At 40.2% G+C, this 516142-nt stretch overlaps 2 protein-coding genes and 1 pseudogene across 2 annotated transcripts; all 3 read right to left on the bottom strand.

The window, feature by feature from the left end:
* Window positions 1-21623: 21623 nt before the first annotated feature.
* On the bottom strand, window positions 21624-21742 carry LOC118614582 (annotated as a pseudogene).
* A 56773-nt stretch (window positions 21743-78515) lies between these two features.
* On the bottom strand, window positions 78516-487559 carry GRIN2B (glutamate ionotropic receptor NMDA type subunit 2B). The gene is made up of 15 exons (XM_036237023.1): window positions 487473-487559; window positions 486904-487136; window positions 485483-485915; window positions 372130-372558; window positions 269377-269975; window positions 200128-200242; window positions 147108-147310; window positions 146157-146328; window positions 145781-145934; window positions 141608-141733; window positions 138677-138906; window positions 107693-107853; window positions 105699-105886; window positions 102986-103224; window positions 78516-100630 (listed from the first exon to the last, which is right to left on the bottom strand). The coding sequence occupies exons 4-15, from the start codon at window positions 372538-372540 to the stop codon at window positions 98774-98776; spliced, it is 4455 nt and encodes a 1484-aa protein (XP_036092916.1). The 5' UTR covers window positions 372541-372558; window positions 485483-485915; window positions 486904-487136; window positions 487473-487559; the 3' UTR covers window positions 78516-98773.
* On the bottom strand, window positions 352718-372123 carry LOC107508598 (40S ribosomal protein S27-like). The gene has a single exon (XM_036237024.1). It carries the CDS (start codon window positions 358180-358182, stop codon window positions 357970-357972), a length of 213 nt encoding a protein of 70 aa, XP_036092917.1. The 5' UTR covers window positions 358183-372123; the 3' UTR covers window positions 352718-357969.
* Window positions 487560-516142: the final 28583 nt, after the last annotated feature.

The following is a 516142-nucleotide window of genomic DNA, read 5'->3' as shown; positions in this document are numbered from 1 at the left end:
ACTTTCTGATTTCAAAAAGTGATTACTAGAGCTCCAGGACTAAGACCACAAAATCCTCTCAGGTTTGTGTTCAGGAATGACCATGTCATGTCATAGTACATGGAATAAAATGAACATGTGAGTTGGGGCTTCTCTCTTCTTCCCACCTTCGAGAGTTAGTGAGTGGCATAGGATTGCTCCCCAGAGAAGCCCCACACCAGCCCAGCCATCTGCATAGATCAACCCAGATGTACCACTAGTAATCAAACTCGATACTTCCCCAAATGATCTCATTATCTCACTTTCTGGACCCTCCCGATCTTCCATGATGGACTCTCTTTCATTTATAACTTAACCATTCATCTTGTTTCTTCATTAGAAACCCAAGAGTAATGCAATCATTTCAATTATTTTCCATAATCTATTCCATCCTCCCATTATATTTCTCTAGAATTTGTCATCTCCATTTTCTTCCCAGTCTTTATTTAGATTTTATTTATATATGATTTCAAACTTTACAGAAAAGTTGTAATAATTATATAATTCCCATATGCCCTGTATTCAAACTGTTCACATTTTGCTTCTCTTTCTCCCTCTTCTCCTCCCTCCTTCTCTCTTCTGTCCCTCATTCCTTGTGTGTGTGTTGTTTCTGCCTTTGGGCTATTAGAAAGCTGAGGCATCATGTTCCTTTACAACTAAATATTTCATTGTGTATTTCCTCAGAACAAGAACATTCTCTTATATAACCACAGTACAATAATCAAAATTGGGAAACTTAACATTGATGAAGTTGTATTTACTCCACACTCCATAGCTCCAAAAATATAAGATTTTTTTCTTTCCCGGACCAAGGTTTGACCCAGAATTACACATTGCATTTAGTTGTCATGCCTCCTTAGTTTCTTTTAATCTGAAATAGCTCCTCTGCTTTTTATTGGGGGGGGGGGTCTTTATTGATTTTGACATTTTTTCAGAGTACTGATTTGTAGAATGTCACAAAATTTGGGTTTGTCTGCTGTTTTCTCATGAGTAAATTTGTGCTTTGCGGGATCACTATGGCAGGCCCGTGATGTCAGTTTCTTCCAATACTGGTGATGTTAACTTTGATTGCAAGAGAGTAGGGTGGTTGTGCTCCCTGTGGTCATCTTAGGGATCCTAGTTCCTTTCATCTTGCTGCTTTTCCATCCACTAGGATGGTGTTTCCATTTGCACAGTTGAAGCTGCGCACAGTCTAGTCTGAGTACCAGTTCACAAGAAGAAAAACTTTGGGTCTTTGAACCTGAAGATGACCGAGAAGAGTCACACATAACTTCTGTTCACATCCACCCCATTAGCCTAACTAAGCCACAAAGCCACACCTCTCCAAAAGGGAGGCAGGAAATATACTCTCTAGTTAGATCATCATGTGCCAAAAAGAGAATAATTAAGGTTGGTAGCTAATTAACAGTCTTTGCCACGTCATCCATTCCTTCAGAAAGATCATTCTGAAATATTTAATGATTATGTAACTCATATGCCTAAAACCCTTCAGCGATTCCCTATTTCAAAAGCTTTAGCTTGGCACATAAGTCCCAACACGATCTGGACAAAATTCACCTTTTCTCCCTCAAGCTCCAAACTTCACACTTCACGACTTTATATCTCCTCTGAGTTTATGCTTTTTCCACCTCTGTATTCACATAAGCTGTTCCCTCCAGTTATGAATTCGTCCCTTCTTTCTTGTTCATATAAATCCTGTCCATTTATTAAGACCTTTCTTAATATTCTGCCTTTTTATACACTTTAACTATACCCAATAGTTTGCTGGTAAATGTTTAACAACCACCTCTCTGGGAGGAAAAAATGCAATGGTTGGACTACTTCCTCCATGGCTTAGAGTTATTTGTTTATACTTCTTTCTCCTTCACTAGACTTCAGTTTTCTCAAGGATAAAGCCTATATCTTATTTGTTATATTTTCCCCAACATCTAGAACCTTAGCACATTATAAGATACATAGTAGGAATTAAAGAATAAATGCGTATGTGTTTTAGGAGAAGTTGCTACAGGGCGGAAGGAACTAAGAAAGAAAGAATATATATTGCCTTAGTGAATGTTAATGGACTTTGCAGGGTTGAGAGAACAGTGGCCACTGTGTAGTTAGGCTAGTGAATGAAGCATCCTACCCTTCTTCCTGCATCTTTCTTTCCTTTCTCACCCTAACTTTTAGATAATTTAGTCTGGACTCAGTTTATTTATTTTTCGTAATGCTCTTTCCTCACCCAGGTGCCATTCGGCCTCTTCCTGCTCACAACACACGATAACAGTCCTGTTACTGTGCTTCTCTGTACAGTTTGGACCTGCCCACCATCCACCATGCTCTTCTAATTGCTACTCTTTCCTCTTTGATTCATTCCTGGACTCAAAGTCTCTTGGTTCTCCACCTAACTTACTACCCATTCTTTCTCAGTCTTTTCCTCTGTATCTATGACTTCTTTCCATCTTTTTAGGTTGGGTATTCCCAGGTTATATCCTTGAGCCTCTTCCCTTATCACTCTTAATGTTTTTTTTTTTTTTTTTCCCTGAATGATCTTATGAATTCCTTGGTTTTAATACCATGTTTAATGTTCAGTTCTAAAGTTTCACTTATGGGATATCTATAGCTACATACCTATATCTATATTTCTATCTGTATCTGTATCTGTATCTAATCTATATCTATACACACAGTTACTACTGGACAACTACACCCAAATGGCTCCAAAGATATTTAATTCAATATATCAAATCTGAACTAAAAATCTCTTATACCTATAAAATTCCTGCTACCATATTTTTTTTCTATAAGTAGGATCATTATCCAGGAATTTGAGATTTAGCCTAGACTGCTCTCTTTCCTTAATTAACAAGTCCAATTGATTTCATTTCCTAAAACTACCTTCTATGTTTTGTTCTTGTCTATCACCTTTGACCTTTACCATCTGTCACCTGGACTGTGACAATACATCCCTCAAAGACATTCTCCACAACGCTGCCACAGTGACCCATCTAGAATGTAAATCTAATAATACTTCATTAAAATAAGCTCTGTCTCTCAGCATTTGACATACACAATGGTCCTTCCTTCGTGATCTGGCCCCTAATTCTCTTTCTGGTCTCTGTTCCCCCTTCTGCTCAAACTCTACAAACAATCATTTTCATTTTCTTTATCTTTGATTTTTACATAGACCGACTTCCCATCATTGTTCCACAAGTCCTCCAAATCTATCGTCAAGTGTCACCTCCTCTATGAAGTCTTCCCTAATTTTGTCTTGAAGATCGAATAAATAACTCCTAAATTTGTTGCCTGCTTACGTTTCTATTATGGCACATATTATACTATATGTGTTCATCATTTTATTTGTTTACCCCTTTCCATTTAGATTATGACCTCCTAATTCCCGCTAAATTGTGGGAATTTTTTCTTTTTCTCTTTTTATCACTAGTTTTATAGTGCCTGGTATAGTACAGTCCATAGAGAGTGCTTTTGTTGTTGCTGAAATATACTATTAAAGCTACAGTCAAATACTGCTTTTATACAATATTTAAAAAACTGGAAATTCTAGCTTTATAAAATGAAAGTGACTGGTGAAGATCTGAAGGCTGCTTAAGATCCTTTTATGTGCTTTCTTTTTTTATTAGGTCTGAGTATCTCCTAATTCATTAATAATGAGGAAAAGGAAGAACACTGGCAGGTTTTTATCTCAAAACATTATTATAACAGGATATTTTTTTTTCCTAAAAATATTCTCTATGTAAAGCACAAGTAGAGTTTGTCTGTAAAATCAGCATTCAGGAAATGACTTGGGTCTTGACCTAGTCCGTAAGAATGAGGCAATGCCGGCTCCCGGCCTGGAAGCCCATTCACCCTTCTCATGTAGTTTCCTGATAAAAAGTTGACTGATGTTACAGGTAGGGAAAAAAAATGCACCTCCACATTTCAGCGTGTGCAAAACAGAACTCAACATCTTTCTCTCAACACCACCTCCTGTGTAGCCTATTTTTGTTAATAGCTTCACCGCCCTCCCTGCCACCCAGGCTCAAAATCTCCCTGTTGTCTTGGCCTCTCTCTCTCTTCCTCCTCGGCTCCCCAACAACCTGTTTGTTGTCAGTTCTGCCTTCCTATTACCTCTCACATCTGTCCCCTCTTCTGTTCCCATTGCTGCTGCCCTAATTCAGGTGCTTATTTCCTCTTGCTGGGACTGCAGCAATAACCTCCCAAATGGTCTCTCTGCCTCACTCAAGTCAGTCTCACATATCAGGTTAATCTGCCTGAAGCACAGCTTCGTCATGCCCTAACCTTGCTGAAAATCTTTCAATGGTTCCTCTATTCCCTGCAGGATAAAATCCACACTCATTCAAGGTGTGGCCTTTGCAACATGATTTCTCATTACTCATTTCATGCACCCGATGCTTCAAATAAATCAAACCATTTTTTCTTTATTCACTCACTCACTCATTTATTCAATAGCTATTTATATTTATTGAACCAGTAGGCAAAGCACTGAGGACAAAGAAACGAAAGGTGACATTTCTGACTTCAAGCAGCTTATAGGTCTGCCCCTTTCCCACCTCTGGGCTGTTGACCTTTCTGGAATCACTTGGAATGCTCTTTTCCTTCACCTCTATCTACACCCGCCTGAATTCCTCCCAGACTTCAATGTTTCCTTTCCCCAGATTCAAGTATCGCCTTCTCTTTAAAGCCTCCTTTTGCCCACCTTTCTCCATTCTGGAGGGAAGCAATTCCTCCTCCCAGAAGTTATAGCACATGACCTTCATTCTCTGAAGGCTACGTCTCATTTTCTGCTGAAAATTATATGTTTTTGAGAGAAGGAGCTGTGTCAGTTTTACCTCTGCTTCGGAAGGAACATTCGAAACAATGCTGTACAAATATTAATTACCCAATTAAATTTAGTCGAGTGAACCAATCTCTCAGAGATGAACCATGTAAATGTGTCCTCCCTGAGTCTTAGATTTTAGAACTGGGAAATAATCCTTTTCTGTTCTTTGCTCCTAATTGTGAAAAAGACTCTGGCCTTTTCACTACTGGCATTTTTGTTGTTGTTGTTGTTTCGTCTTTTTTTTTTTTTTGTCCTGGGCATAATGCCCAATGCTACATGGATGGGAGAAAATGCAGAGGGCCAGCTGGGTTCCTTAAGAAGCCTCCTGACTTTGCTTTCCTGGGCTGTGCTGTCTCAGAACCATGTGGTGGCTTGGTTCTCTCTGCCCTTTCCTCAAGACATGGTGGGCTCAGTCATCTGGGGGTCTTTGTACTAGTACTGGTGACAAAGGCGATACTGACTTGGAACCAGGAGATGGGTGCACAGAGGAGTTGGGGAAGATGCTCCAGCCTTGTGTGCAGGTCAAAGGGTTTCTGGGTGGGTGGCCAAAGACAGAGGCTGCTGCTGCTCCAGGACATTCCAGAGCCTAGTGAGAATCATAGCCTAGGGGAGAATTTGTGAGAATAGCACGTTAGAAGTGAGCCCAAGCTAAGTCCAGGGTTTCTGAGGCATGAGCAACTTGACTGGCTCTATCAGTAGCCCTTCGTGGGTGGAAAACTCAGTTCACAGCCCTTGGCATTGATGGAACCTCTCAGACATGGTCCCACCTACTTTTTTTTTTTCTTATCTTAGCATTCACCAGTGACATGGTACATTCCCTAGGTCTGAGACCCAGATCTGTGAGTTGTTTCTCTCACCTGACTCCCTCATCTCATTCCTCCCTCTGACAGTTTGGGGCTCACCTGTTCCCTGTCACTACTTTCTGTAGACTTGGTAATCAGCCAGCATATAAGTGAGCGCAGCCTAGCTCAGACAGAAAGGGAGGGCAGGCACTCAGGCCTCGGGGAGGCAAGGCCACTGAGAAAGCAGACACCACACTTTACCCTCTACCTTTCAACCATCTCCTTTGACTCACACATTTTTTCAAAGCTCACAGTGTCTCTACAGTACAAGGCTACCATACCATACCTTCTTACACAGCTTCCACGTCCTCATGCACATTTATCTCCCTCCCAGAAAAACCATAAATTTCTTGAAGGAGAGAATGGTGTCTTACAATACTGTCATATCCATAACACAGTATTAATTATAGAGAGACTATACAGTGAAGACTGTTAAATTTTACAAATCAAGCATTCATGAGTCATAGGCATCAAAGTGAAACGCTATGGTCTGTAATAAAAATATAATCGCTACGATGTTATCTATAATAACAAGTAAGCGGAAATAACTTAGTGTCCAACAATGAGGTGCAAGATTCAGTAAACGGGTGAATCACTGTGAAGGGATATTATACAGTTATTAAAATGGTAATTATAACGCCTATGGAGCAATATGGAAAATCTGATAGACCGGTAGCTGATTAAAAAATAACCTAAACCACAATGGCAAAAAAGAAAAGACTTGATGATGTAATATACCATGGAAAAATTGAAAAAAAAAATAGCCTAAACCATAATTGTAACTGTCACTATGTGTTACAACAAACCCGAGAGATATGTAAAAATGAACCTGATATTAATTTGAGTGATTTAAAAAAAAAGTCTTTAAGGTGATGGCTATATCATCTTTTGAATACAAATTTAGGGATAAATATAATAAATATAAAAATATATAAATTATTTTGCTTGAAGTTTAGGGCCGTTCGTGGTGAGAAGTCCAGCTGGCAAGAGAACGGAAGTTCAAAAGGGTGACTTTAATCGATGCCAATATTCAATACATCCGATACTCCTGCCAGATGAATTTTGATAAGGATGACAATGACTCTGATAATCAAAAGAAAACATTTCTTTGTTCTCTTGAAATCTTCAAATGAAGACTGAGAATAATCATGGGGCCCTGTGAAAAATATGCCAACTTCAGTAAACTCGGGAATTTCAGGGAATAGTGCTAATCCGACCTTGAGAATAACCGGTCCCTGACCATGTGGTACATGACGATAGAGTCCGAGGAACAGTGGACAGACACATTGAAAGGCTGGATTCTAGTTCCAGTTCAGGTATTAAAGACCCACCACATTTTGGGAAAGCCATTTAACCCAAACAGGTAATTTCCTTCATGCAGCTGGCCTCCCGACCTCTTTCAACAGAAACACAGTGAGTTCCTACTGGGTAGTAGAATTGAGCTCAGCACTGGGCGGTCCCTGATTTCTGCCAGAGTTAGTTCACAGGGATAGAGGGAGGATAAAATGGAATAATGTATGTAGAGGCAGTGTGCAAAAGCTGCACTAAATAAATGTGAGCTATTATTAAGAAACATAGACCCATAGCTGGTCTGGTTAGTCTCACAATGCTAACAGCTGAGTCAGATCTAACCAAAATTGAAACAATCAGCTACTAACAAAGCTGGGAAAAACAAAGCCCTGATTGAAATGGGTTGCAGCTGACTTTTGCAAGCCTCCCAGCTGGACTCATTCCTGTTCTCAGAGCAAAATGTTACACCTCCATCAGAACACTGATCACCCTGCCTGGGGCACAGTTCTATCCTGTGCACCTGTCTCCTCTCCTACACTGTCACCTCGTCCTCAAGAGCTGCTTAATAAAGCTTTGTTAAATCTGAAAGCCTTATATGTCTGTGTATATGTGTCTGGGTCTGTCTGTCTCTGTCTCTGTCTCTCTCTGTGTCTGTCTTGCTCACTCGCTTTGTGTGTGTGTGTGTGTGTGTGTGTGTGTGTATGTGTGTGTCTGTGTGTGTGTGTGTCTGTGTGACTGAATTTTCAATCTTGATGAATAATTTCTGACCTAACACCAAGGATGGAAGCAATTCCCCTCTGAGTTAGCTACTTAACACTCTCTTCAAAGATACCATTGTAAGAACTTTTAAATGGACATTGGCCTTTTCCTGAATAGGGTCCCCTTCTCATTTGGGCAGAAATGAGATGAGTTAGTTTAATATCTCACTGAAGGAATCAGGAGAAGATGGAAAGGAGCAGACAATCAGCAGAAAAGATAAAGGAATTGTCAAGAAACCATCAGAAAGGTAATCGCATCCGAGCCACTAGAGAATCTCTCTCTGGAGATGAGGCACTGACCCTTCTCTGCACCTTCTCATTCTCCCTCTCTGAGAAGGATAGGGAGGTGAAGGTAGTGTCTGAGGTTATATCCTTAATCCCTCCTTCCCTAAGACAAAGGGTTTAAGAATATTAGTCACAGCTGATGAGGTTTGATTTATGAAATGAATAACAACAATTTCAGTTCTTTCTTGACTGCTGAGTCATTGATTGGCATGTTGGTCATTTTTAAACTTGTCATCCTCATTGCAGTCCCACAGTTAGCCTTGTGTAGGGGCAGAAACAGATGGGTATCAATTGCAGAGATTTGTGAGCGCCTCCTCAGTTCACCCACTGCTATGTTGGTGTGTTTCAAGTGGGCAAGGAGCTTCACAGACTCTATGATGAGCCTGCAGAAACTTTAGTTTTTAAAAAAATAAATTCCAAATTAGGATAACAATACTACAAATAGAGCTCGTTAATTGATGGCTTATTATATTCAGATAGAGAGTGTCCAGATTTTCTTCTGTAGATTCTGTAGGATCATAAAGTTCATAAGTTGCAGAGTAAGGATATAATTCCTAATCATGGAACTATGAATTTGATAGGACATGGTTATATCGAGTATTTATTGATCCAGTTGCCCGATATTGTAGGAAATGTCCTGGACTAGGCATTAGGAGGGATATAAAGAATCCTACAGCCTGGTTCCACTTCTCACCAAGCTTCAGGTTCATGTGACACTCAACTGAAGTTATGGATTGAAACACTATGGTTCGCACCATCACAGTTACCAACACTATGACCATCACCACTAGAGCACTGCCAGTGTCACTGGCCTTTTCCCTAGCACCCTGGACATTATCACCATCATCACTGAGGCCGCAAATCATTTGTGAAGTGTCTGTTGTTGGCACGTGGCCATGCAACATTTCTCAAAAGCTGGGTCGTGGCTGGGGCATGCTGAAGGATTAGGTGGTGCCTGAGTAAAGGTGACATGTGACAGACTCTACTCTTAGCTTTGAGCGGACTACGGATGCCAGTCTCTGGGAGCTGTCAATCCAGGACAGAATTCTGTGCTTGCAGAATGGTAAATGAGCATGGTTTACATAATGTTTTAGGTGGAGTTGTGGCCGATGCTTCAATCTCCCTTTTTGAGAGCCCATCTGTGCTGACTCCTCTCTTCCTGATCAAAGGTCTCACCAGCCTGTCACAAAGGGTGCCCTAACACATCAGGCAGTGTCGCATCTCTGCAGAACCAAAGGAGATGCTGAATACACTCAGACAGCATTGTCATGCCAACTGTAACCTCTTGAAACGCAAAAAAGAAAGGCAAATGCAGAACCAGAGAGATAAAGTGAGTCAGCGTCTATGCTGGGAATTTATATATAAACGAATTTCATGTACATGGGCACATTATTCAGATGCATTTATAGTCATTATATTACTTTAATCACAGAGCCAAATGAAACCAATCATTCTTTCAAGCATGCCAAAATCACTTCCCTTCCCATCTCCATGCTTTAGCTCATTTTTTATCTATAGCCTAGAACATCCTTCTTCTGAAGCTGCAAATGTTCAAATACTAACTGTTATGTGCTGAATTGTGTCCCCTGAAAGATACTGAAGTCCTAAAGCCCAGTACCTATGACTGTGACCTTATTTGGAAATCATGTCTTCGCAGATGATGATGATGATGGGGCTATTAGGGTGGATCCTAATACATTGTGACTGCTGTCCTGATAAAAATGGGAAATTTGGGCTCAGATATCTTCTACAGAGGGAATGCACTGTGAAGACACAGGGAGAATGCTGTCTATAAACCAAAGAACTCCTGAGATCACCAGAAGCTTGGAGACAGGCCTGGAACGGGTTCTGCCTCACAGGCCTCAGAAGCCAGCAACACTGACAACACCTTGATTTGGATTTTCAGCCTCCAGAAGTCTGGGACAATCCACCTCTGTTTTTAAAGCCACCTTGTTATGGTGCTTTGTTAACAGCAGCCCTAGGAAACTAGTACATGAATCGAACCTCAGGATTAAGTTTATTCCCATAGAGCATCTTCTCTGCGTGTAGCACAGTCCTGGCATTTAATACTCAGTCGTGACTATTTGTTGGCTGACATACTATTTGACTTCTACTTGCTGAAAAGCATTATACTAGATCCTGTGGCCAATACAAATGTGACATGATTTTACCCTTGAGATTCTTCTAGTCTTTGTACATGGCTACACATAAACTATATATGTAACTGTAAGGCAGGATGATTAGGCGTGAAACAGAGATTCAAAAAAAGTGAGAAGACAGGAGTTATCACAGGAGAGGTCTTGTGGGGGAGGTGGCAGATTGTGAAGTGGCTCTGGTAAAGGTTATCTCCTCCTCGACAGTACAGGGGACCTCACTAATAACCTTACAGCCCCTGCCTGTGGTGCCATGTTTAAGTGGCCTCGGAGGTCAGAGCAGGTGCTTACTCAGGCCCTGGGGCGCTATTGTCAGGCAGGAAGATATAGATGAGAAAATCCTAGGCAGCCTCTATGTGTTGCTTCCCCTTCTGGAGATTTCTTTGGTGCTAATGTGGGATTATGAGAAAGGCAAGCACCAGAATAGGCCTGAAGGATTCTTGCATAGAGTGTGGAAGATACAGAGTATGCCCGTCACTCGCTTTCTTTACTGCAATGAAAACTCCACCATCAGAGTCTGGACTTGAAGTAGAAAGAGGTGTATGCCATGGCTGGCCCTCCAGTTCATACTGAATCCCAGTGATGTTTGCCATCAAGGGATGTGGTTATCCTCAAAAAATCTGCCTTGGCCCATTTCCTGATCTCAGAAACTTAGAAGGCCCCAGGACTTGCCCATCTATAATATAAAGCGGACTGTGACAAGCATCACGAGGTGGGAAGAAAAGCTCATAAGAAGCAGAGACAACAGTGCTCTCAGTTGGCTGGTGAGGGGAGTGGGGGAAAGCTGAAGGAGGAACCTGGTGACTCTGTCAATCACAGAGCAAGTCCTTGCGCTGACCTCCAGTGTTAATAACTTTGGAAGCATAGGTTCTGAATATTAGTGATGTCTCCTGTGATTGTCATCATCATGAAGATGCCCCCTAGTTGACACTAAACAAACTTGCCACCTCCCCCATGGAACTATCTTTGATGATTTCAGGCAGAGCTAATGGCTCTACCTTGTCATTTTAACTTCTGTCACCTTGCCTTATATTTTAGCTAAATATTGATCTCAGCCCCTAAATATAAGTTCCTTGAGGTTAAGAAACATGCCCAATTCATGTTTTTATCATTAAAAGGCTGGCGTGGTCCCATTTATTCAATAAGTCAGTAAAAAGATCGGCAGATATCTATTTATTGAGTGCCTATTAAGTGCTGGGTATTGCACTATGCTCTAGAAATCAATACTTTTTGAACATAAAAGTGTCAACAGATGCAGTAATATCTGCTCTTATTCCTGACCCCTATTTCTCTTCAGCCTCCAGTTCCCTAACATGACTTAATGACCATATCTGTGGGCTTGTGCCCCACTCAGCGAAATATACCTAAGATACTCCCTGACTGTGCTGGGAGTTGCCTTAATTTATGGGTCTCCTGGCTGTGATGCCTTCCTTATATCTGTGGTCAGTACAACTTGATGAATCTGTCTCTTGCTTGTCCAGATATCTGATTCCCAACTGCTCACCTAAGATTTGGTTCTTCACATGGGCTGAACTTCCATTTTCTCACCTAACTCTGACCTGAGCTCTGCTTTGACCATCAGCTCTCGGATGTGCCCTTGAGTCTTGCTCACTATATAATAAGCCCTCTCTCACCATCTGCCCTGGATTTCCAGTTCTTATAACACACATCTGCCCTCAGACAGGTGTTCTTGCAAGAAGAAAGAAAGGACAAAATTATAAATTTGTATTCTAATATAAGTATACTTGATTGTTGAAACAATACTAATGTCTCATCAAATTTAAAAAAAAAAGAGAAAAAGAATGAAAATATCCAGAAAGAATAACATACAAGTTGGTGAGGGGAGTTAGAGTTAAGCGTTCTAAGGTCTTTATAGTATCTGCAATAAACATCGGGGTATTGATTAATTTAAAATTTTAGAAAATAGGTACAAATATTGCATTTTGGGGGTAAATATTAAAATAATAGAAATAAAATATATAATTCCCTAATAGAAAAAATATTAATAGTAAGGGCAAATCCAAATAAGGCAATAAAGAAAAAGAAATATGAGAAGTAGGGCAAATATAAACACAAACTAAGGTGGTAGATTTTTAACCCCTCATACCTTAGAACTTACAAAAATTTAAATGGATTAAAGTCTCCAGTAAAAACAACAATGACAACAAGAACAACGACAAAAAACTGAAAAGATTTTCTGGCTATATATGATATATATTCCTATATATACTATTTTAAAAAGATATCTAAAGCAACAGAGTACAAAAAAGTGAAAGATAAAAAAAATGGAAAAAATATAGCAGGCTATATTAATCAACAGATATCTTAGAAGGATTCATTCACATTAAACAAAATAGAATAAAATTATCAGATATAAAGAGTATAATTCCACAACGACATATGTTTTAATTAACAAAAATATTTTAAAATTTATTTTTAATTCTTTAATGTCACTACATATTTGACTCTTTTTCCCCATCTACCTCCCTCTAACAAAAATATTACAATTTGAATATGTAAAAAGCCTAAAAAAATAAGGTTCCCAAGTATATAAAGTAAAAATTGATGTAAATATGGGAAGGAAAATAATAACAGAGTGAGAGCCTTTAATATACCTTTTTCAATCATACATCTTCAGAAAAAAATTATGACAGATTTAAACCAGATAAAAAATTTGACCTAAAGGATGGATATAAAACATTGCAGGAAACATATTCTCTTCAGGCACACATAATATTTATAAGAATCAATTATTTCTGGGCCTTAAGTCAATTTCAATAAATTTTACTGAACTGAAATCATATCAAGCATGACCTCCAATAAAAATGCAATTAAGCTAGAAATAAAAAACAAAAATTAACTGGAATATTCCCATGTGATTGGGAATTTAGACACACACTTCTAAATAATCAAAGAAGTGTGACCAAAAAAAGAAAGTATGGTGTTAATCAGAACATATTTTGAACTAAACGATTGTGAAAATACTATTTAAAATTTGAGATGTATAGTCAGTGATGTGCTAGAGTTGCCTTGCATCTACTTACAAGAGATGATTGTTAAATATTCAGGAAAAATTTCAGCTGATGGTTAACTTGTTAGTAGCTTGAAATCGGTCATAGTGAAGTACAGCACAGATACATGGAATTGGCAGACTACAAATGAAGACCTTTTTCTTTTTCTTTAGCTTTTTCCTTTCTTTTCTATCTTTCTTCTTCTTATCTTTTTTTTGTAAGTTAGTTACCAGAAAACCAAGAGATGCAGTTAAAACATTATAAAGAAAAAAATTTATAGCCTCAAATGGATGAATTAGAAAAAAAGAAAGGCTTAAAATTCTAACTTCAAAAACTAGGAAAAACAAAGAACACAATTAAGATAAAAGATAAATTAATGGAATAGAAAAATATTATACAAAATAGAAATATAATAAAGAGAACAGACAAAACTAAAAGTTGGTTCTTTGAAAATATGAATAAAATTGACAGACCTTTGATAAGATTGGTTAAGAAAATGAAGAAGAAATGCATAAACAATCGACATGAGGAATAAAAAGTGGACATTACTATGATATAGCACACATTGAAAAGATAATAATAGGATATATGAAAACCTTAACGCCAATACATTTGAAAATAAATAAGAAATGTATATATTCCTGGAAAAATATACAAATTCCTTCTCATGAAGAAATAAGAATTGTGAATTTTACTTTAACTAGCAAAACAACAACAATAAAAAACCTTTTTATCCAGAACTCTCTAGGCTCAGATGATTTTACCAGTAAGTTCTATAAATGTTCAAGGGAGAAATATTTCTAATTTATATTCATTCCTTCAGACAATAGAATAAAAGGGCAAATCTTCCATTATGCTTTATGATACTACCCATAATCTTGATTCTAACACTCAACAAAGGCAAAATGAGAAAGGAAAATTAGAGCCCAATCTCACTCATGAATGTAAATGCCAAACATAAACTACAATTAGTAAACTGAATCCAGCAATATACATAAAAAAAGTACATCATGACTAATTTAAGTTTATCTTAGGAATGCAAGATTAACGTAACTTGGGAAAAGCAATTCATGTAATTCACTATATTAACCGAAAAAAGGGAGAAAAAAAATTGTGTGATTATCACAGAGATGCAAGGAAGGTATTTGGTAAAAGACAACATTCATTCATGATAAAACTCTTATCAAAATAGGAATAGAAATAAAATTCCCTTAATTTTACAAAGAGTATCTATGACAGTCTTACTGTAAACATCAAACTAAATGTTGAAACTTTGAATGAGAGTTCTCATTTGGAAATTTGGAAGAAGAATTCTCACTATTGCTACTACCATTCAACCTTGTCCTGGAGTTCTTTGCCAGCTCAATAAAACAGTAAAAAGAACTAAAAGATATAAGAATTGAAAAGTGAGGGGAAATAACAGATGATATAATTACATGTAGAAAATTCAAAGGAATCCATAGAGAAATTATTACAATAATTACAAGGGTTTGACATGGTTGTAGTATTCACATTCAATACTTAAACAATAAATTTAATTCATATAATCAAGTAACAATTCAAAAATGAAATAAAAGAGCTACCATTTACAACAGCATAAAACAAGATAATATCCTAGGGAATAAAGCTAAAAAAATATTTTTGTCCAAGACATCTACAGAGAAAATTATAAAGTGTTATTGAGAGACATTAAAAAAGAAAACTAAGTAAGTGGAGAGATACACCAAGTTTATGAATTAGAATAGTCAATTTTTGGAAATACATCACTTGTCCTTGAGTTGTTACAAATTTAATGCAAACCCAAGAAAATGTTCATGAATTTGTTTGTTTGTTGTTGTTGTTGTTCTTCTTCTTTCTTTCCTTCTCCTCCTCCTCCTCCTCCTCCTCCTCCTCCTCCTCCTCCTCCTCCTCCTCCTCTTCTTCTTCTTCTTCTTCTTCTTCTTCTTCTTCTTCTTCTAACTTGGCAGGCTGGTTTAAAAATTTATGTGGATATACAAAAGGTTGATAAGAATATCCAAGACACTCTTGAAGAAGTGGAACTCCCTGGCTCTACCAGATATTAAAATCAGTGGGGAAATAATAAGATATCCACATAGAAAAAATGAGGTTGGGTCATTTCCTCATGCCATAGTAAAAGAGTTGATTTCGGTGGATTAAAAGACTAGAAGTGGAAGGCAAATTAATAAGGAAAGATATTGTCATGATCTTGGGGTAAGAATTTCCTAAACGAGATGGGGAAAAAAACCCCACTAACTATCAAGAAAAAACTTATAAATTTGTAATTTGTTCTACACCAAAATGAAGGCATTCTCTTTATCAAATGGCAACATGAAAATGGTAAAGTATAAACCACAGGGCGGGAGAAAACATTTGCAACATACATAACAAACAACAGACTAGTATTCTAAATAGTTAAAGAATTCTTCCAGGTCACTAAGAAAAAGGCATAGAAACCCAATAACAAAAATGGGTAAAAGGCTTAAACAGACATTTCACAAAAAGGAACTATGACTGCCACTAAATGTAAGATTAATAATCAGTGAAAACAAACACAATCATGATGGGATTCCTTTCATACCCGCTTGATGGGCAAACCTCAGAAAGTCTGACAATGAAGAAACGATGAACATTGGGACCTCTTCCTGACTGCTGCGAATGTAAGGTGGTGCAACCACTTGGAAGTCTCTGTGGCACGATATATTGTCCAGAAATATAAATATCTGCAAATACAACCCTGAGGTGTATAACCTAGCAAATTTTGTTCATATGTGCACCAAGAAACATAAGAATGTTGATAGCAGCACTGTTTGCCATGACTACAACTTTGATACAACCCAAATGCCATCGACAATAGAATAGCTGATTTACTTTGCAGTTTATTCACACCATGGAATACCATGCTCTAACACATGCAGGTACATAGATGAATCCCCACAAATGCAATGCTGAATGAAAGTATACAGACAGAATGGTCCGTCCCATTTATATAAATGTCAAAAATGGGAAGCAAAACTTTATTGTTTAGAGTTGCGTACATGACTGGTAAAACCATAAAGAAAAAGCAAAAGAATTATGTTCGTAAAAGTCAGCACGGATTTAACTCCAAGAAGAAAGGGCAGAGTTGTCACCAGGAAGGGCCCATGGGATCTTCTCTAACGCTGGCAGTCTTCTTTTTCTTGTCCTGGCTGGTGGATATGTATGCGGGTGTTCTTTTTATTGTATTCATTTATTTGCTAAACTGACTGTATGTGGTTTATGTACTTTTCTGTATGTATACCCACACATCACAACTTTTTTAAAATGAGGAAGGAAACATTAAATTATCATCACCGCATGGCAGTTTCCACTTGCCGATAGCCTTGAAAGATACTTGACCCACAGAAGTTGCTGAATGGCCTGGCTAAACTTCCTGGTATGGCATACATGGGAAGTACTCCAGGACTAGCCACTTGAGAGCCAAGGACACCCCGAGTCTAAGACTTTCGAAGAGAACGACTTGAATAAGCTTTTCCATTCATCCTTCCAGCTTCTCTTGCAATAGCTCTTGGCCCCGGTCATTTAGCAAACATGGACTGAGCACCACTGACATGCCAGGCACCATGCTAGGTGGGAAGACACAGAACCCAATAAGATGTGGGTTTCAAAAAATTACAATCCAACAAGGAGATAAAAAAAGACATCAATGATCACAGTAAGGGGAAGGCTAGTCTTAGGGTGGGGATGGAGCTAGGCAGGTCTTCGGTAAGGACATCTTCCCAGATGACTCCTGAGCTCTGTTGGACAGGACAACCAGGTGCGTGTGGAGTAGTGAAGGGTAGTTGAGGAGAAGGGAAGAGCACGGAGATCAGTGAGAAACAGCAACCGCATTCTGAAACCACGACGGGCTCTGAACGTCTGGCGTGCTCTTGAGCGTGTATGTAGGGTCGATCTGATAACAAGGGTTGCTGGAGGATCCCCAAGCATTTGTGGCATGCTGCAGTTAGGGGTTAATTAAATAAAATCTTTTGAGCTTTAAAAGTCCCCGAAAGTATTCCTAGACAGGATACCTGTAAGGTGTGAAAAATCAACAGTAATATCAGCACGTTTTTACTAAGAGCCTACTATATGCAAAACAGGTGCTGAACTGGCAAATAGAGAAAGCAGAAGGCAGGGAAGTAAGATAAAAAGTATTTCTGTTGGAGCACACAAAATATGAAAGTGACGATAATGCTTTACATTTTGCCATTTTAAAACTTTTTTTTTTTTTTTTTTTAACAAATACGTCTTTTGGTTTGAAGAGAAGAGGAGCCCTGATAAGGGGTTTTGTCTGATGATCCTGTTGTGACCAGCACCACGTCCTACACAGCATTAGCAGGGCATCACTATCGTGGGCTGCTGACCCCTGCTCTGGGATGTGTTAGAGGACGGAGGGAGATGAGACACTTTGCTCTTCCTGTAGCATTACCATGGGGACTGAAATAAAGCCCCTCAGGGCCTGGATTTTCTGGTGGGTGAAATTGCTTTGAAATTCTTCACTGCAAGTTTTTTATAAGGCCCTGCTCAGTAGAGCTGTCACCAACAGAACACAGGTAACAATAATAGCCCTCTAAGTTTAATCCAGGCTGAGTGAGCCAGACAAAAGGGTCACACAAGATAGTCCCTAGGTTTATCTAGAAACAAAAGATGACTGGAAATATGCAGTACCTTCTACTTGTACCAGGGTATCCTGAAAATAGCACTGAGTTTGGAGTAAAAAGATGTGGTTTTAGCATTGGCTCAATCCTTTCTCAGCGGTGTGGCTTCATGCAAGTTATTGAACCTCTCTGAGACCCAATTTTCTAACCTGTAAGGTGGCGATAACCTCTGCCCATCTCGATGATTACAGCATGAAATGAGATTAATGTCTGTGAAAGGTTATAGACTGAAAACCAACTTGTCTCAAACAAGGAAACTATTCTTGTTTACTGTTGTTACTTAGCCCGTTTGTAGGATCTACTTGATAGGTCTAGTGTCAGGCAGAGTTTATTTGGTATTTTGTATTTTTTTGTTTGTTTGTTTTCTGCAAGGTAGTTCCATATTCTGTCTACCAAATGGCAAATGGGTACATTGTTTCTGTTGTTTGACACTTAGGTTCTCAATTTACTAGTCTGTTTATTAAATATTTTAGAGTCTTTTAGCATTTCAAAAGAGTATTTTTAAACAATATCTATAAAAAAAAACAGGAGAGGAGATAGAGGCACAATTGCTTATTTTTCAAGGCTCAACAGTTGTCTGTTGAATTATATACATGTACAAGCAGAGAGGAAAAAAAAAACAAAAAAATTTAAGACATTCACTTGAAATGGAAATAGGAATTATCTATAAATTTGCTAATCCCTGCAGGCCTTGACAGTTAATTTAACATAATTTCACCAACATGAAAGCCAGATATGAAAACGACAGTTCCCAAGGAAAGCTTTTGTTAGACTTCCGAAGAAGTCTCTGCTTCAATCTAATAGTCTTGTTACAAGACACATAGTGACAGGAAGACCCTATAGCTTTGAAAACTGGAAACCAGGAGGTTCGAACTGACTTCAAATTCTAGATCTCGACATCCCTTTCTTTTCTTTTGTAATGTTACAGCCCCACTGTGGTCTGGTTCTAGAGGACAATTGATTAAAATGTTATTTTTAACAAATATATAATTTCTGCCATTAAAATTCAAATGCCCAAGAGGGCAGCTTAGGCTTGTAGCTGTGATGCTGTTAGCCACTACTATCTAACACTGGTATCCTGAGCAAGGACAGAAGAGCCCACACACGCAATGTGCCTCGGCCTTGAGAAAATGACGTCAGAGCAACAACTCCTTCACCAAATATGGCACCTTCCCTGGTGCTCACCAGAGTGTATAACCTGGCTGTGGAACCCACTATCTAAGTGATATTTCCTTTTCCAGGATGGGCCCCAGCCCTGGAGAGGGGCTATGGCCCAGATGTAAGACATCAGGCAGGTTGTAGGGAGAGAGGAGGTGGTGAGTTCTTGCTTTGTTCAGCACAGGCCTAAATTCGCTGTGATATGATTCAGACAGTGTGCTGCCCAGGACACTGAACACAGTTGCAGTTCTGAGTCAGCCTCAGGCCCCACTCCCCCAGGGCTTTAGAAACTGTGTGAGGCTGCATGGCAGACATGGACACAAGTATCTCACCGGGGATCATGCCTCCTGATGTCAGATCAAAGTCCTCATTAGGCAGGACCTCTTGTCACAAATGCATGCTTTCAAAGAAACTCTGGCCCAGTTGGCAGGAAACCAAAAGTCCTGGGTGTCTGTTAAGTTTGAATAATGGAGAGTTCTTTCTGGTTAATTTAGATTAATAGGGGCTTAGATTAAGCTATTAATAGCAGTCTATCATTTATAGCATTAGTATGTTTCCAGTTTTCAAACGATAAAATTTATTTATTCTTCACTTACTATGTTTCTAGCGTTTTGGTTCTTACCTTAAAGATGCTAGAAACCTAGTTGGTAAACAATCTAAAAGACATGAAACAATGACAAAGGCTTGACCACAAGGGAAACTATGATTCAGAGAAAACAGCAACGAAGGAGGGAGTTGTGGTTGGAGATAATTTTCTGGAGGAGGTGAGGTATCCTGGGCTTTGAAGGACCAACAGGATTTACCTGGGTGTGAGGGAGAACAAACAGGAAGAGCGGGGGAGTGAGAATGAGAGCATAGTTAATAGCAAAAAGAGAGAAAATAATTTAATTTTTGTTTGCCTGCTCAGAAGGCTCATTAGGACCTTACAGAACTCCAGGATCCTTTCAGATCACGATGGGTGATGTACAGAAGCATTGTCTAATAGAATGTGCCAGCTGCTAGCCGAGAGTGTTAACAGCCTTCATTTAAGTTCCCAGGTCTCCTTTTGGAGACATGAAAACTAATGCATTTTAAAAATCAAATAAAAGAAACTTTATTTGTTGGACTAGTGAAAGGACCAGGGTACATGCATCTGGTTGGGGAACCAGCCTCTTATCTCCAGAGCCATCCTCACTCACTTGGTAACCATGGGTCACACAGGAAATCACTTTATGCCTTAGCCTGAAAAATGAAACGAATAACAGGTCCCCTTGTGCAAAAATAAAACCACATCAGGGATAAACACTATGCATATTATTCCTTATACTCTCTGAAAGATTAAAATAGTTTCAAAGATTTATTATTATGATTACATATGCCTGGAGACTGGGGTAGATTTTTCAATTCATTGATTTCATAAGTTGTTCATGTTATCTTAGATTTGGAAGAGAAATTCCATTGGAATTAGAATTGGAAGAGGATAATCTAGTGACGAAATCTTGAGCTTTGAGATCAGGAAGAGTTGGTCTTGAATCCAAGATCAATCACTACCTGTACCATCTTTCCTTCCTTCATTAAAGAAATACGTATTAACCTTTTATTTATGCTCTGATAAATTATCTGAGTTCTCAGAGCCTCAGTCTCCTCATCAATAAATTAAAGGTGAAAGTATAAATCTCTTAAGGTTATGATAATATCTGGCATACAGCAGACCTTTAATTCATATTAATACTCCTCCTTTAATTAATGAATGAAGGAATTTCTTATTAATTTAATAAGACATGGCTCCTTAAGATGGTTAAAGTATGTGGTAGGAGGAAGAACATGGCAGTGCCTGAAAATAACACAAGGCAGAATGTAGCTTGTGTTAGAAATGCGATATAAATGAGCTAAGATTGTCCGGATGGACAGGCGAGGGTTTGTGAGACTGGGGCCATGGTAGCTGAATGGAGAATGTGGATCCCAATCTGCTGCTTTAGTGGGTGGCCCATAAGCAAACAGGATGGAGTGAAGTGGTGTAACAAGGTGTTCCAAGTCAAACATCGTCTTGTTTACCACTTAGTTTAACACTGGCTTTTGGGGGAAGATGGATACATGTATACATCCATCCTTTCCTTTGTTCGCCCATTGAAGAAATGTTTATTAATTACTCTCCTTCCCCGTGTCAGGCATTTTTCTAACACTGGGAATACAACCAAGGAACTCGACAGAAGGATGGAGAAAAAAGACAAGTAAACAGACACTCACAAATCATTGTGATGAATAGTAAGATGGTGATAAGACATATGCCCAAATACTTTCTGAGGGTCACAGAAAACGGTATTGGCCCTGGATTTGCCATGACTGACTATAGTATTTTAGGGAAGAAGACAAACTCTCTGTCCCTCTAGTTTATTGGTCTGAGGTTCATTTGAAATCATGTACTCAAAAGCGCCTTGAAATTTGTTTATGCCAATAAATGTACATTTTAATATACTAATCATCAATGAATCCATCATCTTATCCCAACAGACCTGTCTTTTAATTTTTTTTTGTAATAAATAGTAGCTGACATGCAGATTTTATTGTTGATTCCATCTTTTCTGTTTCTTGATACAACTTATTTATTTATTTATTTATTTATTTTTATCTTTTTAACACCTACGGCACCTGGTCTCCCTAGCTGGTCACTCATCCAAGTACTAACCAGGCCCGACCCTGCTTAGCTTCTGAGATCAGAGGGAATCGGGCGTGTTCAGGGTGGCATGGCCGTAGCTGATACTTCTTTTTTGATGTGAACCTCTGCAACCCTTATCTTCTCATACCTTCTACCAATGTGGTTGTATTCAGACCTATGTGTCTGTATCAGACGGAAAACTAATACGTTTTTTAAACTGCCTTTGGAAAGGGGTAAGGGGACTGATTATTAATAAGGAAAAGATTAAGGCATAATGGTTAGAAGAGACAGTCAAGTGTTACAGAAAGATCACAGTAAGAGCACGGAGGGTGGGGTTTAGCAGCGTACAAAGAATGGAGATGGAAATAAGACCTAAATGAATAGAATGAGTCGAGAGCAAAAGGCAGAGGAAGAAACAGATGCAGCCATCCAGCTGGTGGAGGAGAGAAAAAGGTGCCTCCCATTTTAAACAGCTTATCTCCTCTATCTGCAATATTTCTGCTGATGTCTGAATAGAAGGAAAAATGTATGTGTGTGTGAGTGTGTGTGTTTGTTAATAACAGTCATCTATTTATAGGCCTTAAATTATACACCATGAAAGCCTCTCTGAGACAAGATGTGTTATTTGGCTGCCAGAAGAAAAAGTTAAAGAAAAAAAATCCCACCAAAAAAGGGGGGAGGGACTTTGAGATATCTTTCTTTTCCTCATTTTCTCTGTCCATCTTCTTATGATTAATGACAACGATCAACTTTGTGTTTTGGAGTCAAATGCCAAAGAGGTGAAGAGAAGATTGTTGAAGATCTTTCTCCAGGAAGAAGGGCTTCCATGATTTCCTGAGAATGAACCAGCCCTCAAATGGCATCATTTTCCAGCTGAATTGGATAGGAGGTTGGACAGCATCATTTCCAGTTTTCATATTTCAGAGGATGAGACTGAAGCCCAGGGGGTTGTCCTGCCCAAGGCTACCCAGCGAGCTGGTGACAGAAGTGTCACTAGTGCATTCTAACACTCTTTTTACCAAAGTGCCCACCAAGCCATCACTCCTATTTTCAACTCCAGTTCGATGTACTCATATATGAAATAAGAAAGTTTAGTTTATTTTTTCTTCTGACCTCATCTTCCTAGAGACCTGTCTCAACCCCCTAATGACCTCAAGATGCCCTTCAGGTAAAGGGATTTCCATACTTGGTTCTAACTTCCTAGTCCGAAGAGAGTGGTTAAGATCATGGGTGTCAGACCTTGGTCTTCCAGTTACTGTGTGCCTTCAAGTAAGTTACTCAATCTTAATACCTCAGTTTACTCATCAGTAACATGAGGATAATAACAGAACTCTCACAGGACTGTTGGTGAGGCTGAGTGAGGTAATAGATTTAGTAAAGGAGTAGATTCTCATTTTTTAAATTATTATTGTCATATCCTAATTGGTTAGAAAAGCCAGGACTCCAAGGTTAAGAGCTTTGAATGTGAACCTCAAAGGCAGCAATCACTCCCTCTTAGAGGACATACATGTGCAGAATAATGATGATGGAGATGATGACCTGCCAGTAGCCTGCCAAGTCCATCTGCAGACAGTCTTATTGAAGGCGTGAGTGTCAAGGAAGAAAGACCATGGTGAGTGGCCTTGGGGAAGTCCAGTGGCAGTCAGTGCATATGTGAAGAGAGGCTGGGCCTTCTCATTTGACAGAAAAGAACCCATGCCTTCTCTCTTCCTGTCTTCACAGGCCATGCAGAGCTCCCACTAAATGCCGGGAGGGACCCCCTGCCAAGTTCTGTAGCCTAAAATAGGTTCCCCACCTTACATACCAGTTTTCCTACCCTCATCCATACAAAGTTTGACTTATGTTTAACTTCTCAATCATCTTTTGCTAGAGATTTAACATTTTCTTTTATGAAATATTTATGACCATTATTTTATTGGATTCAATTACTCTTCCATGATTTGAGAGCAGATTATGATTGCCATTGCAGAGAAGTCAAACATCTTGCTCAAAATCTTGTATTTAGTAATTTACCTCCTAAATCCTAAGGAGGGGGACATTCTCCTTATTATGTCCCCAGACTTGTTCTTTACAATCATTTTAACTTTTCATTTACTCTCAAACGTACATTCAGATACACATGCACATCACAAAGCATTATACATTAAGAATTTCTGGCTCGGGGTTGAGCCGAACAATAAGTCTCATCTTTCCTTTCCCCTTAGAGGACCACAGGCCCTAAACACCAAGTCTGAGAAACTCTATTAAGGGAGGTATAAACGAAGCTAAATATTAAAATCTAGCTTTTAAGCAGAACATTCCATTCTGACATCCTTTGTAAACAATCCAAGAATAGAGTTATTATGTTATATATTTTATTTCCTATAATATTATGACAGTACTCTGACTTTAGCAGGATTTCATCATGGGAAATAAACTGATTAAAAACATCTTATGATGGAAGGTGAGGTAGGCGGTCCTCTTGGGAGGTTTCGCATGCTGTTATGGGCAGGAATGTTAATAACAATGCTACGTACTGATTGTACAACTCTGTGTAAAGCACATTATAAACACTATCTTTAATTTTCAAAACAACCCTTGAGAGGTAGTTATTGTTCCTATTTTATAGTTGGGGAAACTGAGGCTCAAACAGGTTAAATATCTGTCCAATTTACTAAGTAGCTATAACAGAGTAGGAATCTAGGATTTCCTAGTTTTGTGTGGTTTTGTGCAGCTCCAACACACCAACAGGCCATGGCCTTTCGTCACATGGGTTCCAGTGCTTTCCCCTGGCCTCTCAAAGTACTGTTTTCTCCGTTGGCAAAGTCGAGGTCATTCTTCGTGTGTGTGTGTGTGTGTGTGTGTGTGTGTGTGTGTGTGTGCAGGATGTACTTAAAAGGCAGCTGAGAGTCCTTTCCGCAGCCTCGGTAGGGGGTGCTATTGGCAGGCTGAGAGTTGGTGGGGCCTGCGTGGGAGCTACCGTTGGGAGAACTTGAAAAGTGGGAGGGGGGAATCTTCCGTTACTAAGCAGGGATCTAAGTGCCGTTGTCAAGGAAGAATCCCAGGCCTTCCATAAAAGGAAGGACTCTTTTTCTGCTGGCAGCAAGTTCTGCCTTGAGCAGTGAGTCTGACAATTTCCCTAGCCCACCTGTATTTGGGCAGCTTTGGAAAGAAGGACCCAGTGGGTGGGGGCAGGTGGACGTGACCTGGAAGTTAGGAGGTGGAACTTTTGCTTGAAGAAATCTGGCAGACAACACCACGGGAGGCAGCACTCAGCAAAGCACTAGAGTTGAGCCCATCAGCAGAGCCATGTGATAGGTCTGCCCTCCAATCTCATCCTTTCTTATCCGTCCTCCAAGATCTGCCTGAGAGACTTTCTCAATTTGCCACAGTTCTGTGTAAATATCCTTCAGTGATTCCCCATCATAAAACCCAGCTTATTTTCTCTGCCAAGAGCTGGCTTTTTCCCAGCCTGACCTTTGTCTGCATCATCAGCCCTTCATACCAGTACCTTTTGGGTGACTCCAAGGTGCTTGTCTAACTCAAAGCAGAGCGGTATTTCTTGTGCACACGCTATTTCCTGTCTGGTCTGCTAACCTCCGCATACATGCCAAAAACCCTTATTTGGCTGGAAGTCAACTCAGAGTTTTAGCCCAAGCATTTCAGATAGAGACCAGGGACAGCTCACCCACAAGCTTGTCAGTTATGACACCATCCTTGGCACTATTTCCTCCCTTCTGTGTCCCCAGCCCAGCGAGCTCTGGGGGAGCTAGACTTGGAAGAGAGATGAAAAGGGCACATTCCCAGTTTAGACTAAGCCACTCTCCACTCCACACTGCTGATAGTAAGTGCAAAGTACCATAGTAGAATCTCTCAACCACTCTCTCTTTGCCCATTTGGACTGATAAAACAAAAGTACCATAGATCGGGTGGCTTACAAACAGCAGAAATTCTTTCCTCATAGTTCTGGGGGCTTGAAGTTCAAGATCAAGGTGCTGGCTGATTCAGTGTCTAGTGAAGACCCACTTCATGGTTCATATTCCGCCATCTTGTCACTGCACCCCCATATTATTCAAGGGGATGAGCGAGCTCTGTGGGGTCTCTTTTATTAGGGTCCTAATCCCATTCATGAGGGCTCTGCCCTCATGACCTAATCATCCCAAAAGTCCCCACCTCCAAATGTTAGGATTTAACATAAGAATTTTGGGGGCATAAAAACATTCAGTCTATAATACTCTTACCTCGCCTCTCCTTGAACCTCCTGGGTAGAGTGGAGGATATGAGATTTAAATCAACTTTGAGATCTAAGTTTTAAGCTCAAGTGACTTTTTTAAACCTAAGAATGATAAAACCTAACTCAAGATATTATTGAAGAAAGAGAAAAGGAGTTTGGAAGGCAGTATGTATCTGGCAGGGTTGAGACTTCCTCCAGACTAGCTAAATCTGATTCTCACTTTTGATTTTGACTGGCGGTCAGTTCCTCTTGCCCTTCCATCACCTCCTGCAGCATGTGTGGGGAGATATTCTTTGTGGGTGTGTTTAAACACCTGCGTGTCCAACACACGTACATGTAGGCTGATGGTTCATCATGAGCTTTCACCATAGGTTCCCCTTGGGTATTACAAACAACTAGAGAACACCTGTGCTGGCTGAAGTGTCTTCATGATCTCACGAAATCCTCTCCACCACCTGAGGTTTGTTTTATTACGTCCATTTTTACTGATGAGGCGGAGTTATACTCTTTGCCCATGGTCACAAAGCTGGCAAACTCGGAGGATGTCAGTTAAAGGCACTTCTAATTCCCTCGTCAATGCTCTTTCTACTGCACCACTGCTAAATTCAGGACAAAAGAAGTGTTTATTAAGTGCCCATTGTCTATAGGCACTGTGCTTGGACATGTAGATAAAGAATGCTCACTTCTTTCCTTAGTGCAGGTCACATTATACTGGAGGAGACAAGCAACAGAGACTATGTTCAATGGGATGTGGTGAAGGCGGTGGTAATAGGATGTATTAGGAGCAGAGGGAGCACAGAAGAGGGACATTTAAACCTGCCTTAAGGTGTGATGCCTGAATAAAGAGCCGAGTTTTAAGTATAAGTTGACCCAGGCGAAGGGCTTGGGGGAAGGAGAGGCTCTGCAGTGGGAGATGACCAAGGACCAGGCCCCGACTCTCCGCAGCGCAGACCAGGCAGCCGGGTTGCCCGTTCACCTTCCCCCTCCCGATCTGAGGACACTCTCCTGCGTTTGCTCTTTAGTCTCAATCTGTGCCTGTGCCTGGTGTTTTTTATATTTGAAGTTCTATCTCCAAGTAAGGAACAGCACACATTTTCCAAAAGAAGTTTTAAGTACTCTAAGGGCAAAAGGCCCATTTCCTGGGTCCTAGAAATTGTACCACAGAATGCCTATTGAACCTGCCCTAAGGCTGGTCCTGCAAGGGGCAGAGGAAGAAAGGCAGCGGATCAAGGTGATGAGAATGCGCCCGCAGCCTATGCTGAGGATAATGTGGCTGATGGGAGGAAAAGGCTGGGCGTGTTTCTTTAGCAAAAACTCTATGTAATCAGAGGCTGGATTTGTTCAGTGATGTTTGGATTTTTAGCTATCTACTTATAGCTATAAAAAGACTTTACTTTTTTAAATTCCTGCAGGAAAAATAACTTTTTTTTTAATCAAAGGCTGAATTTCTCTAGTCCTCAAACTGTTTTTCCCATTGAAACAATTGTTCTTGTGACACACCTTTTGAATTCAAGGTTTCTTAGCCATGTGAATAAAATATCATAACTGAAGAGACTTTACAGAATAAAGTCCAATCCTGGAATAGCTTTCAAACTCATTGAGAAGACAAAATATACACAAAATCATTAAAACTGCCTAATATTATTCAATAAGTGCTACAGCATGAAACCACTTTTTCTCTAATCACCTAAGATCTATTGGTGCATATATGCGATTATGGTATTTTCCACAAGTGGGGCACAGGTATAACTTCAGTCTGTCCCCATTGCCGTTACCCAGGATGCTATCCTGGCACAGCTTGCTCAGGACCCTTCCTCTAACGTCATGGCCAGCTCTGAGGCGCTCCCTTGTCTGGGTGGGAACATGCTGCTCTATAGGCCATCGGCACCACAAGAGCCCATCAAAGGAGCCGTTAAATAAAGGAAAACGGGTGGGATGGAGGCAGAACCGCCAGGGAGCACGACTCCAGGGGCGCCATTCACACAGAATGCAATAGAGCACGTGGTGACTGAAGCCTCCTGGGGTAGCTAACACGGCAGCAATTTGTGGGGATGAGACAGGAGGAGGAAGAGGACGAGCGAGGAGAGGACACAAACAAATGTTTTGTGGGGAGACATTGTCATCTATTGCTCTCTCTTTTTTCTGTCTCTGCCTCTCTTGGAACCTCGGCAACTGTCGCCACTTCGGTTTCTCCATTTACGTCACTCTTTCCTGACTTTGTTCGTCTTAGGGTCTGCCCTCACCCCAGTTCCTCAGCAATCGTCAATTTCTTTCCTCTTTTAACTAGTGCATTTCCCCTTCTGCTTCCATCGCTTTAGCTTTTCTTCTTTTCCTCCCCTCCCCTTCAAATATCGGCTGATGATGTTAGGCTTTATTGCAAAAAAGGACATAAACTGTGAAATTTTGTGCAAAGTGTACAGTTAACCTAGTTAAGATTACCCACAAAGAACTAATCCTTCTAGCTGAGAGAATTTCTCTTGGACACCTCCAACTCTGACCCACATCACCTCTTTAAACCCCTTTACTGGCCAGGGAAACATTCGGATGGTCAGGGAAACATTCAAATGTCTGGCCCCTAACTGTGTGTCTTACCTCCTGTGTCACTCTGAGTACTGCTGATTTTTTATACCAACCCAAGCTCTCTGTGATGGACAAAATGTCCTCTCCTTTCTGGTCCCCTCTTCCCTGACTCTTTCCATCACTGTCTTTTCTCTCTGTATCCATGAGATATCATGCTCCTGGACCAGCTGCCCAAAGCTGATCCCACAATCCAATCTCCTCCTTGCAAAGTCTCACATCTCCTGGTGACTCTGACATCAGACCCACACTCAGAAGTAAAGCCCCTTTGCCACAAGATGGGTTTTCAAACAGCCTAATCATAAGAATCAGGGACTGCCTGAAGCCCGGATTCCAGGGCACTGACCTGGTCTAAGGAATCAAAGTAAAATGTCACAGTGAAAAATCCTAGCCTAGCTTAAGGTCACCAGGACACTGGGGGGCAGCAGGGGATTGGGGATAAAGTTAGGAGCTAGTCTGCAGCACACTTCGAAGTCACATCCTCCTATCTCTATCCTTCCGGCATCAGGTTAAATTTGATTCTGGAGCTGGGGTAGGGGGAGGTCTGAACCCAACCAAAGCCCAGCTGAATGGTTCGTGGGATCTGAATCAGCCGGAAGCAACTGCTCTGGTCCCCAGAACCCATGTCTCAATCCCACCTGGCATCACCAATTATCTGTGCCTCTGACATAGGGTGTTTTTTTATTCCCTCGAAATAGGGCTATAATTAAATCCAAAATTGTACTGGAGACTTTATAGTCATGGCAAAAGCAGAACACAGTGTCTGCAGACAAAAAATCTCTTTCAATAAAGATTAATTATTTGCAGCTCGTGTCCCAGTCCTGGTGGTGATGTGAGGAATGCACATGAAGGCAAAGGGACAACTTGGCTCCGAGGAACTCAGGGTGGGGTGGGGGCTCATTCCCCTCCCCCGCTGTGCAGCTTCCACACCTTCATTCATGCAAAACCCCCACCGGGCCTTCCTCCTTCCTCCCAAGTACCTGTTTGTTCTCTGCAGGCCTGTGGGTTGCTGCTCCCTCCTCCGCCCTGCCCCTACTCCCCCTTCAGGGTCTGAGAAATTGAAATCGGCCATAGAATGGGCAGGGAGAAGTGAGAGAGAGGAGACAAGACACAAAAGGAGAGAGTGAACCTGTGATCTGTCATTTCAATTCCGTCTCTTTTAAGGGGAAAAATTCTGACTGATAGGGAATACAAGAATTTGCTGGCAGCGTGTGCCTTATGCTTTCCAGCCCGGGGGTGAGGGTGGGGGGACTACATGCTGGAGGCTTCTGTACTCCAGCTCCCACAATTGGGGGGTGGGGGAGGATGGAGTCTGTGCCACATAAGACCTATGTGGCAGAACCTGCTACAGACAGGGTCCTGGAATTTGGCCTTTCTTCCTGTCCAGAGCGTGAGGCCAAATGTGCAATAGGATCAGAACAGGGTTCCAATGTGGATAAGCCTTCTGGGGAATAAGAAGAGTGAAAAACCCGAGAGAGGAGGATGAGAAGGGCAGGGTGGGAGGTCTCACCCGTAAACTCATCACCAGATTTGACCAGGAAAAAGGAAAAAGACTTGTGAAAACCAAAGTGGGTATAGAACAGGGTTGGAAGCTTCCGCTGTATCTAAGGAAGCCGTGACAGAGTAGTAGGAACCCAGAGAAAGTTGCTCCGTCGGTATCTACTGCTGTTTCTTCCTGTAATAGATTAGGTCTTCACCATCCACTCTGCCTGGAGGATAGTCGCACCAGGCCTCACTGAAAACTGGGATGTGGGTGCCCTGGGCTGCGTATCCTCTAAACATGCTCAGTGGCACAGAGGGCAAGGGCCTGCCTCACCTAGGCACAGCAGTGGGAGACCGCCCAGGGGTCCAGGCTCAGCCCCTAACACACCGCTGTGCTCAGGAGTGGCTGCTCACTTGGCGCATGCTCGCCCAGTCTCCGTAAGTGGTAGGTCTAAGTTTAACTCACAGAAGCGGCAAAGATACAATGTGAGAACAAGCTCTGGCTGGGTAAACGGGTAGAAGTGGTTAGGTAACTAACTCTGCAGTCATAAACTGTAGGAAGGATCAGGCAGGGCCATGGAAGGGCTTGTGGGATGTTCCTGGAGATGCCCTTGGATATGGGGGTGACCACAGTGGTTCTCCAACCCCAAGTTCTTCAAGATGTTCTCAGGGCCCCTGGCCTTGGGTAGAAGGTTGAATGAGATACACTCTATGTCTAAGACTTGGTGCTTCTGTTCAGTTGGCCAGATTCTCTCATGTTGGGGGATTATAGGATCTTCTGCGAACTGGCACGTCCTTATTTCCTGCTAAGGGAACTCCACCTCCTCTCCCAATACCTCAGGCCTCAGCGCATAGATATGCAAATAGTATTAGCCTCCCCTATAGGTGGGCAAAACACAGGCAGATAGGTCTGCCACTTATTCCACTGTTTTTTTTTTCTCCATTTCTTTTGATATGAACTCTCCCTTTTGTACCACCTGACCCACCCTTACCCCACCACCACCTTGTACAATTTTCGAGCTTATCTAAAGCCAGATTTCTTCATCTGAGAAGAGGGAAGGCCTTATTTTAATTTAGGTGGATAAAAACCCTGTCAAGTCTCCCTGATCCTGGGAGTTAAATAATGACTGCCCCTCTCCCAATGTATAGTCTCAGCCAAGGCAATAAGACAAGAAAAGAAAGTACAAGATTGAAAATGAAGAAATAAAACCATCATTATTTGAAAATGGCATAACAATTTATGGAGGAAAAAAACTCTACAGATAAACTATTTGAATTAATAAGTAAAACTAGCAACAATGCTGACCTCATGATCAATATAAAATTATCAATATTTTAGAATAGGCAACAATTTTTAACTGAAATCTTTCTTTAACAGTTACAATTTTAAAAATATCAAAAACATAAAATACCTATGAATAAATCTTACAAAATTGTGCAATTCTACTATATTATAGGCTAGAAAACATTGTCAAGACAAATTAAGAAACCTAAGGGAATATATACTATGTTAATATATTGAAATACTGTAAAAATGTAAGTTCTCCCTAAATTGATCAGTAGATTCAACATAATCATAATCAAAATTTTGGCAGAGGGGTGTGTGTGTGTGTGTGTGTGTGTATGTGTGTGTCCATGTGTGTGTAAACTGTAAAATTGATTTTAAAATTTATAGGGCTGTGCACAGGATGAGGCAAGACATTTTTGAAGAAGTACAAAGCTGGAGCCCTTATGTTACTGTATACTGAGGCGCATTATACAGTAATATAATTAAGACCCTGTGGTATTGACACAAGAAATAAACAAATAGAACAGAATAGACTTTAGGAATAAATCGTACATGCGAGGTCACTTTATTTATTACAAAAATGACAACGCAGTACAATGGGGAGAAAATAATTCTTTCAGTAAATAAATAGTGCTGGTTTAAGTGGGTATCTAAACGGGAAAAATTAATTTTACTGCATCTTACATCACACACAAAAATCAATTCTAGATGGACTATAGGTCTAAATATGAAAGGTAAAACTTCAAAGCATATAGAAGAAAACATAGAAAAATACCTGCAGAAGCTTGGCATAGGGAACAATTTATTAGGTGGAAAATGAAGAATGTAGACAATAAAGGAGAAAAAGGATTGATTGAAGTTCATAAAAATTTAGGACTTGTATTCATCAGAAATACGATTAAGAGAAATAAAACACGAACCTGAGTGGGAGAACATATTTACAATATATTTTTATATATTTTCTATTCTAAGCTATAGAAAAGACTCCTACAAAATGATCAGGAAAGAAATACAACTACATACCCAGAAAAATGGGTAAAAGACTTGACTAGTATTTCACAAGGATACCTAAGTGGCCCATAACAATTTGAAAAGGAGCACAACCCCAGAAGTTATGAGGGAAATGCAACTGAAAACCACAAAGAGATTCCGCTGTGCACCACCAGAATGGCTAAAATTAAAAGTCTTGCAGTATTAAGTATGACTATGTGGAGCCACTGGGCTCTCAAACACTGCAGGTGGGAGTCCCTATTTATACACTACTTGTAAAATTGTTCGCTGATATCTACTAAAGCTAAACATGGTATCCTTCATGATCCAGCAATTCACTTCTAAAAATACATCTGAAAAAGTACAAGCTAATGGAGGACACTAGGTGACATATGTATGAATATTAGTAGCATCACTATTCTCAAGCTAGAAATAACCCAAATAGCCATCAACAGTAGAATGGATAAATATTGTTATGGAATATTATATACTTTTGCTGTGCACAACAAATGGCTGAATCTCGAAGTTAGTTTTGAGCAAAAGAACCAGGCGTAAGAGTATATAGCTATGTATACAGTTCCATTTCTATGAAGTAGAAAATAGGTAAATGTAACCTATGCTTTAGATGACGTCGGAATTGTGGCTACTCCTGGAGAGGTGGTAAACAGGAGGGGTTACGACGGGACATCTGCAGTGCTGCTCATGTTCTATTTATTGATCTAGGTATTGATTGTTTGGGTGGGGCCTCTTGTGAAAATTAGTTGAGCTCAACTCGTATGATTTGTATACTTTCCTGTAAGTATGTTATACTTCGATAAAAATCAAGAAACTGAAGCTCAGGGAGGTTAGGTAACAGGTTTAGGCTAGCCTTAGAAGAAGGCAGAACAGTGACCACGCACACGGTCTGATTCAATGATTGTTCTCAAAGTGTGATCATGATGCCAGAAGTCTCACAGTGTGATCATGATGCTGGAAGGCTTATACTTTATGACCTATTATCAGCTAACAAGTTAAGGAGATTTATTGACTGTCAGCTGAGAGATGGCCCAGGCTGGAATAAACCTTGAGAGTTCTAGAGCCAAAACAGGACACCGTATGTGAGAATGAGAGGCAGACATGTCCAGAGTCAGGCTCTGTCATCTACTCAGGGCAGCCCCTTTCTATAGCTTTTCAGATTAGTCATTTTTTTTTCATTTATTTGCATTTAATAAATATTTATAGAAAGCTACTATGTGTCAGCATTGTAGCAAATTACAGATATGAACAAAATAGGTGTTGCCCTTGACCTCTTGAGGTGTACAGTCTGGTAGAGTTTTAGTGGGTAGATTATCCTCAGCAGGGCAAGAGCCAAGCTGGGCTTCGGTTCTCAGTCTTTTGAGCCTTCACGTAACAAGGTGTTCTGCACTGGACTGGTTGGAATCCCTCCCCTATCATATTGTTCAAAGGAAACAGCCTCAATCGTTTTAGGGTGCAACTCAGACCATGAAAGGTTACTTTGAAATGGCTGGGACAGGGGTACATCAGGATCTGCAAATGGATTCTAGCCAGTCTTATGAAATTTCCATAATCTCATTTTATGTCATAATTATAGTGTGCTTGCTCTTTATTGTCATTAGCCCAAAGAGGTTCTTATCAGCATATTTGTTATTATAAATGTTATGTATATAATCATGGAAATTTGTCAATGAAGCAACAGAAGAAAGAGCAATCATATTCAGGAGAGACATATTACCTACTATGAAACACAAGACTAATTATAGGGAGAACATACCGCAAACTCAGGGCTTCAGAGTGCCTTCCCTCATCGAGGCTTTCACAACCACACTGGAGCCTGCTGCCAACGCTGCAGTCTAATTTGTCTTAGTCTCGGCAATTGAAGAGAGACCAATTATCAGAGAAAGATTTCGTCAAAAGAACTAGAATATACTGTGCATATGTAGGATTCACATTTAACCACTATACTGTGCATATGTACGATTCACACATATGCGATTCACATTCAACATATGCATGCTGGTTCCATTTTATTTCTATATTAGGCTCTTGTGTTCGAATTAATAAGGTTTAATCATCCTTTCATGAAAAAAAACAATTCTGTGGTCTTTTTTCCATAAGACAAGTATGAATTTTTTTGCCTCAACAAATTGCACATCCCAGGCCCCCCTTCAGGTGGTGGAGATGCCGAGAGGGAAGGCGTGTGCGAAGCGACTTTGGTAAAGCACTGACGAGTCTCCAGCAACCACCTCTCCCCCTAGATGGACTCCACAGAACCACCGGGCAAAGCCGATCACTCATTAGGCCCCGGCGCCTGCTTTTCTCTTAGTGTAAAGGAATTCATTCTTTTAAAAAAACGTTTAATGAGTCCTTTCCCTGTGTCAGGCATCATGCCCATCACCACCCCACCAGGGCCCAAACTCCTGTGCCACCCGCCCTTGACCACCATCTACGAATGACCCTAACCTGGGTCTCTCCTTCCGGACTTGTTCTCCTCTCTCTGATGCTCGTCCTGAATTGTGTGTGAACAGAAGTCTAGAAGTGGGATCCCTTCATTTACCTACTTTGCTCTTTCTTATGCATCACACTGATTCTCACTGGCATGTTGCTCTGCCAATAGCCCCTCAATACATGCTTGCCAGTGTGTTCTTTGCAGTAGCCAGATCCAGACACAGTTTGTTGTTGTTGTTGTTGTGTTTTTGCTGTGTTAATATTGTATGTTCAAGCCTTTCTTGGCAGTGTGGGCAGACTGTCCTCAGTGAAACTGCCTTGTAATTCATGCCAAATCTAAATGAGACCCTGCTTTGGGCCAGTCATATTTATGCCATGGGACCTGCATATTGTTAAATTAGAACCTTGCCTGGGCACACTATGTCCTTGACAATACATCCTGATTCACAGGGAAAGAGTTCACAGCCTGTAAATTCAAGGATCGCAATAATATCATTTCTATTAATACCACTTGAGAAGTTTAATTGTCAAGCCTCAGGAGGCAGCTGGGCCAGGTGAGGTGCTTGGGGGTTTCCTAAAGCAGGGGTTCCCAACCTCTGTGTGTGGACCTGTACCAGTCCGTGGCCTGTGAGGAACTAAGCCACACAGCAGGAGGTGAATAGCAAGCAGGCCAGTGAGCTAGTGAAGTTTCATCTATATTTGCAGCCGCTCCCCAGCACTAGCATCACCGCCTCAGCTCCACCTCAGATCATCAGGCATTAGATTCTCATAGGAGCACTGGTCCCTGGTGCCAAAAAGGTTGGGGACCACTGTCCTAAAGCATCCTTTTAATATTTTTCTGAGACCATGAATCCCAAGCTGACTCAATGATCAGTACAATGAGGAACGTGAAAAGAACTAGGGCTCTGTGTCTACTGACAGATGATGGCAGAAAAAAACTCATGGGGGCAGAAGAGCTCTTCTCCAGATTTTTGAGAAGAGGCCTCATACATGGCACACCTGGCAGCCTTAAATCTTATGACAGACTCCCAAGTGCTAAGTGGGACTACTAGGGTCTGGGCTAGTAGCTATTCCGAGTTTCTATAAAGTCATCTGGCAAAATTCCAAAGGGAAACAAGAATTGGGTTATATGTGGATGAGACTGGAAAACAATTTAAAATGTAACCTAATCTATTATCATTATAAACAAAAAGCCACACAAGTTCTAAGACTGCATGAAAGAAACAGCAGGTATAGTTTTTGGAAGTGACTGAGGTCATTCAGGATGCTGGAATCCAATGTTGCATTATAAATTTTATAGTCAGCTTTAAGACATACTATAGATACAAGAGATAATCATTTAAATCTGGACTTACTGAATCACTTTAACCAAATAACCTCGAGATAAAAAATTTCAGTTATACATGAAGAGGAAAATGTTAGCTGAGAATAATATTGACAAATAGTGACGAGGGTCCTACGAGAGAAGTGAAACAGAGGAGATGTGCTGCTGGCCTCCAGGAGAGGAGAGAAAAAAAGCTTCATTACTGGACCAAGTAGGAGAACATTTACCCCCAACTGTCCTCTAAGATTAAGCGTGGGCTGGATGCCAATTGCCTACTGCAGAGAAATCAAGTGAGCATTAAGAACCCAAAAGAAGATGCCCAAAGCAAATATCTGGGAGGTGACTGAAGAAAAGACATTTAGCTGAGCTGGCAACATAGAGAGTATGAATATACTTCAACTCTGAAAGTAGCTCTCAGCTAAAACCCCAGATGGATTGCCAGGGCAAAAAGATCCCTGAGCTCTGCTGCTGCTTCTCTTGGTCCAAAGACTTGAACATTGATTGAAATTTTAAAAACTGAGAGTAGCTGGAAGGATTCTCAGTTTCCATATTCAATGATATACATATTTTAGAATGTATATATATGTACATATATATGTCTGCATATAATACAGACACACACATATAGCATATGTATAGCTATGATGGCTTTGATTGGCATTAAGGCAAAATCCACCAGGTGGTGGATCAGATTATAGTACCTGAGCAGGCAACAAGAACCTGCCCTAGGCCATATTCTCTCAGATATGTTCTACTAAGCAAAAACATGCCACCCCAGCAAACTCCAGAAGGCTCCCCAGTATGAAGTCTAACTCCCCAAAATGTGATGGCCTCAAAAATACCTTTTTAAAATTAATAATGGCATTAAATTAGTGGCGCATATTTTTATCCATTAGCCTTGAGTACATGTAACACTAAACATTTGCCACTGAAAGGAATCAGGGCACCATGGAATAATGGTTGGTGGATTCCTGTTCTGGAGCATAGAACGTTCAAGTTCTAGAATATCTTACACCAGAAAGCAAGGAACTGCTAAAAAACTGATAAGGATGTGTTAAAAGTACAGAGGCTACCACTTGAAGAAGGTCATAATGGCTAAAAATTTGTAAAATTCCAAGTTGGTAAAAATCAAAAAGAATAAAATTAGGAATGGATGACAATAATTTACTTAATAAAACAAAGAATCCCTGAGTCTAGACTATTACTACAAAAAAAGAGGGGTAGACTCTACTAACGCCAGCTAATAGATATAGAATAGTAGAATTATAATGTAACCACTTTAATCACCAAGTAAGTTAGGCAAATATCATCAATGGATGATAAAACCACTGGGGTGAATATTGGGACAAGATATTCACACAGTCTCAAAGTATCACCCCACAGGTTATGTATTAATTACAAATGAAAACATGTGATACTTTGTAGTGGAGAAATTGAGAAGGCGCCTCCTCAACCAACTGAACATATTCAGCATCAACAATAATGGGACAAAATGACATTGTATGTCTCCTGATTTGATGTACTAAGGGTTCACAACATTACCTATGTAGTGTTCTTGGCAAAAATGTTTAATCTAATTACAAGAAAGCAATTATATAAATCTAATTTATGAAACGATCTGCAAAATAACTGACCTGAACTCTTTAAAATGCCAATGTTATGAAAGATTTTTTTTTTTAAAAAAAAAGAGAGGGAATGGTTATAAAATATATCAACTAAATACAACGTATTATCTTTCATTGGATGCTAGGAAGGAAAAGAGTTGTGTAAGAGAAGAGAGAATGAGAGAATTGAAAAATTGGATATGAGCTACAGATTAGAAAATATTCTCGTATCGGTGTTAACTTTCCTGGGAATTATCATGGTGCTCTTAGGAGACACTTGTTAAAGTACTTGGGGGTACTTTTAATCATGATATCTGCAATTCACTTTCGAATGGTTTGGTGAGGGACAGAGCAGGGAAACGGAGACATGGAAAAAGCAAGCACACGTGGCAAAATATCAACAATTGGTAAATCTGAGTGAAATATAAATTAACTGTCATTATAACATCCTTTCGATTTTTTCGTATGTTAAATAAAAAGTGGAAATTTGCTTTAGAGGCTACAAAGAGAATATTTCAATATCATTTATGTTTGCAGGTATACTGAAAGCGATATGCTAGCAAAGGGTTCAAATGTGAGTGGCCAAAAGGAGAATAGTGCTTAATATTTCTAAAACGAGAATATCTCACACTTAGATATTTACACATGCACCTCATGCCATGCCTCAAGTGCTTTAGTCTCATTGAATTCTCACAAAAACTTTATGAGGTAGGCACTATATTGCAGACGAGGAAACTGGGGCTCGAAGAGGTTAAGTAACATGCCAAGGTTAAACAGTAAATAGATAAGCCAGAACAAAACCATCTCCCTGACTCCAAACTTGGCTTTCAACCTCTCCTTCACGCCAACTCTGGACATCCTGACTCTGTGTGGAAAATAAAGTGACATGAGTCTCATATGTATATTTGTATGTGTATATTCCTAGAACTAAACATGAATTTGTTAGAGATTGGGGATAAAGTACATAATTTTATGAAGTTGTACTCTGAATACTGTTAATCTACTAGTCACCAATTACGAAAGAAATCTTCAAGTGTTTCAAACTCTGTTACTTAGGATTACCACATGAATTTATTATGTTAGTTTAATATTCTGGTCAACAGAATTACCATGTATACCATGGGGTGCCAGTTTTCAAACCAAAAAAGATTATTTTTAAATCACTTATATAAAACTCTACCAAGCACAATAAGCCCTTTACAATAGCAGCAATATAAATAACAAAACCATCATTTACTGGATTGTCCCTTTTAGCTTTTCAAAATGTGTTCTCAGTTATTACCCAATTTTTCATCGGCTAAGAATATCATTATTAACACGCAAGGAGACAGGTGTCAGTGCTGTAGGGCTGGAGCTCTATCTAAACTGATTTTATGATAAATCAGTTTAGAAAATCTTTCAAGATTTTCTTTAAAAAATTCATTGCTTGACTTGTGTCTCATTTGCATAAATGAGGAGGAGAGAGTAAGCAGAGAATTTAGTTTTTAGAAAACAAGATAAAATAATCTTGATCAGGAATCTGTGGTAAATGAAGGTATTATGGCCCATGGCTGAGAAAAAAAAAAAAAACAAATAGAAAGTAATTCCAACAAAGTTTTCAAAGGGCGCGGTGTAGATATTTCAGACCTTTGGGTTACCTAGAGCAATGGGCTTCGACACACAAGGTCAAACCTGGCCCTGCAGGAGGCAAGGCTGCCTAGTAAAGAATACTAGTTCAGGAGTAAGTCTGCCCGAGTTCAAATTCTGGCTTGGCAATCTTCTAGCGGTATGACCTTATGCATATTATTTGACCTCCTTGCCTCTCTATTTCCTCATCTGAAAAGTAGAAAAAACAGAAGCACCCACCTCAGTGCCACCTAAGCTAATACTTTGGTAATAGAGCCCATTATTGGGCTAAAGGAAGTCCACACCAAGAAACAAGAACCTCAGGCATATTTTCTTCTCCCTGAGGTTATGAGACACCCTGAGTCCCAACAGTGTAGTGCATATGGCTTAGTATATTTGAAATTTCATAAAACCAACATTTGGAAAATCTTTTGATGGTCATTTGATGGCAACAGATAAACACTCTAGAAGAAGACTTGGAATATTCTGAGAGACTTCAGCCATATTTTCAGTCCTTTAGTCATAGTTATTTGCAAAGTTATGATTCTTTGTTGAGATATACAGTAGCCTCCAGTGCACGGATATTTCATACCACGAAGTGCTCTATATGAAGCTTGCGGGGAAAATTTCTGTAATGTGAAGCCTCTGTCAGCACTTTCTGGGGGTAACAGTCACTTTTTGGTAGAACAAAAAATACCTGTATGGGCTATAAAACAAATAAACAAAACAAAGGGCTTACAATGCAATATAAACATCAGAATTTAAATTAGATGAAATTGAAAAGTAGGCAAAGTCTATCTTTGGTAATTCCCTTTCTTCTCTCTCCAACTCAATAGCACTACCCAGTGCTTTCTTGCTGCTCTCTGAGTATCAAAAATCTCCAGATAGAGCAATCCCCCTAGGCCTGCCCTGTGAGGGAAACCCTGCCAACTCTAATAAAAAGTATCACCCTTTTAACTAGTAGGAAAGGAATAGGATTAATGTTATCCATAATGTTTCAGGTGTCTGATAGGCGTGAATTCAGTAATTTTCTATTAAAAAAAAAAGTTTTCCTAATGGGGTTAAGACTTGAAGGGGATCTTTTAAGAAAGAGACCTCTGGGCACTGCTGTAAACATCTACAGCTCATATACACATAACCTCAATCAAGGAGACTCGGTTTAACTGATTTCTCAAATTTGCCAACACCACATTGGTTCATGGAATACCGAACCAAGGCCCAGATGTCGAACTGAAGTCGCAACGGGGCCGCAATAATTTTACAGAGATTTATTAGCAACGAAGAGTGACTGTACTTATAGGCAAATGTTGTCACAAAGAGGTGAAATAACTTGGAACTGGTGAGTTGGGTGGTGTATGTCTTCATTCATTTCCTCCATGACACCAACTGGGAGGCCAGTAGATCTGCGCCAAAACTCTTCCTAGAGTGGTGCAGGACCCTGACACATCATTCTGAATGCTCATCCTGAGTCCCCAATATTCCCATGCCGATAACAGTAAGGTGTGAATGAACACTAGGAACAGGCTGGAAGAGAGCTCCGAAGTTACAAAATGGTGGATGGGGCAGGAAGTGGTCACGAGCGGAGACAGATCTACTTGCTTTGCCTTGGTGATTTCAGGTGCATTTATAAACTAATAACATGTATATGAGCCTTTCTCTTCTTAAAAGTGTCATTGTCCGTTACACACTGCTTCCTTGAGTCCCTGCCTACCTTACGGCCTGCGCTGAAGAATCTCTGTGCTGGAGGCAGCCCTGATGATGAAGGCGGAGGGCGCTGTGACAGTACTTCTAGCTCTGTTGGTGGTCTAGAAAACTAGCCATGGATTCCGACTAACTTGGCATTTCCTCAGCTGTGGCACGACACACTTGGACCTCATTTGTGATAGGCCCCTCATTGAGCATGAAAGCTGGTTCCCTTTTTCCTGCTAAAAAATCTGGCTCTCTCATTTGCCATATTTTCTGGGTCTGCTGGAATCAGCTCAAAAACGCCTTAGCAGAGTCTGTCTCTAGGGAAAAAGCAGCCCCCGAGAAAAGACAATTAAAGTCAGTGTTTGTCTCTGATTCCTACTGCGAGCTGTGTGCAGGTGAAGACACAGAAAAGGCCAAGCCCATGGCCCCCACGCAACCCGATCATGCAACTAAGCATCATTCCACAAGCGCTTCCATTTGGAATAGGGGCACTTGAAGGGGACTCCCTTGCGGCAGCACCTGGGGGAGGGAAATATAGGCCATTTACAGACACAATGAGGCAAATGTTCTACTTGCTAAGTCTGGGAAGGTGGGTGGCAAAAGTGGTGGCACCCATTTTTCTGAGAACACAGTTGGCAGTTTGGGCTCCATTTCCTCCCTAGCATCACCCCTAGACAGGGCCACCCTGGAATTAAAAGTCATAACTGAAGCATATGAGTCAAAGGGTGTTCTACAGAAGGGAACCAGTAACTTATTCAGAGAAGTTTTCTCTGAATCAAACATCATCATTGACTTCATCTACTTTCGTGTAGCCTGGAAATTGAAATTTACTTCAGAAATTCAGGGAAACAGAAGGAAAAGGAATCAATCTCATAGTGTCGTTTACTCTAAACTGTTCACTAGAAATTAGAAAGGGGAAATACTGCCTATGTGGCTTATTAACAGAACAGGTTTTGACCTCTTCTCGTTGTTTTTCACCAGACTCTAAGTAAGAGAGATTTGAACATCACTTAAATTTCACATTTAATTTAGAGAAGGTATTAAAAAAAAAAAAACACATCAAAACATATGAGTCATTTATCCTGGGCTGATACTAAGCATTAGTTGTAGGAGTAACATAATCTCCGGCATAAAAATGTAAAACCAAAATAAAGATATCAATAAACTTTTCTGCACTTCTTGAGTTGGCCCCTCACAATTACTTTTATTATGGGTAGGAAGTACAGTTATCCAGTCCCTAAAATATCAGATACATTTTATTAATTCAAATATGAGTTCAAGAATATCAAATTCATGTAGCAACTATCACATTCCTTCATGTAAAATAAACAGGAGCTGAAAGCATGTGATTATTTCTGGGAAGAGTATTCTTTTTCTCTTCGTAAATCTATTTTTGATTACAGCCTTCAGCACCCCCAAATTATTTTGTTCAGCCCCCAAGTGAAATCATTGAAAGATCCATTGGCTTTTGGTAAATACATAAAATAAGCACTGTTCCAATAGAGAGGGTGGTTTTGAGAAATACAGGGGATCCTAGGACACTTTTTCACATATTCCTGTTCTTAGCCTAGAATTTGCAACTGACCCACTCAAACACTTATCACCAGCTTCTGTTCTCCTGAGCTTTGCATATCCAAATCCTGTTGCCTCTATTGTTTCACAAATTCTCTCCTTCCTTTTCCTGTTCTCTGCCACCATTCTAGTCCAGATCCTCATCACTTCTATCCTGGACAGTGGTGTCAGTCTCCTGACTTATGTCCCCTCTCCAAGGATGGTGGACATTAGTACTGTTCACCAGTGCTGTGCTCCGCTGCACTCAAGTCTCCTTGAAGTAAGGTGTGGACACACCTCCCCCTGGCCAGCGAAATCTGAGCAGAGATATGAGCAGAAGTGAACAAGTGTCTCCTGCTCTCTCTCTCCTATAATAGAGGGTTACCTCAGTCCAGAGAGTGAAGCCCGTGCCACTGGGGCCCCTGATAAGAATGTGGTGATGCAGAGTCCCTGGCAATGTGAAGTGGACATGTGTAGGGATGAGGAAAACCTGTGTGTGTTTGAGCGACTGATTTTTGAATTTTGTTTTGTTATTCAGCTTAATCTAGTACATCCAGTCTCTTTCTCCTCTAGGTCTCTTTGTACATGCTTGCCAGGGTAACCTGAAGTCACAGACCAGATTACTGCCTAATCAGAAGCCGTCAATACTTCATTATTCACAAACATAAAATTTAAATTTCTGGCTTTCAAGAAACCACAAGCTTTGTCCTCGATCTCTTTTCTAACTTTCTCCCATATCCATGATCTAGCTCTGTAAGAAGATTTACTGTTACCTTTGAACATTCATGTCTTGACTTGGGATATTACCTTTGTCTGGGGTGCCTTTGTCCCAACCACATCATGTTGAAATCCTATCATCTTTTAAGCACAAGTTCAAATTGCAAGACTTTCCTATCCCATATTCTCTCTCTAAAAACTCAGGATTGGTGTGTAATCCCCTGTAGCCTGAGCAGGAGTGATTTTTTTCTTTTTCTTTTCTTTTTCCTTTTTATTATGGTGACATTGGTTAACAAAATCCAGTAAGTTGCTGGCATACAATTCAACAGTAAAGCATATATATACATTACCTTGTGTAGGAGTGATTTTTATTTACTTATTCAAAAATATTTATTGAGTGCCAGGCACTGTGCCAGGTACAGTACATGGTGAGGAATCAAAGAGTACTCAGCTGGCACCAAGCTTTCCTTCCAGTTATAAAATGCTGATTTTCTGAGAAAGAAATTTGATAGGTTCTGCTAAGTAGCTCAGAATTTTGTGCTTACGTGCTGTAGACAATATTTATACTGGAGGCCATCCCTTTGATGTTTGGAATATGTGGTAACACTCTCTCATGGCCAGGAATTTTTTTTTTGCCATTACAATATTATGTTTCATCACTCAAGTTAAACTCCCAGTATTTCATCACAAACTCCATGTATAAACCAATTTCACAAGTCACCATAAAAATTCCCCAAATTAGTACTGAAGCATTTGACCACAGCTCTATGGCAATTTTACCAGGCTACTAGTTGTATCTGTAAAATTTAAATATGTGAACAAAATGACTGTGGATATTGTTTAAGAATCTAAAATTTTGATTAAATAAGTCAGACAAAATAAGAGTGATAAGAGTATAAAATATGATATGCTATATCACCTCAAATCTAGCATATCATAAATTTTAAGAACACTATGATTTTATGTTCCAGAAAATACTGCCAATTAAATGACACAATGCATTATTACATTAACTTTTATTTAATACATTTTAAAAGAGCTCCTTTAGCTTATTTAAACATTAGAATTTTTATATGTTAGTGATGTGCATGTATACATCAAAAAGAAAATGTAAGCCACGTTAAGGACTTCTTAAACCTGCTATACATTGAGAATTTTACTTTTGATATTGTTTTCATGAGTTATCAGCATCTGTGTTTTTGCACATAATGTTAGCTTCTGAACCATCAGGATCATTGGAATGCAGAATTTCTTTAAAGATTTTCTTCTGGGCTGCTGAAACCCTTCCGCAAATTTTGAAAATGGTGTTTTCCTGCTTGGTATGTGTCAATTTTTGTGCTCACATCAAGGAACCGACGTAACAGAGGTCCTTCTACTGTTAGGCATCTTCCTTCCTATGTCTTGAAAAGCGCTTAGTGTTGCTTTGTAAAAAAGAATTGTGGTCATTCTAATATCAAACATTTGTTTCAATATTATCACATGTGTACCCCACTGCTCTATTTCTATACCTTTCTGTGTATACACAATAACTGTCATTTCAAAGCCAAACCAGTGTGGTGCTCTGTGCACAGAGTAACCAGTAACCTACCTGTTAAAGTAGCAGCAATACCCACAGCTAAGAAGGACTCTGCACATGCACAGAGAATGGCAGTGATGCCACAGGTGCTGCCAGCTCCCCGGCCCCCTGAGTCTGTGAGACACCATGTTTGAAGATGCCACCTGGTTTCAAATGTCATAAAGTGTGGGGGTGGGATGTGTCTTAGAACCAATAACTATGGATCTTTGGATTCCAGGGACCCTGACAGTCAAGTATATCTATCTTGTTTAACACAGACACTTCCACACTGTCAAGCCTTGGAAGCAAAGATGGTGATGTTCTTCACGTTCCTAGAAGTAGTGCTTCATGAAGCAAAAGGACTCTTCAAGTCTCAGGGTACAAGCTGAATTTAGTTACTTACTTTGCACACTGGGAAATGATGTTACAGTCTGGATTTCTGGCTCTTTTCTGGTTTTTTTTTTTTTTTTTTTTTTTTGATAGCTCTCCCTTCTCACCAGATTCTAGAGTTTGTAAAGCAATAGAGGGTATGCAATACTCACTATGCTTTGCTAGTGTCTTAACTACTATAGGCATCTTGTAAACATTTATTTAATCATTCATTCTAAACATATTTATTGAGTATTCACTACGTGCCAGGTGTTAGCACAAAAGGAACCAAAAAGCCCACCTTATGGAGTTTCCACTGCAGTGGAGGAAGGCAGATGACAAACGAACAAGTAAAATCTATGCTATGCCATGTAGTCCATGGGAAGGACCATGAAGAAAGCAAAGCTGAGAGGGATATGTAACATCTAAATCCCTTTAAGCCTGTCACACTGGAAGGCGAGTTCAGCCTGGTTTGTCCCTAGCAGTAGTCTGACCTGTCGGCTACTCCCAGACAGGCTCCTAGTCCAGACAGGCGGTCATTGAGTCTTCTCCATGAGCCCTGATCCCTCGAGGGCAGGTTTGGGCTCTGCTCCCACTTCCTATTCCTATACTCTTGTAGAGGTTTTGAGTCTCTGGTCAGCCACACAGCAACTGCTTAAGTCTTTGTTTGTCTCCCCCTCAGAATCCACCTCTCCCTGCCCTTCACAGCTGTGATGAGCCTCAGTGTCTTCCCTGGCTGCCCCACCATCACTTCCAAGCATTTCCAGGGCCTACTGATGAGACCTGCAGCTCTTGCAGTTGGTGACTTAGTCCACCACAGCACTGAAGACGAATTTTTACATTTTGGTTGCCTCCTGCTGAGCTCTGCTTCTTCCTCAGCCAAACAACTCAATCTTCACACAATCATTCCCTTTTTCCTCTCACATGTTTTCTTTTTTCACAGAATTCGAATAAAAACCTCTTCTAGTATTGCTACAGAAAAGACTGACATTTTCAGAAGGCTGTGAGGTTGAGCGCTAAGGAAGCTGATGAAGGCACAGCTCTCACCACCTTGCCCTGTGCCTCCTGCGACCTGGCCTCAGCCCTTAGGGCTGTGCTGGGTGGAGAAGCTACTTCCACGTGGACCGTGTGCAGTGAGGCATGCCAGCTTCCCAGGCCCTCCTCCACTGGACTCAGAACAGGCATTGTCCCTGGTCCTCTGAGAAGATACGAGTTCTTTAGGTGGAATTACAGGACCACACTAAACTTGGGTCTCAAAGTATTTTTTAAGCACTTTGGAAAAAAATATAGAAGGAGCTTAGAGTTTAATCTCTCCCTTTCTTGAAACTCCGTTTCATCAAAGTAAAGATGGACTTCTCCCTGCAGGCCATAGATGATGGCCCTAGGGTTTCAGAAGCATGAGAAGGGAGGAGGGGGAGAACTCAAACCGTTAGCTTGCATGCTGTCATCCCTTCCCATTTTTACCTTGAACTACCAGAGACCAAAAAATAAAAGTCGAAATCCAGTGGCGCACAGCTTCCCAAGGGAGCAGGCAGCGCTGTTTCCCTGAGGCTTCCAGGCTGGAATTCAGTGCTCTGATAGCAGCCCACTGTCAGCTGCCTCTTGTGGAGAGAAGCACGCTGAGACAAGGCCGAAGGCAAAGGAATTCTCAGCAGTGCAGCCATGGGCAGCCAGCATAACCTGGGCTGGGCCAGCAGCTCCCCCACCAATTCCCCATTCAGTGGCTGGGCTGTAATGAGCTTTCTTCAAGCCCACACAGCTTCAGCAGTGCTCTGCTTAGATACAGAACACCTTGTGGGGAAGGTGGCAGTGGGGTGTCGAATAGGACAGGGAATGCTAAAAGGGCCAGAGGGGGCCAATAGCTCAGTGCCTTTCAGAAAGGAAAGAAGCTAATAAGGCAAGATTTAGAAGAATGGGGAGACGGTTCTTGATTGCATGTTACTTCAACATGGAGAGCATGGCCTTTCTGTGTGAAGTGAGGCATGCTGGGACCAGAGGCTTTAGTGTTCCCAGACGGGAGGTTGTGGTGATGATGGCTTGTGTGTGCTTACCAGGACCTGGCCAAATAAGAGGAGACGCTGGAAGGTCTAAGATAGAGGCACATGGATGGTTGAGCTATAAATATTAATCTGTTGAAGGGAAAGAAACAGCAAAAACTAAAGAATTACATTGTCAGCTTCTTTAAGAATACCTGTGGCATTAGAGCTCAAGGGACTGTGAGTACCCAATATGTCACTTGCTCATAACAGATGGAGATACCCCATACCTGGCCGTTGTATAGATGGGAAAAAGATAACCCAGGAAGTTAAAATCATACCATAGAAATGGAGCCATTGCAAAGTAAGACCCTTAATTTCCTCAATTCCAGACCAGAGCTATGTCACCTTGCCGCTTTGTGCCTCTGGCTGGGCAGAAGAGATGGGGCAGAGAGAGTCTGGAAGAGTAGGTAAGCAGAGGTCAAAGAAATAGTAGCTGAGTCTATGGAAGGGGGTAGGACAGGGCTACCGTACTTGAGGACCGGAGTTGCCCAGAATAGATGGCAAGGAGGGAGCTAGTTGAGATCTGCATAACGCCTGGTGTATTAGGTTGAATAATGTTCCCCCAAATTCACATCCACATATAACCTGTGAATGTGACCTGATTTGGCAAAAGGGTCTTTGCAGGTGTAATTAAGTTAAGATAGGGTAAGTCCTTATAAGAACAGGGATGCTTGGACACAGCGACACACAAGGAGAACGCTATGTGACAACAGCAGCAGAGATTGAAAAGATGCCTCTACCAGGCAAGGAATGCCACAGGTTGCCAGCAGAAGTTAGAGAAGGCAAGCGAGGCTCTTCCCCTCAAGCCGTCGGAGGGAGCAGGGCACTGCCGACACCTTGATTTTGGACATATGATCTCCAGAACTGAGAGAGAACACATTTCTGTTCTGTTAAGCTACCTCATTTGTGGTGTTTTGTGACGGCAGCTCTAGAAAGTTATTATATCTGGAATCAGGGCTACATTTTGACCCAGGGCAGACTCTCTGAGAGGTGGCATGGGTGCTAGTTCTTATTAAACTCTTCCTCTGGGGTAGACTGAGCTCTGGGTGATCTTGATGGGAGATTGATTTCTCTGGTTATGGCCCCCAAATCCTTCAGCAGCTCCCTCAAGTTCTGGTGCTTTGGGTCTAATGGTGAGGCTGTGGAAGGCTGGCAAGTCAGTGGTGCTGTCTCCAGATATCACACAGGGGCCCTTGACTCAAAGCGTGGCTTGCTCCTGTGGCCCGCAGAGCGTAATGCCTCAATCCCGAGGGAAAACTGGAAAACACCTGCAAAACTCACCATGTTCTCTACCTGGTTCCTTGTAGAGATCTGCATCTCATTCCCACATAGCACATTTTATCTCAATACTGATTTGGAGGAAACATACCAGCCCACCTCCATTCTTGATTGCAAACTCACACAAATAAAATTAAACAATGAAGGTGCACTTCTGCAATCAAATGCTTCTTTCCTCATTCAGGTCTTAGAGAGTCTCTTTTTTTCCCCTAGGGTCCACCCACTCCTGCCTACTAGCCTCTGGTGCATACGTGCTAATGAAGTCTGCTCCTTTACATCCTCTATATTAGTTATCTACTGCTGCATAACAACAAATTATCCCAGAATTTAGCAGCTTAAAATAATAAACATTTATTATCTCACACAGTTTCTAAGGGTCAGGAATCCAGGAATGGCCTAGTTGGGTGGTGCTGGCTAATCAAGTTGTCAGCCAGTCTGTAATCCTTGACCACAGCTAGAGATTTCACTTCCGAGTTCACTCTTGAGATTGGTAGATCTCAGTCCCATGCTAGCTTTTGGCTTAAAATCTCAGTTCCTCACCACTTTAGCAGTTCCATAGTTTTCTGAATGTCCTCATGACATGGCAGCTGGCTCACCCTAGAGCCCATGGTCTGACAGAGTGCATTAGAGAGAGACACCAAGACAGAAGCCACATTCCTTTGTTACCTATCTTGGAAATGACATGCCATGACTCCTGCCATTTACTATTGGCCACACAGACCAACCCTGGTACAAGATGGGAGAGACTATACCAAGAAATGAATGCCAGGAGGTGGGGATCTTTGGAGGCCATCTTGAAGGCTGGCTACCACACCTATATACAAATATTTCCTATGTTTCCTGAGCATGGGGTGGCAGACAGATTTATTTATGGCCTCCAGAGACCGGGAACATGACCAACTCCACCATTTAGTCTCATCTGGAAGATCCAAATTTCTCCATTTTCCCATTAGCCTGAGATAACTGCAATAAGACTGGGAACCTGTGGCATTTTGTTTGTTTTTCCTTGGTCAGACCACCTGGATTCAAGTCTAACCTTTTTCACTTGCTAGTGTGTGATTTGGGAAAATTATTCAACTTCTCTATGTCTCACTTTTCTTACATGTAAAACAACTAAAACAGTACATACTCCATAGGATTATTGTATGGCTTTAATGACAATACATATAAAATGAATAGCACAATCCTAAATTCTTCTTAAATTGTAGTTAATATGATCATTGTTGAAATATATCCTGTTTTAGGAATCAGAAAGGAAGGAAATTATGGGGAGTAATAGTAAAACTCAAGGATTCTTCCTGGAATATTCTATTGTGCTCCACGTAGCCTTGGACTTTTTGAGGTCACTTTACTCCAAGCAAGGATTCTATTCTCTTCTGCTCCTTCCTCTCATGAACACGATCACATTGATTTACGTGCACTGTACAGGCCAAGCGAGAAGGCCTGCCCCATGGCTGCCTGACTGTGTGTCTGTGACCTGCTGAGGGTGATCTGTCCCAATACACAAAAAAACCTTAATTCAGGTCTTTTGATTCAGTGAAATTAATTTTTAAAGGAAACAAATTAAAAACCAATAAAGTTAATAAAAATTTTTGAATTAAAGTAAAATTAATTTATTAAATTTATTTTTTAATAGCCCTTTGCTGAGTTTGGAGTTACATCTGCCAAATTTCAAGTAGGTCAGCCCAAATGTTTTTATTTGTAACAGGTTCATTAGTAAAACTTTCCATACCCCATTGTTTAGAAATTCTTGCCAAGTGGATTAGATGCTACTGTTTTAAGCTCCTTGTCATTCACATCCGAGGAGACCCTAGTTATTTGCATCAATGGTTCATAAACCAGTCAGTATTAAATATTCGGTTGGACATTTCTTCATTTATAATTGCAAATATAGAATTAGAAAGTGAGGCTATAACAAACAAAAAGAGTAAAAGGACTCCAGGCTTTGGCATTAGAAAACAAAATCAAGGTCAATTCTAAAGGGACCAATGGTCAAGAACCGGTCATCTATTTTTCCTCCTGTTGGTTAAGTATGTTCACCAGGATCTAATTAATTGTTCTCTTGAGAGTGCTTGAGAAAGGCTTTGCTTGACTGCTAAAGTGGGTCACCATGTCACACCTTGAGCTGAGTTTCCATCAACATTTTAAGGCCAGCAACCACAACTATACCTCGGTAAGTCATTAGAACAAAGAAGCCAGAACTTCCCTTACATCTGGGGCTTATAGATTGTGGCAGTTCCTCCTGGTAAGAATCCTTGAGTATCTTCACTTGCTAGTCTGCCAGCATCTGATAACCTAGTACAGAAAACAGTGACTATTTCTTGGAAATGAAAGGAGTGGGACAGGTGGCTCAGACAATTAATGACCAGAAGATTCAGCAGTCAGGGCAGAGAAGCTCTGATAAACAGAATTCTCTTCCAACCACTTATCTTCTCCAGAGGCCTTGTTGCCCGACATAGAGAAACTCATAAAGATAGTGGAAAATTGCCAAACTCAGCAAATTTCTCCAAGCAAATAATGATTCCAATAAAGTGTTCAAGTTGGTAATAAAAATAATAATGAAAATTATAATATTTTATATACCTAAAGCGCCTCTCATCCCCTAGTCTGCTATTTAGTATGCGAGGTTCATACATTTGCATACGTCTATAGGAGAATATGCAGTGTATATTGAGTACATAAAATGATTCAATGAAACACTGTCAGTTGCTTAATTAATTTCCAAAATTTATTCATCTTGCCTATTTAAAAAATTCAGTCTCGGATATTACATTAGCCTCCATCCAATCCCATCAATTTTGCCCATTTACATTTTTAGCATCGAAATTATTATCTATTAAAACCATATAGATAGTTAGAAAGTTATAGGCATATTTCTTTTAGCAAGTAATTTTCTACCCAGAAAGCAAAAAGAAGAAGAATCTGGGGGCAGGAGCAAAGAAAACATTTTGTCATTAAGGATTGATCGTACCTGACTTCTATCATCTCTACCCAGTTTCTCTGAGGTCAGAGGCTCATAAACTGGCACATACTAGCCTGGCTTTATCCAAGTTTAGAAATAAAACACTAGAAACACTGAATTCTACAGAGCTGAAGATTCCTGCAGCCATAGTGACTCATGAACACAGCAAATGAAATGTATTTGATTTGGGTTTTGGCCTTCACATGGACCACATTAATCTCTTTTTGGCCTCTCCTCACCTCCTAGGGTTCTACTTTGGATATCACAGCCAGAGCGGTAAAGCTCTCTGAGCACTTTGAGACGAAAAGCTGATTTTGTGAAGAGCAGATCTGTTGTTTCATTAAACATACATGAGAAAATCTAACTAGGCTCTACAGAGTGACTGAGAAAGGCAACCAATAAATTGCAGCACAGCAATTACTGGCCCTTCTAAGACCCTTTGATCTTTCTGTGAAGGTCAAGGGGAAGAGGGCATAGGGGAGGAGCAGGATAAGGCCCATTAGAAAGAAAAGAGAAAAAAAATAGGGGGAAGAAATTTAGTTCAGCAGTATTCACTAAGCTTGGTGCTGGTGAGAAAACTCTGTTTCCTGCTATAGGAGGACATGAAAACAGAACATTTCAATGTAATATGCTAAGAAATGGTGTAGAGGTGCTGCGGAGCCCTGGGAGAACAGCAGAGGGTCACTGAGGTCACCGTGGGGGTTTTAAAGAAAGCTTCCTGAACAACTGAAGCTTGAGCTGAGAGCCAAGATGTACAGATAGAAAGATAGTTCTAGAAAGAGTGATGGCATCCAAGAGAACAGGAAACTGTGGAGTATGTGCTAGAGATTTCTGGCATTTCATTACTACAAGAAGTGTTGGAAAATGAGAATTGATAGGTATACAGGCCCAAGTCACAAGGAGCATTGCATGCCATGCTAAGAATGCTGAGAGTCCTTCTGTTGGTAGTGTGGGAACCATTGGAGGCATTGATCAGGGGACAAATGGTGCCTGATCAGTGTTTTAGAACAATCAGTAGATTTTGAAGGGGTAAAATTGGAAGTTGAGGGGCCAGCTTGCATGTAATTATAATAATTCAAGAAAGAATGGCAAAAGCCTGAACTTGGGCAGTGGAGAAGGTAGACTAATTTGAAGACAAAAATCCATGGAACCTGATCAGTTATTTTTTGGATAATAGGAAAGGGTAAAAAGAGAAAGAGGTTTCTAGCATAGTGGTTCTCAAAGTGTGATCGCTGGACCAGCAGCATCAGTGTCACCTAGGAACTTGCTAAAAATGCAAATTTGAGGGCCCACCCCAGACCTTATGAATCAGTTACTGCATCAGAACCTCTGAGGCTGGAACCCTGCAATCTGCGAGCTAACATGCCCTGCAGGAAATTCTGATACACGATCAAGTCTGTGACCCACCCGCCCAGAATGACCTCCAGAGTTTCGTCTTGAATTCCTGGGTAAATAAAGTTGATGAAGTTGCCATATGTAGATGTACGAAATAGTCTAAAGGGGGCAGAGTGTTTTGTTTTGTGTGGGGGTGAAGAGAAGTCAGAGAGTTGGACGAAGAACAAGAAGTGGGGTGATACTCAGCAAGGAAAAACAGAAGACTTAGAAAGACAGGAAGAGAGGGAAGGGAGGAGGTGACTTTGTGACCCTGCTTTAAGTTAGCAGCTGGCAGAGGGAAGATTTTGAAAGCTGATTTGCTGCTCCTGAGGTAGTAGTGGAAAGGAAAACACAGCCCGAATGGTGAGCTAGTACTTTTGTTCTGAATCATTAAAATCTTTAAAATCTGAGTTTCCCAAACTCTTGGTTGTAACATATCCTGCTTTCTATACCAATGCTTTTTGTAGCCATAATTTGGCAGGATTTTAGTGAGGTCTTTCTAGTCTGACTGAGGAGATGGAAAGAAAATATGGAAATGCGGGACTCAGATTTGCAAGTACCTGGGCCTGAGGCTCCCTTGTTCCCCGAGCATAATTAACACCATGTTCAGACAGCAGAGAGGGTGGAACTTGTACATCATGGGATGACTTGGCCAAGGAGTCGGAACAACCCCTGAAGTTGTCTGTCATTGTGCTGGATTGGAGCTCAAAGGGCAGCCTGATGTGACTCTAGTGAATGCTTAAGTTGACCTGGGGAAGATAGCAGACATCATGGAGGATGATGGGCAGAAAGAGGAAGGGTGGTTCTCCTGCTCCATGGAGAGGGGTCAGGGATAGGTAGGTGACTAAGGACAGAAAAGAGCTGATGCCTGGGGGAGGTGGTAAAAGAAGAAAGTTCTGCCTGGATTCAACCCTGTATAACATAGGAGACAAAAGAGCATCCTCATGCCTTTGAAATGAAATTACTTGCCCAGGACATTCAAGCCTGAAAATAGAAGCTTTAATGCACCAAGGACACCATTAACTCAGTAATGACAAATATACGGAAGCTTTTTCTTAATATGGTATCTGAAGGTAAAAGCAGCTCAGGGTAGACACATATTTTAAGTGATGTTCTCCTAATACAAATCCGTCATTAGTTAGCTGTGCTCTCTGACCGGCTTTTTAGCAGCAAGAATGGTTTGTGCTGATGAATCCACATGTTCTGTGCCAACATTCCAAGCCCTTGGCTTCGCAACACCATGTTCCAACCAAATGTTCCTTTCCCCGCTCCAATTTATTCTACGTATCACTGCCAGACTGATTTTCGAAAGTGGATTCCATGTCATTCTACTCAAAAACCTGCAAGGTCTCCCCCTTGTCTATATAATTGAATACAAACTTTTCACCAGGCCAAGTTACCTGAAATTCCCATCGAGAATGTTTTTCTTAGATGCTCAAGGTCACACTGATCATCAGAGAAATGCAAATTAAAACCACAATGAGATATTCAAATTAAAACCATGCCTGTCAGAATGGCTGTCATCAATAAATCAAAGCACAAGTGTTGGTGAGGATGTGGATGAAAGGGAACCCTCATATACTGTTGGTGAGATTGCCAATTGGTACAGCCACTATGGAAAACCGTCTGGAGGTTCCTCAAAAAATGAAAAAGGAATCTACCTTTGGACCCAGCAACTCAAAGGAAACCAAAACACGTATTTGTAAAGGTCTACGTATCCTTATGTTCATGGCAGCACTATTCACAATAGCCAAGATATAGAAGTAACCTAAATGCCCATCAACAGACGGTTGGATAAAGAAGTTATTGTTCATATATACAATGGAATATTACTCAGCCCTAAAAAATTAAATCCTATCATTTGCAACAACATGGATGGACCTAGAGGTTATTATGCTGAGTGAATAAGTCCAATAGAGAAAGATAAACACCATCTAATTTCACTTATATGCAGAATCTAAGGAACAAAAAGAATAAACTAATTGAAAACAGACTCACAAATATAGAGGACAATCAGGTGTTGGCCAGAGTGGAGGGGACTGGGGGGCTGGAAGAAGAGGTGAAGAGTTAAAGAAGTACTAACTGGTAGTTGATAGATGGTCACAGGGTTGGGGAGCACGGCATGGAGAATGCGGTCAGTAGTAATGCAATGTCTATGTGTAGAGCCAGAGGGAAGATAGAGTAATTGGGGAGATCATTTCATAAACTATATAAATATCTAACTGATGAACTATATATTTGAAACTAATTATAAAATAAAATGCTAAAAAAAGGAATGTCTTTCTTCTAAAAGTCATAGTTATAATGGAACTATTATTATGCCTGAAAAAAATAGAATTTTCACTCATTAGCACCAGTTGCAAATTCAGCAGTGGGTGCATTTAACAGAGCCTTTTTGGCACCAGGGACCAGTGCTCCTATGAGAATCTAATGCCTGGTGAGCTGATGAGGTGGACCTGAAGTGGTAATGCTTGCGCTGGCGAGCGGCTGCAAATACAGATGGAGCTTAGCTTTCCAGCCCGCCGCTCACCTCCTGCTGTGTGGCCTGGTTCCTAACAGGGCACAGACCCATACCAGTCCACAGCCCGGGGATAGAGACCCCCGATTTAACAGATGGATGGAAAACAGGCTCCTGGTGGACACAGGATGAGCATTTTTAGGTTAAGCTTTCTTCATACATGTATGATAGAAGTCTCAGATGCTATGTATTCATGGAGAGGAGGAAAGAAGGAAGGTCTAGATGGAGCATGGTGTGCTGTTTAGGGTTGAAGAGCTCTGACGGGCATATGAACAGCCTGTTCTAAAGGGAGACGTGGACTCTACATCTACAATGAGGATCACAGCAGGTGGGCCGGCCTCACAAGGCCTGAAATCCTTTGCAGTAAAGTGTGTGCGGCCCAGCTCTTTGCAGAGAGATCAAGTTTAGAATTTCCTATTGCAGAAATGCCTCTGTGAGGGCATGTGGGAACTTTGCCACTCTCAACTTCACCATACAATAGTCCCCCCTTACCCACAGTTACCCATGGTCAGCCACTGTCTGAAAATATGAAATGGAAAATTCCAGAAATAAACAATCTCAAAGATATTTTGAGAGAGACTATATTCACACAATTTTTATTAATATATATTCTATTTTATTAGTTATTGTTACTCTCTTACTATGCTTATTTATAAATTTTATCATAGATATATATGTATAGAAAAAAACATAGCATATGTAGGGGTCAGTATTATCCAGTTTTAGGTATCCATTGGGGGTCTTGGAACATATCCTGCACAGATAAGGGGGCCCCACTGTGCCGCTAGACAGATATCTGCAGTAGGCTTTGATTTCATAAACTGGCTTCCAGGCTTATTTTTAAATAGTAAGTGTGGTAGTGCTAAAAAGTCATCAAGATTTTCTTGGGAATAGGCAAACTATGAGTGCCCATGCCTTATCTCTAAGAGAATAACAGAAACACGGTACCCTAACAAGGCAGCACAGAATATTCTAATTTCCCATTCCTGGTAGAGTGCACGGTGATCTTGGTAGAGTCACTTAGCCAGCTTGTACTTCATTCTCCTCATATATAAACTGGAGATGATGTCATAACAGTGCTCACTGCTTGATTGTTATTAAGATAAAATGAGATATATGTCAAATGCTTAGAACAGTGCCTGGTACCCAATAAGGCCTATGTACATACTTGTTGTTGCTACCGCTATCTGTGGTAGATAAGACTGGATTCTGAAGTCAGATTTTTCTGGGTTCAGACCCAAGATTCACCTTCTGGCTTTGAGCAATTGCTTAATCTTCTATGTCTCTATTCTTCATCTGTAAAAGGAGGATAACAATAATACCTTTCTCATAGGACTAAAGTAAAAGTAAGTAAGTTAGTGTATTTGGAGCAGAGCTACATTGCATATGTTAACTCTCAAATATTAGTTATTATTCTAATTATCTTAGTCTTTCTTCTGGCCTCACAACCTCTCTGCCAACCCTGCCCCACACTAATGTAGTTTTTAAACTTTGGTATTTGATGTTCAGAAAGGGTCAAGATTCCCTGACGTCTTCTTTTCTGCAAGCACATTCTGGTTTATTTCTTGCTCAGTGGGTAACAGACTTATGGTGGTTGTATAACCTCGATGCTTGGGTCCTGCCCCAGAGACTCAGCAGGGCTTGGGCACTGGTATTTTTTTTTTAAGTTCCCCATCTTATTCTAATGTTCAGTTAGGATTGAGACTCAGTGGTCCAGATTGATTTGAATCAAAAGAATGGAAGGAGGAGAGGTGACATAATAGACCACTCATCAAATCCACCAAAGCCTTTTCCAAAAGAAATGATCATGGAACCTTGGTAAACACTCTGCATTGATTTTGGAAGAAAATTGTGGAACTCTTAAATCATCTCAAAGTACTCTTGGCTTAAGTGCAGGTGCCTGTGGTAATACTGTGGAGCTTTGCTCAGGGGCTCTGGCATAGTGGGCAGCAGCAGATAGTACTCTGGGGACACTTGGTATTGAATTTTCAGCTACGCTTTTTCAGAAATCACTCAAACTACAAGGAAAGGGGGAATAACTCACCTCAGAGTGTTCCAGCTGCTGGATAAGAGACACTTAGTATTTCTTCCTGTATCAAGAGGCAGCTTTCACAGTCAGTGTAAAAGAGTCTTTGGCTCAGGCTAAGGATTTTGAACTTTATTCTGTAAACTGTGGACAAGCTAGGAGTATTTGGGGCAAGAAAGCAATATGGCAACAGCAGAAATTTAAGAGGATGGATGGTGGTGCATAGAATGAATTGGATATGGGAAAGAAGGAGCGCATGGACTGTCATTAGAAAGCAATCAAAATTGTCTAGGTAGGATGTGTTAGGAGAAAAGATGATGTAATAGGATGAAAGGGCTGAAGCTCTGTGGGTCTGGTCTGTCAGAGATGAGGCTTGGGTTTGAAAGGCGTGAGAGAATGATGCTCCTTTCAACACACCACTGGCCCCTCGTAGCCTAAATTATAAAGCTCAAAAGCCATTTGCTCATCTCTCATGAAGCAAGAAATTTACCTAATCTCGAGAATGTGCTAGTTGGAGGCACTGGTATGGTGAGCAGTGGACAGAAGAGCTCGCACACAGCTAGCTCTCTAGTAGGTGGGGGAGGGTAGACATTAAAAGATAAATATGTTAAAGTGCCATGCAGAGGATTAAAATGATATATGACTAATGCCTATTTTAGAAGGTTGTCGTTGATGGCCTCACTGAGGACGTGGCATTTAAGCTAAGATCTGAAGGGTGAGAAGGAGCCAGCCCTTTGATAATTGCTGGAAAAAGATTCCAGGCAGAGAAAACAGCAAGTATTTTTGATATAGGCATTGGGGTTGGGAAAATGTTACAGACAGCAATACAGTTTAAGATAAAATGGACATGTGATATAGGTAATGCCACAGGACTGGGTGAAGTTACCTGGGAAGAGTATGTAGGTAGAACAGAGATGAGGGCCTGGGACCAAGCATTTTGGCATGTCGATATTTTAGATTGAACACAATAGGAGGAGTTGCTGTGGTTGTCTCTGAAGGAATGACCAGTGAAGGAGGAAGAAATACCAGCAGAGGGAGGATAAGGAAAAGAAAATGTGTTCAAATGGAGAAACTGATGAACTGCGTGGAATGCTAAGGAGAGTAAGAGTAAAACAGAAACAACATGAAGTCATCGGCAAGTTAGTCAAATGCAGTCTCACTGTAGAATTAGAAGCCCAACAAGGACAGGAAATGGAGAAAGTGACCTTAGAAACTCTCTTAAGAAGTCTTGCTATAGAGTTGAGAAGAGAAATAGGAGAGCAGCTGAGAAGGTTGTGGTGCTCAAGAGGAAGTTTGCTTCATTTCAAAGTTAAGCGACACTAGAGCATGTGTGTATACTGAATGATTCAGTGAGAGGAAAGAATAGTTAATGCAGAAGAGAGGGCAACGAGTTGCAGGACTGAAGTCCTTGAAGGTGAGAGCAGGTGGGTCCAGAGCACAAGAGAGGGATGGCTCTGGGTAAGAGCAGGCAGAGAGGGTGAAGGGCACAGGTATTGATGCCAGAAGGATTGTAGGCTTAGTGAAGGGAGACAGAGTTGCTGTCCAATTGTTTTATGTCCAAATAAAGTGTGAGGTAAGGTCATTATTAAGAGCGAGTAGGGGAAGGGAAAAGGGAAAAGCATCTTTAAGAAGAGAGAACTATAATCATAACAAATATTTCTATTGAACTTACCATGTGTCAGGCAGTCCACAAATGCTTTTCATATTCTAAATTATTTAATCCTCATTGAAATCCCATATGGTGGTTCCATTGTTAATTCCATTTTACGGATAAGGATAATAAGGCGTATTGAGATTAAATTCATAAAACTAGTGACAAAACAATTGTTTGAACTGACTCTATGGACAAAGTGTGAAATAGTAATTTTGGGGATTGTGAGAATAAAGATACAATGGAAATGATGTAGGATTACCTGTCATCAATGTCGAGTGTCATTTGAAATTTGTGCTCATGAATTTAAGGTGAAACAGCACAGTATTTTTTTTTTTTCAGAGTTCACTAGTTAGGGAGCAGGCACAGAGCAGGCAAACAACTTGGCTTAACCAGGCTCAGGGTTTGCCTGGCAAATTTTCCGGAGAGAGAAGAGGGCGAAGGAGTTGGTGATGTTTGCGAGGGAATGACTATGACGATGATATTCAGGCATAGGTAGGATGGAGAAGACATGGGAATAATGGAGAGTGGGAGAAATGGAAGATTCCATGGATTGGAAGACTACTCTAAGTTAAAGTCTTGCCTCAGTGACAGTAGAAGAGAAGTTGAGCTGGGAGGATGGGAGGAGGTGCTCAGATGCTGGGAAATGAAATTCTGGAGAAGATGCAATTATCAGTGACCACGAAGTCAAAGCAACAAATCCAGTTCTCTCTTCATTTCCATTCTCACCTCTTACAGTCCTCGGGGTCACTTCATGCTCTTTCTTTAAATCTCCCATCTCCATACCTTGGACTGTGTCCTCTCCTGGTGAGGAATATTTTCGTGCTGTTTTTTTGTCATTTAAATAGTACTCATTCTTCAAGTCCTTTCTCAAATGGCACCCATCTTGTTACCTTCTTCTTCCTACACCCTGATGTCTTTAGCCAGAAGTTATTTTCTTTTGTCTCTCATGGCAATATTTATATCATTAATATAGTGTTCATCATACAAAAGGCTGTAGCCTGTTAGTAAGACATTTGTTCTGGCGTGTTATCTGCTCCATTAGGTTTTAAGCACTCAAAGGCAAGGACCATAACTACACACCTTGGTATTCCAATCCGGGCTTGGCTTAGTGTCTTCTTGCCCAGAGGAGCAGTACAAATATTAAAATCTAATTTTTAAAGTTCAGGGACTATGTAGTAGTTGCTCAATAAATAGCTGTTCGATTGAATTAATGACTCAATATATTGGGAACATGATTTTATATTTCTCATATATATATCTATGAGCCAGCATTTCTGCAAATCTATTCTCTTCTTATAAGTTTAATAGTTCAAGTCAAGTCTAATTCTTCATTATAGATAATAATATTAAAACCCATACAGTTCTTACTCCGTGAAAACCACTGTTCCAAGTATTTGTTTACATGTCTTTAGCACATTTAATTCTCATAACACTAAAAAAATGAGAGTTATTATTATTCTCATTTAATACAAGAGAAAACCAAGATTTAGAGAGGTTAAACGATTGTACAAAGTCAACCAGGGAGTGGACAGCAGAGCCAATTATCAGTAAAACTCAATAAAGTTCCTGCTGTTGATAGTTGGTCACGGGAATGGGGAACACAGCAGAGTGAACGCAGTTAGCATTAATATAATGGCTAGGCGGCGGGCCAGGGGAGGGAGGGAGCAACTGGGGGGATTGTTTTATGAACTATATAGATGTCTAACCAAGGTTTGTATACTTGAAACTAATTTAAATAAATTTTTAGAAAAGTTCCTGCTGTTATTCAGTGTTTTTTAACGTTTTGACAGTGACCTGTTGTGAGAAATATACACCATGACCTGTGACAAATACAGGCACACACGTCTGAAAGTCGCACGAACTAATACTTATTTTTGTTATGTGCAATGTTCTTTGGCATTTCCTGTTTATATTTTATTTCATTAAAATGTTAGAGGAACCTCTGCAAACTGATTTCACAACTTACTCATGGATTGAGACTCACAGGCAGAAATCACTACTCTAACCAATGTATTTACCGCCTCTCTTTGCTGGAATTGATGAATAACTCAGCCCCTCCTTAGTTCTCCCAAGCCACTGATCCAAGTTTCATTTCTTTCTTCTTTTTTTTTTTTTTTATAAAAAGAAGAATCCTAACTTGAGAAATAACGTGCATGGAAGCTGTTTAATTATACAGTGTTGAGCATAAATTAAATGACATATTCCCTTGTGAGTTATAAGTAACCCAGCTATGAAACTGCTGGAGGGTTGGTTGAGACAATTCTAATTGAAAGAGAAATATAATTAAGTTCAGAGAAGTCAACTGTCTCTGAGCCAAATCACTCTCCTATCCAAGGGTCTTTTCTCATTTATATCACACCAACGAAACAGCTTTTCAGTAGGTAGAACCGTGAATTCAGTTTTTCTCATTCATTCCTTTACTTAGTTACTAACTTAACAACTCATTTATTTGGAAGAGAGTCATTAAAAGTGAAAAAGCTAAGCACTGTGTTTAGTTTTCATGGTAGGTTTGGATAGTACAAAGATGTCTGGTCCCTGACTTTAGTTAAGTCAGTGTCATAGCGCCAGAAAGGAAAAATGTCCTAGCCACTGTGCGAGGACAAAGGGAGGTGGCTGGTACTCGTGCCTGAAGTGAAAGGGGTCAGGGAGATCTCACAGAGGGGATAATGCTGGGACCCAGCGGTCTTGCGGAGGGAAAAGGATATTATATGGAGAGGGGAGCTAGAGAAGATGGAGGTGGGGTGGGAAGAAAGGGGACAGGAGGTGGGAAAGTCGATAGGGCTTCGTCATGACTTTGCGATACACAAGGAGTTTGAACTTCATTCCACAGGTGACGTGGAGCTTTTAGGGAACATTTGGCAGTTGAATGACAGTCAGTGTAGTTTTCCAAAAGACAGCAGGGATGGTATTCTGGCGTGATGGGGAAACGGGGAAAGCAACACCAGAGTGGGCGAAGATGAGGGGCAGGTTTGAGAACCATTTGCCCACCAGAATGGACAGGACTGAGTGACTCTTCGGTGTGGGCAGTGGCACCCAGATTCTACTTTGGGGGTCCTGGCAGATTAGATACTGCCATTGGCCAAGATAGGGGCCGCAGGAGAAGGACAAATAAATAAGTTCTATTTTAGAGAGGCTGCATTTGAGGTTACCAAGAGACCTTCAGGTGTAGCATGCTGTTGACAGGCAAGAAAACATATTATTTTGGAGCTTGGACATAGGTCTCCTGACAGGAACGGATTTGAAAATTATAGGTATCGGTTGGTAGTTGAAGCATTAGGTATAAATGAGTACGTGTGTGCACATATGTGTAGTAAAAATAAAAAGGCTAAAGGCAGAGTCTCCCAATATTTAAGGGGGGGACTAGTGAGAAGAAAGATATATTTTTAAAAGTTTCTGAAAGTATTGTCTGGTGAGGGGTTGCCATTAAAGACACTACAAAGGAAAGAGACTTTCAACAAGGAATTTTCAACAAATAACATAGAGAAAGCCTAGAAAGCGTTCACTGGCTTACGCAGAGCAAGTTCAGTGGCGAGGCCAAGGGTAAGGAAGTGGGAGGAAGTCGGGTTGCGAGAATGGGCAGCCCAGCATTGCAGCAACTGGGGAACACGTAGCACTGTGATTAAAGAAGTGATTCCAGTGACAGTTTCATTTTCTTCGACTAATACCGATTGAACATTCACTCTATTTGGGACATTTATCTATGTCCTAGGAACGTGTCAGTGAACAACAATAAAGGATGAAAATCCCTTCTCTTAACAAAACTTACATTCTCAAATGACCTGAGTTTGAATTCTGACTCTCATACTTCTTCCTTGTGTGGCCTTGATGAGTTATTTAACCCAAGTCAGTCCTTTACCAGTCCACGAAATGGGTATGATAATAGTACCTATCTCATTGAGTAGTTGTGAGAAACTGGGAAAAATAATGTAAGCCACTTGGCTGGTGAATGGCACCTAATCATCTCACCGTAAATGCTAGCTATGGTTAGTAGAGTATTGGCCACTTTTACCAGAGACTTGTCTATGATGGGAATTAGAAGGGATCTGATTATAGCTAAAAGTGGACCCAGGATTGGCGGAGGGTATTACTCAGTACAGGAGAACTCTGGCTTGTTTATATACATGGGAAAAGAGTGAGCCAAGTGGTGGAGAAACATAATTTGCAGCATGAGAACCTGAAGGAGAACAGAGGGGCCGTGCGTTGCAGTTGGCCGAGCAGCCGCAAGCCAGTTCTGTTGGTGCACGACCTGGGGGGGGGGGGGCTCAGGTGAAATCGAACGACTTTCATCTTTGAGTGAATGGCTTTGCTCATGAACTCCCATGCTGCTTTGCTTTTCACTACCTTCTTATCATCTGTTTCTGGATCCAGATTTGGGTTGCTGCACACCCTACCCCCTTTCCACCCCCCTTCCAGGAATAAGTACCTCACTGTGCTGTTGGCACGCTCCCTAGGAAGCAGCTGTTACTAGGGTGACCATTCACCCAAAAGTTCCAACATGCTGTTTTTCACATCGACTTGGAGTTTCAGTGCTTCCTATGTTGCGCGGTCTCTTCCTTCTCCAGATTCCGGAGAAGTGGGTGTTGCAGGAGCACATGAGCTGTGGAGTCAGGCAGATCTGAATCCCAGTTTTGTCATTAACCAGCTGTGTAGCCATGGAAAAGTTCCTTAATCTCTCTGGGCTTCTGTTTCCTCCATGGTGAACAGGAAATTAATAATACCTGCCTCATAGTGTTACTGAGTGATTAAAACTAAAAATGCAAAGCCCCTAACCCACTTCCTGGCACTCAGTAACGGCTCAATAAATATTTTCTTTTTTCATCTCAGTTAGCCCTGAAGGATATAAGCATTTCATAATAGGAAATTATGAGCTGCAGAATATTACACAGTCCTTTATAAAACAGGAATGACAGTAGCTACTCTCTGCTATTGGTGAGGATTACATGACACAAGTGTGTGGTGCCATATCTTTGTGGTTAATTTGACTATTGCAGTTATGAAGCCAAATGTGAAAATGCCCAAGATCACTTTCTATCAGGTGAGAAATCTTGGTACTAGTTGCAGTAATGGGTAGAAAATTGAGGTGTGGTTCTCTGTTGAAGTCCAGATAGAAGCCCTTAAAACTAAGGGACAGTGTGAATCTTAAACTTCCTGCAGGGCTGTTTGCACACCAGCCAGCATTTCCACGAGTGCCGACTTAGAGGCCCGACACAGCCCAACCCAGTAACACAGCGCTCTGAACACTGTCCTCACAATCTTCTGTGTACCTGGATTTCCTAGGCAAGGGACATATGGTTTTGCACCAAAACCACTGGTGAGAAAGAGGTTGGAAATAAAGATACATTCATACAAGTCAAAGGTCAGGAGAAACCTGGGCAGAGCAGGCCACCAGTGAGACCTTCCCTTGTCATATAAAGAGGAAACCCAAAATGTAACCCCTGGCACAGGTCACAATAAGACTCCAACAGCAGCGTGTGTCCAAACGGCCCAGTGTTGCTGGGTGGTAGACCCTCCTCTGTCAGACAAAGCCACTCCCTGCCCTTCCCTGGGCTGCAGGGGCTTCTGTTGCTCCCTTTGGTTTCTCTGTTCCTGTCTGATTTCTGTTCCTATCCAGATACTCTGCACCTGAGAAATCCATCACAGGGTTGGGATGCTGAAAGGCCATAGCAAAAGAAAGCTAGGCAGCCAACCAAATGCTAAGTGAGCAATCCAATTCACTGGCAAATGAGGACGTTTCAAAGAAAATAGGCCCTTTATTATGTCACTTAGCTAGGGGCAGTGTGCCTTCCACTGACTGGGACACAGAGAAAGGGACCCAGGGTTTGACCACTCTGAGTCATTCGAACTGATACAATTGCTTCTGGCTGCCATAATGGCGAGCCTCTCTTAGGAGACAGTGAAGATGGAAGGGAGAGAGGGAGAATATTCACGTACTGTTCCTCTTCATGCCTCTCACTCCGCTGCTTCCCCAGCGCACCACACAGGTCTTTTCACTATCCCTTCCTTCTGCTTAGAACGTTCTTCCCTCAGATGCTTCAAGGCGGGGCTCGCTCTCTCTCTGCACTCCCTGGAACCTCCTCAGGGAGGCTGCCCTGGTCACGCCCTGGACTCCCTCCTTCTTTTCCTGTTTTACTTTTTGGCACAGCAGTAATTACTGCTCAAATCTCTTACGTGTTCAAACGTTTGCCTCCCCACCAAGTCTTAAGCTCCACTCAGGAAGGGCTTTGCGTCAGGTCTGCTCACTGCTGTGTCCTTAATAACAAGCACTACCTGGCATATAGTAGATGCTCAAATGTTTGTTGGAGGGAAGTAAAAGAGGAGATAAAGAGAAAATAAAGATAGAAAGGCAAAGTTGTTGCTTTTTTCTTCTTCTTTTGCCCTCAAACTTTCCATTTAACAAGCATTATTTCAGCATAAACTCTATGTGGAGCCCTGTCACACCGTCTAGTACAGGGCCACATGGGTGGTGGTCTCCCCCATTCGGAACCTGCCAATCAGAAAACAAGTGGCGTGAGAGAGATGTGGGCATCACGGAAAGGCCATTTTTTTGGGGGTGACTGGAAAAGGCTTCAAGGAGGCGATAACATGTGAGATGGCATTTTATGGTGCAGGAAGTAGAATGTTGTGACTTATATTAAGAAAAATATATTTGGTCTTCATCCCTAACCCTGTATAGTTTCTAAAACCTTGGGCTTTCCTAAGTGATGAGAGAAAGGTGCCTTGTTCTTCATAACAAGCCCCTATCACGTGGAGAGTTCAGGTTAATGAAGCGAGTTTTGGAATGCCCCTAGATTACCACGGGATGAGACCCGGTTACAGGGACACCAACCAGGTGACTAGAGGAGTGGAATTTTTAGGCCCACCCCATCCCTGCCTCCATCTCTGAGAAGAAGAGAGGAGTTGAAGACTTAATGGGCAATGGCCAGAGATTTAACCAGCCACGCCTGGTAATGAAGCCTCCATAAAAAATCCCACACAATGGTGTTTGGAAAGTGCCTGGGTTGGTGAATATGTGGGGTGCTAGGAGGGTCCCGTGCTGAGGGGACATGGAAGCTCCAGGCCCCTTCCCCATAGCTTGCCCTATGCACCTCTTCCATCTGGCTGTTTCTGAGTTATATTCTTTTATAATAAACTGGTAATATAGTAAGTAAACTGTTTTTCTGACTTCTGTGAGCCTCTCTAGCAAATTAATCAAACTTGGGGAGAAGGGTCATGAGAACCTCAGATTTATAGCCAGAATTAAGTATGACAGCCTGAACTTGTGACTGGTGACTGAAGTTAGGGAGGAGGTGTCAGGCTTGTGAGATTGAGCCCTTAATCTGTGGGCTCTGTCACTATATATCCAGGTATACATCCTGTGGTCTCAAAACTGCATTGTAGAGTGGCTAGCTGGTGTTGGAGAATTGTTTGATAAGTGCAAAACCCACACACCTTGTCATAGAAGTGTTCAGTGTTGTAGCAGAGGAGAAATATGGGAGTGTTGTTTCCCTAAATGGGGTATAAATGGGAATATCTGCATGAAAGAGGAAAATATGGAGTGTGACTGAAGAATAGTAAATAAACCAAGTGGGCTTCAGCTCAGACTGTGCAAGGGAACAGTAGATAAGGAGGCAAAGGTCGAAGCTAGACCATCAGGTTAGGGGAGGGGTTCATACTTCATTCACAGGCAGTAAACATTCACATGGATGGCTGAGGGTGAGAAATGGCCAGAGTCGTGATGTGTTGCAAAGTCAGCTTTGCAGGTTTGAAGAAAGGATTGGCATGAGGATCTTTGAGGGGAGAGGGTCCCTTAGGGCACAACTGCCATTGTCCTGGAGAGATCCAGAGGGCCTGACCCATACTGAGGGAGAGCAGGGGAGGCATTCAGACCTGTTTCATTTGCAGAGGTGACAGGACCTGGCAAATGATTCATGTTGGGGTGGAGAGAGTCAAAGATGACCCAGACTTTGAGCCTGAGTGCACGGAATGGAAATGGGGTATTTGCAGGGAGAACTCATGAAGGCAAAGGGGGATATGGTTTTGTCAGAGGGCCTGTTTGTAAAGCTTCAGTCAGTTTACTCTCATTTAGAGTAGACAAGCCTTAGGACTAAGACACTGAAGTAGGCACCTGTTCCCACTCAGCTCATCTCCTCTGAGATCCCGCAGAAACACCTGAGACGTGCAGCTAGCCAAAACGGGTGGCTCAGCAACGTGCTGGGCCATGGAACATCCATTCCAAAGTCAAAGGACCTTAGCACTGCTCCTGACCTCCGAGTCACCTCAGGCAAGCCCCCATTTCTCCTTTCTCTTGCAACTGGGGAATGCTGATTTTCATCAACCCACTCTGCAGCATGCACACGCGTGCGTAAAGACAAAGTTTGTTATGTGCATTAAACCTTGGCCTGTAGGGGAAACACAGTTGGTCCGTCCACACAAAGAGCTCATTATGTTAGAAGGGTTGTTAAAAACCCCACTGTGCTTTTCATAAGGTGAGGCGAGGTGGGGCGGGGCTGGGGTAACTGGGGAGCGGGCCAGGTTCCAGCTAATGGAATTAGGCTCTGCGGATGCGGCCTCTGCCGCCCTCCTGCTTCCTTTGTACTTGGCTCCCCTTCTTGCTGTTGGCCCTCAGCGGCTCTGTTCCTGTGCAGGTGGTTCACCTCCCACCGAGCTCCACCGGGGAAAGGGTTGCATTTGTGAGGACAGAAAGGGCACTAAATGGGTCTGAGAGACACAGGCTGTGAAGCTCTGGGATACCGGGACACTGCAGGGCCCTGAGCAAGGCAAGGTTATTATTTTTCCTTTCTCAACCATCCAAACATGAAGCTACCTGTGGCATCTAAATTGCAAAGGCTAAGCTTGGGGTCTGCGTTGGACCTATTGGCCCTGGGTAATTGGGAAAAGAAAAGGGAGTTATTATGGGTTGAAGGCTGCCTGCTGGGTCCCAGGCCCCATGTGAATGCAGTGGCTGCTGTGAAATGGAGGCTCATGGTACAGGGCCTATTACTTGCCCACAGGATGCAAGGAAGTAAAGCCTTTTCCCCTCTGCTATGGAGATGGCAAAAGACTGGAAACATTTTATGAACTGTAGCTTGAAAACCAGGACTCTAATCTGACTGGTGGAGTGGCTAGAGAAAAAACACAGATCGAAGGGAGCATGGGTCCAGGCTGCACAGGGAGAAGCTAGCGTGGAAGGTCTTCTCCGACGCATCAACAAGGTTGATGCTCCTCCAGGCCAATGAAATGACTCTGTTTTTTGTTTTGTTTGTTTGTTTATTTGAGCCAACAGTGCAAGGGCAAGCAGTGGGAAGAGAGAGCCGGCTTGGCCTCCTCGGAGTCAGGCAGCAGTGACAGCCTGTGCTCACATGGAAAGCATTGCCTTGAGGTCATGGGTCTGTCCAATTCTGCCACTTTGGAGAAAGCCTGTCATCTTTCCTCCCAGGGCTTCTCATGCCAGAGAGATAAAGTTAAGCCTGCAGCATGTTAAAGAAGAAAACTGAGAATGAAGAGAAAGGTTTAAATTAAAAATAGAAACCTGACCCATGTCTGACATTCACCTTCATGCGGAAAAGGAGAGGAAGATTTGGCTTTCTATGTTTCTGTTTTGTTTTGTTTTGCTACTGAGAAGGGTGACTTAATGATAGGGAAGGGTGTATGTCTGTGTCTATATTTGGTTTCAGTCTACCCTCCTTTCTGCCAATCCTCACAAATTCGTGTAGTGAAGCATTCAATCCTTTTTCCAAACTCCTGAGGTCTCTCTCCCTAAGTGAGTCGTTGTTGCCTTTGTGTTTCCCTCCCTGCAATTATTTTTGCAATCCTTCCTTTGAATCTTGCCTCTCTGTTTACCTAGGAAGATCAAGGCCACCATGGCTCAGAGCCCACAGAAGGACCAGCAGGACACAGGAGCAATGGCACTGGGGGAAAACATTGAGATCATCTTATAATTAGGGCCCGCCTGCTTGGCACTCTTGGTCAAGGTGATGTGAGAGCATCGCAGTGGCCAAGGCTGGGTTTGGGAAGGGTGATATGAATTCCTCCAGTGGCTGTGTGGCAACCTAAAGGCTCCCTCATTCATTCTTCTTTCTCACTTAAATAAGAACAGCCACAAGTTGTGGAATGATGTGGGAGAGAGAAAATCACCACCCTTCAGACCCTACAGGATGGGGCAGAGAAAGTTTAGAGCCTGAAATACCAGGAGGTTATGGCAAGTCAGTACCTCGGCAAGAATCTGGTACATTTTCCTGCCCCTAGGAAAACATCTTTACTTGTTGACTTAGCAAGATAGTGGGGGAGCGACACTATGCAATCAGGGGTCTAGTTCAGGTTCAGCTCTGTGGGAAATCGGATTGGAGACTAGCAGAAATGTGGCTAAAATGCAGCCTTCGCTTTGGTCCTTCCTCAGGTACCTCTGTGCAGTTAGATATTAGCATCATTACACAGTGGAAGTAAGACAAAGAGCCGAAGCAAGTTTTATGGATTCATGCTGTTCAATTCTTGCTGGTAAGTGTTTAGAAAGGATCTGCTAAGTTGTTTTCTTCATGTGAAGGTTTTGTAACTGTGACTAAATCAAAGTCACAAGGAAAGGTGTGTATCCGTCTCCATATGTTGCATTTTACCTTGATTTCTGCCACATCATCCTTATCACCTTATGTTAGATTTTTCTTTTCATAAGTTCCTGCAATTACCCATGTCAGTCCGTATGAAAGCAGCATGGTGCACTGGAGAGAACACCAGGCTTGGAAAACCTGGGATCCACTTTTTACTCACTGCATGACCTTGGAAACGTCACTTTGCCCCCAGTTTTCTCACCTGCAACATGATATGATCTGCCTTCTTAGTCAGGGATGTGATGAGACTCAAAAGACTGCAACGGAATGCAATGGCGCGTCTCTTCCCAAGTCACTTACCTCTTTCTACCTGTCCTCTCCCTCCACCCCCCACTCCAGACTCCCAGGAATTACAGAGTTCTTCTACTCTTATAGATGAGTGTCTGTTTCTCACTTCAATTCTGGTATGGTTTTCCTAATGTGCTCTGGAGGCATTCCTCAGGAGTCTGTTTGAAAGAGAATCCTTTCTCTCAAGAGAAATTCACGCATCCATTTCAAATTCAAAGGCTCATTAGAGCTGGCATCCCATACACATGTACCATTTCCTAGGACAAGTGACTGGATCTACATCCTTAAGAATGTATGTCCCACCTAAAAATTCACTGGGGCTGTGTACGACTTTCTAAGACTGCCCAATTAAGTACTAGCGTCGAGTTCCTTGAGGATAGTACTATTTTGCTGTTTTGCAAGTTGCTGTATTTTTTTTTAACTCCCAGAACAATGTCTGCCACATAGTAGACAATAAATATTTGAACGAATAAATGAAAAATAAGTAAAAGCAGTGGGAGTCCTGCTCTTCCCCTAGAATTTTCACGTCGGCCTTGCCTGGGAATTGTCACAGCCCCTACCCAACTTTTGTGATGATTGTTAACTTAGAGCTGATCAGCTTTATCAAAAATTTCCAATAAGTTTACCCTAATTAAAAGAGACATAGATAAAATAATTAAGACTTCCTCATCTCTCCCCCACTGCTGCCACAATCACTGGAATAAATATAAGACATAAAAACATATACGCATCTATGTATATAAATTATATTAAATATTACATAGAAAATTCATTATAAATTGTATATTATGTAACTAATCTTATGTAAATAGAATCGTCTCTATAAAGTTGTCAGGAAATAATGGCTCCTAATTATATGCAGCTTGCAAATTAATTAACTTGAATTCTCTTACCAATATGACAGAGCAATGGAATCAAAGCAAAAGTCTATTGTTAACTGTTGTAGAAAGAATAAATCTGTAGCTCATGGAGGCTTTTCTTAACCAAAATCATCAATGGAGATGAATCCCTATATTCCTATCACATCCATGAGATCCGTTTTCAGAAACATAACATCTGTTATTTGTATAAAAAAGACATGCTTAACGGGGCTTCGAAGTGGTTAGCCTGTGCAAGGCTTTTCTTCCAGCTCCACTTTGCGATCTGGTGGGAAGGTTATAAAGAGCTCAATGCTGAAAACAAGTTTTTCAGGTAACCCAATGTAGCTGTCAGGGTTCAGTGAAGAAATGGAAACCACAGATTATTAAGCAATTATCTTAACAAGGAATGTTTTACTTAGAGAACTGTTTACTGCACAATTGTTTACCCGAAGGGTGAAATTGAACTCTGCAGAGAAGGGCTTCCATCTCTGGGACTGAGGGAAGAGTAAGCATGGCAGGAACGTAGATGCTGCAGGAGAACACCCTGGCTGCACAGCGAAGAAACTGGCTGGAGGCTATTCTGGAGCCCTGAGAATCGCTCACCAGTGTGCAGCAGCCTCGGGCCAGGCTTACAAGGAGGCAGGCTGGCTGACTCAACAAAATCCTTCCTGCCCCTGCCTCCCAGCATCCCTCCAGCGCCCCCTTTTGTCAGAGCCAAACGTAGAGTGACTGGCAAAAGAGAAATGAAGCTTGCAGAGACCTGCTCTGGCATCAAAAAGCAGGGCGAAGAAGGGTGAGTGTGGAACTTGGAGGCCAAACTTAATAACTGACACATCCCCAAAGGACATATGTGGTAAAAATATTTCTGGGGTTTACGGATTCTGGCCATGAACCCTCTTTACAGTAATTAGGTTGTAGAAATTTATTCTAGCCTCTCTACCATCTCATGGCCTTGATTTTATTTTCTGGAATCAAACGACGCCACTGTTCCCACCTCTGGCTCCTCACTGGCATTATCCAGTGGGCTTTTACAAAATACTGAGTATTTAGCATCTATATTTTCAAAATTTCCTCAGGTAGCTCTATTATGCAGCTAGAGTGGAAAACTTCTGGACTACAAAAAGTATGGCCACCATAAAACATATGTTTTAGGGGTACTGCAGGCCTTCAAAGTCTCTGTAATGGAAAGGTTCTGGGGTGAGGCAGGTCTGTTCCACTGTGCTACTCCAGGCATGTTAAGTAACCTCACTAAAGCTAATTTCCTTCTTTGTAAAATGAGAGATGGGGAGGGAAATATGATTTGTCCCAGCATTGTTATGAAGAGCAAATGAGATAATATATGTAAAATATTTAGCACAGTGCTGGTAATTATTAAGTATTCAATAGATGATAATTTATAGTAACAGAAGTGGTGGCTATTTTCACTTGCAGAGATCATATCTGCGTGACTTTCTCAGAATAGCTACCGAATGTGACGCTTCGGACAAAGCAGATTGTTACAGGGTCCAAGGGGACAAGATTTCCAAGATTTCCAAGATTGGTGACTAATTGCTGAATATCAGAAACGGACAAGTGAATACCAAGTCATTACTAAACATAATAATATGACGTTGCATTTATCCCGGGTACTTGACAGGTTCTAGGACAGTTTTATATTTATTGTTTATTCCTTTCAATGATCTGTAAGGCTCTTTGACTTAATGATGAGAGCAGGTTGCGTGGGATCAGCTTTGCTAGTTTTGACCTGCTGGTCTTTCATTTAATAGTTATAAATTTCTAGGCCCAAGATGTAGCTGCTCCTTCCTGGGGTGCCATGTCGGCAAACCAAAACTTAAATAATTTTCGTGTCCCTGAAAATACTCTGTTTGACCAGAAATGTCAACCTCCAAATGCCAAACCAACTCTGGGTTCCATGCTTATTTCCTTGATCTTTATTCTTTATTCTGTAAAACCCTCCTACTCCATTTTTGCAGTTCTCCAAATAGAGACTGTTTACTTCATGAAATGTGAAATGAAGTTTGTTTGTATCACTAAATTGTCTCCTTTAATCATTTTTAACAATAGCTGTCTCGCTTCGGGCAAGTTGATCAATCTCTCCAAACCTTAGTAACAGCATTTGTGAAATGGAGTTATTAAGAAGATTACATGAGATAATGAGCCTGGAAAAAAAATTAAATGATAGTTTCTTTTAGGTGTAACTGTAAGGAAAAAATATCCTCTCTGATGTCTGGGAGGTTCTTGGATTGGATAAAAATTATACTTCTATGTGTCCTGAGATTGAGGAAGGATGCACCAAAATATTAAACATAATCTTTAAAAAAAAGGCAAAAGAGGGGAAAAACTCAATATTTAATGCATTTCTGGGTGTGTGTATTAAATGGTGTAGACTGTCAGGTAGTGGCCCATTTTATTAGTCATTGGTGTGAGCTCAGCACAAAGACTGAGAGGGAAACAAAACATTGTCACTACTTTGCTCTGAACCAGAAATATTATTTCAGGCTGGAAATGCAACTTTGTTGAGAATGCTGCAGCAGTTAGGACTTGAGTGTGTGCGTGTGCATGTGTGTATGTGTGTGTATATGTGTGTGCGTGTGTGTGTGCGCGCGCACATGTTAAGGGCAGGTGGTGAAGAAGGAAAAGAGTATTACTGACCTAACTCCCTCCTAAGATGAGATAGGTAATGAAAAATGATAGACTGTGCTAAACTCAGGAGCAGATACTATTTGGAGGCATTCAAATTTCAATATTCAAAAAAAGTGTACCAGTCAAAAAAAAAATCCAGTTTTCTCCTGGAATTGGTTTGCTGGGCACCAGATTTTGACCTTTGGTTTAGATTCCATTACCTGCGGGATGATATCGGGGATGTCTACTGGTCAACCAGAAAAAACCTTCCACTCTACTCTAATGAGAGAACGTTAAAGATGGGATGTGGAGGACTGGAGCCCACCTTTGGTTGTCCTGAGGAAGCCCCCAGTGGTGTCAGACTGGTTTGAATTATTCAGATTATGGGGCATGTACTCGGAGGCTAACAGCATCCCGAAGTGAGTGTTGGTCTAGCAGCAGTCCTCAACCTTTTGGGCACCAGGAACTGGTGCTTCTGTGAGAATCTAATGTCTGATGATCTGATGTGGAGCTGAGGTGGTGAGGCTAACACTGCGGAATGGGGTGGCAAATGCAGATGAAGCTCCGCTAGCTAGCCTGCTGTGCGGCCCAGTTCCTAACAGACTGTGGCCCGGGGGTTGCTGACCCTGGTCTACAGTGGGGCTGAGAACACAAGAGACAACAGCTGCAGCTTAGAGTTGAATTAGAAATAAGTACGAAACCTCCTTTTCCCCAAATACACTGACGTATATAGTGGTAGTGGTCTTTACTATGGCTGCATATTAAAAATCACCTGGGAAGGTTTTAAAATGCCCGATGCCCAAACCACATCCCTGAACAACTGAAATTGAACCTTTGGGGGACGAGACACAGGCATCATTATTTTAAGAGCACCCCAGATGGTTATTCTTCAAGGAGTTATTTCCTGAATAATTTATATTTTTGAAAAGATTATTTTGGGGATTGGAAAAGAATAGGGGAGTAGCAATATTCACACCAAATGATCAGGGTAGGTGTTTGAGTGGCAAATGCAGAGAAAGGAAGTCAATCCTGGACAGTTAGCTTATGGGGACATGACCGCATGTCCCCGCTGCTATCGTTAGACTGCTTTCACTGACAGTCCCTTACACTGGAACTCGGGGTGGCACAGACACAGGGAGAGCACAGGTGCTCTGAGCTAATTACTTTAAGAGGCCCCAGGAGGTGGGCAGGGTACGCAATAGAAAGAACTCACAGCTGTCACAGCTCAAAAATTCCTATGGGGTGGCCTGGAAGGTTGAGTTTTGTTTTTATTTTTGTTTTTTTGAGAAGTTCTGGTTGTGATCAAAGCTTTAACTAAGTCCTTACTGGGGTTTCCCACCAGAATTCAGATATGTGTTCTTAGGCTTCCCCTTTTTAAAACTAGAGGCAAGATTTGAGCAGAAGTCTTGTCTCCCCCAACTGTTTTTTTTTTTAATAAGTCTGATTTTAAAATCAAACCTACTATGTAACTTTCAGAGTCTTGTTAAAGCTATTCTATGGCCCCCAAACACTTTGGGCTTTAAAATAATACCCCCAAAGGTGAAGAGAATTATTATAACCAGAAAGAACTGGGGCTTTATGTTAGGCCTTGTCTACTTTCAGGAATGTTCGGGGAGAAAGGAGACTTCTTTGTTTTAATACAGAGAAAAATACAGGAGGAACCCCCTAAAGAGACAATACCTCAGCCTGAAAGATGCCCTGAACCAGGGAGCAGAAGTGCTGGATTTTAGCCAGGATTTTGTCACCCAATAGCACCCTGAAGCTCCTTAGCCGTAAATTGGGGTTCTACTAATTGTTCTCTACATGAGTCCTTTGCAGTACAGTAAGTGCTCATTTAACCTCGTCAAAAGGTTCTTGGAAACTTTGACTTTAAGCAAAACGACACGTAATAAAACCATTTTCACCACAGGCTAATTGATATAAACAAGAGTCAAGTTCCCAAAGCATTACTTCTGGTCACAAAAACATCACCAAACTTATAAATAAAGATCCAAAACACTTCGAATATTAAACACTGAAATAAATGTGACCTCTACACACATTCGAGAAAGATTACTAAAAACAAGTAAGAGAATGAATCTCCAACCTGCTTATTCCAGTTCGGGGTTACGGGTGTTCGGAGCCTTGTCCTGGCAGCACAGGGCACAAGGCAGGGACCCACTGTGGACAGGACGCCCCTCCATCACAGAGCACACTCAGACACACCCACACTCACCCAGATGGGAACAATTTAGACCCACCAATTCACTTCACCTGCATATCTTTGGGATGTCGGAGGAAACCAGAGTCCTCAGAGAAAACCCACACAGACCTGGGGAGAACATGCAAACTCCACACAGACAGTGGCCCCACTGGGAATCGATTGTTTTTTTCTATCAACATTAAAATGAATCCTGCTGTACTAGGATTAAAGGAGGAGCACGTGGCTCCTACTAAAGTGATGTTGGAGACTGCTTTATGATTGCTATTTGAAAGCAAAGTATTACTACTTTTATTATCATAAATATCATTTAACTTGAGTAATTTAGAAATCACAGTAAGAGAAAACCTCCAGGATCCATATATACGGTCAGTGATAAACTTGGGACTAGAGAAGAAAAAAAGATCACTCAGGTAAACGCAATAGCTCAAAGGACAGGTTGAAGAGCCAGATCAAGTCTTTGTTTCTTGTCCTGGCTATTAGGGGAGCGTAGTGATCTCGTCACTAGAGCCTATTACTGTTGTTCACCTGGAAGATTTATGTGCTTAGCTAATTCTTTAAAATTCACTGCACGCTGGTTAAAATGAGGGCCAGTTTGCTTCCCTGATACCTCTAAGCAATGAAAAAAGAATGCATTAAAGAGTAAGACAATTACAAACTTAAAGGGAATGCAGAGGACAGAGAAACATGTTAATGATTACCATGGGGATGCCACCAGCAAAGCCCATCCGTGGGAACCTTTACAGAATAAAGGACTCCGTTTCCTTAACAAATATAGTTCAAGAGAAAAAAAAAAAAGTTGAGGGGTGAACCTATAGATTTAAAGGAAGTTTAAGAAATAGCAACCAATTTTGTGGACTTTTTTAGGCTTATGATGACAAGAACAAAAACTGTAAAAAGTATTATATTTGAGATAATTAGAAATTTGAAAAGTAACCAGATATTTGCAATCAAGAAATTATTGCTAAATTTTGATGTCACAATAATATTGTGGTTACTCCGAAATACAGTCCTTAATTTTTAGAGATACAGAGTAAAATTAACTGATTATACAGTGATGGAATTTGCTTCAAAATAATATAGAAAGGGTAAATGACTAGAGGTAAGGTTGAAACAAGACTGGCAAGAGTTGATACTTGTTGAAGCTGTGTTATGAATACACGAAGGTTCATTACATCATTCTGTCTACTTTTGAATATGTTTAAATTTTTCCATGCTGAAAAAAAGTAGATGACAGTTATTATGTAATAAAGAATCTTATGAAAACTAAAAAATTGCTTTAAGATCAGAATCATTTAATCTCCCTGAACGTCTCACCAAGAGACTACAGTACTAGCTAATAGAAACAGATTTCCTAATTCGTTTGGATTCGTCAGTCCAGACGACCAAAGAAACTGACTGAGGAAAGGGTTTTTCCTAAACAGCATCTTGTCATAATAAGTGTTTCCAAGCCACAGTAAAGAACAAAGAACCGCCCCCACCCTAAAAAAAAAAAAAAACTCTGATACCAGATTTTTTTTACCCTGATAATTTGTGGTAGGTTTCTTTATTTTTTTTTTGAATATAAAGTGACAGAAATAATTTGCCATTAGAAAAGAGAAAGAATCTGACTATTTACAGCTTTTATACATCACAAAGTTTTTCTTGTTTTTATGTTGTGTCTTTTTTTAAATTCATTTTAATTTTTGTTCCTGCATCATTTGAACAAGTCCAAACTGGAAATCTATACAGCTCACAAAAAAGCCCTCCACCCAAAAGACCCCCCACCCCCACCCAACCCCAATGAGAAACAAGATAAATCAAAAGAATAAAATCAACTTATTTTTTTAAGGTAAGTCATTTGCTTATATATATACTTGTAATTATTTGTTTTCCAAGTTCAAACACCAAAATCCAAGAGAGAAAGGAAAAAATAAAAAGACCCAGTCATCCGCCCCCTCCCCCCACTCCAGAATCTCAATTGATCCCTGCACGTCCAAAGTAAGAAATATATATTTACAGAAAACAAAAACAAACAAAAAAAAGAACCTGGAGGTGGATGGGCTGGGGATCTGAGAGTAAATAGGAAGGACAGCCGGCCCCAGGGAGAGGGTGGGATCTGGGCCTCACAGAGTCAAGGCAAGCCTGAGTCATCTGTGTTTTCCCTGGGGAGGATACCACTCTGGGAAAGCTCTGAACATGTCCCCTCTGCCTTGTTACCTTGGTGGGGTGTGGCTCTGAGTTTGCAACCCAACCCCATGATGGATTCGTATTTTGTGGTTTCCATCATCATCATCCCCTTACACTTACACACATGTGTGTGTGCACACACTCACAGGCACACATATATGCACCAGTCATTGTGGCTAAGTGTAATTATGACACTGCTGGAGCATTGTCCCCGGTCAAGTGAAGGAAGAAAGATTTGCCCTTGGAGCCAAGAGCTCATTGCCCTATCCTGTTCCTTCTCTGATCTCACTGCAACATGCTGTCTAGCTCCCTGAAATGTTTCCACACGCATCTAATGCTGGGATAGCCATGGGGTAACAAAGCTCCTATGACGATTTGCCCCCAACTTGCCGCAAATTCCCTTGACAAACAGGTGTACTCAATTAATCAGGGTGGGAGGCAACCTGGACCAGGGGAAGTCTGAGGCAGAGGCAATGGAAGCCACATTGTGTTCTGCTCACCTGTGAAAGGTTGCATTCCCAGAGGTGAGAAGGCAAACAGGGCATAACAACACCATTCCTGGTTATTTTCCCTTGCTTCCTTTTCCTTTCTAAATGGGGTTCATTAATCTTCAGTGCATAAAGCACAGTATGACCCCTTGAATTGGTTGCAATATCCTTTCAATACAAGAACTAAAGACGAGGCATGATCAAGCCAGGATGAACACAGCTTAATCTTTAGGAGAAAATGCCAACCAGGACGTGACTAAGCCAAGGGGTTCCTTTACTGGTAGACAGAGAAACTGAACCAGCAGCAGCAGCAGTGGCTTTGATCCAATTCATGCCCTGTTCAAGACTTGGAGAACCAGCACACTAGAAATGGTTGAAAAGCTTCTGTCTTTTTTCGAAATTTGAGTTTTTTTTTTTTTTTTTTTAATGGCAGGAAATAAACTAGAATCAGCACGCCAGCTGTGTCAGGAGTGTATAGAATGTTCCTGGGAGCAGACTCTAGGCTGCTCTTGCTAAATCTCCAAATGTCAACACAGTGGATTTTTCCCCTCTGCCTCCTTTGGTCAAATTTCTGATTTTTTTCAGGCCTTCCCGAAAAGCCTTCAACTTGTCCCCTTTTCATGAAGCCCCACTCAAAGTCCTTTCCCTTGCCCTGTTTCCTGATCTTCCAAACCTCTCACCCAAGGCTTTTAAAGACTTTTAATCATTTCCTTATGCTACTATTCCACTGTTCCTCTCTGTCCCCAAAAAAATACTACATAGAAATGATCAGAGAAAACTTTCATTTAGCAGAATTGGGCAGAAGCAAGGCTGCTTTCCAATCCTTTTACTTTGATTTTTAAAAAAGATAAGCGAGGAGAAAGGTGAACAAAGAATTATGATTTCCCCAAGGAAACTAACTTAGTGGGGAGCCTCGAAAATAGAAAGAACAAGATTTACTGTGCAAATGTGTTCTTTCCAGGGCAAATAGTCAAAACACAGCCTCAATCCGCGATCAGATTTGCTGACATCTATGCAGTGACCTACCACCAATGACAACAGAGTTATTAGTGGAAGTTAAAAAAACAAACATCAGGATTGAAGAAGAGGCACCAGAGTTCCATGTGCTGCTGGTAAGACCCTACCACCAGTACCAGCTGCCTCAGTACCTCAATCTGACAAAGAGACCATCTGAATCAATGCAAAATGCCTGCAAGTATTGCTTAGGACAGTCACCAGGAGAAGCCAAGACTCCCAGAATCTATCTCATCATTCAGACTTTCATCCCAAGATGAGCAGGTACATCTTCCATTTGTGCTCATTTCCCATCTTTTATGAACTCCCGAAATCCTTCCATGAAACTGGGGTTCATCATCAGCCACAGCCCTGATGATTACTTTCACCTCCTTGCTCTCACTGAAACTTGGCTGTCCTTGGGCACTGCAGCCCACTCAAGGGCTGGGCACTTCTCTCCCACATTCCCTGTGCCACTGGACCTGGAGCTGGAGAAGGCACCTTCCTTGCTTCTCATCGCCACTTTCGAACTATCTTTCCTCTCTCTTTCTTAAAAACCAAAACAACAAACCAGCTTTGAAGCGCATCAGACAATACTAGCAGCTTCCCTTACTTGAAGCAGTAATTTAAATATCCTTGAACCACTGTCCTTCCTGTCACTGTCTTCAATACTCCTCTCATCATAAATTTTGTTGACTTCTATAGCCACATAAGCCATTGTTCCCACATCCTGGCCTCTCAGTTACTTGGCCTCTACTCCTTCAGTAACATTTTCTTCCACCTATCCTCAGCCCACCACCCCACAATGACCCCAGATCACATGACTAGCAATAACTTCAACCTCTTTATCATAGAAGCCTCCAGCATCCCACTCTGACTCAACTCCTATTTTCCAGATCACTTCTCCTAGAGCCCGATTCAACAATTTGGTGACTTCAGCCTTCATCTCAATCCTCTCTCTCTCTACACACCTCATCGTTCCCAATTCCCTAAAAATCTTACTTGTCTTCTCACCCAGCTTAGATTCTATGACCAATCAAAATCACTACTTTGCAGTTGGCCTTAACTGTCTCTTGCTGCCTTCATTGCATTCACCTGGTGAAACCCCAAACCTGCTTAGATCCAACTCTCCACTTTAAGCCACTGGATGTAGCTGCAGAAAATTTCTTAAATTTCTTTCAAACTCACGACCATAAGAACCTCAGAAAAGTCCTTTGTGCCACTTAGCATGTCTCCTACGTTTTCTTTGTCTCTTCACTCTTCTGCTGGGTGGCTACATGAGAAATTCATGCCTTCATCTTTTCCCAAACCTCCAATACCCATTCTCCAATACTCACTCTTAGCTGATGAACTAAAAAATGATCAATTAGAAGAGACGTACTCCCACCATCACATTTACCAAACCACTTGCATCCGTGCCCCAATACACTATGCTTCCTATTACTGCAACAACTTGGTTAGGCTCCTAAAGCCAATGTCGCCACTTGTGCCCTTAATCCCACCCCCTCATACTTCCTCAAAGGTTCCACTCCAGTGATCATCCCCTCCCCTTAAGTGTCATCAAATTTCTCTCTCTACCAGATCATTCCATAAAACAGGCTATTTCTCCCATCTTAAAAAAAAAAAAAATCCCTCCTTGGACCTCATATCCTTTACCATCTACTGCTATGTCTATGTTCCAGTTAGCGCAAAACTCAAAGAGTTGCTGTTCAGATTGCCTTACTTCCTCCCCTCCTATTCTTCCTTGAACCCACCCCTATCATGCTTTTGGCCCCACCGGGCCATTGAAACAGCTCTTTTCCAGGTCATCAGTGGAATGACCTCCATATTTGCAGATAATCTTATTTTACTCAGTGGTAGAGCCTGATTTATCCCTGGCCAATCTTCTCTTTGCTGATTCCTCCTCATCTTCTGGGGCTCTGAACTTATGTGTCCCCCACCCCCTGGCCTCCAGCTCAGTCCTGGAAGCTCTGACCTATTTGAACTCACTCCCTAGATCCAGTCTCATGGCTTCAAATACCATCCTAATGTCTACGAATTCCAAATTTCTATCTTCAGGCTCCACCTCTTCCCTGAACTCCAGGTTCATATAGCCAATCAGCATTTCCACTTGGATGTCTAATGAACATCTTACACTTAACATAAAGCTTTCTTCCTCAGTCAACTTCACTTGTAGTCTTTCTGCCTTGTTAATGGTGACTCTAAACTTCCAGTAGCTGAGGCCAAAAATTCTAGGGTTATTCTTGATTCTTTTCTTTTATATGATATCTAATTCATCAGCAAACTCTAAGTACTTCTCACCACCTCCCACGACACCATGGCCCAAGCCATAATCATTTACCTGGATTATTGCAATAGTCTCATAACTGGTCTAGCTGCTTCTTCTTTTGCCCACCCTCTTATGGTATATTCTCAGCACGGCAGTTACAATGCTTCTTTTTGAATGGAAGTCAGGTTACATAACTACTCAGAACCTTCTAGTGTTCTCATCTTGCTCTTAGTAAAAATCCCAAGTCTTTACAATGGCTTGTGGATCAATACCACCTCTCTGACCTCACCTCTCCCACACTCCTCAATATTAGCCTCCTGGCTCCTCCTCAGATACACTGGGGTTTGACCTCATGGCCTTTGTGATTGTTTTCTTTTCGACTAAAAAACCTTTCACATAGAAAGCTTCAAGGCTCACTCCTTCATTTCCTTTAAGCCTTTGTTCAAATGTCACCTTTTCATAAAAGCTTTTCCTGTCCAGCTTATAAAAAGTAGCAATCCCACACCCATGCTATCATCCCCTGTCCCCAATAATCTACCTCATCTTCCCATGACACTTTGTAGTATCTGACATGAAATATATTTATTTGCTTCTTGTCTTTTTTTCTTAGTATATAACCTTTGTGATGGTCTGGACTTAGTGTTGTTCACTTTTGTATCCCTAGCATGGGGTTCCCACTCAATAAATATCAACGCATACATAAATCATCTCTCCAAAACATGCTCCTGTACTACAGAACAAATCTCTCCAAAAGAAGAGTTTCAGTAAAAAAAAAAAATTCTGGACATTTATTCTAACTTTAACCAAATTTATAAATGATAAGAACATAGCTTTCTATACTCCCTTCTGATTTGAATATAGTTCTTGGCTTCATTATTGTCTTTAATAATTAAGAAATGACCTCAAGTCTCAGCCAATGGCTCTCTGTCTTTTTCCTTTTGTTGCCTAACTCCCACATCCTTTGTGGCTACAGTAGAATTTATAGAGATTCTGAATATTTTCGAGGATTACTTAACATTTTAGTCTTTCTGGTTTGCTCAGAACATTGGCTCTATTGCCCTTCAATGATATTTTGTATCTTAAAGATCATGTCTGAGTCAGTAAATCCCATGTTAATATATGTAAGACTCAGGATTAAACCAATCTGTAAATGCCTACTTGTAATCTAATCTACCAATTTCCTTCCTGAAGTAAATAGAAATCAGATTCGAATCCTGGTGTTTTCACTGGAGATGGGAAGACAGAATTTTGTTTAAAAGGTATTCTCTCTCAGAGGTGACCTAACTTTGTGATCCAAAATTATTCCAAAACTGAGCAAAAGTTTCTGCTAATTCTATTCTCTATATGTATTTTGTTCCCCACCATGCCCTTGGCTTTCCAATTTAAGCAAATGTAATCATAATGGGTCTAAGGCTCTTCTACTCAGAATATTCTTGACTAGGGAATGGAAATAATTGAGAGGAGCTGTCCTAAAGGTTTGTACACACGGTTTTGAAGAGTTAAGGTGCAGCGCTCATCCCTGCCTTCCCGGAAGGAGCCTGTGCTTTTCTCTGAAGTCAGTCTGTCACCATTTTCTGAACTATCAGCAGCAGCGCAGCCTTTCCTTCTGCTGGAGCTCATTGGGAATGGCAACGAAACCTCTTATGGAATAAACCAGAGAATGTGGATGTCAGCCTCATTGCCTCTTCACCCCCAAACCATGCTATCCTGACTTTTCCCTTCCTTGCTTCTAGATTTTCAGCTCTGTGAAGAGCATTTTTTAGAACAAAGCTTTTTCTCTGTTTATCACCGAATCTGTTTCCTATTCCACCTTATTTTTTTTTTTTTTCATTCCAATAGAGACACAGTATTAATGGTTAAAAATTGGGTGAAATATTTAGAAACACTGTGGTCTTCCGGTTGTTGTTATATCACCAGCATGTTCAAACTGAAACCCAAGCATCCTCCATCATGCAGGGCCTGTGCTTTGAAACAGTGAAAAAGAGAGATGATAACAACCACCAAAAGCCTCCATGCACATGACAGGCACCTCAATCAAAGCCCCGGTGCACACTCTCACAGAAGTTACTTAATATTCCAAAGCACACCCCTCTCCACTAGTAAAACCACAGGCTATCACTGGAGGGCATGCACTTCCCCAGCACTTGACCTTGAATTGAAGCATCTGGTAATAAAACTTTTCTTGTTTGCTTATCATTCTCCTTTTTACCTTCTCCGTCTTCCAAGTTAAAAGATAGTGAGAAAACCATGAGAAGTTGCTACCGAGGTTTTTCTTTTAACAATCTAACAGTATAGATGCTAATGCAGCTTAAGGAATACATCTCACTTTCATAGGAAAGAAGGTGAAGAGGGGAACCAAGATCATGAAAGGGAATTGGAGAGCTGCTGAGAAGGTGAAGTGAGGGAAGCTTCTATGTAAGAAAACTGGAGGGCTATTCTCAACGAAAAAACCCACTTTGCAACAGCTAAAAACGGGTATTTGGTCTATTTATTATTATGACTGTCATTTATTTTGTCCAGCACCAACTACTGAAATTTGTTTTGGAATCATGATTGCCCGGGGAGGAAAGGGAGGAACAAGAACCTCAAAGAAGAAAGAGAGGGCTTTGGGGGAGAGAATAAGAACCCAAAAGACTTTCGAGGTTAATGTAATATGCTGATTCTATTCTTCACGAATTCCCATTGCCACACTTTACCAGTAAGACATTTGATTGGTGATGACCAGGTAGATTTCCCCACCATGCGACAAAGAAAATGAAGAAGAAACAAAGGAAATCAGAGCACAATCGGAACTGCCCCCAAAAGATCATTGCTTTGTTCTTAGTCTCATTTATCTTCCTGTCCATCAGGCCTTACCCCAAAAGAGTTATGCAGATTATTCCTTCATGTAAGCTACAGAAAGCAAGAGGCCAAGGAGAGATATGAGCTGCCCAGGTTCCAATGACCGAATGGATAAGGCTTGGGAAGAAATCAAAGCCACAGAATCAGAGGAATGATATTCTGCCCCCAAGTTCAGTGATAAAAAGTTTGAGCTCACCAGGAGACTGTTGCTCAGCAGAGTCTTGGGCTCTGAAACTTACTTTATCCTATTCTGACTTTCTATAGGACACCTAGTGCCCAGCACTAAAATCTACTGCAAATAGGAAGGTGCCCTGATTTTACATATACTCTTGGCTTAGCGGCTTTAGTCTTGTGCAAATAGGGATCTTCTTTGTAAAACTACTCCTCCATAATGCTTCTCTAAACTGTCCTGTTGGCAGCTATGCTGGAGGGTTGCCTTTTTTCATTTCTACTATAATCTTAAACACTAAGCACAAGAGCTCTGTCATTTTGATTAAATAATTCTCTGTTATTTCATGCCCTTAAGGTTCCCATGAATCTTATTTGCTCCTCCAATGAATACAGCTGCAGCATAACAGGGAATGGTCATCTCAGAGCACTAAGATGCTCCAAATGCTCTCAGCCATTGCCCCTCTTTTTATTTTTTTTTTTGTCATTAAGGAGCGTCATGATCCAGGTATTTGTAATGACACACATGGGGTCAAGATAGAATAGTCTGCCCCTTTCTCTTAGCTTACTATGATATCATCATGATTTCATGTGGCCTATTGGGAGGCAAAAAGGAAACAAAGGACATTTTTATTGGCCTGATCCTAAACTTCGAGCTTAAGGAGAATTCTAGTACCCTCCTGAAAACAATCCACACACATGAAAATAAAACTTACCTCTTCTCTCTGTTAATATCCTCTCCTGAAGCCCAGCTCCTGAACCAAGCTCTGGGAATGACTATACTGTGCAGCCCATTCACCCACTCAAGGACTCTTCCATCTTCCTACTTCCTCTATTTTTTCTCTAGGGACTGGATGGACTGACGAAATGGGGGAAAAAATTCTGTATTAAGTTAGGACAGAACTCTTTCACTGCTCTTAGTATAAGCAGATGATCTGTAAATACAATGTTCTGAGACAGAAACTAAAGACACTATCCTCTTTGGAAAGACTAATAATTACTTCCTGAGGTTGATATCATTTATCAGTAAACAGGTAGATTGCAAGAAAAGATGGCTGCAGGATTCCCTGGCCCTTAGGTGCTTAAAAAATTCATCATTGCAATCTTGGGGCAAAATTAAGTTTTCATAAGAATTCTCAGGAGACCTTTATTATACCACCCACATCTTTACAACACCCATGCCTCTCTTCCTTCAGGTTTTAGGCAAACAACAATTATTCATTGTGGGTCTGGGGGATACAAATCCTTCCTTCTGGAATTCATTGTGTATGTGACTGCCTTATACTTGTACTTCCCCTTCCAGAATTAACTCAGCTTGCTGTGTTTGAACCTGACTAAATTACAGAGGTCTCTAGAAGAATCTTGGGGATCCTCTCTAGAGGTGGCCCTTATCACTGCAGACTGACCAGAACTGCTGACACTCTCAGAGTATCAAGACTTTCTTGCACACATTCCTGAAGGCTCCCTTCCCCCATGTAACACTCTGGAAGAAATCCTTAGTTTTTCTAGAGCTTTTATTTGTGTGGGTTACATGCTACATAAAAATTTTTTTAATCATAAAAAATTATTCACAATGTCTTACCCCACAAAATTCAAAAACATTTTTGATACTCAGCCTTCAACTTTTCTTTATTACATAAACTTTTCTTTCCTTCTGTTTTTCAAAGCTCTTCCTTTGTTCTTACCCCTTTTGACGTTTCTGTAGACTCATGTGAAGTGTATGTATGTGTGTGTGTGTGTTTTCTGGGTCTGTGAAGAAGACAAATTTCCATGGGAAAGATCTGGATAAATCAGCCTTGTTTTTATGATTTTTCTCCACCATTAGGTGAGGCAGACAATTCAGGCACCATTACTCAGTGAGTGAGGCTGAGTTGGAAAATCAGGCAAGTTTTGGTTCTGCCAAGAATTTCCTATATAACCTGCCAAGAATAACCTATGTAATTATCAAATTTCGCTACACTTTGACTTTTTCATCTGTAAAATTAAAAGATGATCACATTTCCCTGCCAAAGGAGGCCATTTTGAGAAATAGTTATAATAAATTATCTCACATCCACATACCAGTGACTCTAATTTACCCTAAAGGTACCACAGGCTAAACATGGTAGAGGCCTAAGCAGGCTGCTGGTGATCCTAGAAACACCATCTTTCTCCCAGGAGGGGTAGCAGAGTTAGGCTAGAAACAACCATAGCTCAGGGCCATTTAAATTTCTATGAGCTCAATTTCTTGTGCCTGCTACTAAGAAATAACCAAGGTAACTGTCCTAATCATTCAAAATGCCCATAGGTCTCAGGAGCAGTCTAATTGTTCTTGTTCTTGGGATCTGAAGTACTTAGTTACATACAACAGGCTCCATATTCAGTCATTTAAATATAGGGGGGCAGATCGTACCACACTTGTTGGGCTCTGGTCTGGAAACATTAAATTCCATGTGCGTGTTGAGGCTCTGTGCTCTTCCAGCTTCTCATCCTAACAGTGAGTGTATAGGTGTGTGTGTGTGTGTGTGTGTATTTTGAGGGTGAGTTGCTCAAAGTTGACTCAGGACACAGAATATCTCAAAATCCCTAACCTGAGAAACAGCAATAAGAAAAGGCAAGATGTGACAAGTGAATGAGGAAAACACCTGTAAGTGCCCTGGTTGACTTTCAATTGCATCCTCATCCAAGAAAGGATATTTTTACTACTTTATGTTTTTCTCAATAAGAATTCTAGCTGGATGCTTCTCTAGCCTCCTTGCTTCCTGTTGGTGTGAAGTCTTGATATCTTCCCTGCTTCTGACCCTGGGGGAGAAAACAACTACTGAATCACCCGAAGCACGTATTGCCATTCCCATCCCCACTGAGGATGGCTTACTCCTTCCTCGCGCATGGTGTTGTCAAGAAGAGATGTGGGCACATCTGAATATGAATGTATCTAAGCAACGGGACTGTCTGTTCCCAGGAAGACTGGCTTCTGCTTTGCCATCCTCTTAGTACTGATTCATTAACAGGACATCAGAAGTCCACACATATTCCATAGTGTAAAACAGGGACAGTTGGCAGGACAACTAGGTTGTTCCATCACAATCAAAGGAATGCTTCCTTCGCACGAAAGCTGGATTGTTCTGTAAACCCAGGAGATGTCAGTGATTCACAGGCAAGGTAGAACAAAAGAGAAAACATTGGCTCAATAAACTATAATAGGTCTGCCCAGTTCTAAACAAACACTTTTATCTACCAAGAATGTGTCTCTGTGCCTCCATAAAGTGATTGAAATTGGCAATTTGGGACATATTTGCTAGGAGTGTGTATATGTTGTGTGTGTGTATGTGTGTGTTGGGAAGATGCACAAGCATGATGGATTGGAGGTCATGGCAGAGATCAAATTAGGTGCAGTTGTGTTGTTTGGATGAATTTGTGGAGGCAATTTATAAGTAACTGAGAGCACAGCTCAGGCAAGGGCAGCATTATGGCCTAGTCTCTGCTTTGCAGATAGTTCTTATGTCACAGCCAAAAGGAACATGAAAAAAAGCCCTTGATTGCCAAAGAAAATGGTCAATTACAATTAAAAGGTGACAATGATACTGGGAATTAACTACACACTTTTCTGAATGTGACTGTGGTTTCAGGTAGGCATTTTTTTTTTTTAAAAGTACCCTATGGAAACAGGTAACATCCTTATCTGAGAAAAGCAGGCAGCCCAGCATGTTCCCATTCCCATGGCCACAGCCCCTCAGGCTGCACTCCTGTCAGACCTTAGAGATTGTGAGTCTGGTGTGGTGGCTTAGATCCTGCAGGTAGAGGTGGTGGAATGAGTCACTCCCTCTCTGCCCAGGGTGATGGTCAGGGCCTCTCTGGATGCTACCGTCCGAAGGGCACAGGCTGAGCACTGGCTCGGGGCTGACATGTGTCCTAGCTCCCTGTGGACAGTCAGGACCTCACAGATGCGGTTGGATGCAGGTTCCTCACTCATCCCAGGGTGGGTAGTTATAGCTGAAGGCAGTTGCGATGTGGTTCTCATGTCTTGGTACCGTCCTAGACAGCTGTCATCGTCCCTAGTATTTTGGGCATTGGTCAAACAACCTCCAGTTGACACTTGGACACGAAAGTGACCCTCAGAAAGTGCCTTTTCATTTAAAAAAACTTCTTATTTTCCCTCCTGCTGCATCTCAGTTTATAAGGACATCCATGAAAATGGAGAACAATAAATGTAATTCTATCCTCAGTCCAATTACACACAGGAAACAAGCTCCAAGTTTGAGTGAGCCATTGCTCCCTGGGAGTGACTAAAGTAGCAGGCATCTGGGAGGTCATTAGCTTTTGGATCTTGCTTTCTGAAGCTATCCTTAAAACCAGCAACCAAGGGGAAACCAAGAGACTCAGGTATAGACTCCTGGCTTTACTTGTGACACAATGGGAAGCTCCATTGTAGACTTCTTGTCCTTTTCCTTTTCCTTCCTCCTGTCCTCCCTCAACATCTACTGGCAGAAAGTTCACATGCACACCTCATGGGTAAAACTGCCTTTGGACCATATTCTGGATTTCCTGGAATTTTTCTCTTTCTATTGGTCCAACAGATTCATGGATGTCTCCATCTTCCTGAGGACAGCTGCCTTCCTACCCTTCGATCACCTGTTATCAGACTATTTCATTGGTTTATATACATAAATATCTTATTACGCAACGAGCTGGACTTTGCTCCAAAATGTTAACTCTCCCCATTTTCAGGAGCAGAACACTCTAGACCCAATAGAACTTTCGAGAAGAAAAATTCTCCCTCTAGACTTACATTTTAATATTTTAATATTTGGATGTCTCAAAGTAGTCACATTTTGCCCCATCTTGCCAATAATAATTCCTCTGTTCCCCTCCTGTCTCAATGATCAATGGATTTTGTTAACTTTTCTGAAGAAGAGACTTGTCACTGCATTTACTTATTTATTTGTGCTCAGTTCCCTGTAGTATGCTTTGAATTAGCACACAGTTGCAGAAGATCCCTCGTGAAGGAGAATAATCGATGGTCAATGACTTAATGAGATTTATAGAGAAGGAGCAGGGAACATTATTAGGAGAAGGGAACATTATCAGTTACCAACAGCAGTGAGGGGATAGTATCAGCTCCAAGTTTTTGTTTGTTTGTTTGTTTTTTAGGGGAACGGACTGACGCTGACTAGAAGGAATAAGACAGATTGCTATGTGGAATACCAAGGGGTGGGGGAAGGGCGAATAGGGCTCAGAGAATAAAAGGACAGTAGAGCCATAAGGTCAGCAGCGATGTTATCTCCCCCAATGTAATGAATCTGTTCATATTTAGAGAGCAATGAGTACTTTAGAGACAGAATTCTGAGCCAGCTGATTCAAATCCTAGCACAAATATACAGATCTGAAATATACAGATCTGAAATACAACACTCGATTACTTCAATTCTTATCTTCTCTTTGGAAAGTCACCCTATAGACAAAGCCTCAGAAAGAGTTAGAATCCATAGAGCCCAGGTTGTGAGCAGCACCAAGAGACCCCCCTGTCCAGCTTAGCATGAGTGTAGATGTGGGAAGTGCCAAGTGTGCAGCATCATACATCGCTTCTATTTGCCCACCATGTGGGGTCCATATGGCATGTGATTAGTGAGCCTGAATTACAGCAAGTTCCTTCTGGTACTGTAAGTGCTAATAAAAAGAAAGAAGGCTACCAATTGGGCCAAAGAGATTTAGATCTCAGGATAGGTCAGGTTGTTAGATTCAGTTCAGTGAAGTATCTGGAGACATGCTCTTCTCAAAGCTTCTGAAAAGCTCCTGATACCTATATCAGGATCAATATCCTCCATGGTCTCTTGCTCTGACTTACTATGTGTACATGTATTCCAAATACACTCTACTAACTGTATCTAACTCTACTCTCTACTCATACAATCACAAAATGACTTCCAAGGACAGAGCAAAACACAGAACAATCCAAATTCGCATTCGAAATAAGAACATGGAAATGTACGCATAGAGGGTATTTGTAATTGAGGGTAGGTGCAGAAATACAGATGTAAATGTGTATGGACCCACCTTCATATTTTACTGTACATCCGGTATCCTGTGGGTGAAATAAGGTAACTCCTTTTCAATTATAATTTATAATAAGATAAAGCATTCACTAATGCCTTCCACATATAAGATGCACTGATAGATGTGGCAGGAGATAAAACGATGAATACCTGGGCCCTGATCATAAGGCATTTATAATCTAGCAGGGGAGATGAGAAGTATAACCAAATAAATGTAAAATAAAATGGTCTGCGATAGTTGCCATTAGAGAGATACAATTAAAGTATATAGGCATTCAAAATGCCTAAATATTTCTTTTTTTGGATGAGAGATGAAGGAAGGTGAACATGGTAGTCCATTTGTTCTGGTCTTTGAAGATCTGCATAGAGGGAGATGGATGTTATGTAAAGAGGGAGTGAGATGGGAGATAAAAAGGAGAAAATTTGGAGCAAAGGGAGTAATTTAAGGAAAGACACAAGTTGGAAAACAAATCAGTATAGGAAAATTGAGAGTTAAATGTTTCATTCCTTAAACGAGAATGAATTGCAAACCTTCACTCCTAGACCCTACTTCTGACTTTAGTTTAATGCACATTTTTCCAACCATCTTCTGGATAACAAACTTCATATTGAGCCAATTTCTAAGACCATCCTGAAAACCAATATAAGGTGGCTGAAGATTTGGAATTCATGCCCATTCAGAGAATTGCTGAAGCTGTGGAAGAAAGAAATATTGCTACAGGTGCATGGAGATAAGGAAGAGAAGAAGGTCAAGTCCACAACTCCATGACAAGTCAATGCTAAGGGGACAGGAGGAAGAGCAGGAACCAGTGGGGGACACAAAGGGAGGACAGGAGGGCTAGAATGAAAATTAGAATGAGCCACTTCCTGATGGTAAGTTTTGGTTGATGTCCATGAGGCTAAAAAGCAAGAAAAGAATAAGAGTTGGGATTTTGTAACAAGAAGTTCATCAGAATGCTGCCATGGAGTACTTTCAGTAGAACAGTAGGACATAGCCAAATTTTAAGTCAGGTCAGGAGCATCAGATGAAGTAAAAAAGAAAGACTACCCTTTTGAGAAGTTTGGAAGTAAAAAATAAATGGAGATAGGACATGAATTCAAGAATTTAATTGGATCGAGAGAAGATTTGTTTTTAAAGACTGCTGTAGAATTTGTTTTTAGAAACGCTGGTAGGCAGATGGGAAGAAGAGATTAAAGATGCAACGGAGAGGAGTATTATTGACTGGAGTGGACCTTTGAAGGGGTAAGAAAGTGGGCACCAGAACAGGGAGGGAGGATGGAAAGACAAATGAGGACAGGAGATTTTTTAAGTAGAGAGGAGAGGTCACAAGAAAATTCAAAAATCGGATATCTTTTCTTAATAGCATGGTAGGAAAGACTGCCTGTGGAAGAGGAGTAGATAAAAATAAAATAAAAAATAAACTCAACAAACACTTGGAGATGTGACATGGAATCAGCGTTAGAGAAATAGAAAGATGTCCAAGGTGGGTAGGGTTCAGGTAGATTAAATGGGTCGAATTTGTGCTCTGTGGGATTGGTGTATGATCTTTTGCTATTGAAGAGGAAAAAGAGATTGCTGGTGAGGGCACTGCTGATGTGGGTGAACAAGGGTTTAGACCAAAGAGAGAAGTACATGAACTCAGAGGGATTTATGGACCAGAACAAAAGAGGGAGCCTGAAGGAAGGTATATAAGATGTAGAAAATGCGAGATTGTGGTCAGAGAGGGAATTTCAGAGTTCTATCTTTGGGATGTAGAATAATTCACAAAGGAAGAGGTCCAGGCCTGGCCATGATGGGAAGAGCTGAATTCTTGCAGCATTTTTGAAAATAATATGATGGATAATATCTTTGACCCACACCCTGAAACCAGAAAAAAATAAGCCTGCATGTATAAATATATTAACTTATACAGACCTATTTATACATACATAATATATACATTTAAGTACTTTATACTTTAGCATTCATATAATATACAGGAGTATAATGTACGCTATTTTTAAAGTCTTTTTTATTCTTTACAGCACCAGCCCAGGAACATAGTATGTGCTCAATAGAATTGGTTTAATTGAACTAACACATTTAATTACATTAAAGAGCTTTTATTTTTTTTCTCCTGCATAGTACTCCACCCCCTAAATCACAATGCTAGAATAATTACAAATAAAGAGAGTTCATTTTTAAGGTATGGAGACCAAATCTTTAAAATAAAAGGTTTATAGTGGGCTTAGTGCTGTGCTTTTAAATTCTCAAAAGATGATTCTACATACCGGAGTCCCAAGGCTATGGGAAATTCTACTCATCCACTCTGCTTTCCACCTTCAGTTCCCATCGGGAGTCCTCGCCCTCATACCCACACCAGCAATTATGTTTTAAAGCACAGAACAGCACCAGAAACTCACTGTGATCAGCTCTGAGATGGATGCAAATAGTCACGCTGGTAGAGGAATGTGGATGATTTCTAACTTTTCCCATTTATTCCCAGCACTGCTATCCTAACCCATCGCTCTTTGGGCAAAATTCTTTTTCCTTGCTTCATTATTGTGCATTAGAAGTCCCAAACTTCACTAAACTCTCTAAGGCATGGAAATAGCACTGACTTTCATTTAAGGATTTTTGCCAGGGCAGGGCGGGCAGGGGGTCTTGAGGACAGGTCTATTTACGTTAAGTTCTAGAACCCATAGGGCCCCCGCATGACTGTCAGTGTGGCTGGAATGAGATGGAGGTGGGATGTATTCAGATAGCCTGTGATTTTATATAATACTGGAACCCCCAAAGTAGGATGGAATACTCAGTCTAGATCAGTATTAAAAGTTCTCAGACTGACAAATCTACACTTTAGTGATGTCCCAAATATCTGGCACATCTAAAAAAGAATTGCCTACTGGTTAAGTAACACCTGGTAGTCCAGTAGCTCCTTAACAGTTAAGTGTGTGTCAGGATCACCGCACGCCCCCTATGGAGGTGGGGAAGTATAACATATAGTACAATTCAGCTAAATTGGAAGAGTAATTGAATTGGAAGATTAATTGAGCAGAGAACAGATAATTAAGGTAACTTTTTATTATAACATTAATTTAACTTGATCATTCTAGCTGCCCACTGTAAGGAATGGAGGATAAGCATCAATCTTTCATTTTCTATAGAAAAAGTCAATCTTTAACCTGCCTTACAAAGTATTGAATTTAGAAATTCATAAACTATGCATTCATGTGACTGCTTATGGAAAATAATTCCTAGCTAGGAGTCTCATTCCTGTGTCACATGAGCCTTAAATAAAAGCAAGTGGAGGATGAGGCGGTTTAAATGTATTTATCCCCTAGAACCTGTGTCTTTACTCACTATGCTGGTACTCTTAGTGTTCTTTGCTTTTTCTGCCTTCTCCTGTATCATTACTCTATTCCCAGGAAAAGAAATGAGAATCTTAATGTACACTAGGTGTTTAAGTGTATAAATCCCTAATATGGCTTAATATGTCACCCTTCCTGGTTTCATTTAAATGAGAGATGAGCAGCTCGGTGTTAAATCTATGGGAAGCTAGTAGTAGGAGTGAGCTGAGCAATGAAAAGGGTAGGTCTTCTCAGGACCTCTGAAATCACACTATGGACCACATATCATTTGTAAAGCCAGACCCATTCCAGTGTAACTGCCCCCTTTTAGCTGCTTCTCATTCATAAAGAGTTTCTTAGACAGGAAGAAGAGCCTCTGGCACTCAAGTGAAGAAAGCAGGTGCTCTACCAAAGTATTTGGCAGTCTACTGAGCACACATTTCTTATATGGCTTTGGGCTCAGAGAGCTCATAAGTTATGGCCATAATACCTGGAAACACTGAATGCATTCATCAATAGCACTGCAGTTGTATTATTTCTGCACACATTTGAATCATTCCTAACATACCAAGCAGATACACACGGGGTGTCAAGCAATGGCAGGGCTCTTTTAGAGAGATGGGGATTAAAAGAATAAGGTAAGTTCTGGAATAGCTTTTTTTCCCCAAAGGCTATTAATGCCCCAACTATCTGGTTATTCTGTCCCGAAATCTTGAACCAACTAAATCAACCATCCAAACAAAAAAAAATCCCAGAGAAACCCTAGTTTTTAAATGAGATGTGCAGGTGACCAGCACACTGCAGTTTTGGTAACACAGTCTCTTCACCTCCCATGCAGAGAATTCCCCCTTGGGCAACTCCTGATGGCCACGGAAGACTGGGCAGGTGATAGTCATTTAATTATATAGATGACTCCTATGTTATCACATTACACATGCGTTTTGGCACTACTGACACCACCAACATTTAATGGAATCATTTGGGATCCCCCCCTCCCCCAATCACAGCACAGGTGGCCAGTACAGGGAAGGATGTTTCCTACATTCTGTATGAGAATACACAGTGACATACTTTGAAATTACAAGATCCACTGTACATGCATCACTCTGAACAGTGTGCACATTCTTGACGCAGGCAAATTCAAGGATCAGATTAGCTGAGGTGGGTGGAAATGCTGAGATACAGGACTGCACCCACCAACCCTCTTCCGCATTGAAAGGAAATAATAGTGGACACAAAAAGATAGAAAGCATGGATTCTAAAGAAAATTGGAATAATTGGTGTTCTTGAGGTGTCTGTGGAATCTCACAGTTTTGCAGATTACGTCTTTGTCCAGACCCGTTGCGGAATAGATGGGGCTTATTGATGAATTCTTCCTCATGCATTTTACTAGTTTGTTATTTTGGAATAAAGTAACACCTAGAACTCGATGATGCTCAGCCTTCCTTTCTTTACGTTTTCTTGAGCGGGCCAGGAATATCTGATTTGGTCGCAATTCAACCATCCAGTTGATAAAAAGGGACCAAATGAGGCCAAAAAAAAAGGGGGTTTAGAAAAATGAAATTATCCAACTGACAGCTTTTGATAATGGGAACATAGGAAAAAATGTAATGTAGTATATTGGGTAAATGGATTTGGAAATTTCAGCCTGTGGTAAAGAGAGAGAGGCTGCTACCCTTCACAAAGCCAAAAGTCCAGTGAAAGAAATTCTATTTGTCTGGCTAACTCAAGGTCAGGTTATGAATACCTGGCTTGAGGCAAACAGCACCTTCCTGATGGCAGAAATGAGGACAGGCAAATATAAAGTCACTAAGGGCACCATCACTCATAGACCCACCCTTCTGCCTCTAAAACCAACACCTGTAACCTTTCTCAGGGAATCATCTGGTCACTGGGTTTTGAGAAGATCTGGTAATCTTTTCAGAAAGCGCATGAATTTGTAAGACAAATATCCAGTACTACCTCCTTGTAACCAGAGATCACACATTTCCAAAGCTAGACCTAGTGGGAATTTTCTAGGTGTGCTTGCTGTGCTGATTTCCAAGGAGCGAGGGTGGGGACAGGGAGAGGGGCAGTGCCCAGGTGCCAGGAAGAAGAGTGACTTAGGACTGAGCTTTCTGAAACCTCTCAGCCACATCAAGGATAAGAGGTTAATTTGACCTCAATTCTGGTTTAAGCCCTGGGAATCTTTCCAACCCTAGATACGGACAGGGAAAATATGGTGCAACCAGCTTGACTTTGCCTGAAATGCAGGTAATCTACATTTTACCTAGAAGGTAGGAGCTGGACCCCGGGCTTGTTTAGAGCCAAACTGGACCCTGTGCTAATCCCAGGCCGAGGGGCATGAACACTTCTCACAGACCAGTAAGGTGACTGGCGAGGTGGGGAGGCATGACATAAATTACTTTTCCCTGGTCTTCACCACAGTGGCCTCCATTAGCATTCACTTTTTTCCAGACACCCTAAAGCAAAAGCCATAGGAAACAATTCCCCCAATGGAAAACAAAAACCCATAACAAAACACTTTTCTCCCTTCATTCCCGTCCCCACCCCACTCCCTCCAGCCCAACACCCTGGATACTCACAAGAGAACACTTTATCTATACAAAATTAATTAGAAAACAAAATATTTACATATGAAATAAACACCATCTTGATTTCTGTCACCAGTGGAGACTGACAGAGCCCCCTTTGTTCTAGATTGCTGTTCGCTAGGTTAGTTGGTTTGGTTTTTTTTTTTTTATTTGAAAGGGGTGAGGTAAGAGGAAGAGTGAGGGGAGGAGCCCCTGACTGTGGACAGAGTCAGGGTGAAGCAATGTTTATATGGCCCTTCTCCTTCTTCCTCTTGGAGGTGCCTCACGCCCTCTGTCCTCTCTCTCAAAGTCTTTCCTTGAAACTAAAGTAAAGCACTCCGTGCTCCTCTCTCCAAATTTGTGAGAGGTTCAGCCCCTTGCCCCCAGGTTCGTTTTAGAAAGAAAACAAAGCTTTACAAGGCCTTCAGTTGGCTTTAAAATGAAAGATACTGAGGTAAAAATCAAGGAGGAGGGCGGGGACAGCAGTCAAGGGCAGGGAATGAGGAAGGGTAGTGAGTCAGGGCAAACAGAAGGCAAAGAGCAGCCCTGGAGGGTGTGACTTGAAGAGACATGGCAGCTTCCTTCCAGAGGAGGATGAGCACCTTTCTGGTTTATGTGTCCTGTGTACAACATGGAGATCCCGCCGTCAGGCTTCCGAACAAACAGCTCTGGCTGCCACCCTGTGTGAAAGGAGGATGGCAGGGCAGTGGAACTGACCCACAGAACACCCCTACCCCAAGTTTCGGAAACGGCAGTGCCAAATATTCATTTCCTTTCTCAAGTTTCCATCTTTTAGTGAAAGGGGCATCACATCTGCCAGTATCTTCATCCCTGGAGTTTTACATATATATATATATATTCTTGAATAGTACAATCTGGGAGGGGAGGAGGTGTTGCAGAAAGGCGGAAGGGCTTCTACCTAGAGTGTTCACACTGGGCTCAATGTCACTTCTCAGGGAGCCGGACCCGACAGGGCAGCAGGAAAGTCCCACCCCTCCCGCCCTCCCCAGTTCCACATCTCTTCCCTTCTCTCCATGCGTCCTGAGCTGTACTCACAAGCAAGCTCATTCCTCATAACTGTCTGTTCCCTATCATTTGTGATCAATTCTGGGGGGGAGGGGGGAAGCTTGCTCTCCTAGCTCCAGGTTAAGTAAGAAGGGATCAAAGCATTGAAAACATCCCCCTCTCTCACTTAGCCTGTCACAAATGACTCCTCTATTCTTCAAAGCCTTACTTAGCTCCTCCCGAAACCATGACCAACTGGGGGTCTAAAAAGCTCGAAGAGCTTTAAAATTGTTTTTGCTCCCAAGTGTGGGCAAAAGAATCATGGCTACTTCTATTTCCCTTTAGCCTTCCTGGTAAGTCCTTGTCCAAAACTGGTTTTCAGTATTGGCAACTGGAGGAATTACTTTTGTACCTTGCTCTTATAAGACTGTTCGCCACTTTTTGGTTCAAGCCACAGAATCTTCTCTTTCAAGAACTTCCATTCTCCTCATTCAGGAAGGGTGAAGGGGAGAGTCAGCCAAAATTCAGGAAACATATGACCATCTCTGTTTGTACATAAGCCAAAACAAGCATGTTGCTTAGGGGTATTGAAAGAAACAACAGTCAAGGTTGCCTTCTCTACATCTATAGGCCCCTGACTACATGAATGTATAGACTACACGCATGTATAGACTACACGTGTGTAAGTGTACACAGATGTACATGCACACGCAGTCCAGCCTCTCCTCTAATGCACCCATGAAAGACTGCTATGACGTAATTCCCGTCGTCCACCAATGAATGACCTTTTGTTTCAGTTCACCAGTCATGAGTCTCATGGAATTGAAGTAAACATTTTTTTTTTTTTTTTTTTGGCTTATATACCAACACACATGGCCTCCCACCCTCTGCTTGGCACACGATCCCTCGACAGATGCCGTCTAAGCAAAAAGAATTTAGCAAAAGCCGCTCTTCATTCACAGGGAAGTATGATAAATGGTCTTATTTGAATTTTTGCTTCCTCATCTAAACATAAAGATCAGTTCGGGAAGAGCTATCCTGTGCTCACATGGCCTCCTTTTGCTTCTCCTTGCTTCACTCGAAGTGGGTGACAGAGCTCTGAAGCCTCACATGCTAGGAGGAAGCTCACAGGCAGCTTCCCTTCTCCACCTCGGCCTCTCCTGCTGAGTGAGCCCACTGCATCCTCTAATGGAACCGGGAATGACTGACAGATGGAGGAAGGAGGAGTGAAATGGAAAGGGAGGCGAGACCCTGCTGGTCGCCAGGATTGCCCTCAGAAGGAATCAGAACTCCAGGACCCCAGAAGGAATCAGAACTCCAGGACCCCATAAATAAACTAAAACAAGAAAGGAGCAAATGGGAACCAAGTTCCCCCCTGTCACCCTCCGTGACATGCGCACCACACGCCCACAGCCCTGCCCTCCCATACCCACCTTAACCTCTCTTTCCTCACTCAGACATCAGACTCAATACTAGAAAGTTTCTCATAAACATGACCATTGCTGGAGCCATTGAAAGCCCTGGGGTTTTTGTTGTTAGGCACACAGGGGTTGGACTGGTTCCCTATACAGATGTCTTTCTGGAAACGGCCTGGCACAGCCCCATGGAGGGCCGAGACCACCGGCTTGTTGGTGACAAGGGCGCGGAAGTCCGGCCTGGCTTTCGGCGCCCCCGCCACCGTGGGCTGCCTGAAGAAGTAGGATTTGCTGCCATGGAGCAAGCACTGGTCGTCCCCAAAAGTGGGGATGAAAGGGTTTTGCGTGACCCGGTCAGGGTAGAGCGACTTGCTGAGCATGTAGCCGCTGCCGGGGTTGTTGTGGTGGTGGTGTCCGGCAGTGGGCACTGAGGACTTGTTGTTGGCAAAGGTGCTCTCACCAGCTGGCATCTCAAACATGTGGGCGTAGGGACTCCCATCCACGAAACGGCCCTTGTCTTTCAGGCTCACGCTGCGCGGGGCCAAGGCGGCTTCTTCCTTCTGCAGGTCCACGAAGGTGTCGTAGGAATGCTGCCGGCGCAGTTTGTTCCGGTTCTTCTTCTGGGCCTTGGAGTTGGTCGGGCTCTGCGGGTACTTGGTGGTGGAGGCGTTGGACGTCACCGCCACCGGGGCAGCCGGCTGGTCCAGCTCCTGCAGGGAGTTGTCCTCGCTGATGTCATACAGGTTCCCCGCTTTCTTGCACGCCTCGCAGCGGATGCACGCCTGCCGCCCCGAGTTCTGCCCTGCCACCGCCGCGGAGTAGTTGTGCAGCTTCGAGGGGCAGCTGCGGCAGAAGTTGCCCCCGGAGCGGTCCTCCCACTCCACGTTGGTCAGGTTCTTCTCCCAGGGCGCCGGGACCCCGCCGACCACGCCGTGTTTGTCGCCCGCCCCGTGTTTGAGGTGAGACCTGTTGGTACAGGGCCCTCCCCCGCTGACCGAGTCGCGCTTGAAGTCGTCGCTCCGCTCCTTGTAGATGTCGGTCAGGTCCACGTGCTCCCAGTGCGGCGAGTTCTCCTTGGGGCGGAACTGGTCCAGGTAGAAGTCCCGCAGCCCTTCCTTGTCCCTGAAGTAGCGCTTGTGGTCAGGGGAGCGCGGCGGCCGGCGGCGGTAGGCCAGCTCGATCTCGTCGAACTCGCGCCGGGACTTGGCCGAGGCCGGCCGCTTCTTCAGGCTGTCCTTGTATTGCTGCTTACGCCTCTTGGCGGCGTTGCCCTCGATGTTTCCGTAGGTGACCGTGTGGGTGGAGATGTCGGACACGTCCGAGCGGATCAAGTCATCGTGGCCACTGTAGCGGTCACTCTTGAAGGAGAACTTGCCGTACAGGTCGCTCAGCTGGCTGTGTTTGGAGGAGGGGAGGCCAATGTCCAAGGGCTTCTTGCTGATGGACCTCGGCTGGGTGGTGAAGGGCGGGTTGTCACAGTCGTAGAGCCCGTCGATGGAGCTGGCGCTGCCGATGCTGTGGGGCCGGTGGTGGTGGTGATAGTGATCTTGGTACACGTTGCTGTCCTTCAGCTGCAGGTTCCCAAAAGTTCTCTCCACCTCGCTGATGTAGTCGCTGAAGAGGTTCTCCTCGCAGGGAGGGTTGTTGTAGGATTTGCAGTCGGAGTGCGTGAAGCTGCGGCGGTGCTCAGAGATGTCGTAGACGGATGACTCGCGACGAATGAAGTCCAGGGCGCTCTGCGGGGAGCCGTTCACACCGGACAGGTTAGCCATGTTCTTGGCCGTGCGGAGCAGGCGCAGGATGTTGGAGTGCGTGTTGTTCATGGTCGCGGTGGGGGAGTTCATCACAGATTGGCGCTCCTCGATAGCCACTCCATGGATGCAGCTGTAGATACCCTGAGGAAGAGGATGGCTGGGTTAGGTCTCCAGTGAGGCTAAAAGTGACTATGAAGAACGCTTTTTCTCTCCCCCATTAGTAATTGCCTGACTGGCTAAGAAAAGCCAGGGAAAACAGAGGGTCTTACATACTCATGGAAAGACATGGCTAGAAGCTTACCTGATTTATCCCCCTGCATTTAGCAGGTCTCCTATCATGAGTTAAGGTCATGGCCTGGCTCTCTGAGAGGGGGCATGGCTACACCCAGAGACTTGAGCAAACAGGATGAAATCGCAAGGCATGACATTCTTGCCTTGCCTTCCGTTACTGACCTGCACTGACTTTCTTTTCTATGCCCAGGTTTTCACATCTTAATGATGATGCCCTGGTATCAACCAATAGCAAAAAATATTGTCGGGTTCCCAGAGGTCATCAGCAATGCTCTGCAGATGTTGAGACTGTTCTACTCTGGCTGGTCACCCTTGGCTGGCAGTAAAGCACAGGGGAGCTCAGTGGCTCACAATTGTCACTCTTTTCTAGCTCTGACAAATTTTGAGCAGCTTTTAGAATTTTGATCACCAAATAACAGCCGAGCAGTTCTCTTCTTGAGCCAAGCGTGAACCAAATTCACAGAGAGAATTAGGAAGCCCTGGGGTCAGAAAAGGATTTTTGTCCTGCTGGGCCCTGCACTGTGGGATGGAAGAGCTGGGGCAGATATCAAATACTAAAGAGGAATACATAATTCCCTTGTTGAATTCTCTCACTTATTCTCTTTAGCTCCTGGTTTCCTTCTTGTACCGTCTGTACCGTCTCACTCACTTAATTTTATCATAAACAATTAACATCTTAACACATTAGTATTGATTGAGAACTCCCTGTGAATAGGGGCTTAAAGAACAGCAGCAGTCCAGGAGTGGGAATGGGTTGGGTTCAAATCTAAGGTCAAGCCAGCCTCCTGCTAATATCTTGCTCCCTGCCTTGAAAGGTGGACAAATATAGAACTTTCTCCCTGACAAGGGAAGGTATTTGAAGAGGAGGCTCTTTGAATTGTGTTTTTAAAACAAAGGGGATTAATTTGGAAAGGGAAGTTGTCCCAGTGGATGGAGATGAGAGGAGAGAAGGTTAGGAAGGAGAATGGCAGCTAAATAGCAAACAAGAAGGTTTAGATGAGGTAAGCCTCACTGTCCCAGAAGACAGCAACGAGATAGAAGATCTTCAGGTAAGATTACTCTACTCTCTTTCCCAGGCCCCCTTTCTAAATCTTCTGGATTAGTGCCGGGAGAAAATGCCAAACATTTTGCTTCTGTAGGCACTGATTATGTCTAAGGGCTATGATTTCTACTATAGGTCCCCGGCTCCCGCTGTTTCTGCCATCACCCTATGTGGGACCTTAGAGAAGGGTCACCCAAGGAAAAAATATGACTCAGGGGCTATGCTTCTATGTTACTCAACACCCTGAATCAACTAATAGCCAGAGAGGAAATTATTCTCTATCACTAAAATACTACATAAAAATGATCAAAAGGTAGACGATTTAATGAGAAATTCATTTTCTTACATAACTCCATTTGAGCCAAAGTAGTTCATATCTGAAATCCAGAATTCCATTCTAAAAGGACATTTGAGTTCACTTCTCATGAATGAGTCCCATAACTTAATTAACAAAATCAAAAGACTCCTCCCTCCTTTTTTCACTCTTCCTTATAACCTTCTGTTCATATTCAAAACTGTTCTGAATCCTTACTTTGGGCCAGAAATGTAGAAGAAACCTAAATAAAGAACAACTTTAGAGTTATACTTTCTTCCAATTAAGGAAGTTTCTAGAATGTAAATTTCTTATGGGTCAGGACTTTTTTCTGAAGGTTCTGTTAAGTTCTTTAACTCCCTATAATTCACACATGGTTAAAACACAGAGTGGAATAATGAAACAATAGTATAACTCTGTATGTTAGAACAAGAGAGAGATATTACATTTCACTATTTAAATAAAAATGTGAATTTTAGAAAGGTGATGTGATTTAGAAATGTTATTTTTAAAAAAGGATTCAATAATTAATATAGCCTATATAGAATTAATTAATGGTGATGAAAAGCATTTGCTAAAAGGTCAGATTTTTTATTTTGATAGTTCTTATTGAGAACCAAATGCTCCCAACCCCACACAGAAAGCTGTTTCTTGAAGGAAAAATACCATTGCCTATGTTTTGAGCCACTTGAAATTATATCACCCTACCCTTGGGGAAATATATATGATGTGGCTTCTTGCTTTAGCAGCATAAGGCTGGAGCGAGTGCCCTGCTGGGTCTCTCTGCTTTGCACAGTGCTGGACGAAGCCGTCCTTCATAGGCCCCAGGCACCCGCATCAAAGCACTTACTCTGCTGATGGAGAAGACCATGCCAGGCTTGCCAGAACAGACACCCATAAAGCAATGCCGGAACTGCCAGTAGAAAAGGTGCTCGCAAATGAAGGTGATGAGGCTGAGAGCCATGGCTGCACCCAACATGTAGAAGACGCCCGCCATGTTGTCAATGTCCAGCTGGCTGCTCATGACCTCATTCTTCTCATTGTGGCAAATGCCAGTGAGCCAGAGGGCTTCCAGCTCTTCCATCTCCCCTGGAGACGGGGCAGAAAGGAGAATAGGTAAAGAAAGAAGAGAGGAGAGGAGAAGAGGAAAGGAGACATAATGGGTATTAGGAAGAGAGAGAAAAACATAAGAAAGAGACAGAGACATAAAGAAAGAAAATTAATAAAGTTAACAGTAATTTTATTAACAACAATAAAAAGTAATTCATCAATGTATTCTACAGGTGTTCAATGAGAACTTAATGTGGGTACTGCAGATAATACAAAGATATGAGACATTACATCTCTGCCTTCCATTATCTATCCAGTGTAAACTACTATATAAATAATTGATATGATAAGCTATATGCAGGTAACAAGAGTTGAAATTAGAGTAATTTTGTGTGTGTGTGTGGAGGGGGGGGGGTGGCCGGGGATTTTCATGTGGGAGCCAGGACTTAGAGGTGGACATGGTAAATGGGTGAATTTTAATTTATACTGTATGAAAAGGCACTCCAGGGAGCAGAAATAGCATAATCGATGGGAGGAAGGTGAGAAATCACAAGGCTTGTTTAGGGAAAAGCATGCAGAACAGTTCAAACAGAATTATAGTAGGCAAAGGAAGATGAATAAAAAAGGTTGAGGCAAAATCACTAAGGGCTTGAGCACCAGACTAAGCACTTAGCACTTCACTTTGTAGAAAGTGAGGAATAACGTCATCAAACAAGTGATTCAGAAAATTGCTCTTAAAAAGATGAACAAAGCAGACTGGGTTGGGGGAAGAGAGACAGAGATCAACGGAGAGATGATTGACTGATTCCATAGGAGCCCTCAGACTTACTGGTCTCTTATGTAGAGGAAAATATAAAGGGGAGTAAATATGAATAAAAGAAGACCACTAAATTCAGATGTGCTTCCTTTTAATACTGCTTAAGGGACCTTTGATAATCTCAATTCATGTCAGGTTTTAATAATCTTGATTCATGTCACTAGTTACTAGGATTTAGAAATCTTAGACAAAAGGAAAACAAACAAACAAACAAACCACGTGCCCTCGAATGCATCCAATTCTAGACGAGTAAAATTCTGAAAATCTCTAGTTCTAGCAGTCCTAGTTTGGTTTCAAATTTGAACTTTGCATAGTCTGACTAGAGCTTTGGCCACCTTTATAAATCATCTCTACTTCTGCTCTTCCTCAGAGACAGAGCTCTGTTATTGTCTTTAAGTGACAGCTACTTAAAAATCACAGAAGCTCTTATACCAAAATGTCTGGTTAACACTCCAGCCACAATGACCTCCTCTTTCCAATGTTAATCATTTCACTTTTTACTCACTTCTTTGATCAAACTGTGATTTTCCTAACTAGTGAAGCAACTGACTCCACCTGGAGTCTGAAATTCCAGCTGTACTCTTCTGACTCTTATCCCTAGGAGGACAGATTCTGCAGAGGTAATTTAGAGAACTGCTTAGCTGATGGCCTGTGGGGCCAAGTAGAGTCAAGTTGCTCATCCCTAACTGGATTAGCTTCTGCGAGGCTAACAGGAAAAGGAGGTACATTGAAAAACAAAATGAAAAGAGAAGCAGGAGATATGCTATAATGAAATAGGAGATGAGATTTTCTGAAGGCAGGTTGGCTGAGTGTCACTGGGGAATATTTTATGATGTCAGCCTCTGAGGACCTGAGCCTTGCCTCCTACTTCTTCCAGCTGAAAGAGCAAGATGGAAGAGAAAGAGGGAAGAATGAGTAGATGGCCACAAATTGATTATTTTTCTGCCCTTTCTCTGGGCACATAAAAAGCAGGGACCTTTCCAAAGTTCCATCTACTTTGGCCACATGTAAGATGTCTGTTCAGAACATCTAATACCAACCTCTCTTTATTCCTGAAGGTTTGATGATGGCCTGCAATCCTGAAACACACCTCCTTCACCAACTACTTTAATCCTCTGTCTCATCTTTCGCCCTATCATGTGTTGAATTGAGACCTTCCTTAAATTCATATGTTGAAGTCCTAACCCCCAGTTCCTTGGGGGTGACTGTATTTGGAAATAGGGTCACTGCAGATATAATTAGTTAAGATGAAGCCATTCTGGAATAGAGTGGGGCCCTAATCCAATGTAACTGGTGTCGTTAAAAAAGGGGAAAATTGGACACATACAAAGGGGAAACATGCACACGGGGAGAGGCCACCTGGACATGGAAGTAGAGATGGGGTAAGGCATCTAGCAGTTCTAGTTTGGTCGAGGAACGCTCAAGGTCGCCAGCAAACCACCATGCGCTAGGGAAGAGGAATTGAACAGATTCTCCCTTGCAGCCCTCAGGAGAAACCAATGAACATTTCGATCTTGAATTTCTGGACTCCATAACTATAGGACAATATATTTCCATTATTTAAGCCGCTTCATTTGTGGTACTTTGTTATGGCTGGAAATGCAGGGGTTAGAGGAATGGAAAGGGAGGAGGTGCCGATGTTTTGGACTGGCTAGCAGAAGAGGCCAAGTAGGCACTTTCCCTTTCTTTAACTTACCATCTCCGAAGAGCTGCAGGATAGCGAGGTCCACCTGGCGCTTCCACCCAGAATCTTTTTGGATGGCAATGCCGTAACCAGTGGAAGCAAAGACCTTTCCACTGCCAATGGTCACCAGCTTGCAGCCTTCATCTCTGCCTGCCATGTAGTTCAGCACTGCCGCATCATAGATGAAAGCATCCAGTTTCCTGTGCGAGAAAGAAGCAAACAAACCAAATCCAGTGGAAGAATTTTAGTACCAAACTACCTATGGGGCCATTAATATGAAGCAGTAAGGTTCCAGCAAACTATGGGAGAACTGGGTCAAAGGAAGGCTCAAGTTGGAACTCAGCCAGAATCTAAAACCTAAATCCCAGGCTGTTCTTTATGTGATTTCAAGTCGAAGGAGTTCTTTCCCTCCCACTGGGAATGATGAGAATGTAAGTTGGGCCTGAAGCCATCTCATAAGCTGTGTCTGAAAAGGAGAGGAAGTAAAAAGGAATCAATAAAAATAATAACAGAAATAATGAAAAGTAACCATCACAATGATAACAACAAATAGCATGGGTTAGATTTATATAACATTTTTCATTTCTCAGTTCATTACAGTCCGGAGTGGGGATAAGTGTAGGTGTATGTGCTTCAATAGACATGCAATGCTATTTTAGTGGTCAGAAAGGTTTCAATATTCTGCTTTTCAGCACAAGGAAAAATGAGTAGTTGAGGCGGCGGCAGCACAGGCTTGTGTTAAGACCAAATGGGTGAGACTACAAGAGTATGTAACATAGAACTTGGATCTCTTAAACCCCTAAACATATATAAGAACCTGATTTTATATATTGTGCTTTACAAGAAGAGAATATGTAGGGAAGTGAGTAAGACTAGGGGTAAGGGCGGGAAGGCATAAATCGATATTTAAAACCAACTTTCAAGCACATCAGAGGTAGTGGAAGGAATTCAGACATAACCATATGGGTAACAGAGATGTCTGCAAAACGGAAAGGAATGCATCATCCCCTTCATTTGTATCAGTCAAGTTAGCTTTATCCCTCCTCAAGAAAAAATAAGCCCTTTCTGGTATAAAAAAAAAGAATATATTTCAAAAGGTCCATGAGTACCCTATAGAACCAAAAACCAAAGCTCTAATATGACTGATAAATGAGAAGTACTAAAGGCCAGACTACCCAATGTAGTTGTACCCTCAAGCTCAAATTCCATCTTCTAAAAACTGCAGTGGCTTCATGGTGATAACACAGAGTCTTATTATAACACACCTAAATACTTAAATAACAGTATTTTAGGTAACCATGCTCTTCTAGAACGGAAGCCACTAGGAGGTCCAAGTGCTGCTCCTTATACAACACAGGAAATCAGCTACAAGACCCCTGTACCCCCAAATCCAAACAGCTATCATGCTCAACTGTCTGTCTTATTTGTCAGCTGTGGCTTCTGGAGGCCAAATGAATAAAGAGATCAATGTGCCTGGGATTACGCAAGCAATATATTCGCAGTTCACAAGCTCCTTTTAATAAACAAATTCTTTCTAGAGTAAGAGCTGAATCAAAGAATGCCAATAAAAGCTGGAATGGAAGACCAGTAAACATATTTTTATTGTTTGTTGTCTAAAAAATTTTACCCTTTTCTTCTTTTATTTCTCCCTTGTCCATAAAATACCAGTATTATCATTTTCACCTTAGTCAACAGGTCTTTATTTCATGCATAACACATGAACCTTACCGTTGACTCATCCTTTCTGCTTTTACATCTATTTAATTCCTATTTCATAGTTACATTAATGTAAGCAGAATATAATTTGTAAAAAAAAAAAAAGTACATTGAAGTAAATAACAGCATAGGGATCTTTGTGCATTGGCCTGAATTATAGTGTCAAATTTAACTTGGAAATTTTTTGCTGTAACTCTGTATGGCACTCAAGCACAGTACATCTGATTCAATGTATGCGTAATAAATATGACAAACATATCGAAGACTCTGAGCTTGGAAGCAGTTCTTACCCTGTTTTCAGAGACAGCAATGCATCATCTACACCCCTCTGGTTGAACTTTCCCATGTAGGAATGCATTTCTGCGTAGTTATTGCGAATATTCCTCTCTGTGCTGCCATTGGGCACAGTCCCAAAGCGAAAAGGGGGTGAGAAGTCATTAGGTCTCTGGAACTGGAGAGATAGTAGGAGAGCGAAAGAAAGAGAGAGAAGAGAGAAAGAAAATGCTTCAGAAAATGTGAAGAGATATTAAGTTAGCATTAGTGGATTTATAATGGAACAAACCCAACTGTAGTTCACCAAATACATTAGCCCTCTCTGAGGAGCAGCAATTGCTGTCAGAAAGTGGACTTCGGTTCAACTCAATTTAATACATATTGTTGAGAGTATTCTATTTGCCTAACCCTGACTTTAATCTATAAACCTTGTGTGTTCCATTTATATACACTGCACAATACCAGTGATGACGGAAACATGCTGTTAGCTTAACTGCGGTGGGCTAGTCACCTTTATTTCTGAAAATTGTGTACAATCTGCTTCTAAGCCTCTTAATTTAGGGGCCTAAATACATTGTCATTGCACTATTAAGGCTACAAGGCCTTAGCGAGGTGAGCTATATCTTACTCCTGAAAATAATTTACTGGGTATCAAATATGTTTTGTAAAGAAATTTTCTCTTGACCTTCCCTGATGCATGTTAAAGTTATTTATTTATCCTACATGAGTTGTGGGATAAATTTTAAAATCAAATACAGTTTTAATTATGTTCCTTCCCTTGCTTAAGAACCGAGAGTTGCTCTCTAGTGCCTATCATAATAAAGTGAAATCTCTTGGATTTTCACCCCTATGACATCAGCTTTATTTCTGGCTGTTGCTCTGCAATGACTAAGTCTGTGCGTTTGCTCCCTGAGCACACAATTTTTTCATTTGTACCTTCATAGTCTCATATAGTCTGTCCCCTCAGCACGAACTCACCTTTATCTCTAGGCTAATACATGTCTTTCATTTCAAAATGTAACTCAAAGCAATTTCTCAGGAAACCTTCCATGAGTTCCTCCTTCCATTAAGTTTATTCAAAAGTGACCCATCAGTACTCAGTTGTTTTTGGATCACTGTAATTCATACTAAAAATTCAATAACTCTCTAAATGAGCTGGCTAAGTTATGAGAGCTAGTTTCTGACATAGTCACTAAGAATTTAAACCCCAGGTTGAAACAGATGTAGATTGATGACCTTCTCTGCCACTTACTACTGTGTGACCTTAGGCAAGTAACATGAACTCTCTGTGCATCATTTCCTCATTTGTAAGACAGACAATGAAGTCTAGTTTTCAAGATTGTTGAGGATTAAACCATATAATAGATAAGATGTTCTTCACACAGCACTTTGCACACAGTAAGTTCCCAATAAATGGGCTCAGTAAATGTTTATTTTATAATTTTTAATTCATTTCTATATTCTATGTTCCCTAGTACACTTCATGCTCTTTAAGCTTCTCACTCTAATAGTATAGAAATAAACAGACAGAATACGACCTGAGTATCTCTGCTATGCCTTGGCATATTAAAGACGACATAGATATTTAAAAGCCTTCTTGGTTTTAAAACTATACCATTTACTTTGGAGATGCATTTGAAAATCTTACCTGCCAAGACAGGAGTGCTCTAAACCTTTGGAGTAGTTTAGGCTTTGAGCCATTCTCCTTTCTCCTTCTTTGGACTCAAGAAGCTAACTCAAGAGCTTCTCAGAATAGGGGGGGGGAGGTTCATGGACCACAAAATGTCACAGTACCAGGAAACATAAGTGTGATCTTAATTGCTCAGAGTTGGCCATGGTTAAAAGCAGAGTTACGCAGTGGTATTAGGCAATCTGAACTGCATCGAAGACCACTACTTTCTAACTTAAAAAGATCCCAGTTTAATTTACTACAGTGGTTTTTGGCATTAAGAGTTTTCGTGTAATTATTTTTCAAAGAGTTGTGATTTTTAAGTGAATGAATACACTATAAAAAGAATCAAAGAATTTTTGAAGTTGGATGGAAATGAAGAAACTAAGACCAAAAGAGGAAAAATAGTTTGCTCAATGTCACACAGTGGCAGTGATGGCTAACATTATCAGGGATCAGTTGGCTTAATTAATAGTACTCCTCGCTGTCTCCAGCAGATAGCAAGTTTAAAGAGACCAGGGATATGCTTTATTGGGAGGGACAGATACCAGAACGCTATGTCTATCACTGTCAATTATAACACTTCACGTGTTTGAAAAAGGTATCCTCCAAGTCGAAAGTAGAGTAGATACTGTGGCAGGCAGCAGCGATATAACCAAATAATTGTTCTTTAATCAGCAATTCCCTTTTTCCCAGGACAATGACAGCCAATGCTCACAACTAAAATACTCTAGGGCCCAAAGTAGTCTCTGAAACATCAGCAAAATTTGAAATCATTTCTAAAACAATTCTGGTCTAATTTATTCTATTCTATTTTTTTTTTTTTTTTGAAAATTTGGAATCCGTGTAAGGTACATAGAATAATTTTTGATAATCCAAATGGAATCTGATCCCCAGAGTGCCTCATTTCCTGATGAAGCTAGATTATGGAAAGTTTCTATACTACTCTTTAGTAATTCTGAATTTGAAGTTATGTTTAGATTTCTAGATGTTATTTTACAACAATATCCCCGAATAAATAAAAACTAGAGAAATGATATAGGACCTCGAATAGACAAGAAAACTTTAAAAAGGAAGGACTTATACTGCCTGACTTCAAGTCTTATTATAGTACATAACAGTGTGGTATTTGCATATAAATAGTAGAGATCATCATAAGAGAATAAAGTGCCCCCGAACAGACCAACACATGTATGTTGCAAAGGAATTCAGTGGAGATAGGATGGTCAACGATTAGATATATCCATATGCAAAAAGAGAACTTCATTCTATACTTCGAAAGATATAGAAATTAACTCAAAGTGGATTGTATACCTAAATATAAATCCTAAAATTATAACATCTCTAGGAGAAAAATCTTTGTAACCTTGAGTTAGGCAAAGATTTCTTGGATACAACAACAAAAGCATGATCCATAGGGGAAAAAAAGATAAACTGGACTTCATCAAATTAAGAACTTCTCTGTGAAAGATAGGACCATGAAAAGACAAGCCACAGACTAGAAGAAAATATTTTAAAATAAATTAAAGCTATTTAAAAACTAAAGGAATTAAATAAGAAAATAGCAAGACTCCGACAGATAAAGCACCTTCCATAAGAAAACAATCGGAGAAACCAGTCAGCACTGGAAGAATGAGAAGACACGGTCCTGTGGAAAGCACTGGTCTTGGAGGTAGACAATTGGGGTTTGAATCCCAGCTCTGTCTCAAACCAGCTGTGCAAACACACGCAAGTTATTTAATCTATGGAGCCCCATTTTCATGGAAGTATTTTTAATGATTAATAAGATAATACATAGGAAAACACTTAACACAATATGTGGTACATGGTGGATTTGGAAAATTATTAACTGCTTTTATAAGGATGAAGTTCTAATATCTAAAATTCTCCTATGTTAGGCAATGTTCCCTAAGATTGAAAACTTGTGTCCTCTTAATTTGTTCCTTAAACTGGGCTGGTCTGGGTGCCAAGAGTCAGCCAAAGCAGAGGCAGAAGTAGAAGTGAGCTCGCCTTTTCTTTTGAAAATTCTTGTCTTGGCTCGGTGCGGTTTACATAAAATACAGATTTTAAAAAATAATATTCCAAATACCTAGATGCTTCCAATAGATGCCCTGTAATAAAACTCCCCCCCAAATCGTGGGTCATTATATACAGCACTTCTTTAACCTGAGAGGCAATCAATGCTCTCTGGGGTTTTGGGAAGCAGTAAAATTTAGTACTGTCAAGAAACAGAATTTCTAAAATCTACTTAACAAGGAGGACCCCAAGAAAAATTTTCTTAAAAAAATTAAATATCCAATACACAAAGGAGACCAGCATTGGATTAAAAGCTCAGTCTGATTTTAAAGTAGGGAATTTTATACAGTACTTCTTATTAGTCACCTTTGGTCGTCATAGGGCTTTCTTAAATTTGGAATCTTTTTCCAGGGTTACTTAGATTAGGATTACAAAAACATAGATTTTGATAGGGACATAACAACGCAAAAAGGAAAGAAACTTAGTGACCAGTCCCATTTTACAAAGGAGGAAACTGAAGCCCTAAAGAGGCCAAGTAAGTTGTTCAAGGCCACGTTGTGCAGTAGGACTTGACCCCAAAGAACTGAGCCATTCTAGCAAGCTCGAATGCTAGCAGACCAGTCCTATTCCTATTTACTGGTGAGGGAAGCCACACACCATAAGTGGGTTTACCTGGTGAGGGTATCCTTCCTTTTTTAGCATTATCTAAGGCCGACTCCCCCACCCCCTCTGGATTCAACATGTGGCTTTCGGCAATTACTGTAAGCACACCTTTGTGCAAGGGACGAAACAATGCCAGAATGTTTAGAGAAATGTAATCTCACTCGATCCTTCTGGAGAGCGGCAGGGAATCAGAATTCAGCCCTCTGAGCTGTTCAGAGCATCATCTCAGCCCCCACCTTAATGACCTCAAAGTGAATTAGTCTTAGCAGTCATATAAGGAACAAAGTGACAGAAGGCCGGGAGTAAAGGCTCCTGCCCTCACCCAAAGATGATCAGACTGGAGGGCTCTGGACTGCTATGGCTGCCACCTTCCCAACAGAGAGCCTCTATACAGCCTGTTGCAGAGAGAAAGGGAAGAAGTCAGGGAAGTGGGGATCTGGTCCATTTCATTTAATTTAATAAATAAATATGCAAACTAATTTTCCTATATATAAGACATTGTTAATTCGACACCTATGTATGTGCTGGGAATAACTCATATTATCTCCTTTAACTATAATAATTAAAATGCATTAATTCACTTGGCAAATATTTACCAAGCATCTATTAGTATAGAGGGCTGTATTAGGAACTGAGGATACAAAGATGAAAAAAAAAAAAATCGGAATCTGTTTTCAAGAAGTTTCCATACCAGAGAGTCAGAGATATAAGTATTCATTCAATTTTTCATTCACTTATTTTTTCATTCATTCATTAGCCCATTCATTTATTCCTTCATTTGTGCAGAAATCCAGCAAGTATCCATTGGCATCTAGCATGTGTAGATACTCTCCTGGCTGCTGGGGATGCAGCATTATAGAATAATAAGATCTTGCCTTCAAAGTGTTTACATTGTAAAGAAGGGAGCAGATAATAAGAGGTTTTTTTTTGTTTTTTTTTTAATTTAATGTAGTGGACTAAAGTCAGCCACATATTCTTTGCTACTCCTTGCATCAAAAGTTGAAGTCCGTGTCCCCTCGCCTTGATTCTGACCTGGCCTTGGTGCCTTGTTTGACCAATAGAATGTATAGAAGTAACACTCTGGGACGTCTAAGGCTCAGTCATAGGAGGCTTTACAGTTTCTACCTGGGTCCCTTGGAACTTCACTCCAAGGGTAGCAGTCTATACTCTAACAAGTCCAACAACCCCAAGGCCACCATGCTGGAACTGCTACATGGAGCTGATTCTGTCTATAGTCCCAGCGGAGCTCTGCCTTCCAGCTATTCCAGCTGGGGCACTAGGTATTAGAGTAAAGAAAGCCATCTTGGACCCTTCAGCCCAGCCCAGCCACCAGATGAATACTGACTGACTTCAGCTGATGCCATGTGAAGCAGAAGAATGATCCCACCCAGTTTTGCCCAAATATCTGACCCACAAAATTGTGAAATACAATGAAATGGTTGTTTTAAGCCACTAAGTGTTGCGGTAGTTTGTAGTGCAGCAATAGATAACTGGAACACAGATGATTTCAAATAGTGAAAATGAAGTGCTATGAAGAAATGGAAACAGCTGTTACATAGGATAGAGAGTGATAGGTAGGAAGACAAGTTTAGACTCGCTGTCCTGAAAAGGACTTTCTGGGAAGGCGGCATTTGTACAGAAACCTAAATAACGAGAAGGAACTGGGCATGTGTATCAGGCCCGAGGAACAGCAAACACAAAGGCCTGGTAAAGGGGAAGGTTGGTGTGGCTGGGGTGCAATGAACCATGGGATGGGAACTATGGAGCAATGTGCCCAGTTGGCAGTGTGCGCACGGAGCAGAGGGAGCTGTCCTGAACAGCGTCGCAGAGGCTGTGGCACCGAGGCTAAGATGTGGAAGAAGAGTTTTCCAATTAGACAAGAGGCGCAAAGGGGCGTCTAGATGCAGACAAGGGCCTGTGCAAAGATGGGACAGTGAGAGGGCCTGGGCATGATCAGAGATGAGAGCTGATGACTGCAAGAGCCTAACAGATAAGGCTGTTGAAGAGGGAGGCAGAGCCTGGATCACAAAGGGAGTTGGTTTCTGTGCAGAGGAGTTTAGTCTTCATGCTAGAAAGGATGAGAAACAGCAGGGCCTCTGGAGCCAAACTTCCTGAGAACAAATCCCAGCTTTGCAGCTTGGTAGCAACTCACTTAACTTCTCTGTGCTCCAGTTTCCCCATTTATACAACAGGGCTAATAATAGTGCCTACCTAATAAAGTTCATAGTATTCAACCAGTTAACCTGGGCAAAGTGATAGCACAGTACCTGACGCATGACAAATATACTCTGTATTAGTTATTCTTGCTATCATTATTATTACTGTCGTCATCATCATTATCAGAAGCAACTGAAGAATTCCGGCAGAGTGTCAAGACTGGGTTTTTGTGTTAGAAAGAGCCTGGAGGTGTCAGAATGACGACCAGGTTAGAAGGAGTAAGGTAGAGAGAAAGGAGCTGAGGAGCTGATGATGGTTTAGGCACTGGAATTGGGTGGAGGGGATAAGGAGGAACAGAATCATCATCAGATACTGTCCCTACCTCTCAAGAATATGAAAGATGGTATGTGCACAATTAGGTAAAATACAAGGCTACAGAGGTGTGTACCAGTGCCACCGAAATCCCAAAGGTTAAGGCTGCAACCAGCCTGGTTTCTTGGAAGGCTTCCTGAAGGAGGCTGGATTTAAGCTGGCAGGGAGGAGGGGCTGAATTTGGAAGGGTAGAGATGAGGAGTGAACATCAGTTCACATTAGAAGAACCCCTCTGCTTTAAGACTCCTCCTCCAACACTGCGTAGTTTCCATGGTGAGTGAGGAAACATATTCGCAGAGAAGTCTTTGAGGCCATGATACCAGAAGAAACTGCAGTTTCTGAAAACAAAAGAAAAACTCTCCTAAATGTTAATGGCACCCAGACTTTTGTGCTGACCACCAGACAAAGCCATCTCCTGCTCAGCTGTCACCAGGTCCTAATGAGGTTAACTAGAGTTAGATCTTGTGAATGATACCACACAAATGAAAGCAGCTCTACTAAAATGCAGAGGAAGGTGAGGAAATGCCTTCTTGAGTAGTTGGCTGCTCTGAGAAACAGCTCTCCTCATTCAGCAAAAGTCTGATCGGCACATGCAGATTAGGACAAACAGCACTGTGACCTTGCAGAGACAGATATTGTATATCCTTTTTGCAGGGTCCATCCTCATGAGACAAGGAATCTGGGGGCTTTTGTCTTTAAAGCTTGACAATGTAACACATAAATATTCATTCCATTACTCCTGCTTTTACATTTGAATCACAAAAAGAATCAATGCCCAAATGCCATGAGCTCTCCAAGGCTCCCGAGAGAAAAGGTGGGAATGTTTAGGATGCAAAAGTGGCTTCCAGCCTGTGCTACAGATTATGAGGGGGTGGCAGAACCTCAGAATTCTGAAGCGACCACTATTTTTTTACCCACCCAACACCCTTACCACCAGGACTCTCTGTTTTCATAGTACTTTTTTTTTTTTTTTTTTACTGACTTAATTGTTTTTATGTACATTTCTATGAAGTTGTTATTTTATTCATTCATTTAAATTGTGGTAAAATATACATAAAATTTATCATTTTAAATATTTTTAAGTGTACAGTTTGGTAGCATTAAGTACATTCACATTGCTGTGCAACTATTATCACTATTCATCTCCAGTATTTTTGTCTTTCCCAACTGAAACTATGTGTCTATTAAATACTAAATCTCCATCAGTTCTATGAATTGTAAGCATGTATAGAATCTTGTAACCACCACCACAATCAGGATATAGAACAATTCCATCATCCCCAAAACTTTCTTGTGCTACTCCTTCGTAGCCACCCTTCCCTCATCTTGAACCTCTGGCAACCATCGATCAGTTCTTTATCCCTACAGTTTGCATTTTCCAGAATGTCATATAAATGGAATTATACAGTATGTGACCTTTTGAGATGGGCTTTTTCATTTATAATGCCTTTGAGATGCATCCATGCTCTGCATGTAACTGTAGCCTTTCAAAAAAATTATTATTGCTGAGTAGAATTCCATTGTATGGATGCATCAGTTGTTTATTTGCCCGTGGAAGGACATCTGGGTTACTTTCAGTTTGGAATAATTATGAATAGAGCAGCTATAACATTCATGTACCTGTTTCTGTGTGAACATAAATTTTCATTTCTTTAAGGTGAAATGTCCAGGAGTGGTAGTGCTCTGTCATATGTCCCCCACCATCTCCCCAAAGTGCATCACATTTTGCGCTTCTTTCTTTCTAGATCTTGCCAATTTCCCCATGAACAATAAAGTAAGTACAGCCACTATTATTATCTTATTATTCTGTCTGCCACTCAGTCCCCATATTAATATCCTACAGCCTAACTAGGATGAAATAGGTATGTCTGTGTGACTTCAGGCTCTGAGTAATATCTGGAGGAGGTGGCCAGAGAAAGTAGTCTCCGTCCTCTCCCACCATGATCCCTTCCTTGTTTGCCCAAAGGGGGAAAAAGGTCAGGTGAGGACACACAAAAAAAACAGACTTTCTGAAGGCAGGATCTTCTTTACCGTCCCATGGCCGTAAATGCTCAGGACAGATAGCTGAAAGGAGTTAGTCTGTGCTTAGTAGCAAGGGTAATTTAATGATAGAACAGCAAGTAAACACACAAGTTATGGGCTCAAAAATTCTAAGTTCAAATCTGAGCTTCATTTATGAACTGAGTGACTTAAGAAACTTTAAAACCGAATTTCAACAATGTTCCAAGAGGGGAAATAAGGTATAGCATTCATTACAAACCCTCCATTTTAAAATCTGGGGCCCAGGGTAGGCACCCAGAACCCTACACGTGGGACAACTTGGCTGTGGACTGAGATAGATTAGAAAGTCAGACTCTTCACTTTCATGAAAGCTATAATTGGGGATGGAGGTGAGAGAAAAAATAATTATTTTTACATTTCATTATACATTATTAATTGGAAAGAATATTGTTCAAATTCATTCAGAGTAGGTGGCTAAATTGTGATAACAATAACAATACAGAATGTAATCAGAAGATATAGGTATAAAATAAAATTGCCGAAATGAACTCAGTTCCCTTCCTGGACCCCTGCAGAACCTGATGCTATTTTGCTAGTGCCAGAAAGTGAGTTAGCATACAGCAAGCACTCAACACCTTATTTGTTTCTGCTCTATTTGGTCTTATTATTAATACTAGTGCTATGACTGCCCACAGTGGCAAAGACATCTAAGTTTCCACTTGATTGTAAGAAGCCTGGTAAGTATGTCTTTATGACTTTGGATGCTGTGCTGCTGGGGTAGGAGCCCCTTGCCTCTCTGAGCTCAGTGTGGAGCTGGGGTTCCTGTGCCAGGCTCTGGAGGGGAGGAGGTGATGGAGGGAATGGAATTCCTTCTACTCCTGTCACTACCCCTCCTGTTGTGGCTAAAACAAGAGGTTGTAGAAAACAAAACACCAGTTCTTTAGATTCCTGAATTTTAGTTAATTATCAGTTCTATTCCTAATAAAGCAATTGTTTCTTTTGTATTTTACAAAATTCAGATATGTAGGCCTTAATAAATATTTCCTAAAATCAGATAGTGGTATTACCATTCATGCTACCTAGCTGAGGTTTGGTCCCTGAGCTAGAGAACAGAGCAAACGGGTTTATTTCTGTATTAACTTTATTATGGCATAACCTGTACCCTGAGGTCTTAGGTGTTCAGGAAAGTCCTGTTTTTGGCCATAACATAGCATCATCAAATACACATTTACTGGCCATAATCCATGCATAAGTCAATGAGCTCTGAAATAATTATCTAAAATGAAATGAGACAACAGACCCAATTCCTATGGACAGTTCAGTTGGAAATAATGATAATATAATGACAATAGCAGCTAACATTTCTATATTAATGTACCACACAATTTACATATAGTAAAGCATTAATCTTCCCATCAATCCTATACAAAGTAGGTATTATGATCCCCATTTAACAGAGAAGGAAACTGATGCATAGAGAGGTTAAGTAATTTGAACAAGGCCATAGAGCTAGAAATTAACAGAACAAGGATTCAAATGCAGGGTCCTTACACTTTACTGTAAAATACACCACAGAGTTCTATACACATAGAACAGATAGATGCTCAGCAAACATATGTAGAATAGAAAAATCCTATGGCTAAATAAGTATGCCAAGTTCCAAATGGGATGTGAGGCAAGTAAAGGCAATAGAAGCCTATAGGGAATGGGCATCATCACGAGAGGACTGTGATGGAGATGCCACGGAGAGGAAGCTGAAGCAGGGCTGCCTCCTTCAGACTGCGGAGGATTGATTATACAGGCAGAAGTGTGGGCGGGGCACTGGGGCAAGAGGCGTGGCATGAACAAAGACGCAGAGGGACCCGAGCCCTGTGTCTTAACCGGAAGTTGAAAAGAATGTTCGTACATGTGAATACGGAACACGGCTGGTGCATAGAGAGAAACCAGACCATAGAGCACACCGAATGGTCAGGCTGGCGAAAGACGCAATGTGCAGGCCCAACACTCAGGTGTCGTTATCCGGCTCAGGCGTAAGGCTTGAAAAGAGGGAGCAGGGACATTCACTGGAGAAATGACTAAGGCTCTGGCCTATGTTCAGGGAAATATACTGGGAGGAATATATGAAAAAGACATCGAAATGGAAGCCTTTGCAAAATCCAGTTCAGAAGAAGGGAGGGGAGGAAGTGGTAGAGTCGAGCTCATCCCCACCACCTCGTCTTCTGCCACCGTCCCTCTCCCGCCCCTCAGCAGCCACAGTGGCCTCCTCGCAGCTCCTAGGAGACCCCAGGCAAACTCCTACCCTAGCCTGAGCTTCTCTCTGCTTGGAAAGCCCCAGCTAAGCATCGCTCCCTCACTAGCTTCAGGTCAGACTTGATGGTCTTCTCACCGAGGCCGTCCCTGACTACCCCAATTCAAACTGCAACTCCTGCCAACACTCATTATCTCCCTTCTCTGCTTTATTTTTCTCTGCAGCAGTTAACACCTTCTAATATTACATATAATTGCCTTTTCAATTTAATTTCTGCCCCCCACCTCCTTTAGAATGCAAGTGATAAGAAGGATTTTGTCTGTTTTGATCACTGCTGTCTCTCTAGCATCTAGAACAGTACCTGGCAGTTAGAGGCTCTTATTATGAATGAATGAATGAATGAATGAATGAATGAATGAATTGAATAGCATAAATATGGATACATTTATTATACTAAAAATAATTCAAAGTACCCTCCTTACTGGTTAATGCATTATCACACAACACACAGTTGAGCATGAATATTTTTCATATCTAGTGCTATTCTGGCACCCCTGGTGACTAAGGAGTTAATATATCCTCATGCCAGCTGAGGACATCTTTCCTGGCACATTCTCCATTTTCCTTTTGAAAAATATATCAGATTTGAGATCCCACAAGAGCTTGTCAAATTTAGGACTTGACAAAGCATATGAATATTTCTTTGGCACCAAAAATATGACAGAGTTGGAGATAATTATAATAACATGGAGATGGAGCGAAACAGAGGCATAAGGACTAAGGCATTTGCGTTTTATCCTTAAGTCATCCTGTGCGTTATAGGTGGCCTTGGTTGTGCTCCCTCAACCTACTCTTAGCTGAGGCTGTTACAAAGATGTGTGACCACCATTCACTCCACTCCACCTCACAGGCCAACCTGTGAGAATGTAGCGATGGTTGCAGATATTTTATAAAAGCCATGGGTGCTAAGCAAGGAGAACTGGCCCTGAAAGATTTTAAGTAAGGGGTAAAACTGGATTCACCATGGAAACCGGGATTCCAGAGCTTCACTAGAAGCCCCAGCAGCTCATATATAGTTTTGGGGAGAATAATGAAGGTTCCCACCAGGGTTTCCATATGCAAGGTGCCCCAGTGAATCAAGGGGGTGCTCTAGTTGTTAGCATAATAACCTGCGGTTCCTACAACAGAAGCAGTATCTTCAGAGTCATGAAGCCAAAGTCGACTAGTTGACAAAGGTCTGCACCCGGCAGGGCCGAGGGCAAGTGAGGATCTGGAGCTGGGGGGCGAGGGGGGGGGAGCATGTCAGGGCGACAGGCACACCTCTGCTTTCCTGGCAATCGATCACATCAGTCAATTCCATACTGAGAAATGGAAATGCCAGCATGCGCGTACATGGTCACATTGCGACCCATTTACAGCACAGCAGAACAACTTGCTTTGGTCAATAAAGTCAGCCCTATGCGGGGGCACTCCAGTTTACAGAATGTCAGCACAGGAGGGAGCCTTAGGGACCCTACCGAGCATACTGAAGCCCTTTCTGGGGTTCACAATGGACCCTCACAGGAGAGGGCTCTGACAAGTCCTTTGAGAAAGAAACTTACCTTGACACAGTGTTTTCCTGAACAAATTTTGCCATGGAATTTTTTTTTAAAGATTATCCATTATGTCTCCCAGAACACTTGTAGACTGTGAAACAGAGGTTGAGAAAAGCTGATCGAATGAATTCCTCACTGTACAGAGCAGGAAGCAGAGGCTTGGGCGGTTCATTAGGCATCTAAGACCAAACAGCCATTCCCTATTCCTGCCCCATCCATCCCCTCCTTTGACTGGTCACCACACACATACTGAGTATCCACTTGGCACCGAGCACTGTACCAGAGTCAACAGCATGAGAAGGCAGATGTTTCCACGCCCCAGTCCTTTAGGGACTGTGAAAGTCCAGTGCGCCTAAGTTATCCTTAATGAGACTCCAGTTAACAATGCTAACACAATTATTACAAGATAACTGTTACAAAAGTAGAAGATCAATAACCACATCAGTAGAGGAATGGCATTAAATTTTTCTATCGGACTGAGGGTTAAGTCTCTTTTACTTTCACCCTTTCTGTTGCAAATCGTTCTCAACTACATTAATTCACATTCGTCTTTAGGGTTACCCTTCATGCAGACATATTCAATGAGCACCTGCTATGCATCATGATACTGGGATGTGGACACTACACCAGAATTTAAATACAAAAGATCACAGATGGTTTAAGAGATTGTGCTTGTTTTGTCATCATTTATATCTGAAAGTGGAAAGTGGCACTGTGATAGTTATTTCAGGGTTGGCTACCTCTTGTTAGATGAGTGATCGGGAAGTAGAAAGTACTCAGTGAACAACTGGCTGGCAGAGAAGCTGAGACCTCGCATTCAGAGGGCAGGGCAGGCTTAGAGCACAGACACACAGAGGGGCCTACTGTAGTCTTCTCATACATGAGGTGAGGAGCAATCAAGGGTTTCAAAGAAATCAAGTATCTTGCCAAAGAAGTCCTGAAATTACTTTATAATTTAAGATCTGATAAGCCATAACAGTAGTACAGTTGGAGACTCCACTTATTCAGTATTCTTTTTAAATATCCGCTCTAAGATTTAGATGATTTCAGATGAGCAAATTTTATCTGAGACTATAAGTGTCAAATATTTCTTATCTATATTGCCTTCTCTCCCCCCTGACTCTCAACTACTAGTTATGAAACTATCTCCCACTGTTTCTCGAATTCAAATGGCTAATGAAGTATTGGCTTATACTACGAACACTATGATACAACTGTCTTCTCATCCATTCATTTATTCATTCAGGATTCATTAATTCATTCTTTAACAAATATTTGAGCACCTACCTATGTTTGCTAAACTCTGTTATAGTTACTGTGGATGCATCAGTAAACAAGGACAAAAATTCTTGCCCTCATAGAGGATAGTCTTGTAGGAAAGCCAAATAAACATTGTAAATATGTTAAATATTAGTATGTCACACCATATAACATGATTCCCATTAATGCAAAAAAAGAGAAAGACAGGGAGGGATAAAGCAATTTTAGAGCCTCTTCCAGATTTGAGACAGGATGCTTATCTGGTGGCCCGCCCTACAGATGTCTTGAGCTTAGACTGTCTTTCAGGGACACAATGACCCTGTTCCCTGAAAACTCTTATCTCTAACAACATACCACCTGTAAGTGCCTCCCCCTTTGCAACTAGGCCCACTAGCTTGGTCTGATGTGAATTTTCAGAGGAATAACTTCAAGTGTGCGTCAGATAAACATATTAAAATTTATTTTGCCACTTAAATCTCAAAGTATGTTACATCTCAGGCTTGGAAAAGAAACCTATTCTAGAATAAGCTAATGGGTTGCAGGGATAAAATTACTGGCAGGAGAGCTTGCCTATAAATTGCAACATATATTTGGGTAAATAATCCAGATGAATCCATGTCACACTTTTATTTTTAAAATCCTTGTCTGGGTGGACGTAATTAGAGGGAAATATGCACACTGATGGGGATAGTTTCTCAGCGACCTAGCAGGAAGTTATTCAAAGGTTTCCTTAGTGAGCTCTATGATGATTCTTTTCAGATGGCAGGCCACTGGGTCCTTTGAATGGTTCCAAGTGTGTATGTCATGTTCCCTTTATAAAATTCTTTTATAAAGTCCAAAGGAGTAGTCAATTAACAGAAAGAGGAAAAGTCTCTATCCAATGCCAAAGTAAGATGGAAAGAAAGAAGTTTCTCTTTATCAAATACGAGGCCTCTGTGACCAGGCAGGTGGAAGGGTAGACATGATCAGCTTGAGTTGGGAGTGTGGGTTAACTTACAAAATATACAGGGAAAGGTCTCATTTTCTTTAATAACTTAGATGACAGGATAGAAAACTTGCTCTTGAAATTGCTTATGACACTAAGTTGGATTGGATGGCCGGCCATCTGGGAAACAAAATTAAACATCAAAACAAAAAGTCTAGCATGATGAAAGAGGATATTAAAAGGATGAAGTTCAATTAGGAAGCATACAAAGTAACTCTCACAGGATGTAAACCACGGTGCCTCAGAGTAAGAAGGGACAGGAACTGACTTTTGTCAAAGGCACGGTCAAAAAGATGGTGGAGCCCTATGGACCATAAGCTGTATGAGTTGACAACGATGGGAAGGGAAGAGCGATGTGGCAGGTTTCGAGAAGGACGTGGTCAGGCTCTTGGATGTGCCAGTGGGAGGGCTTTGTGTTCACTGTGTTCTCTCTTCCGTAACTTACGAAACTCACTACTAAAATTTGAGAAGGTTCAGAAAATGATTAAAGGAGAGGGAACAAGTCTTATGGAAAAAGTTTAAAAGACAGGGTTTATTTAACTCTGAAAAAAGCACCCAAGAAAATTCCTCAGTCACTGTACTTGCCGTTTTATGTTTAAAGAACCATTTAACTGCCTGTCTCCCTCACTGGACCAGGAGACGAGACTTTTTCAGCACATCTCCAACACCACCCAGGGACGGCTTCCATGAGTTTCAGGACATATCTGTACTGAAACCATATTAATGGTTTATTAGAAATTCAAATTTAAGCGGGTGCTGAATCTGGCAACCCTACTCACAGGGTAACTAGTCACCATCCAATAAATAGTTGAATTAGTTGCTATTATGTACTAGGTATTATGCTAAGTGCAGAGAATACCAAATTTTAAATGAAAAGTTAGGCAGATGATACAAAGAACAGTGGAGAGGGGCAGGACTCTGCCAGGAGACAGAATCCAGGTTGAACAAGGGGCTTACAAAGTGTAGGAGGCGGTACTGGGGAGACCCTTGGAGATAAAGAAGCAGAAATGGATCTTTCTAATTCCAGGGCCTCTAGGCCTTAGCTATGAATAGTGTGGCCTTAGCTATGAATAGTGTGGCAGCCTCTAGGTTTCCTGAGATAAACTATGTGGTTGGACTCTGAGCTCAGGGCTGACAAAAAGGTTAGTTATCATGTGCTTGCACAGAGCTGTTCTGATCTTCCTATCCCCTGTCCCAATAAATGGTTTATGGTGGCTATTTGGGGTCTATCTGCTGAATGAATAAATGAAGAGAGTAGGTAGTGAGCCTGGAAACCAGTGAAACTACTTATTAAGATAACACCGTTACATTATATTTGTGTCATACAGATACATAGGTAAGGTGCATTAATATAGAACGCATTAAGTAGGAATTGACCAGTAGAGACCCTAAATGAAATGGAGGGGGAGGAGAGAGTTCCCTGAGCTGGGAACTGAGAGAAGGGGGGCTTCCAGGGCTGAATGCAGTAGGTCTCAGGTTCTCCTAAGCTCACATCTAACTTGACATTCTGAGAATTTCAAGGTCATTGGGGAGCCTCGATATTTCCTTCATTAATGAACAAGTTATGATGGAGTAGCAACTATTTATGATAATTAGAACATATTTTCTACTGCTAAATAAACTAGTCAACATGGGTATTAATGATAAATTTAGGAATGTTATAAATTCTCTAGTTTTGTCAATAATTTGCAGCAAAGCTAAAGCTCTTTTCTAAGTCTCCAAGAGAGCTTCAGGTAGGAGCAGTTAGGTTTATTTATTTTTTTTTTTTCTAAAAGGACAGGTAATTCTTTGGCAATACAGACCATACAAGCAGGGAAGACCTAATTTTGTAATCTGCCCTCCATGAAAGAAACTTAGGGAGAGGCAGGAGTCAAATGCAAATATATTTGAAGTAACTTTTCTATCAGAGTGATGAGTGACAGATACAGATTTAGGAATGTTCAGACTCTTAGCCTGCACCTAGGAGAATGCTAAGTGCTTTCTGTCAAAAGGATACGGATGGTTGCAAAGAGGTACCAGATACTTGTTGCTCATAGCAGATAACCTTCTTCCAGCATCCTTGAATTCAGAGCTATTTTCTGGGAGTCTCAGCACTGCAGAGAGACTTCTCCATTTTCCCTTGCACACCTTTCCAGCCCTGACATATTTATATTACTTGTCCTCCACTCCCAACCCCTTTACCTAGAATCTCATTGAAATAGGGAAGTGCACAGAGCAGAGAGGGTTGCGGGAGGACTGTATGTGGGCTCTAGAGTGAATTAGTAGCAGTAGTTTTTCTATGGCTTTCAAAGTACATGCTAATAATCACAAGCTGGAAACAGCATGGACTTTGTGAGATGGACTTAGGTGCAAACCCTGGGTCTGTAGAAAGATCTGAGCCTTAACATTTAATGAAGGATTAGTATGCGTGGGGCACTGTTCTAAGCACTTTATAGGCATTATAAGTCTTTAATCAGCACAACAGCTATAATGTAAGAAACACTTTTATCTCCGTTTTAGTTTTATAACTAGAAAACTGAGGCACCAGAGGGGTTTAGGAACTCAGCCACAGCACATACTTGAAAAGGGTTGAGTCTTAAGTTTTCGCTTCTGTAAAACAGAAGTAGCATTTGCCTAAAATGTTTGGAAGGAGAAGTAAATGAGACAAAGAATGTAAATCATCTAGCTCAGGGAATGCCACTCGTGATCACTGATGACTGGTCCACTCTCTGAGAGCGTAACCATTGATGTGGTTTTGTATAGTGATTACCATGGATGATGGCCATGGCTCTTAACACTGCAAAAGAACACAGCATACAAAGGCTAATTTATTTTTAGCTTTGGAAATGCAGTTTTTAATAGGCAGCCTCCAACCTATGAACGTGTTGTCCTCAAGTTCATTTATAAATCAGCTGTTCAGAAAAAGAAATACATTCCCCCCGAGAAACAATTCTGTAAACGGTTAGCTCATTAAAGGCAATTTAATCCAGGCAGAACTTTCATGTTAATATTATTAGTTTATGTTCTGGAAATATTCATTCACATAACATGCTTCTATTATGTAGCAGGCACTGTCCCAGGAGCTGAATAGACAGTTATTGAAGCCAGGTCTGTTGTCTCAAGGAGCTTACAGTGCAGTGAAGGAAATGGGCTTTGATCAGTGACTCTAGTGGAGGGTGAAAAAGGTGGGTTCTGGCTGTCGTAGGCATGCAGAGGTGGGGTATCAGGGGATTGGAGAAGGGCAGGAGGTGGGTGATGAAGTCCTGCAGGAAAGCAGAAGAATTTCCTAGCTTGTGGTCAGGGCTAGGGGACCTCGCACTTCACTTTCGATGTTCATACCTCGCTTCCTGGGCCCTGCTGTTTTCCTAAGCTCCTCTCCAGGGCACCCAAGCCTGACAGTCCCTATTTTTCTACATGATCCATGCCCACAAAATCAAAGCCCTGTTTTTTTTCAGTCCAAAGGGTACATATATCTAGGCGTTAAGAGCGAGACAACCTTAAGAAAAGTCACACCAATTGGCGATTAAACCATCACTCAACGTCCCCAAGATACAAACATTCTAAGAAGCCGATAGTTTAAATTTTTTTGGTTCTTTTTATATGAATGTTTAAACTAGAAGTATAAGCACATGAAAGCATTCCAAAAAAACTAGTGGTCACGCAGACTGATCGGCGCAGCTTGTGGAATGCCTTGGGAGACATTTTCTTGCAGCGTGGTTCCTTCTTCTTCACCGAACCACATATCCTTCAGATGCTGCAAGGATGTCGCGTTGTCCCTTTCATGTGTACACAGTAGCCCACGTGGAGTGCTGGTACCACAAAGGGCGGGGGTGGTGGTGGAGCAGCCACAGGTACGGGTCACCTGTATCCTAAAGGGACCCATCATGGAGCATGGGTGTGTTAGATGACAAGTGATTTCATGATACTTCGAACTGAAAACTGAAGTCACAGTACGTAGACTGCTCAGGATGGCTGGGAGACTGCCCAGCTTCACAATGCCAAACTCCTAGCCCTACTCCACCTACTCACCGAGACCACGGCTGCCGAGCAGCAATGCCCACACTGCTGTGTGCTCTGTCTGCCTCGTACCATCCCCAGCAGAGAGGGTGACGGTAAGAGTTACGTAATTTTGCTAAGAGCCTCTTTTCGATGACTTGGGATTGAGAGGCGAGATTGTAATTCCAATTGAAGAGGAGATTCTGAAGCGCTGGGACCAGGTAACGAGGTGAGGCAGGTAAGAGAACGAATAAGTCCTCACAACTGATTACTGGGGAGCACAATAACGTGTTCTCTGCATATAGTAGTTCCTGAATGAACAAATGGCTGAATGGCACAGGCCTTTTCCAAATAAAATAATCTCATGGCGTGAGTGAGATCTTACTTAGTGTTCGTTGATTTCTGCCTGTATGTGTGCATGTGTGTGTTGATTATTTTTGTGCACTTTGCATGGTGGATCATGCTTGTCCTTGACTGCAGGTATTCTGAGTATTGGAACATTTTGGTCACATCTGACCCCATGCTGATGGGTGCTTGACCATAGTTTGCAAAATATTATTTATGGTTGTCAGACCACAGCGGTATTTAAAGAATCAAGCTATTCTGTCTAAACTATTTGGACTCCAGATCGTTCCAAATATTGTCAGGCCTTGTGGTGACCTTCCACGTCAGGGCCTGACTCATAACAGGGTAACAGGTACTCTGAGAGCCGGCAATGACTTTGACTGCCTCCATCTCCACTTGAGTCCTTTTCAGCCCTCTGTCATCATCATCAGAGGTTGAAGCAACTCCTCTGGCAGCAGCCTCATATTAGCAGCCTGGAATCACTGCTGTACGGAAAGCTGCATTGTTCTTCAGCCTTTGAATATCAATTTGCATAATGAAGTAGGTGAGCGTGCCTCTTGCCCGGTCAGACAGCCCTGATTGGCAGACAGAAAGGGATTTGTACGTAATTGGCCGCAATTAATTTGATGCAGTTTTATAAGGAGAAAAGGAAAAAGGAGAAAATTGCTCCGTGCTCCGAGAGACGCATCTGAACCCTCTGTGGTGTGTGTGTGTGTTTGCAGTGATAGGTGTGTATGTCATGTAAAGGCATGTGAATGGATAGCCTTGTGTGTTCAAGTGCATTTTTTTTTTTCTAGGAGCAATGAAAGGTTCACTTCCCAAAGGTTCTTTTACCCAGGAGGTCTGTGGCTACAGTGTCCTTTAGAACATAATGCTGTGAGCCATCTTGTTCAATTTGTATTTGAGGCCACTAGAAGACATCATTGGACACCACAGCATTCTTTCTTCAGTGCCAGGATGACACCCAGTTCAACAGCTCTTTTGAACTCAGTTCAAAAAAGGCTGAGTCTCAGCCATCTCAGGGTTTGCTGGCAATCAGTTCTTGCAAGAAACGGAACTGGCTTACACTTAACTCAGAACATACTATGGAGCTAGTGATAAGCTGAGAGATGTGTGAGGAAGTTTTAAGGAATTAAGCTTTTAGCAAATTTAATATCAAGGTAGTTTATAGACTTAAGCTACTCATGAGCTCCTTACAAGAAGTACTTGAGAAACAGTCAATACTGTTCTCACTTTATTTTCCTTCTAAGATGAAGATAGAGAGATGGAGTAGGGTACGACTCCCTCCTCCCTGATGTTTTCTTCTGTCTTCCTTTCTTTTCTCCTAAAGGGAAGGTTCCTGAGACTGGGATCTTATCCTTTCTAGCTGGATTAAGTAAGTTTAGTGGTTACATCCTAGAAGAGAGAAAACGTGGCACATAACAATGTTCCTTGTCTCTTGGATCCATCCAATCGGTCAACGCTCATTGAATAAGTGGCTCTTAAATGTGCAAGATGCTGTGAGTATAGAGATGATGATAATAGAACCATCGTTGGAGATTCTCCTAGGTCCCAGTGAACAAAAGTCTCCTCTAGGTTCCTGTGCACTCACAGCTGGGTAGCGAGTGGCCTGTGGGTCTATGTGGGTCCATAATCACCCCCTTGCGAATCCAAGAAGCTGGGCCAGAGAGGGTCCCCATGACAGGGGGCTTGCCTGGATTCTGCTGCACCAGGCCAGTGCCTCTAGAAGCATGCCCCTGCTTCACATGTCCACACAAAGAAGACACAGCGCCATAGCAGTGCAGGACAGCAGGACAGCTGTGGGCTGTGGAGTCAGCTCTCCCTGGATCAAATCCTGATGCTCTCACTTCCTAGCTATATGACTTCAGTGAATTTGCTTAACCGTCACATGTCTCTCCTTCTCTGTGAAAGGACGTTAATAATCTCTATCTCAATAGGTGGGTGTGAGGATTAAAAGTAGCGACAGATGTGGAGAGTCTAATAATAGGCCTGGCACATAGTATATATGTCCATTAAATAGTTCAATAAATGTTCAATAATAAGGGAAGAGAAAACCAGACAGATCTGGCACCAGGAACCCCAGTGGCGATCTGCTAGACAAGAAATAAAAACCAAGTGAAGTCAGCTCTTACAGGTCCTGTATCTAGTTGCTCTCTGTCTCTCCTTGGGGTGGGCTGAAAGGCAGCAGGGGCTGGAGAAGGAGGAGCTTTGAGAGGCAAGAAAGCACGCATTTGGATGGTGCTGCAGTGATCCTGCACTGATGCTCTCTAGGCTGGGGTTCAAAGCTGACTCCTTTCCTCGTCAGGCAAGTTCACGGGTTCCCCAGAGAGTCTCTCAGGGAGAACTTTGGTCTGTAGCTCCCTCAGTGTCGCTCGTCACTGACACCATTGGGCGACACCCCTCCAGCAAATTTCTGATTTGGTTGCCTCATCAGGAACCTTTTGGGCAGGGTACCTTGAAAAACACCTACCTCCACACCGGGCCCAGACCGACTCTTTCATTTCCATATGGTCTAATCTGGTTTTAAGAAATGCAGACCTGCCCCACCTCTGGTCAGAGCCTGACGCACCTACCAGGGACCTGCTCTAGCCAACACCTGTCAGCCTTGGTCCTCCCAGGTATGGGTCAAATGCCAGCCCCTTCTCCATTCTAACCACGGAAGGTGAACACCAAGCTATCCAAATGGTCCCCCCAAAGCCGCTACGGTAAGTTTTAGGGGAGTGGGAATAAGGGGGCGATGCCACATCCCTCTAATAACTTCTCCCCAAAGTACCAGAGGGGGTCTCACAAGTTTTTAAAAGACTTTCAGTTTTCTGACTGCCTCCTCACAAGCCCTGCTCAGGTGGGAGCTTTTACCCTCTGCCTTTTTATTTATAGATGTATGGACAGAGGCCTATTTAGTTCAGAAGGGTTCCCCCAAGTGACTTTGATATCAACACTCCACTCTACTCCACCCTTTCCCAAGCAGTCACTGCATTCTGTGCCCCCACGAGAGAAAGAACGACTCATTCAGACTAACTACATAATTTTTAAACTGAGACCCGAGACCCTGATATTCCTCCTGAAAGTTCCAGCCGCCTGCACAGTGAGGGAGATTGCTTGCCCGCTTATTTTGTTCTCTCCACTTGGACAGCTCTCAGGATCATGCTGGCCTGGAGCTAATGCCCTTGACACTCTGAATTAAAGTCCCTCCATTCCCCCCAAAAGAACTATATCAAAATACCAGAAGAAATGTCTGCGATGACAGCATTTACAGACCATGAGTGGTCTTTCAATAGCTCTGGGTGACCCATGCTAGAAAGGGAAACTTGACATTCAACTGCATAAACTAAAGGGTTGGGCTTCCCAAGCCTTAGGCAATCTCAGGCCCCCACTGGCCGTAGCATGTGCCCAGCTATGCAGAAAACTTCCAAAAATACAACAGGCTGCACGCAGTCCACTGAGGCCCTTGTCCACTCGTGTCATCATTATAACAAGGAGCAGCATTGAAAGGGCTAAAAGGCGGAAACAACCACAACAGCCCAGAGCCAGCCCAGGCCTTAATTTTCACTGTGAATATAATTCGAACATCTCCAAAATCTGATTCACTTCAGGCCTGATGCCTTCGGCCACATATAAATTTTCACGGCTGCATTAATTTGTCTCAAAGGACTTGAACTTCATTGTCCAGAAGTGAAACACTAATTCTTAATTGATCCTCAACCCACACGCCAAGATTTAGTGAGCAGGAAACATATTAGGCCCCTTAGACTAAACCACTTATTTCTAAATTTTGTTTTTAACGAGAGGAAAGGATGCTGAAGAACTCTCTTTTGTTATGTAGACAAACTTCGGAGTGAAGAAAGTGCCTTCAACAGTCAGCTAAATGGAACACCTCTCTTCTTTTAGATCCAGAGACTTCACTATAAGTAGATTTGAACTTCTGTGGGTGTCCCCAGAGCCACCTGCTGTTCCCAACCCGGTAGAGATGGCCTGATGGGGAGGGGCCCCATGTGGAAGTCGCACGGACATTCAATGATCCGATGAATTCAAACAAGTGCTCACTAACTTCTCCCACAACGAGAGCACCCGAAGCCCACGTGCAGCATGCTGTGCTGTATGCTTTGATTTTTTATTAACTAAAACTATTTGTTGCTTATTGCTGGCTTTCATTTGGGGCCCATCTCAATTAAATCCAGGTGGGGAAATTATGAATTCATACTCATTATATAGCTGCATTTTAAAATATTTTATGGCTCCAGGAAGGCTTCTATCCCTTTAATAATATCTGGTATAGGAACATCTTTTTAAGAAGAGTTATACAGAGCAGATCTATCCTAAAGATTAGGTTCTGATGTTTATTTTTTTCTCTTTCCCTTCTTTCTTTCCTTTCTTTTCATTTTGTTTCATTTCACAAAAAGCTGGTTCCACTAATATTAGCAGAACGAGACAAAATTTTCTTCTTTTTCCAGGTAAGAAAGTCAACTTTCCCGAAATCCACTTTGTAAGCACTCTGTAAAGCTTATGTTCTATGCACATGAGAAACTTGTGTTCCTTACATAGCTTTGCAAGTACCAAGTTCTTACTACCCAGTTATCTTGTTATCTTTATGTAGTTTTGGAGGATGGAGATGCACAGACATTTACACACACATATGCTGAGTGTGTATTCCTGTGTTACATGTTCATCTACATTGAGAAGACACCTGTTTTGTCTTTGAAAAGTGTCACCTATGCCTGATAATCAAAGTCCCTTCAGTTCTGTGATTTGAACAAAACAGCACAATCAAGAATGTAAGAGGGGTGCATTAATACCATTTCCCCCAGAAAAGATTCGTGGAAACAATACATCTTGCAAAAACATGTCCTCGATCGTCTTTGACAGTGACATTAATACTAAGAGGTCTAGAAGGTTGTGTGGGAAGTGCGCACAAAAATAACACACTATATACTATGAGAAACTATCATTAATCAGGCTCAAGGACAGAGCGAAAGGGAGCACACAATGGCACTTAGATTTTTATTGTCTCCCTAAAATTAACCAGTGTGGAGAAGACTCTCTCTGCGTGTAAAACACGTCTCTGCAAATCTTCAGTGTGACGCAGACCAGTTATTCCAAGCAAAGGAGATTAGTGAGACTCAGGACTGGATGGAATCCTGCTACAAGAAATGCCCATGTTGGAAGGACAGGGCTGGCTGGCTGATGGAGGAGACCGAGATAAGCAGGACGAACACCAAGTCTAGACGCACTGAGCTCAGAGTGCAGGTTATAAAAGGCGTTAGTATTAGTTAGTGTGGCTAGTTTCCTGTGGCTGCTATGACAAACCACTACAGACTGGGTGGCTTAAGACAATATAAATTTATCCTCACATAGTTCTGCTGAAGGCCAGAAGTCCAAAATTAAGGTGTCAGCAGGGCTGTGCCCCCTCCAGAGGCTCTAGGGGAGAATCCATTCCTTGTTTCTCCCTGTTTCCCATGGCTCCAGGAATTCCTTATAGCTACGACACTCTAATCTTTGCTTCTTCTGCCTTCTGGTGGCCTTCCCCTCTTCTGTGTCAAATCTCTCTCTGCCCTTCTAAGGATACTTGTCATTGGTGTCAGCATCAACCTGGATAATCCAGGATGATCTTACCTGGAGATCCTTAACTTAGTTACATCTGTAAAGATCTCCTTTCCAAAGAAGGTCTACATTCACAGGTTCTAGGGGTTAGGATATAGGTGCATCATCTTTTGAGTGCCACCATTCAATCCACTACAAGCCCCAACAGTATAGCAGAGCTGGGAAGCAAGGAATCCTGCTTGGGAAGTCATGGAATGCCAGGAAGCAAGGACAGGACAAAGTAAACTCCAACGCTGTAAAGATACACACACACACACACACACACACACACACACACGAAAGGAGAAAAAGAAGACTCTGGGCTCGCTTGGGAGCACAGCAATCAACACTGGAGCATCTGCATCCTGAGATGGGGAGAGGGACCACTGCTGAGCCCTCTGGATGCTGAGCTGAGGGTATGGATTTTCTGCCAGTCAAGATGCACTTAGGAATTAGAGTTCAGGAGGGCCTGTCGAAGAGACATAAGTAGTCCTATTGTCAAATAAAACCAGAGAAGTAGTGATAGCTGACCCTGACCAACAGAAATGTGACTGGCCAAGCCCCAGAGCCTTGTTCGATGGAGGCCACAGTGGCAGAAATGAAGGAACCTCAGTACTTGGGGCAGTGGTCCACACACACCATCAGATTGGCTCTGCTAATTAAGAAACAAAGGGGAAGGTGTCCCTTCCCCTATCCATGCATGTCCTGGACCCTATATTCTCCCAGGGTTTGGGGAGTTTTCTTCTTTTGTCACTTCCTCCAGACCTGCTCTTGGCCGGCTGTTATAAGACGACCAAATTGCCTCACATCTCCAGAGGACTCACACATGATAAGTCACACCTTTACTTTTTGCTCAGTTACCTGGGGGTCCTGCTCAGACCCTCGTTTCTAGCTCCCCAGCTAGTCAGGCCTGCTGCTTTCCCTAGTAAGCTATTTTTAGCCTAATGTTCCATGGTCTGACTGAGACAGTCTGGGCCAGCACCAGGTTGTGACAGATCAGGCTTGAGGTCAGCTGTCTCCCACTGGCTTTCAGCCTAAAGTTAATAGGGCAAGGAAAACACATTTGTGCAGTGAAAAGCATGGCCCATTTCTTCACACATACTCAAATACCATCCAAACACTTCAGTGTAGTTGTGGTGTAAAATTGCTTATCATCAGGCTGGTTTTCTTCCAAAATGTGTTATTGAGTTAATCGTTTGCATGTTGATTTCAAAGTTATTCCCTACCTATATCCCAAAAGGTGACTTTTGGACACAATAGAGCTCAGAAACTCAGAATAATCATTACCTAGAAAAACCACGGGGTCCTCATTTAGTTGTGAGTAGGTTGTGCTAATTGTATCTCCAATGATGTAGGCAAAGATGGCTGCCCACATTAAGTTGATAAGTACCCTTATGACATTTTGAAGTTAATAAAGTTCCCCTAGTTCCTTCAAGAAAAGTACTGCAAAATATGATGCGGCTGTGTGTCACATTGGTGGTGGGATAGTGTGAGGCGGTACACGGCCAGAACTGATGGCCAGATGGCAGCCTCCAGTCACCTTTGTAACCTTTGCCTCCGCGCAGGCTTTCTTCACCCTCCGACTCCATAACTGCCCCCTCTCTCTCCTGCTGCCACCCCTCTCCTACCCTCCAACAGTGGCTTACAGTGCAGGGTCACCACAGGCTCTGGCTAAAATCAATTTGAGGGCCATTAGTCTGCCCAATCGCTGGAAGTCATCATTATTCTTTGTTTAAAGTAATATCTCTGAAAGACTTATTAAATAAAGTGCAAATGTCACAATACTACCTAAATATTATAGACCTGTTAATCAGATAGCTACCTGTTATAGTGGAAAAGGATCTAACTTGTTAAACTTTGACGAGATAGATGGCAAGGTGAAAAGAAAAGGGGATTAACTGGAAAACCGGGGTGGCACATTGTGTGTTCCTGTCGGCAGCCGGGAACACCAGAAAGGTAAACAATTTAACCTCTCCAAGCTTTAGTTTTTTTCATCTACAAATAAAGGTATTAATAGCACCATTACATAAGGTAATCTATGTAATGTATTTGGCGTTATTCCTGGCTCGTGAGAGCTGAAAACATGTTAAAAGATATTACTGTTAAAGTTATGTTAACAGTGATAATAACTGTTGTTATTATTATCAATAGTAGTATCAGAAGTAGGAATAGCAGTCTCAGCAGTGGCAGTGTACTGTGCTCTGAGAAGGGTTGGGTTAAGTGGAACCGATACGGAAAGTCATTAAATGAGAGGGTAGGGAATTAAATGAGAAAGTGGGGGGAGGGGTATCAATACCAATCCTTAGCTATGTCATAGCTTTGTCTGGAATTAGCTACACGGGAGCCAACCTGGCAAAATGAGTTTTGAGCCAAACATACATAGACTCAAACCTTGGCTCTGTCACTTAATGATGTGTGACTTTAGGGAAGTCATTAACCTTCCCAGAGTCTTAGTGTCCTTATCTGTAAAATGAGAATAATCATACCTATATGAAGATTATACATATAACATATATGTAACATACTTAATGTACCCAGTGCCCAGCATTAATGTCCCATCACCTGGCCAATCTCTTTCCCCTCCATACTGTGTCTGGCAGACCACGAAATAAGAAATTCATCTGGATAGGTGAGAAATATGAGAATTAGCATTGTGGGCCCCTTGTTAAGAGAAGAAAGATGTCACCAGATTCCTTACATTCGCCTTCCACTGGAGGAACTGATGGAATGTACAGTAGGGTGGCTAAAGGTTAGAACTTGCACCCATATTTATTTATAGCAAGTAGTGGAAAAATTCTGAATTCACTGATGTAACATGCTACTGAAAAGCAGAAGTCACCCAGTAAAAAGGAGCCCCCAAATAGTTTTTCATGGAAATTTAACTGTGAACATTCTGATTTTGTACTTTAACATAAATGAGACACGAGGACATTTCTCTGCCATAAAATTGAAGATAATGTCTTAAAAATATATAAATATAATGAGTACGAATATCTTCCCATTTTAACTTGCAGATATTTATCATTTGATCTGAGTTACAGATATACCATCCAAGATAATCAAAAGTTTAGGAAACTCTCTATTTCAAATGTTACTTTCCTTGAAGAAAATTTAATTACATTGAAAAAAGAATCTTCAAAAATCACCTCATTTCTCTTCAGGATATTATTGTTTTGATGACTTTATTCTTTTCTTTTTTTCTAAATTCACAGAATGCACTTCCTCTCATGCAAAGTCAGTCCCGAGACTTTGTTTTCTTTAGGTGTTGTGAAGTAAAAAATGAATAAGAATTTTGACATTTTAAGTGTACTTCCATAGAATTCTCTTTCCGATTTATATTACTGTTCCTGACACTGATATGTAGTTATATGTCATTAGTTACTAAAATGTTTTCTGTAATTATGTAAATTATGTTGACACTTTCTAGTAGGATGCTTACACTTTACTATTTTATCATTTGAAAAGTTCTGAAATGTATCAGAGATAACCATTTTGAAGCATTTTCAAATTAAACAGCTGCTAAAGAATTCTGGCTCCCTTGTTGCTTTCTTTGCCTATAATGCTTAGTCTACTGCTCTGTGCGAGAGGCTCTTAAGTAAATATAGCCTCCCTCCCTCTCTTCCCACAGGCACTTTTAATGATAACCAAGTTATTATGACCACTGACCTTTTGGAGCTTATGGACAGACAGATGGAGATACGGTCAGTTACAGATCTACAGATTACTACAGGATAATGTGCAAGACAAGTGGTACCATAAAGGTGTGAATGACTGCCATGGTGGAGGAGAGAATGGTTGACTGCCCAGATGAGCCAAGAAAAGCTCCACAAAGAAAGTGATCTCCAATCTGGGCCTTGAAGTTTCAGTAGGAGTTCGGTGAGGGAGGAAGCGAGGAGAAGGACATCCGAGGCAGATGCATGGATAGAGGTGTGGCTGGGGAGGATAAGGAGTCGAGGATGCCTAGAACACGGAATGCAAGAACACGCGCACTGGCTGATGAGACTGGACAGCTGGAGCGCACCGGGAAGCACTCGTAAAAGCTCCGAAAGCCACATATGAGAAAGATAATCTTGTTTCCTCAAAGCAATAAAGACATCGAAGTACTTTAAGCAAAGAACTGATGGGATCCAACTTTTCAGATCATAACCAACATGGCGCAGAGGACGAACAGGTGCGCAGCCGTTGTTGTTTAAGCAGCCTAGAACGATATGTGTTTTTAAAACCACGGAAGGGAAAATAATTTCCCTCCATCTCAATTATGCTTAGTCAAAACAGATGATCATTCAGTTGCTGCTGGGTGGCTCATGAGGGTCTGAGAAAGATAAACACAGTGTCCTAAGCTATTCTCAAGGACATATGAAGAAAACAACACGATAAATGTGATGGATCCTCTGCTTTACAGCCCAGAGCCCCAAGAAGGGCTGTGGCCTGCCACACCTCTGCCATGTTATTTATCGCATGGCAATATGGTCCAGCCATAGTCTAAGATGGGACATGATCCTATGCCATATACTGATGTGAGGACATGGTCTGGCTCACCTCTGGCAAACCCACATGTGGGAACACGATCTATCCTGTTTCTGCCACATTCGTGTTTTAAGATGGGTGTGGTTCACCTCGGCGATGCCACATTCAAGTACAGAGGCCCAAGGAAGTAGTTCACAGCCTCGCTGCTAAGGTTACGGAAATGGGCACAAAAGGCTGTGGTTATAATGAGGGTGAAGGGAGATATTCAACTCAAATTTTCTAAGAGGATCATAATGATGAAGAAAGGACGTGGACAAAGGCACAATGACAGAAAGGTTTAAAAATGAATTAAGAAATGAATGAATATATGAATAAATACATAATAAATCATGAGTTAGAAGAGAGAAGTAAAGAAAAATCTTAAAACAGAAAGAAATACAAGAGAGAGAATATTTTTAAAATAAGGAAGAAAACTAAAGTGAAAAGCAAGATAAATCAGAGAAAGAGATAACGTGACGAGGTGAACATAGTGAATTTCATATATATATATATTTTTCATTCCCTTGAGAACTTTATCTTCCTCACATGCTTTTAATTGTTTGGGGTGAGTAGCGATGAGTAGATGGAGAAATCAGAGCCACCAAAGAGAATATCTCCTCCTTTTCAAATCTTCTCGAACCATTTACTGAGTGTTTAAAGTTTTATCTTGAGAAAACCTAACCCGTGTGCTGTATCATTTGCTACTGGCCATTCTGGTCTAAACACACAGCCGTCTATATTTCATAGCATCATCATTGGGGAAGGGGTGGGAAATCACACTTTCTAGATCTTAAGGGAATAGAAGAGGAAACTTGTTGTGAGTTTCCAGAATTATTCTGGGGGTAGCCATGAGCTTTACTGGAGGCTCCATGAAGGTAGCTCCTATCACTAGTCTTGGACCATCTGGTTGTCAGGGTCTGAGGAGACAGATCTCCATGGAAACTGTGATGTTTCCAGCAGACCCAGAGAGACAGATGCACTTAGCACCCATTTGCACATCCTCACTTGGAAAAGATGGAAACCAGCAGACACTTCCCTTCTTCCCTTAACTGCACAGGCCAGTGGGGAGGCCTGCAATTGGTACGGGGCCAGCCCGTTCATCAGCACCACACAGGACAATCACCCAGTTAAATAGCAGTCACTTCTCTCAGGACACAAGGGGAATAACCCTTTGCTCAGCCCTGGGAACACACGAGTGTGCATAAGTACAATGGGAGAGCCCTCAGCCAAACATCACTGGGAGGAAAATGAAGGCCATAACAGGCCAGTCCCTTCGCGTGGGTGCATGGGGCAGCCCACTAATAACACGCCGAACCGCAGCCCTGTGTGGACAGGCCGCCCAAGCGTATCCGACAAGAGGCACCACGTATTCAGAAAGCCGCTAACATACCAAGCCCTTTATTAGCAGCCCAGGGTGTGCTTGTGACAACCTTTCACAAATCAGGAGGCGAATGTGAGGTAATATTATTTCAGTAGGGAAACTGATTACTGCTCCCATGTCCCAATTTAAGGAAACATAAGAAAGAACAGTGGATTCTAAAGATTTAGAAAATTAACAGGTACGTGAGAACTTTGAATACAGTTCAGAATGGGACTGAGGGAAAGATCAAAGGTTTCAAACGGTTCTCTTACCTTTTTGTCACTCAGGCCGGAAACCTGGTCCACATATTCCTCTTGGATCATGAAGGCAGCTAAGTTGGCAGTGTAGCTGGCCAGAAAGATGACAGCAAAGAAGGCCCACACCGACACCATGATCTTGGAGGTGGTCCCCTTTGGGTTCTGCACGGGTACGGAGTTGTTAAACACCAGACCCCAGAGCAACCAAATAGCTTTGCCGATGGTGAAGGATGGGCCGCCTGGCTCTGGCATAATGAAAAGACGAGGGCAGACAGTTCAGACAGAGTCACTGGTTCTCTTTAAACTGACAAGTACACAGAGCTGGTAATTCCTGCTCAGAGCAGGAAACCCTCCAACTAAGGCCCGGCCCTTTTACAGATAGCTTTTTAAGTTGAGTTAATATCTCTCTTCTCCTGGGACCCCCAGGAAGACATGAGAGCATTTACTTAGGAGAAAAACCAGAAGCCTGAGGTGTGTGTGGGATCTTGCTCCAACTATGGTCATGACTCGGCCAAGGCACTGGGGAGAGGGAGAGCTTTCTGCCACTATGTGTACAAAAGCCTCAAGATCACATCGAATCTGAATAGCAAAGATGGCCATCCCATTATTGTCACACATGTGTCCTTATTCTTGTTGTTCCTAACATTTATATTTGTATCTACCAAGAAAGCATTTCATCTTCAAAAAAGGTCAACAAGAATTGTGTGAGGTTGTTTTCTACCATCATCACAGACCTCCTCCAATTTTATTCACACTGATGCCGGATGGCTTTCGATGCACTTTATCCCAATTTCTCTATAGTTTCTAACACTTAACACTAAATGTTTCCAAGACAACTCTGACCCCACTCCAAGGCCAGCTCTTCCCAGCTCCTACGGCAGCAGCTTCTGCGTAAAGGAACAACAGGAAGCCCAGAGAGGAAGTCATAGATCCCTGGCTTTGCCACGCGTATCTGTGTGCAGTGAGGCAGGCCGCCTTTGACCCTCCTCCTCCCAACCTTCACACAGATAGTGTCGAGACTTCTGCCAATAAACTTCTCATGACCTTACTGCTTTCTCCGCTTAGCGACGGTGAAATCTTGCCTGACGTCTGGGTCTGCGTGTGGCCCCTCCACTGAAGGAATGAACATCTGCCCGCACAGTTTTACAACACATTAGCACAGGTCTTATGATACTATCTGTGATCCTGATAGCATCTGCTCAGCCAACGAACTCATCGGTGACTACACATGTTGAGCCTAAATATCTAACTGTGCACACACATCTGTGCATGCGGACCTTATTTCATGGAACAGATGTGTAACTAAAAAGATGTTTATAAATCAAAGTTTTATACATTATAAAGTGCCTCAAGGAGATTTGATATTCAAAGTGGTCCCATGTTGAATTCCTTTGTGAATACAAGCATCATTTGGTAAGTGAATAATTATAAGTCCTTGCTTTGAATTTTGAGCCTGAATTTTTACAACCTTGATTTCCTTCAAGTGTAGGGAAGAGTGCACGCTAACTTTAGCTCTTGACATGGTCAACACAGGTATGTACTCTTGTGCTTCTCAGATATTTCACTTGTTATGAATGCCCATCCAGATGGGGGGTAGGTCGTGGCTCTTGGATGACCCTTTGGCACAGGCAGAAAGCCCCTGACTACAGCATACTCTGGAGACACCCAAACGTCCACCCATCAGGTGCACACCAAATAAGAAGGTAGGTCTGCACCTGGAGATACTTCAGTGCAGTGGTGCTTCACAGCCTGGACTGTGAGATCAGCAGCTGTATGAGGGGAGCATTTACAAAATGCTGCTGCCTGGCACCCCGGAGAGTCTTAGTGACTTGGTGCGGGTGGAGTGGGTATTCTAATACACATCCAAGGTGGAAGACCACTAGTCTGAAACATGCGATGGTCTAAGCCCCATTCTGGACCTGTTCGAAAATGAGGTCCATGCACCTTTATGTTTTAAATGCTCCAAAGATAATTCTTACGTGTAGCTGGGGTTAAGAATCTTTCCTCTTGGAGGCATAATTCCAGGATAAAGCTCACATTCTAGATGGGAGAAGATTCAGAAAAGGTGTAATATTTGCTAATCCTGGGGTTCTTAGGAAGTTTTAAAAGAGCTCTGTATAAGGATCCCATAGCCCCCTTCAGAAATCTAGAAACTTTTTGTGAAGTCTCATAAGTGCCTCTCTCTCCTCTCCTCTCCTCTTCCCCCACCCTCAATCTCAATCTCTCTATCTCAATCTCTCTCTCTCTCTCTCTCTCTCTCTCTCTCTCTCTCTCTCTCTCTCTCTCACACACACACACACACACACACACACACACACACACACACACATGCACACACATCTCTGGATCTACCTAGTCAGGAAAATGGATGCCCCAGTAGCAGCTGTGGGTGAAAATTGTTACCTCCTGGCTATTGTATTTCAAATACCTAACTCCTATACTCCCTGGCTGAAGGATTGGAGCAGGACCCGTGTTTTGGAGATCTTGTACCTCAGTGGTGACCCTTTGGCTGTAGAGAATTCTTTCAACCACAACCACCCTGCTATACCCTAGGGCAGCCTATTTTTCCTTATTATTAACATATGGGCATTGTCTGCCTTGTTAGCCCATCTGACCAGATGGACGGCTCATAGCCTAAGGTTATCAAAATAGTTTCCTGTGACATGATTATCCTACATGTATCTACTGCCAGCTTTTGTCTCATTTTCCTAGGGGTAGAACTGGGTTTGAGGTCAGGCTTGAGCCAGGGAGGGGACATATAGATTCAAACTAACATCTTAAATGGGATATTTCCAACAAGTCACCAAATTTGTGACATAGAAAGCTGAGGGTTCATTTGCAAAAATGGATAAACTAATGAAGAGGCAGACAGCAAATGAGAAGTACAGAGATGCGAAACTGACAATTAGAAAAATGCAGAAATGCAACGAGTGCGGCTGGCTTTACCTCTGCCATCGGCGAGGCACCTGTTGTAACCCACAGGGCTGAAGTACTCAAAGACAAAGACGGCCACGGCTGAGACGATGAGCAGCATCACAAACATCATAACCCAGACGTCAGCACTGAAGGGCTCTGGGGAAGGAAGAAAAAAAAAATCAATGCCCAGGGTTAAAACAGAGAACAAACAGATTCTGATTAATTCACATATTCATTCATGCAACTTGTACTTTTTTGGAAACAAACTCTAAGTGCATACGTCCCTTTAGCCAGCCAGGGCTGGGTAGGGGAGGAGTGAGAGGCTGTGCCTGAGCATCTTCATTCCCCTGATGGACATGTCAAGGTATATTTTCTTTCAAACACATGAGAAGAACAGCCTCTTCTCTGTGAACTTTTGAGATTGTAGATAGTTTCTGCCATTGGACCAGTATCTGGGTCTTTTGGTAAATGGTGTAACTGAAAGAAGTACTAGCGATGGAGTAAATGAATCATATTGGGCTGGCTCTTGGTTTACGTTCTCATTTGTATGGCCACACCACACTGTGGAGACCTGGAAAAGCTTTCACCAATGGTTCTGAGCCTTGTAACCAAATTCATTCTCAACAGATTTAGTAACTATTTCATGCCTGAATTAATTCAGTAATGATTACGTACAATGAATATCTCCTTTGCTTCTCCCTCTCACTTCTCTTAAACTTTTCAGCCTCAACTTACTTTTTTGACCCATTTTGATGTATATATATATATATATATATATATTAGACATCATTAGGGGATGAGAATATAAGTCAATGTTAAAAAAAAAATCCATCCATGTTGAATATCAATATCTGCAACAGCGGAATTTAGCAAAGGATAAGGGAACATGTTTCAGCTGTAGTTAACCAAAAAATTATAAGCTAGTCCCTATCACTAGGTGGCACGGTTGATGGGACAAGACCAGGCAGGAGAGTGAGAATGTTCTACACAGGCTTTCTTTAGTTTATTTAATCATTTTTGCTGAGTTCCTTCCAGCTTATCTAAATCTCTCCGGCTTAGATACGTCCAGAAATTGAACACTGTATCCCAGAAGCCATCTCTCTGAAGGTCTATAAAAAGGGACAATAGCTACTCTGTCCCATGATACAATGCTCCCTCAATTGGACCTCAAAATAGTTCTGGCCTTTTTAGCTGTCACGTCACACTGTAAACTCATAACTAAATGAATTAATATGCTGATTTCTCCACTGTCCAAATCATTAATAGAGATGAAGTTGAAAAAGGGGGAAAATGGTTGGAAATTAGAAAATATATTCCTACTTGAAACCCACTTACTCTTGAACTTCTAAGGGAATTATAAAAGCCTGGTCACTTTATCAATTTCAAAAGGTCTTTGACAAGGCACATACCAACTCTGAGAGGCAAAACCTTTCAACGGTAGCCAGAGAACTTAGAGTAGAAGATACAACTCAAAGCCTCTATACAGTGGAGGAGAAAACACCTCTCTCATTGGCTCTAACTGATTGCAATCACTTTTGTTTAAGAGTAGGGAATAACTGAGTAAAAGTATTTTCTCTATGCTTTCTCCCCACCCCCCTTCATTAAGTTCAGGGAAACTTCCTATATACAAAATATAAAAAAACATTTGTATTAGTCTTTATAATTTAGAAAGTACTTTCCCCACATATTTTATATAATCTTTGTAATAGCTTTTCTATGATGGGCTTGCCATAGCTATTTTATAGAGCAGTAAACTAAGGCTCAGCACTTGACCTTAGTACCGGAGGTCAAGGTCCTTTCTAAGTTCATACTTTCTAAGAAAGTGTCAAGGCCTGGTTATGAACTGAGGTCCACTGAGGGAAAAAATCTGTGCCTTCCCATTGTACCATATCACGTCTTAGTCTCTGACCATCATGATGGTTCTGATTTGGGAGCTGGGTTCTTTTTTTTATTAAGTTTATTGGGGTAACATTGGTTAATACAATTATATAATTTGATATCTATATATTCTATTGTGTGATTACCACCCAAAGTCCACTTTCATTCAGCTACCACATATTTGATCCCCTTTGCCCACTTCACCCTCCCCCTACTCCCCTAGTTTGACTCTCTTTTCCCCGTCTACCTCTCTCTCCCTCCCTTACCTCCTACCCTCTGGTAACCACTAGTCCATTGTCCATGTCCCTGAGTCTCTGTTTGTCCTGTTCATTTGTTGCTTTTAGGTTTATATCCTATATGTAAGTGATATCATGTGATTTTATACTTTTTCAGTCTGGCTTATTTTGCTTAGCATGATTATCTTAAGATCCATCCCTATTATTACAAATGGCAGTATTTTATCTCTTCTTATGGCTGAGTAATATTCCATTATATATACGTGCCACAGTTTCTTTAGCCACTTATCTATTGTAGGACACTTCAGTTGCTTCCATGTCCTGGCCAGTGTGAATAATGCTGCTATGAACATCGAAGTGCAAATATCTTTTTGGATATGGGTTTTCAAGTCTTTGGGGTAAATACTCAGTAGTGGGATTGCTGGATCATATAGTAGATCAATTCTTAGTTTTTTGAGGAACCTCCATACTGTTTTCCATAGTGGCTATACCAATTTGCAGTCCTACTAGCAGTGCGTGAAGGTTCCTTTTTGGGAACTGGATTCTGAAATGCCCCAAGTATACTAGAACATAGACTCTGCAGGCAGCCCCATCCGGGCTGTAATCCTGGATCTGCCCATTACTAGCCGAGAGACTTTTGGAAAATTGCTTAACCTAAGATTGAGTTCCCATGCCATAAAATGGGTATAATAACAGCATCATGAGATAATATAATCAAAATTTGTACAATAATGCCTGGCACATCATATAGCAGGTGTTCAACAAATGTTGGCTTCTTTACCTCTGTAATGAACTAATCGCTCCTCCTCCAAACACACACACACACCTCTGTCTGGCATTTCTATGTCATTTAGGGCTATACCAATATATCATTAGCTCTTTCAGTTCAGAAATTAAGGTTAGTGCAATGCTAACAGGGTTAGGATTAGAATGCAATTATATCTTAATGTTCCAATTATCCTTATAAACGAAAAAGCACATACAGTACATAAAGCTGCTTTCAGGATTAATGCATATCCTGTGCACTATCTAATAACATTTAATATACAATTGGCAGGGCCAGAATTTGCTTCACTGTGAGTCATAAAGTTGGCTGAGAAACTTGAGTAATTTATAAAAATGTTCTATGAAACCAATAACACCATTTTGTAGTATGTCAATTAAATAATGCCTCCCCCCACCCCCGCCAACTGATAGAGCTTAACGAAATGTTAGTCACTGTCTATTCCAATATCTTCATGAAAAAAAAAAGTAGATGTCCTTTAGGGAGACTGTGACTCGTCCAAGGGCTTATAGCTTGTTATGTCCAAAGCAGATTTCCTGTCTCCTAGCTCGGTGTTCTATTTTCAGGGTGACGTTTTATTTTCTAACTCCTTGCTCTCACAGCCCCGGCAAAAAATATGGGGTATGAGCTCACAAAAGACCTCATCTAATTGAAATCTTGGCCTTATCTCACCCAGTCTTAGATCATATCTAAGGTTTTTGACATTTTGACACATAAGTGATACTGGAGAGTGGGGAAGTACTGTAATGGTTTGGGGAAGGATGGAGATGGGTGGGAGAAAGAATCACATTGGCTTTATGGGGCAAAGCCTCTGAAAATTCATGTGAAAGCAGAAAAATTTTTTTGGTAGTACTAAGCTCAATTCTTGAAGAAGTTTAAAATAATAGGTTTCTCAATGATATCCACAAATATAAATTATTGAGCAGGAAGCAGCTTCAAAGAGCAGCTAGTCAAAATGCCTTCTTCTATAGATGAGAAAACTGAGTCCCAAGATAAAGCAGATTTGCTCAAGTCTAATGATGAGTAAGTGGTAAGGATAGGACTAAAGTAGGACTTCCGATTACCAGTCCAGCACTGTTTTCTTATTAGGTATCATGCCTTCCTATTTTGGGGGGATGTTCTTCTATTTTCATGTTGGACAATAATCAATTGTGAGGTCCCCCAAATGAAATCCCTGGCTGAGCTAAGCTCCTAGCAAACTGCCTCCTGGCTGAAAGGGCCTGGCCATGTGCTCCTTCACTGCGCCTCATTTTATCTACCTGTCCTTACGTCCATTTCCTTCACACCTGCAAGCACATCGTTTACCTAAGAAGGCAGAAGGTGAGACGGTCCCATTGCTGCGTGACACCATGACACTGATGCCAGTCTCTATGAAGGGCACAGAGAAGTCGACCACCTCAGATCGCTCTTCGTTGATGGTGAGTGACCCCACCGCCATGTAGGCCCTCTTCATGACCACCTGGGCAGAAAGAAGCAAGGCTGCAATTGGAACATTCAGGAAGGTGAGGGGCCTCCACAAGGAAAATACTCACAGCCCTGCAATGGTTTTCTTTGTATAGTGGGGACAGTACATTCTATCTATTACTTTATATTTTCTAAAGTTTATAAAATGAGTGTGTTTTATACCAAATGAAACAAAATAAATGAAAAGTGGAAACGGTCCTTGATTCCTGACACTCACCTCTCCAATCATACCATTCCAGGTTCCATTGATTTTCTTTCCATGTTTGCCATTGGTAACCAGGTAAAGATCATAGGTGAACTTCACAGACTTAGAAATTTTCTTAAGGATGTCAATACAGAACCCCTTGCAGCATTTTTTGATATAACCTGGCTCCTCGTCTGTTTTATTCCTAACCAGTTAAAGAAACAAAAAACAAAAGCAAGGCTTTATATAAGAAGCAAAACGTTACCCTTTGCTTTTAAAACTCTAACTGCATTCACGGGTCAGCACAACTTATATCAGACCTAAGTGAAGGAATAAATCAGACCACAGAACTGCAATTCTCTCATTAGCTCATCACAGTAGACCAGGTTTTCTCATAATTTTTAATGCTCCTTTGAAGTCTAATATACATCAGAAAAGCGCACACATACCCTAAGGGTTCAGTTGGGTGAATTTTCATATACTGAAATCACCCATTTAACCAGCACCTACATTCAGATACAGAAAAGCTACCAGCACCTTAGAGCCCTTTTGTTCTCCCTTTTGGGCACTTCTTGCACTCATCAAACAGAACCATTATTCTGACTTCTAACAGCACAGATTAATTTTATCTATTTCTAAAATGTTTCCAAATCTCAAAATTTCAGAACATGCTAGCCCCAGAAAAATATATTTCAACACCAGCGTGAACTTAAATCTCCATAAGCATGAGACCCTGGTCATTGAGATCAGGCAAGACCAAAGAAACGTTGGTATAACTAAAAATTCTCCCAGATCATGATGTGAACAGAACCAAATGACAGTTCACACGGCTGGCTGCCAGTAGTTCTATTGCTCAATAGTAACGGAAAATGACATGGTGCCCATTTTGTCCTATGCTCCAGGTCCCAGGCCAGCCAGGTGCTCAGAGCTGGGTCAAATCTGACCATTCCATGCCACCCAAAGCCACTGGGAAAGGTGTCATACTCGGTGACTATGCGTTTTTGACAGGGGACTGTATTCCTCATGCAGGTTCCACTCAGAGGGTCCACACTTTCCACAATGACAAACGGGGCCTCTTCCAGAGTCACGATGCTCAGATGGTCATCCTCTTGTTCTTCCGTCTCAGGACACATTCGGGGCCACACGTAGTACTTCATCTGCAGGGACTTGTCTTTCCACTTCCCAACCTGCACAGGGATAAACAAAATACTCAGAAACCACTTTTGGAGACAAAGCAGCCTTTCCTAGCATCACCGAGGAAGCTGTTAACCAAAGGCCAACAGACGCAGGCGCATACTAGAGAGAAGAATCCTTTTTAAACCATATGCTCCAAATGAGACTACTGTGTCCAAATCTAAGAAAGGTAATCCATTTACTCACCCACTTACAAAACATTAAAAGAGGACCTACTATGTGCTGAGCACCCTGCTAAGCCCTGTGGCTCAAAGAAGCATCATTCTGCCTTTCATCGAGCTCACACTGAGTGAAGGAGGCAGAAAGGTAAACAAATGTTTACAGTGCTGTGTGGTAAGTGCTAAAACTGAAGCCTGTACCAAGTGCTGGGAGGATGCCAGTTTCCTGCTTTGTGTGGCTGTTGGTTTTTTCTACTTAACTGTAACAAGGAGCATGATAGTGAGAGCAGCAAATAGCTTTGGAAAGGTCAACAGAATGACTGAAGCAAATGAGCCAGAAGGATGTGTTTTAGCTTGTAACAGAGGTCCAGTGGGAAGCCATGTGGAGAACTGGGTAGATCTGAATTGGAATAAAATTACAAGTCAGGATTAAAAAATATTGGACACAGCTTGGCTGGGGGAGGGAGTGTGCTTGGGCTGGTGATGAACGCCACAAGTCAATGCAGATATGCACCTGCTGAGCTGGGTGGCAGCCCCAGGATGAATCGTATAGGTCTCTCTGTGAGTTGCCAAGTATGGCTACACAGGCTGTGTGCCCCAAAGTTACACATCCTGCAACACGAAAGGCAGGCGCCCGCTGGAATCATGCATGCAGCAGTCCCGCTGCCAATCATTAGGAGAAATGTGTGGGCTCCATTTCCTTTTAGAAGAGCCATTCGTTCCTGTTTTTATCATAGAATCTGCATGACCTTGTTGGTGGGTTCTTGTTCTCATCCTGTCATTGAGTTTATTGAAGAGGAAAAACCTTTTGATTTTCTATAACCGAACATCTTCCATTATCACAAGGAATTATGGATCGCAAGCTCTTAAATTTTTCTAGTCTATAATTTCCTCCATGCAGCAATGCAAATTAGGTGCACAGGTAAGGCACTGGGACTGCAAAACTACTTAATGTATTACCTACACAAATCAATAAGAAGCAAAAAAGGGGCGGTACTTAATATATTTTCAAGCAGGCTCAGATTAATAGGCTTAGAGTTCCATATTCACACAAAAATCAAAACTCCCTCCTTCTTTGTTTCTGCTTTTGTCTACACTTGGCTTCTACCTAGTGCCTCCCTGGGTATGGTTTGTATGTCCTTCCAACCTGGCTAGTATGTGCTGCCTACTTCTATGTCCCATTAGGCCTGCACAGCCACCGCCCTGGTTTCCTTGTGCCACTATAACCTAGGCAGTGTGGCTTCGTGTCCTGGGCTATCTTGCTTGGAATTGACTCTGATGCTAGCTAGTCTTCTTGCAGCTGTGTAAATCATATTTCACATCTGTGTTCAGAATTACACACTGACCCAAACATTTGCTTTCCTTTTCATGTATAGTCTCCTCTGGACTGTTGGTCCTCATTTTGGACCAAGTCTGTTTATCTTCATATTGCTAAGACAACTTATTTCTAACGCAGAAATGTTCAAATATCTTCCTAGCCACGTGGAAATATTAATGTGGGGCTTGGAGAAGAGGGAGACTCTGCCCTGAGGGTACACGATATGGGGTCACCTTCATCTCCAAGCAGTCTTATCAGTGGCCAGACTGATAGTATTTTCTGTGTGTTCAATAATGTGAAAAGGGTTGGAAGTCTTAAAGTACCTATTTTTCCCCCCCATTACTATTATTTCCTCCCAATGGTCCCTTTGGATATTTTCCTTTTAAATCCAAATGTATTCTCTTTCATCATTGTTGCTAGTAGCCTAGCCCTGGTAGTCCAGTAGCCCATTCTGAGATTACTGCAGGCAACTTTGAACCTCACTTAAGGTTCCTCCTATGGTTTATTGTGGACACTGCTGCCAGGTGGCTCTTCCTGCTGCCAGGTGGCTCCTCCTAAAACATCACTTCATCGTATGATACCTATTCAAAAATTCCAACAACCTCCCACCACCCTCAGGATTGTGTCCAAACTTCTCACCTAGATGCTCGAGGTCTGTGCATTGAGCCTAATCTACCTTGATACAGTTAAGTTCACTATTTTGAAACATGAATCTTTCGTTCAAGTCAGAAAAGGAAGTTGTTGGTATTGGGAGCTAACACAGGTTAATCAGTAACAGGTTTCAACAAGTTAGCTGCATTTTCTTTTCTGTTAGACTTGCGAAACAAAAAATGTTGCCGGCATAGCATTTTGGCAAAGTTTTTCATGACACCCTGTGGACGAAATGGAATATAATATAGATTATTGTCTACTTTGATAGATTTGAAAGGAGTTTAAGATCTGTATCCAAAATAAAAAAGAAAAAACAAGATTTAAAAAAAATGAATCTACGCCAACATTGAAAGAGGCCTCTAGTGACATGTCAGGGAACTCCGTGTAGTGTTTCAGAAAACAAAACAGAAGTCGTGCTTACAAAACTGCAGGTACAGGGCTAGACAGGATAGAAGATACACTGTACTGCAGAATCAAGGTTGCGAGCAATACGAATTAATCGGCATGAGAGACAGAACCAAATGGAATGAAATTTAACAGTATTTATAATTAAATACTAGCATGTATATGTTCGAAAAGCGACTGTACAGTATTGAAGCTACTTAAATTAATAGCAGACTACACAAGCTATTGCAATAGCAAATGGTATATTTATAGACTTATAGTGTCAACCACAGAAGGGGCGAGGGGAGGACATGGATGACCTCACCTTGCTCTGTGTTCATCATACCACAGCTGGGAAACTATGTTCTGATCCTCTAATTCTATGACCAACTGATTTTTATTTGCTATATCATTTTCATTTCCCCAACGATAATCTGTTCACGCAGTCCCCTCGAGCTTGCTGTTTCCCAACTTCCTGTCAAGCTAGCTGGATCATATCCTTGCTTCACTTGAATGCAATTCAACCACCAACAACTGCACACCAATCTTGTGCCAGGCACTGGGCTATGTGCTAGAGATAATGATACTGGGTAACATTTATTGAGGGCTTAATGTGTGCTAGACACTGAACACATCTAGTCACCTCAATCATCGCAGCAAACTTGCAAGATGGAGATGATTGTTTAATATCTCATTTTACAGATGAGAACAGAGGGGTTTGATGACTTGCTCATGGTCTTGTTAAGTGAGTAAAGTGCCAAGATTTGAAGCTGCACAGTCTGGCTCCAAGCCTGGGTCCCTACTCACCACAGGATATTGTTTCTCTGACAAGGAAGAAGTAAGACATGGTCCCTGTCCTCCAAGGACAGCCTCGTGGGGAAAGATACTCTCTATTGACAATACTATGAAGTTAGGCTTTGGTAATTACCTTAATTAAAGGTATATATGAAGTACTCCAGGATTCAAAATAGAAGTGATCATTTTATGAAGGGTCAGGAAAAAACCTGACAGAAACCCTTACCTTTGAACTGGGCCTTGTAACGTAAGTGACAGCTCATCAGGTGAAGAGTACCTTATCCATAGAGGCAATAGTGATAGCAAAGTTGCAGAATCTTCCAGCTGCTCAATGGAAAGTCCAAGGATAGTCCTTCACAGCCGAAAGGTACGACAATTGAAGAGAGAACGTCTAGCTTGGTTCTCCTCTTCCTTAAAGGTCTGATCAGTCTAGCCAACCTCTGTTACTCTAAAGAGCCAACTGGATTGTACTCATCTCTTCCCAATTCATTGGTGTCAGATTGGCAGCTTGAAATTGGCCACGGGCACTGTGAAATTGGCCAACGCTACAAATCCTCTGTTCACCTCTGCCTCTGGTTGTTAAACATTCACTAGCTCGCCACTACTACAATAACCAAATCATTATTCCATGCTGTTTACTACTTCATTTAGTGACTTTTTAACTTTTAGGTGTCTTATCTCCTAAATTCTAAACAAGCCCCTAAGAGTTTCTGTGATCTTAGACAAATTTCTAATACCCTCTGAGTCTCAGTTTCCATACCCATAAATAAAGGAGTGATTTCTAAAGGGTCCTCCACATAATCTTGTGATCCTAGGATCTATTTAGGTCAGAGTTTATACTGCATTCCATCTGATTACAGCCCAGTATAAAGATGTTCTTCATGGTTAATTCCTAAAGGGCAGGAAATATCTGATTTCTTAACACAAAAGACTAGCTTGTCATAAGGTCATGATTCTTTTTCATCAATTCTTCAAGGATTACGGCAGTGTGAAAGAAAGTTAACAAATTCCTTGAGGACTAAAAGGAGAAACAGAATCGAAAAAAAAAAAATCTGCTACGAATGTGAGATTCACAATGCCAATGCACAGTGACAAAGTTAAAGAGAACATGTTTTGTGACCTCAAATTAGTTACCGCGACTTCTTGATAGGGCAAGACAGTTAGAAATAACTGATCAACTAAAATCGAGTAAAATAGGAACTATTTATGTAGAAAAATAAGATATGTTTAAAGGCATTCTTCTTTTAAGGGGGAGAAAGTATAATAAAAACATTATAAATGGGAAAAGTTTTAAGAGTGATGAAGAATAGAAAATAGAGAAGGAGACACCTGAGACACTAAAAGGAACTATCTTGAATGTTTTTCTAGGGCTTCTGAACTAGTATTGAGCATATAATGTTGGAAATGCAGAGAGTAGTAGGAAATGAAGTTAACGGGAGCTCTTTCAGAGAAAATCCAATGAAAAAACTGAATGAAGAATTTATAGTCATGATTAAAATATGATCAGAAAAAAGAAAAAACTGTAAGAAATAATGAAGAAAATGCCTTTAAAGTGCTCTGAATTCCTTAGAGATGCACACTAAACAAACATCATTACCACGGGCACATTTAACAACAACATCTGTCTATAAAAAATGCAGTTCTCCGCCATACGAACATTTAAAGAGATCTCTTGAGGACTGAAATCATCTTTCTCAAGAGAGAAAAAAAAATCTCTGATTAGTTTTCTCAGAAAAACACAGAGTCATTTTAGGGTTTCTGGTTTGGTTCTCTCAGTACAAGCCGAACACCTGTTCAGCCGGGAATTTCTCCTCAGAAGGAAGTCAATCTCACAGACCCACAACTTATTATTCCATAAGCTTCCCCTTATGAAAGTTCTAGAGAATCAATCTGTGGTGATTTGAGACTTCAAAATCTTCCTTCTGCTAACAGATTTCCTTCATTATTAGCAGCGAAACTGGCACCAATTAGCACTTCGAAAAGGCTGCCCATAAGGAAAGACCACAGGGAGTGTTCCTTCTGAAAATCCTCGAGTTTGTCCCTTCTGTGAGTGTCTCGTCATGGAGAAGGGAGAGGGGACCTGCGTGGCATGGCTGCTGTCAATGCTGCTGCAGTCCTTGCACAGATAGCAAAGGACATCGGTCTTCCCGAGCTGCCTCTCTCATCTGCACAGAGAGTAATTTTTTAAGATCCTGGAACAAAAGCACTCATTAGAGCCTCTTTAGGCGTCAAAGGTTATTTTTTCAAAATTCAAAGCGTTTTTGTTTCTTGCTTGAGATGACATCTGGGTCTAACGTTAAACTCTTGCTGCTTATATTAAGACTTTATCTGACTTTTAAAATGCAGAGTTTAAAACTACATGTAATTTCCCTGGGCAAACTGAAGGGACACGCAGAGTCTCTACAAGGCAGCTCGAATCTGCATCTCATCCTGCCGCAAAGAGGTGTCACGTCAGGCGGCTGACCCTGCCTGGCTGTGCATTGGTGCTGCCCGTGGGGCGACCAGAGACTCCTAACAGAGCAGAAATCTGAGGACTGAAGGGCACCCCCTTTTGTTTCTTCCCCCAATCTACATAACTTAGCTCTCAGGATTTTTAAAAGTTGAGTGTGAGATTGTACTCATTTTTGCTCAACCCTTATTTTTCCGTATCCATACACCCTGCCCCATCCCTTTGTACAAGTGAACATTCTGGTGTATAGCCATCCATTCTCTACATTCATACAAAATACATGTGCACACAGATGAAGGGGATATGCGTAAATATGTACGTATGCGTAAGTTTTTCCAAAATTGGATCATAATATATCCACATCTTTGCGACTTGCTTTTCCCACTTAATTATACGTACATCTTCGAATTCAACAGATGGCAGATTTAACTCCTTTTAATAGTTGCATAGTAGTCCATAATAATTAACGTGCCTCCATTTATTTAGTCATATCCCTATTCATAAAGAATTAGGACAGTGCTCCCAAAACTTAACCAAAATACATAATACATATCTTGGTATTTCCAAAGCGTCGATTCCCAGTAATAAAAAAGCAGAATAGAAAGATATTTATGTTTGTAAATGTTCTTGATGTTGCCAGAATACTTTACCAAAGGTTTACAGCAATTGAAATCCCTACCAGTGAAGCATGAGGGGGCTCCTTGCTCATGTTCTTACCGGCAGTAGACTTTTATCACTATTAAATGTTTGCCAATCTGAGGAATAAAAAATGGTATCAAATGGCTCTCATTTTCATCTCCTTGACCCGCAGTGAGCTAGAGCACCTTTGCACATCTGTCGGCCATTTAGACTTCCTTTTTTACCCTCTAGTCACATCCCTCACCCATTTGCCACCAGAGTTGTTTGTCTTCCTTCCTTATCTATGGGCAGGGACCTCCTGGTGTAGCATGATAGTAACACTTTATCTGTCAGACCTGATGGAAACATTGTTCTCACTCTGAAATTTGCCTTCGGACTATTTTTGGTATTTTTTTTATGCACAAAAAAAACCACTTTTTTCTTTCTTTTGAAGTAGAGTATGTCTTTTTACATAGAATGTTTCATTTCCTACTTAAAAAATAAATCTACCTCACTCTCAAGGTGTTCTTCTATGTTCTTACTTTTGCAGGGAGTCGTTCCTACACTGTACGTGACAGACATGCAGCTTTGCTTTCTGTGTCGTACAGTCTCCCCTCCGTCAGCCTCTTCCATGTTTCTCAAATGCTCTGCATCCTTCTCGGCCCTTCTCAGGCCTCTATCCTTCCACGATTCTGTCCCTGGTCACTGAGAAAGATCTCTTTTGATCTTCTGCACTACTTTTGTGGGTCAACTGCTCCCTTTGGCCATCATACTAAGATGTTACAGTTTGATATACAAATCCAGTCTCTGGATATCTTTAAGCACTCAAGGGCAGTGACTACATTATTTTACCTCTTTTTGTTCCTTATACTGGCTGGAACAAATGTGTTCTCAGTAATTATTGACTGATGTCACTGGAGGGGAAAATACATCAATACCCTCCACATAGCCTCCACTACATATCACTCGAGTGTTCTTTCAAGAAAAGGCCACCGGACGTAAAGGCTGCCCCACATACCGCCTCTCGTCGTTCTGTCTCTTCAGCCATCCGGATGATATAGTGGCCCTGGATGGACTCAGTTCCATGTGGACTGCTGTAAGTATAATGGCGCAATCTGCTGCACTGAATATATAACGAGGCCACTGGCCCAGCTTGATGCTCCTTCTCCTAATCATTTGCATACTCAGTGACGTTTGAAAAATGGGTTGAAAATAATTTCCATATTTAAATTTGATCCATGACTGCCTTGGCCTATCACTGCTTCGGCACTTAATAAGCTGGAGACTGGTGGCTCTGGGCACATACACCCAAGGGAAGCCCATCCAGCTGTTTTCGCCTGATACCTGTGTGACTCTCTCAGTGACACTGAGACATTGGCTGTCGTCTCAGGCCTCGGCTTCTATCCGTGGCTGACCCCTGCCTCTCCGAGAGAGCCTGGGGCTCCCTAGGGGCTGTGCATATCCCACTGCCTCTTCGGCCGCCGCCCTCTGAGTGATCCCTGTTCTCCGCTTGCTTCTCCCTATACATCTGCTCTGCAGAGCGGAGTGAGGGGAGAGGGGCGAGCTGCAGTAGGGTCTGGTGCTGGGAATGGAAGTTGCTGATTCCCTCGGCACCAGAAAACAGTTATGGTCACTTCAAATAACACCACAAACAGAGGTGCAATGATATTAGAGTAAATCGTAGCTATTATGGGCCAGGCCCTGGGCCAGGCACGTGACTTAGAATCATGGTATTTCATTGCCACTAACTTCCAAATAGGTAGATATTGTTATGCCTACAATACAGATAAAAAACAAAAACAAAAACAAAAAAACTGAGGCTCATTGAGGAACCAGAATTTTATCCCTGATACGTTGCCAGGAGACTATTTCCGACCTCTTTATTCCTTACCTTACTGTGACCTGAAAGACGAGAGTCTGTTTCAGCCCTGTGGCCTCCCACCCTCAATTCAGCCTCCCAAGAAGCTGCGATCGATGACTGTGTCCAAAGGCTTCACGGCCAGTGGCATCGAAGTCCATGTGGGAGCCAGACAGACAAGATGGTGGCAGGTGGCAGCGGGAGGCGGGGTGCTGACAAGCTGAGTGACCTTTGGCGAGTTCTTTCCTCTCTCTGTGACTGGCACACGTCGGTTTCATGCCAAGTATGTGCTATGTGCTATTTTCCTCCTTCTCCCCCTCCTGTTTATTACTATTACTCCTGCTATTGAAAACATTAGTGCCATTGCTATGCGCCTAACTTCCTCCCAGAAACAGTTTTTGCTTGAAAGTGGCAACAGGGAAATACTGAACAAACTCCAACACCTCACACTTTTAACTCAATTGGTTTCAGGCAAACTCCATGTGATTCTTTCAGTTTGGGGTGATATTTTCATTAAGGTACAAACAAAAACAGAAATCACAAGAATAAAAATGCTATGACCCTTCTAGATTAACAAAGGGCCCTGAACCCAGAGTCCCATTGAGCCAGGTGCTCTGTCTCCATAAACCTCTCCCTGGGGGCAGGATGGATGTTTTAGAAAGGGCGGCAAATCTTGCAGGACACGGCATTTCATAAATAGTTTGCTAAACAGGCTCAGAAAGGCTGAAAGAGTCAACTCGTTTTCCTGAAGTATCTGATGCTTTCCACAAGGGTTCAAAACCTTTCAAGTCCATATCCCTATCCTTGGACACCAATCCTCTGAGTCCCATCGTAGGACCTAGAGGAGCTCAAGTACTGAGAGTCTACTTTCAAGTACTGAATTCTACTTTCTTTTCTTATCTACGTTTTTCCAAAAAAAATAGCCCTCCTGTTGAACACCAAAACTGAGTCCTGAACCACCCTCTGGGACATGTGGGACCCAGGCAGAGACGTCTTAAATTTAAATAGCACCAAAGCTAGTCCCACTTCCTCTGAATCAACTTCCTCCTATATCATAGGGCCATAGACGTGTGTGCAGCATGCCCAAGGCTTCGGCTTGCTCCAGAACACAGTTGGGACTGATTGACAGATGTGGGTGGGCACAAGGGATGCTGCGATCACCTGCTTTTGGAATCTGGGCCACAGGCTTTGGTCACTGACACTGCTTATCATCAGGTTATCATCTCACTGTTCATTATCCTCAAACGACAAGTTGTCAGGGTAGAGCAAAAGTGCATAATGTCTGACCATTCTGATTGTGACTTCCTGGGTTTGAGAGCTGGCTTGGCAAGGTCTTCACTAGTATTTATGTATATACATACAAATGTGTACATGCATGCGTGTATGTACATATGTATGTGTGTATGTATGTATTCATTCATTCATTCCACTACTTTATTCTAATTTTTCATATTAGTTAAGTGTATATACTTTAAAGTCAGAAAGTCCTAATTTGAGTTCTGGCTTTGTGTGTCTCTAGACAAGTTACTTATCGTTTTAAATTTTGTATTATGGATGCATGCCTGCTGTTTTGTCTGCCAAACAACCATCCTCTGGCTGACCCCTCTAACTTACCCCCCGCCCCTCTTTTCTTAGCTCAGTCTCCCCTTCTTTTGTGAGCTGCTCTGTCCTCACCTCCAACGACACAAAGTTGTCATGTTACCACACCCCGCAGTCCATCTTTTGATCCAGCTATAGCTGGTGGTTGAGGGGTGGGGCCCCTGATGGGTTGCATCAGGTCCCTGGAACTTTTGGCCTTGGGAACCAAAATGAATGCTAAGTCAGTCTCATTCCAGTAACATAAGCTATAATATATAAAATTCAGGGGCTACAGGCAGCCGTGTTTTGTATCCTGTGGAGAAAACTGGTCAATGGAGAGAGAGAAGAATGAAGCCAGTGGCCAGAAAGAATTATATACAAGTGACAGTGAGCAAGGTAAATGAGAGCATCAAATTCTGGCTCATACCTATTCTAGAGGCTCAGCCGCATTCCTGCTCTGCACTCCAGTGAGACAATGCAATATCCTGATAATAAACTTGCCTTTTGCTTAAGCTAATTCAAGTTGGATGTCTATTCTTTATAATCAAAGCAGTCCTAATAACATACTTTTTATCTCATTTATAAATGACATTAGATATAACTATCTTCATAGGGTTTTGGTGAAAATTCAATGAAATAATACACATAAAGTGCTTTGTGACATGCCTGGAACATGGTGGGCACTGAGTGAATGGTAGTGTTTACAGTGGTGGTGGTATTTATCATCAGCTTTCTGTGAACACACCAGGAGCCAAGAGGTAGTTTGGGTCACCAGTGATTGGCAGTTTCCACAGATATTCCTAAAGAAGTACCTCTCCTCATAGGGCCAAGGGAAGGAGATGCAGGAGACCTCTGTTCAAGCTCTCAAAGTCTTGAGTTTAGGTGGGGCTGGCCAGCTAGAGTTCCTGTTGTCCAGTCTGACAGTGAGTGTTGCTGCATCCCACGCCCAGCTCCCAGGCCTTGTGGGGTTACTTGGACAGCCATAGTGTCTACAGTTGCTGCCGATCTCACTCAGTAGGTCATCTGGCATCTCTTGGCAGGTGGCCCACATGCCAAACCCTACTGCCAGGTACAGTCATTTCCATGTCTTCCGTCTCCCTTTCTACTCCCATGCACCCCTTTGCAAATCCTTCCCCAGGATTAAGAACTTATAACCAGAAGGCTCCTATAGTACCCCTAAGTAGGAGTTCCCCAGGGCAAGCAAGTGGTATAGGCAGGATGTGAACTTAGGCAGTCTGACACCAGAGCCTTTGCTTTTTAACACTCCTCTTACTGCCTCAAATATTAGATAAGACACATAAGAACAGTATTAGGCTGTAGTAATAATGCTAAATAAATGATCCAGAATAGCTCCCCTGTCTTGTTCTCCTTAGGTAGCCCCTTGGGCCTGCCATAGCACCTGAGGTCCTAGGGGTTCAGACAGCAGAAAGATGAAAGGCATTCAGTAATGCATTGCCCCCATCTAGAAGGCACCAAGTTATCATGGAAGATCCCTGGGAGCCAGAGATAATCACATCGTTCTTCAAACAATCCCTAACGGACTGATCCCAGCTCACTGGGCCCTTCGCCTCTTGATGAGTCTCATCACATCATGATTCTCCTCCAAATTATTACATATCTTTATTTAAGGAAAAGGTTGTTTGAAAATTTATAGGAACCTATCTATAAATCTTAGACGCACTAAGCTAGCATGTCTCTCAAGTACATCTCAGGACTCTAAGAAAAGTTATGCCAATTGTTGCACATTCGGTAAACCAACCAAACAAGCAAGATCAGGTTCTCATGAAAATTTTTAGGAGGAACTAAAAATGGTCAGGGCTGGAGTAAGACATCATCAGGTAAGACTGTGGAGAGCTGTTTTTAGCAGTGAGGGGTGCTCCTGCCCAAGGACCAAAAAGAAAGTAATGGGAGCCATTCTGGGAAAGGAACATTTTGCATAAGTATAATGAAAGTGTTTTCCAGACCATAAATCAGAATGTAAACTCTGATGATTATGAATGTGTTTTCAGGGACAACAAAACAGCATAGCTAAGAATGTGGTCATCCAGGAAATCCAAAGCATAAGGCTGTGAATGTATAAAAAGAAACAAGGCATAAACATTGAAAAGACACAAAAATTGCTGAGGCGACAAAAGAGCACAAAGAGAAGAGGTCAAAGTCATTGAAGACATGCCATAATTTTAAAAGACTAGACCACAAAGGGGAAAAAAAAAGCATAAAAGATGTGATGTGCGTTTAAGAAGGTACCTCCTAGAATTCAGAGAACAGTCTCCTCACGCCTCACTAAGACTATGAAACAAAGGACTAAATCTCTAATGACACTCATTCTAAGATTGTCTGGGATCTACTACCTCTCCTTAGCTAGAAAAGATCAATTTTGTGGACAAGCTTACCTGTTAAGTATGTAAAAAATAGTTTTTCTGGAATATTCTGGACTATGCTATCTCAAACTAAGATATCCAAAGTCATTCCTTTTCTTACTGAAATGCCTTCCCCTAGCTTTGGAAGGTAGAAATTACAGGAAAGGATCTCAATGGCTTCTATTCTCAGATAGTCTATCTCTGGCCTGGATTTCTAGGTTACTACTAACTGGTTTCCTCACCTCCGGTTCATCCTCCTCTTGGCCCCAAGACTGATATCTTAAAATACAGATCTGACCCTATCCATCCACTTCTCAAAGCCCATCAGTGAGTGCCTCCTTAGAGAATAGTACCTAACCTCCTGGAAGAGTATATATTTGTCACACTTTCCCTTTATCTTTTTCCTTCTCTCTTCTCCTTCTCTCTCTCTCTCTCTCTCTCCCTCTCCCCTAGCTTTCCTGCTTTCTTTTTGTCTTACCTTTTTAGGATTCTAGCCTTTAACTGTTAATAACATTATACTGTTTCTTTCCTGAATGCCTTTAGTCCTGCTGAAATTCCCTCATTTAAACCCCTGCTCTTCTGGATGGCATCCCCTCAACCTTTAAGATCCAACTCATGTAGAATCTTTACCAAGAAGTCTTCCCTTACCACACTCTTAGACTGGGTTAAGGTGTTAGGTATCCTTCTTTCGTACCCTTCAAATACCTTGTACACATCTCAATCACAAAACTTGCCACAGTATACTATATTTAATTGCTTATGCGTCTGGTGTCCTCCAAGAGACCATGAGTTCCTCAATGGCCAGGACTGATTATTATTTTTATATTTTGTATCCTCAGTGATCAGCATAGGAAATAGTATTACAGTGGACACTAATAATACTAGCAAATATCTACTGAGCATTTACTATGTGTCTGTTAAAGACCATGCTAAGCGATACATATGTATTATTAAATTTAATTCTCAGATTAGTCTTAGGAGGTAGATATTATTTTTATACTCACTTACAGTAGGTTATTATATTAGTGGTACCTAATCAATCATATATCCCAATATCCATGCTCTTCTGTAGTCCGCTCTTCTCACTGACTCTGGATTTGCACTTGTGACTTGCTCTGATCAATAGGATAGCAAAAAATGTGACACATGTAGAGATAGTGCAACGAGCCTTGCTTTCTTGTAATGTTAAAAACTCTGGAAAAATTTGGGCCAGCTTCCTTAAGGATGAGCAAACATGCACAATGAGGCCCAGCTGATACCAGTACCAACAGCTAGATACCTGACTGACGTCATTTTGGGTTACCAACCCTCAGCTGAGCTACCAGATGACTGCAGCAGATGAGTGACCCCATGTGAGACCAACCCAAGAACCACTCAACTTACCCCAACTCAGACTGCTGCCCCAAACAATGATGAGTAACAGTATGATAGTGGTTTCAAGCCTCTAAGTTTTGGGGTGGTTGTTACACAGCAGAGGTTAACTAAAATATATCCACCTTGGGAAAAGGCTACACATATTGGGCCAAACCAAGGAAGAAAATAAGAAGCAAGAAGAAAGACAAACAGAGATAGAATTAAGAGACAAAATAGCACAGAGTTCTTTAGAGCTCTTTAATATAAATAAGTACAGTGCTGACGTAAGTCCTACTTAATTGTAGTACTGTTGAAATAGTGCTAAACATAGAATGGGAAGTTCCGGATTTCAGGCCCAGCCCTACCACTAACAAGCCCTGTGAATGAGACAAATCACCTACCTCTTGGAATCTGAGTTTCTTCATCAACAAAGTGGGGAGATATGTATACATATTTTACTTCTGCTAGTCTCTCAGGGCTGGTAGGAGAATCAAATACACATCAAACTGTCTAACTGTAAGTATTAATGTTACTGATGTTAGTTAATAGCTTTGGGTCACAACAATTTCTAACAATTTACCCATGAACCAACAAAAGATGTTGGGACAGTGAGGGAGGATGCCATAGAATGGGAAATTCATAAGTGAAACCGTCAGCATGTCTCCACATATCAAAAAATGTTTCTCTAATAAGTACTTCGACCTTTAGCATCAGTGGTATCTTATAATTTTCTTTGATAAAGTGCTCTTGAGATATCTTGTGTAACTTTTTTTTTTCAGTGTTTATAATCTATTTTCACATTGTCCACTAAAGATCAGGGGAATACCTGGTCTCAAAACAAGAGCACTAAGCCAGAAGTGTAAAGACTAGGTTGGGCTCTGCCTCTAATCAGCCACGAGGCCATGTCCCTTAACCTCGACGAGCCTGATTCTCTATCTGTAAATTATAGGGGTATCAATATTTACCAAAACTCTGCATAGGGGTTCATGAGTGATAAATGTGATAATGTATGTGGAAATGTTTTGAAATTGGCTCATTCCCACACAAAGGCAGGGTGGTTTGAGTGCTCCCATTCAGAAAAAAATACCCAGTGTTTAGAGGTATTTATACTGATGACATGCCAGACACTGGGCTAAGTGGTAAATTTTGCAAGGGAAAAATGGAGAAACTGACATTTTGAGATGTGAAGTAATTTGACTATGGTCACAAAATTAATAAATTGCTAAATGAGATTCAAATCCTTATCTGCCTCCCTCCAAAGCCCGGGCTTCTTGTACAGCGCTGGGCAGCCTCCAAATGGAACCTTCTCAGTCTATAAGAGAGCAACATTATTGGCCAGGTAGTTTATCATTAAATGGGGTCACCAGCTTGTGGCTGAAGAAACAGATGATGAAAAAAGTGCTGGGGAAGAAAAAGTCTGTTTACAAACACAGCTTAATTAATTAGTCAACTCAGATGAGACCGAAGAGGCGGGTTTCCAGATGCCTGATATAGAGTATTAATTAGCAGAGAGGCACTGGTCCCCGGCCTGGGGTTCCTGTCCAGACATATGGTAGAATAAAATACCAAAGTGCTTTGGTGCTCCTCACTTTAACTAAATTGCCCCTCAACTTAACTGAAACCATGAGATTGAAAATAAATAAATAAATAAAACCCTTATCGGGAACGACAACCCAACTGAAAGGCTCCACCAACTAAAGCTTCAAGTGCAGCTCAGGAAAGAAGGTAAAGAAGTTTCCAGTGGATCTAGTTCAAGTTACAAAGAGTCAGGATAAAATCTAAGTGAAATCAGGTTACAGCCTTTTAACTACTCACATAGAAATTCCAAATATGTACCTCCTAAGGTAAGTACAATAGCAAAACTAAAGCAAAACTCGAATTCCTACCAAGCAAAGCCACCACCCTCTCTTCACACCTTGTCTTCACAGTTGCAATGCAAGTGTTTGGGGAAGCCAAAGCATCCACGCCACTGCCTCAGTCCTCTAGTTCAGTTTGCTTTTTTAAAGGATAAAGGATTATTCAGGAAAGAGAGAAGGCTTTTCACCTGAGTTAGTTGTTATAAATATAAAGTATATGTAAAATCTGTAGGCATCGCAACAAAACGGGGTTGGGCCAGCCTAAGAGAACAAATAACTTGGAGCCAGTATTAAATGGATTGTATACTGTTTGCACTCCTGTGTGGCTTCGTGAATCAAAGTCACTTTCCAGGAACAAGTACTTTCTCTGCTTCCACAGTTAACATTTTCTAGAGGTTCTAAAAACACTCCTGATTTGTTGTTTGTTTTTATCAGTGAATTTCCATGTATTCTGCAGTTGTTCGGGACTTGTCCTCTGCCTAATTAAGCAGAGGAAGTTGATGAGGTATAAAGTGACTTTGTGCCACACAGTAAATAAAATACAATATGCATAGGAAGAAGTGAGGGGTCAGGACAAAGAATCAAGTGACACGAGGGTTGGGGGCAGCAGACACAGTGCGGTTCCACAGAAGGCGGGGCCGTAAATGTACTCTCAGCTGTGGCAGTGATCTAGAGAGCATCAGTGGTTTTTCAACAGGCTCTATGTTGGAATTACCTGTAAACCTATTAAAATTCTGACTCCTAGGCCCTGTTATAGTGGAATCTCAAGTAGAATGTGGTCTAAACAGAATTATTTAAAGTCTCCCCAGGTGATTCAATGGACTGAGGTACCATCCACCTATGGCAACCTCTTCATTTTACTAATAGGAAAATGGGGAAACAAATTTTGGAAAAAAGAGACTGTGGGTCAGTGGTGTCAGGGGACATTTCACTGAGTTGCCCTGAGCAAGTCCACTCTTCCTTCGCAGCTTCAATCTGGCTTTATGGGAAAGGGAGATCTCACGGCTGGGGATCCTTCGCCTTGTCGGGCTGTCACCCTGCATGTTTGTAGATTCCTTCATTAATGTGGAGTAAGGCCGAGGGGTTTAGACCAGTGGTTCTCACAGTGTGGTCCTCAGACCAGCAGCATCGGTACCACTCAGGAAACTGTTAGAAATGCAAATTCTCAGGCTTCACTCCAGATCTAGTGAATCGGCAGCTGTGGGGGTAGAACCCAGAAATCTGGGTTTTAACAAGCTTGGTATATGCTGAAATTGAGAAGCACTGGTTTAGACCATTATTTTTCAACAGTGGGTCTTTAGAGGCAGGGCACAGAGAAGGGAGGTCATGATAGGAGAAGGTTCATGAGGACCCTGGCCCCTGCAATGGAGGATGAAGGCTGCCAGGGTTTTCTTTGGAATCTTCAAGGACCACAGGGTAAAACCTGTCTACACTGAGAATTTTAATATTTACCACGCATCACCTGCCTGACCTACAGCCAGTTGGTAGAAATAAAATGCCTTTTATTCCCTTAAAGAGATCTGATGCCAAACTGATAAATTCCTGCTTTGAAAAAGTTCTAATTTTTTTTTTCCCTAACGAAGGGGGTTTATTCAGTACCCTATTTGGTCTTAACTTAAATATTCTTATCATCAACTCTTGATTATGTCTCATAATAGATAATAAGAAAGATGCATATAATAGTGAAAAGATAATCAACATTTTGTTTGCTTGCAAAATGTATTCACAACTCATACCCAATCAGTGACACAAGCACCCACCCCCAAATCCACCCCCACCTGTTTCTCATTCTCCCTTGGCTCAGGGCCTTTCTCAGCGCCTACCACACAGCTGTTGACAAGAGGAATGTGCCGAAATGATGGAAGAACGGGTCACAGCAGATAATCCATTTATGGATAACAAAAAATGTATGTCACACTTTGCTGACCATGTCGGCTGCTATACACACATAAGAGATTCTTCATATCCAAGATGGATTTCAAAGTAAAATGAAAAACCCATATGATTTGGCCATGTTCCCAACTCACCCTAGATAAAAGGTAGAAATAAATTATCTGACCAATAACTAGCTGCTTATCCTATGTCCTGTCCCAGGCTCTGTGTGAGGCCTGCAGGGTCCAGAAAGCACTGACACAGATTCTGTTTTCAAGGTGCTTATAATCAAATGGAGAAAAAAATATATACATATTGAAAAACAATGTATAACATCTGGTGTATTAACTATGGTAGACTATGGCAGACTACCTGCTATAACAGTCTGTAAAATGTATTATAATTCCAACACAATAAACTTTTATTTCTAGTTCATGTAACTATACTGAGGTTGGCAGGGCAGCCTCCACCATGCAATTATTTGGGGACCGAGGCCAATGGAGAATCTGCTCTCTTCAACATGAGGCTTTTGAGGTTCCAGTGTCTCCATTCCAGCTAGCCAGAGACAAAGGAGCGTAGTTGAGCTTGTGTGGGAGAATTTTACGGGCCAGACCTGGAAGCAATACTCATCGCTTCTGTTCACATTGCATTGGCCAGGTGTCAGGCACGTGGCCATGCCTAATTGTAAGAGGACCTGGGAAACAGAGTCCAGCGGTGTACCCAGGAAGAAGAGCAAATGCATTTTGGTAAATAGCCACAGTCTCTGCCATCCATACTAGGCATGGTTGGGAAGGGTATGTGAAGCTCAGGGGCAAGTTTGTAATAGTTTTCTTTATATATATTTGTCTTGTTTCATTGTTTCCCATTATCATGTATGACTTCTGTAATTTCTGAAGATTTGATTATCTGTACTCATATACTCCTTGATTGTTCCAGTATGGTCTACTCCAGACTGAGTGTTATTGGAGAGGTTATAGACAAATTCAGCGAGAGGGAAAAAAACCTTCAAATCATGCTACTTTGACCTCTTTCTGTCCCTCCTTTTAGCCAATAACTCACTGCTTAATGCATGGAAACCACCGTGACGTTGGCCCTTATCAGGAAGTAGTAGATTTCATTCTGCTGCCTGGACCAAAGGAGGGTCTAGTAAGGCAGGTCGTCAGCTGTTTTATTCAGCATAAATATTAGTTTTAGGATCTGACAGGATTTTAATACTAAAAGGAGGTTTAAAAGAATTGTAGAATGTAGAGGAATATGGGGGGGTGGACCTCTTCACACTGAGAAGAGCAGGATGGTGAAACAAAATCAGGAATACACAAGTGGGATTGGAAATGGAGAGCAGGCCATCTGCATTATTTCCTGTTTTCTAAAAGAAGGAAGATCAGCAGACCCTCTTTAAGAGCTCCTTACGGGTGAAGAATAGATACCTATCTCATTTCTCCCCTGCGTTACCCTTGCCAGCACTTCCCCAGCCATTTTATTAGTTCAGGGTACCAGGAGGAGCAGACGAAGATGGAAAAGCAGCACACATCTGGACTTACAAACCCCCTGCTGCTTTTCTGCAAAGATAATGTTCTAATTGGAATCAACAGACACTCGCTGTCTGTTGGAAACAGCAGATGTAAATAGTAATCAAAAGGCTGAGTGTGAGCACAGAAGGATTAGCAAGCATGTGACCCTGGGATCCATAACTTGGTGCCTGAATCTAGCCATTTGCTTGCTTTAAGCAAGACATTCAGCTTCATTTAGGCAGTTAGCAGCAGTAAGAAAATGAGTATGTATTTGAGTTCCTGCACATAATGCTGGAAAAGGTATTTTATACCTCTAGCATTTTATGGTGGAGGCATAAGCTCAGGAAGAACTTTCATGTACTGATACATGTAATTAGAATGCAAGTTTTGTTCTTCACTCATATAATAATGAATGTATTATTATACATTTATCAGGAGACAGGTGCTGAAGATAGAGGTGAACGATTCAGTCCCTGCCCTCCAGAAATTTACATTCTAGCGAGGGGAAAAAGCAATAAGCAATAAGCAGTGTGTGTGTGTGTGTGTGTGTGTGTGTGTGTGTGTGTGTGTGTGTGTGTAATCAGCTAGAGAGAGCTGTTATTAAGAAAATTAACCATGAGGAAAAGGACAGTGTGTGATGGGATTTAGACTGGGTGGTCAGAGAAGTCCTCTCTACGGAGGTGGCATTTGGGCAGAGACTTGGATGAAGAGAGAGTAATATCTGAAGAAGGAGAATTTCAGGCAGACGAGTCTGCAAAGGCAAAGATCTTGCAATGGGACCTCCTTCAGAGTATATAAGGAACAGCAAGTCAGCCAGTGTGTCTGGAGCTGGGAATCCGAGGGGAGAGTGGCAGGATATGATTCTGGAGAGGGAGAGAGGATACACACCATTCAGTAAGGCTCTGGATCATTTCTGTTTGCTGGAAAGCCATCGAAAGGTTTTGAGCAAACAGCTGACATGAACTGTTATATTTTGAAAGTACCGCTTTGGCTGCTACATGGAGAACTGACTATGAGAAGTGAGAGTAGATGCAGAACGTGAGTGAGGAGATGGTAGTGACTTTGTCCATGGTGGTGGCAATAAAGAGTATTTCAGAACGTGTTTGGAAAGTAGAGAAGACAGGAATTGCTGATGAATTTGACACTGAATGGAGAGAAAGAGAGGAATCAAAGATGACTCTGAGGTTTTGAGCCCGAGTAACTGGGTGAATGCTAGTGCCATCTACTGAGACCCTGTACAGAGCAGTGACGAGACTGTGGTCATTGTGGACAAGGATTCAGGTGGCCTGAGACTGATCTGCTACCTATGAGCCCTGTGACCTCAGGCAATTTCTCTCTGTACCTCAGTCTCACCCTATGTGAAATGGAGATATTAATATTACTTATCTCACTAAGTTGTTATCAAGATGAAATAGGTTAATACCTGGAACACACTTAGAACAGGGTGTGGAATATAGGAAGCACTCAACAAATATTGGCTAAAATAAGGAACATGGAGGGTGGGAAGCAGACTTGCAGAGAAAAAACCGAGAGCTTGATCTGAAACAGGGTCAGTCTGAATCACCTACCAGACACATCCTACAGAAATGCCAATAAGCAGAATAGACATGAGTCAAAATTCAGGTGAGAGTTTCAGACTGCAGATAAAAACTAGGGAGATATCTGCTCATAGAACGTTTTGCAAGCCAAAGGATTGAACAGTGTAATCTTACCCTTGTCAAGCAAATACATACAATGGGCAAAAAATTAAAATGTTTTCAAAGCAACAAGAAAAGGTAGGGGGGCGGAATAAGGTACAAGAAGAGGAGCTAACTTAGACTCAGAGATAGGGAAGGCTTCCTTGAGTGGCTGTATTTAATCATAACACCCATATTGAGCAGGTTAAAACACATAAGTATTCAAAAGTATAACGGGAAGATTAACAGTCTACTGTATATACTTCCTTAAGAAAATCATCAACTGGTCTTCTTAAATGAGATGTTCTCTCTTCAGCAAAGTTTGGTATCTACCAGTGAAAGGAAATATTAGAATTTCCATACATTTTGCATTTGCAGAAAGAAATAGTTCATGGCTTAGTCAGCATTTTCTCAAAATGCTAACAGTTATCACAACACAGGACCTTACCTAAGCTAACAAATCATTTTCCTTCACAACCTAAGTGTAAATAGGACCCCGATGAAGAGATTTACTAGTTTTCTTCTTTGTTCAGAACATAGAAGCTGTATACATTAAGATGCCTATTCGTCTAGTCCACCAAATATTTTGACATTCTTTTCCCGTTACCTTCTAATTTGTGTACCAAATAAGTAAAGTCTATGCTACATCAGTAAATTGTTTCACTAACTCACACAGAGTTTGGTTAAGAGTCTAGGCCAATGTGGTGTCACTGACCTGTAAATAAGTACAAAGGTCTGACTGGCAAAGGGGATTTAAAAGACACAGATTAGATTTCTCACTGAAGTGGAAAAGAAGGTTTCTGCTTTTCAGAAAGACCTGTCATCTTTCCACTGTCCCAGATGGTGAATATTATGCACTCTTTGACCTGAGCCAAAGAAAATATGAGAGAAAACAAAGAGACAAACAAGATCCACTCAAAGAAATGGAGCAAAAGCCCATCTTCAATGGCTTTAAGTATACAACATCCAATTTCCCAGACAAGGACTCTTCCCCTGACTCTGTTTTCTATACTACAGTTTACAAACTAGTCCAAGGTATCCCACAATATCTGAGCATGACAATAACAGACTTAAAGGACTTTGAATTTCTCTTTGCCAGGAGTAAATCATGGCTAAGATATGTTCAAATGCATGCATAAATGCATTCTGAATGATGTAGAAGAACACGTACACATAGGCAGAAAGAGGTTACCGGCAGAGGCAATCACTAGACACCAACCATTGATCACAGAAAGTACCATCTGGGGAAAAGCCATGCCTTCTGAAGAGAGTCAGAATTGCGGTTTGTAGTTTTCAATTTGGTCCTTGGCCAAAAGCACAAGAAAGGGTCTTTTTAATTTGAAAGTTAAACACATCTCCAGAGTCTAGCAGTCCATCTCTGTTTATGCAAGGGCACTTAAAATAGTCTGTCTTAATAAGGCAACAATCAGAGCACAGATGTCAGTCAGCCTTTAACACTGAAGAACCCCTTGGCAAATGAGGGTGGAGGGAGCTTCTAGCAAGTCATATCACTCAGAGAACTGTGTACTTCTGGTGACCGTAGTTTGACAAGCCCTATGTTACCCCCATCTATGAAATGGAATGGGTCCGAATTTTCTACATGTAGGACATTACTCCTCTTCTTACCACTATTACCCATCTCTTGGCTCCCATACTATGATGGCCCATGCCCATGGTGAAGATGAGGGCTTCTCTTCACCTCGTGGTACCCATGGGAAGGAACAAGGAAATGAAATATAACATTTATGAAATACCTCCCATCTCCCCATCCCTGAGGAAAGTCTGCATATCCTGTGAGATGAGTTATATTTTCTCCATTTTACTGAAGAGGGAACTGATGTTCAGGCAAGTTGAATAACTTGCCCATGGTCATTAAGCCAATAAGTTGCAGTGTCAAGATTCAAACCCAGTTGTCTCTGCAAAGCCATATGCTTTCCCGGGAAGACAGTCTCGTTCCGATCATACCTATCCTACTAAAGGCCGCAGGAAAACTTCAGGAAAGATGCTTCTTGATTCATACGCTGTGGCAACCAGTCAGCGGCAGACCCTAGTGGCAGATAATCCCTTGGACAGATCAAAATAAATTAATTAATTAAAAGATTCTGCAGTGGTAGACTCGGTAAGAACTGTCAGTGTTCAGCATCGAGAAGGTCTGCTCTAATACCAGATAAATCTTGCGGTTTTCAGCAGTCTCAGTGTTAATAGGTTTTTCAAACATGAAGAACATTAATAGGTCACTTCTCAATGTTCGATCTCCCATTTCCTTTAAAGTTCCCACATGTGCTCCATTTACTGCCCTTTTAATCATTTTCTTGCTTTCCAATAGACACTCGACAGGTTCTCTTTAACTTCTGTGAATTCTGCAATTCTCTAGGAGAACCGGCACTCTAGGAAGATGGGAAAAGTACAGTATGTCTTAGAAGAAAGGCGTCTTGATCAACGCCCCGAACATCCTTGTCAGAAGCATACCGTGTCCCCTGCTGGGGTTTCACTCTTCCTTTTCTCCATTTCATTGTGGCCGTTTATTTCCTCTGTACCTTACCTATTGCTCCCTGTCACTGTTCCTTCTTTTCTTTCATTTTATCTTTCTTCTACTCATTTTCTCTTTTCATTTTTCTCTCTCACTTTCACTTCTTACATTTCCCTAGTTATTTTCTTTACATTCTCTACCTTTTATTCTTCACCTTCTCTTCCTCCTTTGTATTTTCAGAGGCAAATTAATTGAGCCGAAGTCACGCGGACCTGGTTCAAATGCTAGTTCTCCACTTAGTGTACCCTTAGACGAGTAACTGTCCTGCCCTTTCCCTCAGTCTTCCTATCCATAAAATGTAGATATCAACTGATTCGTGTCTAGGTCTGACTATTAAATGAGTTAACCTGTGTATATTTAGTTCAGGACCTTGTATGGAATTAAGACATCAAAAACAAAATCATAGGTAAAACCCCTACGTCTATCCTGTCTCTTGTCCTGCTATTGTTAATGTCACCTTCTTTCACACATTAATCCTGCCTTCGCTCTGTTACTCCCCATAGCTGCTGTCTCTGGTCTTGGCTTGGCATCCAGCTCATGCCCCCTCATTATGTTATGGTTTCTCTTTGGCTGAATTGTCTTCATGGTCTACGCTACCCTATTCTGAGTCCATCTTTATGTGGAAATAATCAGACATTACAGAAGTTTGCATGTAGACAAAATTTTCAAGCATCTCAGTGACAATGCTGATTTCAAAGAACAGTAATAACAACAATAATAAATACTTCGGAGCCATTCTGAACTATCTATCAAGGATGAGGAGCTTAGGGCCAAGAAATGGCCACATTGCCCTATACCTCCAAGAACCAAATGTGGACTGAGAAGGAGCCTACCTAGTAGGTAAGGACCCTACCTGTTACCTACCAAGACAGACAGAAGATAATGAAGCTTGTTTTAATTGAAAGTTTTTAAAATTTGTGAGCAGTATTAACCACTAGCTCTTATACCAGATTACTTTTTGGTGGATATAATTCTATTGTAAGGAGAATGATTTAGGAGGTAAACCTTCCACAAAAACTTCGGAATCATAGTTCTCCTTTCCATAAAATGTAGGACCCCAAATATATACGTTGACTTGTATTGTTGCTAATGGTGTCCTCTGCTGTGTGATTGCCTCGTGTTTACTTTGAAGTCTACTGTAACCCACATGTCTTTTTGCTGTTCTTAGCCTAAACTGCCATTTCCATGTCTCAGACTTTTCTTGTCTTTATTTTCTCCAAGTTCTCGACTTCCTTTTGCCCTTGTCTTTACTGAACTTCATCCTGTTAGTTTCTGATTACTCGTCCAATTTGTTGAGGTCATTTCCAATTCTAATTGCATCCCCCAAGGCTTTAGCCTCCACTTTAAATTCAGTCTCGCCTATGAACTTAATGAGTGTGCTGTTGCAGCATCCTAGTCACCGATGACAATCTTAACTAGAAGTAGATCCAAGGCTGAGCACTGTGTTTACCTGTCAAAAGAAATGTTTATACAGGTGTAAGAAAGTTTAGTTTAGAAAATACAAGCCTCTCTCTTCAGAAATTGGGATCATTCAGGTAGAATTCATGACATTTTTGGCAATTCGAGGTTGTAGTTCCAAACAAATTAAATTAAATAACCAAAGTCAGTGCTCAAAATGTAGCATTCTCCTTTAAAAAGGGATTCACTATTTTGAATATAAAAGTCAGTACCTACATTCACCTTTCTTCCCTGGGGATCATCACTCATATGCACACTCTGCCCCACTAACGGGGTGCTGGGTGGGGAGGGCAAGGCCTTGCCTTTTAGTTCCATTTCTGCTTTTCAGCGTATGACCTTGGGTGAGTCACCTAATCTCTGTTAGCTGAGATCTTATCCTCGTCAGTAAATGAGGGGCTCCAGTCACATGACCACAGATGTGCCTCCGAGATCTGAGAGGCTGTGATTCTCTCTTGATTAAGAACCTAATTATTCTCAGTGGCAGATTACTACGTGCATTCTTTGATTACAAGCTTCCCCCATGAAACTTATGTATATTATAACTTTGAACACATTTAAGAAGGATTAGACTAGCTCTGCTCATTGTCTAGACTTTATTTGCCAAAAATGCATGTTTATTTGCTTTTGTATTCCTTCTCCATGCATTCTCACACTTGAATGTTAGCTATGTGTGAGCTGCTCTTTGTATGCCATTTCCTTGTGATATCCCTAACAGCTAATATTCTATTTCAGAATTTTCAATTGAAAAATGAGGAAACTGAGGCTCGCAGTGGTTTAGTAACTGCCCAGAATCAGAGCTTGCTTGTGGGAGAGTTAGGGCTTGAACTTGGGTTTCTGGGCACAGAGTTCTAAGCTCTTTCCATATGGCATATTCCTCCGACCACGTAACTTATTGTTCAAACTCAGTATAGTACATGCTATAAAAGAAAATACTATCAATTATATCAATGATCAGCTAAAATGCTTTACCACACAATGGGAGGCCATCTCTTTTTTCAATAATGAATGACCTTCAACTCATCCCCTGAAGACAAAAGTAATTCTAAATTTTCTTACACTGGGGATATGTAAATACTTTTCTTTAAAGAAGCATATAAAAGCAATTTTCAAAAGACATTTAGCTCTAAGTCTGGAAAACGATCATAGTTTTTTCAAAGTAATATTCCTGGTACTAATTTCTCCACAGAAATAAACAATTTCTTCCTCCTCTTCTTGTTCCCCCTGCTCCTCCTCCTTCTTCTTTTTTTGCCCAAGCCTTAATTTTTCATTTTCTTTCCCACTTGATACTGGATTAGGCCTCCAAGTAGGAGGAATGATGTCAACAGGCCCATTCCCTGGCCTTCCTCAATATTTCTACCCTCCCATTCATTAATTTCTCTGATTCACTTGAATTTTCCTGCAAGGCAAGTTCTGCACAATAAATGTTTAAACAGCAGGAAAAAAAGGGGGAGACTCTGAAGACCTAGTTGCAGCATTTGGGGAAGAGTAAAAAGAAAGACATCCATTTGAAATAAATGATTAGAAGAAACTCAAAAGCATCATTTCACCTCAGAAATTTGTTTAACAAATTAAAATACTGAAAGCTCCTTTCCCCTTTTCAACACCTCAGACTGTGTTCATTAATAAACAAAGGAGTCGTCTGCCATAGCTGCTACACGGAACAAAAAGCGAGAACCTGACAGAGCAGCAAATCATAGGAGGTTAATGATCAGAAGTTATTTTCCCTGAGATTATATATATATATATATATAAAAGGATCCAAAGAGATCTATGTGATGTTTCTAATGACATGCTTATGAACAGAACCATCTCCCCTCTCCTTGCTGAGTTCTTCCTTTATTACCCATTTTCCCTCCTCCAACTGCATCCATTGTCTTTGCTTTTTCTTTAACGTTCTCAGAACACCTGCCTCAGTGTGTTTTCCAGACAGGAAGAAAGGAACTGACGTTCTTTTCATATGTTTTACCTAGATTATCTCATGGAACCCTCCCTGTGACTGAATGTGGTAGATATTATTAAGGTGGAGTGCCCTATGGTGACCCCCACTGAGTAATCTCCTCCCTGGTGACTTGATTCTAACCAACAGAATATGGCAAAGATGATAGTATGCCACTTCCTTGATTAGGTTATGTTAATGGCAAAGCTGATTGTCAATGCTGTGATTATATTATGTTATATAAAATTTCTTCTTAAGGGACTGGAAAGAGAGATTCTCCTACTGGCCTTGAAGAAGCAAACAGCCATGTTGTCAACTGCATATGGCAAGGGCCACAAGGCTGGGAGCTCAGTGTGGCCTTTAAAATCTGAGAGTCGCCTCTAATCCTCAGAAAGAGCTTCAAGTGGCCACAAGCAAGTGAATTCTTTCAACAAAGCAGAATAAGCTTGGGAGCAGTCTTCCTCACCCACGCCTCCGGATAAGTACACATCATAGCCAGCTCTTTGACTGCAGCCTTGCAAGACCATGAGTAGAAGACCCAACTAAAGACATGCCTGAACTCCTGACCCCCAGGAGCCGTGCGATAATAAGTATGCACTGTTAAAGCCAGCAGGTCTGTGGGAATTTGTTACACAGTAATAGAAAAATAATGAAATTATTATTTCTATTTCATAGAGGAGGAAAGTAAGCTTTGGAGTACTTTAGTGTGTGAGCTTTCGAAGACTTAAGTGACTTTGTTCAAGATTCCATAACCAGTAAGCAACAGAATCTATGTTTAAACTTAGATCTCTTTAAAGCTCAAAGATCAAATGCTCTCCAATATACCTTGTTGCTTTTCCAAACTTCCTTCTCATTAACTGGCCTTACTGATGAGATATTACCATCTATGAGTTTTAATATGACTTCTTGCAGCTAGGAGCCTATAATGTATATGGAATTGAAGTTAAAAATTAAAGAACTAAAGTAGTTTGTTCCTAACCCCATTCCCTCGCACCCTGTCCATCGCACTGAGCAATGCTGACCACCTTTTACCCCTGAAAGAGAGGAGAGGAGACCACAGGTTCTGAGTAGAATGGAAGGGGCTGCCTGACTAGCATTAGAGAGAGGTTCTCATCCACTCAAAAGGGGAACTAAATGGACGTCCTCCATAAAGGAACTGTACCGCCTAGGAAAAGATTTCGAGGATATAATAAGAAGCCTCCCACTAGGAATACCCAGAGGCAGAAGCCTGGAACTGATGAATAAGGTTCCATACTTTGGGTTAATGCTGGACCAAGAATCAATCCTGCAGCTTCGCTTCAATACATTCGGTTTGGGTTGGATGAAAGAATGCTGGCAGCAGGCTGACTTTGAGTTTGACAAGTCAAGGAGCATTGCTTCAGATATCTTAGGGCTGTTTGTCTGATGTGGATTATAAAGACTGAAATTTCATTGGTTAGGCTTGGCTAAGCCTGTCTGCCGTTGGGCAGGGTTGGACTGTATTTTACATGCGCCTCAGTTAAATTGCTGGAACAGTAATAAACTAGGTGTATCAAAATTCTGACATGCCAAATTACATGGGAGCATATAGGAAGTAGTATAAACCATAGCTCTATCGAGTCCATCATAATGCTCAATTTCTAAAGCACAGCTTCAGAAAGAGCTCAATGATCAGTTGAAAACCTATTCCATGCCAGGCCCAGGGCCGCATGCTATGAGGAAAATGAGTAAGTGAGACATAGGTCTCAGCCTCCCAGAATCTATAATCCAGTAAGACAGAGAAGCATGTACCTCAACAACTAAACAACTTTCTGGACATTTGGAATTTGCCATCTTTGGAGCAGGCAACAGTAAAGGGCACAGCCAGCTCCCAGCTTTAATGAAGTCAATTAGGTGATACTAAGTAACTCAGAAGACCAGGTGGAAGGTGTGAAAGGCTTAAGAGAAAGACTGTCATCTGCCATAACAATTCCTAGAATTTCAATTCCCCTCCCACTGCCATGAAGAAAACAGCATCTCCTTTGATGAAAGACCTTACTGCAGTTACCCGCTGATTACAGGCAGGGTCCAGGTGAAAAGGGTATGAGATCAGTGAACATTTCCCAACTTTAGCATCTTCACCTTCCTAGTAAAAGGCACATATAGACAGACAGTGGAATGAGGACTTTAGAATTCAGATAATAAATCCTGCCCTGGAGGATCTTGTGATCTAGTTAGGAAAAACTAAATTATGTGTTAAATTAAATACCCAACAGGCACAGGAGATGTAGAAGCCTTATTGTTGCATCTTCTTGAGAGTCCAGTGTCTCCTTTAACTTATCAGCATATTGGTTTCAACATTTATACCTTGTGCAGTTGACATCACAAGGGAGGGAAGGAATGGGGAGATGGATTAAGAGGAAGTAACCTGGGAAGAATAACACAATAGACAAAAATACTAGCTTTAACTAAACGTTGGTTTGAATCTGGGCTCTGCCACAGATTTAATTGTGTGATCTTGGGCAAGTTGCCTACTACCTCTGTGTTCAGTTTTCTCTTTGGAAGAGCTATTACTGACCTTGCCAGAGGGTTGTTAAGAACAAGCAAGATATATGCTTTGTATATCCATATATATGCTTTGCAGATAGTGAATATACAAAGGTTATTTTTTAAATTAAATTTATTGGAGTGACACTGCTTAATAAAATTATATAGGTTTCAACTGTATAATTTAATAATACCGTATGTCTATATTGCATTGTGTGTTCACCACCCAAAATCAAATCTCCTACCCTCACCATGTATTTGACCTCCTTTGCCCACCCTTGTCTACTTCCACTCCTCCTTTCCCTCCGGTAATCATGTTGTCTGTGTCTATGAGTTTTTGCTTGTCTTGTTTGTTCATTTGTTGCTTTCAGTTTTATATCCCACATAAGAGTGAAATCATATATAATGGAATACTGCTCGGCCATAAGAAAAGATGAAATACTGCTCTTTGTGGCAATATGAAAAGATCTTGAGAAATCATGCTAAGCGAAATTGGTCAGACAGAAAAAGTCGAAGTTATTTTTTGAAGGAATGAAGGTAGGAAGGCAGGCAGAAGAGATAAAATAGAAGGAGGATCACTGGCTCTTCCTCAACTCTCTCATTTTCCTAGATTATTTTAAGGTTTTCCTCAGAAACCACTCTGATTTATCTACCTTCTTCTTTCTCCATAAAGGCTCTTTTATTAATAAGACACTAACTGATGCTGAGGACTGATTGCTCATGGTTCTTAGGAGCAGTTCCATAGGATTATAGGTGCTTAGTGGGAAAATAAATAAATAAATAAAAACAAAAACAAAAACAAACAAACAAAAACACCCCAAAACATAGTAAAATGTGTTTAGAGAAATGATATAGAAAAATTAAACTATTCTCTTTATTACAAGAAGTTTTGACTATATTTTTCTAATGTTCATTTTAACTCATCCAGATAATGATACACTACATAGCATCTCCCAAGTTAACTTGACAGGGACCAGTTTTTCATAGCGGATCATGTGAGGCTAGCATTCCATGGCATACCGACATGAAGAACATTGATTTATATCAAGATGGCATGGGCACCAAAATGTCTCTTTGGGGAGAAAAGTCCCCAGAAGAGGCTTCTGGGAAAATGATCTGGAAGAAGAGCCCTATGTTCACCATTCACTAAGCTGTACTAATCATTAAAACCTCTTGTCCTCTTTTATTTTTTTTTTCAATTTGTAAAATAAGTGATTGAAGATCCATATTCTAAGTACCCTTCTAGCTCTAACAGTTTAACAGTTCCATGTGGACCTGAACTACATGATGCAGGATTCAAAAACTGTACACATTACTGTGTTTTTCCTTAGATAACAGTAATTCACTTCAAGGAAGACTTCATGATGTTCAGTGAGCATCCATCACAAACTGTGCTCTGTAATAGGCACTCCACATTCTTCAGGTTCTTTCAATTGATCGTTAATGCAAAGACTCGCCTTATGAACAAAATAGAAATGGAAAGAAAACACTTTGGCCTGTCAGTCAAGATCTCCAGAGTCTAGCCATTTTATATTCGTCTCCCAATAATTCTATGCCAACTTTGGGTACTCACTCCTTTCACTCTTCCTGTTAAAGCTCTCCTCCTGTTCAGTTATTCTACTTGTCTTCTCGTTATGCCCCATCCTTATGCTTTCCTCCTTCTTTCACAGCATTATCCTGCCTGCAATCCTCTTCCCCTTCCTTTGTCAACATAAATTCCATTCTTCCTTCAGGACACCAGTCAGATCACAAGAGATCTTCCCTGACCCCATAGGAGGGGCCCTTTCTCTCTCATTTAAAATTCAACAGATCCTACTGTGTGCACTTTCACTAGGATGACTGAAAATTCCCTTTACATGAATGTTAACTTACCTTTCCAGTGAAATCTTAAGGGCTAGAGATTTAGCTCTACCAGCTACCCCTTTATTTCTCTAGAGTTCTGAATAAGGAAGTGTATTTCATAATCATCAATTGGCAAATGGGGAAATAACACCACTGCATTTAGTTCGTTAACTCCCAATCTACCCCTTCAGCTCCTTAGGTATATCTCAGTCTCCTTTTCAAGTTGGCCTACTTAGGCTACTTATCTAAAATTTTAAAACCCTCCTTGTAATATTTCATCCTTCCTTGCTTTTTTTTATCTCTTTAACATTTATCTCTATCTAACATACCACATAATTTACTTAGTTCCAATGTTTTCTGTTCCCAGCTAGAATGGATACTCCAAAAGAGCAGTTATTTTTTTCTTTTTTTGTCTGTTACTAAATCTTAGTGCTAGCATACTAAATAAGGGCCTGCCTGATGCATAGTACATGCACAATAAATATTTTTTTGAATAAATAAATTAAGGCAGAGAATGTCATTTAACCTAAAGGACTTAATATGGCCTCTTACTCTCTGCTCTTTTATACCCCAAATCTTTCCACTAAAGATGCGGTCTTTCCACTAAGTGGGAGGAAAGTCCAGTTTGAAGCATATCCACCAGCACCAGAGGGAAGAGAATGTGAGAGACAACAAAAACATACTATTTGTCTGAAGAGTCTAGACCTAAGCTGGCCTAGACTTCCTAACCCAAGGTAGAGACAGTACCCCATGCCAGGATGGCATGTGGTAGAAAAGAGAAAAGATGGCAAGACCTGATTTCCTTATACAAGAAGAAAGGGCAATGTGGACCGAGAAATGAGCAAAAGGAACCACAGAGTACTTAGGCAGAAGCACTGGTCTTTGACTGTGACTCTCCTCCATTAAAAAGGGGCATATGATCAATAAAATTAGTCATCAACCATGTGTGGACAGATGGACCTTCAACGTATGTCCCCAAACTGAATGGGGAGAGAAACCTAGGAAGAAGTTTAATTTCTTTTGAGGAAGAGACAGAAATAAGAGGAAAAGAGGAAGAAAGATAGCAGGGACTACAAGAAATGGCAATATTAGTTTTGTGTTCTTCAGAAAGCCAAGCATATAATACCAGTTCAATGAATTTGGCTGATCGGCTGACTAAAGTTGATTTTATAGGCATTTGTAGAAATTGTGGGACTAAAATAGAGGCCGGCATGAGATCCATCTGTTTCTGGGCTTCAGGATCTACTGATGATTTTTCTGTTAGCCTAATACTGCCCCCCTAAGCTCCTTAACATAAATTCTCCATACCCCTCTCCTAACCATGATAAAACTGTTCTACATCAGAAGTTGTTTTGGATTTCCAGTAGACAGAAATTAGTCTGCTGCCCCATGCAAAATCTTCATGAGGTTCAGACTCACATTGCTCTGTGACTTGACATTTGTGTGATCCTGAACAAGGTATTTAAGATCTGTAGATCTCCATTGTCTCATCTAAAAAATGGGAATGATATTTCCCCAGTAGGAAGTTGTGCAGATTAAATGAGATACTTTAGGATTTCATTTATTCATTGATTTAATATTTATTCAGCCTTTACCATGTTCTGGGCTGCATTATGTACTAAGGATATAGAGATTTAAGACTCACTTCCTGTTCTTCAGGAACTTAGAGTTAGGAAAAAAGAGACATGTAAAAACAATCAAGTATAATACAGTGTGATAGCCTATGGATGAAGCTATGTGTCACTTGGTTTAGGAACATACATACTCAGTTTCTAGTCTACCCTACAGGAAGGTTGGGAAGGAGGCAACATCAGAATTGAGTCTTGAGGTGTCATTGAAAGGAGCCAAGTAGCAAAAGTCTGAGGTGGAAAGAGGAAAAGTTGATCCTTCTAGATAAAGGGAAAAGTATATGTAAGTGCAGGTAGGTGAGAGTATGGTAGCTTCAGAGAACCATAATCAGTTTCTCATGGATAGAACTTCAGGTTTAAGTTGAGGAATGATAAAAATGAGATTGAAGAGGTAGGTATGAATCTAGAGGCAGAAAATGAAAATTAAAGCTTCTTGGCAAGGCTTTTGAGTTTTTATCTTGATGTCACCGGAGAACTATTACAGAGTTTCAGTCAGGGAACTGACATGAATAATTTTATGCTTTGGAAGGATCCCTCTGATACTGTGTGAAGGATAGATTAGACTAGGGCTAGATCAGAGACAGGGAAAGGAGGCAAGTGAAGTAATTCACACAATAAATGACTAAGGCAATAAGAGGAAATAAAGAGAAACAGGGAGATATAACAGACAGATAGATGAGAAAGAGGAATCACCTAGAATGATAACCAGGTTTCTACCTTGGATGATTGTGCAGATGGTGGTGTCAAGGTTGATTCAAGAAGAGAAGCACACTGGAAAAAGAAAGGGAAGATGCGGAACTTACTTTTGAGTTTGGTGAACTTGGGGTCTCTATGGGGAATAAAAGTAAGGTTTTAAGAAGGTGGTTGAATAAATAAGTCTAGGGCTCAGGAGAAAAATCTAGGTATGTAGGTTTGAAAATCATTACTTTAAGGCACGGGTTGTCCATAAAGTCTATGTAGATCGGTCTGTGAGAAGATAAGAAGATCAAGAATTGAACCCTGGGGTACACCAGTAAATAAAAGTAGGCTGGGTGAGAGTAAGAATGAAAGGTAAGCCAACAAAGGAAGGAGAAACAAACAAAACAGAGAGGAAGTTGCAAGAAGAAAAGAAGGGTCACCAGTGTCAACTACCAAAGAGAGGTCAGAAAGATAATAAGTCAATTTACTGGATCGAGAGCTAGGACATCACGGTGACATTAGGAAGGGCAGTTATAATGGAAGCACATCGTACAGTGTCAACTCAATAGACAACTTCCATCCTGCTCATCAAGTATATACAGCAGGAACTCAAGTAACATTGTGACTTTATTTTAGCCATTTGAAATTAGTCTCCTGAAGTTTTTTAATCTAAATTTTAAATTTAAAAAAATTTTATATTGTAGCAAGAATATTTAATATGAGATCAAGCCTTTTAATCAGTTTTTAAGTGCATAACACAGTATTGTTGACTCTAGGTACAATATTGTACAACAGATCTCTAGAGTTTATTCATCTCACATAATAGAAACTTTATGCCCATTGCTTAGCAACTCCTCACCTCTCATTACTCCCTAGCCTCTAAGCACCATTCTACTCATTGAGTCTATGAATTTGACTATTTTAGATGTCTCATATAAGTGGAGTCATGCAATGTTTGTCTTTCTGTGGCTGACTTATTTCACTTAGCATGTGTCCCCCAGGACCATCTATATTGTTGAATACTGCAGAATTTCCTTCTTTTTTAAGGTTGAATAATAATCCATTGTTTCAAATAAGTATTTCTCCATCCACTTACAGTAGGAGTAGTTAAGTTGTGCCTCCAAACATTAATTGGTTACATTAATTGTTCATCTCTCCCCTTTTCTGCAGTTTAGTCCTATGGTTACATCACACTAGAGTTTCTATTTGTTGAGCCAGACACAGAGCTAAGTATCTGATTTTGTCAAATTGCACAACTCTCTTACCTCCTTCTTCGGAAAGCACAAAGGCTGTATTTGTGTTTCCAGTACCTCCCCTCTGTGACCCAAAAGCAGGGGAATGCTGCATCAGACATGGGGCTGCAGAACAGCGTCCCATTCTGGAAGGGCTCAGTGGGCATCTTCAGACAAAAGGCATGATAAGAAAGGGAGATGGTTATTTCTGGAATTACCATGATAAGAGAGGTAATGAGAAGTTCACTGCAGGGCTAGATAAGAAAGAACAAGTTGGTGGCAAGGAAAAGAAAAGCTTCCTTGGTTTCTTTGCAAAGAAGCTATAGGAAAATATTTGAAAATGTGTGAATGTTGAGAAGTCAGAAACTAAAGAATGAAAGGCCTTGGCTATGGTTAATCAGTCCCATGTGCTTGTTTGTGTATGAAAGACCAAAGATTCCTGATATAAAGCACATCTTTTAAGAAATCTGTTGCTGATGCTTTCTATCTGATGGTCTCTACTTAAATTTCCTGATAATAGCCTTGCAGAATAATGCCAATGCGAGGACGTACAGGGTGTTCTTAGCATTGGCTCTGCCAAACTGCCTGCTGCCAATGAGTCAACTGGTTCTGTTTCTGACAGTTTATTTTCGTTTTTTGCCAAGTTCCTGTATACAACAAGTGCTGACTCTGTTCTCTTTTGTAGCTGAAACTGCTAAAAGCTCTGGAGTCTAGTTCTAGCCATCCTGCTGCTATATGTTGCACTTCTGGTCTGGTCTTGTCCAGATAAATAAAGGTCCAGGCATCTCTGTCCGCCTGTTACAATGGCAATTACAGTGAATGAAGTAAAGCTAGATTTACCTCCAGTTCTGCAAAGCTAGGTGGAGGCTTAAGAAGAGCTCTCAGTTTGAGGATGACATTTTGCAACAAATTTTGGCTATTTCCCTGAAGGTCTATAAATTAGAGAAACAGAGGCTCCCAGCTGTCAAAAAGAGGGTAGGAACAACAACAACAAAATATTTTCATGGAAGAAATGGTATTAAAAATGTCAGGCTTCCACAGCTTTCCTCCCTGAGTAAAAGAAATAAATTAGTAATTACCTAAGTCAGACCAGTTGTTTCACTTGTTTAATTGAACTATACTTTTGAGAAATCCAAAGAGGCTAGAAGTTCATGGGGTGCTAGTTGCATATCATTTTAAAGGAATCGCCATTCAAACAAGAAAAATCACCAGGTACAAGATATCCAAGGTATTCAAAAGCTACATAATACTCTTATCTCTGTCTATGTACCACCAAATCTGCAGGCCAAATGCTATGTCTTTGCTCAAGCTTGTTCTCCTAACCTGCCTTGGCCCAGAATAGAACCACAAATCCCGAGCAGCGATGACTACACTCAGTGTCTGAGGCTAAAACAGAAACGCAGGACACATTTGGCGAACACTGAGCAGGAGGCTTGAATTTTATAACAGCAAGAATGGATGGTGAAGGGAGGCAGGCATCAGGACACCCAGGAGCGAGTGTGCATGAATCTACACCAAACCCTGGACAGATCTTTTCCTAAGCTACATTTAATGGCATGCGGTGGTCAATACAATCTCTGGAGTTGACGGCATGGCTTCTCCACCTCCTAGGCTACATGTCCTTCAGAAAGCCACTAAACCTCTCTGGTTCTCATAATTTTTTTTTTTTTGGTTTGTCTTTTCATCTTATATATCGACACCATAGAGATCTTATGAAGAGTTAATAATAAGTAATCTGCTTAGAATATTACCTGATCTATAAATGCCAACATATTATAGAGGCTTTAGCTATTAATAACACTTTATTATCTGCCAGCCAGGGTGCCTATCGCCTTAGAGAATCTTCTATAAAAGAAGTATTGGCACAAACTCGAGTTTTGACTCCTTGAATCTTCCAATGTCTTTCCTTTCATTTCCCCTGGTTTCTGCCCTGGGTGCAGTCTATATTGTTCCTCACTCCTTTTGAGAAATGTTCCCCCTTTTTCAGCTTCCCTTGGAGTATCTTCCCTTTTCCTCATTTCTCTCTTGCTTTCCCCACTTATCTGTCGATTTTCCCTCGTCCTCCTTTTCTGGAGAACAGAGTCCAGCATGTTGTAGGCCCTAATTAAGAATTTGTTGAACAAATGGTGAACCGGAGCACAAATGTACAATTTAGTCCCAGAATACGATGATGACTTCAAAATATGAAAAGAAAAAAAAGCCCTGCAAATCATTTCTAATTTTTTTTGGGGGGGAAGGGGGAAGGATCACAGAAAAAGAGATAAGTGGTCACTTGCAAAAGCAATATCCAGAAACACACAATTAAAATAAATAAATAAATAAATAAGAAATTGCTTCACAGTGTGGTAGGGAATTTGGTGGTCTGTGTTTGTGCAACTGTGACACACTGCCTGACTCCAATCACCAACATCTCTTTCATGGAGACACAAACGGTCCAATTGCATAAGGCAAAGAGAATCAAAAGTTTTTTTCCCTGATGGCTCAGGAGCAAGGTTCCAAGGCTGCTCTAGGTTGTTATTACATCAAATTACTGAAAAGGCAAGAGAAGCAGGACAGTGGACTAGTTCAACCTCCTTTCCCAGACCCCTTCCTGGAAGGTAGCCATAAACAAAGCCCATGGAGCCAAATGACTGAGCTACCCCATCTAGGAAATAAAGTTCTCAAAATAAGCAATTCTTATAACTAATTAATGAATAAATAGTTGCCACTAAAAAATATGCTACGGTCAGAACACTGTGGAAAATCCAAACGTGTACTTGAAACCACAGGTTGTCTGAACTAAAAGGGACTTTAGAGACTTAATGTTAACCCTCTGGTTTTATTGATATGGAAACTGAAGCTCAGGGATATTAAGTGACTTGCCCCATGTCACCCCATACATTGATGGCAGAGCCAAGACTTGATGGACCAAGGGAAATGGACTGGCCTAGTTCTCAGATACTGGGACCAAACTGAGTATAGAATCCTGCTTGAGCCTGCAACAGTGAGGAGAGCCGGAGCAGAAAATGGAAGCAGGGAAGGGCACTGGGAACTTCCATGCCAGTAGACTGATTACAAAGAGTCAGCGCGAGTTGAGTCCAGGATTGTAAAAGCAACCCGAAGAAGAAATGGAGCAACAAGACCCACTAGGCAAACCGTTTGCTGTCCTGGAGTGAATGGTTATTAAATGGTAATCCTGGGGAATTGGGGATATTCTAGGAATTGTCTCTAAAGGGCCAAAGAGCTTTTTCATGTTCCAAAAACTGCTTGAGCTCGCCTTCATGAAGAAGGGCCCAGGTGCTCATCCATTATTGAGCACATTTAAAAAGGTATTTAGGAAAGAGCACCAAGAGACAGATTTGCAACTGCCGCGTCACTCCCAGGAGAGCTGCGCTTGCTCAGAAAAGGAGCACAGTTCATGTTCAGCGAGATGGGAAGAGGCAGCACAGGCAGGTGCCCTGGCGCTCTCTGAAACACCTATTGGCGTTCGTTCTGCTGTCCAGCAGTTGACTGGGAAGTGAATGATACGGAGGGCAAATGCCAACAATGACAGACCTCCTCACTGTCAACGCACTCAGACCAGTGAACCACGGCCAAGATTTTGCACCCTGTGTTTGGTGGGTATATAGGGAGGAGTTTTATAACATATACACATATATACACAGTTTCTATATAAAGGAATAATACGTTGCACTAAAAAATTGTGATATATAGATAACAGATAAGTGGATAAATATTCAACGATATATTTTATATCAGATTTATTTTTTATATTTTGGTGATATGCACTTATGATATACACACATGATATGTTGTTAAAGGAAAATGCAGATTATAAAACAAGATGTATGATACCATCTTGATTTTATAAAATAGGATTTTATATTTATAAGACATATTTATAATAGATAAGAACAAAGAGGAAAAAAGAATGGAATAATAGGGGCCAAAATGTAAACAGAAATTATTTTTGGGTGGTAGAACTCAAAGTGAATTTTATCTTCTACCTTAGGCTATTTTCTATTTTATTAATTTTTCCTTAATGAACATTTGCTATACTCTTGGAATCAGACATAAATAACAAATATTACTGCATAAAAGAGAGGTGTATCACTCAAGACGAATGGGATTCCTCCTGTTCTGAAAAAGAACTAAGCACTAAGAAGCCCTGCAGTATGTGTTTGTTGAATTGAACTGAAGCTGCTTGATAAAAGATATAATAATTCTAGACATAGAAAACAAAAGCAATGTCATCTGCTGGTGGACTCTGAAATTCTGCCTTTGTGTGGGAAGGAGACATGCCAATGGGGATCAGAGAAGAAAGGTTTTTATCTGAGCACTGCAGAGTAGAAGAAAATGCTATACACTCATAGTGGTTCTCTGGATATGGGAAGTTTCATTCTGAGATCAAGTACTTCCAACTTCTGGAGTGGGGTAAGGTACGGGGGTCGGGGTGGATCTAAAATACCATGTCTTCAGGATAGAAAGAGACCAAGCACTCTCCTTACATCCTTAGTTAGCACTTGCACAAAAATAAAGGTACATGTGCCATTACTATCATTAATTCCCCTTCCCTTCTATCCCAAATGCTTGGAATCTCACCTGAGTGTAGCTCCTCTCCTGCCTGGACAACATCAACCTTCTCTCTTTTTGACTCTACTTTTTCCCTTTCTTTCTCTCTGCTCTAGTTTAATCAGATTAGCACGACTGAGATAATCTTGTTCTCTCTCTCCTGTCACTCTCTCTTTAATTGCTATCAGCTATGAATTTTCTGTTCTTAAAATGTGACATTTGCCTTGCCTTCAGTTCTAATTTCAGTCTTTCCTATTCCACGGTTCTTTCCTTTCATTTGCCCACCACCTTTCCTTCATTTTCTGGTTTCCTGGCTGAGCTTTATCTCTACTGAAGCCTTCCTTTCGTTGCCAGGTAAATGCCCTTGAATCACTCGAATTCCCCTGGAAGCTCACGCCTTCCAGGATATTCCTCCACTAAAGAATAATTTGTTACTTTGCCAAGAAAAAAAATAAATTCACACTCTCTGTATGCCTAAGACCTTTCAAGGCATTAAAAGTTTGTATTTCTACATTTCATTGTCTGACAAATAGAAAGCCTTTTGACAGGGAGTGTCTTTTGCCTTCTACAATTCTAAGGTGATTTGGGGATCCAGTATAATATAGATTGCCTTGTGTACTAATGCATTGAAAGCACTCAGAATTCTCCACTGTCCCCTACATGCTCCAAGGTGAACTGCAGTGAGCAATCAAAAGGCTGTGTCTGCTCCACAAATACCCAATTCTCTATACCTGAAGGTACCCATTTCTAGGGTATACGTTTTAAACTTTAAGCAGAGACTGACTCTTTCTGAACTCATCCTCATTCTGGGAGCTGCAAATTCCAATGTCTGTAGGAACCAGGTAGATAGATCGTTAATAAAGAGACTGGAACCCGGGGGGGCTGTGTCCAACTGGAGCATGTAGTCCATCCACAGGAGGCTGCAGAGTGGGCCCAGTGTAGTTGCCTCACTCCTGATTTTTAGGAAATCCAGAAATGTGGAGTTCTAATGGAATCTCTAAATTTTTAAGTGCTAAAAACCAACTTAATCCTAAATATATCTCTCTTAGGCCACACAGAACATGTCTCTGATCCAAAAGCAGTCTGTGGACTGCTAGTTGATAACCTTTTCTGAACATCCTCAAAAGGTCCTCATGTAGTATCACGTCTTGACTATAGGTCAGATGAAGACAATGGATGAAGTGAAATGATTGCCATAATAACTGCAAGAGAATGTCGTGCTTACTTAAAACAGCAGTTTAGGGCAGATAACTTACTAAATGCAGTTCTCGTCAAACAATGAACGTGAATGATTTTTGATTATTTGAAAAAATTTAACAAATATTGGAATATTTATAGCCTGATGTGTCAAATTATGAAATTCATATTCCATTCTCTAAAACCAAGGAGAAGTGAAAATAAATGGAGCATCAAATATACCTACATTTCTTCTGTGGCTCAGAAGTGAGTCTGTAGTCTCTATGTGAAGTTTTTATAGAGAAAAAGTATCTATATAAAGTTTAAGCAGAGGATCTATGGGCATAATTTGAAAAGTTTTCACTGTAGATAAGTTGACAGTTAAATTTCTAACAGTAGCCATTGGATACACTCCTTAGACATTTAACTGACAACTTATTTAAAATAATAAAGCCATTTCCAGAAGCGTTTGCGGGGGCTGGCATCCCGTGGTTGAGAGCCACTGTCCCTTATCTTACCACCCTGCTAGTATTTGGTATCATCTGAAATGATCATATTTATTGACTTGTTCATGTGTTTGTTGTCTGACCCTCCTTAACAAGATGTAAACTCCATGAAGGCAGAGTATTTGTTGGTCTTATTCAATACTGCATGAATAAACCCAGACAGCCTAATATCCTTGAGTTTCTATAGCAGTTGCCAAAGACCACAAGTAATTTGGAATCTCCTGGAATAAGTGGTACAGGCCCTAACTCTTTCTTGCTGAGCTTCTGGCTCTGTCCTCCACTTTATGGAGGGATACAGATTCAGCTTTGTTTTAAAGTTAATGGCTATAATATAAGATGAGAACAAAGAACAATGACAGGGAGGCAGTTTTAAATATCCATTAAACAGATACTTCTCCTTGTGAAAAGGAAATGTCTGTGATAAACAACCCTGTGTTTTATAGGTTAAAACTGATTCCCTAGAGCTTCTGGGGTGAAACCTGAGAATTTGGTTGCAAGTAAATTTCCGGATGATGCTGATGCTCTTGGTCTGGGAAACACACTCTGAGAACCATTGATGCAAACTGTAAAACAGTATTCAGGTGTCAGTTGTTACTGTCATTCACTCTCCATTTTACCATCATCCTCTTTATATTCAACCCTGAACATGACATGTCTTTTGACATAAACCACTTTGCTTTGTGGAAAGAATTCCTTTAGTGGTTGTGGGCCAATCTACCCTCTGTACAATAAGGAAGCCATAAAGGGGAGATTGGCGGTTCTTTACTTTCAACCACAAAGTGGTGGTTCATTACAATGAAACAAAACCCAAGGAGATCGAATGGCATAAGGACACATTATAAACTGTCGTTATTGCTTAACGTGTGTCTGGTTGTTATTTAATGGTTACCGAGAACCCACAATGTACTAAATCTAAGCTGAGGGGGGTTTTAATTCCCCGATTTCTGGATGATGGGCTCAAACAGAGTGCTGTGCTGTGTCATAGACTTTGCCCTTATTTTCTTATTATAAGACTTAATTTTTTAAAATCCCTATGCACAAAGTTGTTTAAGAATAAAGGAAGAGAGCTTGCTCACTGCTAATTGATCACCAAGCATGTCAAGAATTCTATTTGCTGTTTCCTATCTCCTTCCTTTTAGTAACTGAGGCCAAAATCTAACATTGTTCTTCACCACCACCACCACCCATGGTTATTTTTCTCCACTTTCTTATTTCTAGAATACAATTTCAATTGTATTATTGGTTTAAAACATGTTCCAGTAAACTAACTGAACATTCGCATAGCACTTGCTACATGCTGATGTTGTACTAAGAGCTTTGCATAAATTAAAACTTATATGGTCCTTCTAGCAACAGTTTGCAGTAGGTACTATTATTCTTCCTATTTTATAAGAGAGGAAATTGAGGCACAGAAAGGCAGAACAACATCTATTTATGCTTCCTCAGATAAAGCCCTGTGTTAAACAGAGGTAAGATATGAAGCCTCTTGGCTTTTAAACTATGCCTCAAAGAACAAGTTCAACAATCCAAAGTTACCGGGAAAGCATAAGCCAAGGCATGTAGGCATAAAAGCACAAGACGAGTTAGAGAAGGGTTAGTTGAAATTCCACTGGCATGGAGGCTAAATGCAGAGATAAAGGGGGAGGAAGATGGAACGGCGGGTCAGCCTTGAAAGCTGTGATTCCAGGGCCAGGGTCAGGAGAACACTGTGCCTTGTGGAAGCAGTTCTCCAATTTCACGCATTCAAGTACCACTGTAACACATCTGTGTGACACCTACGCTGTTTTTAACTTAATATATGAAATAACCTTCCGTTTAAAAATATCTTTATTTAAAAATTTCATATCATTACTTTAGATGACAAAAAATAAATAGGTGGTTATTTAAATAAAAAGTATTCATCCCTCTTAAATCAACACAGGTTCAACAGTGAACCCCACAATCATACTTCCCCAAGAACACTGAAATGACAATGATGAATCAACAGAAGATCAGTTTTCTTATTTGCTGAGGTTTGCTTCTATTTTCACATATATATTTATCTTAATAAACCCTCATCTAGTTTTATAAGAGATCCCAAAACTCCTCTCTCTCAGCTAAATTCATAAAATATTTGGTTGATTGTGTTTCATGAAAAACAAAGTTAAAATTTAATGTCCCTCTCCCACTAAGATTTCAGGACTATTTTGTAGGTCAGCTATCTTAAAGTCCCGCTGGTGTTTCCACATGTCTCTGCACCACCAGCAGACGTCTGATCGATGGGGTTGTGTGGCCGCAGTGCCACCACCATGGCGGCTGCGTTTTAGAAGAGCCTTTAAACGGCAGAAGATAACTCTTTCCTAGAAAATCCCCTCTATAAAATTAGGACCTTGACAGCTGTTTCTGTAGGTAGCTATGGCCTTTTTTATTGAAAGAAAGGTATTCTGTTCTCACAGTGTGAGGAGAAAGGTTCTTGTTCTGAACCGAAAAGAGAGGGGGTGTGTGTGTGTGTGTGTGTGTGTGTGTGTGTGTGTGTGTGTGTGTGTAATAATAATGAGAAGCCATAGGGATACAGGGATGCAGAAAAGCTTTTTTGTTGTGCTTATCTTTCTTGCCTCTCTCCCTCCTTCCCTTCCTCCTTTCCTTTTTCATTTTTGTTTATCTCAGGAAAATCGAACTAGCCAGTCTGCGCTAACTACTCCCCTTTCTCCATGCAGTACCATTTCTTATGACTTAGTCTAAAAACTTGTAAGTATTAGGGCCCATACGTTTCCCTGGTGTGGTCTGTCCTCTGGTCTACCAAATTATTCCCACTAATGTTGCTGCGCTTTGGCCCTGTTAGTCTCTTTGTACTCTCCAATATGTGTTAAGGCACAAAGCATCCTGGACCTACATGGAGCTAGCTGTAAATGACTACACCCAGTTCTGCCACTCCTTAGCCGTGTGACTTTCAGTAAGTCGTGGGACCTCTCTAAGCCTCAGTTTACTTTTCTGTACAAGTATTTCCCAGAATTCTAATAGGAATCAAAGTGAGATCATATATGCTAAAGTTATCCATAAATTGAATTGTTAATCAGGTGTTACATAAATGTTAGATGCGCCAGTGCCCAAATCTTCCTAAAATCTCTTAATCCCAGGCTAGACTGTTCTAGAATTTGTACATCCTTCCCAGCGCTCCTATCAGGAAAACAGATTTTCTCTTTTCACTAGTCTATAAAGAGAATGCTGAGGTGGCTTAAATATCTACCAGAAATTTTACATGAGAAGTAGATTTCTGTTCCTTTGCCAACAAGCTCCTTTCCCTATGGGATGAAGGAAGAAAAAAATGATACATATTATTACAGAGATAGCCAAAGATGACGCTCTTACAAGATACGCTACAGCAAACCCCTGAAGAGGAAAAAAACGAAAGGCTGTCTAGAGGAGTCTGGTGTCCCCAGGGAATGCTGTGCGCCTGGGGAGCGGAGCAGTGAAGAATGGTCTTCTGCCCCCTAGAGGTCTGTCTCGCTCCCTGACCACTGCCTCCCACATGTGTCCTTCTCTCCTTTATGTGCCTCCCCAGGACCACACTTTCCCTCTCACCATTCCCCTAGCACAGCCTTGCTTTAAGTTTAAAACCTTCAGAACCTTTAGCTGACAGAGCTTAGACCTGAAATGCCTATAGAACCAAGAGTGGCGCACCTTTAAGGGCAGCAGAGAATACGCGGATCACACAAGGTGAGAGCAAAATTATGAATACGATGAATTCTAGTAGAGAAAACAATAAAATCACTCCAAAGAATCGGAGTTCTATGGCTATTGTAGGAGGTTTGTATTCATGTTTTCTTATTAATAGCTTTAATTCTTAAAGACGGTTTATTTCCTTAATTGGCCAACACTCCTTTTCAAATCTTTGTACTGCAGGTTGAGTAGCAGAGTTAACATGCCCAGGTCAAGGCCTCTCTTCCTGTGTACACAAATTGCTTTTACCCTGAACCCGTCTAGCTCTCATAAATAGGTATTATGGAGAAAGAGACTGTGTGTGGACTAGTACAAATCCATCATCACTATAGGAAAAACTCACAGCAGAAGATCTGGTGCTAGGTCTATACAGGCTCAATTGTATGTGAAGGATATACAGATCTTATAGCTTTAATGTAAAACTTTAGACCTCAGATAAAGTCAATATCTATTAATATATGCAAAATGTAGCTTGTTTAGTGGGAAACTCATAAAGGTATGAAAAGAGTAGTACCTTGCCACAAAGACTCCCCATCGCCCTGTCAGTCTTGAGGCACCTCAGACTCTGGGTATGTGAATTAGCCAGGTGCTGTCCTCATCAGCAAAAGAAGGGGCTTGCTTTCCCTTCTTCCTGGGTTATTTGTGGCCAAGAGTATAGAAATAGCACTAGAAAAGATGTCACACCAAGTGTGAGCCAAACTAGTTCCCTGGGAACGTGGACCTGAATTTTACCAGCCTCAAACTCTCATGAAAATGGTCCTGGTATGAAGAAAACTGCAGAGAGACACAGAAAGCATGGCCAGCCCCATTCTCTGCATGATGTAACTACCAAAGGTAAAAATTATTGTTATCAGCAAAGTCAGAGGACAGCACACTCCATCAGAAGATCAAAAAGAGAATATCAGACCAGGAATCACAAAAGAGCCTTCCACACAAACCACATGTGTGCTCACTAGCTGCCAGTGAATTAATATAACCCAAGCAATTCTCAAATTAAGGGCTGTCATTTTTAATATTTAGGGACATTAGATAACAAAAAATGTGGCCAAGCCATGTTACCTCGAAAAGCAGTCTTACAGCATCAAAGTTGGACTATCAAAACCTCATGTGAAATTATTTTCACATGAGAACCAGAGTCTCTAGTTAACATACATATAAATGTCTAATCATGAGGGGTCAGTTTAAAGAAGCATGATGTATCCTTGAATGGACTATTAGGCAGGCATTAAGTTTCATGCTTTTGGATAGTATTAATAAAAATTGGAAAATGTCTACAATGTCACAGTAAGAAAAAAAAAGTAGATTGCAAACTGCTCATATATTATGTTCCCAATTCTATTGTATCACATTGTATTATGTTATAACATATACACATAAATACAACATGCACAGAAAAAAAATAAGCATCGGTAAGAAACAGAATAAATATAAATGCTAATTCTCTGTAGAAGTGTATACAGGTAAATTCTATTTTATCTCTCATAATGTCTTTAATAAGCTTCAACTATCTTTATAAGAAGAAAATCACAAATGCTGTTTTAACCTGTATGTAAAGACAAGAGGCTTCTAACCTATTTCTTTCAATACCACTACTGGAATAACATTGTAACCTAGGAATTAGAAAGATAGCTCAGAGGACTCAGGAGCCAACCACAGAAAATTTTCATGAAATAAAAATCTCAATAAAATTAAACAAGATAAATGAAAGCCATTTCATGGCTTTGGGGACACTTTTCCTCTTTACTGTGTTTCCTTAAGCCAAGGTTAAGTCAGCTTCTGTCTCTGAGTTCAATTCTGCTTTTTCTCCCCATCATTGGCAAGAGTAAAGCCAATCAAAATTAACTTCTTGCTTTATCCTTTTCATTCAGTGGCTGATGACAAGCACATAAAGACAACCAGCCTTTCTGAAATGACATTTCTTAAGTCTATTCCCCCAATACATCTTGCTCTTCTCTACAAATTATTTTACAAATATATAGGAGGGTAGCAGCTTCACTTTGTGGATTTGGGGGTGAAGGGCACACTTCCTACTCCCAGAGGTTGGCGCCCAGTGGTCTCTTTCTGGAACCTCAGAAACAGGGGTAGGCAAAGAGGGTAGGCCATAGCTCTTGGAGCTCAGGGAACAAGAAGGAAGAAACACTGGATGTGAGAGTCTATGATAACCACAGCTCAAAAAACAGCCAGAAACATGCAACCCAGTGGCCCTGTCTGCAAGCCATTGCCATAAACAAAACATATCTTAGCAGAGTCTTCACTAACCATGCAACATGAAAGATCCCCCAATTATTATTCCATGACATATAATACAACTTAGGTTATAGAAAAGTGTCACAATAAGCACCTTTTTCCTTGCAATGTACTTCTGCCCATCCCGTACACTAGGAAAACTACAATACTGATCTGGTGAGGACAATGCTTGGTTCATGGTAGGTGCTCAATAATTGTGTGGGGGAAAGCAGGGAAGGGAAAAGAGTGGAAGGAAAGGAGGAAGAGGAGGAAGAAAGGAAAACTATCTCAATGTCACGTAGCTCACGCAGTGTTATTTGGGTAGGGTTGTATATTACAGAGCGACATGAAGACAAAGTCGATTTTTAGGACTTCCAAAGTCAACCTCTGGTGTTGTTAACAGCTCTGGTCCTCAACACTTCTCTCTCTATTAAGAAATTCTCCCTATAGCTAATATAAATCCTCTCTGCTTGATCTTAAGCCCACTTACTCTAGCTCGATCTCAGAGGAGAAAGTGAACAGCTGATCTCAACACTTGGAATGATAATTCTTCATGCATTTAAAGAGAGTAAGTCATCACCTCATTGCCTTTTCTTCTTCTCCTTAATGACCCCAATTCCCATGGCCTTTCTCCATGGATCCTGTTTTCTAATCCCTTAATCCAATGATGCATATTAGTAATCGGTTCGAAGTCAGCAAAAATAGCGTGTTGTCAAATGGCGGCGTCAGGGGATCCAGAACCAGCCCCCCTGACATGAGGTGCTGCTGTATATCCTGCTTAGATGCACTGTGTGGAGCCAGGAGAGGGTGCAGGTATTCTCTGGCCTCTCCTCTGAGGCTGGCAGGTGGAACACGCTTTGTACAGGTGAGTTTGGGCCACTGCCAAATATTTACTGGCATATTTAGTAATGTCTCACAATGAGCTGGGCAAAGATATATAGTATAAACCAAACAGATGTCGTTCCTGTATTCATGAGAAGTCTGTCAGTTGAGCGAGTGTGCATGTGTGAGCACGTGTGTGTGTGTGTGTGTGTGTGTGTGTGTGAATGGAGAAGCTATTTTATTTTCTCAGCCAACAGCTTTCAAGTAGATTATGCCATAGCAGTCATCAACCTGTATTGTATAATCACCAAATCAATCATTCTGGAACACGATCATTCTAGTCTTGAAGTGCTAGTATCACAGAGCATTCACACCTGGAGTTAGTGCTGTCTCCTGGATACCGCGAGCCTAAAATTATACTGGAGTTTGAGGAGCGCAAAGAATGACCTAAACAAAATGAGAATGTTTTAATCTACATAAGGAAGGACATCTTCTGGTAGGTGGAGACAGGGAAGAGAGAGTGGGCTTATAAAATACACCTCTCCCCTCTTTGAGGAAAAGACAAGCAGAACTGCAAACCCTACACATCCTTCTGTAATTCTGACCCAGACAGTCCCTTTAAGGCCTGCTTACATCTTACAGCCCGCAAATGCGCCGTCATCATTTCCTGAAGTCACTGCTCAGAACATACACCCAACTGCATTTCGTTTTTATTATCCCCATTTTAGGAACGATTAAATAGGAGCAGAGAGCAGTAGCAATGAGGCAAATCACGAGAGGTTCTGATAAAGACAGAAGTCTGAATACTCGTTGGAACTGCTTCTCTATGCCAGACTATTTTTAATGCAAGTTTATGCAGCTGTCCCCTGCTTACAAAAGAACCCACTCTGCACACAATTATTTTTCACCATTCCCTACCCTTTCCAACTCACTATGCTATGCCTGTATGCATGTGTATGTGTGTGTGCACTTGTGTGTATTTCTTTTTAAATATTCTTCTCTACATTACCACATACCAGACAGATGTACCTGAATTTCTGTGAATATAATTCTGATCCAGAGATCTCTCTGCTACTCTTCTGTCTGCATCTTTACAGAAGATCCCATTAAAGGTTCACAAAAGAAAGTTTTACTTGTTTCAAAAAAAGAAGGTTGAGTAAATATATAAAATTTATGTATGCTTGGACTAGTTCCAAAGAAAACACATAAAACACTGAGGATAATAATTGCTCTGGGGAGGGGCCAGGAGAAACCAAGAATCATAGATGAGAAGAGAACATTCTTTTTACCATCTGACTTTCTTTTTTTGGTACCATTTTGACTTTTTATCAGGAACAAATATTACCTTAAAACACTACACAAGGAGGGTAAGGACTACTAATTGACATTTGCTGAATACTGGCTATGTTTCAATTGCAATTAACTAGTGCTTTACTATGAACTCTCCTTTAATCTTTGCCACAGCCTTATATAAGACCCTATTTTACAAAATGGAAGCAGGCTGAGGTACTATCAGTCAATCGGTTTACGTGGCTGATAGACAGCAACATGGGGAACTGAACTCAGCGTTTTCTCATTTCCAGAACCAGGCTCAGGCCCACAGACTATGCTACTTTGACTTTAGGTCTTTTGAAAGGAACCACATTTATAAGACAGTAGCTTTGAGACTACTTTTTAAAAACCTGAAGGAATACTGTGAAATCCCATCATAAGGCTCACATCAACAACTTAATGAGTCTTCCTGGACCTTCTTGTTGAAACTGTTTAGGCATGCCTCCCCTGGAAATTGAGCCCCACTGAAGACTGCCCCCGAGACCTTTGCTGGCACTCACAGCACTCACCCCAAAGTGAGAAATGTACCTGCCCTCACATACCCTTCAGCAAACCACTCTGTCTACACTGGAGATTTTTCAGAGAAATGAAATGGCTAGTCAGTATTCTAACTCTCCTAAGCATACAGATTCTTCATTTATTTGACAATTATCTTTTGAGTGTTCACTTTTCTTAAGTGTAAGGAGTATAGTGGTGAACAAGGTCCTTGCTCCCATGAAGCATCCGTCCTGGTGTGAAGAGACACGCGATAAACAAACCAGCAGGCAAATAAGTGAAACATCGGATGGTAAGTATAGTGAAAAAAATTAAATTAAACTGTTGTGACAGAGTGACTGGGTGGCTACTTTAGCTCGGGTCATCAGGGAAGGCCTTCTGAGATGCTATTTATGTAAATGACAAGAATGACAAATACGCCCAGGAAGCTAATATCCTCAAAAATAAACTCCAGTTTCTTTCGTGTGCTCAAGCTCTCACTCAATTTTCATTCCAAGCTCCTCTTTATTTACGATATGAGGTTGTAATCCCAGAAGTTAGAGGTGGAAGGGACCCTAGAACTCTTCTTAACCTCGTGCCATGATTTTAGACATGAGGAAAGAAAGATCTAGTAAAGTGAAAAGAGCAGGTCACACAGCTGCTTAGGGGCGTGACTAAGAAGCTAAGAGTCTAGTCTCTTAGCCCATGTTTCTTCCACAAATCCAGATTCCTTCCCTGCTCATCTCTCCAGTGTCCATCTCCTCACAGTGGAATCGTCACCCTGGTGCCTGCCCCTCTGGAGGCCACAGACACTAAATCTCCCCCGGACCACAGAGGACCTCTAGAGAGATGATAGGAATCCTGAAAATGCACAAAGGCCCTGGAGTGGGGGGCAGAATAACAGCAGAAGAAAAGGTACTACTTTCCACAGTGAAATTTCTGTACATCTCAGACAGGCCCTGGAGCCATGCCTGTCCCCTGACATTCTCCCCTGCCCACAAGTGAGTCTTGACAAGGACTTCCAAATATGTGAACTCAGTGAATACTAAAGATCTTTCTTCAGCAGTGTTCCCTGATTTAACCAAGTCGACATAAAAACATTCTATTCCATGATTCCAACCCCTCCCCAAATGCTTTACAGAAAGATTAACCACAGAATTTTTTTTTTAAATAGCAAGTTCTCTTAGTACATTTAAAGTCTGATGTATGAAAACTCAACCTACATAAAGATTTTATCTCTTCAACCCCCACCTACCAAAAAAAAAAAAAAATAGCTACTGTATCAAGGGCAATAGCATAAACTAGGATTCTTAATGATACATTTTGGACTCTTGCATTATGTAATGGTTCTCATTCATTCGACACATATTTATTGAACTGCTCTATGCAACACACTCTTCCAGGTTGCTGTGAGGACACAGTGATAAAAGGCACAGCCTCTGCCCTCCAGTAGCTTGCATACACACAGCTCTAACACAGGCAGACGTAATGAGTGCCATGACAGAGGTAAGGGCAAAAGCTATAGGGCACAAGAGAGTGAGAGGTTACATCTCAGTCAAAGATCAGGGAGGGAGACAGCGACATTTTAATTGGGTTTCAAAAGATGGTTATGATTTGTATAATTGTACAAATAATCCCAGGAAAATCAAACATCATGACATGCTGTATGGGGATCAACATGTACAGGGGCACTCTCAGGATGGAGAGGAGTTTAATGTAGCTTGCTGGTGAGATGGAAAACTACAAGGAAGAGAAGACAGGGCTTGGAAGGTAGACCAGAGCCTTGGGTGCACGAATAGATTAATTCATAAACCCAACTCATAAACCACAGAAGCTTTGAGCAGGTTTTGGGCATGTCCAAGACTGATCTGAATGGACAAAGGTGGGCAGGCATCAAGGACAGGGAGGCATATCACATTGATCCTGGATCATATAAAAAGTAAGGAATAAATTCAAGAGCTAGAGTAAAGGTAGAATTGATAAGGAGGGAAGGGATCGCAATTCCAGGGAGGAGAGTCTAGTTTGGGAAAGGAGCGGGCACCTGAGGCCTCAGAAATTCAGCCTAAGGAAAAGAAGTCAGCACAAGTGACAGTATGTGGTATCTCTTTAAGAAAGGATGGTTTGAGATGCCCCATACTTGAGACAGTAATCATGAGTCTGCTGCACAAAAGCTACCCCAGCTGGACATCCTCTGATCCCAGCGTAAAGTCTCAGTTATTAATAACTCCTCTTCTGGAGATATACAGAAGTGCTTGTTATACATGAGGGTCCCAGTGCACTTCTTAAATTATTTTGTCTCTACAGCAGCAGCGAAATACATCTTGATTGGGAAGAAGAGCAGGAGCCCAGGGAACAACCATTTCTGAACAAATGATAACTCAGTGGAGGGAGGGCAACTTTAATCAAGAATACCAGGCATAATATAAGCCTTACAGCTGTGCTCTGTTATGAGGGAAAACATGAGAGACTAAAATCTTTCAATCTGAAGAACAAGGTCCTAGGTTCCACTACCTGAGCCACACACACCCTGTTTCTCAGGTGAGCAGCCATATAATTACCTGTCCAGGGCTTTCCATGACAAGACTGTGAATTTCAAGTTTATTTCTGGGCAGCTTTTCTTGGCTACTTTCTCTAGAAATATATAGTGTGGTTTCCAGAGCCAGGCTGACATCTCGTAGGTTATTTTCAGCCAATTTGTCCACGGAGTTCGTAGAAATTTCCTTAAATCAGTGTTTTCCAACGGGTTCCACGGAATATTAAATTCATGATCAAAGAGTCGAGTTATGATAAAATAATTTTGGGAAATGACAAATTAAAATGAAAGATGTTTCTTTGCTGTAAGACACCTCCAACTTTCCAAATACTGCTGCATCCTGAGAATCTCTCAGAATGAGAAACAGTAGGTATCATCTCCCAAGCTTATTTATCTGCATGGACATTTTTCAGCAAAGCATCTCAGAGGACAAGTGCCCTGCAGAACATACCCTGAGAAATACCAGTGATGATATTATTCTCAGGAACATTTTGTATTTAACTAGGAATTGGGAATAATAATAAAAGCTAATACCAATTGAGTGCTTACTATGTGTCAGGTGCCTCTGTAAGTCCTTTACATATACTAATATATTTCATCTTCATAATAACCCTATGATATTGATAGTATTATTATTATTCCCATTTCACAGATGAGGAAGTGGAGGCACAAGTAGTTAAGGGATCTGTCCAAGGCCCTAAACTGACAAGTCAATGAGCAGAGGAGCTGGGAATTAAACCTCGGTGGTCGGCCACCTACAGAAATTAGTTTCTAATAGCAGAAGTTCAGACCCTGTGATGAACTGGCAGTAAGAGAGGTCCTGAGAAGCGCCATGCGTAGCAAGCCCCTAATCACAGCAAAACCATACCTGCCTGCTCGTTAATTAGCTTCCCCAGTATACTGTGTAGGAAACAACTTCAAAATTGTACCACTGATTCAGTTTTGTCACCAAACTGCGTTATATCGTACATGCATATTGTTCCATTAAAACAAAGTCGTGATTATTCAGCACCATAACCAATAAAAATAGCACTACATAAAGAAAATATGTGCTTGATGAAACAACATAGCTAGAAAATGAAGATACAAGTTTCAGAAATGGCTTCTCCTGTGTTCTCAAAGTATCGATCTCTTGCTCCTCTGCTCAGAGACCAAAACCAAAGGATTGTTTTCATTTAATGTGTTGCAAACTTTCATATCCCTACCCCACTAGTTTGCCCGAGAATTGCCAAAGACATGTCCTACCCTCTCCCACTTCCTCTCCTTGTTCAGAAGGATTATCACCAGCTTCGGGTGCATCTGGTAGCCATCTTCGCTGAAGGACAGATTTCTCCCCTCAAAAGTGACATTGATCAAATACCTGTAAAGATAAAATTAAAGGAAGGTTAAAAGTATGAAGAAGGTATGCCAAGAATGAGATAGCTTGGAAGACGGAAAGGTGGATGGAGATAGACAGGTAGATAGAGATACAAATACCACATGAAACTTGGTAGCTCTTGACCTCCCATTTAATTATTCAATAGAGTCACCAAGTTTCCATATGATAGGAATAATATGAAAAATAATATAAATTTAAAATAAAGGCACTAAATTTGAATTTAACCTATAGCTATAACTTCGAACAAATTACTTAGACTTTTGAACATCACCACGGTTTTCCATATCTACAAAAAAATGGGGTAATAAAGGAACCTACTTCATTAGGCTTGTAAGACTTAAATGAGGTAACTTGCCATGGGGTCTGGTGCATAGTAAACCTTTATTAAGTGTTAACAATTAGTATTCAAAAAAAAAAAAGGTGGATTAAAGGGTGGAGATGGTAGAGACAAAAAAAAAAAAAGTGGGAGTGCAGCAAGACAACTTTCTGCTGAGAAAGGTGGCATGCTGGAGCTCAGGTCCTGCCTCCCAGAGATATGCACGTGCTTTTGAACTCTTGAGGTCCCGCCCAGCCCATGGTTCTAAGAGCTGTGAGATGAGTGCAGCACTCACAGATCTGGTTCCACAACTGCATCTGGGAACCGGCGCTATCGCACTATGTAGGGTGAACAGAAAATAACTGGCACAGAGGGGAAAGGAAGAAGAGGCCTTTCTTTCGCAGGGAGCTCTAGCTACAGGCACATACAATTGCAGAAACTCTGGAAATTACTAGAGTCAGACTGATGAAATTGTCTTCCTCCCCAACACCTGGACCCCCTACCTCACCTCATTCCCCTGCTGGCTGCTTTGATCTGCTGAAGAGTTCCCTCGTTGGGAATTCCCACAGGTGTGCCCATTACAATCGCATTAGCGCAACTGTGTTAACGATAATTTATGTCCCTTTACCATGATGGCCCAAGGAATCAATAATGATTAGCTCTGTGTCCACGTGATGTGCTACTCTGGAGCCTTCGGCCTGATGCTGCTGCAAGATGTGTCTCTGCTGGGAAGCAAAATGGGTATGTTGTCATTGCCGTGAGGGTTCTAAAGGGTGTCAGAGATGTGACCAGCAATGATTTCCTAGTACTACATTGAAGGGGAGAAGAAAGCATCAGGAGGCAGATCAATGGTTCCTCTTTCAAGTCATCTCATTCAGACTCTTCTTTGATTCTTCCAGGTAACATTTGATTCTTCCAGTTAAGCAAAGAGGTTGCTAGGATGCACATCCTTTAGGCAATGATAAAGGTGACTAGGCATCATGAGCCAAACTCTCACAGACCACTTCTCACTTCTAGAGCTGCCTGGGGTTTTTAAGCCTGTCATCCTCTGGTCTCCTGTAGCTTCACCATTGCAATCAAGAGCCCTGGAATCTCAGACTTGAAAGAAACTTTCACACTCAACTAGCTTACCACTTCTTGCAGTTGATGCTTCCCTTCTACAGCATCATAAAATTGGCTCTCTCAGCTCTTCTTGAATACTCCCGCTTATGGGGGAGCTTATTACTCCACCCTCCACCCTCTACCCTCCACGTAGCCATTTCCCTGCTGCCCTGCACGCCCCTTGATCTTGGTCTCCTCCTAATGTAGTATATAATCTTGGCCTAATCCTCCTTTCACATGAGAGTTCTTCAACTATTTGAAGATATTTATCATGTATCCCATATATAAAATCAATTTTAATCTTTGAAGAAATCTTAAGCTCATTTAGTTGTACAATTTTAACTTGATAGATAAGGAAACTGAAGCACAGAGAGGGCGAATTATTTGCTCAATGTTCCACAGCTAATTGGGAGTAGAAATAACATTTTAAGCCACAGCCTCAGTCCCATGTCCTATTTATCATGCCATCCTTATTCTCATGCCACATCAGGTTTCATAACTGGCGTTCCTTCATGTAGTTACCATATGTTATGGCTTCAAGCTCCCTCCTCTTATTCCCTTGGCTGCTCTCTCTGAACATTTTCAGCTGGTAAAAGTGTAGTGTCCCTAATTCAACCCAATGCTCCACACAGCATCTTCTCCATTCCCTGCACTGCTCCTCGTCTCTCAGCTTAGTGATGCTTGCTGAAGCCCATGACTAGTTAGAAGATAACAATAATAGTCACTTCTCCTATGGTTTACAACAACTGTAACACTCCAGCCAAAGCCCTACATAAATCATTTCAGGGAATATAATTACAACAAGAGTATAAAACAAAATGTTTTAGACAAATAACTAGAATTTAAGTACTCAACATAATTAACTTGGAAAATATGTTTTTACTACAACAATACTGCATTGCTTAGAATAATTTCTAGAAGTCCTTAGAGAAAGTTTATGAGATGCAAAAAATTTAGTCTCATCTCTTGTTTAGAAGCAAGAAAGAAAGGTGGGGGAGAGGGAAAAGGAGGAAAAGGAGGAAAGGAGGGAGGGGAAAGAGAGAGAAGGGATGACGGGAGGGAGAGAGAGAAGGAAAGAGGCAAGGAAGGAAGGAGAGAGGTAAATAAATTACCTGGCTGAAGTACCCTCCTTTTAACTAGACATGGCTTGGACCAATCTTGACTTTCTCTAAAACACCATAAAGAATATTCAAAAGAAAGTGTCCATTTCAGAATGCAATTATAAAAAAGAAGTTCAAAAAATAATTTAAGTAGTAAGCAGCATGAATGAAATGAGTACATAGCATTGTGAGACGACAGCATCGAAGGGGACAGCATTGAATTCGGTGTTTAAGTTGAGACCACGTGACTACACGGGTAATGCAATTGCTCTGTAGTCAAATTTTTAGTTATTTCTGCTCCAGGTTCTTTTGATTTTCCTTACAAATTTTTCTCTTTCCAGGATGTTCATCTCTTCTAGCTCTACAGGTTCATTTAATTTTACCTAGATTCTTCTCACATATTTTATACTTATCGAAACTATTAATACAATTTTATGACAATATACAAAATATTCTTCTCCAAAGTATCCTTTAATCCTTTCTATCCTTTAGCACTATTTAGATTAATTATTCACAATGTGTTTTTCTGAGTAATTCCCTCTAACGTGCCAACATTTAGCTATTAGTGAGGAGCTTACAAATATACACCCACTTTGAGCAACGATGCCCTTTGAATAGCAGAACAAGCCATCTAGTCATTGGTAATGAAAAGTGTGAAAAAATAATCGAGAGTGCAGTCACTCCTAGACATTTGACCTTGAACCTCAATCTCAGTTTTTTCTCTTTAAAATGGCAACACCATTTTATGATGACCATTCATGATGACATGAAATAGCGAATTTTAAAAACCATATAAAATACAACATAAAGTTATACAATCAAAACATTCAGAAAAATAACACATTAGCATGATTTGAGTACTTGGCTCATTTGGAGCCTCAGTGAGTAAAAGTGTGATGATTATGTTTAATGAGACCCAAATTATCGATGGAACACAATGGAGATTGAATTCCATATGTGGGGGATAAACTAAGTCAAGTGGTGATATTAATCAATTTAACTTTTTATAAGACATTAAATAATCTGACTACCTTTGGATCTGGCTGCACTTTGTCAATTTTGAATATTAATTAAAACCTCAAAGCTTCCATGTATAAATCCTTGGTAAAAGATTTAACTATAAAATTAAGAGATGTCACAGCTATTTTGTTTTTCTTTAAACATATTATCCTCAATTATGCAATCAGAAAACCTAGCTTCAAATGACAGCCAAATTCACAAGCTCTGCCCGTAAGACTCTAATGCCCTGGAAGCCCCACCAAGGTCTGGTATATAAAAAATATTGCTTGATTTGTCTCTGGGATGTAGTTTGACCCATAAGAAACCTGGTAGCCTGTCTCATAAAGTTCTAATATTACACAAATCTCAGATTCCTGGGACTAGACAAAAACTTAGAAACTATCCATTGAGAATTTTCATTTTAGAAAGTAGTAAACAGGTCCCAAGATGCTACCTGACTTTCCAAGGTGACCTGCCTTGTCAGGAATGTTAAGTCTTCTGATTTTCGGTTCAGCGTTCTTTGGGCTACAGCACTAAGTGAAGTGAAATCAGTTTTACAGAGCCCCAGGTGTGCATTTTAGCATTCTCATGTCACATGTCATGCCCTGATCTATGCAGATCCCTAATACAGACTGCATAAAATAAAATCCATCTCATTTCATGCTTGGCTCCCGCTTGTTGAGAAAGAACCTCAGAACGCTGATGGGCTCAGAGCCAACACATTTGCTCTATATGGCCAAAGTCATACTCCGGTGGGTTTAATGGGGTCAGGCTGTGGTAAAAAGCCCTTGTGCCTCTTTGACTTTGACCATGACACTCAGAGCTCATCCACTGCACCGTGCTGATACTTAAGGCAGTGATTTAGCAGAATGCCCTGTGTGGGAGGCATCCCAAAGAGCTCTGCCAGAATTTTCCCAGCAAACCAAAGGCCCTGGCCCCACAATACCCATTTTATCCTTCATATTTTTATAAGGCACTGGATTTTTAAAAAATATGGTTAATGTGGTAACAAGAGAAATATGTCACTTATTTCATACAATCCTTTTATTTCCAGGTGAAGCAGATGAGATTCAAAAGAGTTTTGTGGCTTTACCAAGATCAGACGGCACAGCTGGAAACAGGATCCAGGTGTCCTCACCACCGCCAGCCCTGCCCCCATCCAGCACTCTGTCCACTCACCGCCATGCCTCAAAAGTGGTGGAATTTTCAGAGCTCTAAGTTTCCATTCTTTCCAATTATTGGGAACAAAGTAATAATAATAATAATAATAATGATAATGATAATAATAATAATAATAAAAAAACACAGTTCCAGGAAGGAGACTGGAATTCTTGACCGCTTGTTTATAATTTTCTAGCGCTGAAAATCTCTAATTCTGTTACTGCACCTTTGGACTGTCACTTGCCTTTTAAAGCCTTCAGCTCCCTCATCTATAAAATACAATCTCACTTGCCTGATGAGGGAAGTGCAGAGGTGCTCCGTTGAGATACTCGCTATCTCTACATTTCACCTGATTAATACTGTGACCATTACATTATTAAACTCTATCACCTGAATGGAAAACCCACAAGAGATTCAAAAAGATTTTCTCTGGTCTCCTTTCAGAAATTACTATTTTGTATACATGTTTCCTCTTAAGAGAGCAGAAACAATTTCCTACAGGATTAGAAACAGAAGACTAAAACATTTAAAAACTCCCTAATTAGAGGCCCGTATTGGGGAAAAGAAGTAAATATATTTAAAAATTAGATGTTCAACATTCTGGTTTGGTCAACTAAATAGACATTTCTAACTTTTCCCCGACTTAGAAATTCATAATTATTAAAATGACTCCAAGATGACCAATCCAGTGTAATGTGGTCAATGTGGCAGGCCACAGCCAGGGAATACTTCTCCTCTGGATTTACCAGTGAATCCTTCTGGGATCAAACCTAGAAGAAATATGTCATTAGTAAGATATCCTACACCTAAATGACTGACATAGGCAATTCCCCAAAATGCTGGGGCTACGAAGAAAATAAGGAGAAACAGAAAAAAAAAAAAAGTTAATCGAAGAGCGAAGGAATGCAGTATGTACTGTACACACACACTCACACACTCCATCATCATTATCATCATCATCATCATCATCATCATCACCAGCATCATCATTGCCACCACCACAACCATCACCACCAGAAGCAGCGGAAGTTAGTGTGGTATGGTATTTAAAAATAAGGATGCTGCAGTCAGACCACCACTGTTCAAATCCCAGATCCACCAGTTCCTAAGTTATGCGATGATGTTTTCAAGGCACATGAATTATTTTATTCTTGCCAACAATAGTTTTCTTTTTAAGGAAAAAGGATTTGAAGAAGTTTTAAAGGTTTACTTTGACATATAATGTCATATAAAAATATTAAATCACGCTGTTGAAGAAAATAATTCAAAATACTAGTTTTCTAGGCTGTCAAATGCAGTCTTTTTCTCTTATTTTTGCAAAATAATACCTAGTAGAGAACCTCAGGAAAAACTAATTTAAAGAGCAGATTATAGTATTAATTTGTAATTACTGGAGGCAAGTTAAAAATAGTTTGTCTTCCAGTAGATTAAAATTGTTCTCTGAAATCATATTTATACCAATAATTTATTTTGGTATAAAAAATTCTTCACAAACTATAAAAGGTTCAAGTTTGAGCTAGTCCTTACTTTTGTTATTTAAATTATAAATCCATATTAAATTAATGAGATATTAAAGTATCTTGAAGACTGACTGATATAAATTATTTAATATATTTCCTGTCTCCTGCTGGTGGTGAGGATTGTGTGTTGGCCTCTCGGCAGTCTGGGCTTAACCACATTCATTTGAGGGCTCTGTGATGGCCTAATATTTACCCAACTGCACCCTTTCACCGAATGGGGTCAATATGGTAGGCCATCGCCAGAGAATAATTCTCCCCTGGGTTTGCCATTGGGTTTATCTGAGATCAAACCCATAAGTTGGCTCTCATTAGTAAGATATACTACACTCAAATGAATAAAAAGGCCTAGACAATGCCTCAAAATGCTTAGTGGCGAGAAGCGAGTAGAAAGAAAATAAAAGGGAGACATAGAATAAGTTAGGCAAAGAGGAAAGGGATGTAGTATGTATTAGACACACACATACACCTGACAATAAGCAGGGTAGTGTGGTGAGTACAAGCCAGGGCTCTGCATTCAGATGACCTCTACTCAAATTCTTGATTCACCAATTCTGAAGTTATGTTATCTTACAAGTTATTTAACTTTGCTTTGCCTTAGTTTCTTCTCCATAAAAAAAAAAAAATGTGAATAATCATAGTACCTATGTCATAGGATTGTTGTGAGAACTAGATGTTTCTATATATATAAAGGATTAGGGCTGCATTATATATAGGGCTGCACCTATATATAATGAGCCTTATGGTTTAGCTCCTGTTATTGTTGTTGTTGTTGTTGTTGTTGTTATGATTACCTTTTCTTATACTGCCTGAATATCAGATCGTGTTATTGTTTGCAGGGACTTTTGGATCACAGTCTACTTTTTCACATTTAGAGCTGAACAAACTGAGGCCTGGGGAAATTCTCCCAACTCTTTAGCACATTAAATTTGGAGTCCAGGTCTCTCAGTTCCTGAATCTCTGCTTCTCCAGAATGCAGTAGTCCCTCATTATCCATGGTTTTGCTTTCTGCAGTTTGTTACCTGTGGTCAAGCATAGTCTAAAACATTAAATAGAAAATTCCAGAAATAAACCATCCATAGCTTTTTAATTGAGTGTGCTTCTGAGTAATATGAAGAAACTCACATTGTCCTGTTCCATCCTGCCCAGAATGTGCTCCATCCCTTTGTCCAGGGTGTCCGCCCTGTCCACGCTCCCTGCACGGTAGTCACTGAGTACCCCCCTCAGATCCATTGTCAACGTATCATGAGGCTTGTGTTCAAGTACCTTAATTCTACTTAATAATGGCCCCAAAGCCATTCACATAACTTTTATTATAGTATATTGTTATAATTGTTCTATTTTATTATTAATTATTATTGTTAATCTCTTACTTTGCTTAATTTATAAATTAAACTTTCTCATAGGTATATATGCATAGAAAAAACCAGTATATATGAGTATATACAGGGTTCAGTTCTATCGACGGTTTCAGGCAAACACTAGGGGTCTTAGAACATATTCCCAGTGGATAAGGGGGACTACTAAACTACCAGTTCAGCACATGTCTGCTCAGTGCCACAAAACTCCAAACTATTAAGGCTGGGGAAAATTTGTTTTTTTCTACCATGAGTAGTGACCACTGTAAGATATTTTGCAGTGAGGAATCACTCAGTCGTACTACTTCAATATAAAATTCGATTCCTAAGAAAGGTGAAAGATGAGCTCATCGCCCTATCGTTTTAATCTAGAATAAATCACTCCTCAAAATGGCCCCCACATGACCTCCCAGAATCCTACATTAAACACCATGTAATTCTCTTTAAAATTCCTTTGGAGGGGGTACACTCATCGTGCGTGTTCCTTAGGGAGCTAGCGAAGCTGATTTTTGATGCCAATTAATCAAGGGTGCTGAACACCAAAGCTGTGTTCTCATTTACGGAATGATGCACAGAACTCAGTAATGAAAAAGAAATCCTCCTGGTCCTCATGTCCACGACCCTTAGTCACCTCTGCTGTGGGTGAGACCTGCTAAGGCATTAAGGGAAACTCCCCAGGGGGAAGGAACCCAGCAACTCATCTGGATAATGTTTTGCCACTGGCTTTTTTTTCCTTTTAAGTTCACATTTCCGGGCTATACATAAGTTAAAATCACTCTCTTTTTAAAAAAGCACTGGATAAAATTCCTTTTCTCTCCATAGATTAGGTGCTCGATATGCTTCAATATATAGCCCAGTGTAGGTTCTCTGAACTCAGAAGTGAGACCTTCCCAGAGAAAATGCCATCATAGCTCAAAGGGTAGCTGATCACTGAGTACACTGATATTTCTTTTTCATGCCTACTAATGATTTTAAGGTGAAGACTTGCCTTTCTGACATTCATTTTAGCTCACAAACTGGCAATGCTACTCAGGAGCTTGGACAAAACCAGCCAATCAATGACTGGTAAAGATTTCTCTAGGATGTGCAACTTTGACCAGAAGCCTTTCCCTCATGTGAACTTTTAGACTTATGAAAAGAAACCCTGGGCATACATACCCAAGAAATCCTTGGTCTAGACTCCAAAGTGACCTGGGTATGATATCAAGAGAAAAGAATAAGACTTTTCTTTCTGACCTTCTCCAGTTTCCTTAATTTGTTCTTCTCTATAGTGGAGCCTCTCTCTACTCTCCCTTACAGGCGATCAATAAAATCCACACACTGGCAATACCTCCATACCCACAGCTCCTACCCACTCTGTAGCTACTGTTGGCTTTATTTCACAGCTCTCTCCAACAGCTCTACTGCAGGGTAGCAAAAGAGGTGAACAAATAAATTGCCTTACTTACATGGGCTGGGACTGGAGGTTATGAAGAATTATCATCCATGGAAAAAGGGAGTTATAATTTAGTCTTTCAGCATTGGTTGGTTGAGATTTTCAAGTGGGGATTTCTAGAAGCAATTATATTGAATATATAAGGGGAAGAGGGTCAAATGAGGAAGGCTATTCCATAGACAGGGGATGGTTTCCAAAAGACAGAAAACTCAAGATGCCTGGGGGAAGATTATGTCCCTCCAGGGGATGGGCACCCCATAATTACATCATGCTACAGATGTGAGGCAGAAAGAGTAGTGGAGGCTGTTGACTCATTCAAGAATACATTTCTGTCTTCAGAAAATGCAGTCATGAACAACACCTGCCACAAAGATAAAGCCTTTTTCACATAGAAAATAAAATGATTTTTTGAGTCTGGCATTAAGGGAAAGATCTGCAGAACAAAACACAGATGCTTTCCATATGCAAAGTGCAATATAATAAGGGAGTAGAGAAAGTCAACTGTCAGAAAAGTTAGTTAGCAACAAGGCATTTGTTAATGGGGCTCCTTCAGCACCGTCTGGAGAATAGCTTTCTGTGGCTACAGTTCAGTGAGAAGACCCATCCCTAAAAGTATGGTTGGGTTTGAAGGAAACGTGTACTAGCCAGTAGTGAAAGGGATATCATAGACCTGAAAACAGTGAGATGAAATGCACATCTAATTAAGGAGTATACACCAAGATGGAAACTATAAACTACAATGCAAACGTGCTAGTCAGACACCCATCCAGTATTTCTAGAGTTTTTGTCCAAGTGTTGCTCTAAATCAAGAACATTATGGCACTGTTTGTAGAACAGGTTAGAACAGAGTGGTCAGAGGAAGAGCAAACATGTTCGTTTATTTAATTAATTTTAGTCAGTTACTTAAAGACATCCATTGGTCTTTTCCAGTATTCTAAAATGGCTTGACCCTTGAGTCAGATTTTAAAGTAAGGTGAGAGCAAGGGTGTTTTAAACAAAACACATTTCCTTCTTTCTTCGTACTTAAGAGGACAGCACTATGAACCCCAACTGCATCTTCACAGGGAAGCTGAAAGAAACATGTAATCATCTCTCCCTGCTGTACTGTGTGGGGGCTAGAACTCTGCTGTTCCTTCTTTGTCAGGGAATCCTAGCTCTTTCTCTCCCTCTGTAGGTTGATGTTTCCATGGAAACATGCTCTTTAATGCTTCTGAAATTACTGTGCATTCATACCATTAACTCTTTGCTGACCAGAGCAGGTCACAAAGAGATTTACTTGCCAACCTTTGACAAGTAAATTCCATGTTCTACCTCTTTTTACTGCAAACTTTTTCTAAAAAGTAATTTTGACACCTGATGCCACTATTTCCTCATCAGAGCTCATTCCTTTTTGCCTCTATCATTTGACCAAGACTGTTCTTACAAGGTCATCAGGAATCAAGGCAAGGTCAACAAAAATAAAATCAATAGCCTTGTTTCATTATCATTCTCCATTATACAGCTTCTAACAGCTGACACTCCCAAGTTTTCAGCAACTTCCCTTTCCCTTGTATATTTATTGTTTAAAGTAGGATACTTTATTGGTTTTCCTTACTTCTTAAGGCAGTTCTCTCTCTTTTTCTGTCAATTTTCACTTGATACTCCCAATTTCAAAGTCACTCCAAAACTCAGTTTTTCACCCTGCTCTCTCCCTCTAAAACTCACTCACAGCCATAGCATCAAACAATCACCTCTACACCAAAGCCTCTGAAATCTCCCAACCTTCAGTTTGATATTTCGAAATTAGATCGTACTACCTGAATGTTCTGATATCAGGTCAAACTTGACATGGCTAACACCAAGCCAGGTTCCTCTGTCTTTTGGCAATGAGATCACCACTCTTAGAACTTTAAAATTCTAGCACAGCTTTGACTTATCCCTCTCAGTTATAATTTCATCTTTATAACATGAATGAAGAGGAGAATAAGCTGGCTGCTCTAATGAACTCCACTCTCAGAATCAGTCAAATCAGTTGAAATGTCAGCTGTAGTTTAGCATTATATACAAAATAAGCTGACTAAAATTTTTTCCCCTTTTCAGATTTTTGTCTCCCTGAGGTAAATGAATCTCATGGCTTTCTAGCCTGTAAGTGAAGTTGCATAGAAGTCATATTTCTGTTCTGGGTCACTCAAAAAACAAAAATAAAAACAAAAAACAAAAAAACAAAAAACAAACCACTTCTAACAATGCTACCATTTACTGAACACATGCCAAGCTCTGTTCTAGATGTTTTGCATTATTTGCATTGTTTGATGCTGAGTGATTCTAAAAGCCATGTTCCTTCTACTGCCTTACACTAAGAATACAGTTGTCAAGAGAAGCAGAGAGAAAAGAGAGAAAAGAAGTCCCAAACTTTTAACATGGTAGAACTAAAATCTCAACCCAGATTTGAATGGCTACAAAGGCTGGGCTCTTAATCATTACTTATACCACCAACCAGCAGTCTATCATTTACTTTTAGTTAGTTATTCCTCGTGCCAGTGTCATAAGGGAGGTGTACGGGGAAGAGGGAAAAACACACAGGCTCTCTACATCCTTAAGGAAGACTGGAGGCACACTGGTGGTCAGGAAATACATTCATAGGATGACAAGAGAACTTTGGTCTCTGTGGGCTTTGATTTATCATATTTTACAAGCACTAACTCAAAAAGTGAAGAAGTACAATTACTTTGCCTTAAAAGAAAACAGGAGACAAACCAGAAAGCAGTGAGACTTATAGAGGAATTAATTCTCAGATCACGCTCTGGAAGGAAGTCAGTTATACAAGTCTAGGACTATATTCTCGTTGTTCTTGTTAGAGGCAGAAAGCAGGAGATAGAATATTTATTTGGCTCAGTTAAGATTGGAAAAAAAGTTTATCCTGGTTTGACACAGAATATCCAAGCTCTCTTTGGACTTAAAATACAGCATTAAAGTATTTATAATCGATTCTCAATTATCCTCCATATCCATACTTACGATCTGGACAATCAAATACATAGATTATTCTTGGTTCTTATCCTGCTGATCTCTTCACAGATTTATACTGTAGAACACTCCTTTGCTATAGAAATGCTTTCATTCTAGGTCCCATCGTGCTACACTATCTTGGTTCTTCTCCTTCATCTGATTTACCTTCTTCTTTACTTTCTTTGCTGGATGCTTTTATTTACTTTTTCCTTTATTTGATTTTTTAAGGAAATTCAGTACAGGGTCCCTGTTCATTTCAGCCATTTTCAGGGCACCAACACTTTCTCTAAGTGTGTTAGTTCCGATTCTAAGCCCGCAGTCCTGGACCTCTTGCTTATCCCCCATTTCCATCCTGTGCTGGCCATTTCTACTTACATTTCCCTCTGTTATAAACTCTTAGTGCTGGAAACAGGTTCGCATTATCTTTCTCCTCAAAATAGATGACTTTCTAATCCCCTCTATCATTGAGCTAATATTTACTAAGCACTTGGAGTGGTGCCTGGCACACAGTGGGCACTCGGTAAATATTAACTAGCCTTATTCCTTTGATCTCGAAATCTCTCAGGTGTCTCCCTTAGTCTCTCATGACTAACCGGTCCCATAAAACATTCCTGTTTCTAAAGATAATTCTTGTATTCATTTCTTCCTTTCCGCAATTTTCACCCTAGACCAAGCCTTTATTCCTTCATACTCAGACACCTGCTACAGTCCTCTCCTGGGCCATCTGCCTTATATCAACAGCCCTCCACCTTCCAAATACCACTTGTACTTAATCTGTCTATAAGACTTCTCAGTACCACGTAACTATTGCTCAAAATCCTCCAAGAGTAAAAATCTGCCCTCAGTCAAGACCTTCTACATCCTGCCCCCATTTCTGTTTGGCATTCTCTAGTCCTCTGTATGAACCCTTGCTGAAGACAAGTGGCTTCTTCACTGTCCCCTGAACATCACTTGCACTTTCCTGCTTCTCGTCCATTTTCTCTCAGTTGAGTATAATACAAACCTTGCTCATGCTACGGACTCAAATCAAATATTAGCCTTTCTTTATACTTCAATGACCATTCAAGGCCCCTCCTTCCTCTTCTTTCCTCCTGTTCTTTCTAACCTAGAGTCTGCATTTCAGCATTTCATTTATTGTTAAACTGCTTTTTTGTTCCTTTTTGTTACTTAGCTTATGTGTCTGTATCTTGTCTTCCATTCTAGACAATACACTGTTAGAAGGTAAGAATCAAATCTTGTCCTTCTATTATCCTTTGCGGAATGCAAATTAATGCCTGGCTTGCAGTAAGTAGTCAATAAATACTGATTTCTTTTGAATTTCCAGAAGACTAGTCTTGAAAGACTCTCCTTTGCTTTCTCACCTCCCTCCCCACAGCCACCCCTTTAATGTCATATATACAACACGTTCTCCCTCTCTCTCCTCTCAGTCTCTGACACACATACACACGTACATTATATATTGATACCAACATTGAATATTAGTTCCCTGTGGAAGAAAATGACTCCTCTAATAACTGATTTTAAAAAATAACTTTTAAAGAATATATACCTACGATTTTTCTCGTTTCTAAAAAGTATGCAACAAAAAATTGGACTGACTTCATTATTACACTAGCCCTTTTAAAGTTACTCCCCTTTGAATTTCTTCCCATTATATTGTTCGTAAAAACATGTCTGTCTGTGAGAATCATGTAACTTACTCAAATCCCATTTCATGTGAAAGACAAAGATATAAAACTTCTTGATATTGGGGATACTGACAATGATTTTTTTTTTTTTTTAGTTTGAACAATAAACACATTGGAGAAAATTCTAAACTATATGTAAAAAAATATTATTTGGATGTTCTTTACCAATGTAAATTTACTTTGTTAGTTTAAGAACAGAGAAAAATAGAACTCGTTTTGCTTATAACATTGAAATCAGCGAGACAAGGCCTTGCTCATTTATTTGTTTTCCAGTATCTTTCAATTTTTGAGAAAAATTAAAATATACTCAGTGGGGGAGGAAGATAACTTTTTCTCAATGTTCACACGGTTAGAAACACACCAAATCCCTCCATCACTCCTTCCTCATCCCATACTGGTCCCCAATGCCCCCACCCCCACGACAGCAAGAGCAGAAGAGAAAGTAAGGGTGAATATTCAGGTATTCGTACTAAGATTTTGCCTACATATGGCCCAATTCTTGATAACCCAGGATTTCAATATCTGCAGAGGTGCCTATGAATCAGTGCAGATAATGCATAAAGTGAATATTTAATGGATGGGAAATTAAGAGTTGAGGACAGTTCACACTTTCTCCTCTGTAGAGAACACCAGGACCAGAAGAAACAGTCCAGATGGAAATCTGAAACATATCATTAAGAAATTTCTCCAAACTTCAGCAAAGGTTTAATCCTTGTGAAAGTACGGAGAAGTTAATTTGATTAACATGTGCTCGAACTCCCTCAAATTCTTGAGCATCTTAGCATAACTTAGAGGAATTTAGCATTTGAGTCAATTTCCTTCTCTCTCTTCTAGTTAGTACCAGGTTGTTTTTATTATATGAAGTTAAAACACATTCAATATGAATAAGAGAAAAGTAGCAAAATAGCATGAAGAAATGCAATATCCGATGTCTGTTTATAAAGAAGGGTGTATAGGAGATGGAGAATGTGAGGGAGCAAGCACAGACTGGAGAGACATGAGGAGATGGAGAGAAGATGAAACAGCATTCAGCATGCTGGATAACATTTCCATGGCAACCACAGTACACGCACAGAGAACTGCCAAAATAAGTCAAGATCCAGGATCCAAGTAAGTAGGTGTTGGTAGAAAGAGGAGATGAGAACTCGGCAATGGACAAAAACCTCCCAGAGGAGATGAGTTATCTTTGGGAGTTTAACTCTTCTTCCCATTTCATTTTCTAACCATACTTAAAGCTCCAGTTTAAGGGGGAATGCAACTGAAGTGTGCCTATTGCCAAACCCGAATTTCATCCAGGTATGTCTGGGGATGATAGGAATAAGGCTAAAGAGCCCGCATTAAAGCCGAAAGAGAAAAATCCTGAAGGAGGTAAATACTTTCCCTGAAGTCAGTAGCTTGACTTCTCAATCTTTTCCAGGAATTTGCACAGAAAAAAATAGATTTGTTTCCATTTTTCAGATAGCTTAAGGAGGGGGAAATAATAATAACGGAAAATTGTTAGGTGTGTAAAGATAGATACAAAGTTTCTACATTAGTGGTCTAGCTGCCCACCCATTGGGGAAATCTATCCCTGTAACATGGGACAAACCTGTTCATAGATATAGTCAACATGTCTCTGCAGAACTTAGATGCTTGGAAGGATATTCCTGAGACATTTAAAGTTACACAGCAAATAATGTACCATCCTTCTTTTGTAACTTTAGGGGGTCAATAATCATCAAGACCACCAGGATTTTTGTACCTTCACATAGCACCCACAGAAAGCTCCATGAAATGCTACACGGGCTTCCCTACAAGTTCACACCCAGAAGCCGAGCTGGGTCTCGGACACTCACCTGCAGAGACTGTTAAAATATGAATCGCTGGTCCACACCCCGGAGACAGGAATTCAATATGTCTGGGATCCAGCCTGAGAATATGCATTTTAAAGCTCTCTGGTGGTTCTGTTGTGTAGACAGATATGGAAACTATCAGTGAAGCACATTCCCATCTTTCTACTCTCTGGTGAGTCTCTTACTCTCTGTTTCGTCAAAGAGGGGGCAGGTAATGAGCCCTCCTCACCCTCAGGAGTGGCAGAACCATCAAGCCTGGCAGAGAGGCGCCCCTTGCACATCACCATCCCAGAAAAGTGTCATTCTGCAGTGAAAAATGAGTCTGAGACCAGTACGGGTGACCAACTACTCCTACATAGGAAAGTTTGCTCTTGGAAACACTCTCCTATAGCTGCTGCAGGGGAAGGGAAAGGAATGAACTAGGGAGAAAGAGAGCATCATTTATACCAGTGGATATAAGATAGTAGTGAGAAAAGCTAGGTCTTACAGTAAAATAAATAGCAAAATTTTGAATGAAAGCACCTTTTATTGTCCTATTGATGTACAGAGGTACTTTGCTGAATCATAACCTTGCCACAAAAATCACAGAAGATTCGAAAGAACACTTGATATCACTTATCTCAAAACTCAGTTCTCTTACATTTCAATAACATCATATTTCTTCTGATTCAGATTTATAGAACTAATAGTTGAAGAATCTCTTCTCGAACTAACTAAATAATGTCTATTAAAAAAGTTAAATTTACTAGGTGAGGCATCCGACAAGAGCATTGTCAAATTTATGAAACATATAATTATTAAGCCTTATTATGTTAGGCACTATAGTCCGTGTTTAAATTTGAAGTCTGTCATATTTCCAAATTATGCTTTTTTAACTTACCACACTAACTCTTTCCCATAGTCTGGATTTCATAAAGAATTGTATATTAAAAATTAATATTGCTGACCGCATATCCACTCTCTCCCTCCATTTAAATCTCTAAACAAGCACCAAGGACATGGAATTATTATGAAAAAAAAAATATCCTCTTCTAAGAAGAGATGAGAAACATCTCCGTTCCTTTGTCGAGAGGTGGGGAAGTGGAGAAAGTGAAGAAAGCTTGTCCATGAGTGGAATTAAGAATTACTATAAATAAATGTATATATGTATACACACACACACACACACACACATATGTATATCTTTGCCTTTCGTTTCATTCTTCTCCTTTCATGAGACTTGAGGGCATGCATGCCTTCTCGTAGAGAGGTGAATGACTTTATAGAATGAAGGTTTAAAATGATGTCAAAGGCAAGAAACTAGGAGCTTGGTGGTGTTTTACGGAAAGCTGCAAAGGGATCCATAAGGTTTCCACATTGTCCCATTCAACTCAGCAAAGAGAGACAACAGACATGAAGGGAGCATTAATCAAGAAAATAAAAGGAAAAAGAAAAGAAAAGAATCTGTATTTCGGGGGTGTTTCCCAACAGTCTTACATATAGTCTGGATAGGAAACCACTGTATGAAATGAGCATCACTCCCACTCACTCGCCTGTCCCCTCCCTCTTCTCTGCCATTCTAAATACCAGCCTGCCACTGTCATCTCTCTCAGGAACATAATATAGCAATAAGTGACCCAATAAAGGATACCTCTGGGAAGAGAGACACCCCACAAACATGATGTGGTAAGTACTGTAACAGCCTTAAACAGAAGTGAGAACACAGAGGAAGACGCGAAGTACCTGGGTGGGCATGGAGCTCACGGCTTCACAAGGGGAAACTAGCTTAACTGGGTCTTAAAGAACAAGTAGCTTACTTGGCGGAGAAGGGAGGGATGGAGAGTCCAGAGAGTGTAGCATGAGCAAAGGTAAATGTCTACAGGAATAATGAAGCTGTAGCGCCTGGATAGGCTGAAGAAAAGGGAATAAGGCTGCTGGAGTGGCAAGGTTTAAACCTGACAGAGAGACCGAGGCCATTTGAAAAGGTCTTGAACACGACGCTATATCCCTATAAATAAGTATCCAAGAGAAGTTTTCAAACTGGGCAGATAAGTGATTCAATTAGTTTTTCTAATTAAAATTTTTTGTTAGGAAAAATAATGCTTGGCATGAAGACAAGTTAAGAGGCTCATAGTCTAGATAAGAGAAACAATGTGAATTTGAAACAGTAGTAGAAACACTGATTGAATGCTGGGGAACAATCTAAGAGACTATTATGAACTGGGTAGATGAATATGGAATGTGAAATGCAGCGGATTTAACTGCATCAATTGCTCCCTCTCAGAAGAGGAAAGAAATACAGCTCTGAGCTCTGTATGACACCTCGCATTTATGACCTTTCTTATTTAACTACAAACTTTGCAGGATTTCAAGGTCAGTGGTGAACTGACCGGTTCTTATTAAAATTGGACGAGGAAGGAGAAGGAAAGGGAGCTTGGAGAATTAATAAAGAAGGAGTACAACATAACCATGCCGCATGTTGAAAGATCATGCTGTCAGGGGCCCAGTATCCCATAAGCAACCTCTGACATATCTAACCAAAGTTATTTAACTACCTGGGGGAAGTCCTCCTTTCTTCGGGTTTGAGAATTCTGATTTCTTTCATCTTTTGGAGTCCCTTAAACCATTTTCATTGTTCTGACTCAGGCTCATCTCCTTTACATGGTGAGATATAAGATTATATGATTACTTCAGTAATTTTTCCAAAGTCTACACACCCTGACCTCCCATCAAATGTTATCATGCAGAGATATCTGCACATATAATTTGAAAAAGTTTCACCAAGTGATTCTAGAATCTATCCACCACACATCCCTCACCCCCACTGAAAACTTCTTTAATGTGTGCCTGACCTATGCTGAATGAGAAGAAAGATTGCACACCAATTTGATACTTCAATGAACTCGTACGGACTCAGGCTCCCTCTCATTACAGCATCATATTACAGGACCATGTTTAAGTCATGGCTCACTGCGATTCTCGGCTATATTTGCAGTCTCCTTCCATCCTATTTTTCCTCAAGTCAACTCTTCATTATCAGCACTAATAGAGGACGGGGAGGGCATATGTAACCGAAATCAACAGATAACTCCAAACCTTATTGTAAGCAAAGGGTTCAAAAATCTTTCCCACTGAGTTTTTTACAGAGCACTATGATGAAGCAAAACTTAACAATGCTTTAGTTTGTCTCTGCTCCTCCCCACTTGCTGGTGGAAGTCCTAACAAGCTGGAAAATGACCATATATCAGCAGGAGAGGAAAGGGTGAAAAACAGAAGACCTAGAAACTTCACCTAGTGGATTATAAGTGCCTGACTGACGGGCTCTTAGAAAATCAGGCCCTGGTTGATGAGGCTTATTTTTTCCGCCAAATGCAATGAAGACAAATCATCAAGCAAGTTTCCTCCAAGATGTAAATTCTGAGTTGCCATGAATTACTTCCACGACTCAGGAGAGAGGCAAAGAATGAGAAAAGCCTCAATTTTCACTTTTTAAATGTGCAACCATAACCTTAAAATTCATCCAATCCAGGAAGCAGCTTGTCTCTAAATGTGATGAAAAAAGAAAAAGAAAAAAACAGTTTATTGAGTCTATCAAGGCTTCTGACACACTCACAGATGGTGCAATTAACATCTAGCTGAGCCCATATTCTTACCCTTTTTTCCCCTTTTTACTCTACTAGCTTTGGGCGATACCTAATTTTATCTCCCCTTTTGTTCTATGCCATGTTTTCTCTTCTGTGGGTGCTGTAGTCACTGGAGGGGATTCATTTAATTTGACAGTGACATGCTGAGAACAGGAACTTAGACTGGGGAGAACAGGTCTGCATGCTCCTCATCCCCCAAATTTTTTTCCAAGACTGTGTTTAGGGTGGATATACCCACCGATAAAATATTGTCTTTTAGAGAGATCTGAAGCAGATATGGCCAATGTTAACAACCATTAACTCTGTGTAGTGGAAGCATGCTATCCAAGATGGTACTTTCTATACTTTCCTGGACAGTGACAAAATTTCACATTTCAGAAAGGTTTCACTGTATGGAACCAAAAAGGCAGTTAACCTATATACTAATGCTATGGTTTCACAGTTAACACAGAAAACGTTGATCTTAAGAAATAGCATTTTGCTATGTTATACAGTATTTACTGCTATTGGAAACTGAGATGCTTTCATACCCAATTCGACATGTGCCTCTGAAATATGCACCAAAGTAAAATATAAGATTCACTTTTCCATCTCACCTGCAGGATGATAAATATATCCTACCCACTCTTCTCCATTAGGTATATAACATTCCTAAATGAGAGGTTGGGATAATATTCAGATATAACCACAGTTTCACAGAATAGCACCATTTCTTTCAGCTTCAGCGTTTAGCTGGAGGTCACCTCCCCACATCATTATCAGCCTTGCTCCATGGTTTATGAGGCAATGAGTGCATAATTCACGCTGCTAAGGATGCACATGCATGCTGTTCTCTACTGATGCAGCCCAGTATGGGAGGAAGACATTTTACATTTAGGAATGCCTCAGATTCTCAACAAATTCTTTGCTTGTGGAAACAAAGTAACCCCTCAAAAGGAGAATCCCTATAAAAAAGAAAAACATTAGGGAAAAATATTTCTTTTGTGGAGACATACAAATATTAGTCTAAGATGTTGTTTTGAACACATGATCCCACTTTTATGTACAATAAAATGACATATATGCATTTATATAATCAAAATAACATATTTTTAAAACCTGGAAGAAAGTACCCCCAAATATAACAGTATTATCTCCCTATGTGATAACAATCTTTATATTTTTCTTATGTAAATTGTCAAATGTTTCCATAATCTACATGTATTACTTTTACATATAAAAATTATATTTTAAAAACCAAAAAAAGATCTACTTTGGTCATTTCCACAGAATATTACATAGGAAATAAAAATCATTATTTTAATATGTGGGTACTTGGGAAAATGTCCACCCAATAAAATGTTGTCTAAAAAACATAATAAAAAATTGTGTGCACACCGTAATGGTAATTTTATAAAAATTAAGAGTCTTCTAAGTCAAAATAGAGGAAGCAGAGCTTGGAAGACTCATCAAAGTCATTCTAATGGCATAAAAGACCTGCAAAATAATCAAATGAATTAACAAATACAAGTTGTTTAACAGGACTCTCTGAAGAAAGATTCAATTGACAAAGAAAATGTGTTTGTTTGAAACTTATAAAAGAACCAACGAATATGAACATGCGAATGACTGTAAAGGGGAGAAATTCACCTGGCAGAACATTTAAGAAAATAATTTTTGTCCAAATACATTTGACAGGTAACAAACACTACAGTGGAGATAGATACATCATAACTTGAGTGACACCAGCCCCTCGGACCACGTAATTCACTCCTTTTTCTCTGTTTCTAAACGTGCCAGGGAATTTTATTATAATTGAGCAGTGACAGCTCCAGCTTTTCAATAAAAGAAGAGCCCTTCCGAGAGCAGAAATATACAGTCTGTGTAGGGAGGATGGAGCAGCGGGGTTAGCAGACTGGGACTTTACTTAAAGCATCATCTGCATTATAAGTATATTAGTTTTACTTGGATGTACATTTGTTTGCCAGAGTTTAGAAGGAGAGCTTATGGGAATATTAAGAAAGCCAAATACCATCCTTCTCCTCTTGTCTTATATAATTTGGCTAACTGTGGAACTTTTCTACCAGGAAGGGAATATAATGAACCATCAACTTCAGCATCAAATCTTTTTAATAGACGTTCTTCAGTGAACATTTGGAGTTCATTAAAAATGGCTACAAATTCTTTATCACTTCCTCTATCAAGAGGTAGTTTATTTCTTATACCCCACACCCTCTCTAAATCTGGGCCGGGCATGTACTGCTTTGAACAAGAAAATATAGCAGAAGTGACACTGTGCGAAGGTGAACTAGCCACCAGGCTTGGAAGAAGCCCAAGCGGAGAGGCCCACATAGAGGGGAACTGAGTCCTGGTGACACCAGGCTGACAGCCAGTACCAGTTACCAGACATATTAGTGAGTCATCTTAGAATTAGGTCCTTCGGCTCTAATCAAATACTCTGATTCCACTTGGAGCTAAGATAAGCTGTTCCTGCTGAGTCCTTCCCAAACTACAAAACTATTAGCCAAATGACTGTTATTATTTTAAAGCAGTAATGTTGGAGGTGATTTGTTGTGGAACAATTGATAACTGGCATCTGGTTTACATTTCAGTCTCTTAGGAGGTTGGTTAGAATGGGTTATTGCCCTGATTCTAGCCAACTCTGAGAGAAATAATAAAATTGAGATTGAGAGTCTAAAAATTCAAAGGTCATCATAATCCTACCAAAGTAATAACTTCTGTTCAAGTTCTTCTCAAGTACCCTACTGGCCTTCCTCTGTAATTTTATTTATTCAGTGAATTAATATCAAGCAATTATTATGCATTAGGTCCTGGGGATTTAGTGGCAAACAAAATAGTCGCAGGTCCTGCCATCACAAGGTTCTCCAACTAGTAAACGTTTATCTCACCAACTGCAGCAGGAATGCTGCTTTAACTGAATTTACCACAAATGCACTAACCAGGCCAGATCACAGGGGAAGTTCTGCTTTGGCGGTGAAGGCTGATCTACCCCACAAAGCCCAGAAATGCCCAGCGGAAATGCACACTGAATGGCGGTCACCAGTTCCTGTGGTTTTTCCTCAAGCCCAGCATTCAAAGATCCAGGCATCCTCCTGAACACAACTCTACCCATCCTCCTGAATTCAACCTCAGTTCAGTGTCCTTCAGATGAAAGGCAAATGCAAAGGAAAACAAGTTGACAGGAACTATGAGAAGAGTCCTTGAAGCTTCCTGAAAAATTTTTCCCACCTCCTGTACCACACAAAAGTTTCAAGTTTTTGCTATATAAATCAATACTGGTCAATTCAGACTCCAGGAAGGCTTTTTATTTTTTAATTTGAGTAATCTCCACATTAACAGAACCTCAGCAATTTGCCAACAAATAATCACATTAATTAAGATTTGTATAATGAGTGTTTTATAATTCATGGATCTCTTTCATGTGTATCATAGTTCTTCCATTATTCTCAGGAACTACTTCCCATAGGACCTTAGCCTGATCCCTCCTCAGCTGCTACCATCACACCCAGAGTAATGGAATTATAATTGTTAAAATGTCTATAATTTTACTAGTTCAAAAACATGTTCCCCAGGATCTTTCCCTTAAAGAGAGAATTTCAAGATCTTTACTTTTTACTTGATAGCTTTATGTACTGGTAACAATCAAAACTGCCTAGAGCCAGGAAGGGCTTCACCATATGACAAAACAGCCAGAGCATGCACATGGTGTCTGTCTGCTCGGAGCTCGATCTGTTTCCTGGTCTGCTCTGATGCCCTTGACTTTAGTAGATCAGTAATGTCTCTGCATCAGTGATAGATGAAAAGATCTAGAATGGAAATTGTTGTAAGTGGCTATAAACTATATCGACATGCACAGCTGTTAAATTAGCATTGTGATTTGAACACAGAAATAGATCCCAGTAAGCTGCCCTCAATAGGGGTCCACGCATCATTAGCGCAAGTCTACACATCCCTGGAGGCAGCTCCATTATAAACCTGGGATTCAGCTCACTTCCAAGGCTCCAGGAGGAGGAGCCCCAAAAGATTTAAAAGACAGCTTCCCATGTTCTCATGAACACAGGAAACCAAAGGCCAGCAGTAAGAATTCTAAACTTTTTGAATTCCCATCTCTTTGCTTTTTACTCTCATGCCCTGGCCTCCCAGGTCCTTCTTTTTCCATAGTTTGATGTCATTTGTTAGTTCAGGCTGTCCAAAGTTTCTGGGTTCAGCACTCTCTCAGATATGTTTTGCAAGATGTTCCAAATTCACTGTTGCTCCTCCCATCCTGCCATATCAGACAGTGAAAACTCCCATTCTTTAGAGCTAAGGTCTCAGCCAGACTATGAAAAAACCAATCTATGTGTTACTAATTCACGTAATGGTGGAGGAATGTTGCTTATGAGTGTGCAGGAAGGTCACTGTGTAAACTTAGGAGGGTCATCATAACATGAATTTGTCCATTAGTGTTTTTACTACGACAATTTTCCAGTACACAGCAATAAAGTGTTTTGAGGAATGGATATCTTTTTTCCAATTGGCCCAAAGGTGACTTGTGGGCTTAAATATTCTGTGAATCACTGATAAATCTTTGCACTCCCAGGGGTATTTGTTTATTATTTCAAATAAGTTTCTAATTGGGCATAACTTTCAGGAAGAGATTTTGGTCGGTGGGTGGGCTTTTCTTGAAGTGATTCCATACACCTAAGACCAGCTAGAGGAGAAGGGAAGAAAGGCTTCTCCCTCCCTTCTCTCTTTGGTTGTCATAGAGGATCTCTTCCTGTGCATCCACTCTTTAGATCTGTGTTACTCCTAGAATACTGTTGTCATCTCACAACTTTATATTTTTTATTATTCACATACTACACGTTCACTGTGGCAAATTAGAAAATGCAGTGAAGAAAATAATTTCACTTTCCAAAGGTAACCACATTATTACTTTAGCAATTTTCTCAGATGTTTTCTGAGCATAAATATGTAAATGAAATAAAAAAGTATATATCATATTATCCACAATTACTCTAATCTGTTTTCATGCAATATTTTCATATCTTTATATCCACATAAGAAATAAGTAATATAATATTTTTGTAAATCATATTTCACTAAATGATTAACCAAAATTTAATCAATGCCTTCATAACAGAAATTTAGGAGGTTTCCAATTTACAAAAACAAGATAATCACCCTCCTCTGTATATCATGTCTTTGTGCAATTAACCTTTTCTTTATTTTAAGTTAGGTTGACCCAGCCTCCTTTTGACTTCAATCAATTTACTCCCAACTGCCTGCTTCCCTCCAGGACACACATATACACATATAGAAATAGGCACAAATGCACCCTTAATTCTGTATGCCCCTTACACATCACTTCCATTCACAATCACATTGATTCATACATAAATTGACCCAGTATACAGGTTCATGTATCCACTTGCCTCTGTCACCCAAATAGAGGGGGAGACTAGGATGGGGTTCTGGGAGAATGAGGATGGCGTGGGCTAGGAGAGGAGTTCCAAAGGCTTGGGAGCAATGAAAGTCTGATTGAGATCGTGAGAGTCATAAGAAGTAATAATGGAGTTATGAGGGTGGCATCTGCAGCTATGGGAAAAGAAGAAGGCTGCACAGCCATCAGCTAGAAAAGGTTTGATGCTGAGACTGGGAAGCTGGCAGTGATGTTTACGCTCCAAGGGTACGATGCAGTCAGAAGGATTTGAGCCAGATAGGGAACCACCCCATAACCTTGCAGAGCCAAGGCGGAGACAGGAGAAAATGGCCTCTGAGAGATCTTAAAGGAGAACAGAACACTAGATGAGAACAGAGAATGAAGGAAGGAAAAGGGCTCTGGCTGACGAAGAGAGGAAGGCTTTGATCTCTGTGAAGCACATTGCTCAAATGGCCAATCCCTGCCCATGCAGCTACTCAGCATCTCTCGATGACTCAAACCGAATCCTGACACAACCAACAGATATTTATGGTTCTGCATTCATCTATTTTCAGAAATGTGCTCTAATAATGTCTGCAGCATCACGATCCCTCTTGGTCGTCACACCATTCCCCAGTGCCATCCCGACCACTGGGAAGTGAGCATCCATGTACCCACCTAATCTAGTTCTAAATCCTACTGGCACCGTCTCCAAGTAAACTCCTTCCCTGACACTCACAACTCTCACTCCACCTATCGCCATGAGATTTCATCTTTCTATTCATTTCTATATCTGCGTCTCCATTAAATGGAGGCAAAATAGCACCATTATGAGGATTAAATGAATGACTACATGCAAAAGAACTTAGAACTTTGCCTGAGTTACTGTGAAAGTTATTAATAAAATCATTATTAATAAAATCGTCTATTAAAAAAAAGGATTTCACTGAAGGTTTCATTCCTTATTTCTTACTTAGCTAAAATTTTGAGAAGCCAGTTTCCTTTGACCTGGCAAATCAATGCCGAATAACTGATTATAATGGACTATCTCCACAACTGATACCTTCTTCGGTTGCTCCTTCTCCGATGCCCAAGTGTCCTACAGTGTCATCACACAAACCTACCTTAATTTGATCATCCTACTCATTCTTTCTCCTTACCCCTGATGGTAATATGTCATCTAGACCCATTTTTGTACATCCACTGTACCTCGCTTAGTTCTTTACACATAAGAGGTGTCTAATGAATGTTGAATTCTATTCCCCTGCTCTCCACCCTTGCTTACCTCCATTACCAATTATCTCCTTAACCTCTCCATAAGCCATGAAGTCATTTCATGAGGAAATAAATATCATACACTCTTATAGTCATTTGTAGTACTCATTATGTCTATTATTTCAGATTCTTTGGACAAGGTATTCTAAAATATGTTAAAGGGAGCACTCCGAAATTGATCAACGAAGGGAGGTCACTATGCTGTATATTGTCCATTCCTTCTTTGATCAATTTAGGAGTGCTCCCTTTAACATATTTTAGAATATGTTAAAGGGAGCACTCCTAAATTGATCAAAGAAGGAATGGACAATATACAGCATAGTGACCTACCTTCTCTAGATGTTTTAACTTAAAAGTAATTTCATGACAGAAAGACACAGGATCATGTCCACAAGTATTCCAAAGAAATGTAGGTATACCACAATATGATTAAGTCTATTAAAATATTAATACAAAATTTAAAAATGCATATGTTGCTAACAGCCTTACTTAAAGCCTTGTCCTAGCACCAATCGTTTTTATTTTCACCCAAAATGGCCCATGAGATTCTGCGTATTGAAAGTTATCAATGAGATCTCCCAAAGTTATTCATTGTGGTAATTATTTTAAAACAATGTAGATAAACTCAAGAGTTCAGAGAACTTTAATAAAGATAGTGAAAGATAAAACAACAACAACAACAACCCACTTTGATGAACAGTTCAAAAAACTTGAGTTGTTTAGTCTAGAGAGGAGGGGTAGAAAGGTGATGAGATTTTGTCTTCAAGTTCATGAAGTGCTGTTATTAAAGGTGTAGTAATAATCACTTGCTGTCCATGCCCACAGTGGACAAACCAGGAGCAAGTAAATTAAATTACATCAGGGAAGATTTTAATTAGACATAAGGAAGAACCCTCCAGCTGATTCATTACTGAAATGAACTACTTGAGGGAGGCTGTCTGTCTTCATCTCCAGAGTGCTGCAAGGAAGCAATAAAGAACTCCACCTTGGCGGTCTCTGGCAATCATCAACCTATAGGCACAATGACCTCTAGAGGTCCCTTCCAACTACTTGATTTGATGACTCTCACAGTGTTTACTGGTATCTCATTCATCACGTAAATATATTGGAACTGGCAACAGGCTGAGGATCAATAAGGCTGGGAAAAAGCGAGGATTAGCAGTAGAATTAAATACTGAGTAGACATCAGAAGTGCTATCCTCAAATACGATCATATTCTAATGCTGTCAAGATTGAAAGGAAAATGTATAAACTCATGCTTTCCCAGGGGGAGACTAAAAGATTAGAAATGAAATAAAGTTTCTTCTAGTGACTTAAGCAGAACTCAATCAGTAGAGAAAAGAAAAAGGTCAAAATAGACTCATTATTTAATCGTATTTTCTAATATACTAACATGCCTCCCACAAACAGCTATATTACTATATGGATAGCAGTATTCCTCAAAGAAGTCTCACACATTTCTTCCTCTAACCTGAACCTGAAATTCACTCCTCTCTCCCCACCCCCATGTCGAACCATCAAAGTCCTAACCACTTGTAAAATCCTGACTCAGATGCCACCTTCCGTATGAAGATTTACCAAATCCCCCAAGCCAGAATGCACACCTCCTTCACTACATCACTACATTTTTAACTGTGTCACTGCACCCATCAGAGCTTTGGTACCCCTGGTTGCCTCAGTTCCGTGCAGCTACAGAGGCGAAAGACTGGGCGTCAACTACAGGAGAAGAAATTTCGGTCTGCCTCTTCCCAGGACATCTTTCCATGGCTCTTCTGAAGTCTATTCAGACAGCTCCATGGCTGTCTTCTCTCCTTTTGATGCAGGCTCCCAAGACACAGCCTTATTTTCCCTCCTCTAAGGAACTTACACTACATTCATTATCCTTTGTAAAACCTCTTCGCTCAAGCCTGGCTATGGAGTGGGAAGTAAGACTCTCCAAGCTTTCATTTCTTGGTGTCCATAAAGGCCAAAATATAGCACCTTTCTGTTCAAAGATATTTTTCTTAATCACTGCAGGCTTATAGATAAGTGGGAATAAACTTTTTTAAAAGACACATGATTATAATAAAAATGAAAATGTTCTTATGGTTTGGGTTGGGCTCTTTAGCCTTAATTCTCTACTAAGCTACTAAATATCAATTCTGTCACCTCTCACCTCATTAATAAAAGCATTATAGTCCCTTTTTTGTCTCAGAGAGATTAATTCAAAGGAGGAAAGCAGATCAATCCTAGAATCGGATAGCATCTCGAAAGAACTCCATACTAGACAAGTAGATCTCCTCACTATCTCTACAAGATATATTTTAAACAATGGCCTGTGACTCTGGAGAAACATCTGACCCCTTTTACATATTCAATTCCTACATCCTCACTCTCAATTCAACAGCTATGATGCCAAAAGAGTAATAAACAAAGCTGAAGATATTTACAAAGATGTATGTTTGTTATACATTTATATAATTTACAAGACATTAAAAACATTTTCCAAAGTCTTTAGAATGTTGAGGGAGCCTACAAAGTGTTGTATCAATAAGCAATGAAATCAAGGAAGCTGAGGCATATTTTCTGAAAATTTACCAGATCTCTTGCTTCAGCACACAGCAGTCACCAAGTCTGAAATTTTTATTTGGCACCTATTTGATGCGAGGCACGGACTAGGTGGAGAATATGAAAATGTATAAAATGTGGATGCTTGGTGGACAGTAGAATGAAAAAAGTGGACTAATTAAAGGTTTTGGAAATGCTATTGGGGATATTTCTACTTCGAGCCTGGGGTGGGGGAAGGAATATAAGAGATAAATTTCTTTGGTTGAGAAATAATGCATTGAAAATTAGTTAACAGGTGAAATATTGAGCATGGTCATTGGGCAATAATAGGTGAGAGCAACAGGATTCTAGGTCTCCCACAGAGCTCTGGCAGAGAGTTGCTCTGGTGTGGATCCAAGCTGAGTGTCCAAGCAAGGCTGGAAGCCTAATGGATGTGTTGTTTTGGTCTGCAGGCACCAAGGAAGTCACAGGCTTTACGCAGTAAGGGTAAGGTAGAGTAAGCTGTGACTCAGCAGGCAGAGAGTTGTGTCAAACTTAGCCCAGCTATACTGAACCAAAAGGTCAACAAAGCAAAAATGATAAGATTGCCAATTTACCATTAGAATTGGTTTTGGAATTGAGCTGGCAGTTATAAGATTCTTTTCACAGGTTGGGGAGACAAGTCTATGTCCTTCCGTTACTCCCACACCTCCTCATAATTTTGTCCTGTTACACACAAAACAACTGTGTGAGAGCAAGTATTGTTATTCCCATTTGATGGTGAGAACAGGGCTTAACCTGAGGGAAGTTAAGAAAAGTCATCTATAAAGCTATATAATTTCAAAGCCCATGGCATTATCCTTTTCTATTAGAAGATTATTTTCCTTAAGAGAGGAGATACTTTTCACTGCTCCTTTGTTTATATGAAACCAACTGCCCCATAAAATAAGCATGTACTTTGGTTATTCTTCTTGCTCCAAAATTTAAAAGCTATTGTTATTTTCTCTACATTTGAAGACGAGTGGAAAAGAAATATGGAATCTGAATCTATGGAATTTTTTAGCATCCACTGTGCTAAATACTTTACATGTTTTATTTTACTTTACGAAATAAGTATCATTTTTTTTTTACATAGAGGAAAACACTGATACAAACAGAGAAGCTAATCAACTTGCACAAGGTCACAAATATTGATCATTCTAATTGTTTACTTGCAATACTGTTCAATGTACACTGATGTTTTCTTCCTTGTTTATTAGCTTATTTTTCATTCATTTCAAAAATTATTTATTAAATGTTTCTGATATTTTAGTTCAAACATTGTTCGAAGTACTTAGGATGCATTGGCAAGATGACAAAGATCCTTGCTTGCCCTATGAAGCTTTAATTCTAGTGGTGATAACCAGACAATAAGTGATAAACCTAGGTACATAAATAAACAAATGGATTTTCTTTTTATCTTTTGAAATTTAAGCTTACTGGTTCAGGTTTTAGATCAAATGCAATGAATGACATGCCAACCCCCACTCCCCCACCCCCCATTTAACACAACTATATAACCTGGATAGAACGAATGAAACAGCTATTTGAGGTCTCTGAATCAGTATCAACAGCAAGATTGGTAAGAACGCCATAATTCAGAGCACTGCCAAACTAGAGGCTTTAAACAAGATTTAGAATTTCAGAACGTGGTATTCCAAACACCCAGTATATAATCCAAAGTAACTCAGCATACATAAAACCATGAAAATTTCAAATTATATGAGGAAAGACAATCAACATACACCAATAATATAATGACACACATGCTGAAATTATGTGAAAGAGATTTTAAAGCAGCTATTATAAAAATATTCAAAGAAGCAATCATGAACACTCTTGAAACAAAAATTAAGATAGAAAGTAAATGGAAATTTTAGAACTGAAAAACATATAACCAAAATAAAAAATATCTACCGAGTGAACTCAGCAATCAGAATATTGATGGCATAGGAAACAGTCAGTGATAAAGGTAACAAAAAGAGTTTGGACAGTACTTTCTCCTTGGAGCTCTAAGTATCACACCAAATTTATGAGGCTCCATGAACATACACCTTCCTCTAATCTTCTAAGTTCTAATAACCATAGTCTTAGCTGTAGGAATAATAGCTATTCCTGTAGGTATTATTTCTCGCTATTCCCTTTTTGTTCTTTCAGTCCTCCAATTTCCTATATTACATTCCCTGTTGACTGAAACATTCATATATGGTGGAAATATAAAATGATATAACCACTTTAAAATTATTTGGCCATATCTTACAAAATTAAACATATGCCTGTCCTATGACCTAACAATTCTACTCTTGGGTATTTCGGAGAAATGAAAACATATGTCCACAAAAGGATGTGAACAAAAATGTTCAAAGTATTTTTATTCATAAAGCCAAAAACTGGAAACGACTCAAGTTTTCATCAACAGAAAACAAATTGTAGTATATTCACACAGTGGAATATCACTTACCTTAAAAAAGGAACAAACTACTGATAAATGCAATAACGTGGAGGAATCTTAAAACATTATGTTGAGCGGAGGAAGTCTGCTACAAAATAATACATATTGTATAACTACATTGATATGAAGTTCTAAACCAGGCAAAATAACCCATGATGAAATAAATCAGACAGTGGTTACCTTTGGGGAAAGGGAGTGGTAGGGGAGGAGAGGGACCAGAGGAAATATTTGGTGACAAAAATATTCTGTATTTTGATAGAGGTGTGGATTAACACACATAGGCATCTGTCAAAACTCACTGAAATATCTAGTGTGCTTTATTTTCATTGTAATTTTATCTTTAGAGGATATTTTAGAGTCTCTGACCATCAGGTCAAGCCAATCTTTCTACCAGCTTTTGAAATATCTTTCCATAAAGTATGACATATATTATTTAACTTTAAAATTTTAAATCTTAAGTTAATATGGTCAATATCTCCTAAGGTTCCAGTAACCTTCACATCTTCAAACACTTATTGGATATAGCTTCTCTTGATGCTTAATTAAAATTCAGAATATGTTACAGTATAAATATTTCTTCATTTCAGTGTAGTTCACCTCAAAAAATATTTACTGAGCCTATCAGTGTACAAAGCAAGGTTCTAAGCAATATAAGAAATCCAAGATAGATAGCATAAAGCCCTCCCTTCAAGATGCTTACAATCTAGACTAAGATAATAAAATACAAAACAACTACAACATTAGAAAGAAAACAGGTAATTTTTAAAAGTATAACAGGTAATAGGGAGTCAACAACATATGAAATTTTCACAATACATTTGAGAAATATTAGGTACGTCTTTTAACATCCTCAGTTGAAAGCCATTCTGTTAATAACATGACTTTAACTCCCACTCCCCATCCATTTGATGTGCTACTTTTATGCTCGTAGCAAACATAATTAGCAGACATTGATGATTTCATTCTACCAAGTCTCCATTCCCATTAGTCCTGATAATTTTAGCAAGTGATCTTCAAAAAACATTGACTTTGATGGTATAAACCTCACATATTCAAGAAGTCCCCAATTACGCAAGGTAGCCAGTATGATTTCCCCCTCAGGGAGCACTAAATTCTTTCCAAAGGAATCATAGAATCTAATTATCTTGAAGATTATCTAGGTATCAGTATTTGTATTCTTCTAAAGAAAGAGCAGCCATAAATTACTTCTTTCCTAGGAATGAGCCATCAGTGTTTCTAATATATTCTTAATAGAACAAGAAATCACATGCAATGCTATTTCATTCCACATATAAATGAAAATTCTGTAGGTAAACAACTTTGAACCTGGTTGTAGTTTTTGTTGTTGTTGTTGTTGTTTTTAATCGGTGTCACAATGCTTAAGAAATAAACATAGGGAGAGGATGGGCTAAAAGTTGGTTCTATAAAACTTACATATTTGGAAACCTGGGTTTACAAGATCTTTCCTTCTTTTGAACAACATCTTGCCACCATTACCAACACCATAGAGCTGACAGGCTGCCTGGCTGTAGAACAATACAGAGTGTTTGAGATGCTCTGTCACTTAGTATTTTGTGAAGATTTTCCCCCTTCCTCCTAAGGACTCATTCTTAGGAGGACTCACTCCTTTGTAACCTAAAGCATAGTTAATTTTCAGCTTCTGTTTAGTATTAACAAGGTAGGTATTGTTTCAAGCTCTCTAATCCAAAAGATAAATTCTTAAAACTCCAACGTAGAAATAAAACAGATTTCTAAAAATGGACCTTATATCACTCAACCAAAGTCTGTGGCTCAGAAAGTGGGTAGGAATAAGGTTCTCTTCTTCCCATTATTCTTCCCCACCCATCACTGTTGATGGGTAGGAGATGTCAGCTTGTCAGGTCTTATTGGATGCTACCTGACTTAATCCACACTGAGGCAGTAAAAATCTGTTTGCAGTCAGCTCTTTTCATAAGTCCCAGAAAACAGGAGAAAAGCAGATCTATTCAATAAGACGCTTCCTTTGATACAGTGGGAAAAAATAGTCCAAGACAGAGGCTTGATATGGAAGAGATTTTTAAACAAAGAACAGTTCTTTCTTTAGAGAAACTATGGAGAAATGGCTTCCCTAGGGATTTTGTAATTCTAAGAAATATGTTTCTATGCTTATGATTTAAATCTGACCTAGGCTCCAAGCTCTTTGAAAATCTTCTCTGTAAAATGCCTCCATTCCACAGAGCCCTGCTGGGTCCTAAGCATTCTGTGGGTTCTGAACTTAGATGAATAATGCTGATGCTGCCTCTTAATCTCAAGTCCAAGGGAAAACTCTAGGAGGGTACCCAGCCTTCCACCTACCCCAAAAAGGATAAGAAAGACTGAGAAGATCAAATGTTCTGAGAATATATTTTATGACACAAAGCATCTAATTCTTTAGAAAAATAAAGAGTTTTGCCAAGGGATTTCAGAATTCTAACAAATAAGTTTCTATGCATTATACCCAAGATCGAAATAAATATATTTTTTTAAATGATCAAATTAGTTGCCAAGCTCCTGAAGAGAATGGTCTAAACTTTAGTCCCACTCATCGAGCCTAGTGTATCACTGCTGTACTATAGTTCTTGTGGCGCTAAGTACCGATGGATGAAGGTGGTGGTGGAGGTTACAATAGTGATAGTAATGAATAAGACAATGATGTTCACTAACAAGAAGAAGCCAAATTTTTACAAAATGACCTGACAAGGTGAACTAATCCAAGAATAATTATTAAGCAGATATTCATTCTCACTTTTCCAAAGCTCCTCAGTTATCATCCTCCATGTCCTACTAACTTCTCATAGAATAATACAAACATGGCTGAAAGTGAATTCTGGGAGCTCAGCTAACAGCAGTGAAGTTAAACTTATTACATCATTAGACTGAGAAATAGTTTTCTTTCTGTTAGAATTAATAAAATAAGAACTACCAAAGTTTTTAATAATATTGGACTTTTTATGGATAGTCTTGCACAGAAGGAGAGTAGAAGGTTAAAAAATTGTCTTCATTCCTCACCCTCTAAGATAAGTAACATGCAATAAACACCTAGTAAATGTTTTGAATGAATGCATGCATGGTTGTAAAATTAATGAATAAATACATGAGTAAGTGAGTAAATTAATAAATGGTTCCTCAATTAAATTTCTTTGATTATTAGGATACTTACTTATTGTACATTTAATAATCACATTTAAGAAATCTGGGGCTTATGCTCTGAAAGAATAATCTCAGAGAACTTGAACTCTAATCTTTCAAACACTGAAGATTATACGAGTTCCAGAACCATATTGCAAAATATGACCTCCTGATGACAAAGCAATACAAACTGGTCTTAATGATGTAGTAAGAGCAAATTCTTTTTTAAGCCATTATAATGTTTCATGTCAATTTCCACAGTTTTAACCAGAATATTTGTAGAAGCAGAATTCAACCCCTATGCAAAGCAGTGACAGAAGTGTGTTTTCTTCCATTGTTCACTTCGGCACAATATTTATTCCCAAATCATTACACTGTCAATAATGACCTAAGTTCAAAATGACTAAGCTAACAACCACATAATCCTTTTTATAGGATTTTTAAAAAAGCAAACCTACAGCTAAAGTATGAACAGCTAGAGACCTAAACCATCACCAGATTGAAAAATTCTTGGGGATGAAAACATATCAAATTTACCTCTGTATCTACAGCAGACCTTAAGTTTGAAATGAAACAACCTCTTAATAAACACCCATTGATTAAATGCAAAGTGGGACTAGGTTGATGCAACAGGCAATAAATACTGTGCCACTTTAGAGACAGGAAAACAGTGTGGGGAGGTGAAGTCAAAGCAGACTTCATGGAGGACAGGGACTTACTGAAATAAATGGCTGTGCTAGGATTCAGTACTACTCTCAGCACCTAATATGAAAAACCCCTTAGCTCTCAGGGTTTGTAGTCTCCCAATGGCAGCATACCCAAGATTTTTCTGGTGTTCAATCTCTCACTCTTTCAGCACAACCATGGCTGAATGGGCCACAGACTTTATTGTCACAGTGGACCATGGAAGATAAAATATGAGATGCTTGGGAAGACAATGCAGTGAGAAGCATCATCATATAAGAGATAGAAGCTGAATTTTTCAAGAAGGATGAATGACAGTTGCACGGGAAGAAGATAAAAAAGAAAGGTAGAAAGAAAGAAATGTTTTCAATTAAAGAAATTCTCCTTTTTCACAATTCCATTGGAAGGATTAATCTGTCTCTGGGAATAAACAACATATAATATTTTTCAGAACATAAAATAGAGGGGATTTAGAACTGCTGGGTATCCCTCTCATTCTATTTCTGTCCTATCCACACATGGTGATGTTAGTTCTACAATCTTGGGATTTTGTGACCGAGAATGTCCTTCCTATTAATCACCTCTGTATACTGTGCCTATCCTGTTGTGACTAAATATACAAGAGCTGGAGTCTTCGATCATAAGAGTAAGGACTACAGAAAACTAAATTTTGTGCAACCACAGAAAACAAGAAGAGTGACTTCTCAACAGAAGGGGGAGTGAAGAAAAGAGGACTAGCATTTGCCACCTAACAAGTGTGCTATGCATTATATTAGGTGAAATATCACTCGACCATCACAGAAACCCTTAACATTGGGAATTAATATTTCCTTTACAATTGGTAAAGCTGAGGCACAGATAATTTTATATGAATTAGATAGCTAGTTAGTGGTTATGAGTTCCAGATCTATTCTATGAGTCCCCTAGTTCCTTGGGCTAGCTGACTCTTAAATATATGGTAGTTCAGAAAACAGGCAGAGAATAGCAATTCCTGGTAATAAAACAAAATTTTAATTTGAAATAAAAGCAAGGCAGCACAAAAAGAGAGAGAGAGATGGAGGGAGGGAGGGAGGGAGGGAGGGAGGGAGGGAGGGAAGGGGAGGGGAGTTTGGGATGCGGAGGGAGTGCTCGGAGCTCTCTCCGTCGTGAGCTGCTCGACTCTCTCTCCGCTCTAGACTATCGAGAGAGCTCTGAGAGAGAGATCACTAGAGTGAAACTCAGAAAGTCTTGCTTAGAATACTATCTTCATCATTAATAGCTGGACAATTGACTCAGCCTGTTTTCTCTTCTATACAGTGGAATAGTAATAACTGCTCAACTACATGTCATCACATGTGGTATGGTACCTTTGTGACTGTGCCCAACTCTATAGCTGGTATAGCAGGGCTCATGACCCAGAATCTGCACTCAGTAGGTATTCAGTAAATAATGAAGTAAAAGTGAGGACAGCCACAAGAGCCATCTCCTTTTTTCCAAACCATGACAGATGACCAACCTATTCTTAAAAATTTTACTTATATGTGGTATCTAAGGAACAAAAAAAAACAAACTAATCAAAAACAGATTCACAAATGCAGTGGACAATTTGGTGACAGAGGGGAGGGGTGTTGGGAGGCTGGGAGAATGGAGTGAAGGGTTAAAGTAGTAAAAATCAGTAGTTGATAGTTAGGTGCAGGGAGCACAGAAGAGGGAATGTAGTTAGCATTAATGTGATGGCTAAGTGGAGGGCCAAGGGAGGGAGGGAGAAATTGGGGGGATCGTTTAATGAATATTATAGATGTCTAACCAATGTACTGTTACTTCAAATTAATTTAAATAAATAAATTTATTTTTTAAAAAATTCCAGTCCCTCCACTACCTTCAGACCACTCTACCCATGCTTTCACTGTCATACATACATCAAAAGCGAAACAGACAAAAGCACTGGATGTGCCGGTGAAAGCACAGTCTAAGGGCGAGTGGGGAATCCAAAATGGAAAACAGTCTCATCTTTTTTCTGCAAAGCACGATCTTCTTCTCTTTGTCCACTGAAGTAGCTTCCTCTATGACCGTGGTTTCACTTAGAGGAAGAAGCAGGCAAACACACCCCAGAGTGAGTGCAGGGGCTTGAGGTCAGACACTGAGGCAACAGCCCTCAAACAGAAAGGACACTCCTTGGGGCATGTACCTCCCATTTTTTTCTGTAACATCTTCCCCTTCTCTCTCCTCCCTGACCTCCTTTGTCTCTTGCATCTATCATGATGATTCTATGCTCCTCCTTATGGAGGAAAGTCTTTTGCCTCTCATGGGCAACCACCTTTTTCTTATGCTTGACATGGTCACCTCAGCCTCCATTTCTAAGACTCTCCCAATATACGTATGTACACACACACACACACACACACACACACACTCTCTCTCTCTCTCTCTCTCTCTCTCTCTCTCTCTCTCTCTCTCCACTCTAGCAAGATTCAGCTGCAGCAGCTCCTGTACAATTGTTCAGAAGGACGTCAGAGAACTCAGTTCCCACAATGGCTCCTCTGTTGCCTGCATGCACACAGCGGTACTCTTCCTCTTCCTTTTCCCTCTGTTAAGGTGAGGAGACCAAGCCCCTCAGGCTGATCATTCAAGAAATTCAGCTAAGAGTATTTTAAGGAGAGAATCACAACTGTCAAAGTCTGCTCAAGTGTACAAGAGCTGGGGAGGAAGTTCCAAGGGAAAAAGGGCAAATACCTGGGCTGAGGCAGTTTCACTGATGAATGGGTGGGGTGAAGGGGAGAGGCAGGGGGTTGTTGCTGGCTTATACCCAAGTGTAAATTGCTTGCTTTGCCCTACAGCATAATACGGTGTTGGGAAACTTCTTCAGGAAACTCCTGTGGGACTGGAGATAATAAAAATGTAAATAAGAAAAACTATGATGCTGCCTCACACAGCAGCTTCTGAAGAGGATCTGGAAGCCCCTACGGTCAATCATGTGACTTCCCTGGTAGGCAAACTCTGTCACATGAGGTTAAGCTTAGCAGAGATGAGAAAATTAATACACCACTGAGCTATCACTGGTTATGTGGTTTTGGTGTATTTAATTTAACAAGTGGTGCAATTACCGGTTCCCTTCAGCCATAAGTGGTAACACAGAGGAGAAAACATGCCTCAGTGAGTACTGCTCTCCAAACAGCCACATGCATAAGGACTACAGATGCCCTCGCCTACCGAGGCTCCCACTCTGAAATGTACAAGAGCTTCCCCCCCATCCCCGCCTTGCACAGATACACGTTAAGTCTCAACTAAGTCATGGTGCCGGCTAGAGGCCACCATCCATCCATCCGCACACCTGCTCTCCCACGAACCCTCCCCAAGAGCATCTCAGACATATCACTTACAATCACTTTCACCCATCGTCACTCACACTCTTCCATTTCCAGGGGCCACAAGCTGACATACACCCGTCATCCAGCAGAGGAGACCTCTACTCTCACATACGACCTGACACTCCTATCTCTCTACTGCACACTGATCCACTCGCTTCCTGAATCGATCCCCTGTATAAACACCTGCACGTGCATTTTGCCATTCATCCATGTTGCTTTTTCCCATTCAAATGAACACTCAAGTGTAGACCTCCTCCTTAACTCACTTACCCACAGTAATCCAACAAGCATCAACTTTTCTTAGCTGTCAATTCCAAAGCATGGACATCGTTCCTTTTTTAGAAAAATGCTGAAATTCACCAATAAGTTTAACAAATATTTGTCTTACACGAAACTCCAGATGAGGGAAGCCCTTCCTAGCAACCAAAAGGACGGTTTGCCGCCCTGTCGCTACAAGAAGCGACACAGTGGCACCTGAACAGAAGCCATCACTGCACAGTGCACAGGGATCCCGGCACAGCCGCACCGGCACGTCTGCACACTGCCCCAAGGTTTCCTTTCCACGCAAAAACCTTGTGATAAGCCCAAAACACAGGTATCAAATTCACGTAGCTACTTTTGACATCTTTACATCACGTCCTTTTCAGAAATCCATTCTCCAGCTAACTCGCCCCTTTTGAAACGTTGCTGTCTTAGGGCCACAGGGTCAGAGGCAATGCTTTTGTTATTTCAGAGTAATGGAAAGCAATTCGCTAGGGCAATCGCTCTCATTAACTGGTGCTCCATTAAGATTCTGCAGCCTTTGCTTGCAAGCACCAAAACTGGTTAATCACAACACTACTGTATGAACTGTGAAAGACCGCCAGATCAACTCCATTCTGCAGCTTGAAGTGGATAGAAGGGACCAGGGAGCCAAACCATAGGTTCCCATGTGAAGCTAGGAAAAAGAAGACCCCAAAGATCATGTAATTCACTTACAGTATGGGAGGAGAAGTGACAATTGAAAAATAAAGACAGTCCTGGGTCTCAATCCCTGGGACTAATAAAGACATAGGCAAATGTTGAGTGAGTCTGCTTTTGTCTAATTGAAAAAATAACCTCATGTGAATAATCCCCTGACTTATGCCACTTCCCAGGCACCTGTGGCCTGGCATCTGTCACAGGGCATCTGGCGCCTCAGTTCTGGCATATTTAACCAAGCAGCTTCTTTTCTTATATCCCCAATATAAAATGACATGCCCTTTCTACACTGTGTCAGACTGTCTACAAAAGTGAGCAGGACTAAACTGTGATGAAATGGGAATGCCACTAATGTACCTGAGAAGTAAAACTGACAAGGGCCAAAAGTCATCCTGAAGTTCTTTAAGGAAGGCATTTAATTCAGCGGCAGGATTATTTCCTTGTGAATGTTCACCAGCGGTGCAGCAAGCTAAAGTTCACACTGTTGTCAGAGGGCGAGTTGTTGAAGAAACATGAAGTCAAGTCCTCAGTTTCCTTCCTTCTGCCATTCAATTTCTGAAGGGCTAGGAATACCCAAGGTAAGCCCTCAACTTTATGGCAATTCTATTACCAGTCTTCAAAGACCCTTCATCCCCTGAAGTTTATTTTGGTAAAGTACTAAACAAACAAAAACCAAAGCATTTCATTCATAGCTCGGGCTCCCAGAATTTCCACAGAATCAGAGCCTGGGTTGGAGGTGGGAGGCAGCAATCTGGTCAAAGGAGCAAGACTAAAGGATTTGTCTTGAAGTTGCTCTTGCAAAGTAAGTGCACAATTTTTACCTACTTGCTCTTTTAGCATATGTCGGCCCCTGTGTACTGGAATAAATGCTTCAGAAACAGTTATGAACAAGTTAGCCAAGGAACGTGGACTCATGATACTTAAATGTAAAAGGAGAGGCAGATAATAAACAAATAACAACCATAAAATTGAGACAAGGAAATAGTAACTAATGACAGCAGCTATTTGGAGAATTAATTAGAGCCATACAGTAGAGAGTGACTAGGGCAGGCAGGAAAGGTCACTCTGAGCAAATAACAGTTGCTGAGCTCTTGACAGTAAGAGTGAGCTGGCTAAATGAAGAACATGCAGCACGTTCAAGAATCCTGAAGAAGGAAGAAGCTAAGCATATTCAAGGAAAAGGAAGCCGTTGGAGCTGGAACACAACAGCCAAAGAAAGAGAGTAACAGATGAAGCAAGGTGGGTAAAGTGTTGGATTTCTAACGCCTTAGTCTATGTGTGACAGGAGGCCATGAGAGGGTTTTGAAATGATACCATGTGATTTTTTTTTTTCTTTTTAAAATTCGTTCTGGATGCTTTGTGGAGAGGGTGACTACGAGTCTTGCAGTAATCCAGGAAAAGGATGTTGGCACCTTGGATAGGGTGATTGGTGGAAAGGAAAGTAGATTGATTTACATGATGAGAAGGCAGGCTCAGCAGCTGTTGCTTATGTTTGGATGTGGAAGTGAGAAAAAGTAGTAGTTTAAGGAAAATTTGAGCAATGGGGTAAATTTGGTTGCCCATTTCTTGAGATGTGGAAGACTAAAGAGAGAGAAATTTGAAAGGGGAGAGAAATTCCTATTTTGGCCATGTGAAGTTTTAGGTGCCTTTCAGACATTGTGAGGCAATGCCTGGTAGGTAACTTGTCTACAGTTCTGAGGGGTGGTCTGAGTCGAAGACAAATATTTGAAAGTCAATGCATATAAAGGATATATAAAGCCATCAACTAGATGAAGTCACCTAAGAAACCCTGTGTAAATATAATGATGATGATGATGATGATGATGATGATGATGATGATGATGACGATGACGATGATGATAAAGCCCGAAACAGGGCATTTGAAGAGGCAACATTTAGAGGGAGAAAAAATGGAGAATGGAGCTAGCGAAGAAGATTGAGAGGAACTAGTCAATAAGATGGGAGGAAAGCACAAGTACAGCTTCATGAAAAAATGAGAAAAGGAAGTATTTCAATAAGGGAGTTGTCAAATGCTACAGAGAGGACAAAATAACAATGGACCGACTACTGTATTTGGCAACATGGCGACTCTGGCAAGTACCATGAGAGCCATTCCATTAATGTGGTATGAATGAAAACCCAAACAGGATGAATTAGGAGAGCATGGGAGGCCAGGGTGTAGAAGGAGTGCTTACAGACAATGCTTTCAAGAAGTTTTGCTATTAAGGGAAAAGAACAATAAGGAGGCAGGCAGAGGCAGATGTGTGGTCAAGCATTTTGGGGTTTGTTTTATTTCAACGTAGGAAATATTAGAATTTATCGCTGGCTTGTGAAAATGGTATAGCAGAGAGGGAGAAATAACAAAGCCCTTGAGAAAACAAAGGCTGGAATCCAGAATTTAAGAAAACAAGAGATCTCGATCAAGTTCTTTTGCTTTCTCAAGGACTTTGCAATTTGTAGAGTTGGTTTCTAATACACTGGGGGATGGCACCCACAGTGCCAGAAGTGAAGGCAGAAGGCATGGGTTCTGATGCAAGTAGGCCGGTAGATTTGGTAGGACCAAAATGAGGAAGTTCCTGGCATAATGTTCCCATGTTCTCTACCAGCAGAGAGTACTAGTTAGAGAAAGAGGAGCTGGAATAGGTTTGAAGTGAAAAGAGAGTGTGTGAAGTTAGTTTGGAGTGAAAAATTAACATAGCAGAACAAGGAGCAGAAGTGCTGGGCAGGACCAAGTCGCAATCTGATAGCCACAGCTTTGCTATCACGATTGCGTTTCTCCAGCTTAGAAGAGACACGAGTTGTTCGACTGCTTTGAGGCCAGCATAAATAGTTTGTTTAACGGGCTATTTCTTAGGCACCACTTGGTGTACCACTTCCAGTCCTCTCACCTGCCCTCCTCTTTCGGTCATGGATGTGGTGACCATCTGCGTTCAGGCTCCAGCCAGCTCCATGCAGCGCCTCATCTCAGACATATCCTGTCCTGCTCTGGTTTCTTGCCCTGGGGCTTCTCTGCTGCTATGATGTGGTGTAATGGCAATATGCAACCCCAAAATGTGGGAAAGTAAATGGCAGCCTATAAATAAATGCTTCCTCCTTTTGTCTTTCAGTACACAGTCTAAGACACATTTTTTTAAAAGACTCCTTAGAGGATTCTGGCAGGATAAAGGACCATTTGCCCTCAGCACTGCTCGAAACAGTAATGTATGCTTATGTCAACTTTCTCTCCTTCCCTGTCTCATTTTTCTGGTCCCTACCTCTTGCTTCCGGGAATCTCTTTAAAAAACAAAACAAAACAAAACAAAAAACTACCTACATCTAAGTCTTTCCCTAAGGCTCTGCCTTCAAGGGAAATCATGTTTAGATCACTGGTGCCAGGAGTGGCTCCAGATGGGAGGGTGAAGTTCAATAAAGACCCCCTACTGGGGGTCAGTGGCATAACATGACAAATACTAAGACTTTCACCCGTGATAGACTGGGATAGGGTGAGGTAGAGAGTGATGTATTGGGTTGTATGGTGGCTCTGGTATTTGACCATATAGGCAGTTGACTGGCTCTGTCAACATACTTATAAGTCTTGAAAAAAAGAAACTAGAATGGTCATGTCAGCCAACTGTCCACTCGGTGAAACCCTTCCAGGCCATGTTTAAGGAGACTTACATTTCCTGTAACTACAGAGCAGACTGCTAAAAATCAGACCCAGGAACTAACTGTAACAGTGACAATGCTGCAAAAGAAAATAAATGTACAATCTTGGACTGTCTCCTATGTCAAAATTCTAATAGGAAAAGAATGAGACCCTAAGGCCCACATGAGGACATCTGCGGGGACAGTGAAGGAAGATTTTCCTAAAGCCTAAGAAGGCAAGAGAAGCTCCTTCCACCTTGCCAGAGGAAAGAAACCTGACCTTACTTAGAGACGCTGCAAAGACTTCATTTAAAGTGCTGTTCAATATGACGTCTGTCCTCCTGTCCTCTCCAATATGAGCCCCTATCTCCCCTTGTCCGCCCCAGGTCAATAACTAGAGTCAGGTCTTGCACAAATACAGCTGGAAAACACAGTCCCCAGAAGGATACAAACCGCTAGGAGGAAATAGCTTACATGCTGAAGCAACTGCAGTGGAAAGACCTGGTTGATACAGATCTGCAGAAAGCAAGGAGCACATGTGGGAGTGAATTTCGGGGGAGTCAGAATGGGGCAGAGTGGGATACAGAATTTACTGGCATAGGAGTACTTTATTGTGACTTGAGAATGAGGATGCCTAGAGGTGCTCCTAACACGCCCGTAGATTGGCAGTCTAGTGAGTGAGGCAGTAGATGACCGAATGACTTTGGTTAAATATTTAAAAAGAAGTCAGAAGACTAGGGAGGTGGATATGTTAAACTGGAAGGACTATGTGAAAATGAGAATTGACTACCTGACTCTGTTTTCAGAAGGCTCTCCTAGAAAGTGCTGGCAGGATCAAGCACCAGCCACCCCCAGGGTTTATCACCTCCATAAAGCAACTTTCCCTGGATTTCCCTCTTTCCCTACCTCACTCTTCTAGTCTCTAACTTCTGCCTCCAAAGATTGTTTCCCACATAAACTCCATGCACAGAGGCTCAGACAGGCTGCTTTTGAGCAGCAGAAATTATAGGCAAGCTAAAGAACCCCGAGACTGCTCCTAGTCTTACCACCAACTCCCAAAATTACTGCCTGATGTTTCCTACTATAGCGTCTAGGACACAGTGGGTCCCCAAGAGATAATAACTTTCTCCTTCCCTTCTGCTCTCTTCACCCATATCTGTACATTCACAACTCCTTGAGACAGAACAACAATACATACAACAATTGCAATCTCTTTTGTTCGGTGTCTACTAAAGCCCCTTCCAAAACCATTCTTTCTTGGGCATAATTCTGTTTCTCATTTCCCAGTACATTATTTTCCTCCATTGTCACACCTAGCCTCAGGATAACAGTGTCCCCTGGAGGGATCGGATCTCCTTTTGGGGAAATGAAAAGCATATCAGGAATTAGTCACCAGACTGTGTCACTTTGAATACAAGGAAGAAAGAAAGAATGAGAGGAAGGGAAGTGGGAGGGGCGAGGTGAAGGAGGGTGGGCAGGTGGGAGGGAAGGGGAGGAGTAAGGCGGGAGTGTTGTAGTTGATAAGTTCACACACTTTATTAATCATCACAATACATTTGCAAGGTGCTCTCACGTCACACAGATGAGGAAGCCAAGGGGTACGATCCCTATTTTAAACAACTGATTCTCAGACTACACTGGCACCTATGAGCGGCAGGTTATGCCACAGTAGGAGCCAGAGAGAGGGCGGATCAAGAACAAGGGAAGGCAAGGTCAGGTACACGGACACCTTTAGGCTTTTGCCTCCTGATAGCTTGGATTTATTTGCATATACCAGATTATAGAGAAACGTCGAAGAACTGGAATGCAGGCAACCAGAGTATTTTCTTTTTTCCTCTGCTTAACGAGTTATGGTCGCTAAACAAGTACCTACGGAGGAATTTCCAGGGAAAAGGGACCAAAGGCTTTTGGTGAGAGGCACCAATTTCACTTGACCCCAAGGTACGACATTGACAGGATGAAGGAGCCCAGAACCAGGGCAGCTGCAGAAATGGGAACGAGTGGAAGAGTAAGCCAAGTGCTGTTAACTACAAAATAAATTTAACAGTGACACCTCAGGCAACTGGACCAGACCGAGTTTCCTACCTATCATCAATTGTTCTGCTTTGTTTCCGGACGATCCAGAGCATTACATCACCTCCCTTCACAACCCTACTAAGATTTTTGCCCATGAATAAACACCTTTACCAATGAAACAGCTAATTTCTTATTATACTATATATCTCTTTCTCCTATTTCCTGCTGAAGTCATCACAACTCTTTGTCATTTCAGCATTCTTCTTTTAAATCGGTTCCTTTGTAGATTGCACATTCTTTCTCCATTTTCGGTAATAACTAAGCTTCAAAGACTCATAATACCCTAGAGCTGAAAGGACCAACCTTTTTAAATTCAAAAAACAATTTTCATAACATTTACCCTAAGTCACACACTGTTTAATCGCTTAAAATTACTAACTTACTTAATGCTCATAACAATTCTGTAAGTTAGGCACTGTAGTTACACAGTTAGTTATTATCCCTATTTCTTCAGATGAGGAAACTGAGGCTCGAAAAGATTAAACTTGCTTCGGGTCACACAACTAGAAAGTGACAACTAGAAAGCGGCAGAGCCATTATTTGAACCAGGCAAACTGGCTCCAAAATCTGTGCTCTTAACTTTAGGGACCATTTAATATATTCCCTTCATTTTATAGAGGAGAAAACCAAGAAGCTAAGTGACACGTGCAAGCATAAGATAGAGTGTGGGCTGGTGTGCAGGTCTTCTCGTTTCCTGTTCAATGTTTTTGTTTCTATATTCCACAGCCATGATTTTAGACAGCAGTCTTCACCTCTAAGCTACATTCCAATGGTGGTTCCCCATGAATTCTTCAATTGATCTCTAGGTTTACAAAATCAGGTGCTGTAGAAAAACTTTTGGGATTGTAAGGACCTGCACTTAGTCCTATAGAGCTTTAGAATCGAGTTTTAGATCCAGGTTCTAGCACTTCCTTATTAGCTGTGAGAGCACAGCATGTTCCTTTACCTCTCTGGAAAGTCTAGTTGGTATATGGGAGCGGGCTGCCCCACAAACTGTAAAAGCATATAAATCCTGTTATTACGATAATGATGATGATTAGTCCTGTTAAAAGCACACAGGTTTCCCCATTATTTCTGCGGCGTTTGTGAAACAGCGACAAGGATATATACTCAGATGGTCATTGTTCCTCAGGGTGGGAGGACCTGGTGTTGAGATCGCTGCTGGGGATGAGGGAAGCTGTGGGTAAAAGCTAGGAAATGCAGACCATGTTCCTGTTATTAATATCTCTGGATAATAGTTTTGTTGGACACAATGTAAGGCTGTTAATAACAGAGAAACTAGGAGTCATATTAACATACCTCCACACGTTCCCCTTTCCCTGAGCGTGGAGTAGCCTACTTTCTCCTAGTCTTTCATATCAGCCCATACTGTAGCATCACAGGCAAATCTCATGTAAAGTGATCATATTTGGTATTTCAGCTGTTTTCTCAGTTACCTCTGTCCCTAGAAACTGTGAGCCTGTTGAGGGTAGGAACTTTGTCTTTTATCTCCATATTTATGAAGCCCATAGCATGGCTAGCACTCCGGAAATTGTGGTTGAGTAGTAAATGAATGAATGATTTTTCAACCTCCTTGAATTACAACCATTTTGCTTTCACTCAGCAGCCCAAGACTCAGGTTGTCTCCTAAGAACAGTACACTAAGTAGCCCTCCCAGGATTATGTGCCAGGTACGGCTGATATTGGAATGGGAACAGATACTGAAGGCCGGAACTTTCGAGATGCGATTTTTGAGAACTACTATCTAATAGTTCAATATTTCATTACCCAACCATCAAAAATTGCTCACAACTCCCTATGCATCGGAATGTTTTTCTATACCTATTAAAAAATAAATCAAATTTTTAAAAATCTCAAGCTAGCACTTTTTTCTTGTGGCACTTTAATCCCTACCTACAGAGAGCTATAGTTTTTGGCTTCAAAGATAATTTTAAGACAGTGTGGAGAAAAGGCTCAGAAAGGGGAGATGTCAGTTCATACATTCTTTATGTGTTTCAATATTGAAAATATTGAGAATTCCTTAATAGCAGGAAACAAGTACAAATGTGGTAACCTTCCACAGCACCCAGCACTGGCTATGCATACAGCAAATGCTCAGTAAAAATTGGATGGATGGATGGATGGATGGATGGATGGAAGGAAGGAAGGAGAGAAGAAGGAAGGAAGGAAAGAAGGAAGGAAGGAAGGAAGGAAGGAAGGAAGGAAGGAAGGAAGGAAAGAAGGAAGGAAGGAGTGAAGACAATTTTCTATTGCTACCAACAATCACCTATAAATTAGTGTTAACTCTGTTCAGAATGTCCAAATAAACTACCACTTTGTTACCCATTAAATTTTTTTTTCCCCACAAAACTGGTATCCACTTATTTCTGGTTCATTATTGAATCATCAAAAAAAAAAAACCTTGTCTCTCTTATCATCCAAAAGTAAAACATACACGAGTGTCTTCTCACACAAATCAAACAGTATAATACAATGGTATTTTCATTCAGGGTACTGTGTCTCCATCTGAGTAAGAGATAAAGTCAGACATGTAGTTAAAGTCTAAGATAGATGTTTTTTTTTTATGTCATTTATTTAGCACTAGGTACTCTGTGCTTCAAAATAGGAAACCAAAACATGCTAACCATAACCTAACATTCACTCCCTGCATGGGGGTGGGGATAGAGCTTAATATAAACTAGTCTCCTTGAGTCATGTCATGTATTGTAATTCTTTGCCCCAAATACTCCACTGCCATCTCTACAGCTGTACCTGGATGTTCAGGTCATCTTTACCCATGTTCAAACTCCTTCTTTATTCCTTCTGCCCCTCACATTTCTGCATAGTTCTCCATCTGCCCTACCTTTTGAATGTTGGAGATTTCCAAGGCCAGATAATTCTTGGGCTGAGAACAGCCAATTCATGGAGAGACAGCCTTGAAGGAGGAAGAACTATTAGAGAAGAAGCTTGGGGAAGATGAAGAGAGAGGATGGTGCCCAGTGAATTATTAGAGGGAAAAGAAACTTGGGAGAAGCACAATAGAACATGTAGAGAAGACTGCTTCCCAGGTTTCTTCCTCATTCTAGAACCTTCAGAAAAGAAAGAGCTAAAGTGATGGAGAATGGGTTTGAGGAAAGTACTCCTCTGTTTTATGACAGGATTCATTTTGTTACTGAAGGGAAATAACCTACAAGAGAAGAGAGAGACAGAGAGATACCAGGAGTAGGGTGGGCGCGACAAAAAGGAAGACATATGGGGCGGGGGGTGGGAGGAGAAGGGCGAGGAGGAGAGAACATGGTATGCAGTGGGAACACTGTTGGAAACATTAGAACCACCCCCAGAAAGAAAATGCCAGCATCTCTGGGCAAAAATCTAAATTGTCAGCACATGCATCTTTGCTCTCAGAAATATACACATTTTTTTTTTTTCTTTTAGGATGATTCCCCATTCCGACTTCAGTAGAACACTTCAAACCAAGTGACTAAGATAATTTCATTCCTCCCATCCTGTAGCATTTCCAGGCCCCTTCCTCGGCATTCCACATTAATGTGCTATCACCATGCTTTAGACAAATTGATCCCGGGAGCCCATGGCAGGGAAGATTCAGGAGCAATTGTCTAAGCTTCATATAGATTTATGTCTTGCAAAATTATAGGGGAAGATATCTATCCCTCTTGGAAAAAATAATGAAAAGAAAATACAATCTTTAATGCTTACACTATCTAAATACAGTTTCACATTCTAGTTGTTAATGTCGATATGAGCAGAAACAGTCTTTAAAAATCCAAGTAATATAATAATAACCCCCCCCCAAAAAATATACCACATTTTTGAGCACTTTCTTTGTATCAGGCCTCTGCTAAACACTTTGTATACACTCTCATTTAACCAGTATGAAGACAATGGAATAATTTTACTGTTACCTCTGTTTTTATAGATGAAGATGTAAGCTCAGAGAGGTTAAGTAACTTGGCCAAGGGCACTCAACTATAAAGCATAGATAGGGTTGTTGAGAGACCCCTCTGGCTTCTGATATTGTGCAAAGAGCATGCATTTTATTTTAACAACAGAGTAGTAAGCTCCTTTTCCATCAACCTTTTCTTATACTTGGTAATAGGGAAGAAAATGATTGAATCTTTCCCTTCCCTTTAATTATTCCCCTATGCTATTTAAAAAAATAATAAAATGACAAAATTAGGCAACTGGCCTGAATAATAAAAAACTAAATAATCAACACCTGATTAATAGTAGTTAATAGTATAAAAGAGGAAATAGAAGATATATACAGTCCACATACATCTGCCCTCTCTACCACATTTGACACTATTGACCTCTTTTCCTTTCTTAAAAGTCATTTATTTTGGCTTCAGTCACCTGCCCTTTCCAGAGCTGACAACCACGATCCTCCCTCCCTGTCTCCATCAGGCTTAGGACCTTTGCTGAATACTCTGCCTACTCCTCCCATCCAACTGTACTGGCTGTTGGAGGCTCAGTCTGAATCTCAATTTACTTCCTTATATTTTTCTTCTGAGAGAACTGATCTTTTGCAGCTGGTCACTAGCAGTTGCATCAACACTATGCTGATGAATTTCTAATCTGTAACTTCACGTTCCACACTGTATAGTAGATACTTCAAGACACCCTTACTAACATGTCCAGCCCTCAGCTCCAAATTTAATATATCTTCTGTGAACAACAGGTTCCCACCTCAACTTCTCAATTTCTACAGATCCAACACCATCTTACCAATCTCAAAACCTAAAGGCTTTGACTATTTTATCTCCTGTATTATCTGTATATAGGACATTATCAGATCCGAAAGAAGCATCCTTCAAAATTCTCTTGCAGTCCCAGAGACCACCAAAATTCTGACCCTTGTCACCTTGATTTAGAGTAGGTCTCACTTATCTTCCCATGTTGGGTCACTCTTCCCCTATTCTCTTATGTAGTGGTACAAGATTAATCTTAAAATGACCATTTTATCAAGTCTTTCCTATGGTTACCTCCCAGGATAAAGTTAAACAATATTAATCTAGTTTTCAAGGTTTTCTATCATGTACTGGTTAGCACTTGACACTCATTCAGTCCAAGCCAGAAATTCAAGAACTAAAGAGACTGTTTTTACAGAGAGAAGTTTCTAAAGCAGAAAGATAAATCGGTGGTATCTATTTCAACTCTTTTATAGAAACATAGCATATAATTGCTAAAAGTTTACTGTTCCATGCTCTTTACCACAGTTTTTTGGATATTTAGATAGAGTAAATGACTTGATTAAGGTCATGTAATTAGATACCAACCAACTCCCAATGTGGTACCTTTCCAACAATATAGCACATTGCCTTTAAAAAACAACTCTGGGAGAGGATGCAGAGAAAAAGGAGCCCTCATACACTGCTGATGGGACTGTATATTGATACAGCTGCTTTGGGAAACAGTATGGAGGATCCTCGAAAAACGAAGAATTGATCTACCATATGATCCAGCAATCCCTCTACTGGGTATTTGCACCAAAGTTTTGAACACTCATATCTGAAAAGATAGTTGCACACCAATGTTCAAAGCAGCATTATTCATGGTGGCCAGGACATGGAAGCAACCAAAGTGTCCTATAACAAACGATTGGATAAGAAGCTATGGTACAAAAATCAATGGAATATTATTCAGCCATAAAAAGAGAAGAAATACTGCCATTTGCAACAACTTGAATGGACCTTGAGATAATCATTCTAGGTGAAATAAGCCAGACAGAAAAAGTTGAAAGCCATATGATATCATTTATATGTGGGACATAAGCCTAAAAGCAACAAACAAACAGGACAAACAAATAGAGACTCATGGACAGACTAGTGGTTACCAGAGGGTAGGGGTGAGAGGATAGGTAGATGAGGTAAAAGGAATCAAATATGTGGGGAGAGAAGGAATTCTAACTATAAGTGGTGAACACACAATGCTGTGTGTGTGTGTGTGTGTGTGTGTGCGCGCGCGCGCGTGCATGCCTTACTGTTGGAATTGTACATCGAAACTTACTGGATTTCGTTAACCATTGTTACCATAAAAACAAACAAACAAACAAAAAAACAAGCAAACAAACAAACTCTGTCTCACTGTAACCCTACACTTATTTCTTGCTACTTGTCTATACTCTCATTTATATGGAGTTGATCCCAATATAACCTACATGTGACCATTCAGTGTTAAGTGTCCAGTCCAAATCTTTATTCATGCTATCATTCCCACTTGAAGAAATGTCACCTTCCCTTGGACCTCTATATTCTACATTCTTCAAAGTCTAGGTCAAGTCCCACTGCCTTCGATCCTTCCATGATGTTTCAAGGTTGCAACTTTAGCCTACATCGACAGCACTCCTTGACTGGAGCATACGGACTGCCCTACCCAGTTGAGGCACTTATTCAAATTCTATCTAAAACTTCTACTCAATATCTTTGTGTATGCAGGCTTTACTTCTTCAATTAAATTCAAATTCTGAAGAAAATTAGAACATGTTTTATCTGTTGTGTTGTCTTTCACATAAACTACAGCTCTGTGCACAGAGCAGTTGCTGTACTATTTGTTGAAAATATAAAGGATCTAAGAAAAGAAAATGAAACAAAGTTTTAAGTAGATAATCCGGAGGCCCAGAGGAAATCAAGTCCATAGGTAATTCAAAGCTTAATTTTACAATTAAGTTAATTCACTCATTCAACAAATATTTGTTGAGTCCTTGCTTTGAGCCAGTTAAAGTGCTAAGCATTAAAATGCAATAGTGAATGATGCTGCCAACATGGAGCTAATAGTCGAGTCAGAGGAAGACACAAACATTAAAAACAAATAATCAGATACATACATGTATGTAATTTAACTAGGACTGTAGGGAAATGAAAAAAAAAAGTGGACAGATTTGAAATATATTTTTCTATGGAACAAGTAAAATTAGAAAATTGACTAGCTGAAGGGGATAAAGGAGAGAAAAGAATCAAAGATAACTTGCAAACCATGCCATAGAAAGCAAGGTTTATGAGGTTATATCATGAAAATTCAACCTTGAGCATGCTGAACCATTCCGTTAGTAAAACCCTATCAAATAAAAAAGTTGACAAGAAGCAGTTCGAGGTCCTTGTCCTGACCTTTATCTTGTTCGTCATCACATGGTGTTTCTTAAAATGCTCTACCAAAAATTGGTCCTCAGAAGAGGAAAGTAGAACCAAGGAACTCAGACAGACCATAATTGGGTAAGTAGACTGTGAATAACTACAGGTTAGTGTTCGCTGAGGCAGGAAGAATATAAAATAAATCTTTTCAATCAAAGAAAATCAAATCTGGCCCATTTATTTTTCTTTATGAAGTAAATCAAAAGCTTGGCTGAATGAAAAACTAAAACTTATCTGAAAAAGGACGGCTTCTGGTGTTGTATCTATCCATATAAAGGCCAAGCTTAACACAAAGGCCCTTCTCTTCATTTCCCTTCGGGTGCTTAGTCAGTTGCTATATAACAGTGTGCTAGGAATGAGGCCAAGGTTATGAATTTAAAACCTACTCAAGCAACTTCATTGATTATAGGGTTGGAAGGGAACATAGAAGTTCAACACCTCATAAAATCAGAGAATCAAAGAACTTTAGAATCAGAAGGAACAGAAGGCTCATCTCTTCCAAATTCTTTCCAAGCAGGCATCTCTGCTAAGACACTATTTTATAGATGATAAAATCAAAGTCTGAAAAGGTAAAATGACCAGTAACACAGCTAATTTGTAACAAAGCTGGGACCAGAACCAAGCTCTACTGCCTCCCAGCAGAGTACCCCTTCCACTATACAGATCACTTTATCTGGATGCTAAAGAGAAGGGTGTGCCTAGAAAAGAAGTCCCTTTGTAAAGTAATTTGAGATCTGGTTCCGAGATCAGTAAGTTGATATTAGGGAAGATGACTGCTGTGCTAAGTTTCAATGGTTGAAATAAGTCCCCCTAAGTCCTTAATACATAAGTGATCCAAATGATATTTGAAAAATATAAACCTGATAGTGGGTTAGATGATTTTTATGATATTAAAGATGAAGGACACAGAGCAGCTTGTTATAGAAATGTAGGCACAAGCTAACAAAGACGATAACTGTGGAAGGAGAGAGAAGAGAATGACTTGACTTGGGAGCACTGTGCAAGAATTGCTGGAGTCTGACTGAATGTATAAGAGGAATGAAGGGCAGTAAGGAATCCTTTCCAAGTACACTGCTGATTATAAGGCAGAAGACCATGTGAGTACTCTCTACACATAGAACAAACGTTGCAACTAGTTCAAAGCCTACATCTTACTGCCAATGATCAGAAAAAATCACCTTACACATGAAGGACAGAATATTTAATTTTTAAAAGAATGATCACATTTTCACTCCACATGCACAAGGCCCACTTTTCATCTTTATTGATTCATTCACACTTTCATTCAATAAAAAAATGTATATCTTCTGTGAATGAATGCTGGGTTGCCTACAAAAATGAATGAGACATTCCCAGCCTTAGATACTCACAGATCTACTTTTAATTTGAACTATTTGCACATCTAAGTGTTATCATAGAGGTATGGACACAGGGTTATGGGAGCACAAAGAGAGGAATGACTAATTCTGTCTTGAATTGTTAGAGAAGGCTTCGTAGAGGAGGTGATACCTGGGTTAGATCTAAATGGACACTCATCTATTCATCAGGTGAACTGAAAGAGGAGGATTAGAGAGAACAGTCCATGAAGATGCATAGAGTAGTAAAATACTATCATATTTAGAGAATGGCCAGTCATGTCATTTGATATTGCTGTATTACAAGCAGTATACATTAGGGCAAGGTGTGGAGTTGGAAGAAGGAGGAAGATAAGACAAGCCCCATCATAAAAGTAAGGCCCACTTATTTAGTGGTCTTTTATGGCTTCCTGAGAAACAAATATCGCGTCTAGTGGATAAAACAGCGCCATGAGATATTTATGGAAATTAGCGTTCTGCTCTAGGTATCCAATTTTTCATTATTTGCAGCACACTGAAATCTTATTTAATTCAATAAGGTATGAGCTACAGTTTCTTCCTCATTCACAACTTAATTTGAGAAAGACTGCTTAAGCCACTTTGAGGTTTTCAATGAACTGTCAATGAACCTCTATCCAAAAAAGTACAGATGCCAAGGTGATAGGTTTTTCATCATCCAGTGCAACCCCCCAGACATCAGCTTCCTGGAAGATGCTTGCTAGGGCCTTTGTCATGCTTTTGGAATTGATGTCTAGTGAGGCCCTGGTTTTTCTCCTTTGTAAAGAAAGCACAATATATTTGAGGAAATTTGAGCACATGCTTCTCCAGGAAGACCACCTCTTCACCCCTGAATCAGATTTACAAAAGCAGAGTTTTCATTTTCTCATCAAAGAGTAACACTATGTTAAGGCAGACTGCTCTCCTGTCATAATGCTGCTCTTCCTTCATCAGCATCTCTGCTCTATCATGATGGGCCAATGCAGCTTGGACCAACGGCATATTGTAGGGACTCTGGGATCAGAGACTCAGTACCTGGGCATTACGGGATCATTCTGTGGTCTTATTTATTTCTTAAGTGTCTCTTTCCTCTCAGATATGTCCTGTTCCTTCTTTACATCTCCTGTTAATTTCCTTTTATATATAGACATATCTCCCCGCTGCTTACTAATAACTAGAGTGACTGATTCGACAGCTGGTACACCCAAGTGTGGAGAAGTAGGATTCCTTCCCAGGGCTCAGAAGGAATGGAAAGACAGGCTTTTTTTTTTTTTTTTTTTTTAAGAAAAAATAAGCCTCACAATCTGAAGCACGTGTCACTGCCAGGCTGACAGACTTAGCATGTGTGTCCTTTACACGGGACCCAAAAGATTTCAAAGGCTGAATCAAATGCTGTACTTGCTTTCTTTTCCTACTTTCCACTCTTACCTTGAAATAGAAAAAGAAATATAGCTCAGTCTTCCTGACACTGAGATATATGAACCATCACCTCTCACAGAAAAGGGGAAAAAGAAATACCAGAAAGCCACTCAACTCTTGGATGTACCTTCGGCTCCTCCAGGAGAGCATATGGAGTTTCTAGGTCACCCTTTGACTCAACATGTAAGCATGGCGAACAGTACGGTGAGGTGCTCTGGGGAGATCTGCAATTGTGCACTTTCTCTCACTTCCTGGTTCTTAACGCGGAATAGCCAGGAAGAAATGAAGTTTATACCACTTCAGGAAAGATAGAAACAATGCCAAGAAGGAAAAGGAAATCCCTGTAAAGAATGAAGGATATCAAGAATGGCTACAGCTCCTGGCCACTAAGATTTTATCTTGTACATCCCTTACACGAAATCTAGAAAAACCTTTATATACCTAAAAACAAACAACTGAACACACAGTCCTACTTACAGCATCAGCCATTGACATATGCAAAAAAAAGATGTGACCTGCTGCATAAGACATTTTCAGTTCAACCTCGGGGAGCCAGTTCAATATTAGAAACACGCCTGGTTGAGCCCTGGTAAGGAACACATTGTATAGCAATTAATAAATGCTTCTTTAGAGCATCTAGTTCCTCCATCACATTATGCTATTGGTGAACAGATGCCAGAAAGCTCCATATAACAGCACAGATTTGGAACCTGGACTTTGAGGAAGAACAAGTCTTCTAGATGCATTCTCTCCTGCTCATTCAAAGAAGCCTAAGTCTGATGGCCTTAAGGACATGATGCAACATGTCATCTGCTCAGCCAGGTGCCCACATAATGTGTGTGGGAGAGATGGCTGGGTGGGTGGAAGACGGGGTTAAAAGCGATGATAACCATCACCTAATAATCACCTACTTGGTAACTGTGGATGGTCTGGAGACTCTCATTGTTCTCTGTACAAATCACAAAGCGCTTTCACAACAACACAGCATTTCTGTCTCTTCTTCTTCCTTTGAACAAAGTTTCCTTTGCCGTGCAAAGTCTTATTCAGATAGATAGCATTACTCTCTTCTGAAAAATTATGTCCTCCCTTAATACAATTCCAAAGCTATGCCTAGGCCTTGCTCTCTTGCTTGCTCACAGCAGTTGGAACCACAATAATGCCACCCATTATGAAATCACCTACAAACTCCTGCCAGAACATTATCAAGCCCAACTTAATTGGTTCCCCTAAAGGAGGTCTCTCTCAGACTTCAGGGAAGAGTTGTAAGATCAAGGTGGTCTACCATTAATTTTCTTACCTTAGCCATCGCCCTGTGTCTTCCTCATTCTAAACTCTGTTTCCCTTTCATTCTGTAGCACTTTAGGGAGCAATTCCATTAAATGTAATAACAGCGTAGTAATACAAAGAACATCATTTCCTAGTGCTAATAACTTTCATTTTAAAACCACTTGTGTGCTCCAAAATTTAGCAAAGCATGTATTTCTCATCTATGCCAGCAGATATCTAATCTGAAGCTTTTAAAGTTCTGTTTCTTTTGGGTTTATAATCAATCCATGTACAGGGGAATTGAAATGCCATTTAAAGTCATATTTGTTTTGATGCCCATGCTGCCAGCTTTACTGATGGAAACTCATTTCTCTGCATAAAATAGACATATGGAACATCAACAAAAGGACCAAAAACTGTATTAGGAAATTGTGACCACCTGGAAGGGGGCTGCCAATGATGAAATGTCCACATTCTGTACCCTTTCCAGAATTCGAATTTATAGCATTAATTGGGATCACAATTTTTACACTGGTCATCAGGAGAGAATCAAAGGAAGGAGTTCTTTCATTAGCACCAAGTGCAAATTTATGCAAATACTATAATTGCCTTTCATCTTATTCTGGCCATCAGGGCCACAAAAATGACAGCCAAGTTGAGAACAGTGATTTACAGGCCTGCCGCCCTTTAGAATTGACTTGGGTGCTTTCAGTACATGTCCATTCCCAGGTCCTTCCTATCTAACTAAATCAGAATTTTGCAAGGTGGGAACTTGAGATTCTGAAAGCTTCCGAGGAAATTCTAATACGCAGTCAGGACTGAGAAGCACTGACACAGGGAACTCAAAACACAGGGAACTGAAGACAGCATGGGAGCCAGCCAGCGCATCGACACTTCCCCGAGGCTGTTGAATCAGCACCAGGTGATACATTTTAGAAGACTCCTTTATCTGAAAAAGGAAAGCGTTAACTTCTGATGATCACAGCAAACATATTCGAGTTACTTTATTCGCCATGACACCTCCGCCACCCAGTTTCCCTGCTGCTGCCCCCTCAGTGTTTCTGGGGATGCAGGTCTCGTTTCCACAGCAACGCAGTGTACTCTTGCCCACAGTCTACAGCACACAGTAGGTATCAACTGGTTTGTTACTCATGGCCTAAGAGATAGATTCTGCAAAAAGCTAAGAATGGTTCAGAACGCACAAGTGTTCAACTTCTCTGATATGGGTTAATTTTGGAATTAGGACTGAATGGTCCAGGAAGGAAGTACTTCCCTAAGGATTAGGCCACTAGGGGCCGCTCTGAGCCAGATCCTTGCTAAATCGTGTTCTGAAGTGAAATCACATCAAAGGGAAAGGAAGGCTGCGGAGTAGCGCTGGGAGTCATGGCAACACCATGGTTCCTATTTTTAAACTTGTTGGTGAGTGAGCACACAAAGTGTGTGTATATACACGTGGGGGAGGAAATTCTGATATATTTCAAAAGAATATTCTTTTATCAGGTATCGAGTTTGCAGGTGGCTAAGATCTGTGACAATGAGATCAAGAATTAAGCTAGAATCAGCTATATTGGAACAGTTCTTTTCTCTCTAATGCCACTATCTTGTTATATATTAGAAGGGATGCTTCATGGCCTTCAGTCAGAAGTACCAGGAAAATCTTGATACCTTTAACCAACGTATTCTGAAATTCTGATTTTTGTTTCTTAGGTTCATTCTGCTAGCCTCTTAGGCAATTTACTTGGGTTCCCGCTCCCTGTGAAGCCAATTAAATGGATGATGTGTATTGTCTGTGTGCCCAGCATCTAACACATGATTCAGTACATAATAGGGAATCAAAATACCTACTGAATGTGTCAGTAAGTCAACTATCAGGGAATATAATATGGCGAGGTACAGAAAAGCAGCCCTCCACATGTCACATTTCCTTCACTCCCCATAGCATTGCTTTCATTTTTCCCCAGTCTCTGGCCAAGTATTGGCCTTAAACAAATCCAAATTTATCTAACTTGTCAAAAATGAATAGTGGCCCTGGAGGACATTTGTAAATCATGACAGAGGCCAAGGTCTTGTTTTGTTTTATTACATGTCCCTGACAGTATTTTCAATGTGTCTATAACCTCCAGGAGCCTCGGCAGATTCTAGAACAGAAAGTCTGCTCTCACTTCATTTCCAAGGACTTTCAGGTCTGCAAGTCCCTGTATTTTTTGTTTCTTTGTTTTGTTTTGTTTTGTTTTAATATGTAGGCTAAAGGTATTTGTAATATGTAGGAATAAGATAAGAAAAAATAAACATACTTTTCAATTGGAAATCACAGCAAGACCAGTAAATAGAAATGTGACATAGTTCAGGACAGAGAGGGGAATGAAAAGGCTCTTTCTGGGACATCCCTGACATTTGTGTACTGGATGCTGTTTCTTGGCTGATTCTGGATTTATCAGGGCTTCAGGACAAAGAATTCAGCAGAGAGCCAAGAAAGAAACTCTTTATTACAGAATCACTTTGTCCCACAGGTTAATGATGTCTGCATATACATCAAAATCATGCCTAATTGACTCAGCCTCTTCAGCTACAGAGACAGTTCTCAAAAGAACAGACAACATGAGGCAATGTATACCTGAAATTCATGAAGACTTGGGCTTGAAACCCAACTATATCTGTAAGTAAAGTAGGCAAGTGACCAAACTTTCTGGATCTCGGTTTCTTTCTCTGCAAAATGGAAGTAATATTGTCTCTGTACTTTCAAGATTAAATAAGGCTATAGAAAGCCCTTGGCACATATTATTCACTCAATAACTTCTTTAAAGTAAAATTTCTATATTTTTAAGTACCAAGCTTTTTCTGGTAGCATTTTAAAATGGAAAATTTCAGAAGGTATTATAGGGTTCTCTGACTTTTTAAACCAAAGATAATCAATATAATTTAAGCTCTTATTGATAACCTAACACTGACTATGCTATTTTGCCATACAGGAATGCTTTAGAGAGGGTAGATGTCTTCTGGAGAGTATATGGTAGTTTGCTCCAAATGCTCTTAGATGAGTGTTCTCTGCAAGACCTTCTGCTAGGTTTTTCTATTATTTTCTACACCTCTTCATTCTGTTTGTTATTTCCTGATGCTTCAGTTTGCTTACCCAATTCTCATCATATCTGTGATTTCTAAGCTGTTCTCATCTGGGAAATAGGATAAGAAAGGATCTTAGACACTCCTGGCTGCTCATCGAAGACATGGCCTTGTCTCTTTCTCTAGTTAAACAGTACTTTGATTTTTAACTGTGTATATCACTGCCCTAGTCAAAATCTAAATTAAACTAAAATAAACTTTCCGGCTTCCCTTACAGCTAGATGTGGCCATGGACCAATTTCTGAATAATGGGCTATAAGCGAAGTCTGGAGTTTCTAGGTAATCTTAAAAGGGTAAGAACTTGCCCTCCCTCCTTTCTAACTTCAATCTGCTGCTTACACTGGAGTTCAGCAGCCATCTTGGGCATGGGGATGAGGGAAAGCCACACCCTACAAACAAAAACGGAGAAAGCTATCAGGACTCTGGGTCCTAGTGATCATGCAGCTAACGTACCAGCTGTGGACAGATCACCTAAATATGCTAATGTACTGTGTTTAAACTGGGTTACTGATACTCTATGCCATATCTAATCCAAATGCCCACAAACTTATTAGAAATATGTATAAAACTAGAGTAAATGAACTCTAAAATAAACCAGATTCATTTTAGGACAAGACTTTTGTGTCAGTGATTTCAGTGCGAAGCCTTCTTCTGCTTCCTTTGTGGTTCTTGGTTATGTTCTAGATACATCAGACTGTGGAATATGTGGAATCTCCTCTTCCAGGTGTGTGAATACATGTTAAATGTGGTAACAGAGCAACAGGCATAAAAACATTGTGTAGACTGTGGATCACTCACAATTTTAAGTCATATTCTATAACGCGCATGCATGCACATGCACACACACACACACACACACACACACACACACACACACACACATCTGGCTATCCCCTAGTCAATAATGAGAGAAATTTGACATATTATTAAAATTTATGCAATAATGAACCATATCACAATAACATTCTATCATATGCTATTTTTGCCTAAACAAAAGTTGCTGGCAGATTTTTGTTCGGAGAGGGGAAAAAAATGGGTCGGAGGGTCTGGAAATGCTGTTGGGAAAATTAAAAGTAAGGAAGAATCTGAATTTTCTCTGTTGATATCCACAGTCAATCAAGCAATGAATAGAAGCCATCGCAGATTTGTTATAATGATTCGGTGAGATAATAGACATGAAGATTCTCTGTATGAAATGGTCACTTTTATTATCCTCATTGTTAGTCATAATAATGAATAACTTGAAGTTTTTAATCATCAGGTTTCATGTCAAAAACTAAATGTATTTTGACACGTATCCTCACCTGGACTCCATCTGTGATCCCTTTCAGGGAATTCTGAAAAAGACCACTTAAAATGAATATGATACTGTCACGGTGTGGTGTCCAGGGCTGTTTCTGTTGCTTTGTCAGGGAAGATCTTTCCTTTAGAAAAAGAAGACATTAAGGGGTTTCTTAAAATTATGTAGAACCTCTTGACTACTATGTCTATCTCCTTTGCCCAAACAATAAATGTGACAGGGTTACTTAGCAATCATCCTTGCAGGCATCGAGACTTTAAATATGAAATCAGATTGGAAGGAAATACCTTGTTGATATTCACTGGAGCTAATTCCAGACAAGCCATTTTAAAAGATTCCTCCCAATTTCTATTCCATACTCAACTTTTTTCATGCCATCAACGAAACGGTCTCGGTAATAGAAAGAACTGGGCAAATGTAATATGGAAAAGTGGTTTTATCCAGTTCTTTTAATAATACTCTACTCCATTTGGCAGATGTAAACGTACAGACGTAAATATGTGCTGCATGGGTGTGTGATACATGTACACATGAGTGTGTATATGTGCAAGAATCCCACATATGGTCATTTATGAACATGGAATAAAGGCAGGAAAACCTTTAAAGCTTTTAAATGAATGCTGGTGAGAAGAGAGGGGCAGCAAAAGATCAATGAACAGAACACCCTATAGGGAGAGAGATGGGAAAGAAGAAGAAAGAAAGGTGGGGGGCGGTGTGAAGCAGTAATGAATGAGGAAAAGAAAAAGCCTGAGCAGCGAGGGAGGCAGTAGGCAGCCCCCGGCCGGCTGCTGCTGCTGGAAGCTGAACAAGCGGGAACAGATTTCAGCAGCAGGGAGCTCTAATCTGTCAGCAGCAGTTCCTTCATGTGTGACCAGCCGACCCAGCTTGGCAACTGGTGCCAGTCTGGGCGTACTAACCCCACCAGGCCCTCCCGGAAGAGAATGCGCCGCTGATAAAAGCCTGAAAGCCAAGGGAAGTTTCCTCTACCCGGCTCCTGCCGCCACCCTCTTGCCAGCCTCTACACATGCCTCTGCGGTGCTGGTTCAGATCCCTTAGCAACCACTTCTGAAAATCAGGCAGGTTGGACACACTGCTTTTACCAAATCCTTATCAGCCACATTGGGTCCTGGAGAATTCTTCCAAGAGATGACCACCTATGCACACCTGACAGCTCCATTGAAGAAGAAACAAAAGGAAAGGCTTGAACCATTACTTATTTAAAATATAGGTGGTCTTATACAGATGCAAAAGCCAGAAAACCATCCCTGCTCTTGAAAAGCTCACGTTAGTTAAGTTGACCTTGGCCAGCTATGGTCCAGCCCTCACTCAGGCTTCCAGCCCATGCCAGTAACCATAAATGACAGTACTCTAGCTTTCTGGCAACTCGCCCCCATCCTACCCCCACCCAGCCAGCCTTTATCCTCTGGTGGGAAGAGAGAGCAGATGGAGAAACAGTCCCACTCAATTCCTAAGTAACACCACATTCAATTCCTATTAACTGTGAGTTTGTACACTTGCCTGGGTAAGAACCAAGGGAGCAAAAATCATAGGTACATTGCCATTGCCGGACCAGGGCAAAGGTTAACAGGAGAGCCCTGGCTGTCTTCTCGCCCTTCTGAGGACATGGCCGAGGAGAGAAGAGGCAGCGTGCTCCATGAAGATTGCTGCTCCTGCCACCAGGACACCTGGGTTCTGTGCCTGCCCGGCCTCTAGCAGATGAGTGACCACTCTGAGATTCTGTGTTGATGTTTGTAAAATCCATTCATCATTCTCCTATCTGTTCTGTGAAAATTTGTTTTAAAAGGATTGGATTAGATGAGCAGCAAGGATTCTTCCAACTCTAATGCTCTGATTTTAAGGGAAGCTGAGATTTTTTTTAAAGCTCAGCTAATGCGCAGCACAGCGAGGAACTCAAATCTGGGTGCCTGAGGCAGGTCCAGGCCAGATTTCGGCATTATCAATGGGGCCTAAGCTGGGAGTCTCTGGGCCTTTGGGTTTCTTAGAAACATATGAAACAGGGATAATGCCTCCTATCTTCATTCATGCTTTTATCTGGCAAATATTTATCAAGTGCCTACAACCTATCAGGCACTGCGCTGGAAATACAGAGGTTAAAATAAATCCTGCTTTCATGGAGCTTGAATTCAACTGAGAAGAGACAAAAAAAAAATCATTAAAAAATAAAACAGATGCAGTATGTTGGGTAAGTGCTACGGAGAAAATAAAGCAGGAGATGGGCATCGGGAACGCTTGGGAAGGACAAACTGCCGTTTGAAACGGGTGGTCAGGGACCCCTGAGGGCATGTGCATGGATCAGGATTTTTGCAAGGATCGAATCAGATACCTGACAATGCTGGCATGCAGTAAGCGCTCAGACAGGCAACCACTCTGGAGTTAGCTCCCTCAGGCTGGCCAACGATGGGTAGCTTTTGAGCAGAAACCTCGCGACCCTCTTCTTAACCCTTAGCGTTGCCACCAACCATGTCCTTTCTGGGGCAGGATCAGTTATTCAGAATGAGGCTTTCTCTGCTGAGAGCCATTGCTCTACTCTGCTCTTGTTTCTTTCCTCTTCAAGACCATCCTGTTCCTTCTCATACACAATGTACCACTTGTGTCTTCTCTCCCAGGACGATGTACATCACCCTCCCCACCCTCCCCCCAAAAAAACTGTCCTCAGTGAAACAAGATTCCTTTCCCACTTATTCTCTCTCTTAATCTCCAACTCTCTCCTTCAAATTGTAAATCATTTTTTAAAGAAGGAGGAAGAAGAGGAAGTAAAAGAGTTGGGAAGAGGTGGAAGAGAAGGAAAATAGGAGAGAAGGAAGAAGACAGAAACACTAAACATGTCATGGGTAAGTTTTAAATTTTACAATTCAGCCACAAAATGAAACAGCAATTAAGGAAAGAATCATGTAGGGTCTCAGTGTCAAACATTTGAGAGTGCTCTTCATGGGTTTGAACTTAAGGGAAAGAAGCAAAGATCACTTACTGAAATATCCATCTATATATCTAATACAAAAACAAATGTGGCAGACTAGAAGAAAACAGAAAAGTTTGAAAAATCCTCATATTCAGTTGTTCTTCCTTGAGCAGTGAAAGCTTGCTTTGCCCGAATTATAATAAGCATCAAATAAATATATCTTTTAAAATAGTTATTAGATTCTTCCATTATTTTTGCCAAGTTATATCTCCTACATCACTGAGCAGATAAAGTCTCTCTATATATACACAGGTATGTCTTCCTTTACTAAACATTTCAAAACATTTCATATAAAAACATAACTTTGCCTGATAGCCCACTTATAACTATGCATTCACAGAACCTTTCGATTCATTAAAATGTAAATTATATGACATTAAATGAAACTATAACACATATTTGTCTTACCGTAAATCTGCCTGTGCTTGGCACTCCAGGAACATTTAATAACAACTACAGATGGGTAATGACCAAGCAGCTTTTGCCCATAGTGTCTGAAAACTAACTGACTCAATTCTTCATTTATTTTTTAACCTCTCAGCACTTTCCAGGCCAAGAGAGTCAAGCGGGCATCCCATGGGAGCAATCCGGCTAATACAATGGTTCCAAGGATGGGGAGACTGTCTTAAGGTTGAAGGAAAATCGTGTTCATCACAGCTTTTTTAATAAGAACCCAGCAAATCACCTTTCTTAACATCGGTTATTCCCATCTCTCAAAAGCAAGGCTTTTTGAGATGGCAACTTTAATGGGGGAAAGAAATGAGGGAGTTCAAAACAAATGATAAGTAGGAAAATTTGAGGATGCTGGGAAAAATCATTAGGAAAGATTCATAAGAGGTTTGCTATGTTGAGATCCAGCCATCTCAAAGAGCATCTCCTTTTCCTACAAGTTCCAAAAGTTGCCCTATGTGAAGAGAAGGAACATGGGATCTTCAGGACAGAAAGAGAGCACGGAGGTGGGTGTCAACAGTGCCATCATCTGAGAAAGAAACAGACTAGCAGAGCATTGGAGAACACATTGAAAAGGAAAATAACCGTTAACTGTTCCCCCAGGAAGCGATAAAGAAAAAATATAGACATGTGCGTACTAATAGCTACCAATTCTTTTCTAGCTCAGAGAAATGAAGAAGGATTTAGACAACTGGCAGAATCCTTTTCCCAATACTTTCAGATCACCTGGTACCAAAAGGTTTTCAGACTTTTCTCGGAAACTAAAGAGATCTTTCACTTGGAGAATGCCTGGCATAAGAAATTCTCTAACTCTTTCAATCAAATGAAGTTCCCAGCTGGAACAAAACTCTCTCAGCATGTCTTAGGCTGTGTTATAGGGCATTGTACTACATGCACTAATAAGGCATAAATGAATACTACAAAGTTCCAACAGAAAATTAATTCTTATTAGTTAGTGTACAAAATAAGGCTGCCATATTTAGCAAAAAAATAATACAGGAGCCCTGTTAAATTTGAATTTCAGATAAGCTACAAATTATCATTTAGTATCAGCATGTCTCATGTAATATTTGGGACAGACTTGTGCTAAAAAAAATAACCCATTGTTTATCTGAAATTTAAATTTAACTGGGTTTCTGCATTTTTCTTGCACCCTGGGTAAAAAGCCTTGTCCAGCAACCTGAAGCCTATCTGGAGATAGTCACAAAGTCTATAGGTGGCCAAGCTTCAAGGAGCTAAGAAATAATCAGTAAGGAATTAGGATTGACACATGATAAATAACATTCATTTGACAGTGAACTAAAAGAGTTCATTTTAAGGATCCTCTCCGAGAATGCTTATATGTTGTTTAAAAAGCATCTCCCTTCAGTAACTAACAAGCAAATCACTTCAAATGCATGTCTCTCTTCAGGATTCAGGGATATCATACAACTTCCTGTCCCTGCTTCCTAAATCTAGACTTATGAACTTCCCTCACATGAAAAGAAAGCCACAGTCTGGTCCATTATAAATGAGAGTTTTACCCCACGCCTGCCTTATAATGCTTCTGGGGAGGACAGGACCTGGTAATGCTACTGGGTTTTCAGAAGGTGAGAGAAGTAGTTTCCTCACTCGTCTTCCTGGTGTCATTCTGGGGCTTGGTGGCTCCCAGACACCTCCTAAGCGCCTTTCCCACAGCTGTTGCAGAGAGACTGGTGTAGCAGGCCAACAGAAAAGTCATCTTCATAAAACAACCATTTGCAACAATTTTATTTGCAAAGATTTCCTGCTGTGGCTAAATGGTGTGGCTGCTTGGTTTGTTATTTAAAAGAGTGACCCTAGTGAGACCAGAGCTCTGAAGAGGGGGAAGAGTCTGATTTCAGGCCAGGATAAGTAGAAGGAATTCGAAGTGAGTGTGCCTAATTGAATTCCAGTGACGATTTTGAGAGCTGTGCCTGGTGATAACAGCCCAGACTTTGAGGCTAGCTTCTTCTGATCCCTGTTAGTCGACCCCAATCCTCTCTGGGTCCTGATAGAAAAATATATTAAAATATTACCAAGAGAGGCTAAGGATTGGATTCAAGAACCTTGAGAAGCTGTGTTGAGAGGAGGGGAAGGAAAAGCCTATGGAGATGAGCGAGGGACGCGAGTGTATGGATGGGGAGGCAGCCAAGAGACAGCGTCCTACAGGAGTTAATTCAGAGCCATAGAAAAATCCAGGAACTGTGGCAGAAGAGAAAGTTCATTGAGGAAATGACTAGTGGAGAAGTGTGTTAATAAGTCTGAAGACACTTTTTACCCAGTGTACTTGGGAATCAAGTGAAGATGGACTCTCTCTCTCTGCTCTACACTGGCACTCTGGGCATTTATGAAGAGTCTGTACTATGTAATCCTTGTTACTTTTAAGATTGTTAAACTAGAGAAGATGGAGGTGGGCTTTGGTAGCCATCCTGACAATAACTTCTAAGGAAGGCAGACAGAGAACCTAGGAGGGCTACCTTCCTGCGCGGCCATAAGAGATAGTCACAAAGGTTCAAACCAGTCGTGGTTTTGAAGATCTAGTGGTTAGGAACCAGGCTTCGGTGATAACATTTACATGCCAATGTACAGTAAGCCAAATGGGAAATAATAATATCTGCAGATCACTATTTACCCAGAGGAATTTTAAGATAAAAGCAGGCACTCCTGGACCATATTTATGGACTTAAAGTTAACACCCACTTGATTTCCTTGCATTGCTTAGCAAACATTTTAGTCTCAATATTCCTTCATTGTTAGCTTTAGTTTTAATGAACAAACATTTGGTAAAATAATCTGATTTGAATTTAACACTAAAAAGAGTGGGAGAAAACATGAATGTACAGAACCAAATAAACAGTAAGTTTTTAAAGGAAATCTATATTATCTTGCAAAGAGGAGCAGAACAAGAAAGCTCCTGTGGGGTAGGTATTCACTGGGCATCTCAGCATCTTGGAGGACATCATTCATTCACTCTTTGTGTTTTCCTTGGGCCACACACTCTGCTAGGAGGGGGGTACATGGAAATGAGTAAGACAGAAAGGTCAATGCTTTCACAGAATTAACAAGAGGAGAGATAATAAAGCATGTGATTATAACCGTCTGAAGAGTGGCTTTACTGAACAGGCAAAAGATGCAGTGAAGGCATATGACAGGGTGATGTTAGTCCAGGACCCAGTAGAAGTGAGGCTAATAATGAAGAGTATTAGGCAGGTAAAGGAACATCTGTGTTTGTGTACTGGTGGGAAGGGGCGACCTGGGGAGTATATCCATGGTAGAAGAAACAGCTGGAAGAGAGAGAACTTGGTATTCTCAAAGAACTAAGTAAGTTCAGTGTTGCAGGAAGGTAGTGTTCAAGGCAGAGAGTGGCATGAGACAATACTGGAAAGGTAGGAAAGCCCACGCTCTAGGAGACTTTATAAACCATATTAAGGAGACGGGACTTTATTATAGGGGACATGAAGAGTCACTGAAAGGTATTTATTGAGCGGCAGAGTGATTATATCACATTTTCATTTAGATTGCCGGCTGCCATGTAGATTGCAAATGAGCAGAACTGTGAATCAGAAGATATTTAAGAGGTCCTGCAGAAATGTGGGTAAGAAGAGATGGACAGGGATACAGTGTGGGGATGGAAATAAATGAAAGCACTCCAGAGGGAATCTGTAGATAATGGCATGATTGGCTATGAGGTATCAGGAATATAGAATCAATGACACCAGAAATTTTTATTTTAGGCAACTGGGTAATAAAATGCACCCATTATAGGTGGTGCAGATTTGGCTAGAAGTGGTGGGAGGGTAAGAGAAGACGAGATAGCGGGTCAGTTTTGGCTGTGGGGAGTTCTGAAGGAACATATCTATAATCACAGAGATACAGACCTGGGGCTTGAGGGAAAGGTTTGAGACAGAGATGTCAATTTGGGAGAACTTACTGACATGAATTGTACCATTGGCAATGGATAAGGAAAGAAGAGGGTCTAGGACAGAGTCCTGACAAGGACCAATAAGTAAGGGATGTGTAAAGAAGAGTGTACCAAGGAGCCTGGGACAGAATTACCAAAGATATGAAGAAAACCATGACAATCTGTACCACACAAGCAGTCGATAACTTGGGATGGCAGAAAGAGCAGAGTTCAAGGTGGGAGAATATTAAGATTGGGTCATAGATATAGCTACTTAACACTAGTTTAGATTAGCTGAGAGGCCACAGTCCAACTCTCTCCCTTCCAGAAGTTAAAAAAGTATAACTAGGCACACATTCAGCCTCCACTAAACATATTCCAACCTCCCCAGAGTATATTTCTAATATTTTATCTCTTAAGCTAGATAATGGGTAACTCAGTATTTATTAAGTTTTCCTGAATACCTGTCTATATATCTGATATAATGCATACAAAATTTTAAATGGATACCCAAAACATAGTTGAGTGAAATAAAGTCAGGTTATTGAAAAGCATGTATATATTTCTATTTATGTAGAATGATAGATTTAGATCCATATAGGTATACATCCACAGGGAGATATCAAGAAAGATGTTCATTCATTCTTTCAAGAATGATTATCTCATTAGTCAGATTTAAAATCATTTTTACTTTGTTCTTTGTGCTCTTCTATAGTGTTTGAATTTTTACAATGTGCACATGTAGCAGTTTTATACAAATAACAAAACCACAAAAGCATCCTATAGACTCTTGTGCCCCCGACTTTGTCATAATTACCCCTGAGAGGACATGCTGCAGTCATGTCTGGGTATGAGGTGAGGTCAGGGGCAGAGAACTCCACCCATATCTTCTTGTTGAATAAACCAGACTAAGAGCAAACATAAAAGCTATCCCTATAACAGTATTCTCACACTTAAAGGCAGAAAAAGGAGCAGCAAAGGAGATGAAAACCAGGGAAGAATCATCTTCATGTACCTATAGACCCATGTCACCTGTTTCCTCTCAGTACGGCAGCACCCCAAAAGTAAGTGGGCTGGTCCTCCCTTGTTTCTACGTCCACTGTGTCTTTCATAGTGATCAGGTATGTGGGGACCAGAGAGAATTCAACTCCAGCCTGAACCTCTCACTAACAGCGTGACTTTGGATAATTTACCTCCACAAGCCTTATTCTCCTGTATTGTAAAATGGAAACAATTTTTAAACCTGCTTACTAGAGTTGCTGCTTGAGGGTTAAATGAGTTTAAAAATGCAATACACTTGGGTTAACAGCTAACACGTGGTAAGTGATCAATGAGTGGGAGCTTTTTTGTATTTCTTAGACAAGAACACGGCCACAGCAAACTCTGGATCTGAAGCACTCCTACCATCATGAACAATTGCCACCCCAATGGTAAGCCTCCAACTCGTGACATCTTGAGCTGCTCTTCCCACAGTTTCTGAGCCCCCAACCCCAGTTTGGGAAGCTGTCCTCCGACCGCCACCATCAGTGCGCCCCCTCTGTTCCATACTCACCTATTCAGCATATTGGACTGGTAGATTCTCTTCTCATGGGTGTTGTAACAACTGCTCTTGGGCTCAGGGATGAAGCTGTGTTCAGACAGCATGTCAGAAGCAGCGGTGGTGATTATGGCAATTCCATCTCTCACTCTGGCAGGGAGGCCATAGTCCCATTCATCATAGGACACAGAGATGAGCCCAGTGGGGAACTCCGAGGGCACTGTGTCTGTATCCCCTGCCACCAGACTAGGCACAATCCACGTGTAGCCATAGCCAGTCAGCCCTACTGAGTTTGCCACTTCAAAGATGTAGGTGGCCTCTTCTTTAGTACAATAAAGAAGAATGATGGGGCTTTGAAGTTTCTTGAGCTGGTTCTGGATCTTAGAATCTCCGTCATCCAGGGACATGTCCAGCAGGAGGACTTCCTCTAACTCCCAGCCCACAAAGCTATTCTCAATGGTGCTGCGAATCTTGTTTACAAAGTCTTGGTAGCCAGGGAAGTAGGTGGTGACAATAGAAAAGATGTACCAGTCATACTCTTCCATGATGTTGAGCATTACGGAAGCTTGCTGTTCAATCGATGGGCCAAACTGGAAGAACATGGAGGATTCATCCTAGAATAGTAAAAATGTAGGGGGAGAGAGAGAGAGAGAGAAATAAATCAAAGATGATAAGGAAAAATTTGAACCACTTGGATAAAAATGTTTGTGCCCATCACTTACTTTTTCACATAATGCCTTTACAATTGGATATGTTTGAATTGCAAACATTTATAATACCTTTTTCTTCCTAAAACTACCTGCTAGATTCTAGAGAAACTCAACATGGACCTACACTGTCCTTGTCTGAAATCTTTGGGGCTACTGCCAGAGCCCAGGGCAGCTTCCTAAAATCTAATATTTAATATTTCCATAGTAAAACATACAAAATTACATAAAGTGGGATAAAGACTCTGAAAAACCTCAAGTCAGTTCAGATCAGGTTTTTCTGGCAAATGAATTCTACAAACACACACGCGCGTGCATGAGCACATATCCTTTCCATTTTTTCCACCCCTTTTGACTTGCAATTGCAGGTGTGACTCAGTCAAGAGCAAATAACCCAAAATGCCATCAATCCATTCTTAAACCCACCAATGGAGGAAGGTTAGGCACACTGGCCCAGCAGAAAGGTGATATTTGGTATGAATATCAGAGAGAAGTACATGTAGTATAAGATTTGGTCAGTATATTCACTATAAAGGTGTATCTATTAAATTAATAGCACGATTAGTTTTCTATCTTCTCTGATAAGGAGATGTGCAAGTCAGAGTAAGTCTCGATCCAAGCCACAAGTTACAATAAGTTTGTATTCAAGCTCATATGTGATTAAGCTTTATGATAGAGCAACACATAGAAGATTGTTTTTCTCTTGCCTACATAATGTCGCAGGTCTCAGTCTGACATGTGTATCACACACGTAACCCTCTGTCAATTCTGATTACTTTCTGCTTCCTCCCTCTGTATGGGGGAGAAGCCATTTTAAATTCATCCCATTTCTTATGCTGTTCTGAGATGTCAAGCCCTGCTTTTCCTCTCCACCTCACAGCTAAAAGAACCTGAAACCACAAAAGGAGACCCTCTCAGCCTTGTCCTTCTCTCAGTCCATTCTCCCCTGACTTCCTCTTGGATCATGGCATCTTTTCTCATGGTCGGTGCCTCTTATTTTCAATCTAATAGCTCATCTCTATTTTATAACAAAACTATCTTTCTCAAAAGAGCAGTTCCTGTCTATACATATAAATATCCCACACTAGAGCTTCAAAGTACAGTTACAATAGACCAGGCTTTTAAACAAAATTATACAGGAATTTCTTAGTTCAGGAGCATATTGTCGTACAGCTGAGAAATAGCCAGGTGTCTTTTGGGCATCCACTATTGAAAAAAAAAAAATGCAGGTTGAGAAATATCCAGCTGGTGTCCAAAGACATTGATTCGGCCATGAAAGCTGCCAGCCCCTTGGCTCTGCCAGGGCTCTTGTTGCTTCGTATGGCTTGAATGTCTCACATTTCCCACAAGCTATCCAGAATAAAACGAGAGATGCTTAGTCGTTTAGGGGTGACTCTGCTAAGGGTAAAATGATGATTATCATGGCTCCCTCCCCTGGTTTAAACAAATGGCCAAAGAGGAGCCAGTGGGACCATGGAATTCAGAAATGCAGAGGTGGTGGGGCACCAAAAATGGGTGGGCAGGGGAGTGGGAATAGAAGGGAGTAAAATAATGATTTCGTGTGTGTCCATTCCAAACCGCAGCCAGCTCCTGCTCCTACTGCGATACAGGTATTGCTCTTCCAGTGAAGCCGACCTTGTCCTTATGTTATAGGATATAGTGAGAATCCAGAACAATGAAGCTTAATTATTCCAAGACTTGTCGGGGGCCCACAGAGAACCACAACAGGAGATGAAGGCAAGGAAAAGAACAACCATCCCAGAATGTCTATCACTTTAAATAAATAGCCATTTGTTTTTCTTGTTAAACTTCCAGTTCGAGAGAATTTTGGAGATTCTCAAATAAGATATATTATCACTTGAGTTTTCACAAGCCCGGTGGGTATAACAAAGTGACGAAGTTTCCAAATATACCTTATAATGTATAGACTTAGGATGAAAGGGATCCCAATTGTAAATCAAGTCTGCCCCATTCTATGATACAGGAACATATCACAAAGAGGTTCTTGAATACCTACACTGTTACCTACAGTGAAGCCACAGCTGGTTCAAATGCATGGGAGAGAGAGCCTTGAGGGGAAACCCATGGAGGTCCATAGTAAACGAGCCTATGCTAATGAAATTGAATTTAAAAGAAAACCAATCTATTATATGCCAACCGGAACCTTTCCTCTCTTAGTTTTCTTTTAAAACTCTCTCACAATTACAAATGAGCTCCTAAAGCAACTGCCAGCTACTATGTGAAGAAAGCCAATGTGTGGTGAAAGGAAGAGAAAAATTAATATGGTTCCATCTCATTCCTACCACATCCTCACCTTAGCTTCTAATTCTATCATCCTCTATAATTATCCCTTTTTCTGACTCTTATGCTCCCATCAATGCTCCTTTCAACCATTTTATCCTGCCAATCCTTCATTAAATAAGAATGCCTTAGTCTATAGCCATACCACCCTGAACACGCCCAATCTCGTCTGATAAATAAGAATGTCGTATATGACCATTTTATCTGTAGCATCAAGGAAAGGTTAATGAAGCCAAACAGAAATCAAGAGACAGAGTTATAGTTTGGACAAATGTTTCCCAGTATAATGAGTGGTCCAGTGTTATTAATTTAGTTGACACATCAATCTGGTGTACAGCAACTGGGAATGGGACAGCTCTTTTTCGACAATGCTTTGGGCTAACTATAAGTTGCAAGCAGTGACAGGCTTTGCAAATTATGGCCACAGCCACAAATCAAAGAGCAATCTTCATGTGTGCATGGAGTGGAAAAAACTGGTGGTCACACACATCCATCTTTGCAGGCACCCAGCATCTACTGCGATCACCACAAGAAATGTCATCTCCTAAAATGAAGGACAGGGATATAATTCAGTTTGCAGATCACTGTACTTCCCCATTTACATTTTTATCTCCTAATGTCATTATAAAATGGTGATGTGCAGGGGTCCTTGGAGCAGTCTCCTCCGCCTTGTAAAGATTCCCAGCCACGTTTATTGCGTGAATGTACTTCTTTGACTTGCTTTGAGAATAACTTTAAAGCATTCTTGTATAAAAGGCCACCATGACTGAGATAAGCAATTAGCACAGGGAAAGTACAATTGTACTAGAACAATTATGTTGAAACCCCATCGCTTTGATGTTCATGGTGTTGTTTGCTAATAAGAAGAAACAAAAACAGGTACTTTTTTGTCTGTTATCTGTTTGGGAAAATAACTGCCAAAAGAATTAGCAGTACATGAGATTCTTTTTCTGCATTGCCCGGATCCCTTACAGATCCACTTGAGAAATAAAGGATTAACTACTCCAGCTTCTGAGAAGGCCCCTGGCCATAGGTTTCAGCCAGCATCCCACTTTGGGGATTGCATCAGCTGAAAAGAACCATCTTGCCCAAACTCATGCCCCTCTGCCAGGGTCAAATGCCCCGAACGGCTGGTCATCATGGAATATAAAGACCTGGTTCTCTTGCTCTAACTCTAGACAATTTTGAAGGACCCGTCTATCTTCAGACGTTGGCTGGAGCGTCCATTAAAACTGCATCACATCTCTCCTCCTCCCTCTGCCCACTCCTGCCCAATCTTCCTTTTCCGTTCATAGTGTTGATCTCAAGAGCACTCTGTGATAAACCTCCTGTCCACTAACCTTGGCCTCAGAGTCTACTTTCCAGGAGCCTAACCTGAGACTCTATTCATTTCCCTTTCTTTCAACATGGAAACGAGATGGCTTAAAAGAGAACGTGATATCTACTTTCAAATATGGAAATGACTTATATGGTAAAAAGACAAGTTTTTGCCCATTAGCTCCAGAGGAAGAAACTGGGAATAATGGTAGAAATATTAAAGGTCATTATCTGGCTCAATGCAAGAAATGGACTTGTAACAATTATAGCTTTTTAAAATTGAATTGGCTTTGTAATGTAGTGAGCTCTCTGTCACCATAAGCATTCAAACAAGAGCTAGATTACCATCTGAGAATGGGATTCTCCCAGGCACTCTGTCTGGTAAACATCATGTTCATCTTTAATATCTAGTTCAGATGTCAGCTTTTTACACATATTATCTTTTCTTGACCCAGGTCAAGTTACCTTTCTTTCCCCTGCGCTTTCACAATATTATTTTTATATTCTTCTATCATAACACTTATCTCATAGGAAGCATATATGTCTGCCTTCCCCTCCCCCACCCCACCCCACTAAAAATTTATATTTCTCAAAAGCAAGAACTGTGCCTTATTCATCTCTGGATCCCTAAATGGTATATGAAAAAAATCTTAAATGTCTGTTTTATTAATATTATATAAAGAAGTCTTTCTTAGATGGGAGATTAATTGAAATGACCTTGAAATGACCATCTGGTTTCAAATTTCTATACTGACAGTACATATCTACTTCATAAGAACTAGAGAAGTCTGAATGGTTATATATTAATCGCACTTGTATAAAATGTGAGGAGATTCCCCTTGGAGCCAGGCAGAGAGGCAGAAAATGCTCATGGCAGCTCCTTTACTCTTCTTTGCATGAAATTCTTTAATTTGCATCATCTGTACTCACTTCCTTCAATTCCTATTCTCCCATTCTCTTACACTAACTCCAACCAGTCTTTCAACCCCCCTACTCCACTAAAACTCCTCATGTAAAAGGCAGTGGTGCCCCAACTTCAACGTTCGCCTGCAGGCCTCTGTGCCTATAGGCAGCATTTGACACAGCTGATCACTCGCTCCTACATATGCTTTCTTCCTTTGGTTTCCAAGTCTTCACATTTTCTTGACTTTCCTCCTACCTTACTGGCTGCTGTTCTTCTGCTTGCTTTGCTGGTTCCTCCTCCTCCTTCTGACCTTTTAAAGCTGGAGAGCCCCAGGGTCTATCTTTGATCCTCATATTGTTTCTATCATCATTCACCAACTCAGAGATCTTATCCTGTCTCCTGATTTAAATCCGATTTATATGACATTCACTCTCACTCTCGTTTCTGCAAAACTTCAGACTTCTGTATCAAACTGCCTATTCTACATGTCCACTCTAATATCTTAGAAACATCTCCAACATTTCCAAAACCAAACTCAGCCATTCCAATTTCAGTTAAAGGCTCTATCCCTCCAGTTCCAACTCCTCTCTTTCTCCTGAACCCTATATACAATCAGTTGACCTTGACCGCTGACCTTTAGAGTGTATCTAGAACACAACCTTTTTTCACCAACTCTGTTTGAGTTACCAACATCCTTCATCCAATCACTTCAAGAACCTGCTAACTGGTCTCCTTGCCTCTGCTCCAGCCCCCTAGTTTATGCTCAGCAAAGAAACAAGATGATTCTTTTAAAACTTAAATCACAAGATGTTATTCTCTGCCCCAAACCCTTAATGGTTCCCCTGAAAGCCAAGATCCTTGATTTGGACCCCATTGCCCCAAGGAGACCACATCTTCACATTCTCCCTTTCACTTTGCTCCATGCACTCTGCACTCTGACCTTTCATGAACATACTCATACATTCCTGCTCCATATCTTTATCCTGACAATTGACTCCATCTGAAACACTCTTCTTCCAGCTATCCAGGTATCCAGGTATCTGCAAGTCTAACACATGTACTTGTTTCAAATCTTTGCTAAAACCTCACCTTCTTAACAAAGCCCGATCCTGATCCTGCCATGGAAGACTGACACCTGTCTGATCTCCCTTAACCTGCTCCACTTTTTCTTGTTGCCACAGTATTTATCACCATCTAAGAGACTATGTGAGCACTTATTTGATATATTTATTAGGAAGAGTACCTCTTTCCACTAAACACCGTGAGAGCAGGGATCATATTTGCTCATTACTATAACTCAGCACCTAGAATGGGCTCTGGCCCATAATGGGCTTTCAGTAGATATTTGTGAAATTAAACAAGTGGTAATTGATGTTGCAACCAGATAATCCTCGAATCTAGTTTATCCTTGTTGGCTATCCAATTGCAATTATATTTTTCTAGTACCATGAAGTATTTCACACTGTTCAAATCTTAGTACTTTATACATCATACGGATTATGATCCTGCTAGGACATTAACATAGTTTCAGATTAAATAAATCTAATTTTGCTTCTCGTCTCTCTTCCTAGAATATGAGTAAAGAAAATCCTTCCATTCTCCTTCTAACTTCATTTGTGAAGGAAGAGCTGTGTCTCATAAAAGGCAAGAACCGCGAGGCTTTTGTTGAAAACTCTCTCCACTACCACCAGACCACCAGATTTAGAAGGCACGTGTGGAAATGAGGGGACGAGAGGACAGGGTCACCGCCCACCCCCACCCCCGCTGCCCTGAGGGAAGTCCTGGGTACTTCTTTCTCTTCCACGCAGAGCACAGAGTGGAAGCAGAATATGGGAGACAAAATTTCTTTCCTCTCCCCATAAAGGGAAGGATTTTCCCTCCCCACTTAATTCCAAGAGGATACTCTCCGCCCCCCCCCCCCCCATCTTTGGTGATGATAAATTCTGATTCCACACTATCATGTTTCAGGTGATTAAGGCTAGCGTTAGCTATTTAAGATGTGTTTAAATCGTGTCTGAGTTTTGTGAGCAATGCTTTGCAAGCCAGAGAAAATGCCCGATGTTCTCCAGCCTCGCTATTAATCAGAAATATTAACACTGAAACACACAATGGAAGCTTACTGGTGCAAAATCATGAACTTTCCTGCCTGTTAAATGCCAGACCAATTCTTTTTTAAACATTTGAACATAAAGGAGAACACTCTGGGTTTTCAAAAGCCCGTGAACAAAAATTCTAGCAGATTAGGCTAGTTTAAGAGCCATTCTGGGTGACTAAACATCTCTCACAGAAGTCAGCATTCTTTTTTTCTTATTTGTTCTTTCAGAAGATAATTTTGCTTTCTCCTTGAATTCTGCCCCATTTTCCTTCCTGAATGACTCTCCCTCTTGTATGTGCATCAATCACCAAATTTAAGCCACACCTGAGAAACATACTAAATGTATTCACTTTGAGAATGCCTACAAGGTTCTTCCTATTCTGGGTCTTGGAGACAATTTTACAGCAAGAAGAAAGCTTATAAGCAACAGACAGGGCAATACAAGGGGAAGAATAAAAAGGCAGATCCCCTCTTACAAGGCTACCTGACTAAATCACAGAATTAAAGTTGGGGAGCAAAGAGCCTGGAGAATACCAAGATAACGTCTGGAATATGTCTGTGCTCCTCTGGAAGGTATCGGGACTGCCAAAATCTTAACAAGGCTATTCCATTTCATCTTAAATTAAATGGCCTGCTCCATTATGCATATCAAAACAACTCTCAGATGGATTGACTTGTATTTTCATTAAGAGGTTCTTTTCTATAAAAGAGCAAGCTGTCAAGTTCAGCAACAATCAAGTTCTGTGACTGAATAAATGTACTTTTAAATAAACACAGGGGAAGAAGGTAGGGGAATAGAGAAAGCTGAAAAAATGAAATGGATAGAGAAAAAATCGTGTAAAAATGAAACTAACAGTATTAATTAGGCAGTAGGAATATCAATATCAGACCAAATTTATTTAGACAAGTTTACAAAGTGTGTTCAACACTAACACAGATCTGGGTACTTTATAGGATAAAAAAAAAAAAGGCATCATAAAGCTAAACCGTATCATTGAGAGAAAACATTTTTTACTACATATGAAATACTAAATCCAAAACTGCCTGTGCCATTAAAATCATGTCATTGAACTTAAGCCGAGAGGGTAGAGTATATAGAACTGTGATTATTATTAAGGAACAGGGTTAAGTACAAGCCGGTGATGGTACTTTATGTACTAGCAGCATTTTTCAGAGTACAGATATTGATATTTGTCTCTAATAAATTAACATTCTCATCTCTCCATATGTATCATACATATTCGATTAGAATATCTCGTTTGTATACCAATGGGAATAGAAAAGTGGGGAGGTATACACCAGAGGGAAAGGTTAGAACAGGAATTCTATATTTGCTCAAACTATGAGGTCTAGATCTCATTTGTTGCTGAAAATAACAAAAGTACAGGTTCTAGATACTGGTTCATACTGGTTCACGGGTCTCCGGAAAACAAAGAGCTCTTTGTCCTTCTGTCCCTGCTCCATACAGAGATAGCTGAATTTAGAATTTGGATCAATTACGCTCGTTTGGCACAAGTTGACAAGCCATTCTCACTAAGGAGGAAAAAAAAGTTTTTTGAGAAAGTTTTTCTCACCAAATATCCAGGGGTCAGTTTTCCTAGGTCCTGGATTGGAAAACTGATTGCTACTTCCTCAGAGACAGCAAAGTACGGCTGTTCACAATTAACGCAGCTTTGAATTTATTCACATCTCCCAAACCAATTTGGTCCTCCATCTAAAAGAGGCAACACATTTTGAAGGGCTCCAGAAATGAAAATAAAATTGCATACAGGCAGATTAAAAAATATATACACATATCTTCAACAGCTTGTTAGCACCTGCCTCTCGGCCTCACTGGATTATAGGACTTAAAACTTTAGCCAGCAGGCATGCCTTCTGATCTTTAAACCAGGATTGACCAAGTACCATCCTCACCAACGACACGTTCTAAAACTGTCTGGGCTGCTCTAAGCCGAGTATTTGGCGTGCCTGATGTGAGCCTCGCTGGGTGTAAACATACTAACCCAGAAGCCTTCCTTCCTAATAGCTTCTCCTTGTGTCCCAATCTAAAGGACTGAGTTTCTTCCTCATGGCCTGATTTTGATTCCATCTCTATTGGATGAGAGACCCTACTCAGAACTTCCAAGTACTCTGCACAGTCCCTGAAAAACTGCCAACACCCCAGATGCTGCACCCTGCTCTCTGTATCTACAGAAGCCAGCTGAGGTCTGACACCCTTTTCCTGCCCTTTACAGTGAGGGGTTCCGCACATTATTAGTGCTAATAGGTTTATGTTGCTCTGTCCACTACTCTATCAAACCTCTGCATACCCACAGCAATCTGAATCACACCAAGTGGGATATTTGGTCTACAATTGGTTTCTCAGAGCTGGCTGGCCTTCACCCCATGGTAGGCAGCCCAATGGCAAGGTTACGTGCGTTCTTAACCTCCCTAGACTCATTGTTCAGATCTATGCCTCCATGGAGTGAAAACAGTGTCCAGTATTTGATTGGTTGCATCCAAGTTTATTTCAGATTTTCTTTGTTTATTTTGTAATCAAAATTGCTCCTCTTTTCCAGAATTATTCAACTCTTACTTTTGCTCTACCTCATTTATAGATGCTGGTTATTATTAGCACTAAAAATGGATCTTTATGAGTTCCGAGTTCCCAATTGCTTACACTTTGTTTGCTTTACCCCACACTCTGGTATAAGAAGTCTCAGTGAGAATATAACACAAACTACTAGAACCAATATGCAGTTCTTAACCTGGTACGGGGAGAACCATGTTAAACTACTCTTCTAATCATGCAATTTTGTCCATATTCCTAGAAAACAGCCTATTCATTTCTTTATCCATACAAAGAAGGAATACTGGCTTAGAAAGTACAGAAAGGGGAAACCAGCTCCTAACACAGTCAGGGGTCGCTCTCTCTGGCCCAGCCTATCCTCACTGACTTAGCAGTACCAAACCTGCCATATCCCTGGGAACTATCTTGTCACTGCTGTCATCAGCACTGCGCCTAGGCTGAGGCTTCTTTCGCGTCTCCTTTTTCCCACAGTTCTAGTTCCAGAGATAAAGACCCCATTGGAATGTCCTAACTGGCCCACGCCCTTACTCTAAACAGTGTTTCCATCCTCCCCTCTGGGACCTTGGGAAGCTGAAATGCTGTCAATGTTTCAATTTGACTCTGGAAGACTGGCCAACAGGGATGCACAACAACCATCATTCAAGAGATGTCAAAGGTGGTGAGGCCTTTCCTGCAAATAAGAACTTGACAGGTAAAGGGATGGCCCATTTCTTCATTCTCGTTTTGAAGTTTATTTGTTTTTAAACCATATTCACTGGTCTCCAACATTTCTATAATTCACAGCATTTTACCCAAACACTTCTCCTCTAATGGAAGCATGCAAACAGGAAAAAAAAAAAAAAAAAAAAAAGCTCTTTAAAAGAAAATGCCAGTTGGCATCTCAAAGAGAAAGAAGCTCGAGCTTATCCTTTTACTCAGCCTCATCAGACTCTCTGGAGTACAAAGCCATGTTACAATCAGATGTAGTGTTTGTTAATCTCTAATCTAGATCCTTCACAGTGGGGCCCCTACCTATAGATGAATCATCCCAGACAAGTATGAGTCTCAGATACAGTCTCATTATCTTTAGAAGTGGCAGTAAAAGCAACTCACCTGAAGCCATCAGGTTCCCATTAGCTGGCCGTGAATGCTGATCCATGCTAACAGAACAAAATGGGGACATCCTTATGGCTCAGCAATGACATTTTGATGTTAATTTGGTACTGCTGAAAGATGCCAACATGTTGATCTTTTATAAGCACAGTTTGGACTGTTAATAATGCCAGCCCATGATCTCAAAGAATAGACATTAACCGGAGTGAGTAGCTTGAGAAGGCACTAGTCCAGCTCAGTATAGGACCACAATTAAACCAGTTCGGGAGGATGTGAAGTAGAACTAGATTATTTTCCAAGTCCTCAAGGAAAATTCCACAATTTTCTTCTGTTACACAGGCCAATAAGTCCAGCAATCCTGACTTTCAGAAATTATTCCCTATGTATTTCTTGATTCCATCGTGCTACAGATTAAGTCTTTTGGCCTTCACACTTTCTTTGGTGAAAGGCACATAATAAGCCCTCAAAAATTTTATGGAACTAAACCAAGCTGATGTAAAGCTATATAATGGTTTGTCGTTATCTTATGTGAAACAACCCCCTTTATTTCTCATTTACTATGGTTCTTAATATTTATTGAGTTGCTTATAGTGTTTTAGGTGCTATACATGCATTGTCAAATAATTCTAATATCATTATGAAGTAAGCCTTAATACTCTCGCCATCTCACCAATAAAGTGAGCTTTAGAGAAGTTAAGTGACCCATCCAAGATTATTGCTGGCTTGAAAATCTAGCTGGGTCTGACTTCAGAGTGCATACACTGCCACACAGCCTCAAGTTTTCTTTAATCATCCCTACAGTTCTCATCTAAACCATCTGCACCTGTCTTAATTGTGAACCACAGAATGATCACAGCCGTTCAGAAAAGTCAAACGCCTGCCTACTAGTAGAGAGATTATTTTTATGAATTCCTTAAGCTGCAGTCCAAAGCATCCATCGACTAGCACAGTGATGCTGCTAACTAGTGATGGACTTGGTACATGTTCTTACCCTACAGTACTCTGTGCTTGTGATCTTATTGTTTGCTAATCAACTAAATATTTATTAAATGCCCACCAGGTGCTATGGGATGTAGAAATGAAGTGTAAGTCTTCGCCCTCATTCTTAGAGTGAGCTAACTGGCAAATAAGATCAAATTATACAAAATAATTGATGACTTTCCTAAGTTAAATGATAACATGAGGTTTAGAACATGTGTCATAGAAATGATGAGCAAGAAGGGCAGTGTGACTGGACAGCTATAGGTTTAAAGCTTCTTTCTACCTATTTCTTTCTTTGCTAGTTCTCCCACCAGCTCTATACAGTGAGCAAATTAAGCACTGCACGTTTCAATCCAAACACTAGACTGTGGATAGAAACATAAGTAACACTGGCCTTGAACTTAGCCTTAGATTTGGCCTCGGGTGGACAATGAACCTCTCTGTTGCCCACTATCTCAGGCTGGGCTGATGGACATACCATACAGTATCATATCCCATGCATTCCACAGTCTAAATGAATTATATATAAATCCTTCTCCTTGATCTACCCAGCCTTTCATTTTCATCTCAAAAGATTAGATTAGTAGGGCAGGACTGTCCTTTATGAAGTTGGGCTATCCAGTTAAAAAACCTTCTTTTTTCCTCAAATGGCTGCAAATTGATTTTGTTAAGATTTCTTTTTCAGTGTATCTTCAGAAAAGCTAGGGGAGTGATAATTCCTAGTTTTTCTCTTCTCTCAATGTATTTATTTTCTTTACGCCAGCCTTTTTCCTCTGACTCTCTAACAGTTTTCAATAATTATGCATACTGCTCAGGAGATCAGTCAATTATTTTAGTGTTCCTTGAATAGAGATGACCTGGGACTGCAATGTAAATCGAAGCAGCTCAGAAAAACAGCCTGATGCCAGATTCTCCCTAGTTCAATTTATTAGTTCTGTGCCCCATTTAAAAATATATAGATGACTACCTAAATGCTATCAGTTCTTAAAACTGCCTTTATGTCTATCGAAGAAATATGTTCCTTTTTTCTTGTTTTCTTACTGATAAATCAAGGGTATATTTTAATATATACTTAAGATCTACTTTTATTCTTGGTCCCATGCAGTTAAATGAATACATAGTTAGTTGCAACAGCATCCCTGAGTATTAAGACAGTAAGACAGTTTCTCAACTTTGTAAAAAAAAAAAAAAAAGACACAGTCTGAGCAAGAAGAGATGCTTCCAGGTTTAAATGGGGTAGAACACAATGTCCTAGGTTGGTTACATATATAACAACTTATTAAAACAAAGCTACTAGAAAGAATCAGTTCTGTCTGTGAGTTATGCTTCATACAAAAAGGAGGTACGTCTTCGCTTATAAGGAAATAGCTTATATTCATATTTCTGAGTTCCAAAATTCTGCAAAGATTATCCAAATTATCTAGACAGCCCCCAAAAGACCTCCTCCTACCAAGGAACTCCATCAAATCAGTCACCTAGTTACAGTTAGTTCTTAATATTCAAATATTTGGCGACAGAGGGTAAGTTCATCTCTCCCTAATTCTCTCAACTATTAATTCTTTCCAACTCTAAGGTAGAATAACTTCCAGATTACCCCCCCTCATTTCCCTCACATAAAGGCCTCAAGATTCTCCTGCTTTGGCCATGGTAAAAGTCTTCAGATACTAACTGGCTTTATTTATTAAATATGTTCTAGAAGAGGGCTCAGTGAATGACTTCTAAAGGCAGAATCAGTTAAGCTTCCTTCTCTGACATGTCAAATAATCATAATCAGGCCTAATTTTTCTTTTGGATTGAGCTGCCCTTCTCACAGGCTCAGCTCCCCTTTGCACAGCACAGCTACTGTTAACCACAAGTAGGTGCCCAGCCGAAGCAGCTCGTCCTTAAATTGACCAGTGCCGTGTGCACTCTGGCCCTGGTTAGGAAAGAGTTCAGCTCATCAAACCTCTCTCAGGAATCGGAACTAAAATCAATGAAAGAATGGGTAGGTCTTTCATCTATAATGTGAAATTGACTGAGGACCATGACAAACCAAGATCATGAGCACCATGAAACAATGAGGAAACAGAAGCCGTGAGATGAAAGAGGGAGCCTAAAGTGGAAGGCTTCAGACGCACAGGAAAAGCAGGACTTTAAAATACAGACCATGGATGACCTTAAGAGAGACCCTGCAGATAGCCAGGCTTGGGGGGTGGATCTTAGTTCCTTACAGCTTTCCAGTTCTCTCCATACAGATTTTCCTAGTAAATTGCCTGGTATTTTGTTTCTGGGGGTGGTGGTGGTGGTGGTGGTGGTGGTGGTGGTGTGTGTGTGTGTGTGTGTGTGTTTTAAATAGTTGGTGTTTGCTCCTGTCAATTAAAAGAGCCTAATAAAAAATAAAAAGGCTTCCATGAATTACTATTTCCTTGCTTTATAGCATCATCCTTGGGATTTATTCGACAGCTTCCCATTTTCATGAGGAAAATGTCCTCCTAGATGACTTTCACCTTGGTGAGAGTCAGGCTTAGCCCTGGCCTGAGACTGCAGGACCAAAAGGGTGGCTGGACAGAGTTCCTTTCAGTAACACAGTCATTCACACAACATCCTCCCCACCAAGGCCTTTTTCTTATCCCCGTTCTGTTTTCATCCACTAGCTAGCTGTAATTTCATTCAAGTGTGTCTTTTTGTCAAATAGTCCTAAAGATGGATGGCGGGCTGGCTGCATTGATACCCGAACTTCGTACACATCTTCCCGAGTTCTCAGGCACAGCTCTGCAAGGGCAGGACTCTCCACTGACGGCAGCCTCCATCTCTCCTCTCATCTGTCCAGCCACTCGTGTTTATTCAGTATGTAACGCCTGGCTAATGGAGAACCTGGGCACAGCCGGCAGGTACAATTTACTTGGAGATAAAGTCAAATAATGTTTCTCAATGATTTACAGTTTACTCAGAGATAAAGACTGTTTGCTTTAGAAAGCTGTATAACAGATGCTAAGAAAGCTGCATCCTGTTCACAGGCATTTAATCAGAAGTTGCTAGCAAATGCGCCCCCAAAATTAAAATAATAATAATAAAGCCGATGGATGATGTTAGGTACCTAAGATAGAGTGAAAAATAAGAAGCAGAGACACACAACGCACAGTGATGAGATCGCTGCTTCCCTGTGCTCTGAGGCCACCAGGACATGCACAAACCTCTCTTAGGCCCAGGGTGCACCTGCAGCAAGAGGCCAACGGCTAACAGTGCAGAAAGCGAGCTATTTTCTTTATCTGAACTTCCATTTTGTTTGAACTTCTGCCACTCTGAACATGGCTCCTGATTTCTAAAATTTTAACTATATCTCATTCTCCGCAGTTGCAAGAAACAAAAATTTTCCCATCCTTCCCCACTGTTTCAAGCGCCTTATTGATATGCCCTGAACGAAGCCAAATTCATTCCAGTCCTCAACGTTTTCAAGTTGCATATAAAGCTGATGTGCACTGTTCGAATCAAGTCATTTCCCATATTCTTAAGAATTTAGGATGGGAGAATTGGCTCTAACCACTATCAGGAGAGTTCTGTCTCTTCTGAATTACCGGGCATTTCACACTGACCTATCTGTCCTTCAAAAGAACTTAATGTATCTGAATATAAAAAAGTAAAATATTAAGTTCACCCTCTGTAAAATGGTAGCTGAATAGTTGTCAAAAAGACTAGTTTCTAGAACATTTAATAGATCTCACTGAAATATTTGGTATATGGGAGGAGGTCATACAGTTATTTGTTAGCATTAAGATTAAAGGTAAAATAAAAATTAATTTAGCCTTTGAGATTAACATCTCAACACAAACCAATCCTCTTCCCCCGCCCCCACCACAGAAGTAAATACGTGCTGTTTATTCCTGAAAATAATGGTCTAAAGGAATTTTTTGAAGGCTTTTTTTCTGACAAGAATAAGGGCACTGAGCTCCATAAATTTCTGCAAAATTACTGAGTTTCATTCCCAGGTATGTTTTTTGTGATTTTGATAACTTGTTTTCTATAGCTATTTCATAATGGCTCCAAGTAAAAATCTAAAATTTAGGTTTTCTTCTGTATAAACTTACATGGTTTTAAAAGAAAGCTCTACAAGATATCAAAGCAATAATTATATATATATATATATATATATATATATATATATATATATATATAAAAGGAAGTCTACTATGTTATGGAAAGAACTGGATTTGAAATCAGATATTCTGATTCAGATCTGGATACTTCTTAGTTGTATGGTCTTTAGACAAGTTATTTAACTTATCTAACTCTATTTTCCTCTAAAAAATAAAAGTGTTAATTCTTTATATAGTTGTAAAGAGGACCAAAAAAGACAATATGAAAGTGCCTAGTAGAGTGCCTGTCACATAATAAATTCTCAGATTCATTAAGTGTCAATCTACTTACCACATATGATGCCCAAAAATAAAAGCAAGGAAAAGTTTTATTTCATTCATATTTATAAACTGGTTAAGTTGACAAATTCATCATCATTCTTATGGGCCTCACCATCTAAACATCATTTGTAGTTGATCAAACACATCTTCCAAGTTTGCTAGACCTTCAGTATAACCTAGACAGCATGGGCTCTGACACAACCCTTCCTGTGTATACGAAAACACCCCCCCTTCTCAGGTCTTGACATGGGTCCCACTGATTTTTCCCATGAGTCAATGTCATTCACTTAACTAAATGGTTGCTACAATTTTTGGCCCAAAGACATATTCTTGCCTCTTTCTTCTTTCTTACTGTCCAGTCTGGTGTCTGAAGAACATTCGCCAAACTCAGTATTACATCAATACATCAGTATTGATAATACTGGTTCTACTGTTCCATAAAAGTCATCTTCTCCAGCGATTTTTCCCAGCTACCATCTGGACTCAGACTGAAGAGCTGCCATTGGGTCTGTCTGCCAGATGCCATTTTGATGGCTCTTAACCATCTAACTACCTTACTTTACCATACACGGTTCTTCTTCATGATCTTAAAACTGCTCCATGTAACAATCATAGATTTCAGCTAAGTTAGCCTCAACATGTTCTCCTAGTCTGAGGAATACCATTAACTTTTGGTTCATTAGCAGAATGGTTTGCTCTGAGCATAAAGAAGGACTAAAAGTATCCACCTCTCACTTCAGTTTATGCCCACTGCTCAGGCCACTAGCCCTACCCATTTCCCTTGATACTCTTTGATGACTCATCAGCCAGTGTTTACACAATTGTTATCCGTCTAATGTCAGCTAAAATCAAAATTTTAGGATAGAAAATTCTCTAGGCACACATACAGTGTATGCAAAATAATTCTTACTGAGAAAGAAGCAGTATTGAAATCACATCTGCACAGAGTAAATACTTAATTCAAATTTTACATTATCCAAAATAGCTAATGTGCTCTCAGTTGTGAGCCTGTCCATAATACACAGATGTACTACATTGCATGGGCATGTGCAAGAAAGGCAGGAGGGAGTCAATGAAGAAAGATCTATGCATACAGAGTACCCATCAGTTAAGTACACAGGAGGCGGGTCATGGTGACATAGAACTTAATACAGTTTAGTAAAAGTTGTTGGCTGCTTCTTCATTAAGGCAGACACAGAGAATCTCATTGAAAAAGAAATCTACCTCTTCCCAGAAACTCCCAAAAGGACACAAACATCTTCTTTTCTGGGGGAGAAGTAAAAGAAGAATTTGAGAGCATAACAAAAGTATCCCTCTTGATTTGGACAACACTGTTCCCTAAGGGAGAGGTGGGGAAAGCAGTGAGGAGTCAAGGATTCTATTGGAAAAAAAGAGACAGATGCTCCCAAACTCCTTCAAAATTACTAGAAACTCTTCTGTAGATTGATTAGAAAAGGAAAATGGTAGACTTCTCCATGAGACAATGGGAGATCTGTGATGTGAATCCGCCTCAACATAATAGGTGCTATTGGTCATGCAGAAGGACTAGTTTCAACAAAGCATCAGGCTGAATCTAGAAGTCCTTCCAAACATACACACTGGAACAAAGGTCCTGTCTTGAGAACAGTAGATGAAGAAATAAATGTAACCTAAAACATTATAAGCTCAAGATATACTAGGAAAAAAAGGAGGAAAAGCCAGGGTCTACTAGCACATTGTTCTGACAGTCTGGTTCCCTCTCCATCTGAGGTCTGGAATTGGGCTGACCCATGTCCTGAGTAAACTCAGCATTCTTGAGCAATCTGGGATGGATATTAGAGAGATCTTTAGAGGGTGAAATTGCTTTTCCTGCTAATCTGGGTAGAAGGGAGTTTTAACAGTAAATGAAAAAAGAAAAGGTATAATCCTTTTTACCCAAGCTGATGACTCATACAAATGGGTAAAAAACCCGTTGCACATATTAAAGACAGAACTACTTGGGGTCCAATTTAGTTAATTTTTATAGTGAGTTTTTATTCAAAAGTGAAAAAAAAAGAAGTGTAATGAGGTTAAAGGTGAAGAGCCAGATGGTTAATTACAGTTCATTTACCCAGTACTCAGAAACCAATGTGGTTCCAAGCTAACTTTACCAGAGATGCTCATTCCAGGGATGGAAACTAGGAGTAATATGAATGGGAATAGTAGAACTGATGAGACATTTAATCTGATTTTACATGCCTTAATTGGGGTAAAGGGACACAGAAGGGATTAGCACCCACTGCGTTACTAACCTTGCCAAGTCAAGTGCATAAAGTAAGAGTAAATATCATTTTTTTAAGAAATGGTGCCATAACATTTCAGGGCTTTCCAAAAGTTTTTTTTTTTTTTTTAATCAAGTGCTCTAGTTGATGGAAACGTTTTATGAACAATCTAGCCTTATATATTTACTTCTAAAGACATAATTTGCATTTAATTACATAACATGCATTGCGCGCACACCACATGAAAGACCTTGTCCTTGGTACTAAGGAGGATGCAAAAAGCAACGGGAAATTATCCCTAATCAAAAAGAGTTTACAGTTCTGACCCCTGGAACACAAAAGTAACAATAATACGAAGTGTAATGTAATTATCACAATATAATGTAATTATAAAAACAGCTGTTATGGGCTTAGGAAAGGAAGAAATCATATCTGATTGGGAATCAGAAGATTTTCATGGAAGAGATGTAAGATGATGATGATGACGACGATGATGATGGTGGTGTGGTGGTGATGGCAGTGATGGGTGGTGATTATTATTACCAGTTATTAATAGGGCAAGAGGCCAATTCCAGGAGTGGGAGCAGTTTAAGCAGAAGTGAGGAGTTCGTTCTGAGGGCAATGAAGGTTCAGTCAGACTATTCCTTCAGCAGATATTTTTTAAGTAAATAATAAACACCGGACATTGGGTTGGAGGCTGAGGACAGAGACAGGAGCTGCTTGCTTAAGCTTAACGGGGTCTGGCAGAGGAGCATAAGGCAAACAGGAGAGTAATATAATAGGTAAGCACTATACTGCATTGCAGTGTGGTGATTAAGAACAGCTCTATGGTTTAAGACTGTCTAGGTTTGAATGTGACTCTACCACTTACAGGCTGTTTGTTATCTTAGACAAGTTACTTAGCCTCTTTGGGTCACTAAACTGTGTCAGTAATGCACCTGTCTCACAGGGTAAATGAGATGATGCCTGTGAAGTACTTAGCACAGCAGTAGACACAGAGTAAGTGTTCAATATATAGTAGGATTATATTTGTTTGCACTTCTTTATCTGCATATCTAATATCATGAAGACAGTCTCCCAGAAGTAGAATCAGGGACGAATTGGTCAAGGATATGAACTCTTAAAAGTCATTGATACATTTTTACAGATTGTTTTCCAAAAATGTCATATCATTTTACACTCTTGTAGCAATGTATAAAAGTGCTGATCTCACTATATTCCATAGTTAATATATTCTTTAAAATTTTTGCCAATTTGGTAGGTGAAAAATGTAATGTCATTGTTGTTTTCATTTCTCTATTTTTCATTACGGTGAGGCTAAACATTTTTCATGTTTATTAGCCACATATATCTGTCTTCACATAAAATGGTATTCTTATTTGCAAATGGGAACACTGGTTGTAGAGTTTGAACTTGATGTAGGAAATGAGAAGTCCTTGAAAATTTCTGTGAAGTAACAAGTTAATATAAGCTTATATTACTGTGCACATGTGCTAGTTCATTTTTTGTCATTTTATTGGAAAAGAACTAAAATAAACTAGATTAACGCTAATAAAAGTTTATGGGTTTTTGGAGCAGGAATTAATATGGATTAAACTAGAGACAAGATTAAACAGAAAACTTCAGGATAGAAAGATGAATAGGAAACAAAATAAAGAGAAAAAGTAAAAGACAGTGAGCGCATCAAAGCAAAGCAAGCAAAGGAGATCAGAAATGAGCCCCCAAAACTTCTTAAAATGAGCATATTCATTCCCACCTGTGTACTTTAACGTATAGGGCTTTAGTTCTACTGCTTGTATTGCAAAATGTACGATGATGTGGAGGAGAGAATGAGGGAGGGTAAGAATGGAAGGAGAGAGCAAGGACACACTAATGGGAGTCCCAAAGATCCTGTGTTCTCAAAGGCAAGATAATCCTGAGCCCCATTCCATTAACCTAGTGGCCCTGTCTCTGTCCTGACCTGGAAGTGGAAAAAAAAGAAAAAGAAGAACCTGAGTAAGAACAGCTTTAGATATGGAGGCTTCACCCCAAGTTACCTCTGGAATGCCCCCTTTCGGTTCTAAGAACAGAAAGTCAACAAGAGAACATAGAATGTGAAAAATGAGGCCAAAAATAGGGGTGAGCAGGAACCAAGAGCCTCCTTTCACCAACTTCGTTAAGAACACTCCTTTTTTTCAAAAAAGAAGTGTTTGGTCACCACACCAAACTTCCATCTACATCCTGGCCACTCAGTAGTTTCCAGCCTTTGGACTTCTTCTTTTCCATGCCAATTTCAACCCATCTCACTTGTACCAAGAAACTGCAGGAAAGGCAAGTCAAGTTGGGAAAAGAAGAGGAGGCAGAAGGAAGAGTTAAAGGAAGTCACTAGCCCACTGCCTCGAACTACTCTACAATACCCCCGTGCCCTCTGAAGAACAAGAACAATCATGGCCGCCAAGATCCACAGCAGCTGGGATAAAAGGCCCTAAATAAGAGAGGGTGCCGCATCATTTGGTTATGTTTCCATCACTGGCACCTGGGCCAATCTCGCCTTCAAAGCCGTATTTGTTTGCCTTTCTCCTTTGTTCTCCTTCCAAAGTACACTGATCTTCGGAACATACGCAACAGATACTTGAGGTGTTAAGTATGTGCTTGTAGCCCACATGTTGGGTAGTGCCCTCTACCCCTGGGCAGTCTCACTGATTTTGATCCAAATATCAATTCTTAGGCTGGCACAGTCAAAAATCTTTCTTAAACTTTTTATAACTTCTGCAGCTTACTTTCCCTCAGTCACTCTCAGAGTTTCTATGTTTGCCTGGATTGTCTCCTACTATTCTACCCAGACCAACTGAAATTTGCAGTCCAGCCTTAACCGTATATACATAAAAAGGGAAAAAAACCCACCTGTTTCATCCATCTGTGGGCCTGGTAATTTCACATGACATTTGCCTACGGGCCTCATTGCTGATGCAGTGGGCCTGTCCCATCACCATGGCCATTGCACGCTCTTGTTCATCCCCTCTTCCTCTACCGTTCTCCTATCCTTGGAGACTTTGTATGTGCATATATGTTTTCATTTGTACTTTATTCATGTAATTCTTCCTGTATTCTAACAGAACAGTTTTTCCCACTCCAAAGTCTCTCAAACTCAGCTTCTACCCCAGGTAGATTCCTCAAGTTGTTCCTTCTGTTACACTCTCTGAAAGCTATTCCAGAGAATATAACTAATGCCGATCATATTACATGATGGTGCAAATTACACGAAGTTAGAGAAGTTACTAGTTATAGTTTCACTTAAGCACAGATAACACTCAAAATATCTAACAACCGACACTTTTGTGAGCCAATCAGAAGGTGGTTTTACGGATGGCATAGGGTCTTGGGCTCCTGTCCTGTCAGATATTAGCCTTTTAGGAGCTGACTTGTGGGAAAACCTGAGGAAGGACTGGGTGTGCTCATAGGCTCCAGAGCAGCCACTGTTTACCAACAATTGACCTTTGAACGATGCAGGGGTGAGGGGCACCAACCCACTGCACAGTCAAAAATTCGCATTATAACTTTTGGCTCTCCAAAAACCTAACTACGGTTGTCCCTCTGTTGAGGGATTGGTTCCAGGACTTCCTGCAGATACCGAATCAGTGGATGCTTAAGACCCTTATATAAAATGGCCTAAAATAATGCATACAGTCAATCTGCTACATCCTTGGATTCCCAACCACAGAAAAAAATACTGTTTTTGGCCCACGGTTAGTTGAATCCACAGATGTGAAACTGGGGGATAAGGATGGCCAACCATTAATGCATTTAAAAAAAAAAATTTGTGTATAAGTGGGCCCGTGCAGTTCGCACCTGTGTTGTTCAAGGTCAATTGTAGTTTAACAACTGTACAACCACACTGGTGTTCACCAGTCGCACCGTAGTCTGGCAGCTCATCAGGAATGATCTTAACTTGATCCCACTTTGTTGTTCCATCTCTCCCCAGTCCTCCCTGTTGTGAAATCACCTGAAACCTATTATTTTAGGTCATCTTGCCCTTTATTTGATTGTTCACTTTCAGTTTTATATTTTGGTCCAAGGCCAATGCTCTTGAGATTTTTGTCGGTCTCTAGGAAATCAATTGATTCTTGACTTAATATTTTCTCTTAGTTTCAGGGAGAAATTAACAACTTCAAAGTTGCCCCCGATTGACTCTGCAGCCTTTATAATCCATCCTATAAGCAGCCTCCTTTCCTCACAGGACCCAACTGAACCCATCAAGCTGCTCTGTTCTGTGCTCATTCCTTTTTAACTTAACGGATATTACCAAAACTCACGCTTGCTTGTTTGTTGCCAAAAAGCAGTTAATCTCTGGAACAGCACTATCCAACAAAAATACAATGTGAGCCATTCGTGTGATTTTAAGTTGTCTAGTAAACATTAAAATAAATAAAAAGAAGCAGGTGAACTTAATTTTTATATTTCCCTTAACTCGATATATCCAAAATGTTATTTTAATGTGTAATCGATATAAAAGTTATTAATGGGGTGATTAACATCCTACAAAATCTTCAATTCCTGGCATGTTATTTTATGCTCACAACACTTCTCAGTTCAGACTAGCCACATTTATAGTGCCAGAGCGGCTAATACACCGAGCAGCACTGCTCTAGAGCCAGACTTCCTAACTCAGCTGCTTATAGTGCTACCCGTTCTCAGCTGCTCGATCTTGGGTAAATAATCTCTCTGCACCTCAGTTTCTCAGCTGTTAAAGTAATAGCACACACCTCATAAGACTGCTATGAGAATTCAATGAGCAGTCATGACCACTGGAACATAATAAGACTTCAATAAATGTTAGCTGTTGTTATCACAGGCATTATTTTACTATTTATTCTCCCAGTGCTACTATTTTCAAACCTTTTATTCAATACCCAGAAGAACTGGTGTCGCCACAACAAAAAGCTTCTTTTTCCAGGAACTTGTTGTGCAGTCACTGCCTTTACTTACTCAGTTGGAGAAATAATGACCTAGAACAGTCGCATATCTTTAACTACTTAGATGACGCCTATCCTGATCTGGAGAGACCAAAGGTAACATCCCAAAGTGAATTTAGCCAAGTACAGCCACTGTGAGAAATATAATTTTTTATCTACATGGTGTCTAATTTCTTATTCACCACACAGCTATTTTTTAAAATAAGTCTCCTCATTTATATAAGCAACCTCTATCTCTATGCATGAATTTTAGCCAGTATTTCATTAAGGTCCAGCTTGAGAAAAGCATTTACCATGACTTAGCTTCCCAAATATTACAGAACCTTATTTATGTGGCCTTTAAGCAGGTGCTGTATCCATCTCCAGCCATGGCTCCATTTCAACCACAGGGAATAGCAGATGTACAATATTTCCCCAAACTCCTTTAAAATGCAACCCTATAAATGCCAGGATTGCTGGAAATCTTAAAGACTGGAGAGTTGGGAATTAATAGATGAATGTAGAATGGGAAGGGAATCTAAAGAACCTATTTCTATTAAGGGTAAAGCTGTTAACAGAGCAAGAATTTATAAAGCTACAGGGCAGGAACATTTATAGAGAAGGAAGTCAAGAGTCAAGTGTCAGAAATAACCTAAGGGCACAAATACACAAAGTCATTATTATTTGTAGTGAAAAATGAATTTTTTAGGACAGAAAAAAAAGGTGTTGTAAGAACAGGTTTTTCCATATATATATATATATATATATATATATATATATATATATGAGATTTGCATAGGTAAGTGATGAGGTATATGAAACTTGCAAAAAAGGATGAAAAAAATGAGGGAAGCAATTCTGTACAAGGAGTATACATCTCCATTTTGTTTTTCTCAAGAAGGAATATTTTCTGATTAGAAATGTGGCCAAGTATTTCAGCAGGACACTCAGCAAAGACACTTATGAAATCCTGATGAAGGGAACTCTATGGTGGGTAACCAAAGGACCCTGACCAAATCCTGTTTTATTCAGCATTTTTATCAACAACCTAGGAGAGAATAGTTCAAGAAATTTACAAAATATGCACATGACAGAAAGCTGGAAAGAATAATGAAGGTGCCTGTCAGAGGGTGGGGAATCAAACTTCAAAAATATATGGGCAGACTAGAAAGATGAGATCAGCCTGCACGAATGATACTGAACTGGGTTAAATAGAAATTTCCCAGGGAAGGCTTGGCTTACTTTGGATCTTAGATCATTTTCAAGTTGGGAAACAAGGCTGCCAAAGCAGCTAATACAGTCTTAAGCTATGTTAATAGAAGGACAGCATGCCACACAAGAGAGGTGATAATTCTATTGTATTCGACAGTAAACAGGATACAATAATAAACTGATCTTTGGTAGCTTGATCATATGTCCAGGATGAAATATCTGAAATATCTGAAAAGTATTGAATTTGAGAGCCAGCTAAAGAAATTTAGGCTGCTTGGTTTGAAGGAGAAAACTTGGGGACTGCCTGAGAGTCATCATAATGGACCTGGAGGCAGTCGCATGGAAAACATGGTTAAAAATAAGTCCAGAGAATAAAATATAACTCTCGCAATGGTAGTTATAGCACAGTTGGTTTTGCTTTGATATAAAGAAAACCTTTTACAACCTGAATGGAACGGATCCTAACTATCTAAGTAAGTTCCCTGCTACTAGAAATGTTCCAACAGAAAGTCTCAGGGCCACCTGTCAGAGATTCTTACATTCAGTGAACTGAATGGTTTTTGTTTTTTTTTTAATGCCTAAGGACCTTATATTCCTAGGTGGTCTCCCATCCAAGTACTAATCGGGCCTGACCCTGCTTAACTTCCGAGATCAGACGAAATCAAGCACGTTTAGGGTGACATGGCCGCAGATTTTAAATGACTTTTAAGGTTCCTTGTAAGACCTTATTAATGTAGTATGTATGTAATAAAATATAAACAAACTGAGTCAGTTCTGTCTGACACTATAACACAAATGTGAGATAATCACACATATATACCTCCATCGCAGAGTATGTGTGTTATTACTAGAGTCGAAATTTCGCTCTTCAGTGTCTGTAGATCAATTATGTCAACAGAGTTATATGCCGCAATTTGAGCTAGTGAGGTTGAACATAAAACGAGATCAGAATTTATGTGAGTCGATGAAATAAGCTTTACTTTTTCTATAATTAGAAAGCATAGGTCAATCAGCAGGCCTGTCAAGGGACGGACAGGGAAGGAAACAGACTACGTAGAAAAATGAGTACTTTTTAGTTATTCTGCCTATGTTGGCAACACGGGGGAAAGGGAGGGGATGCTGCTCAAGATCCTCTCTTCCTCCCTCTTTCCTTCTCTCCCTCTCTCACTCTCTCCTGGTAGCAGCCAGAGACTAGGCTTCTGTGCCTGTCAACATTTCTGTGCAGCTTGAGAGCAAATGTTCCTCTTCTATATCCAGATGATCTTTGCCATTGAGGTTAAGAAGAGTATTATACTTTTCCTCCTCTCAAGGGATAAATTTGCCAGATTGTAAAATATCATTTCTGTCTTTGAGGTGAGGCTACAATAAAATACAAAGAGATTTCTAGATTATTTCTCAGCTCTTCCAGCTTTAAAGTAAATGATTCAATATGGCTCCCTTTCTGACAATAACATTATGGAATTCATTTCTTGCAGATATGAGAAAAGAACTCTCCTTCTTTTATAGTTCCACTTTGTACATTATTCTTGAGTTGTCTTTCATTCTGATGTCAAACTTGGGAGGCACTCTGCTCTAGACCCAAGTCACCCATATATTTTTATCTCTCATTGCACTCTAGTTTCATCTACCACTCCATTAAAGGTCAAACCTGCAACTTGGCACTGAGCCTGGAACTCTGAAGCTAAAGATATGGAATAAGTCCACCCTTTAGTCTATGGAGATGGGGAAAATGGATCTGTCTGGTCTTTGTAGGAAGGAGTATATACTATGTGAGCATCTAGAGCTCTCCCACATTTAGAAGGTACCAACGATCTGACTCAAGGCTACTGTTGTTCCCTAAAGACCAAGTAGGACATTGAAAGAATGCTATTAATATAAAAAACTATAATTCATGTACTCAACATCAAATTGAAATAATATAAAATCAAACAAGTTTATAATATGCTACAAAAGAAAAATTGGAAGAGCTTCACTTTACTCAATGTCTTTACTAAAAATTTATTTAGGTTTCTTCTAGGTCTGTTCATTTTTCTCCCACTTCAGTAGTCAAAGGGGCAAGATACTAAAAAAAAAAAAAAAAAAAAAAAAAACGGACTCCTGCAAAAGGGATAAAGAAGAGAATAAGTTAGTGATTCTGTGTATAATACCTAGTTTCCACTTATAAGCAACAGGATTCCCTATGTAATGAGTTCTGAACATTTTATTGATCTCTAAAATATAGGTCAAGAGAAATACTAATGTGAATGGATTTTTAGAAAACCAGAGATAGGAAGTAAGGTGAAATGTAGTCCTTTGTTCCAAGCGATAGGCAGAGTTAGGTGGGTGTTAACTGAAATATTTCAAAGGCTAAAACACCATGGTAATAAAGACACCATGATTTAGGCACAAAAATCTGGGACACATGGACAAAGGTAGCTGACTGCGGTCTGTGAACACCCGGAGAGACTAAGTCTTTTGGGCTCTTCCATGAAATAAAATATGCTTCACTGTAATGAAGCAAATGATCAAAGAAAAGAAGTAAAATGAAATTATTTCAAATAAACGAAGAAGCCCACTACAAGTAAAAAAACTCTAGAACCTACCTGCTGACCAGACTTGGTGAAGATTAACTGAAAACCTAGGACAGACTGAGTCTGAGGAATCAGTGTCTTCTCTGAAGGTCAGGGGAAGGCAGGAATACAGCATATATCCCTTTGTGTCCTAGCTGGCTGTCTAAGTGCCTGTCTCCCTACTAAATGGGAAGCCTTCTGCACGCAGAAAAGGTCTAGAACAGTGACTAGAAGAATATAGTATGACTAGAAGGATATAGTAAATGCTCAATAAACATCTGAATACAGATATTTATAACTATGTGACTACAATAGTTCAATTTGAGCTATCCCCATGTGATAGCCTGAATATATTCATGGCTTTGATTGATAGCCGTTCCGGACTGTTTTCTGCAATGTGCCTTTGCAGATCATCCCATCAAGAGGTATTGTCTATTTTCTTATTCCTTGAAATTAACTTGCCTAATGACTCATTTTGGCCAATATAGTGTGGTAGAAGTGTCACTGTGCTGGTTCCAAGTGTAGGCCTCAAGAGGTTTTGCACACTTTTCCCCTCTCTCTTGGAAACCTGCCGTGGTTTGAGAATAAGCCCAGGCTAGCCTGAGGGAGGCAAAAGAGCACATGGCGAAAAGCCCTGCTGTCCCGCCTGAACTCATCTTAGATGAGCTTATCGCCAGCCGACACTCAAACCTGAGAGAACTCAGCCACAAAGTGCAGAGAAGGCAGCCCAACTCCAGACCTACCACAGATGCATCAGTGAATCCAGTAAGACCAGAACTGTCCAGTCGACTCCTAGGCTCATGATAAATAAAAATGGTTGTTGTTTTAAGCCACTAAATTCTGGACAGCGTATTAACACAATAATAGCAAACTGACACATTTCACTAAATGTGCTTTTATGTTCTTTATTAATGACCTTGTTTTTAAATGTTTATGCTGTATTTTAGCTTCTAATAATTTAATTCAAAATAAATTGCAAAAGGAATCCTTATCATTAATTCAAAAATAAATTATACCTCAATGTGTCCTCTTTCCCCTTAACCTCTGACTACCACTCTAAGTCCTCATTTATGTCTGTTTTTCTATGAAAATCAGTTCCTAGATGGTCCCCAGGCACCCTCTTTGTCCTAACCCCACCTGCATAATATGTGAGTTCTCATCATAAAATATATGTGTGATCATGTCACCCCCCTCCTCAAAAAGTACAAGCCTTTCACCTTGTTCACAGAACAGAATAAAGTGTGAATCACTCATGCAGCCAATGATACCTCTCGCATTTCGCCCCGACGCCCCTTTCCAGTCTGGGCTCACCCCACACCACAGCGCCGCATGCCTCATGTCCCAGCCACATCGGTCTGCCTCCGCCACTCACCAAACATGTCTTCTTATTTCCCATTTTCATATTTGTGTCCAGTTTGTTTCATACACTCGCAATCTCCCACCAATCAAAATCTCATTCAAAGCCATCCACTCTAAGAAGTGATCATAATCCTCCACAATATTTTCATGTAATAAAAATGATATAATAACAATACCACCACCAATAATGATATTTATTAAGCATGTACTATGAGCCGGTAGTATGTTAAGTGCTCTATATGCATTCTCTTTTAATTGTCACATCAATCCTATGGCAAAGCTATTATTACTATTGTCTATATGTTACAGATGAGCAAACTGAGATTCAAAAGGATAATCAGTCCAGTCTCAAATATCTATTAAGTGGCATAGCTAAATCTAAGTCTCCAGGAGTAAATACTCCATGCTACATCATATTTTAATTTGAATTTCCCATATTTACTGTAATACATTAAACTAGAGGACAAAGTAGTTAAATGATTTACCCAAGGCCACAGAGTTATCAACAGTGCTAGATCATAAACCAAGTATTTTGAACCCTCCAATTTTATGCTTATTTGTCACCCAGGAAAATATAATTCCTCAGAGTTTTGCCTTTGTTCATTTTTGATAGCTAGAATGCCTAAACTAAACTAAGCAGGTAAATTTCATTTTCTCCTGCTGCTGTAATCATCCATAGCTATTTAGCCAAGATTCCAAGGGTAGGGGAAGAAATTAAGTCTAAAACCAAATAAATTTTTGGCTTCATTTGATTCAAATGTCAGGAAAAGTCCACCCAGTAACTCTATCAATATACAGTTGAACTAAATGTCCCATATTCCCAATTGCGTTCAATTCTGTTGGGGCCAAGATGTTGAACTGATAGTGTAAACACGCTAATCTCATTCTGCCTTATCTTATGGACTGATCTTACAAAGAGCACCGCATAACTGAACTCACTCACTTTTCAAGAACCGCACTCCCTTTTAATTACATACAGTGTCATCCAAGGTAGGCTCTAGTCCTGGTGGACATACTTAACACTCTTTAAAAAAAGCAGGCCTGCCATTGGCCTGCGTTTATTATTTATTAGTCTCAGAGGTTAGGGGCAGGAAAGGAACAATGAACCAGGCATGAACCAGATTTGCTCACAAGTATCAGGGATGGGGGGTTGGGGGGGGAGTCCTAGTGGAACATAAACCCAGGTGAAACACGTAAGCTGAGAAAGAGCTTTTTACTAACTCAAAGCAGGGAAGAAAGGGAAACTGACACAGCTTGTTTTGCTGCTGCGCCTGCTGTCCGTTCCCTTTCTCCATGATTCAGCTACGCAGTGGGAAGAGGCGGTCACCTAGAGCAGCAGGGGCTTCCGAGGGAGCAGGAGAAAGGGCCTGTTCCAGAGTGCTGAGTCCTCCCAGTTTGAGACTCTCCACAAAAGAGAGACAACAAATGTAGACTTCAAAGGAGAAAAGAAACTGTTACAGCGATCCTCCTCTTCCAAGGAACCTTTGATAGACAGCTCTTCCCTGCTGCTTTCTGTTCATGCTCTACCTCCCCAAATTCCAATTCATCTAAGAGGTGGTTGTTTGTTTGTTGTTGTTGTTGTTGTTGTTTTTTGGAGGTGGGGAGGATTTTCTTTTCTTTTAAGACCTACAAAAACAGGCATAACAAGTGACGGGAGGAAACACAAGGTCAGGCCTAACCTAGGCCTGGAAAAGTATCCACTGATTATTATTTGAAAATCTTTCTTGAGTTTATGAGAAGCCCATGTATTCAAGTTGAATTCCTCACTGCTTATTTCACATGTATCATAATCTATGAGAGAGAGATAATAGCGAGATGGGTCTTTGTTGATAGGAATGCGCTTAAATAGAAAAGGAGTCTTCAAATTCTAGTGCTGTGCATCTACCTGCCAGAAGCATCTGCATTACTTCAGATGTCCTTTACTCAAAAGCCGACTTCCCAGAGCCATTGCTTCCCAGCCCCTAACACTGTGCACTGTGAAAGTTTATCAGCACCTTGCCAAGGGGTGGTCAGTACCAGTGAAATGAAATTCAAGTAATAGCCAATTCATCTCGAAAAAAATCTCATAGGGAAAAAAAGAGTAAGAAATATGAGCTTTTATTATGTTTGCAAATTATCTAAGTATTTCACATATCCTATTATTCTCCTAAGACCTATAACTAAGTCTACTAACTCCAACATATGTAGCAGACCCGTCAACACATTTGAAAAATATAATTTAGGCCGGTGGGAGCGACCTGTTATAAATGAGGTGGCAAACCTCCTTTTATTCACTCCAGATATGGAAAAGAAAAGGGGAAGGCAGATACTTGGCACAAACATGGAACCCACATTTCTAAGAATAAAGAACTCACCTACTTTATCTCACTAAGTAGGCTGGTCAGTCCCCAATCTATAAATATATCACATTCCAAAAATTAACTCGTAAGTTATCACTTAAAAATCCAAATGCATTCTCAATTGACCAATGTACTAAATGGCGAGTCGGGCCTACAAATACCAACTTATCTTATTACATTACAAAGAGTCTTGCCCCAGGCCTCTCTGAACTGTAAACCCATGGAGCCCCATTGAATTTAAAGTTCTTTTGGAACTAACAGCCTGACATCTCAGAGCCAAGGGAGGTGAAGGGAAGGAAAAAATATCAGGTTGCATCTGGGTCATTACTGAGGCAGTTTGGCAGCTGGAAAAAAGCTCAGGTGGGAGAGATAAAAAGATAATATTTCTCCCAAAGTCAGGGGACATCAAAGGAAGAGAAGATGGTGTGTGATGAAGCTTTCTGTATGATGAAGCTTTCCACTTTGTTCCTAAGAAAAGATGCTGAGTTTAGAGGACAGAACAGGACTCGGAAAATCAGAAGGACCACTATAGTGTTCAGCGGAATGTTGACTGTGTAGAATAGGAAAATTTGCCACCCCATAATGTGTCTCTTTGGCATGGGATATATTTCCAGCTGAAAATAGTCAAGGCCCAAATGGCTCAAGGGGAACCTTTGACCTTCCCTCTAATGGCCTAAATGAATTTAGATAGAGAACCTGCTCCAGGAAGGGAGAGCTATCATCATACATTACTATAGCTTAACATGAACTAGTATGTGATAAATAGGGAGGAACCTAGCAAGATCTATTTGATCAAAGTCCTCTCTGTGTCTCATTGTTCCTGTATGGCCTAGCAAACATTTGTTTACCAAACATTAACTCTTTTTACTTCCTATGAATTTCTTTACTTCCCTTTGAAATTGCAGACTTCTCCTTAATCCAGAATGACACATAGGTTTCATTTTGCCTAATTATCTTTGGAATCTTTCTCATTTATGTGGATTTCCCATACATATGCAATTATACTGTTTTTTTTTTCTTCTGTTAACCTGACCCATATCAATTTAATTCTTAGACCAGCCAGAACTTAGAAAGACAGAGGAATTTCTTTTTCTCCCCAACTGCAAATGTAAATATTAAAATAACACATTTCTCTCACTTCTACTAATTATAATCATTATATACTAATCATTAAGATACAATTTAAAAACATAGGTATAAAGACATTATCAATATACTCAACTCTTGCCAAGAATTTTCTAGAACCACAGACTTTTTGTGCTTAAGGGAACCTTGGAGGTCATCTACCCCCAATGCCTTCATTTTAAAAATGAGCACACCAAAGGATGGAAAAATTGAGCGATTTCCAGAAAGCATTCCAGTTACTTGGACACGGAAATCACCTGGTGCCCACTGGGGATACTTTCATGTGCCTCATCTATAAACTCTGGTTTCTCCTCTTTGAGAAACCTTTAATTTCCATGGGAGTTAAACCCTGCTCCCAGCCAGAGAGGTTGTTTATCTGAGGGAAGGTATTACTAGTTTCATCCTGAGCATCTCTCTTTGAACTCTGAGGACTCTGCTGTAATTCTCTCCATCACCAGGCAAGACAATGTCCCTTTTCTCCAAGGAAAGCTGTCCTTGGCCCTGACCATCAAGCCTTTTGCACTTGCTGCCTTCTAGCAAGTAGAAGACGAAACTGGCAATAAAGCAATGAACCCGCTGCAAATGTCGAACTCAATTTGCTGATCAACTGATTTATAGCTCATCTCCACATTTCAAGTTAGCCCCAGCTAAACCTCTAGAGCTTCTTGCCAAAAGCTTCTTAAAGGGCCTTAACTTCCCCGCTATATACACTTAAAAACCTCATTAAACAAGAGAGAATGTTTTTAAAACAGTCAAATAGTGTTTTATCCGTAGCCTTGCATGCCGGAGGTTATAAACTCTTATATTCAACAACAGCCTCTAGAGCCAGGGTAACAGAATGATAAACCACTGACAACAGTGCAATAATGGTATCTTGTCACCAATCGAGATCTTAAGTGGCAATAACTGAAAAAGGATGTTACTATTAAACTAAGTGTGTGCGCCTTCCTTCCATATTCCAGCAAAAAGGTTCTGGAAGATGACTGAAGCTCAAAGCATTTGGATGAGGATAAAGGGTGCTCACTTCCCTACATCCATGGGGCCAATCCTTCTCAAATCTCGAGAGACCCTAAAATGAAGAATAATATTTTGGCGATAAATACCTTGGTGTCAGTCCTGACTGTCAGTCCAAGACCAGTTTTTTAGTGGCTCTAAATATCTGCAGAAATCGACCACTATCGGCCTGAGTTTTCTCAATTATAAACTGGTGAGACTAATGGTACCTGTGTACAAGGATTAAATAATTCAGGGTCATGCATTAGAATTTTACAAAGTAATGAGTATAACAAATAAATGCTCAATAAACGTTAGCTGCTATTATTTTTTAAGTCTGATTAAACAGGATGTCGTTCAGCGTTCCCCATCACCAATGACACCCATTGAAATTAACTTGCTATTACCATCACCTAGAAGTAAAATTGAGGAGCGGGAGACCTCATGATGGTTGGGGAGGCTGCAGGTGGGAGAAGCAATCTTGCTCTTCTCAGAACTCCTTCCCTCTTCAGCCACAGAGCTTCTGATGCAACGCATTTATGTGCACCACTGTTTTCTTCTAAAATGTGGAGGGGCACCAGAACACACGTGACCATGGAAGTGAAGCAAAGCATTCCTAGAGTTTCATGTTAGTTCACTTGGTGTGAGTCTAAAACACGAACACATCCTTGTCATTCTCTTCACACAGCACCTGATACACTCGATATTTGAGGTATCAGGTAGGGACAGCTCCTCCTTTGAGACATCTGCCCAGCTTTCAAACTTCGAAACTCACGTGAAACTAGGAGAATATAAAGAACTATCTAGTCCATGTGCAAATCTATTCTCAGCTCTACTGTCTTCCACCTGCCTGCCCATCACAGTCTCTCTGCAGTAAATCTCTCTAACTTTCAGCCTGCAGGGCCTTTCGTCCCTTGTACAATAACCCTGCAGAGACGTGCCTCCTTGGCAGCACCGCCATCTTCCTGTACCAGCCTCTGCCCTTCCTCCGATCATCTGTCTCCCACTGCCCTGGCTTCTCAGGCCTCCCTGTCCTACTCACATCCAGGACTTTCTGATTCACATTCTCTCTCTCTCTTTGAACTCATTATCTCTGCTTTCCTTGAATATATAGATTCATTTTAAAAGAAAAAAAACTTTAATTTTTTTACAGTTTCCTAATCACAAGTCCACCTGAACCAGATAAAGATGTTTTTATCTCCCTTTTGAAAGACAGGTACATTTAAAGACAGACCAACAGGCCCACAGAAGTCTCTCATTATTTTTTCCATAACTTTTGGGGTTATTATATTTATAACAGTCATCTGCCATGAACTCTCTGTGGAGAATCATTTCTTTTTTTTTTTTTTTTTAATTTCTTTCTTTCTTTTTTTTTTCAGGTAGGGGTGGGATGGTCACTGTCCACTGGTGCTGGACAGTGATTTTATTAAATAGGTAGTAGAGACCTTGGATCTAGAGAAGATACCCGCTCCTGTTGCTGTAGCTGTCAAAGTGAAATTAGGAGCATTGCTGGGACCCAAGCCAGAGCTCAAAGCAGGACCTAAGGTACACAGTTTGGTCTGGGCAAGACTGAGGTTGAAATAAGGACCCAGGGTGAGGCCGAGAGTAAAAGGCAGAGCAAAGCCAGAGTGGGAGCTCTGCCCAAGACAGAACACCAGGGGTTCAGACCCAGACTCCACATCAAGGAATGGAGAAGGCAGCTCAGGGAGCCCTCTGAGTGGTCTTTACCTATTTGAGTACAAGTCACCATTTAACAGCTATAGGGAAAAACTGACAGGGCAGAGAGAACGGAGGGACTTCAGTGAAATCTGTTCGTGACAACAGGGTTAACACTCCATCCTTTGTGGAAAGAGACACAACATTTTTAACAACAAAAAGAACCACAAGATTGTACCATGAACAGCATATCGTACCCCATTTCTTATTAGGGAGCCCATAAGTTTCTTATACGTTTTTGAGTTAACCATCAGAATACCTCTCTCTATTAGTGTTTTCACTTTCTCAGCAGCCTTGTGAGGTAGAAGTTTTTAACTCAAATGTAATGATGAGGAAACGGAAGCTCAAAGATACTAAGGGACTTACCCACACCTACAGAGCCGGTAGGTGTTGAAGTTGAGATCAGAACACACATTCTGATGCTCTTTTCAATAAGCCCCAGCTGCCTAAAACAACTGAAGGCAGAGCCTCTCACTTCTTAAAGGTAGCCATTGGCCTAAGACTCATGAAGGTCATGTCCCAGAGTGAGCCAGCACTGGCATTTTCAATGTTTGGGCACGTCTTGGAAACTGGAGGGGTGGGCTCTGCAGACGTGTATTTTCAGGAGAAATGAAGGAGCAGCCTCGGGGAGAACTTACCACAAAGAACGAAGGAAGCAAGTAAGTTCAGTTCATTAACAAAGCTATAGTCGGAGGAAAGGAGGAGGAGTGGTTTAGAAGCCACCATGATGGTCTGGGGAAATCGGTGTTACATGCGCTGTTCCTAACTGCATTTATGATGTCTGCAGTTCAAACTAATCCCAAAGCAGACCTGAAAATTCCGGATAAAGTTATGAAACTCACACATCTTTAGTCCTCAAGAAAATTTCACTTCTCCTCCAACCAAAATCGTGTCTGGCACCCTCCCTCCTTTCCAAACAAAACTAACTGAGCACTGAGGACCTTGTTAGACGTGTTTCTGTTTTCCTCATATTCTTTTTTGGCCTACGTATTGTCATTTGAATCCACTTTCACCAATTCACAAATGACTGCAGTAACCTAGCCTCAGCACCCTTCCTTACAGACAACCACAGGTTGGATAAGCCCTTTCTGGCCTTAGATTTCTCTGTGGTTTGGCCCCTCATTTAAATGGTGTGTTCCAATGGGGCTCTTCAAATCCCATCTCAGCATCTAAGCATAATCAGTAAGTTTGTCTTCACCATCGGACATTTCGGGATGTAGAAATAGAGGGGTGTAAATTTTTTAACATAGGAAAAACAAGATAGATGCAAGAGAATTAAAATGTTAATGAAGATACATTCAGAGACTGCAATGTACTGATCGGCCCTATAGCCACGCCAGGAGGATGCCTTCAGAACAAAGGAAGATTTCTGCTGGGATTGCTAACAGCCCATTCTCCATACCTGTGAAGGGGAACCAGGAATCAAGAGTCATTCCCTACAGCTAAAACCACGGGGAACTGCCAGCAGGCCTTTCACTCTGCATATTCTTATCTTTACAGGCTACATACTCTTCTCCATCCTCACTGCATGCCCATATCAAAAGAAATGGAACTAAAGAATGACATATAAACTGAATTCCCTGAACACTTAGGGTCCCTCTCACTCTCTACCTCTTAGAAGAAACCTGTCTGTGGAGTGTTACTCATTTTCTATAAACTTTCCTTTTGACTCTAACTTAGGCACGTGTGTTGAATTCTTTCTTCACTTTCCACCAAAGGACCCTCTTCTTCTCTAGGTGCAGGGCTCCACCAACTCGGGGAAATTTGCCCTGCCCTGCATCACTTTGAAATCTACGTCTTCGACTCCTTAATGAAAGTGAAAAATGGTAAAGCAAAGGAAAGAATCATAGTTTATATACTTATATGCTCCTGAGGAAGGACTGTCTCTGTTTCTATGGCAACAGGCCAGCAGATGCTCCTATGGCAGCAGGTCCATTCTGGTGCATCTGCAAAGGCACCTCTCTACTAAATTAAACACTGAACTAGGATGAGCTATCACCAGAACAAGCTGTCATCCCTTAGCAAATTCTATCATTGTGATACTTCCCCCTTTCAAGCCCAAGAGGTCACAAAGATTTGGTGACATTCAGGAAAATAAAATATTTTTACATGAGTACAGCTCCAGCAAGAAAATCCTCTATGACTGTCTGACAGAGATCATTTTTCTCACAAAGTTGTTTAAGACAATTGAATGATCAGAAGAAAAGAGGCTAAAAATAAATAATGTTAGCCATGGAGTGGGAAGATATAACTCAGCAAAATGCTGGCAAGTGCTTCTCTATTCGCCAAATCCCCAAATACACAAATGCCCTTTTCTGTTCAGCCGTGACAAGCTAATTCAGGTTTTGTCCTCCCAGGAGGTGATCACTGAGTCCAGATGGACACTAACCCACCTTGTCTTCCTGGGCACAGAAGCCAGACTGCACTGCAGGTATGTGCTCCATTTCTCCACTGCCAGCCAGCCTGGCCAGGAGAAGAGCTGCCCCATGCCTACAGCCAGCTCCTGGGATGGCTAGATAAGACTGCAAAGATTACTTAGGCCACTCTGGTGTTGCAGGACTTGAAGGAGCAATTCGAACTCAGCTCTACTAACCCACCAGAATTTGGAATGACTGTTGGTAGATAATCGTGACATGATCAGAAGAGAATAAAGTGAACAGGAACAAGTGCTGCTTAGTACAAAGAAAGTGAATCAATATGTATTGAACAGAGAAAAAAAATCTAGGAACATTTAGAGGATAAGCTGAGTTAGTGATGTAAGAGAGTAAGAAAAAGTTACACTGGAATATATAAACTAAAGAGTGCAAGGTAGACATTTGATGATTATCATCATTAAAGCATGGGTTAGATCTTTTCTAAAGAAAGAAGCCAGGTTGGCGCATGGCAAAAAAAATTGGTGTTACACTCACAATAACTGTCATTGACCCTGCCATGCACTTCTACTATGTCACTTAGCATTAACTCTCTGAACCTCAGTTTTCCTACCTGTAAAATGAACAAACAATATATAATTCATTAGGTTATTGAAAGAATTCGATGAGATATTGCCTATAAAGTATTTTACAGTACATGGAAATGCGTAAGAGTTCAAAAAATGTTAGCTAGCAATGGAACGTCTATTTCTGATGTTGCCAAGAAAGATGAGTGGAAATGCAGAAGGTTCTTGGGGTACAAAAAATGTTTTAAATGTTGTGAAATATGTCCTCTCCTGAAAACTTGACCAATTACAGACCCATAAGGCTAAGGACCAAACCCTCAGACTTTGAGTAACTACACCATTCCATGAGGTACAGACTAGGGAATCAGCCTGACTCCTTGCCCATCTTTCCCTTTAACTTCACTTTGTGCGTGGGGGAAAGAGGGCCAAAGGGGAACAGAATTGTGGCCACAGGGAGAAGGCATGGATCAACTGCAGCTGGGGTTGCAAATGACCAGACAAGCCTTTCCCCAATTCAAGAAAGCTTTTAGGACCATTCGAAATTGAAATGTCCATTAACGTTGAAAGCAGGCAATTAGCAATGCAAATATTAAGTCACCTTATAAAGAAAAAAAAGATCAATTTATTTGGAAAAAAAAAAACCGTTTGTGAGATAAACAGGCTTTCTGCAGAAGTCTAGTTTCTTCCATTTGGTCAGCTAAACCCTCCCATCCATCACCCCGCCACCTGATTGGCCATTTCCCCCACAGGCTTGAAAGCAGGAAGAGGAAAGATCTTAAAGTCCACCCAGTCCAAACTTCTCATTTTAACAGGTGAGGAATTGAGATCTGAAGAAACTAAGGTGTTCTCTAAGAATATAAATTTAGTGGCAAAACTGGTACAAGACCCTAGTTTTTTTTTAATTACTTGTCATACCTGCCTTGTTCACTCTCTGCTCAAAGATTTTATTATGACAAGGCATATGATGCCTTCACTTCTCCCTATTTAGATAGCAAGCTCCTTAAAAGAGGATAAAACATTCAGCTTTTCTATTTCTCATTAACAGGCATAAATAGATGGTTTAAAATATATATATCAATTGAACCTTTACTAAAATGACAGTGAAAAGTAGAGAAACCAGTTCCCGTTTAAAGATTGGTTTATTATGTTTCACTCAGACGTAACTATGCTAATAATTTTGAAAAAAATCCCTAATGGTTCTCAGAATATGGGTAGGACCTGGCTAGCCATTTTCAAATAAGCTCAGCTTCATTCAAGTGGGTAGAAAACTATATATTTTGACTAAAGTAACAACTGATTTGTCACCATTACATATAGAATTAAAAGCTGTTAAGTAAACTGCAACAAGAGCTTCATGATGCCTGAGACAGAGGTACATCCTTATGTAATAGGTCTAAAACTAAAAAAAAAAAAAAAAAAAAAGTGACTTGGCATGATCTTTATTCCTAAAAATCTTATGAAATAATGCTGTCGAACTTGAAGGGTTCATTTGTTTTCCCACATGAAGACACAGACCAGATAGACACCCTCCTGTGATCCTTGTCTTATCCCAGTGATATTCTAGCAATGCTTAATTCCTTACTGTCATTCTATCTCCTATCTACAATAACTTTCAGATTCTCTACCTACTCAATCACATTCAACCCTCTCTTAAGTCATAGCTGTAATTCAGAGGGTCTGGGGCGGAACCCAATGAGCTGGATTTCTAACAAGGTCCTTGAAAATTTAGATGTTATGATCAACTACACCCACGCTTGCCTGACCTGGGATATCTCCCCATTTACCCAGCTGTGTCCACCCTAACCAGAGATGGCTCCCTAATTCCCCAGGTATGACTACTATCACCTGGGGTGTCTCTCTAACTACCACAGTGTGCCTAAGCATGACCTGGAATTTTCCTTAATAGCACATTTGTGTCGACTGTAACCTACTATGTCTGCCTAGTAACCCATATTATTCTTAACTTGCCCCCTTTCTCAGTAACCTCTCTACTAAAATGTTTAAAATGCTTTTTGTGTGTTTATTGTAAAATAAATATATGATTGCAACATTATGAAAAAGAACAAATGGTGTCACATATTCTGTTAAAAAAATGTTATCAATTTTGTAATATGGCATGCATCATGCAAGCTTCTAGGGATATAATAAGATGAAAAACACACAATCTTATTTGGAGAAGATGTCTTGGTCCTGTAACTTATCAGCTGGTTGACTTTGGGAAAACTATTTCATCTCTGTGTTTGTTTCTTCTTTTATAAAATGAAAATAGCAAAGTCTACATCACAGGGTAGTATAAGCATAAAATAGAACTATGTGTGTGAGCTTGAAACATACTCCAAAATATATTATAAAATCATTTAATGTGCTTATTACTATCTGTTCAGCCTCCCCTCTTATACTGTAAACTGCCTTAAGAAATATTACCTTAGCTCTTCTTTCAAAACTAAAAGTTTATCATTGGTCTTTATACGTCATTGGAACTTAAATTATCCTTCATTAAATGTCTTATCTCTTTTATTCCCATCCTTGGATAAGCAGTACATCCTAGAACATTTCAACAGGAAAAACCTGAACCAGATGGGTATTAAAACACATCCTCCAGAAAACCTCTGTTCTGAATGGTTTATCATTACAATATTAAGGTTTTCCTTGACTTTAACAAGGTACTTCATTTCCCTATTGTGGAGAACAATCACTGGTACTCAATAAATAAATATTCATTGAATGACTGAATTAATATTAGGGTTTTGATATTTGTTAAATCCAAGAAAATACTGACAGATTTGGGAACTGGAGCCAGAATCTGCAGCCTTTCTTTCCTTCATGAATAATTTCATCACCCTGGGTCAGGGCAGCAGCCCCACCACATCCCCTGGAAGCTGTCTGAGTCCTTTACTATGCCTTAGGAGTGCCTATGATTTATACACCTGTTCCTTAAGATTCTGGCCACTCATGTAATTGACACTAATTAGCCCTTCCCACCCCAGGCCCCCACACAGGGCCAAAAGCTAAATAGGACCAAACACATTCTGCCTCTGAGGGTAGTGGAGGGTAAGTGGCATGTTGGCAAGAAGTGGAAAAGACTTTTAGGTTTTCACTGTTGTTCGCAGAGTCGTTTTTGCTCTGGTATTACACTGTGCTTACATTTCTAGGGACTGTCAATCCAGCACCAAATCTACTTAGGCTGAGGCATAGCCATCGTGAGGCTGAGTCCAAATGCTTTCAGATCCTAGGACACCTGAGAGATTGCTAAACCGTGATCTCAGGGTAGAACCGCAGGGCATCTCTTGCCCATTGCCTTCTTCTCCAGGTGCTGTTCCTGCTGCCGACAGAGACAAGATTAACAAGAAGGTTATATTTAAACTTCCAAGAGGCGCTGCTGTGCCATTATGGGTCTATTTAAAATCCTCCGGGCAGCTGCAGTACATAATAACAAATCAGCAGGAGGGAGGGAGGAGAGGGAGAAGGGAAGGAGGAGGGGGAGGGGGTCAGGAGCATCCCGGATTGTTTCTCTGAAAAATTGACTGTCAAAAGTTGGCAGGAGGTGCAGGCAAGTTAAAGATGCCCACCACCCCCATGGTGAGAGAGGGAGAGAGAATGCATCAGGAGGATGTACTAAGCAGGGGTAGGGAACTTGGGATCCTAATACAAAAAGCTGCCAGACTTGAAAACTTGCTGCCTGCCTGGAAGATGTCACCTCCAGAATACTCTATTTCTCCCAGGGGACGCCACTGAACAATACAAGCCATCCAAGTTCGATTTTGATGAAAGAGCAGCACTAGAATATAAAGAGCTCTGATAACAGGAATACAAAGCAGCTCCCCCAAACCAACTGATGCATGCCATTTTGCTCCTCTATTCGGCCTCCAATACTTCACTAGTGGAAGTTGCAAGTCACAGTCCCTTAAAGAGCATTCCTTATTGCAACAGCTTTAGGAACAAATGACTTACCTACTGCTGAGCTGAATTTGACCTTGAAGACCCACCCCACTTTCTGCTGCCTCTGTCGGTTTTGGGCATAAATCTTTTTAGCCTCTACTTGCCTTCTCCCATTAAAGTCCTGTGGGTACAGTGGAATATTTGCAATGTTCAGTGAACTATAGAACACAATAATACACATTTTCCTCTCTCAGTCCTACCTTCATCGATGGTATTTGTTAACCTTAATCTGACTAACATTAACCAAACTTCCGATCATTTTTATCACTCTTTGCTAAAGTTGCTTTGAAGTTATTAATATTTACCCTGATTTTTCTTCATGTACAAGTTTATTTAACTTTCCACTAATTATCTAAACTGTCACTCTATGCCCACTCCTGGGGCTTCCACGTGTTATCAACACCTCTGGTCTCACAAGCACAGAAATTACAAGAGGAAAACAACATGGCATTCCACGGCATCGCATTCTTAAAATGAAAAAAAAAGTTATTACCTAATTGTGCTCTATGGATGACCAAACTGGATGTCACAGGTTCAAAAAACATTTACCATCAACATCAGTCATAAGTCTTGGAAGTCTACAATGATCCAATAAACTAAGTAAATGGCCAAAATTCACTTTGCACTTCATGGAGCTATTTTAAATGGCTTGTTACATTCTTATGTAAATATGTAATTAAATAATGTAGGATGTTAAGGTCTATATATATTATTTATCTCCAAGAGAATATTCTAGTAGATCAGCAAATGTTAACAGTTTATACAAATTAAGAATTCATTACTCAAGGGGCTTTATCTTCTTTTTTTGTTGTCATTTCTGGTTGAATGCCTAAAATAAGTGGGAAATTTCTAAAACTATCTGTCCCTATTAAAGGAACAATTGGCAAATAATACATACAATTTGTAATAAACCCAAACATGTCATATCAACATATACTTATTGATGGCAAATATGGACTTAGAATTAAGTTCTATATAATAAGTATAGTAAGTGTTTATTAAACACGTATAAAATACATTGTGCAAATATTACCGACATACAGAGACTGTATAAAACACTCTGCCACAGTACATTCAGATCACAATCTGTGACCCATACATTGAAACTCTGTGAGAATCTATAACTTATTATCTAGGGTTAATGTTTTTCCTTATTTTCATTGCTATATCTTTTCCTATAAATATGGGGAGCTCAAAAGATAAGACTTCCAGAGAGAGAAAGCAAGAGAATACCACCAGGAGGTGCTACACCACCAGGCCCAACCTCTCCAATGACTAAAAGCACAGAGAACTTTGTGACATTCCAGTCCAGTCTGTCGAAATAGCTCTACCATCCAATCTGAAAATAAATGGTCTTGGCCTAATGAAAATGACTTTCAATAACAAACACAGCACAGATGCTTTACACTCCAAACAGTTCCTTCTGAGTAAGATGATCAATGAGGAAATCAGATAGAGCAATTCCAAGGTGTCAGACAGTAAAACAGACAAAACAAAACAAAAAATGTAGCCCTGTCCAAGAACTGTCCCTCATTCGGCCTCCACCTGAACCTGCACCATCCTGATCATTTCTGGCCTCTTTATACACTATCTTAAATGTCATCCACCCTTTGTCTGGGCCATTCTGCCTTTCAGTCCAGTCCGTGAGAGCAGGTCTGAGCTCTGCTTAGTAGCGTGTTTTAGACAAGACCTGTTACGTCCACTTGCTGACTGTGCTGAGTCTGGGTGAGCATACAGGGAGTGCTCACCTTCGCTCAGTTTCATATACTGCCATCTAACTTTCCATTTGCTTGGGACGCATCTACTCACTAACTCCTACTGGATGCTTACTGAGCCCTTATGCTGGGTGCTCGGGATAGATAAAGGTACATATAATGCTGCCCTGAGAGAGCCTGAAGTCTAGCCAAAGTAACAAACGTGTGGGCAAAAAAATAATACCTTAAGTGAAATCATGTAGACAGACACAGGAGGGAAAAGCTGCCACTTGAAAATACCTACCAGGATAACAAGCGATTCACAAAAAGCAAAATAAAAATCTAGTGGCTAATATTTAAAAAGTTCAACCTCACTAATAAATCAACAAAATGAAAATTTAAACAATAACATTTTACTTTCTTAAGTATGTTAAAAAAAAAAAAAAAACCTTTCTTCAATGCAGAAGCCAGGGCAAATGATATTCTCATCATAACACATACACACACAAGCACACATACTAGTTTAAAATTTCTGTAAGTCAATTTGATAATATACATCCAAAATCAAAAATGTTGATATTACGTGACCAAGTAAATCCAGCTCTACAAATTTACACAAAGAAATAATTAAAGATAGACAAAAGATTTATCTACAAGGATATCCATCATTATATTATTTGTAAAATCCCTCAATTTAAAAATAACGTAAAATGCTGAAGACAGAGAATTAAACTGCAGAATTCTATGTAGTCATTGGAAATGATGTAGAAGGATGTTTCTGACAGGAAAGAATGATCATTTTATACTGACAAATAGAAACGACTGGATATAAAATAGTATGCATAGTGTGACCTCATTTTTATTTGACATCAAACACATTGAGAGATGTTTATAACGCTACTATCTGGAGAGATGATGTTTGCTTTAATTTTTCCCTTCTCTTCCAATTTTTCGCCACTGGGCAGGTATTGCTTTTTGAATAAAAAATAATAACGAAAGTTATACTTAATTTTAGAAGAAAATCAAGTTCATGCCATGTGCTAGCCATTGGGCTGGGTGAGCTCTGTGCATACACCACCTCTAAGATTCATGATCTTGCAGAAGATGACAGATAAAGTGACCTGCCAATTCCAGACAATTGGTAACCAGCAGAACTGAGATTAGAAACCATATTCCAAAACCCCTGTTTCCTCCCTGTTAGCTAGTCTATAATATTTGTTCTCTAAAATTAAGACTTTTTCCATCAGTTTTACCATGATGTTTATAAAAAAAGCTTTTCATATAAACCAAACCAAAACTTTCTTAAACAAATGCTAAAATAAACCAAAACTAAAATGAAATTTGGACGATTATGAATAAGTACAAAAAAAATACTTTTAAAAGGTTTCTTTCACTTTCCCTGTGAAAAGGGAATGGAGTAGGGACACTGAGGACCAACAAATGAAGACACACTCATTCAGGAACAAGAATTCACACAGTACTGCCCACAGCCAAATCACAACTGATGGAGAAAAGTCAACCCAGATGGGTATTTGCCTTTCTGCCTGTGATCCTGCAGTTACGTTTGTCTCAACCGGTCATTTATGTCCTCTGCTCCTGTGTAAAGCACAGTATATGGAATTATATTGTGCTCAATACGAACTGTCATTTCACTAAGTGCTTTATTCATTATTTACCCATGTTCATCTCTCTCTGAACCTACCAAATTATATCTTTTCACTGGAACATGCATCCCTGGGTGGTCAAGTAGGAATCTGTCAAACTTTTTTCTAATCTCACTGTGTCTTGCGGTTTCTTCAGATTCTTTTTGTTAGTGAGATATTATATTTAGATAAGACATCTTTTGAATGATGCTTTAATCCTCAATAGCCTGTTTTTTCCAAGCTATACTGTGCATTACTTAAATCTTATTAAATTGATTGTTACCCTCTGCTCTTCTCACATCCCAGGAGGACCAGTGCTTTGTTAGTGTTTTCAGTAGTTCCTAAAATTTTTTACTTTCATATATTCTTATTCCTGTTAGGCTCTCCACAATCATTTAGGATTCTCTACAATCTACTTCCACCTATTTTTTTAGTCCTTTCTCTTCAAACCCAAAGCGAGACATCTAAACTCTGAATTCCTTGCCAGTTGGAGCTCCTAGACCTACCCAATTTATTTGCACACCCAGATGGGTTCTAGGATAGGCTCTGGCACCAGGTGAACTCCTCCAACTCTCCTTTTTCCTCCAATTCAAGCTGTGGGCATTCTCCCAATTTCTCTATTTTTATCCCTCCCCTCTTTCCATACTTCTCAGAGTTTTATTTGTTTGCCTACTTTCAATTATTTCTCTGCAGATGTCTGTTTTGCTGGCTTCTAAGAGTCTTTGAGTCTATGAGGTCATCAAATCTATATATCTAGCTTAAATCCCTTGTACTAACTTCCTACTAGATATTACCACATCAATGTTATTCCTTCGTCTCAAAATCAGACTCATCATCTTCCCCCTTAAACTCTGACTTCCCTATTTCTTTCATTACTTAAGAAATCTGAGCTTTGTTTTTTATCTTTAAAGTTAATATAATACAATTTTCCATGCAGAGTGGTTGTGAGAATAAGAAACAAACTATGTAAAACATTTATCACAATTCCTGGCACATAGTTGGGGCTAATAAATGGTTCCTATTAAAAAGGAATGGATGAATGAATGAATGAATGAATGAAAATAAACTCCAAATTCTTGATTATATTTCATACACTGGTCACTCCTCCATCTACACTGGACTCCACTATGCTTTGGTTCTTACTATGGAAACCCATGAAATTCAAATACCACTTCCTTCAGAGTGCTTTCTCTGACTATACTCATTAAAACTTCCCTATGCATTCATAGATAATACTTACTTTTATAGCTCCTAATAAACAAATAGACCTAACTATGCTTCTCTGAGATACTGGTCGTGAGGGCTAGCACTCATGCACACAGTGGTGTCGTAATCCCTGAGCACCTCACTGTGCTAACCTAGAGTTCAAGGGTTTACTGGGTATTAAGATGCTCCCACACTTATCCCCAACACACATACACAGCCTTGCTTCTAGGCTATGAATTTTAGTCTGTTCTGGCCTTGATTTTATTTTCCCTACATATATTCTATTTAGAAGTCAATTTATTTCATCTTTTACTATTTATTTAGTACTTTGTGTTTGGAAAGGGCTTTATGTTCATTTATTACTTATGCTTCTGTGAGGCAGATCACTACCGGCATCCTTATTTTACAATTAAGAAAACCAAACCCGGAAAGAGTCAATGACTCACAGAGGATCAGAGGCAATGTCAGTGTTAAACCCTACAGCTATTTAGCTTCCTGCCCACAGAGTCACCCACCTCACCACATTTCCCACCAGAAACCAAGGCTCATACATCAGCATAAAATAATCTCATAACCTAAACAAGATTGGATCTAGAAAAGCCTGAAGGTCAAAATTCCATAATTATCCTGAACTCCAAGATTGGTGTGTTTTCTTTTTCCTTGAAAGTGATACTCCTCAATGCCAACTGCAGCATGAGAGAAAGAAACATGATCTAATCCCCACAGTAAGGGGCTTGCTCTTCTAAGAAATAATAAGCATCGGGTTTTATCATATATGTTACTAAATATCTAAAAATATTCAGTTCAAGCTCTAATTTCAGCAATATAGCCTGCCACTTAAAGGTACTGAAAGTGCCTTGCAAATTTTAATACTTTATACAAATGTTAAGGTCTATCGCCGTGTTACTGTTTATTTTCCTACAAATCCTAAGAGATTGCTTAAGCTTCTTGACTTTCTGTCTTGAAATTTTGCTTGGTATTAATGAACAGGGTACAAGTTCCTTAACGTTTCCAGGGCTGTTTTCTGAAGAGAGGCAGGTAGATCAGAGATTTCTTTGGTGTTCTTTCCAAACATGCTACAGCTGTATGAATCTACATAACTGTTGTGTCCCAAATCCTTGCTGGAAACGTTTCAGGTCAGCGAGTGGTCCTCGTGTGGACAATTGCACAAACCACTTCATGCCACTTCTAATAAGAGGCCCTAGAAAAATTCCAGTCACTGTTCTGCATTTGCTCACATTTCACTTGATTCAATGCCCTTCTCCTCCCTGTCGCCTCCCCTCATCTCTCTGACCACAGTCACCTTACTTCCCCTCTCTGGTCCCAGTAAGTAAGCTTTACTAGGCCAGGAGAGAATATCACCACAGCAAAATTTGCCTCAATTTCAATCAGCAACAGAGGGGGGGGGGGGAATGTCCAAATTAAGCTGCTTGATTACGGAAATTAATCTTGTCATTTAGCGTCCCTGTTCTGTAGAACAGGGCCTTTGATTAGCCTCCTTGTTTCAGAATATTACAAGCAGACATTTATTAAACAGAAGGCATTTTTTTTTTTTTTTGTAGTCAGGCAAGTAGGAAGGAAAGTAAAGGTGCCAAGAAGCTTCTGAAAGAAGGGCACCAAGTTGAGGACCCTCAGCCTGCTCCACACCCATGTCCTCCCAGAGAAAGACTGTCATAGAATCAGGGCCTCGACAATCACCCAGCTGTGGACTGCTCCTCTGATGGGACGTTTAAGAAGCAGAAAAATAATGCATAATCTTTTATCCTTTAAGCAATGGAATGAGCCTTTTGACACAGTGAGATACATAATGATGACAGATGACTTTACATACTGTAAAATCAAAAGTGTGAATTGAAAAAAATCAAATGTATGAGAAATGCTACCATTTTAGGGTCATACACTGTAGCATCTCTTAACTATGTGTACATTTGGGGGGGGGGGTGCAAGGGTCATTCTGTCCTCCTCTTAGTGTGCATTGGCATTTTTAAACTTTGAAGGTCTGTTATCTAGTGGATGGCAATTCAGTTATTGAACTGTGTTCTAAATCTCTGAGTTTCCAGGCTCACTCTGAGTGCGGCAGTTGGGGGAGTCACGGTTGACCTCTTCCCAGTTCCCACAATGCTCTAGTAGAGGGGCTTTTTCCAGTCCTGATTTCAAGCCTGACCTACACCACTCTAAAAGAAGCCTAGCTTGGAGCAAGTGGGGGCAGTTCAGTGCAGAAGTCCAAGATCTTGCCAGATGGCCCCAGGGATTCCTGGGCCCTAGAATCAGAGCATAGACTACCATTGACCAGTAGATAAAATGGTGCTAAGAGACAACCATTCACTGATCAAAAAAGAGACAAAAATCGGTTCGACGATAGAAGTCTTCCTTTTTTCGTTGGATCCGAATTTCTCCTTAGAACAAGAGCAAAGAAATATAACCAGTGGGATGACTGAGGATCTAGAGCAGCAGTCCTCAAACTTTTTGGCACCAGGGACCAGTGCTCCTATGAGAATCCAATGCCTGATGATCTGAAGTAGGGGCTAAGGCAGTGATGCTAGCGCTGGGGAGAGACTGCAAATACAGATGAAGCTTCGCTTCCTCGTCTGCTGCTTTCCTCCTGCTGTACAGTCCGGTTCCTAAAAGGCCATAGACTGGTACTGGTTCTCAGCCCAGGGATTGGGGTCCCCTGATCTACAGCATATAGGAGATGCAAACTAATTAAAGTATGGACGGATCAAGAATGCAGAAAACTAGAACAAGATTTCTGAACCTGGGCACTACTGGCATTTTGGGCGAGATAATTCATCATTTGGGGGCTGTCCTGTGCACTGTAGGATACTGATTAGCAGTATCCCTGGCCCCTACCCACAAGATGTCAGTAGGACTCCCTACTCTAACTTGTAACAAACAAAAATGTCACCAAATATTTCTAAATGTCTCCTGGGAACAAAGCTGCCCTTCACCGAGAACCACTGCTCTTGAATAATAGCAGTTTCAGAAAAACCAGTTTCCTAACTTTTACTAAATAAGCTCAACTCCAAGAGACATCATGGTGTAGTAGGAAGACCATTAGGCTTGGCGGCTAAGAGGGCTGTGACGAAGTCTCGGCTACCACGTACTAGTGTGTGGCCATGACTAAGGCACTTTATCTCTCCAAACTTTAGTGTCTTCATTTGTGAAATGTGAACAGTAATTTCATTGCAGAGTTTTATAAGGATTAAAACATATTAACGTATTACTGGTACCTGCTTATATAGGAGATATTAAAAAATAGTAATAATTATTATTACTCAAAATCCTAAAATCCTAACTTAAGAGAGGGAAACACATGCCAAAGATAAAGAAAAACCTCACAAAGTGAAACATCAGCCACCTCAGCTGGTCACCATGAAGGTTTGCTTAAAAAGGGTTTAAGGAGAGACAGGAAGAGAGAAAGAAGCAAAGCCCACTAGAAAATGAGCTCCTAAAAGGCAGGGATCAGTTATGACACAGTCATACTACAGGAATTCTGAATGGATGAGTAAATCTATCTACACTGGCCTCCTATTCCATGTTCTATGCTCCACCTCCACCACCTAATCTTCATCCAGCACTTGAGAGTACTCTTTTGACAACATAAAGCCCTCCAATTCCCTCTCTGTGCTTTCAGAATATGATCCAGGCATCTCGGCTTGGTCTGTGGGGCCCAGCCTACCTCCCTGACCTTATCTCCTGTCCCCAACCCTGCTTGGTCTGTTCCAGCCAGGAGGTCCTCTCGTTCTTTTGCCACTTGCCAAATTCATTCCTGCTTCAGGGCTTCTCTGCTTGCTGTTCTCTTAGGCTAGAAAGGTCCTCATTCAAGCCTTTGCTCAAATGCCATCTCTTCAGAGAGAACTTCCTTACTCATCTTCTCTAAATGAACTCCCTTACCATCCTCTGTTGTTCTTTATCTCCTGCCTTGCTTCACTTTCTTCATAGTATTTAATTCTGTCACAAGTTACATTTTTGTATTACCTGTTTTCTGTTTGTTTCCCTCTTGAAAATATAAGTTTCATCAAAGCAAGGACTCTATCTCATCCACTCAGTAGCCTCAAGGTCTAGCCTACAATGGACCCTCAGCACATAGCTGCTGAATAAATGTAGTTGAATGAATGCATGGTCATGCTAAAGGATTTTCTTACTGAGGAGCGGAGCCTCTGCCATTTCTTCAGCAGCCTGCCTCCCTTAGTATCAGTCCTTGAGAAGCAGAATAATCCCCATCGCTACTGAATGAAGAGTCAGTTGGTATGTCTGTATGCCACTCTGAACTGTAAGAACCTGAATGGCAGATTCTGTGGCTTTCTTAATAGTTGTTGTTTTCCTAATGCCAAGTGCAGTGCCTGGCACAGAGCAGACACTCAAATGTTGACTTCTAACCTTCAGATGAATCAGAGGAACAAGAAATACTACTCCTTATTTGCTCTGTCAGTATATCCAAATCCTGAGCCTGTTGTTCTTACTATGTGACAAGAGGGTCACGGAAAGTCTGTCTTCTCCTCCCTCTCAGCACCCCTAAAACATTTCCACAAATAGCAGTTCTACCTATATGTAGGAAAGTTTGACTATGAATTGTATTAAGGTACCTGTGGGTAATAAAACATTAGCTATCTAACACATTGAGTAGGCTTAATTTATGAGATCCAGCAGTAAGATTCAATTATCTAATCATTAGCCAGTACCACCTATGGTAACTAGTCAAAAACAGTGGCCTAATTTCAGTAAGTGGACATTGGAAATGTATAATCGAGAAAGGGGATAATGAGAAGAATGTCAAAGAAAAATAGAGTTGGAAGTATGAAAACCAAACTCTCCCTGTAGTCCCATTCTTATTCTGCAAGGGATAAGCCCTAAATATTTATAGATGACCCATTCTTATAAAACATATGATCAAATTGCCACAGAAACATCACGAAAGGTTATCCTTATGCATGCACAATGGCATTCTGGACAATATAACTTACCTGAGTGCTACAACGATCATTTTTCCTTCATAAAAGAGAATAATCTGGGATTAATATATGAAGCTGCAGCATCTGGCAACTAACACACGAGGCTGACTGGAGGATGGAGAATGGATATTGACACTAAGACTTCTGGTTTGAAGCTGGGAGTACAGGTCATCTTCTAATGAAGATAAGGAATGGAGAAGACATCGAGAAAAATATATGAATACGGAGTGGGGATGCTAAACCTGGGGTTCAAAGGGACCCATAAATTCCCTGACCAGGCATGCAGAATTTGGTATGTGGGTACTTTCCAGAAAAGGTGTATAGCTTTCTTTAGATTCTTTAAATGTTCCATGAGCCATGGCCGCTGTTTTATAGAAATCTTAACAGAAAAAAGAAACTAGGTCTGGTGACTCTTAAAATACGGTGGTGTTCATAAGCAGGGTTAGATTTTTCAGTTAATCCATTGATCTAGTCATAAAAATCAATTCAACAAATATTTGCTAAGCCCCAAAATTGTGTGCAAGACACTGTGTAGCACCATTTCTAGGAGTCCGCCTAACAGAAGAAATTGCAAGACAATGTTAGCATCCTTTTCTTCTATGTGGGAACAAATTTCTGGGATCAGGCATTTGGACTGAATTTTATTCACCTATTATATTTACATTTCCCACTACTTACTCTCCCCAACCTCTATTTCATCCATACATATCATTTTTTTTCCACTTTTTCTCTTCTCATCTACTACTAAATCTATTTCAACTTTGACCATTTTCCATGAGCAAAATTCGGCTACAGTGCTTTGCATTCAATAAAGGAAGAAGAGTATAAAATTCAATAAATAAGTGGTGCAAATAAAATAAAAAATTTTGTGTTTTACTCTATTAAATCTGAGGCAGCTGCAAGAGATTAAATCACAATGTCTGAAAGAGATGGAAGTAAAGAAGCAAAACGAGATAATTAATAGTAAGATAGATCTGTTGATCGAGGTGTCCATCACAAACATGCGGTGTTTAAAACCATGGAACCGTTTGCACAGGGATTGGAAAGATAATGGACTTGCCTTTAAAATGACCATCACGGAGATCAGCAAAGGCATTTCATAAAGCATGGTAAGCTGGTACCAAACTCTAACGAGGTAAGCAATTGAGAAGTTTTGGAGAATTTTATCTAAAACTAGAAATCAAGGAAAGTAAAGACCAAGCAATAAATATATTTAAAGAGTCATCCATTGTAATACTGAATATCAGGGTTATGATATAAGGATAGAGTAAGAGTGGGCAAAAATGAGAACCAGACGGCAAAGCATGTGAGAATGTCATAGATCCCAAACATCACTATATTCCTGGGACTCTGGGTACCAGGAGTTAGAAACTGGGTGAGGATAAAAACAGCAGCAGCAACAAAATAAGAGAAATACTAATAGCTAAAATTAATGAGCACCTACTATGTGCTAGTGCTTTACACACATTCTCATTTCATCCTAATGACCACTCTACAAGGTCGTTTAACAAATGAGGAAACTGAAGGTCAGAATGAATAAGGCAATTGCCAGAGATCATTTATGCAGGGCTTGGACTAAAGCCCACCTAGCTCCAAAGTGATAACTCATTCAATAGGGTGCATGGTAAAAGTAACGAAGAATTTAGAATGCATGCCTTTTTTTGAAGTGAGTACATCCAAGTCAGTAAAAATGTCTCCAATCTCACAAAACTGCTAATAGCATCTTCTTAAGATGTTTCCCATTTTTTCTTGGCCTTGCTTTAATTAAGCTTTGCAGCCTCACCTTTGGGGAAATTTGAAAATCACAAGGCTGACATTGTTTATGCTTCTGTGTAAGTGTGTTCTCATGCACCATCAGTAGAGTCTTCAGATCAACATGGGTAATGATTCAGAGTCAAAAACTATAGAAAGTGTCACCACTTCAGGATTCCCCAAAATGGTTCCTTTCAGACAAAATAAGAAAGTTACCATAGATACAGAGCATAAGAAAGGACCCAGCAGAGATACAGAGCTGGGGTCAATCATTTGAGTTTTTTAGGTAACCTGAAAAGTGTTCAGATTTAGGAACTTAATGCCTAAAGTCCACAACTCCTTCAAAAGAGGAGAGCAATGGTAGCCTTCTTCTCCTGTACCTTCCTCAGTGTGCACTAAATCTCGGCTACAGAGGCCATAAAGAGAGAAAAGAGCTGGTCAGACCTCAACTGTTACATTTAGCCATTAGGGTTGGATGAGGTAGCCAGAAAAGGAGAGAGTCACTAAAAGGCAAGTGCTGTTGTTGCTGTTCTTTTAAATATGATAGTTATTTTATATGTTCTGGGATTTGTAACCAATTTCACTGGGGCCACACATAGTTACAAAACAGCCATAAAATTTAGTCCCTAAGAAGAGAACTAATGAATTTCAGTGAATAATCAGTGCCTCCTCCAAGTCACCAAACCTTTTCTCTACCACTACAGATCTTCATAAGAAAGTTTTAAGTTCCCTCAGTCTATTTTTTTCTCCCATGATCAATTTCCTCTACGCCTGGCAGCTCTGTTCAACAGAACTTTTGGCGATGATAGGAATGTTCTATATCTGTGCTGTCCAATTTGATAGCCACTAGCCACACATGACTATTGAGCACTTGAAATATGGCTTATATTATTAAGGAATTGAATTTTTAATTTTATATAATTGAAATTGAAATAGCCACGTGTGGCTAGTGGCTATTATACTGGTCACTGTAAAAACTTCAGAGCAATGGAAGGCCCGGATTCTTATTTTTCAATTTTTCCCATCTCTGAACATTATTTTCAACTCTCCCCTTAACTTTCACCTCTTTGATTTTTTAAAATCTATCTTTAAATATCAGTCTTGTTTTTCTAAGTCTTTTTACACTGTACTTTAATCTTAGGTTAAAGCATATAAAATTGCCCTTTTACAGGTCAAAAACAGAAGAATATCAGCGTTCTCATATGGTTCAGCTTTATATATGAATCTTAGGCTTCTTTGGTACAACCAATACAAGGCAGAGCACAATACTATGCACATAGGAATCTCTGTGATTAAATGAACAAATGAATGAATACTGGTTGAATGAATGACGGACAAAGTTAAGGGGGCAGCAAATATTTCAGCATTACTCAAGGTACCCTTCCTCAGATCAATGGGCAAATATATTAGTATTGATGTTAAACCATGAAGCAAAACCTCTCAAATAAGAAACACATGACAGGAATATATTTCAGCACTGAATCTAGTATCAGGAATCATTCAGAACAGGCAACAGAAAACTATATAGGAAATTCTGACACCATAAGAATAAAATAAACACTGAGTATCGAAGGGTTCACAAATTCTTCGAGCAGAAAATTATTTCAAATGATTAAGGACGGGTTGTTTACTGAGGAGGGAAATGAAGTCATTAGAGAAGGGAGATTTGGGGATATGTATTGAAGAAATTTGACGATATTGTAAAAAAGAGGTATTCACGATCTAGTAATGGGCCTTTGGGAACATTTCTGTGTAACAGAAGAGCTGAAGAAGTGAAAAAAAAGAAAAAGAAAAGAAAAAAGATCACCAGTTTTTAAAGTCTAACAAAACAAGCTCTCTCTTGCTTGGTAGTGTTCATTAAAGCCCACTTTGAAATAGAAAGGTAGGTTTAAACACTCATGTATTTTCTAAAAATGAATCTGTAGATATTAGCATTTGACGTCACTCCTTACACAATAATCTTTCCATTAAAAGAACACAAACAGGCAATAACTGCAAGTGTAAATTTACACCCTAAGTCAGGAGACCCAATACACACACACACACACACACACACACGCACACACACACTGCAGTTCTCCATGTATGATGTCACAAACCCATTGCCAGAGGAGCACGTACTTGAGAGGCATTTGCAGAGTGAAGATGAATCATCTATGATCTTTCATTTGGTCAGCAATTGTGAAAGTTGAAACACATACACACGTCACATGAAGGATAAGACCATCATATGCTACTAAATATTAAAAGATGTCTGTCCCTAAAGAGTCAGATCCTGTACCCTCGGTCCTACAAATTATGGGGGGAAAAATGGTACAAAGAGCTGACACCTATAAACTATAAGATTTGACAATACTATAAAGTAAAACCCAGAAAAAAATGGATGCGTACAGAAATGACAACTGATATACAGTAAAACAAATTTTTCTCTCCATCCTACTGGAAAACACATAGAAAATTTAAGGTTTAAGTTTCTATCAGTGTTTTAGACTGACTAGGTTCTTATTTTTTTCCATTTACCCCCACTTATAAGAGGCCAGAACAATAGGTTACGATGAGGTTACAGTGATGAAGTCACAGTTCAGATAAGATGCCAGCAGGCTTTTTTGGAGCCCATGCTATATGAAGCATAGAAATTCTACTCTGGGAAGGAGTGAGCAGCAGAACCTGGTTTCCATAGCACTGCCATGGAAACAGCTCCCAGTGACTGCCTCCGGCCCTCTGAAACTGAAGCATCTCTCCCTTTTTCGCTCCAACACCCACCTCCATATCACATGCCCCCAACCCCTCAAAAATGATTAAAAGGTATGTTGAGAAAGTGGGGCTCCAACCAGGCTTTTGCCTGTTTACATTAATATACATTAATGTCCTTGAAAGAAGAGGAAAAATATCGGATGTTTTTTTCTCTTATTGAGGGTGGGAGAGAGGCAGTATATAAAGAGAAAAATAAAAATGTAAAGGCCAAAAGCCGTAAACTTGAAAATGCAAAAATAAAAATCTTGCCAAGTATATTAAAGAGATGGGCTTACTAATGCCATGCATTGAGTTCTTGTATCCTCTTTTGTCTGCCTGGAATGCCAGCATACAAATATGTAGGATTTAATTAACTGTTAGAATGTACAAGAGGCTCTCTCCTAATCTTTATCATTAGTGGTCAATTGGAGGTTTGGTAGGATTTTTTTTTAACAGTTTCCAACCTTTCATTGGTCATGATTTTGAAAGTAAAATAAAAGTTTGGAAAAGGCCCAGAATCAGGTAGAAAATTCCAACAGAAGGAAGGATGGGTTCTTTAGTAAGCTTTGTATTCCTGGTGCCTCTTTCTTCAATCCCTTGGAGGGGGTGAGTGACTGACAGCCAGCCAGAGGTGCACTGGTCCGGAATCTGGCTCAGCGTCAGAGCACTGGAGCTGAGCTGGAGCCATGCCCACTGACCCGGAGCATGCAAACGGTCAGGGAGCCTGTTAGCCAACAGATGCTCAGGAACTTGACAGGGCACAGCAGAAAGGCTGACCAGGGAATTGCAGCTAGAACCCTCAGAACCCCATTCCTGTTTTCAGTTCTTTCTTCACCTGATACAATGAACTCGGGACACTTGATCCTACCACATAGGTAATGCACAAGTGCACAAAAGCTTCAGACCCCAGAAGAACCAGAGGCTACAGCTGCTGGTAAACTGTTGCAAGGAAACATAATAAAGAAGGGCTTCAAAACTTGCTGATTAGAAAAAGGTTGTGACTTTTTTAGCCTCATCAGGGGTATAGAGTAAGCAGAGCCCACATATATAAGCAAAGTGGATTAAAGTAGGACCATGAGCTTCCAGCAGCTCAGGAATGGTTCTTCTAGGGGCAAACAACCAAAATGCTCTATGTCTTTATTTCTACACCTGAAAATTATTCTCTGCCTGCCTCACCGAGTACTGTGAAATGGAAAGCAAAGCAAGGATCACTCAGACAAAGAGGAGTAAAATAAGACATGAGTTCTGAATTATTCATTTTTATTTACGTATTATAGTGGCAATTGTTATAGTTTTCTGTTTCTCCTGGATGTTGAAATTGTGAAAAGAGGACTGAATAATTCAGCATGACTCAAGAAAACATAAATGGAGTACTGTCTGGGCAGTGAATGCTTACGAAATAGATACATTTGGCTGTTATTCTTAACATTTGTATGAGGTACTGGTTTATAATTTAATTAACAGCCTGTGACAGCTCTAATGAATGTGATATTTGTAAAGCATTTCAATGTTCTAAACATGAAAGGGACGGCATGTTCCCACTCCCTTCATTTTTACCAAAAAGAAGGAAGGAGCAAGGGACCCGGTGGGAAAGAAAAGGGGACACGCTGGAACCAAAGGCCATTCCAGGAAGACGGCAGAACACATGCCAGAGGCACATTTCTGAGTATTAATTCATGCCCTGGTTGTGTGAGTACTCGTGCTAAGCTCTGCATGCAATTTTATTTCATACCACTGTAAGCCTAGAGGCAAGGCAGGATTTATTTCAAAAAAGGGGGTGTTATTTCAATATAAGAGTCACAGGTGAGTTGAAGAAACACAGAAAGTGTAAAATTCTCATTATTCCTAGAGACTGAGGAGCCAACACTCCAATCCAAACCTTGTATACTTAAGTCCATCTGTTTATTATATCTGCTTCACACAGTCCAGGAATGCTGCTTGAGGGAACCAACTGAAAAATGAGTGACAACAGGAGAGTGAAAAGTAGTTTAAAGAAGAGAATATCACTACCTGAAGATTGCTAGCCCTCAACTTTCCATCAAAGACAGAACCATCATGGCAGGCTCCATCCCCAGGATTGGTCCAGATCCTTCTTTGAAGTCTCCCTCAGAGCTTCACAGCAGAGGAGTTGTTGGCCTTCGGGGCAGATGATTCTTAAACATGCTTCGCTCGCTTATATTACAGGTTGTTTAGTGGCCCTGCTTCCTATCCAGCCACTGTGATCTCTGAAAAATACATTCACATATTTCCAAACACCCCATGGGCACATATGGGCTAAACTGGGTGCCTCTAAAATTCACATGTTGAAACCCGAACCCCAGTACTTTAGAATGTGGGTGTATTTGGAGATAGGGCCTTTAAAGAGGTGATTAAATTAAAAATGAGTCTATTAGAGTGGGCCCTAATCCAATCTGAACAGTGTCCTTACAAGAAGAGAAGATTTGGGACACACGGAGACACCAGGGGCATGCACAAACTGAGGAGAGACCATGTGTCGTAGCAAGAAGGCGGCCATCTGCAGGCAAAGGGGAGAGGCCTCAGGAGAATCCTAAACTGCTGACGCCTTGATCTTGGACTTCTAGCCTCCAGAACCTTGATAAAATAAATTTCTGTTATTTAAACCACCCAGTCAGTGGTATTTATTATAGCAGTCCTAGCAAACTAATGCAGGAGATAAGGCTACGTCCAGGTGAGAAACAAAGTAAGGTTCCATGCATCTTCAAAACTCGACTACCGCTTATCTTAACCAAAAGCCTTTACTTATCTCTGAAAGGAAATATCTACAATCCATTACCCAAAATTCTAAAAACAGAATGTGCTGGATAATTTAATTTTTTTTTCAGATTTAAAAAAGTAATATGGTGGTGCGTTTACTGAATATTATCTAATACCACCCTAGGGATGTCTAGGGCAAGACCCTATAATCAAAAACATAAATGTTTCTCCCACAAAACACAAAAATATGAATACTTTTAAGATTAAATTAAGACTCTAAGTAGCTTCGCATCTCTTTAGTCAGATTTTGCTGCCAAATAAATTCATATTAGGTCACGTTTAACAGTAATTAAAGTACAGAAAATGTTTTGCTTATCAGAATTTGTTGATTTTTTTTTATTTGCAATTAAGAGGTTGTGGACTCAGTCCACCGTCTTTAATAAAATGAAATCCATAACTTCCAGAGTTGAGAATTAAACAGAGAGTCTTCTGGTGAACAGGAGCAACTGATAAGCAACAAACATGCCCTGCCCTGAAGTTTCACCTTCCTCATAAGGATTCTCCCCCATTCCTGGCCTGGGTGAATACTTCTCTCCTTAAATGTCTGGCCCAAGGTTGGACACAGTTTCTCCCTTAGAGAGTCCTTATCTCTGATGCAATAATTTAGGACTTACCAAAAGACTTTGCTAAATCCCAAGGGCTATCAAAGGGGAAACAAACAACTATTCTGACCCAACTCTGGGTGGTTACCTCTCAGAGACCTACGGCTCCCTATATAATCCTCATAAGACCCAAGAGACAAGAAGAAACAAGGTCCATAGCCAAGAACCTAGTACTATTCTAAGCCCCACCATTCAGGGACACAACCAGACAATGTATTTTTAAAACCAAGAGAAAGATCCCTTCTCTAGCCTACAACATAGTGGAGAAGTTCTCATTCCACTGCCCATATACCTGCCCACCAAAGCTCAAATATTTATTCAATAAGTATTTACTAAGCACTTAGTAGGTTCCTTAACTCAGCTAAGTGCTAGGGATAAAGTTATGACTTAAACACTAAATTTACCTCTATGGAGCTCCTTAAGTCTTTTTTCTCTGTAACTCCAACGGCACACACTGCTTAACCTCTACTATAATCCTCACTGCATTGCTTTTTGGTGGATGTCAACTTTCCTTACTAAACTTTGAGCTTACTATGGAAAGGAGCCATGTCCTCAAGTATTTTGCACAATTCTTGGCCTACACATTAGGGGGCTAGATAAAAGTTGATTGAATTAATGAGTAAATGAACTGGGATAAGGATGAGAACTCAGTCACTAAATGCTATCTCATTCTATCTTTTAGTTATCTAAAAGGCAATCCTTCTTTCTCTTTTTCCCCATTGCTCTGTCTTTACTATTTTTTGGCTGATTACTGCAGCATCCTAATGACTGCTCTCCCTGCCCACAGAAATTCACCTTCCATATTGCTACCAAGGAGAGTTTTTGAAAATAAAATTTTATCATTCCCCTTTTCTGTTCTTCTGAAATAAGAATTTGATCACTCCACTGCCCACGGGATAAGAGTCAAACTCTTCTGAATCACATGCGTGGCCCTTCACAATCAACCCAACATGTTTTTCTTCCTTTTTGTTTTTTCCAATCTCCCTCCACTTTCTACCAAGCAACATTTTGCCCGATTTCCCCGAGACTACTCAATGTTCCTAAAATACACGCTGCCCTTTCATCTCTGTCCCCCTGCCCATGCTATCGTTCCATTTTTCTGTTGTTGCTCCCCTTTCTCACCTTGGTCTCCTATCTCGAATCAACTCTCCATTGGAAAAACTCATAGGTCATTGCTCAAGGCCCAGATCAATGTCATTTCTTACATGGAGCTTCTCCCACACATCAGGCAAAGTCATTCCCTTCTTCTGAAACAAAGAAATAAAGTAAAGGAGGATCCCCAGGATGGAGGGCTCTGTCCATCCCTTACACACTTTATCATATACCATACACTTGGCAAAAGTCATTCGTGAACTCTGAAGAGCCCCAAACTTGAACTTTGAAATGCATCCCCCTCTGCCCTTAAAGGAATGCTGGAAAATGTGAATATCTAAAAGATGCATCACATGCAAAGGCTAACCTCCTGATTATCAAGGATTAGTTAATGGCTCCTGAGCAACAGAAAGGGACTCGTATCAGAAAAGAAAGCAGACTTCAGAAAGGAAGAAAAGTACTACATAAAAATAGAAGCAGGAAGGAACATAAAAAAAAAAACTTTCCCTATGTTTGCCATTTGCCTGGTATAAATCCCGGCTCATATAGTAACCAAAGATTCTTGATCATTTAATCATTTAGGGAAAATTTTATATCAGCCACTGTGAAATGTTCCTTTGGAGCTACATATGATTAAAATATGGCCACTCTCCTCACACAGCTTACCTTCGAGTGAACTACTAAATTCATAAGAATTGCAAGCCTACCATCTAATCAAGGGAAAGGTTTTCTCTACCAACCAAACTTTAAATGAAGGAAATACATTCCTTGGAGTTTCTAAGACTTCTAAACATTATTAACATTCTTCATCATACGGAATAAACATGGGAGGCAATGAAGCAGGAAAAAGCTATTCATAAATACTGCCAATCCTAGCCATAAAATGTCATAACTCTAACATATTTAACTACCCAAATGAAAATCAGTAAATGAGATTCAAAACAATGTACTTTGCTTTGTCTCCATATTTTTCTTTCTGTACTGTCTTTCCTAAAGGGCTAGGCCTAAAGTTTTATGAATTATTAACAGAGGAGCTTCAGAAGGGAATTTGGATGTGCAAAAACAGCAGGAGAGTGCTATGAAAAAATTATGAAACTACATTTGTAACATATTTGGTTAAAAATAGTGGTATCACTCTTCTAATGCTCTTAGTCAAAAGAAGCCAATCTAACAGATTCTGAAAGATCTGTAAAGTAGTTAGTTCCACTCATCCCGTTAGTTAAGCAATAGTCAAAGCTCTAATATATCACGCCCTAGAAGATGTTTGTAGGAGTTACAAATAGTATGCACTTATGACCTATTTGGTAAAATAAAGTGTGCCCATCAGGAAAATAACTAAAATATGACAGAATCAGCTAAAGGTTAATGAGATGAATAGCTGAGAAATAAAAGTATGAGGTAATATTAAAATTTTAATTTATTGAGAAGATTTTATGTGCCAAACAGTTTCTAACACACATATTAAGCCTCATAACTATACAAAGTCACTACAGTAGAAGTCCCTAATCTAAAAAGGTTAAAGCAAATTTACATACACATCTTATTTTGGCTAAAATATATACGTGTGCATCCATTTGCTAATCTTTTGATATAGAAACAAAGTCTTTGCTTTAATTATGGATTTGATAACTAGAGTTCCAATCTTTCATTAATGACACCTAAAGTATATAACCTACAATTCCTTGTTTCAGTTCCTTAAAGAAACCTGTGAAAGTTGAGAATCATATCTTTTTTCCATGTAGATATCCAATTGTTCCAGTACCTTTTGTTGAAAAGCCTCTGTCTCCATTGAATTACATGAAATGTTTAATAAAAAACAACTGAACATATACGTGCAGGTCCATTTATGAACCTCATTCTGTTCCACTGCTCTCTATATTTATTCTTATATTTATCCTTATTCCGGTAACATACGTTTTTTATTATTATAGCTTTATAGTATGTTTTGCAATCAAGTAGTCTAAGTCCTCCATCTTTATTCATAGTTTTCAGTGCAGAGGTCTTACACATGTTTTATTACATTTTGTTTTTCATGTTTTTAATGCTATTGCAAATAGTATTTTATTTAAATTTCTTAAATTCCCAATTGTCCTCTGATAGTATATAAAAATATAGTTGATACTTGTGCGCCAATTTTGAATCCTGGGACCTTGCTAAATTCACTTATTTGTTCTAGTGATATACACACTCTAGAATTTTCTGCATCAAAGATCAGGTCATATGTAAAGAATGATACTTTTGCTTCTTCTTTTATTTCTTTTTCATTATTTATTGAATATGCTACAACACCAGGTGAAATGCTAACAGCAGACATTCTTGCCTTATTTCCAATCTTAGAAGAAAGGTATTATTCTTTCACTATTACATACAATACTACCTATAAGTCTGTCACAGATACATTTACCAATTTGAGGAAGTTTCCCTCTGTTCTCAGTTCATTGAGAGTTTTTTATCATGAATGAATGTCGGATTTTGTCAATATGTTTTTCTGCATCTGTTAAGATGATCATATGGGTTTTTGCTTTTTTTCTCTGTCAATATAGTAAATTACATTGATTTTCATGTGTTAAACCAATACAGCATTCCTGAGATAAACACTTCTTGGACATGATGTAGTATCCTTTTTATATCTTGTTAGATTTCTATTTAGTAATATTTTTTTTGAAAAATTTTGCTTCTATGTTCATGAGGAATATTCACATATAGTATTCCTGTAATATCTTGCAGCATTTTGATACCAGGATAATACCAGTTATGGGTTTTTTAAGTTTCCTTTCTCTTCTATTTCTCATAAGAGTTCGTATAGAATTTACATTATTCTTTCCTCAAATATTTGGTGGAATTTGACAGTGAGGTCACTGGGCCTAGTGTTATCTTTGTGAAGAGGATTTTACCTAGGAATTATATTTCTTTGAAATTATATAGAGAGTTATTCGGCTTATCTTTTCTTCTTAAGTAAACTTTGGTAGTTTTATGTCTTTCAAGAAATGTGTCCACTTATCTAAGTCATCAAATTTATCGATACAAAGTTGTTATAATATTCCTTTATTACCTTTTTAATTTTTGTAGGATCTATAGTGGTGTCCCTCTTTCATGCCTAACATTGGCAATTTATGTTTAATCTCTTTAATTCCTAGTCTTGCTCGAGGTTTATACATTTTATTGATCTTTTCAAAGATCTAGTTTGAGGATTCATTAATTTTCTTTCATTTGTCCATTTTCTATTCATTGATTTTCCTTCTTACTTTATTATTTCCTTTCTTCTGTTTATTGTGGATCTGTATTGAACTTCTTCTTTTCCTAGATTCTTAAGGTAGAAACTAACGTCAATTGCAGACCTTTCTTCTTTTCTAATATAAACATTTAATTCCATAAATTCCCCTCTAAGCACTGCATTATTTACATTGCACAAATTTTAATATATTCTTTTTCATTTTAATTCACTTCAAAATATTTAATGATTACCTTTGAAATTTCTTTATAACCTATCTATTATTTAGAAGTTTATTTTTTAATTTTCGAAATTTGAGTATTTTTCTGGATATAGTTCTGTTTGCTCCTGATGTGGTCACAGAACACATTTGGTAAGATTTTATCAGTTTAAAATTTGGCACTTGTGTTATGGCCCAGAATATTATCTATCTTCATAAATATTACATATGTACTAGAAAAGAATGTATATTCTTCTGTTGTTGAATGAAGTATCTATAATCAATTAGGTGAAGATGGTAGATATTGGTCATCTATACCCTTAATATGTTTTGTCACACGTGTTTTATAAATGACTGAAAGAGTACTAAAATCTCACACCTTAAATGTAGTTTTGTTTATTTCTCTTTTTTATCAGTGTTTCATCAATGTCTGGTTCTTGAATTCTGAAGTGATTAGGTGTACACGCACTGAGGATTATTACATCTTCTTGAAAAAAACTGGCCCTTTTCTATTATGAAATATTTAATATTCCTCTTAATACCTGGTAATATTCCTTGTCCTGAAGTCTATTTTGTCTGATATTGGTGTAGCCTATTCAGATTTATTTTGATTAGCATTCGTACAGTATATCTTGTTTCATTTTTTTTACTTTTAACTTATCTATGTTTTTATATTTAAAGTGAGTTTTTTATACATAGCATATAGTTGGGTCTTAGCTTTTATACAATTTGATAACCTGTACTTTTCAATGGAGTACGTAGGTCCTTTACATTTAGCATTATTATATTTTGATCTAAATCTACCATTTGGCTGTTTATTTTCTATTTTTTACATCTATGTTCCTTTTTCTGTTTTCTGTTTTTTGGGAGTTTTTTGCCTTTTCTTGGAGTGACTGTTTTTTATAATGCTGTTATCTCCACTATTGGCTTATTAGCTATATTCTTTGTCATTGTTTTGATGATTTCTTTAGGATTTATAATACACAACTTTAAATTATTATACTCTTTGTTCAAACAATGTTATACCACTACCCGGACAGAAGCTCACAACAGTAACTTTCATCCTTCTCCCCCATTCTTAGTGCTGTTATACTTTTTATTTTGACATGTAAACTCCGTAACACATTGTTATAATTTTTACTTTAGACAGTTATCTTTCAAATGTATTTTTAAATGTTTATATATTCCCAAATATTTGCTATTTATAATATTTTTCATTCTTCTGTCTAGATCTAAATTTCCATCTGGCACAATTTTTCTTTTGTCTGAAAAATGTTCTGTAATAGCTCTTAAGTACAGCTTCGGTCCTATGTAAGTCATTATTTTATCTTCATATTTAAATATTTCTGCTGATTACGCAATTCTTAGTTGAGGTTTTTCTTTTCATATTCTAAAGACATTGATCTATTTCTCCTTACATACTTTCTGATGAGAAGCTTGGTGTCACTTTTATATTTGTTCCTCTGAGTGTAATGTGCCTTTTTTCTCTGGCTGTTTTTAAGATTTTCCTCTTTATCACTAGTTTGCAATTTTATTATTTTGTGCCTTACTGTGGCTTTCATTTTTGTTTGAGATTTACTGAACTTCTTGAATCTGTGGATTTATAACTTTCATAAATTATATTATTCAAATAGTTTCATATGGTTTTCATCGAATGTGAAATTCTATTTTAGAATTAATCCTTTCAATATTTTTTTCTTTGCCTCTCCCTTGTAGGCCTCAAATTATATACGAGTTAGACTGAGTGATTGGATCATACAAGTCACTGAAACTGTTCATGTTTTTCTCTTTATTTTCTTCTGTGCTTCATTTTGAATAGTTTCAATCGCTGTGTCTTCTAGTTTCTTTATATTTTATTACAAAATCTAATCTATTGTTAATCCTATCCAGTTTATTTTTATTCAAATATTGAGGACTTTTTCCCCCTCTCTTTCAATTTCATTGGGTCTTTAAAAAATATCTTCTATTTTTTTTCCTCATCATGTTCATGTGTTCCTTTATATTCTTGAATAGATTAAGAGTTCTTTTATTATCCTTTACTTATATTTTGAACATCTTTGTTATTTCTGCAACCGTTTCTACTCCTCGGTTGTTTTTTTTTTTTTCCTGTTTATAGATCATATTTTCCTGATCTGTGTGTGTGAGAGAGAGAGAGAGACAGAGAAACAGAGAGCGAAAGAAAAGAGAGAGAGAGAGAGAGAGAGAGAGAGAGAAGGAGAGAGACTGTGCATGTGTGGTAATTTTTTAAATTCTGTAAAAATGTAGGACTTTTTCTAGCAAGGAGTTACTTCCAGGTCAGTTTGTTACTTTTTTATAGCATTCTTGAATAACCTTTATTTTAGCACTAATTTGACCCCACCCCTAAGACGTGACCCTTTTCTGAGATCTTTGCTGAATGCCCCATGTATTTAATAAAGTCTTCCCACTCTGGTTCAAGGGAACTAGATGGCTCCTGGCCCTGTAGCAGTTCTGAGAATTGTTCTTATTACTCCTTGATAATTGTTACTTCCTCAGAAACTATTCTTGTCTAGTGTAATAGAATTTCACCTCAAATATGCACAAATCAATATGTGGACAAAGACTCAAGAGAAACTTTATGGATATTTCTGGAGCTCTTTTTTGTTTTGGCCCTTCTACCCAACAGAAATCATGATCAGCCTCCAAAAAGTCTGATCTATGTTTCTTTGATTTGGTGAGCCTGCAGAACTCTGCTTGGGTTTCCTCCTTGAGCCTCAGTCCTGAAATTATCTCCAGGTAAATAGCCAAGGATAACCTTATTTCCCTTTTCTTAGAAATAGCAGTCCTGTGCTGCTTGTTTTCCAATGTCTAATATCAGCTCTTTCCTTTTTTCCTTTACAATTTTCTAGTTCTTTGTGGTGAGAGGGTAATTCCAGATTGTTTTATTTCCTAATAGATAAAAGTGAAAATCTCATATTTTTTTATCTTTCATATCAAATCAGATCATATTGTCTCTGCTTATAACTTTCAATGGTTTCATATTACATGTGGATTTAATCCAAAGTCTTTACCATGTTCCGTAAGGATACACATGATCTAGTACCTGTCCTTTTTTCTGACCTCAACTCCTACCAATTATCCTTTGCTTACTATAACCTAGCCATATTTGTCTTCTTTCTTCTCTGCATTTCCACATCGGAACCCTTTTCCCTGCTGTGAACTCTTCTAGGGTACATCTACCATAGATCTTCACATAGGTATCTCTCATCATTTAATCTCAGTTCAAACTTTACCTCCTTAGTAATATTTTCATTGATACCATCTAAACTAGCTACTCCTCTACTCTGCATTAAAAGAGTTCACTTTATTTTCTTTATAAAACTTACCACTATCTGAAATTATTGTGTTTACCATATGACCGTCCCCAAGATTTGGATGGTCATAGACCTGAGACCTTTCTATTCATCCTTGAATATCCATCTCCTAGAAGAGTACCTACATGTACTAGATATTTAAAAAGAATATGCTGAATTAAATAATATTGTTCATTTTTAATTAGCATTTAAAACACAGAGAAAGGCTTGAGGTCTAGAATGAAAAGATGGTGAGGGAATCATACCCTAAAGGATGCTGAAATCCTTTCTTTCTAATCGTTCTTTCAACACTCCCACTCTTGATTCATTATCCGCAGTCCTTGCCTACAGATAAGTTTGAGAAGTCCCAACGATGTAAATTTTACTAAGTCTTGGTTGAATATTCGAGATTTATCTTTATCCAAATTAAAATTGGAATCATCTGTGATGTCAATCTGTAAGCGGGAGATGTGGGAGGTAAGAGAACACCAGCCCTGGTAAGTCCACCTGTTCAGATTTCAGAAACCTTTCTCTCCTTCTCAGGTGAGGATATTCCTGAATCCAGAGGGAAAGACAGGAGGATCACCTTTACAGAAGCAGCTGTTTCATGCTTATGCTACGAAGTCCCTGTGACTCTCTGTCCTGAAGAAAGGAGCCATCTCAAAGTGTCCTCTCCTCCCTCTTCCTAATATGTTCTGGGAAGGAAGGTAGAGGAGTGAGGAAATGGTGTGCGTGCTGGTGGGTGAGGGGCCGAAATGGGGAGTGAGACAAGAGTATGTGTGACAGTTCTAATTCACTCCAAAAGCACCTGAGACCCACTATCTGGAAGACAGAGATGGCAAATCTGTCATTGTGTCATCAAAAAATGTCCCAGGTCTGTCAGTCAGCCAGAACCCTTTTAAACTCCCACATTCCAGATTCCTGACAAAAGCAGGGGACCTTGTAGAGGACAGTATCTCAGGTACGGAATTATGACTCAGGGACAGGTCCAAAAGCAAAGCAGGGCAAAGCCAGTAAACTCATTCTTACACCTCATGTTATAACCAAATTATATTATTTTTGTGGCTTGGATTATAACTCATTAACATATAGGTTTTTTCAGGTAAGAAAAATATTAGTACTGTAAAAATTAAAATATGTAGTTAACTTACTCATGCTTCTACCTTAAAGAATAAGTTGCTTTTTTTTAACATATGGCTTCTAGCTTTATAATGCTGAACAGACGCCCAAAGACATAATTTCTTTCATTTCTTAATGAAAATGAGAGTTGTAGAGAAACTACAAAAAATATAATTGGAGAAAAAAACAAATGCCCTTATCTTCCCTGGAGCAAATACAAACATTAGTTCATCTTCACAACACTTTCTCAAAGGAAAAAGAAAAAAATTTAAATGTATGTGTGTGTCTATGTATATATGTACGTGTGTTAAGTAATATATTGTTATATATTATATATAACATATACTACATATTCTACATTATATCAAACACACATATATATTACATATTATACCCACCCCCACCAAGCTAAGAAACTAAGCCATAGGTCAGTATAAATCCTACAGATTGAAAGCCTCTTCCCTACTGAGGCAGGCTTAAATGAGTGGTCCTGCTTAGAGAATTTTCTTCTGCAAAAGAAGAAAAGAGGCCTAGCAAGGAAACTCTAATGCATATAACACTGTGATCCTCACCACCTCCACATCACTCACCCATCAAGATATATGCTGAAAATACAAGTCAGTCAGTCAATTTTATGGTTCCTTATCAAACCAGTGCAAATAAATTCTAAATTGGCCCTAGTGACAGTGTCAGAAGTGGGAGAACTCTGTGTTTACTAATTGCAGGTAGTCCTTTCTTCTAGATCAGGAGCCAAGGCCCCTTCTGGCCACTGGAGATTCCAGCTCAGGCCCAAGAGACATGAAGGCACAGAGGTGAAAAAAGCCAAGGATGGGAGAGCAAGACTCGCATCATGCCCGTGTGCAGCAACACTTAATAAATGTGGTAGATTGAAAAAAATTGAAATTGAACAGGAGAAAGGCAACAAACTAAGAATAGGCAAAGGAGAAAAGAGGCTTATGTTGGGGGACCCAGTGACTACTCCCCGACAATTCTCTCTAGACCCAGTCGACAGACCAATGTTACAGGCCCGGGTGTCTGTACCAGGCCAGGCCAGGCCAGGCCACTTCCTTGGTTAAATATTTTTAGTTTCTTTTTCTTACTCAACCTTACAAAGACTGCGTGCTGACATATTGAGAAATGAAAAGTAATCTGACTAGGCTTAAGAGAAACAAGTCAGCAAGCCAAAAATAAACTCAATAAGCAAGCAGTACTTTGCTTTTCATTGGTTTTCTATACAGTTTTCAAGGGAATTTGCCTTTGTAAGAGAAGGCTTTTACCATCTGTTTCAAAATAAATGCTTCTGTATGTAAGGATAGGGTATTTTCCTGGTGGGGGTACATGTTTTTGTTAGTTTAAGCTTATTTTTATTTATTGGTGTTGGCCTGCAGAAGCAGAGAGACAAACTTAAAGAGAAGTGATGTTTGCAAATGAAAATGGAGTCCAAAAAAATTTAGCTATCTTCCTAAGACTGCTATGTTTCTTCTTTTATAAATATTTATCCTATTGTACGAGTATTAGAATATCTAGTAATTGTGAAAAACTGGAGAATTATAAAGAACATACAGAACACTTAAACCATCTGTACTATCTTCATTTAGATATAATAACTTATTACTTTGAGGTCTATAGATCAACTGTTTTTTAAATGCTTATATCTTCACAACACATTTATTCTTCTAAACATGTGCTTCTCCAAAGCTCACTGTCCATCTCCAGAAAGCATACGCCACACTGGGTCTGGTCTTCCAAAGCGGATACCCCACCACAACCACAACTGGATAAAACCATTGGCGAGCACACCCCTCATCCCCATTGGATATAACTTTCTAGAGTTTAGGGTCTATCTAATTTATACTGTCCCTAGTATCCAATACGATGTCATAATCGTAATAGGAACTCAATATATATTTGTTGCCTAATTATTACAACGAATTCTTTTAATGTATTTATAGAATATAACATTTTCCCATTTAATTATTCTTTCCTCCTATAAAGCAATTTTTAGTGGCTGTTTATCCTCCATACCATAATTTAATTGAAACAGTCCATCACTGAACATATAAAATTGTTTCAAATTACTCACTATGATAAATAATACCATCTTTCAGATAAACATTTTAGCAATGTCATAGGATCGGTTTCTTTAAGTTGAACAGCTATAATGGGTATACATATTTTTAAGGCTTTTATTGCCAAACTGTCTTCCACAAAGGTCATTCCAATTTATATTTTTACCCTGAATTTATGACAGTATCTATTTCTCCACACTCTCACCAATACTAAGTATTTTAATGTTAAAAAACTGTCACTCTGATGCATAAAATATGGTATCTCATTATTGTTTGAATTTAAATTTTTTGATGTCGGGGAAATTGAGCTTTCTGTATTCTTTTGCAGGGCTTCAAAAACATGCTACTTTGTAGAGAATAAAGTCGATTCACCACCTCGCTATCTTTATCTTCTGTTACCACCCCTGTATTTACCTTACAAAAAAAGCCAAAATGAGTATCTGCTGTTCCCCCCAAAGCACGCCATGCTTTGTTGCCTCTACTCTTCCTTCTGCCTGATTCCCCTCCACTTAACAGAAAGCCTACCCATCCTTCAAGGCCCTTCTCTGAAAACAAAACTTTTATCCACGTAAGAAGCACTGGTGAAGAGGTTCCTTGCTGTTCCACACCAGCTGTGGTGTCTCTGGCACAGAACTCTGAAGCGCACTGTCTGTAGTGATCATTTCCTGTCTTGTGTTGGATTCTTAATTTCTTAATTTCTTGGCTGTAGCCACAATGACCTTCTTCAGACTCTCATATTTGACCTCAGAAGCACTTCCCCCCAACATGGCCATCACGCATGCTATTTTCTCTGTCTGGAATGCTCTTTTTCTCCTCTCTGTGCCCAGATGGCACTAACTCATCCTGAAACCTTCCTGACCTCCGTGAATAGGTCAAGAACCCCTAATACCATACACCTCACATTCCTAGTACTTATCATAGTTAGACTTCTAGGTTTACTTGTCATTATTTAATGACCAACTCAGCTGCAACCTACATGAAGTGACTTATTGTGTTCAACATTATATCTGTAGTGCCTAGAATACGCACAACAGGTGCTCAGTGAATAATTATTGAATGAATGAATGAATGAATGAATGATATGAGAAACAAATGAGAAAATGGCTTTCTATAGTGTACGGCATACAAACTCTCATTGTTAAAGTTGTTGTTATTAAGCTTCTTGAAAAGGCACCTAGCATAGTACTTGGAATACGGTATGGTATTAGAAATTATTGTTTCTTGAATTGTAAGTAGATAGGGGATGCGAATCTGTATTGGCCCATGGGCAGACCAAAATCTGAACCTGGAAGGCTGGCTGCTAAGATATCTCACCATTCCAATCAAACCATTCAGAGTAGTCACTCAAATTTAAGACTTGTTAGGCCCCTTGTCCGGGCCTGGTCCTCACAGAGGAGAACTCTAGAACCTGCCTTAGGACAGCCGCGGTGGGCCATGGGACCCTCTTTTTCTGTTTCCTAAGAACCTCGTCCGTCTCCTTGTTCTAACTTTCCTCTGTAATGCTTCCCTGATTCCTAAGTCTGGCTCTTTAATCTGATAGAAAATGTGTTCTGTTATAAATTCAGTTGTTTTCTGATTGGTTTTCTTGAATGACCCTGAACACAAGATACTTCAAATTTAAAATCCTCTCAACTGGCTTATCTCCCATCCCTGTCTAAAAGGGGGCTGTCATTACATTGCTACTCGATAGGTAACTTTTAGCAAAGGGTAGGTGCCAACATGAGACTGATAGAAACAACATCCTTAAATCTGAAGAGGCCCTAAGGGCCACACAAATCATGCCCTTCCTAAAACCCCATGATTCTTCCCTAATAGAAATCAGAGAGGGAAACAAAAATATAACCGATGATCATTCTACTGATGTTTCCTGAATATAATCAAAATTCTGTTATTTGAAGGCTCTCTACTGTTTGCTACAGTTGTTCCCACTGCCCACTGGCAAAAGCAAGAGAAATAAACAATGTGAAAACACAGCTTTTCTATCTGATAATATGTAGAGAACTAGAAGAAACCCTCCATAGGAAGTTCCATCAGAAGCTTTAGGTCAAGCTCCAGAAGCAAATGAAAATACCAAATCTTGTTTCTTTCAGGCTTACTGCTAAGAGCATCATCTTTCAACCTCACATTAGCAACCCCTGATGCTGCCTAGGTTCCCATCTTGTTACCCTCATCTGCTGACAGACGTTGGCCCTGTGACAGCTCCTGCCTATTTACCCAGTTAACTGTGTGATAGTCTCCCTTCACCCCTTTCACAGGTCAAAGAATGGTCATGTTTCATGAAGACCTCGCATTTTCTAAAAGTGATATGCAGGGCAAAGAGAGGAAAGTCTGAACTAACAAAATCTGAGAATTATGTACCTTTTTTCCCAAGGATTTCTGAAATGGCTACTTTATAGCCAAGTGTGTAGAAGCCATGATTGCTACCTTCCAAAAGCAATCACCATCTAAGCCAGTAAATCTCGACTTCTGTTATACATTACAATCACCTGGAGTGCTTTTTGTAAAAAAGAAATTACATTTGAGTACATCCCCCCAAAATTACATCCAACTCTCTGTGGCTGAGACCCAGACATCTGTATTTTTTAACTCCCCAGGTGATTCTAAAGTGCAACCGAGTCTGTGCTCCTCCGCTAAGTATGAGCCAAATCAACCTTTGCTAATTGATCTTCATATGCCAAGAACAGAATACCAGGAATGAAAAGAGAGAAAAAGGAGCGTTAAATCTGTCTCATTTTCTTAATTCTCTTTCTTCCCCCATTTTCATCATAGACTATAATTCAAGTGGATCTAAGAGCTATCTATCCAGTCTATGGAGCAGAAAGAATCCTAGAGGAAAGGAACACCTCCATCTCCCTGCTGTATTTTTTTAAGCATTGACCAATTTCTGTCCCTACACTCAGGTTATAGAGCTTTCTTGATGTGAAGCTCAATTTTCCTAGGATACTAAAATGAGTTGTAAGGGAAAAAGACAAGGTACAAGCACCCTCCTCTATCCAGAATCCTGTGGCTCACGTGAGCATTCTCCAAAATGATTATGCACCTAGGAAAGACATTTCTGAGAAATGAGTTTTAACATTCAAGCTAAAGCTGTCTCTTTTTTTTTTACCTCTTTCATTCACAACAGATTTTTATGTAAAACAGAAGCCTATTTGCTATTACCCAGCCCAGCCAGGACAGCAGTTGGGAGAAGGGTCTTTCTGAAGGCCACTGAAATGGCACCTGCACAAACACAACCCCACATGGAGTGGGATGAGGGAAGCTTGGAGGAGAAACCTCACAAAAGTGCCTCCTTAGGCTGAGGATCTATCTAGTTCTGGGGCAAGTACTTAAATTAGCATTTTAGGGGGGAAAGGAAGAGAAAGATTTAAAGAAGCAAAGGAGTTGTGTGAGAGAGAGAAAACATACCACATTAAAAAAAAAAAAAAAAGACAGCAGGAATATGTCCTAATTTGGAAAAACAGGCCACATTACCATGGCAACTCTGAATCTCCACAAGGCAGCCAGGCATGCCTTTAAACATCAAGTTAAATAGTTCAACTATGAAGAAGAAAGAGAAGAGTACAGGGGATATGAGAGAGAAAGAAGAGGTCTGAAGCCTGCCGTGGGAGATGCTACCTAAAGCCTGGCCATTCTTCAAGGGAGATTTCAAAACGTGAAGCTGCAAGTTCTGAACTGGATCTTTCCTCTCTGATTTGGGCAGGTTGGGGGCTGTATTTGCATACAGTTAACCTGCACCTTAAGAAAGATTGCCCCAAAGGCCTATAGATGCTAACCCAGTATTTCTCAACTTTTTTTCTTCAGAACTACGCCCAAATATCAAACCTGCCTGCTCAGGCCTCCCCCCAGGATCCCCAAGGGAATTGTACTCTTGTGCCAAAGGGGAAGGAGCCGGGTAGCTCTGAAGACTGAGAAGAACAAGAATTTGGCCACATCTGTAACTTACTCCACTGGTTGGGAATTTGGGCCTAAGGGGGAAAAAACATTTCATCTATAAACAACTTTAAAAGCCACCTGGAACCCATGCTAATGAAGTTATGCCATGTGCGGTACATTGGGATAAAGCCAGTGATGACAAGAATTCAGGAAACAGTTTACTGAGTAGCTCTGAACCTTTAGAAAATATGAATAAGAATATAAAACTGTTCTCCCATCTGGAACATTAATTACTCAAATTATGCACTTAATGTTCAGCATTTATTTTATCTTCCAACTAATTCTCAACCATATTGCCTCCCACATTACTTTTTGTATCCTTTCCTTTCAAACAGTCTCTCCCCTGATCCCATCGCCTACCCTGTCATTCCCCATTTCTCCTCTGTTAGGACTACGGGTTCTCCTGAGACAGCAGAGTGAACAGAGAGCAGATCCAGCAGGTGAGGGACAAGGCAGAAGGCAAATGGTCCATGCCCCAAGGCTCACCTGGAGGCCAATGGTGGATGGTCTGTGTCGCAAGTAACCTAATGAGAAGAATGCATTCTCCTCTTAGCTTAACAACAAGAAAAATCAAAGCAGATGTATATTATTATTCCCAGGCCTACCTCTCTCCCTTTTTTTGTTCACTGGCTTACATCAAATCATTCTCTCTAGAGATTTATTCTTAACATATGAAACTGAAATTTCCACTTGCTCTGCTATGCTGTAGTAGAAAGTTTCCTGGTCCATGGACATCCCACAGCCAAGAATGGGCCGCACCTTATCTGTACAGCCTTGAGTCAAGGCAGAGGCCTTGAGGCCCTTGGGAGGCCCCACTAGATCCTAAGCTGAAGGAAACCACATCTCTTCTAAAAATCAAAAACATTCTCTCCTTCACCCCTTCCTCTCTACCCTAGAACATATCTTTCTCTGAGATATGTCCTCATCTACTACTTTGCACATGCATGGCCTGGCTCAAACCTCAACCCCTGAGTTCTAAATTTCTTCACTCAGACAGTATTCTTCACCTCACAGGACTGTTTTGAATACTAAATGAGGTATCTGTGGAGGAATGGGGCACAGCACCTGGCCCAATTGCAAGCTGAAATGGAAAGGGTTCCCAGCTATCCAAGCACTATATGGCATTTCCTTCTCTGTCAACCCCATGGGGTTGGTATTATTAGCCTGGTTTAAAAAGGAGGAGCCCGAGGTTCTAAGAGGTTGTATAATTGCCTAAAGTTCCAAAAGCCAGGACTAGGCAGAACCCAGTTTTGATTTTCATAATCATTGAGCTTCACCACCCTCTTTCTCAATGGCAGCTCAGGGTTTCCACATAGAGGAGCTTGAGGTTGGCATCTGGTTGGAAGACAGGGCCCAGGTGTGCTGAGGATGCACTTTATAGCAAACAGTGTCTGCATGTACGATATATGTTTACTTCGGACAACTCAAATGGGGGCGTAGTTGATGGAAATCTGTGAAGATGGCTAAAAGTTTCCACTCTCTGGCTGGCTCTCTTGGTGCTGCTGTGAGCACACTGCCTTTCTAATAAATGTGAATAAATATTTGTTTACTAGAAAACATACCATGTATTCCTTGATTGCAGTTCTGCTTTTTCTCCAGCTGGATCTCCATGAATTATCAAGGGATTTAAAGATTTAAGAGGAAAAGTGCAACCATTCATTTTTATGAAACCTAAGCAAGTAAAAGGCTGCAAACCAGAGGGGTAAGCATAGGAAATAATAAGATAAATGGTAAATAGGATAGAGAGAGACAGACAGAGAGAGAGAAAGAGAGAGAGAGACAGAGACAGACAGACAGACAGAGACAGAGAGAAACAGAGAGAGACAGAAAGAGACAGAGAGAGGAAAATCAGAAGTATTTAAAAACTTCTACTTAAAATTCCACTTACGACAAGGCCTAGAACATGGTCAGCCATGACCCAAAGCACCTGTGTGGTCCATTTTCCACCCTTAAAGCTGAGATATTCCTTCAGATGCCGCATTCTCTGAGGAAAAGCTCCCAGTCTGAGTCCACTTGATCCAGAGAAACTTCCATATCAGGAGCACGACAGTCCCCCAGAACTCAGAGACTACTTTTCTTGCCAAACTTTTATTCTTCCCATCTTACCTTCCTAGTTCTCTCTCCATTCCTCAGGTGAATTAACCTGCATTTTTAAAATAACTAAATTTCCATGCATTGTTTCATCACGTTACTCAAATGGCCTCTTGTGACTACAGTGCCACCCTCTGGCCTCTACCTCCTGTAAGGTTCATGTCTGTCTCTTCCCCTTAGCTATTTATTCCGTCTCCTGTCACCGTTTCAAGGATTAATAGGGTCAAAACACTCTTTTAAACAGTAGTCACTGATGATTAGGTCTGACGCAGGAGAATTTCTAACATGGCCTCAAAGCTATTTAACAGGCAAGACTTGGGGAGGAGGAGGGACCGGAGAAGCCAGATGTTTTGTTCCGGAAATGAGTATATTTCAGGAGAGTCACGTGGATGGAATTGCCAGCTTGCTCCTGGCTTCCTCCTGATGCAAGGAGGCATAAAGCCTGTCTCTGCCCCCCCCCCCTTCAATGTTACCCCAGGCACCCCAGCACTCACATACTCAGAAACTCTCCTCTGGGGAGCTCATGGAATCTGTAGTCACTTAGCAAGGCCCCCAATGCCTGAAACACTTTTCTGACAGCTCTTTCTCCCATTTACTCTGCCAACATGTGTCAGACAAGGTGGCATCAAAAACTCTGTTCATAACATTTACTGATCACACTCGGAGGTGAAGTCAGCTCTGGCACTGTGAAGCATGCATGTGCAAAAAGATGAATGAAGCCACCAGAATAACAGCAAAAAAAAAAAAAAAAAAAAAAAAAATCCAGTGGTTTTTATCTACAGTAGCCTGATTTTCCCATCATTTAAAATTAATTATGTGGCATAATGTGCACAGACATCCACAAAACAAGGGGAGGCAGGTTGGAAAAGGGCTAAGAAGGAAATGAGTGAGAGTGATGAGACCAGGAGTGGCTTTACCATGATTTATTAACACAGAGAAAAGGTTTTGAGTTAAGATCCTTTGCCAGATAATGGAAATCTGATAGTGATTCGACCAGGTAAAATATAACCACACCTGCAATCATCACCGTGAAAATCTCTGAGTCTTTTCAATTCTTTCTAACAAGAGTATTAACATCTAATGCTTGTATAAGGCTTATAGCTTAGCAAAGCACTCTCGTGTATATTATCTCATTTTAATCATTACATCATCCATTATCATCTCATAGACAAAGAAACTTTGGCTCAGAGAGGTTCAGTGATCTGCCCAAGGTCATGCAGCTGGCAAGAAGCAGAGCCAAGTGAAACACCCAGGTGTCAGACAGAGGTCTTGCTTCAGATTTATGTTGTCCGCAGTCCTCAGAGAAACAAGGACAGGCACCAGAAAAGCCCAAGAACCAAGAATAATGTGCACACTAAAAGCCACTCAACAGCATCAATTAGCTATTGAAAATTCACCTTCTTTAGTGAGTAATAATGAGGTCAAAGCCTTGACTTTATTGAATGGACCAGTACAGTTCATTCAATGAACATAAAACATCTCCATAACAGAAAATCCGCGTCTGTGTATGTATTTAATTATATAGAAATCATGGAATATTTTTATACTTGAATCTTTCAGAATAAATGTCCTGCTTTCCCCCCAACTGGCTAGAAAAAGAACGAGTTTACCCTCTAACAGAAGATCAAACCACTTATCACTCAAACGGCGAGGTGCGTTTCACTCCATCTCTGGGAGGACCTTACAGGTGCTGCCGCAGCGCACAGCGCACTGCTCTGTCTCACTCGGTGCCTCTCAGTTCTGCGGCACTGCATCCCTCCATATCATGAAGGCCACTTTTGCTCCTTCTGGAAACTGTTTATTGGGTAAGAATCCAGAATTCTAGAAACATACAGCTGGAAAGGAACACAAGGCCATCTCACTGGAAAGGGAAAAAGGAAAACAAAACAAAACAAAACAAAAACCAAAAAAAAACCCAGCAGAATAAGATAGGTAAAGAGATTCCAAGACTAAGAAAAGTGCCTTGGACACTTTTTCTGTATTAGGAAGTGGTGACGAGTGGATGTAGCGGTGTAGAGGGACTCTTGTGACTTGGAGCCAAAGATGCCTGGTTTAAGTCCCAGTTGTACCTCTCACCTGACTTGTAGCCTTGACAACCACTCACTATCTCTGGGCCTCAGTTTTCTCCTACATAATTTGTGAGCAATCATATCTCACGGGATTCTAGTAAAACCAAAGTGATATAATTAAAATGTTAAATAATAAAGTACGATCAAATAATCTGGTGTAGTAAAATAAAATATAAAGCACTCAACAAAGTACTTGTTCTGTTCAAATGAGATCACTTTCCACCTTTTCTTTGTCCAAAAATCACTGGGTATTTCTTTGTTGATTTAATTTTAAAATAATACCTACATCTTCTGTTTTTTTGTTGTTGTTGTTTTGTTTTTTGTTTTTTTTTCCTTCTCCAAGACTGGAGTTGTTTGTCCTATCATACTTTCTAAAAAGTAAATCTATGAATAACTCCTTGATTCTTCAGGGGCCAGAAGCAAGAATAAGCGAAGGAAAATTATTCCTAACTATAGGTATGACATAACACCCTATATCCGTGTGTTTATTAAGTAATCATAGTTTTCCGCTTTTTTATTAATAGCTATTAGAACAGCATGACATAACCATACATCAACGAGCTGATATAATGTTAATTCAAAACCAAGAAACATTATTTTTCTTAGTCTAAGCTGCCTGGTTGTGGGTAAATGGAAAGTTATTCTTGGGTTGTTTGAACACTGAAGATAACTTGGTGAGCCCCAGGGGATACAACTTTTATCTTATGGATGAGAAAACTTAGACCCAAGGAATGAAGTGACTTGTCGTAGAACACACAGCTGGCCATAACAGAGTCAGAACTCTAACCCAAGATGTCTAACTCTCAGGTGAGCCCTTTCTCCTCTATATCACAATTTTGAAATAATCTTCCAACTAGAAAGTTGCGTATAGACTTTATTTTCTCAGATTATCGATGAATCTGTCACATGGGACAAAAATAAAAGGCTCGCTAAAGTGAAGACAGAGCACATCTATCACTTCCCCCAGTCCCTGAGCCTCATCAGTCAGTCGCTGAAGGAGATTATGATATCCCAGGGAATCTCCATGCAATGCTCTTCGTTGCTCTGCAATTTCTATCTGAGAAACAGGATATGAGCAGAGCCCCCAAATTGTCAGACAGGCTCCAGACCAACAGTTCAGGGGACACATCTGGAGGCACAGCTCTTAGAAGTAATTTCCTTGGTAACTCTGCCTCCAAACAATATCTACACCAGTGCTTCACAAATACTGGTCTATGGATCAATGACAACTCATGATAAAGTTATCATGGGCCCACAGAGAAATGAGAAAATAAGAACAAAGCAGTGGGTGTTGATACAGCTAAATGTATTCAATTTAGAGGACTGTCCATTCTGAGACCATGTATATTCTCATTTTCTTTTGTTTTTAATATTCATATTCTTTCTTTTTTAAAAAAAATGTGGTACAGGGTTTTTTAAAAAATATCTTTAACTGAAAAAATAAAAATTCACCATACTACAACATGCCACCATTGCCATCATCACTATAAAAATAATTACTCTGCAAATCAAGAAACGGGAAACCTCTAAGCAGTGGGCAGCAGAGGCTGTACACCTGGAAGCAAGCACTAAAGCCTCCACAGAGACTGGAGCGCTCTCAGCAGAAGTGGAGGCTCAGGGAAGTGTCGCTGCAGTGGTCAAAGGACTTTGGGGAGCTTGGTAAAACCGCACTCGAACATGACACTCACTGCTCAAGTATATTCTGAATCCAGTCACACTAAATTTTCATAGTATTATACTTGAAATTTTTCTTTTAATTTCTTTGCTTACTTTTTTACATTTGATTAACATTGGTGGCAAGCAGCTACTAAGTGCCAACACCTACATCAGCGGTTTTTACATACTTTATTTTTCTTAGCCTTGTGCAAGCAAGACTTTAAATTGTCCGAGATTTCCTGATTTTTGTAGCTCACTGCTGCAAACTTTTCATGCTGGCCTCTCAGATCTTAGTTTCTCAAATTCAGTCTTCCTCATCTAATTTCTGTACAATTTTCTCCTTTAGTAGAGCATTCTGCATGTTACTATTGATTAAAATCCTATTTATGTCCAGGTATTTCTTCAACTTCACTATTGTACTCTCAGTGATTTGTATGAGGTCTAACACATAATGGATACTCAAGTATATTTACTGAATGAATAAATTAATCCTAGACCACTTTCCAAGGAGCTAATCATTAGATAATTTGAAGAAATTATCAAAATTTTGACTTTTTTTATAAAGAAGGACCTCAAAAGAAAGCTAATTTCCAGTTTGTTAGAAATAGGATGAAAGTCTAGGGAAGTGATACGTTTTCACCAGCAAAAATAATTAATTAAGAGAATTATAATGAGATAACACATACAAAGTTCTTACACATAGCGAGTGTTAGATAAATGTTAATCTTCTCTTTCCAACTCCTCTTCTGATCGTTGCTCATAAGAAAGCTGAGGTGACTTATTTTTCCTTTTTTAGGAAATTTGCTTTATTGCAGTCACAACACTGCTTTTAAAAAACCTATAGTAGCAACAACTGGGCCAAGGAAAAAAACCTTGAAAACACCATTTCACCATTTTTTACATTCTCTAGAGTATATACAAACATACGCTCAAAGACGAACATGCACGCACACATATACATCCTTTTCTAAAATGTTGATCAACATCAGATTGCCGATTACTATGAGTATAATCTTCAAGTCAACCTGGATCACAGCACATACTTCTAGGGGTCATTCACATTTGATTCAATGTTTAAATTTTTCCAATTTTTAGTGGATGATCTAATCAAAAGTTTCTTCAAAGTAAAGATTAAATATATTTTTTCTCTCTTAAAATGTCTGCACCTTCAGGCTTTCATAGTATCTTAAATCACTGTGACAAGACTTTTAGGAACACTAAAAAAAGCTATTAGAAAGTGAGCACTATTTAATTCTAAGAACACCTGGTAGTTGATAAATATTAAATAGCCAGAAGACATTGATTAGGGCTGGAAGCGCCAACATCCCAAGAGTCACATGAGATTATTGTGTCTGTTTTTGAAAGAGCTATTTAAAAAATAATAACAGATACAAGCTGCAAATCTATCAAGTCCTATCACTTGCCAAGTCCAACACGACTCAGATTTTTTATAATTTGTTTACAGCAAATCACCAAATATCTCTGAAATGTGTCATGTTATATTGGCATGTGTATCTCTTTCTGTTTGTGCCTATATATTCTATTTACACTGCCCAGTATAAAATGATGTTTAATTTCCATTTTAAGGCTAATGTTATCAAAATATATTCTAGCCTACATTCAGCAACTCTGTAGTAGGCTAAAAACCTAGTACATTTTCTCCTCATTATCACTTCCATAAAAGTCCCTTGCCAGGATCTGGCTAGGAGGCTTATATCTGACAAAGCTTAATGAAGTGTTAATGAAGGGAAAGTGTCCCAGACCATTCTGGGCTCTGTTCAGAAGAGGTTTATGTGTACCCTGGTAAAAAGCTTTAATAGTGGCTCTTTCCCCCACCCCCCAAGAAAGGGCAGGTAAGGTAACAGGCTGTAGACTTGCATTTGCCACCTTTTGCTTAAATGGTGTTGCCTTTTGTTTACTAACACTGAGGTTTAATCCTTACCCTTATTTTAAAATTCCTCTGTATGGGCCTTTACCCATGAATTCCCCATCCTGCCCAACCTTTCTACTGTGTCTAGGTTCCTCAGCATCTAGACTCAATATATCCATAGCTTCCATTTCTTCCCCATAACTTCTTGATCTCCAGCCCTATAGAGCTCTTCATTCTACTTCAGTCTCATCAGCCAAGGTCTACAAAGATTTCTGTGGCCAAACCTTCTGCATTCTGTCCCACTCCCCTGTCCCTGACACCACAGATTGCCCATTGCCACTAAACACTCTTCAGGGTGGTATACCTGGTTCTCTTCTCTAGTCTCAGACCTGCCCCTTTCAGCTTCCCTGTCTTCGATATACCATTTAGCTTCTTGGAGTCTTAGTTTTCTTATCTGGAGAATGGGGAAGATAATTATAATTACCTTCATTTTCCAGAAAGATAATCTGGGGCTTGATTTCCTATCTTGCACAAATTGTATCAAATTAAGATGAAGTACATAAATTCACCTTAAAAAAGTCATAAAATTTTTATCTCCAACCATATATACTGCAGAGTTTCTTTCCGCTCTCTCTCCTGCTTTTCCTCTCTTTCTTCCTGGAAGCCTCCCTGCTCTTCTAGTACAAATCCCCAGTTGCACACAAATTCCCATTCATACTTGAGTACCTCTGTCCTAACTATCTCAGAGGAATGGTTCAAGATGAGAAGTGAAAGGGGTAATCTCGGCACCATTTTTGGAGAAAAGGAAAGACCTATCTGTAGCCCAAAGGTAGTTGAGAGACACCAGTTTCTGAAGCTCTCTTTGATCACTGAAGAGTCTCAACTGGATAGAATTTACTTATCAAAATCTGCTCTCCATCTGCCTGCCTTTGATTATCATAAATTCATACAGCAGGTCTTCTACCACATATAGTCCAAAAATTCATTCGATGATAGTTACTTTAATCGATATTTGACAGATTAAGTAATACACTTTTAATTATCTCAGACCACACTTAGCGCAGATACAAAAGAAATATTTTTTTTTTAATGTAATTCCCTCCCTCCCCATTCTAATTTCAATTTGCCCTGTCACTCACCTCTAGTTAGGAGAGGAGAGAGACAGCAATTCATTTTATCATATCTGCTAGACTGTGAACTACCGGACAAAACTGGTATTTCCTTGAGGTTAAAGTCCTACCAGAAACTGACCTGGTAATATGGAAAATGAGGCCAGTTCCAGGAGAGGGTTAAAGTGTGGCCTCAGGCAAGTCACTTAATCTTTCTTGGCCTCTGTGTCCTCTACCAAGAAATAAGTTTCTGAGATCCCTTCCAGGCAGAATGGTCTTTGACACAGTATATAGCCAGATAACACATTCCTCTGGACTCAGGTGTGAGGTAAGGGCTAGAATGGGGTGAGGATGAGAATAGGGTGCTCCTTCTCAGAAATTCTCTTTCCCTTCTTCCCTGGCTGTAAAGAGCTGCAACATTCTCTTTGCAACCGTCTGCATGAGAAACCTCAAAATCTGTCAGAAGGGATGACAACAGGATTTCATATTTTGCCACTGTTCCTTATTTGCTTTGTTTACTTTTAATCTACTTCTGCTGACTCCTGTACTTTTTTTTTTTTTTTTGGCTTCCCCTATTCAATTGCTCACCTCTCCTTCAATCAATGCCTTCTTTCCTCGGACACCATATCAGGAACTTCTAGTATGGATTATCTGCCTGGCTTTTGTAGCTCATTGCTGCACACTCCTTGTAATGGCCTCCCAAATCTTAGTTTATCAAATTTGCTCTTCCTCATCTAATTTATGTGCCATTTTCTCCTTTAGTGAAGTATTCTGCATGTCATAAATCCTAATCCCTTCATTTTTCGGATGAAAAATTTTAGACTAAGATAGATTAAAGGACTTGACCAGTCAAACGGCTATGGCTGGTTATAAAGCAAAGATGAGAACCAGGCTTCCTGACTCTGCAGTTCAGGCTAGGCCCTTTCTACCATCATCTCAACTACTACTAAATGAATATTTCCATTTTACTCCATGGAGTAGCTAGAGGAGAATAAAGTCTCTCCCCACCACCAGCACCAAAATTAGCAAGAGTATTCCATTTACCATACTGCCTATATGATACAAATGGTTTTTCAAATTAGTCCCATCTTTCCATCTTTCTTCCTTAATTCAGATATTGGTGACATATATCACCCATTTTATATAAACCTAGCTATGTATAATTGCTAATTGTGGCTTTTTTTTTTCAGTTCTTTGATAAATGAGATTAAATCTTCTCTAGACTCTAGCTACATCCTCATCTGAAACCAACCCTTTTCCTCACATTAAGTGGGCCTGCTTATATGCTCCTACTCCACCATCATCTAGCCCAGCAGGTGCTTTTAGAATCTATGTGAAAAAAAAGTAATTAAATCATTTCTGTAATTATTCTCTCATGCTTATAAATAATTAAGAGCTGCACACTCTCCCGGAAGCCACTAAGGGCCCAGGAATAGTGAATGACAGGGGTAAGTGGATCAGAAAATGTGCCTTGGGAAGGAAGTAAAAATTCAGTGAGAAGATGATAAAGGAGAAAAGAAGAATCTAAGAATGAGGAACAGGCTAAGAGTCACAAAAATGGAAAGAGAAGCACAAAACAGAAAGAAGACAAGCGAGGAGAGGAGGGGGAGGGAAGGGAGGGGAGGAGGGGAATTTCCAGAGGCACTGTCGAAAATAAAAGGACAATTAAGAAGAAAAACGGCGTAACATAAGAGACCTAGTAACTGAAGAGGAAGGGGAAGGCGTGCAGGCAAAGGGAGGCCGAAAGAGGCCAAACCAGCGCTGCAGTTTTGTTGTTATCCTTGTTTCACAGCTAAGGGAAACTTAGGCACAGGAAAGTTAAGTAACTAGGCTAAGGTCATGGAACTAATGAGGAAGAGAGCCAGAATCTGAGTCCAGGTCTGTCTGAGCCTGAATTCTGCCTACAAGATCGAGTTCAAACTCTTTTTAGACCTTTAAAAATATAAAACGTAAACCTACAATAATCTCGATTGATGTCCCTTATCAGCAAATTAGCACTGCTCCAGCCACAGCCTCTTAGCCACATCCCCCTGTGACCAAGGGTGTGAATACAGAAGCTGGTTGCTGGAAGTCACCTCTGCCATGAAAATGAAGAGAACGAGAAGGGTCCTACAAAGTTACGATACGTCCTTCACTGGCCTCATTAAATGCCCGTTCTAACCAGCTGAACCAACTTGCCACAGACTATAGAGCTAATGTTTGCCAGCTCTAAGAGTCAAGAGCGGACCACCTGGGAACTTTTAACTATGCCAGGTCCAAAGGTAGGCCATTGAGGGACCTCAACACTGACAGGATGAAGCATGAAGATGGCTGAGTGTGCCACATAAAGTGTAAGTCGTGTGGAAGAGTGGGTCACAGGAGACAGGGGAGAGGACAGAGAGAGAGGAGGACAGAGAAACATGAACCAGAAACGAGACGATGGGGGAGCAGAGAGAGGAGGGAAAAGAGGACAGAGAGGAGAAATCACAGAATCCGAGAAAGAGAAAGAAGGACCCAGATACAGACAGTTTAGAAGTTGAGTCTCTGGGAGTAGTAAAAGGCAGCTAAGAAGAGTTCCTAGTGCAGAAAGTAGGGTTTGAGTCCTCTCTCTAATCTGGAAAATTAAAGCAGTCTAGAGTTCACTGATCGGTCTGGGCTTCCCACTTCTATTTGATTCTCTACTACTTCCCAGAAGGAGCTCCAGAGGTCTCCCGCCTTAATAGCCATAATGCTCTCCAAGGCTCCAAAGCAGGTCCTGTGCTGTCCCCTGCCCAGCCGGGGATAACTAACACCCTGCTCAAGTGGCTGCCCTATAGTGTTTCTGTTTGCAGCAAGGTCTCCCGGTGGAGCCCAGCCACAAGCCAGGACAGACGAGGCTCCCTGCAAATGGCATGACTTGTGGGGGTCAGGAAAGTACTTTCTATTTTAAATATATATTTCCCTTATGGCCCAACGCGGTATCTGAAATTTCACTAGTACAAATTTCTTCCTCTGAGTTAAAATATAAATGCCCTTGGAAGGGGTGATGCATTTAGTTGCTTTGCTCTTATTTAAGATTCTACCAAGGACTTAGTTTGAAACAGGGGCCTGTAAGGGGAACATACTGGGGGGCTACATGGAGGACAGACCCAGGACTGAATCACATAGCGCCCCTTGGAGAAGTCTGATCAGTGACCAATGCAGGAAGTTTGGGGTCAGGCAGTCAAGAGTCAGGAAAAAAAAATACATAACATCAAAAGGAGGTAGAAGTTATTAAAAGGGGAGAGAGCAACATGGGGAAAGGGAATTTTTTAAATGATTAAACACACATTCTATTCCAATCACATACCTTTTCCCAGGGCCAACCATTGAGATTAGGACAGAAAAGGTGCTCATCGTTGCTCCTTGGAAGTCCCAGAAACACAGAAAAAGATTCTACTCAGGTCCTAATCCTAACCCCCAGCAGACATGAAACCAGCTCCAGATTATTTGCAACTCTGAGCTGTTCAGAGGCCCCTACTGTCATGACTGGGGAGCCTCTCAATTGGATCAAAGGGAGCACAAGAGTAGAATGTGCCAAAGAGGAAGAGTCCTCCCACCAGAGCACATGGAGTATTAAAGCTGTGTCTGGATTTTCCTCTCTGCTTTACAGGCTAGTTTTCATAACAATCACTGAACTGGTCTCCAAGGAGAATAGAAATGACACCAGTAACTAGTCTAGATACCTTTCATTGACCAATGAGACTTCCCCTTGGGCACAGAAACTTCAGGGACGAATGGGAGAACTTACAGAACCCCGAAGGCCACATTATGTTCCTCAGTAAAATTAGCCACCAATTTAGTCTGAGAGAGTGACAGTGATCAGAGACAAATGCATTCACCAGAAAGGTATTCCTATCCTTTAGCTTCTGATACAGGTGAGCTGGATGTCTGTGGGAAAGGGTACGGCAGACAAGCCAGATGAGAACTGGGGCTCCAGTGGCTGCCCTTTCTCTCTACCCTGCAGAGTGGCCCTTCTTGGGTCCTGATGCTCAGCCTTCACCCCTATTTGGTCTGGGAAAGCTTCCAGGGGCAACAGGAGCACAAGTAGAGCTGCTGCTCTTGCTGCCTTTGCACAACTTCAGCTATCCTGGTCTGAGCCATGAGTACTCTACCCAACACTGCCCGGTTCTGGGAACTGTGCACTCATACTTCCCGCCCAAATTCTTATGTCCCTGGGTTCCAAAACTAAGAAACAGACCTTCTTTCCTGCTTTCAGTATCCACTTCAGCTTCCAGAACCATCCATCCAGAGGAGGAGACCCTCTATGATCTCATTCAGAGGGGGCTGTAGTGAGGAGGGCTCTGGCAGGGAGTCCAGGCAAGCGGCCAGCTGGGGCCAAGGGGAAGAGAATTACTCACAGGCTCACAGATGTTAGAGATGAAAAGAACTTGCAAAAACACATCTCACTCATCCATCCCACCTTGCAATGCAGGCCCCTTTCCAAGAACATATGGCCTGTTCCCATCTGATTTCAAAGGAACTCTCATTACGAACGAATACGTACTGAGTGCGCCTTGTGTGCTCTGCGCTGCCCCATCCTGGGAGGATGGCAGGAAGGGGCCCTTTTCCTTTGGAAAGGGCTCTCACGCTGTGAGGTAAATTTGCCTCTTATGTGCATTGCCTGAACCCATAGAGACATCTGTCCCTCCACCCCGATGTGGATAACTTCACGTACTTCAATACCACTCAGGCACATAAACAGGCCTCTGATCATCTAATCACTGGGGGAACTGACAGGGAAGGTAGGCGCCGAAGGCACAGCAAAGGAGAGGTACAGCAGGAAGGGGCTAAGGAGGGGGCCAGTTGAAGCAGCCTTTGGGTACCACCTTTAGGACTGGTAAGGATTTTATTCCAAGGAAACAGCAGTTACGGCTGATTTTCTAAGACTATTCAGGAGGGGACAGTTTGCTCCTATTATAGTCATCCAGAACAGTGAGGAAAAGCTGCTCTTCCTTGTCGACTTATCATCTGCTGAGATGGAATCTTAGATTGCTGTACAGCTGATTTCACCGTTTCCTGAGACACAGTAAGCTAGGAAAAATGTCCCCCAATCCCAGAAATGTGACCGAAAAGTTTGATCTGATCCAGGACTCAAATCCTGGGGCATCTGCTTGAAAGCAGACAGGTTTGAGGTGCAAGATCTGCTCTTGGACCTCAGGAAGGAATCGGAACTCCCGTGCAGCTTCAGAACCGGGCCGCGCCAGTCTGGGAACCGGCCCAGCAGTTTTGCTCACCCCTCGGTGTCCTTTCCTCTCCAAGTTCTCTTTCCCTTTCTACTTCTTGTCTCTCAGCCCACACTCTCCCCTCCCTCCGAGCTGTTCTCTTATGCTGAATGTTTAGGTCCTAATCAAGGCCCACTGGGAGAGAGAGGAACTGCTTTGCCCATGTCCGGCTAACTGCTGTTTGGACAGCTGGGGTATTCCCTCCGGGCTAAGCTACATGTCCCACGAAGACGACATAAACGAAAGTGTTCAAGAGGAAGTGCAGCATACGGGGGGGACTCCGCGGGTGTTACTGTCCGTCAGACAACTGGTCTCATTTCCACACTGCCACTACTAGTGTGTGACTGTGGGCCAGTTACTTTCCTTTTCAATCCTCAGCTTCTTCATCCGTGAAAGAAGGAGAGTAATTCTACTGCCTAAATCCTGGGTTCCTTTGAGGGTTAAACTGGTAAAGCCCTATCTCATTAAAGTGTAGAACTAATGTGCAGTAGGCACTTACTCCTTTTAATTTATTTTTTTTTTATAGCCAAAATGTGTTTATTGGGATGGTTCCTCACTCATCTTAATTCATGGTGCTTTTAGTACTGCTTCCTTATGAAGAAGCAGCATCCTTCCGTAAGCCTTGCTTTTCCTCCCATGGGCTGACGGAGGACGGTGGAACAGTCAACACACAACACTACCGTTTGGGCGTGGCTGGAGACGGCGGTGATTTTATAGCATCCTGGGCACTTCACGCCCGTGAAGCAGGAGTTGGGGCTCTGCACCAGGCGCTTCTTCTTGTGTTTCCTCATCTCCTCTCCTAGAGTGGGGTGGAGGAGGTCCTTGGTGTGTTCTCATGAGGAGGTCGTCACCGCCAGAAAGTACTTTTCCCTTTTTTGAGGATGAAACAGAACGAAGCTGACTTCTGAAATTCCAGATCTAGCCTACTCCAGTCTCTTCTTAACCAGGAAAAATCCAGGATTCAAAACACACCCAAAAGCGCAAGTTAATCGATTCTAGCGTAAGACACTTAGCCTGCACTCCAGCTAAAAGTCAGAGACGAGAGGATCCTGGAGCCTGACATCTGATGGCTGACGGCCCCACACCCAGTCCCACGGCTTCTACCTGCCGTTTTCACATTGCCCCCTCCCTTCTGCTCTCCTTGGCTTTTTCCCTCATCTCCTTCAGCTTCTTCTCATCCTTCTCCAACTCCTCTTCGTCTTTCTTGATTGTCATTAGGCAGCCACATGGATATACTGCTCTGGGAACCATAAAAAGAAAGCCCAACAGACAGATCCTGATCCATCACAAAACTTTATAACCTAAACACTGACCATGATCTACTCGCTAGTGGTTCCCAAACCAGCCAGTATCTCAGAATCCATTGGGGGAACTTACTTTGTGAAGACAAAAATTACTGGGGCTTTACTCCAAACCTATTGAATCAGAATCCTTGGGAATGGAACAGAAGGAACTATATTTAAAACGATAATAATAATAATAAAAATTTAAAACTCCTCTGTTGATTTTAAGGTCCACTCAGTTTAAGAATCACTACTGTACACTATACAACTCAACCACAGAAACTATCAAGTTCTGTTCCCCGCTTTCTTGATATTTTTGAACGCCTTCATTCTCATCATCCCTTCAATTGATTATGTTACGCAGCTTTATTTTTCGAGAATCTGCAACATTTGCATTTATTAGTAATGAGAACAGTGGAATGGTAAAAGAATGAAAGGCAAAGAGGTTAAGAGGGAGCCGGGAGGATTATGCCAACATGAATCGCAGGAGGCAAAAGATGTAGGAATGCAGACGGAAGGCGCTGGGCATAAAGGGTCGGCAGGAGGAGTAGGAGAGAGGGGTGGGTGGCAACAGCACATAGAAAGGCAGCGAAGCCTGGTTTCCCACAAGGGCTATTATCCTCGCAATGTGACACCGAAAGGTCGAAGGCTGCTCCTCTCTACGAGTCTGGATGACATGTTGTCGAGACAACAGAATGTACCCAAGACACATGGTGGCAGGTCAGGAGGACTTGTGGGTGTGCCGGGCATCTTCACTTCGACGCAGGCTACACTGACTGGCTGAGCCATGACACCGCATCCCACTGTGAACGCCCACGCCCCTCACCTCAAAATCTTACCCTGGCCGCCCCATTCCCTCTGAACTCTTCTCAGGGCATCACCCCCACTTGGAAAGAGGGGAAATTTTAACAGGCTGCAACTATGGAGACATAAATTCAGGAACTGGCCGTGGAACTCCGACTCAAAAGGAGAGGCAGCTGTTTGGTTAGAGTAAAGCCAATCATATTGCTTCTACCTTCCTACACTGCTTTGCTAATTTGTTTGCAAGTCTGTAAACAAATTTATTAAAATAAAACAAAAAAAACTGCATAATTCATAGGTATATCAAAAGGAGTTAATGCCTGATTTAAAAGGAATTTGTATTTCAATACTACCAGAAATAATAATAGCATCTATTATTATTCAAAACCAGGTATTATTCAGAACCAAGTGGAAGAGTAATGAGTCCTTTAAAGGTTATTTCATTTGTCTCACAATAGTTCTTCAAGGTTGATGAGTATTAACCCCATCAGAAATGAGTAAAAAAAAAAAAAAAACAGTCCACACAAGTCACATAACAAGGCAAGAGGTCACCTAGCTTCTGAAAGGTGGAGCCAAGACTTGAAATGGCTCCAAGGTACATATTCCATCCACTGCACTAAATGTCACTCTCTGAGAAGATGCTAAATCAATGTACATCGCTCTCTTCTTACAACTTCTACAATGAAATTTAAAAATATCCAACATCGTGCCAAGACTCTCGGGCCCCACGTGATCTGGCCCTGGAGCCCCTTTCCACCTCACCTTCCATCACTGCCCACACTGCCCGCTCTCCAACTCTACTGATCTCCCTGCTACTCGTCAAAAACAAAAACAAACCAAACGTGCTCCCGCTTCGAGGCCTTCCCACCTGCTTTTCTCTCTGCCAAAATGCTGTTCCTCAGATCTTCACACGTCTTGATCCTTCTCATCAACCAAATCTCAAGTGCTACCTCCTCTGAGACCTTCTGTGACAACTCCACCTAAAACAGCCACAGTATCCCTTCCCGTTATTTTTATCACAGCGTTTACCACTACCTACATAATATTGTTTAATATATGTGTCTGCTTATTGTCAGTCAAGGCACCACGAGGACATGTCTCTCATATTGACTGTCTCCAGGACCTTGCACAGTTCCCGATACTCAGAAGATACGTAATAATCATTTTTCAAATATATGAATAAGTAAATGAGAAAGGATGTTGTTTGCGAAAGGAAGTTTCAAAATCTCTTGCTACTACCTTTGGAAACTTAATTGCATTGATTAATCTTAGTTGGTGATATCTTGCTGATTAGCATGTCAGATGAATTGCATATTTTATCTTTTGAAACTTTTAAGAAATGTTTATTTCTTTCTGCTTTCTCCTTTGCAAGAGGGCTAGTAAAGATTAGCACTGGCTCCCCAACTGCTTTGCAGGATCGAAATTCTGTTTTGCTACCTGAGATTGCAGTCCTACCTTGAGACGACCCTTGTGCCATGTCTGTTTGTTAGAAAGCGGACATGAGTACTGTAACCTGAGATGCGAGTGCCAAGTTGTTGATTGCTGATATCGAGCAGATGTGAAGAAGGAAAGGGTGACGGAGACAGTAGCCTAGAGAGAGATAAGGACCGTATTTGCCTGTAACCAGAGATTAATCCTACCATCCATTTTCATTTGAGTTTAAAATATTTTTCTCTTAATTGCAAATGACATCTGCTGTACTGACATAATTAATCCATCCATACATTTAATAAATATGTATTAAGGGCTTACCATGTGTCAAGGGTCTGGGGAATGCAAAAATGAAAAAGACAGTTCCTGGCCTTACAAAGTTTGTAGTCAAGCAGGACAGACGGCTAAAAATAACCTATTATGATTAATTACAGTCATGATGAAGACTATGGAAAGTATAGAATAAAAGGGAATAAAAGGAAAAGCAGCAGGGGTTCTGACCTGGGTGTGAAGAAGAGGAAAATCTGAGAACGTGGGGACTTTGGATCAAGAGAGCAGCCTCATGTGAGATGCACCATCCTGAGTATGGGAACGGATAAAGACACCAGCGATCACATTTGAACACACACACATATGCACATGCACATAGGACAAAGAAGAAACACCCACAAGGAGAAAACAGTGCAGAAAGGGAAAAACTAGGGCTAAAAGACAGACTTCACCGCCCCACAGTTCCACCAAGGCCTATGCTGTGGACCCTAAACAGAACCCTGACGCTTCGCCTTTCAGCATTGTCCCGGGCCTGGGGCGGTCTGGAAGGTGCATGGAGCTCCCAAAGAGCACGCCCATTCACCAGAGAACCAGGTGAGTTCAGATCATACTGTCGATGGCTTGTGTTTCTGTTTACATCGCCCCCCTCGCTCATTCATTTATTCCATGGAAACTTACTGAATGACTCTGGGAGACCTACACTTACTGATTCCTACTATATGCCAGGTCTTTTCCAAACACTTTTAATAACTTTACTTAATAATCTTAAGATATAGAGTCTATTTTTATCACCATTTTATAGATGAGGCCCCTAAGGCTCAGAGAGGTTAAGCAATTTGCTAAAGGTCACACTGTAAATGGTGGAGCCAGGAAACAACCTAGGCAGTGAGATTTCAGGGTTCCCCCTCTTGGCTGTGGTGTGTGTATTACCTTCCGAGGGCTGCCATAACAAATTACCCCACACTTGGTGGCTTAAAACAACAAATGTATTTTGTTACAATTCTGGAGGCCAGAAGCCTGAAATCAAAGTCAGCTGGGTCATGCTCCCTCTTCTAGGCAAGAATCTTTGTTTGCCTCTTCTAGTTTCTGGTGGCTTCCTTGGATTGTGGCTACATAACTCCAGCCTCTGTCTCTTGTTATAAGGACTTCTCCCTTATGTCTATGTCTTCTCCTATTCTATTTCTTCTAAGGACATTTGTCATTGAACTGAAGGCCTGCCTGGCTAATCCCAGGTGATCTCATGATAAAAATCCTTAACTTAATTCCATCTGCAAAGAGTGCCATCTTTTCTAAATAAGGTTACAATCACAGATTCCAGGTGTTGGGAGAGGGACATATATTTTTTGGGAGCCACCATTCAACCCACTAGAATGTGTATACAGAGAGTACGGTTTAATCACTGTTAATTGTTTAATAAAAGTTACCTTTTACTATGCACTAGATATTATGACATGTGCTGGGAATATGAAAATCAGTAAATCGTGGCTTGACCCACAATGAGCCCTCTGAACACCATGTGGGACAGAAAGGTAAACAAGACAGTTACAGTAAAAGCCTAAATAGGGCACAGGTGGACTGCAAAAAAAAAAAAAAGTGGTAAATTCTATGAAGATCAGAGTCAGAAAAGAATTCACAGAAGAAGCGCCACGACGTCTCTCAAAAAGTGAGTAGGCGTTTCTGGGTGGACAAGGAAGAGGATAGTCTAAAGAAAGAAAGCAGCACAAACAGGACAGAGATGTGCCACAGCCAGGACCATTCAGGGAGCTGTAAATAATTGAGTGTGTCTTGACCTTATTGTTCAAGGGCTGTGAGGTTATGAGAAAATCCTGGAGAGGTGGCCCTGGAACAGCTCAAAGAAGATGTCGTATCCACGCTGTGGGAAGCCAGTGCGGAGTTTCCAGTGAAAGTGTAACAATCGGGTTTGATTTTCCAAAGAATCCCAGAGGTAAGTGACCATGTGGCAGTGCAGACAAGAGGGGAGTGCCAGCACTGAGGCCGTGGCGGTGCATGGAGGCAAGGTGACGCACATAACAAGGCTTCCTTACTGTCTGTACGGCCCTCGAGAGGGGAAGGGGGGGTTAACTACTCCCTTCTTGGAACCCCCTCTTGGTTTCTGTAATGCCTCTCTTTCCTTTTCTTCTGGTTCTCATCTTATCTAATAATTCCATCTTAGCTCCTGTATTATCTCCACCTCCTCTGGCCATCACTCAAATGGTGGCGCACCCCCGGGTTCTGTCCTTGACAGACTTCCCTCCTCATTTCACTTGTTAATTCTGAGCCATCTCAGCCACACTCCTAGTTTCAACTCCTCTCTCCTTGCTAATAAGGCTCATATCTATATTTTCAGCCCAAATTATTCTCTTTATCTCCAGTCCCAAATCCAACTGCTTACTAGACATTTCCACTTACATGAGCCATCCATATTCTAAAGTCTATTCTCTCTCATTCTCATTGTCACCAAAATGTGATAAATCTAATTACTCTTGTCATCGCAATTGTTGGAATAGCACTAAAAGGGTCAATAGTGCTCGATGCTGCAGAAGGTCAAAAACAGCTTGAGAAGTCCACTGGATTTGGCATTTTGTAGAAAGTGAGAGGTGAGGAAGAGAAAACAACAATTTTAGACTATCCTTTAAGGAGCTGAACTGTGAAAAAAAGGAAAGAAGAGAAGGAGAATCTGGGTCAAGAAAAGCTTTCATGTTAGTTTATTAATCTGAGAAAGACAAGCATGTTCAATGAGGGAAAAATTGGCATTTTGAGTAAGACTATTCTTGACAGTTGAGTACTGTCACACATATTACACGACACTTAACAAGGCTGGTCTCCAGGTTCTAAGTGCCAGAAGCACACACATACACACACACAGACAGACACACACAGACACACAGACACACACAGACATACACGCACACACACACGTGCGCAAAACCAGTCATTATGACATCAAAAAAAAAAAAAATCCCCCAAAACATTTCTAAACATCTCCTGTGGATCACTAAGCCGGAGAGGAGATACCAGCAGAGAGTAATAAGCTGATAATTAAGGAGGGAAAATGAAATAACTGCTGAGCCAAGGTCTTAGCTGTGGAGGACAGGCGAGGAGACCGAGCCAACGGCACAAAAGCAGGGTTTGGTGTCCATACACCAGGAGCAATGACAGGTTGGAGAGGTTTGGGTTTTAGAATCACACTAACATTGGCTGAATTCCCAGGCTGTCGCTTACTTCCTTTGAGAGACACCTCACTAACTCCCAAGCTGATCTCAACCCTGCCCTCTTGCCACCTCCACCAGAAAGCCTCACGACATCCCCACCCAGGACTGGCCATGTGACATTATTTGGGCTCATGACATCAAGGTTAGGGAAGACTTTTCCTGATCTAATCCCCATCAGCTTGCTTTTCCTTCTTTGAATGTGGACAGAACGCCTAGAACTAGGGTAGACACCTCGCAACCATGAGAAAAATACAAGAATCCCAGAGGTCAGGCCTGACATCACTGAGTCACTGAAGCACCTCCGGCAGTCCCCATCTCCAGTGCCTTGTTCTGAGATACCAAGCACCTGTTTGTTTCAGCCACTGCAAGTGATAGATGCCTTGTCCAATTAGTACCTATTTGTTTAAGCTACTGCAAATGAGTCACTACCTAAAGGTCTTGGGTAAAATGGTTAACCTCTCTGATCTATAATTCTCATCTTGCAAAATAGAGACAGAATACAGGCCTCATAAATTCAATGAAAGAATTAAATGAAATAACATATATAAGCTCCTATAAAGTGACTAGCTCAGAGCTTGACAAAATTAAATAATCAATCAAGGTTAGTTCTCTTTTTCATTGTAACATCAAAACAACCCATGACAATATGGGTGTTCTTTTTTCCTGTACAATAGAATTATAGCAATAAAATTTTTGTCTGTAAAAAATGAAATAAAAATAGACTTTAATATTATCCTCATGCATGCTGGACCCTTTGAATCAAATATAGTTTTGATGCTATATTTTTTTATTCTACCACAGAATAAAAATATAATTTTGGATAAAATACACTCTAATTTTTTTATTCTAACACAGAATCAAAATATAATTTTAAATAAAATAAAGATCTAACATGTAAGAATGAGGCAAAAAGAATCACAGAAGTCTCAGAAGGGGGAATGAAAACATACTCTCGGTGTAGCAATCATAACCCAAGGATTTTTTCAGCAACATCACTGTAATTTATTTAAGGATTGGTTAGTGACATATAATACATTAGCTGCTTTCCTGTATCTATAACATATTGCCACTTTCTACCTAGTATCTTTAATATCTCACTCATTTAATAATTCACTTTCTTATATGTCAATACTTCCAAACCCATGAGTGACCCTGGATTCAAACACTATTTTACTCTGCTATGCTTTCTTTTTTTAATGCTCCTGACATCTTCATTTTTTTCTCTCCTGTGTATATCAGTTTATTGAAATCACTGTTATGTTTCCTCTCTGAACACTTTCGTAGGTCCCGATCATGTCACAATCAGTAATTTCACTGCCACATAGGGGTCCCACTGAGCTGCTATTTACCTACCAGGCTGAAAATGAAGGGTATTATCACCCCAAACTCTTCTCTGTTAGTTCACAGGAGAACATCAGGATCTCGTTTTCCTCAATGATTTACGTAAGGTCTGGCATATGAAAGTACAAAATAACGTATACTGACAGCCTTCTGTTTACCAAGCACTGGGTATAGTGCATCACAAGGCTCACTACAAACTAGGTGTTATTTCGTCCCCATCTTACAAATGGAAATTTTGAAGCTAAGTGTTTAAAGAGCACAACTAAGGTCACACTGGCTGGGAAGGCACAGAGCTCAAGCCCACTGGTCTCAGGGCTGCATTCTCTCCACACTGTGCCACCACCTTCCTGTAGATACTTCGTCACCTTCCTGGAGGATGTGTGAGAAGCGATGGCTCATGTGTTACTTTCTAGCACCGAGCACCTTTATTTATGTGAATGCCTAAAGCAATTTCTGAGGCCTCAGTTTTTTTAAGCATTAAAACTTCACCTGGACTTCAAGTGGCCAGTCTCTTAAAAGCAAACCCTAGCTCCAATTTTAAAAGAGAGCATATGTCGGCCAACAAGAAACACATTCTACCAAAGCAGGTGGAAAGACTAAAATTCAGAGAGACCTGAAGCCTGCATCATTGCAGAGTTTAGTTTCTAAGCAAGAACTGCCCACCCACCTTCTCCCAAAGCACAGTTTAAGGAAGTAGGGGACACAGAAGAGGAGCACCTGACCTCCAGAGAGGCATTTCTATCCTAGCTTTTTTTTGGACTTCCTCGATATGAGGACTGGGAGCTTTGGAGTGAACCAAAAATGTTTTAAATTCAGACATGCTGGATTCAGATCCTAGTCCCACTATGTGACTTTGGCCAATGTATATAAACTTTCTGTGATTTAGTTTCCCCGACAACCAAAGCAATAAGACCACTTATCTCGCAGAATTGCATAAGAATTAAAACGGTCCTTAACATCATGCCTGGCACGAAGCTGGCATACATATTGGCTTCTTTATGTTCTTGTCTTTCCCAATTCTGTGTCTTAACTCTCCTCATCCAAGAAATACTATCATACCAGAGTTTCCTCTTGAAGTAGTCTATCCCAAGAAATACCATCTGAAAAGCAACTAAAAGCGAGGTAAAAAACTAAAAGACACCAAGTTATTAGGGAAGAGGCACAGAGTAATACACGAGTAGCACAGCCAGCTTGGTTTCAAGACTGTGTTGGATATGAAAACTCACAAGAGCAACTGGAAGGCAATAGTCTATTCACAATGTCACACACTACTGCTGGCTCATCTACTCTCTCCAAAAACATTGCTATTAGGTGTGTGTGAGGTGCGAGGTGGAGAGAAGAGTAACAAGGAGAGCAAGAGAAGATGGGTCCAAAGAAGAGGAGGGGTCGTCTTCCTAGCCCCAATTAGATTCCAAAATGTGGCCACCTGTGCAGAAAATGAGAGCGCTATTCAAAGCATCAAGTCTCGGTCAAGTAAGTTAGAAAAGAGAGAATCATAGCAATAGAGTCCAGAGTCAGAATATTTTCACATGTCCTTTAATGAGGAATAAGATGTGACGCATGATGCGTGTTTTAGCTGGTAGACCTACTATAACCGAGTCATCTATTTCCAGACCCTGACCTTTTACTCAATATCCCCCTTTCTCTTCCATTCTTGCAGGATTAAAGAATGGATTATGCATCTTCTTGCCTGATTTTACTAAAACTTCCACTTCCGTTGTCTTTCCTACCTCCTGCCTAAGCCATTTTCATTGGCCCTAAAGCCAATAACAAGAGCTGTCAATAAGCCTGTCTTTCCCTATCACCGCAGCTTATTTCCCTCACCTAAAGTATATATTTGCACTGTACTTTTCCAGAATATTCCATATATTTTACTTCATTTTCTCTTCAAAATGTAGTAAAGTGGGTAGGGCAGAAAACAAAATTTAAATCTTAGAAACTGTAAGCTGAGTATCATGTAGCTTAAGTGATTTGTTTAACCAATTTCCAAAGCTCAGGACTTAAAATTCTTAGTTCAGTGCTTTTTGAGGCAGAACTGTATAAATAGGAAGCACAGGCTTCAAAATAGGTACTTCTAGGATTTCAATCCCAGTCCCATTGTTCATAAGCTGTGATATCCTGGATTAGTTACTTAACCTCTCTGAGCTAAAATCTGAAAACCCAAGGAAGATTTCAACAAGTCAGCAGAGAAATCTCCTGGGAAGAAATGGAAATATGTCTCGCTTTCATTCATTAGTTGGATTCAGATGGGCATTCTAAGTCCAGAATCTCAGGGAGAATAAAAGCAATTATAACAAGGCAAAATGAAACAGACTTTTCATATTCAGGTGGGAAACTGCCAAAAATCGCTTCATACATTTTTAAACTGTCTCTGTTACTATTCTAAACAGTCTTTTGTTACAAGTGCCTAGCAGTTCTTTCCTTGTTACAGCTCTTCTGTAACGGAACATGCCCCTTTTGGCTATGGCATGGCTGTATGGCCCATGGGCCCCGGCTCCCCCGGTGGGGGAAATCCATAGATTCCATCCATGCTTCATAGCCATCTTCATAGTAGGAGAGAGGGGATTGGTCTTCAGTTCAAAAGTGTCTCTATTATTGGCCATGATGCTATTGGATTCCCATTCTTTTCTTGTATCGTAAAATCTTTTCCCTTTCTTCAAACTGTTCCATATACCTTTGGCTTAGCCTACTGGATGCTTAGGGAAGCACCTGCTATGTATTATTTCATTTAATCTTCAACAACCCTATAATGGATATATTATTATCCCCATTATACAGGCAAGGAAACCAAGGTTTAGAGTAAGTGGTTGGTCAGTAGTCCAGATTTCCACTCCTAGAAAGTGATGCTTAAAATCCACTCTGACTCCAAATTCTGAGCTTTGAACAGTTCTTCACTACTGACTTCCATGCTTCTTTTAGTCATAGTATAAAATGCATTTCCTCAGTGGAAAAGCAGAGCACTAATTAAAGTTTGTACTGATTAATTAGCATATGCAAAAAAGTGAGCACGCTATCTGACCAGGTGCGAACCTGTATCTCACTACTTTTGTCAAAAATCTTTATAATCTGCTCTCTTTCTTCTATCACAAACTCCTTGAATTAGGAACTTTATCCCTGTAATGCAATCTTCTACAAGGACACTTAATAAGAGGATTTTATTTGAAACGAACAGTCAAACAAATTTAAACAAACAAACAAACAAACAAACCTAAGCTAAAATGGAGTGACAATTATCCATCTCCTAGAAGCAGGAAGCGAAATGGAATATTTATCATCCTTCGCATTGTGACTATACCTTGAAGACTATGCCTCAGACGTGGTGAAGCTTTATTTCTTAGATTTTCTGCATCAGTCCCTCTTTCAAATGTTTTGTCCTATTGCCCCATAGTTGATTCATAGTTGTCAAACTCCGTGTCCTCATTCTTTGTTTATAAAATGTGGTCACGGTACTTAAAAATAAACTTCCACTTTAAAAAACTGACCTTAGAATTTGAGGTGTTTTATTTTTGAAACTTGCCCCAAAAGCTTATTTCTCTGAGATCTAGGAGACTCTTTTTACTTGCCTTCATGCAAATCCTTTCAGCCTGCGAACGTTTCTCTGCACAGCTCCCTGGCATGGTGGCCCGGCTGCCCCTCTCAGTGCTGGTGGTCCCTGCTGCATCCCCCTCTGCAGCCGCCAGCTACCCATTTAGGCATCTAACCTCTTATGACTGAGCCTTCAGCTTCCCAGCTTCTATGTTACCAGGACCTCCTCTTTTCTTCTTTTTCCTCTTTCTACCTACCTTTTAGAAACTCTTCTTTACAGACCAAAAATCAGTTGGTATGATTAAGGCTATTTTAGGAAACAACCTAAACATCACTGACCACCTCCCTTTTTTGATGGAAAGAGGGGAAAAAAGACAAGACGGGATATTTGGGTGTGGTTGCAATAGGAGAAGGAGTAGGAGAACGAGATCGGAGGATCGCACTACAGTGACCTGGAAGAATCCACCTCACTGGCTTCAATCCTCCCTTTCCCCCTAGAAGTAGTAACCAACGGGCCCTCTATGCAACTGTGCTACACCTATGCGCCACGCCATTTCACGTCTTCATCCATCCTCTCCTTTCTTCAGGTTCCAGTACCGCCATTATGAATCAAGAGATGAATTACTTTTATCCAGATAACATCCACCAGAGTGCTGTATAACAGAGGAGAAAATAAGGAATAGGAAGGTATGTAAGACCTTAACCAGCCTCTTCATTTTCTTGAGAAGCAATAGAGTACATGGCCCTTGGAGCCAGCAACCAGTGTTAAAGTCCTGGCTGCCACTTTCTAGCTACATCATTTTGGATATGTTGTTTAACCTTTCCGATCCTTAGTTTTCCCATCTGTCAAATGGAGATAAATAAAACCACTTAGCTCGCTGGGTTGTTAAAGAGTATTAAAGAAAACAATGCAGGCAAAGCATTAAATAAAATGCATCCATGCAACGCACTACATATTCAGCATATGGTAAACACTCTAAAGCACTTAAGATGCATCAGTGAACAAAAGTGGCCAGTCTCTCTCCACATGGTCTGCATCTTAGTTAATATTATTATTATGCATTTGTTAGAGACACAACAGAGAAGCGATCAGCCAGTTTAACCAATAACCATTCATACTGCAGCTGGGGGCAGAGGTGCGGCGGGGCGGTGGTGGACCCAAAAGAACATATATTGCACAATAGCCCACATAAGAAAAAAAAATCACTTTCACCTGTCTTGCTCTCAAAATAAGTAAACACATTTCTGATTTAAAAATTTGACTCATCCATCTTGCTATTTTTCAGTGCCATACTGTACCCTCAAAATACCACTGCTAAAATATAATTTTCTAAGGATAATGAGGTTAACAGAAACTCTACGTGAAGCAAAAACTCAGTAGGTTTTCCCAGTCAGTCTATATTTCCATTCTGCTTAAGTTTACCCCACTTCCCTTAGTATGGGCTCCTTGTGCCAGCATTTCATTCTAACAGTTTTACCCTTTCAATATCTTTCTCATATGCTCCTAAAGTTCCCCTACTTAGTACTTTGCACTTGACCTTTTCTGGACTATTTGTAATAAAGGAAGCTCCAACACAGACACTAGTCATCTCCGCCTGCTGCCGACAGATGGCAACAGTGATCGTGCAAGGTGATTTTACTCTGTTAATCCTTGTGCTGTGGTGGTTCTCTACTGGCCAAGTAGCAGGCCTGTGGTGTCTGTGCTAGGCTCTGAGGGGTTTACAAACATTATTAACCCTACAGCACATCTTTTAATTACAAAACTAAAGGTGGTTTTGAAAGTAATGCTAAGATGTATAAGATGACAATGTAAAGGTGGAAATAATTTTTAAAACCCAAAGTGATGAAAAATAAATACTGTACTTGTAGTGAAATAATCACCCTGATAGAAATAACTGTAATGGACAATACATAGTGAGAAGTGCTGAACCTAAGCAATAAGCAAATAAGAGAAAATAACCGAATAAGTAAAAAATGTAAAAAAAAAATTTTAAAAAACCCAAACAAAAAAACCACCATAACCACAACAAAACACTTCCTGCAGTTGGAGAATAAGCATCAATGTCAGATCTGATATTAACGTCGGGTAATGTAGGAGAGACTAGGATTTATTTGAAGACTTAAAGCAGTGTTTCTCAGCCTTAACTGCACAGTAGAATCATCTGTAGAGCTTTTAAAACTCCTGAACCCCAGGCACTACCCTAGGCCAGTAATCAGAATCTCTGGCAGTGGGAGTCAGGCACCGGTAGTGTTGAAGGCTCTTCAGGGGATTCCAATGTGCAACCAGGGTTAAAAACCACTGCCTTCGAAACTAAGCATAGGGAAAGTGCAGCTGCTGATGATTGCACGGACTAAAATCTATTCAAATACACAGATCGATGTGTGACGAGTGTGGACTACCTCAGCACAAAGTACTTCTCTGCGGCATTTGTATCTTCAAGGAGAGAAATACCTGCCTCAAAGGATTTTTCTCTTTATGTTCTTGAAATTGGTATTGGTGGAGAACATGTATTATCAAGGAAGAAGAGGGCACAGGGCACACCTTATTTTAAAGTTTTGAAGGAGCTATTCATGTGCGTATTTGAAGAAAATAGATCACAGTGCTACAAACTTCAATATCTCTTAGTCGTTTCAGTGAATCCATTTACAAACAAACGAACACGCACACATCATATCAAAAGTATAGGAGCTTCTAGGTACCAGCACCTTTCCCTCACTTTTGTCTCCAAAGTGTTAGACTAATTCTTGGTCTATTCATTCTTCAGCGAATTCTGGTTACCTTCCATCTTTCATAACTAAGTTTTGCATTAAAACAAATGCATCATTTAGATCTTAATCAAACCACCCAGGTTCCTCACACTGCAGCTGCTTTTACCTTATCTGCCATTATCATCGAGGATCCCCCGTGGATGCCCAGGATAGGGGTGAGAGTCTGGGCTGAAATGAAGTCAAGGATCTGGGCGATGGCTTCCTGGTCTGTGTCATCAGCAAACACCACCCCTTGGATCTTCCGGTCAGACATGAGATCACAGATGCGGGTGATGATGCTCTTTGGGTCCGTCTCATTCATGGCTACCAGCTCTACACGGGGCACCACAGAGAGATGGTGGAAATCATCTTTCTCGTGGGCATCCTTGATGGCCACCTCGTCTGAAGTGCCCACGAGGATGACAGCAATGCCAATGCTGGGGGGGCTCTTCTGAGAACGAGCTCTGCTTCCTGACACGGCCAACACAGCCAACACCAACCAGAACTTGGGAGAACAGCACTCTGCTCTGGGCTTCATCTTCAATTCGTCGACTCCCTAAAAACACAAAGACAGAGTGATTAAATTACAATCCACATCATGTGACCTGTCTTTGAAGAGGCTAGATACTACAAGTCGAGAGCCTTATCTCCTTTCACTGATCATCAAACCCAGTTTCTATCTTCTAGCCTAGTCTCTTATCTCTTGTGTTTGCTCAGCAGAGTGAGAAGGAAAAAAAAAAAAGGAACTTTCAAAAGCATCAGAAATCCTTGAGCAAGACAATAAAAAGATGCTACTGCCATAATCATCAGCGGTAAACAGACAGAGACAAATGAGGGAAAGAGGATGCAAGTGGTCCAAACCATCATGCCAAGTGCACAAATGCGGGAGTCTCCAAGAGGGCGTCTTGCAGTTGCTGCATGATCCCTGGCACTCCTATCACAATCAAGCCTTTAACTGCTCTTGGGCCATGGGGATGGCAGCGGCCAGGCAAAGTGAGCAGCAAAATGGGCTCAGTAGAGTCTACCAACGAAACACGGTCTGGAATAGCTGGATGTAGAGAGCTACACATCAGCCCCACATTCTTGCTGCCTTTACTTCGTGTTCACCTCAAAGAGGACAACAGCCTGAAAATTCCTCAGCAACCCTTCTAGTATTTGCCTCCTAACACTAAATCAAAAGAAGCGACCAATACATAGATATTTTTTTTAAAAAAAGCAAAAATATCAGTAGATCCTTACAATAACCTAATGTAGGGGATAATAAAGATATTATTATCCCCATTTTATAGATGTGGAAGCTAAGGCTCAAAGAAGCTACAAAGTCCAAAACCATGAATCAATTATGTGAAACAAATATGAATCCAGTTCTTCTGACTTTTAGGCCATTTTGCATTCCAACACATGTACACCACACTGCCTTTCACATCATGCATTAGTACAAGGAATAGTTTTATGAATGAAAGTTTGGTGATTTGGACAAATGCTATTGATATCTGCAGTAATGTTAGAGACAGTTTTGAAATATTTTCCATGGCATCCTATTGTACTGATTTCCCTGAGATGACTGATTCCATGTTTGCATACAACATGCCACCTTTTACCTACAACACCTTTTGTTTCCTGCCTTCGTATTTGACGCATGCCCCTAAATCTTACACTGTGCACCAGACTGAGGATACAGCTCTCTTTAGGGCTTGGTAATTTCTCCTTCATGTCTCGCCATTCTCCAAGAGCTCCTCTTATTTAAACAGAACTGGTCCTGCTTAGGGTGTTTTGATTTGTTTTAAATAATAATTTATTGTACTTCTATTATGAGCTGTGTACTGTGTTAGGCATTTCCTCATATGCAATCTCTTTAGTCTTCGTTGAAACTCTATAAATGTCATTTTATCCTCATTTTTCACATGGAGAAACTGAAGCTCAAAGAGTTACATAATGCTCCCGAGGTCAATAAATACCAGCATGCCAATACATAAGCAGAGCATTTTTACACTCCAAGGAAATATTCTATGAGCTGCACCTCAAACCAAAACCAGTGATTCTCATTCTTCTCATAAGAGAGAGTGCAATTAAGGGTGAAAATGCTGCCTGATATCCCCTGCTTGTTTGAAAAAAAATTAATAATAAGATATTAGTGACCTAAAACTTTGAGATTTTTTAGCTAAGAGAAGAAAATAATAATGATGGCGTTGAATAAAGAAAGATAGGGAAGTATTCATGCCGGGCAGACTGACTGCAAAGAGTATTTAATGATTCTGGAGTAAGATGCTAGGGACATTTTGTGGCTGAAGGAACCCAAAATCCAATCCAGTTCTTGGCAGAAAACATTTTGGAACTCTAGCTGGTGTAGTAGTCATCCTTCCACATTGCCAAGGAGGAGACCTGCATCGATCACTTTGTCTCTCTCCTGCAAAACAGACGAGTGGCTCAGTGGTTCACACCTAAGCAAAGTGTACTGCTGACAGTTTTGTTTCGCATTTCTCTGTGGAAACAGAGAATGACTACACTGGCCCTGGACGCCCATGCTGATGAACTAACTAGGCCCAATCTAGCAGGAGAGCCGGGGCCTGGATTCCTCCTTCCAGAGCTAAAAACAGAGTAGCACTATATAGAGTTGGACGGCACTAAATATTCAGAGCAGACAGATGGGTTTAACATCTCAAAGAGCTGTTAGAAAAATAATAATAATGTGTTCAATTTCAAGGACTGGTTCTCAAGGAGAACCAAAAGATTTAGAATGTGGCAAAACTAGCAGCTAACTTCATTCCAAAGGGATTCTAATCCCACAGTTATAAGCCACTAAATCAGATTCCTTCGCATTGAAAAGTGGCCCACTCTGCGATGACAGTTTGTTAACTTTAATGCACTCCACACTCTTCAACTTTGATGTTTTATTTGCTCTCTTTAAAATATCTCGTGTTCTTCTATTTCTTCTCACACAATTTATTACACTCTTATGCAATGGCTAGTTGTGACATTCAAAGAATAGAATCTGGTTTTCCTAAACATCTCTTTTATACTCAGGATAGAGCGAAGCACTTTACAAAGCAATACGTTATGGGAGATACCAGTAACAGAGGGACTGTAAGACAAAGAAGCGGCTTTGAATACAAACTCAATTTCGCACATTAGCTAGGAGTTAGCTGAAAGAAAGCATGTAGTCTAAGATAAGCAAATTGGTTTTGCTACCTTTCACAGACGGACCACAATTCGTCTTAATGCACCTACTCTACGAAGCTTTGCCCACTCTGCTCCAAGGCTCTTCACCCTCCCCTGGTAGAATTGAGCTCTGTTTCCTTTTGGCTCTCACTATATAGCCTGTGAGTGTTTATCCAAATACCCATAACAGTTCATTTTAATTACGTGATTATGTGTCTGCCCATCTTAACTAGTTGGTAATCTCCCAGTGAACAGGGACCTTTTAGTTTAGTAAGCATTTATTGAGTACCTACCTACTGCCTAACAGACACTGTTATTGGTGTTGGGATGCCATGGACACGGGCTCTACTCTTCACAACCACAGTCTAGTAGAAAATACAGACACACAAAGATGACTTTCACCTGTTTCTATTTGCATTTTGGGGGTCTAGCGGGGTCTCATATACAGTAGGGAAGGTCTCAATAAATGGTAGCCTCTGAGTTTCTACCATTATAAAATTGTCAATATTTAACTATTTTTACTTATAATAGTAACCTCTTTTATATGTTACATATTTATAGTAACATTTTACCTATAACTTACCATACACCAGACACTATTATTGCCAGGTAATTTTCACAGTGTTAAATCATATATAAACATTATAAGTCATAATTTTTCCCTATATTACAAATAAGAAAATTGATCTGAGAGGTTAAGTACACGGCCAAGATCACACAGCTAATAACAGATGTCATTAACTTTCAAACCAAAGTTTATCTGTCCCCAAAACCCTTGCTCTTTCCATTCTGCTGCCTCTCAGTATACATGAGTATATGAATGAATGAAGAAATGAACAAATGAATGAATAATATCACCAACCAAAAACAAACTGCATTCTAATAGCAGTTCTACATTAAGTAAGTGCCTAAGGATGGGCGAGTCACCTCATCACTGTCTCTATATCCTCATCGGTAAAATCAGGATAATGTACCTAACCTACATACCTGAAAGACTTTTTTGTGAGGATCAAATAATAACATGGAAGTGCTTTGAAGAATATAAAATACTCTATAGATGCAAAGGATGTTACATTTAAGCCTTTATAGAAGTTGTTCAAGGATTCTCGCTACTTATGGAAGCACAAAGTCAGCATGTGGGAGGTGGGGGTGACAGAATGGCAGACATAGGCTGAGAGGAATGTTAAGAGAAACCTTACAGAAGGCAAGTGATATTAGTTCCCTGGCGGTTATAACTCCCTGGAGAAGATGTCATAATGGCTTCAGAGTAGCAACAAACTCTACTGACAGCTGGTAAGTTGTGTAGCAGAACTCAAGAGTCATTTAGGCCAGGGCCAGTAAGGAGAATCAGTGGAACTCAAGACCCCCAAATCATGCCCTAAATTCCGGCACTGCAGTGCACAAGCAGAACCAACAACAAAGCAGCAGGATTAGAGAGTCAACTGTTCATCCCTGGTGCTCCAACTCCTTGAAGCTTGAGATGAGTTGTCCCCAGAAGACCACGACAGCCTATGTTCATGCCTACAGTTGGTACACAGTAACAGTTGGTACCATCTGTACTTTGCTGCCCACAGTAGACTACAAGGGAAGACACATCTGAGTAAGAAGCTGGGCCAATTCTGTCCTCAGAAAAAAACTGAGTCCTGGGGCAACTCCCACAGGAAGGATAAAATGTGATTTAATACCATCCTTTAATGCAGTCAGGACTCTATTTGGAGTAACCCAATTAAGGAGACTGTGGTTAGAATATGATAGGCAGTGAGTAAAATGAAGATTAAAAGTGCCTGAACTATGTATCAAGTCAGTTTCCCAAGCTACAATAAGAACAGAAAGCTAGGACACTTAGGCCTTAAAATCCGTTACTTTAGAGAATACGGGGAAGCAAGGAGTCTCATGCAGTATAAGTTAAGTATAAATGAGTAAAATATTTTTGGAGGTCAATGTGGGAAAATCTATCAAATTTTTAATATTAAGACAATAAAATACAAAGGTAAAAATATCAAATAACAATGAGATATGTCACACACTAACACCAAGTAACAATGAGAAATGTCACACACTAATACCAAGAACATATATGAATCTAAAAATATAAGCTTAACATGTGTAAAGCAATAACTCTAATTACCCTGGAGATTAAGAAATGAATCCAACAGACGAAATATAAACAAAGACATAAACAATGAAAAAAAATGCATGAGTAATAAGCTTGAACTAGTTCAGCTATCTAGAAATACATATGCAACAGAGACGACATATTCTTTTAAGTATGTAGAAAATACTAAGTCTACAAAAATTCCTCAATAAATTCCAAAGAATCAATATGAAACAATTGCCATTTTTCTATTTTACTTGTAACTTAATAAAATTTTTAAAGGTAGCTTAAAATACCACATATCCAAAACTTTTTAAGAACTTGAGATTAAATAACATAAAACTTAAGGAGGAAATCATAAGAGGAAATTATAAAAATTCTTTTGAACAGAAAGACAATAAAAATATTAAATATCAACATTCCTAGAGCAAAACTAAAACAATGTAAAGAGAAATCTATGCCTTTAAATTCACTTTTAAGAAAACGTTAAAATGAAAAATAATTATAGCTAAATTTTCACTTATTGAACAATTAACAGAGTCAGCCCTAAGAAGGAATTAAATAGTAAAGATAAGGGCAGAAATTAATGGACACTAAAGGCAAAGAAAAGGGTAAAAAATCTGATTCTTTAAGACTACAATAGACAAAGTTCTGACAAGACCAATCAAGGAATAGAAAAAATTCATAATGGAAAAGATAAAATAGCAACACATACAATAGAAACTTAAAATAATAAAACGATATTATAAAAAACAGTTGTTTGTCAATTTAATGTGTAAATATATAATTAAAATATAAAAAGCAGCTCAAAAGAAAATTTGAATATAATAATAACTGCTAAAGAATATAAAATGATTAGCAAAGGCCCCCAATCCTAATCCACTAAAAACCACTCCCCACCCCTAGTTCCCATGCAACCACTCAATATCTGCCAAAATAAAAGGAAGTAAAACAGGTATATGTGGTTTTATAGATGAAGTCTACCAAACTTTTAAGAAATGAGCCTGGCTTGTATAAATTGAACAAAATGAAAAAAGAAGGAAAGCTTCATTCTAAATCCAAGTGATTGTATTATAAGAAGAAATTATCATTGGTCCCTTTCACTTATGAACATAAAGGAAAAAAAAAACTAAACAAAATATTAGCTAATCGAAACAAATAGTATCTTTTAAAAATAATATGACCAAGTGTGGTTTGTACCAGAAATGCAAGGATAGCTTAACTTCATACTATACATCAAAATAATTCACCACATTAGTGGACTAGAGGAGATATTTACACAAATATCTCCAAAAAATGAAAGAAGCACATTTAATTAATGGAAATACCTATTTATGATATAAATATTAAAATGTTCTTTAAAAACTCATTGATAATAGGAAAGGAAAGAGATCATCAACCTTTTCTTGGTTAAGAGTAAATACCAAAAACTCTTGATTACATCTTTATCGATATTGAGAAAAAGGCAAAATTAGTGTTGTCACTGCCACTGGAGATTCTGGTCAATCAAACAAGTTAAGGAAACAAAAGTTTTAAGACTGGGAAGGAAAAAGAACACGACTAGCATTATATAAACATAATATGGTTACCTATGCAGAAAATCCAACAGAATTTTTAAACTATTAGTATTAATTTGAGTGGAGCAAGGTTGCTAGATAAATGATACTCTTAGAAAAACGTCAATAGCTCTCTTTTAACCAACTGAAAATATAATAGTTATAATAGCAAAAGCAACTATAAATTATTTAGCAACTAACTTAAAAACTGCATAAGACCTCTAACAGAGAAATTTGAAACTCTGTTAAAGGATATGAATGAAGACTTGAACAATGTAATCATATACCACAGTCACAGATATATAATAACGTAATATTATAGAGTTCTATTTTTCTCCTGAATTCACCTATAACTTCAAGGCAATTGCTATCAAGATAACAGTAAGATTTTTAAAGAAATTTTATTAAATTATTCTAACATGCATATGGAAGAATAAAGGTGCACAAAGAACTAAATAGTCAAGATGTCTCCATATAAATAAATCAATAATAAAAATATGCCATGAACTAAGAAGTATAATGAACCCAACTCCACAGGATAGATCCAAGAAACAATTATTTAATTAACATATTTTTAAAATGTTAAGGTACAGGTCAATTTTAGGTTTTAATTTATACTTTCTAAATTAAGATTTGCAAGATCAGTGCAAATGTTGACCCAAAGAGGTGTTTTCAAGTCAGAATACTTAGCTTAATACAACAAATGTATTAACCAACCATCTAAAGCAAGGGTGTGATTACTACAGATGTCACACATGTACCATCTAATGCCATTCTGATGTATGAGACCAATATCTATTTCTAACAAATGAAATACAATGCCATCTACATATGTACATTTTTTGGAAACCCAGTTTCAATCCACTAAATTCACTGAAAATCTGCTAAACATCACCACCTAAACATCATCTGAACCTGTCAAAATAACATATAAAAGGCAACAAACGTTCGATTTCGTTGACTTACAACCTAAAACCTCTCTGCATCATTATATTCCTCCTCATACTATTACTATCATCCATTACTTTTTCAGAGCTCTGAGCTTTCTTGCTCCTACTCTTTCTTCAGAAAGGAACAAAGTAAGAAATCCCAGTGGTCTGGGGAGTGGAGGCAGGTGCCTACAAAACCAGTAAAGAAAGAAAAGTCTACCTGGACATTCTACAAACATGCCGAATCTATTTTTTAAGTGTGATTGACATGGCAATATACAGTGCTCCTTGGTCCTGTTGGGGCATTTACTTATCTAAATGCACCCCTGTGTAGAGCTAACCCAAAATTCATTTTAACCTATCATATCTGCAGTGAATAATGTAAAGAGAAAAATCAAAGAAAACAGACCCTTAGTTAAGTCATTTATGGGAAAGTATTTGATCAAAGAAGAGCAGAATAGATAAGAGAGAGGGAAACGATACAGGTAAAAATTATCCCAGCAGATGAACCATCAAGTCCTCCTACATACTGCAGGGAGGAAAGACCACCAGTCCCTTAGACCCTTATGATGGCCTCATCATCGCAAAGGCTAATAATAGGGCATTGAACTCCTTGGTGGAACAATTATTCTGCTGCATAAGAGCCTTCTTGTTTTTTGGTCCAAGCAGACCTACCACCTGAGCTCCTTCCTTGCTCTACAACACTTCTAAGTACCTAAATCCAGGCTTTTCTATCTGAGCTGTTCTTTCCCGCTGTATGCACGAAGTAGAGGTATCACTTCTACAGTCACCTAAGTTCTTGACACAAGAGTTGTACAGGTAACTAATAAAGGATTATAAATCACTTCATATGTGTACATTTTAATAGAAATTCGTAATACAAACATAGGTGACTATCTGTACTCTTGCCAGCGACAACCACTTATGGATTTTTTTCCTGTAATATTCTGCAAGAGCAGACATCAAAATTGTTCAAAGTTTCTATTCTAACATCTGCACACGGTTCTTAATTATAATTAATTTATATGCCTCAAAGGACAGTGTGGGCAGCCCTGCTGAAATCCAAACCTTTTAAAAATGGATTCTGATTATTACCATTTGGCAGCAGATTAGGGCAATTGCATGTATTGGTTTAACAGCAAAATAGCATTTTCGAGCGTTAATAAAAATTATTGGCTTGTCACTGACTATTACAATGGGGGATGAGCAGTGAAAATGGCTAGTGGACAATATAAAGAGAAGCACATGAATGGGGCAGCAAGAAAATCACAGCTGGGAAGGAGGTCAAAGGAAGACAGCGGGAGGACAACAGTGAGCCAGGGATAGGCCACGGGCCACCACACCTATAGGCATCTACACAGGAAACACTGGTGTTCTGAGTCACAGATAAGCAGCTTTTGCTAAAGTAGATTTAAAGTTGGGGTGTTGACAAGGGCCATTTCCAAGTCCCCCAGATGATCTGCTCTACTGCCTAAGTGTATGCTAAGCCACTGCAACCCTCAACAAAACCCCTTCTGCAAACCCAGCAATAATAACAGAGCAAAGCTCTGGAGTTGAGAACACAGGTTTTACATTTACTCTTAACTTGCTGTGCAATCTTGAATTGGTTTCTTTACCTCTCTGACCCTCAGCTCCCTCATTTGTAAAACGGGAGGTAATAACTGCTGTCACAGGATTCCTGTGAAGATTGATTCGTTTGATAAATGTTCAGTGAATGTCTTCCATGTGCCAGGGAGTATACTAAGAGAGGGGCTCCAACACTGAATGGGATCTACAAGAAGCCTTTAACCTAGCGGCCAAAAACAGACAAACGGGAATAAAGAACAATGCGATGCATTATAATAGAGCATGCCCAGTGACCATAAGAGGCCACCTAACTCTGCCTGGGAGATCAGGAGAGTAACAAGCTAAGTGCTAACTAATGAGCAGTAAATAGTAGTAAAAATAATAGACCAAAATTGCAAAAATAATTAAATATTAGCTAGAAGTGTATTATAATACAGTAAAGAAGTCAAGGACCTCGAAGTCAAAAGATCTAGAATTGAAACTTGGCTTTCACACTTACTTATCTTAAAGGGAGGGGAGGCAGTAACTTAAATTATCTGGACCTCATTTTCTTCACTATAAAATGCGGATTATCCTCCTCACCTTGCAGAGCTGTTGTGAATATTAAACAATTTACTTGAAAGCATCTAGCGAATAGCAGGTACCTGATATTTATTCATTGAATGTGAATATACTCTGTTCAGAGGCAGATAAGGAGCTTCTCTTGCCTTAAATTACTTAGAAGAGAGTCAGACTCCTTCCACTGCACCCCTGCCCACCGCCCTCTCTAGCTTTAGTACAATTTCTACTGACCTGAGAAATAGGTTGTTTTAAAAAGTTAGTCTATAAGTAAATACTTGACACCCAATATAAACAATTGTTAAAATAGATTTTAAATCCTGGAGCCAGCCCCTACAGTCCACTCTCTGCCTACTAGCCACCAAACGGCCACCTAATTTTGTGCAAAGTAATACAACTACAACAAAATAGCCATTGATTATCTTTGAAATCTATACCTTTACTCAGTAACAGTGATGATTCTCTCTGAATATAAGAAGGAAGAACCCATCCTCACTATCATGGCTGGTAAGATAGCTTCTCTTGCGAACCCTGATGAAGAGAGGGCAAGGATTACATCTGCTTCCATTATCTGTCTTCAGTACTTACCAGAATGACATATGGTAGGTGCTCAATAGACATGTGTTGATGACATTAATGAATGAACCAATGAATAAGTACCTAAGAATACTAATAACAATTGCCTCTCTCTACATAAATGAAGGCACTGTTCTCGGTCCTTCACCCCCAAGGGTTATGACATGAATGGAAATATCATAAACACCAAAACCATTTCCAACTTCTTGATATTATGTAGGGGTCATTCCTAGGTCACTGTTGTTAGCTGATAATTGCCTATGTATCAGTTTATTTGCACATGTACAGGTGTGTAAACCAATGCCTATACAAGAGATACATGTTTATGTGTACAAATTAGCTCTTTCCCTTGGTCTTTGAGATCTAAAATGGTTCCACTGATGAAGTATGCACACCATTTGAACTGGCTGGTTATCGGGCTGACTCTGGATGCAGTCATACATGTCTTAATATAAAATGCCATCTTTATTAATGCCATCAATATACACATTTGTTAATCACACAACCAATCATATTAAAACTCTGAATTCACTTAAACTCCTTTAATATCACATGTGGAATTGAGCATCTACTCAAAGAATTAGTTAAAACATACCTTCAAATTTCACTTGCCCTTCCTCCTCTTTCTCCCTTCCTCTCAAATTACTGTAAAAGAAGGATGCTGCAGTAGCAGGGACACAGAACTAAGGACCAGGAAACCTCAGGCCCTCTTGCAATCCTGCCACTGACAAGCCATGGAACTTACAATTACACAACCTCTCTGTGGCTCAATTTCTTTATCTTTGAAATAAGAGATGAACTGGTTGTTCTCCAAGTCTCTTCTAAGTTTAAAATTCTCTGACTCTTCCATTCCCCCCTCAAGATCAACCCTCTACTCTTCTTTGAACCCTGGGAGGCAGACCTGTTTGGAGTACATCAATGGATTTTCTAGTCCTCTGGCGCCCAGTGGGTTTGACCGATAAAGAGCACAAGCAAGAGCTCAGAGGGAATAAGAAGGTCGAGATTGGGGTATTTACTCTTCATGCTTCTTCCCTGTGGGTTCCCCGTGGGTTGCATGTATCACTTGACTGAAGGTCACTTCTTCCATGAAATGTCCCTCTCCACATGGCTCTCTCTACACAGCTCCCCCTCTAGATTCCAGAAATCACTCCCACTTTTCCTCCTTTGTTACTACAGATGGTAGTAATCCCACCAAGTTGCTTCTAGCTCCAGGACACTGTGGTTTTCGTGCACTGCCCACACCTTGGTAAATAGTCTTTTTTCACAACTCTGTTTTTGAAATTAGACCATTTGAGGATGCTGCTTCCTACTCTAACCATAAATGATACAGATTCCTCCTGCATTCTACAATGATGACTAGGAGCCTCTCTGGTTCCAAATGGCAAAAGCAGAACCTGAATTCCACTGTATGGCTTCTCATGATAACGCTTCCTACTTATCCTCAGGTCCTGGTTAGCAGCATAATGAGCAGTAATGCTCTCCAGGTGCCTGGCCCTCTCTAAAGAATGGATAAACATCTGTAGAATATTTCAAGAGAACAGCCTTGGGGAGCCAGCATTTTGAGAGTGAGGAATGTAAAAGCATTGGAAATCAGAAAAATACACCAAGCAATTATCAGAATGACTACAAAGCGCAGTCCAGAGAAAGGCAGAGCATTTTCATGAAGGAAAATGTGTTCGTTAAATGGGACTTTACATTACTAATGAAACAAACTGGTAATGATGCCCTTATTTCCTTTCTTTCTTCTCTTTGATTTGGTTGGAACCTGCAGGTTCATGAAAAAATTGAGTTTTAGAACCAATTTTCACTGTCAAATGATAAGCCAAAATGTAAACTAAGTAATACAGCAACACAAGAAAACATAAAGGAGACATTTCAGGGAAATATGTAACAGTTAACTTTGTATTATTTTTCTGAGTATGGGGAAAAGACATTAAATAATGAAAAAAGAATGAAAAAATGTTTGTGACTCCCTTGATGTAACAATAATAACATAGTTGCGATTTGGCCATCCTTCACATTTTATATTGTTTTTAAAAGCAAATAGCTGCTATCTCTGAATCCAGCATTTTTACACTGTTAGAACAGCACAAACATCAGGCCTGATTGCCATGCTTACTATCACCACAGAAATGGCAGGGTAGGGACAGCTGGCACATCCCACGCCTCCTGCCCTGCTGAGGCCGGGCGAAGCTCCACCCTAACCCGATTCACCTGAAGGCCATGCCAGAATGCATGGGCAGAGATCGTGCAGCCCCATACATGGAGACACTTAAGGTATCTGCAACCTTCCCATTTTAAATTAGATTCTTGATCTATGAGATGATGCTGTTAACTAAACTTACGCGGTAATCATTTTGCAATATGAGTAAGTCAACTCATGCTGTACACCTTAAACTTATACAGTACTGCATGTCAGTTATCTCTCAATAAAACTGGAAAAAAATTGATTTTGAAAGCAAAAAGTTTAATGAAAACCTCACACACCAGCTCCAACCCCTTCCTTCTCAAAAGTCCAGTGAATCAACAAATCCTCACTCAGGGCTCATCGTGGGAATTACAGTGACATGTTCTAGGGAGCCAAGACTTGCCCCCTATCCACGAAGACTGTCCACTCCAGCATGGAGGTAAGACAAACACCCCCAACACTGGACCACCAGATGGCACGAAGGTACTAAAGAAGTCTGAAGACGAGCCAAGAGAGACTACTCGGAATTGAGAAGACAATTTATTTGGGCTAAAAAGCTCTGAGAGTATCTAAGGTGAGGGAACTTGAGCAGAGGCACAGAAGTGAGATGGCACTAAGGCAGAAAAGCAGTGAGGCACAAAGCTTATCAAAAATGGTAAAAAAAGTATGGCCTGGCCAGAAGAAAGAGTTCATGGAAAGAGCAATTATAAGATCAAGCTGAAAAGGGATGCAGAGGAATGTGGGTGCTCAGCTAAGGCACTTAGACTTTGGTAGAGAGGCGATAAGAACAGGAGGGGAAGAACTAGATCTCTGATCACTAAATCCAGTTTACTTTCAACTTCCAAGGTGAACGAAACTGCAGCTGCCTTCAAGAGCTGTTCGGGAAATCAACTAGGCTGGCTTAGTGCAGCAGGGAAATTCCTTCTTTGCCTCCCAATAATAGCCACCACTGTTGAAAAGTTAAGACCCCAATTTCATAATGATTAAGAAATCGAAGTGCTTATGAAATGTCATTCACTGAAGTAGTTTTGATTGAAATAACATTCATGGAACCGGTTCTCTTCTCAACATGAACATTTCCCCGTGGTAATATGAGCCTACATACGATGACCCTGGATGGCTCCCTGAAAGAGACGTCTCTTTTCTCCTCTCATCTCTATCCTAAGTCTTCTCCCTCAGCTCTTCCTGTTTGTTGCTTTCACTTGCTCATTTAAAGGTTGTCCCAAAGCCTCATTGAAATCCTTCATCCTTAAGCAGCCTTTTGTTCAGCTTTCAAATTCTCTCTTGCCTCACTTTGGCTGATGAATAGCTATAAGGTTGTGTGTGAGTGCATGTGCATGCACACGCACATATGTGTGCACATGTGTATGTGTGTGTGTGTTAAATGCAGAGAGAATATCTCATTTTCATTCATTTTTGCCTCTCCTACTCCATCTTCTTCATTCCATTCCTCACCTGGCTTCTTAAATCTGTCTTCTCCTTTCCTTAAAATCCTCTTCTAGAATTCTTTTTGAATGACTTTGTACTTTCATCCATTCCATTTTACTAAAACTACCTTGACGCAAGTCACTAACGATATGTTCATGAACGGCTCCAGTTGCCTCCCTTTTTCTGCTGTTCTGACTTCCCTGACTGTGCTTGACAAGATTTATCCTCCGTTTCTTCCCTACTTCACCATCTCTTTCAGCACTTAACTTCTCTGTACATCCTTGGTCTTCCTGCACCTGAAAGGCTCTGGGGGCCTCTCTATTCCCTCACTTTCTCTGAACCACTCTTTTACATTCCTCATCCTGTCTCTCCAGAGGGCTTCATTTCTACCCAGAATTTAGCCACAACCCCTACACTTTACCTTCCTCCAAATGAGCCAGTGATTCAAATTTTACTCATCCCTAACCTATGAAGGCCTAGTCTTACACTTTTATCCATCTGTTTAGTTTCCTGGAGTCGCTTCCAGGTTAACACATATCTGAACATTTTCACAGCTCTTCATGTGCCCTTGTCATTTTCCTTTGTTTAATTTATATTCAGTTCTAAGGCAAACCTGCTACTTTCTCTATTTTAGCATCAAATTCTTTCTGCTTCACCTGATGGCAAGTCCTAATGTTTTCATACAACTATCTTTCCTCTGTCTTCTCTCATTCTGCATCAAAACATCCCCCAGCAAAATCATCATCTTCTCCTGCTTTCCAAACTACATTTTTCACTCTTTAAAACCTGACATCTTTCTTACTCTTCTTTTCCCTTAACAATCTACACAAAGACATAGTGATGTAGCTGACGGAAACATAACTGGTCCAGTCTGAGCTTCGCAGAGTTTAATGAGAGGAGATGCTAAGTCTTCACCCCTGCATCTAATTAGTTATTTGTCCTTGAAATTCATTTATTCTTCTACTAGCCACCCACTTTCTCATTTCCACACCAATTCTCCAAATTTCCATCTGTCACCTCATCCAGAGTCAATGGACTCCTTCTTATACAAACCTCTCCAAGAGATATATTTAAAAAAAAAATAATGTAGAGATCAATTAGTTACATACCACATAAGCTATAGAAGAAGAGGACACAGTGGGTGCCCTAGGTGAGTCTGGGCTTATCAAGAGTTTTTTCCCAGGTGGTCTATACTTTGGAGGAAATGGAAGAGCTCTAGCAGAGGGCATGTGGGAAGGGAGGGTACTGAATTAAGCGCACCAGGAAGCTCCCTGGAACTGGTCTGGACCAGAGAACAATGCAAGGCATCAAAGCAGGAATTCCAGCTAATCAAGGGTTAGAAAGAGCACCCAAGTCAGCCATAAGGAAAAACTAATTCCTTGTTTTCAAAATTGGCAAATGTGATCTACTTTTTTAAAAAGGTATTGAGAAACAGTGAAAAACAGCCCTGGATTTGAAAAAGATTTACTGTGACCTCAAGCACATCACTTAGCCTCTCTGAACTTCACAGAATGGCCTATCTCTAAAATGTGAGCAAGAATGCCTATTTCATAAGGTTATGAGATTTACATGAGAAAATAGGTATGAATGTAGCTTATAAATTTAAAGGTACTATGCAAATGTGGAGGTTTGTTATTACTAAATTAAACTGACAAATAAATTATTCATGCATGCATATATCAGTATGTAAATCTTAACCAATAATAAAATTCTTTTTTCTTAGGTCTAGTCTGCTGGAGTATAATTTACATACATCAAAATTCACCATTTTAACTATATAGTTCTGTAAGTTTTTAGAAACATATATAGTATGTAACCATCACCACAATCAAGGTATAGAATATTTCCATCACCCAAAAAGTTCCCTGTACTCCTTTGAAATCAATCCTTTCCCCATTCTCCCATCTCTGGTAACCACTGATCTGATTTGAACCCTATAATTTTGCTTTTTACAGAATGTCCTAGAAATAGGATCAGACAGTTTGCAGCCTTTCGTGTCTGACCTTCACTTGATATAATGGCTTTTGAGATTCCTCAATATTCTTGTATGTATTGGTATTTTATCCTTTTTATTGATGAGTAATATTCCTCTGTATGGATGTACCACAATGAGTTTGTACATTCACTGTTGATGGACAGTTGGGAGTGTTTCCACTTTTGGTGATTATGAATAAAGTTGCTATACAATTCACATACAATTCTTAGTGAAGGTATATATTTCCAATTCTCTTAAGTAGTTGTCTGAGAGTGAGACTAATGGGTTATACGGTAAGAGTACTTCTAACTTAACACATTGTCAAACTTTACCAAAATGGCTACACCATTTTGCATTCCCACCAGCAGTTCCTCCACATTCTCACCAACACGCGGTCTTGTGGGTTTTTTTCTTTTCTCTACTTTTCCCTTCTCTTCCTTCCTTCCTTCCTTCCATTTTCTTTCTTCCTTGCTTTCTTTCATCCATTCTACTAGGTGTTTAGTAGTATCTCATTGTGGTTTTGATTTTAATATCCTGCCAACTATTAAAATCAAAAGCAAATGGAGCCCAAGCTTAAAAGTTCCCTGAGCAGACAAAATTAGTTTAGTCATTAATTTAGCTTAATTATCAATCATGTGAGACACTGCTTTCTCACCACATAAGTTGCTTTGTAATGGTATGCCCCTGAGCCTCATTCCATATATTGGTTTGTGTGCTCCCAGTTTGAAAACTCTTCTTTTGGTGTATGCACAATAAATTATTACCCATTACTCACTGGTTTTGCTTTGGCTATTTCTAACCTTTGACACTAAGGATACTGAGGAGCTTTTCACATGCCTATTTATCATCTGTACCTCTATTTGGTAAACTGTCTTTTACCTATTTTGAAATTGGGTTATTTGTTTTACTATTGAGTAGTAAGGGTTCTTTATATATTCTAGACAAAAGTTATTTATTAAGATACATATTTTTCACATATTTTCTCCAACTATTGTATCATTTCATAATGACAACTTTCAAAGAACAGAAGTTTTAATTTTTAATAAAGTCCAGTTTATCAGTTTTTTTCTTTCATGGTTCAATGAGCTCCTGTATGTCTAGAAAATCTTTACTTAAACCAAGATACAAAATTTTTTTCCTTCTGTTTCCTTTTAAAAGTTTTTTTTAGTTTCATAGGGTTTGTTTGTTTATTTGTTTGTTTGTTTGTTTTTGCGATAGTTCCATGATACATTTTAATTTTTTTACATGGCATAAGGTGTGAGTCAAGGTTCTCTTTTTGGTCAAAAATCAATTGCGTCGAGCTCTACTTCTGAACTCTCTCTTCAGCCTAATTCATCTTTATGTCTGTTCCTATGCCATTACTATACTATCTTGATTACTGTCGCTTTACAGTAAGTCTTACAATCAGACAGTGTACGTCCTCCAACTTTATTCTTTCATTCTAAAATTATTTTGGCTTTTTTGCTTCTCCATATAAAGATTAGAATCAACTGTCAATTTCTACAAAAAAAAAACCTGCTAGAATTTTTACTGAGCTTGTGTTGAATCTATCCGAATATTTGAGAGCAACTGACAGCTTAATAATACTGAGTTAGAAATTTTATAAAATTTATCCCTATGAATATTATTTTTGATGTTATAAATTTATTTTTCATTTTAATTTCTAATTGTTCATTGACATATAAAAATACAAATAATTCTTATATACTGACCTTGTATCCTGTTATCTTACCAAATTTATTTATTCATTTTAGTATTTTATTTTGGGGGGGACATATCCTTTGCTATTTTTTATGTAGGCAAACACTAATAAAGACAGTTTTATACTTTCCTTTTGCTTTTTCTAAATTTATTACACTGGCTAGGCCCTCCAATACAATTCTTCACAGGAGTGGTACATGGTCCATCCTTGTTTTATTCCTAATCTTAGTGGTAGAGCATTCAGTCTTTCAGCATTAAGCAGGATATTATTACCTGTAGGGTTTTCACAGATGCCTTTTAGGAGGATGAGGAAGTCCCCTTCTACTTCTAGTTTGATGAATTTTTTTAGTCATGAATACGTATATATATTTGAGGCATTTTTGTCTGTTTCCTTTACTGGAAATACTTTTTTCCATTTTTGCATCAAGATTCCTTACATGAGGTTGGCTGCTCACAGAGATTTGAGAAGAGAGTGGTGCATTTAAATTAGCACATACAGTGAATTATTTTGGTTAGAGTTTATTAGATTGACCGAAGGATAATGGAAAATAAGAAGACCCCCGAAGAAGTTATAGCTATTCATGTAGGAGATCATCGAGTCATTAAAATTTGCTGGAGAGGCGATAATCTAAAATTGATGAGTAATAAAACAGTATGATATGGAGAAGGTGGGAGGCTAAAATTGTATTAAAATTGTCCCCTACACCAATATGTGCAAAAGAAGTCAGTGATAGGAGACAATTTAGGGAATAAGTTCTGTGTATTTTACATCAATTTCCAGGTGTCATAAAGTTGTAGAAAATCCTGTAGGCAATGAAAGATAAATACTAAGCCACAGAAAAAGAACAGTCAGGTCCAAAAACCTGATTTAAATATCAACAAAATAAAGATGAAATCTCTCTCTAAATTGAAAGTACAAATACCCATACTTAAGATCTTTCTGTCTACCAGGCTATGGCTAGAAATTCCCCCAAACAAACTTTTTTTCCTCATTAACATGAGGATTTTTACTCTTTCTTCCTTCATATCCACTTCGCTCTCCAAATTAATTCTCTTCTCCTGTGGTGGGGGCCTCCATCACTGCCTCTTGCCTATGATCCACCTCCTGATCCCACCTCACTCACACCATGCTGCCACCTATAGGGTCTGGAAAGTGCTGATAACAGAGCCTCAAGAGAAGCTTAACTAGGATTTTATATGTTGGCGTAGAAATCTACCTCTACCAATCTTTCTAAAACAGATGATATTCTCAAGTTTTAAATAAGAGTCGCAAAACTGACTTTTGGAATACAACTTGTTCATAAGAGTATTCATGCACAGAGGGAAAGAGAGGACAAAGTGTATAGTTTATTAGAAAACTCATATCCAATGCAGTATGTCTCCACATATGATATGCAAAGGACTTGCCTGAGAAACACCTGAGCATTTGGCAAAACCTGCACATACCCATGCCTGATGCCAGACCACGTTACACAGAGTTTCCAGAGATAAAATTTTTCATTAGCTCTCATGTGCACTAAAGATGGAGAACCCTTGATTGAAGAAGTGAAGAAAAGGCAGTCATTCCCCAGCCCAATCCACTAGCACACACAGTCAAAGAGCAATGTTTTCCAAACTATGGTCACAACTAGCATATCTTTTAAATTTTTATTTTATTAATTTTTAAAAATTTATTTATTTAAATGAGTTTCAAGTATTCAGTACATTGATTAGACATCTGTATAGTTCACAAAACGATCCCCCATTGTTCCCTCCCTCTCCTGACCCTCCACCTAGCCATCATATTAATGCTAACTGCATTCTTTATGCCATGCTCCCTATCCCCATGACAATCCATCAGCTACTAATTTGTACTGCTTTAACCCTTCGCCCCATTGTCACAGCCCCCCAACCTCCTCTCCTTTGTCCAATTTGTCACCAAACTGTCCACTATATTTGCGAGTCTGTTTTTGATTAACTTGTTCTTTTATCCAAAGAAAACCAAAACAATAATTCGTAAAGATCTATGCACTCCAATATTCATGACAGCACAATTTACAATAGCCAAGATATGAAAGCAACCTAAATACCCATCAACAGATGATTGGATAAAAAAATTATGGTTCATATATGCAATAGAATATTACTCAGCTATTAAAAAATGAAATCCTACCATTTGCAACGACAATGATGGACCTAGAGATTATTAGCCTGAGTGAAATAAGTCAGACAGAAAAAGATAAACTAGCATTTTTTAAGGAAATAAAATAGACAAGTTCATCTCATGGCTTTGAAAAGCCATAGAGAAGTTCATACAGAAGCTGCTGCAGAAGAAGCACATATATCACCTGTCCCCACAGCTCCACATCACCCCCACTTACCCTGGCTTACTGAACTAGGGCTGGGTCTCGGACCAAGCTGATAAATAAGGAAACCCAGAATTTAAATACAAACAAGCTAAGCTAGCTGTGGGTGATGGACTTGTGAGATTGACTAGACTGGCAAGCTAAGGCTATCATTTAGGGCGTGTGATTTTGAGCCGAGAGGTCTGATGAGCAAAAAGGAAGGGCCAAATGGTAAAAACAAAATGGCATAGACAGAGAAGCAGAGACGAGACATCAGAAAAGAGACCAGAAGAGTAGCCTTGGTTCCTGCAGGCTGTCCAATACCTACCCTCCAATACCACCCACGTTCCTCTTCAGGCCCATATTCCTTGCCCTATAATAAAACCCTCCAACCCAAGCTGGTCTCAGTGCTTCTCAGCCAAATAATTTAGGACCTGACAGTACCATAATAGAGGTGTACAGAATAAATCCTCACTCGTTAACACTTACATAGTACTTACTGTGTGATATGCATGCTCCAAGTATTTCATATGTAATAATTCACTTAATCTTTACTCACACTTGTGAAACAGATGCTATGATCTGCCCCATTTAAAAGATGAATAAGTTGAGATACCGAAAAGCTAAGTAATTAACCCAAGGTTACACTAATGGAGGAGCTGGGAGCTTCCAGTCAAGATGGCAGAGTAGGTAAATGCTGTGTCCCCTTCCTCCCATGACTACATCAAAATTGCAACTAAAGTACAGAATAACCATCATTGATAAATGCCTGAAGTCTAATTGAACAGAAGTCCTATAACTAAGAACATATAGAAGAAGCCTTCTTGAGACTGGTGAGTATGGCAGAGTTCTCTGTGTATTGACAAACATTCTCTGTTACCTCAATCTTACGTCACCTCCACAGCAACATGCGCTACCAAGATAGCAGCCATAAAGAAGGAGAGGGATAGCATTTCTTTAACTGACTGTTAAATTTTCTGTCCTAAAGAGATACATCTCATTCCTGCCCCCCACAACCCATCAGTCAGAACTAGTCCTGTGGGGAGTTCCAGTCAAGACAACAGAGTAGGTAAGCCCTGTGCTCACCTCCTCTCACAACCACATCAAAATTCCAACCACAGAACAACCATCAATGAGAATCACCTGAAGTCTAGCTGAACAAAAGTCCTATAACTAAGGACATACAGAAGAAGCTATGTCAAGATTGGCAGGAGGAGCAGAAACACAAAACAGGTTGGTCCCATACCTGTATGTGGAAGCTGAGAATTGGGAGGGATATCTCGGCGGTGGAAATCCTCCCAGAGGAACAAAGGGTCCCAGCCCCACACAAGAGACACACCTGGAGCACCCAGTTCAGGTGACCAGGGAGACAACACTACTAGCCCCACAGGACACCTACTACATAAGGCTACTCTTCCAAGACCTGGAGAATAGCAGTTCTACCTAATACACAGAAACAAACACAAAATGAGGAGATAAACATGTCCCAAATGAAAGAACAGAACAAACCTTCAGAAAAAAAAAAACTAAACAAAATAAGGACAAGCAACCTACCTGATGCAGAGTCCAAACTGCTAGTTATAAGGATGCTCAATGATCTCAGTGAGAACTTCAACAAAGAGTTAGGAAACATAAAAATGAACTAGTGCCAGAAAAAAAAAGAACTGGTCAGAAATGAAAAATACAATAACTGAAATGAAGACTACATTAGAGGGAATCAACAGATTACATGAAGCAGGGTACTGAATCAGCAATTTGAAGGATAAGATAGTAGAGAACACCCAATCAGATCAGCAAAAAGAAAAAAGAATGCAAAAAAATGAAGATAGTTTAAAAGACCTCTAGGTAGGTGCATCAACATTTGCATTATAGGAGTATCAGAAGGAGAAAAGAGAAAGAAAGAAATTGGAAAACTCAAGGAAAAGAGAGAGAAAAAGAAATCGAAAACCTATTTGAAGATATAAGGATGGAAAACTTCCCTAATCTGGCAAGAGAAATAGACACACAAGTCCAGAAAGCACAGAAAACCCCAAACAAGATGAACACTAAGAGGCCCACACCAAGACATATGAAATTAAAAGGCCAAAGGTTAAAGACAAAAAGAAAATATTAAAAGCAGCAAGAAAAAGCAGTTAGTTATCTACAAGGGAGCTCCCATAAGACTGTCAGCTGATTTCTCAACAGAAACTTTGCAGGCCATAAGGGATTGACATGAAATATTCAAACTGATGAAAAGCAAGGACCTACAACCAAGGCTACTCTACCTGGCAAAGCTATCATTTAAAATCAGAGGACAGATAAAGAGCTTCTCACGCAAGAAAAAGCTAAAGAAGTTCATCATCACCACACCAGAATCATAGGAAATGTTAAAGAGACTTCTTTGAGATGGAAAAAAAGATAAAAATATTAATAATAAAATGGCTATTACTACATATCTATCAATAATTACTTTAAATATAAATGGATCGAATGCTCCAATCAAAAGACATGAGGTGGCTGAATGGATAAGAAAATAAGATCCTTACATATGCTGTCTATGAGAGACTCACTTTAGATTGAAAGGCATGCACAGACTGAAATTAAAGGGTTGGAAAAAGATATTTCATGAGATAGAAATGGAAAAAAAGGCTGAGGTAGCAATATTTAAATCAGACAAAATAGACTTTAAAACAAAGGCTATAACAAGAGACAAAAAAGGACCAAGAAATTCCACTTCTGGGTATTTCCACAAAGAAACCTCAAAACACTATTTTGAAAGATATGTGCACCCATATGTTCATGGCAGCATTATTTACAATAGCCAATATATGTAAGCAACCCAAATGTCCATCAACAGATGAATGAATAAAGAATAGGTACATAGATACAATGGAATATTACTCAACCATAAAAAAGAATGAAATCTTGCCATCTTCAACAACATGGATGGATCTCAATGGTATTATACAAAGGGAAATAAGTCAGGCAGAGAAAGACAATCACCATATGATTTCACTTACACATGGAATCTAAAAACAAAATAAATGAACAAATAAAACAGAAACAAGCTCATAGATAATAGTAACTACAAGAACGTTTTTAAAGTATAGAGAATATAGTAAATAATATTGTAAAACTGTGTATGGTGTCAAATGGGTACTGGATTTACCAAGGGGATCACTTTATAAGTTCTATCAACATCTAATCACTATGTTGTACACCTAAAACTAATATGTATTGTGTGTCAACTATAATTGAAAAATCAGTAAATTATTTTAAATAAATAAATAAATAAATAAATAAATAGATAGATAGATAAATAAATAAGAAAGAAAGAAAGAAGTTGAGATACAAATCTAGTCAGTTATCTCTAGCATTTACGCTATTAATCACAACTTCATACAGCCTCTCAAATGCCAGCATAGGAAAGCAAATTAAATTTCAAGCTGGAAAATAATTACAAAAATAAGCTGAAATGTTTTTGAGAAAATTTCAATAATACAGAAGAAACAAAAGCACCAATACAGAAGAAAACAGACTATGAAAATTTGAATAAGATAAGCCACTTTTTTTAACAGGTAACATTTACACAGACATGTATATATAAATGTACATGAGCTCAATTGTTTTATAAAATAAACCACCACTGATGCTTTTAAATGCTTTTATAATTAAGTACAGAGAAATCTTCGTGGAAAGAAGGAATGCAGTTAGCATTAATATGATGGCTAGGTGGAGAGCCAGGGGAAGGAGGGGGCGAATGGGGGGATTGTTTTTATGAACTATATAGATGTCTAACCAATGTACTATATACTTAAAACTAATTTAAATAAATAAATTTTTTAAAAAGAAAATTTAAAAAAAGAATGCTTCTCTATCTATAAAAATAAATTTTTTTAAAAAAAGATAATATAGAGAAGCAAGAGGAAAAGGCACAGAAGTCAATAGAACAACTTAAGAAAAGATAGTGTGAATGGAAGCAGAAAAAATTAAATACAAAATCAAAACTCCTAAAAGAATAATTCAATTCTTAGTCAATGTGACCTGCTTTCAGAACACTTTGGGGATTTATTTCAGTCTTACTTACATTTACCCACCTCATCTAGGACAAGTGATAATTATGCAAAGTGAGTAATGAAGACTGGAGTTTGTAGATCTCATGTATTGTATTTCTTCGGAACAACCTCAAAAAGGAGAAAGGGCCAATAATGCTTCTCTGGGCCAACAGCTCTTAGTCATTCATTTCTGAAGCCTGTTTTGTGGCTAACATATGTATTACCTAGGCTGGCCTACCTTGATTGCTTTTAAATCCCCTACTACAGCTGGAAGCTTGCCTTGACCTCCAGTCTACCAACCAGAGCCCCTGGCCCTCTGCATGACTCTTGCCCATTTCTTCCTTCTAAGAGAACGCAAGGCTCTCCAGATTCCCAGCAAGAAATGGGTCCAGACCTGAGTTTCTTGTGCCTATTTGGATCATATATTTAGTGCATCCTGTATCCCATGTCTTTTAGATGCTATCATTACTGCCTGATCAGGCCTACTCTCCACAATCTCACTCCTGTCTTCATACCCATTCTCTGAAGTGTCTACTGCTAAGATCTCATGACATTTTAAAGTTAAATCTTCATGGACTATGGACTTTAAACATTAAGGACATTGTTTCAACACTGATGAAGAATTTATGTCTTTCTTTTCTAAATATTTTGCCACTCTTTATCACCAGTGCCTCCTCCAGTAATTTCCCCTTGCTACATCTAACTTTTCTTTCAGACTCTTTTGGTTTTAACATCCTGTGAAGTTTGCCCATCTCCCTATAACTTCTAGAAAGCAAAATACATAAGTTACTTGCCAACTCTAAATCTCCTACACGTTATAGTTTCTAAAAGCTATATTGGGATTTGTAAACTACAGGGTCTAAGGTCCTGAAATCTGACTGCCGCTGACTACCTGGTTGGTGCCACCACTGCCACTCCATGTGCCCAGTGGCAGCATTAGATGTCTATTTAAGAGGCTGAAGGGCAGTAATCTGGTTGGAAAAATAAGCTAGGAGACTTGCATAAGTAACATTTACACAGTGAACACTATTTTTACTTAGAGTATATGTGTCCTGAGGAGAGGAGGTGCTGTAGGAAGGCTTGTAAATATTATAGGGTTGTTTCCTCCACATCACTCCTTATCTCATAGCTGTCACCTGAACCAGCGTAAGTGTCTAGGTATCTAAGACTAAACTGGAAGAGCTAGGAAAAGCCAGTGGAATGTGGGTGTCTGATCTACAGCCCTGCTCATCAATACCCTGTACACAGTTTGACTCCCACCCAGCTCAGTTATTAAGAGAAGGAAATGCCGGTTGGGCACCACTTAGACTTTTCGGTGTGGGAGAGAGCAGTCAGTACCCTGAGCACTATGCTTTCTGAAGCTGCAAACTCCATGGGTCCAGGACCCATCCAACAGCCTTGCTCTGCAGGTGAAGATACTGGAGGGCAGTGGCTTTTCCAGTCTTGCACTGCAGCCAAGGCAGATAATCCCTGCTCCCTGTCAGTGTTACTGATGTGCAGCCACCTTTAGCTGATTGCCAGCTTTCATCTTCTGGAATGTAATTTTAAATATGTTATGTATTTCATTTGTGCAATGCCCTGGATACTGGATTGGAACACAATTGCAGCAGATTACGCTATTTATTTTACATACTTGAAGACAGAGCCTCTTGAACTCGCTATGCAAATGCATGTGAATAATATGCAAATCAGCATTTTCTGCCAAGACTCTGGCATTTTTCTGTTAATGGGACTGTGACTCCTATTCAAGATGGAAGAGCATCTTCCTTGTATCTCCCTGCATCAATGCTCTCCCCTTCTACCCTTCAAAGTCCTGACAAGCTTAGAACTTCACTAAGCTTTAAAGCCCTGAGGAAATTACAGAGTCCACTGAATTATATTTAAACTGTAACGGTCATTCCATGACATTATTTAGTGCCTTTCGATAGGTGTAATTCAAATGCAATGAGGGTCATGCTACTTCACCACCAACTTGGAATTTTATCCTGAAACTCACGGAATCCGACAGTCTCCTTAGCAATTATAAATTTAAATGTTCTCATGTGTTGTACAGATGCAGCAACACCACCTTTCTAAAGAAAAAAAATGCAGTTTGCAAAGCTTTTTAAAGTAAAATTTGCAGTGGTCCTGGTAAAGGGTTATCAGACTAGACCCTGTGAAACCGAATCATCTATTTACCATAGTAAAGTACATGTATGTTACACATGCTGCCAGAGCCACCATCATCATCACCTCCATAACCACCAACGTTACAAGGAGAGATGTGCTCAGACCCAAAAGAAGCTACTGAAGAAACAAATCAAATCCAATGATTACTTGAATACCATGTACAAGGTACTCTTCTAAGTTATCAAAAATAAAAAAAAGACAACCCTTGTCCTTTAGAAGTGTATAATCTAATAATAAGAAGAACTAATATTCATTTAGCACTTATGTTGCACCAGGCACCATGCTCAGCACTCATCATAGACACATCATTGGTTCCTCATTACAACCAAACTTGCCCAAGATCTAACAGTTCAAAAATGACAGAGACAAGATTCAAACCCAAAGAAATCATCCTGGTGACTTGCACATAAACAATCATTAAATAAACAGGATTGAAATTCCATAGGCTAAACACAAAAACCAAGGTGAGGTCTTTAACTCTCATAGAAGGTTTTCATTTAGGGCTATAATAACACAGAGGGAGAAAAGAATCAGAAGTTCCATCTCCCAATGGCCCAGTTCTAATACGTATTTTATGCTTATCCGCCAAATTCAATAAGATATCCTCATGGTTCTATAGTCCTAGTCCCTTTATAGAGAATATTATTCTAAAAAAACTTTTAAATTCTCATAATGAAATATCACATGGGCTAGATTTATCCTTCCTATTTTGGGAATGAAATGAATGCAATTCCTTAAGTGACCCAGGTGCCTGGTGAGGGCCAAAGACTCCCAGGCACTGTGAGCCAAAACAGCACACAGGCCAGAATGAAACCATCCCCCCATTCTCTGTACTGTCCCACAATTTGGTCATTCCTCTGGTTCTGCAGAAGTGGTAGAGGCAAGGCAGAGACTACCACCTTAGATAAAGACACTTCTTTTTGTAAATACAAAACACTTTCAAAAGTCTTATAATACCTGAGAAAATGTCAGGGTGCCAGAGCTTCCAACAAGAGTCCCAAGGGCCAACTGTGGCCTAGATAATCATATAGGTCTCCTGAAGATGCTGGAGGAGTGAAGGTTATCTAGTAAGCCCCTCCCTCCCTCCCCCACCCCCCGGCAGACATAATATCGCTGAGGTTTTAGAGAATGCATCCTAAAACTTGCTCCAACGGATTCACCTGACGTTCTGAAAGTATATTTTCTTCCACGGAACTAGTAGATTCAAAGCTCAGAGAAACAGCAATCAGGGATGAGAACCTAGAATGTATTGAGCTGTGACCTGACCAAAAACCCATCTGTCCCTTGAGAATCATTCAGTTGGTTCTGGGCTTTGTTCTATATTCAAATGATTTGATCAGTATTGATCAATGACTAGTACTTGGCCCATATCTAAGTGCTTTTGTACAAAATAAATTTGATTAAGCTATTTCAAACAGCTTTTGAATTAACATTTGAGCGGCCATATTTTAAAATAGTGAGTACACTCTATTTTACCACCGTTATCAATAAAATATTCATGGAGCCTGTACATACATTTTGATTTCTAATTATATAGCCAACTTCCAAATAACTGTATGTCCCTGTTTTTCCTATGCTGGTGAAGAATGATGCAGAAGACAGATGATGGGAGATGGGGGTGGGTAGGAGAAACTATTAAAAATTAAATGTACACAAGAGTTTTTAGGAACATAGAAAAATCCTTAAATTGGGATGCCAATGAAAAGAGCAACATGAAATTCCAAATCAAATAATCCACAGAAATGAAGAAATATACCAAAATATTAGATGAAAAACATTCATTAAGTCTTTGCTCAATCATTATTAACACCAACCCACAAAAACTTAAGGTTTCAGACTCTACACATGAGCTACCTGAAAATCTGTGAAATTATATGCATGAACACTTCTCACTTTATTTAAAAGACATGTTCCTGAAAAACCACACATAAAACACAGATATTTGAAAGCCATCCACTCAGAGGGACAGAATGACAGCTTGCTATTTAATATTATGATTTTGAGAATCTAATGATTAATAGAAAAAAATCAACCAAGAACAAACAAAAAAGCAACTTAATATGACATTTTAAAGGAAGAAAGGAGTTTGTATTCACCTGATTTATATACTGATGACACAAATTTATATTCATAAATATAATAAAAATTTTTAAATATACTGCAGTTATGAGCATAAAATTCACCAAAGAGAAACTACAGATGATAAACAAACATGGAAAATTGTTCAAGATCACTGGTAATGATAGAAATAAAAATTACTACGGCCATGCCACCCTGAATGTGCCCAATCTTGTCTGATCTCAGAAGCTAAGCAGGTTTGGGCCTGGTTAGTACTTAGATGGGAGACCACCTATCAATACTAGGTGCTATAGGTGTTTAAAAAAAAAAAAAGAAAAGAAAAATTAACACTGCAGTACCGTATAATTTTTACTACCAAATCATAAAGGATTTTTATGTAATTTTTAGAGAGGAATGGCCAACAATATGGTAGGAAAAGGTGCTCTCACATATATTGCTATAGGGAGTATAAATTGATTTAAAAAAACATTTGGAAAAGCTATTTGGCATTATGGATCAAGAACCTTAAAAATGTTTAAACCTTTGACCCTGTTATTCAATTTCTGGGAATCTATCCTCAAGAAATAATGTAAAACTCAGACAGAAAAGCTTTATATACGAAAATGTTCACTGCACAATCATTTATAATAGTGAAAAAATGAAAGTAATTAAATGGCTGACAGTAAGAAGGTGGTAAGTAAATTATGCTATAACTATATGACAGAATGCTAAATAACTTTTTAAAAAAATTTTACCAATAATTTTTAATAACAGAAAAACCCTTATGCTATGACATTAAATTAAAAAGCATAAAGAATGGTATGAGTCCATCTATATAAAAATGCAGAGAAAAATGCTGGAAGGAAATATACCAAAATGTTAACAGCAATTACTTCCTTGGAATTTGAGTGATTTTTTTCCTCTTTCTGCCAACTTTTCCATTTTTTCCAAATATTTCACAATGAGCATGCTACTTTCATAATCAGAAAAAATGTATTAAAGTTATATATTACATAGATTTCAAGTATTTATATCGGTTATTTAGTAGAAAAAAAATAAAGAAAAAAGAAAATCGAAATAAGGCAGATGATAAACAGATTAATGGTGCATCAGCCTCTTTCTGGCCTCTTTTAGGTACTGCCACTAAATATTTTAAGGCTATTTTGTGATTTAGCAATTGCAAATATATGAAATATTTACCCCATTAGCTGAATAAAATTAAGTGCATAAGTCTGTCTAAAGTCACATATTCCTATTCTGACTTAAGAGAATCAGATAACAAATCATTTTGGAAAGCATCATTTCTGTAAAGTAAGAGTAATGATATAATTCTGAGTTATCACATTTATTTAAAGTGCTGCACCTTTTTTGTGTGTGCATATAAAGGCATGTGTACACTGTAAGCATTGTAAATGTGTGTACATCACGTAGACACATACTAAAGAACATAAGAGGAACTAAGAGTCACTTGGGTTGGTTTAGTTCAACCCTCTCTCTTGCCAAATGAAGAAACTAAGTCCTAAAGAAATTATGAGGCTAAGAAATTTGCTCAGGGTCACTTGGCCAGCCAGCAGCAAAGTCTGTGGGGCCAGACTACCAGTCTGGAGGCTTTCCACTAATTTACATTGCCAAGTTTATACCCCAGTGCTATGCCTGGAAGAAACTGGAAAGCTGAAATAAAGTTGCAGTAACAACCCAGCTCTTAACCTTACTCAGGGAATGAGCACTTGAACTTTAACCATTCTGTAAAATAAAAGGACCTCAAAAATTGTTTCAATTGCATGGCTGAACTCTAGTATCTAGGTACAACAGGATAAATGGAAAGTAGAGGGTAAAGCAGTGTTTGTTTTGTTGGTGTTCGAAAATCAAAAGAGCTCTTTCCAAAATTTGAAAAGTCAAAAGTTTCGATTGTTGCAAAATAACAGAAAAGTGGGTTAATAATATAAACTGAACTCTGCAGATGATAAATATTTTACTATTGTACATCAGGCCAGCTATCCCTGCTTTGTGATTCTTGGTGGCTGTGATCAGCATATGTAAAGTATTTCAAGGTGACTTATTAAGCTTGTTAACTGAGGGCTTCAGAAAAAGTTTTAAAGTGTAGATCTTTGATCTTTTGATCTTTTCATTCCATGTCAGTTCCTCTAACTTTGGGGTCTAAGGAGGCGTCTTTTGGCTTACGATGCTTATGCCTATTAATCAGGGTTTTACTGTATGCAGCAGAGAGTGACTAAATCATGACTTAAACCACTGTGGCAGAACACCTAAACTCCCTTTATATCCAATGGGCTTTTATTAAATATATGTACGCATATATTTAATTATGCAAGCTAGGTTATATTATGGTATATATTTTATATTTCATCTATACTATTTAGGCAAATTACACATGCAAATATCTTCTACATATAGAAACTCGATATTGATAATAACAGTAGAAAATAATGTATGCAAACATAGGATCATGATGTGATTTCAGAGGAGAGGTGAAGCGTAACAGAGGGCTCTACCAATGTGGAGCCTCCTTTAACTGGCGATAAACTCAGAGCTAAGAACAGCAGGATTGTGCCAAGGGAAATGAGTAATAGTGAGGAATATTGGGACAAGAATACGGAGCTGACGAAGCTGCAGTGCAGGATGAGCTCGGCTGTGACAAGTCCATGAAGGACCGCAATTAAAGACCAAGGTAGACATTTGGAATAGAATCAAGAAGAGGATAAGGTGTCCAACCAGAAGAGCAAGCAATGGGGTTAGTACTTCGGAAGGTCTGCAGTATCACCACTAGCCAGCCAGGGCAAGCACAGAATCCAAAGTTATGAAAATATTGGTCATTTAAGAGATCTGTCATTAAGGCCATTATGGTGCGTGAAAAATTTAAAACACATAGCCAAAATGAATGTAAGTATAACTACATGGCAATGATTTCCATAAATCATACTAAAAATATATTAAAAATTCCATTATTTTATTATACTCATATGGTGATCTCAGGGCTCTGCGAACAAGTGAAGTCCTTGAAAAAGGGAAGTCCAGGATGTAAAATGTGTGTGTGGGGGGGGGGGGAGCAGGGGGAGGGTGGTTACTATCACTTTATGGGCAAATTAAGTTTTATACTACATATTTCTCTATCACAAGGATTAAAGATAGAGCTAGTCTGGCTTTGATATACACTAAGTGACCTTGAGTAAACTGTTTAAACTTTCTGAGCCAAAGTTTCCTCATCTGTAAAATGAAGATAATGATGCCTACTTTGTTGAACTCTTGTGAGAATTAAATGACATAATGTATGGAAAGTACCCAAAAAGGTGCTTGGCACATCTGCCCCCATAAAAGATACTATTTATGATAATGATTATGATGATGTGGGTGTTACTTATTTAAGACACTGCATTTAAATTTCTCCTTCCCTTGCTCTTTTAAATTACCCTGAAAGCAAGCATTATTCTACTGCCTCCCCTCCTTCCCTGAGCAATCTGAGAAATGGACAAGAACGAGGGGAAAGCCTGAAGCATCTCACCAACAGAGTATATTTCCTCAGAGGGGCTCATGTAAGCCTCACTCATGCCTCTCTCATTCAGGATTATCACAGCTTCAGGCCAGCTAGAGCCTTGCTGCAGAAACTATTAAAAGACTCCCTACCCCCACCCACACTGCCCTGGTAAAACCAAAAGTTAACAAATGAGCAGGCACAGAGGAGAGAAACACCACTGTAAAATGAAGAGTATAGCTAAAAGACTTCCAAATCTCGAATATTTGACAAGAATACAAATTAAAATAATAATCTCCTTACCTATTATTTCCCAATAAAGGTCTACTGAAGCCTTCTGCATTGTTTTCATTCTATACAATACACAAGCTTGCCCATTAAGTCAAGAGCCCTTTGACTCTTAGAAATAACTGGCTAGAAGATGTCAGGCAAGACACTAATCTTTCTGGGTCCTGCAATCTCCCTCTAGAAAATAAGAATGTTGTATTAGGTAATCTTAAAGGTATGAGATATAGGCAGATAGATATTTGGATAGATGATTGATAGATGACAGATATATAATGAAAGCACATTTTAATTGGAAAAATCACATAATCTAGTATGGCTTAATTATGTAGTTCTCCTGGAGAATTAGTCGTGGGCTCAGATTATTTTAATAACTTGGTCTTTACTGGAAATAAAAACACCACATGCCAAAACTTATAGGATGCCACAAAAGCAGTACTAACAGGGAAGTTTATTGTTGCAAATACTTAGATTAAAAAAGAAAAAAAGATCTCAGATAAATTCCTCAACATTATACCTCAAGAAACCGGAAAAACAAAAACAAACTAAACCCGAGTTAGCAGATGAAAAAAAAAATTATAATAAACAAATGAAATAGAGAATAGAAAATAGAAGAAATCAATGAAACTAAGAGTATTTGAGGGAAAAAAATCAATAAAATTGACAAACACTTAGCTAGACTAAGAAAAAGAGGAAACTCAACGAAAATCAGAAATGAAAGACGGGATATTATAACTGATATCACAGAAATAACAATGATCTTTAGAGACTACGATGAATAATTATATACTAACAAATTGGATAATCCAAAAGAAATGAATAAATTCCTAATAACACACAAACTACCAAGTCTGAATCATAAAGAAACAAAAAAGCTAAACATATCTATAACCACTAATAAAACTGAATCAGCAGTCAAAAACATCTGAACAAAGAAAAGCCAGAAGGCTTCACTGAAAATTCTACCATTTTTTTAAAATTAACACCAACCCTTCTCAAACACTTCTGAAAAACTAAAGCGGGTACACTTCCATACTCATTTTATGAGGCTGGCATTACCCTTATACCAAGACCAGACAAAAGGTACTGCAAGAAAAGAAAACTACAGACCAATATCCCTCATGAATAATGATGTTAAAATCTTTAACAAAATACTAGCAAACCGAATTAGCACATTAAAAGGATTTATTCCTATAATGCAAGGATGGTTCGATATATAAAAATCAATAAATGTAATACATCATAATTACAGAATGAAGGACAAACACCACATAATCATCCCAGTTGATGCAGAAAAGCATTTGAAAAAATTCAATGCTCTTTCATAATGAAAACACTCAACAAACTATAGAGATAGAAAGTACCTCAACATAATAAAAACCATATAAAGAAAACTCACAGCTATTATACTCAATGGTTAAAACTGAGAGCTTTGCTTCTAAGATAAGGAAAAAGGCAGTGATGCCTACTCCCACCACTTCTATTCAATCTAGTACTGGAAATTCCAGGCAAAGCAATTAAGCAAGAAAAATAAATAAGAGACATTTAAATTGAAAAAAAGAAGTAAAATTATTGATATTCACAGACAACATGATCTTATCTATGCAAAACCCTAATGATTCCACAGAAAAATTGTTATAACTAGTTAGTAAATAATTCAGCAAAGTTTCAGGATACAAAATCAACACACAAAATTCAGACACATTTCTATATACTAACAATAAGTAATCTGAAAAAGAAATTTTAAAAAGATCCTAATTATAATAGTATCAAAAATAATAAATACTTAGGAATAAATTTAACAAAGGAGGGAAAAGACTTGCACACCAAAAATTTAGATAATTAAAGAAAAAGTAAATGGACAGACATTCATGTTTATAGATTGGAAGACTTAATATTGTTAAAATATCCATGTAATCCAAGCAATCAACAGATTCCATGCAATCCCTATAAAAATCCCAATGGCATTTTTGGGCGACAGAAATAGGAAACCCATCCTAAAATTCATATGGAATCTCAAAGGACTCCAAATAGACAAAATAATCTTGAGAAAACAAGAAAAAACTGAAGGCCTTATACTTCTTGATTTGGAAACACATTACAGAGCTTCAGTAACCAAAATGGTATGGTACTGACATAAAGACATATAGACCAATGGAACAGAATAGAGACCTCGCATATATGGCCAAATGATCTCTGACAAGGGTACCAATGTTCCGCAATGGAGAAAGGATAGTCTCTTCAACACATGGTGTTCAGAAAACTGGATATTCACAGGCAAAAGGAGGAAGTCACACCCTTATCTTACACCATATAAAAAAATTAACTCAAAATGGATTAAAGACCTAAATGTAATAACCAAAACCATGAAACTCCTAGAAGAAAATATAAGAAAGCTTTATGACATTACATTTGGTAATGATTTCTTGGATATGACACCAATAGCACCATCAACAAAACAAAAGTAGACAAATGGAATTACACCAACTTAAAAAGTTCAGTGAAACAAAGAAAATAATCAGCAAAGTGAAAGGCAACCTAAGAGATGGAAGAGAATATTTAAAAATATACATCTGATAAGGGTTATTAAGCAGAACCCCCTAGAACTCAATAACAAAACAAATAACTCAATTTAAAAAATGCACAAAGGGCTTGAATAGACACTGCTCCAAAGAAGATATATGAGTGGCCAAAAACATATGAAAAGATGCTTGAATCACCAATCATGAGGGAAACACAAATTAAAACCACAATGAGACATGACCTCACACTCATTAGGATAGTCATTATAAAAAATAAGCAAATAAAAACATAGATACATACAGAATGTAACTAGTGTAGGCAATGATGTGGAGAAATTCAGACCCATATACACTGCTGGACACTGTTGGTGAGAAAGTAAAATGGTGTAGCCCTATGGAAAACAGCATAGAAGTTCCAGAAAAAAATTAAAAATGGACCTGCCAAACTAAGAAAATCCTATCATATACTACAATATGGATAAAGCTTGAGGGCATGATGTTAAGTGAAATTAGTTTGTTGGAAAAAGACAAGTACTGCATGATTCCAATTATATAAGGTGTATAAAGGAGTCAGACTCTTAGAAACAGCAAACAGAACGGCAGCTGCCAGGGACTGGGGTGTCTGAAGAATGGGGAGTTATTGTTCAGTGGGTATAATTTCACTTTTATAAGATGAAAAGTTCTAGAGATCTGTTGCCCAAGTAAGTGAATATAGTTCACACTATTGTACTGCACACTTAAAAATGATTAAGATGATAAATTTCATGTTGTGTGCTTTTTACCACAATAAAAATAAGTCAATAATTTGGTCCTTATTGTATATCCTCCTACCTTCCACCTCCCATTGCCATTCTCTTCATAATAAAAACAAAAGAGAGACCTTAAACCAGCACTGGCTCTGCCAACAAGGCTTGTTTTTAACGAGAAAAGAGAGATGGGAAAGAAACGAAGATGATAAATACAAACAGGGGTTGTTTGTTTTACTCTCGTCTCCTTTCTGAGCTAACCAAACCCACAGACTGCAGATGGGACCCAGCAGGGTCAGATACTGAAATGGAGGAATTTTCCAGATCACTATTTCTAGGTCCTTGAACTCCTGAATAACAGAAGTTGTCCTAGGAAAAATAATAATAGTAAATAACCATTTGTTGAATAATTATTTGTCAGCCACTATGCTGTGCCATTTATACATGCAACATTCATCTAATATTCAAAGTTTTTTAGAGATAGGTTAAGCTACTAGATTGCACAGCTAATTAATGTCAAAATAAGGATCTGAACCAAGGCCTTTCTGATTCCCAGGCTGGTACTGTTAACCACAGAGGAGAATTTCTCTTTGTTGCCATTTGTAGTCACTATGTGGCTAGATCATCCTACTTGCTCCAGGTGCGGAGCAGTCAAGACAAAAGTAGTCAATCCTCATCAGGCCATTGCATTTCTTGGCATATTCCCTAATGCAAATAATAATTACTATTACCATCACTTACTGATAATCACTTACTGATAATTAACTACTACCATTAGACACTGTAATAGGCTTATATAAGAATTATTTTACTCATTATATATATGAGAAAACTTAATTTAGAGAAGCCAATGATTTGTCTCAGGTCAAATTAGCTTATAAGGTGGAGACAAATTTAGAACAAACACTGTCTAACTCAACCCAAAATATGTTTTTAAAGATTTGGATGCTGGAATTAAGACCCCATTAATTAAATTGATGTATGACACTTACTTGTGCAGGGCCCCTAACTCTTTCAAAGTAAAAAAATAAAAGAGTAGCTTATTTAAACTGGATAAACCGCCCTAAAAAATAAAGATCGAATAATGTTCAGTATGGATGAGCCAAGACACTATGACCTGACAGAAGTAAGTGGGTCTGTGCCAAGCTGAAGAGTGTTTAGTTGCAGGGCAGTTGAGGAGGTGCCTTACGTAAACCATGTTCAATCCAAATGAAAATGAAAATGGGCAGGAATGTCCAGAAGGGTGTCTTTTTTTGCCCCAAGCAGCTCTGCCAGGCAACATTGCACTGTGGTTAAAAGTGCTTGACACACATTAAGAAATCTATAAATATTAGATATGATTCTTTTCTATGTCAAAATAAGTTAAACCAAATAATTTATCATCTGTAATTAAATATATCAAATGGGGAAATTGCCAACTATCCACTTCCTGTTAGGCAGTAAAAAACAAAGAATGACATGTTAAGACATTGAAGACTTTCCTTATTCTGTCTGAAGATAATGGGGATAAAACTATAGTCATGTTTTCTTTAAACAAATCTATAAAGATGTTTATTCTTTTTTTTTAATTGAAGAATAATTTCAAAACTTCCAAATCTAGAAAGATCTCACGTGACATACCCCCAAACTATGTAACTGCCCTGTTTCCCACCGATTCCCCACCTTCCCCTATAGGATATAAGGACTAGTGATAGGACTCAAGCAGGCATGTCTCCCCACTTCCATGCTGTTTTCATAATGCTCCAATCCTAGAATGATCTTTCCTGTCTGCATTTGTTGAATCTATTTATACCGCTCTTAAATATCATCCCTCCATAACTTCTTTTCAAATATACTCAAAATTCAAACAGCTCAGGGCTTCCTTTCTATATTACTGTAGAATATACATACAAAAAGTTCACAAAATATTTATGTACACTCTTCCAAATAATCCTAGAGCAAGCATATCCTATAACTATCACCCAGGTCAAAAAAAAAAAAAACAGCATATTAAACTCTCATAGCTACCCCAAAAGGGCCTTGTGTGCCCTTCCTTGTTATAACCTCTCCCTCGCCAATGGAGGAAACCATCAGTCTACTAAGCATTATAACAATCATTTTCCTCCTCCTCTTTATAATGATCACCTAAGGACACATCCCCAAGTAGTACGGTTTAGTTGTTTGTTTGATAACATGACATAAATAGAATCATGCCACGTGTATTATTTCACATTTTACTCCTTTTACTCTCATCGCACTGGGAGATTCAGCCACGGTGCTGAGTACAGCTGTGATCCTTTACCTGAACAGCTATACACTGTTCCTTTCGATATCACACTTCGATTTATCTACCTTCATAGATAGACTTTTGAGTTGATTCCAGTTTGGAGTTATTTTGTCACGTCAATTCTTATTCAAGAACCCTGGTACAATAATGCATGAAGTTCTCCGAGATCTTTATCTGCGTGTGAGATTCATAGGGGTAATTCATACACATGAATTTCACACTTATCCTCTATATATTTTACATAAACATATCCTCTATTATATTCAAAATTTAATAAATAATGGCAAATTTTTTCCAAATGGGCCAATTATACTTTCACAAGCAATGTAGAAGTATTCTTCTTCATCTACATTCTGACCATCATTTGGTATTGTTAATTTTTAAAAATATTTTAGTCTATCAGTTGAGTATATAGTGGCAACTTATAGTGGTTTTAATTTGTGTTCTTCTGGAAGTTGATATCTTTTATATGTTTATTGGTCATTTAGGATACTATCCTCTTCTGAGAAGAACCTATTAAAGCCTTTTTTACTATTTGTTTTACTACTGAGCCATCTTCTTCATTCTTAGTAATGTATATAAGAATAATCATTTCTTTATGTTATGAATATTATATATATGTATGTGTGTATATATAAACATAAGCTAGAACACTATCCTTTATATATTCTGGATATATATTTCTTCATAAAATTTAAATCAGTGTCATCCAATATGGTAGCCAATTGTTATATATGGCTAGTAAAAAGTGCTGTTTGTTTAATTTAACTTAATTTAATTTAACTTAATTTAGCTCAGTGTAAATAGCCACCTACGGCTACTGGCTACTATGTTATACAGTACAATCAATTCTAAATATGAGACTTCTGTCAGCTATATATCTTACAAATATATTTACTCATTCTGAAACTTGTCTTTTCATTATCGTTATGGTATAACTTGATAAACAAAAAAATCATAAATTTAGTGTAGTTGAACATATCAAACTTGACCTTTACTATCAGATATATTTTGCTTTACATAAAAAATACTTTCTTACTCCAAGTTTATGAGATATTCTTATACCTTCTATGGGTTTTTTAGTTTTACCTTTCACATTTACATCTCAGATACACCTAGAATTGATTTTTGTGATTGCTGTGAAGAACCTACTTCATTTTTTATATAGGTGCCCTATTTTCTTGGACTAATTACTAAAAAGCCTTTCTTTTCCCCACCAATCTGCTAGACACATCTACCATTTCTCAAGTATCTGTACAGGTGGGGCTCTGTTTCAGAAACTTTTTATTCCATTTTATTTTTTAAAAATTTATTTAAATTAGTTTCAAGTATATAGTACATTGGTTAGACATCTACATAGTTCATAAAATGATCCCCCCAATTGCTCTCTCCCTCCCATAGCCCTCCACTGAACCATCATATTAATGCTAATGAATACCCTCTGCTGGGCTCCTCCTCCCTGTGACCAACTATTAACTACTAATTTGTACTTCTTTAACTGTTCACCCCATTTTTTTTTACATATTTGCATGTCCTTGTAAAAACATTGCATAATTAAGCTTTAAAATAAGTCTTGATATCTGATAGAGAAGGTTCTTTCATTTTGATCTTCACCTTCAAGAGTGACTACACTCTTTAAATTTTGTTAGAATCCACTTGTTAAATTTCTTTATTAAAATCTGCTGCATTTTGATTGAAATTAAATTGAATCTTAATTTACTTTGGGGTGAGTCAGTATCTTTAAAATGCACAGTCTTCCAATATGTGGATATAGTATATTTTCCTCTGTGTAAGTTTATAATGTTTTATATTACTCTGTGCGGTTTTGCAGATGCATTTTTTGTTAGATGTATTCCTAGGTCATATTTTGATGGCATTATAAATGATATATTTAAAATTTTCCTTTATAATTGTGGCTGGCTTAAGAATATAATTAATTAGTATATTTAATTGAACTACAATGTTAAATTCTTATTAGTTTTAATATATTTTTATTTTTGTTACTTTTTATTTCTGCATATACAACCATATCATCTGAAAAAATATAGTTTTATTTCTTCCTTTCTATTTTTTTAATCATTTTATTCTTGCTTTACTCCATAGGCTAAGACCACCAATACAGTACTGAATAAAAGTGAAAACGTGGTGCATTCTTGTTCTTAATCTTAAAGATAATGTTTTCCATATTTCACAATTAATTATCATGTCTGTTATATATGTTTGTTTAGATACATTTATTAGAATAAAGGTGCTATCTTTTACATCTGGTTTACTAACAGTTTATCATTATCATAAATGGATGCTGAATATTTTCAAATGTTTTTGTACCTATTTAAATGATAATATAAATTTCTCCCTTAACTGCTAATATCATGAATTAAGCTGATTAGTGTTACGCTATTAAATCAACCTTGCTTTTCTGGGAAAATGCTTGGTCAAATACACACACACACACACTTTAAATTTTGCATCTATGTCATGAGTGCAACAGACCTGTAATTTTTCTTTATCATAGTGTCCTTGCTGAGTTTTGGTATCAAGACTATGTAAGCCTTATTTAAAACACAAACGCGCACGCACGCGCGCGCGCACACACACACACACACTGTATATTCTTTTATATTTTCTAGAAGTATATAAGAGTGAAATTTTTCTTCCTGGAATGGTTGACACAATTGCCAACACAGCCACCTAAGCCTGGCATTTTCTTTTGAAGATTTCTTTAACTATCAATTAAATATATTAAAGGCTATCATAATCTTTAGGTTTTCTCCTTATTTGAAATCAATATTGGTGTTACATTTTCTAATAATTTTTCTATTTCAACTAAATTTCACATTCATAAACACAGTTTTATAGCTACTTATCCTTTTTATTTTATGTAGCATTTATAGTTATCCTCTTTTTTAATCCTTAAATTGATTGCATGTGCCTTTTATCATTTTTCATGACCAGCCTTAACCGATGTTTATAAATGTGTAATATTTTTTTCAAAAAACTTAAGACTTTGCTAATACTTTATATTACATGTTTATTATCAATTTCTTTCATTTATATTATCTTGATTACTTTTTCTTCTACACTCTTCTAGATTATTTTATTTCCTTTATCAAAATTCATGAGACAGATGTCTAGCTTACTAATTTTCAGTTTTTTTCTTTTTAAAAGTAAGCTATAAAGGCCATAAATTTTCTTCTAAGGACTGTTTTATCTGCATCCCATATGTACTGATATGTAGCATTTCTGTTATTGTTCAATTCAAAAGTTTCTAAACTTCTATTATGATTTCTCCTTTAACACATGAGTTACCCCAAATATATAAGATTTTCTAGTTATCCTTTTGCTATTGATTTCTAGCTAATTGTATTATGATCAGAGAGAATAAGGTCTTTTTGACCTTGATTTCAGTCCTTGGAAATTCACTGAGATGTGAGTAAATGATCAATTTCTTAAATGTTCCATATATGCTTGAAAGAAATTGTATTTTGCAGCTTTTTACTGCAATGTTCTACATATATGTTATGCAAAGTTTATTAATCATAGTGGCCAAATCTTCTATATCCATGCTGATATTTTGTTAGATTGTCCTATCGGTGACCAGTGATTTTGAGTATTTTTTTTTAATCTCCTATCATAACTGCGATATGATTCTCTTGAAACTGTTAATTTTTATGTCATATAGTCTATAGTCTAAGGTCATGTTACTAGGTTCACAAAATCTAAAAATTTTATGTCTTCCTAGTAAATGAAAATATTAAGGACTGAAGTGACTCATTCATCTAAAGTCTATTTTGTCTGATATTAATATAGCTATACCAGCATCTTTTGGCTAATACTGCATGGTATATATATTTCCAACTTTTTATATTCATCCTTTCGGTATCTTTAAATTTTAGGTATGTCACTTATAAACAGCATATTATTAGATTTTTTTAACCTAATCTGATGATTGTTTTTTTTTTAATTAGAGCATTTTTAGTTTCTGTAATTAATAAGCTTAAAATTATCACCTTATTCTGTGTTTTCTATTTGTTCCACCTTTCCTGTGTTTATTTTTTTCCCTCTTTCTTTGCCTTCTTTTGGTGATTAAATGTTTTTGTCATTTTTATTTATTATCTTCTAATTGTAAGTAAACTCGGTTTCTATTGGTTCAGCAGTTATCCTAGAAAATTAAAACATGTCTATCTATCAAAGTTTATAAAGTTAATTTTACCCCTCTCTCCAAATACAATAATCTTGACACTTTAACACTATTAACTGCATTACCTAATTATATATTTTGTTTTCAAAATGTACTTGACTCATTTTCAATTTTATCACTATTAGTCAATTTTGTTATTGTTGTAAATGGTTAATATCTATTTAGATTCAGTCACATATTCATTTCTTATTCTTCACTCTATTTTTTATCTCAGACCTTTCATCTTGGGCTCATGTTCCTTCTGCTTAAAGCATAACCTTTAGTATAACCTTTCTTCAAGAGAACCATGATACTTCAGACACAGAAGTATTTTATGTATACTACCCATTTCATCACACAAAATATTTTTAAAAGACACACATTCAAGGGTAGAGAGTTCACAAAATTAGTAACATTTTAATATTTCATCAAGGAAATTGAGTATGACTGGACTATTTTTTATTGTGAGCACATAGTAGTGACTAATACAAAAACTACTAGTATAGCTTGGTACCACCGTCTTGATTCATACTAAGACACCATTAGTTTACCCACTATTGCTTTTGTATCATCTGTGCAAATGTCAACAACCATGAAAAGGCAAAAAGTAATATCTTTGTATTACTATTAGTGTTGACTCCGAAATAAGAGAGTCTCCAGAGAACCCCACTAGACTGAAGACTACACTTTGGAAACTGCTGCACTAAGGCAATGCTTCCATTTTTTTTTTAAAGTATACATTTATACACAATACATACAACTGTATGCATGAATATACACATAAACTGTGGGTTGATATGAAACCTCAGATCTATCAATTGATCTGGAGTAAATTATTTAACCTCTGTGAGCCTGCTTCCTTAACTATGAAACGAATAATAATGGTGCCTACTTCATAGAGATGCTTAGTTAAATGATATTAAATTATGTATAGTATTTAGCACAAAACCTTACAAATATTAACAGCTCAATAAATATTATTACCATTAACTACTACTTTTTAAGAGTTTGTTACATCGACTAGACTATGAAGGTATGTTTTCATAATAAAAAGCTATAATAGTACCTCGACAATTTTCTCAATTAAGAACTAAAAACACTTGACCTAGTTTACAATCTTAAATAGTTTGCCATTATGCTCTGAGCTCCACCCCCCTTTCTTCTCGCCCATGCCGGAGGTTGGCGTGGGCATTCACACCACATTGCAGGCCCTGGAAAGACAGGACACGCGGCCATAGCCAGCAGTGGGCCATGGCCAGGGTCACTTGTATACTGCTGGTGCCCGTCTGCTGGCTGGACAGACTAGGCAGTAATCCTGAAATCCCTAGTTGGTTCTTTTATAAATCTTCTTGAATCTGTTTTATACTCTGCTAGCTCCTGGAGGTATTTTTAAGCTTGCCTTTTATATGTCCATGGTAAGTATCGTTGACCTTTGAACAACATGGGTTTGAACTGCACAGATTCACTTACATGCAGATTTTGTTTCAATAAATACTTACGATACTGTAAATGTATTTACTCTTCCTTATTTTCCTAATATTTTCTTTTCTATAGCTTACTGTATTATAAGAATACAGTATATAATACATATAACATATGAAATCTGTTAATCAACTATCTATGTCATCTGTAAGGCTTTCCATCAACAGTCGGTGATTATTAATAGTTAAGTTCTGGGGGAGTCAAAAGTTATACATGGATTTTCGGCACCCCTAAGCCTCATGTTGTTCAAGGGTCAACTACAGTTGTTTTACAAAACACGTGTAATGTATGTCTGACGATTCTAAAGCCTGAAGACATTGCTGCTCTGTCCCTTCGCTCTACCGTTTCTTCCAGTTCCTGCTGGTTTTGTTGTGTGCTAGTTATCTTTGATGGTACTGCTCACCATCCTTGAAAATGGAGGTGGGAGGCAGTTCCCAGCAGTCTAGGATAAAGATGTCTTCCTCCAGAGAAGTTTGGCATTTGCTCCTGCCAGTTGCCTAAGAGTACAACAAACCCGGAACCACCTCAAACTAAATTCCCTGCTGGGGTGCTCTTGACCATCCACAAATATGGGTTGCAAGTACTCTGATGGGCTGAGCCCCAGCTGTGATTACGACATCTCAGAGACAGGTTTTCTTTCACTTCCCCGCCTCATCCCCTTCTGTTAGGTCTCAAGGCAGCTCCCCATAGAGTTGCCTGAGGATAATGCAGGTTATGTCAGGTTCAGAGACTCCATCTTAATAATGGGAGGGTTTTCCTAGGCTCTCCACTTGGGCTGAGTTCCCAGCTTTATTTTCTGCCCTCTCCTACCAGACTGTCAAAACTGCAGATTAATTTCCAAGATCAGCAAATACCTTTGGTAAATGGATTTCCCAATGCTTTTCCCTACCTTAAATTTCAGCTTCCTGATTCTCATTTTTTATAGCAATTCGATGCCTTTAAAACAATAACTTTTTAATATTATTTGTTTTTAGCCAGAGGAATAGCCTGAATAGCCAGATTACCATAATGCCAGATGAAATGGCATTTCTTTGTATTTCTGTCGTTTAACGTACTCCATCTTGTATGTGTTCTCCTAACTCAAATCCACAGGCACTCTGAGCCTTACCTCGTCCTCCAGTATCAAAGCTGAAAGTGCACTACCCACTAACGGGCACTTCTTTACCACCCTTCCATCTCCTCCCATCTCCTTATTATATACTTTTGCTGCATTCAATCAAGCCCAAGAACAACAATTTGAGTTTCAGAAACAATAGGGTTGTGAGAGACAATTACTGACTTGATGACATAGAGATAAATGGTTATACCCTAGGAAATGTGTGGTCTGTTGTAGGTGTTGTGTGTTTTCTTGTGAGTATGCATGTGTGTGAGTGTGCGAGAGACAGAAAGATATACAGAAAAAGGGAGAGACAGAGACCAAGAAAGAGAGAATGTGTGTGTTTAATATTTAGTCCGGCAAAATCAAATTCACATTGTTGTACATAGGGCTTCACGACTCGTGTGAATGGGCACAATGACAATGATTTCCTTTTGTGGTCAATCGGAATAAACGATTCTAAAAACATCACTGCCAATTTTTCAATGTACAACCCAAGAAGCCAGTGCAATAATGAATAGGATTAATTTGTATCAATAAGTTGTGATTTTATATAATTCACATTTCATATGTATGATTCGGACATTATATGAATGACTCTTACTGAGAATAATATTCACAATAGATCTACCTCTGTGAAGATAGAGCATACCATGCTACTTGGGCATAAGTTAACTTTGCAAATTAATCACTTTTAGTGTGAGGTGCTTCATCTGTAAATCAAAGCAAAAGGGCATGAAGTTGTGTAAGATTTCTGCCAGCTTCACATTTCTGACAAAGATTTATTTTGTAATATGAAGAACCATTTTAAAACAAAAAGCTTTTTGCATAAACGAGTTATATGCAACAACACAAAAGAATCTCACAGACAAGATGTTATGCAAAAACCATCAACCATGAAAAGTGCTTGGTTTCCTTTAGGAAACTCAAGAAGTCTGAACGGTGGCTGCATCAGAACAGGGGGTGGTGCTGACTAGAAAGGGGCCGAAGGGAGCCCTCTGCCTAGCTGGATGGCCTATACCTGTATCTGTGTGCTGGCTGTGTGCGTGTATACACATGTCTAGATTCACTGAGCTATACACTTCAGATTTGTTTATTGTGCATATGCTAAACCTCAAGGTTTTGGGTTTTTTTAGTGTTATGTGCTGCCGAAGAGAGTACAAAATCTCAGTTTTTTAAAAGGCTATATGGTAAGACTATTTTATAAACGAGAACTCAAGAAATTAAAAATGACAGACCTCCTTATTTCAATATTTCTTAAAATTCAGGATAAAACAATTCATCCTTTTCTTTAAAAGGGTGTGCATGAATGGCATTTTACTTATTACTGCCTATGAATGCCTTAGATATGTGTATGACATTTAAAAATCCTGAAACTTAATTTTCTTTCATTTTAAAAAAAAATTCCACTTCAGCTTTCACTAGGTCAGAATGGCATCTTCACTCATCTTAGCACATGTCCCAGTTATTTTGAATTAATGACACTATGTACTTCCCTTTTCCTAAATATCACAGGAATATCTATGCCATTTAAATTATTCTGGAAGCTAAACCTACTCAGTTGCCTGCCAGCCCTCCTCAGCCAAGGGAAGAAATAAGAAAACCACATATAAATAGTCCAGAAAACTCCAAATTTCTTTTTAAAGTTATAATGCTCAATTGTAATAGGAAATGCTGACGACTATTGTTTTACTCATATACTATCTTGAGACAGTTCAGACTGTTAATAATTACCCTGCCCTGATCTTCTCTCCTAGTTAAATACCCCCATTTCCTGCTACAGTTTTTTCTATAACTTATATCAAGTCATGTTCTCTTCCTTGAGTCTTCTTACAAAATGCACCCCAGTATACTCAGTGATCGCCTGGAATTGAAGAAAGTACATTCAAAGTGGTCCGATAAGTGCACAGCATGAAGCACACTGCTGGACTGCTCCAAAAGAGAAGGATCACTCTATTGGAATCGAGAAATGCTCACTTGGTTAGTGGAAGTGATCAGGAGAAGGAGCCCTGGGATGGTGTACACGCACCGTGCTCAGTACAAACAGGCACTGGTTCATATTCGGAAATGAGGTCGGGCTCCAGGAAAGTGACAGGAAGATATTTCCTTTTCTCCTTCTACCTTCTTGAAGCTAGATCGATCATTGATCTTTGGGGAGCACAAAAGGCAAAATTTTGGTGCTCCAAATGCCAAGGCAGAGGCAGGCCGTGGTGAATAGGGTTTCATTTAAACTTTGATTTACTACTTTTTACACGTGTAGAAGTCCATGTGAACCCTGGACTGGCTGTGAGAACCGAAGTAGATAAAAACTACCCACTCATGAGAACTTATTTTTGATAAGGACTACCTGGGTTCAACACAGAGAAGTCAGAAGTCTATTGTTCGTATTGCAATGCTTAGTAACTATAACCTTCGGGTTATGTGTTATCCCGCTGGATAAGTGTTGAGTATCCTAGTGATACAGAGCGCAAATGTAGGAGGAAGGCAGGAAATATTGAGCATTGTTTTTAAACCCAGTAACACTTTCTGATCAGGCTTATCCAAGCCTCAGAGAAAGATATGGACTGGATGCATTATAACAGATTGGGGCACAGCACAGTCTCGTGCTTAGCACTGATGCACTGTGAAAATGCACTGTATACAGTGGCCCGATAGCTGTCACTTCCCTGGCCATTAAATTGGGACAGAGACTAGAAAGACTCAGAAAGAAAAAGGAGAAGAGGGCTGTTAGGTGTGGAGGAATACCCAGGAGTAATAAAGATAAATATGACAAGGAAGTGAAGACAAGAAAGGAATGTTGCAAGTAAGAGACAAACTACTGGTATATACTCTGATTTATATAAATATCAGGGGGAATAAAAGGTATCTGAAATAGGAAATATTAACCATCTTTGTAAAAAACCTCTATTTCTAAAGACACGTTCATGATCAGAGATTATCGAACAACAAATAAATGCCACCTCCTACATTTTAAGAAACAATCCATAATTAAGCCAACTAAAATATTTACTTAGTAGGGAAATCAAGAGCAGAAGGTATTTTATATTATATTTCAGGAATGGGTTTTCATATGTTCAAAGATTCAAATAAGTGAGATTTTTTTTTTCTTATAAAATTTAAACAGAGACAAACAGCTTCCAAACCTATTTATTCCTTCACTGACAAATATAATAATGCTCCTGGGGCTCCAATCTTATTATTATTAAATACTTATTAAGTATTCCCGGTGTGCTGAATGCTGCACATAATAGATGGATAAATTACATTGTGTGCCCTCCCTGGAAGAGCTTAGAGTCTTATAAAACTGATAAGACACACAAATAAACACCTCCAGGTTTCTTGCAGAGAGTATTTACAAGAGTCAAGGCCATTATAAGGTGCTGGTGCAAGGATGAAAATTGAAATGGACTTGTTTGATCAAATGGAATAAACATGTGAACGTAATTATTCTAGCAATATACAGTCTCTTCTCTCCCTTCTCTCTGATCTCAGAAAAGGTGCAGCTCTCCTGCCCCTACCTATTCCCTTTACCCGAGTTTTCCCTCGACCTCATCTCCCTGCGCCTGCTCTGGCTCACGCCTTCATCTTTTCTGGCTGGGACCACTGCAAAGGCCTATAAACAAACGAGCTCTGCCACCAGGTCACATCACTCTGGGCGACCCTCCTGCATACCAGTTCCCAAGAAAGTATTTTTTATAAAATGTAGATCTCACTGTGTCACTCCTCTCTGTTTAAAGAGTCTTCGGTGGATTCCCAGAGTCTCAGGATGGAGCCTGAATAATTCCCATTAGCATGACATAAAATGATTTTCGTGGTTTGCATCTGTCATAGATGTTCACTTTCTTCTCACAGTGTGACCCCCTCGGTAACTCATCCATTGCCCCTTACTTGAAGGTTTTCGAATTTGTTGTGCTTTCTGACATCTCCGTGCTGCAGAGGGCCTGGGACACCCTTCGCCTCTCTCTTTGTTGACCCAGTTCAAGCATCCCCTTCGCTTAAAAGGCATCTGCAACTTTTCCCGCACTGCTCTGGTCTGGCCCTCCTTCAGGCCCCTGTCTGTTCTTGTGTCAGACCCTGTAGATATCTCTGCTGTGAGAGCACCATATTGAGTCTTGTCCGTTTCCTTAACTAGACCAGGAATAACTCCAAAAAAGGACTGTATACCATCCCTTTTTATATCTCTAGCATTTAGCACAGAATTTATTAGAAAAAAAAAAAACTAAGAGATAATGAGCGTAAGTAGAATAAAATGATATTTCTGAATAAAGAAATGAATGGTCACATAGGTGAATTAGCCTCAAGGGGACTTTAAGAAAGGATCGGATTCTCTGGCAGAAGTTGGAGGTGGGGAGGAAGAGACAGGAAGAACCTCCAGAAGTGAGCTGCAAGAGGGCCTCGGCCAGGAATGCGAATTAGTCTCCAAAGTCTGCTCTGACTTCATAGCCTGGGGAACCAAACCAACCCGCAACCTTTGTGGAGTCTGTGTCAATATTTATTATTCTTTACACAGTTCTCCTAGGCTACCTGCTCACATCAGACAATAAATCAAAATCCTATCTTCTGGCTTTCCGGAGGGTCCCTTGTCTTCCGTGCCTTTGAAGATGATCTCTCTCCCTCTGTCAGAACTCCAAACCTAAGCCTGAGGCTCCTTCTCCACCCCAGTGCACACACAAGTACCCCCGCAGTGACAGGATGGTGGCAAAGATTTCACACAGGATGCTAGGGGTCAATCGCTGTCATTTCTCCCTTGCAGGAAGTGGAGGAGCTACAGACACACAGAGGAAGGTATTCAAGCACCTCTTCGCTTTGGGCTCTTTCATTCTACACTTTTTTTTTTTTCCATCTCCTCATGAAGAAAGCTTATAGCTGGAAAGCCACAGGCTTGACGTGCCCGTCAAGATGGCGAAGCTTGGCCACAGTGTGCACGGCAGGTAGGCAGAGAGGAAAACAGCCCCAAAATGCAGGGCCAGGGCGTGGGCCACTAAGGGGCAGGAATGTTCCAAGTCCCACGCAACCTGGTCCCACCCCTGTCTTCAGCAACTGCACCTGACACAGAGAAGGTGTCTGTCATGGGCGGCTCCTTACTCCCTTCCTCCCCAGGAAGACGGGGTGGTCATTAAGATGGAGCCGATGCTGCAGCTCCTCCATCACAGGCTGACATTCACTCTGGGTGCAATTTAAAACTGTATGCAGTGAATAATTACCAACTGGGGTTTCTTGCCACTCACTGGAAAACAGGAAAAAGAGAAAAGCGAAAGAGAGGGGAGACAATTGGAAGTTAAAGAAAGGAAAAAACGACTGAGTGATACATACAGTAAGAGGGAAAAGCGAATAACTTTTCACATGTTTACTTTCATAGGAAACGATGCGTGAACAATGCTAGTAAGAAATTAATACTCCTATTGAATCTATTATTTTATATGATTTGAAACCTTTACGGTTTCATAAAGTACAGCAGGTTTTTGAGAGGAACAGGCTCGCCTCAGCCTCCTGCTTAGAGCTATGTACTCATAGGCGCAGGATTAGGATGTGGCCAAATTAAGGTAGCCTTAATCTGTCTGAATTTACACTGCCCTCCACAAGAGTCAAGGTGACTAAGTGTAGAAGGAGCATGGCCTTAAGATTTGGGGGTGCTTGGTTCGAACTACATTTTTTAATGTGGCTTGGCCTCTAAGAGTCTGTTTCCTCATCTGTAAAATGGGGCTGAATATAATATCTTTCACAGATTTATTCGGGAGGGGTCAATGCATGTGTACTTTGTAAAGTGCAAACTAAATATCAGTTTGGGTGCTTCCCAACATGGGGAAGCAAGAGACAGAAGAGGAGGGTCAGGATGTGGATCACTAATCCCAAGGTCTCTGCTTAGAAGAGGGGGTGGGCGGACTCCCGGTCTTCTAGGCTAGAATCAAGACCCTACGCATGCCTCAGTGGGTTTGATAACATCTCCCCTCACTCCGCAATCCTTCCATTAGAAAGGAATGACTGAGCCCTCCAAACCATCCGTCCCCCTTCCACTTGAGTCAAGAATAACAGTGGCAGTGGGTATCACTGAGCCCACGTAAAAAGGATGCAAATCCAATACCCAGAGTCCATGTGACACGGAAGGAGGATCCCGAATATATCTTTACTCCTGAAGGAGCCACGTTTACACTTCCTTTTCTTTTCTAAAGCAAACGTCTCATTCTATCACGGGAAGAAACCAGCATTAAGTCATGGTTTTAAAGACTAGAACCTTCTAATCGACACCCTTGATGCCCTTCATCTATCAGCCATACTCTCATACAACCAAGACACATGGAATGGCTGAAGTGAAATGGATGACAGAAGACGGTGTTTATATCCTGACTCGCATGAGTGCCTCTAGATAAACTTCTAGGCAGCGTCCCCTTTGAGAACCAGCTATCCTGAGAAAGGGTTAGAACTGTAGTACCAGAGGCAGGGAAAGGTTTATAAAGGGTACTGGACTGCTGGTGCTGCCACTGGGTGAGTCATTTCATCCTTTTAGGCCTCTGCTTCCACACCTGAAAAATAAATAGTTGCAGACGCTCTGCTAGTCTGCAATATGCCACCTGCAGGCAAGTTGTGGCTGGGCCTCTCAGAAGTATTGCTGTCGCTGTGTAATGTGAATATAAAACACTAGACAGAGCATGCACTCCGACTCTCCACTGTCCCCTACTCTATTATATTCAGCGACACCTAGCATTTACATCACCCACCTTGCCCCAAGGCCATCTGCACTGGCCACAAATGGAGATAATGGTTTCTAAGGTGCCACTTCCTCACTGTGTGATCTTGGACAATTTACTTTACCGCTCCAAACCTCAGTGCCTTCACCCTTAAAATAGGGGTAATACCAGTATCTACCCCAAAGGGTAATTATGGGAATTGAATAAGTTAACTTACCAAAAACACTTAGAACAGTATCTGGCATAATGACCAGCACCTGCTATATACTAATTATTACCATTATTGTTATTATATTTTAATCTTTGATTCTAAATTCAGCAGATCTTCATTCCATTCATTAAGTTCCCCATGGAAAGAAACTCCACCTCAGTCTCAGCCTATGACAACAGACCCTGAGCGAGTGGCTCAGCACTAACCAGGCTCCGAGGGGCCAGTAGATGGAGCGACCAGGTCGATTTCTTCAAGTTAATGTCTTGCCTTTTAACTACTGGTCCTATGAGCACCTGTACCCTCCCTCCTCCCTCACCCCTAAAACTAGAAAAGCAGTAAACTTAAGGTTAGAAGCACTGGATTCCAACTTGGACCCTGCACTGTGTGGCCTTTTACATTTACTTAATGTCCCTAAACCTCAGTTTCCCATCTGTAAAAAGCAAGCAAGTAGCCATTATCCTAGAAACAGACATAAAGTAACAAAGGTCAAAGCAACCAACATAGGTGTTGCCAAGCTCAACTCGCACAATAACTTAGTTAGATTTCAACTTGAGTCTAAACCACTCCATTTGCTCACACTCCACGAGCTGGGTTTCACAGACGCTAGCTGCACCCACAGGCATCTCCTAACCCTTGACCACAAGCTAACCAACACTATTCACTCACCTCCCTCTCTATTTTAAGCTGCGCCTCCCAGGACTGCTCCCGGCCATTCTGGAAAAGTCAGGCATTTGCAAATGTAATTGTTATAGGCTTCCAGATCCTTGGACCAGCACTACCCAATGGGACTTTCTGCAATAATGGCAATTTATATCTTCAATGTCCAATGCAGCAGCCACATGTAGCCACTGAGCACTTTAAATACAGCTCAGCAAATGAGAAACTGAATCTGTATCTCACTTAATTAATTTAAATGTAAATAGCCACATAAGACCTGTGGCTACTGTTTCCTGTATGGGACCCCACGGCCTGTGAGCCACCCCCAGTCATTGCCACAGTGCTAACTGGAGCCACTCTTCCCAACAAGAAATCTGAACCTTCCTTCCAACTACCTGGCTGGTATCTGTGTTTGGACTTTGCTCCTTGAATCAAGACTTAGTGGCTTAGTGGAGCAGGCACACTTGGTCGCTCAAAGGCTACTTCCGTCGCCCCTTCAATCAGTAGGCAACTGGAAGACGTTTTTAACATACAGGTGAAATCAACATTTCCTCTGGTTCACTGTATGTGAGGGACTGTATGTAAATTGCAAGTATATTTTTTAACAGTCCCTGAGGGTTTCCCCTACAGTGGGATTACTTTGTGGGGTAGCTCACCAAAGGGCAGAGCTTTCACACCAACAACTAAAAGCCTGTGCGCTGACTAAAGATGAAGGGCAAAACACTGGGAACCTTTCTGAAAATAAGATCCCTGGCAATTCAATTTCACTCAGTCAAGACTCCATAAGAAATTACCTCACTTCACAGTATTTTGTATATTAATCTTGCCAGAGATCAGATTCCAAGAAGCAATAAAGAATATTAAGTTAGCTTTTACTTTAAATCGGAAAGTTCGTTATGTTTGAAATCATACACAAATTATCATCTTTGCCAAATCGAAACTGGCCCTAAGGGAGAGCGAGAGAGAGAAAAGTCAGCCTCTCATTTGGAATGCATGAGCCTTGCGTAGTTTCAGAACCTTCACTCCAGGGTGTTAAACGTGTCGTGTGGGTTGTTCTCAGCCACTTGTCCAAGACAAACACAAAACAAAACAAAAACCCTGGCCCGAGTAAGAGAAAGTGGGGATAAGAGGGAAATCCATCTGCTTATTTGATAAATATCTATCAAGTCTTCACTACAGGCCGGGAAGGCACAGATGACAATAGGGGCTCCAAGCACAGTTAGAAACAAATCTATAAACAAGTAATTTCCACATACAAGGTACATGATCCACTCAAGCTGCCTGAGAACACAGAGAATGGAGCAGTGCATGCCACAGAAAAGTCAAGAAAGGCTTTCCCAAGGCTTGTCTCTGAGCTGGGACTGAGGAATGGATAGAAATATGCCCGGTAAGGATAGAAAAGGGGAAGTTACATTTCGGGAAAGACACGGGAAAACAGTAAAAGCACAGAGGGTGAACTGAGCCTTCTCCACTGGGACAAGCATGAATTGGGGCTCCATTCTCGGTTTGGAGCCTCTCAGTCTTCTGGGTCTTTCCTGGTCCCCTTGGTCCTCTTCTCCAAATACATGCAGCCAGTCTGAGAACACCACGTTCCTCTGAGGCACGCCTCATTATAAGAAGGCTCCAAATCGAGCCCTGCAAACACGATCCCATGATCCTACTAACCAAGGCTACAGCTTCCTTTACAAAAGCCCCAGCAACTTGAGTATGTGATCCATGTTTGCTGTTTTGTGGAAGAGACCCTACTATTGTTGCCGGTAGCCAGCTCACCATAGGATGATCAAAAAAGTTCAGAGGGAGCTGGCAGTCATGAGGGTGGGCTGGCTGTGTCAGGAGTGTTGCAGTACTTAAAAAGAGAAGAGATGCTAAATGACAGTTAATTTGATGAGAGGAATGTCAGGAAGTTACAAAGCAGCTGTAAGTATAGTACAACAGAGTGATGCAGAAGGAGAAAAAGGAGATAGCGATGATCAAGGTAAATGTAGGCTAGCTGGAAGTTTTTCTGATATGCCATAAGATTCTTAAAATTGATCTTCTAGGCCAGGGGTCCCCAATCCCTGGGCCCCAGACAGGTACCGTACCAGGGCCTGTTAGGAACCGAGCAGCACGGCAGTAGGCAAGCAACGGGCAACCAAGCAAAGCTTCATCCGTATTTGCAGCTGCTCCCCAGCACCAGCATCACACCTCAGCTCTACACCAGATCATCGGGCATTAGAGTCTCATAGGAGCACCTGTTCCTGGTGCCAAAAACGTTGGGGACCACTGTTCTTAGTTATGCTTAGGGGATCAAGTTTTAAGAGGGTACATTTATCCCAAAGTGCAGAAAGAAGCTAGAATATTCACAGGAAGCTAATATTATATATGTGTGTATATATATATATATTCAAAACTAGCCCATAATTGTTGGATGAAAAACATTTATCCCATTATGTGAGAATATCTCATTTTAAGTGACAATTTCAAAATACACAAAAATGACAAAAATGCTTCTTTCTGCTTTCATATTATTCCATATGCTAGGAAAATATCAGATTTTTTGGTAGGGTTTTTTTCTTTTTCTGTATCCTCTCATAAATAAGGTCACCTCACCAGGCTTTCTGGACATGCTGGGTGGATTTTCCCAAATAAAGACATCACAGTGGTCAGCTGGCAGTATCAGTGATAGAATTCAGGTCCCCAGAAACTGGAAACCAAGTAGGGCAGCACTGTGAAAAAAAGCACCGGACTCGCCGTCGACATCTATCAGATTCGGCTTTTGATATCAGGTCCACTCTCTCCTCCTTGCGCGCACTTAAAAAGACGTCTCTGAGCTCCTCTGGAACTCAATTTTCTAATCTGTAAATGGGGTATAGGGATACCCGTAGGATTGCTGGGAAGATTAAATACAATGATATAAGTGAAGCATATGGAAAAGAGTAGTTAATAAATCTTAGTTAATTGAAACTGATAAATGTCATGCATTTATTCATTAATAGGAGTCTGATGATCTGAAATCTGGATATGTTAAGTAAAATGTCCACACAGCTATCAAAAGTCCTGGTTTGTAATCCCTCACCTAATTATCAGTCACAAACTGCACTGGCCAATCCCAGTTCTCTTTCATTTTCTATTTATTTCACATTTTGCAATGAAATGTTGATGAAGGTTAAAGAAAAGTATGTAAGGGATTTGTACCCCACCCCCCGCAAAATCCTGTGGGATATTTGATTCATAGACTACCCATTATGAAGTTGGAGTCTTCTTTCTTATACAGGATTTGTAACAAAATGAAAGACTTTTGTCAAATAAACAAGGAAAAGGATTCCTTAGTCCCTCCCTCCTATGATGTCTTTTTGGAACAACTGGATTGAAAGTCAGCTTTCTTTCTCCAGGATCCTTTTCAATCTTCCCACCCACTTGAAACTGCTGGCAGTCCAACTAACTTATTTTTATTTATTTAATTTATTTAATACTTCACTTGTTCTCAAAAGGAATAAAAATGTCTAACTCCGGCTGATATCAGAGATTCATTTGCTTCCAAATCTCCATGCCGGGGAATTCCCGCACTGAGTCTGCGACCCTTTTCCTCCATGTGCAGAACCCAAAACCTCCGCATCTATCTGCCTGGTCTCAATGTGTTAACATGCATACAACTAAATTTTCCCATAAATAGTCACATAGACCTGCATGTCCTTACCTCCACTATTCTGAGTCAGAGTTTGGTACTTGGTGACCTTCTAAACATAGTTTAGAGTTTATAGTTCTGAGAGTCCCAATGTATAATCCATACAGAAAGTAAACAAAGCCAAGTTTAAGATTATAAACTACTCTTCTTCACAGATTCCATTCCAACTACTGCAATGAAACACTCACCCAACATAAATGAAATCACCTTTATCTCTCAAGATTTCTCTAAAACTCTAAGTCTTTTCTAAACTAATATTCCCTAATACACACTTCTGGCATGGTCCCGACCTTTTGGAAATAATGGCCTTGTCTGACATGAAAGATGCCAGGTAGAGGCCATATGGCATTCTTACAGGCATAATGACACCTCTAAAAATAACAGAAAAACATCTGATGCAGTATTTTAAGATGGTCTATCAACTTGAACCAATTCATTTAAGTTAAAAGTGATGGTTAAAGTAGGAAAGCACCAAAATGAAAGAAAGAAAGCTTTTGGCCAAGATCTTGCTTGAAAACTGGGAGCTGAGGAAGAGAAAGTCGTCTTGGAAAGGAATGGAAAGCCCCTCACCCTCATTCTGAGGGCTGATGGGAGCTCAGCGATTACAAAAAGAAAAAGAAAAAAAATAAAAGACCTTCTTCTTTACGTTGGTATCAGAAGCCTCTTGAAAATGAGATCAGCGATGTTGCAGATGAACTGGCTGGAGCATTTAAGACCCTTTACCCCAGGAGGAAGATCACATTCCAACAGAGGAATCACTACAAATCCTTTCAATCAATTCAGCTTTTCACCCTGAGTCTCCCCAAAAGAGCTTATATCTGAAAAGGCCTCGAATGATAAAAAGCCCCCAAAGGAATCCAAGCACAAACCTGAGATGAACAGCTCTTCTCTTCCCTGAAAGATGGAAACAGGAGAACCAAAAAAGTGGAGAGTAGCGAAGTGAAATAAAAAAAAGGAAGAGAGTCAAACTAAATTGCCCCAACTTTGTTATGTTTCTCACGGAAACATCATTCCATGGCACTTTTGCTTTTCAAGGAGAAGGTTTAAAGGCTTAGATAGGATTGAGATAGAGGAAAAAAGGAATGGGATGATACTGCCTTATCCCGGCCCAAAGATGTCATACTGTAACTGTGCAGGGTATTGTCTGTTGATCCCTCAGCACCATTCTCACATCTCTAAGCCGTCCCCTGCATGCAGGTCTCTAAAGCCTAGACACTACCTTTCCGAGATGTTCTTGCTAGCAAGTTTCTGATTAGATTCCACCAGCGAGAGGCACTAGAGTAAGATGAGGAAGGCAGAAAAGAACAAGAAGCCACTATACTCCAGGTACACCTGGAAGCAGGTACCTGGGCATCAGCACATAGCAAAGGCGGGGTTTTGCCTGCGACGTCAGGCACCTCCTGAGAATCGCCCACTTACTGCAGTCCCTGTACTTACATTTTTACCCTGGCCTTCACTCCCGCAGCCTTCCAAAGGTTTTGGATGCCTCAAATTTCCAATATTAAACCCCTTCCTATGCAAAATACCTATGGTGGCTTCTGTGAATCCTGACTGACACACTGATCTATTCCATGCTTCTCAAATTGGAGTACACGCACCAAGCCCTGAGGGCACCAAGTACTTACAAAAACAGAGAAACATGGTACATGTGCTTGAGCCATACTTTTACCTGAGCTGTCCTTTATCAGGATCTACTTTTAGGAATTTTTTATGGTAACATAATCACTGAAATATTATGGAGGAAAGAACATTTTAAAATAAAATTTTAGACTACAAAACTTAAAAGCAAATAATTCCTGCAGAAGGCCACTCTCAGAACCTGTTGGATGTTTTCATCTTCTGCAATTATGAGTATCTTAGTGGTCTTCCAGTTAGGGACACAATGTACACACTGCCTACCTGCCTGCCTGTCTGTCTGTCTGTCTGCCTGCCTGTCTGCCTGCCTTAGAACACCTAAGCTTCTCCTGTGCTCCTTTTCCAGAAGGGATTAGAGATGTAACAGCAGCATCGGGCAGGTGGAAAGTCTACACACTCTCAATGAATAGCACAGTCAATAGCACAATAGCGATGTGTAATGAATTTAGTTTCCATACACGTCTTATCTTACCTACTAGAACGTAAGATCCCTTGTGGTAAGGAAAGCACCATGTCTAAAGAGCTGTGCCTTCTGTACCATGTGCCTCCAACGGTGCCTGGCCGGCCCTGGCCCATCGTAAACACTCAATACATATCTTACTCACTGAATTGAAGAATGAGTGAACTGACAGATAGGTGGGTAAGAATCTACCAAGCACAAGCAGCAACACAGCACAGAGGTTAAAGTATATAAAACATATACTATTAAATGTGTAACCTTGGACAAGTTATTTGGCCTCTAAGCCTTAAGTTCTACATTAGGAAAATGAGGATAATAACTTTACCTACTTCATAGGGCTGTGAGGGTTCGAGTGAAGGTTCAAGAGAGATGATACAGGCAAAGCATAAGTTCTCTGGCACACAGTAAGCTCCCCATAAATATTAGCCATTATCATCACCAATTTTCCCTGGATTCGAATAGCCTAAAACGTGCTTAGATTATACAACTATATTAAGTCTAATTCGATCTTTCCTCAATGGTTCAGAGAGCACTAAAGGGCTTCAGTAGGTCATCTGAAATAGGAATTGCATCTCCAGTTCATTATCCAGAATGGCAGATAGCGGGGTGTCCTCGCTGTCCTAACTTGGGCCTCACTCACACAATGGAAGCTGGCTAGGAAAAGCTGCGCTTTTGGCCACATGGCCCTGTCTTCCAAACTGAATTGTCATTTGGGGTAAGATTACAAGATTAGTAGAGAGGAGCACATGGTCAATGAAATAATATATTTTGACTCTAAAAGGAAACTGATACTGCCGCTCATGAAAGTTTACCCCTTACATGAAATTCAAACTGGCAGGAGTAAGAAGCTCATCACAGAGGCTGAAACCTGACTAAAGGCAAGTGAACAATTATCAGTGATAATGTACATAGTCAGAGGCACGCCTGGTGGGGAGCCTGTGGCACCCGTGGTAAGTCCACTTTTATTTAACATCTTAGCTAATGATCTGGAAAAGAGATAAAGAGAAAAGTAAAGAAAGATGCTGAAGTGGACATCTCTTGGCTTTGCTTGCCTGCCAGGCACTCACTTCCCATCGCTGGTAACAGCACCTGGTGGTGCTCTGAGAAGCAACCCCTTACCTAACTCAGTGGGTTACACCTCCAAGGGACTGTCAAACAAGCTGTCCCATGTGGGACCAAAAAGGGACCCTCTCCCTGGAATTTCAATATTAAGCAGAGTCATGAAGATGTTAGAAACGAAAGAACCATCAAGCATCATTTGTTCCATTAGTATATCCTTGAAAGAAAAAAAAAATCATTTGTTAATTCTTGCTACCCAGACCCCTTTACTTTCCCTTTAAATCTTATATACTTCTTATATACACTTCTTTGTTTTCCCCCCTAAGACAGACAGTATCATTTTCTGTGGACTGCAACCAAAAAGTCCAACTAATAGAAAAAACAGATTCTCCCAAATCTGGAGTACGCATTCTGTGTATATGACCTTTCAGCAATTCTCAAGAAACTTTTCAAATATTAGCATAAGAAACAAAGCAAGTAATTTAAAAATCTCAATGTTTTGGTTCAACTTGAATAGAATTCGCATTGACATTTTTGGGGATGTAGAAATGGTTCTACTATTCACACAACAGAACAAATCACCTAACCTGAGAACTAAGGTGAAAGCAGAGAATCAGACATGAGATTGCAATGAGATGAGGCACTTTTTAATGCCATTAAAGTTCTATACTGCGCAAAGTACAATACATTAGACATTAGCAAAGTACAACCATAATAAGTGACCTCTATGGTACACTGTCTGAATTATTAGGTACATACTTACTTTAAAGAGCGAGAATAAACCCAGTGGAGTTGAGAGAAGTGTAATAAAAATGGATCAGGCTATCCAGGGGCAAAGGGATGAATGCAAAAGACAGACCAGCTTTGACAGCACTGCTCTCCTGAGTGGAGACCGTGTAAAGAGGCCACCATCTTGCTTGAGGCTTACATGCTCCAGTGCCGTACTTGCTGATTACAAAGAACAGCCACCCACACTCAAGAAGGGAAGTGAAGACGAAGGGTGATGCCAGCTTATCCTCAGCCCAACCGGATGTTCTCTGTCACCCAACAAATCCTACACTGCCCACGATAATTTGCCTACAGAAGTCTTGGGCCAAGAAGAAGCTGCCCTGCCAACAACTAAAAAGGCCCCTATCTTACAGGGAGATTTCAGAAAGGAAGGAAGAACTTTCTTCTCAGTATTGGAGGGAACCAAAATCCATTTCTTAGCCTAGAAAGAATAGAAACCCGGAATCTCTGAGCAATGGGAGCGCGCCTAGTGCCACATCGTGGCTAGTGTTTTAGAAAGACCCAAGGTATACACCACATACAGCACAGAAAAGGGGTACATGGTACTAGGTATATTATACATAGGCATAAGGTATCAAGTATTGTATCAGTCAGGGTACCCGTAGCAAACAGGTGGCAATTCCAAATGGGGAGACTGAGCACATGATATTCATTGGAACCTTTCTGTTTCTGCAGAAGATCTTCTTACTCTCTGTAAATGCTAATCCACATTTTTTTTCTTAATTTTCTCAGTTATAAAATGAGGGATATGGGTACAAAAATTAATATTTCCTCATTCTCCATCATCCATACCCTGGCACAGATATGGACAAAACCTTCCCTTAAACTATAACCATAAAGGAAGAATGAAGATGATGATAGCAGTGCTAACTCTCCCCACCCGATACCACGAACGAAAATGGAATCTTTGCTTTAACAACACATGGGCAGAATCCAGGTATCCTCTAATGTACACCTGGAGCAAAGACCACCCCTACACTGAGAGGTCAGTTTTTTAAAAAATAGCTGGAGCAGCAGCGTTGCCTTCCACTAGCGATGCCTGCTTTGCCTGGCTCCCTCTCAGGAGCAGCTCTCAGCACCTCTCAGTCTCCTACCAAGTTCAAGGCCTCCTGTGTGACCTGACCCACCCAGGACTCTGGTTTCTGAAAATCCTCTTACACAGAACATGACAGAAAAGCATAACAGGAAGGAATTGAGGGGTAATTTAGGAGTACGGTGTTAGAAAAGGCTCTAACAAAATGACAACTGTTACGTCATGGAAGGACTGCCAAAGAAAGTAGGACAGCTGAGAGGTTTGCTGACAAAATCTTCAAAGCAAGGCTCCCTTTTCTGATTTCTGCCATTTTGAAAAGGAACATTTGCATGGCTCAGCAGGTCACCCACTATATCACTGCCCTGACAGTGGCACCAGGAGATGTTTATGAGCAAACTCAATCTACCGCCCTCCACAACATTAGCCTCACACTTTTGGAAATGACCCCAAACATCCTGAACTTCCCTTGCTACCATAAAACCAAGAGAGCCCAACAGTCATTTCCCCCACCTTCAATTCCTAACTAAGGAAAGCATTGTGAAGAAACAGTTTCAAAGCTATTAAAACTATTAATAGTGAGATTTTGGTGAGCTAGTTCAAAGTCCACACTAATGACCTGTTGATGATTTTAATGGTTCTTGCAATAAGTACTGTGAGTGACCTATTGTTAAAATACAGGACGTCAGACTTTTCCATTAGTCCATTAACTCTTCTTTCTCATAATTCTCTTTCTGACAAAAATATTTTCTTCTTGCAATTTGAAGGGTTCACGGATAAAGAACACTGAGGCACACAAAAAGAATAAACTTCAGTGACTGAGAATCAGAACAGGCAACGAAAAAGGGGCAAGAATAAGCAAGCTTCTGAATTCCTGTTTGTATGAAGCTGTGGTTTAGACAGGACATAAATTCAGCAAGGACACACTCAGATAGGGAGAGAAATGGGAGGCGTGCAAATTAAGAAGGCAGAAACTGGTAAGGTGATGGAAATAGAGCAACTGGGTCACGGAACGGCTATGGTCCTGCATTTTTAAGAAGCCGTGCCTGCACACAACCAACCACAAGAAAGCAACATCCAACCCTGGTTTGTACCTGTAACTTCCGGGTTCATCTTTCTTGTTCTGGACCTTGCCGAATGTCTGGAGTACTGACCTTTGCCTATTGATATACCCTTAAGCCATCATTTACTCCTAAACAATGTACCCAATCCTTTCTTCCCAGGCAGCAAAAGGAGCTGCTCTCCTGGCTAGATTTTTCCTTCTCCAGTTGACAGCATGTACAGCATATACTCAGATCACCTTGTACAATGACCCTCTTGCTCCAGCTCCTCTCCAATACCATCCTGCCGCGTGGACGGACCCTGGTTGAGGGCAGGGAAGAATGTCCAACAATTGAAGCATAAGGAACAGAGCAAGTCTGAGGCAAATGAACAAAGTCAAGGACTTTACCACCTACCTGGCTCTGCCTGCATTTAAAAAAGGATAGAAGGCATTTAAGGAGGTGTAGATTTGTAAGAGAATTCATGAACCAGGGTAGATGGCTGAGAGCAGTTAGATGAAAGAAAAAAACAAGACAGAAAATATTATCACAGTAAGAGCAGACCACCGAGCATCTTAGCCTGACAGAGGATATTGAAAATACTTCCTGAAAGAAATCACAAAACTGGCAGAAAGGCAAGATATGTTAGCAATACGAGATTTCAATTATTTAGACACGCCAGAGTTTAATTCTTTTTAAACAGAGCATCTGATTTTTCCTCTGACAGCAGTATTTCCTAGAAGGTTAAAAAATCTTTGAGGAGAGCTACCACAAGGGGTTCAATGTCTCAAGGAAGCAGGCCAGCCAATTTTTTTTTTTTTTCTGTAAAGTGACAGCGAGTGAATATTTTACACTTTGTGGGCTACATGGTTTCTGTCTTTGTCACAGCTATTCAATTTTGCCCTTGTAGTGCAAAAGAAACCACAGACAATATGTTAAACAAATGGATATGGCTGTTTTACAAAACACTTTTATTTACAAAAACAAATAGCAAACCAGATTTGGCCTGCAGGCTGTAGTTTGTCTGTCCTGTCCTAGATAGTTATGTAGATAGAACTGATGATATTCCTGCGAGAAAATGACCACCTCCTAGTGGATTTGATATTAGCTTAGAAAGACAATGATGGGGAGAGTAACATGTGTAATTTAGTAAGATGGTTTCTGAAGGAAAATTAAAAGTTGGAAATTACAAATTTCAGCCTGTGGACATTTCTACAAAGCCAGTATGATTCAAAAGAGATGCACTGCTTTAAATTACTTTATTCTGGCTACATAATAGCTAATAATCCCAATGCAGAAGATATTTAAAAGAGACATATGTATACCCAGAAAGTTCTGTGATTAATCAGATTATTTAACAAAATGCATAGAAGATAACAATGTACCCATAATGTATAAAAACAGGTCTTTTATATATATATTATTTTTATATATTTATATGTACGTGTATATACATATACATTATATATAAACATAAGAATAAACTTGTAAGAAAAGTGGTTCAAGTTTAGAAAAAAAAATGGTGAAAGACTTGTTAAAACTGTGTTCAAAAGAAAATGATCCAGGAAGTGATAAAAATAGCTTTGTCTGATGATGGAAAAGTTAAAAGATGACAGAGAGAAGGTAGAGGTACCCAACTTTTATCTTGCTTTTCATCTCTTCCACCAAGGAGAATGATCTTCAAACTGAAAAGGGTAAGGCAAGCAAGGCCAAGATGAAACCGAAACCTTATATGGGAAAAGAAACTGTAAAGAAGCAGTGACTTAAATACATCGGGTACTGACCCAGAACAACTCAACAACGGCTAATGTTTACTGACTTCTTAGGATGCATCAGGCATTGCGCTAAATACTCGATGTGCATTAACTAATTTAGTCCCCATGACAATGCTATATAGAGAGTATATATTATCATTTTCTCCATTTTATGAATGAATAAATAAAAGGTTAAACAACTTGTCCAAGTTCCCAGTTAGTAAGTAGAGGGCTTAGTCTTGAACTCAAGTCTGACTAATACCAAACTCTTGCTTTTAAGGACATTTAAATAACCTAAAGATTTGTTCAAAAATCACTATAGAAAATCATTACCACTATCACTGAACCTCTAAATTGGAGACTGGCATAATACCAGCTGTAACTTGCACAAATTCACAGTAGCGTTCTAAATCAGACTGATACACAAATGCTGTGGCAGCTTAAGGAAGGAAGGAAGGAAGGAAGGAAGGAAGGAAGGAAGGAAGGAAGGAAGGAAGGAGAGAGGAAGGAAGGAATTACCAGGACTCAGAGGAAGGAAGGAAGGAAGGAAGGAAGGAAGGAAGGAAGGAAGGAAGGAAGGAAGGAAGGAAGGAAGGAAGGAAGGAATTACCAGGACTCAGAATAGGTTCACGGTCGGTTCATTTCTGCCCTAGCCCTGGCCCATCTGTCAGTAATAACAGTGTTCTAACAACATAGTCTCTGCCCAGCTCCAAATCTGAGTCTGTGAAATCCAGGCTCATGTTATACTAAAGAAGAACTTCGCCACTAGTGATGGACATCTGAAAACAATCTTCTACCACATACCTGGTGTTCTATGCTATGCCTGACAAAGCCCGGAGTGTCCAGAGGAGCATCAAGCTTCAGCATTCCTCTTTCCTCTACCTCTACCTCCTATCACCTGTGAACAACAGACTGCCTCAATGATCTGCCTAGGTCCCCATTTCCAGGCTCCCAGGTCAGTGGTCTGCATACTAGTTTTACCACTTATAAGCAGTCATGAAACCTTCTCTGATGATCAATTTCTCCATCTGCAGAATGAAGCATCCGAGGTAGCACTCAGTTATTGTGATGATGTAGTGTGATGGTTAAGTGAGAAAACACACATTAAAGCACTATGAGCACCACAATATGGTAAACAAATGTTAATTATTATAAACTATTATTAACATCATTTTTTAAATAGAACCTGATAATCTTTGTTCATAAGATTGCTAGACTGGTGATTCAGAGAAATGTAAATATCAGGGCTCTTGATTTGAAGGAGACATTTAGCTAAATTTCCCATGAGGTCTTTGATACCATGACACAGAATGCTGTGCAGAATAATGGTACAGTTAGGGAAGTTTGCAACTGGATGAGAAAAATGGACCAATGCAGTTTAGAAAGAGCTTTAGGGAACCGGTCCAGACACATCTGAGTGACAACAGCATCTATCTGGCTCTGTCTGATCTTGAGCAAGTAAGAACCAGACTCTCTGACTTTGTGGGGCTTCCTCATTGCTGAATTATATTTTAAAACAGCCTTAGGCCTATCTGCATTTATATTTATCAGTAACTTATAATTTATACCCATCCACTTCCCTAAAGTGTGTAACTTGGATGAAGACATAGGAACCTGCTTATAAAAAGATGACCTCAATCCTTGACTGACAGAATTTAGACCCAAAATAGACCTTAGAAAGTCCAATGAAGCAAGATAAAGTATGACAGTGACAACCATCAAGGCCGGCACTTAGCTCAAAAAAAAAAAAAGGATAAGAAATTAAAAAAAAAAGAAAAAAAAGGTCTATATATTAATAAGATGGACATGTAGTTTTGAAATAGTAAGTGTGTTAAAGATTTAGAGCTTTTATATGATAACTTAAAATCAATCAATCAAAAGTACAATGTCTCTCTCTCTCTCTCTCTCTCTCTCTCTCTCTCTCTCTCTTACACACACACACACACACACACACACACACACACACCGATCTTTATGACCCTCTGATTATTCTATTAGTTAGTTAAAGCATAAAACTGTCCCCTGACCTAACAAAATACTATTTTGCTTCCTTTTACTCCATATTTTATCCTTTATATCCAAGAAAACATAAAAATCTTTTTTTTTTTAAGTTGGATGTGGTTGTCAAAAAAGAAGAAACCCAATCTACTTTAGGCTGTAGTAACAGACGTAGAATACTTAGAGTGAAAGAAGTCATTTTCCTGATGTATTCCACATGGCACAGATCACACATGGAGTGCTATATTCAGTTCTGAGCATTACCTAAAACACTCGAGCTCATTTTGAGGTGGTTTGACCAGGAGGAATTGAAAAAAAAAAAAAAAAAAACACCTAAAAATCGAAAAACTAGACCGTGTGAGAAACAGCTTAAAGAACCAATAAGTACAGGATGTAAAAGAAGACGAGGCCTGCAGCACTCGCCTCCTAACACGTGCAGAACACTGTCTACTCACATTCCACTCTTCCTCTGACCCTCTACTGGAACTTCTTGTACATAGGTCACCATCCAAATCACCAAGTTCAATAGCTGATTTACCATCTCATCTTCCCCTCTCATCTGCATCTAGTCGTGCTGACTGTCCCCTTATTTATGAGACACTTTTGTTGCTGGCTTCAGGGGCACTGCAGTATCCCAGCTCCCTCCTCCTTCAGTGGTCAGTGTTTGCTGTCTTCTTTCTGCCTCTCCTCCTTTTCACAACTTCTACAAGTGTAACGTGCCAGGATCCATTACCTGTCTTTTTTTTCCCCAGCTACCTAGGCTCGCACCCTAAGTGATCACATCCTAATTCATGGCTTTAAATATCATCCCTATGCAGAAGGCTCCCAAATGTATATCTTTAGTCTTGACCCCTTCCAACCTCAAGACTCAAATAGATGTCTAAACCAGAAATACCTCAAAAACAGACAAAAAAATTACATTTTTCGCTGCACAAAATATACTACTCCCCAAGTCTTCAATATCTCAGCAGCCCCACCATCTATCCAACTGCACAGCCATCCACAATTCCTCTCTTTCCCTCACCTGCTCCATATGCAATCCATCTGCAAGTTAAGTCAGCTGTAATGCACATACATCTAGAATCCAATACCGCCCAACACCTCCACAGCTACCACCTTAATCCCCATCATTTTGCACCTGGACTATGTAACAGCCACCTAAATGTCCCTTGCCCCTTCAAAGGTTGTTCACGCTGTAGCTAGATTAAAATATAAATCAGAGCATGTGACTTTCCAATGACTTTCCATCACACAGAATAAAAATCCAAGCCTCTTACCATAGCCCAGAAGGCTCCACATGATTTGGTCCCTACTTACCTCTTCAATGTCATCTTTTAATATTCTTATGTTCATTACACTCCAATTACATTAACCTTCTTGCTACCACCCAAATGTGCCAAGCATGTTTCTTCTTTGGGTATTTCCCCTTGCTGTTTCTCCTCATGGACCACTCCCTTTGATTTAGCATGTACCTGTGCAAATGCCACCTCCTCCAAGAGCTCTCTATGACTACATTATCCAAAAGAACCCAAACTCCCCTTTATTTTATTGAAAGAACTTAACATTATCTAAAATTATGTAATTTTTCACAAGATTAATATCTATGCTCTCCACTGGCAAATTAGTTCTACAGAGCAGAGCTTTTGTCCATTTTCTTCATCACTGTATCCTAGAACAATGCCTACCCCTTAGTAGGCAGTAACAATATCTGTTTGATTAATGGTTACCATATAAAAGGGGAATCAAACTAGCTCATAAACTCGAGGACTAAATGCATTCATCTGGTAACTTTCTATCTTCTTACCCAAACTTTGAACCAATTGCTTTTTTATACATCTTCTTTCTTTTTGAAAAAAAAACTAAAAAGTCCTTTTTGAAATCGTAGTGTTTGTTTATTCTAGCACATAGCATATTATATATAACAGGTATCCAATGTTTTTAAAGTAAACCGAATTTAATTGAATGAATAACTTATTTTATATAGAGGGAAAAAGCAGAACCAGAATTAATGAATAAAAAAGCTAGGAGGAGGCTGTTTTGGCTCCACATAAGGAAGAATGTTTAAGCAATTACTATTACCTCACCAAGTAGTGATCATCCTTGGAAGTATTGAAAAGGATGCTGAATAACCATCCATGAGAGGAGTATACATACAAAGGGCCCCTGCATCAGGAGAAAGATGTCTAACATCCAAGTTGACCACTGCTTAATTCTCTGTAGGATGCAGAGATAGAGAGGTGGAAGAGAATGAGCACTAAGAAGGTCTCTTAGTGCTAAGAAGCACTAAGAATGAGACTTGGAGAGAGGACCAACAACGGTAGCAAGTTCAGTTTCAATAAACTGATAGGAGCAGGAGCTGGGGGGGTGGGTAGTTGATTAATAGATGAGTGGTCCTGAGAAGATACATGTAGCCGAAATAGATGTTTGCTGATGAAAGAAAGTCAAGAAAGATAGATCATACCTCAAAGGCAAGGTCAGGTTTCAGGGAGGTTTTTAAAGAAAGACTAGGGCATGTTCAGAAGCAGCAGAAGAGAGGAAGCTGGTGAAAAAGAGCCTTAAGGTGCAAGGAAGAGCGTAGGCTCAGGACTGCTAGCAATGGATTAGCCCAGACAAGCCTGGACTCCGAAACCAGGATCATCAGGGAAGAGGTGTGTTGAACTGAGAAGGAAACAGAAAGCTCCAGTCATGAATCTCTTCAAAGGTTTTTTTTTTAATTTGTGTGTTTCTTATTTTGTTCTGTTTTGTGTTTGTCTAATCAAAGTCCTTATTTTAGAGATACTATGCATTCAAAAAATGGATGGGAACATGGAAGAGAGTCCTGAGGAAGGAAAGGCAGAGAAGCCTTTCTTGGATGTCTATCCTAAGCTTCTCCCAGGAAGAGTAAGATTAGTTTAGGGAGAGTTCCAGAGACATGTGAGTCAAGAACCAAGGGTTGGGAGACTTTGACTTTATAAACACAGTAGTAAAAATTAGGATAAGTAGAAAGTGGTCAAGCATTAGACTTTGAAAGTTTCATTTCTGTGCCATCTTGATCCAGGATAAAGTATGTTAAAAAAAAAAAAAAACTGCCTTTAAAACTATTGATGTTTGTTTGTTGGTACTCCAAGATGATAGGAAAGTAGTGTTTGCACTCACAGAGGCTTTGTGATTGTGTGTGTGAGTGTGTGAGTGTGTGTGTGTGTGTGTGTGTGTGTGGCCACAGCTCCTGCTGGGCAGCCCCTCTCCTACAGCTAGAGCTCTCGCCAGGTTCCTTAAACGTTTCCCTCCCCTTTTTTTTCTTCAGCCAGGGGTGGCTTCCAGCTATTGCTACTCCCTGGACTGTTACCCATCAGCTCATGTGGAGTACCTTATTTCTTCCCATATCTCTGTAAATAGTCCTTTTATCGAACTCTCTTCAATTAAACTCTTTGAGTGTGCCACTGTCTTCCTCCTGGGATCTTGACTGAAACACTAAGGCCTGAAAGATGACTCCTTTCCCTGGGCAGCACTTTGTATCCAATCAATTTAATGTGACAGCTATTTATCTCCTTTACTGGTCACTACTTGAATTCCAAGACCAGCAGATTACTTCAATGTATTCTGGGTTTTGTTTCAAGCTAATTACCCATGGAATCACTATTTCCCCAGGCATCTACTTAATACAGCATCACTCAAATATCCTTACGTCTATAATTCTATCCTAATTTCACCCTCCACCTACCCTGGCTTTCCAAATGCAACTACATTTGACCCTTGAACAATGCAGGGGGTAGGGGGCTGACCCATGCCCAGTCAAAGATCCATATATAATTGACTCCTCAAAAACTTAACTACCAATAGCCTACTGTTGGACCAGATACCTTACTGATAACATAAACAGTCCATTAACATATATTTTGTATATGTATTATATACTATATTCTTACAATAAGGTAAGCAAGAGAAAAGAAAACTTTTAAAAAAAACCACAAAGAAGACAAAGTATATTTGTAGTACTGTATGTATTTAGTGAAAACAATCCACATATAAGTGGACCCATGCAGTTCAAACCCTTACTGTTCAAGGGTCGTCTGTATCTGCATTCCCTAGCATAGCTCAGGTATCACTGGTACCTCTGGTATCGCTGCAGAGATAGGATCATCCTAGCCAATCAACTAAGGCACAGAGATGGACTCCTGGCCCTGCAGAGAAATTGGGAAGCCAAGAAAGCAAAATAGAAGCCCAATGGTGGAACTAGACAATAAATGCTCAAGGAAGGTTGTAAGTGCCTGGCCCAAGTCTATTCAGTTTGTCAGACCGCAAACTTGGAGCAGCCCAATTTGTTCCAGATCCTACTGGCTGGAGGGTATAGAACTACCTGCCTTGGAAAAGTCCAGCTTGGTTGAGGAACTGATTTAAGTTGACAGAATGAGGCTCACCTTGCCTGAAGGTGAACAGGACCAGTAAAGGTGACAGTGGATATTTACCTCCTCTTGAAACTTCTCTTTATCACTCAATATCTCCTAGTCACCAACCTACTCAAATTTCTGACTCTCTCGAAACATCTGTTACCATCATTCAGTCTCACCTCCTGAGGAGACTATATGCCCAAAGAGGGTATGAACCCTGCCTTCTACTTCTGCTATATTCTCCACAGCATGTGACACAATGCTGAGCACAAGGAGGACTTCAGAAAATGTCTGTTAATTCACTGACTCATCTCAGCAGCCCATTTCAGTGACCCTCAGAGACTCTAATCCTAATACTCCTTGATGATGTGTGCCTACCCATGCTCTTCCTCTGTGAATGCCATAATCTCCCTTGCCAAATGGTTCCATTTATACTTCTTTCCAAAAATCAGAAAGTGAACAATAACTAAATTGCCAAAAATTGCATGTCATTGACTCTTACTCTTAGAAAATTATTTAGAAACTAGATTAGAATCCAGATTAAATCCAGATTAGAACCCAGGTCTCTTTATGCTACCCCACTACTTCTCTATTAGTTTAATACCTGTTGTCCTCCAAAGGCCACTAAATGATCGTAACATGATGGGGAGAAATAACAGGGCATCTGGCCATATTTCACAGCTGCATCACTGGTGCTGAGCCAAGACCCCAATACACATGGCTGTCTTAAATCTTGGCTTCGCTTTGCTGCTATACACACTTGAGAGTAATGCTCACTAGCACTCTATATGGAAAGCATTGCTCTCAGTTCTGATGTAATCAAAGGTCTGTGTGTTCACACATCTCCATCTTCTGGTCATCTGTCAAGGCAGCTGTGAAGAGCAGGCAGAAAATAAGTGTCTACTCTGGATCTGGTACTCTCCTATGTCTCTAGCTAAAATTTGAAAAAAAAAAGAAAAAAATAAAAAAGAAAGAAAAGAAAGAAACAACCACTGGCATCAGCTTGATGTCTTGTTTCTCCTGTTCTTGCCTCATCCAAACAAATGAAATGTTTGCTCCCATTCGCTTTCTAAAAGGAAACCCAAGGTGTCTAAGAATGGATAGTTGGGAACTCCTGAGACTTTACAACAGAGGTGACAGAAGAAACAGCTGGTCCATAGATGAGAAAAGCATTTGAAAACACAAGATAAAGTTTAGGGTTTTCAAGAGCCATGGCTGAGTGAGTTCGGTTCTGCCATGGCTATTCAAAAGATTAGTATGTGTGACTAGTAAGAAATGATAAGCCCTCTGCATCATACAAATCTTAAACGTAAGCAATAGTTGGTAACTGATATATTAAAATAGAACTCACAAAACTATTTGACTATACACTTACCTCAGATATAACATAACTACTTCTTCTCTTGGGGTTCCCACATAAATAATCATACTTACATTTATGAAGCACTTCATCTCATCATTAGAGGCGAAAAATATAGTCTCTGTGGTAACAATTACACTGAATGATATCCCCAGAGCACTGTCAAGTCAGGAAGTATATGGTTTAGAAATGTGAACTGTTAAGTCAGATTGTCTGGATTTTAACCCAGGCTCTGAAACTTGCTAGTGGACTTCTTGCCTCAAGTAACTTAACCCTCTGCACATCAGTTTCTTCACTTAGAAAACTATAATAACAATAGTACCTATTTCATAGCACTACAGAGATAATCAAGGAAAAGTTAAGCACTGGTGGGAAAGGGACATGCTGGCCCTGTTGAAGGTCCAGCCCTACCAGAGTAGAGATTCCATAAAGGTCACTCCTTAGGAAAAAGAACCACTCCCTAAAATAAGACTTATTCTACTCTTACCTTAATAAAGACTAAATCCAAACTCAATGAGATCCACAAGCAGACAGAATTTAGAGACTGAGTTCTACCAACTTAGATTGGGCTTGGGAAATGCCATGGGCTTTCCATAGATATGCACTAGCAAAGCATAAAACCAAGCTCCCACAAATTCAGTCAGTATTTAAACTGCAAGATAAAGAAGTAATACTTTTCCAAGGAAAATGAAAGACTCCAGACCCTCTATAACAAATTATCCACAATGTCTATCATTCGACTAAAAAATTACATACCAAGAAAATGAAAAATATGATAGACTGTGATCCAAAAACTTTAAAGCAGCTATTATAAATGTGTTAAAAGAGATAAAAGAAAAATATGTTCAATAATTAAAAAAAATATGGTCTTAATAAGTACACAGATAGGGAATCTCAACAGAAAAAAAATAGAAATTACAACAAAATGCAAATGGAAGTTCTGGAATTAAAAAGTACTATAACTAAAATGAAAACAAAAATCACTGTGTTTGCTTAACAGAAAATTGGAGGTGCCAGAGAGCTGATGAACTTGAAGACAGATTAATAATATCATTGATTTATTCTTTTCCTTTTTTCACCCTGGCTCTCTGCCTAGAGACAATTTCCTGATGCAGTAAAGAGAGCTAGAGTCCAAGCACAGCACAAAATAAAGAAAAGCAAGGGGAGAGGGATTGACTGAATAAAAATGTAAGAACTGCATATTGATGTTTGGTATAATATCAAATGATCTAGCATATATATAATTGGAGTCTCAAAAGATAAAGAGAATGAGATTAAAGCAGAAAAAATGTCTGAAGGAATAATAGCCAAAAACTTTCAAACACAGTCATGCATCACATAACATTTCAGTCAGTGATGGACCATTTATACAATGGTGGTCCCATAAGATCATAATGGGGCTGAAAAATTCTCCGTGGCCTAGAGACACTATAGCCATAGCAACATCAAAGTGTAACGCAGTACTCACATGTTTGTGGTGATGCTTTTGTAAACAAACTTACTGAACTGCCAATCATATAAAAATATAGCCGATACAACGATGTATGGTACATAATACTTAATAGTGATAATACATTATTATAATACTGGTTTATGTATTTACTATACTATATTTTTATCATTATTTTAGAATGTGCTCTTTCTACTTACAAAAATGAAAGTTTGCTATAAAATAATGTACTATGTTAATGCTGGCAGAAGGCTCATATCTTACATATTTACTGTGTCTTGATTGCACAATTTTCTCTTGTGCTTAATTTAATCTTGTGTTGTTTTATGCAATAACACTATATAGGCTTGGAGCCTAGGACCAATAGGCTATACCATATAGCCTAGGTGTGTAATAGGCTAGACCATCTAGGTTTGTGAAAGTACGCTATATGATATTCACACAATGACAACATAGTCTAACAATATATTGCTCAGAACATATCCCCATTGTTAAGCAGTGCATGACTTAGAGTTCCAGAAGCTCAGCAAACTCCAAGCGGGATTATTGTAAAGGGAATCACATCTAGGTACACCAAAATCAAACTTCTAAGACCAAACTAAAGAAAATAACTGTCAACCAGAAGACAATGGAATGGTATCTCTAAGGTCCTAAAAGGAAAAGGGGAAAATTGAAAACCCAGAATTCTATTACTAACAAAAATATCCTTCACGAATACAGGTTAAATAAAGATGTTTTCAGATAAATAAAAGCTGAATGAAAGGGTGGTCTTCAGGCTGAAGGAAAATAATACCAGATGAAAAAACTCAGAGTTTTGGGAAGAATTAAAGAGCATTGGAAATGGACTATAAATAAGTAAATATAAAAGACTATGTTGTCATTCTTCTAATTTACATAAATTATCACTGTTTATTAAAGCAAAAAATGATTATAGTGTAAGGCAAGGTTTACAGCATACGTAGAAATATAAAATAAAACAATAATCTTATAATGGACAAAGTGAGTAGTTAAACGAAATTTTGTTGCTGTGAGGTTATTACACTCTGAAGTGGGAAGTATGTGATGGACTTACCTCAAACTGCTTTATGATTTATAGAAGAAAACAGGAAGTGGGAATTGAGAAGTGACAGGCATGCAATATCATTTGTGTGCAGTGTGAAGAGATAAAAAAAAAATGAAAGAAAGAGAAGGAAAGAAAAAAGGAAAGAAAGATAGGATGGATGGATGGATGGATGGATGGATGGAAGGAAGGAAGGAAAAAAGGAAGGGAGGGAGGGAGGGAAGGAGGAAGGAAGGAAGGAAGGAAGGAAGGAAGGAAGGAAGGAAGGAAGGAAGGAAGGAAGGAAGGAAGGAAGGAAGGAGAGGGATACAATATTGACTCTAAATTGACTACCATAATTAAAAATGAATAATAGCCCTATAGCAACCACTAAAAAATATAACAAGCAGAGGTATAAATTAAAAGTCAACAGAGGAAATAAAATGGAGAACACTAAATTATATTTTATTAACCTTAAAGAAGGTAAGAAAGCAGCAAAAGAGAAACAAAGAAAAGCAAGAGACCAATGAAATCCAAATTGCAGGATGGCAGACATAAACTCAACCATATCAATAATTAAATAGAAAAAAAGCAAACCCCAACTACATACTTTTAATAAGGAATGCATTTTAAATATAAAGGTATATTTAGGTTGAAAATAAAAGGACAGGAGAAAAAAAAAAAACCTACAGCATGCAACCATGTGACCGAGCATTTCTACTCCTAGATATATGTCCATAAAAAGATTTGACATGACTGTTCTTACAGATTTATTCATAACAGCCGAAAACTAGAAATAACCCACATGTTCATAAACAGGTAAATATAGTACATTCATAAATAAAATACTACTTGATAAAAAAGGAAGGAATTACTGATATGTTCAACAATGCAGAAAAATCTCACATTTTGCTGAGCAAAAAAAGTAGATTTAAAAGATTACATAATGTCAGCCTCTGTTTATATGAAGTTCTACAACAGGACAAATTAGTTTGTAAGGATTACAAACCAGACTGAAGGCTGCTTTGGGTGGAGAGTTGGGGAGTAACACGGACTGCCGAGGGAAGGGCGTGAGGGAACTTTCTGAGGAGACCAAAATGTTTTATTTCTTCATTAGAGTGGTAGTTACATGGTTGTGTACAAGTCATTGACCTGTACACTTAAAATCGGTGAATTTTATTTTATGGAAATTTTACTCCAATAAAGTTGATTTAAATATTAACAAAGATAATTAAATGTTTCTCTTCTCTTTTTAGCCATTGCCATCAAACTAGAGCAACTCACATCCATCCAGGAAAGAGAGAAGATGGAAACAGAGGATTAGAATAAAATAAAAACCACTTCAAAACAACTGCGCTGTTCCCCATACCCTGTTTATCCTGAACGTAGTCTTGGAATTACCACCTAGTATTATGATTATTGTTACTGATCAACTTATCGATCTGTAGTAGAGCTTAGTTGCCTAAAATCTAGTTTGTAAAATTCCCTTGTGGAGACAGGGTAGTTCAAAAATACAACATGTGGTCTTAATCCAGAAAACATTCCCACCCCATTTGGGGTGCACAGAATACAAAACTAGAAAGGGTTAAGGTGCATTAAGGGTTAGTGTGTTAGCAACTAGAGGGACTTGAAAACCCAGAAACACAGGGTTGATGTCCGGTAGAGTGTTCATTGTAAGTTTATGAATCCGTGAAGAAAGCCTGAAATCCACAGATTATATTACTTTCACCAGTCCGCTGAGATATTTGTAATTTCACCACTACAGATGAAACCAAGACTGAAATCACTTGCGAGAGGGCTTGGCATTCGGAGCTTTTCCACTCTGTTCACCTCGCAGCCCCTCGAGGCACTTGCACCCACTGCATCTGCTGGGAAAGAGGCGCCGTCACTCAGACCCACTGTGATGGATCTACCTCGGACTGCTTTATGATTGATGGGCGAGCAGAACGCTGTGCAGCACAGTCAGAAGGCACTTTTCCCCAGTGTTCCTTTTTTCTCCCCTTCTCATTCTCCTTCCATCCCATCGCCTTCCTCCCCTTCACCCCTCACACACGGAGACAGATAAAGAAAGCGCCGAACTATCAACATGATGAAGTGGTAGAAGAGATTATTTATGAGGGTGGTACAAGGGGTATAACTAGGAGTTAATGGGGGTGAAATTGAGCAAAGGGAAACGTAAGTTGAGTATCAAGAAACATTTGAAATCCAACAGAGGGTGAAGCAAGCTCCCAGAAGCCAGGGGAGCCCTGCGGCTGGAAACCATTACGCACTCGGCAATGGGCAATAATGGGTTGTGGCCTGGCTCGGTGGAGAGAAGGGAGCAGAAGTGAGATTTACATTTTATAATATCCTAGAACCACTTTGCTAAATAATTTATTCTGTGATGAGTGAACATCCCCCCCACACACACACAGACACACATAGGCACACACACATGCACGCCCACACACACACCCATCTTACAAACATCCACACTCTCCACACACCTTCCAACACGATGACTGAAACTAGGTGACTTACCATGCACCTAACATGGCTGGCGAGGTTCCAGTTCACACTGATTCTTTCTCTCCTAACCATCCACCACTTCACCTCCTCATCTCCCACCACTCATGCTGTTAACGCTTTCTCACAGTTTCTCTTCATTTCCCATGTTTTCTTTCATGAACTACTGTCTATGTGATGCCTGTCTGTGAGTACTACTGGCCCCAAAGAAGACAGGTAAACCCACAAACAGGTGGGTGAGAGAGGGGGTAAACAGGAAAGAGATTCACACTCTTGATTCTGTGACTCTTGGATAAAGCTCAGTTAGTTACCAGGAATGATCAGCACAGTATTGCTAGATAGTGAGGATTATTTAATATTCCAATGCTTCCTCCTATTTCTAGTACTTTGAGACTACATTATGTTCCCATATTGAGCCTGGTCAAAAGCTAAAAATGCCTACAACAAGCACACAACTTCCCATTTGGGGTCAAAACGTTCTCCCAAAGGAAATCTGATAACTCTCGTCATATGCATGAGGAGGCTGGGGTAGGAGGGCAAATCTTCCTGCTGTGGAAGATGGACAAAGGCACAGGAAAAGGCATAATGCTGCTTTCATTTCAAATTCTGAGTAAGGCACAAGATTGGGTATGAACTTTGTTTTGAAGTCTAAGATATAAAGCTCTATAGTAGGTTGGAAGATGTAAACTCTAGGTAGTGTGATTTGCTAATCTAGAAAAGTCGGGGTTAGGATGTCCACCTCGACATCTGAGATAGAGCTGCACATAATCTGTGCTCAAACTTGACCCACTGGGAAGCAGTCGTCAAGGCATGCAGTACTCATAGTATCAAAAATAGGAGAGCATCACTGCAGATTTCCAGTCTGTTATGAACAGATGAAAAACGTCACTTCCAGTTCTATGTGTGTGCAGACCAGGGAAGCCAAAGGTGAAAACAACTGAGCATAAGATTGAACGTTGATCAGGCGAGAATGAAACTGAGACACAACTGTGACTAATTCTACACTGGTCCTTGCAGTGTCTATTTAGGACAATTGGAAAAGCTAGAATGTTAGCATGTTACTGCCCTCTCCTGGGCAAAAGGTCAAAGACGGTGTGTACAGATGTGTGAGTCTCAACTGGTTCGAGTTCCTGTGCCGTGAGGTAATCAATCTTGAATTCGCTCTTTCACAAACTTTGGGAAAAGGCTGCCTTTGACCATCTTCCACCTGCAAACCTCTCTCCCTGTCTACCATTTCACCTTTCCCACTGGAACCAAAGGCTTCTGAGATCACAGACTCGATTAGTGGAGCATCGGGTTGTAGAGAAGAAGCCGGAATTTGTCTACTGGAATAGTCGATCTGACGGAAATAGTGAGGACAGCCCAGAACTTCAGAACATCCTACCGATGCACTTGTTAAGCAGCATTTCCTTTCCCCTGTTAGTGAACTGTTCTGGAACCGTTCGCCAAGGCCTGAGAAAAATTCTTTTTTCCAAGGCTCACCCCACCACTTACTCCATCAACTTTTCAGCCATATGGCCAAGCGTTTACTATTTTGGAACCTAACTTGTACAACCCATTAATGTAATTAAATCTAATTCATTTGCAATTTCTAAGGGCTAGAATATCTTATCAAAATTAATGAAAAGTCAAATCTTTTGGAAGTAATTATTTTATGACTTTTAATGGCTGTACGAATAACATTTTAAACGAAGATACATATGAATAACAAGTAAAATAAAATGAGGCAAATTAATTAACAATGTCCTCCCTCATATGCCTAAATTAGGTAATAACCTATTTTTTATAAAGTCCCGAGGTAAGTCACTTACTTCCAACTCTTCATTTCATATAAAGGATAAAGATCAGGTCCAAATTCATATAAACTCAAAGAATCCAAATTAATGGGAATTTACAATACAATATCTTTCAATAGAAACGATAATCACTTTAAAGGATTCTCGTCCTCAACAAATATTTATCCAGGGCCTGCTGCGCACACAGCACTGTACTTGGGGATAGAGAACAATCTCATTATCATGTCTCCCCATGAGGATAAATCAGAGGATCCTGAGAGCCGCTGTAGGAGTCACCTTGCTTGGCTCACACTTTGATCTTGTCCCTGACCCCTTGGGTCCCTGCAGAGGCCCTCCCCATCACTACCCACAGGGAAAGCATCTCCTCAGTGGCAGGCAATAAGGGGTGTGGATGAAGCAGAGGATACCCCAGGAATGAGGGGGCCTGACTTCTATTTCTAGGCTATTTCTCCCTTTTGTGGAGAGCCACGGCCACCATGCAGTGAACACTGCTCCGTGCATGTGCCTGGCAACAACGCACCAGCACATCAGCGATATTATTGCATTTAATCCTCGAAACAGGCCGGCAGGTATATCTTAGTATTATTTCACCATTTTAGGGATGAGAAAAGAGAAGCGTTCCAAATGTAAACATTTTGCCCACTTACAAAACCTTAAGAAGTAGAGTCAGGATTCAAATGCCAGTCTGTCCTGAACTAAAAGGCAAGCCAGTAACCACTGGATTCTACTACTTCCTTCATGTCTGAAATGGAACCAACCGATCAGGCTTGCTGTGTAAATCAAATGATCACTTATAAGATGGCATTTTGTGGATGATAATTTGCTTACACAAAGGATCGTTACATCGGATCATGCTACATCCTACTCAGAATTCTCCGCCGGTTTCCCCCCTTCCCCCCCGGATTTAGAATAAAATCCCAAGTTCTTGCTATGTCCTACATGGAACTGACCCTTGACTACCTTTGTGACTCGCCTCCCCTGTTTCTGCCCCACTCACTGCCCTCCCAGCACAGCCTTTTTACTTTTTCTTAAACAAAAATGCATATTTCTGCTTTGGGGTCTTTGCATTTGTTGTTCCCTTTGCCTGACCTGCTCTCAGCCCAGATATATCTCCATGACCCACCTCCTCAATGTCACCATCTGTCTTCAGTTTTATTGACGACCCTTATCACTCTCTGATAACGATATCATTATCGTGATCACGTTTGTGTGTTATCGCTCCCATTACAGTGAAAGTTTTAAGAGGGCAGAAACCTGGCCTCGCCTGCTCATGGCCGCATCGCGGAACCATCACTGTTCGTGGCACACGGCAGACAATAAACGTCTGTCGAATTAATGCATAAATGAGTGAACATAAAACCCTTTATTGATGTGTTTAGATTTGCCACCTTTTCAAAATGTTTTCATTTATAAAATAAATCTCGAAAGGACAACCTCGATTTGATGCAGACAGGCCTATTCATTACCCACTTTATCTAATTTGCTCCCTTTCCATCTAGGTATTCTCATATCATTCCTCAAAGCCGAACATCATGCCCTGAACTGCCATACATCCCCTTCCCAAAAGTACCTTCGAAGATCTCCTAAAACCCTTCTCTATCTACGTACTGCTGAAAAGAGGTGACAGTTTCAAGGCCAGTATCTCAGTCACACAACCCAACATTTCACAGCCAAAATAAATGAAATGACTACCATGTGCTGCTGCAGGTAGAATCTTTGCCCCATTATAGCATGCCAACAGCAGCCAAGCTGCATAAATTGACTTTAAGTTCTTACAGCTGAGTGGTCTACCATCCTCCTCTGAATGCCAGCTTCCAGCATGGCCCCAGGTACGGGGGAGATACTTGTCTTAACACCTTTCAAGAAAATGGCAATAACCATTCAGCACCTACTTGGCATTTCACACCCACTTTCTCTAGTCCTCTCAACTACAAAGGCAGACTCTGTACTCTTCATTTTACAAATGATAAAAGTGAGTATGAGGAAAATAAAAGAACTCGTCCAAGGTGACAAAGTTAGTTAGAGGCAGGGATGTGAACTCAGATCTGACTGGAGCCCAAGCAAGAAACATTTCTTTTAGTTTTGAGAAAGAAACATTAAGGCTGTTACCTAATTTTTTGAGTATTTTTCAGGCAGTTACTATGCATCTTACACCATGATAGGTAATCTAGAATGCGAAAGACTCCCAGCTGAGAGGGAGAGGTGTGGGCCCTCAGTTCAGGTACCTATTTTCTTACATGCTCCTAGCCTTAATGTTCCCCAGATCTAAATTATTGGGTAAGTTCATTTGTATTGTTCCTTGGAAACCATAAGTTGTTTATCATGATATTGCTGCACTTATCAGATGCTTATGGCTAGAAAAATAAACTGCATTTCTGGTATTATGTGCTTTTCAAGAATAAGGGGATTCAATATAAGTTCCTAAACTGACACATTAATAATAAGTAGGAGATTAGAGGTCCAAGGTCTGACACAAACTAGGGCAGGCAAAGGAAAAAACAAAAACAAAAACAAAAAACAAAAAAACACTACAGGCCCACCAAACAAAATGCAACTAAGTGCCTGCTACTCTTCCTTTTCCAACTGTTTAACCCATTGAACCTATCATTATTATGACATAAGAGTGAGAAGTGGCAGGGTAAGCATTTGTATGAGGTGTTACACTTTTTTTGATTAACCTACACTTCTCTTCTGCTGTTCTCTGCATCAACACAGATTCTCGTTGCATTCCTGGGTGTTAGTGCTTAAGTCTGGTTCCGCCTGTGTGATTCTGAAGAAAGCGTCTTCAGGAACTAACAACAGTTGCTAACACCTGAACCTCTGCCTTACCTGTTATAGTGCTAAGTTCCTGCGAACGCAATGGCAGCAGATTTCCTATGTACCACCCTACTTTCCCCTCTCCAGAGCTCCCGTTCCACAGCACGGGACACAGCACCGGTACCTAGAGATGTGACAGACTTACAGTCAGGTGCGCTGTAGGAGAGTCAGTGAGGGTGATGGCGCAGACTCCCGTGAGTGCTACAATAGTCCATTTTGTCAAAGGACAGAATCTACAATATAAGGGTGGTGGCAAAAACAGGTCTAATCCCAACTGAAACGTATGAGATTATGTGTCATAAATAACTGGTTCTTTACCTGACTTTGATTTCAGAAACAGACCATGATGCATTCAGACTTGGAAGTAAACCATCTATTAATAGACTTAATTCTGAAGCGTGACTAGCAGACGCCAAACTACTGCTCATATTATAACGCGGAAATGCAAGCGGGTGGATGAACAAGCCTAATTTGGGAATGGAGGTAACTAGCTCTGTGGAATGTTCCAGAGAATGATGCAGACCACTCCATGGAGACACTAAGTAAAAGTATTTCTGGGTCGAAGGAAGAAACGAAGAAAGTCATATTTTGAAATTAGTACAAAAATATAAAAACCGAGGGAGGGCAGGAGGTGTGAACAGTGTCTTCAAACTTTCTTGCTCAATTACCCACTAAAAGAATTCTTAAGAATTACATACTCATGTGCCCATTTTTAAACTAACATTTAAAATTGTTTCACCATAATCTTAGCAGTGGCAAAGGATATAATTTCTGACATATAGTAAATATTAACATTAAAATAAACTGTTACATCACCCTTTTAAATGTACTCAATGAAATGTAAATGCCACAGTAACTTGATAGCTACTACCCTTCACTTTTAAAACATAAGATTAAGCTCTTCTTTAAATGTCACAAATTTTATATATAATTCCTGTTTTTCCTGAAGTTGTATTTCTCTCTCATTCCCCCCACGAGATTTTGTGGTAATATAATATACATAATGTTTGTAAGTACTTTAATGATCACTCTCTATCATGCTTATTTGCAACCAAAAAATATATAAATTAAAGTTTGTGATTATTTTGTATTACCTATAATCACAGGCTATAAGTGTTTAACTTGTTTTCTGGACTGAAATTATATTACAATTATTTTCGTAAATATTTGGTGAAAATACTTTACAAATTTTGACTGAAGAGCATTAAATATAAATAGTAAAACTGTATTAAGACTTTCTACTATGTATATTTTACCACAGTGTTAAAAAATCGTATTAGAAATATGTCCTTTAGTAAGCTAGATACAGGGGTAGTTTATAGTGTCTTGAATAAAGGAAGTTTCCCCTAAATACCAATATTTCTAATGATCCCTTTATGCGCACCCCCCCCCCAGAAGTTTTTACATCTTAGAACAATGTATATAGTAAAATTCTGGGTAAATTAGATATGCTTTTATTTTATAAAGAAGAAAAGGGCAATCGTGAAAGGGGAGGTCACACTTTCTCAGGCAGATGGATTTTAGAAGAGAGTATACTAGAAAACTGAAGATCCGGAAATTAAGTGCCTTAAAATTATGCATGCCTTCGTCATCCAGGAAGTCTTCACATACTCACAGAAGTATCTGTTCTCCAGTTGAAGGATGCTGTGTTTGAGAACTTCTAGAACACTGTGGACCTGTTGCTTTTCCCACTGAACAGCAAGAGGCTGAGGCAGACCATGATGCATTGAGACTTACGTGAATTATCCTGGAGTTACACAAATCTAGGCTGTGTGTTGCTTTCCTTATATCCCAATAGGGAAGAATCAAGAGGTTGGCCCAGTAAGCAGCAAAGCTTGTGAAGGAGCCTTTGCCAGGGTAGATGTGACACACCTCAAAAATCAAGCTTCCCCTCACTGGAGGGATGTGGTCGATGATAGGAACGAAGACAGCTACACCCCCACAAACGTTTTCCCAACACATCCAGGAGCAACCCCATCCCGCACCTTGCAGTATAATATTCCAACATCTCCTCAGACATTCTCCCTCCTGTAGCATATATTTTTAATAACCAATTCCATCCTGTCCTTCTCAACTTGAAAGCCTAAGCAGAGAAAGTGGCCTTTGATCCTATAGAACCCCACCTGTGACTGTGGCTCATTTCCCAGCTGTAGCTCAGATCCTCTGCTGATGACACCAAAAACATCACCATGGCAACCATCACTGACATACAGCACGAAGCTGAAGAAGAAGCATGAATTCTTTTCCAGATCGCTTCCACATGTCATCTATCACCCTCTAGGCTTACTGGCCTGTCCCAGAACCAGGAATGGAGCACATTTTAAATTGAAATTGCCCTTTTACTCTCTTCGGGACACCTCGACAAGAAAACTATAGCAAAAGTTCCTTTGTTGCACCTAGACCCTGAAAATACGACATTCATTCATTCGAAAGCCAACTATCTTTCAGTTAAATGTAGGAAAAGTGTTGTTGGGGAGGAGAAGATGATACTCAAAACTAGCACATGGGCCAACACCATGCGAAATGCCAAACTGTTGTTGAATGGAGACAAAAAAGAAGGTTCTGGGGCAAACACAGCCACATTGCCTCATAGCAAAAGCATAAAGAAAGTCCATGCCAGGGGGGATCCTTTGGGAAAATGCTTTCTTTTCTTAAGGATCAATCCAACCCTGCCCCACATGTCTAAATGCTAAATTCGAAAATGTTCTGTGACGAAAGAACAGCCCTCAGGGGAACTAAAGATGCTGAAATGTGTGCCTCGCTGAGACAGCACTGTAAATAGCAAAGAAGGCCTATTTTTCTTTGTTCACAAACAAAGCACAGTCCTACAGATTTGGGTCTTAGATTTTTTTTTTTTTATCCTCTCAGATTCCTTTTTGCCAGAGTCATCCAGTTCTCCTCTGCTGCCAAAGATTGTAACACAGCTGGTGGTGGCACAGCCAACGCTGGTGACTGAACAAAGACCGTTCATTCAAAAGCCATGTTTCTGAAAGGAAGAGGAGGTCAGGATTGAGAAACCTGGATTCTGCAAGGAGCACCTGTACCTCTAGGTACAAAACTTTAAATCCTTCAGCATGTAGGTTACATCAATCCCATTGGCGCACCACCAAGGCTGCATCTGGAGTCACAGTAAAGACACAGGAGGCGTGGTTCTCAGACAGACATCCTGAATTTCAGATAGGCAGTCAGTTACTAATGGGAATTCTGTGGACAGATGGACCATTTGGAGTCACCCAAGGACTACAAACTCGCCACACTACTGCAGACCATTCTTTCTCCGAAGGCACTAAGAGGTTGGGAAAGAAGGGTTGAGCTAAATCAGCTTTTAGAGGGTGCTCCTTGGAGTCCTCCTACATTCCCTATTCAGGTCCCCCAGCGGGCCAGCCATTAGTCCCTGTCCAGGCAATGGCAGAAATATCTGTGTGGTTGCTGGACTTTAGGGAATCCTTGCTCCAACCCCAAAGCACTCAGGGATACAAGGCAGGGCTGAGTCCACAGGCTAAAAAGAACACAGGGCTCCTGGAGAGAAATCAGTTGCTAGTCTGCATTTTAGCCTGGACAACAAGCAAACCCCAGCTAGGTGAAAGAGTTATATCAGAGATCTCTTGGAAGCGCCTAGCTGATATGAAGAAATCTCAAGAAGCAACTTTCCAATGGTCCCAACTCCAAGGCTCTCCTACAACCTCCAGGCCCTCTGGGGTCAATGGCAAAAACAATTCTTCTCCCTCTTCCTGCCATTTCTGCCCTCCCAACTTCCAGGGCTGCAATAGGCTTCCAAGCCCCTCAATCTGAACACTTAACCAGAGGGACAACATGTCTTTAAAGGGCTGGAAGTGCAAAAGCTCCAAGAGCATTTTGCAGTCATAGCTCAAGCCACGAATATCGGTGCTTCGGCTATGAGGAGCTCCGTGGCCTCGTGATCACACCACCTATGACGTCTACACTGTCACTGGCCTCCATACCAGTGAAGCAGCCCATAGTGGACACTGCATTATTAACAAACCTTTTTACTCATGTACATGGGTTGGTATCATTAAGATCGCAAATCACGATATCAAGAAGGTACACTCAACGTAGAGCATATTGATGGGCATCAAGACAAATGAAAGATGGATACACCTTGCAGGGAATCAGTGAAACAATACTCACCCTTCTTTACATACCAGGCTACACTGCGTTTGCAGCACGGAAGCCTGCGAGAACCAAACCAATCAAATCTGTAATTATTATGCACTCACTACATGTCACTGAGGAGGAATTCAAAAGAGAGCAACAAAGAGTGCTAAACTTTAGGAAATAGGCACTTGAATTATCTTTGATCAAAATATTCATTACAAAACCTAAGAGGAAAGACTGAGAGATGGCTAAAGGAAAAGCAAACTTTGCCACTTTATATAGATCAGTTTGCCCTTTCTACCAAAGCTGAGGAATGATTTTATACTGCAGAGGAAAAAAATTATACTAAAATATGAGAAGCCTAGATAGTTAAAATAGGATGTCACACACTAGAACAAGTTACTAGAGAGGTTGGAAAAAAATCCAACAAATCAGACCGCAAGTGTTTACTGAGATCTCCCAGCCCAAGTCTAATCCCACGTAGCACTATGGTTGAAAGTTGAAGCTTTAGAATCAGACTGACCTGGGTTCAGATCTCAGCTTGGCCACTTACTGGCTATACAGCCTTGGGCAATTATTCAACTTCTTTAAGTCTGTTTCCTCATTTAGAAAAGGAAGGTGATAAGAGTACTTACCTCGTTAAATTATTGCGAGAACGTGTATGGAAAGTATTTAGCTTGTCTGATAGGTACTGCATGCTCAGTAAATTGTTCCTGTTGTTGGTTATATTTGAATCCTTACCTATGTGAAGTTTCTTGCCCAGGGATCCAGTTTACCAGATCACAGCCAACAATGAAGAAATAAACAGAATGGTTCTGACCTTTCTGACCTACGTCTCAGATCCCTGCACAATGATGAGTGCCCTTTGTTCCGAGCCTATACACCTGTCTCAGACTCGTGCTTTGAGTGTACTTCCTTATAAAGAGTTTCTACTTCGAGTTTGTGGAGTAAGATAAGTTTTAGGTACAATATCACCTTGGTAGAAGCAGTTCAACCAAAGCCTAGATTTTGAACATCGCCAGAGTCCATGTCAGAAATAAGCTGGGTGTAGTTGCTCTGATTGACAGGCTTAGTTAGCCACATGCAACATCAAAAAAAAAAAAAAAAAAAAAAAAAGCCAAGCTTGACCAGGAAATAGGAAAATGAAGGACAAAATCTCCACTTCAGAAGTTCCAAACACTTCCCACTCCCTTGTGAGCATTCCAAGAAGGTGAGGCCAAGGGAGAGTGGTGATACAGTTTTCCAGATAGAATATAGGACACCCAGTTAAATTTAAATTTAAATTTAAACAAATATTTTTAGTGTAAGTATGCAGATATTACAATATTACTTAAAACCTACTTATACTAAAAATTGTTGTTTATCACAAATCCAAATTTAACTGAGTGTTCCATGTTTTAATTCACTAAACCTGGCAGCCTTAGAGATGGTATAAGGGATCTCCTGTAGGCAGACTGACCCAAGACCAGAAATGAACTAGAAATACTGAAAAACCAGAGTGAGCCCCAGTCTCTGCTTGGTAGACAGGCTAGAGAGCATTCATTCCAGGGGAAGATGGGAACCCTGCGGCTGGAATAAGAAAATCCAATGTGAAAAGCATTTAGCCTAAATGTAAGGAGTGAAGAGGTCCCCTTGGGCAAATTAGCTTGTCTCACTAGCAGGATATTCAAGTCAAGTGATCCAGTCTGTTTGCAGAACACTCACTACACCCAAAAGCCAAGCACATGCAATTTGGTTGGTAGAAATGTATCATTGCCACCATTTGTCAAAATTCTAGGAAGACTTCATGGAATCTAAGTGTTCAACCCACATGCTCCTAAGCATACTACAGCTACTTCCATCACAGCACTCACCACACAGAATATAACTATGCATTTATCTGTCCATCTCTCCCTCTAGACTGTGAGCTTCTCAAGGGCAGTGAGAGTCTGATTTATCTGTGAAACCACACCCCCACCAGTGGTTGGCCACCACACAACTAGCTGATTTGCATGGTTCCTGTAAGGGAATCCACAGTAAGAAGGTAATGAATAAACTTTGTTGGAAGTTAGCCAAAAAAGAAAAAGAAAAAAGAAATCCATTTTTTAAAAATTAACTCCCCTCAATACTCCCAATAGATTAGGCATGTTTATTTGTACAGGTTTTCTACATAAGTACACTTATGTAGACCTTTCTTGAGTTTTGTTTATTTTCTTTTTTTGGCAGGGAGGAGGACTTACAGAAAAGATCTACTTGTATACAATGACATAAGAATTAAAATGTACATAAGGATCTTAAGTATATGTCTCTATGTGTATATCACATGCACATACAGAATACACTAGCGGTCCCTTAAAGGGAGTGAGAGATATTAGAAAAAAGACTCTCGACATTATCTCTTCCTGAAAATATTCGGATATCTGCAGCACTCAGTTCTAGAATCAGCTCTCAGTAATGGTTCCCATTGCGTTAATCAAACTGTAACCCAACACCCTAATCCACTAACCACTATCCCACACCCACAGGCATTCACACTGGGATATGTTGATGTCCTCCTGAACAGCATCACAGAACTAGAATGAAACACTCTCAGAGCCTAACAGTGCTTCGGGACATACCTTCGCCCTGTCTAGAAGCCCTGTCTACCATCTCACAGATTCTGTCCTTCACCTACATTTACCTGTCTGTCTCCTTACTGAGCACCTTCCCTGAGCACATCCCCAAATGTCCTTCCCCTCTCCATCACTGCCTCGTCCCCAATCTTTCTTCCTCCCCAATTGCTGAAGTACCTATCAGCTATTTAGAAGACCAGCAATACCAGAGTCCATCCTCTTCTGGCCACGTGTATAATGTATAGAATAGCGTGTGGTCTTTACCTCAGGAGCTGGGCAAGACCATTCACTAAGTGTGGGAGGAAAATGTTAGAACTTCTACTTACATCTAATTTGACCTCTCCCATTCTTAATTTCTGGTTTTGTGTGTACTTAACAATGGACACAACATCTTATTCAGCATATACATATAATTATGTACTAAAAAAATATCTTGGTCACTTGTGTTCCAGTTATATATGGCTATATAACAAACCACTCCAAAACTTAGTGGCATAGAATAACAGCTGTTTTATTATGCTCACAAATTCTGAGGGCTAAGAATTTGGATAGGGTACAGTGGGATGCTTGGAAACACTCAAACAGCTGGGAGGTGACTCCAAGGGCTGGGTGCTGGAATCATCTGGAACTTCTTTACTTCCATGGCTGGCACTGGGCTCAGCTGGGACTATCGACTGCAATGTGGTCTTTCCATGTGGACTGTCACAGTATAGCAGCTGGGACGGATAGAGAGTAAGCATACCAAGAAAACAAAGTGGAAGCTGTGTGGCCTTTTCTGACCTTAGCCTCAGAAGTCACCTAGGTCACATTCTCCATACTTGATTTGTGGAAGCAGTCATAAAGCTGCCCAGATACAAGGGGAGGGGACTAAGCTTGCCCCCCATGATGTGGAATGGCTAGGTCACATTGTAGAAGAGCCACTGGGATAAGAGATATTATCACAGTCACCTTCGGAAAATAATCTTCCTCAATTTCTTGTCCCCCGACCCCATCCCGCCCTGCCCCTCTTCACAGCTCTGTATGGCAGGAAGGCAAAACTTTGCAGACCACATTTTCCAGGCTCTGTTGCCAAATAGACTCTGACTGGGTTTAAACAGTGAAGGTACTACCAAGAGATCGAGAGGGTGCTAAAGAGAGGAGAAGCTAGGATATTCTGCTCTGATCACCATCTTCCCAGTATCTATATCTCCTCCATGGTTTCCCTTCTCTGCTAAGCAGTCACCACTTGTTCCCGTTCTCAATGGACAATTGCAACCCAAAGGCCAACGCTGACTTGCTGCTTTGCTGATCTGGGGGTATCATACAGGGTTGGCTATGCTCCGTTTAGCTTTTCAGCTTTTCTAATCTCTTTTGTAACAAATTCTCAATATTAAATTCTCCGGATAAAACTAACCGATGTGGACTCTGTTTTAGTGACTGTGTAATAAAAATATACATATTAAAGATAAATATTTTAAACTGTTTAACTAATCGAAATGTGGGACCAAAAGAGTACATAGAAATCTGATGTAGTTTTAAAAACCTGGGAACGGGAGTCTGGTTGCCTGAGTTCTGGCCCTGCTTCAGGCAGTAACTATGTACTCTGACATCTGCTTATTCGTCCACGGGCCTTAGTGTTCTCAGCTTCACAATGAGTTGTCTCTTTTAGCACTAACGTTCTATGATTCTAGCTTTCAGATATAATCTGCCCACTAGGTCCAGGCCTAACCCACACTGACCTTGAATTCTGAATATCATACCTCAGCACGTGCGCGCACACACACAAAAGGCCAGCACAAACAAGCAAGCATGATTTTGCTTTGTGGCTCAACAAAGGGAACTGGCCAGTCTGGACAGTAGTAGACCCAGGTCCACGGCACTGATCAGCCCCTGACGTTGCACAGAGGGTGAGACTGGGAGGATGGAGCCAGGCATCAGCCTCGTGTAGGAGCTTGTTACCACATTCAGGGGAGTCTGGCTCCTCTGCTCCACGGGTACAAGCATGACATGCCTGTAACTGGATCCTTACAAATAAGCGAACTGAACTCTATCCAATTGCAGGGGAACCACTTGGTGACATTTAAACCATATGAAAAAAAAAAAAAAAAAGAGTTTTTCTTCTTTGAAAAGAATAAAATCTTATGACCTAAAAGACACACAGTTTGTTGCAAAAATGGAGAGAAACTGCAACTGAGCCTGCCAAAGTCCCATGGCAGGGGAAAGCTTTTATTTTAGGTATTTATGATAGAGCTGATAGGAGGTCAAAGGCAGACCGGTGCCTTTTTTTCTTTCAGGTGCATGTAAATGATTCTTTCCACCAACTCGCCCGCTCCCTGTCTCCTTCCCATCCCAAGAGAAGGGGGTTGAACAAAATCATCGTAAATTTCACAAAACACCTTTAAAAATTTTGAAGGAAATGACAACTGCGATGAACTATAAACAATCTGACCATAAATTTTAAATTCAAACATTCTATTCAATTGAATATTATTTGAAATAAATGCGTTACATGGTTAAACCTGACCCTCTTTGGTAGTAGAGAAATTTTATTTTCAAGCCACTTCTTGTAACAGGATTTGACCTGTAAACAAATCTAAATACTATTCAGGAACACAAGTTAGGAAAATGCACACCAAAAACCAATACCCCGAAATGACGTTAAAGATGCTGAAAGGCTCACAACGAAAACTGAAGCCTCACCCCATGTCTACAGCAGGCTTAGAATCTGGTTCTGTCCAAATAGAGTAGAACCTGTGAGTTATTCAAATCTGAAACTTTGATGATTTGAAAGAGAAACAAGCTGAACCAGTTCTAACTGAAGCAAAATGTATTTGTTCTTTGTGGCTAAAACTCATTCTGCATCCAAATGATTTTGAGAAGAACTAGGCAGGATTCATGTATGCAGGGGCAGGTTTCTTCCTTACCTTGATTCCACATGTGGGCCTATCCAGATTACGCATTACTGAGAAATGATGAACCAGACAGAAAAAACAAATGAAGAGATCAAGGTAAATAGCCAGCAGTTTCCATCAAGGAACAAAGAACAATTCCATTTAACGTGCCTCCTGCAACGCGATGCACTTTCCTAGATTCTGTGCAGCACATGAAGATGAACGAGACGCAGCTTGGCCCTCCTGGGGCTGATCATCAAGTGGTAGAGTCAGACACATATATTAATAACTAAAATAAGACTTGGCGGTGACAAGCACCGTGGAGAACACAGAGTGATACATAAGAACGCAAGGAGGATAAATGTGCCGCCTGTTTCAAGGAGATGGGAAGGCTTCCTGGAGGAAGTAAGACTGACGGATGGCTAGAATTCTGACAAAACCAGGAGGGAGGGCTGGATTGAGTACAGTGATGTACCTGGTGTACTTCACTGAAACGGTTTGAGCCAAGCCAAGGAAGTCTGTGAAGGGCGTGTGCTGAGGACACAGACGACGGGAGCAGAGGAGAGAGAGGAAGTGGGGCAGTGGGCAGGAAGCGGGCCAGGCCCCTGCGAGAGCCGAACCCAGGGCGCCTCGGGGAACAGCGAGGACTTCCTCTGTCGCCAACGGTGAGCCGTTCAAGGTTTGGGAGAAGGCAGGTATGATTAGATCTCTGATTTGAAAGACAACTCATGGCAATTTGAGTTATGTTCTTAAAATCCACATGCCTCAGAGAAAATCTTGCAAAAAATCTCTTATCAGGGAAATAACCCTTTCTCTCTGTCACAGCTGCCCTGAATGCCCCTACCCTTGCTCTGTTTTAAAAGCCTCAGACTGAAAACAAGCGCCTTGTTCTCCAAGTCACTGCCTCCAACTGTTCCTTCCGTATGGACTCTTGATGTCCTGTGTGGTGTCACATCTGTCTGCCCGGCAACGAGCTGCAACATCATGAGCAAAACCTGGAATGTCTCCTGAGGGTTCACCAGCAAGCCCAGGAGCTGTGGAAGAACGGGCTTTTGTGTTCCTACAAATGCACTTGACGATAAAGAGCAAAAGGATAAATTTTTACATGGATAAGTAGTAGCACCTACATCCCTCAGAGTTAATTTCAAGGTTATCTTGTTCCACGATTTCGCTGGATTCAGAAGCAGAGCTCTGAGTCCTCCCTCTAATCCTACAATTAAAGACTGCATTTCTAAGGGAAGTTCTTTCTTCCTCTCTCCTCCTTTCCATGTGGAAACAGACTTAATTTATGTAGGGTGAGAGCTCCCAACATCTCATATCCAATAGGTTAAAGAGAGTTCTGGTTTGTCTGTTTTTTTTTTTTTTTCCCTTGTAGGCTTAAATAATAAATTAGGTTAAAATTTTAGTTGAGCAGTATGTGTGAACAAGAAAGGGGGAAGAAACAGGCAGAGAGAAGGTCAGTCCACACCATGCCACGCCACAGACCTATATCACTTTCATTAGCTTCACTCTTTGGGGCTTGTCATTTTCCGATGCTTCCACTGGACTTGGCAGTAACAAGTGTGCCACCGGGAGCCTCTGCTGGGGTTCCGGCCTCAGTAAAGACAGTAACTAGTACTTCTGAAAAAATGCAAGATGTGGAAAGCGAGGTATGTGTGTACCTACACTGACACACAAACATGAGAGAGAGAGAGAGAGAGAGAGAGAGAAAGAGAGAGAGAGAGAGAAAGAGAGAGAGAGAGAGAAAGAGAGAGTGAGCTGTAAAGAAGCTTCAAGAACAGGTAATTCTGAGGTGTTTCTTTGTGGAAATTAATGACAGAAACACCAAATCAACTCACTCACATATCCTCGACCCTCCACAGGACCACATGGAGAAGAGGCCATCATGGCGGAAAGTTTCATTAAACAGCACTGGTCTCACAATTGTTACGAAGACAATTTGCACCTCGGATTAGGAATAAAATGTAATGTTAGTGACCAAGTGAAAAGCGTATAATTAGGAATTCGAGGCCCAGCTTTACTTATCATGGGCTTTGATGGCATCAGAGAATCACTTAGCAGACCAGTCTGTAAAAGAAGGGTATTTTTCCACAGAACTGGAGAGGTGACCCCTAAAGCCTTGCCTTACAGGGTAAGACGAGGTGGCGGCTGCGACAGGGAGAACCCTGAATTCACAATAGTAAGGAGTTCCGGGGACAAGTCACCTAATCCCTCCTGGCCTTAGTTTCCTCAGTTGCAGAATGGAATATGTTCATCTACCTCATAAATCAAATGAGACACTATATTCACGATTGCCCCGTTTACTGCAAAGTGCTAACCAATAGCTGGGTGTGACTCTCAGAAGTTGAACCATCCAGACCGCACAGTGTTCTGATTCCTGCATCTCTCCTTTATCCCCATGAAGGAGCTTCATTAGCAAGTGTCCGGGCTGTGGCCCTGCCGTGTACCTCTCACACCACGGCTTTGCTCTCGCTGGCAGTCTCTTCAGCAGAGCCATTTCCTTACCTGCCTTTGGCAAACCCAGATTTACCTCCTCCTCCTCCCGCCCACCACCAACACAACCACAAAGAGAGGAGCAGGTTATTTTAAGGTTGCCCATAAGCTAGACTCTTTGAGTTCCTCCTGGGCTTTGAGAAAAAAAAAAAAAAAGAGTCACAGAGACATCGTCTATTGAAGACTTGCTCTATCCAGTGTACTTTATTTGAGCTGTGGGGATTAGCTTTTTTTTAAAAAAAAAAAAAAAAAAATTTAAGAGGTACTAACAAAAAAATAAAAAGGTGGGGGGGAATGAAACATGGGCATTTGGAAAAGCTTTAAAAATACTTAGGGATTCTTTATACACATCAGCGGGTATAAATTAATGTGGGCCAAGTCTAATAAGTACTTAAGACCAAAATGAGTTACTGAGTAATAGGACAAAGAATCTGGTGGGTTATTCAGGAAGGTTTCCTGGGGGAGTTCAAAATTCAGCCAGCTTTTGAAAGAGGTGACAGACATGGTTTGGCAAAAAAAAAAAAAAGAGAGAGAGAGAGAAGAAGAGTTTCCAGGAAAGGCAAATTATTATACACCAAGGTGCAGAGACAAGGACAAGAGGGACATAACCAGGTGAGCGCCCAGAGACCCGCAGGGGGCCCTACAAAGGCTGGTGGCTGCTGGGGGTGGGGACCCAAGACCAGAGAGAGGTCAGGCCATCAAGGGCTTCGTGGGGAATTTCCTTCCGCTAATAAGTGATCATGGAGAGCCACCGTGGATTCTTGAGCAGAGGAAAACAGTGTTTAATGAAGACAATTCCAGCAGCTGTGTGGAGGATGGTGGCAAGGAAGGGAGGCAGGACACCAGCCAGACCTTGCGCTATGCAGTAGCCATGGAAATGGAAATGAGGATGAAAGGAAACAACTCAGAGGAAGAGCTGGCGGCAACTGGTGCAGACTGGAGGTGCTGCGGGCTTTCGGAGCCACGGCCAGCGGGAACCAGCGCCAGGCCAGGGTGCCATCGGCAACGGTGAAAATGTGGGGAAAGGGTGGCCATTTGAATGGAGAAGGGAGAGGAACACCGGGGTTTTTTTCCTTTTAACCTTTCCCAATATCAAGAGACTGTGCCAAGAGAAAACCACAAGGATGCTGGAAATGTGGACTTCAGAACCATCAAAATCATTGTACGGCTGAAAACATGGGAAAAAGTGAGCCTTCCAAAGAGTTTGAGAACTGAGCGGGGGAGGGAGGCGGACCACAGAAATGGGCACTAGCTTACACCTTGAGAAAGTGGTGGCAATTTCTGGGGCCAAAATATAGAGCAGTGTCTCTCAACCTGGACACTACTGACATTTGGGCTAGATAGCTGATTCCAGGGGCTGACCTGTGCACTATCAGATGTTTAGCAACATCCGCTCCCCGTCAGAAAATTCAAAAATGTCTCCAAACATTGCCAAACATCCTCTGAGAGGCAAAATGATCTCCAGTTGAAGACCACTGCTGTAGAGGTAATAGTGAGATCTAACATTTATTTGTCGAACACTCACAATGTGCCAAGCAGCATTCTAAGTACTTCATAGCTATTAATTTATTTAAGCCTCAAAAGAACATTTTGAAACAGCTGTGCTATTATTATCCCCTTTGTATAAATAAGGAAACCAAGGCTCAGAGAGAGGTATGTGATTTGTCAAAGGTCCCACCACTGGGAACTAACAACTTCAGGCAGTTTGGCTTCAAGGTCTATGATTTTAACCACAAGGCTCGATGCAACCATATGCAAAAGCACTTGAAGACAGATTCCATAGAATCCACCAGGGGCTAGGGAAAAAGCGTTAGGGAGACATAAAAGATCCCTAAAGTGCCAGGCCTGCGGCACTGGGAGCAGGGGTCCCCCCAACCCCAGTGGCCTGGTAGGAACCAGGCCGCACAACAGGAGGTGAGGGGCGGGTGGGCAAGTGAGCAAAGCTTCATCTGTATTTGCAGCCGCTCCCCAGCCCTAGAATCACCGCCTCAGCTCCACCTCAGACCAGCAGGCATTAGACTCTCATAGGAGCGCTGATCCCTGGTGCCACAAAGGTTGGGGACTGCTGACTGAGAGAGTGCAGATACTAGCCGAAGAATTAGGACCTCAGAAAGAGGAGCTAGGTTGGGGGGCGGGGGGGGGGGGGAATGAATTTTGTTTTGGAGAAAGTTTTAGGGTGACCACATTGAAAGCAGCACCAAAGAAGCAGCAGGAAGACAGGGTTCAGGATGTCAGGAAAGGAAGGGGCCCTGAGTGACAGCAAAACTAATGAAAAGGTGAACGGGGCTGGAAACAAAGGCCTTTCTGATGCTTCCAGCGAACAAAAGGTTGACATGAATGTTTATACTGAAAAGAGAATGACTGTGGACATTTACATGGCAAAGTGTTGATTTTCTCAGGCAAGTGCGATGGGACCATCGGCTGTGAGCAGGAGTATGGAGGAGAAGATGCATCAGCTCAGGGAGGTGGTACTTAAGAACTGGACAAGCGTGTGATTCTGGGGCTCATAAATAAAGGCTGGTCACCCCGCCTTTCAGAGCTGATGGTGTTCTGGAAGAAAAGACTGAGCTCCCTTCTGGGACTTTCCTAATCTGCCCTTAGTAGCATGAGCGACAGGACAGAAAAGCAGATGTGACTGCAAGTTGATGGGCCAGTAATGGAGAAATTAAATTAAGAGTGTGATGGAACATAAAGTGGCAGAGTGCGGAGGGGAGGGAAGCAACGAGGGATTTCATGTTGACAGGTCAAGGGTCGGTGATCTAAGTGAGGAAGCAAGAAGGTCACGAGGAAGGTCACGAGGAGGGCTAACTCAGGGGAAGCGCTGAGAAAGGAACTGTAATTCAGGGAAGGAACGTCGCCGGAGATCTGGATGGAGGTGCAATGCAGGTGGGGTGGAGGATGCATCTTAGCTGGTAAGTGGTTCACGTGCAATGGAAATGTGCAAGAACTCGTGAATCTAACACATTAAAGGTCCTTTAGCGTATATTTTGAAACAGAGCAGAAAATGGAAGAAAGAGTGAAAATGTTGACTTTTTTAACTGAATAGCTAAATGAACACTTGTTTTATTAAAATTAGAGAAAGTTCTTTCCCTCTGGGCAATCCGAACAATCTACTTACAATGAAAAATCTAAGAATAGTTATTTCCACAGCATGAGGAGCTGTGCGCGTAAAATTACAGGGTTAAGAGCATTTATTTAATCAATCCACGATGTCTTCTAGAAACATGGGTCCATTGGTAGGCAGACAAGAATGGCCAGGAGTTTCAAGAAATCGGGGGCTGCCTTTCTCCCTTAGAGCGGATGCTGCAAGCAGCGCTGTTGGCGGTGAAGCATAACTATGCACATGACACAAAGGAGCAGGTGTGGGAGAGCCGGGGCAGAGGGTCTGGAACAGCAGTTCTCGAGCCTGGTCGTACATGAAAACCAGCTGGGCAGCATTTCAAATAGGCTGGTGCCAAGTAGGAAATCAAAACCGGAGGAGCCCTTGTGGACGTTGGTCTCTAAGGTTTCTTATATCCCGTGAAGGAATGATTTCTCATTCATATTCTGTCGCTTTCTCTGTCTCTGTCCGTCTCTCTCTCTCTCACACACACACACACACACACAACACACACAAGAACACGCACACGTGCACCGAGCTGGCTCTTCCACACAGCGCGCAGCAGGGAGCACGGCTTTTCTTGGCAGCCGCTTCGTCCTCCAGCTGCATCTGGGCTGCAGCCCAACTGCACCGAGGAACCAGGCAGGAGCGCAGGGAGGCTCTACTCGCCTCCACACCCACCTCATCCCCACCCCTGACTGCGATACCAAAGGAAGACCAGGGTCCAACGCCTTAAGTGTGTTTCATCCCCTCTCCAATGGAAACAGAAGCTTTCCACAAAGACCCATATCCCACCAGCCTGCAGCTGTTAAACTCAGATTTCAGCAAACTGCATTCATTCATTTTGCATAAAATTAACCCTAAATCGCCAATGCTACTGGTAGGTACCACGGTACAAACTACTTAAAACCCAGATAAATTCAAAATTGATTTTTATTTGCCATTTGAATGCCTGACATTCTGTGAACTCATATTGCTAATTCCTTCCCAAAATGTCTGTTTGCCACCATTTAGAAGCAGGAGTAAGACAAAGAGATGCACGCAGAGCAAGTTCCAGACGGCACATATCTGCTGGGCAGCGGACTGGATTATCGCAGTGACAGTAACACCCAAGTGAGGCGGGAGGGGCTGGCAGGCATGTAGGCTGGCTGACCTCCACGCAGAGGCTGCTAAAACTCCCCGGGGTCCAGAAAGAACTTCCCAGGGTGGCGTCGCAGCTGTGGCTTTCTGACTCCCCCGCGGAAGTGTGCCAAAACTGCTAACGCCTCCGTCACCGCCAGTCTGTCAAGGTGGATGGGGCGGTGGGCGCCGTCCCCCCAGCACCGTAGTTAGACAGGCACTGTTTGCAGTAGTCCTGTCCCCGCTGTCTGGGAAGCAGAACCGTCCTGACACAGCCCGCTTGCCCTCTACCCTTTCCTTTCCGGCCTCCCTGTTCGTTTTTTCTCCCCCTCCCTGTTTTTTCCCTCCTCCACACACAAAGCGGAGGAAAAGCCAAAGAATTTGCCTGAAGTTGATGTCCTAGATCAGAAAGTCTCCTGTCTTTCATCGATTTCTTTCTCTCTCCCCCTCTTCCTTTGCTACTGCCATTGACTCTAATAATGCCAGGCTCTCTGCCCCCGGGGCTCTCTGGATGGCCTCCCTAAACACGCCTAATTTCAGGGCTTATTGTGAAACACTCCCCATTCCCTGAGGCCGTCCTGGACCACCAGATTTCATACACTCCACTCTGTCTCCCTGGTAAACAGGAACACATCCAGCTTCTATATTTCTCTTCCTCTTTGCCCTAGAGCCACAGCAGAGGAATAGGGTGGGATAGGCATTCAGGTGGAAGAAACAGAAGATGGGAAAACCAGCAAAAACCATCACTTTTTCTTTTTCCTGCCCTACCAAGAATTCACCAACATTGCTCATAGGATGTGGATCAGAGAGGAAAGAAAGCTAAATTCCAGGCACTTTATATACTTTACCTCATCTGACCTTCACATAACCTGCATTTTACAGAAGAGTAGAGCCAAGGGCCAAAAACATTAAGCATCTTACCCAAGGTTACTCAGTGGCAAGCGGCAAACTTGGGATTCTGAACTCGAGTCTCCGTGACGTCAAAAACGTGGCTGTTTCTGTGGTCAGTGGTACTGGGGCTTTGGGCTGTATTTACAGACTTAAACACTATTTAAAATCCAGGTTTGCTTTGGTTTAAAAGCTACAGCAGTTCCAGCCTAGAAATACTAAGGATGCTGGGATCATGGCCCCCTAGGAAGGCTCTGCCTGACACCCAGTAGAAAGTAGAGTCCAAGCTCCCATTGTGGGAATGGAAAGGAGAGAATCCAAAAAGGTGATCTCCACTGACTGTCCAGTCTGCTGGAAGCGATGGGGATTATCCACCGGGGTGCGCCCTAGACACGTGGTCTAGAGCAAAGAGTCTAAACCCAGTGTCCTTGGATGGGCTTCAGGGACCCCTAAGCCCCCTAATACTTCAGGAAGAACTTGGGGAGTTTGCATAAAAGTGGGTTTGCATAAAAATGAGCACACATTTCAGGAACAGCTGATCACATGCATGTGAGGGCTGCGAGTGGGAGGGGCGGGAAAGATAAAGCGGGGAGTAGGGCGGCAGCGTGGCCCGCAGAGGCTGCCAACAGGCCCGTTCCTGCGCCCCACAGCCGCAAAGCCGACTCTGGCAGGACACCTCCTCACCCCTCAGCCGGGAGCAAACCCTTCTGGCAGCCACGAGAGGCAGGCACAGTACTTTACTGCCCCCACCTTGCTGGCAACATTAACAGAGGCTGAGTTCAGATCCCCCCAGGGGAGAACCAACCACACTTCCACGGCAGCGCCCTGGCCAGCAGCCACTGCCCCTTGCTCCATTTTGAGCACCGGCTATTTTAACCCACCGCATTTTCCCTGTTTAAAAGGTAGAATCTCAGGGGAAGTCAGATCTAAAAGTTTCATTACTTGTTCTTAATTACACATATCAGTTTCCTACAGCTTGCCAAAACTGTCCTTCTCCCAAAACCACAGATCTAATCGGATTTGTTCTTTGAAAAGCCATTTTAATGGTTACTATGCCCTGGTCTCTTCAAGGGGTCAATAACTGACCAGGGGGTTCAATATTTTTTCCAATTTACATTTATGCTTATGAGATGGTAATTTCCGGCCATCATCTCTTTTTTAAAAAGGGTCATAAGCTGGCCCTCCGATATCTTTCCATTCCTCTGTGATTTCCTCAAATGGCAGCCTTCGGCCCTTCCGTGACCGTTTCCTTGTTGGAGTCATTTTATAAACTGTCGTTCAGACCTGAGGTTATTTATTCTACTCTCATTAATTAATGTTTTAAAAACCTCTTCAATTTTAACTTGGTTCTATTTTCCCTAACCCATGCTAGAATCCAGATTACACACACACATACATATACACGTACATACCCACAAACACACACGCACACATGCATATGACTGTATGTTAGTAACCAGTTCTCAGTTATATTTCTAAGAAAGTAAGGATATACCTCTTGCCCTTATGGAGATAACTTTTACCCCTTCGTTTTTTCTAATTCCTGATATAATTAAAATTCTTATTTCTTATCTCATCTTTTTTCTGTTGTGGAAATTTTGGAAAGTAAAGAAAAATATAAAGAAGTAACATAATAATTTCTCTTGCCCCAATAGCTTTTGAATAATATGTTTGACCTCGCCTTTTTGGATTTCACAACCTTTACTATTTCTAAAAATGTTCACCTGTCCACCAAACACATTTTCTTTTAGAGTCAATACTCTGTTTCTCCACCAGGATAACAAGCTGCTTTTCTCAACTCTCTCAAAGCAGAGGCAAAAAAGCGAGAGGCTGGACTTGGGATTCAGAAAAGCTGGGGATGAGTTCCATCTCTTTCTTTTTCGACTATACAATTTTGGACAATCCCTAGAGCACTCTGTGTCTCAATTTATTCATCTATAAAATAGAGGTAATAGTTCCTGCCTAGAATTTCTCCTAGTGGGTTCTTACGAAAATCAAAAACTGTGATGGGAAGAAAATACGTGAGAAGCCTTTGGTAAACTGTAAAGCACTCCAGAAATGTAAGGAGTTGTTATTTCTACATCCACATAGGTTTGTCTTTGCCTCTGTCATCTTCTTTCATTGGAAATTTTCCTTTTTTCCCCCAAATTTGTTTGTTTCTTTGCAGACTTCCTTACTGATTTTCATTTTATCCTACATTTGATCAGTTCATGGTCACTTTGCCGAAAGCTCATTTCAACCTTTAAATCCTTGATGAATTGGTTCCTATTTGTGAGTACCTTCTGCATTTTTTTTGGTACCAGAATTCATGTTCTTTAAATATTCTAGAAAATGTCAGCTCTTGACCATATTTTCTTCTCTTGCCAGCTATGGTTTTTATGATTTATTAGACATCAATGCCTGTCTTGATCTGGAAGCCTCTAATTCTGGAATGACTACCCCCATACACAGGACAACTATGCATTACACCCTGACCACCCAAACTGGCTCTGGCTAGGCTGGGACCAGGAACCATAATAGTAGTGAATACTTACTAAATACTTACTCTGTGACAAGTACTGTCCTAAGTGAAATAACTCACTTAATTCTCACAATAATTGGAAGGCCAGAATTATTAATACTGCATCTTAAGATAAAGATTCAGGAGGCACAGAGAAGTGAAGACATTTGCCCAGTTAACTATTAAGAAGCAGACAGAAACATTGGGTGTCCTGAGTTCCTGCTCTCAACCTACGATTTTCTGTACCTGCCACCATGTTAGTAAGAAAGGCTGGAGGAAGATGCAGGTAAGTAGGTAACCCTAATAGCTCTGAAATGCCAGTGAAGGAAACAGTAGCCAGAAAAAACTTAAGGAACCCAAAAGTGACAGCAAGCAGTAGAGAAGTACAAGTGCTGGAAACACAAGCCCTTCATCCTCTGTAAAATTCAACAGTAGTTACACGAATCACATTCCCATGTCTTTCTGGAAGACAGCCCTGGGTTGTCCTATATCCAATGAGCGCATCAGAAGAATGACGTCCACAAAATTCATCCAAGTCCAAATGCTAACAATCCTTCAAGTTCTGCTGTGCAAGTCTCTTCTCTTCCCTCCAACGACCTCCTTATGTAGAAACACAATATGTTTCTTCTAAGGCTCTGAGGTTCAGATCAACCGTAACCATTTATTACAAAGTTGTAGAGCATAAAGCTTAAGAGTATGAGCTCGACCCAGACTGCTGGGTTCAAATCCCGGCTCTGCCACTTGAGCTAAGCAAGTTTTAATTTCTTTGTGCCTCAGTATCCTCATCCATGAAATTAAGGTCAAAATTATACATACCTCCTAGGACAGTTGGGACTGTTCAATTCACTAATGCATATAAAAAGCACTGAGCACAAAGCCAGCAGGCACTCACACCGTGTTAGCAGCTATTTGTTACATGTCCGCCACGTGCCAGCCCTCCGTGAGGCACACAAGGGTTAGAAGGCAGAGGCTGTTTCCGCCCTTGAGAAATTCACATTATTACCAGAAGGGCAGGATATGGACACAACAAGAGTCATTTCAAACCGGGAAGTGGGGGGTAGGGTAGCTATGGGAACATGAACTGGGCCGCGTGGGACTCCAGCCTGGTGGAACCAGGAGCACCTGGGGCAGAGGATCCCTGAGGTGAATCCTGAAGGCAGAATAGAAGAGAAGCAGGCGAGGCCAGGGTGGGGCCGCCACTCACAGAGCCGGAGGCACGAGCAAAGGCCTGGAGCGCAAACCCGCCTTTCACATTATCCCTTCCCTCGGCCGGCGTTGCCATCTCCATCCCTACTCTTCTTGGATCATGTAAAGATAAAAAATAAGCCAGGAAAAAATGGTTCTATACATAAAGCTAGAAAGATTAGTCTTGCTCTCCTGTCTGACAAGTATTTACCTAGTTTTCTAGATAAATACTGTGAAAGAGAACCTGAGACAGAGACGTAGACCACAGATTAAAAACCACAGGTCGCAGTGCCTGGGTGCTGCTCCGTGTTCAGAATACTGGTGAATTCGCCGCTGCTGCCTGTCTTCCCATCCATTATTTTCTATTCTCTTGCCCTCTGGGAGTAGATGTCATACACTGAAGGCCGCTGACAAGCTGTTACTTTGAGCAGGGTACAGTTAATAATAAGGCTGTATGTGTGTACATCAGACTTATAATTTGAGGGGGCGCTTTAAGTTTGCTCATTTGATCCATAACACAGTAACTGTCTCCCCTGAAGACCTTATTTTACAGATGAGGTTGTGTGCCTTGCCTGAACCCCGGAGAGCTGGGACGGCGCTGGAGTGGGGCCGGGCTTCCTGGCCCCCTGGCCAGCGCTCTTCCTCAGTACCGCTTTGCTTCAAATTATTGAAAAGTAGCTTTAAAACACGTGTGTGGTAAAGCTGGGGGACCAAGAAATCGCCTCTTTTCTTACTTGGAAAAATAAAGATATAGGAAGTTTAACTTTTGTATTATACGTTCACTTTATTAAAAAAAAAAAAAATGCCCTCTGAGCCAACGATTGATGCAGATATTAGAAACGAAACTAGCCTCCTCATCTCCTTTTTGGAATGAGGCGAGTATAACTCACAGAACAATAACGATGATTCCTGTTCATAATAACGACCCGACAACAAAGCAGTATTCTTGACTACCATTCTCTTACTCTAACCATTAGCCCCCACTCAAAGTTTGTAGTTGATAAATGGTTTTAAAAAAGAAATAGATACAAGAAAATGAGTAATCTTCAAAATGTCCAAGACTAAATGAGTAGAGATAAGAGGACTATTTTCCTCCTAAAGGAAGTAGGGTCTTCGAGTTTGGAGGTGAAGTGTATTTACAGGATGGTAGGAATAGGCTGAAAAGATGGTGCCCAAGGCTTACCATCATGTGAAATCACAGAGGTGCTGATTGCCAGTGCCATGATTTCCTCACCTTTTGTCCTCACCCAATTAAATTAAGGTCCAGAAATTGGCTATTCTGTAGGCATCCATTTTTCCAGTTGAAAATAATTTTGCCTTTTGCCAAGAGCAAAAACCAAAGAGAAGGGACCTAGAAGAAAGTCACGTTAGCTCAAGTTTCAAAGTAAATGCTGTTTACAGGTTCCTCATCTTCTTTTACATGTGAGTGGCTTTACACAATTTAAAGAGCCAGGGGTTAAAATCAGAGGATATAAATTGAAATCCTGGCTTGCTGCTTACAGCTGTGTGACCTTGAGCTCTCTAATCCTCACTCTGTTCATCTGAGAAACAAGGTAACAATGTTAGCCTTGTGGTAAGGATTAAATGAAATTACATATGTTAACATAACCCAAAATACAATGGACACACCACACATTAATTCAACAGAAAATGGTCTTAAGCAAAGGCAAGGCAATTTCTTTTTGGATAACTATTTTATTTGGACTGACAGCAATAATTCTTAGCATTTTTATTCCACCATTGATCTCTAAAATGATCTACAAATTCTAGCTACCTTATTCAGAGACCTTCTCATGCCCTTCCCTAACCTCTATCTCAGTTGCATAAATGCAGATTTATAAATCACCTAGATTCCCTGCTCTGGTGCCTGAAAGACCATTCATACATTTCAGAGTCAACCCTCAGTTTATGCTGTAATCAAAGCATCATTTTAAATACATGTAGAATAAAAGGAGAGGTTGAGAAGGTGACCATTATCCTATTTATTCCAGAAAGCCCAGCACAGTGAAGGCGATAGGGGGATACAAGATAGAAAGCCCTCGAAGAATTTATCCCAAAACCCAACATCAGAAGAGTGCTACACACGGAGGAAAAATAAAAATAGTATGTGGACAAATAATTTGGGAGGGCTTCTTTCTGGTTGGGAAGATCAGGCAAGATTTCAAGGGTGAGACAGTCTTTGACATGGACTGTGAGGAATAGCCAGTATTGAGATGGAATTTAAAGAGAAGGGGAAGGGTATAAATAGTGACGAGTGAGAGCTTTCTGAAGAAATGCCCTTATTAAACCCAATGTAAAATGAAGCGCAAAGAAATGAGGCACTAAGAAATGGGTACATTTTCAGCCTATAGTCAGCACTAAAGATCCTCTTACCTATTCAACTGTAGAAAAATTCATCCAAAGCATCCAGAGGTGCCTGGACGGCACGAAAGTGGAAACACACCTTTATCCTCAGGGCACATTCGTTTCCATTATCGTGTTCATTGACAGCCAGCATTAACTGAATGATACCCACATGTAAAACATATAAGCACTGAGGACATAAAGTGACATTAAACATGAATCGTGTTCTCAAGGGAAAATGACAGATTAATCAACAAACAAAAGCAGCTTCTCTTCTATATGCAGGCTCTAATAAAACCCATATAGTATATTTTTTTCAGAAAATCAAAGGGCTACCAGAAGGTGGGAGGAGGCGGAGGAGCGGGGAAGATGGGGAAAAAAGGGTCAGATATGTGGTGACAGACATCTAACTACACAATGTGAACACACAATGCAAAATATATACACCTTACTATTAAACTGTACACCTGAAACTCACTGGATTTCGTTAACCAATGTCACCATTGAAAAATAATAAGAATGATCGAGGGACAACATTCTCCTCCCCAAGAAAGCCCTTCCAGATCTGAGCACCTGTATTTGGCCAGGCCAGGGTTTCTCCTGCAGTCCTCCTTCCTCTGTGAGCAGAAGGACCAGGGTACAGATGTAAACAGAACCGATAAGGACTGAATTTTTTTCCTTCCCTCTTAAGCCCAGTAACAATCCTGGCATTTCCAACAAGGTGATCAAATGAAAGCCACAAACCCTGAAGATTTAATTTTGGCCCAACAGAACTCATGGATAAAGCTGATCTGTAAGGTAACAAATCTAAGAAAAAGGGCTACAGTATCTCAACCGAAAGCTTTTGGAAATTCAGATCAATGAGTACACTTCTTAGGTTTCTCCTAAATATTTAGTGCCTCACACCTCTGCATATCTCACCAAAGACCAGTGAGAGTCCAAACCACACTCGTAACCTCTTGCATCTCCAACCGCTATTAGCAGATGTCTAAAACAGAACTAGTATTTTTATTTTCTTATGGCTTATCTTTTTAAATAAATGCAGATCCATAAATCTGATTTTTTCTCGCCTCTGTACATTTACATTCACCTTTATTTCAAAATGGAGAAGCCAAAAATGAAGGATGTGAGAAAACTGTTAACCTGGCCAGACTAATAATCAGTGATTAAAGTTACAGCCAGAGAAGAACAAAGCTTAATGCCCCCTACCCTCTTCCTCCTCGTCCTGCCTTTAACATTCCACGTCTGGCACTGAGAGGAAGGGTAACATGGTTAGTGACTTCCAACCAGCACTATTCACAGCCCTCACCGGTCAATCAGGGTCTGCTTATCCAGCCCCACTTATTAATAGTTATCCTGCATTTACAGTGTAACAGAGGAGTGAAATGAGGCTTCCTCTCCAAAACAAGAAATGGGGCACCCTCAATAAAGACTAAGTGGAACAGAGGATGTTCGCAGAACCAAGGGCCACTTGCCCTATTTCACAGCCACACCTGTTTCAAGGCTGTCAGGAAAGCAACTCCCTAATTTGTCTAACTTTTGACATCACACCTGTCGGTGTTGAGCGAGCTCAGAAACCGGGTAAATACAGCTCTCCTCTTAATTCAACACTAGTTTCCACCCCTTGTGTGCACTCTGTACAAATCCCCTCATGTTCCAACTTCTTTTGACCTGTGGCTCAGGGACCCTCTGCTAGTCATGTAACAGTTTAACAGTGATAAGGTCTCGCTGTTCACCTTAAAATGCTAGGACTGCATGATGTTTAGAGTTAACAGGTGCCTTGTCAATCACCTTGCCCAGTGGTACTCAACTATGAGCCAACATTAGAACCCCCTGGAGAATTTTTTGAAAATGACCACTGCCTGTGTCACTCCCTGAGAGATTTTATTTTAACTGCTCGGGGCCGGACCTGGGAGTGAACATTGTTGTTTTCTTTGTTGTTGTTGTTGCTGCTGTTGTTGTTTAGGTTTTTCGTATTTATTTTTGTCGAAGCTCTGCAGGTGATTCTGTTATTGAACTAGGGGGGAAAGCACTGCTTTACCCTGTCTCACTGTTTCCGAAACGGGAAAATCAAGGCCCAGAGTCAATGGCTTGTACACGCTCACAAAGGAAAGTTAAGTAACAAACTGAAACAAAAGAAGCTTCTGACTCCCAAAATGACCAAGTCCTCCATTACTATCTAGGTAGCTACTGCATAACTGGAAGAACTTAACATTTTAAAAGACACGTTACATATCAAGGGAGGACCCTGGGCTCTGACAATATGTGGATGAGCAAACGCCTACCACTCACTGAGGAGAGATATGAGTTTCCAAGAGGACTAGTGGGGCAGGGCAGTGGGGGGCGGGGGGCGGGGGAGGAGCGCACTGACAAGAGAGTCAGTGGGCATCGCTCTGACATATGTATGTAGCTTTAGACCATATGGCCAACCTTAGAACAATGTTCACAGCTTTAAAATGGTGGTTGTGGAGGATGACAGATAACCTTCAAAGTGCCTGTCAGCATTAACATCCTTATTATCCCATGTCTCTCTCTCGCTTACTCACATACACACACACGACACATGCATTACTGTACCTCGATTGCACACACACATTTAATGCATTTAAGATTATTTTTGACTACTGTATTTGGCAGGTAAGTCACTGCACAAACATACCCATATGTACACAAGTCTAATGTGTGTGGGCGCATGTGGTGTGTGTGTATTTGGATACGCAGAATACACTGTTCTCAAATCCAAAGACACCAGCTACAGTGGTAGCTGAGTGACCAGACTAAGACCCCCAGAAGGCAGGAGCATTGCCTCAGAACATCTCCGCATTTTCAGAGTACAGTTAATTAGCTTGGGAAAAAGGATTAATGACATCACCTAAGATTCAGGTTTCTCCTAAGATTCTTTTCCTCCCCTCCTCTAACGATGTGGTGCTTTCAGTCAGCCATTGTTTTTAAGTCCTACCTTTCAACAAAAACAAGATCCGATTTCCTAAGAAATTCTAACCAGCTGAAGCCCTGAGAGGGTCTATATAAAGATTAATGAGGAATTTTAACTTGAAATTTCTTTCTAAGAAAATTCACAGTCTGAGTGAAGCAATGAGCAAAGGCACAGAGGATGGCATGTGTAGAGCACAGTTTGGCTTTTATGAGTCGAATGAGTTAATTAGTCGAAACCTTAATTGTCCTAATCTAGGAAGCTCTGTACTGCAGATGTTCCCCTCCCTATAAAGCTAGTCTCCAAGCAGGGTGAAAGCCTGTGGCTTCTCTCTCCTTCCAGGGTTTCCGCTCCCTCGGGTCTGGCCTTGCTTCTCCTCCTCTCCCCTCTCCAACCTGATTCTCAAGTCACCTTGGAATGAATGTCCTTCAAGTCAGCCAGTGGTGGCATTTGCTCACCCACATTCCTTAATACCCAGGACACTCTATTTGTAGTAGACCTTTAAAAAGTCTTCAGGCTGAGCTCAAGTTCCTTTTGCTAATTAAATGAACATAAACTACAATATGCAGAGAAATGGTAAAACTGGGGGTAAAAGGGAAGAAGGCTGGGGAACTGAAAAAGATGCAAATAAAATTTAGAGGAACATGCATTTCAAATCCCTCTTCCTTTAGGCCCCAATGCTACAGTTTCATCAAGTAGTGGCTCAAGGTGTCTCCCTGTCATCTCTATACCTGGGCATGGGCATCCCAATGAAGAATACTCTTAAAACATCAGGCCATCTAAAAAGGCTACCAAAAACCATTCTGTGAATTCCCTGGGAATAACTGAGCCCCTCCTCTTCCATCACTCCCCTTTGCCATTAAAGAAAGCAGCTAGTGTCTGAGTGGCATGGCAACTCTCTACCTCACTGCTCTGGAAACACATGAGGCTAAGCTGGTCCTTCATTCCGAGTAGCTTGGCCTGGGCTAGGATCCAGCTCTCTCCTTGGCTACAAACCAACTAGCAGCTGTCCCTTTCTTTATAATGGCCATCAACAAAGTCAGTTGCAATCCAGTGGTCTAAAATGAAAATTGTATCATTTGCTCATTCTAGAGGCGAGCCTAATACACAAGACACTGCAGAAGCACTAAAGCAGAAATCAGGGCCTCTTCCCTCTCTTTTTAAGAAGAATCTGACTTTATTCTCCCCTTCATCATTTAGAATCAAAGATTCCTAATAAATGAACCAGCACACTCCTGTGTTGCTCAGAAGTTAAGGGAAGCAGGGAAGAACAGGAGGCTTGCCCATTTACACCAGCAAGCTGCTCCATCTGCTCTCCATCCTCCTAAAATGACCACTCTTTCCTTCTACAAAACTCCTACTTATTCTTAAAGACATAATTTAACTGTCAACCATCCATGAAGCCCACCTTGTTCCCCCAGGCTTCTCCCCTTTATAAATCTTACCTAAATATATGATGATCTCCTTACATGTCTCCTCCATTAAATCATGAGCTACTGAAAAGTACAGACCAGGGCTAATTCTTTTTCATAACACTGTGTTTGACAAATGTTGGTTCTTAACAAGCATTTGTTGAATAACTGAGCAGAACAAAAAGCATAAAAATAAAGTTAAAAGAAGAAATAGTGTGAAAGAAAAGAGAGTAAGAGACGTTAATAAATAGATAAACCTTGAAGCAAGAGAACATAAAAAGAAAGAGATGAATCAGTTATGAAAAGGACCAGAATAATAATGAACAGAGAATGAAAGGGAAAGAAGCAAAGAGTGTATGGTGGAAGAGTGACCGTAGAGAGGAGATGAGGGAACTTAAATATACAGGTTCCTTTCTGACTTTTCTTTTTTTTACTTTTAAGAACAAAGCAGAAATACTAGAAGTCCAAAACATAGAATAAATGTGTATAACTGCCAGTGTTAATCATGATATAGAATTAGGTTCAGGAATAATGTACACCCATGATGCCTGGTCCAGCAGCTTTGGCATCACTTGGGAGATTACAAATGCAGAATCTTGGATACCATCTCAGACCACCTGAATCAGAATGTACAGTTTAACAAGGTTCCCAGGTGATCCCTACAAACAATCAAGTGTGAGAAGTGCTGATGTAGACACCTGAAGTCCGCAGACCATCTCCACATCTCAGCGCAGTTAATGGTGTGGTGCAGAGAGCAAGGGCACTAAGAAGCTTTACAACCTTATGCAAAAACTCCATGTCCCTGCATCTCAGCTCCTTCATCTATTAAACGAGAAGGTCAGAGGAGATACTTTCCAAAGTGTCACAGAGCTCTGATATTCTTGATCTCATCCAGCATCAGACCATTCCTCTACCCACGAGAACAAACAACAAATAGCATCATCCACTAATTAAATATTTCACTTCCTCTCCCCCATTCATTCATTTAATTTTTTTTCAACTATCTATTATGTGCCAGTCACTATGCTAAATACAAATGATTCCAAGAAGAAAAAACATCCCTCCCTGCCCTTGAGGAGCTCACAAACTTCTTAAAGAAAGAAATAGGGTATAGAAACAAAACTAGGATAAGGTGTACCAATAACCACAAATAGGCATTGGTGATCACAGAAGGCAGAGCAGTAACTCTGCTTGGGGCAGTCACGAAGGATGTCAACAAGGCCTCAATATATGTGCTATGTCCCTTCTCCACCGACCTCAGCTGAAAGCACTAGAAAGTGAAAAGATGAAAATAAGGTGGTAGGAGAGCGATAAACAACCAAGCAAGGGTTCCTGAGCACACCTCTCTGGGTTCAAGGAACCTCAAGAACTCATCCACGCAATGGATCTCGTGTAATGGCCACAGATATACCATTAACAGCCACGAGCGAATCTGGGAAACCCACCTCCTCTGAGTTATGCCTGCTCTTTTATCCTGACTACATTCTGTTCTATCTTCTGCATCCTTCTGAAAGATATCAATTCAACCATTAATCTACTCTCCCTGGAGACTTCTTGTGGTTGCAAAGAAGGGATGCACTTTAATAAATGTGAACAATTCATTAGACCAGTAACTCTTTTGATCTATAATTATTTATAGAGAGAGATACTAGTATCCAATTGTGTAATCAGTAGCAGAGACTGAAAATGTAGTTTACCGAAAGGACGAAATTTCTAGAATTCTTAGGGAGGGTGTAGAGTGGCTATGAAGAAAAGCAGCTTATTCACTCTTGACCCCAACGAGGTATAGGAGATGAGTTGTTCTGTCAGCCCCAGGCTTTGTTGTTAAGGAGAGAAGATTATCATTCAGAACAATAGTTTTCCAACCTTGAGAATAGCGAGTCCCACCCTGGCTTTCATCCCGACCCTGGCTTCTCTAGGCTGATTTTTTTTTTTTTCCCTACAGTTTCTTCACAAACATGTCCTTTCTCCTACATTTCATAGTCTGTAAATATTAACTAAATTTTTGCTTTAACCTGTTAGTAGTAGTGGACATGTCACCTTCATTTTCATACTCTTGAACAAGAAAATAGGGGGGAGGGGGGGAAACCCTGCATCCTGAGCTCATAATATTCATGGGGCCAATGGGCAAATGTTTAACAAGGTAACAGTTATATGGTCAAGGGCTGGATCAGCTCCATCCTCTTCTTCCCCATCAAGAACTGCTCATCCCAGTCCATGCGTCCACCTCCCAGGTGCCCATCCACCGCCCCTCCACACACGAGGTTGGGTGCGTGTACACAAAGGTCAAGCTTGTGAAGAAGATAGATGGTCGAGGTTCTGAAGCCATCTCTCTGAGAGTGAAGCAGGAACATAAAATCAAAGTATCTGCTGTTCACCCCTTCACCAGAGGAAGTCGCTCTTCTCACTCAGCTTAAGAGAAAGGCATTGGGGTGCAAAGTAGTGACTAAAGAAATTTTTTTTTCTTCCTTCTCCTTTTCTGTCATTTTGCCTCCTTACTTATTCTCTTTGCCTGCATCTACCCTTGCCATAATCACACACATACAGTGGCAAAGAAAGACTCTTCAGGCAGATAAGCTTCCTAAGGATGGAACCAATGGAGAGAAGAAAAGAGTGAAACTTAAATACACAGGTTCCTTTCGGATTTCTCTTCTTTTATTTTTAAGAGCTCTGCTCCTCTCTTTGCATTTAAACATCTATCTCTCAGATACCATATCATTCTGTGCTCACAGATGGTCATCTTTGCTATACCTGAAGACAGGGGCGAAGATAACCATGCTGTTCTGTTTCCCTTGAATTTACCAATCTAACATCCTTAACCGTGCTTTCCTGGGAAGTCTATATTTCCCATTAATTTTTTTCTTAATTATACACCATGAAGGCTCCTCGATTGAAATTAAATTTGCCTTCCTCCCACCAGCAGCCACATTTCTTTCCCATGTAACCCACACTCTGGGGGGGCGGGTGGCAGAAGGAGAGACGACAAAATAGAACCCAGTCAGTTCTTTGTGCTATGAGGGGAAAAAAGAGAGAACAATGGCCCTGAGACAGCCCAGAACACCACTGAGTCACAGCCCCAGGAAACCTGTTCAGGAGGATAGGGACACCTGCATCCTCCCCAGAGTATCTAAACCGGCTCTGGATGGGGGAAAGCCACGGACCCCCCGCGGTGGTTCCTCCGAGAATCCCAAGAAGCCCTTTCCAGTTGCAATTCCATTCTTTTCTCTTTGTAGCTTTCCCACTCCTTCATCCTCCTCTTCCTCAGCACCCTCTCCTTCTAACCACTTGCCCTTTGCCTGGTCTTAGGGCCAACTAACGATGGCCCGGAGTCCGGCTTACTCCCATTAGCAATCAAGGCGAATCCACTGCAACCCCGTCACCAACGAACATGGAGAAGGGCCTACTAGGTGTACAGCAGCACTGTCATAGGCACCAAGAATGCAAAAGAGGGCATGCGCCCTTTGATATCCACCTCGCCTCCCTCATCTGTACCTATGAAATCATCACACGTGGAGCCGCCTTTCTCACCCATACCTCTGTTCTATTTTGAAGTAAAATTAAGAGTTAATCCTCCCACTTGGAGGAGTAGTAGCAGATGGGGAACCAGCTCAGGTGTCTCTAAGGTGAGCACACATCAGATAACCTCAGCTATTTGTGGAGATGGTGAGAACATGGTTCAAAATCTGATGACTTTGATGACACCATGGTCACAGATTAGTGGTTAAGCAATAAACGCTCAAAGAATGAAACCTAGGCGAGGGGAGTAGGGAATCTGGAACATATCCACCCTTTTTGGACAATGAAAAACTATCCTGCACTATGCTGTTGAGTGACAAAGACCTTCCGCTACTTCCCCCACATCCCTTTAGTATTTCAGATTATTTCAAAGTATTGTTATAAAAAATTGCCGGGGGGGGGGGGAGGAGATTTGGAAGAGAATACTTTAAGAAAGATTATGATGCTAATGATTCTGCTGCATTACTTTGAAGATCTTTATCTCAAATTGATTCCTGCATCTGGCCACCTTCAGAGTTTGGGGCTATATGGTCAGTGGACCAAGGAGAGGAGCAGCCAGCTCCCCATCGCGGCCCTCCAGCTTGTGGATATTCTGATTTGCTCAGGAGTTGTCTTGGATTGCATGAGTGACTAGCTGAAGAGTCATTAGCTAAACCTTTTCCATTTCTCCTGCTATTTCTCTTTTCATTAGGCAGCATGAAAATACTGCCAAACCACACTTCACATATCATATAAGAACTGATGAGGAAAAAAAATTAAAATATTCATTCTATTTTTTGAGGGTACAAGACTAACACATGCAAACGGCACATCTCTTTGTTTAACACAAAGACTCACGTGTCGAATTCTGCACCCCTTCCACATGCACAGCATTTCAGAACTCTGCAAGATAGCCATTTTGCAAGAGTGTGGAAGTAACAGTTTGCTTGGAGGATGTGTGGGTATAAATAGATGTGTAGACAGAAGGAGAAATTTACAGCTCAAAAATAATAGCACATGAAGAAAATACAAATTAAAAGCAGGATATTGACAGAATTCCTTCTTTCCAAGCTTCAGATTTAAGTCCCCTTAACCTGCAGCATCCTTCAATTCCAGGTGTTCTTAGACCAGCCGGAGTCCCCACCTAGACCTGTCCCTCTGCAGTAGGCCTCCCAGGATCTCTGGGCCCAGTGTCAACCCCTTAGACAGCCAGTGGACTTGAGGGCAGTAACCACAGTAATCTCAATCATTATTTTCATTTTGTAAAGGGCATCGAAAGGATGCCTAAGAGGGTAGAGACAGGAGATAGAGAGGCATGGAAGTGGCAAAGGGGAAAGCCAGACTGGAAAAAAAAAAAAAAAAGATTTCTAGAATCCCATAAAAATCAGACCTTTAGCTTTAGGTGAATAAAATGATATTTAACTCAAAAATCACACAGGTCTCCCAGTCATGTCTGCATGCCTGTACCCCTTTATGCCATCCAACATCCTCTGTTCCTACAGACATCTACCCCCACTGCTTCCAAAAAAACCCAAAACCTGTTTGATGAGAAAGGAAAAGAAATAACATGGGAAATTTACCCCTTTGTAATAAGCCTTTTCCCCCAAACAGAAATATTTTAATATCATGTTACCTTTTCTTCCAAAAAAAAAAAAAAAATCCACTTGAGGGACTTGAAGAGAGAAAACAAGGAATCCCTTACCCCAAGTGAGAAGAAAATACAATAGAATATGCCTTACCTTGGTTTGTAGAAGCCAAACCTCTAGACGCACGGATTAAGGGAGTGAGCATGTTGGGGATGTCCAGTCTCCTCTTCTCGCTTGCATATCCACATAAGAAAGATGAAGGGTAAATGGAAGGAAGATAACTTAAAATCCAATTTAGCGTGAATTTTGTTTTAATCTTGTGCCTTGAAGAGATGCAAATTCAAAGAAAAAAAAAGACTGAATTCAAAGGTAAGTCAGGGTACGGAGAGCAGCTCACAATGCAGAATCCAGAGTAATTATTCCCTTTGCATGTGAGGTTAGTGGCTGGACTATTTTTTTTTTTTAATAATTCTTCTATCAATTACAGTTTTTGATTTTGTGAGCTTTAGTGGAGGCTCTGTGTGGAGAAGCTTGGGGCCGGCTCTGTCCCTCCGTGGAGCATGGTCATTCCCAAAGCGTCCCCTTCCTAAGGGGGAAAAAAGAGGCGGTCAGGGTTTGATTCGAGTGGACCCCAGAGGGTGAGAAAAATGTATTCCGAAAAAGATATCAATTCGTTTTAAGGAAAAGGGGGAGGAAACCCCGCATTTCCCACCGAGTGCACACGAGAGGAATTGAAAACAGCTGGCACCGGTCTATAAATAATTCAGAAAAGGTCTGGCTATACCATTCCTGGGACAGGCACGGATGAGAGGTGGGAAAGCCAACCTGAATGGAAGCGGTGAGAGGGCGGGAGGGAGGGAGAGAAGGAGGGAAGTGGGAAGGAAGGAGGCAGCGAGGGAGAAGCGGCACCACATAGCAACACACCCTCACACAGACGCAGGAACACAATCCCCACTTAACTCGCCAGCGAGTGCGGCCCCCAGCCCCATCTGCATTGCTGCTGACATGTCTGTCTCGCTCTCTCCATCTCCTCCAGCAGCAGCGCCTCCTCCCACCCCGGGCTTGTGCTCAATGGGTTCTGATTGTGCACGGGGTGCACACTGGGCATTTCTTGGAAGGGGCACACTGACACGCGCACACACACGCCCCCGCCGCGCACGCGCCCCCGCGCACACTCACCCCCGCGCACACTCACGCCGCCGCCGCGCTGATGTGCAGTGCACGGGGCTTCACCTGCAACGTGGTGAAGGATGGTCGACTGGACGGATGGTCGCGGCGCGTGGCTCCGGCCCGGGACACCGATGTCCAGACTCTGCTAGGTGAGGGGATTAACCCTCCCCCCCCCCAAAAAAAAAAGACCAGAGAGCGCGCCCTACCTTTTCACCCTAAAAAGAAACCTTTTTTTTTTTTTTTTTAAAGCCACGTCCAAATTAGCAGATGCCGGGTTCTGCTGGATTCAACAGCTTTACCTAATATCAGGTTGGTTAATGGTCCCACTTCTTCGACCCTTTATCTTCCTGACACCCCAAACCCAAAAATTGAGACACGAGACTCTAAAGTGAATATTTACGTACCGCTTCGAGCGCCTCAGCGATTGCAGTCTCGGCAGAGGGGTGGCCGGTGGCCGGGGATTGAGGGTTTTCCTTGCCTGCAAAGCAGGATTAATAATCCATCTCGAGGGTTTTGAAGTTCACGACTCTTCTTTGCAAAGCAGAAGAAAATGCATTCGGGCGCCAGCACTTCTGGATTGTGGCGATCAAAAATCACCCTAACGAGCACTTTCGATAGAGCAAAGCCCTGAGATTTCCTAGAGGTGAAGAAACCGAAGGAAGTGGTTTTTGAAAGGGGGTGAGGGACCTTCCTTTCTCCCCCCAAAAACGGAGGGGGGGTGTGGAGAGGCAGGAGCCGAGATCCCAGTTGGTGATGATGGGAACCGGGGGAGGGGAAGCGGGCGGGGGCAGGCTGTGCAAGTCAAGCGCGCACGGCAGCGGGAGAGGAAGAGGAGGAGGGAGGAGGGGAGAGTAAGAAAAATGGGTATTAATCACCGGGGACGGTGGGGAGGGCGCGAGCACAGGTTGCCTGGTCTGAATTTGGGTCTCACACTCAAAAACGTGCCCCCCCCACACACACACACACACCCTACCTCTCACACTCTGGCCCTGGTGGGAGAAACCCACAAAGCCAGAGATTTCTGCTCCCAGGGTGTGTGTGTGCGTGCGTGTCCTCGTTCTCCACACCCCCCGCCCCGCCCCACCCCCAAGCCCCTTCACCCCCTCACTCCTATTGCTAAGACTCTGGCGGAGGCAGCTTCCCACGTCATGTGCTGGGGAAAGTGGGGTGGGAAGGGGGAAAAGGCTTAACCCGAGGCCGTGGCGCCTCCTGCTGACCGCAGTGGGGAACAGCAATGAGGAAGTCCTGCAAAGGGGAGGGGGAACTCATACAGTGCCCCCGGTGGGCCGCCGCTGGGCTGCGGAAAGCGTCTCAAAGGCACTGCCGCAGTTTAAAATTTAAGACTCCTGCTTTATGTTCCATAAATCAGCCTTTGTTTCGTATGTGCATCCTGTGTGCTGGGCGCAGTTTTAAATCCGGGTTCTTGCCTTCAAGGAGCTTAAGATCTATTTTGAGCAAGTGAATTTAATGCCTAAAACAATGAGAAACAAAGCGAGTGTAATTAAAGGCTGCATTGCATAGTACAGATTATATGTGCGCTTTGCTGACTGCTAGTGAAGATCTGAGGCTTAGAAATTTTTTTCTATCAACAATTACTTTATTTTTTTCCTATTTTTTAAATTTTTTTGTTTATCGGGGTAACATTGGTTAGTACAAGTATATAATTTTCAGGTGTACATTATAATTTGACATCTGTATAGTCTATTGTTTATCACCCGAAGGCCGGTTTCCTTCAGCTACCATCTATTTGATCCCTTTTACCCACTTCACCCTCCCCCTATCCCCTTATATACCCCTTTTCCCCAGTCTACCTCCTGCACCTTTCTCCTCCCCCACCCCACTCGTAACTACTACTCTATAGTCCTCTGGTAACCACTAGTCTATAGTACATGTCCATGAGTCTCTGTTTGTCCTGTTTATTTGTTGCTTTTAGTTTTCTATCCCACATATGAGTGATATCATGTGATTTTCAGCTTTTTCTGTCTGGCTTATTTAGCTTAGCATGATTATCTCAAGGTCTATCCATGTTGTCACAAATGGCAGTATTTCATCTCTTCTTATGACTGAATGATATCCCATTATATATATGAACCACAGCTTCTTTAGCCAATCATCTATTGTAAGACACTTCGGTTGCTTCCATGTCCTGGCCACTGTGGATAATGCTACCATGCACATCGGTGTGCAAATATCTTTTTGGATATGAGTTTTCAAGTCTTTGGGGTAAATACCCAGCAGAGGGATTACTGGATCATATGGTAGATCAATTCTTAGTTTTTTGAGGATCCTCCATACTGTTTTCCATAGTGACTGTACCAATTTGCAGTCCCACCAGCAGTGCATGAGGGTTCCTTTTTCTCCACATCCTCTCCAACATTTGCTATTACTTGTCCTGTTGATTATAGCTATTCGAACATGTGTGAGATGATATCTCATTGTGGTTTTGATTTGCATTTCCCTAATAGCTAGCGATGTTGAGCATCTTTTCATATAGCAGTTGGCCATTTGTATGTTCTCTAGGGAGAAGTGACTGTTCAGGTCCTCTGCCCGTTTTTTGATCAGGTCGTTTTTTTGTTGTTGAGTTGTATGAGTTCTTTGTATATTTTGGATATTAGGCCCTTATCGGAGGCGTTGTTTGCAAATATATTTTCCTATTCGGATGGTTGTCTCTTTACCTTGTTGACGATTTCTTTTGGTGAGCAGAAGCTTTTTAGTTTGATGTAGTCCCATTCATTTATTTTAGCTTTTACTTCCCTTGCTTTTGAGGTCAAATTCATAAAATCCTCTTGAAGTCCAGGAATTTTTATTGATGTAGATTCTATTATTTAAAGACCTTGAGGAGAATTGAGATATATTAATAATCCCTAAAAGCAACTAGGTTTCATGGCATTTACAACCCCACCCTCTTATAAACCCCGCCCTCATATCCCTCCCTCTTAAGTTGCTTTCTATTTGAATAGCACTTATCACCTGTAGTGTTTGTTTTATAATAATATCATTGTGTGTGCATCGTTTTTGTTTCTGGTCCATTGTTACAGAATATTACAGTGGTGTAGCATTTTCATGTGGGTTATATCATGAGCTTCTCACCAAAATTCCTGAGAAAGCAGCCACATAAACACACAGGTGACAATCCTGTGTGAAGTGGTTATACCCAGTAGTTTGGTACTTTGGCCTGTATAAGATACATGAGATGTGTATTGCACTCCTACAAACCAGCAGCAATTAGAATACATCTGAATTAATTCTTTCAGGTTTTCTAGTTATTATTAGTCTTAATACCTGAATCGAAGATTTTTAAGGCACACACAAACACATATGCATTACGTAAAACACAAATACAGTGTTCACATACAAATTATTCTTAGTAATGGTATTGCTATTTTTCTAAGACAGGTAGAGCTGATCTTCCTCTTCTTTAGAGGACTACAGACCCACCCCAGAGTGGCTGTGCCCCTTGGTACACAGCAACAAATCCAAGACCCTCTGTGTGCAGATTTCCAGTTGTTAGAACATGGATTCCAGGTAGAGTAAAGGCCCTGTGTTTCCTGAAACACTCTTTCCTGAGTCTTCCAGAAACACCCATTACTTTCTGAATAAAACCCAAACTCACTCAAGTTAACCATTAATCTTTTTTTTTTTTTTTTTTTACAGCTCATATTCCCCTTTCTCTCCCCAATTCCTTTCACTAAAATTAGAACATTCTTTTGTGTTTTCTCTTCTTCCCTTCCTGGACCCAGCAATTCTGTTCCAGCCTATTCACTTTTGCAAATGTAGAGGAAAGAACGAACTCTCAGACCTCTCTAATTAAGTTCACCTTCTCCTTTAGTTTCTAGCTGAAGTCCCACTTCCTTGAGGATATTTTTCAGTCAACCTACCTCGAATTGACTCCTCTATTTCATAGATTTTTAAATAAAATGGACACCTCATCATCATCATCCTGATTCCTGCTCCCGCATCTGGAAATGTGTAGAGGAATTTGTGTGGTCAGTTATCAAATGGCTGGGTGATGATACTTAGCATGTATAATCTAGGCACCAGAGATACTACGCATACCTGCATTATGAAGAATTGGCCCCAGAAGGAAAATAATATTTCCATAAGCTATTCATGTTGAACCATATGAAACTACTGGTGTTTAATCATATGAAATTGCCAATCATATGAAATAATCATTATTGGCCTAAAATAAAAAGGCAATTTCATAAGGTTAAGATTAAATTGTATTCTTTTACATATAAGATATAAAGATCTATCTAAACAGATATAATATAGATAGCCCGGCTAGGTTATCTATATATTCCCAGCACCTGGCTGTTGGTTTGAAACCTCTGAAGTTTACAGAATAAAATTTAAAACTGGCCCCCATATGCAACAGGCAAGTAGAGACTAAAGAAAGAACAATCCAAATTGGTAGGTGGCAGTTTTAATAAGCAAAGGAACTTACCTGTTAGTCTTATCTTACACAGTACCAAAATGAGTAGATTTCTGCATCCTACTGCCAGGATCCTAAGAGTTTATATAGAAGCCTTAACAGGATTCAGTCAAATGTATAGTCCAGATGGTCTCAACAACACCTTGTTCTCTCAAGGCTACATTCTTGAAACTGCTCCTAGTGCGAGAACACTGGGCAGAATGCACATTCCAAGGGTAGGGAAGGGGTTAAATAGCCTCTGATTGCCTGGGTCCAGCTCTCAAGTCAATAGGTGGTTAACTGGTCTTCTCGATGATCTTCTCCAGAACTGGCACAATTCTAGACATGTTGTGGGGACTGAGTAAATATTAAGGTTTTTAAAAGACTCTTAGGAACTACTTTCCCAGGCAGTCTTGCTAATTCTGGAAGAGCTAACTTTCAAGACTATGCAGTTTGTGACTGAAAGATGATAGCTTTTCTCTGTGATATCCACCTCCATGGCCATTTGAGTGGGAGAAGACCATTTTCCTTACTTCTCAGATTCCCCCTCACTCACTTGCACTTCTCATAAACAATCTTTGCCTCCATGGACCACAGACCTTTCAAGAAAACTGATTTCAAGAATTACCCAGATTTAAGAAATTCGAAACACCATTTCTCAATGTTGCAAATATACATTTCCTAACTCTTGTCAAGCACACAGAAAGCAACATTCTAACAAGATAAGATGCTGGATTGTATTTCACAGCATTAGGTAGAAGTTCTTGCAGAGGCTGCTGATAACACTGGTAGAGGTATTCTGCTAGCTCACTTGACACAAAGAGAAGACATGCAAAGAGTTTTGCGGAGGGCCCATTAAGCAGTTGTAAAGCCCATGCCTTGCCTGGAGGAAAGAAAAAAAAAAGCGTACTTATCTCATATCTTTCAGATCAAACACTGGCACCAAAGAACAGAGCTTGAAACTTAAAATTTGGGGTCCGTCTTTAAGGAAAAGAGTAGAAAATATGATGTGAAAGTAAATACTTACAATTAAAAAATAAATCACAATTTAAAAATTCTTTATTACTTATAAATGCCATAAAATTTTTTAATTAAATAAAAGTTTTTATTAGTTACTGCCTGACTCTTCTATAATACTTGTTTTTCTACTTTTTTTTTACTTCATACTCTTCGAGCACCTCTTCACATTATGATTTATAATATAATTTTCTACAGAAATAATAGAAAGAATCCAGTCTATTCTTTACCATGGTTGTTCAAAATTGGTTTTCATTATTGATCTTTTAGAAATATGTCTTAATTAGTGGTAGTCGTGCCACGTTCATTTTTTAGAATTGTTGTTAAATTAAAGAAAACCTTTATCAAATTCCTTTTTTATATAGGGAGTAAGCTTTGAAGGATTTCAAGTTTTCTTGTATAGTGACTAACCTTAAATGTCCCTTGAATTGATGACACTCATTAACCAGTTTGCACTGTATTATAAGTTTTACATTATCTTCATCAATGTCAGTATTTTGTCTCAAGCCAGCCAGAAATTTAAATCTCTTCCCAGTACGTTCATATGATTCACTCCTCTTCATTAACTAGATTATCAAACAACCCAGAAGCTTATTCATTAGTTCTATTCAAAATTTCTCTTTTCTTTTTAAAGAATTACAGTTTTGGTTTAATTTGAAAAAAAAAAGTTGCAACTTGCTTTTTAATGTCAGATTGATTTCTACTGGTGTCAGTGTTAATTTTTATCTTTTTTGTTTCATGTTCCATTAATTATTATTAGAATTTCTTATGGTTCTTTAATCCATGTTGATAACAAAAGAAGGAACTCTTCAAATATGTCCCAAGCAACAGTCTGTAACATCTCACTTGTTTTATGAAAATGCCCCAAAATGTTTTTCCAAATTGCAGGAAAAGTGGCATAATCAAGCTTTATCAACTTTTTAAATAAACTTTTTTACACCTCTGTGTTCAAGTTTCTCTTCTCGGCCTATGAAAAATTTTAGACACTTCATGTTGATGTACTCATGTTACAAAGCTCGAGCAGCTTTCCAATGGAAAACATGACACTTTTATTCTTTAAAGAAAATTCTAAGTTGTCGTGTACTCTATTTATGAGACAAATATGAAAGGAAAAAAAGACATTACAAAATACAAAAGTAGTCAACGATTTCAGATAAGTTAAAGGCCGCTTTTTCTCCAATAGAATAAGGAGATGACCCACGGGACAAGTGTTCTGTGACACTTCTGTATCACACTGTTGGGTAAATAGGCACAAGGGGTAGGTGGACTTTTCTTGGAAGCTTTCTCTTCATTGGGTCAGCTGGCAACGACTTCACTCTACAGGGAACGGATTGCAAGACACAAAAATATATCTCACTAAACCCAAATTAAATTATTCCCAACCTAACTTGCTCTTAGCTTCATTTCAAAAATGTTCACTGCCATTCCAACGACACACAGCATGAAGGGAAATTAGAATGAGAAAATTCAAGTGGAAAGAGACAGCAATCTTAAATGATGATAATTAAAATATGCTACTTTTGCAGATTTTATTAAAACATTGGACCTCTCCCAATTATGGCCTCTGCCACAGCCTTAGTAAGGAGCTGGGAATCTGAAGCCGCATTAGCTTCAAAGTCAGTCTCCCTCTGCTCTTTACCCAATGTAAAACAGGCTTCCTGGTTTCTAGAGAAAACATTCAAATGTTTTTATCTTTGAAAAAAATAATTCATTAAAGGCTCAGTTGACAACAATGCATATTAATGCCTTCTGCTGAATCCAATCCATCTTCTTTTGCTTGCTCTTCCTGAAGTATACAGAAAACATAGGCAGAGCATTCCATTTTAATAACTTTTACAAGCATACTACGACTCTACCATCATTACTCTTTTAAAAGAATCTATTTTGTTCTTATCATAATGGTATTAATTATTCAACTCAGGCAGTCTTTTTTCAAAGGGATAGTTAAACAACCTTCATCCCCTTATCTGAAGACCTGCCTGTCCTCCAACAGTGAAAAAGTCTTGGTTACATGCTGCATCTTATTGAGCCTGCTGTGTACAATGTAACAACGCACTCTCAGACATTTACATTGCGTACGCAGAGAACCGTGTCTTCAGTAGGTCCCTAGATGTACCCTTTTCTTCTCAAAATTAAACAATGGGGGCAGAAGAAAGGAGTAAATAAGACTTTCAGAGAGAAGAATGATTGAATCTAGAAAAGGGATACAAGATGTGATGTAAGCGTTCTCTTTAGCAGAGAAGGAAGAATTTGTGTGGTGTCATCTCTCAATTCTTGCAATGGAAATAACCCCCCAGTGAGCACAATTAGAGTTGACAGTGCTTTATTGGTTTTTCTTTTTTATTCCTCCAACATAGCAAAGATACAATACCATATCTGACCCAGCCTTTTTTTTTTTTTAAGGAAATCCTTTAGAATCATGATTTTTACCTGCCTGAATAGGTCATCTTTTTCCTCCATCCCTCCCTCCCCCCAAATATTTTGGGGAAAAACCGTCTCTAGTCTCACCATTATGTTGTAGAGAAGATGCACTCTTCTGGTGTTTCACTATTAAATTGTTCAAGCTTCTTGAGAAATGTGCCCTAATTTATATAACTACAATGTGGATGAGAGACTCCCCTTCTCTATCTAAAAGCATTTTAAAACATTTTATTACCAGAGGCAGTCGGATAAACATTCATATGATAAAACAAAATGGAGATCAACTTTGCATCCTCTCTCATCACTTCATGCTCATCTGAGATTTTTTAAAGGTTTTTCTTTGTGAGCTATGTATCACTGCCCCCAATACTATTCTTCCACTTTAGTATCTGCCTCTTTCTATGTGAGCCTTTGCTCCTGGAACAGTCACTGTCATAATCCTCCAGACAGAGAACACCTCTTTTTTCATACCCCTTTCACAGAGTCCTTTTATCTTCCAGAATAGCTTTTACTGATAATGACTTCTGCCAACTTCATATGGCTCCTCTGCTCACCCTGTACCCTTCCCACTGACAGCCAAGAAACCTTATGTGCAGCCCAGTTAAAGGAAAAAAGACAAAGCAGCTTAGGGACCTCCCGCCTAAGCTGAGGAAAAGTAAGAGCTGGCAGGGAGACTTGGGCAGGGAGACTCCATGTTGAGAGAACATGGAGTCACAGCACTCTGTGATTTTCATGTATGGAGACAGTGGTCCCACAAAATAAATGTGAAATCATGCTAATTAAGCGGGATTTCATTAGGGTGGATGTGTGTGTGCATGCACGCACGTGAGCGCACGCGCGCGCACACACACACACACACATACACTAGAGCTTTGGGAGAATTCAAAGGCACCTATCTAAGGCAAGGGGTGGTGGTTATTCCTCACATGCCCTAAATCTACCAATTGCCCTGAAAGGTAATATAATGTAAACTCTCTGAAGGCAGAATCCTGGTTCATTTTGTTCACTTCTACCTTCCCAACACCCAGATCAGTGCCTGAATGAATAAATGAATGAATGACTTCTAAGAGAACCTAAAGAATGAGGTCAGTAAGTATTTAAAGAAGGATTTTCTCTCCCTCTACAAGAGCTGCATTATGACCCTGCATGAACTTCTCAACAGGTGCCCCACTAACGAGATTTCATTCAAACTCTCCCTTGACATGCTAGTTCCTTCACAAGTCTGGCCCTAGCTTCCCTCTCTTCTATTTCTCTTCATAACATGCACTCATTTTTTATTTTATTTTTAAATTGAGGTTTATTTTCTCTTTAAATTTAGACATTACTTTTATCAAAGTTATGTAAGCAAAAATTTTAAAATAATCAAGTAGCTCAACAGCAGCTCCTGGCTTCCTGCCACCATTTTCCCATTCCCTAATGGCCAACATTTTCAGCTCTTTTAATTGAAACTGCTGGCCCTCACCTCACAGCTCAAAGTGAGACATTTATGTTACTACTTCTTAATTTTTAGTTCATTCATTATCTACTGACATTCTGCAGAAGATAAGAGTTTGCCTCTCACTAAAAAACAAAAACCACTTACATATATTTCTACCTGCATATCCTCCAATATGCATATATCATAATTATACTTAAATCAATATTTGGAGTTTACAGCTGTCTCATAAATATCCTTTATCAGACATTTGGTTATCCTGTCTCTTTAGTCTCCTTTAATTTTGAGTAGTCTCTCCATCCTATTTTGTCTTTCATGACACTGACATTTTTGAAGAGTCTGGGCCAGTTATCTTATAGAATATTTCACAATCTGGATTTGTCTAATCTTTTTTCCTTATTAATAAAAAAAAAAGATAAATATTTTTGGCAGGATTAGATAGTGTGAATTTCTCCAGTGCATTATTGTGGGGGCACTTAATGCTAGTTCGTCCCATTATTAATGATGCAAAATTTCATCATTGAATTTTGGGGAGTACCTACTAGATCTCTCACTTGTAAAGGTATATTTTCTAATTATTAAATAAGCTGTTGGGTCACATAATTTGAGACTATGTGACCATGTTCTTGTTTCTAAATAACTTAAAGAATATTGGAAAGAAATTCTAGACTTCAAATAGAGTGTTTATTGTTCGTAGAGGTATTAGTGCACTAATTTTGGACAGAAGTTTAAAAATTACACATTTATGTATACTTTATCCATTAAAAGTATACATATTTTTATACTTGTATAAAAGTATGAACATTGCTAGCACCCAAATCCTGGGTTGAAAAAGGAACTGGGATTCTTGGAGAAATGGCTGATTCCAGGCCTGAGTCAGGAAAAATGCAAGGTGAGCCCAGAACACCTTGTTTGACCCAAAAGCAAGGAAGTGTTCTAAGACTAATAGGGACACATTAAAAGGACATAGGATCCAGATTTAGTCCCACTGACCAAATTTGGGACTATTTTAACATAAAAAAGAACAATGACCATTATTGATTATGACACATTGAATAAAAAAGAATTGCATTGGTCCATAGGGATACTCAAAGAAAATGGAGGTGGAAAGAAGAAAGGCTCTTTCTTACAATATTCTAGTTAATAAATGCTGAAAAAAATGATAAAATTAGAAGACTGCCATTTTATAATTTCCAATGTAATAACTGCTCACCAGTGAATACTAATAAATGCTTTTTTTGATGATGATCTTTGGCAAACCACAATTATACAAGGCACTTATTCTTAACCTATAAAAATTATTGTGCCCTTTTTTAAAACCTCAAAAGGTATAATCGCTCACATCTTATAGATACCCCTTCCCATTCATCCATGTTTACTAATAAAAGTCATAACCCTTCCAAATTTCCTTCTTTTCAAAATTTTTCTCTTATCCATTGGTTGATTGCTATGAGCACTGATTTTAATATAATCTTGTGACTTTGTAGAGAAAAATCATTTAACCTCTATTTAGCAGAATTTCTGAATTTCATCTTAGAACAAAAACATTTCATAAACCTCTTTTTACAAAATGCACATCTCTAGGTTAGTTTACTCTAAGTTTAAAATACTAATTCGAAAAACATTAACTGAACACTATGTGTAAAGGAGAGTGCTAAGTATTAATAGAAAAACCAAAATGAATAAAAGTCATTCCTGCCTTCCAGAAGTTGATAGTCTAAAGAAAGAAAAACAATATGGAAGTAAAGAAACAATAAATTGTGGAACTATTTAACCTCTATAATTAAGATAGAAGATGATAAGACCCCAGAAGACAGACTCATTCATTCTAACTACAGTGTAGATGATTGCTTTATTGGCCCCAATTCATCTCTTCATATATCCATATCCTTTGCCATGTAACTCTGCAGTGCCCTCCCATCAGTCTGGCAATGTGACTTGTTTTAACAAATAGAATGAGACAGAATTGATGGAATGCCAGTTCCACATGTAGGTCTCAAGAAGCCTGCATATTTCTGCTTGAGCTCTCAAACCTCTGCTATTGCCACAAGTAAAGCATATCTAGGTTACTGTGCTGTTCTGGGATGAAGAAAGACACACACAGCAAAACTGAGTATCCTCAACTGAGCCCAGCCTACTTCAAACAATCTTCGCTCAGTTCACAGATCTGTAAGAATAAATGCTTGGTGTTCTAAGCCACTGAGTTTTAGGGTAGTTTACTGTGCAACAATTTTATGGCAATAGCTAACTTGTATACAGAGGAATGGAGGAAATCTCATACCTCAAGAGGATGTGGTACTATTTCTGCACTGAGTAGACTTTTTTACTGAGATATAATTGACGTATAAAATTATATTACTTTCAGGTGTATAACATAATGATTTGATATTTGTGTTTATTACAAAATGTTTACCATGATAAGTCTAGTTAACATCCATTACCATACACAGTTACAATTTTTTTCTTGTGGTGAGAACTTTTAAGATCTACTCCCATCAACTTTCAAATATACAGTCGGTATTATTAACTATAGTCACCATGGAGTTACACCATTCTAAGCTGAAGGAAAAGCATAAGCAGAATCTCAGAAGTACAGTCAAGTAATAGTAAGTGATAATATACATAGTCCTAGGAGGGATGCAATAAAAGCACTGAGGCAGGTTCTGGAGGCTACTGAATTCCATACTAAGAAATCTGTGTTTTATTTTATACTCTGTGGTTCTGGAGGAGGAGAGGAATTTAATCTGGCCTCAACTCTTGGAAAATAATGTTGGTAACAACGTGGGCAAAATGCAATAGAGAAAAAGCAGTCAAATGAAGAATGATCGATTCCTGACTATGTACTGAGTGCTTTACCTTAATTATCTCATATAATCTCTTAATAATTCCGTGAAGTAAATACTGATATCCACTTGTACAGATCAAGAAAAAAATATGGTGAGATTAAGTAACTTCCCCCAAATCCCCCAACTGGCAAGAGGTATAGCTAGGGTTCAAGGTCAGGTTGCATGACAAAAATATGTGCTGTTTCTAATATGATCATTCTGCCTCCCAAATACCGTATGCAGGCAGACAAATTAAAAGGGTATTATTATACTCTAGGCAGTGCTAATGAATTATGACAGTGGCAATGAGAAAAGAGAAGAAAGAATATATTTTTGAAAGATTATACAGTTGTGTTTATTTATTTATATTGCCAAAGTAAAATTTCCAGAATACAGAAACTGGCTGAATATGTGTGTTGACAGAGCATGATACGAAGATTCTGCATTTTTGAGAATGACTGACCGAGTTGTTGCAATCCCACTAAGATAGAGGCACAGGAAAAGCACGTTTGTTGGTAAAAAAAAAAAAAAAAAAAAAAAAAAAAAAAAAAAAAAAAAAAAAAACACACAAAGACACTAACTTTATTTATAATCTTGAGAAACTTTCTGGCTAGTAATAATAATAATATTAACTCTCATTGAGCACTGTTCTAAGGCACTGTTCTTAGTGCTTTGCACTAATTAATTTATTCACCCACTCGACAGCCCTATGAGGTACATGCTATTATTATCCCGTGTTATTAATAAGGAAACGGAAGAAGAGAGAAGTTAGAGAACTCGCCCAAGTAGCAGCCGTGCTTGAATAGAACACAGGCAATCTGTCTCTGGGACCACACTTTGGGCCACTACATTCTTGAATCGGTCGGTAAGGGTCCTTCCAACATGTCAGGCCCAGTCCTGATAACCATGTTAGTCAGGATAGTCAAGGTTATGTCACCATGAATAGCCCCCAAACCACAGAGACTTGACACACTGAAGATTACTTCCTCCCTCAAAATCCACTGAAGATTCATGCAACCCTTCGAGATACAGTTCTCTGTGTGCTGACAAAACATTCTCTTTTACCTCAATCTTATGTCACTTCCACAGTAACAAGTGCTATCAAGATAGCCACCATAGAGATGGAGAGAGTTCACATTTCTTGAATTGGAAGTTAAATGTTTTGCCCTAAAGAGATACTTCTCATTCCTGCCCCACTACAACCCATCAGTCAAAACTAGTCCTGCGGCCAAGCCCAACTTAAGGGGAGCAGGGGAGCGCAAAAGATTGGACCCATAAAAATCGCTGAACAGCAATGATATCTACCTCCTCAATTATATGGCCTCTCATAACATACAGTAATTACATATTTGGGTCTTAACTCTCAAAGTCAAGGGGAAAGCACTGATTTGAAATGTATTTGAAAAAGCATATGAATACTTACATATCCTAATCTTGACCTCCCTTCCCAGAATCCAGGGTCTTCATGCTGTGTTCTTTATCACCACTCCCATTCTGAACCACTAGGACTGAAAAGATCAAATTATATAATCCATATGATCTGCAAACTTCAAAGCCTAACACAATCATTCTATCTGATATAAGGAACTTTATTTACCCTCAGTTATATATTAGCCAGTCACTCAAAAGTCACAGAACACCTAGATGAAAGGCATTATACTAGGCACTGCAGAATTTTTTAGTACTCATCCCTGCCCTCAAGAAGTTGCAGTTTAATTATGAAACCAGCTGTGTCCCTAAAATGTTCATAAACATAAGCAAAACAGTAGAAAACATGTGACGATGAGCACTTTTGATAGAGAACACTATTCCAGGGATTCTTGATCACTGAATATTATTGTATTATTATTGAAGAAAGAAAGCATGAAATATTTTGAAATGGTTTTATGAGAGTATGTTAACAGTTAAAGAAGAGGGAAGGGGTTGAGGGACTGAGAGAAAGGGGTGAAGGGTTAAAGAATTACAAATTAGTAGTTGATAGATGGTCACAGGGATGGGGAGTACGGCATAGGGAATGCAGTTAGAATTAATATGTTGGCTAGGTGGAGGGTCAGGGGAGGGAGGGAGCAATTGGGGGAATTGTTTTATGAACTATATAGACGTCTAACCAATGTACTGTATACTTGAAACTAATTAAAATAATTTAATTAATTTTTTTAAAAAGTGATGAATTCAAATGTACGGGGGCCATGGTACATGCTCTATCAAAGCTTTTCAAATTCGAGGAAGATCCATTGTATGGATCAAATAAAACACAACTCCTTGTCAGTATTTAGTCTGTGGCCCCTGGTTTAGAGTGCTTCCCCCAGGGATATTTTTGTGTTAATGATAGCAAAGTTCTACATAAAAAAAAGGTAAATTTCAGACAGTGACTATTCATGTGGACACACAAGAGATAAGGAAGACAGGAGAGGGGTGGTCTTCAGAATCTCTTTTGCCCTGAGAAATCTTGCCATGAGACAGTTTGCCCGATCTAGTAAAACTAGTTACTATGATGCCAATATGTAGAGAACTGAAACACATCTTGCCTAAATTATCACAAATTTCAACTAGGTCAAAATTTAATAAGTTTTCTTATACTCTGAAACTGTATTCGATGTCATGATAAATTTTAGAACTAAAAATTTAACAACTGTCTAGTAACGTCAATATCTAAAGGAAGAACAAGGCAGGGGGTGGGGGGGGGGACAATTAACTTATATGATTGCAGAAGGACAATAGCTTGGCTTAATTAAGACCACCCAAAGAAACATGCTATCCCACTATAGATTTTCTGGGTTTTTTAAAGAGAATACATTACCCTTGACACCAAGACTCTTAGAATTTGCTCAAGCAGAACATCCGCTTTTATGTCTTATCTTGCCCTCCGATCTCTAATAATATTGATCATCCCATTTAATTTGAAAGGACTTTAAATGTAAAACTATTAATAAAGATTCAAAAATATTTTCTTCGTATTAGTATTTTTAATCACTTTTACATTTAAAGAGCTCTTTAGCCTATACCCTAATTTTAAAACACTAGCTGTTTATCATTTGTTTTTGTTCTTATAGGTATTTATGTATATATTTAAATTTATGTAGTTGTAATATATGTGACTATGTAACTTGTATTCTTTTTTCATTTTCATTCTTCCTTTTTATACAATATTCTAGGTATCCTCATAGGTTTATCAAGATAAAGGCTGTAATTCGCTAATCCCACCTTCAATTTTTTTCAATTTTTCTACATGACAAATAATTTGCTATCGATACATTACAGTTTTTCTCTTAGAAATACTTAAGATGCATTTTCAAAACTGGGATTCTTGATCACTGAATATTATTGTACTGTTTTCATTTCCAATTTCCTCTAGAAAGATTTTCTGAGTTTATAAAATCTTACTTGCACCCCGAAAACTTGGTTTTTATATTTATATTCATATTTGTTTATATAACATATAAGAAGGAGCATCTCCTATGGTCTTTAGTGTATTTTTCTATAACTATCATCAAACTTATTAATTTTCTGTTCATTCTTTCTTGTATGCTCCTCTTTGCCCAATCATTCTATAGAGAAGAAATATTAACTTTATGTATCTATAATTATTCTCTTTATATTTATATATTCAAATTATATTCATCACATTTACTTTGTATATTTCCCCTAGTATAAAATCTTAATTTTGAAGATTTTTCTTTTAAAAATATTTAAAAATATTTATCACAGCAGCACTTACAGAAATTCCTACCTACCGTACTCTAAACTGCCAGGAATTTAATTCACATTGGCCTAAGTCTCAACTGAGTGTTGAAATTTTGTCCAATTCCAACTTTCCTTGCAGTGTGACTTCAGCATTTTAACTTCATGAATTCTCCAGGCAGACTAGTATTATAGATGTTGAGTAAGGTAGGATCTGATACACAGCCAGGGTTTATGATTTTATAAAGTTGGCAACTATAGTGTTGAAAAAGTATGTCTATGGTAGCTTTCCATGGAGTAGAGATCATAAAATTTATGGTATCACAGAGTAGCCTAAAGACACACTATTATTCCAGGAATACATTATTGGGTGTTACTTTCAGAAGCCATTCTAGAAGCGATCTGGCCAAGATCTCACTAGAAACAGAAATAAATATAAATTCACAATGATTGTACACTTTTGAGGAAAGGACCATGTTCCTCCTTGCAACAATGCTAATTATCTCTCTTTTCTCTGAGAGCAAGAGTCAGCTACCACTTCAAAGTTAAAGGAACGATAGCCCCATCTTGAGAAATGCCTTGTGCTTTCTGAAGCTTCATCCTAACTATGGAAGAAAATACTGCATTAGGAAATTCAATGAAGCGATATATCACCTTTGCAGAATTCATTTCCTATCGATCTCATTTATTCCCATGGTTTCAAACACCAACTGTACAACGATGATTTCCAAATCTATATCCTAGGCCAAACCTTTTTTTCTGAACTTGATGTCCACATTTTCAAATGCACTGGAGTTTGCTGCCTCAGTGGTACTTATGTCTTTCGGACACTGCACACTACACGTGTCCATACTTATCCATATTCTTTCTTCTTTCGCCAAATCTGCTTCCTTTACTACATTTCCTGTACTGCGAATAATGTCAACACCCACTGGTCCAACTCAAAATTTTGAGGATGAATCTGACTTGTCCCTCTCTCACATTTCATTCTTCCTTGTAAATATTTCTTGAATCCATCTCATTTTGCTCCGCAACCTTCGCTATTTCATTCAAATTCTCCATAGCTTTTCTCTAAACTATTGCAAAAGACTCTTAATTGTTCTTCCGACTTCCAGACTCAACTCCTTCCCATTCATCCAGCACACTGCATCAGAGGGATCTTTTAGAAATGCACAAAGGTTAAGATACTTTCCACTTTAAAATCCTTTAAACACCTCTCATCACTTATAAGATAAAGTCTAGACTGCTTACCATGGCACCAACCCGTGTAAGATGCTTGTTATTTACAAAATCCCACCAAAGGGCAGATAAAAGCTTGGACTGTTTTTTCTACAATATGATGGCTTATACTCATACGCTCACATGGTTGCCCTACAGTTAACAACACAGAGCTTATTTGGCTAAGTGAAAACAGGAACACAGTTTATGACTGCATCCCAAGTTTTTGTGCTTTCACCTTAGGAACAGATAGTTATATTGTATAATCCAATTTCTCTACTTTTTTAAAAGAGGATAAGCTTATAAAATATTTTACATTATAATAATTTTTGTTAACTCAATAGTGGATCAATGTTTGTCAACACACTGGGCTTTAATTCTGTGGTCACTTAATACATTACTGATGGTTGTAAAGTCATTGACTCTATCTTATGGTAACATAGGAAATGCAACAGAATCATACAACACGAAATTCTGCTAACTGTAATTACAAAGCAAAATCAATGGGTCTTTGTATGACAATGTAAGATCAGAAGGAATAAGAAAAATATTTAAAAATTGGTTGAGTGTTTTGTCAGCATCTTTATACTTGCATAATCAGTCTTCAAAAATGTATTGCTGGTTCCACATGTAAAAATTTTAAAGTATTGTTAATTTCTGAATAGCAAAACTCCTTTTACCCTCATAAAATTTTATTCCGAGATCACTTCAAAGACTTAACCTTTTCCTTCCCTACTTGAATAATTTTCCATTTTAGCATTTTTTTCTACTTAAATAAATCATATGTAAATAATTATATCATTCAACAACCCGAATATAATAAAGTTCTTGTGCTTAAAATTAAAATTCACATTTTAGATATTCAGAGGCATCTTTCAGATGACTTGTCCCTGAACATGTGCCACAGAAAAATGCAAAGAAGGCTTATTCTACATTTTCTAGGGTTGTATTTGTTCTTGCCACTTTGACTTTCTTTCATTGTGCTCATTTTAACAAGTCAGGTTGCAGAGGGTCTGAAAGAGATAAAAATTCAGTCTGACCCTGAGAGCAATGTTCACTCAACCTCTGGGTTGTCTGTCTTGTCTTTACTGTATTTGAGGACTGTTTCCCAGTTTGTGTTGAAGAAGGAACTCTCTTCATTCTGCCTCTTACCCCCTCCCTTCACAGAACCCTGTTTCCTGAGAATTCTAAGAATTCTCAGCAAAATCTTTCTGTAATATTTTCTTTAACTCATATTTTACTCTCCAAATGATGACTTGAGGTTGTGTTTTTAAAAGATGTGATATAAAACTATATCCAAAGCTGGAGGTATCTTTGAGGCCAAGGTCATATTTTCATTAAAGAGGGTGTAAATATGCACTTAGGGTGCTGGAACTATCTCTTGGTCCTGGAACATTACTCTCTGACACCATAAAAAATTATTATCGCATGTCTGAGGATATTATCTGCCTGATAGTTTGTACTCACTACACAAATGTGATATGAAGACTAACTAATAAGAAATGTTATCTGGTCTTCTACAAGCATTGCATCTTCTACATATGCTTAATAATTTTAACATAATTTCTAAATGAGTTTGTAGTAAAAAATTAAACCCACATACTTTTGCACCATCCCAAAGTTTGAAAGCCAACAATAACTTAAATGTAACCAAGACCAATAGAAATAGTAATTCACACAATAAATTTTATAAATCTACCCCTATAACAGTTATCCTTTTCATTTATATATTTCATAGTAAACGTTGATTTAATATTTAATTTAAAAAAGAAAATGAAAAAAAAACATGCAAATGACAAAAATAAAACAGTTAGCCAAAAGGACAGCTCTGGGCTTGTAAACTAAATTACAAAGTTTCAACAGGATGTTCAAAAAGGCCATTAATTTAAGATTGTCATTCACGTTCAAGAATTAAAGCCATGTTTTAAAAACAAACAAAAAATATTTTTTAATAATAGAAGAGTGTATGTAATTTTTATGAAGAGTCCATAGAAAAACTAGTTCTGTCACTGTTTTAGTTAACGATTTGGAAAAGCCATTTTGCTTACTTTTACTTTTAGGATGTTTTCAAAAGAAGAATTGGATGCAACTGCATGGGTCTCTCCTCCTAGAAAAGTGGGGCACTGGCAAAATCCATTCCTCCACTCTCTCGTGCTGTCTTCTAAGTCCCAAAGATTTTCAGACTTGAGAGAAGGGAAAGAAGACAAAAAGAGGAGACTTTTTCATGTCAGCTTAAAGGTCTTCCTCCCTTAATAAACTAACTTCACTTTCATATATCCTCCTAAATCTTTGCATACACGTTTCTATTCTCCTTCTATATTCACAAAAGTCCTGGATGTAAGAATACCATACAGTGGCCAAGAAAGAAAAGAGTCAACAGCCCCATGGTCATTGTTTTATCCAGCTCACTAGAAACAACAGGTACTTGCTGTGCCCCTTGCCCTGTTGAAAGTACAAAAACAATTATCGGGTTATCAATGCCAGCTTTGTACTTGAAGCTTCAAATGCCTGCCCAATGGTGGATATGCCTCACTAGTCCATTAACCCTATTGGCATTCCTAATTGGAGACCTAAGTAGATTGAACCAACTGTATTCAGAGCTTTGGTCAGTTCCAGATGAAGAGCAAATTACTTCTAGCCAAATGAATGGTTCTCTGGTTCTGTATGCTTCAGCCTAACCCTTTAAGGCATTCATCTTACCCAGAAAACATGCCTACAAATTGCATCCTCCCTATTCCTTAGAGAAACAGAATTAATAACAATTTTTAGAAGAACTCTCAGGTTAAGAACACATAAAACTCAATATTATCTTGCCTGAAATAGTCTTTCCTAATATCTTACGTCTCCCTTTAGCAGAAGAAATAAAGATTTTTATTATATTTAATCTGGAAAACTGTAAGACAGTCTAAATTATTTTCTCTCTGATTTATTTCACTAGGTCTTATATCAGTCAGGTCACATTAGGTTTTGGGAAGACAAAGGAAGCATAGAATAATTAGGTAAGTCAGATAAGTTCCTTGAAATAAATGCTTGTTCTAAATATTACGTTTACCAAAAAAAAAAAAAAAAAAAAACAAAAAAAAAACCCTATTCATTATCATTAAATCTAAATAGAATTCTGATTTATAGATACACATTTCACAAAAATATTCACTGGATTTTTTTTTTTTAATCAAAGAATTACCACTCTTGCTCAGTAGTATGGATTACAAATGCTACGATTTAAGAGACTGGGAGACTTGATGGGTTGTTACTATGCTCCAGCATGTGTAAGTTACTCCTGGGCCATTAAATAAATGTTCACCGAGAGGAAACTCTACAGCAATAACAGCAATAGCAGCAAGCTGCTAGTTAAGAGTAGGCAGTACAAAAGTGGAGGCAGGAGAGAGGTCATTTTCACTTTAATATAATTTTATAAGAGCAAAAGGGAAGCTTCAATAGCTTTATGGTACCAAATATGTTTTAATGATCCTTTTGAACCAAGAAAAACTTCCAGAATATTCACATAGAATGGGAAGGTTACGACTAATCACACAGAGTTCGAGAATAAGGTACTTAGTCATTATCGACGGTAGATCTGGACACAGAATTCCCCTTACCTAATACTCATAGCAACCTCCCTTCATCTTTTCTTTAACAAGGGAAGTGAACGCATTGGTGTTCTCACAGCTCTTTATAAATGTGTGTCCTTACATCACCTCTTCCATATACATCCTTTCTTTTTAGCAAAGTCTCCATGCAGTAGGTATGAGGACAACTTATTATGGACAACGACCAAGTTAGCAGAAGCTGAGTTGACCCAGAACTGTGAAAACACACAATAGTTCCCCCTTCTCTTGCAGCTGCGGAACCTCTGCTCCTCAGTTCTGCACTTGGACATCTCAGTCTTCTGGAGAGCATGAGCAGGGAAGGACAACGCCTTCCTCTCCTTCCCGGCTGGGATCCGGGGTCTAGGGTATGTGGCCAACGTGATATGAAGTATTTCTCTTTCAGGACACTTTGCTCTTGTTACAGATGCACAGAGAAAAAAATCGAATATAAATCATGGACTGATTCTTGACAATTCCCACGAGTTTAGCTAACCCTTCCTTCCACTTTTTTGAATGCAGTGATTGTGCAAAACTGAAGTTGTAGTCTGTTCATTTCAACACAGATTGAAGGGGACCTTATCACTTGAAATATATTTCCTTTTTTAAGAAAGTACTACTGGAACTAAAGTCTTTCTAGAAAGCAAACTATTCCTAATATTACAACTAGTCCAAGATATCAAATCACACAAGTATATTTGTATAATGAAAAATGTACTTGAGCGGTAACTAAAATTCAATCATACAAGATAATAGGTCCTCCACTTTGGTCTGCTTACCAGTGAATGCCACATCCCATACACTGTTGAATCCAAGTGCCAGGATTATAAGAATCTTTAGGTTTTCAGTTTTTCTGTGCAAAGCAACCAGATTCCTTGCTCTATTAAGAATTTTCAAGCGTTTTTAAATTCTTCAAATGACACCTGGTATTATTATTGCTACGGTCATTTTAATATTTAGATAAAATCATCTCTTAGAAATGATGGGGAAGAATAATCTTCCTTCTCCGTTTTACCTTTTAGTACTATTTCCTAAGGTAGATAACCCCATTTTTGTCCCCCTGAAGCCTACCATAAATTTGACAGCATTCCCTTGAATGAGATTATTTCACATTTGGAAAACAGGATGAAGGCAAGTGAAAAGAGCTAGATCACTTTGCACAGTGAATAGGCTGATGGTGTAGCACAGTATTCATGGGTACAAATGTTTCAGTCTAAGAAAGATAATGACAAGCTTATCATCATTCCACTCAGAAGAGGATAAAAGAAAATGGACTTAAAACGCACAAGGTAAATGTGCTGCATAAGTATTTACAAGCACATACACATATTGAACATCTATGTATACCCTTATAAATCCATGCAGAGTCTTCATAAAGCCTTTGTGTATTCTATTTTCTTTCCCCTGTGCATATTAAACTTTAATAACTTCATTTGGGGTTATGATAGAAATAACCAGTGCAGAAGTCCAGAAGTGAATTTATTAAACTCTAAGACAACCATATTACAAAGTTATCACAGTATACACTCATTGCAGGTCCTGTAACAACTAATACAAATGGCTGCCATAAACAAGAAGATAATGGATAACCTTGGCTATTAAAGTTGATAACACTTTTTAGAAGAAAATTTATTTTGACTTTATATGATATATATGCAGTGCTTTTGTCATACCTATAACCAAAGTTATTAAACTTTAAAAAGCCTTACCAGACATTATGAAATACTTGCATATCTTTATATATGAGACTATTCTAATAGAAAGGTAAAGTCTAAAAGCAAATAAAAGTTTGCCAGCTTCTCGGAGTCCCAAGGAAATATTTTGTTTTGATGTTTTGTAATCTCAATCTTTTTTGAGTAACTATGTCACTTCCTAAAACTATTCAGGACACACCACTTTTCATATCTCTTCTCATGCATAATTCTTCCTCAACCTTCTTTGAAGACTCTTTTTTCCATATTCTTTAGATAGTGGGTCTTCAATGATAATTAGGTGCCCTTCTATATGAATGAAGGTAGAGAACCCCATTGGGAAGCAAAGAGCATTTACAAAAAGGGAAAAAGCAGAGCAAAAATACAGGAATATAAGACAACATAACATGTTTAGGGAAGCGCAGGTACTTGGCTGTGGCTGCAGTACTGATGCTCGTTTGGCAGAGGGAGGTGGTGAAGATAGGGACACAACATTGAACGATAAGGCTGCAGACAGGGCTATGTGTATAGAGGCTATTGAGACCTTGTTTACCACCCTTTGAGGTTTGGAGTTTCTCCTCTAGGAAATGGGTAGCTAATGATGGGTTTTAAGCAGAGCAGTTGGGTTATCAGATGAATTTTCAGAAAAATCATTTTTGCGATGCTGTGGAGGATTCACAGGCAGGTAAACAGAACCAGAGGCCTTTCGGAGATTGACTTAAAGTAATAATGAAGGAGATGAAAATGAGATAGTTAGTCTGAAATTAAAAGGAAATAATTTATAGGACTTAATTTAATGAGAAATTAAGAAAGTGGAATCTAGGGAATTAAGAAATCAGGTGTTTGATGGTGGCATGCATTGAAGCAGAGACTAGAACAGAAGGAAAAACAGAGAAAGAGGCAGAGCATGGAAGGAAGAAATAAATTCTGTTTTGATGTTGCTTATGGGACAATCCGAGTTGCTTATGGGACATTCATTAAGTTGGAGCTCAGGGAAAAGATGGGTTTTAGGATGCCGCCTAGAAAATCTGATGTCAGTAAAACCAAAACCTAAAGCTGCACCTCAGATCTGAGGTCCCTGACAACACTCTCACAAATCAAGAAAAGAAGTGCTCCTCTGTTTCAATCCTTTTAGAGTTCTATGCCAAGGAACGCAAGAATATTGAGGATTTTCCTATTATGCCTCTTATTTCACACACATATCCAGTTGCTCTCAGAGTACACTCATCTTGCAAAGAACCTGGATGTGAGAGTTAACGAGTCAATTTGGCTAGGCTATGGTGCCCAGTTATTCAATTAAACACTAATCTAAGTATTGCTGTTAAGATATTTTATAGGTATAGTTAACATCTATAATTAGTTGACTTTAAGTAAAGGAGATTATTATCAATAATTGATGGGCTTGGGGGGGGGGGCGGTGCGGGGGCTTCTCCAATCAGTTGAAAGGCCTTATAAGGAAAACTAAACCTACAACTAACATCATACTTAGTCGTAAAAGACAAAATACTTCCCCTTAAGATCAGGAACAAAACAGGATATCTACTCTCACTACTTTTATTCCACATATTTCTTGAGCTTCTAGCTATGGCAATTAAGTAAGAAAAGGAAATAAATAGTATATAAATTGAAAAGAAAGAAACAAAACCCTCTCTATTTACAAACAACATGATCTTATATATAGAAAAATGCCAAGGAACCCACTAAAAGAAACTGTTAGAACATAATAAATGAGTTCAGCGAGGTTGTAGAATCCAAGATCAATATAAAAAATAAATTGTATTACTATACACTTAGAATAATCAATCTGAAAAAGAAATTAAGAAAACAATTCCATTCACAATCGCTTCAAAAATAATACTTAAAAGTAAATTTTACAAAAAAAAGTGCAAAACTTCCACTCTGAAAACTGCAAAACACCGTAGAGAGAAATTAAAGATCTAAATAAATGGAATAACATCCATGTTTACAAATTGAAAGATTTAATATTTTTAAGATGACAATACACCCCAAACTAAACTGCAGATTCAATGCAATCTCTATCAAAATCCCAGCTGACTTGGTACAAACTGACAAGCTGATCCTAAAATTAAAATATAATTGCAAAGGACTCGGAATGGCAAAACCAATCTTGAAAAAGGAGAATGAAGGAGGACTTATACCTCCCAATTTCAAAACAATGGTATACAAGACAATGTGGATAAAGATAAACATATAGATCAACGGAATAGAAATGAGAGCCCAGAAATAAACTCATATTATCTATGGTCAACTGATTTTTGACAAGAATGCCAAGATCATTCAATGGAAAAAATAGTTTTCTCAACAAATGGTGCTGGGATAACTGGATAGTTGCACGCAAAAAACTTCAGTTGAAACCTCATCTCACACAATATACAAAAATTAACTCAAAATCAATCAAAGATCTACATGTAAGGGCAAAAGCTATAATTCTTAAACAAAAATGTAGGGAAAAATCTTCATGACCTTGCACTTGTCAAAGGATCCTTAGATATGACATCAAAAACACAGGGAACAAAATAAAAAAATAAATTAGACCATGAAATTTTAAAACTTTTATGCTTCAAAGAGCACAATCAAGAAAGTGAAGACAATCCACATAATAGGAGAAAATATTTGCAAGTCATTTATCTGATAAGATACTTTACATGATTCATTAGGAACTCTTACAGCTCAATAAGACAAATAACCCAATAAAAAGTGGGCAAAGAATCCAAATAATCATTTCTCTGAAGAAGATATACAATGGCCAATAAACATGTGAAAAGATGCTTGACATCATTAGTAAATTAAAACCACGATTAGATATCACTTCACACCTACTAAGATCTAGAATCAAAAATTCAAATAACCAACAAGTGATAAGAATGTGAAGAAATCGGAACATTCATACAGTGATGAGAATGTGAAATGGTCCAGCCGCTGTGGAATAGCTTGGCAGCTCTTTAAATGACTAAACATGAGTTACATATGATCATCAATTTGACTCTGAGGTATATACCCAAGAGATATGAAGACATATGTCCACACAGAATATTGTGCACAAATGTTTATAGCAGCATGATTCAGAATAGCCAAAAGGTAGAAACATCCAAATGCCTATCAACAGATAAATGAACAATTCAATGACAATCTGACAATCCATTCAATGAAATATTACTCAGCCATAAAAAAGGAGTGAAGTGCACATGCTATAGCATAGGCGAACCTTAAAAAGATTATGCTAAGTGAAAGAATCCAGTCACAAAGACCACATACTCTATGATTCTAAGTACATAGGTGTCCAAAATAGGTAAATACATAGAGACAGAAAGTATATTAATGGTTCCTTAGGAACTGCAGGTTGCCGGGGAGTAAATTCAGGGAATGAGGGAACCAGAGTGATGATAGCTAAAGAGTATGGAGTTTCTTTTTGAGGTGATGAAAATATAAAATTGACTGTAGTGATAGTTGCCCATACCTGTGAAAATATTTTTTAAAAAAATTTGAACTGTACACTTTAAGCAAGTGAATTTTATACCATGTGGTTGATAGCTCAATAAGCTGTTATTTTAAAAGAGTAAGACTGATATTTCTTTGAGAAAGAAGAAAATCTGCCTATGGACTGTGACTTCAGCTCCTGTCAGAGAGTTTCCAGCGTGCTGACATGCCCTACAGTTTTGGACTCACCAGCCAGCACAAGCACATAAGCCAATTCCCTGAGCAAGAGGAGAGCGAGCGAGGGGAGAGAGGGAAGAAGGGAGAGAAGAGACAGACAGACCAAGATTTCTATACCCCCTACTATTTCTATTTCTCTGGTAGAACTCTGACTAATATAGATTTTGGCATTGGGAAGTAGGTTGCTGCTGTAAACTATACCTAAAAATGTGGCAGTGGTTTTGGAATTGGGTTATGGATAGATGTTGAATTTCGAGGTGCTTGACAGAAAAATTCTAGATTGCTTTGTGAAGATGATTGCTGGCAACATGGACATTAAAGGCACTTCTGGTGAGATACCAGAAGGTAATGAGAAACATGTTATTGGAAACTGGAAGAAAAGTGATCCTTGTTAAAAAGTGGCAGAATTTGGATGAACTGTTTTCTACTTTGAACAGTAGAATTTCTAAGAGATGAACTTGAGTATTTTATAAGCAGCAAGGACTTTCAACAGTACCTTTAACACTCAGCCATGGCTGAGGCCATTTCTAAGCAAAGTGTTAAAGGTACTGTTGAAAGTCCTTGTTACTTATAAAACGCTAGAGGAAAAAGATAAATTGAGGATGAAACTCTTAAGCGAAAAGGAACCAGAAATTGATGATGTGAGAGGGACTCAGCTTATCCATATAGCAGAGGATGCTAAAATTAAGAAATTTACTGTCAAGAAAGCCTGTTCTAAAGAGAAAGCAAAGAGTGTAGCTAGACAACCTTTTGTGTCACTCATTTTCTAATCAACCATCTCGGCAGAAGCCAAGACTAGAGATAAGGTTATCTAGGAAGAATCTGTAGGGAACCCTCTTGTCTGACGGTATAGATCCCTTTGACAAACACAGGAAGCTCACAAGGTTTTTGAAAATATTGTACCAGCACAAACATTGCCAGCTTGGACTATCCCTTGATAGGGACAGAGATGGGACAAAATGAAAGAAGATTGTCTGCTCCTAAAATCCTAAAGGCAGTAGATGGGCTTATTGAGCCACTCGGCTGCAAACATGTGCGACCCTTCAAGAAAAAGGGAGGATGATTCAGAAGGTAGGACTGCCATGGGCACAGAGGCCAAGGACAAGGTGCCACTGCCAAGGGCACAAAGCACGGTGGAGCTGCCACTGAAGATGCAGAGGATAAAAGAGCCACAGGCACTGAGGGAGGAGCCCCAAGCCTCAAAATGTATTATTATTATTCAAGCCTTGGAGCCAGTAGAATTGGCCCTGCCAGACTGCAGACTTGCTTGCTAGCAGTGACCCCTTTATTTCTTTCAATTCTTCCCTGTTATAATGTAAATGTCTGTAGTATACCTGTCTCACCATCATATTTTGGAAGCAAATAACTTGTTTTCCAGGTCCACAGGTCCACAGATGAAGAATAATTCTGCTCTAGGATTGATGATACCGAGTCTTACCCATACCTGATTTAGGTGATTTAGATGATGAGATTTGGGGCCTTTAAGCTGATGATATTTACATGAGATTTTTGGAGATGTTATAATGGAATAAATGTATATTGTGTGTGGGATGGACTTGAATTTCGGGGAGCCAGAGGGTGGACTCTGGTCAGTTGAAGAGTAGCCCCCCAAAAGATAGAACCACCCAGAGCCTGTATATGTGACCTTATTTAGAAAAAAGGGGCTTTTCAGATATACTTAGGTTAAGGATCTTGAGACAAGATGATCCTGGATTAGGTTGGCCCTAAATGCAATGACTAGTTCTTATAAGAGAACAGAAAGGGAAACAGACAGACACAAGGAAGAACCCCATTAAGACAGAGGCAGAGACTGAGGTTATACTGCCACCAAATGCTGGAGGAGCAAGGGAGGATTCTCCCCTAGAGACTTCAGAAGGTACAGGGCCCTGCCAAACCCTTGATTTCAGAATTCCTGGCCTTTAGAACTGTGTAAGCATAATTTCTGTTGTTCTAAGCCACCAAATTTGTGGGAATTTGTTATGGCAGCCCTAGGAAATTAATATACGGGTCAAGAATGGATTCTATGCCAGTCCATATTCCTCACCCAGAAACATTATTCCTTTACTGTAACTTATGTCTAGATTCTGAACCCAGTTCTTATTGTAGGCCCACCTCTACACTGTGAAAAGTTTATTCTTAAGAGTCCCATTGTCCTATCCTACAACAAGTTCCAGTTGGAGCCACCCCCATGCAACAGGTATAATTTTATACATTTGAACCTCAGTTGGAAAAGGAGTGGTCAGGTTACTAACTGATCTACTCCTAAGAGAATCTTCCATTCTCATGTAAATTTGTGGATGCAAAAGAGACCTGTTGGGTAGAGTGCACCAGTTTAAGATGCCAGAGCACACAAACCCAAATAAAAGAATGCACTACTCCAATCACTACAATAGCTGAATCCCAAAATGTTCTGTGATAGTACAATAAAGGTTTAAATTTCATTGTATTCTAATTTATCTTTGACATATTACGATTATGGTTATTATAGGCCAATGGCATGGGCTATAAACTTAAGACAAAGCTCCTGTCTTCTAGGAATTAATAATCTAGTTGGAATAACTGACATTATCATAAAAATAATTTTTAAATAAATAGACTAAAATATACCAGGCACTGTGGTAGGAACAAAAAATTTCTGAAAATCTAATGTATAACATGATGACTATAATTGATAACACTATTATATAATTGAACTTTGCTAATAGAGTATAACTTAAATTTTTTCACCAAAAATAAAGATAAATATGTAAGGTAATGAATGTGTTAATTAACACAAGGGAAGGAATCACAATGTATATGTATACCAAATCATCATGTTATACACTTTAAATATGCAACAATTTTATTTGTCAATTATACCTCAGTAAAGCTGATGGAAATTTTTAGTTAAGATCTATAGAATGGAATAGATAGAGGTTTTAATAATTTAAAGGACATCTTCTATCCTGTTACTGTTTGAATTTTTTTTATTATATGGATGTATTCTTTTTAACAAATAAATAGTCCTCCCTGAGGGGCAGAAGAATTAAGACAATTGACATATGGCAATATGGGATCCATTTTGTGGATCGGAATTGGGGTTTATTTAGCACTGTTCTTAACGAAGTCCCCTGGAGACACATCATGGAATTGTCCTCTCTGACTTCAGTCTCAGAGGTTTGGTATTTAGCCCAACTTCATTTCAGAGCCATTTATGACTCTGATTCATAAACATAAACATTTATTTTTAACTAATATTTGAAATGCTTCAGATAAACTGAATGCTGTAACAGCTGCTCTTTTGAGATGTTATTCCATAATGGGAACCATTCCTACATCAACAGAAAATAATCAGGTGCTTTATTCTTCTGAAACCAGGAACATTTCATCTTTCTCTTGTGCTTAGCAAATATATTCTTTAGAAATAACACTAGGCTATGTATTCCAGAAAAAACAGAGTGTCCTAAACAATACAGAACTTTGTTTTTCTCTTAAACCTAAGAGAAAGTATATGTGGACAGGCCTAAGCCACCATGGTGACCCCTCAAATCTTTAGAGGCCCAGATTTGTTGTATCTTTCTTCTCAACCCTCCTAATGCATGGCTTCCATTCTTAAGATTTAGTCACAGTTCCAATATGGCTGATTAATTCCAGCTATCATACCCTCATGAAGAAGGAAGAGAAAAAAGAATGCTCATCT

Source organism: Rousettus aegyptiacus, unplaced genomic scaffold, assembly GCF_014176215.1.
Source record: "Rousettus aegyptiacus isolate mRouAeg1 unplaced genomic scaffold, mRouAeg1.p scaffold_m13_p_2, whole genome shotgun sequence".
Classification (NCBI taxonomy): domain Eukaryota; kingdom Metazoa; phylum Chordata; class Mammalia; order Chiroptera; family Pteropodidae; genus Rousettus; species Rousettus aegyptiacus.
This window is presented reverse-complemented; position numbering and strand designations above follow the sequence as displayed.

Excerpts from the sequence above, each read along its gene's own strand:
- LOC107508598 (XM_036237024.1), bottom strand. The coding sequence starts at position 358,182 with ATGAGGAAACACAAGAAGAAGCGCCTGGTGCAGAGCCCCAACTCCTGC.
- GRIN2B (XM_036237023.1), bottom strand. The coding sequence starts at position 372,540 with ATGAAGCCCAGAGCAGAGTGCTGTTCTCCCAAGTTCTGGTTGGTGTTG. Across the intron at positions 200,243-269,376 it reads CAGTCCAATATGCTGAATAG|GTATTTGATCAATGTCACTT; the intron begins GTGAGTATGGAA and ends TTATCTTTACAG. Across the intron at positions 146,329-147,107 it reads CAAAAACGCATAGTCACCGA|GAATAAAACAGACGAGGAGC; the intron begins GTATGACACCTT and ends TTAACTGGTTAG.